We start from the raw sequence: 576,716 nt of genomic DNA on the forward strand, positions 1-576,716 counted from the left end.
CCAAAATTAACCAAAGCTGACATATAAGGCTCCAAATTGCATTGATTTTGAAGATATGAGAATTTCCCAGACAACCGAATGTCGCATTCTCAAGCGTCATCTTTCTGTCATACTTCCACTCAGCAGTAAAGCAAAGCAATAAATCATATCACTGCATAAATCAGCATCCATTCCGAACGTGTGTGTACACAATCGATCTCGACAACCCCCTCGACAATTTTTCCCAAAATCTGTGGCAGGTTTGTACCGGAGCAGAACTTGCTCTGACAGTTCAGCCGAAAATTGAGTTTATTTCGAGCAGGCAAACATTTCCTCCAAAATGGCAAAACTCAAGAATCTCATCTTCCTGTTTGCTTGCATGCCATATAAATATTGCCCAGTGGATGGAGTGGGGGGTTGTCTGTGCCACATTACCACCGGGTCGGAGGAAAACGACGAATAAATTTTACTCACACATCACATCATTTAACCGCCCCTTGCTCAAACGCTCAACCGCACCGTAGAAGGCAGCCCTCGTCAGGCAGAAGGGCGTTTTATGATAGATATGTTTTTTGGTTCACTCCTATTTCGACAGTAAGTGCCTCACAAAGATGTCTAGCGTAGACACGAGTCTAGGTACTGACATGATGAAGTTTAGAACCAGCTGAGTGCGTTTTAGGGTGTCTCAGTTAAAATGAGAGGACATTCTTTTTATGGTCATCCTTAGATTGTATAAAGAAGTTTCCGTTCACGTTAAAAGTTCACGTTAAAAAATCGTTCTTTTCAGGATTTCTCTTGCTTCCTTTTCAGAGAATGGAATTTTTCGAACATCGAATGAAATCAAAGACCATTCTTACCAAATATAACCGAGTGCCTATCTATGTACTAAATTGTTATTGCATTGGTTAAGTCTTGTTCGAAAGTGGTTAAGTTAAGAGACAGCTTTCAGTGCAATATTTTTGCACAAGAATGAGAAAAACATAAAAATGACAACTATTTAGAAGCACCCTACATATGCGTACCCTTCAGGAGTACCAAGTTTTCAACTATTTTCAAATACCCTTATTTCTCATCTGGGCATCACATTTCGGGAGTCGGGTAGGTCAGACACGAATCGGATGGCGGCGGGGACCTTGGTTCAACAAATTGTACATATTTACATTGCCCTCAGAGTGTGGACCCATGATTGAATGTGCCCACTTTCTGCACTTTTAAGGAACCTTGTCACTTAGGGAAATTCGAAGCCTCTCGTTTTCGTTTACTTCTGCATCAACACAATTGAGCTGGGCGATGAAAGTTGTGCGACGTGTATGCCATATTCTAAGAGGCGTTTTCTTTCATAATAGGGAGATTATTTGTATTGGGATTTGAATGGCAATAGAATGCAATCGTAAGAACAAAATTACCACATAAAGAGGCTTTTCCATACTGTCTGCATGGCGTATCTGCTCTCGATCGGAACGAGCGTGCCGACAACGTGGGTCAAAGCTTTGAGTGGGATTTTTCTGGATTCTAATGTATATGGGTTGGAAGCCCTGGAAAGTTTTATTTTCTGTTGGTGCAGATATCGAAAGCGTCAGGTTTCGGAGCCTCATAATGGCAGCTGCAACGATCGTACAAGTACATTGCCGGTTTTCTATTCGTTTATAGAATGCATTTCAGTTTGGACGAAGCAGACCAGGGATGCCAATATGAAATTAACATCGCACGATGTTTTCCCTTACTTTAACGGAGTTCTACTGAGCCTTTAAAACCTTTTTATGTATTTATTTTTTTGTAAACCATATTTTTTGTTAAATTGATATGTTTCCATAGTTTGATTATTCGGATCCCGCATCTACGGAATATATTTACGCGATATAGTAACCAGTAGTCCAGTAGTCCGAAGAACTTTCTTTCTTGCAAGAATACCCACAAGGCCACATGGAAATCACCTAATCAAGAAACGGAAAATCAAATCGTCCACGTTCTAATCAATGGTAAAATCTTCTCCGACATCACGAACGTTCGCACTTACTGCAGTGCGAATATTGAATACGACCACTACCTATAGTTGCAGTATGTCACAGTTCAAAACTCTCGACGGTATACAAGTAGTAGACTGCGCGCAGCAGCTGGAAGTGGCACTCCGCAGCTTCTCTTGAAGATGGCTGGAGAGGTGAATGTGAGCAGTTAAAGTTGAGGAGAAGAATGCAGTATGGGCGAGATTGCTGCACCGTACGACCAGCAGGAAGATCGAGACCGTGAAGATACGGAGCAACTGTACTGCGTTAACAACGCACGAAAGTTCTATGAGGTTAGCAACACACATAAGGGACACGTGCCACAGACCGATATGTGTAATAACATAAACGGTAGCCATCTTACGAACGAGCGTGTGGTGATCCAAAGGTTCAGAAACAGCAAAACCAGCAGGAGATCGGCCGGCTGAAGAAGAACAAAGTTCCAGGGGTTGGCCAACTACCAGGTGAGCTGTTTAAATACGGTGTTGAGGCACTGGCTAGAGCACTGCACTGGGTCATAATTAATTGAGACCCCAATCAGTTCGGACGTGCCTTGTCTGCAATTGCAGCACCTCGAACAATTGTCGTTCAGTATCAATTATCGACCGCGCGCGAAAGTGATTAGTCTGCAATAAACCGAGCAAAAATAATAAAAGTAAAATCATAGTGCGGTGAACCAGTGATGAACATGAGTACACAGAGCGGAGGGGACCCCTGACCCCGCCTGTGACCCTGTCGGCAAATGGAATTCAAACACGGTATGTAAGGGTAAACAAAGTGAATGGTAGACTGGAGGATCACAATATCTTTCTGGTCACTAAGTCCATCGAGGCATACGGAAGCATTGAAGGTGTGTGGAGTAACCGGAGTGATGGTTCGCTAACGGTGGCCCTAAAGGAAAAATACGCAAAAAGGATTCTCGAACAAATGAAAACGCTCGGGGACAGCACCCCGGTAACAGTGAAATTGGATACAAGACTGAACACGTCAAGTGCAGTGATCGTCTGTAACCAACCAAAACCAAAATGTGATCAAAGTGAAACACATTTCCCGTTCAAATGGAGACAAACAACGCACCAACACCGGAGTTGTCATACTCACTTTCTCTACCACCACCCCGCCTGACAGAGTGGTGATAGGATGGCGAGTATGCCGCACCGAAAAGTATTATCCAAGGCCGACCCAATGTTTCCGCTGTTACGCGTTTAATCACATCAGCAAATACTGCAAAAATGAAACACGATGCCGAGTCTGCTCAAAAGTAGCACACAAAGACGACGATGAATGCAGCAAGGAACTTATGTGCATAAACTGCAAAGAAAAACACGCTCCTACTGAAAAAAATGCCCTGTTTACCTAACAGAACAATCAATTGTGAAAATAAAAATTGACCAAAATGTGTCCTATCAGGCAGCTCGTCGAATGGTGGAATCTAGAACGAACAAGGATAGCTACGCTAACAAAACAAGTGACCTAGACAAAACTATCGCAAACGAGCGTACAAAGTGGGAAAAAGAAATGGAATCGAAGCTCAAATACATTTCAGAAAAGATGGAACAGCTCGCCAAAAAGAAAACGAAATGAAAAATGGTACATAAACATAAAAGCAAAAGAAGCGGAATTCAAAGAGTATGTCGAGAAAAAGAGGCTGAACTTAACCACATGGAAACGCATTGCAACTATCTCATGAACGAAATGCAGAAAAGGGATGAGCAAATCTCAACCCTTAAACAGCACATTGAAAGACAGGAACAAAAATTATACACATCAAAGAAAAACACGGCAAAAGGCAAAACTGGAAAAAAGCACGAGTCATCCCCAGAACGCGAACCCGACGGAACTCCGAAAAGGAAAAAACATAACAAAAAACAGGACAGCAACGAACACCACAAGAATCAGAATCTGATCAAATGGACGACGACAACCAATAGTCAAAACACAAAACAAAACAACAACAAAACATATGATGACTACGCTCATCCAATGGAATTGTAACGGTATACGTAGCAAACTTGCTGAATTGCAATTAATAATTAAAGAATACGACCCCTTCATTATAGCACTACAAGAAACAAGAACTAAACCAGGCGTGAATATCAAAATCAAAGGATACAACACCATCTTTACGTACCGCCCATCAGGACAAGGCGGCACTGCCATTATGATCAAAAACGGCATAAATTATACACCAAATACTCTAAACACCAACATGGAAATAGTTACGGTTAACGTTAACATGCCCTATAAAATGACAGTTGTGTCACTATATATTCCTCCAAATTCAACACTAGACCCCGAAGAATTTGACCAAGTTATCACATCTTTACCAAAACCACTGATAATCTCCGGAGATTTTAATGCCCACCACCACCTATGGGATCCAGATAGACAAAATGCTAGAGGAAAAGAAATAGCCAAACTGATAGAAAAACATGGCCTTATCATCCTAAATGATGGACAAACAACTTTATCCATTCTGCAAAACGAAACGAAAGGATCAGTAAATCTGCAATAGACGTAACAATATGCAGTCCCGAACTAGCTGCAAAACTAGACTGGCAAATAATAGAGGATCAACACAGCAGCGACCATTTCCCAATCAAAATAGGAACACTAGCAAACAACACTCGAAAAAAACAAACTCCCAAATGGAAAATTGACAAAGCCGACTGGGCCAAATACGAGGCAGAAATTGAAAATCTAATAACACCAGACCGAGAATACACAATTGAGGAGATAACAGCTGCTATCAAGGAGGTCGCCTATAAAGCAATTCCTCGAACATCAAACTTCATTAGTACCAAAGCGGTTCCATGGTGGAACGAACAAATCAAAACAGCTATCCGCGAAAGAAGAAAAGCCTTAAGGAAACTGAAGAAAACCTCAACCGACAACCCAAACTACGACTCCATCCAAGAGAATTTCCTGAAAAAAGATACGAAGCAAGAACAATTATCGATGAAGAGAAACAAAATCATGGCAAGAATACGTCTCCGGAATAAACGAAAATACAAACCCAAAAGAAGTATGGAAAGAATAAGAAGTATAAGAGGAATAAAACATCCGACCCCATATGGACGATATCCATAAATGATCGAAACATTTCTGACCCTCAAGAAGTGGTCGAACACATAGCAAACCATTTCGCCAAAGAATCATCTGACGAATCCTACCACCCAAAATTTCTGACAATCAAAAAGAAAAAGAACAAAACCAGTAACTTATCCTGGAGCCAGAAATGCAGCTTACAACGAGCTTTTCACAATAACTGAACTAATCTATCAAATGGATACTCTGAAAGGATCTTCCCTGGCCCCTGACGAAATTCACAACGAAATGCTTAAAAGATTACCTTTCTACATCAAAAAGAAATTACTCCAAGCTTACAATCACATCTGGACGTCAGGAACGTATCCACAAAATTGGCGAGAATCGTTCCTCATCCCGATTCCGAAACCAGGAAAACAAACCAATGAACCTAAAAACCTGCGCCCAATCTACCTAACGAGCTGCGTGATGAAATTATTCGAACGAATGATTAATCGCCGCCTAATGAACTTTTTAGAAAACAAAACTTCCTTGGAACCGAACAACACGCTTTTCGCAAAGGAAGGCAAACATTGGACCCACTTACATAGGTAGAAGAATTATGCAACAAAGCCATTACAGACCACAAACACGTAGAACTCCTATTTCTGGATATAGAAAAAGCATATGACAAAACATGGAGGTACCTCATCAAAGAAAATCTAGCAAAGGCAGGCATTGGAGGCCATATGGCAAAATTTTGTGAAAATTTCCTAAGAGAACGACAATTTAAAACTATACACCAAGGACACATTTCGAACCCCAAAATCCAGCAAAACGGAGTACCACAAGGATCGGTGCTTGCAGTTACCTTCTTTCTGATCGCTATCAACAGCATAAAAGAATGGTTACCCAAACACACAACAATCAAAATATATGCCGACGACATAACCATCGCAGCCACATCCCAATCCGCCAGATGGACCAGGCACCGCATACAAAAGATATTAGACCAAATTGAAGATTGGAGCAACAAGACAGGATTCACTATCTCAACACAAAAATCGTCAATCATGCACATTGGAAACCGGAAAAACTCCAAAAGCAACCATCGGCCAAACTATGCCAAACCCCAATATCCACAACGAAAATCGCAAAAGTACTAGGAGTATGGATCGACTACAAACTTAACTACAAACACCACATCAAAAAAAACGCGAAGAGTGCAACAAAATCATATCACTGATGAGATGCATCAGTAGTACAAAGTTTGGAGCAGACAGAAAATCACTACTACGTATACTTAACTCCATGCTGGTCCCAAAACTGTTATATGCTGCACCAATCATCAGCAAAGCAAACAACAACGACTTAAATCGACTAAATCCAATATACCATCAAGGAATCCGCATAGCCACAGGCGCATTCCACTCCAGCCCAATCGAAAGTCTCCTGTCAGAAAGCGGCCAACTTCCACTACACCTCAGAATAACAGAAAATCTGATCTCATACGCAGCTAAACAAACCAGTCGACAAATAATCCCTAAAGATTGCTCCCTAGCACTACGAGCAATTCTAAAAGCTGAAGAAATAGATATTCCCCCAGCAACTATCGAATCAAAAATCCCAACATACTATCGCCCTACACAAATCCATGGAATAAACTTTGAAATCACTGAGGAAGCCACTACAGCAGAGAAAAAACCGATTTCAAGAAATAAAAGCTACAAAATACAATCTACACAAACACATATACACAGACGGATCGAAAACCCAAGAAGGAAGCGGATGCGGTATTTCCTCGGAAGACATCGAAATCAGTATCAACCTTCCCCAACATTTGTCCATATTCAGTGCCGAGGCTTACGCGATCAATAAAGCCATCGACCTCCACGAAACAAATCTTTCGGTAATCTTCACAGACTCAAAAAGCGCGCTAATGGCAATCAAACACCAAAACTCAAATCATCCCTGGATACAAGACATTAAACAGAAGCTGATAAACAAACCGGGACGCATCGAACTCTGCTGGGTCCCTGCACATATAAACATAACGGGAAACGAAAAGCCGATCAATTGGCAAAAAAGGAACAACCGCACCCAGAACAAGTAATATCAACACCCCATATGACGATTACAAAAGCTCATCAAACTACACGCTAGACTGAACTGGGAAAACAGTTGGCACAACTACACCGGACATCTGAGAGAAATTAAGCATAGCACTGTCGAATGGCAAACTTCAAACATGTTCAAAAGAAAAGAGAGTCTCATAATAACACGACTTAGAATAGGGCACACTAGAGCCACTCATGGGCACTTTGCTCTGAAAGAAACAGAGTCAACCTGCAGTACCTGTGGAATCCCAACAAGTGTCAAGCATATACTCCTAGACTGCCCCAAATTCGACAATATCAGAAAAGAAACAAATATCGCATCATCAGTTTACATCGCCCTGGGCAATGACATCGACGAACTCAAAAACAATCAATTTCGTCGAAAAAGCAAACTTGACAAACGAAATATGACCAATCAAAACACAAAAAACCACGATCAGCAACAAACGTCGAACCAACCAAACAAACAAAGATATAAAACCGATCAATTTCACCCCAACCCATCAGTACCAAGCAACGCAGCAGAACAAAACTTCCTGATAGACCCAGCAACAGAAGTGCAGCTCGAACAAAATTCCAAACATGGGAGGCTCAAGCACGAAGGAGGAAAACACCGCACACACCCACGGAAACCAACTAGTAACTGTGATCCAAACACAGGACGTCCACTCAGCAGAACACAAGGAACACCAATCATTACTGCTCATCGTGATCGTGCTACAGATTATCATCATACTTATAACGGTGATCAAGATGATCTACAAAATGATGCGGAAACGATGGATGGAAAAAGGAATAAAGGCTGCCCGATCCATCGCCACACTAGATGTGTAAAGTGCCCAAAAGTGATTTCAATATATAATGAAATGTAATTTCTTAGGTTAAGGCGTGAGTCAAATGACTATAGGTTAAGATTCACGTTAATAAATGAACAACAACAACAACTGCACTGGGTAATTACCAAGGTTTGGGAGGATGAGGTTCTGCCGCAGGAGTGTATGGAATGTGTCCCATCTACAAAAAGGGCGATAAGCTGGATTGTAACAACTACCGCGCAATCACATTGCTGAACGCCGCCTACTAGGTACTCTCCCATTTGGTTAAGAAAATTATTTTGAGCTTTTTAGTGGAATGTCTTCACTTGTCATAAGACGAGTTTGTACTATCCCATTGAATTCCACCACTTAATTGTAACTTGACAGATACGTATTTCGACCTCAACAGTAAGGTCGTCTTCTTCTTTTGACGGCTGTTCGGCCACATTGAGAGTTGACGTAAAGTCAATGTCAACTTCTCTTCCCGAACAGCCAAGATAGCTGTGTGGTGTCGGCAGCCAGTTATCTGGCTAAGAATAACGCTACGGATTGCCTGTTCCGGTGGTAGAAGTCCACCATACAGGTGACCCCAAATTCTTGGTGTGATGCGGCTTTATGCTTACCGTGCCTACGAATGAATGGTTAGGGGTCTAAAGAACCTAACCGCTAACGGAGCCTGTGAAGCACCAGGGCACCCTTCACAGTATCTAGCCCTTACTGCGCTAACCGGAGCTATGGCGTAGTTGACTTTTGCTTCTCCGAAATAATCGGCTACTCTTATTCAATCTCAACTTGAGGTCAAATAAGGGTGGGATTATGAGCATGTTTTTATTTAGTTTTTCAACAAATTGTCACCTATATGGATTCGCTTTATGCGTTATACACATTGTACTCTGTGTTTCGTCTTTGACTTTCCTGATAAGATACCAATTTGGTTTCATCGTTGCTGTTCATATTAATGCTGAAGTTGTGGAGTGCATTATCTTAATTTGCAATGGCTTCAGTTAAGATAGCTCAAATCAATCTTCAGCATAAAAGAACAGCAACGATTAATCTTTGTAGACTCATGCAAAATGGCAAATCCCAAGTGGCTTTGGTGCAGGAACCCTATTTTCGCAAGGGTAGCTTCTACCTAGGTAACCTAGTGAACCCGGTTTTTGCTGCTTTCAGTAAAGAAATGGCAAACTCTCGATCAATGCCGCGTGCATGTGTGCTTGTTAACAATGCTATTATTGCTACACTTATCTCTGAACTAACAACCAGAGATGTATGTGCTGTCACAATTGATGCAACTGGCGGAACCCCGTCAGGAAATACGTCTATTGTTCGGTTTATCTACCACATGATGAACCATCCCCTACGGATGCTTTCAAACGAGTTGTCATATATTGCACTTCAAAAGGCCTTCCGCTAATTGTCGGCAGTGATGCTAATGCTCATCACATCATCTGGGGTAGCTCGGATATCAATCTGAGAGGCTCCAGCTTGATGGAATACTTAAGTAGTACCGAACTTAGTTTACTTAACATAGGCAATCGCCCAACCTTTATGGTATCTAATAGAGCAGAAGTGTTAGACATAACCCTTTGCTCCAATAGAATCAGTCACGAATTGACGAATTGGCATGTGTCAGATGAGGAATCGATATCTGACCATCGCTACATCTACTTTGATCATTTGAATGTTACTTCGCAGACCTTGCGTTTTAGAAATCCCGTTCAACAAACTGGGATCTTTACACAGAGTTGCTCTCTACCAAATTTCATGGATATCTACCTTCTATAGAAACTCCTACCGACTTGGATGATGCAGTTGATACTACAACGTTGCACATCATGGAAGCTTTCGAAGAAGCTTGCCCTTTACGTTCTGTAAAAACCTCAAGAGGAACCCCTTGGTGGAATTCCGATTTGGCTAAGTTAAGGAAGCAGTGCAGAAGGAGTTGGAACAGACGCCATTCAGCAGGGACGGATTCTTTCAAGTTGGCTCGCAAAGCTTACAAGAAGGCTCTACGATCTGCTGAACGATCCGGCTGGAAAAACCTTTGTGCAAATGTTTCCAATTTGAGTGAAGCCAGTCGATTGAATAAAATTCTTGCGAGATCCAAGGATTTCCAAGTTGGCGAAATTCGCAAGCCAAATGGCGACTACACTTCTTCTGATGAAGAATCGTTAGAGCACTTATTTGATACGCACTTCCCTGGATGTGTCGATATAACATCTTCGGATGATCCTGATGTCTTTTCATGTAGCTATGGGTCTTGGGCTCAAGCACGTAGAATCATAACTACTGAATCGATTCAATGGGCACTTAACAGTTTTGCTCCCTACAAATCTCCAGGGGAGGATGGGATTTATCCCGTTCTACTTCAGAAAGGTTTTGAACATATCAAACATGTTTTGAAAAAGCTTCTAGTATGCAGTTTTGCTACTGGGTATATTCCCATATCCTGGCGGGATGTCACTGTAAAGTTTATCCCAAAAGGAGGACGTGCTTCGTATGAAGAAGCGAAGAGTTTTAGACCCATCAGTCTGACCTCATTTCTTCTGAAATGCTTAGAACGTATTATCGATCATCACATTCGTGATGACTGTTTGGCAAACATGCCTCTCCATGTTAATCAACATGCTTACCAATATGGAAAGTCCACCGTGACTCTTCTACACAAGGTTGTCTACGATATCAAGAAAGTATTCGCTCAAAAGCAATCGTGCTTGGGTGCTTTCTTAGATATTGAAGGTGCTTTCGACAACGTGTCTCTTGATGCAATATTGGAAGCCGCACGTTGTCATGGGCTACCTAATATTATTACCAAATGGATTCACCAGATGCTTAAAAACCGACATCTCTACTCGACATTACGTCAAGCAGCGATTAGGAAATTTAGTGTCTGCGGATGCCCTCAAAGGGGAGTATTATCTCCGCTTTTGTGAAATCTCGTTGCAGATACGCTATTGAGGTTACTCAATAATGGCGGTTTTCCTACCTATGGATTTGCCGACGACTATCTTACATTGATAGTGGGTTTGTGCATTACTACCTTATTCGACCTGATGCAAAATGCCCTTCAGGTAGTTGAAAGTTGGTGTCGCCAATATGGCCTTTCGGTCAATCCGAATAAAACATCTATTGTTCTTTTCACGGAAAAACGTAATCGTAATGGTATTCGTCCATTACATCTTTTTGGTTCTGAAATCAATGTAACTGATCAAGTAAAGTATGTGGGTCTAATTTTGGATTCAAAGCTTTCCTGGACTCCTAACATTGAGTTCGGCGTGTATGGCTTTCGGCCAATGCCGACGAACCTTTGGTAAAACTTGGGGTCTTAAACCCAAATATATCAAATGGATTTACATAACAGTTGTACGACCAATTTTGGCTTATGGATGTCTTGTGTGGTGGCAAAAGGGGGAAGTAAGGACAATTCAGTCTAAATTAGGCCATCTTCAAAGGATGTGCCTAATGGCAATGACTGGTGCGTTCTCTTCAACTCCCACGGCTGCTCTCGAAGTTCTCTTCGACGTGGCCCCACTACACATACATCTCAAACAAGAAGCATTTTCTTGTACTTACCGACTATGGGTTCTCGGTTTTATGGAAGAGAATCCTGTAAACCGCAGTTCTACACACACTTCGTTGTTACCGCTTATGGTTAATTGGGACAAAATTTTCCTTGCTCCAAGTGATCTCACACACGTTAGTAGTTTTCCTTATAGGACATTTTCAACACAATTCCCTCGCGGGATGAGTGGACATCTGGCTATTTGGAGAGAAGTATGTCGGACAGCATTGTTTGTTACACTGACGGCTCCCTCCTCGAAGGTAGAGCAGGTGCAGGCGTCTATTCGCGTGAGCTGAGATTGGAACAGTCACACTCACTGGGTACACACTGCACTGTCTTTCAGGCGGAAATATTTGCCATCATGTGTGGAGTGCAATCTGCACTGCAGCAACGCATTATGGGCAAAGTAATATACTTCTGTTCAGATAGCCAAGCAGCTATTAAAGCTCTCGCCTCGGCCAACTCAAGGTCGAAGTTAGTAATCGCATGTCGAACTCAAATTGAGGAACTGAATTCAGTTAATACTTTACACCTTATATGGGTACCTGGCCATTCTTCCATAGCTGGAAACGAATTGGCTGATGAGTTAGCTCGTAATGGAGCATTGCATGACTTTATTGGTCCTGAGCCAGCTATTCCAATATCCAAGTGTTGGGTGAAGCTTTTGATCAACTCTTGGGCTGTCACTCAGCACAAATGGCATTGGACTAGTCTGGATTCATGTCATCAAACTAAATTGTACATCCGGGAGCCATCTCCGGTAGTAGCAAGCTATTTAGCTAATCTGTCTAAACAGAATTGCAGTGTCTTAGTCAAGGCCTTGACAGGTCACTGCCGACTGAACTATCACATGGCAAATATTCAACGCGTTGAATCATCTGTTTGTGATAGTTGTGAATCCGATTATGGAACTTCTTATCATCTAATATGTAACTGCCCAGTCTATGCACAATTGCGCTTCCAAATATTTGGTAAACACTTACTTAGTGAAATTGACTTCAGAAACCTGAACCTTCAGAGTATTTTGTTGTTCATAACCCGTTGTGGTAAGGAGCTATAAGCTCTTGTACGCTAATGCGTTGTATGCCCTCTTCAAGGGCCCTTTTCCAAACATTCCCTTTGTTCTCCCATCCACATTCCTTTCCTTTTGTTCACTTCCTTTTCCGTCAGGTGTGTGATGAAAAAGGCTGTGAAGGCGATGGCACAAATCTCCCAAATTGAGGTGAACGTGCCCCTGGAGCCGACGTTCTGATACCTGATACCATCACTTAATTGTATCTTGACAGATACGTATTTCGACCTCAACAGTAAGGCCGTCTTCAGTGTCTCGTACTTGACTCGACTTGAAGAAAATGATCGCAGCTTACACTATATATACTATGCGTAGGTATAATAATTTATCTAGGTACTTATCTTACTACGTTGCTTATTTCTACTCGCTTGTTGCGCTTAATGCTTAGGTATAAACTTGAAGACCCAGGAGCTACCATTTCCTTGATCTTTATTCAACAACCGCGTTTGTACCTGTCGGTAGATTTCCAAGCTCTCAGCAACATCAAGTTTCCACGGAGAAGAGACATTTCTTAAAATTTTAATGTTTGATGTCGTAATTGAATGATTTTCCTGATGTACATGTTCAGCTACCTTAGACCTAAACTCATAATTTAATCCCTTATCAGTTTCCCTCTTAGCCTTACTTACTTCTGAAATATGTTCTTTGAATCTTACATCTAACGATCTTTTTGTTTGACCTACATATACTTTATCACACTGTGAACAATTAATTTGATAAACCCCGGCCTTATTTAACATTTCTACTCTATCCTTTGTGGAGCCCAACAGTGTCTTCAGTTGATTGCTTCTGCTGGAGAATACTAAATCGATGCCGAATTTCCTCAGTCGATGGCGTAGCTGGTGGGTGATGTGTTGATCATAGGGGACCGATACCCTCTTCAGAGGTTCTTCGATTGGAGTCAGTGTTGTCAGTTCGTTTTTCCGTAGGTTCCTCTGATTCTTGTTGATGATTGCTTGTATTGTTCTTTCCTTGTATCCGTTGATCTTCGCTGTTTCCATGATGTGTTGTAGCTCCTTCGTTTTCCCTTCTTCGCTCAGGGGGATCGTCTGCATCCTGTGGATCATGTGATGAAAAGCTGCCATTTTATGCTGATACGAATGATTTGATGTGTATGGGATGACTCTCATGGTGTTGGTGGGCTTCCTGTAGATTTCGAAGTCTAATGTTGCATTTGTTCCCTTGATAACCAGTAGATCCAAGAAAGGTAACTTACTTCCCTTTTCCTCCTCGTGGGTGAATTTGATGCATTTATGCACGTTGTTTATCGCTTCCAAAATCCTGGGTAGATCTTTTCGGTTGATAATGCTGAAAATGTCGTACACGTATCTCCACCATTTCTCAGGTAGTACTCCTTGTTCCTCTAGGTTGTCCTCCAAATTCGCCATGAATAATTCGCACAAAACGGTGATAGCGGATTTCCATAGGTGCACCTTCGTTTGTTTGTAGAAGCTTCCACGGAATGTAAAGTAGTTCTCATTCATGCATAATCTTGCAAGCTTGAGATGCATCTTTACTTTTCCTCGCCATGCTGTATCCGTCCGTTGTTTTAGTAACCAATCCTCCAAAACCCGAGCAGCACAAGTCAGACAAAAATGGTTACAGCAACTTAATTGTGACTGAATCCGATAACATATAAGTTGTAGTAACCTATGTGGAACATGTGTGCTGCTAGGGAAGGTTCAGAGCATCCTTCACTGGAACGCTTGGGAACAATGCCGCTACGTCGAATGATACCATGATGTCATCTTCTCCGATGTTTCCTGATTCCAATATCCTCTTGGTGAACTCCTGGGTGTTTACAACTGATCTGCTGGAAACGGCTTCGGCATACGCTGGAACTCCTTGACTAACCACTTGGCCAAGTTTTGTGTAGGAGATCCCACTGATGAAACTATTTCTCGCATCTCTGTACCTGGCTTGTGTATCTTTGGTAGTCCTTTGATCCTTGGTAACACAGGGTTCGTCATTTTAACCCGGGCTTCTCCGATGATCGTCTTGCATTCCTTCATAGTTTTATCCGAAAGTCGGATTAGTCCGGGTAGTGGGTCCACTCTCAAATGCCTGTATGGTCCTCCGTTGATTTTTGCCGTCATCTGTTCATCGCAGTCCTCTTTGTTCATTATCACCACTGCGTTTCCTTTGTCCGCCTTCATGTAGTAAACTGGTTTCTCCTTCAACTCCATTAAAATCCTCCTCTCGTCTTTGTTGGATGTCCCATGATGTCCTGCTTTGATGGCGTCTGCTACGATGTTTCTCACACTATTCTGGTCCCGTTGATCAACATTTCGTGAAATCGCTGTCTCAGTATCCACGATTATCTGCTCTAGGTTCGCTTTCTGGGTTGTCGCATACCCTAACCCCTTGTTGAGGTGTGCTATTTGTTCCTCTGTAAACTGCTGTGTCGAACGGTTAACAACGAATCCCTCGATTATTTGTACTGTGGGGTTAGTCGTTCTACCTTCCGTCGCTGATTTCCCTCGTAGAATGGTCAATTTCTTTTTGTGCAGTCTCCTCTTCCTGTCCGCTTCACACTCTTCGGCCCGCTGTACCTTCTTTAGGAATATGTCGAAAGAGTCTTGGTTCTCCTTTGCCAGCTTGAGGTGCAGGTTTTAGCACTCCAAGTTCAACCTCTCTAGCTTGGCATAGTGTCCCTTGATTGACAACTTCAACAAATCCGATTCCGCCCTCTTACTGATAGAATTTGGGATGTGAGCTCCCATCTTAATCCTATGGCTGACAGGAGTCAGCCTCTCCTTTTGGCACTTCTTAACTTCGTTTCTATAAAAACATTCTTCATGTCCTGTCGTATCCTAACGGAACTATCAATTCTATACTTTCGCCTCTAATTCTATCATGAACATGTACGTCTAAGTTTGGAAGATGATATTAGCATTTCCATATCACTCTCAGTTAAGGTTTACAGATACGTAGAAGCTAAAACCAACACACCAATTTCCTGATTTCTGATTCAGCAAAATGAATGGCTGTTGCATCCAGCAAATTCTGATTTACGCTGGGGTCGCTTTTTACGCGGATTTTGGGATTTTCGCAATTTTCCAAAAGGTCTTGAAATCACGTTAAAATTGTAGAAAATTGATTTTTGAAGGATTTTTGCAAAAATCGTTTTTACGCGGACTTCAGATTTTAGGCGGTCTTTTTAAAGGGAAATTTAAGGATGTATTTAATGGAGGTAAGATGCTGGGTCATTAGAGCGAAGGCCGTCAGTTCCGAAGGCCATTTGGCCACAGCCGTTAGGCCGAATGAGAAGTGAGAATGGAGAAGTGAGAAGGGAGAAGTGAGAAATTAGGAGTATTATGTGAGATGTGGGAAGTGAGAAGCAAGAAGGGAGAAGTGAGGGAGGAGAAGTAAGAAATAAGAAGTAAGAAGTGAGAAGCGAGAAGTGAGAATCGAGAAGTGAGAGAGTGAGAAGTAAGAAGTGAGAAGTGAGATGTGAGAGCTGACACGAGAGAATTGAGAAATGAGAAATAATATGTGAGATGTGAGAAGTGATAAGTGAGAAATAAGAAGTGATATGTGAGATGTGAGAAGCAAGAAGGGAGAAGTGAGGAGTGTGAAGTGAGAAGTGAGAAGCGAGAAAGGAGAAATGAGAAGTGAGAAGTGAGAAGTGAGAGGCGAGAAGTGAATAGTGAGAAGTGAGTAATGAGATAAAGATGTGAGAAGGGAGAAGTTAGAAGCGAGAAGTGATAAGTGAGAAGCGGAAAGTGAGAAGCGATAAGTGAGAAGTAACAAATGAGAAATTAGATACGATAAGTAAGATTTAAGATGTGAGAAGAATGCAGCGAGAAGAGAGAAGTAGAATGTACGAAGTAGAAAATTATATGTGAATTTTAGTAGTGTAAAGTGAGAAGTGAGGAGGACGAAGTGAATAGTGAGAAGTGAGAAATGCGTGGTGTGAGACGAGAAGCGAGAAGTGCAAAGTGGATAAGGAGTAAGATGTGCGAAGTGAGAAGTAAAAAGTGAGCAATAGGAAGGGAGAAATGAGAAGTGAGAAAACGGTAGCGAGAAGTGAAATGTGATATTTGGGAAGTGTGTAGTAAGGAATAATATGCGAGTAGTGAGAAGTAAAAGGTGAGCCGTGGAATGTGATTTTTGAAAAGTGAAAAGTGAGAAGTAAATAGTGAAAAGTGAGATGCAAGAAGTCAGAGGTGAAGTGAGAAGTAATATGTAAAATGTGAGATGTAAGAAGTGAGAAACAAAAAGGGAGAAGTGAGAAGTAAGAAGTGAGAAGCGAGAAGTATTAAATGAGAAATGAAATATTTAGAAGTAAATAGTGAGAAGTGTGAAATGAGAAATGAGATTGAAAAGTGAGAAATACAATACGAGAAGTGAGATGTAAGATGTGAGAAGTGAGAAGCGATAAGTGAGAAATAAGAAGCCAGAATTTAATGGAGAGAACTGAATTGTGAGAAGTGAAGAGGACAAATTGAAAGTACTTATATGTGAAAAGTGAAGGCAAGAAGGATGAAGTTAGAAGGAAGAAGTGTGGAGTGTGAAGTGAGAAGTGAAAAGCGAGAAGTGGGAAATCAGAAGTGAGAAGTGAGGAACGAGAAGTGAGAAATGAGGGGCAAGAAGCGAATATATGTGATATGTGAAAAGTGAGAGGTGAGAAGTGAGAAACAAAAAGTGATAAGGGTTCTTACTAAAATTACGTAGCATTAAATTTGGTGATTTTGGACCCCCACGCTCCCCCTCGAAACACTTTTTTTATGAAAGGTTTAATTTTGGATCGTAACGCTCGGCTTGACCACCTCACTCCCCCTCCAGCGTTACGTAATTTTTGAAAGGCCCTAAGTGAGAGCCGGAAAATGAGAAGCTACAAGTGAGAAGTGAAATTTAGAAGTGAGAAGTGAGAAATTCGATAGGAGAAGTGAGATTTAAAATGTGAGAAGTGTGAAGTGAGAAACGAGAAGTTATAAGTGAGAAACGAGAAGTGATAAGCGAGAGCCAAGAAGGGATTGGGGAGAAGTGAGTTGTGAGAAGTGAGATATGAGATATGAGAAGTGAGGAGTGTGAAATATGTGCAATATGTGATATTTGAGAAGTTAGAAGGGAGAAGTGAGGTGTGTGTTGTGAGAAGTGAGAGGCAAAGAGTTGGGGAGTTGGGGATAGTTGTGATGAAGATGGGAGATGTGAGAAGGGGGAAGTGTACCACGCGAATTGAACGTCACACGTTTCATTGCAATTGCTTGGATTGCAATCGTGACGTCATGCTCGTTTGGCTACACTAATAGAGAGTTCGTTTGGCTACACTTGTCTTCGCCTCAGTTCGTCTATAGAACCTATAGTGTCTATAATCTAGACTTTGTATTTGAATTTATATTTATTATTCTTTTTAGTCTTTAGTTATAGTCTTGATGAAGTAATATATGATATATGGTGGGGAAAAGCCTACTTGAACCAGCCACATTTTGCCGAGTTCGAGATGGCGCAAAAACCCCACATCTTTCTAAAAAGCATAACAGGACATGTAAAGTTTACAAATTGACTTATAGAATAAGGTAAAATCTAGAACTGGATACAAAACTACTCATAATACAGCATCAAAGAGGAAGCCAGTGAGATTCAAGGTCATTGATCTCGATCCAGTAATTCATGCTGAATTCGATTACTGAATGTAGATTATGTGATGCCGTTGAAGTCGTAGAGTGAGTAAAATTCGTTGAAACGCGCGGACATAGATCGGATCGTATCATGTATCCCATAGGTGACGAAACGAAAGTCTAGGTGAAGGAAGTTTCTAGAGCGCAGAGTCCGTGCTGGAGCGTAGATTCCCAGTTGACCCAGTATTGCGGGACTATCGATATCTCCAATCAAAACTTTAGCGGGGAAAGTCGCCTGCTTTCAAGGGTATCGAGGCCTAGCAGTCGATACCTGTCGGCATATGGAGGAAGAGTTTCCGGGTTATTCCATGGGAGAAACCGTAGGGTGTAGCGTACGAATTTTCGGTGGACGAATTCCAGTCTTGTTATCCAAACAGAATGAAATGGGCACCACACAATCATGCCAAATTCTAGTATGGATCGAACGAGCGCGCAATATAATGCTTTCAGACACAATGGATCACGGAATTCTTCGGCAATTTTAAACATAAATCCCAACTGTCTATTTGCTCTAGCGATGATGTCCGAATAGTGCTGCTTGAATGTAAGATCAGCATCGAGGGTACCGTAATCCGGGGTATCATTGATCAATTTTTTCAATGTTTTGTAAATATTTCCTCCGTAAATTAAATGATTGCTTTTTTCATATTTTTTAAAACGAGTACTGCTACGTGTAGAACGTTTGAGGCTATTGTTCTTGATTATTTGATAATTACAAAAATTGTTTTAAAAAATCTGTTTTGTCTAGTTTTTCGAATTTCCAATTTGGGGTAACTTTGATCATCAAACATTTCACTTTGTTACGTCTATAAAGCTAGCGTTTGTAAACGCCTTAAGGTAGGCAATTACTTTTGAAATCCTTATACTGAGGCGAAGCGTATTGATTGTTTCGAGTAAGGCATCATGACCGCTAGGTGAATTATCTGGTTTTTCAACAATAAAAATCAAAATTTTGAAACAAAAAATATGGATAAACAAAGAAAATAAGATTACTTATCACCCAATTGTAGGTACGATCTCAATTTTTTGTTATTATGCTTGTTTTGAGTGCTTTTTGGCAGCTTACTGTGAGTTAACAAAATGATGTTGATTTTATTTTTCAAACTATGGCAAAAATTAAATGCAAATTCTAGTGGAGATTATATTATTCGGTAGCAAATTTAGTCAAGATTAAAATACCTAACTCATAATAAGTAATCATAATAACAGAAAGTAATACTTTATTCATCTTTTGAAAATGGTTCAACTGATCAATGTTACCCCGCTGATCAATGTTCCCCCGGATTACGGTAATCCCCAGATCCTGGACACTGTGCGCACGAAGGAGAAGTTGATTGTTCATAGTATATCCAAATAAAATTGGATTCTTGTTGCGATGGTATGTGATGACACTACATTTATGCACATTTATCGTAGAAAAATTAATGGAGCACTAGTTCTCAAAGCTACTAAATAGATTCTGGAGATGCATACAGTCAATAACAGGGCGTACTATGGCGTACATTTTTACATCATTGGCATAGAACGTATGGAACTGTGGCGGGAGAATCAATGCAACGTCGTTCAAGAACAAAGTAAACAGCAAAGATCCTAGGTTGCTTCCTTATGGGACGCCGGAATTGTTAGTAAAGTGATTAGATTCAGCTGAATCAATTCGCACGCAAAGCTCTCTGTTCACATGGTAAGATTCGAACCATCTGTTTAACACATTTGATACGCCCAGTTTGTTGAGTTTCGCAATTAGGATTCCGTGGTCCACACGGTCAAAAGCGGCTTTTAAGTCGACTTGAGCTCCATGTTCCATGCTCCGTAAACATGACGAAATGAACGATACAAGGTTCGTACAGATAGATCTCTTCGGATGAAAGTCATGTTGGTCTAGAGATATGTTAGTTTTACATGCTGCAAATAGCGCATTGTTGAGAGCATCTCAAATACTTTTGAACACGCGCAAAGAGAAGTGATCCCACGGTAGTTTTCTGCTTTTTTCGGCGTTTTCGGCTTTTTTATGAATCGGGAACAAGTATGAAAATTTCCATTCTTCGGGAAAAATGTGTTGCCTCAGGGATAGGTTGAAAATATTTGTTAGATCTCAAGAGCACTTGAAGGGATTCCATCTGGTCCTGAAGCGTAGGAAAATTTAAGCTTCTCAATGGCAAATCTAACTTGTTCCGGAGTTGTTGTGAGAGCGTCTTTGCGATTTGGGTACCCTGTTTTGACCACTACCCGGGATGCTGGTGGTCGTCAAGCAACTCGATAACATTATCGAGTGCTTAAGCGGAAGGCAGAACATCAGTAAGCAACTGAAACAGAACCGGCTGGTGCACCATCATGCTGTTCGAGTCGTAAGACAAGAACAGAACGCCTTTATTAGTCATCCGGAGGAAGCGGGAAGGCCGACAAAGGTGCCACAACCGAGGTGTTCTCTTTCCTTGGAAGAGCGACTATGGCCGAAGAGGCGATTGATTTCTCCCTGACGGCCGATGAGGAAAAGACTGCACCTAACCAAAAACGGCGAACCGGCGAAGGTACTCAGAGAAATGCCAAACAGTAGGCGACGATAAAGGCTAAATGTCGTCTTAACGGGGGAGAGGGCGACCAGAAAAGCGAAAGGGACCGAAAATCCTTGGCAGCTGGTCAGTAGCTCAAAGCGGAAGTCGAGCGTATCTTGACCCGCAAAGAAAGTTATGGACAGAGTAGAAGCTTTGTTGGTGAAAACTGATAAGGATAAGACGCCGATGCAGGCGAACGAAAAGCTTTCGGCACTGGAACAGGACGCGTGAAGCGTCAGACGCACCAAGTCCGGTGAAATGATTTTGGTACTGAAACGTGGAGCCCAGGCTACCAGGACGACTGGCCCAAGAGATCTTGGGTGACGATGCCGAGGTGAGGTCGTTGGAGACGGGAGTGACCTTCCAGTGCAAGCAACAGGACAAGGTCACGAACGCGGACGAGGTCAGAAGGCAGTACGGTACAAAGGCCGTCGATTTGGCACGCAGGTAGCCTAGCCTAGATCATAAAGTGATGGAAGTTGAAGTCGGCTAGTACCGGGAATCGAACCAGCCACCATCAGCATGGTCTTGTTTTGTAGCTGCGCATCTTATCGCACGGTTGAGGAGGGCCCACAAGGCCTTACTCCAGGAATTTCTTGAATGGTTAAAAATCTATGCTTTGTACTAATTCTATTCTAAGTACTACACGGAGTATGCACCATATTTGAAACATGTAGATAGACCTTTGGTTACGCGTGAAAATCGCAAAAAAACGATTTTTGATTAAAAGTAGTTGATCGCGCAAGTGGTTGGGATTGACATTTCTTCTCCGGATTAAAACGTTTAATTACGGTTACATTTTTATTGAACAAAAAATACACTGTGTGATGTTCTACGTTGTGTTGAGTACTGATGGGCTATGCCTATGGTTACAACAAATATGGTAAAATAGTGATGATAGCATTTAGAGCTCAGCACCGGCGACCATATTGATTGTTTTTGCACGAACAGTAGTTTTTAAGCGGATTATGATATTTTCGCAGATTTTTTCAAAAGTTTTTACGTGTTTTTTTGAAAAGCTTAGGAAACACGTAAAAACCACAGTTTACACGGAACGTATCCCCCGCGTATAAACCGACTCCAATGTTCTGGAAAACCAGAAACCTAATAATGCTTTACTGATAGCTTAGTAAGGGACCTAATCTGTTAAAATATGACATCTTGACAAATCTCTTTCGCTAAGAAGAAAATCACACGTTTGCGGAAATCGTAGTCGCAGATCTTTTTGATTAAAAGTGCACACTTTCAAAATTTCTGTTATAACACCGCTGAAAATAAACAATAATCAAGATAGTATTTTACCATTGAGCCATTACGCTTTTTGCCGAAATATCTACATCAATAAAATTCACTTTTAAATATTGAACTCTGGGTTTTATCTATAAAAGCATTAAATAAAATATGTATCCAATAATGAGCGGTTTTTCTTCTTCTTCTCCAAAAATTTCTACATATTTGAAATTCCTGATTTTGTAGTAATGATTTGTCATTTTTGGTTTTCTATTAATCAGCACATTCCATTCCGCTGGAAGCATTGCTGATTTTGCAGCACAGCAAAATTTAACAAAATTTTGCTGAATTACAGCGAAATAAAATTAGTGTGAACGAAAGCAACGTCCATTTGCTAGATCTCCACTATTTCAGAACGTTTCTCCTGGGCTTACGATTTGGTACGGATGAGTTTCGCAAAAAATGTATCTTTTATCGGCTTTCGAGACTTTGACGAAAAGACGCAAATGGCTGCCTTAACTCTACGAAGACGTTTTGATGGAAAGATGCATCTGTAAAAAATACAAAATGGAAAAATTAAATGATACGGTTATCGGCAACACTGGAGCTCACAGAAGATTCTACGAGCTGCATCTTTTCCATTCCCGCTCTGCAGGCTTCACAAGTTTGCGCCGATCCGAAATCTAATGCCACAGCACCGACCGTTGTTCGTCCGCTTTTCATGTTGAGCAGGTTGTACACATTTTCACAATACGACATCATCCTCATATCATTCCATTTTCTGCTGGCGCAGTGGTTTGATTTGGTTGAAGGCAGAACGGTCCGACTGCACTGCTGCTGCTACGGCTCCACTATTATTACCGTGGTAGCAGCTAGATGCAACCGTTGCCCTTATACTTATTCCGGATCTGAGAGCCGAAGAATATGAAGCCAGGAAATGGAAAACATCCTGTCTCGTTCGTTTTGCAATCCTATATTGCAATTGGAAATCGTGCAGCAGGTGAGCTGAATCGTACTCGTGCTAGAGCGTGGCGAATGTGTCGTTAATAATATTTCCCTCTACCTGGCTACGGTAAAATGGATGTGAATGGGCTCTTCACTGAGAAACGGTGCGATGGTGATGGAGATTCTTCTATAACGGCTCACTGCATCCGAAAGCAAAGTTTGGGAGTTGCATAAAAATTATTGAATGGGATTTTTCTCCTAAATATATTCCACTAGATCCTGCTCGAATGCCCGAAGGGTTGTTATTCACAAAAACAATATTTATTTTAAGTATTCTGATCTCTTTCAGGACTTTTTAGTTTTCTTGCAAAGATGTTCACTCGTTGGAATAGTTCAAATGTTAAATGCTAAACAAATTGTATTGTCGCACTTTAATTCATTTCCGATGAAGATATTCTGGTTTTCATAGAGCCTCACCAAATGTTGTTCTTGTCATGATTTTGTTATTCTACAACTGAAATCACCCATATTCAAATTTAAGCACTGCTGAGCTCAAGGTGAATTGAAAGCATAAGATCCGTCAGTATTGAAAATGTAAATATGATCTTAGCTAACATTTTCTAATGCAGTTAGAAAATTAAAAAACGACGAATTTGGATAAAAATCTGCGGGATTTGTCCTCTGTAATTATTATTTTTTTCGATTGCTGATTTCTGATTCCAGATGAATGTCCGCTCAATCTGACTGCGAAGAGTAATCAGTGATATTCATAATTGAATCATTTGTTTGAGAAACTGCATATATCCATTTTACACAATTTCGAGAAAACAACAAAGCACTATTTTTGAACAAATTGGCACCGAATCTTCCGATTTATTCAATACTGATCAATAGTTTTAGGCATAACTCAACACCCTGGGGCACTTCCAGTTCGAAAACTGCAAGAAGTACTCTTCAAAGTGCATGTTCAAACGTAGTTCCTCAAACAATCGAAAAAAAAAATCATACATTTCCGAACAAAACATTTTTTTTCGTATTTTTTGCCAGAATACGTATTTTTGGACCATGGACCATGTTTAAAAATAGTTGTATATTAGCCTCATTAGGATGTGATAAAACGATTACTTCTGGATAACAAATTTCAAAATTCAATTCAAGCGCATCATAATATGACGTTTATATTACGTATGTACAGGACCGTCTTGTGCATGACTGTTTTCCTCTTCGAATAACGAAATAATGATACAAATGGCCCATCATCACGCCTTCTACGGCAACACTGATATTTAGTATTCAAAGCCATATTCCAGCCTTTGATTAAAGTGGAACAAATGTTCAGATCAATGTTCACATCCAACCTTCCTTTTCACATAATCATAAAATTAAGCGGAAAATCGACCCTCATTTAAGAAGAACGAACCGAAAATTCCTCAGCGCTTCCGAAGACACACCCACACTCCGGGGAAGAACCGCCTTATCCTTTCAGTTCTCATTCATCGCCATAAAGCGTCGTTTGCCATCACGTCATATCACTTCTGCTTTCCCGGGAAAAGTTTTATGATTTTCGACACAATAGATTTCCATGGACGGGTCGCCTGGTTCCCAAAGCCAGACGAGTCTGCTTGATTCCATTGCGCCTAAAGACCATGCTTCCCATAAAAAAGATAAACGAACATAAAAAGGGCAATCGAGCATATTCTTTTCCAGCATCTCTAATTTGCACGGCGTACCATTCCAATACAGCAAATTTACACCCGGCAAATGTGGATGGAGGAAAGCGATCAGAGACTGAATGCGCTAATAGGGGGAATCGAGTTAAAAGGTGCTGGTGAGCAAAACGGGCCAACACATGTTCATACTAAAAGCTACTAACAGTACTATTGGGCCCTACCGAAGGATAGTAGCTTTATCCAATACATTTTTCAAAATCGAGCTTTCAAACACAGTGTCCACGGGGACCGGGAAATTAGGTAAGCAGTTTAGAGTTCTTACTGCTCTTGTTTAGGTCCTTACTACGATGTATTCCGTTATATAAATTTTGGTTTCCACCAAATCAACACTCCAGAACGTGTTCTGTTGACCTGTTGTATTTTAAACAACGCTGGCAAAAAAAACAGCAAAAACGAGCCTGCTTGAGCGATCCGGGACCGCACTCGTGTTGAAGGGCTAACTTCAGTTTGAAAAAATTGACTGTCAAGGAAAATAAAATATTTTTGGCCTCTGATTTTATCACGCCGTCGTGATGCCACTCCACACAAAACACGGAAAAAAGTCTTTTCAATCATTTTTTGTAAACCGATTTTATTGTAACAAAGCTTATTCGATGCGGAGCATTGATACACTGTTTGTTGTAGAAAATGAGCCAGGTCGTGCAACGATTCCAAAATTGTAACCAAAATGGTGATCCGGGGAATACTGGGCTTAACCTTTCCGTCCTTGACGTCTGTTTTAAACGGCTTTCGAAAATAAAAACTGTTGTAAAAACCACATTTCTTGACCGATTCCTTCGCAACAAGTTGCATTCGACACGGATGGATCCCAATGTTCAATTCAATTTTAATTATTCCAGCAAATTTAAGTCAAAACAGGAAATCATGAAGTTTGAAATGTCACACGATTTATTTTGACCACTATTTTGGCCACTTTTTCCACAAATTCCAATAATTTTTCCATGAGCTCGTAGCAAGTGAAGAGGTATAATCGGCTTACTGTGGGCGTGTGACTGCATCCGCACTTCCTTCCTACCTCCAATGACCGTGAGGACGTGGCCGGCGCCGTAATTAACCATTTAAAAGTTTAAAGCTCTTGGACTATACACATTGAGGTTGGCATGCTCCATCCATTGGTTACCCGTTCAATTACGATTGTTCTGATCAATCACGGAGTAGTAACTATGGAATGAACGTCCAAAGCTCGAACTCAAGAGCCCACACGAAAGCTCTGCTTTTCAAATATTCTGGAGTTGAGACCAGCCAGTCTCTCAGGTCAGCTTATCCTGGTATCAAATCGGAAGCAACCCAGCATTTCCCAACTGTCTCTAGAGCCTTGGGATTTTTTTTCCCCCTGCTTTCTTCATTCTACTCCGTTCTTCCTTTTTCCTTTCTTCCTTCTCATTTCTTACTTCGCTCATTCCGCTTCTCACTTCTCATTACCCACTTTTTTTTTTTAGCTAATTTTATTTGCTAATTATCTAATACATGCATTCATCTCTTAGACTAGGTGTTCCGTGTTTTCTTAGCACTATCATCCTTATTTGCTATGTTATATTTTTAGTTATTATTAATACATTTCAATTGCCTCTGGCATTTTTTTCCTCTGGTTGAATTGAACCATGTAGGAATTACAATGTTTTCAACTTAAACTAAACTTAACCTATTTATACTAAGGGTACAAGGAGTTAATCGTTGCAATAGAAGATTGCAACGATTTTTGTCTAAAATTGTAAATTATGTTGTTGGACATTTTTTGCAATGTCTCAATATTAGAAATTCTATGAAGTTCATTGGTACTATACCACGGAGGCAACTTCAGAATCATTTTCAGAATTTTATTTTGAATCCTCTGAAGTGCCTTCTTTCTGGTATTGCAGCAAGTAGTCCATATTGGCACAGCATACAACATGGCAGGTCTAAAAATTTGTTTGTAAATCAAAAGTTTGTTCTTAAGACAAAGTTTTGATTTTCTGTTTATAAGTGGATATAGACACTTAATATATTTGTTACATTTGGCTTGAAGGCCTTCAATGTGATTTTTAAAAGTAAATTTTTGATCTAGCAGAAGTCCTAAATATTTAGCTTCGCTAGACCAATTAACTGCAACCCCATTCATAGTGACAATATGTCTGCTAGAAGGTTTCAAATAAGAAGCTCTCGGCTTATGTGGGAAAATTATAAGCTGAGTTTTGGAAGCATTCAGAAATTTTCCATTTTTGCAAGTAAGTGGAGAAAATATCCAAACTTTTTGCAATCTACTACAAATGACACGAAGGCTACGCCTTTTGGCTGAGAGACCTGTGTCATCTGCAAACAAAGATTTTGACACCCTGGTGGTAAATCAGGTAAGTCAGAAGTAAAAATGTTATACAAAATGGGCCCCAGTATGCTGCCTTGGGGAACACCAGCTCTTACAGGTAATCTATCAGATTTAGAATTCTGATAGTTCACCTGCAGTGAGCGATCTGATAAATAATTTTGGATCAGTTTAATAATGTACAGAGAGAAAATGAAATTCATCAATTTTACAATCAAACCTTCATGCCAAACACTGTCAAATGCTTTCTCTATATCAAGAAGAGCAACTCCAGTCGAATATCCTTCAGATTTGTTGAGCCGAATTAAGTTCGTAACTCTTAATAACTGATGAGTGGTTGAATGCCCATGGCGAAAACCAAATTGCTCATCAGCAAAAATAGAATTGTCATTAATATGAACCATCATTCTATTTAAAATAATCTTTTCAAACAGTTTGCTTATTGAAGAAAGCAAACTGATTGGGCGATAACTAGAAGCCTCAGCTGGATTTTTGTCCGGCTTCAAAATTGGAACAACTTTGGCGTTTTTCCATTTATCTGGGAAGTATGCCAATTGAAAACATTTGTTAAATAAATTAATCAAAAGGATAAAGAGCTCTCAGGAAGTTTTTGATAAGTAGGGATAAAATACCATCATCACCCAGGGCTTTCATATTTTTAAATTTTCTAGTAATAGATCTCACTTCATCCAAATTAGTTCCCAACGAAGGGTCAAAAACATTATCTTGGTTGAGAATGTCATCGAAGCTCCGTGTAACCTGATCCTCAATTGGACTAGTGAGACCTAGACTAAAATTATGGGCACTCTCGAACTGCTGAGCAAGTTTTTGAGCCTTTTCGCCATTTGTTAATAAAATTTTATTTCCCTCTTTAAACGCTGGAATTGGCTTGAGGTTTTTTAAGAATTTTCGATAATTTCCAAAAGGGTTTCGAACTGGGATCCAACTTCGAGACATTATTCTCAAAGTTGGTATTTCTCAGAATAGCGAAACGTTTTTCAATTTCATTTTGCAAATCTCGCCAAATAACTTTCAACGCGGGATCGCGAGTTCTTTGGTATTGCCTTCGCCTCACATTTTTAAGACGGATCAGTAGCTGAAGATCGTCGTCAATAATAATGGAGTTGAATTTAATTTCACATTTAGGAATTGCAATGCCTCTGGCTTCGACAATTAAATTTGTCAAAGATACGAGAGCTTTATCAATATCACTTTTGGTATCGAGAGGAATATCAACATCAAAATTCCTATCGATATACGTTTTATATAAATCCCAATCAGCCCTATGATAATTGAAAGTAGAGCTGATTGGATTATAAATGGCTTCTTGTGAGATTTCAAATGTCACAGGAAGGTGATCAGAGTCAAAGTCAGCATGTGTTACCAATTGGCCACACAGCTGACTTGAATCCGTTAAAACCAAATCAATTGTCGAAGGATTTCGAGTGGATGAAAAACAAGTTGGGCCATTGGGATATTGAATAGTATAATATCCCGCAGAACAATCTTCAAATAAAATTTTGCCTTTGGAATTGCTTTGAGCATTATTCCATGAACGGTGTTTGGCATTGAAGTCACCAATTACGAAGAATTTTGATTTGTTGCGAGTCAGAATTTGAAGATCAGCTTTCAACAAATTCTTTTGCTGCCCATTGCATTGAAAAGGCAAATAGGCTGCGATGAAGGAAAATTGACCAAAATTTGTTTCAACAGAAACTCCCAGGGTTTCAAAAACTTTGGTTTCAAACGAAGAAAATAATTTATGTTTGATACGTCTATTAATGACAATGGCGACCCCACCACAGGCGCTGTCAAGACGATCATTTCTGTAGATAAAATAATTTGGATCTCGTTTAATGGAGAGTCCTGGTTTCAAATAGGTTTCAGTTATAATGGCAATATGCACATTGTGAACTGTTAGGAAGTTGAATAATTCATCTTCCTTACCCTTTAGAGAGCGGGCATTCCAATTTAGAACTTTCACACAATTATTTAGATCCATTAAAACGGAGTCCGATAACAATTTTTTGTGTGTACTTTATACCAACCTGAACAGCTTCTGGTATGGTATTTGCTTTGAACATTGCATCAATCATGTGATGCAATTGTTCAGTTAAAAAAATCAAAATCGGAAGCAGTCATGTTACCTGAATCGGCAACATGACCGTTATTTTCCGTTGGGACATGGGTATAAACCTCATTTTGAGAAGAGAAATTTTGTCTACCAGCAGCGATGTTTGCATACGTAGGTACATTGGAAAAATTGGAATTTACTGAAGTGCTTGCTACCCGTTGACGAGCGGCAAAATTTGTTTGTGAATTGTGGTGGGTATGAATTGCTCGACCGGTAACCGGTTTCGAAATTTGAGCGTTTGAAAAATTTCTACCCGTCGAATCTGGGATCCGATTGGAATTACCCTGTCATCAATTTTGCACGGGAATTCAAAACTTTTTGCGTGAAGGGCATTCCCAGAAATTGGATTTATGATTGCGCACTTAAATTTATTGGAATCTTCTCTCACAGGACATGCGTCCTTGGCGTGAGAGGTTCCACCACAAATCATGCATTTAGCATCCATGTGACAATGTTTGGTTCCATGACCCCACTTTTGGCACTTACGGCACTGGGTGGGGTTTTGGAAATTTCCCCCAGGCCTGCGGAAATGTTCCCATGTAACACGGACATGGGACATAATACATGCCTTTTCCAAACTTTTCATATTATTTAGTTCACTTTTGTTAAAATGAACTAAATAAAATTCTTGAGAAATGCCCCTCTGGGAAGTACCAGAGTGGGATTTCTTTTTCATCTTAATTACTTGGACTGGTGAAAATCCAAGTAATTGAGAAATTTCAATTTTAATCTCATCCAATGATTTACCATCACTGGGGAGACCTTTCAAGACGACTTTGAACAATCGCTCAGTTTTGTCGTCGTATGTGAAGAATTTATGGCGCTTCTCAGTTAAATACTGAAGAAGACGTTTGCGATCGTCAAAGGATCCCGGCAAAACGCGGCAGTCACCCTTCCTAGCAATCTGAAATGAAACCTTGATCCCCTGAAGGTTACTCAAAATCTCATTCCGGAAGCCAGAAAACTCGGCAACAGATACCACAATTGGCGGAATCCTTTGCTTTTTCGCATGAATCGAATCACCTGGGCTAGAGGTATATTCGATTTGCTCAATTTCATCATTAATCAAATCGAACTGATTGCTCAGTTCGATTGGAGAAGAATTATTCCCGATATTAGAGTTAGAAGGAATATCTGAATTCTCCAGCTTCCTTCTATTTTTCCGCCCTTTGGCACGACGGTCTTGAAACCTCGATTCTTTGAAGGAAGTGAAGAATTCAGAGACTCTTCCTCTTGTTTTTATTAATACTCATTGCTGAGCGTGGAGACGTGACCTTCTAAGAGGTTTTTCCCAGAACGGTGTCCCTGCAGGATTACCACCGCTTGTCGAAATTTTACTTCCGCAAACGGGTCCAACGTAAAACGAAGGCACGGGTCCTTGCAAAGATCGTAACGGGATCAGTGGGTACAAATAGCGCTAAGAAGCACCGTTGAAATTAAAATAGCTTCGGGTAGTATTAAAAACTTCCTTCCGCAAAGAGAGAAAGAACCGCACAGCACGAAAGCACGATGCGGTCTGGTCATTACGCACTTCATTTCTCACTTATCACTGCGAAAGTAAGACGTGAGAATTGATAAGATAAAAATAAGAAGTGAGAACTCGAGTAAACGAAAATAGCTCAATAATATCAAATGATGATAAGATAGCAAAATGAGATATGGATATGATTGATATAAGAGATAAAAGATCAGGCGATAATATCAATATTTTGCACTAAAATATTATAAGAAAATCAAGTTATGCTATTTGTAAGAAGTGATCAATATCATGTGCCATTAGTTTGTTTTTATCGATAGCATATCTTGATATTTAAATAATATTTCGGTGCAAATTTTTGATGTTGTTGCCTGTTTTTTTTTTATCTCTTATAGCCATCAAGGCCATATCATGTTTTGTTATTCTGATCATAGCTTCTGCCCGGGAAGCGAGACTTCACAGTGAGGTTTCTCATTTTTCACTCATCATTACTTATTTCTTACTTACCCCTTCTCATTGTTTATGTATTTCTCACTTCCCAATTATCATTAATCACTTTTCACATTCACTTTTGTTTGACCAAACAACATTTTTGGCCATATGACTCGTTTTACAATCGAAATTTACGGCCGTTCGGCTGAAGAAACTTTTTCGGCTATATGACCTGTTCAGCCAAACAACAATCACAATTTTAAATTATATGTTTGCTTCTGTTCCTCGGTTTCCAATAATGTATGGATACTTGTGAGGAAACTTTAAATTGCATCATAGAGTAGTGATTCTCAGTCTCATTGTTTGTCTCGCAGTATCTTGGGCTAGAGCTTTGAAATGTATCTACCGATCTGGGGTATTGGGACTCAGAGTCACTGCGTGCAGTTGGATCAGGGCAGAATTTTATTGCAATCTGCCGACCGACTCTTTTTTTTGCTTTGATCGTGTCGTGAGGAATGGTTTTGGAATCGGTGTGAATTTTAGTCAGGAAGCCAGCCAATGATGTTATTTTTCTTCTTCTTCTTCTTCTTTCTTGTCACTGTCAAATTCTTGTATTGACAGTAGGGAGGAAAGGGCCAGTCGAGACAACTATATGCCCTACATTTCTAGTAACCGATGTCCGGAACAGTTTTCACAGCTGCAGTTTGTTATCTCTCACAAAATTAATTATCTCCTTGTAGATGTTTATGTTCGCAGTTTTGAATACTTCTATTAACGAATTGAATTTGTTGTCGAAGCTGAAGTTCATTCTACTTATTCCATATTTAGGGCAGTGTAGGATGGTGTGTTCCGCCGTCTCGGGCACCTGACACCAATCGCAATCTGGATCAGGAACTATTTTCATGCGAGCCAACCAGAACTTCGAGTAGTCATGGCCAGCCATTAAACGATTGAGTAGTCTGACATCCTTACCCTTTAATCGAACATGTGTTGTACCACTCGGAAGTATCTGCTTCTATGGACCGGCTGAAGTTCATGAACGCGTCTTGTTTCAGTAGTTTGTTGTTTAATATGTTTTCGCTCGTTACCCCTGCTTTCGCTAACACGTCTGCGATTTCGTTTCCTTGGATCGAGACATGACTTGGGACCCATTGAATGAAAGTGTTCCATTTGGAACATGCTGTAAGAATATTGATGGCTATGTCCTCTCCTCGTTTATCCTCTAGTGCGTTCTCCAAAATTATACATGCCGACCTAGAGTCAGTGTATATAACGAAGTTCTCCAGATGAAATGTGTCAATCAACCGTGTTGCCTCCATGATGGCTATCAGTTCTGCAGATGTGATGCTTGTTTCATTAGCCAGTCGATAGTGGAATCGTTGTCCATTATTTTCGTTGAAAATTCCTATTCCGCATGTACGATTTTCTTTGGAAGCATCGGTGAATATTCGCCCTCTTCCCCTATGCTGTCCGTTCATAACGAAAAGTGCCATTTGCTTGAGTCTCATTGGGTTGGTATTGGTTTTCGAATCGTTAAGTCCTTCTATATGGGAAGCAATTCCAACGCTTCTTCTGATACCTAATGCTTTCTCCATGCATATATTGCATATGCATATATGTAATCTGTTGCAGTTGCTTGGCAATTATGTTGTTCCTGGCAAAACATCGAACTATTTCTTTAGCCGACACTAATTGCTGCCTCAGCTGTATTGGCTCTTGACCGCTTAGAGCCGCTAGCGTGTTCAGCGGTGTTGTTCTCGTTGCTCCTGTGATTTTCCTAAGGCATTGATTGTTTACCACCGATAGCATTTGCCGATTAGTAGCTTTCGCGTTGCAGTGGACTATGCAGCCGTATTCCAGAACACTTCGGAACAGAGCCTTGTATATCCGTATAAGTATCTCTGGGTGGGCACCAGTTTTGATACCACTCAGAACTTTGACCATGTTTAGCCTGTCTTGTACCTTGCTGCGGACTTCTTTAATATGCACGCCAAAACTCATATACCTGTCGAAGACAATTCCCAGGTACTTATGATTTCGTACCGATTCAATTGATATTCCATTTATCTTCACATCGAGATGCTTGTCGTTATTTTGAAATAAGATGGTTTTAGTCTTTTCAGGATTAATTGCGAAGTTCAACTTTTCAGATGTTTGCGTGAACATATCCAAGTAGTCTTGCGCCAACTCCGTTAGGCCGATGAGGTTCCTGGCCTTCAGCAGGATGCCGAAGTCGTCTGCGTATTGCACGAGGACCACTCCGTCTTTTTTTATTCCGTGAAGTTCTAGCGTATAGATGTTAAAAAGTGTTGGGGAAAGCACGTCGCCTTGTGGTAGTCCGTCGTTTACTGTACGTGTGATGGTTTTATTCTTCATGTGCAGGCAAATTTGTCTATTGCGAAGGAATGAGGAAATCCATGACAAAATTTCCTGTGGGACCCTAATATTTGCAAGAGTATCTTCCAGCACCTCTATCTTCACCGCATTGAATGCATTAGAAAGATCAATACAAACCATTGCCGTGACGTAGTTCTCCCTTTTGCATTGCTTTATCCAGTTGACGACGTATGAGGTGCAAGTCTGCGTGGAAAGGTTCTTACGAAAACCAAAGGATGCTTCAGGTAGTATAGCGTGTTCTTCCAGGAATCTGCTCAATCTTGTATGGACTGCAGCGTTGGATATTTTGGTGATTGTGGGTACCAACGAAATAGGTCTTTTGCTTGTAGGTAGACTCTGATCTCTACCTGCTTTTGGGATTGCCACTATTTTTATTTTTTTCAGTACGTCATCCAAACAGCTACGGCGCCACATGCCGTTTATTTGCTCAATTATTTTGTTCACTACTTCTGGGCTGAGGGCTCGTAGTATTTCGTATGACAATCCATCCTCACCTGGCGCGGATGTCTTTTTCTTCGAGTGAAGTATTTTTGTCCAATCCTCCAGGCACAGCAGATTATCATTCGCACATGATATTACCGGACCGGTTGGCCTTGGATCGTGCTTTCCGAAATGTGTATCCAAGAACGCCTGGGCTTGTGTCTCGTCTTCGAGAAGAGGATTGTTTATTTTTCTATTGATGCGCTTTCCTGTAAGTCTGCCAACTTTGTACCATAACTCCCTGGAATCCGTGAAAGGTCCAATGTCGTCCGGCAACTCTTCAAATTTCTTTTTGATCTCCTCGCGTTTTTTTCTCTGGAAGCTTGCTGCTTTGCGTTTGTACTCCAGTAGATTGTTTTGGCTTGATATTCGATTGAATTCTCTCCTCGCTTCTGTTTTTTCCCGCCACGCTTTATCAACTTCTGGAGACCACCAGAATTTTGGTTGCTTGTTATTTTTCCTTCTATTTTTCTTCTGGATCCTATTGATGCGTCTCCCTAAATCCTCGATATTGATGATTTGCAGTGGGTCTAGTTTGTTCACTTGCTCGGCAATTTTTTTCTTATCGATGAAAAATTTGTCGCTCTGAACTTTGATGCGATTTAGTTCAATATTGATTCCTAGATGATCGCTTCCAACTCCAAAGTCGAGGGTGCTCCAATCCACACATCCGATCATTTCTGTTGAGCACAGTGTTACATCTATTGCTGTCGATCGTCGATTCAGTTGTAGAGGAATGTACGTGAATGAACCATCATTCAGTATGAGAAAATTGCTATCATTAACAGCGTCTAGAAGAATCTGCCCTCGTCTGTCACAGGTATCATCACCCCATGCAGTGTGATGGGAATTGAAATCCCCTCCTAGAATAACCCTCTTGTGACATCTCAGAGTCGAGAATATTTCCTTGATGTCGTTATAAAACTCCACCGCCGAGATCGATGGGCTTACGTAAATGGCGCACAACACTAGTTCATACTGAATCATTTGTATCATTACTACCTGTGTGTTACGTGAAACTGTCGGTGTTGTCAGTCTCTGATAGTTCCAGTCGACGCTTAGGTAGATCCCTGCTCCTCCGTAGTTATCATCCCTAGATTGAGGAATGAAGTGGAAATTCGAGATTTGGTATCTATTACTGTCCTCCATGTTTACATCTGTCCATGTCTCAGCCAAGAAAGCTGCTGAGTAGTTACCCGATGCTAGAATACGCTGTAGTTCCATTTTATTTTTGAACAAGCTCTGGATATTTGCTTGTAATATTTTTAATTTCGACGAAGCCATTTCTGTGTTCCTAGGGGTTTATATTGTTGCCGTGGCTGTTCAGCACAACGGTGTTCGCCAGTTTGAAGTGCTTTTCCGTACATTTCTTGAACATGTTCTTTATGTTTTCTTGTGGGCCCAACATTCCGATAAATTCGGAATAGAAGCTGATCATCGTTTCTTGCAAAGTTTTTTTTGCTGTTGCTTGAGCCTCCTTTTGAGCCTCCTTCAGCATCTCCTCCCAACGTTCTCTCTCTGACACGTGATGTTGATTTGATAGGGCCGTTCCATTCATCGTAGTACTGCTGTTGTGTGCAATCAAAGCATCTCGTTGCTCGTTTGTAGCTGAGGCTACGGTTTGGTTCCCTGTTTGGTCTACTCTTGGTCGCTTATTTTTGGCGATCTTCGGTGGGTCTTTGTACAACTTTACAGCCGGCTGAATTGCTTTCCGCTCTTGATTGGTTTTCATCCACTGTTCCTTCATTGGATCCTTCCATGTGTATGTCCCTTTTGCCATGGATGCAAAGCTTTCCGTGAGGTCAGGAAACTCTCCAGTGTCAGCATTCAGTGGCTCATACATATTTCTGCTGATGACCGGAATATGTTGACTCGCTTCTGTGTACGTTAGATTTCTTTTAGACATTAGCGTTTTGATGTCGAATTGCCGTTTTCGTTCGGGGCAATTCACGTCCCTTGAGTTGTGTCCATGGCTTTTACAATGTGCACAAACTTCTTCCTTCTGACAGACCGAAGAATCGGTTCCATCCTCATGTCGTTCGGTGCATTTGTCACATCTTCTTGTTCCTCTGCAATTATCCTGTTGATGACCAAATCGAAGACATTTCAGGCACAAGACCACCCGTGGAATGAACGGAATGACTTTGCTAACACAACAGAAGAATCTGACTTTCTCTGGAAGTTCGTTAGACCTGAATGTTACACTGATTCGGCTGATGGGAACCCTTTCACCATCGTCGCCTCTTTTCGTCATCCGTTTGACCTCCATAATCGGCACGTTACATTCCAAGTCTCTCTTGATGTCGTCTATGTCGAGTTCCGTCGGTATACCTGGAACCACACCGGTCACGCTTACCAAGTGTCTGGGGATGTATGCTCTGTATGGTCCATTAGCATTGTTGATAGTTTCCATTAGTGTGTTCGCTCTTACGTAGCTGCTCATGAAGACGAGAATCTTGTGACGACCCACGTACTTCATGTCCGTTATGAACTTTTTGAATCCATCATGTTTCCGTAGCTCCGAACCCAACGAAAACTTATTGATCTTCACCGTTCCATTCCTGTTGTCTCGTAGTTCACAGTAGATGCGATACGGCGCGCAGTCGTTGCTGTTGTAGGTTATGTTGACAAACCTCCTATCTTCCTTCGACGATCCTCCGTTTAGTGACATCGGCAGTTTGTTGACATTCATTCCCGCCCTGTTCGGCGTTAAATCCATCCGTTTGTCATGGGTTTTATCACCACCACCAGGATCCACGTCGTCCTCCATTTTCCAACTTCCAATCGGCAACCTCTTCTGTTCTTCACCAGATCAAAATGGCGTCTTCTGTTTTTTCTCTATAAATCACTTTTATACTATATTTTTCAAAAAACACTTCTCTTTTCGATCACTCCAAGCTTCACTGCACTCGAAACGTCTTTTTATCACTAAATAATCACTATTCAGACAAATTTATTCTGAAAATTAACGACGTTAAGAAAACACAACCTTCCACTTGACACAAATCTTCAAAAAGCGATGCAAAGGATTACCGGATGTTATTTTTTCTTAGCTTTCGTACAAGTGCTAGCTAAGGTTGGAAGCTTGTTTTTGTTTTGTAGAGAGATCTTTTGGGAGGGAGACGCTTGAGATGCTGGGAATCGCTGTCATAGAAGAAGACGATCTAACGAAATAGCCTACTTCTTCTAAGCTATTTCGCATAACCTTTACAACAGCATAAACATTTGTGTATTTTGTAGGTGTCAAACTATTGTATGTAGGGGAAAATACCCATATTCTTGGCAGTCTAAGGCATTCGCCAAATTGAAGGATGGGAATAATAGAAAGTTACATTAAAACACAGGGTGGAGCTCAACTGGTATACATTTGTATGCTCTTCCTTTGATGATTGGTGCTCACTAAATATAACAACAATTAACAAAAAATCAGTAATTTTAATATTAATGTAACAGGTCAACCCTTCATTTATTGGCATAGCAATTTCTGTCATCAGCACGTCGAGATTCTTGCATTGTAGAATTACGACGCATAAAAATTCCAGAAAAAATATTCGCATCACTCGATTATTCAGTCCAATAAAACAAAAACTTTTGTTTTGCTGCTGTTATTCCAAACACCACTAATTTGCTATAATATCAATATTTATCGTTATATTTGAAAAATAAATCAGCGGTGGAAAGGTAAATGAGAATCGTACACGGTTATTCAACCGTTAAAGTTTCTACGGATAGAGGGTTGGATTATTTTTATGCCATCTTACATCAAATTACCTAACCAAGTTCATCAATTGATAGCCTGATTTAATCAAAAGGGAAAACTTTATATTAAATTATTTATATCGATTTATGTTTCGTAACATTGTGACTCAATGTTTTTCTATTTCGACGAAGCTCTGGTGTTTTTTCTTTTTTCAAATCGTGCGACAATTGTGATGTCTTGCAGAGCTTCAATGACGATTTCGAGGATACACCTTCATTATATTCACTGCTTTATATTTCGGATAAATTGTGAGATCGTATCATTTTATTTATCCCAACCTTTTTAAGTTATTTACACTCTTTTCGATCATTTTATCGTTAACTTGGTTCATAGTAATTGCTAATAGGACAAGTGGACTGGGTGTAACGAGGAGGATCACCATTAAATAAAAGTAAGAAACATATAAATGGTAAGATACAACAACTATTTAAAAATATATGTAATAATGAATTAAACTAAATGCGCGCTGAATTCTAAATATATTATATACATTTTGAATCCGGAAGTTTGATTATGGTACCCTTATCCATTTGATAAACGGTAGCATAACCATACGAGGCTTCCTGCTAGTGATAGTGACCTCGGAGTGGACATGAAATACCAGGCACTCTGAAATGGGTCACTGGAGCTGCAGTAGAGCTAGCACTTTCTAACTCCCAGATTAAATCTGACTGTTTTAACAGACAGCTTTCTTCCATAACATCACTGCCAGACAGTGGGGGTTAGTTTGTACACACACACACACACACACACACACACACACACACACACACACACACACACACACACACACACACACACACACACACACACACACACACACACACACACACACACACACACACACACACACACACACACACACACACACACACACACACACACACACACACACACACACACACACACACACACACACACACACACACACACACACACACACACACACACACACACACACACACACACACACACACACACACACACACACACACACACACACACACACACACACACACACACACACACACACACACACACACACACACACACACACACACACACACACACACACACACACAACAGTTTGCCCGTCTTTTGTGTCTCGAAATTGACTCGTTTTTTTGAGGTCGAAATACGTATCTGTCAAATACGAAATATATACAATCAAGTGATGGAATTGTACGAACTCGGCTTATGACAAGTAAATACATCCCACTAAAAGCTCTTACGACATTTTCAGTCAAATGACAGTGGCCCTTTTTGCCAAACGACATTTTCGGCCAATATACCTTTTCAGGAAAATCACATTTTCGGCCTAACGATAATGCATTGTAATGCGTGTATGTGGAAACACTCTTGAGCCTTTATTTGACCAATGACCTTTATGTGTATTTTCCTAAAGAAGATATTTGTAAATGCACCCATAAATGTTTGTCATTTTATTTTTGAATTTTTGTCATTAAAAATGTGTAAATTTTTATTAGTGTACGACATTTTCGGCCGTATGATCCGTTCGACCAAATGATATTTTTTATCATACGACTATTTCCACCAATCGACATTTACGGCCTTATGACACATTTGGCCATATGTCTTTCCCACGCAACCAGAAAACACGCAGCGGTCTAATGTGTTATTCGGCCAAATGACTTTCGGCCGAATAACTTTCGACCAAAATCCTCCGTTTCTGCTGAATTACATTTGCTCCATACTACCATTACCGAATCATGGATGAACAGAAAAGGCTATTTTTATATCGAAAAACATAAGTCACCTCCCGTGACACCTATGAGGTCGTAGAGTGCTTTGCATTTTTCTAAAGTAGGTGTCCAACTAACCAGCCTTCCCCTTCCTTAGCATTCGCAAGGACGTGGCCAGGACCTATCTCGACCTATTGGAGAGTGCGTTGCTTACATCTGAGAGATAATGATTAGCCCCAAATCAATATCTGTGATAACGGATGAATGTGATTCTACTCTAATATAATAGTTCAGGCTTGTACCACCTACGAATTTGTGAAAATTGCTCAATGCTAATGGTATTGAAAATAAATTTATTGTCAAAATTTGGGCGGTGCCTAGCTCGTTGGAAGTTTATATGATTAAATGTATGCAGAAACTTCCGAAGACAGTGATTGACAGTTAAGCAGCACAATTTAAGATGAAGAACTATGAGATTCATTCAGTTCTCCTAGAATCAAATACAGAATGTTATGCTCGAAACCCCGATAAGATTAGTGTTTACCCGGTGAAGTTATTAGCATTCCTCTAAAGTGTAGTTTGGGTGAATTTCGTATCTTTTACCCTAGAAAATTCACGCATACAACACTCCAGTAACATTCTAAAAACGTAAATAGTGCCATCTAAATGCAAATCACTGTTTTTTTGATGTTTCTCCATACGGTTTTCCACATAAACCGCCCAAACGTGGACCGATTTGGATGATTTTGTCCAGAGCACCAGGGCATCAAATAAAACCGAATGAGAGGGCCCATAAAAAAAATTAAAAAAGTGTTTTTTGAGCCACCTTATATGTTCATATACCATCATTATAATGTGTGGTATTTTTATCATGGCTCTTCGAAGTGAGACGACAAAACAGGACTATCTCATCGTCACAGGGAACGCATCAGAAAAATATTTCCAAAAAGTAGAGATCGTACATCATTATCACTGATGAAAAAGGCCTCTGCCTGACTGTACTACAGCTCAAGGCTCCAAGACACGATGCTCGTTGGATCACATGCAAATGCGTAAAATCAGTGTGTCAATGCCAGATATGTGACGCGGCACCAAACGAAAATAGTCTACATGTGATACCACCACGACAGGATATGTCTTTGGTTGCCATCTCAGTGCTAATGGCGTCTACTTAATATCCGAGATGAGGGGATACGACATGCTTAAGGATTCGGCTACAAAAGATAACAACACCAGGTTATCCCGCTGAGAGAAACTAAGACGCGATTAGCCACAATCCCTTGATACCTTCACTACCTTTTCCAGTAGTGAAAATACTAAACACTTCACTAAATTATTAATCTAAAAAAAGCTCGTTGCTATGAAAAACGACAACAAAACAAATGTCGTTGTCTGTGTTTGTTATTGGGCAAATATGGTCTAGTAGCCTCAAAATTTGTACATATCGACGGGGGATCCGTAAAGTAGTTGTCTAACGTCTGACTCTGAATCAGATGGTCATGGGTTCGATTCCCACCCCCACCACAGCCCTAATACAGGGAAAGTCAACAAGACTATAAAAGAAAGCAAAAAGTCTACGGACGTAAAAAGAAAAATAACAACAAGTCTAATATGACAGATTTTCAAATAAGAATGTAAAAATGTCGATAAAGCAGATCACGATTTGTAAACTCCACGGAGTATAAATAGAAACATATGGCCTGCGATGCCGGTCCAGTTAGGTGGGTGTGTGCGCAAAAGAAAAGCACCACCCAAACCAGAAAGAAGAAGAAGAAGAGAACATATCGACATTAGGAGAGTGAATCCAGAATAAAATATGAACGGAACACATCGAGATAGAGTGATTTCGAAATAGGGAGGTTATCGAGATGTAAAATGCTCAAATGTATGTAGATGGAAGGAACCGAAACCATCGATATAGGAAGAGATATCGAGATATAGAACATCGAGATGTAGAGAGTCGACTGTAATATGAAAAAAAAAACTATGTAAAAAAATTAGAAAAAATTGCATTAGAAAAACCTTTATGTTCTTTATTGTTTCTGACAGGCCCTCCTTAGCCGTGCGGTAAGACGCGCGGCTACAAAGCAAGACCATGCTGAGGGTGGATGGGTTCGATTCCCGGTGCCGGTCTAGGCAATTTTCGGATTGGAAATTGTCTCGACTTCTCTGGGCATAAAAGTATCATCGTGTTAGCCTCATGATATACGAATGCAAAAATGGTAACTTGGCTTAGAAACCTCACAGTTAATAACTGTGGAAGTGATAGATGAACACTAAGCTGCGAGGCGGCTCTGTCCCAGTGTGGGGATGTAATGCCAATAAGAAGAAAACTGTTTCCGACATGTATATAATGCTTACTGGTTTGCAATCAACGCAGCTAATGCTGGGGTATATTCGTGATCCTGGGCAGCAATCGTGCTTCTCAGTTAACAATTAATCATTTTCGTGTAATTGCTTTTCAGAATAATCTACACGATGAACAGCGATATCCGGCATTATGACACGTTAAGCAAAAGACTTTTACAATCGTATGACCCGTTCGGCCCAACGACATTTATGACCGTGTGATCAGCTCGCCCAAATAGCTTCTCCTGCCAAACGACAATTTTGTCCAAACGGCATTTTCGGTCAAATGATCTGATGTGAAGGTGCGTCCTATCGTATTTTGTTGACCATCATGTAATCATCAGATCTGTCTTTATTCTACTTTGTCTGAGTCAGTAATTTAGTAAAAATCATAAGGGGCCCGACGTAAACTTCGTAACATATTTTGTAATGAGAATTTTATTGTCATGTTTATGCTGCTACTAACGCCAACGTCAGCCACTCGATGATTACCTCCTGTAAAAGAATGGAATATCTCTCAGTTAGATGAATTGGACGTTGTTTTATCTATCGTGTCATTTTCCACAACGCCATACAACTATACTTTCTTGCGATGTAACCAAACCATTTCCTACAAAGGACTTGTTTTCTGTCTGATCTTTTCCCATAACCACCACCTTTCCGGATCGGATCACTTTTCGTACTCTTCGTACTCGTAGCGTAGGAAGAATCAAAGTGCAACTTCCTTGCCCCAACATCACGGCACACTCCGAGAGACCGAGGGCTTGTATTCCTTCAAAACTTTTCATCTTCGATTTTCCCCCTGAGTGAGCCGTTTTTCCGACCGCCAACCCAACACAAACCACCTTTGCTCGGCCATTCTGCCTCCGTTGTCCAGCTTCTCCCCGCTGGCATTGTACCAACCACTGCTAATCTAAAGTCACTGTTTTTCAATTTCAATCTTTCATTTTTTTGCCTTTTCCCTTCCCTTCCGTTCCTGAGACCAAACCCTGACCGAAAACCGAACCCTGCACTTGGTTCGTTTCTTTTTCAATTATTGCCAAAGGAAAATGTTATTATATTTTCGCCCCATATTCCAACCTTCCCCACGTGCCACCCAAAGGGCTTGGACCCATCGAAGTCGGGCAGGTCGGTATGTGCATCGGTCGATTTAGTTCTGTTACCGTAAATAGCATGAGATATGGGATCGTCTACCCTTGTCTTTCCACTTCGGATTGTGTTCAACTTAGCCAATCATACATCTACCGACGATAACTTGTCATGTGCTGTCTTGTCTGGTGGTCGGTAGTGTGGGTGTGTGTCGGTACGGCTACAAGACATACACACAACTAGTTCCACTTTTCGATTCGACCTGATTGCTGGCACTCGGGCAGCCTCTGGGGGAAAGTTTATGGAAGTGACCCAAGTGCTTTCGAAACTTGCAGAGTAGATTACCGTCTTTCCTAAGGTTTCAAAAACTTATTTCTTTTCTCTGTGACTTATAGACTTATATTCCCAAAGTACGATAATCGATTATACGGTTGCTGATTACTTGGGCCAGTATATGCGTTGCTTAGAAAACTGTACAGTAAATGCACCCGGTCCATTTTGAAGCAATTTCATTTGCATTAGAAACAACACATCGGACCCGGCCTCACAAGGGCCATTCAGATCGACCAAGATAAATTATTCGAATTGAATTAAAATTCAAATCATATTGTGCTTCGAAATATCAGTGAATTGGAACTATGACCACTTGAAATGATTTGCATTCCCTTTCTGTTCTTTTTTGTCTTGTATTCTAACAATTTTGCGATCAAATATTCTCATACGGCTTCATATTACCCAATCAATGTTTTTATTAGCAAACATCTGGATACATAATCCATAATCTTGAAAATCACTGGGAGTTAAATGGTTAAAAGTAACCATACTTGTCAAAAGACGAGTTAGTACTGCCCCATTTAATTCCACCACTTGATTGTAACTTCACAGATACGCATTTCAACTTATACAGTATTGTCGTCTCCAATGTCTTGTACTTGATTGACATGGTCGAGTCGAGTCAAGTTCAAGACACTAAAGACAAACATACTGTTGAGGTCGACATATGCCAGTAAAGTTTAAAACGAATGGTGAAATCAAACGAAACAGTACTTAACTCGTTTTGTGACATAAGAAAAGTTCTTATCAGTTTACCATTCATATTCGAATTATTTGCAACAATTTTGAAACGAGGACTAAATGCGAGTCAGGAATAAAACTCTTTTGTAGTTCAGAATTTGATTCCAAGACACATCAAAATTGATAGAAAAACGCTAAATAAATTTCCAATTGTTCTTCTTTTGTAGCAGCACCGTTTAGCTATTCTGATTTTCTCGATTAGCTGCAATATGAAGCTATTCTACGGTTTTCATACCCCATCAGGAAGATAAAGTATAAACTGCATCCAGTTCATCGAATGATCAACTTTTCCCGGAACCATTAAAGTTGTACAAACTGCCCCACCTGACTTGCGTTCCCCAGCGGGAGAGCACTGCTTCGTGTCATACGCGATGCTGGCCTTCAACAAAAGCGTCATCTAAACTTTGTGTTTCCCCGAAAGCAGTCGAACACAAAAAAAAATGAAATTATAAACAAAGTTTTATGGATTTCTGCTTCCGTTCGCTTCCACCCACAACACCGTCGCTGCAAGCTTTTCATCGTTGCCCTTGTTCGGATACCGGTCGGTCCGCTCGTCCGTTAACGACAATTTCTTTCGCGCGATGAGCGCAATTTCGTCCCCGCTGACTCCTGCGCCATTTTCGCCATTGATAATAAATTATGCGTATAGTTGCCTTATTGCAAGTTTAATTTCTTGAGCCATGGAGAAAGAGCGAATCCAAGCATCGAAGTTCGATACAAACCGGGCGGACGAGTGACCATGGACAGAAGCTTCGCGAGTTGACACGGGAGAATTCAATTGGCTGTTAATATGGCAGGCGAAACGGAAATGATCTGAAAAATTCAAGTGGAAAGTTTCTCGGAGGAGCAAATTTGTCCTGCGATGGAGGATGCGGGCTGGTAGAAGATGGCGCAACCAGTGGAAACTGTTGCAAAGTTGTTTCGCGAAAGTATTCATCAATCGTTTTCCGAAAAACGGGTGATTACGCTAATTAGGGTTGATTTATTTTACGAGAGGTTTAATGGAATTCACATCACTGGTGAGAATTGTGATACGGATTTTGGATTCAATTAGTTTTTGGGTTGGCATGTTTATTGTCATTCTAGATTTTTGTGAACATTACGACGTAAAAGGTCAATTTAAATATTTAGCAATGTAGATAACGATAACTAGGGTTAAGGCAGGCATTTTCGTCTTTTCGCCATAGTCTCGAGAACTAATTAAAGAAACACTTTTTTGTCAAACTCATTCGTACCTAATCGTAAGCTCAGGAGAAACGTTCTGTTATAGTGAAGCTCTAGCAAATGGACGTTGGTTTTAGCCCGGTTGGTAGAGCTGCATAACTGTCGGTCTTGGGCAACGTTCCTTCAGTTTCCCCGAACTTTTAGGGCCCCAGATCAGGCTCCACCGCGTGTTGCCAGCGTGTTCGTGGCCTTCCACGAAGTCGCCGGTCTCCTCCCGTTTCTCTGTTAAATTTTGTTTTCTCTATTCGTTTTCCGACATTCACACTAAGTGAATTGAAGTCTGCTGTATTTTATACCATTCACAATATTTTCTTCTTTGTATACTTGATACAGCTTATGATTCATGTGTCTGCGCCACACACCAGTTTCTAGTTTCCTTCCGAGTATTGTACGCAGCACCAGGCCTGGGAATTGTCGCGGTTGTCAGTGACACCTGACAAGATACATAAAAACATGGTCAGCCAAAAAAAACTTGACAACTTTCAGTTTTCCGTCGCACGACTGAATCCCCACGACCAGATGACAACTTTTTCCAATCGCGACAATTTGCTTTTGTTGTATGTCATGTACTGCACACATCTGCGACAAAAGTATGACAAGGCATACACTTTCGGCTCTGTGCACGACACATCATTGGTCCTGAAAGTAAGTTATGTCGCATCTTCTGGTTGTCTTCTCGTGGAGCAGCAATAGCAGCGGACAGATTTAAAATATCATACCGAAAAGAGCACTTTATAATTAATCATTTCTTTGTTCTCTTGACAGATTTTCTGTTGAGAAATAAGAAAATTTATTAAACTTTTTTTATTTTGCACAGAGAAAGATCCCCAGTGTCGAATAGTTGAGCCATTTAACGCAACGCAAGTTTGCTCGCTTTTAACGCAGGTTGTGGAATTTTCGCGCTTTCCAAGTTGGTTTTGGATTTATTTGTTCCCGCGGTTTTTAAAAAGATTGGAGGATACGTGTAAACGAAACAGGGATTTTGTCGTTTTTACGCGTTTTTTTTGTGATTTGCGCGGTTTTGACTTGCGCAGTACAATCGTTCGGGTAAATATCGACTTCACTGGTACACCGCTTGTAGCAATTGCCTGGTGGACGTTTTTTTAACTGCAATACTTTATTTATAAGAGAAATACGGAATTTTCTTCATGCGTATAACCTATATTGGGGGCAATCAGGGAACATTCTTTGATAAATTTATGATTGATTGGAATTACTGCACGTTATTTTGGGCGGAGTATTAAATTTTAATCGTTCTGCACGGGCACTGTTGTGGGGGCCGTACACTAATTACGTAAGCATTTTTTCTGTGTTTTTCGAAACCCCCTCCTTCAATGTGAGATTTTTTCACACATTCTTTTTTTATTTATATGGATCGTAAGAAAATAATAGTACTCCCCCCATAAGTGCCTACGTCATAACTGTATGACTATGAAACGCTCATGCGGGCTGGTTCATGCTATGTATAGCGAGCTATGTTTTTTGGTTCATGTTGTTCAAAATACAACAGCTTGTGTGCTCGAGTGTTAATGGCCCACTTAGAAGATTTCCTGTTATAGATCATTACAAACCATTCGTGATTTTTTACTCATGAATTTAAGATATGGTAATTTATTCAGTTACCAAAAAAACAATTATCTTCAAAATAAATTAATTCTTTGCCTTTACAGCTTGATGGTCGCATTTTTTTTATATATTCGTAGACGTAGGTTTGAGATAATGTTTATATATTTCAAATATAACAAACTAAATGTTCAAGAGCATTGAATAACGAGTAAAGAGCTGGACAAGGTAAAATCACCAAAATTCGAAACATTATTTTAATGCCGTACTTATTAGTCGTTTTTATAATGAGCTAGGCTTCAACTGCTGTAAAATCCAGAAACCACACCGTTTCAGCGGTTTCCCAGCATATTGTCGTCAATTCATAATGACAACATTTTGCTGACAACGACAACAATTTTTGTCGCGACAGAATTCGAAGGTGACATGACGAACTTTTTTGTCAATAACCATGACAACTAGTTTTGTCCGTATGGTATGTGCAAAACTTTTGTCGTGGTGCAAAGCGTCACGCGACAAATATATCGTAACAAAATAAGTATGTGACAAGTTTAAAAATGTCTTGTCGGAGAGGGAGACCAGTAGTGTGCTGTATCGGGTATCGTTGGTTAGGTTGTGTTGTCAAGTTTGAGGTGACTGTTTTTTCTTTGGTTTTGTCGCATGGTTTTTCTGTGTGAAGGTGACAAATCCCAGGCCTGCGCAGCACTTTCCGCTCGAAAATCCCGAAAGTTCTTCGGTCCGCCTCTCTTAACGTCCATGCTTCATGTCCATAAGGGGCCGCTGGTAGAAACAGAGGTTTGTATAGAGTTTCCGTCTGCATGTTGCGAGACCTTAGCTGGTTACGTAATCCGAAAAAGGTCCTATTCGCAGCAGCAATACGTCTTTTCACTTCACGGGAAACGTCATTGTCACATGTCACAAGTTCAAAGGTAATTAAACTCTTCAACAACTTCAAACACATCCTCAGCAAGCACTACCTCAGCACCATCACCACTAAGTCTTCCTCTATCTCTACCTGCCATCATGTACTTTGTCTTGGTAGAGTTAATGGTTAAGTCTATCCTTGCCGTCTCCCTCTTCAGTGGGACAAAACCCAAGTAACATTTAAAGTTTTATTTCGCTCTAGGAATGGTTTTCAAGATCAACTTATAAGATCTAATAATAAAACCCAATAACATACGGCAACCTTCTGATGACCACCCTGGCCCTCTCTAGAAAACCACTGTAAACCTATTATAAGAGCATTTAGAAACCCTTTTTGAGCCACTTGGCTGCGGCAGCTGTCAGAATGTTGCTTTGAAAAAAAGGAAACAAAACTTTGCAGATAAATAATAACAAAATGGACTGTTGATGAAAACTATGATGATAACAAAACAATACAGTCACTCTCAAAATTGAGCGTACAGCATGGATTAGATGAATATATTCGAAAATTCCAAAGGAAATTTAATTGTTGGCTCGGTTGTTTTTAATGCATTTCAATATTCATCCCTTCCTTCAATGTATGCGTACATAAAATGGTTGAAATTTTTTCTCTTAAGTTCATTTATTTGAAAATAATCTCAAAATACGCCTATTAGATGTGACAAAATTGAGCGTACAGCGAACTTTTTTCTATGAAATTTCTTATTATAAACACGATTAATGTATTTTAATATTGTTTTTTCATGATTATATTTATAATAATAAACATCCGCTACTTAAACATTCAATGTTTTGAAATTTAGCCACGTTTTAATCAAAATGGCGAACAAGTAAGATGTATAAACAATGCTATTAAAAAATTCAATGCTGCTGGGCAAAATAGATGCTTTAAGATATGGATTTCACCGGCATCGTGTCTTATATATGATAGATAATCGAAATCGAGCGAGACATACGATAAATTTGGGAAAATTCAGTCGGTAAATGATGAAAACAGATGTAAACATACAGAGAAAACGACAAATGTTGGGAATGGCATATTTCAAATTAAGTATAACTTTATTTAAAAGTCGATGTATAGGTAGCTTATAAGTTCAGGACACTCATTAATAATAATATTAATAAAAGAGCAGCACACTGATACATTATAAGATGTCATTTTATATTTGAAGACTCAGTCACCGTAGGAACAAATTTGGTTGAATCATTTAATTTCACCAAGATATAATTAAATAAGCTGCCGAACTCCTAAAAAATCATCCAATGGAAATCATCCAATTGTATCCCTCATGGTAACAGACCGTGGAGTTCAATCCAAATTTAATCATGAAATTACGATTTTAAGCTATTTTTTCAATATTTAATCAGAAGTGCTCTACGGGACTGAAAAGCTGTTTTTATGTTCGGTATCTTAACATGCACCTTGTACTTTTAGAATTTGACTGTGAATGATTGGATTCAATAATATTACTCTTATTGATAGACCTGAGACAATAATCGAGCTTAAAAACTAATTTAAGTTAAAGACATACTAAATTTGAATTATGTCATTCCTAACATTTGTCGTTTTCTCTGTATGTTTACATCTGTTTTCATCATTTACCGACTGAATTTTCCCAAATTTATCGTATGTCTCGCTCGATTTCGATTATCTATCATATATAAGACACGATGCCGGTGAAATCCATATCTTAAAGCATCTATTTTGCCCAGCAGCATTGAATTTTTTAATAGCATTGTTTATACATCTTACTTGTTCGCCATTTTGACCAAAACATGGTTTAACTTCAAAACATTGAATGTTTAAGTAGCGGATGTTTATTATTATAAATACAATCATGAAAAAACAATATGAAAATACAATAATCGTGTTTATAATAAGAAATTTCATAGAAAAAAGTTCGCTGTACGCTCAATTTTGTCACATCTAATAGGCGTATTTTGTGATTATTTTCAAATAAATGAACTTAAGAGAAAAAATTTCAACCATTTTATGTACGCATACATTGAAGGAATGGATGTGTATTGAAATGCATTAAAAACAACTGAGCCAACAATTAAATTTCCTTCGGAATTTTCGAATATATTTATCTAATCCATACTGTACGCTCAATTTTGAGAGTGACTGTATTTTCTTTCAGGTTTGTTTTTCGATTAACTGCCATTGAAAATGAGGTGCGCGTCCTATTTCATGGTCAAAGCTGGTGAAAAAATAAGGTTGAACACCACGCGCCGGCAATATAACGTACTTCATGGAAATAAATTGAAAATATTTCTAACCATATTATCGAAGATATTTGCTAAATTTATTAGTACTTTTGCCTAAATTATTAGTAAATAAAATTATTTGTCAGAAAAAGTATTTTTCTGCTTTTCAAGAGTTGCTGAGTAGCGCAAGGGTAGAGCACCAGCCTTTAGTTCCAGAGGTCAAATGTTCGAGACAGGGTTGTTACCATTTATTTTTTTCAAATATTCACTAAGTCGTATAAATGATCATGAAAACTCGAGAAAGTCCTTATTTAGCACGTATATAGCCTCCACTTTAGTAGGTATATAGCGATTCGGTGCATTATATACATAATATCTTATGTGTATATGATGACCTATATCAATAGCAATAAGTATAAAAATGTTGACTGGGTGTTACTTGAGTAGTGGATGCTTAACTCATTTATTTATTTAACATCTAAACAGATAACACTGAATCAACAATTTGACGCCACAATGCACGGTTCGAGGCCGCATCTCTCCAGCCTCGGATACGCCCCACGCTCGCCAAGTCGTTTTGCACCTGGTTTGCCCATCTCGCTCGCTGCGCTCCACGCCGTCTCGTACCTGCCGGATCGGAAGCGAACACCATCTTTGCAGGGTTGCTGTCCGGCATTCTTGCAACATGTCCTGCCCAACGTACCCTTCCGGCTTTAGCTACCTTCTGGATACTGGGTTCGCCGTAGAGTTGGGCGAGCTCATGGTTCATTCCGTCTTCTTGCACACCTCCAAAGATGGTCCTAAGCACCCGTCTCTCGAATACTCCGAGTGCTTGCAAGTCCTCCTCGAGCATTGTCCATGTTTCATGTCCGTATAGGACAACCGGTCTTACAAGCGTCTTGTACATGATATATTTGGTGCGGTGGCGAATCTTTTTCGACCGCAGTTTCTTCTGGAGCCCGTAGTAGGCCCGACTTCCACAGATGATGCGCCTTCGTATTTCACGACTAACGTTGTTGTCAGCCGTTAGCAAGGATCCGAGGTAGACGAACTCCTCGACCACCTCGAAGGTATCCCCGTGTATCGTAACACTGCTTCCCAGGCGGGCCCTGTCGCGCTCGGTTCCGCCCATAAGCATGTACTTTGTCTTTGATGCATTCACCACCAGTCCAACTTTTGTTGCTTCATGTTTCAGGCGGGTGTACAGTTCTGCCACCTTTGCAAATGTTCGGCCGACAATGTCCATGTCATCCGCGAAGCAAATAAATTGACTGGATCTGTTGAAAATCGTACCCCGGCTGTTACACCCGGCTCTCCGCATGACACCTTCTAGCGCAATGTTGAACAACAGGCACGAAAGTCCATCACCTTGTCTTAGTCCCCGGCGCGAGTCGAACGAACTGGAGTGTTCGCCTGAAATCTTCACACAGTTTTGCACACCATCCACCGTTGCTTTGATCAGTCTGGTAAGCTTCCCAGGGAAGCTGTTCTCGTCCATAATTTTCCATAGCTCTACGCGGTCTATACTGTCGTATGCCGCCTTGAAATCAACGAACAGATGGTGCGTTGGGACCTGGTATTCACGGCATTTTTGAAGGATTTGCCGTACAGTAAAGATCTGGTCCGTTGTCGAGCGGCCGTCAACGAAGCCGGCTTGATAACTTCCCACAAACTCGTTCACTAATGGTGACAGACGACGGAAGATGATCTGGGATATCACTTTGTAGGCGGCATTAAGGATGGTGATCGCTCGAAAGTTCTCAAGAGGGGCCCCATCGAGCTCACCCTCTTCCGGCAACGCTGCCTCGAGATGCTGCGCGTATGCAGAGGCGACATCAGGTTGCTTCAGTCGCTCTAGGTCGTACCGCGGCGGTCGTCGGTACCGAACATTGTTGATGACGGATAGTTTTGGGCGCAGTTTAACCATCACCAGATAGTGGTCAGAGTCGATGTTAGCGCCACGATATGTCCTGACGTCGATAATGTCGGAGAAGTGCCGTCCATCAATCAGAACGTGGTCGATTTGTGATTCTGTCTGCAGTGGTGATCTCCAGGTGTACCGATACGGGAGGCTGTTTTGGAAGTAGGTGCTGCGAATGGCCATATTCTTGGAGGCGGCGAAATCAATTAGTCGTAGGCCGTTTTCGTTCGTCAGCCGGTGAGCGCTGAACTTTCCAATAGTCGGTCTAAACTCCTCCTCTTGGCCAACCTGAGCGTTCAAATCTCCTATGACGATTTTGACGTCGTGGCTTGGGCAGCTGTCGTACTCACTTTCCAACTGCGCGTAGAATGCGTCCTTATCATCATCAGTGCTTCCGGAGTGTGGGCTATGGACGTTGATTATGCTGAAGTTGAAGAACCGGCCTTTGATCCTCAACCTGCACATTCTTCCATTGATCGGCCACCACCCGATCACGCGCCTTTGCATGTCGCCCATCACTATGAAAGCTGTTCCCAGCTCGTGTGTGTTGCCGCAGCTCTGGTAGATGGTATGATTACCTCTAAACGTTCGCACCATTGATCCCTTCCAACAAACCTCCTGCAGCGCTACGATGCCGAATCCACGGTCCTTGAGCACATCGGCGAGTATGCGTGTGCTCCCGATGAAGTTGAGAGATTTGCAGTTCCACGAACTGAGTTTCCAATCGCTAGTCCCTTTTCGTCGCAGTGGTCTTCGCCGATGGTTCCGGTCCGTACTCTCTTGTTGATTGTTCGTTGCTTATGATTTTTTAAAGGCTGGCTTGCAGGGCCTGACACCAAACCCCCTAAATTTCCGGAGGACCATTCCTCCTTATTTCCGGTGGACCATGGTGCACAGTTTCACTTAGAGTCCCTCGCTGGCACTCTAACATGGAGAACAGACGCTGTTGTGAGCCGATCCTGACATGGAGAACAGACGCTCAATAAGATTTGCACCTCCGGAGAGGAGCAAACCCCCCTTCCCTGTCAGCATACGACCATAGTTCCCACCGGGGTTGGTTACCCGATCTTCCCTAAGGTTGCTCGTATCCCGGCCAGCACCGCGGGGAGGTAGGGATAGGAGTTGCTGGGTAAGAGGCTAAGGACCGCGAGATGGGGTCTATTTTATTCCTTCAGGTACGCGAAGTACCAATGGTACGCTTTACCCAGCATTTGCCGTGCCGTGGATGCTTAACTGCTCTGCGATTCATTCCAATGAGATCGATGTCCTCCGTAAAGCCCAGGAACATATGCGAAAGTGCCGTTCTTCTGCACGCCAGCAGCCGAATTCTGGTCAAAAAATCTCTGGTAAGAAGAGAATTTCTAGATTAGATTTTCAAAATTTTCTTATTTTGGGATTCCGACGAAAGTATGGAAGAATATTTTTGACGGAAAACGAGAATTTAAATTTCTTACAAATTTCAGTGGGAGAGGTTCGATAAGAGATTTTTCTGGAATGAAATTTAAAGGTATAATTGTTTACTTCCCATTCCGAGTGTAAAATAATGTGGAAAATATTCTCGGTTTCATCCATTACACGAAATTGCCCCTAACGATATATACTCATGCAATGGCAAGCATATATAAAAGCTTTCAATAGAAAACCTATGGAAACTCTAAATAGAACGCCAAGTTAAAAATTAGGCCAAGTTCCAGTTGGAATGTAGAGTCATTGAAAGAGAAGAAGAAACGCGTTTGATTGATTGTTTTATAACACTTTTTTAAAGGCAAACTAAAAACAAACAATTTTTTTAACCTTCCTAATGCATTAGAAAAAAGTTACACATTATGCATTGGGGTCCATTTGGACCCAAGATTTCATCACTATCACAAAAGCTCAAATTTCAACCGATGTTCGATCTTTAGGCACCAAACGAAAGCTGTAGGTTTCTAGAACAAGCTCATGGTGTGATCCATCAAAATTGACCACTCTAGTCCCCGGGGAACCTGTACTGAAGAGGTACTTTTTGAGCTTCTTGAATTGGCACCAAATTTTCGAGTTTCGTGTTATGAAACAAAAAATTGCTTGCAAATATGTGCTCTGATGATTCCAACTGTATTCACTATCTTGTATGTGCCATTTCTAAGGAAATTTATCCCTCTAGCGGTCATCGGAGAGCTTTCTGGAAGATCCGGAACATTCGTAAAAGTGGCCAATTCCAAAAGTTTATCTCAGAGCTTCGCGATTTTTTGGTAACCATTTGTTCTGGGAAATTGTGGATGCATTCAATAGTAAAAGTCTTCTGTGACCCCCAAATGTCCCAGAAACGGTCCCCCGGAAGATCCGGAACATTCGTAAAAGTGACCAATTCCAAAAGTTTATCTCAGAGCTTCGCGATTTTTTGGTAACCATTCATTCTGGCAAATTGTAGGTGCAATCAATACTGAAGACTTCAGTGACCTACAAATGTCCGAGGTACGGTCATCCGGACATTCCGGAAAATCCGTAAAAATGGCCAGTTCCAAAAATTCATTCCAGCGCTTCGAAATAGTCTTTTTTTAACAATTCATACCGGCAAATTCTGTATGTAATCAATAGTGAAAGTGCTCTGAGACCAAATGTCCCAAAACGGTGCTTCGGAAGATTCGGAACATCCGTAAAAATGGTCAATTCCAAAATTTCATCCCAGAGATTCGCATTATTTCGTAATCATCCATCCTGATGAATAATGGATGCAATCAGTAGTTAAGGTCTTCCGTGATCCCAAACGGTCATCCGAAAGTTCCGAACCATACGTAAAAGTGGCCAATTTCAAAAATGCATCTCAGAGCTTCGCAATTTATTTATAATCGAATTGCCTGTGCAATCAATTGTGCAAGTCTTCTGCGACCCGCAAATGCTCCCGAAAGGGGCCGATACCACAAAATCATTCCAGAGCATTGCTATTTTATTCGTAACCATTTATATGGGCAAAATGTGTACGCAATACATTGTTTAAATCTTCTGAGATGACCACAAACGGCCACCGGGGTATCCGAAACATCTGTTAAATTGGCCAATTCCGAAAGTTCATCTCAAAGCAAATTTTCGAAACTGTTTATATCAGCGAATTGATTATGCAATCAATAGTGAAAGTTCATTGTGACCCGAAATGACCACAATACGATCCTCAGGAAACCCGAAACATCCATAAAATAGGTTAATCCTAAAACCAGTTAAGTAACTCCATTTAATTCCACCAATTATTAGATACGTATTTCGACCACAACTGTGTGGTCGCCTTCAGTGTCTCGTACTTATACTACGCTAGGTACCTAATCTAATCTTATTTGCCTACTTTATTTACCCATACAGTTAATTACCTTGTATAGGTAAATAAAGTAGGCAAATAAGATTAGATTAGGTACCTAGCGTAGTATGATTAGTGTGAGTTGCGATTGTTTTCTTCAAGTCGAGTCAAGTACGAGACACTGAAGACGGAGTTACTTAACTCGTCTTAGACGATTGAATACATTCCACTAAAAAGAGCTTAAAATATTTTTTTCTAATCCTAAAAGTTAATCCCGGCGCTGAGCATTTTTGTTAGTATTCATGTAGTAACGGTATTTATATTATATGTGGAGTAAATAGTGAAACTCCTCTGTGACCTACCGAAAGTTAATCACGTTCGATTTTTTAGAAAACATTGGTAAAGGTTCCGGTTCTCCGGGGAATTTGGGACATCCGCTAAAATTATGAATTCTTGAAGTTGGAATTTTCGATTGACTATTATCGGCTCTATCAGTCTTATAAAGCAGCTGAAACGTTATTGCGTCTATTTTCCGACGTTTCGGTGTATATTTCACCTTCTTCGGGGATTTAGAGGCTACGTATTTTTTGTGTATGCGTGTGTCATGTCTGATATAACGTTGGCAATTAACACAAAACTCACACACATACACAACAAAACGTAGCCTCTAAATCCCTGAAGAAGGTGAAATATACACCGATGCAACAAAGTTTTAGCTGCTATATAAGACTGATAGAGCCGATAATAGTCAAAGAAAATTGAGCACCTACAGTCGAAAGCATCCTTTCAAAAGTTGCAATTTTCTATGACGTCTGAATGTCAACAAAACCGTCCTCTGGGAGATCAGGAATATCAGTAAAAATGGTCAATTCCAAAAGTTTATCTCACAGCTTTGCTATTTTTCGCATTCATTCATATGAATTATGTATGCAATCAATGGCGAAAATCCTCCGTGCTATGCAAAGACAATAATAAAAGTCGAGTCAAGTACGAGACACTGAAGACGGCCTGCTAAAGTCAAAATATGTATATGTCAAAGATACAATCAAGTGGTGGAATTAAATGGAATTGTACAAACTCGTCTGATGACAAGTAAAGACATTCCACTGATAGCTTCCACTCAGGGCCGGATTTATGGGGGCTGGGGGCCGTGGCCCCGGCCCCCACAAATCTTATGTACCAAAACCAACCTTTTTGTACATTTTGGGGCCCCCACATACCGTCGGCCCTGGGCCCCTTCCGGCTAAATCCGGTCCTCACTGATAGAGGCCAAATTCAATAGCTAGCGTAATAGATCATTATCAACCAGCGATGGCGGCGTGGCGGCGTTCTTCCTTGAATTCAGAAGTTTTTTGAGAATTCTGAGAGTTCCTCCGCAAATCCTTCCAGAAGTTCATCAAGTAATTCCTCGGGGAGCTGCTCCGGGAACTCCACCGAATTTCTTCCGGAAGTTCCTCGGGAATTCTCTTTGGAATTGGCCACTTTCACGGATCTTCTGGATCTTCCGGAGTACCATTACCGTACAGTAGCGAAGACTTTTATTATTGATTGCAAACACAATTCGCCAGGTTAGGTGGTTACGAAAAAATCGCGATGTCTTAGATAAACTTTTAGAATTGACCACTTTTACGAATGAACCGGATCTCCTGAAACACTTGGAGGTCACAGAAGACTTTCCCTATTAATTTGCCAGAATGAAAGGTTACGAAAAAAATAGCTGTGCTGAAGTTTTGGAATCGTCCACTTTTACGGATGTTCCAGAACTTCCAAAGGATTGATTCTGCGACATTTGTAGACCACAGAAAACTTTCACTATTGATTGCACTCACAATTCGTCAGAATGGATGGTTACGAAAAAATCGCTTTGCTCTGGGGTGAGCTTTTTGAATTGGCCACTTTCACGGATGTTCCGTATCTTCCGGAAGACCGTTTTTATCACAGAAGATTTTCATTATTGATTGCATCCATAATTCGCCAGGATATTACAAAGCTCTGGGACTAACAAAAATTGCCAAATTGAGAAGCTGAAACACTATCTTTTTAGTACAGGTTCCCCGGGGACTAGAGTGGTCAATTTGGATGAATCACCCCATGAGCTTTTTATTGGAACCTACAATTTTCAGTTGGTAACTAAAGATCGAAAATCGGATGAAATTTGAGTTTTTGTGATCGTGATGAAATCTTGGGTCTAAATGGACCCCAATGCACAATGTGTCACTTTTTTTGTGGCGCCTCTCCTAGATGTCGCTGGAAGCTGATTTTCGCAGGGAATCTTGGTTCCCGAAAGATAGGAAAAGTCAGCTAAAGCTAAGCTAAAGCTAAGCTAAAGCTAAGCTAAAGCTAAGCTAAAGCTAAGCTAAAGCTAAGCTAAAGCTGAAGCTGTTCTAAAGCTAAAGCTTAAAGCTAAGCTGTTAAAGTTAAGCTAAAGCTGTTGCTTAAAGCTAAGCTAAAGCAGCTAAGCTAAAGCTAAGCTAGCTAAGCTAGTTGCTTCAGCTAAGCCCAGCCCTGCCCCAGCTAAAGCCCCAGCCCCAGCCCCAGCCCCAGCCCAGCTCCCAGCCCCTGCCCCAGCCCCCAGCCCCAGCCCTGGCCCCAGCCCCCAGCCCTGGCCCCAGCCCAGCCCTGGCCCCCAGCCCCAGCCCCGCCCCTGCCCTGCCCAGCCCAGCTGCCCCAGCCTGGCCCCAGCCCGCCTGCCCCCCAGCCCTGCCCCCCAGCCTGCCCAGCCTGGGCCCAGCCTGCCCAGCCCCGCCCAGCCCTGCTCAGCCCCCCAGCCTGCTCAGCCCAGCCTGCCCAGCCTCCGCCCAGCCTGCCCCAGCCCGCTCAGCCTGCCCTGCCTGGCCCCAGCCTGGCCTGCCCCAGCCTGCCCCAGCCTGGCCTGCCCGCCCAGCCTGGCTCAGCCTGCCCAGCCTGCCTGCCAGCCTGGCTCAGCCTGCCTGCTCAGCCTGCCTCAGCCTGCCTAAAGCTGCTAAAGCTGCTTGCCTGCTTAAAGTTTGCCTAAGCTCAGTTGTCAAAGCTTGCTTAAAGCTGTTCAGCTTGCTAAAGCTGCTTCTCTTGTTAAAGCTTGCTTTAAAGCTTGCTTAAAGCTAAAGTTGCTTCAGCTGTTTAAAGCTGCTTTGCTAAAGCCTGTTTAAAGTTGCGCTCAGTTGCTGTTTAAAGCTGCTCAGCTTTGTGCTTAAAGTTTCAAAGCTTGCTTGTTTAAAGCTAAGCTTGCTTAAGGCAAATGTTAATGTTTCGGTATATTCGAGGTAATAAATTAGAGCATTTGTTATTTTCAGACAGTTAGAAATCAAAACAATGTTGCTTTTTCTGCATATTTCCATCACTAGATTGAATACTAATTATTTTCTATCTCTTCATTATTTTGGTAACAATAAATGAAAGTTTCGCCAGAAAACCATGTTCGAACATTATCTGCCACAGCTCATTTTTTTAACTGAATCGTACGCTGCAATGAAATCAATAAACAGATGGTAAATCTGCAAGTTGAACTCCCGACATTTATCAAGGATCATCCGCAGGATTAAAATCTTACCCGTCGTTGATCGTTCCTCACGAAGAACTCCTCAAGCGGTCTTAGTCTGTTAAACAGGATACTCGACAGAATTTTGTACGCCGAGCTCAGAAGGGTGATCCCTCTGTAATTGGCACACTCTAGCCTGTGCCTTTTCTTTTAGATTGGGCGTATGTGGACATCCAACCATCCGGCAGGCAGTTCTTCATCCTCCCATATTTTCTAGATAATGTGGTGGATCGATTGATGCAGCTGCTCACTTCCATGTTTGAGAAGCTCGACCGGAATATCTTCCTTCCAAGCAGCCATACTGTTTTCAGCTCGTTTAGAGCCTCTTCACCTCCAGCGTTGGTGGTTCCACAGTCTGCCCGTCGCCGACTATGTCTATCCTGCTCCCTAATACACCTTAATTTTCACCGTATAACAAATCTTTGAAGTGCTGCCACCATAGTCTTGTCTGTCAGCTAATTCCAGTCTCGGTTATTGCACATGGCGGGCACTGGCGCAGTCTTATGCTGCGTGCCATTGACAGTTGCGTTAAACCTTTACATATCGTTTCTATCCATGTTCTCATCCTCGTCCTGCATTTTTCTCGTTAGTAGCTCATTGGCACTCCTCATAAAACTTTCTTTTTCATTGGTGTCGCTGTGCAGTTGCAAACACTTCCAGCGCTGTTGTTGTCACAGCTTCGTGGATATTTTCCCACAATCTGTTGACGTCGCCAGATCAGTTGAAATCTCCTCTCCGCTTATCCAGCTTCTGATGGTAATGTTCAACATCCCCTTCAACTGACAAGCGTTGGATATTAAAACGCATCGTTCTATTGTTTCGAGAACTCGTTACGCTCGATAGTTGTGTCCGATTTTCTGCAACTACAAGGTAGTGATCCGAGTCAATGTTCGGATCTTTGAAGAACCTTACATCTATAACATCCGAGAAATTCCGTTCGTCAATCAGCTCGTGGTCTATCTGTGAGCAAGTGTCGCCACTCATATGTTCTTATGTGCAAAATAGGTACAGCTGATTGCCATCCATCTAGCAGCAGCAAAGCTCACAATTACAGAAGCTTTCTCTTCAGATTTGCGAGCTTGCATCCCCGATGACCATATTTACATCGTGTGTTGGACACCCTAGCAGCATACATGTTCCACATAGATTTCCACAACTCATATGTGACCAGATTCAGTTACAATGAAGTTGTGGCAACCATTTTTGTCTGACTTGTGCTGCTCGGGACACTCTCCGTAGGCCTTTTCAAGGCTTTCATAGAACGCATCCCGAGCAAAGCTTAAGATCAAATCAATGACTAATTTTGTTGTTGCGAAATCGCCAAATTTTGATAACTAGTAGAAAGTGTAATCACGTAGAAAGTGGAACCTGGAGATTGGTTGCTTGACGAGTTCTAGGCGAGGTGTTGTTTGAGTTTTAAAAGTCTCTTCTTTACATAACTTGAAGTTGGATGATATGTAACAGCTTTCCACCCCTATCTTGACTACAGATGTAAAGAAATGCATTGTAAGTACATCCACCACGAGGGGACTAATTACGGATCTATCCAGATCTTGCTGAGAACGAAGCCATCGAAGGTAATGGGTAGGCCTAATCTAAATTCTGACCACTTTCGTCTATGATCATTCAGATGAGTTGCATAATCCTCTTTACAGCGGCCCTAGTAACGTCTAGGACGTTACGTAAGAACGTAAAGTCTCAACGGGTAAAAAAAGTAACCATGATCGGCAAAATCTTCCGTTTTGTCCAGGCTTCCAGGCTCGACCGGTTGAACGTTGAATGGAAAACGGAATAAGTCCGGATAACCAGACCCAATGATTAATTATTTTAGAGCGTCTGAGAGGAAATTTTCCACAGCTATAGGACTCTACAATTCTTCCGTTCGCTTTCACTATTATAATAAGATTATAGTGGAAGTAAATGGAAAAATTGTAAAGTCTTTTAACTGTTAGACCTGCTTTCACCGATGGATCTGGATCGAGATTGAAGCCTTCCGCCGAACAAATGGCAGGGATACCCTTCAGTACCTTTGCACAATTGGGTTCCCTGTGTTCTGAGCAGAAAACCACGCGGTCTAGTCATCTCGTCTATTAGACTCTATATCCTGCTCAACCTTCCGTAAACGATCTCACTGTAGGCACTCCTCCGTGAAGTCTATACATACTGCTCCGGAGTCTACGACAGCCTTCATTCCTTGCTTAGAAAACGGTCTCCTCAGATTCTTCCAACCTTGAAATGGCATTTTCGTCCGTGTTAAGTGCTACAGAATAGCAGCGGTCGGATCTGCACGGAGGAATAACATTTCGTGGAGCCTGCTTGAAGCCCGAGAAGCACAATTTAGACCGATTTAGTTGCAGCAACTCATAAATGACTGAATTAGGTCGTATAAAGGTCAAAATAACTCGTTTATGACTAGTGCGCCTCTAGGGCAGTATCGAGTAAACAAATCATCGAATCGACATATTGTTGCGATGATACAGCAATCCAACCGAATATGGAGTCGTGTAAGGCTGGATATTGCTATCCAAGTTCCACAATCCGTTTGATGAACTTGGTCGCTGCTTCACAAAAGCCATGATCCGAAATATAAGTGTGGTCAAGTATTCAGGTATCCAGTCCGTAAGGTACGATAATTGTAGTCACTCATCGCATGTTCCAGTTCACCGAGAGAGAAAAAAAAAAGACCAAGTAGCAAAACTCTGATAATGGAAAAGTTATGGACAGCAACTCACCTTGCTGTTTCAGATGTGAATTGAGTCATCATTGGCCAAGACATTGGAGGAATTCCGTTAGCTCCTCCAGCGTGTCCTGCTCTTTAGTTGAAGTGAAAGTCTTCCCATATACGACGTCTGCACGAATATAACCGCGACGACATCAGATTCTCCAGCAACAAGTCTTTGTAGTCGCCCGGTTATACAATCTGGTCCAAAATTTACATGATTTTCTCAAAACCTTCGACTTAAAGGCGTGGATTCGAAGCAGATTCCATGGCGAGAAAGGGTTGCTTCAGAAGTGGGTGGATTGGTCGCAGTGATTTGAAGAGAATCGATAAAGATTTTAGGTTCCCTATGCAGACAGCCCTTCAGAGCTACTTTTCTACGTCGAGATACGTTCAGATCCCTAAAGCTTATCAATTCGTTCACCTCCCTATTGAAAACTGGCAGTTGAATCTGCGGAAGGCGAGCAGGTTTGAGTACAGCTGATGCTGGAAGATTACTTACAGTAAGGATTGTTTCAATGGACTGGTTCCTGTCTATCTCTAACTTAATTTCATAGTAGCGATCACTAAATTTCTGCCTACTTTTATAAGGCGAATCACCCACCATCCACCTCGTTGAAATTATCGTGGAACTGGATTTATACCAAAGATGCTCCAAACGTGTTCCATAGATTGTCAATACTCTCCGAGACATTTCCGCCTTGCAGTGTTCAATGAACACTTCCACAGTTATTAACTGTTAGGTTTCTAAACCGAGTTACCATTTTTGCATTCGTATATCATGAGGCTAACACGATGATACTTTTTTGCTCAGCGAAATCGAGAAAATTTCCCACCTGAATATTGCCTGGACCGGACCGGGGACTGAACCCAGCCACCTTCAGCATGGTCTTGCTTTGCAGCCGGGTATCTTACTACACGGCTAAGGAAGGTCCATAAATATCCTAAATACCCTTACTAAATTGGTAGATAGCGAGTCAGCCTCAATTTGAATTAACTTTATAATCAACAGCTTGAGCGATGACATCTTCTTTACAGGCTTCTACTATGGTGCTATTGTTCTTCAATAGGGCGCTATTTAATGTGGGCTGAAACATAAGTGATAGAATAAACCGTGGGGTCTCTTAGTTGCGCCAGAAATACACCATTGTAGCTGTGACTGCCTGCCTGGAGGAAGTAAAAGCATCGCAATTGTCCTAACTGAAAAAAAAATCAATACAATTGATACAACCTTACGCCTCAACAACATCTTACATGATCACATAATATGCTTATTTTATTGTGGTTGTATAAAACACAACGATGTAGGGTAGGTAATCTGACATCGGTTGAATCATATAATTGTAGATGTAGAGTAGAGCGGAAGACTGTATGAATAACCAATTACCTACAACGTTTCAATGCTCCGAGGCAACATTGGCTGTATACCTACCAATCCAGGTTTATTAGCTTCATGTGTAAGGATTTCTTTCAAACAAAGCACATTGTTCATGTAAAGTTTCCAAACATTTATTCCACCGTACGGATTTTTATGGTCGAAATTCAGAGTCATTACAGATTTTTTGTGTGCCGCATTTTCGGTGATTGACTATTTCGCATATCCCTTTCCGTCAATTCCTTCCACCAATCAATCTCGCCGGCATCCTTCCTTATTTATGGCTCTTTTATAAAAATTTTCCTACACCCATTTCCGAGCTTAGATGAGTTTGGTTTGTGTTTTCTTTTTCTTTATGCCTGCTCGTTATGGGTCTCTCCCTATATTTTTTACTGTACTGCTTTTGTATATATGTGTTCTATATGGGTTCGCTTCGCTCCGATAAAATTCAATTCACTCCATAATTTTTCTGCTGCCGAATCGCTTCGCATTCGAATTTGTCTGCTTTTATTTTTATACATATACATTTTCCCCGGGTTTGCATTTATCACTCGGTTCTATACAACTGATGGGCCTAGACAGGATGAGCGGAGAGGCTTTCATGCGACGAAATTTAGATGCATGCTCGTTCCCGCGTGTGCACGGGTGTGCCCGTGGAAACATGTTTGCTTTTCCCAGTTTACCATACAAAAAGGTTTTTCGGAGCTAACGGAGATAATCAAACAAATCACTTTTCTATGTGCACAGGAGTGGGAGGAAAAAAATCATTTTTTTTGTTTTGCTCGTTTACTCGAAGTGTTTGCAAGGTGCAACTTAGCGCTGGCAGGCTTCCGGCTTGGTAGGCTATTCGAACATTGCGCCGGCAGACGAGGATGAGAGTATGGTCCAATGAGAAAGTTTTCTTAAGTTTTGAACATATTCGCTTCAATTTCTAGATGTGTTTAATGAAACGAGTTGAACACATTGTTCTCGGTTGAATCATCTCAAATGGATTTTATATGACGAATGAATTGCGTCGGACAATTTCTGCGCACGGATGCCTATTAGTACCATTCTCCCACAGAACGAATGTGGCGCATCCATCTTCCCTGCCAACTGTAAGTAGAGGAAATTTACAACGCTTTGTCGGGCGCTGTTTTTATATCCTGTCAGTGCTTGGGCAAACAGATTTTTAAACTTTTCCGAGATTTCTCCACTTATGGGAAAATTGGATTTCGAGTTAACTTCGTTTGTTTAGCTCAGTACTTACTTTCGCTGGGCGTAATCATGTTATATTTTTCAAATATTGTCATTCAGTGTAGCTTACTCGTGACAGGTTTGTTAAGGGAAGATTACGGATGTGTTTCACAGCAAATTGAACGTTGTTAATTTTTTTTTTGCGAATTGGAATCTTCTGATAGCTTATAGAATGTTTCTTGGGATTGTTTCAATTTGATTTAGATCAATTTTTCAGGGTAGACTAGCAATTGACTTACGAAATTTCGCAAACACGGTATACTGTCGAGATACTTTTCGAGACCAAGTAAAATCAAGTACGAGACACTGAAGACGGCCTTACTGTTGAGGCCAGATAGATATTGCCAGACTATTCAGAAAACTTATTTTTCTAATTTTCTATTGACAAATTGAATTAGCGGATCTAGCCATGAAAAAGTGTGTCTGGGATCGTTATTTATGCTGAGAAATACAAAACTTGTTTGGCACCTATGACTACTGCGATCGATATATGTTTTACCATTTTTTGGTCGGCGTTCTGCCAAATCGCACTCTTATCACACCAAGCACCAACGAAAAAAAACCCTTTTTCTGCCCAAGCTTCTGTTCATAACTCGACTATTTAAGGTCACTCCTGACAGAATCCAAGTTTCAAAGTGCTCGCGTTTTCGGGGGCACACCACTCGATACGGAGGCGGTGGACAACTGTCATTTTTGTTGATTTAGCTTTGCTGCGTCGCAGCATGCGTGAAAAAATAAAAATGACAGTTGTGCGTTGCTTCCGTATCGAGTGGTGTGCTCCCGAAAACGAGAGCACTTTGAAACTTGGATTCTGTCAGGAGTGACCTTGAGAAAGTGTGCTGTCAACGTGGTTGAAGTGATCAGTTCAAAGTGTAATTATTTAGGATAAAAACCTTTTGAACTGGCCCTATTCCTGTTCCGATAAGCATTGCTCCAAGAAATAACATATACTGTAATAATAATAAACTTAATAACTAATTAAATTAATAAATACATCCAAACAGATTGCCCTGTGATATGAGGTCAGATCACTTAATCTGGGAACATTATGCGCAGAATGCTTGGTAGAATGACAGTAAAGCACTTCATTCAACCGTCATTTTTTAAAAATTGGGACACCTCGTGAGTGAGATGAAATGTACAGAAAATTAGGTAATGGTCAATGATTCATACTTCTTGCAACGGAATGGTAGTCAGAAACACCTTCTTCCCTCACAAGGATATATGGCATATTCTAATATTCACAAGAACTCATGGGGATCATCAAACCAAGAAATGGAAAACCAAAACGACCACGTGCTAATCGATGGTAATTATTTCTTCTACAACAGCGGTTCTCAACCTGGGGTACATGTACCCGTGGGAATACCTTCGCTGTTCCCAGGGGGTACCTCGCACTAAAATGCGTAATGGCGGATATATTACAGTTTCATTCAAAACTTATTGATAGAGTTTTCAAAATTTTGATTCTCAAACTGTATATTGTGCATCATGTGCATGGCGATTAGCAAAGCAAAGGCTTCTGAATCATGCTCCACCCAACCAGCATAAGAAGGGATGACAAAGTGTGTGGGACAAAAGATCAAAAGGACAAAACGTCGAATGAATTTAAAAATTTACCAAATTGAATAATATGGTAAGAATATTTTTCTGAGCTAAAATCTTGAATCTGAAGGTTCAGAAGACTATATTTGAGATACATGAAGGTCATTCTCTGAAAATCTCGGAAGCCTCCTTTCAAGAGGCTCGGAAGCCTCCTTCCTCCTTTCAAAAGGCTCGGAAGCCTCCTTTCAAGAGGCTCGGAAGCCTCCTTTCAAGAGGCTCGGAAGCCTCCTTTCAAGAGGCTCAGAAGCCTCCTTTCAAGAGCTCAGGCCTCCTTTCAAGAGGCTCAGAAGCCTCCTTTCAAGAGGCTCAGGAAGCCTCCTTTCAAGAGGCTCAGGCCTCCTTTCAAGAGGCTCAGAAGCCTCCTTTCAAGAGGCTCAGGCCTCCTTTCAAGAGGCTCAGGCCTCCTTTCAAGAGGCTCAGGAAGCCTCCTTTCAAGAGGCTCAGAGCCTCCTTTCAAGAGGCTCAGGCCTCCTTTCAAGTGGCTCAGGAAGCCTCCTTTCAAGAGGCTCAGGAAGCCTCCTTTCAAGAGGCTCAGCCTCCTTTCAGGAGCTCAGAAGCCTCCTTTCAAGAGGCTCAGAGCCTCCTTTCAAGAGGCTCAGAAGCCTCCTTTCAAGAGCTCAGAGCCTCCTTTCAAGAGGCTCAGAAGCCTCCTTTCAAGAGGCCTCAGAGCCTCCTTTCAAGGCTCAGCCTCCTTTCAAGAGGCTCAGAAGCCTCCTTTCAAGAGGCTCAGGCCTCCTTTCAAGAGGCCTCAGAAGCCTCCTTTCAAGAGGCCTCAGAGCCTCCTTTCAAGAGGCTCAGAGCCTCCTTTCAAGAGCTCAGAGCCTCCTTTCAAGAGGCTCAAGCCTCCTTTCAAGAGGCCTCAGAAGCCTCCCTTTCAAGAGAGCTCAGAAGCCTCCTTTCAAGAGGCTCAGGAAGCCTCCTTTCAAGAGGCTCAGGCCTCCTTTCAAGAGGCTCAGAAGCCTCCTTTCAAGAGGCTCAGGAAGCCTCCTTTCAAGAGGCTCAGAAGCCTCCTTTCAAGAGGCTCAGGCCTCCTTTCAAGAGGCTCAGAAGCCTCCTTTCAAGAGGCTCAGAGCCTCCTTTCAAGAGGCTCAGAAGCCTCCTTTCAAGAGGCTCAGGCCTCCCCTTTCAAGAGAGCTCAGGAAGCCTCCTTTCAAGAGGCTCAGAAGCCTCCTTTCAAGAGGCTCAGAGCCTCCTTTCAAGAGGCTCAGAGCCTCCTTTCAAGAGCTCAGAAGCCTCCTTTCAAGAGGCTCAGAGCCTCCTTTCAAGAGGCTCAGAAGCCTCCTTTCAAGAGGCTCAGAAGCCTCCTTTCAAGGCTCAGAGCCTCCTTTCAAGAGGCCTCAAGCCTCCTTTCAAGAGGCTCAGGCCTCCTTTCAAGAGGCTCAGAGCCTCCTTTCAAGAGCTCAGAGCCTCCTTTCAGAGGCTCAGGCCTCCTTTCAAGAGGCTCAGAGCCTCCTTTCAAGAGGCTCAGGCCTCCTTTCAAGAGGCTCAGAAGCCTCCTTCAAGAGGCTCAGGCCTCCTTTCAAGAGGCTCAGGAAGCCTCCTTTCAAGAGGCTCAGAAGCCTCCTTTCAAGAGGCTCAGAAGCCTCCTTTCAAAGAGGCTCAGGAAGCCTCCTTTCAAGAGGCTCAGGCCTCCTTTCAAGGCTCAGAAGCCTCCTTTCCAAGAGGCTCAGGCCTCCTTTCAAGAGGCTCAGAAGCCTCCTTTCAAGAGCTCAGAGCCTCCTTTCAAGAGGCTCAGGCCTCCTTTCAAGAGGCTCAGAAGCCTCCTTTCAAGAGGCTCAGAGCCTCCTTTCAAGAGGCTCCAGGCCTCCTTTCAAGAGCTCAGGAAGCCTCCCTTTCAAGAGGCTCAGGAAGCCTCCTTTCAAGAGGCTCCAAGCCTCCTTTCAAGAGGCTCAGAGCCTCCTTTCAAGAGCTCAGAAGCCTCCTTTCAAGAGGCTCAGGCCTCCTTTCAAGAGGCTCAGAGCCTCCTTTCAAGAGCTCAAGCCTCCTTTCAAGAGGCTCAGGCCTCCTTTCAAGAGCTCAGAGCCTCCTTTCAAGAGGCTCAGAGCCTCCTTTCAAGAGCTCCAGCCTCCTTTCAAGAGGCTCAGAGCCTCCTTTCAAGAGGCCTCAGGCCTCCTTTCCAAGAGGCTCAGAGCCTCCTTTCAAGAGGCCTCAGGAAGCCTCCTTTCAAGAGGCCTGGAAGCCTCCTTTCAAGAGGCTCAGGAAGCCTCCTTTCAAGAGGCTCCAAGCCTCCTTTCAAGAGGGCTCAGGCCTCCTTTCAAGAGGCTCAGAGCCTCCTTTCAAGAGGCTCAGAAGCCTCCTTTCAAGAGGCTCAGAGCCTCCTTTCAAGAGGCTCAGGCCTCCTTTCAAGAGGCCTGGCTCAGGCCTCCTTTCAAGAGGCTCAGGAAGCCTCCTTTCAAGAGGCTCAGGCCTCCTTTCAAGAGGCTCAGGAAGCCTCCTTTCAAGAGGCTCAGGCCTCCTTTCAAGAGGCTCAGGAAGCCTCCTTTCAAGAGGCTCAGAGCCTCCTTTCAAGAGGCTCAGGAAGCCTCCTTTCAAGAGGCTCAGAAGCCTCCTTTCAAGAGGCTCAGAAGCCTCCTTTCAAGAGGCTCAGAAGCCTCCTTTCAAGAGGCTCCGAAGCCTCCTTTCAAGAGGCTCGGAAGCCACCTTTCAAGAGGCTCAGGCCTCCTTTCAAGAGGCTCAGAGCCTCCTTTCAAGAGGCTCAGAAGCCTCCTTTCCAAGAGGCTCAGAAGCCTCCTTTCAAGAGGCTCAGAAGCCTCCTTTCAAGAGGCTCAGAAGCCTCCTTTCAAGAGGCTCAGGCCTCCTTTCAAGAGGCTCAGAGCCTCCTTTCAAGAGGCCCGGAAGCTCAGGCCTCCTTTCAAGAGGGCTCAGAAGCCTCCTTTCAAGAGGCTCAGAAGCCTCCTTTCAAGAGGCTCAGAGCCTCCTTTCAAGAGGCTCCAGGCCTCCTTTCAAGAGGCCAAGCCTCCTTTCAAGAGGCTCAGGAAGCCTCCTTTCAAGAGGCCCGGAAGCCTCCCTTTCAAGAGGCCCAGAGCCTCCTTTCAAGAGGCCCAGAAGCCTCCTTTCAAGAGGCCCAGAGCCTCCTTTCAAGAGGCCCTGAAGCCTCCTTTCAAGAGGCCCAGAAGCCTCCTTTCCAAGAGGCCAGAGCCTCCTTTCAAGAGGCCCGGAAGCCTCCTTTCAAGAGGCCCGGAAGCCTCCTTTCAAGAGGCCCAGAAGCCTCCTTTCAAGAGGCCCGAAGCCTCCTTTCAAGAGGCCAGAGCCTCCTTTCAAGAGGCCCGGAAGCCTCCTTTCAAGAGGCCCAGAAGCCTCCTTTCAAGAGGCCCTGAAGCCTCCTTTCAAGAGGCCGGAAGCCTCCTTTCAAGAGGCCCAGAAGCCTCCTTTCAAGGAGGCCCGAAGCCTCCTTTCAAGAGGCCCAGGAAGCCTCCTTTCAAGAGGCCAGGCCTCCTTTCAAGAGGCCCAGGAAGCCTCCTTTCAAGAGGGCCCAGGAAGCCTCCTTTCAAGAGGCCAGGAAGCCTCCTTTCAAGAGGGCCAGGCCTCCTTTCCAAGAGGCCAGAAGCCTCCTTTCAAGAGGCCCGGAAGCCTCCTTTCAAGAGGCCAGGAAGCCTCCTTTCAAGAGGCCCGGAAGCCTCCTTTCAAGAGGCCAGGCCTCCTTTCAAGAGGCTCGGAAGCCTCCTTTCAAGAGGCCAGAAGCCTCCTTTCAAGAGGCCCAGAGCCTCCTTTCAAGAGGCCAGGAAGCCTCCTTTCAAGAGGCCAGAAGCCTCCTTTCAAGAGGCCCAGGCCTCCTTTCAAGAGGCCAGAAGCCTCCTTTCAAGAGGCCCAGGCCTCCTTTCAAGAGGCCCAGGCCTCCTTTCAAGAGGCCCGGAAGCCTCCTTTCAAGAGGCCAGGCCTCCTTTCAAGAGGCCCAAGCCTCCTTTCAAGAGGCCCGGAAGCCTCCTTTCAAGAGGCCCAGGCCTCCTTTCAAGAGGGCTCAGGAAGCCTCCTTTCAAGAGGCTCAGGCCTCCTTTCAAGAGGCCTCAGGAAGCCTCCTTTCAAGAGGCTCAGAGCCTCCTTTCAAGAGGCCAGGAAGCCTCCTTTCAAGAGGCTCAGGCCTCCTTTCAAGAGGCTCAGAAGCCTCCTTTCAAGAGGCTCAGGCCTCCTTTCAAGAGGCCTGGAAGCCTCCTTTCAAGAGGCCGGAAGCCTCCTTTCAAGAGGCCCGGAAGCCTCCTTTCAAGAGGCCAGAAGCCTCCTTTCAAGAGGGCCAGGCCTCCTTTCAAGAGGCCCGGAAGCCTCCTTTCAAGAGGCCAGAGCCTCCTTTCAAGAGGCCAGGAAGCCTCCTTTCAAGAGGCCAGGCCTCCTTTCAAGAGGCCGGAAGCCTCCTTTCAAGAGGCCCAGGCCTCCTTTCAAGAGGCCCAGAAGCCTCCTTTCCAAGAGGCCCGGAAGCCTCCTTTCAAGAGGCCCGGAAGCCTCCTTTCAAGAGGCCAGAAGCCTCCTTTCAAGAGGCCCAGAGCCTCCTTTCAAGAGGCCCAGGCCTCCTTTCAAGAGGCCAGAAGCCTCATTTCAAGAGGCCCGGGAGCCTCCTTTCAAGAGGCCCGGAAGCTTCCTTTCAAGAGGCCCGGAAGCCTCCTTTCAAGAGGCCCGGAAGCCTCATTTCAAGAGGCCCGGGAGCCTCCTTTCAAGAGGCCCGAGAGCCTCCTTTCAAGAGGCCCGGGAGCCTCCTTTCAAGAGGCCCGAGAGCCTTCTTTCAAGAGGCCCGAGAGCCTCCTTTCAAGAGGACCGAAAGCATCCTTTCAAGAGGACCGGAAGCCTCCTTTCGAGAGGCTCGGAAGCCTCCTTTCAAGAGGCCTGGAAGCCTCCTTTCAAGAGGCCTGGAAGCCTTCTTTCAAGAGGCCCGAGAGCCTCCTTTCAAGAGGCCTGGAAGCCTTCTTTCAAGAGGCCCGAGAGCCTCCTTTCAAGAGGCCCGAGAGCCTCCTTTCAAGAGGCTCAGGCCTCCTTTCAAGAGGCCCGGAAGCCTCCTTTCAAGAGGCCCAGGCCTCCTTTCAAGAGGCCCGAAGCCTCCTTTCAAGAGGCCCGGAAGCCTCCTTTCAAGAGGCTCAGAAGCCTCCTTTCAAGAGGCTCAGAGCCTCCTTTCAAGAGGCTCAGGCCTCCTTTCAAGAGGCTCAGGCCTCCTTTCAAGAGGCTCAGAAGCCTCCTTTCAAGAGGCTCAGAAGCCTCCTTTCAAGAGGCTCAGAAGCCTCCTTTCAAGAGGCTCAGGCCTCCTTTCAAGAGGCTCAGAAGCCTCCTTTCAAGAGGCTCAGGCCTCCTTTCAAGAGGCTCAGAAGCCTCCTTTCAAGAGGCTCAGAAGCCTCCTTTCAAGAGGCTCAGGCCTCCTTTCAAGAGGCTCAGAAGCCTCCTTTCAAGAGGCCAGAGCCTCCCTTTCAAGAGGCCAGAAGCCTCCTTTCAAGAGGCCCAGGCCTCCTTTCAAGAGGCCCAGGCCTCCTTTCAAGAGGCCAGGAAGCCTCCTTTCAAGAGGCCGGAAGCCTCCTTTCAAGAGGCCAGGCCTCCTTTCAAGAGGGCCCAGGAAGCCTCCTTTCAAGAGGCCAGGCCTCCTTTCAAGAGGGCCAGGCCTCCTTTCAAGAGGCCAGGCCTCCTTTCAGAGGCCCAGGCCTCCTTTCAAGAGGCCAGGCCTCCTTTCAAGAGGCCAGGAAGCCTCCTTTCAAGAGGCCAGAAGCCTCCTTTCAAGAGGCCCAGGAAGCCTCCTTTCAAGGGGCCCAGGCCTCCTTTCCAAGAGGCCCAGGCCTCCTTTCAAGAGGCCAGGAAGCCTCCTTTCAAGAGGGCCCGGAAGCCTCCTTTCAAGAGGGCCCAGGAAGCCTCCTTTCAAGAGGCCAGGCCTCCTTTCAAGAGGCCCGGAAGCCTCCTTTCAAGAGCCAGAAGCCTCCTTTCAAGAGGCCCAGAAGCCTCCTTTCAAGAGGCCCAGGCCTCCTTTCAAGAGGCCCAGAAGCCTCCTTTCAAGAGGCTCAGGCCTCCTTTCAAGAGGCCCAGGCCTCCTTTCAAGAGGCTCAGGAAGCCTCCTTTCAAGAGGCCCGGAAGCCTCCTTTCAAGAGGCCCAGAGCCTCCTTTCAAGAGGCCAGGAAGCCTCCTTTCAAGAGGGCTCAGAGCCTCCTTTCAAGAGGCTCAGAAGCCTCCTTTCAAGAGGCTCAGAGCCTCCTTTCAAGAGGCTCCAGGCCTCCTTTCAAGGCTCAGAAGCCTCCTTTCAAGAGGCTCAGAAGCCTCCTTTCAAGAGGCTCAGAGCCTCCCTTTCAAGAGGCTCAGGCCTCCTTTCAAGAGGCTCAGGCCTCCTTTCAAGAGGGCTCAGAAGCCTCCTTTCAAGAGGCTCAGGCCTCCTTTCAAGAGGCTCAGGAAGCCTCCTTTCAAGAGGCTCAGAGCCTCCTTTCAAGAGGCTCAGAGCCTCCTTTCAAGAGGCTCAGAGCCTCCTTTCAAGAGCTCAGAAGCCTCCTTTCAAGAGGCTCAGGAAGCCTCCTTTCAAGAGGCTCAGAGCCTCCTTTCAAGAGGCTCAGGCCTCCTTTCAAGAGGCTCAGGCCTCCTTTCAAGAGGCCAGGCCTCCTTTCAAGAGGCCGGAAGCCTCCTTTCAAGAGGCCAGGCCTCCTTTCAAGGGCCCAGGCCTCCTTTCAAGAGGCCAGGCCTCCTTTCCAAGAGGGCCAGGCCTCCTTTCAAGAGGCCAGAAGCCTCCTTTCAAGAGGCCAGAAGCCTCCTTTCAAGAGGCCCAGGCCTCCTTTCAAGAGCCCAGGCCTCCTTTCAAGAGGCCAGGAAGCCTCCTTTCAAGGGGCCCAGGCCTCCTTTCAAGAGGCCAGGCCTCCTTTCCAAGAGGCCAGGCCTCCTTTCAAGAGGCCCAGAGCCTCCTTTCAAGAGGCCCGGAAGCCTCCTTTCAAGAGGCCCAGAGCCTCCTTTCAAGGCCAGGAAGCCTCCTTTCAAGAGGCCAGGCCTCCTTTCAAGAGGCCCGGAAGCCTCCTTTCAAGAGGCCCAGGCCTCCTTTCAAGAGGCCGGAAGCCTCCTTTCAAGAGGGCCCAGGCCTCCTTTCAAGAGGCCCGGAAGCCTCCTTTCAAGAGGGCCCAGAAGCCTCCTTTCAAGAGGCCCGGAAGCCTCCTTTCAAGAGGCAGAAGCCTCCTTTCAAGAGGCCAGAGCCTCCTTTCAAGAGGCCCAGGCCTCCTTTCAAGAGGCTCAGAGCCTCCTTTCAAGAGGCCAGGCCTCCTTTCAAGAGGCCAGGCCTCCTTTCAAGAGGCCCGGAAGCCTCCTTTCAAGAGGCCCAGAGCCTCCTTTCAAGAGGCCCAGAAGCCTCCTTTCAAAGAGGCCCGGAAGCCTCCTTTCAAGAGGCCCGGAAGCCTCCTTTCAAGAGGGCTCAGGAAGCCTCCTTTCAAGAGGCCAGAGCCTCCTTTCAAGAGCCCAGAGCCTCCTTTCAAGAGGCCAGAAGCCTCCTTTCAAGAGGCTCCAGGCCTCCTTTCAAGAGGCTCAGAAGCCTCCTTTCAAGAGGCTCAGAAGCCTCCTTTCAAGAGGCTCAGAGCCTCCTTTCAAGAGGCTCAAGGCCTCCTTTCCAAGAGGCTCAGGCCTCCTTTCAAGAGGCTCAAGGCCTCCTTTCAAGAGCTCAGAAGCCTCCTTTCAAGAGCTCAGGCCTCCTTTCAAGAGGCTCAGGCCTCCTTTCAAGAGGCTCGGAAGCCTCCTTTCAAGAGCTCAGAAGCCTCCTTTCAAGCTCAAGAAGCCTCCTCCTTTCAAGAGAGCTCAGGAAGCCTCCTTTCAAGAGGCTCAGGCCTCCTTTCAAGAGGCTCAGGCCTCCTTTCAAGAGGCTCAGAGCCTCCTTTCAAGAGGCCAGAGCCTCCTTTCAAGAGGCCCAGAGCCTCCTTTCAGAGGGCCAGAGCCTCCTTTCAAGAGGCCCGGAAGCCTCCTTTCAAGAGGCCAGGCCTCCTTTCAAGAGGCCCGGAAGCCTCCTTTCAAGAGCCCGGAAGCCTCCTTTCAAGAGGCCAGGCCTCCTTTCAAGGGCCCGGAAGCCTCCTTTCAAAGAGGCCAGGCCTCCTTTCAGAGGGCCAGAGCCTCCTTTCAAGAGGCCAGAGCCTCCTTTCAAGAGGCCCAGGCCTCCTTTCAAGAGGCCCGGAAGCCTCCTTTCAAGAGGCCCAGAGCCTCCTTTCAAGAGGCCAGGAAGCCTCCTTTCAAGAGGGCCCAGGAAGCCTCCTTTCAAGAGGCCCAGGCCTCCTTTCAAGAGGCCCGGAAGCCTCCTTTCAGAGGCCAGGCCTCCTTTCCAAGAGGCCCAGGAAGCCTCCTTTCAAGAGGCCAGGCCTCCTTTCAAGAGGCCAGAAGCCTCCTTTCAAGAGGCCCAGGCCTCCTTTCAAGGGCCAGGCCTCCTTTCAAGAGGCCCAGGAAGCCTCCTTTCAGAGGCCAGAAGCCTCCTTTCAAGAGGCCCGGAAGCCTCCTTTCAAGGGCCCAGAGCCTCCTTTCAGAGGGCCAGAAGCCTCCTTTCAAGAGGCCAGGCCTCCTTTCCAAGAGGGCCAGAGCCTCCTTTCAAGAGGCCAGAAGCCTCCTTTCAAGAGGCCCGGAAGCCTCCTTTCAAGGAGGCCCGGAAGCCTCCTTTCAAGAGGCCCAGGCCTCCTTTCAAGAGGCCCGGAAGCCTCCTTTCAAGAGGCCGGAAGCCTCCTTTCAAGAGGCCCAGGCCTCCTTTCAAGAGGCCAGGAAGCCTCCTTTCAAGAGGCTCAGGCCTCCTTTCAAGAGGCTCAGAAGCCTCCTTTCAAGAGGCTCAGGCCTCCTTTCAAGAGGCCCAGGCCTCCTTTCAAGAGGCCCAAGCCTCCTTTCAAGAGGCCCGAAGCCTCCTTTCAAGAGGCTCAGAAGCCTCCTTTCAAGAGGCTCAGAAGCCTCCTTTCAAGAGGGCTCAGGAAGCCTCCTTTCAAGAGGCTCAGGCCTCCTTTCAAGAGGCTCAGAGCCTCCTTTCAAGAGGCTCAGGAAGCCTCCCTTTCAAGAGGCTCAGGCCTCCTTTCAAGAGGCTCAGAGCCTCCTTTCAAGAGGCTCAGGCCTCCTTTCAAGAGGCCAGGCCTCCTTTCAAGGCCCGGAAGCCTCCTTTCAAGAGGCCAGAAGCCTCCTTTCAAGAGGCCAGGCCTCCTTTCAAGGCCCGGAGCCTCCTTTCAAGAGGCTCAGGCCAGCCTCCTTTCAAGGCCAGAAGCCTCCTTTCAAGAGGCCAGGCCTCCTTTCAAGAGGCAGGCCTCCTTTCAAGGGCCCAGGCCTCCTTTCAAGAGGGCCAGGCCTCCTTTCAAGAGGCCAGGCCTCCTTTCAAGAGGCCCAGGAAGCCTCCTTTCAAGAGGCCAGGCCTCCTTTCAGAGGCAGAAGCCTCCTTTCAAGAGGGCCCAGGCCTCCTTTCAAGAGGCCAGGCCTCCTTTCAAGAGGCCAGAGCCTCCTTTCAGAGGCCCAGAAGCCTCCTTTCAGAGGCCAGGCCTCCTTTCAAGAGGCCCAGGCCTCCTTTCAAGAGGGCCAGGAAGCCTCCTTTCAAGAGGCCAGAAGCCTCCTTTCAAGAGGGCCAGGCCTCCTTTCAAGAGGCCAGGAAGCCTCCTTTCAAGAGGCCAGGCCTCCTTTCAAGAGGCCCCAGGAAGCCTCCTTTCAAGAGGCCCAGAGCCTCCTTTCCAAGAGAGGCCAGAGCCTCCTTTCAAGAGGCCCGGAAGCCTCCTTTCAAGAGGCCCGGAAGCCTCCTTTCCAAGAGGCCAGGCCTCCTTTCAAGAGGCCCAGGCCTCCTTTCAGAGGCCCGGAAGCCTCCTTTCAACTCCTTTCAAGAGGCCCAGGAAGCCTCCTTTCAAGAGGCTCAGAAGCCTCCTTTCAGAGGCTCAGAGCCTCCTTTCAAGAGGCTCAGGCCTCCTTTCAAGAGGGAAGCCTCCTTTCAAGAGGCTCAGAAGCCTCCTTTCAAGAGAGCTCCAGAGCCTCCTTTCAAGAGGCTCAGGAAGCCTCCTTTCAAGAGGCTCAGGCCTCCTTTCAAGAGGCTCAGGCCTCCTTTCAAGAGCTCAGAAGCCTCCTTTCAAGAGGCTCAAGGCCTCCTTTCCAAGAGGGCTCAGAAGCCTCCTTTCAAGAGGCTCAGGAAGCCTCCTTTCAAGAGGCTCAGAAGCCTCCTTTCAAGAGGCTCAGAAGCCTCCTTTCAAGAGGCTCAGAGCCTCCTTTCAAGAGGCCAAGCCTCCTTTCAAGAGGCCCAGAAGCCTCCTTTCAAGAGGCCCAGAGCCTCCTTTCAAGAGGCCCGGAAGCCTCCTTTCAAGGGCCAGGAAGCCTCCTTTCAAGAGGGCCAGAGCCTCCTTTCAAGAGGCCAGAGCCTCCTTTCAAGAGGCCCAGAAGCCTCCTTTCAAGAGGCCAGAGCCTCCTTTCAAGAGGCCGGAAGCCTCCTTTCAAGAGGCCAGAAGCCTCCTTTCAAGAGGCCCAGAGCCTCCTTTCCAAGAGGCCAGGCCTCCTTTCAAGAGGCCAGGCCTCCTTTCAAGAGGCCAGAGCCTCCTTTCAAGAGGCCCAGGCCTCCTTTCAAGAGGCCCCAGGAAGCCTCCTTTCAAGAGGCCCAGAGCCTCCTTTCAAGAGGCCCAAGCCTCCTTTCAAGGGCCAGGAAGCCTCCTTTCAAAGAGGCCCGGAAGCCTCCTTTCAGAGGCAGGAAGCCTCCTTTCAAGGAGGGCCCAGGCCTCCTTTCAAGAGGCCAGGCCTCCCTTTCAAGAGGCCAGGAAGCCTCCTTTCAAGAGGCCAAGCCTCCTTTCAAGAGGCCGGAAGCCTCCTTTCAAGAGGGCCAGGAAGCCTCACTCAGGGCCCAGAGCCTCCTTTCAAGAGGCCAGGAAGCCTCCTTTCAAGAGGCCCAGAAGCCTCCTTTCAAGGGCCAGGCCTCCTTTCAAGAGGCCAGGCCTCCTTTCAAGAGGCTCGGAAGCCTCCTTTCAAGAGGCCCAGGAAGCCTCCTTTCAAGAGGGCCAGGCCTCCTTTCAAGGGGCCAGAGCCTCCTTTCAGAGGCCCAGGCCTCCTTTCAAGAGGCCCAGAGCCTCCTTTCAAGAGGCCGGAAGCCTCCTTTCAAGAGGCCCAGAGCCTCCTTTCAAGAGGCCAGAAGCCTCCTTTCAAGAGGCCCGGAAGCCTCCTTTCAAGAGGCCCAGGCCTCCTTTCAAGAGGCCAGGAAGCCTCCTTTCAAGAGGCCAGAAGCCTCCTTTCAAGAGGCCAGGCCTCCTTTCAAGAGGCCCAAGCCTCCTTTCAAGAGGCCCGGAAGCCTCCTTTCAAGAGGCCCGGAAGCCTCCTTTCAAGAGGCCAGGAAGCCTCCTTTCAAGAGGCCAGGAAGCCTCCTTTCAAGAGGCCCAGGCCTCCTTTCAAGAGGCCCAGGAAGCCTCCTTTCAAGAGGCCAGAAGCCTCCTTTCAAGAGGCCAGGCCTCCTTTCAAGAGGCCAGGAAGCCTCCTTTCAAGAGGCTCAGAGCCTCCTTTCAAGAGGCCCAGGCCTCCTTTCAAGAGGCCCAGGCCTCCTTTCAAGAGGCCCAGAAGCCTCCTTTCAAGAGGCCAGGCCTCCTTTCAAAGAGGCCAGAAGCCTCCTTTCAAGAGGCCAGAGCCTCCTTTCAAGGGCCCGGAAGCCTCCTTTCAAGAGGCCAGAGCCTCCTTTCAAGAGGCCAGGCCTCCTTTCAAGAGGCCAGAAGCCTCCTTTCAAGAGGCCAGGCCTCCTTTCAAGAGGCCAGGAAGCCTCCTTTCAAGAGGCCCAGAGCCTCCTTTCAAGAGGCCAGAAGCCTCCTTTCAAGAGGCCCGGAAGCCTCCTTTCAAGAGGCTCAGGAAGCCTCCTTTCAAGAGGCCAGAGCCTCCTTTCAAGGGCCAGGCCTCCTTTCAAGAGGCCAGGCCTCCTTTCAAGAGGCCAGGAAGCCTCCTTTCAAGAGGCCGGAAGCCTCCTTTCAAGAGGCCCAGAAGCCTCCTTTCAAGAGGCCCAGAAGCCTCCTTTCAAGAGGCTCAGGAAGCCTCCTTTCAAGAGGCCAGGCCTCCTTTCAAGAGGCCAGGAAGCCTCCTTTCAAGAGGCCAGAAGCCTCCTTTCAAGAGGCCAGGAAGCCTCCTTTCAAGAGGCCCAGGAAGCCTCCTTTCAAGAGGCCCAGAGCCTCCTTTCAAGAGGCCAGGAAGCCTCCTTTCAAGAGCCCAGGCCTCCTTTCAAGAGGCTCAGAGCCTCCTTTCAAGAGGCCAGGAAGCCTCCTTTCAAGAGGCTCAGAGCCTCCTTTCAAGAGGCTCAGGCCTCCTTTCAAGAGGCCAGGCCTCCTTTCAAGAGGCCAGAGCCTCCTTTCAAGAGGCCAGAAGCCTCCTTTCAAGAGGCCCAGAAGCCTCCTTTCAAGAGGCCAGAAGCCTCCTTTCAAGAGGCCCGGAAGCCTCCTTTCAAGAGGCCCAGGCCTCCTTTCAAGAGGCCCGGAAGCCTCCTTTCAAGAGGCCCGGAAGCCTCCTTTCAAGAGGCCCAGAGCCTCCTTTCAAGAGGCTCAGAAGCCTCCTTTCAAGAGGCCCGAAGCCTCCTTTCAAGAGGCCCGGAAGCCTCCTTTCAAGAGGCCAGAAGCCTCCTTTCAAGAGGCCCAGGCCTCCTTTCAAGAGGCCCAGGCCTCCTTTCAAGAGGCCCAGCCTCCTTTCAAGAGGCCCGGAAGCCTCCTTTCAAGAGGCCCAGGCCTCCTTTCAAGAGGCCTGGAAGCCTCCTTTCAAGAGGCCAAGCCTCCTTTCAAGAGGCCCAGAAGCCTCCTTTCAAGAGGCCAGAAGCCTCCTTTCAAGAGGCCAGGAAGCCTCCTTTCAAGAGGCCCGGAAGCCTCCTTTCAAGAGGCCAGAAGCCTCCTTTCAAGAGGCCCAGGCCTCCTTTCAAGAGGCCCGGAAGCCTCCTTTCAAGAGGCCCAGGCCTCCTTTCAAGAGGCCCGGAAGCCTCCTTTCAAGAGGCCAGAAGCCTCCTTTCAAGAGGCCAGGAAGCCTCCTTTCAAGAGGCCCGGAAGCCTCCTTTCAAGAGGCCCAGGAAGCCTCCTTTCAAGAGGCCCAGGCCTCCTTTCAAGAGGCCCAGAAGCCTCCTTTCAAGAGGCCCAGGCCTCCTTTCAAGAGGCCCAGAAGCCTCCTTTCAAGAGGCCCGAAAGCCTCCTTTCAAGAGGCCCGGAAGCCTCCTTTCAAGAGGCCCAGAGCCTCCTTTCAAGAGGCCCGGAAGCCTCCTTTCAAGAGGCCTGAAGCCTCCTTTCAAGAGGCCTGGAAGCCTCCTTTCAAGAGGCCCGGAAGCCTCCTTTCAAGAGGCCCAGAGCCTCCTTTCAAGAGGCCTGAAGCCTCCCTTTCAAGAGGCCCTGGAAGCCTCCTTTCAAGAGGCCCTGGAAGCCTCCTTTCAAGAGGCCAGAGCCTCCTTTCAAGAGGCTCAGAAGCCTCCTTTCAAGAGGCCAGAAGCCTCCTTTCAGAGGCCAGGCCTCCTTTCAAGAGGCCCAGAGCCTCCTTTCAAGAGGCCCAGGCCTCCTTTCAAGAGGCCAGAAGCCTCCTTTCAAGAGGCCCGGAAGCCTCCTTTCAAGAGGCCCGGAAGCCTCCTTTCAAGAGGCCCGAAGCCTCCTTTCAAGAGGCCAGAAGCCTCCTTTCAAGAGGCCCGGAAGCCTCCTTTCAAGAGGCCCAGGCCTCCTTTCAAGAGGCCTGAAGCCTCCTTTCAAGAGGCCCGGAAGCCTCCTTTCAAGAGGCCAGGAAGCCTCCTTTCGAGAGGCCCAGGAAGCCTCCTTTCAAGAGGCCCAGGAAGCCTCCTTTCAAGAGGCCAGAAGCCTCCTTTCAAGAGGCCCAGAAGCCTCCTTTCAAGAGGCCCGGAAGCCTCCTTTCAAGAGGCCCAGAAGCCTCCTTTCAAGGGCCCTGGAAGCCTCCTTTCAAGAGGCCCGAAGCCTCCTTTCAAGAGGCCCGGAAGCCTCCTTTCAAGAGGCCAGGCCTCCTTTCAAGAGGGCCGGAAGCCTCCTTTCAAGAGGCCCAGGCCTCCTTTCAAGAGGCCAGAGCCTCCTTTCAAGAGGCCAGGAAGCCTCCTTTCAAGAGGCCAGAAGCCTCCTTTCAAGAGGCCCGGAAGCCTCCTTTCAAGAGGCCCAGGCCTCCTTTCAAGAGGCCCGGAAGCCTCCTTTCAAGAGGCCCGAAGCCTCCTTTCAAGAGGCCCGGAAGTCTCCTTTCAAGAGGCCCGAAAGCCTCCTTTCAAGAGGCCAGGAAGCCTCCTTTCAAGAGGCCCAGAGCCTCCTTTCAAGAGGCCCGGAAGCCTCCTTTCAAGAGGCCCAGGCCTCCTTTCAAGAGGCCGGAAGCCTCCTTTCAAGAGGCCAGGAAGCCTCCTTTCAAGAGGCTCAGGCCTCCTTTCAAGAGGCTCAGGCCTCCTTTCAAGAGGCCTCAGAGCCTCCTTTCAAGAGGCTCAGAAGCCTCCTTTCCAAGAGGCTCAGGAAGCCTCCTTTCAAGAGGCTCAGAAGCCTCCTTTCAAGAGGCTCAGAAGCCTCCTTTCAAGAGGCTCAGAGCCTCCTTTCAAGAGGCTCAGGCCTCCTTTCAAGAGGCCTCAGGAAGCCTCCTTTCAAGAGGCTCAGAGCCTCCTTTCAAGAGGCTCAGGCCTCCTTTCAAGAGGCCCGGAAGCCTCCTTTCAAGAGGCCTGAAGCCTCCTTTCCAGAGGCTCGGAAGCCACCTTTCAAGAGGCCCGGAAGCCTCCTTTCAAGAGGCCCTGAAGCCTCCTTTCAAGAGGCCCAGGCCTCCTTTCAAGAGGCCAGAGCCTCCTTTCAAGAGGCCCGGAAGCCTCCTTTCAAGAGGCCCGGAAGCCTCCTTTCAAGAGGCCCAGAAGCCTCCCTTTCAAGAGGCCAGAAGCCTCCTTTCAAGAGGCCCAGAAGCCTCCTTTCAAGAGGCCCGGAAGCCTCCTTTCAAGAGGCCAGAAGCCTCCTTTCAAGAGGCCCAAGCCTCCTTTCAAGAGGCCCAGAAGCCTCCTTTCAAGAGGCCAGGAAGCCTCCTTTCAAGAGGCCCGGAAGCCTCCTTTCAGAGGCCAGGAAGCCTCCTTTCAAGAGGCCAGAAGCCTCCTTTCAAGAGGCCCGGAAGCCTTTTTTCAAGCGGGCCAGAAGCCTCCTTTCAAGCGGCCCAGAAGCCTCCTTACAAGAGCCCCAGGAGCCTCCTTACAAGAGGCCCAGAAGCCCCCTTACAAAAGGCCCAGAAGCCTCCTTTTAAGAGGCCCGGAAGCCTCCTTTCAAGAGGCCTGGAAGCCTCCTTTCAAGAGGCCCAGGAAGCCTCCTTTCAAGAGGTCCGCAAGTCTCCTTTCAAGAGGCCCGAAGTCTCCTTTCAAGAGGCCCGGAAGCCTCCTTTCAAGAGGCCCAGGCCTCCTTTCAAGAGGCCCAGGCCTCCTTTCAAGAGGCCTGGAAGCCTTCTTTCAAGAGGCCCGAAGCCTCCTTTCAAGAGGCCCGGAAGCCTCCTTTCAAGAGGCCAGAAGCCTCCTTTCAAGAGGCCGGAAGCCTCCTTTCAAGAGGCCCGGAAGCCTCCTTTCAAGAGGCCCAAGCCTCCTTTCAAGAGGCCCAGAGCCTCCTTTCAAGAGGCCCGGAAGCCTCCTTTCAAGAGGCCTGGAAGCCTCCTTTCAAGAGGCCCAGGCCTCCTTTCAAGAGGCCTGGAAGCCTCCTTTCAAGAGGCCTGAAGCCTCCTTTCAAGAGGCCCGGAAGCCTTCTTTCAAGAGGCCCGGAAGTCTCCTTTAAGAGGCCAGAAGCCTCCTTTCAAGAGGCCCGGAAGCCTCCTTTCAAGAGGCCAGAAGCCTCCTTTCATGAGGCTCAGAAGCCTCCTTTCAAGAGGCTCAGGCCTCCTTTCAAGAGGCTCAGGAAGCCTCCTTTCAAGAGGCTCAGAAGCCTCCTTTCAAGAGGCTCAGAAGCCTCCTTTCAAGAGGCTCAGAGTCTCCTTTTAAGAGGCTCAGAAGCCTCCTTTCAAGAGGCCCGGAAGCCTCCTTTCAAGAGGCCCGGAAGCCTCCTTTCATGAGGCCAGAAGCCACCTTTCAAGAGGCCCGAAGCCTCCTTTCAAGAGGCCCGGAAGCCACCTTTCAAGAGGCCCAGAGCCTCCTTTCAAGAGGCCCGGAAGCCTCCTTTCAAGAGGCCCAGAAGCCTCCTTTCAAGAGGCCCAGGCCTCCTTTCAAGAGGCCGATATGCCTCCTTTCAAGAGGCCCGGAAGCCTCCTTTCAAGAGGCCAGAAGCCTCCTTTCAAGAGGCCCGGAAGCCTCCTTTCAAGAGGCCCGAAGCCTCCTTTCAAGAGGGCCCAGGCCTCCTTTCAAGAGGCCCGGAAGCCTCCTATCAAGAGGCCCGGACGCCTCCTTTCAAGAGGCCCAGGCCTCCTTTCAAGAGGGCCCAGGCCTCCTTTCAAGAGGCCAGAGCCTCCTTCCAAGAGGCCCGGAAGCCTCCTTTCAGGAGGCGCGGGCGCCCCCTTTCAAGAGGCGCGGAAGCCGTCTTTCAAGAGGCCCGGCCGCCCCCTTTCAAGAGGCCCGGAAGCCTCCTTTCAAGAGGCCCGGAAGCCTCCTTTCAAGAGGCCCGGAAGCCTCCTTTCAAGAGGCCCGGAAGCCTCCCCTTTCAAAAGAGGCCCAAGCCTCCTTTCAAGAGGCCAGAAGCCTCCTTTCAAGAGGCCCAGAGCCTCCTTTCAAGAGGCCCAGGCCTCCTTTCAAGAGGCCGGAAGCCTCCTTTCAAGAGGCCCGGAAGCCTCCTTTCAAGAGGCCCAGAGCCTCCTTTCAAGAGGCCGGAAGCCTCCTTTCAAGAGGCCCGGAAGCCTCCTTTCAAGAGGCCCGGAAGCCTCCTTTCAAGAGGCCCTGAAGCCTCCTTTCAAGAGGCCAGGCCTCCTTTCAAGAGGCCCGGAAGCCTCCTTTCAAGAGGCCCAGGCCTCCTTTCAAGAGGCCCAGGCCTCCTTTCAAGAGGCCTGAAGCCTCCTTTCAAGAGAGGCCCTGGAAGCCTCCTTTCAAGAGGCCAGGAAGCCTCCTTTCAAGAGGCCAGGCCTCCTTTCAAGAGGCCAGAAGCCTCCTTTCAAGAGGCCAGAAGCCTCCTTTCAAGAGGCCCGGAAGCCTCCTTTCAAGAGGCCTGAAGCCTCCTTTCAAGAGGCCCGGAAGCCTCCTTTCAAGAGGCCAGAAGCCTCCTTTCAAGAGGCCTGGAAGCCTCCTTTCAAGAGGCCAGGCCTCCTTTCAAGAGGCCCGGAAGCCTCCTTTCAAGAGGCCCGGAAGCCTCCTTTCAAGAGGCCAGAAGCCTCCTTTCAAGAGGCCCGGAAGCCTCCTTTCAAGAGGCCCGGAAGCCTCCTTTCAAGAGGCCCGGAAGCCTCCTTTCAAGAGGCTCGAAAGCCTCCAAATTTCCTCAAAGTCTTGTAGGCAGCTTGATGTATAAATTGAATTTGAACTAGAAAGTTTCAGGTCCGCGTTTCATATATTTTATTATGAGGGGGTACCATAATGAGTGCAAAAGTACGAAGGAGTACCTCTCAAGGAAAAGGTTGAGAACCACTGACCTATGGAAATTGTCTTCCAAAATCATGAAGTTTGATATGTCGCAAAACTGGTTTTTACATCACTTGAAAAGTGTCCACTACCTCAGGGAACCAGGTTCCCAGAACATCCGGAACCATGTCCTGGTGATCCAATTGTATCAAAACTAACTTCTGATGCTGGTAAATGATGATTCTTCACGTATGCATCAACATTCTGGGCACTTTCGTTCATTTATCAATGGTTTAAAAAAAATCATGGCAATCGGACGAAAAATGAGTCCACACGGGTTATTTCAATTTTGATTTCTAGGTCATTGCATACCAATATTTCGCAAAATAAGAAAACATATTTTTCGGTTTTTCTATATCATAGGCCACCCTATTCTTCGATAGATAAAAAAATATACTTTTGGCGTAAAGGGGAACCTTTGCGCGTATATCAATCTCATGGACCATAGTGCAATAATGGGCTAAACAAATCCATAATTCAATAATCAATTGCAACAATTCCGAAAGATATTGCCGTAGGCATCGTTTGGGAGGTGCAGAATTTAGATCCTAATAAGTTTCGGGGGATGATAAGCCGCAAATTAGTAGCTGTGAGGTGATAATAATAATAATATATTGCAAAGGACAAAATCAGCAGGGTCAACTAGTAGCGTATAAAAATCAATTTGCAAAATTATAAAGCAAATAATAAAAAGCGTGATTTCGGCTCCTTAACGCACAAGGGCACTGCTTACCAAATATCCGGTAGAATGGAAAAAAAATATTCCAAAAAGGCGGTCAACATCTAATGAGCTTAACTATTCGAGTCCGTTTAACTCACAGGTTTCATTTAGTTTCAATTTCGGTCAGCCATCATGATTTCAAAAATAGTTGCCAAACGCGTATTCAAAATGTTAAGGGAAGGAGGACCAATATGGCCTGGCTAAGCAAAGATTGCTTTAATGTGTTAGCTATAACGATTTTCATGGGTTTTTATACCTCATGTAACAGTTTATCAATATAGGTAACTGATGTCATCTTAAAATTGTAAAAAAAATCATATTGATAATATTCATATCTATAAAAAATGGTGATATTTCGCTGTCGGAAAACTCATGAGGCAAAACGCCTTCTAGCTGGCAGCTATTAGGGAACAACGCACCACACGCCGGTAAATGAGCATTCTCTTATGAATGGTGCATGGAGACGCGTAGTACATTGTAGGTTAGCCTTCCTATATGGCGTTTTGCCTCGCCGAAATGTTATAACAGATATATAGATGTTTTATCGAAATGTGTGAAATTTCGGTTTTCCAACCTTCCAATCTTTTATTTTGACACTTTTTTCGCCCGACCAACATCATTTCAGCTCTAGTTTTGTTACGGCCATGCCAAAGGCGGTAAATATGGGGGAATACCCGAATGTCGTTTTGCCTCTAGGGGGCGTTTAGAGGCCACTTCCCCTACCTAGTTTCATAAACTTATCTTATGAAATGCTGAAGCACGGCTATCACGTAGACGTCATAATGGCGAATTTTAATTTTTTTTCTATTTCATCATTCGAACATTGTTAAATTTGGAAATCTCTCTTCCCTATAACAGATTTTCTGTGCATCTATTTTATTACAGCCTGCCACACTAGTATACAACACAAACACTTGAGCATTGATATAATTCGCGTTACCTCAGCTTGACATAATGATTCTAACCAAGATTCTTCCTTAAATCGGTCTGCATAGCATCATAGAATAAGCGTTACAATGTTTTCCACAGAATTGGTTTGTTTCGTAATTAGCTAAAGTGGGCACAATGTTGGCCAGCTCGTACGCATCTTTGAATCTAGAGTTTAACTAAATTATTAGCTAAAATATCTTAGTCGATTTGCATTCGCTTTGTTACTAAACTATAGGTACTTATGTAAATAACTTTCCTGATAATTATCATATTTTGCTGACTAATGTTCACAATTCCTCGTTTTCATGTACAGTTTGTCTATCCACACATACCTCCGCAAGCTATGTTCTATAGAATATAAGAATACATAACAGTTTTCCTTCAACAAAGTTATCTGTTTTTCACATTTTCACATCTCAATCTATTTACAAAAAAAAAGTTCCTACGCTGAGCAATTCTATCTCGAGAGGTATATTTACACAGGAGAAATTGATGTTTTTACAACTTTCCCAACGCTTGTTTTCGAGAGCGCCAGCCAAAATTGAAGTGCAGTTGCTGCTGCCAAGAAGACAGGACCGAATCACCGGGAGCTGTAGAGTAGCAGCAGTAGGTAATCAACAAATTGACCATCTTGTGCTGCACTTCTTCACTTTGCTTATCACGTAATCAAATCGGGACGCGCAAAGTTTGCTCTCGCCGTCCTCGCAGACGGCGGCGCTTCATTTAATCCCTTAATTTGTCCTCATGGTGACGACAAAGAAATGCAGACTCAAGCACAAACGAACCATGAAAAAAGAGCGCTTTTCTTTTTTTTCTCACTTTTGCTGTGGAGTCGCATTGAAAGAAAATCAAAGTATAAAATTAGGAATCAGACAAATAAAAATTCAATCCTGCCTTGGTCCGAAGTCGTCGTTTGTCCGGTTCGCAGCTTTCCTTGGATTTTCCGCTTTCTTGCTCTCTATATCAACTCTCTCTTTGTCTGATTTTGTTAAAAATGGAAAATCTCAAAACTGGAAGGGAAATCCCTCGGCTTTCACGATCGTGGGATAACGGAGGATTCGAGTTTTTCCCATGCATTTGTCCCAGCCGTTCGCTTCTTCCCTTATCGGTAAATACAGTAATCGCAGGCGAAATTGAATAGTTAATGCCATTCATTGGTTCGGTTCTCTATTTTCGGTTGTACTCTTTCGAAAGGTACTTTAGGGTTGCAATCGATTGGATTTAATGGCGACAGTCGAGACGAGTGCTCCGTATCTGGCGCGGTAGAAGAGCGTCGAAATTGGGATTTAACTGGAATGGATTGAGTGACAGGATAATGGACATGGTTAATTTACTGCACGTTGATGTTTTTAGCGTTGATTTTCACCGGAAATTGTGGATGGTGGTACGTCATTAGATTTGTTTAACGAGCAGCTTGAATGCATTCCAAGAAGGTTCATCGCTGTCGTAGGTATTTGGTTTACTATGAAGAGGATTTTTTTTTCAGTGGATAATTTTATGTTCATATATTTCATTATAATATTTTATTTCAGATCAGTAAATAAATTTATAATCGAATTCCAAAATAATGTAAAGGAATGTTTCGTAAAAAATCCAAAATTTCGATCAAAATTACAACAACCTCCCCTAAGCTTTTAACTAGAAACTTAAAAAATAAGCCTCTTTTTTTAACATAGCATCCTACAGTGGAAAATATAGGAATGTACATTAGGGAAAGCAGTTTTCAAAGGTGGAAACAATCAAGATCAAAGGGCAAGATAAGTTCCACACATTACCAAATCATAATCGATAGCACAACTGGACAAGAATAGTCATATTATTTGAGTGTCGATGTGTCGATTAGATAGGAGGTGATAAAAAAACTACTTTTTTCTTGCATTTTTCCCAAAACCCCTATGAAATATTATTTCTCTATGATTTTGAGATAGGGCTTGATGAAGTAATATTTTTTAATTAATAGCTGGCAAAGATACTATAGAAATAATGTATATTCGTATATTTTATTTGAATAATATTGAATTATACGGAACTTTGAGGACAAACAATCGTAAAAGCTCATTGAAAGTAATTTCTTTTACTAAAATAGATAACTTTTTTCACGGATAACTAACTGAGGAGATCAAGGACTTAATCAGAAGACAATTTTCCAAATAATATAATAATATAATATAATAATAATAATAATAATAATAATAATTCAGTGATATTTCACGTGGTACGGGCGGTTTGCGTTGAAATTTTGACACAAATTGTAGAACTTTCTGGAGAATCGTGCAAAGGAGGTAAAGTTCACTGCACGAGGCTGCAAGACCTCATTTTACCCTAATGCCATTTATTTTTTATGCTTTCCGGAAGACCTTGGCCTATTGGGTAATAGTTTGAAAATAATAGAACATGGGGTAAAATGAGCAATATGTACGCTTTTAGTGCACTGGTGTATGTAGTAATTGAGGTCTTTTTGTACGAAAACAAGATTTTTAGAATATTTTTCGCCATTTCATCTTTATGATACACCCGATTCTGTTTTTACACAGATTTTTTTTTACACGGCCGTGTAAAAAAAATCCCATGCAAATTTTTTGCAAAGTTGCTCCATTTTTGCATGATTTGTCGAGAAATCATAAAACTTTTTTTACACGGATTTTCAGATTTTGAACTGAAAACTTTTTTTACACGGAACGCATCCCCCGCGTAAAAAAAGAATCGGGTGTATTGTACTAAAAATGTGTTTTCCTCGTCATTGTGAATCCACAGAAGGGCCGAATGTCACTTGGCCAGCGGCCACTAGGCCGAAAGTTGTTTGGCAGAACAGACCATTAGCCCGAATGTCATTGAACCGAACAGGTCATTAGGCCGAATAGGTCATTTGCCCGTATAAGTCGTTTGCCCGAATAGCTCATTTGCCGAATAGGTAGTTTGCACGAATGGGGCATTTGTCCGAATAGTTCATTAGCCCGAGTGGGTCATTTGCCCGAATAGGTCATTTGCTCAAATAGGTCATTTGTCCGAATTGGTCATTTGCCGAATAGGTCATTTGTCGAATAAGCCATTTGCTCGAATAGGTAATTTTCCCGAATAGGTCATTTACCCAAATAGGTGATTTGCTTAAATGGGTCATTTGGCCGAATTGGTCATGTGGCCGAATAGTTTATTTTCTCGAATAGTTCATTTGTCCGAATTCGGGTCATTTGGCCGAATAGGTCATTTGCCCGAATAGGTCATTTGCCCAAATAGGTCATTTGCCCAAATAGGTAATTTTTCCGAATAGTTCATTAGCCCGAACGGGTCATTTGGCCGAATAGGTCATTTGCCCGAACAGGTCATTTGCCCGAACAGGTAATTTGGCGGAATGGGTCATTTGCCCGAATAGCTCATTTGCCGAATAGGTAATTTGCCCAAATGGGTCATTTGTCCGAATAGTTCATTAGCCCGAGTGGGTTATTTTCCCGAATAGGTCATTTGCTCAAATATGTAATTTGCCCGAATTGGTCATTTGCCGAATAGGTCATTTGTCGAATAAGCCGTTTGCTCGAATAGGTCATTTTCCCGAATAGCCATTTGCTCGAATAGGTCATTTTCCCGAACAGGTCATTTGCCCGAATAGGTCATTTGCCCGAATAGGTCATTTGCCCGAACAGGTAATTTGGCGGAATGGGTCATTGGGCCGAATAGGTCATTTGCCCGAATAGGTCATTTGCCCGAATAGGTAATTTGTCCAAATGGGTCATTTGGCTGAATTGGTCATTTTGCCGAATAGGTCATTTGCCCGAATAGTTCATTTATCCGAATAGTTCATTAGCCCAAATGGGTCATTTGTCCGAATAGTTCATTAGCCCGAGTGGGTCATTTGCCCGAATTGGTCATTTGTCGAATAAGCCGTTTGCTCGAATAGGTCATTTTCCCTAATAGCCATTTGCTCGAATAGGTCATTTTCACGAATAGGTCATTTGCCCGAATAGGTCATTTGCCTGAATAGGTCATTTGCCCGAATAGGTCATTTGCCCGAATAGGTCATTTGTTCAAATGGGTCATTTGGCTGAATTGGTCATTTTGCCGAATATGTCATTTGCCCGAATAGTTCATTTATCCGAATAGGTCATTTGCCCGAATACGTCATTTGCCCAAATAGGTCATTTGCCAAACAGGTAATGTGCCAAATAGGTAATTTGCCCAAATGGGTAATTTTTCCGAATAGTTCATTAGCCCGAACGGGTCATTTGGCCGAATAGGTCATTTGTCGAATAAGCCGTTTGCTCGAATAGGTCATTTTCCCTAATAGCAATTTGCTCGGTTGTATACTATTTCGCCGAAAAACATTTCGCGGAATTTTTTTTCGCGGTACGACATTTCGCCGAATGTATGAACTCTCCGAAACACATTTCGCGGAATGAACCATTTTTTCGAAAGACATTTCGCGGAATGTACCTTTTCACTGAAAATCATTCCGCGGAATGCTATTTGGCGGAATTCAGTTAGAATAATTATCATTTAAATATTTAACGATTTCTGCTTAATTACATGAAATCCGGGCTATTTTTTTTGGATTTAATGCAAAACCGAACTTGACCCCTACCCGAGAATTTTTGCATTCATAAACCCGTACTCGACCCGAACCCAACATAATTTAATTATTTAAGCCCGCACAAAAGTTTTCCCCGGAAAATTCATACTAGATATTGTCTGGTTCTCTTTAAATTGAAAAAAATGTAAGCCCAAACAACGAACTAGCCTCACAATTTGTTAATGAATAAAATAATTTTCAGTATTTTATTTTTTAAACCCGTAACCGACCCGAACCCGATATTGTACTAAATTTTCAAACCCGAACCCGACCCAAACCCATCGGGTTCGGGTTGCGAGTTTCAAAACCTGAAACCCCACCATATCTAATGCCCGGTATGAGGCGAAAGGAGTTATTAATGTCTTCTTTCAAAGAACACGTCTTCCCGGTATAAGGCGAACGGAGGGGTTACACCTTCTTCAAATAAATGCATTTGTACGGTATAAGGCAAAAGGAGTTGATAATGCCTTCTTTTAAAAACGCGTCTGCCCGGTATAAGGTGAAGGGAGGGGTAACGCTTTCTTTAAATTAATGGATCTGCCCGCTATAAGGCGAAAGGAGTTGATAATGCCTTCTTTGGATGGATGCGTCTGCCCGGTATAAGGCGAAGGAAGGGTAACGCTTTCTTTAAATTGATGCGTCTGCCCGGTATAAGGCGAAAGGAGTTGATAATGCCTTCTTTTAAAGAACGCGTCTGCCCGGTATAAGGCGAAGGGAGGTGTAATGCCTTCTTTAAATGGATGCATCTGCCCGGTATAGGGCGAAGGCAGAGGTAACGCCTTCTTTAAATGGATGCATCTTCCCGGTATAAGACGAAATGAGTTGATAATGCCTTATTTAAATGAACGCGCCTGCCTGGTATAAGGTGAAAGGAGGGGTAACGTCTTCTTTAAATGGATGTATCTTCCCGGAATAAGGGGCAATTGAAATTTTGAGAACTAATTCTAAATATTCTGGGAGGCCTACCTTAGCCGTGCGGGAAGATGCGTGGCTGCCAAGCAATACTATGCTGAAATTTATCGAAAAAAAATGTTTCGGCTTTTTAGGTATAAAAGTTTAAACGTGTTAATCTCGTGTTTAACGAATGCAAAAAAATGGTAACCTGGTTTAGAAACCTCGCAGGTAATAATTGTAGGAATGTTGAATGAACAAAGGCTATTATTATTAATATTCCGCGAAATGATGCATTCCGCGAAATGGTACATTCCGCCAAAAGTCATTCGGCGAAAAGGTACAAACTGCCAAATGTCGTACCGCGAAAAGTTTCAAACCGCCAAATAATATTCCGCGAAATGTTCAACCGCGAAAATGAATTCCGCGAAATAGTTTTCGGTGAAATGTTATACAATCATTTGCTCGAATAGGTCATTTTCACGAATAGGTCATTTGCTCGAATAGGTCATTTGCCCGAATAGGTCATTTGCCCGAATAGGTCATTTGCCCGAATAGGTCATTTGCCCGAATAGGTCATTTGCCCGAATAGGTCATTTGCCCGAATAGGTCATTTGTTCAAATGGGTCATTTGGCTGAATTAGTCATTTTGCCGAATAGGTCATTTGCCCGAATAGTTCATTTATCCGAATAGGTCATTTGCCCGAACAGGTCATTTGGCCGAATAGATCATTCGACCGAACGGGTCATTTGACCGAATAGGTAGCTTAGTAGGTCATTCGGCCGATTAGGTCATATGGCAGAACAAGTCGGTTATTCGGTAGAATATTTTATTTGGAAAAATAGGTCATTTAACGTCTCACTTCTTACTTCTTAATCATTATCCAGCTTTCCACGTTCGCCATAATGGCGGTTGCTATAAATTAATCTGACAGTAACTGCTTCCGACGCTAAACTAATTTCGACGCTTGTGATAACTATGCAACCATTTCACATTGTTTATTTATTCTTCGGGCATAATCACGAAATGGAAAAATCTCAATTTTCATAATAGGGCACTGCACGGAAACATGTCTTTCTCTTTTGTACCTCATAAATTTTGACGTTTACTGGCCTTGTTGTTTTCTAATTTCTTTGCAGCGAGAAAGGGACAAAGCAGTCCGTGCAGTTCCCTATAGGATACATTTTTTTTTGAATGATAAATTTTATTATTTCTTTATTTTAGGTTGAAGTTGAAGAAGAAAACAACGCGGTGCACCGGTTCATATTTGTTACATGGACATCAATTTCTAATGCAACTAACGGAACAACACAGTGGTGTGCTTCAGATAAATTTTGGCATTCGCTTCCGAATTAATACGAATTAATCGACCCAAATATTATGTTCTGTAGCTGCTATTCCTTCAACAATTAAACAAATGTGGATGTGCTTCTGGGTCCCCTGAACTGGCACCTGAGTACAAGAAATGTTCGTGTTAGCTCCTGCGTGTCGCGAAGAAATTGCAATAGCGCCCGCAACCAATATGTTCAGAAAAATATTTATCATTAGTTTTCTGATGCTTACTTATTTACGAAGTTTCAAAATTCACAACTCTTATCCAGTAATGCACCTGAATGTGACATTTTTATACTTATCCAAATATATTTTATTCAAATTCTGATGCCTGAATAATTGCTAAGGGCCGCCAACGACGATGACTTTGGGATCAGAGATTGGGATTATGCGCTTGTACTGGACGATGCCATATGCCTTGGCGTTTGTACGGTGTTGCGGAGGCAGAAAGCATGCATAATGTTAACGATTTTTTTTATAAAGCTTGTGGGTCTTTATACAGTTAAAAGTGAAAGATATGAAGCGGATTTTATCTTCCTGAGTCTAAAATTTAACGCGGTTGAGCTTAGCTATATCAGATGTCTACCAATCGGTAGAATCAGCTTACAGTTCAATATATACATCGAATATATTCAAAAGCAGCCAAACTCGGAATTATAGATGTCTTGAATACGCAAAAAATCTAATGAAACAGAACAACTTGGCCTTCCTTGCAGGCAAGAGAGTTTTGAAGAGGAAAACTATATTTTCTTCGAGATTTGCCTAGCTCAAGGCAGGGCTGTTTGTAGAACAATAATATTCAAATATTTCTTTGCTGAAAAGATTGGAAAAGTTTTAGTTAAAGCGATATTCAAAAATAATAATTTAAAACCGAATTGTTGTCCGAAATTACGGGAGCAAATCTTTTCTTCGACGGTAATAAATAAACAGTATGAACAATGGTTGCTGGGATACGAACAGCGTCCAAAGCAGTTAAGCGTCGACTAGCGTCGGAAGCAGTTACTGTCAAAAACATTATAGCAGCCGCCATTATGGCGAGCGTGGAAAGCTGGATTACTCACTTCTCACTGCAAAATTGAGAAATAAAATGTTAGAAATTATGAAATTATGAGTGGGAAGAGAGGCGTCAATCTTCTTACTTCGCTTTTCCTCCTTTTCACAGTCAGAAGTGAGAAATTATTTGTGAGAAGTGAGAAATTAGACGTCACACTTCTCACTTATAATTTCTCACTAACTGTGAAAAGTAAATAGACGTCTTATTTCTCATTTCGCATTTCTCACTTCTTACTGTGAAAAGTGAGTAGGCGTCTCACTTCTTTCTTCGCGCTACTCATTTTTCACAGTAAGAAGTGGGAAATGAGAAATGATTAGTAAGAAATCAGAAGTGAGACGTCTCTTTTCGCACTTCGAACTTATCACTTCTCACTGTGAAAAGTGAGTAGTGCGAAGTGAGAAGTGTGACGTCTCACTACTCACTTTGCACTTCTTAGTTTTCACAGTGTGAAGTTAGAAGTGAGAAGTGATAAGTGAGATGTTTCACTTTTTTCTTTTCACTTCTTACTATAAAAAGTATAATGTGCGAAGTGAGTAATTAGACGTCTCACTTCTTAGTTCACACTACTCACTTTTCAAAGCGGGAAATGCGAAATGAAAAATGATTTGTAAAAAGTGAGCTCACTTCTAACTAATCATTTCTTACTGTGAAAAGTAAGAAATGAGAAATGGTTAGTTAGAAGTGAGAAGTGAGACGTTCAATTTCCCTCTTCTTACTAATCATTCCACACTTCTTACTGTGTAAGAGGTGCGAAGTGAGTAGTTAGACGTCTCACTTCTTACTTCGCACTACTCATTTTTCACAGTGTGAAATGCGATATGAGTAATTATTAGTAAAAAATGAGAAGTGATACATCTCACTTTACACTTCTCACTAATCATTTCTTACCTCTCACTTTTCACTGCAAAAAGTGAGTAGTAAGAAGTGAGAAGTGAGCCATCTCACTTCTCACTCCACATTTCTCACTGTGAAAAGTGAGAAGTACGATGTGGAATGAGACGTCTCACTACTCACTTTTCACAGTGAGGAAGAGAAAGGTAGAAAAGAGAAGTGAGACGACTCATGTCTCACTTTTTACTAATTTCTCGCTTATTGCTTCTCACTTTGAAAAGTGGGATAAGCGTAAGAAGAGACATGTCTCTCTTCGCAGTGAGAAGTGAGAAATGATGATTGGGAAGTTAGGAGTTGTCGCGATCGGTCATCTAATGCAACCTCTCTTTTCTTCCAATACCAGCCAAATGCTGCTGCTGTTGTTGCTCGACACTTCAGCAAGCAGAGGGAGGTGCCACCCGCTTACCCGTTGCTGAAGTGGAGATCTTTTCCTCCAAGTGGTGCTCCTTGTTGTCCCCCTCGACGCTCCGGAAGACAGAGGGCGGTGCCACCCGTTTGCTCATCTACCGGAGCGGAGCTGCTGCTGCCGCTGCCGTCAATGCTCAATTGCATCTGCCAAAAAAACTCGAACAATACGATATACTTTGTAACAGTTTGATTTGGTAACCTGTTTTCCCAACAAAGAACAGATACTGATGCTTGGCGGGTATGAACACTACCTTTACGGTAGCTGCTCACTAGCGTACCCTTTCTAGTTGAGACACCAACAGTTTTGTGCATACCAAATCAGTTGGCCAATACTTCCCCTTTGTTATCTACGGTATTCATGCCGTAGATTATAAATAGGAACGAATAAAGATCCAAAGCCTCTTACTTAAAGTGATCGGTAGTCGAAGACAAGAAGTAAATCAAGTGGTCTTGAAAAGAGTAGAAACGGGTTATCGAACGAAAATAAACAAGGTACAAGTCGGTTTGATATTCTGTGGCTCAGTAGCTTACGGAAGTATTACGCTTGAAGGCTAAACCTTCAAGTGAAGGTTTTTTTGTGCGATCTACGCAGGTTCCGGAGCTTCGTTCTTCAAGTGTGCTGTGGTGTCGCTCGTACGCTCAAATCGTGTGCTGGTGTGTGCAATAATCACCAAACCCGCGATCGCCCCTTGGCGGTTGTGACATCGTGCGGAAACGGGAAAATTAAGAAGCCTCAAGACGTCAGTGGCGAAAGAGTAGGCAAATGCTAACCACGTTGGGACCCGGAAGCCAGAACCGTAAGTCATCAGCCATATCAATCCTCGCGAGGCGAGTACACTACCGACCTCCGCGCCGCCGAGCACGTTATCGACCGGCATCGATTGGCCATCTGAGACGCTCCTCGTAGTCCTGTCAAGCTAATACCATGCGGCCAATTTTCAGCCGGCCCGTCGTCGTCCGACATACCTTCGTCCGGCCTATCATCATACGGCCCATCGCTGTCCGGCATATGGTCTTCCGCCCCTATCGTCGTCCGGCCTTCCCCCATCCGGCCTGTCGTCCATCGCCAATCCCTTGGCTCAGCCGCCATCGTCGCCTGCAACCGATCATCGAGGTAGCCAAGCTACAAACAAGTTAGAGTAGATAATAACTTGCGCAAGTTTCATAGGAAGTAGAAAAATTGTATGGGAAACAATAGAGAATCTAAACTGAATGTGATGCTCCAACTTTAATTTATTGTAATTGAGATCCAAAGGTTAAGGTTTGGTTTTTTATTCTGATCCGTTTTAAATTCGTTTTTTGCCTATTGGTCAGTAGTTAGCTTCATTCGTCAAAAACCCGCCTTGAAAGAGTCAGCCGGGCAGGCCTACATAATTGCGGTTCCGCATCACTCCCTTCTGGTGTGTTGGCGCATAAGCAGGATTTGTTTTGAAGGTTTAAGGTTTGGTCGCAACGGAAAGAGTTCGCGCTTACAGTTCCAACCCGATTCCGTCGGTAACTGTGTGGAATGAAGGCGCACTACAAAAGTCAGGTGGATCTGGTAACAGGCTACCCCAGTCTATCTTGGCAACATTAGTAGTGTATCGTATCGTTTGGTTTCGGCCTTGACCCGGGATTCTCCTGTTACAACTTGGCGTATGTACGTACACCCATCATGAACATGCAGCGCTAGCGATGCTTGCCTTACGAAATCGTTTGGTTCCGCATTACACCCAGGTTTTTTTGAGCGGTTGGAATTCATTAATTTTTCGGTTAGCCTGAACCTTCACAGCTTTTTAAATACCTCCTGAATTTTCTTTGATTTTTTGTGATTTTTATCGTGGGGTTAACTCTAAAACCAAACCGTGTAAAAAAACCTGGGTGTATTTCCTTTCGTTCGCGTGACGTTTCGATCGAGGTGTTGGTTGATAAATAGTAATGGGCGCTATATTCAACTGAATGAATTGTTCGGCCAAATGACTTACTCGGCCGTATGACCCCTTCGGCCAAATGACTTTCGTCCTAATGGTTTGTTCGGTCTAGCGGAATTCGGCCAAGTGGCTTTCGGCCGTATGTAAAAGTTAAAAATGGAAGGGATTGTGGGTTCAAATAAGCATCAAAATGCGTTTAACATTTTTTCATATTTACTGTAAAAATAAACATTATTTACAGATAATTGTGTACAATATCGTCCCAAAATGTTGAACAGAATTTCTCAAAGATCACATGACGAAAAATATGAAAAAAAAAGCTCGTTTACTACATACAGAAGGGTTCCACGTCCATGAAACTGCATTCACTAAATTCCTTGGAAAATTCCCTTTCGAATATGCCCTTGATCTTCTCTGTAAGATGTTCGTTATCATTTTTTCCTCTTTATAGATGATCGAAAATGATCGAAAAAACGAAAATCCATACTTACTTACGAGACATACATTGAATTTCATTTCACGAAAAAAAAAACCTGAAGTCTACGTTTTGACTCAAATTCCGAACATGACTCATATTCTGAAAACTCGCTTCTATATGGTCATTTTGGCTTTATTCGTGCAATTTTCTCCATAGGAGGTTGAATTCGATTGTATTCTTGACCCTCAGTAAGAAAAACCGATGAATGTTTTTGTTTCAGGTCGCTAAAACGCCAGTGGAATTTGAGTCATGTTCGAGATTTAAGCCAAAAAGGTATTTAAAGTTGAAAAACTCAAAAATAAAACTAAGCTTTGTAGCATCTATCAGGAATCATTTTCCCCAAGTCTAAGTAGGTGGTTTATGAACAACCCCTAAGCAATAAGAGCAACATTGCCCTTAAAGCTAAATAATGACTTGTCCTATAATTGTTTTTCTTTGAAAGAGTTGACTGCCATAAACACATTGAGTAATTGATTAATCTTTACCATGTACCCGAAAGGGAACAAACTTTTAGCGCGATAATTAAACAACAGATCACAAAATTTAATTGCCAGAAAAATACACAATCCTCATTTATACTTTCACTCCCTAACAAATCCAACTAATTCCTTTCCAATAAATCGCCCCACTTTACGTTCACAGAAACACAAACACTTCTGCTAATCACTCGAACATTACAACCTTGTAAACGCTATCGGGACCGGAATATCAAACACTGCCGGAGCGACGTTCATCTTTCAATTCTCAACATTTTGTCAGCGCGGTTGGAGCGACGCCAACTTCAAAGATTCGATGTGCCGGTTTAGAGTCCGCTGGCAAACGGAATCGAAATTGGAAAGGGGAAAGCCGTTTGCAAAATGAAAGTAAGTCAAGCTTGAATGGCTCGACGCTCTGAAATTTCGTTCAAGTTTCAATTTAATTAATTTTACAGAAATAGGAACCCACTCCGCGTCCGACGCACTCCGATTCCCTGATTGCTTCACGGGGATTTCACTCCCAGTTCCAGTGTAGTGGATTACATTCTTAGCGGATTGCTAAAGGTTTTTAGTGCTTTCGCTCATTTTTATATCCTCACACAGCTTCCTGGTCGTCGTCAGCTGTGCTGTACCTGTGCTATACGGTTACCTCCTGGATCTGAACACGTTTTTTCAGCGTTGACGTTCCGGCGGCAGCCATCTGCGGGTGGTTAGCATTGGTCATGGATCCTGTGAGATTCCCGCTACCACCATGGCCAATGATCCCTCCGCTGATACCTAGGACGGAACCTCCTCCTGCTACTCCTACGCCACCCCCAGCACCAGCACCACCCACCGCGTGAGAATGATGCGAGTGGTGGTGATGATGATGAGCGCCGCTGTTCCCACTACTACCTAAACTACTGCTACCACTACCGCTACCGATAAAATTGTTGCTATTACTGCTATAGGACGAGCCCGGTCCCGGTCCCGTCAGTTTCGGATTGGTTGAGCTCACCAAGTCCACCGTAATGACATTGCTGTTTATCCCACCGCCGACACCGCCACCACCGCACGTATGGTGATGAAGATGATGTCCGTGGCTGCCACTGTTGCTGCCATTGGCGCTATTGCTATTTACAAGAATGGAAGTCAGCGGGGCCGCCGTTTGGGTGGACGCCGTCGAGGCCGACGGGGTGGGGGATGGTGAAATGGATGCCGTCGTTGTCGAAGCACTGGCCGTAATGCAAGATGCCGGCGAAGGTGATGGCGCATTGCTCGATGACCGAACCGGGGGCAGTGGGGCCGACTTGGCAGATCTCGGCAGGGTCTGATTGCTGTGGTGATGGTGCTGGTGGTGATTATGGATGGCTTCCGGCCCTGTTGCCCCGGATGTGCAGTGATGGTTTCGCGAAGACAACTCACTTGACTGGTGTTGGAGAATCTGGGAAGGAAACAGCAGATAAGAGGCATAAGTTATGAGTGTGAGTGGCATTATTGGTTGGGGTATATCACTTTTTGGGGGCCCTGAAACCATTTTGATGTTGATTGTGACGACATGTCGCACGGTACGCCAATGAAACAATTAACCTAATTAATCTGGCATTAAATGGGATGTCATCGTGTTTGCTCGTGACTTATTCACGTTTCCGAAAGGCTCAGATAACAAACCTTGTGTGCGGATGTGTGGGAAAGTAATTAATTAACGAACCAATCTCGCATTATTTACAACATGTTACCTTGTTGAAGATTGTCTTGTGATGTTGACGATGATGAATGTGAAATGATAATAGGTAGATAACCAAGCCTCAGATGAAAGGAAGTGCCCGACAGGAGAACAAATATTGATTAAGTGGAGTTTCTTTATACATCACTGACTGCTGTATTGTGGAATCAACTGGAGTAGACATAATTTATTCACATTGGTGAAATTTGGCTATGCTGAGAGTGGCTGAGAATCTGGATGAATGCTTGGTTCAACATGTCACAATGTTCTTATTCTGTGGCACACGGCATAGAATATGTCGGACATAACAGAAAATGACTAATTTTAGTTTTCCATGTTGGATTAGGAATGTGTACATAAATGCGTACTGTAGGGTTTGATTGATAGGATTGAGCGTTGAGTGGTTGAGATAACACGCTGCATGCATCAACAAGTTTATTGAAACGGTGAAGTCCTGTTAGATAATATTAAATTGAGAATCGATATGCTAATATGCGATTGGTTTGAGGTCAGCAGAACTGGTCCAATGCTCAGATGACAATATCATAACGGAGTCAAGGCGGGGTCATTATTTCAACTTCGTTATCAGTTAGTACAGCGGTTCTCAACCTGGGGTACATGTACCCCTGAGGGTACCTTCGATGGCCCAAGAGGGTACCTCGAACAAAAATTCGTAATGGCGGACGAATTACAATTCCAATCAAAATTTGTTGAGAAAGTTAAGTCGAGTCAAGTACTAGACACTGAAGACGGCCTTACTGTTGAGGTCGAAATACGTATCTGTCAAGATACAATTAAGTGGTGGAATTCAATGGGATTGTATAAACTCGTCTTATGACAGGTGAAAACATTCCACTAAAAAGCTCAAAATAATTTTCTTATCGAGAAAGTTTTGATAATTGTGTATTTTTGCCTTTCTCGTATACAAAGTATACGTAAAGGCTATATGTTCGCTCCAAAAACAAACTTTTTATAGAAGGCTCGGAGACCCATAGTGTTATATACCGATCGACTCAGCTCGACGAATCGAGGTGATGTCTGTGTGTGTGTGTGTGTGTGTGTATGTGTGTGCGTGTGTATGTGTGTGTGTGTATGTGTGTGTATGTGCGCAAAAAATCTAGCCCACTTTTCAGGTACTTACCCTTAACCGATTTGCTCGCAACAAGTTGCATTCGACGCAGAATCCTATCCCATTGTTTCCTATTGAAAATTGGCCGGATCGGATTATGGGCTCAGAAGTTATGGTCAAAATACTTTTTTTTTAGACAACAACGAGTGGAAAAGTCTAGTCCATTTTTCAGGCACTTACTCTTCACCGATTTACTCGCAACAAGTTGCATTCGACGCAGAATCCTGTCCCATTGTTTCCTATTGAAAATGGCAGGATCGGACTATGGGCTAAGAAGTTATGGTCAAAATACTTTTTTTAGACAACAACGAGTGGAAAAGTCTAGTCCATTTTTCAAGCACTTACTCTTAGCCGATTTACTCGCAACAAGTTGCATTCGACGCAGAATCCTGTCCTATTGTTTCCTATTGAAAATTGGCTACGTCGGACTATGGGCTCAGAAGTTAAGGTCAAAATACTTTATCTTTTGACGAAGACGAGTGAAAAAATCTAGCTCTCTTTTTTGGCACTTATCCTTGTCCGATTGTTTCGCAAAAGTAGCGTTCGACAGGGGATCCCGTCCCATTGCTTTCTATTGAGAACTGGGCAGACGGGATCAGAAACTGTGGTCAAAATACATTTTTAAGCAAAAAAGGCTTGGAAAGTCAGGTCAACTTTTCAATCAGTTTTCATCAACCGATTTACGCGCAACAAATTGTGTTCGACGGGGAATCCTGTCCAATTGTTTTCCAATGAAAATTGGGACTCTGGGCTCGAAAGTTTTAGCCAATATATTTTTTGCCTTTCTCGTATACAAAGTAAAAAAATAAAAAAAATTTGGCCAATATATTTTTTTTTACAAAAAAAAAAACCTTTTTAAAAGAAGCCGAAGAACTAATTTTTTATTCGTAAAATGCATTTAAAAAATTCACTTAGTTTTGGGACACTTGGTCTTAATTTGTTTACTCACAACAAGTTGTATAGGACGGCAAATCCTGTTTCATGTTTTCATTAAGTTTCTGCCCATTGTTTTGTATTAAATTGACCATAAAAAATTTAGCCAGAATATTATGTATTAAGAACTAACTTACTTTTCGAGAACGTTCAAAGAGAGATCTGAGTAGAAAAAGCCGCGTAGTCGATAGCAGTTCTATTCAGCTGTCAGGTTTGTTTTATATGAACATTAAAAAATGTATGTGACTTCGTAGCTATTGAATTGGCATCGAGAAATACAGATTAAAAATTGTCTCAAGTCACGCTTTTTGGAACAGAAATATTCCATAAAGAGAGGGGAAGTAACTTCAATGTTCATAGAAATGAGCGTTTTTCAATTGCGTTTATCTTAAATCATTCGATTAATACTCATATTTCATGTTCTATTTGATTTCCGTGGATATAATTAAGAACTTGAAATCCAAAAATCGCTAGCTCGGTTGATGGAATTTTGAAACCCTTTGTAGGACTAATTACACATATATCGGAGTAAGCTGCTCAATTGGTTTGTGAGGAGATGGCGAATTCTGCTTTAATCAGGGAAATTCAAAGTATCAAGTCTTCCAGTTAGTAACGGCGTAGCCCACTTCTATCTACCACAAGCATTTCATGCGCAACCGAGAATAGGATTTGAGCTAATTTTGTCCGTAGTTTGAATTATCGTTAAACAAATAAATTTCATTATTAATGAGCGTTTGTGGTTTTGAGGGAAAGTTATCAGGTAATCAATTTTTTACTCTTTTACTATTATCCGATAATGATAAGGTACGTCCTAATAATTATGTAAATAGGATGTAGTTTGTCAAACATGCTTGCTACATACGTTTGAAGATTACGAGATGTTACACGACAACTTTGACATCAAGAGCCTCCTTATTATAGCTTTATCCTGATAAAGCTTGTAGTCGGAATAGGCTCTCAAAATAGTTTTAGCTACATTCTCACTATTTCGAAGATACGATTTTTTTTTCTGATCTTGGAACATGTGTAATTTGAATAGTTCTCTATTTTTTGGTTTTAATTCTTTCAAAAATGGACGCATTCAGGCTTTTGATTGATTATTTGTTTACAATTTAACTTCATAAAAAAATATTTTGCAATTTCTGATCATAATACCTGGTCGGCATTTGAGTGATGAAACGGCCTACTTTTCCATACCAATGACATGTATGGGTGCTTTAATGAGCATTATGCAACTCAAATGGGTTGCATAAAATCCATTATTTTCCATTATAGCAAATGCTGGTTTTCCAAATAGCACTCATTTGGGTGGTATAATGAAAAACCAGCATTAGAACAATAGTTACATGGCCACATTTGGCTCAATTGGCTTTGGTGGGTGTTCAAACAGTGTATTCTCTGTGTCACGTAATAAATAAAATAATTTGGTGAGCATGACATCAAATTCTCCAAAGACAGGTTTATTTATCGCTCTATGGTCTGTCGAGCACCTAATGTGGCACGATAACATGGAATCTATTTGTTTTCTGCAGCAACACGATTTTTTGTCAAGATTGATCATGTGAAGTAAATAAAATTGTACCATTTTGGTACAGATTTATCATACTCGTGCTGAAAAAAATCATCTTTTTGCAACTAGTTGCACAAACTACTATTTTCAATTCTTTGCAATGAAACTGCCATAGCATCATCCCATAAATGAATATGTACAAGATACAGCGATGACTCGATTTTTAGCATGTTAAAATTTTTCTGCCCCTGATTTCGTCTACAACCGATTTTATGACGGTTTTGATATGGTTTCTCCACGAGTCAAAACCATTAATTGCTTTATATTTGTTCTATTTGACCTCTCTAAAGAATTTTTCTCGACACATTTTATAAAGAGCGAGAAAGGCATCATCACCGCTAGGTGGATTAATCTGGGTTTTTTATTTCAAAACCTTGTTTTGTACATAATATGCATGGTGATTAGTAAATCCAATAGAATCCTGCACTCTACAACCCGCACACATTTCTTCCAAGCAGCTCGAAGGCCTTCTTACAGGAGACTCGGGAGACTCCTTTCAAGTTGTTCAAGAGCCTTTTTCAAATGGTTCGGCGGCTTGGAAACCTCCTTTCATGACGCCTGGAAGCCTCCTTTCAAGAGGCCTGGAAGCCTCCTTCATGAGGCCTGGAAGCCTCCTTTCAAGAGGCCTGGAAGCCTTCTTTCAAGAAGGTAGGAAGGTTCCTTTCAAAAGGCTCGGAAAGCTCCTTTCAAGAGTCTAGAAAGCCTCTCTACAAGATGTTTAGAAGCCTTTTATCAAGACGCTCGGAAGCCTGCTTTCAAGAGGCCCGGAAGCCTCCTTTCAAGAAGCCCGGAAGTCTCGTGTTAAGAGGTCTGAAAGCCTCCTTTCAAGAGGCTCGGAAGCCTTCTTTCAAAAAGCTCAAAAGGCTCCTTTCAAGAGATTCGGAAGGTTCTTCTCAAAAGACTCAGCTCAAAAAGCTCAAAAAACTCTTTTCAAGAGATTCGGAAGGTTCATTTCAAAAGACTTGGAATGCTCTTTTTAAGAGGATCGAAACCCTCTTTTCAAGAACCTCGGAATTCTACCTTCAAGAGGTTCGGAAGCCTACTTTCAAGAGATTCAGAAGGTCAGTGCAAGAGGCTCGGAAGTCTACCTTCAAAGGGCTCAGAATTAATCTTTCAAGAGGTTTAGAAGAATACTTTCAAGAGGGGGTACCTCAAATAATGCAAAAGTTTGAAGGGGTATCTCTCATGAAAAAGGTTGAGAACCGCTGAGTTAGTAGAATCCCTTTTGATATACGTTCTTAGATTCAAGCCATGCATATTAAAAAGCAATCAATAAGAAGATTATTGTTATAATAAATAATATATTATCTTCATGTAAAGGTAAAATGCAAAAACAATTGCCAACAAATATTGGCTTGAACACAAACAATAAAGCAACATGATCTGCTTAGGACCAATTAATTCAATAACGAATACCTGTAATTGCAAAATACAGAACCGGCTATTCAAAGCCTAATCAATAGCCTGATAAAACTTAACTGAAAACATGTTTATATACAATGTTCGATGGTTGCCCGCATCTCATTTCTACCAGCTAATAAAATAGAATTCTAAATACAATATAATTGCTCCTCAATACCAATTTTCATCAGCAGCAACCATTCAATTTAAAGCACAAATGAAGTTAAAGCACGTATTATTTTTTCATCGCAGCGTGATCTCACGTAAATAAAATGAGGATTTTATACGTACCCATCTCCTTCTCGAAAAAAAGACGTGCTCAATTTTCGTCCTTGTAAAAAAAAACATCCCACATCCTGTGTCCCATTCCAATATTCGACACCATCCCGGAGGATTTCCAGTTACAGTTGTGCAGCCCTAGCTCTACTACAATCTACTTTGCATATTGCCATTCTTTTCATTAGCGCTCTGTTCCACCAAGTTTGAATATGTGAAGCGAGCTGCGGGATAGGGATATCTCTGTAGCAATGGAACCTTTTTTAGACAAAAAATCTCTTTGCCAGGAAAAATACATATTTGATGATTTCTTTCCCAAAGAGTCGTGGGCACTCCTGTGGGCCGTGTCCGTGGCGCGAAAAAAAAGGCACAAGTTAGCACTACTGCTGTCCAAGAACACTATTTCATCAGATATTCCAACTGTGCGACATCAGGGATACTACGGGACAAGGGAAACGGTAAATATCAATTACCATTTTTATTTCTCTTCGCGTTGAACATTTATCTCTAGCTTCTCCTGTTCGCCATGTTAGAAGGAACGGCAGTTCTCAATGAGAAATAATCGTGTTTGCATCGAACATTTTTCAAGACCAGCTCTTGCAACAATTATTGATTGCGGACTTTCATTGCCAACCTATGCGTGTGCAGTAAATATAGTTAAGAGCCAGTTCGCGAGAAGTGGAACCCCCTCTTTTATCTTTGTTCTTAAATTTATCATAAATTTTCCGGATTTGTTCATGGCCGGGATCGGAAGTTATGACCTAAATACAATTTTTTACGTAAAAAATGTCACTCGTTTTTTGCCTTTCTCTTATACAAAGTATACGTTCGCTCCAGAACTTTTTATAGGAGACCCGGAGACCCATAGTGTTGACTCAACTAGACGAATTGAAGTGAGGTCTGTGTGTGTGTGTATGTGTATGCGCAAACAAATCACACTCATTTTTAAAACACTATTCTTGCTTGCAACAAGTTGCATTCGATGCAGAATCCTGTCCCATTGTTTTCTATTGGAAATTTGCTAGATCGGACTATGGGCTCAGAATTTATGGGCAAAATACATTTTTTCATACCAAAACGGGCGAGTAAAAATTTCTCACTCATTTTTTTTTGGCATTTATCCTTAATCGATTGCATACAACGCGGAATCTTTTCATTTTGTTTCCTATTGAAAATTGGCCATATGGGCTATGGGCTCAAAAGTTATGGCAAAAATACTATTTTTATAACTCAGTTCGACGAATTGAGGTGATGTATGTGTGTGCACCCACGCAACAAAATTACGCAGAAAATGTCACTCATTTTTTAGGTACTTACCCTTTAATGATTTGCTCGCAACAAGTTGAATTCGACGCAGAATCAAGTCAAATTATTTCTTATTAAAAATGAGTTAGATCGGACTATGGGATCGAAAATTATGGCCAAAATACAAATTTATACGTAAAAATCGCGTAAAAAATGTCACTCCCTTTTCAAGCACTTATTCGCAACAAGTTGCATTCGGCGCAGAATCTTGTCCCATTGTTTCCTATAAGCCATTTTATGAGACAGTTTCGATCAGCTGATCGAGACTCCACCATTGCAATGCATTGAGTGGACGGCTCGGCGTTTTGTTTCTGTAGATTTGCATGGCAACCATCATCATTTCGTCATCATCATCATCATTTCGTTTCGTGTTTGCAAGTGTTCCGTATAAAAAGTTGATATAAGTGGTAGGTCTGCTATCATTTCACTCGTTTCGTAAAATAGCTTATTGAAAATTGGTCAGATCAGACTATGGGCTCGGCAGCTATGGCCAAAATACATTTTTTTACGTAAAAATCACGTATAAAATGTCACTCATTTTCCAAGCAACTGAATTGCTCACAACAAGTTGCATTTGACGCACAATTCTGTCCCATGGTTTCCTATTGAAAATTGGCCAGATAGGACTATGGGCTCGGAAGCTATGGCCAGCATACCATCTTTGCCTTTCTCGTACACTAAGTGTACTGAAAGGCTATACTGCCCATGATTTCATAGTTGATGTAACAACCATTGCACTTTCGAATGTATTTCGAATAATTCAGGGACAAACATCGTTCAACCCGTAAGCACATAAATGAGGCTTGGAACAAGCAACGTATCGATGTTGCAGCGGTTGACATAACCTAGTGAAGACGTAATAAGCTAAATTCGCTGAAATTTCTTATGGTTGATACGTCAACTATGAAATCATGGGCAGTATATGAATGCTCCAAAAACCAAACTTTTTGTAGAAAGACCGGAGACCCATAGAGTTATATACCAACACAGTTCGACGAATTGAGGTGATGTCTGTGTGTATGTGTGTGTATGTCTGTACGCAAAACACGTGCAAAAAAAAAACTCATTTCTTAGGCACTTCATTTCATTTCAATTATTAAGTCTACATCTAAACAGATAACACTGAATCAACAATTTAACGCCACAATACAAGGTTCGAGGCCGCATCTCTCCATCCTCGAATACGCCCCACGCACAGTGGAGTAGCTGGCCAAAAACCCTTTCACGTTTTTCGAACTTTTGCATAGTATTATATTTTTAGACTATTCTTCAATATTATCTCCATTATGTGTCATTGAAATTTTTACGTTTGTTCCTTAATAGTATTAATGACAACTTATCAAAAATCATGTTAATTTGATGGTTTTCAGCGTGCCGTAAGACAAGGATCAGTTACAGCCCTGTCGTCGTAAAATATGGGGTACTTAGTCGCCTATTTTTTAAGGGGGCGCTCATACAATAAGACTATTTTGAGGGCGCATATTCGAAAACTAAGAATTTCGGTGGGACTAGGGTTTAGAAGTTCGGATCGGGAAACTGCGAATCTCAACTTCACCGGAAGCATACGCATACACGTCGATGTGCTGTAAGACCGCGGATTTGGCATTGTAGCGTAGGGGGTAGTGTTGGAAGGGATCAATGGTGCGAATGATTAGAAGTAATCGCCATCTACCAGAGCTGCGGCAACACACGCGAGCTGGAAACATTTTTCAATGTGATGGGCGATATGCAAAGGAGCGTGATCGGGTGGTAACCGATCATTAAGAGGTTCTAAATCCGGGTCATCAACTATAGCATAATCATCGTCCATAGCCCACTCCGGAAGCACTGAATATTATAAGGACGAATTCTACGCATAGATCAAACATAAATTCGAAAGCTGCCCAAGCCAATACGTCAAAATCATCATAGGTCATGTAAATGCTCTGCTCTGGTTGGTCAGGGGGAGGAGTTCAGAAAGACTATTGCAAAGTTCAGCGCCCACTGGTTGACGAAGGAAAGCGGACTACGGATAATTAATTAAGCGGCCTTCAATAATATAGCGATTCCTAGCACCTTCTTTAAGCACACCAATCAATATCGGTATACTTGCAGACAGAATAACAAACTTATTGATGGATGGTACTTCTCTCACATTATTGACGTCAGGATCTATCTTGACACTAACATCGACTGTCTAGGAATGGTTAAACTGCAAGCATAACTATTCGTCATCAACAATGTTCGGTAACGACGGCCGCCTCGGTACAACCTAGAGTGACTGAAGCAACCTGATGTCTCCATTGCATATGTGCAGCATCTTAAAGCAGCGTCGCGGAAGAAGGGTAGCTCGATGGGGCTTTCTTGAGTACATTTGGGGCCTCTGTTGAAGTGCAGTTGAAGCAGCCATTAGCGACGCAGTATAAAACAATATTAGGTATGTGTGACAAAGTTGACGAAACTATTGGTTCGACGAAGAGTGCAGATAGATTTTGGAGAAGAAGGACGCAGTGCGGGCGGTCGCGCTGCAACAAGGAACCACCTGTGCCGTTCTCAAGAAACTCGTAAGTTCTATCAGAAGCTCAACGCATACCGCAAAGGCTACGTGTTATCGGAAGAAGGAAGCGGCACTTCAAGGAATACTTAAATCCCGCTGAGAGCACAAGCGGTGAAAGTCAAGGCAGCGGAGAAGGCGAGCCAGTTCAGCGAACGTTGGAAACTTAACAGCCTCAAACTTTAAGAAAATTGAAGACCCAACAGCCCAATAGCATCGATGCAGCTGATAAGGATTATATCTGAACTGAATTCATCAAGATGATCCCGGAAAGCTATCCACTTGTCTTCACAGACTGGTATTCAGAATCTAGAAAATTGACCAGCTACCGGAGCGATCACCATCCTAAATGCCACCTGCAAAGTGATATCCCAGATCATCATTCGTCATCTGAACGGACCCTGCCTTATTCAGAACTAGCACTACTTTTTTTTTGAAATTACTGATCATAATACAGTGGTTTACAGTTCGTGTAAGGCATATTTGTCCATACTATTTTTCCATTATACTACAAATTTGGATGCTAAAATGGAAAACCAGCAACAGAAAGTTACATGACTACATTTTACTCAATTCAAGTTTGGGTGAGTTTGATGGTTTGTCTAGCTATGCAATGGGGCACGATAACATGGAATATGATTGTTCTCTGCATCGACATACATTTTTGGCAAGAATGAATAAATTAGACTGAATTATTTTGGTACAAATTTATCATCGTTTTTCGATCTCAGTAGAAATATTGACTTCAGTGTCTCGTACTTGACTCGACTTTGTTAGACTTGATTAGTCCTAGAACGTAGTCAAGTCAAGAATTACACACTGTAAAGGATCTTACGAAGTTCTAGATATATATCTGTAAAATTACAATCTAGCGAAATGAAATAATACTAAATAACTCATATGACAAGTAAATATATCCCACAAAAAGCTCTAAACAGTTTTCTATTCAAATATGTCAAATGTTTGCAGCGCCGCATTCTAGATCAATTTATGTATGATCGTTTTAAAATTCAAACATCTCTTACTACTCATCAAATGTCTTTTCTGTATGTGAACTTAAACCGGATTGAAAGCATAAGATTGTTTTTGCAAATCGGCCATTCCGTTGGCTAGTTTAATCGTGATAAAGGAAGCCCCAACTCTTTTTTTTATTAATTTAGATAATTTTTATTTAAGGAATTTTTTTTCGCCTCCGCTTAACTCTTAGGGGGTTTTTACTAATCCGCTTAAACATGGTTCACGATCAACTTTATTGGCTTGTCGATAGTTGGACATGTTCATCTTGCTGTTAATTTAGGTGAGTTAAAAAAAACATGTTGAGAAGTTCATTTTGAGCGACTTTCAATTCACTTTTGTCTAGTGCACATATTGTATCTCTAAGCCATGGGTTCTATATGGCAATGAGCACGTGGTGTTTTCAAAGCGCAACGCGTGTTTCCAATGATGATGACAATGATAATGACTGCTTACGCTCTTCACTGTTCAGCGGCAGAGCTCTCTTGAACTCACGCATTCGGCGTGTTACAGCGCAGCGTTACGTCGATGGTTGGCTGCACTCACTCTCTCGTGCCGGCGATGGCGGTGACGGCAGCGACGGCGGCGACAGGCGCTCTTTCGTTTGGTTTCTGACGTCATGTCATGTCAGTTTTACTGTGGGTGGGTAGAGTCGTTAGGGTCGGTGTACCAGTAATGATACCTACCTGGTAATAATAAACGTGATAAATTAAGACTATTTTATTAAACTAATTTATTAAACTAATTAAACTAATGAGGCACAAATTTCGTCGTTTTTTTTTCACTGACTTGCGAGGAAAAGAGACACATGCCTGACACATGACACAATTGCTACTCATCCATTTGTTTTAAATTGGATGTAAAACTATTAATGGCATTTATTGAATCAAAAGCTTGGTTAAAAGTCTTTCTTTTCTATTTTTTAATTAAAATAATGTTTAAATAATACATGTATATTTGTTTTCTATTCGAAATTACTTACTCCAATAAATGGTATATGTGTAGTCCGCCCTTGATCGCATATTTGTAACATTTGCATTTTTTGCTATTTTGAGTTAGGCTCATACATTGTCTTCAAATTGTTAGTTCTTTCATCTAAACTGGTGAAATCTGAAAGTTTGTTCTAAAAATCCCGAAAAAACTACCAAGTTGTTTTTTAACAGCGAGCATAGTGACCGCATAACTGTAACTCTGGAAAATTATGTCACATGTGTGCCATGTTCCTTGAACAAAAAGTAACACAATTGATTTGCATAATGGTACATTTTGCTGCCGATGATTTCCTCTGCAAAAAGTGTTTGCAGATGTTTTTGGAAAGTAAATTAGATTTCCATACTAATCCATATCACAAACTTTATCGTTCCATTTTTCCCTTGCATTGCAGTGTTCTACAAAATACAATAGCGCTGAAGTGTTGAATATAGTGAGCATTATGCTATACAACAATATTCATTACGTCAATTTATGATATTAGGGCACTGGATTCAACATTTTCCTTAACTTCAGTAAGTTATTGGAACATGAATCAATTATAATAGCGATTCCGTATAGGATACAACATTTTGTGACATAATCTGAGGTTTATGGTATAATCTATAGAATTTGCTAATGGTAAAAAGTAGGGAAGAAAGACTTATAGCCGACATATGGATTAGATAAATCGTATTCCGTACTATTATGTGTACTAAACAGTCACTAATGCTGTTACTGGTACAACTACCCTAGGGCGTGTTTTGTTTCGCCCGTCAGTACGGGTTTGAATACTGCGGGCGAAAGTTGATTTTTCTGCTCCGGACAGCAAGAAAAATAATTCGTTAGTGCGGTGCGTGTCGTGTAAATTCTGTGTTTTCTCTTCGTCGCGAGAAATTAATTGGTGTGCCATCTGTAGTGCGAATCGTTTCGGTTGACGTTCGTTTGCGGAAGCCACCGGGTATGCTTCGTGTAAGTTTTTGCAAGTTTTGTGTTTATTAAGGAGACTTTCAGCCCTAGGCTGGCTCGTCTCCGGTTGTCAGTTTTTGTTTTTGTCTGCGGAATCTCGTGAAACTTCGTAAAGAGTGCTTTTTAGTTGCATTCCTAACAATTTTACATTCGAAATATAATGTGATATACTGTGACTATAATAACATTGTCATCAAGTGTCAGAATTGGAACAGAATCGTCTGTCAGTTCCATACAAATGCGCGTTCCAAACGATCAGGAGACCTGTCAAACGTGGCACATGACGTTACTCTTCTTATAGGACTCTAATGTGATAATATTTGTTACAAATAATCCAAAGCTCAAACAAAGTTTATTTTTATTTCTGCCCCAAATAACAACAAAAGAAAGAGTGGATGAAAGAGAAGAAAAAAAATAACTCAAAAGTAAGTTTAAAAATACTCTATTTTGGGTACTTTTTTTCTTCCGTGTTGGCTTCAGTTTGACAACCAAATCGATTCTATTCGCACCACCCAGGTTATCACTAAAGAATCTAGTAAAGAAGCGAACAACTCGTTTGAAAATAAGTTCCTGACCTAGCCTAGAGATATTTTCTATCTTGTTTTTTTTTTAGTTATTCTTGTTTTATGACAAGCCTTTAACATTATATTTAAAACCTTTGAAATATTTTTCATTAGGCGCATATAAATCCTAAATTAAGCCTTCAGTTAAGGTTCTAAGTGCGAATACATTTGAAATTATCAGGTGAGCTAGCCAAGAGCTGAAAAGCTTCTCAAGTAAAGACAATTATGCCGTTTGTAGTCAGCAGCGGGCGGTGGCGTGGCGACGTAGATCGGTGAGAATTTCGTTTTCTAATACAAATATTTGTCTAACAAAGATACTGGCTGATCTCTGGTAAGAACTTGTTTTACACATTAAATCAAATAGGGTTCACTTTGCGATTCGGTCGTACACTCAAGAAAATAAGACCATTCTATTCATGTGCCAACCCACATGGATTTTTGCAATGGGGTTGTACTCATAATAAGTATGTGTGATATTAATGACTTATCGCCAGAATGCATTTTTATTAAATACATGAGTTTACAAAATGGAATCTATGAAGTTGAAACATACTTTTGAAAAGTTCAGTTTAAGGAGTATATGCGTAGAAAAAATCATTTTAATCGATGGATTTTCGTTTTTATTCTTGACTATTATTGCATTTTTTTTTCTTTTTAATTAAACAAATGTGATCGATGATAAATAATTTATTGCTGAAATGTTTGTTTGCATTTGAGATGGTTGCTTCATTTGTTTGGTTTTTGGAGTAATTTGTACTTGATTGCATAGACACCAGTCATCAGACGGATAAAGCAATGTATTTTGCGAAAAAAAACCTGTTGGAAAATGGCGCCTGGACCACCAACTTGATAAGCATTTCTGTTGGTCGTTGAGTTGGTCGGCGAATGCCTGGGGAACTTTTAATTAGTCATATAGTTCAGTTGTTTGTCAAATACAAGGTATGTGTCGGATGTAGGATAATCATTAGAATCAAATGAATTTAATGAAAAGGCTTTTTTAGAAAAGTATGAGAAAGTACACATACATTTAAGGGGTCATTTCTTGCGTGTACGTTATTTTGTAAACAAACATTGATTTATTACGATTTCCTACTAAACTAATATACTTAACTGTTAAAAAAAAGCTCTATTATTCGGACACTCCAAGGGACATTGTTTATTATTAGGACACATAGGATTTTCTTAGGAAATAGTCCTGAAATGCCAATATTCATTAGAACTTCAAATGAATGTTATGTTAATAAATATCTTCTGCCATTTGAGGTAATGGTGCTAATAGAGGTGGCATAATTGCAACCATAAAGACAATATTAAAAACAATGCTTTTAAAGCAAAATGCACAAGCTTTAATTTAATGCAAATTCGTACAAAAAGTTTTATAAAAATTTTAATTTTGATAATTTGTTCGAGAAAATATTCGGAGATTCTTTTCAGAGGAAGGAAAAATCTCCAGAAGTTTCTTCGAAGATTTTGCTGAAAAAATCTGAGAACTCTTTCAAACATTCCACCAAGAATGCCTACTGAAATATCCATAGTAATTCCCTAAAAATTTCAAGCATTGCTCTTGAAACTTGCGAAAATTCGCCCGAAAATTGCGAAAATTCACCCGAAAATTGCGAAAATTCTTCTTCATTGGCTCTATATTCCATACTATTAGCATTTACACAGTTATTAATTGAATGCTTTTCTATGCCAATTGCATGAGTAAGTATGTATCTTGAGTTACAATCACAATGAAGACACTATGCCCAGGGAGCCAAGAAAGTTTCCCACCCGAAAACATCGTAGGCCGAAACAAGAATCAAAGTCGCAAGGCTAACCGGTGACCATTCTTCTATAGAATTTTGAATTCGTTTGTAATCTTGATCCTTCGTACTTAAAACCGATGGAAAATTAAGTAAAATTATGCAAAATCGCCAGTGTTTGGAATAAGAGTCATTTTCAGGATTTGAGTCAAAACGGTTTTCTCTAGAAATTTTATGTGCAATTCCTTCTAGCGTTCATCAACAAATCTCTTTAAAATTCCTTCTGATTGTTTTGAATTATCCACTATTTCTTCCTCGAAATAAAAAATTTTGGAATGGTTCCAAAAAAAATCTAAATCATCTCATGAATAATTTTATAAAGGAGTACTTGGAGAAATTTTTGAAGTAATTAATGAATGAATACCTGATGGGGTTATTTTTGATTGAATTCAGTAGTAAATCCCGACGGGTCTTCAAATATGTTTTTGTGATTCAACTCAACACTTAATTCGCAACTAAAACAAATTTACATTTTTCTCATATTCTACAAAAAAGAATACTAATGTAATTTGTTAAGCACACGTTTTCCATAATGTTTACCTTTTTTGCCATAAAACTTAAATTTTGTTTAACAATATAAAAATGCAATTTTATTTTTCTCTCTCCAATTTTATCCAAAAATACAGTCATATATTTATGTATGTTTGGCATTTCTGTTCTTTATCTATTCCTCTAGTCTAGTGTTTATTCATATACTATCCATGTTTGACACGCACTTGAGACACGACATAAACTTGTATTGGTCTGTTGGAGAATATTATAAAATAAAAAGAATTATTTTTCGATCCAGTTTGATCGAGAAGGTACGGAAGTGCGGTAGAGTAATTTTGGATTTGCTTGGCAGAAGTTTGATTTCTGAGTGTGGCATCAATTTAGAGGCAGATTCTTTCGGGAGTGTCGCGAAACGTGAAAGAGTTAATAATGTTTTGTTTAGCAGATGTTGTTTTGCTGAATCACTGTGAATTCGCATGTTTCATCGTGTGAAGAAGTATGATAAACGAAGCAGATCGATAATCAAAAATGTGTTGGTGATAGGCATATAAGTTTCGAATAATGCCGAAGAGTTATATCTGATATGTTTAACTAAATCGTGCTATCGATGTGTGTTAGGCACGTCAATTCTATAAAGAAGATCGCGAAGAGCTAAGAAGTGATCAGAAATTCTGTAGTCATGTATGTTATCGATTGGCACGGCGATTTGGAAGATTCTCGAAGAACGAAGAAGTCATATAGCAGGAATTATGTTGACGCTTACGGGTCCGCGACGTTAGGCATAATTCTGCCTTCTTTATGTCATAAGTTGTTCTTTGGACCATTTTATGTCGGTCGTCCGTTATACCTGACGTAGTAATACGTAACGTACATGTGCGTAACAAGATATACCCGACGCTTGCTACAAAACTGCAAAGCGCAATAGGGTTATTTCTGATGTGCTCACCAGAAACGTGCTATCATCTAGCACCCCAGTTCAATGAAGAAGATTAGAAAGTGCATAAGAGTGATTTATTCAGTGATTTGTTTAGCAATATGTGCATGAAAATATGGAGAAAAAAATAAGAAAAGAAAAATGTTCACCTCTTAGTGTGTGTTGGAAAGTGCAAAAGAGTGAAAATTATCTATTTTGTCTTTCGGAATACATACACTATCGCTTGACCCGTCAACTTGTCTGAGACGTGTTGTCAGCGGCAGCGATGTGGCAGCATGACGGCACCGTTGGAATTCTGGAACTGCAGTGGCACGGTACCGTTAATCGACGTAAAGTTGGCGTGAGTTATTCTTTATTATAATAATGTCTTAATATATTCAATATAATTCAATATAATCTGATCCTTGTTTTGATTTTTGGGTGATTCTACACGATACAATAGGTACCACATGAGCATGAAATTGCATTCTCACCAAGGTGTTCATATAGCGGATAAATTCCTTTTTATGCCTCCCTCGCACGTTATTAAAAAACAAAAAAGCCTTAGAAAGGCCAAAATATCACTGTAAAAGGATAGATTCCACTACTTCCATCAATTCACATATATTTGCGTTCATTTTTATGCATTGCATCAATTTATAAAATTAAAATGATACATTTTGAATTTTTTCTTGGCAAAAAATGGCTTTTATATATATCCGGGCCCTCTATAAAAAGTTTGTTTTTGTAGCGATCATATATCCTTTACGTATACTTAGTATAAGAGAGAAGAAAAAAACACATTAGAGGGATCAAAGTAGCATGTTGAGCGTTGCTTCCGTGTTAAGTGGTGTGCTCTTGAAAACACATTTAGTTTTGGATTCCTAGAAGATAGTCATTAAACATAAGTATTTGACACTTTGGAAAAAAATAGTAGCCTGCAAGTAAATCACATCGCGATCTACCAAAACACCTCTTATTGTTTACCTTAGGCAACAAAATATCGAAAATCGTTCTTTAAGCTCGAAAAGGGCTATATAAACGCTAGGTGGATCAATCTGGTTTTTCTACATTACCATGTCATGAGAACCTTACAAAATTTGTTTGGAAGCGTGAAATCTTAGACCTAAACTTCTAAATCAAAATCTGTGAAAACATAATCTTATTCAATTCGAAGCAGCGAGTTTATAACCACAATTACTGTTTTTAACTTTCGTCACCATGCCTCCCTAAATTTTTCAAACGAATTTCAGGATGTACGTAGGCAAACAGGGAAAACCGGGAATTGTTTGTAGTTTTTTCGTTTCCTTCCTTGTTAAATTTTTAAACAATCTTTCAAATTCTTCGTCAATCAAACATAGACTATGACTCTGTTATACCATTTTCCATGAGAGATGTTACTTCATGTAAAGTACCATGCCTGTGACGTTCGTCACTTTGATTCGTTTCTATTTCAACGATGCTTTTTTCGTTTTCACTTATAACTTTTTGGAATAAATTCGTGTTTATATGTTCAAGGCCCTTGGAAAAAATCCTTTAAAAAATGTCTGGAATGGCTGCAATGCATCAAAATAAATGCAAATAAATGCGAGACGGTGAAAATAATGGAATCTATTCTTCTAACAGTCTATTTTGATAGCTCTAAGGTGTTCTTTTATTACATTTTATAATGTGCAAGAAAGGGTAGGTGATCTGTTTTTTATCATTTACGATCAAACTAGGTTCAAAAAATTGTATATCAATAATTGTTTTGGCCGAACCGAAAAAAAAAACGAATTTCAAAATGAACATAAAAAAATACTGACAAATTAATTTTCAGAGGGTAAGAGAATTTCATAACGTAACGAAGCAATTTATAAATACAAGCGGAATATTACTACTTGTATCAAACTCGACTCTCATTTGGGGCTGTTCACACATTACGTGATTCAAAAAAGGCAGTATCCCTCCCTCTCGTATTGTTTTAGGTATGCATAATTTAATTAAACAAACCCTTCTCTTACCCTACAGTATTACGTGATGATGATAATTTTTGTTTAACCTTTGTAAGAAATATTATTTATTCACTTCTGATTCTTCAAAAAAACCGGATTAATCCACCTAGCGTTGGTGGTGCCTTTCTCGCATTTAATTAAGACACCTCCTTATATGGGGCTTATATGGTTCGAAGTACCATTTTCTTCATAACTTTTAAACGCAATGACCGATCGTTCAATAGTAATCAACAAGGCTTTGTCCTCTATCGAATAAAACTTGTTGCGAGAAAATCGGTTAAGGATTACGAAAAGTTGTCTAATGTTCGTCGAGCTGAGTCGATAGGTATATAACACTATAGGTCTCAGAGGCTTCTATAAAAAGTTCGTTTTCGGAGTGTAATGATAGCCCTTCGGTACAACTTCGTTGTACGGGAAAGGCGAAAAAACGGAGGATATTGTTACAGACAACGAACAATATCGTAATGCCAGTAATCACGATTTGACTCCATTCTATCGTAACTTGTACATGAATCGACTAACTGGATGTATTTACATATACATATTAAGCTTGTGACGAGCTTCTACTATAATTTGCATCGTGTGAGTGATGAGCTGTAAGTTGTTACACCGATTTTGCACACATCTCGCTCTCTTTTTAATCAGGGGTGGCATTGCGCACCTCGACACGAAACGAGCAAACCATGCAACAAGTCATACCAAAGAGCTGTCGAAAGGAGATGCGCAATGATGCCCCAGGGTAGCTCACTATCCGAAACGTTTCACACGAATGAGGGTGGAGAGCGCAAAAAGCATAGCTCACCGACATCCTGACTTTTCAGACAAGAGAGGCTTCAATTGATAACAGAAACTATTTACACAGTAACCGTGGAAGAGTGCATAGCGTGAGCGCATCATTCTGGCGGTTTTGTCGATGCTCTAGGTTCGAATCCAAGAGGCAGCCATGGGAGGGGGAAGGGGGAAGGGGGTGGGGCATTTTAAGAGACTGTAAAGGTGATCGGCCGTACGGCACACTATTTTTTGTACACACATACACGCTCACATCCACACATATAGCCTAGACAGACAAATATAAATTTTTGGATTTGTGCAAAGCTTCTTAGTTGTCGACCAAGTGTGACTAAGTAGGACGGGAGGGCTGTATAACCCAAGTATCCCAAAATAAACTATTTTTTCATGCGATGTGAAAATGGGATTTCAGGGGAACAGTAAGATATTTCCAATATGAAACTGGGACCAATATGGGTGCTAGTATACGCAGTTGAGACCCATGTGGGCGGAGGCAGTGCGAATCCGTACATGCGGGAGCGCAAAATGTTGACTTTGGGGAGTTGATAGTAACCAACAGTACGCAATTGAGACCCATGAGGGCGGAGGCAGTGCGAATCCGTACATGAGGGAGCGCAAAATGTTGGCTTTGGGGAGTTGATAGTAACCAACAGTACGCAATTGAGACCCATGAGGGCGGAGGCAGTGCGAATCCGTACATGAGGGAGCGCAAAATGTTGACTTTGGGGAGTTGATAGTAACCAACAGTACGCAATTGAGCCCCATGAGGGCGGAGACAGTGCGAATCCGTACATGAGGGAGCGCAAAATGTTGACTTTGGGGAGTTGATAGTAACCAACAGTACGCAATTGAGACCCATGAGGGCGGAGGCAGTGCGAATCCGTACATGAGGGAGCGCAAAATGTTGACTTTGGGGAGTTGATAGTAACCAACAGTACGCAATTGAGACCCATGAGGGCGGAGGCAGTGCGAATCCGTACCTGCAGGAGCATTTTAAGAGACTGTAAAGGTGATCGGCCGTACGGCACACTATTTTTTGTACACACATACACGCTCACATCCACACATATAGCCTAGACAGACAAATATAAATTTTTGGATTTGTGCAAAGCTTCTTAGTTGTCGACCAAGTGTGACTAAGTAGGACGGGAGGGCTGATCAGTTACCACTGCTGACTAATCTAAACAACACATATAATGTTAGGTTTATAGTACACAAAACATCATTTATAGACTGCACTAGGACCTCCATGTGTTGAAATGAAGTACTCCCTCGTATTCCGCTACGAGATTGTACGCACATGAAAATATAGGCTTTCATCTTTCCATTGCGGGTTAAAGATCATCCGCAATCGTCCGCAAACGAATTTGCGAGTAAATTCAAAATAGGTTGTTTTCATATTTTCCGCCATTGTTTTCAACAGTATATAAGCAGAAAAATTCCACAGATAACTTTTTCTGGTTTTCGAGGCATTCTACACATAGACATGATTGAATACAATAGTAACATGCTCTGTTTTTTGTTATTCACTCGTTCATTTGGTAGGCTCAAATGCTGTAGGGCGTTACGGAGCCGATTAAAAAAAAACTTTTTAATACAATTTTGTAACCTAACCCTCAAATAATAATGTTAGTTTGGGGCATCTGCTGCTCATTTAAATCTCTACAAAGCATAGCGCATGCCCAATTATCTTATCCACGCAGAACAACATGAAAGCTATTGATTGCTGCATTCAAATTAATTCATGAAAAAAATGTTACTTAGGTCCTTTTGAAAAGTTAAGCAAGATTTCCTCTCCAAAAATAATCGATCCTATGTTATTGTAAGATGATGATTTAAGCAAAAAGTTTATGAACGACCCATAAGGGTGCAAAAACAATAGCCAGACTTTTGTTTAATCAGTTTCAAATTTTCCGATGCAACTGATGTTATGCGTAATTAGTAATCAGTGTTGATTGTACGTTCTGGGTAGCTTTCGCTGCTAAAAATATAATAAACTTGTGACATGAGAGCAGAAAATCTAATGTTTTGTTTTGAATCGATTAATGTTTACATTTCTGTAATAGGCCCTTATCAAATGCTACGCGGGATTTTTCATTTTTCACGTTCCCACGCGAATTAAGGACAAAAGTGAGTGAAAAAATGAACTGTCATGGAGCTGTCGCTTCTGTATCAGTTTATAATTTCATTTTTCAACATATCAAGAAAGGTCATTTATCACTGGTAGGTGAATTTGAACCTGTAAAAATGTTCGAAAATCGATTGTTACTATGTTTTTGCATCATAAATGCAAAACCTACCAGAAAACGCCGAAATATAATTTTGGCCAGGATTTTGGTCCAGCTACCCCTTAGTGCCACGCTCGCCAAGTCGTTTTGCACCTGGTCTACCCATCTCGCTCGCTGCGCTCCACGCCTTCCCATACCTGCCGGATCGGAAGCGAACACCATCTTTGCAGAGTTGCTGTCCGGCATTCTTGCAACATGTTCTGCCCATCGTACCCTTCCGGCATTAGCTACCTTCTGGATACTGGGTTCGCCATAGAGTTGGGCGAGCTCGTGGCTTATTCTTCGCCGCCATACACCGTCTTCTTGCACACCGCCAAAGATGGTCCTAAGCACCCGTCTCCCAAATACTCCGAGTGCTTGCAAGCATTGTCCATGTTTCATGTCCGTAGAGGACTACCGGTCTTATCAGAGTTTTGTACATGACACATTTGGTGCGGTGGCGAATCTTTTTTGACCGCAGTTTCTTCTGGAGCCCGTAGTAGGCCCGACTTCCACAGATGATGCGCCTTCGTATTTCACGACTAACGTTGTTGACAGCCATTAGCAAGGATCCGAGCTAGATGAATTCCTCGACCACCTCGAAGGTATTCCCGTCTATCGTAATACTGCTTCCCAGGCGGGCCCTGTCGTGCTCGGTTCCGCCCACAAGCATGTACATTGTCTTTGACGCATTTACCACCAGTCCAACTTTTGTTGCTTCACGTTTCAGGCGGGTGTAGTACAGTTCTGCCACCTTTGCAAATGTTCGGTCGACAATGTCCATTTCATCCGCGAAGCAAATAAATTGACTGGATCTGTTGAAAATCGTACCTCGGCTCTCCGCATGACACCTTCTACCGCAATGTTGAACAACAGGCACGAAAGTCCATCACCTTGTCTTAGTCCCCGGCGCGATTCGAACGAACTGGAGTGTTCGCCCGAAATCTTCACACAGTTTTGCACACCATCCACCATTGCTTTGATCAGTCTGGTAAGCTTCCCGAGGAAACTGTTCTCGTCCATAATTTTCCATAGCTCTACGTGGTCTATACTGCCGTATGCCGCCTTGAAATCAACGAACAGATGGTGCATTGGGACCTGGTATTCACGGCATTTTTGAGGGATTTGCCGTACAGAGATCTGATCCGTTGTCGAGTGGCCATCAATGAAGCCGGTTTGATAACTTCCCAGGAATTCATTCACTAATGGTGAAAGACGATGGAAGATGATCTGGGATATCACTTTGTAGGCGGCTTACTTTATGACAATGAAGTCATTAATTTAATGTGAGTTGCTGAGCTGGGGTTCTTCAAAAAAAGATCCACGGTTCAACAGCTCAATGTAAGGCAGGCCTGTCCAACCTTTTTAAGCCACGGGCCAATTTTCAGAATTAACACCTGCTGGAGGGCCAGATTTTTTGTGAGTAGTTTATTTTTTCTATATTCTCAAAATAATTTTTTTTTCTCATTTTCCAGAATGGTAAAAACAAAATTTAGAGAATAACTAAACACGGATGTATTGCATTCAAAAATTCTTTTTTTTTTGGTAACAGATATGTTGGTTAGGAAATTTAATGTGAAACATAAACTTATTGTCTCCAATAATCGACTCGTATTGTTTTCGTTCATGTGACCAAAATTCGCAAACAGGATTCAAAATTTTTGTTATGTGCTTCCGACCGAAGAGAGAAATACCTTATGTGAGCTGTTTTCTTTCTGTTATTTAGATTTGAGCTCGTCGTCGTATTGGATATCGATAATCTGTTCGAACATCACTATAGTAAATCGCGTTGGAATCCACCTTCAAAACCACGTAGCACTCTCAGGGCGAACTCTCAGGGCGACAACAGCGAAAAGTAGTTTTTCATCTTTGCTCACTTGCAGCATACACGAAAACAATATTTTCAGATGTGCTAATTCTGCAACTGCAACCAAAATGTTTCGTGCCAATTTTGTTACAAAAGCTTTAATATTGGCTAATAAAAGTTCGACATGTTGATCCATTTCTTGCATCTTCCGTTCAAGTCATTGAAATTTTTAGTAATATCTACCACAAAAGCTAAGTCACTCGCCTATTCATGATCTACCAGTTTGGGCATTGGTTTATCTTTATCAAATCGTGCAATTTAGTTTCGAAGAGAATAAAATCTTTTAAGCCTGGTAAAACGGTTTAGTAGACGAAAAGCAATAATGCAGCAAATCTCCGTATTCTGCCTCCATTTCCGTCAACATTATTTAGAATTGGTGGTGGTGGATTCCTCGCGTTGATAAAGTTTAATGTCGAGCGTCAGTATTGATCGTTTTCTCAAATAGATTTTCTTAGTGAATATTGCAATGTGCGGGGAAAATCATGCCACTGTGATTGTTTTTTCCTTTTTTTGAAAGTGTCACGATGCCAGCGTTCTTTCCCGTTACTGCCGATACCGGCGCCATCAGTTATATATACGGCTACTTAAGTTTTCAAAGGAGCTCCTTCATACAGGTCTCAACAGTTCCCCTCAGGTCTTTTCCAGTCTTTCCCCAATGAGCTGCCAATTCCTCAGTGGTTTAACTTCTCCAGCTTTCATTTGTTCAACGTGAAAACGCGATGTTCTCATCAACTTTAACGTTTCATGGGGTCTCTCCATGCATTCTCCACATAGAGAATCTTGTGGGTCGGTTATGAAGTAGTTTCTGCTACGGCTCACGGGCCACAAAAAAACGAACGGAGGGCCGCATCCGGCCCGCGGGCCGTACGTTTGGGCAGCACTGATGTAAGGAATCCAATCTTCCGAACAGCTCCTGAGCGGAGCGCTCATCTCTAATGTTGTTCCGCTTGTCGGGCAGTGGCAACTATATCAATGTTTCTGAACTTTTTAATGTATAAACAAACTTAAATTTGAGTTTAATAACATATAAACAGTGTGTCTTATTGTTGTGTTTTGTTAATTTATTGTTTAGATTGATCTGCTTTATAAAGGGTTAATAAACGTTGTGTAATTTTTCTGAATATTTTGCGTCAAATTTAGAAAATAGTGTGCTTATATTGTGGGTAAAAAAATGCTTTGCACAAATTGACCATTTTTACGGTCCCTTTTTTGAAAAATCACTTAGTGAAAAAAGTAGAGCTATTAGTTCAGTTGAATTTCCATTGGAAATATATAAGTATGCTACACAGTATAAAAATGTTACAGCATCCCAAGTAACATTCGTACAGCTCTTTGGCATTCGGTGTTATTTATTGCGGTTTTATTGCAACAATGGTCATGCTCTTCAGTTTAGAGAAAGCATTTAACATGCATGAATTATGATCCTTCTATAGGCTGTTTTCAAAACGTTTTGAAGCAGGTTATAAATTCCGGATACTATGAAATTTTAAATATGAATTTATTGAGGCACTCCATGCCTTCATTAAACCAATCAGAAAACTAATAATAAAGCTCTTTGATTTTTGTTTTATTTGTTATTATGAAATACTTCTTAAAGCTGTTTTGTAACTACAAATGTTACTTCCAAAACAATTGGCTTCACACGAGATCTATTGGCATTTATGAATGCTACAAGCTTTGCATTTTTGATTGATTGAAAAAAATACAAAGTGAAAACGAGTAGTAAGAGCTAAAACCTTCAATCTTACAACAAATATAGCATTTTAATGTTACTATGCTGCGTGCTTACTCACAATATGCATGCTGACACATTTTCAGCTACATCAATCATCTCGATATCGAAATTTTTGTTTCAGAAATCGCGAGGTGGCTATGTAATTGGATAGACACTAACGATAGAGGAAATAACATGGAGTGCGTCACAGCCCCCTTAAATGTTTCACATTTTCTTTGACGGTAGCACGGCACTATGCATTTCTGTTTCCGATGAAGGGCTGTCACAAGCAACAATTACTATAGTATTTTATGTTTTTACTTACGTGTATTAAGGTGAATCGCGTTGGAGCCCAATTTCAAATCTACATAGCACTTTTGAGGGCACATAACTTGAAAAGTAAACGACAGACAAAAGCAAAAAGTAGTTTTTCACTTTTGCTCACTTGCAGCATACATGAAAAAATGGTTTCCAGATGTGCTAACCGCCTAAATATTCACATTTGTGCGAGCAAAAACGCGAGGTGAGAGATAGCACGGCCATTGTGGCTGCCATTTTTGGACGCCGCCGTAACTCACCTTAATTCATTAATTCGGCGGCTTAATCCGTGCCGAAAACTTCCAATCATGCCGTTTGTTTATTTTTGTTTGCAACTTTTGAAATGTCAAATTTTCTCTTATGATGGTCATCATATATGTTGAAAAATGACTAATCAGCATTTGTAACAGCTAGTCAATATAGTACATAAGTAGACCTGTGCGCCGCCGCGCCACGCCGCCGCCGCCGACACTTATTGACGTACGCCGACGCCGGTCAAGGTGTCGGCGGCGCGTCATACGCCGGTTGACTCCACGCCGCCGAATTTCATATTTCACGCCGATGTTTGGCCAACACAAAAATCACATTATGCAGTGCGTTCGCATCTGCCGAACCAAGGCAGCATTAATTAAATAGCTATTTTACCTTTAGCAGATTTGTTTACTTTTATCCCTGTCACTTTTACCCGTGTTAAATGTTAGGGCATCCAAAAACTTATTGGCTACAGATCTATAAATCAATGAGCGTAGCGATGAACTTCTAATCTCATATGTAACTTCATGTGGAATAACCTCATTCTGGTCGCAATGGGTGGTTCATCATCTATGTTTGAATGTTACATATCCTAATTGGTCCAGTGCTTACAAACGCGGCTACAAATCAACACCATAATGAATGTTGGATTTGGATTCCCAGTCTCGTAGGATATGTTTAGCTTCCCTGGGCAAGTATCATTGTGTTAGCCTCATGATATGCGAATTCAAAACTGATCTTTTGGCTTCTGGAGCTGGAGCACGATGGGGCACGTGACCCACCAAATTAAACATTTCCTTCATTCTTCAATGTAATTGCTAGAATTGTTCTGAGAAAAAAAATGTTTCGATTTATTTCGATAAACAATTTCCAAAAAAAATTCTTGGTTTTCTTGAAATAATTTCCAAGAAGTCCTAGAGGAAGTTCTGAAGGAACATCTGAAGAAAATTCTTAGAGCCTTGATGAATTTTTGGATTTATCTCCGTGATAATTTCTATAGGATTTTATGAAGGAATCTCTGGAGAAAATTCTGAAGGAATTCTCGTAAGAATGTCCAAAGAAATTCTTTAAGAAATTTCAGAATGTCGGTAACTCCTTTAGAAGGTCCTTGGGAAATTGCTCTTCGGAGATATCTGAAAATTCGTCCTAGAGTTTTGGAAGAAAATGGCGTTGGAAATTCCGAAGGAATTACTAGATTAATTTCCGAGGGAATGGAATACCTGGAAACATTCCAGTGGAATTGTTAAAATAATTTCCAAAGGAATATTGTAGAAATTTTTAAGAGTATGTATGTTGTTATCCAGCACCCTGGCTTGAGTCTTGCTCTGCATGCGGCTCCACTCAATAGTACAATCGAATTTAATTACCATTCTGTTTTCAATGCACTTCTGTGTGAAGGGCAAAAAACGGAGGTGGCGGACCCGTAAGCAGAGACACTTACGCGAAACCCACGGGATAGCAAGAATATCCTTTTAGCAATGTAATCAAACAGACTAATAAATAGATTTGCAATCCTTTCTGAGCTTTCCGAAGGATGGCTTCTTTGAGGGGCACGTCGAATCCATTACAACTGTGGGGAATTGTACCCATCTACATGAGTAGAAATTATTAAAAGTATTACAAAAAAGAATTTCTGATGGAATTCCTGATGGAATGATCAGAATGAATCTTATAAGAATTTTTGAAGGAATTTCCAGAAGAATTCCTTAAGAAATTTCATAAGGTCCTAAAAAGTTCCGAAGCAATTCCTGAGGGGAATTTCAAACAAAAGCCTGGTTTCATTTGTGGAGATTTTTGTAAAGGACTTCCTGAAGAAATTCTCGATCGGATTCCTGACGGATTTTTGAAGGTATTTTAGAATGAGTTTCTTGATGACTTACCGAATTAATTCCTGAATATTTTTCCTAGGGAATTATTTAAGGTATTTATGAAGAAAAAATCTGTAGAAATTTTCGAAGGAGCTCGTGCAGTAAATTCCCAAAGAATTCTTGAGAATATCCGAATATCTCGATATTTTGGGAGTTTTTCTTGCTATGTAGTCTTGATTCTGTTTTACTACTTTCCGGACTTTCGAAGAAATTTATTATAGAGGTTTTCAGCCCTTGACTGGTTCACCTCTTTGAAATTCATTTAAAAAAATCTGTTAGAAAATCTTTTCAGGTTCTCTTTCGATTATTCCTTCAAGAATTGAGTCGAAAATTCCCCCAGGAGGTAATTTTTTCCAGAAATTCCTCCAGGAGGTCCTTAGAAAATTCCTTCAATGAACCATACAAAATTCATACAGGAATTATTCCAGGAAGAATTCTAATTTGGAGAATTTTTCGAAGAAATTTTCAAAGGTATTTGAGTGTTAAACTTATTTTCAATTAAAAAACCGCTTAAAGAACGGTTCAAAAAAAAAATTAAAGGAATTTACAAACGAAATTTCCGAAGATTTCCCAAAAGAATTTCTGAAGACATTCCCGAAAGAATTCTTAAAGGAAATTTAAAAGAAATTTTCGAAGTTCTACCGGAATTTCTGGAAGAGTTGCTAAAGGAATTTCCGGAGGAATGTCCGAAGGAATTCCTATTTATAGGAAATTCAGAAAGAATTCCTGGAGAAAGTTCTAAATAAATTCCAGAGGGAAATTTCGAAAGAATACCAAACATATCTTCTTAGAGTTTCCGAAGAAATTCTTCAAGGAATTACTGGAAGAATTTCAATTAGAAATTCCTAAAAGAAATTCTTGAAGGGATTAAGAAAACTATATAAATTCCGAAGGATTTCTCCTAAAGGGATTTCCGGATGTATTCCTAAAACAGTGTCCGTAGGTATTCCGATGGAAATTCTTGAAGAATTTCCTATGGGTATTTTCTAAAGAATTCTTGAAGAAACTCCCAAAGGAATTCCTAAAAAAGTTTTCGAATGAATTTCCGAAGAAATTCTTAAAAGACTCCGTAAAGGAATTTCCGAAGCAATCCCTAAAGTAATTTCCAAGGAAATTCCTGAAGGAACTTTCGGAGAGTTTTGGAAAGAATTTCCGAAGCAATACGAAAATAAATTTTCAAGGCAATTCTTCAAGGGTTTTCCTAATTTCTTTTTCGAATTTTCTGAGAAATATCTTGAGGAATTTCCAAACGAATTTCTGGATTTATATCTGAAGTACTTTCCAGTATGTGCTGTGATGCGGCAATATCCTAGTGGAGGATGTTATGTAAACTTTTACTGTGGAGATACAAGCTATAGCTATTAGCATGTTCACCCTATCAGTCTGTCTGTAGCTAGCAATTGTACAAAAACCCTAAACTTCAATAAAAGCATGATAGGCCTTGCTGCATGATTTTTTCAGCTTAAAATTATTCACGCCGATTCACGCCGATTCACGCCGCCGCCGCCGAACATTGCTTACGGCGTGACGCCGCCGACGCCGCCGCCGCCGCCGGTGTAAAAATGGCCTTACGCCGCCGCCGTTCAAAAATACTTCGGCGCACAGGTCTAGCAATTACGCATGGAAAAAAGCTTCTTTTATGTCTCATTTAAACATTATGATTTTATAACTAATTTCATCGAAGCCAAACTATTTGAACAAATGGATATCGAAAAATCATCGGATGCCAGCGCCATATTTTTTTTTTTACTTAGCATCAGCAGAGACTTTACATCCAAATATGCATTTATACTGCATTACAATCCTCGTATTATATAAAGGAATTAGCTATGAACAATAATAAATACACAAATAATAATAATGTAGCAGAAAAACGTTTTTTTTGGTCCTCCAAAAAATTTTTTTTCTGAAAAATAATTGTAAAATCGGAGTTTACTGAGAGCGCATCAGTTATATAAATGTTTTTCGCTATATGACACAATAAATCTAATTCGGCACCTAGATATTATGCACCATACAGCAACTAGTCAATTATTTTGATTTGAATATTTCATTTGTATATTTGATTATGACATTTTATGGTTTCATGTAAAATAAATTTTCATTTATTTTGTTGAGACTGAACTTATTTTATTATTTCATGTGATTGTTTGAATAAAGCCAGATCTAGAGAATTCCGCAGGCATCGAGATTAAGTAGCTTAGAAAAGGTTTTAAATAATGTCAACTATCTTTTATAACAGTTTGCAAATGGATTTCTAAGGGTTTAGGATGCCGTGTTTTTGTTCATGTTATGTCAGATTCTGATCTTGAATTCCGTCTTACATTCACACTTAGAAACCATTGCAAGAATGGGCCAACTAGGCAGATACTACTCTTCAAGAGGTTTTAGTGTAAGCGACCAAGAAACAAATACCTTGGCCATGGTTTTATTGTCATAGGATTCAAATACTCTTATAGCAAATCATAAAACTCAAAATGTTACTTGGGCATATATGATGTTACAAAAAAGCTCCGTTCGATTCGACTCATTTTTCCATCACTTTTCCAAATTACAGGTCGTCGTTACTATGGAGCTTGTATTCAATATTGTATACAAGAAAAAGTTGGATGTGAAATACGAGACTATTGAACACAAAAATAAGTGTTTGAATATTTCCAAGGCGTGTAATTTTCAGAATTTTTAACTGTGTAGTTTTGTCGTCTAGAAGTGGTTTCAAATATGTTGTATATATATAAATTATCTATTTTGTTCCCATCTCCAATTGTTCAGAGAATCAACAGTTTGAGAACCACCATTTTAAAAGTGTACTAAACGTTCAAGAATGAGCACACAAGGTGGCTCAAAACATAAGGTGTTGCTGATGGTTGAACACGGTTCGGTTGATTTTAAGGCCAATTCGTCCTGACAGGAAACGTCGTCGGTTGAGCTAAGAAGAAGTGAAGAGTAAATTTGAATAAAATTATGCTTTGCCTTTTTTTCCGAATACCAAAGTGAGATAGCCATCGGTTTACGAAGAATAGAAAAAAAAGCTGGAAAAAGGAAAAAAAATCCTGTGCCATGTTGAAGCGAAGGAAACCCGTTGTTTGTTTTTGATATCAGTTTCCATTTGCGTTTCGCCAGAAAAACGGAATAGCTCGGAACGAGTATCAATCAGAGCGCTTCAGGCATCTGATGCGTCTCAGGATGGAAACGGATGGAGAAAAAGTTCATCCATCGTCGAAGAAGACGACAACGACGACAGCAACCTGAGTAGCGCATTTAATCTTAATCACATCAACAGAAGAAAGGTGTATCCAGGCATCAACGCAACGACTGACATCCTTTGTGTGGAAGAACTGGTGGGGTTGTTTCTTTTTTCGTCAATTGGCTGCACTGAAAAGTGCAAAATTTCTAGGTACAATTGTTTTTGAAACATATATAGCAGAATATTGTTTACAAAACATTTTATTTGCAATTGTTTTTGTCTGAAACTCATTATTCCGGGCAAATTTATGTATCACACTTTTTTTTCAGTAAGAAAAGGTTTCCGTGTGGTACATCAGTAGTTACTGCTCCATCAATCGATCGGATTCGACGTACGCCAGATGGCTAATTGATGGTATGCAAATTTACTCGACTATACCGGATGGATGCTCGTATTATTAGCTCTGTCCTACAGACGAATGAGCAAAAGTAGTGTGGCAGTGCTTTAAACATTCGAAGCATGAATACTTTATACTGATACAGAAAAGCTTATTCTGTTCCATACTGGTAAAGCTTGGAAAAACTGGGGCATTTTTTGGAACAAGCGAACCACGAGATACTCTCTAACAGAAATATCACAAACATGGCAATTGATTTCCAAGTATTAATCTACCAAAATGGACCACACATATTGCGCTGACAAAAGAGCAAACGTTGTTGTGTAACAGTGGTCAACACTATTTATCTGTAGAAAACGAGGTTCCTTCAATTCATATTTCTATCTCCCATGGGGGAATAATCCACTTTCATTCGACTTGTAAACATCCAGGAGATATTTGTTAGATGGAATGAACTGCTCTGAAAGCACCATTCCATTATAATAATAATCATACGTTGTGGGACGAAATGTGTCTGTCCAGTTGTCACTGTTTTGTTCAGATTATTCGAGAAGAGGATCGTTGAAGGTGATACGAGGGATACTCACTTGAATTTGGTGGTCGTGAGAATTTCCGGTTAATGTTTTATTACGAAAAAATCAGCAAAAGTGATGTTCAACAAGAGTTTCATCATGAAGTGGTTCTGCGAAGTAGATGGAATTCTCAGCGGAATTTTGAGTGGCAGTCGTTTGGGTGAATGTTTCTTTTTCAATTGAGGTATCGAATCGACATGTTAGGTATGAAGCTGAAATCGTGTGTCCATCTACATTATTGGTGAGGCGGTGCTTAAAAACACAATTTTGTTTTGTTTTAATTAGCACCGTACAGATTCTTCCACTGACTGAGTTAAATCACAAATCGTCCAACACATCCGCTCCCAACATTAGCCAAATAATTATCCTCTTAATATCATGAACAACCACCACCCTAATTGACTCGTAGTGCATCAATCTCACTTCGTCAAATGAAATGTCAGACATTTGTTTAGCGACCTACCGGCCGAACAACCTAATCAACTCAGTACATCACTCAACCAGTCATCAGCAATCCAGCTTTACCATTCCGTAAAAGAAAGATTGCAATCAATCCATTTCCGGCCTCCGTGAAGCAACCAAAACAATACTCCTTGCCGCAGCAGTTGGGGCCACCGTTAGACAAGGAACGACGGTGGCGATGGGGACGCGGTTTTCTACATATCTACTAACATGACACATTCATTATCTCAACCCCCGGCTCGGTCCCGATCCCCCAGGGGATAAAGAAGTTAGTTTCTTTTGATCCACTTCTCGCCAAGCTGCCGGTCGCTGCTGCTAACCAAGAACCCCCACATTAGTTAATCTGCTTCGCATGCTAGACGAACATTATTTTGCCCAGCGACCGACTGCAAACGTCGTCGCCTGCGCGTAGAATGGGCCACTGCTGGGTGAGGCGTTGATGAACGAACTTGACCGGTAACAGGCGGAACTGAATAAGACGTCCGACTCGGACCACCACCGCGCATTTCCACCCCGCAAACTGGGACCTTTGGCAATGGTGTGCTACTTGACTGGGCGGTTGTATATGGCAGGTCTTCTTTCTTCTAATTTCTAACGCTAGGTGCTACCAGAAGGAAGCTAGTCGCGTCGTTGATCCGGCTTATCAGGGATAACTATCTTAATCGAAAATGACTGCTGGTTGACTGGTTGCCGGCGGGGCTACGGAAGAAAGTAAATCGCATGTAAACAACATCCGATGAACTGTTTAATGGGAATGTAATGGGTTGATGTTGTGTATGTGGTATGTGGCTGTGTGGTAAATGTGTTCTGTTTCTTTTTGACATGGTTGATTTGCGTTGCTATTGTCTAATTCAAGCTTCGCTATTTTCTTATGGCAATTCGTATAGTTAAAGATAACTACGCGAATACAGACAATTAGCAGCATATCATATTGAAACAAATCATTTGACAAAAAACAAACATTGATTTATTCGATTTTTAAGCTTATTATATCATTCCTTCTTCCGATTAATTGTTCTTAATTCACAAAGTTTAATGCTATTTTTTTTATTACTCTTTTTCTTGTTTTTGCCTTCATTTTATTTACATTTTTCCACTTCTGATAACAATTTTCATTTAGGTAGTTCGAACACAATGTGTTCGATTCTTTTTCCCAACTTCCGTTCTCTATAACCATACAATGTCACAAATCTGTCGAGTTAAGGACATTGAAATATGTGACCTTCATTCCGCCATCTGATGTCCTCGACAAGAACAAAAAAGAACATACGTGAACAGGACAAATCTATGCCCATCACATATTTCAAACCTTTGACAGCATACCATAAAACATCAATATCGCTCGCACAACAACAGCTACTCACCTATGGCCTTTTCGGTTGTTGGAATGCCAATACGGCATCAAAAATGCATACCTCCCCCACACAAGCCACGTCCGAAATCGAATCAACTTTCGGCGAGGAGAAGGGAACAACGAAACTATCCGATTTGGCTATGGAATTCATGTTGAAGCACATAAATCATCGCTGTTTACGCTCGTTCACATAACAATCCGCAATGCAATGGCTACCGGTCCGGTCGCAGAATGGCGGCTGGAGGTGGTTAAACCAACCATCCATCGTGCAATGGGGCGGGTTGGCAACGCAACCGGCTCAATGTCGACACAATTCGGATGATATAATATGCAATTTCGACCGATTTTTCAAACTCACAATGCGATGATTTGTTTTCGGTCCAGCTTATTTCAATTAAATGTTTCATGGAAAAGCATTTATTGAATCTTCAGAACATTTACGCTTCGTAAATTTGAATCTGGGCTTAACAAATGTTTTTTTTTATAATTGGTGCGATTGCAATTTACGTTGATCTTTGCTTCATGATTAATTGAATTTGTAGGTTTTATGTATGTTCGTAATATTTTCAATGGATCATAAACTTTTCTACTTGAAAAATACTCCACGAAGTTTCTATTTCCCAAAAAAATAATCGTATGCAGAGCTGAGATTTTCATTTTCATTGGAGACCCCCTCTAATCTTTTAAAGAACATAAAGCCGGGATTCAAAAACATTGGCTTGAGATGCGTTTCAGGGCAGCGTTTCGACGAGCAGCTGCACGCCATCCAGGAGGCGCTCTCCCTAGCCCGCGAGCATGATTAAAAGGCCCGGCAGGTAAGCTACACCCCAACGATTTGAGCCGTCTGCGAAATGTCACTCGCAGGCAGTACCAACCTACTGGGTTGCCTGCACTTAAGACCCGGTGCAATCGCATGACCAAAATTATCCAGGCCAGAATGGTGGACCTCAGAAATAGTGATTTTTCCAATAAGATCCGCGCTCTCCCAGACTGTGCTAAGCCATTCTGGAAGTTGACCAAAATTCTAAAATCCAAGCCTCGACCCATTCCACCTTTGATCCCATTAGACAGCAATGGCTCTAAGAATCGCTTGATAACTCCTGCAGAGAAGGTTACCGAAATAGGTCGTCACTTCGTCAGCTCGCACAATCTTGGACAGAACATCGTTAGTCCACACGAAGCACCCGTTGACGAGCATGCTAACAACATCCATCGTATTCCCAACGACTTTTCGGAGGAGTTGGAGATCACAGCTGGCACAATGACGGTCTACATAAAATCATCGAAAACCATGAAGGCCCCATGCTACGACAGCATCTCGAGCTCAAACAGATGAGTCCTCCATTCTTTGATCACCTTCCGCTGATCTTCAATCAGTGTCTGCGACTCAGGAACGCATCGTCCTGGAAGTCTGCGAAAGTTATTCCCATCCGGAAGCCTGGGAAGGATCCTTCCTCTCCAAAAAGCTATCACCCCATCAGCCTTCTCTCAGGGTTATCCAAGCTGTTTGAAAAGGCGATTCACAGCCGGTTACTTGAGTATGCCGAACAGCACAACATCTTGCTCGAGGAATAGTTTGGTTTCCGACGCGGTCGATCAACCGTACACCAACTAATCCGAGTTACCAACGTCCTCAGACGGAACAAGTCTGTCCCTAAAATATCCACCATGGCCTTACTCGATGTCGAAAAGGCATTCGACAATGCATGGCATGATGGTCTGGTGTACAAACTACAACGCTACAATCTTCTCAGCTACCTGGTGAAAATCATCAACAATTACCTATCGGCAAGGACATTCCATTCCAATGCGCATGACATCGTCGAAGGCGTCCCCTAGGGAAGTATCCTCGGGCCCCTGCTTCACCTTCAATCTGTTCACCGCCGACATGCCAGAACCTCCAAAATGCGGCATTCTGTCTGTTCGCGGATGACACCTCCATCGTCTACAATGGAAGGGTGATTGCCAGTGGCAAAGCTGCAACGAGGCCTGGATGCCCTAACTGAGTGCCTCGCCTGCTGGAAGATCTGTATCAACGTGGCGAAGACCTATAGGTCATTATTTTCCCCCACTCCAAATCTCCTTAGCATGTTCCGCCTAAGGACTGTAACATCATCATCAATGGCACGACAATGGGCCAATTAGGCTGACTGCCTTGGCTTGAGCTTGCTTGCGCTTATTTTTCGGCAACAGGTTGACAAGACGTGTTACGTTTTGTTGAAACTACTGTACCCTTTTTTTTGTTGAGGCGAGAAACCACTGCGTCCACTAATTGAACTTTTGTGGTGAACCCCTATTTAATATTACGCGTCAAAAAGGCTGGAAAATCAATTGATGATAACCAACTAGGCATTATGACGCGTCTTCTCCCAGTCAGGTGAGATGGCTTCGATAAAACCAACCACCCTTTTGGGATTTGTGGTCCAAACCTCTTCCGGTTGCATGTATGCACCATTTAAGAATTTAGACCTTCGTTTATATAATGCAACGCAATTCCAAAGCAGATGCACCGATGTTTCACTTACCATGTTACAGAAACGGCATAAATCACTTTGGACCAGGCCTATATTTTTTAAATGATATCTACTCGGACAGTGCCCAGTTACTAGGCCCGTGAATGTACTTAGAGCACGTTTGTTTAGTTCGAGTAGCCTTCTTGTAATTATGGCGTTAGGCACAATAAATCTTTTTGATTGAACACATGTTGTGACGGCCATCCAGTTTGTCATCACCCTTTGTTCTTCCCATCTTTTGAGTTCAATTTTAATCGTACAATACGATACTCCACAGAAAGGCTCTGGGCCAATAAACTGTAAATTGGAACCTTGTTTTGCCAGTTCATTGCCTTCAATACCACAATGCCCTGGAACCCAGTACAAATGTACTGAATTCTTTTGACATAATGTTCTGCACTGTACCCTTTGACAAGTCAACCGGTCTTTATTGTCCCTGAAAAATAAGCTTGCTGTCTGCAAGCAAATCATCCTCCCTGTGATCAAATACGATTATGCCGGTCTGGGAGAGCTGCTCTAAAACTCATCATCTGAAACTGCAACGAGTGCAAAACAAGTTCCTGAGGATGACCCTCAACACTACTCCCAGGACATGAAGTTTTGGGGTCCACTACCTGGCTGGTATAAAAACACTTTACGAGCGCTTTGGTGAGTGTAACGATCGGTTTAGTTGATTTGCTTCGCATCAGGCCGCTATTAGGGCGCTAGTTCCAATCTAGGTTATTAAATTTCATTTAGTGTATATAGAGTAGTTAGGTTATCAAATTGTAGTTCTTAAACATTAAGCTAATCAGTGCCCACTAAAGGCCGAAATGTACGACCATCCTCTAGGAATGCTGCACACAGCAATTTATTTTTTTTTAATATAAATATGAAGGACCGCAGACCAAACGCTTATTACATAAATTGAAGTCAAAGAAGTCAAAAGTGTCAATTAGAAAGAATCGACTGAAGCGCCAGTGACGGAAATTGAGTTTGTGGCTGGAGCAAAAAGATGGAAGAAGGATGCCGACGGCGTGAGCACCATGTCAGGCAGCATTTATTCGAAGAATATTTACTACGATCTCGATGTGGACCTAGGCAACAGTGGTGGTGGTTAACTACAGTTTCCACAAACTTTAACCACTTGTGGAGAAAACTGGTGCCAAGCCCGGCTTCAAAATAGGTGGTATCGGCACAAAAATCTTCCGCCGTTCTGAAGATGAATTTCAGACTGTGGAAAATTTGCAAAAACAACTACAGTTGGAGTACTTCACGCTCGACAAACCCAGAGACACTGAAGAAGCAACTTCTTGTGGAAAATCAACTGGTTGCCATCGAGGTGCACGAAATCAAGCATCAAGAAAACTCCTAGTACAGAGACACCATGTAACCAATCCATTTTCCCCGTGGCTCAACCACACTGAAGCTTTTGAGGCAAATTCGTTCGATACCCAGCATCAAGGTATCGTGGGTCACGTATCGCTCCAAGCACGACGTAACCATGTGCACGCACTGCCTCAATTTTGGACACGGTATGCATCATTGCCATCGATCCAACTGCAAGAACCTATGTGGGGAGTCACACTCTACCGAAAAATGCACAACTGGACTGACCTTCGATGTGCCAACTGTGATGGGAAGCATACCGCTTCCGATAAGTCGAGTGGAAAACGTGCCGATTTCCTGAAAATTTGTCAGCAAGCCACTGTCAACCACCAGCCAGACCGCAGACGCATCAGCAAATCGATAAACAACAATGTTAACGTTCCCCCGTTGATTTCACCATCGAATGGTCTCCCGTCCAGTCGAGCAGTCCTCCACCGGGATATCAACCAACTTTCAGTCCGGCTCCACCTCGCTGTTCAGTTCTACGGAACTAGTAAGGATATTCAACGAAATCAAGTCAGAATTCGAGCAGATCGATACTTTTGTCATCCAGTATGGGTACTAACACTCTGAATATGATGACCTGGAACGCTCGCTCTGTGAAATTTAAGGACCGTAAGGAAACTCGAAACTCGTCCACGCGCACCACGGCTACTACACGATCGAGTACTCAGACGAAAGACGTTTGTCTCACCTGTGGGTGTTACTAGTACTCTGGATTTTTTCTGGCCAACTTTAGCATCGCCAAGCCGTCAGCAGTGAACGACGTCAGCTCTGACCACAGCCCAGTCGTGTGTTCAATAAATTCAGAAACAAAGACTATCACAATGTCAACTGGGCAGCCTTTCAACGTACAGCATCGTAAGAAGCATCAAATGTACGTCCTAAACAACGGTATTCAAGACCGCATGCAGTCTCTTCGAAACAAAACCTTTAAAAGAGTATTGCAGGGTCTTGATAACAACTCCAAACCGTTCTGGAAAGTCTGCAAAGTCCTTAAAACAAGCCTAAACTGGTTCCCGCGTTGAAACTGAACGCCACCGTGCTTAAAACTGCCGATGAAAAAGCAACAGCCATTGGCAACCACCTGATACTTTCCCACAAGCTTGGCAGCAGCATACAGAGTTCATTTGAAGTCATGTAATGCGTTCAAAACTTCGACAATTCTCCTTGTTTGGTCCCTTAAGAGCAAAAAATACCGTAAATCAAATCGCTGGATCTCTGAAGTGTTTAAAAAACATGAAAGCCCCTGAATTCGACGGCACATTTATCTAGTCTTCAATAAGCTTTCCCACAAGGCTCTATCTCTACTGGTCAACATATTCAACCGTTATCTTGAACTACTTCCTTGGTCGCTGGAAGTTGGCAAAGATAGTCCCCATCCTCAAGCCTGGCAAGGATCCCACCTCTCCAAGTAGCTACAGACCCATCAGTCTACTGTCCTCGCTGAGTAAATTATTTGAACGGCTTATTTTAGTTGGACTACTTGAACATGTAAATTCCAACGCAATACTGCTTTTAGAGCAGTTCGGTTTTAGGCAGGAACATTCCACCGTACAACAGCTTAAAAGGGTAGTGAACACCATAGCTAGAAACAAATCAGTATCTAAAACGGCAATGGCCCTTCTGGAAGTAGGAAAAGCCTAGCCTTCGATAACGTTTGGCATGATGGTCTTATTTACAAAATAAACTGGTTCAACACTTTGCTGTATTTGACGAAAATTATTATAAATCTCCAGAATAGAGCATTTAAAGTATCTCTAGGAGGATCGCTTTCCTTTCCTTTCCTACCCAATACCCACAGGGATTCCGAAAGGTAGCCTGCTGGGGCCCATCCTATATAACAACTTTCCGCTCTACATGATGACTGCGTTCTTGCACTCTTTACGGATGATACATCCATTGAGGTTAAGGGAAGGAAGCCCAGAGAACTTGCAAATAAACTTTAATGAAGCTTGGATGTTTTTTATTTGATACATGGCTGACTGTGAAATTGAAATAAACTCAGAAAAAACGCAAGCTAAAATGTTTTTACATAGGCAATCCTACAAACTAAAGCCACCTGAAAATTGTTCGATCACAGTAGAAAATAATGTCATAAACTGGTTGTCCGAGGTCACTCTGCTAGAAGTTATACTCGAATCTAAATTACTTTTCAGATCACATACACAGAAAAAAATCAAGAACAAGTGTATGCTTCTTTTGAAATGTCTCTATTCACTGATAAATAGGAGATCAAAACTATCAGAACGTAACAAACTCAGTGTTTATAAACAAATTGTTGCTCCGGTCATAGACTACGGCACTCCTGTGTGGCAAATGTGTTCAAAAACTTTTTACTTCTTCTTATTGGCATTACATCCCCACACTGGGACAGAGCCGCCTCGCAGCTTAAGTGTTCACTCTGCACTTCCATAGTTATTAACTGCGAGGTTTCTACAGCCAAGTTACCATTTTTGCATTCATATATCATGAGGCTAACACGATGATACTTTTATGCCCAGGGAAGTCGAGACAATTTCCAATCCGAAAATTGCCTAAAGCTTGATTCACTTAGTATTTGGCCGCACGAAATTAGACATTTCTTTGCCGAAAGGTGGTTCAGGTTTAATTATACAGGGAATTTAGTAAACTTTGAAGGAAAAAATATCAAAAAATTATTCATTGACATTTCGGATGAATTCTCGGACTTTTCTTTCAATACCACCCTTTATTTTTTCACAGTAGAATGGTCAATAGGGTGGTTCAAAAAATCGATTTTACTCCACAGTGCTCATCTGATTCTTTACCATGTTCTGAGTGACCTCTGAAAATTTGAGCTCATTTGAATTAAAACTGATTTAGCACAAGCCGTTTCAAGTTTGCATGCAAATTAGTATGGGGAAATTTATTTTTTCATTATACTGTTAATGACGCTTCCCCATCAAGCGCATGTTAAAATAAAACCTACATAGCTAAAAGGAATACTCAATAGCTTTTACTCAGTGAAAACCGCATCTCAATTAATCGTTCCAATAATTAGTAATCGAATTTAATCTACACCGTGGTTTTATGGAGCTAATTGCATAACTCATCAACAGGCAACATTGCAACTCGTGGCGCGAAAGATAGCACACACACATTCAGGCTACTATGTTGCACTGCACATTTCAGTGATGCCCTCAAAGAAGTTTAACGATCATGACTGAAGATTCGCAACCTGTCTTAAAATCGGTTACTAATTATTGGGACGATTAATCAACATGCGGTTTTCGTTGGGTGAAAGCTGTTGAGTAACCCTTTTAGCTATGTAGGTTTTCTTTTAACATGCGCTTGATGGGGAAGCGTCATTAACAGTTTAATGAAAAAATAAATTTCCCCATACTTATTTTACATGCAAATTTGAAACGGCTTGTGCTAAATTAGTTTTAATCCAAATGAGCTCAAATTTTCAGAGGACTCTCAGAACATGGTAAAGAATCAGATGAGCACTGTGGAGCAAAATCGATTTTTTGAACCACCCTAAAGGTCAACTTGATCTGCCGTTTTTTCACACCACTTCTCCATATAAGACGGTTTTCTGATTGTTTTGCACCATTTCTTAAGTTTCCACCTGATGATTGCGTAATATTTTTCGTTGGGACGAAAATTTGGGCATTTTGGTGGGTTGATAGTTTTTACAATAACGTCATTATCATTCGGTTTAATAAACCATTCCATTACATCCCGTCTGTAATGGCAACTTGTTAAGTCAGGCCAAAGCAACACCGGATAGTCGTGTGATTGAATGGATGTAAAAATCGCTTCTGAAGACACTCCTCCTTGTATATTTGCCCATTAATTGTCGCTCCAGTGATGAAAACTTTAGTGTTCTTTCCACAACTGCAGATGCTTTGACATACCATCAATTTGTTGGCAATCTTGCCTGCATAGACATATTTGAATTTTCCTGGGGCATTACCCTTCCGTTTGGCAAGGTAGAACTTTTGTCCACGGAATTAAAAGATCATTTTAATATTTTTTTTGTTGAGATTGTTACTGACATCATACGACTTGAAACCTTCGCGCCGACAGATTATTTGAGCTGTGCTGTACGGCGCAGTGAAATTTTTCGCTTAATCACGCGAGGAAATCCCAGAATTGTTCCGAACTGCTCTGCAGACTTTCACTTGTAGTTTCTGGTTGTATGTTCCATTTCTACGGTTGTTTTATTCTACGCGATCCAGCAATAGTATTTTCCGATAACGTTTGACAGTTTTCACAGCCAATTTCGGTAATTTTAGATACTTTGAAATCATCCCCCCTGACCGTGTTGGATTTCCAAAGTGAGTGTGCTAAATTTGTTCCCATCTCTCCCTCTCGCGTTCCATTTTCGATAACTTTTCAACGTGAGCATCAATACTGATGAAACTTTCACCACTAGATAAACAAACCTTCCGCAACGATGTGATGTATTTTACTTCTCGGTATAGCCACCAGAGGCGCCGCAGTAATTGGAAAGAAACGGTCAAATACTAAGTGGATCAAGCTTTAGACCGGCACTGGGAATCGAACCCAGCCACCCTCAGCATGGTCTTTCTTTGTAGTCGCGCATCTTACCGCACGGCTAAGGAGGGCCCCTGTTCTGTTCAAAAACACACAAGTAAAAAAATACAAATACCTAGTACAAAACAATTTTTTAGGCTAATCTTGAACGCATCTAGGTTCTCTAGAATGGAAGGACTTCATGAAAGAGCAAAGATTCAAAAAGTAAGGGTAAGAATAGACAGACAATGCGAAAACTTAAGACAAAAGTTCTTTAGTTCTGATTAGTAGTTGATTAGAAATCTTTGCAACGTGCAACTTGTAGTGTACCTGGATGTGTATGTGTTTTAAATAACAACCATTGATATAATTGAGATATAATTTTGTTATGCATTCCTGATCGGGTTAACATAAGCAAACGGGCATTTATCAATAAGCCAGGCTCTCCAATGTAGAGGCCAAGATGAATACACAGTGGTGTATTCATCTTGGTCGAGGCCCGATGTGCTTTACTACAGGTGTGGCCAAAACCCTCAAGTTGTATTTGTTCAACAAAAATTCGCTCTATTAAGAGAGAGAAACTCTCAGCTGGGTTGCCGAAGATGGCCGAAGGCGACCTAATGTGACGTCACGTCTGGCATACTCAGTACAATTTTTATAACAGACGTGAGGTTTCACTCCGCCCGCCCAATGCGGGTGGCAATGTTTACGATATTTTTTCGACTAATACAGACTTATAGGACTTTGGCCCACACCTTTACTGAAGCACATCGGTCGAGGCCATTGGTTTTCTGGATAAGGTGGGGAAAGGAAAGCAGCACAACTTTCGTGTAAGATTATCCATCGTACCATATCATACCCGAAGGGAGTCGGGAAATGACGTATTTCCGGTTGTGACCGAGCCCACCTTCCTTAATCTGAGGATTCACACACTCAATCTTTTCGTCCGTGATCAGCCAATGAGTTGGAAGTGTCCGCGTTTGCTAATTTGTTTTTAATCGTCTGAAGTATGTTTCATTTGGTGGCGTTAGATGTAATTATTTAATCAATTTATTGTTCGTTCTCCAATAGTTAGATTTCAAAAGTGTGCGTGAATATTAGTGTGCGGTATGTTGGCAAATGCTACCATCTAGATAGGTAAAATGTGCTCTAAATGTGATATGATGTGCTTGTGCTCAAGTGTTTTGTTTCACCAGATTGGCTAGATATTTCCCACCCACAGCAAATCATCGCATCCAAGCGCGACGCACGTTTCGTCGGATTCATTAAGAAGCGTCATCGCCGGCGTCAACAAGCCGGAGCGTCGACCCCACCAGCAGGTCATCGACAGGGTCAGTAAAGCCCAAACAAACCGGTGAGTCATCAAACCCTTTATTTGATTGGAGTGCGGCGTCCGAGGTGGGCGCCGCGGAGAAAAGTTTTTTGTGCCAGTCTTAGACTGAAGAGCCATATAATGTACTAACAGAAAGCCGCAACAATCTTTCGCGAAAGTCGTAGTCGAAAAATTCACCGACGATCGCGAGTGTCCACTATCACGGACCCGTGAAATATGCGTGCGTGAACCCGGTTCACGACCACCGAAATTTGGCGTCAGTTACCAGGAGTACAGACCCATGAGCAGCTGAATAATGATGTCACGTTAGATAGAAAGCACAGAGCAAAGAGAGGGAGAGAGCTAGGGAAGAGAAACCGCACACAAGATAGGAGATAGACATGAATGAAGACAAACGCTAAAACGAACAAATGACAAATAACTCCTAATATTCATGTGTCTCTGTTAGTATAAGAAATAAAGTGTCATTGCTAGTTGAAAAAATGTTATTTGTTGTTCCCCCAGCCCTAGCCATGCGAATTTAATTAATTAATGTGTTTAACGTCACGCGATATTGTTTGTTTATTTCGAGTCCCGTCCTCTTGCGAGTTTGACTGTGGTGGGTTATGTTGTTTCCAACTCATTGATGGTTGTTGGTGAGAGCCAGAGAGGAGAGAGTCTGCCAATGATGAGAGGCACACTCCCACTTAGGGCGATGACATACTGACGCTTCGAGCGATGCGGAGCGCGTCCAAGCACTCGTGAAGCAGAATATCAGCAAGAGAAATTCTTTTGTCTTGGACGCGTTCGCGCACGCACACGCGTGAGTATGTCATCGGCCTTAGAGTGTACACGCTTAAAATCAATAACACAGAGATGTGTTTGCATCACACAAAACGGACCTAATACGGAACATCCCCTAGATGAGCGATAGTTACACACCCACAAAAATTGCTCGTGTGGTTTTATTGAAGCTTGGATTTCAATATTTTCAACAGTATTTGGTTCCTCATGAAACAAGGAATCTGTACAAACGTTAACATGTTGAAAAGGACCGTTATCACGACCGTACGAGGCATTTTTGTGCCTGTGTAACTGTCGCTCAACTAGGAGATGTTCCGCATTAGGTCCGTTTTGTGTGATGCAAACACATCTCTGTGTTATTGATTTTAAGCGTGTATTAGGTTCTGGCTGTAAGGTATGGATGGAAGAGAGGGTGGACCCAATTTGGCACGTTTCGTTGTTGCTAGCTGGACCGATCCATAAATCCTTATCGGTAAAATTTAAATGGACTCGCCTTGAGAGTGTCTCATCCGGGCAAATTAAATTTGGCCATGGTCTCCTTTGTGGAGTGGCACTTAAGTCACGTGCTTTTAAGGTGACTCGGTGAGGCACTAAACACCGTGTTATTTCTCCTATCTTTCGTCTCTTTCTAGCATTATCACCTCGCAACTTTGGAGCGGCGTATTTCGGTTTTCAGTTGTTTGATGTAACTGTAAATGTAGCAGCATGTAGATTGCGACCTGGGAGCTGCGGATAGAGTCGAAACGAGTGTCAAATAATCTCCAAAGTAAGCTGTCAAAAAGTATCCATCGCATCGAGAGAGGTTTTGTGCATTTTGAGCGTACACTAATAAAAATCCACACATTTTTATTGGCAAAAATCTAAAGAAATTTACAAATAAATTTTATGTGTGCGTTAATAACCACCCGCTATGGGAAAATCCACATAAAGGATATTAGTTAATAACGGTTATGTGTGTTTCCACATATATGCTATGCGAATTCACATAGCCGTTATGTGGGAAATGCTATAGTCAAAATTTATGTGTGCCACACATAATGGATATGATTGGATTTTTGTCAGTGTAGACGAGAGAGTACACGTATAAATCAACTCATACTAAATATAGCTCATTTTCAACTAATTTCAATTTACTGGCGTCATTTTAAATATATCGACGGATTTAACATAACTGGAGGGTATGAATTAATTTAACATTCGACATGTTAATATATACGATGCGGTAAATTGACGAAATCTTTGTAATTAATTTTATTAAGATAAACATAATGAAAATTCAATGTGAGAAAATCGTAACGTGTACAGTGAACACTGGGAGGAAATTTGCGGGTTTCAAGCAAAATATCTTGATAATTTGATTCGATCGAGTCCGCAGCTCCCAGATTGCGACTAAGCATGCGCCGCAGATACTTTTTCAAAACATATTTGTTGTAGAAAAAAAGTTAAGCATTCAATGATGAAAATGATGACGATTTGATGATTGTTAGTGCTTCCCGTGTCACTTTAACCCGTTTCGGCCCGGGTTACGATTTCAAATTGTAAAATCCACCGTTCTCTTGTTTTTCAACCGATTTGCATGAAATTTGGAGGAAAGATGCATTAAACCCTATATTTTTGTGTAGATGTATTGATTTGGTTCCAAGTTCCAATACTCACGCTTCCACGGGTCTTCCGATGACAATTGACCGCCAGCTAAGGGTTGCGTACTTAGCTGGTAGTGCAGCCTGGGCACTGTTGTCCTTCTGACATCAGCTAGAGTGAGAGGGTGCGTCCTGTGGGGTCTGCCTAGGATGTGGTGGGGTTCGACAGTGGGCTCTGTTGAACTTCTATAAAAAGCTGCATGTGTCCCCAAGCAGGCCCTATCAAAGCGACCGTGTGCCGCTCAAAGCGCACTAGCCTAGTCCTGGTGTTGGGTGGGACTTTAAACAAATTTGACCCGACTGATCGAGCGTCTGTCCACCAAGGAGGTGCGGCTCCAACAGCGTCTGTTCTGGCATCCAGCGGCTGAGTATGAAATGCTATTCCCCGGAAGCTATACCTAAGATGGCAGCCCCATCCCGGTGGATAGGGAACCTTGGGCCAACAACCTACTGTTCCCGAAACATCAATTTGTTCGAGAATCCGATAATGAAAGAATACGGACTGATTTTACGGCGACGACTCTTAGCGCGAAACAACGGACACGAATAGGAACATGGAACGTTTTAACCCTAGCCCAGCAGGGTAAATTGGCACAACTTGCCAATGAGGCACGCCGCATGAAGCTTGAGATCCTGGGACTGAGTGAAGTCCGTTGGCCAAACTTTGGAGAACACAGAACGCCGTCGGGACAAGTTCTGCTATACTCTGGTTTACGAGGTGAACACGCTCCCGGCATCGCGGAGTTGGCTTCCTACTAAGCGCTCAGGCACACTCTGCGCTTATGAAGTGGGAACCTATAAGTGAAAGGATAATCGTTGCCAGATTTAGAACACGGGTCCGAAACCTTACTATAATCCAATGTTATGCGCCAACCGATGCTGCCGATCTGCAAGACAAAGAGAACTTCTACAGTCAACTCAATGCCGTCGTAGATAGAATTCCGAAGGGTGATATCAAGATCTGTTTGGGCGACTTCAATGCGAAGATCGGATCCGACAACTCGAACCATGAGCGCATTATGGGACGCCATGGTCTCGGAGAAATGAGTGAAAACGGAGAGCTGTTCGCAGAATTTTGTGGTAATAACGACATGGTGATCGGGGATCGCTCTTCCTCATCGACCGGTTCACAAGGTCACGTGGGTCTCCCGTGACGGCTTTACAGAAAATCAAATCGACCACATCTGCATCAGCCGAAAATGGAAACGGAGCCTTCTTGATGTACGGAATAAACGTAGTGCCGATATCGCGTCTGATCATCACCTCCTCATCGGCGAAATACGCCTGCGCATTGCGCGGATTCGTCGGCAGGAGGAAAGAGTTGGACGACGATTCAACACACGCCGACTGGAAGATGCCACGGTGAAACGGTCCTTCGTTGAAGAACTGGAGACGCGTGCTGCAGATATTCCGGAAGGTGGCAGCGTGGAAGACCAATGGACCGCCATCAAGAATGCCTTCATCGCCACCAGCGAGAACAATCTGGGTGAACTACGCACCCAGAGAAAACAATGGATCACCGATGAGACCTGGAGGAAGATAGAGGAGCGAAGAGAAGCCAAAGCCGCGATAGAGCGATCGAAAACGAGAGGAGCCAAAGTCTTAGCCCGTCAACGATACACGGCTCTTGAGAAGGAAGTAAAACGCTCATGTCGACAGGACAAGCGAGCGTGGGCAGACTCTCTGGCCGACGAAGGAGAGAGAGCCGCCGCAACCGGGGACATTCGCCTCCTCTACGATATCTCACGACGCTTAAGCGGGGCGAAGATGAATGCAACGATGCCTGTGAAAGACGCGAATGATCAGTTATTGACCGACCCAACTGACCAGCTGAAACGCTGGTTCGAGCACTTCGAACAACTTTTTCAAGTGCCAACCAGGCCATCACCACCTCGGCATGATCTGCCTAGGATCCGACGTATAACACGTGTCAATACCGAAGCTCCATCACTGCTAGAGATTCAAACAGCCATCCAAAGCATGAAATCGAATAAAGCCCCAGGGTCGACCGCATATCAGCCGAGATGCTCAAAGCTGACCCCATGACATCCGCACAACTACTGCATCGTTTATTTCGTAATATCTGGGACACCGCAACTTTCCTGGTCGACTGGATGCAAGGTATCTTAGTGAAGGTGCCCAAAAAGGGTGACCTGACTGTATGCGATAACTGGCGAGGCATTATGTTGCTGTGTACCGTTCTCAAAGTTCTGTGCAAAATTATCCTAGCCCGGATTCAGGAGAAGATCGATGCGACTCTCCGGCGGCAGCAAGCCGGATTCCGTGCCGGAAGATCCTGTGTGGACCATATTGTCACGCTCCGCATCATTTTGGAGCAAGTCAACGAATTCCAAGAGTCCCTTTACTTGGTATTCATTGACTACGAAAAAGCTTTCGACCGTCTCAATCACGAGAATATGTGGGGCGCCCTGAGACGCAAGGGGGTTCCTGAGAAAATCATCGGCCTCATCGAGGCACAGTACGAGGCCTTTTCGTGTAGAGTGCTGCACAATGGGGTCCTGTCCGACCCTATCCGGGTCGTAGCTGGTGTGAGGCAAGGATGTATTCTATCACTGTTACTGTTCCTCATCGTAATCGACGAGATTCTGGTAGATGCGATTGACCGTGAACCAAACCGCTGGTTGTTATGGCAGCCTATAACCATGGAGCACCTAAACGACTTCGAATTGGCGGATGACGTTGCACTACTCGCGCAACGGCGCTCTGATATGCAGAGTAAGCTCAACGACCTTGCCGATCGCTCCTCCTCGGCAGGTTTAGTCATCAACGTCAACAAAACCAAATCGTTGGATGTAAACACGGTGACTCCTTCCAGTTTCACAGTAGCCGGGCAACCAGTGGAGAATGTTGAAAGCTTCCAATATCTTGGTAGCCAAATGGCGTCAGACGGCGGTACCAAGATCGACATAGGCGCACGGACAAAGAAAGCAAGGGCTGCCTTTGCGAGTTTAAGAAATATCTGGAAAAACAGGCAGATAAGTGAACGCACCAAAATACGAATTTTCAACTCTAACGTGAAATCTGTGCTGTTATACGCCAGCGAAACATGGTGTTGATCAGTGGAGAACACTCAACGGCTGCAGGTGTTCATTAACAGATGCCTGCGGTATATAATTCGGGCCTAGTGGCCTCACAACTGGATCTCGAACAACGAGCTCCATCGTCGTTGTCACCAGAGGCCGGATCGGAAGTGGGGCTGGGTCGGCCACACTCTACGTAGGGGCGGAAACGAAATCTGTAAACAAGCATTAGACAGGAACCCAGCGGGTAATCGCAGCAGAGGCTCATGGCGGCGAAGCCTCAATAAAGAAATAAAAGAAGTCGACCGAAATCTAACCTGGCAACAGGTTAAAGCGATAGCCGGGCATCGCTCAGGATGGAGATCTTTCAAGTCGGCCCTTTGCACCACCGGAGGTGTACAGGATCCATAAGTAAGTAAGTAAGTATTGATTTGGTGATTGGGTCCTTGGGTACGGTTTTATCGAGGGGGTCCCCTGGGTCAAATGGGGTCAAAAATAGGTCAACTTCCTTTTAATCGTAGATAACTAGTAGTAAATGCACTCAATAATGATGAAATCGTTTTTATTCATCATTTTGCAATAGTGGGAATAGAAACTGCACGTTTGGACCTTAAAAATCCGGTTACAGATGTTCCGGAAACCTGGTTCCCCCAGGGAAGTGGTCACTTTTTGAGATGTTCTGAATCCCAGCTTGCGACACATCAAACTTCTTTTTTTTGCAACACAAATATAATAGAAGACATTCGCAGAGCATCTGAGCACATAAGCCACTTCCGGAGGTTCCCTGGGAACCTGGTGCCCTCAGGGAAGTGGTCACTTTTTGATTGATTCTGAAACCCAGCTTGCGACACATCAAACTTCATGATTTTGCCACACAAATCCTTGCCGGCTACATCATGTGTGGATATAGGTTTATTGCTCCTGGACTTCATCTCTTAGCTCGGATATTCATCCCACGAAAAACAAAGCAATGAAAAAGAATTTGATTTATTTCTTATGTTAGCAAAAAGAAACGGCGAAATTGGTGGCTTATTTCTTTGTTTTACGTTGAGACTAATATATGGAAATTGCAATCGAGAAATTGTTAGAGGAAATATGTATAAAACGAGCCACCAAGTTTTCTTGGTTATTAACCTAAATTTTGTTCCTAAATCGTAAGCGGCTGAAGCCAATAAACATTTGCAAGCAATTACACGAAAAAACTTATCCAAAAATTCTGTATATTTTTTAAAATAAAATGTTTTTTGGCCTATGCTGCCGCTTCTCGCATATCAGTCCCATTTCGGTTTCGTCACTCTTAATACCGTGAATAGCATTTAATTTTATCATACTTCCACATAACATGATAAAAAATTAGACTTTGCTCGAGAGATATGTGAAAATATACCAAATCAACCTTGTCCCATATTGAATGTACCCGCATATCAGTCCCATTAAGAATTTACCCTAAGTGAATTGTTCAAAATTCAATTTTTTCCATTGATTTGAATCGTTTTGCATTAACTCATTGAATGAGGAATGACTGCAAAATTGCAACCAGATCGCAGAATGTTTGAATTAATTAGATTTTTTTAAGTTTTGCATGAAAAATGCGTTTTGAAGTTTCAAATTATCTATTATCTCAGTATGCGAAAAACCAATATGGGACTGATATGGAAGTACCTGCAGTTAGGCATCCTATGCAATTTCGGTGTTTACTTCAACAATGCTGTTTGTTTAGATGCAAAAAACATTTTCTCCTTATTGTAATCCGTCTAAAACGATAACTACATTACAGTATATGAATGACACTAATGTTTTGCACAAAAGTGTAAATATTTCAGTTTGATAAATTTTTGAAAATTTAAAAAAGTTTATAATGAAAACTATTTTAATGATTTTGGTAAAATATTTTGAAGCCTTAGTTCTAAAATGCTGAATTACAAAATTAAAACTATTCCAGATTTCGATGGAATATCACGAATTTCAAATTATATGGCGAAACAGAACCTGATTATTCATTTTTATCACAGATTCTCTATCCTATCGATTGCCCAGTTTTCCCAGCTTGATGTTCAACTGTATATTGAATTAGCTCCATCAAACAATAAATTGCTACTCTCATGTGTGAATTGGGTTGTTCCAGAAATAAACCATCCCATTCACAAGCGATAACATCATCCGGAGTCAGTCTAGATTCCCATCAGTTCATCTATAATTCACCAATTTAAAATTAATGCACCGAAAAGCTATAAATTTCCCTTCTGTCACGGAAAGCGATATCGGACTCGAATCAACGATGAATCCTTTTCAAAAAACCACCCTCCAAATCCCGCACCCACCATGAGTTCGCACAAAGCGTTCTTATTACCTGTTGTTTGTGCGAGAAACTTCCGGCCCGTCCCAGCGTGGCTGTCGTCAGATTGGTATCCTTCACTCCACCCTGCTGCTGGTGTTGTTGTTGTTGTTGTTGCTGATGGTGATGCTGATGTTGATGGGAGGACCGCTTGGGAAGCGTTGCATAGCTCGGGGGTGGTTCGTGGCTTCGTTTAGCCTTGCTCGTCGGTGGCGACGGACTCGGCACTATCGTCGTCAGCTGGATATCTGTGCAGGAAGAGAATCGAATTCGAAACCTCAGTCAGTCAGTCAGTCACTCAGTCAGTAGGATGAGTTGCGGCCATGACGGGCAGCCAAATAAGGATCCGGTGTACCACACCGATCGGTTTTTAGAGTCAGTTTGTATCAATTTTCTGAAGGATTATGGAACAGAACGACGAATTCACATTGGGACATTCGTTGAGCGATTGCCGATGGCAGTTCGGCGTCCTGCCAGAGTCAGAGAAGTGCTGCAGATAGGCGGATAGCGAGATAGACATCCAGTGAATGGCATACTAACCTCCCTCGTCCGGGCTGGGGTTTCCGTTGTTGTTGCGAGATCCACTTCCGGAGCCGATGGTGAGGCCGGTGGTGGTGGTGGCGGCGGATGTGCTGTTGTTGCTGCTGCCCGTCGTTTGGGACTTCCGTCGACGGGACCGATCTCGTTGATAGTAGATTCCGGCAAAGATGAGCATATTTAGCAGCAGGAGCAAGCAACCGACACCGACTGTCACTCCCAAGGCGGCGGTGTAGCTACGAATGCAAAGAAGGAAGCAGAGAAAGATTTATGGGTCATTATCAGGCTACTTATCTGCTATGAGTGTTGTGTAGTTGAATAAAGCCACAATTCCTAGGAAAGTTTCATGCAGTGTTCGGGTCAAAGTTTAGCTTCTATAGCACTTTCGAAATGCATTTTATTGTTTAATTCAATTTAAACTTGGATGAACCAGAAATCTTTCAATGGTAAAGTGTGCATATCAATGGAATGTCGCGTATATAAATGGAGTATTTTCCAAACATATTTTTATCAGATTTAAATCGATCAAAATGGTTAATCCATCGAAAAATTGTTATTCTTATGATATCTTCGAAATATTGTATAAATTCTTAAATTTCAGAAATAAAAAAATCTGAATTGTAGATAGATCCATTCATTTGGAATTTTGTGGTCGATTACACTATTGACAATTCTGAAATTTTGCTCACCTGTAGTAATGCCGGTTGGCCAACTTCTCCAGCAGCTCTTCCTCCTCTTCCTCGGACAGGATGCCGCCCTCGGAGTTTCCTTCCTGCAGTACCTCGCCCATCGTCGGATCCGGAGTGCACTCTGTGCCGAAAAGTTCCTGCCTCGATTCCTGGGCATCGTTTATGCCTCCCATGCCACCAACAACACCACCTCCCGCAAACATCCGCGGCCTGCTGAACGACTCGGCCCGGACTGATCCTGCAAGGGATGAAAAAGTAGAAAAGACGAATAGACATAACGATGATTAGATTCACTCGCATTATGCTTGGTAATGGACCACATCACATTCGTCCTCGTCGTCGTCGTTGTGAACGACATTGTCCTCGGCGCTGAACTGGTCCCTTTGTGGCAGAAATTTTATTCAATTCCCCGTGCCCGGAGTCAACTTTTAATTTCATGCAAATTTAAACATGGCAATGTGAACAATGCCGTTGTCGTTACCCTCGTATCACGGCTATGGATAAGGACACTGTTGACCCACATCCATTCAGTCAGCTTTTTTTTTATAGATACTACATAGGTATGGTGTAGTTGGTTGATGCAATTTTGTGGCTTTGTCATTATATCACCTCCATCGTCATCTTTTATCCCGGAGCAGTGGTTTACAAATGTTTGTTTCAAATTTCCCAGTGATGGCTGACTTTCACAGCCAGAGTAAAGTGAACTCACTCCAAGTTACCAAACGGGTAGGTTCAGTGTAACTCGTTTACCTCAATTGAAATACAAACAATAATCCATTCGTATCTTGATAGATGCGAGAAATTGGTTTTCATTAAGAATCCTTTAGTGTTTTTTACTTGAATCGACTCAATTGGCGCAAAGTTGATTTTTTTCAGCATGTAGAAGAACTGCCTATTTTTCATCTCATCCCGAAAGTAACAAGCCTATGTATGTATAATGATAATAAATAAAGTAAGGAATTAATTAAATCAGAAAATAATTAATTAATTAATTAATGACGAACAAAAACTATCTTATGTTTAGGGTTCTGTTCATATTTATCCATAAAAAATAATAAAAAATCATGAAGAAAACATTAGTTGAGGCTATAATATATTTTTCCCAAATATTTATTAATTCATATGGAAAGAGTCAGTAACAATAATTTCTATAATTCCATAAATATTTTTAACAGCATGATTTAAGACATTCAACAATATAATCAGGGCCCGATTTAGCCGGAAGCGGGCCCCGAGGCCTACAGCGTGTGGGGGCCCCAAAATGTACAAAAAAGGTTGGTTTTGGTACATAAGATTTGTGGAGGCCCGGGGCCACACCCCCCCTAAATCCGGCCATGAATAAAATTCTTGAACTGCCGTGTCAAAGATACATCCTTTTCATGGTATAAAACCTTTTCCTATGTAACGGCGTTGGGTGGACGTGTTTTAGTCTTCCCCAAAAGTTCCTTTCACCTTTTGATGGTGCAATCCAGTAACCGCAAACCTGCACACTTATTTTTTTAGCGGGAGCGGGATCTCAGCAATTTATTGATCTTTTAACGAGATTCGCACAGATATTTGTCAAAGTTGCTGAAAATCAGGAAATAATTTGCCGAAACCCAGCTAGCAAACCCAGTTTTTGAGGGGATACTAGTTTTCTATTTTGCTGGGCACACGGCTGTACGGATTTTGCTGAGCAGCAGAAATAAAAAAGTGAAAGACTAAGAATCACAATATCCGTGTGTCTAATCCAGTTTTTTTTAAATTATTTTTTTCCTCTGTAGTATTTTGCAACATTATTGCTATTTTATTGCAATCAAAGGATGTTTTATAGGCTCCATTCCCTGCAAAGAGAGTTATACTTAAAAGGCGCATAATCAAAGTTTTTTTTCTGGGTAGTTGCAACACAGTGGAATATTCAGTCGTTTACCAAAGCAAATCCTGCCACACTTTCTACCCCACACATCCAACATCCCCCAATGATTTCCCGTGGAAGACTATGTGACTCGTCGGCTTTCAGCAAAGCAAGTATCACTCCAATATTTTCCTTAAAATTTCCTAATTCGTCTGCACGCGGACACGGCCAGCGCTGGTACCATTTAATTTTAGGTCACCAGTTTTTACACATTGAAGATGATGTAAATCCCACACATCATCTGTTGGTTCTCTGTCTTTTGTCTAATTACAGTTGAACTGTCAATAGCGAAGAATCAAACATTTTTAATATTATACTTTATTATTGACACTTTATCACTAAAGTGACATTCATGACTGGTAACAATCGTGAAAGGTCAATCATGATCATAATCATGCCATAAGACTTTTTCAATAATAGCTTTATGATTATATTTTGGGAATGCACACAGAAAAAAATGAAAAGTAAGTAATGAAGTAATCAGCGCGTAAATAATAAAGACGTGGAAAATTATACTATTCTGGGCGTACATGGATGTTTCCCAAATAGTTCGCCCTAAATTTATGCAATTTACAAAGCATTACGACACTTATTCGTATAAAAAGTGACATAATGCAATACAAATAGCATACATTCAGATGATAATATCGTTTAAATTTACGCTCTTTTTGGCATTCCCTTTATGTGCATTACTTTCGTGTAAATTTCAACAACTTTTTCTATCTATGCATGACTTAAATTTACATACAGCCAATAATATTATTTGACCGAACGGGTCATGTGGCTGGAAATGCTATTTAGCCAAGCAAACCATTGAGCCATCTGGCCGTAAATGTCATTTGATCGAACGGGTCATAAGCTGAAATAGTAGTTTAGCAGAAAAACTTATTTGGCCGAAATGTATGTTTGACAGGAAAAGCCATTATTACGAAAATGTGATTTAATAGAACGGGTCAAATAGCCGAAAAAGTCGTTTGGCCGAATAGGTCATTTGACTGAAAAGACCGGTTTGTCAAAAATTCCTTTTGAGCATGAAACAGTCGTTTGGGTCAAAGGCCATTTGGCCGAAAATGTCAGATGTCCAAACAGGTGCCTCATTGAACATTTCCTTTTGATAGCTTTTTCGTATGACAGTTTGCATGGTTTGCTCGTTTCGAGTCGAGAAGCGCAATGCCACCCCATAGGTTATTTGGTCGAAAAAGTAATTTTGCCAAGAAAACGTCACATGTCAAACATGCCTCCCTGTCATGAGTTCAACACAACTCAACGGGTGACTATGTCAACAAGCTCCTTCAGCAGTTCACTTTGCACGCATGTGCAGTTTTCGTGGTTCAGCGTGCTGGAATCAAAATTCAAGCATCTGTGCTGACAAGTACCCTATCCATACGATTGATCTTCATGGTGTCTCTAGGTGTCCACGTGATATTTAAGAATGTTTGCTACTACCATTTCCAGAAGCCCAAATCTGGAGTAATATTTTTTGTACAATTCTGAAACTTAAGTCGCTTGTTCAGAATAATTAGGCGGATGATCTGCCATTGTTTCAGCATAATGCGAATTATGGTTCTCTCAACTCGTGCTCTTGATAAATTGCTGAAAAATAGTCGTGATGGTCGAATTGTGGGTTTGTTATATTATCACCTGGACTAATATTTTAGAATAATCTGATTGTAGCTGCTGGTTCAAATTTGGTAACATGCTCTGAAAGACAGTAAAAAATTTTTATTATGTCCTCACTATCGTTCAATAATCGGATTATCGTTAGCGTCAAACTGAACCACGCCATTACATTGTGCGAAAGCGGTGTTTCTTGAACGTCGCTTGAACTGGATGGAAATCGCTCGTAGATCCGGCTGGAAGGACCAAATGTCCCGGTTCCCGAGCAACACACATGTTGTAAACAAGTTTGATCTCATATATGATCAAATTTAACCATAAATCAGTTACTGCAGCCAAATCGGTTGGACTATTCGATGTATAGTGCCGTATTAGAAATATTACAATAAGAGATCGGCGAAGACGCCATCTTGTTTCCAATTGAATCGTCAAAAGCGGTTCCAATTTGACTTGTTTACTTTTTGCATTCATAAGAAGCAAGCAAAAAGTTCAAGTGATGCCGGTATTATTTTCACTATTTTATGCATTTTCATACGTTGCCATTTCGACAGTTTTTCACTCCGCCGGTCTCTGGTTATAGGGTGACTATGCCGTACCTATCAGGATATTAACTTCAACAGCGGAAACTTTCCCACAGAAGGATTGCCTGATGCAAGCAGCCAGTTATCTCAGCCACGGATGTGTAATGTTTTGACGTAGGATTACGTCCTTCGGGAAGATAGGGGGGTGGGGTCATTCTGCAGATTCAAATTTGAGACCATCATGAAAAGTGGTCAGGAAGTATGGGCTAATATCAAATTAATCCTAAATGGTGGCGTCTTAGCGGAAAATCGAGTGACTGTCGGACAGCAGCAGCAGCCAATTGGAATGTTTACACAAGGATCGGACTAACGTTCGGCTGCGTGAGTTATTAGAAAAGCGCATTGTGGATTGAAAATCAATTCTTTTCAGAATCTCCGTTTTATACAAGAAAAGATAGAGCGCCGCGTCAAAATTTTCTTCAAAGTATGGATCATAATCGCTTGACGACGGTAGAAATTCATCGTCGATAGCAGCGTAAGCGCTCGGCGGAGGCAAATGCTCCAAACATTTATTCGCAGGAATGACGTCTCAAATCATGGAGTGGTTGACATTGTTTCAGCGTCAGTTTCAGTCAAGTGAAATGATTCTGCTTTAGGTTTTGTTGCTGTTTGTGATTGGAAGGCGCATCATTGAATACAAATTGGTTGATTTTAGAACACAAGTGAGTGTTTTGAGTCGAGATAATTGTTTTTCATTGTGCAAATCATAATCGCTTGGCCACGGCAAAAACTTTCCGTCGGAGATAGCGCAAACGTTCATCGGAGCGACGACAAATCTTCGAGTGACTGACGTTGGCGTCAGTAGCAGTGAAGTAGAATTTCTTTTAAAATTTTGATGTTCTGCGTGCTGCAACCCCCTCTCTTCTATGAGCACGACTGGCCTCATTAGCGATACGCTCGAAGATGTTTTTTTTTTAAGTTATTCATGATGCACATCGCTTCCGATTCCGACGTTGTTCAGTGCTACGTTCTGGTCGATTTGCCGATCGGTCGTGAAAACCGGACCTCGGCTTACCAGTATTCAATATCAATTGAGACGTGGGCCTCGCCCCTTCAGTGGCCGGTATCGTTGGTGTCGGCTTGTTGGCTCCGCTTATCGTTCGTTCGATGCCAGTGCACCCGTGCAAAACCAGAGTGAGCAGCGCAAGCGCTCGTCGGAGGGAGGCACTGCGAAAATGTAATCGCATGGATGGAGTCTATCGTGTTTCTGCGGAAAATGACACTACGTATTTTGTGACTTTATCTCTGTTTTCCACAAAACATGTACGTGCCAAATAAAATCCAACAACCCATTTGCAACCTACAAGGCTTCTATGAAATTAAAACTTCATTTTCAAAGTGAAAAGCCAAAATTCAGCATTGCAAAGAAAAGAAAACAATTTCCTGTGAAAATACGTACTACGTAAGACCACAATTACCTAGTAACTGGAGTGCATCACAACGATGGCATCGGTAACGGTCCCAGCTGCATGCCTTTAGCTCAAGTAAACATATTGACTTTTTCAAAATTAAATACACTACATTTTACCTAATCCTACACAGATAAAAATATGTTGTGATTTTAAATGTATTTTCATGCTCATATTTGGAGCATGCAAATAAACGTAACATTCAATCGATCGCACTATTCTTTTAAATCGAAATAAATTTGAAAGGTGCTTTCTTGTAAAATTCAATCAAATTTAATTGAATATCGAATGTTAAATCGTTTGATAGGATGAGCTGCAATTTTACACGTCGGTGAATTTTCAAAATTATTTGCTGTGTACGTCCAATTGGCAAAAAGCTTCTGAGTCCTTACGATAGCGGGCAGGAATTTATTCAAATTAACGCATCGCAATGGTATCGGAACTCAAATGTCCATCACGAGTGGTAAGCGCTAGAGCCGTCGGTATTTTGACCACGGCAACCTTCTCACTGAAGGATTACTTGGATTGACCCACCAGCTGGAGATGAGGACTAAAGGGTCTTGGAGTCCTAACGGCAGCGTGCAGGAAATTATTCGAATTATTGGCGACGGATTACTTTGAAGGTGTTGAGGGCTGACCGACCACAGTCACCAGATTTCCAGCACTAAACCTGTCACGGGCGCAACTCGCAGGATGCGGATCGATCGTAGATCCGTCTCGGAGGACCAAATGTCCGATCATGGAGAGTCAGCACTGGAGCTATCGAGATATCAACTTCAACAGAGGAAACCATCTAACTGAATTAGCTCAGCTAGTGATGTGTACTGTATTCTGCCTGCTGCAGGGCCTTCTTCGAGTCCTGATGAAAGCGATTAGAACATAATTCGTTAACTCTCAAAGCATTAAAAAAGCTTTATGTTTCGGAAAAGCGTAGTAGAATGAAACCAACTTAATGCACCGGGTAGTGATACCGTTTTTCTCGCAGTAAGCCAAGAACCTTATACGGTTCAACGCATCATTCTCATCATAACTTTTAAACGCAACGGCCAATCGTTATCAAATTCGTTGTCGAAAATGTATTAGAGTGCCAATGGGATGTATGGGAAAAATTGACCATCGAATTTCAACAACGGGTAGGGCAACAACGAATGCAAAAATGCTACACAGAAAGAAATGCTGAAAACTAATTAGCGCGTAAAAAATATAGACGCGGAAAATTACACTTTTCCGGACGAACATGGATCTTTTCCAATAAGTTCACCCTAAATGTATGCAATTTATTTAGCATTATGTCAACTCCTATACCACAAATTGAATAAAAACTGACATAATGCAATGGAAATTGCATACATTCAGGCGATAATATCGTTTAAATTTACGCTCTTTTTGGCGTTCCCTTTATGTGCATTACTTTTCGTGTAAATTTCAACAACTTTTTCTATCTGTGTAGCTTGGCTTAGGAACCTAGCAGTTAATAACTGTGGAAGTGCTTAATGAACACTAAGCTGCACAGATAGAAAAAGTTGTTGAAATTTACACGAAAAGTAATGCACATAAAGGGAACGCCAAAAAGAGCGTAAATTTAAACGATATTATTGCCTGAATGTATGCAATTTCCATTGAATTATGTCAGTTTTTATCAGATTTAGTCTACAGGAATTGACATAATGCTATAGAAATTGCATACATTTAGGGCGAACTTGTTGGAAAAGATCCATGTCCGCCCGGAATAGTGTAATTTTCCGCGTCTATATTTTTTACGCGCTAATTAGTTTTCAGCATTTTTTCTGTGTAGCCTTGTGAGCAAAGGCGTAGGATTGCCAAACCGGAGATGGCGAGATCGATTCTTGGTCCGGTCTAGGGTGTTTTCGGGTGGGAAACATTCTTGACACCCTGGGCTTAGTGTATCCATTGTTCTTGCCACACAAGATACATACTCATGCAATGGCGGGCATAGAAAAGCTTGCAATTAATAACTGAGGAAATGCTAATAGAAGTTGCAAAGCAGGCCAAGTTCCAGTTGGAATGTAAAGCCATTGAAGAAAAAGAAGAAGAAGAAGTAAGTGTTCGACTCTCGCCTTAGTAAGGAGAATGTTTTTCGTAAAGCGGAAAATTCTCCATTGGTCCACTGAATATCGTGTCAATGGTCTGTCTAATGCTAGGTGTCTCTGTGCGACCTCTAATGGAAGAAGTTGATTTTGCCTTTTTTTTTTAAACGTAGAGCCGAATCGATTTTCTCGTTAAAATGCCAACAAGGCGAATAGAAGAAGGAAGGCTGCCGTACCAGTTATGGATGTGTACTTAATCCAGACGTTGAAACCCCCTGGTCCAGAAAGTCGCCAGCACGTGTCCGAGAATAAAGTGTGGTACATACCTTTGTTTTTCTGATTTAGTCGCCAGTGCTTGAATCGAACGAGGGACCCCAATACCATGGAAGTTGAGCCATAGTGGTGGCGGGCGGGAAGTTGGCAAAAGTTAAACATTTGAATATGGTTCGTGTCGACAGCCGAGCCCCGGCAGCACACACAGCAAGTGCAAACTAGTTATGAAAAGTGATAGTTTTACAGCGATTAAAAATTCGAAACAACACTCCCGGCTGTCGGTGGGGCTGATGGTTTTTAACAACGTCGAGATAGGGACGGTGGAGGTGATTGTGTTGCAATCAATTTTAAGGCTTTTTTTTATAGATTTATCTGTGAGATAAATGCATTGACAAGATTGAACATTGATTGACTGATATTGTTGAACTGTAAATTGCGCATTTCTGTGCTTCTATAATCCAACTTTTGGAAGAATAATGTCATATGGGTTAAAAAAAGACAGGAACACCTTCGGTCGTTCTCAAACGGTGTCACCAACGGAATGAGGGCAAGAACTTTAAGGAACATCGTTTTAATAAACTTCCCCGAACGACATGCCATGAAATCCCAACCACTGCCACTCTATTAGACATTCCCAGAGGTTTCGGATGCCAGAAGGGGTCAATACTACTTCCTTCCAAGCATGGCATAATAAAACCACCACTCACCAATCCTTTCGCTGCCACCGCACCGGCCGACCCAAGGCACAATCCCACTTCGATGTTGGCACAGAATGTTTTGGTTATAGAATTTTTCCATCCCAGAGCGGCGTGCGGTGAAACGACCCCCTGCCCGGGCCCTCTTTGCTCCTTTACGAATATCACGACCGATACAACATTCGCAATGACGTTGCTGCGTCCGGCGGCCACGACGGGGATGCTCTTCTGCGAGCTGTTGTGGCCGTCCGATTTTTGCTACGGTTCCAGCCCGTTGAAAGCTTATTTCGCCCCACTTTGGTCGGTTGGATCCAGTGCACATGGACGCTCCAACCGTAGCCATAGTCGTCATTGTCGTGAATCCAAGTTTGCACCAAGAAGAGTGCAAGCATCTATAGGTGGGTACTTAATTTGAAGCAATTTACCCTCTCGGTTCGACGCAGCAAGAGTTTTATGGCGGAAAGAGGTGAACGGGAGATAACGGAAATAGGGGCTAAGATTTTTCAACGCTTAAAATCTTTTACCGACTGCTGCTGGAGGAGGGTGAACCAGCAGTGTAGTAACATTGCCACGAGAACGGTTACAGTTTTGCGTTTGCGGAAGCTTACATGCTGATATTCATGTTTGAGTTGCAGCCAGTGAGTTTTATGCGAAATAGTTTCCGCCTCAGGAAATGACTGCAATACCGCTTGTGGGAGGGCGCTTAGTGGCTTGAAACTAGAACAATTTTGTCAGATAGATGTTGGAGGGGTGTTATCTTATGAAGTTCTAAATTGGAAACAGTAAATCTCTAAGTTAATATACGTGAAATCAACTCGTCTGCAGCGCCATTGGCCCTCAAAGCAAAAATGTAAACTAAATTGCAATAAATTCTTGGTGTACAAATGATGAGTGGCAGCATGGATGGGTTTTCTTGTTTCTTCATAAAAATATGAAATTGTGACAGGACTGCTCTGTTCCAGAGGAGAGGAGATTTCGTTGATCAAACTTCCTGAAGGCGATAATTCTGGCCAAAAATCCAATCCAAATCCAATCCAAATCAATCCAAATCCAATCCAAACCAATCCAAATCCAATCCAAATCAATCCAAATCCAATCCAAATCAATCCAAATCCAATCCAAATCAATCCAAATCAATCCAAATCAATCCAAACCAACCAATCCAAATCAATCCAAATCAATCCAAATCAATCCAAACCAATCCAAATCAATCCAAATCAATCCAAATCAATCCAAATCAATCAAACCAATCCAAACCAATCCAAATCAATCCAAACCAATCCAAATCAATCCAATCCAAACCAATCCAAACCAATCCAAATCCAATCCAAACCAATCCAAATCCAATCCAAACCAATCAAACCAATCCAATCAATCCAAACCAATCCAAACCAATCCAAACCAATCCAAATCAATCCAAACCAATCCAAATCAATCCAAACCAATCCAAACCAATCCAAACCAATCCAAACCAATCCAAATCAATCCAAACCAATCCAAATCCAACCAATCCAAATCCAATCAAACCAATCCAAACCAATCCAATCCAATCCAAATCCAATCCAAACCAATCCAAACCAATCCAAACCAATCCAAACCAATCCAAACCAATCCAAACCAATCCAAACCAATCCAAATCCAATCCAAATCCAATCCAAACCAATCCAAACCAATCCAAACCAATCCAAACCAATCCAAACCAATCAAACCAATCCAAACCAATCCAAACCAATCCAAACCAATCCAAATCCAATCCAAATCCAATCCAAACCAATCAAACCAATCCAAACCAATCCAAACCAATCCAAATCCAATCAAACCAATCCAAACCAATCCAAATCAATCCAAATCAATCCAAACCAATCCAAACCAATCCAAACCAATCCAAACCAATCAAATCCAATCCAAATCAATCAAATCCAATCCAAATCAATCAAATCAATCCAAATCAATCCAAATCAATCCAAATCAACCAAATCCAAACCAATCCAAATCAATCCAAACCAATCCAAACCAATCCAAACCAATCCAAATCAATCCAAATCCAATCAAATCAATCCAAACCAATCCAAATCAATCCAAATCCAATCAAACCAATCCAAATCCAATCCAAATCAATCAAACCAATCCAAATCCAATCCAAATCAATCCAAACCAATCCAAATCCAATCCAAATCCAATCCAAATCCAATCAAATCCAATCCAAATCCAATCCCAAATCAATCAAATCAAATCCAATCCAAATCAATCCAAATCAATCAGTCCAATCAAATCAATCCAAATCCAATCAAATCCAATCAAATCAATCCAATCCAATCCAAATCAATCCAAATCAATCAAATCCAATCAAATCCAATCCAAATCAATCCAAATCCAATCCAAATCAATCAAACCAATCCAAATCAATCCAAATCAGTCAAATCAATCCAAATCAGTCAAATCCAGTCCAAACCAATCCAAATCAATCCAAACCAATCCAAACCAATCCAAATCAATCCAAATCCAATCCAAACCAATCAAACCAATCCAACCAATCCAAACCAATCCAAACCAATCAAACCAATCCAAATCAATCAAACCAATCCAAACCAATCCAAACCAATCCAAACCAATCAAACCAATCCAAACCAACCAAATCCAATCAAATCCAACCAAATCCAACCAAATCCAATCCAAATCCAAATCCAATCCAATCCAATCCAAATCCAATCCATTCCAAATGCAATCCATACCAATCCAAAACCAATCCAAATCAATCCAAATCCAATCAAATCAATCCAAATCAATCCAAATCCAATCCAAATCCAATCCAAATCCAATCCAAATCCAATCCAAATCCAATCCAAATCCAATCCAAATCCAATCCAAATCCAATCCAAATCCAATCCAAATCCAATCCAAATCCAATCCAAATCTAATCCAAATCCAAACAAAATCCAATTGGATTGGATTTGGCTTTGTGTGTCTGTATGTATGTGTGTATGTGTGTATGTGTATTTGTCCGTGTGCGTTTGTGTGTGTCTGTGTAATTGTGTTTCTGTGTGTGTTGATTTCAAACTGCCAATTTAACCGGCCGTACTTTTATTTTGTCATCTTTCATAAGCCAACATACCCAAAGTTATCTCAAATTTAAGAAAAAAACATCCCCATAACCATAAATAATTTCAAACCATCAATGACCGTTTTTTCGCACTTGTCTGAACCTTGACAACTAAATTTCGCTAGTTTTAGTTTTTGCTGTTCTCTGTTCCGAAACAGTGGGCAGCCGTGGATTGCAGGGCAGCCGATTTGTACAGAGGTTAGCGCATCGAGCACTCAGCCACCCACCCCATGCAGTGTATGTGCGGGATGGCAATGTATGCACATTCGAAAAAAAAATACTCACCAGCGTAGTAATGGGGCTCCCGCTCCCGGAAGTGATGGTGCCGCATCGAAACGTCCTGGTCCCCGGGGCGATGCAGCTGCGGTATCAGGTTCAACCACAGCGCCATCTTGTGCCCTCGGTAGTGACTACGCATCTTTGGTTTGGTTGCTGAAACGGAAAAAAAATAATGGATGGAGAAAGTAAGTGAAAACTTCAAAATGATGCACGACGTGGGTTGGGTTGGGGGTAAATGCACTTAAGAGCAACGCCAAGGGATGTGCCGGTCGGATGGTCGGTTGTTCGATCGCACAAATGGTGCAACGGGCTAGAAAAAATCGAAACGAATGGCTGGAGTTTTTAATGCCAGCTCACAAATCATCTTTGGACAGGGATGGTAGCGCTGTCTTCCACAGAGTGAATTTGGTTGCGGAAGTGACGAACTTAAGATCAACTATGATGTTCGTTCTATTTATAGAATAGTTTCTACAATTCATGAAATAATGTCGTATATGAACTTCGTATTTATTTTGGGTTGCGTAAACCGTAATGTTATATTCTTAAATGTTTTAATTTTCCGAAGCCACAAATCAAAAACCAGAATAACAAATTCTAAAAATTTTATTGCTTTGTAAATGTTTGACTACATATTTTTTTCGTTCAATTGTCTTAAATTTTACAACCAGTTTATTCTTTTACTTGTGTTATAGTGTAAACAAGATTAATAGACAAGGCAACCCGATTTCAATCAAATCGGAAAGGAACTTATTTCCAGCCCTGTCCGCTCCGAAAGTAGAGAACGTATGCATGAGCGCTTGTGTTTGACTATTCTTTACGATTCGACCTTGGTCGACTGGCTAAAGCTTTAACCAGAATAGATTACTTCTAGGAAATACGTTTTCTAAGTTTTCAAATAAGATGCAGACGAATAAACTGCTAACGCGACATGGGAATTTATTTAGAAACTTTAGTGTTATCGTATCTGCATGTCGGAAATAAATTTCATAAATAACCTTCCCTTGCTAAGAAAATTCGACAGATCTTGTAAAAGAAAGTGAATTTCTAACACCAAATAATCACATCATCATGCCACTTCATCGCCAAACGTAAAATCTCAACTAAAACTCCAAAGAGAAGAAAACTTCGGGGAAAAAGTCAAATTAAAGCCAGCTTCCATGAAGTACAAGAGGAAACGTTTTATCACCCCATCTCGAGAATGACTGGGCGAATGGTTTATCTCGTCTACACCATCGCCACCGCCGCCAATCCGTACTAAGCCTATCTGCTTTCCGAGGTCCAGATTCCGGTTGAAAGAAGACCACTCGCGTACTACCGCATTGGAAGCGCAGCAGCAGCACTGAAGTTGGTGCAAAATTGAAGTTCAGTAAACAGAAGCGTGGGAAGCATTGATGTTTATTAAATTCTACCCTATGGGACTGATATATCACTATATGGACTAAGAAAAGATCGAATTTGAATTGGGTTTGGATTTGATTTGGATTTGGATAAGATTTGGATTGGATTTAGATTTGATTGGATTTGGATTTGATATGGATTGGATTTGGATTGGATTTGGATTTGGATTGGATTTGGATAAGATTCGGATTGGATTTAGATTGGATTTAGATTGGAATTGGATTGAATTTCAATTTGGATTGGATTTGGATTGGATTGGATTTGGATCGAATTTGGATTGTATCTGGGTTGGATTTGGATAAGATTTGGATTTGGGTAGAATTTGGATTTTGTCTATTGGCTTAGGTTTTTTTTCTCCTTAGATTTGTGTTTAAGTTCAAATTTCTATTGGAATTTTAAATCTATTTCGGTTTGGATATTGTTACAATCCCTTGTTCTGGCGTAACGTACGCCAACGTTGATATTTTCTGGTTACACGACGTTACACGACGTTTAGTTTAGGATTAATTTCTGCAAACGTCTCACGCTTCTTCCACCATTTATCACCACCATTCGTTTCCACTGACTCCAGATAGCCTGACAATTCGTGAGATTTTGAAACATCGTCTTCGTTAGTAGCTAGTTGAAAAGCAGGTCCTAGGAAGTCCTTTGTGTTGAGTTTCATTTCTCTTGTCGTACGGCTCTTGAGTTTTAAAGTGCAGACAATTACAATAACGAGAACCGGCACGAGGCAGTCAGCATCTCTAATCAGTACTTTTATGTCAGTATTAGATGGAGAAGGATTGGAAACAGATGCGTGAACAATTAGGCACCCAGTGCTACTTCTTCCGTTGACGCTTTTGTCTCTTTATTTCATTAACTGAGCTGAAAATTTCAGGCTCATTTTTTCGAAAGGTCAAAACGAAAAAAAAAATTGACAAAGTTAGTAACATTTTCGTTCGATTTTTTCATGTTTCCGCTTTTTCCATGTTTCATTTTTTCACTTTTCTAGCAAAAAGAGAAAGTTTTATTCGATTTAAAATTTTAAATTCACGCTCAAATTAAGAATAACTTGTTTTCCCAACGCGATGATGTGCTGCTATAAGCTGCTTCGCAACACCAGCGGAGAAGCCTTTCTATGAATCCACCTCCATGCTTCGTTTGTGTTTATTTTTCATTACTTTTCGAGGTAATGAAAAATACATACAAAGCGAAAACAACATTTTCGCTTGCAGAGGTGCTTCACTCTTTTTTCCGTAAATTGTGTTTCTTGTTCACATTGATAATGTGTTATGTTCCTACTGCAGCTAGGTCTGCCATCCACTAAGTGTTCTTCGTAGGATTTCTACTCTGATAGTCTGGCTGTCGTTTTCGTTTGAAGTGTCAGAGATCGATTTTGCTTGCAATATAGCGCTCTAACTTTTACTGAAATCATGCACAAAACTGAGTTGGAATCCTGAATGCTGAAAATCCTTATTGTTTTCTTTGTACTGATTTCAAAAGTTGACCCCTCTTACTCAATATTTTCCCCTACTTAACCTTCTGTCTGTGCTCAAAAAAACTTACGTTGTCTGTGCTCTGGGGTCAAATTGACCCCAAATTGAAATTGCTATAACTTTTTTAATGTTTGGCCAATTTTGAATTTATGAGGCTGTTTCGAAAGATAATTTAATCATCTTTCAGGTCGTTACCAAAGATTGACTATTGGTGGGCGGGTACATCGCGGGGAGGGGTTTTAGTGAACAAGGGTATAAAACCAGTGATTTTTCATGATTATTTTACTTATATCCGAAAATCCTACCCTTTTGAACTGCACCTTTTCAAAAAGGTTATGCAGGAAGGCATGTGCCCTGGCATGAGGCGTTGATAAGTTTAGAACTCGGCCGCTAGGTGGTGTTATATTTGAATTCATTATTTTGGACTACTTAAGATATTGCGATATATAGAATTCTCCTCAGTGTAAATATTCTTATCGCACAAATTTAAAAATTGGAAGACGTACTCATTATGTTGAGCACCGCTTTGTAGTGCTAGACATCCTGAACAATATTGCCGAATACAACTTGAGTGTAGGTATGAGGGATCTCAAGCTAAAGCAATATTTCATATATGCAAGAATATTGCAAGTACGCCAGCGCCGCCTATTTGTAAATTTCCTAATTATTTATTCCGTCACATGACAGTCCATTCCCACCAGACGAACTTTATTAAAGACGTCACCTTTAAAAACTTCGAATTTGTGCGATAAGAACATGTACAATGAGGAAAATTCCATATATCGGAGTTACTTGAGTAGTCTAAATTAATGAATTCAAATATACCGCCACCTAGCGACCATGCTCTAAACTAATCAATGCCTCATATTAAAGCACACGCCTTCCTGCATAACGTTTTTGAAAGGTGTAGTTCAAAATGGGTAGGATTTTCAGATATAAGTAAAATAAGCATGAAAAATCACTGGTTTTGTACCCTGTTTACGAAAACCCCTCCCCACGATGTACCCGCCCACCTACAGTCAATCATTGGTAACGACCTGAAAGATGATTAAATTATCTTTTGAAACAGCCCCAAAAATCCAAAATTGGCCAAGCAATAAAAAAGTTATAGCAATTTCAATTTAAATGAATTTGACCCTCAGAGCACAGACAACGTAAGTTTTTAAAAAAGTACACTGTAGCGCATACTTTCAAGATTTTTAAAGTGAATTTGCACCTAGGAGACAGATCTCGGCGAGTTTTACCAAACTACCAAAAATTATGAGAATCGGTTGAAAATCAAAAAAATGGCAGCCACTCAAAGTGGCCTGGGGTCATATTGACCCCAGAGCACAGACAAAAGGTTAAGCATGTAAAAGTTTGAATGTTATGAATCAATCATCCACTGTAAAATCCCATTTTGTTCATCTTTGCCTCTTGAATACACAAATGAAAATCAAAGAAATCTCTACCTCACATGTAAAAACTTGCTTCGCCTATGATTTAACCAACTACTCGATGTATTCAATTGAGTTCAAATTTAATAAAATTTATAAAATTCAATGCCGATGATTTAAATTTCAAATCAAATGCTCTAGAAAAATCCTCTCACGAATAATAAAAACTGTCTCGCATAACTTCCGTCTGCAGTAACCAATGACATGACCGGAATGTATAATTTCATCTCAATGGAGGTCGTTCCACAGCTAAAAAATAGAAAATAAAACGGAAGTCAACCGAAAGCTCGGTGTCAAAACAATGTTTCCATCCGATAACAGGAAGCGGAAGAAAAACGGACCTTCATTGCTTCTTGTCTTGACTCGACTTCACACAAGCACATCCGCACTCACACAGCGTAGCAACGAAAGAAACGAGCAACGGAATGAATGCACGAGAATGATATAAATTCAATTTAGTTATAAGATTCTTATCGCATCTGCCGGTTCCCGGAAAGACACCGAAATACCTAACTAGCAGCTGAAGTTTTTTTTTCCCGGCCCAACCTATCCGATCTTCGCCGCAGTTGTCTCTCGGAGTCCTGGCGCTCCGGAATCTGAAGTCTGGAACTGCGAGACTCGTTCCTCATGCGGTGACTAACATTGTAATCATCTCGTAGCTATTAGGAACGGTACGATTGACTGCGCTGCTGCTGCTGCTGCCGCCACACGAAAGGATTGAAGCTACCGTGGCAACCGGGCCCAGTTAGTAAATCCGACCACGGCGACGACGACGACGAATGGCAGCCATGCAGACAAGCGTGAGTTCATTTTGAGCAAAACGTCAACGCTGTCAACCGTGAGAACTTCCTGTGCCCTGTTTTGCACCTTTGTTAGCGATTAAAGGGTATATGAGACATGAATTGATGCGAATAAAGTTCCGTTCTCATTCTGCAAACAATCAAAAAGGCACTCGGTGCGGTTTCGCAGAACCCGGACCATATTCTCTTCTAATAATGGATTTCTCACCAAACGACCCGTTCGGCCAAACGGCATTCGGCTAAATAGCCTGAAACCCTTTCAAATCATATTTATCCTCTCTACACCGTGTCCAACATACAATTTTAAACTTCGAATATTCCACATCAGCTCATCGGATTTTACTAGGCAGTTAATGTTTTTATCAAAAGCTAATATAATATGGATCAACTACCTATTTTTAAGACCTATTTTTAATATTTCCAAAAGTATCGATGCTAAAATAAGCCTCCTGTCCAGGGATTGAATCCTAAAGAGAAAGAGCAAGTCTCTCACTCATCTCTGTATACATATACGATATGTAACATACCGCGAGAAACTTTTTTCGCACGCTGTCATGATAGAGAACTGATTCGGGATGCTATACCCCATGATAAATTTCTTTTAGAAAGCTCCAAATGCGGGGAGCACTGGCTCTGATGATGCATTTCAACTTGTTCTACACACCGGTGCAGTAACCAACACGAAAGGTGTAACTATGTTACAAGTTTAGACAAAATATATTCTGTGTCAGTTCGATTGATCAACCTTTTCGTCTTGAGTAAGATTGATTCAAATCAGAAGCAAATATTCTGCCGTTTTATGATATTCGCGCCTTCTAGTGGTGGATAGCCTAATTATTCTATTACCTTATCCCGATACAATTTTATGCCTACTCACGAAATTAAATTATTTGTTTAACTCATGAGTTCAATTTAACCGGCAATTGTTTGAATCATTATAATAGAATAAAGATAACTAAGAAGTAAGAAACTCAATCAAAAGTCTTTCTGATTCGATCAGTGATTAAAAGCGGACGTGGTCCCAAAAGTTTGTGGAAATTATAGAGAGTTGAAAAGTGACTGTTAGCTGATTGAAAAAGTTATGTGAGCTAGGCTCAAATCGAACGATTATCCTAAAATTGTATCATTGCTTTTTAATTATTCTAAATTAATTCGGAAAATTATTTTTAAAAAACGTGGAAAAATAGTAGGCCCAGTGAGTGGAAACGAAGATTTCCAAAGTGAGTTGGTAAATCCGCCATGATGATGAAGTTTTAATTAAGATTGTGTGTCACTTTTCTAGATCTTAGAATAGATTAAAGCTGTCGCCAAACCAGCCAAATTCAGAATCTGCTGCTCGAGGCTCAGGTAAGCTCGTAGAAAACTGATGACTTATTCGGAGGGAGAATTTTGTGCCGTCTATATTGTGTATTTTGTGCTAATCGATACGTGTGTCTTCTTTTTTGTTTCGTGAAAGAATCTAATTCCTTCACGCGAAGGTGTTCCTGCCGGGTTCTAGAACCGGAGGTAGGTGTAGCAGGATTCGACCATTCCGGATCCTCTGGGTGAATCCCGAAGCCATTGTAGGGTTTAAGCCTCATCATCGGGCCAGTGGTTCATCGTCGCACCTACGGGCCAGGGAGAACACCACATCTCCCGAGAATCGCTTTTCGGTAGCCAACAGCCGGACGCATTCTCACTCGTTGGCTTCGGTCTCGTTGGCCTCGAGACAGCTGGCAGATCGACGTCCAAACGATCGGCACGACGTAGTGTCGGTGCACACTATAGCACCAAGCGAACCACCCACAGCATCGCTGAGTGATCTCCAGTCGACGAGCACCGCCACGTTGGCCATCGTGCGAAGCACACACCCTACAGCGCGAATCACCTTCGACGCACCGACATCGTATCCACTACTACACGGACAGCCATCGTCGCTCCGGCGGCACGATTCGTTCGCCAACACACAGCATTCGTCGCTCCGGCGGCAAGAAACAGCTTTCGTCGCACACGCACACAGCTTGATCGCCTTCGTCGCACCGGCGGCGAACTCGCCACCCACACCATCATCCGTTGCCCCACCGGCTGCGTACCCATCAGCAAGCTATCGTCGCACCGGCGGCGTACTCAGTCGAAACTGCTCCGCCACTTCGTCGCATCCATCGTTGGACCCCGCCTGAGCTCGAGCTGAGCGAGCATGATTCAAGGTCAGATCTATCCATACTATATGTAAACAGTAGAGTAGAAAGCGAAAGGGACCAAGCATAGAAGGACGGCCGTGCGCAGAAATTCCAATTGGAATTCTAGGAGCTAGAGGTTTGGAAACAACGACAATATAGAAATTTGAACGTTTGCTAGATCGCTTTTGATGAAGAAAGTATTTTGATTGGGTGGGATTTAATTAGAGTTTTTTTTTGGGAATTTCAAAGGGGATTTTCGTGTGCCTTGCCGTTTGGGTGGAAAATTGTAGACTGATAGGTCGGACTCGTTTTTGATCATTTCCGCGTGTTTGATGGACTCGCCCTGAGTCTCGCCGGGCATACAAATATTGCTGCTTCACAAGCAAATGATTTAATCGTCTGCTTGGCGCTGAAGTGAAGTCAGTCGAAAGAAACCAGAATCGAATCCAACCGATCTTAAACCGTTTCATTTGGCGCCCCACGTTAGGCGCCAAATAAAACGGTTCAGAATTTGGTTGGAATCGATTCTGGTTTTCCTTCAACCAACTTCACTTTTGCGCCAAGCAGACGATCAGATCGTCTGCATGTGAAGCAGCAAGAATTGTTTGCCCAGCGAGACTCAGGGCGAGTCCATCAAATTACTGTGGAATGACGCAAATTTTAACCGTCCTTATCCGACCACAAAATTTACCCAACGGCAAGCAAATACACCGAAAGCCCCAAAAATAATCCCCTAAATTAATAAAAACCATCCAATCAACTCCTTTCTTCCTCTTGAGCGACTAGACAAACGTTCAAATTTACAGATCTTATATTGTCGTTCTGATCCTACTACTTCCTACAATTCCAATAGGAATTATGATTTGCACGGCCGTGCTTTGTTCTCGGTCCCTTCGAATGTTTACATTTGGTTAGGCTAAAAGTATCTGACCTGAATCTGCTCGCTACGCTCGAGCTTATGCGTGGTCCAACGATGGATGCGACGATGGGTGGCGGGGCAGTCTCTGCTGTGAACGCCGCCGGAGCAACGAAAGCGAAAGTGGTTGGCGGCGAGTTTGCCGCCGGAGCTACGATGGCTGTGTGGTAGTGCCGTAATCACGCCGCCGGTGCGACGAAGGTTCACGATGTGTGCGTGGGTTCGCTGTTGGTGCGACGAAGCGTGTGTCTGACAGTCGTGCTAGGCAAAGCGAACGGCAACTGCTGCGGTAGTATGCGTGCTGCAATCGGCTACGCGATTGCTGTCATTCGATGGTGCTGATCTTCACCCGGCGATGCGGTGGGTGGTACACGTTCGCTCGTAGTGTGCGCCGACACTATCTCGTGCAGATCGGTTTGCGTCGAACTGTCAGCTGTCCCGAGGCCAACGAGATGGAGAATTCTTCCGACAATTGGCGATCGAATGGTGATTCTCGGGAGACGTGGATTCTCCCAGGCCCGTAGGTGCGATGGTGTCTCACTGGCCGGACGATGAGGCTTATAGCCTACAAACCGCCAAGCTTCCGGATCCACCTAGAGGACTCGAAGCGGTCGAATCCCCCTACAACCTACTTCCGGGTCTAGAACCCGGCAGAAACACCTTCGCGTGAAGGATTTAGGTTCCTTCACGGAGAAAAGAAAGCACACACATGTCGATTAGCACCCGGTAATCATTCAGACGGCACACCCTCATTCCAATTAAAACACATAACAAAACGCATTTACCTGAGCCTCGAGCAGCAGATTCAAAGTTTAGCTGGTTTGATGGCAGCTAATATCTTTAAAAGATCTACAAAAAATGACACGTACTACACATTAAAATCTTTCGCACCATTATGGCGGTTCTAAGGACTCACATAGGAAATCTGCGTTTCCTCTCACTTGGGCCTGCCTAATTTCCACTATACTTTTATGTACTTTCCAAATACTAGAATAATGAGATTATACATTACAATAATATAATGTTGGATTATTCTAACAAAATCTGACTCACTCTACTTCTTCGAACAGCTAACAGTCACTTTTATAAAGATTCCACAATGCTCTGGGACCACGTCCACTTCTAATCACTGTCCGACTTGGAAAGACCTTTGATTGGATTTTCTTATTTCTTTGTTACATTTAATATAAAAGATGTACAAACAATTGCCGTTAAAAGAAACGAACTCATCAGACAAGCAGGGACTAGCAGGGACTATGTCCAAGGGCTTGACGATCCCTCCCCAGGCCATCTGCGAGTTGTGGCGCCTGCCTAGGATGTGGTGGGGTTTGACAGTGGGCCCTGTTAAACCTCTATAAAAAGCTGCATGTATCCGCAAGTAGCGACCGTGTGCCGCTCAAAGCGCACAAGCCCAAGTCCTGGTGTTAGGTGGGACGCTAAACAGCCCTGACACGACGGCCCTCCGACGAGACAGGAGGTTTACGCAGGCCCAATAAGCCGCCTTTAAAACAACTATTACGAACGACATAGAAGATAATACGACTCGATACAATCGGCAACGACCTAGGCGACGAATAAAGGATCACGATTGGAAGCTTGGAACATGGAACTGCGAGTCACTAGGCTTCGCAGGTTGCGACAGGATAATCTACGATGAATTACATCCCCGCAACTTCGATGTCGTAGCGCTGCAGGAAATCTGCTGGACAGGACAGAAAGTGTGGAAAAGCGGGCATCGAGCGGCTACCTTCTACCAAAGCTGTGGCACCACCAACGAGCTGGGAACCGGCTTCCTGGTGCTGGGAAAGATGCGCCATTGCGTACCCAATCACGCAAACCAATCATCGCAAGGATGTGCAAGCTGAGGATAAAAGGCCGTTTCTTCAACTATAGCATCATCAACGTGCACCGCCCACACGAAGGGGAGATCCGACGACGAGAAAGATGCGTTCTATGCGCAGCTGGAGCAGACATACGATGGATGCCCACTGTGGGACGTCAAAATCGTCATCGGTGACATGAACGCTCAGGTAGGAAGGGAGGAAATGTATAGACCGGTCATCGGACCGGATAGTCTGCATACCGTATCGAACGACAACGGCCAACGATGCATAAACTTGGCAGCCTCCCGCGGAATGGGTCCGAAGCACTTTCTTCCCCCGCAAGAATATCCACAAGTCCACATGGAAATCACCTAATCAAGTAACGGAAAACCAAATCGACCACGTTCTAATCGACGGTAAATTCTTCTCCGACATCACGAACGTACGCACTTACCGCAGTGCGAATATTGAATCCGACCACTACCTCGTCGCAGTATGTCTGCGCTCAAAACTCTCGACGGTGATCAACACGCGTCGGAGTCGTCCGCCGCGGCTAAACATTGGGCGGCTACAAGACGGTAGACTAGCCCAAGACTACGCGCAGCAGCTGGAAGTGGCACTCCCAACGGAAGAGCAGCTAGGCGCAGCATCTCTTGAAGATGGCTGGAGATATTCGATCCCCCATTGGTAGCACCGCAACCGCTGCACAAGGCACAGTGGCTCCGGATCAGAGAAACGACTGGTATGACGGCGAATGTGAGCAGTTAGTCGAAGAGAAGAGTGCAGCATGGGCGAGATTGCTGCAACACCGCACGAGGGCGAACGAGGCACGATACAAACGGGCGCGGAACAGACAAAACTCGATTTTCCGGAGGAAAAAGCGCCAGCAGGAAGATCGAGACCGTGAAGAGACGGAGGAACTGTACCGCGCTAATAACGCACGAAAGCTCTATGAGAAGTTGAACCGTTCACGTAAGGGCCACGTGTCACAGCCCGATATGTGTAAGGACATAAACGGGAACCTTCTTACAAACGAGCGTGAGGTGATCCAAAGGTGGCGGCAGCACTACGAAGAGCACCTGAATGGCGATATGGCAGACAACGGTGGCGGCATGGTAATGAACCTAGGAGCACGCGCGCAGGACATGCGACTTCCGGCTCTGAATCTCCAGGAAATCCAGGAGGAGATCGGCCGGCTGAAAAACAACAAAGCCCCTGGAGTTGACCAACTACCAGGAGAGCTGTTTAAACACGGTGGTGCGGCACTAGCTAGAGCGCTGCACTGGGTGATTAGCAAGGTTTGGGAAGATGAGTTTCTACCGCAGGAGTGGATGGAAGGTGTCGTGTGTCCCATCTACAAAAAAGGGCGATAAGCTGGATTGCAGCAACTACCGCGCAATCACATTGTTGAACGCCGCCTACAAGGTACTCTCCCAAATGTTATGCCGCCGACTAACACCAATTGCAAGAGAGTTCGTGGGGCAGTACCAGGCGGGATTTATGGGTGAACGCTCTACCACAGACCAGGTGTTCGCCATACGTCAGGTATTGCAGAAATGCCGCGAATACAACGTGCCCACACATCATCTATTTATCGACTTCAAAGTCGCATGTGATACAATCGATCGGGACCAGCTATGGCAGCTAATGCACGAAAACGGATTTCCGGATAAACTGATACGGTTGATCAAGGCGACGATGGATCGGGTGATGTGCGTAGTTCGAGTTTCAGGGGCATTCTCGAGTCCCTTCGAAACGCGTAGAGGGTTACGGCAAGGTGATGGTCTTTCGTGTCTGCTATTCAACATCGCTTTGGAGGGAGTAATACGGAGGGCAGGGATTGACACGAGTGGTACGATTTTCACGAAGTCCGTCCAGTTATTTGGTTTCGCCGACGACATTGATATCATGGCACGTAACTTTGAGAGGATGAAGGAAGACTACATCAGACTGAAAAGCGAAGCTAAACGGATTGGACTAGTCATCAATACGTCGAAGACGAAGTACATGATAGGAAGAGGCTCAAGAGAGGTCAATGTAAGCCACCCACCACGAGTTTCTATCGGTGGTGACGAAATCGAGGTGATAGAAGAATTCGTGTACTTGGGCTCACTGGTGACCGCCGATAACGATACCAGCAGAGAAATTCGGAGTCGCATAGTGGCTGGAAATCGTACGTACTTTGGACTCCGGAGGACGCTCCGATCGAATAGAGATCGCCGCCGTACCAAACTGACTATCTACAAAACGCTTATAAGACCGGTAGTTCTCTACGGACACGAGACCTGGACGATGCTCGTGGAGGACCAACGCGCACTGGGAGTTTTTGAAAGGAAAGTGCTGCGTACCATCTATGGTGGGGTGCAGATGGCGGACGGTACGTGGAGGAGGCGAATGAACCACGAATTGCATCAGCTGTTGGGAGAACCATCCATCGTTCACACCGCGAAAATCGGAAGACTGCGGTGGGCCGGGCACGTAGCCAGAATGTCGGACAGTAATCCGGTGAAAATGGTTCTCGACAACGATCCGACGGGAACAAGAAGGCGAGGTGCACAGCGGCAAGGTGGATCGATCAGGTGGAGGACGATTTGCGGACCCTCCGCAGACTGCGTGGTTGGCGAAGTGCAGCCATGGACCGAGCTGAATGGAGAAGACTTTCATGTGAAGCACAGGCCACTCCGGCCTTAGTCTGATAATAAATAAATAAATACTGACAAAGGCACCTCGCAACAAGCCTTTGTCAGAACCCAAACACAATATGACATGAATCATTTGGCTTGCATGCTTTATTGATATTTCCGAGAGTACGATGCTAACTTTGTAATCATAGTTAGATTCTCGAATATTATCATAAAAGCAGAAACTATGATAACTTAAAACCGAGATTTGCTGTAGAGATAATGCCAAATAACGGGATGAAAAGTTGGCAACGAAATTGTCTTCTTTTTTGTTGCTGACAAAAAATTTCGAATCTTTGTCATTATAATCTCCGACAAAAACAAAGCTTTGTCGTTGGTTCTCTTTTGTCACTTGTTTCGCTTGCGCATTCGAGAAAAATTGATTCCCTGCTCAAAACTCAAAAATCGCTAACTGCTATAAATCCATGACTACCTTATCCATTATATATGCTTTGCACTCACTGAATGCACTTGTAGTTACTCATGAACACACATTTTTTCTTACGAGAACTCATTACCACTCGTTGCGATTACGGAAATTTATTCACAATGTTGGATAACTTATGTAGAAATTCTAGGAGTTCTACAGTACGTCTCCAAGAATTTCAGGAATTCCAAGTGAAAATACTCAGCACAATATCTTCCTTAATCTGGAAATAAAATCCGTGGCTACAAAGCAAGATTACACCGAGAGTGATTTGGTTCAATTTATGACACTATTTTTGGACTTCTCTATGCATCTGAGCATCATAGAGTTAGTCTTATGACAAAAAATGCAAACATTATAAACATCGCAAATTCTTGGAGATGGAACTCCCCAGAACTTCACAAGAAAGAGTTCATTAGAAACATGTTGAATACGTTTACCAGGTTTTATAAAAGAAAGTTTCCTCATTATTCAAAAGGGAGAAATTCTCCAGAGCTCTCGATAGAGGATTTGTCCAGAATATCTGGATTGGGCTAAGCAATTCTCCAGGATCCTCGGTGCAGGAGTTAATCAAAATTCCTGGAGGAGAAATTTCACTGAACTTCTTGGGATGGGATTCCACAAAGGGCGTGCCAGAGGGATTGGAGGAGTCTTTCGAATTCGAGTCGAGTCGAGTCTTCAGAATTTCCTAAAATATGTACCTCTGGGAGGATTACCCGAGAAATCGTGAAAAAAGAAATACCTGAAAGGAAGGAGGGGTACAGTAAAATTCTCTAGAATTCTTAGCGGAGAAATCCTGTATAATTCCTGAAGGGATAAGTCCTCAGTCCTGGAGATGGGAAAACCTAGAATTCCTTGAATATGAGCTTTCCAGAATTCATGGAGCATTAGTTTTAAGTGTTTTTTTTTATCAACGAATAAATAACATTTCATTTTTTAAAAAATAAATAAATTTGGGAACTTTTTTTATATAGTAATTCTCGCTGGAACCAGACCGCCATTGGCACATATCTTTTCATTCGAGTTTTCCATCGCTAATAGTTAGAATATATTTAAACTAGATGAAAAACGCTTTGGTTGAGCCGATTTGATAGACTCCTCGTTTTCTTATGGGGCTAAACATAATATAAACAAGTCGATTTTTGGATAATTTCAAGGTAAGTAATCAAGTTATATCATAAAATTTCACATGGCAACATATTCAAATCTCGTTGCTGCTGCATAGAGCAGCGGTTCTCAACCTTTTCCTTCATTGGTACGGGTACCCCTTCAGACGTTTGCATAGCTTGAGGTAACCCCTGGATTTTTTTTGAAAATTTATCTACAGGCATGTAAAAGTCATAATTTCGTATTCGATTTTCATGTAACTTCCATCAAATCAATCAAAATAAAAAAAAATTGGGCTTCCGAAAAATTTATGCACTTCGACTTCGCTATTTTAAACTCTAGTAACACTAATAATTGTCATATTAAATTGAGTTAACTTCAAACTGTTTAGGTTTAATTATAATACAAATGCGTAACGAAAACAAAACGAAATTTTGAAATCAAATAGCTCCCAAAACTTTTAGTCTTCTGATGCAATAACATAGTGAAGGAGGCTGGGTTCGATTCCCGGTCCGGTCTATACTTTTTAACGATTTACCTGGGCATAAGATTTTCATCGTGCTAGCATTCCAAAAACAATAACTTGGATCTGAAACATCGCAATTATTAATGTAATGCCGGAAAGATGAAAAACAAATAAATTCTAGAACGATATAGAAATTACGACTTTTTTATTAGTTCAAGATTTTATCATTTTTTAATATTTTTAAATTACTGGATTCTGAATAAAACATTGTAATTCTGATCGAAATTCCAGGATATTAATTAATAAATATTTCTAGGTGTCAGCTTCTGAGAAATTTGATTTCCTGTTCCCAGAAATGTGATAGAAGTTTTTGATAGAACCTTTGAGAATTGAGGATCTTGGAATTTGAGATTATAATCGCATAATGCTGTGATGTGCATGCGAAGCCCTGCACCCCAAAGCTCAGCAAAATTATACATTGCTACATAGCGGATTTTGCTGAAGTTGACTGGTTTCGAGGCTTGACCCGGTTCAGGCTAGTAATTTTTCCTGGAGAAGTCAATTTTGTTTGTACAGGGGCTGCACAAAAAGTTTAGATTGGCAAAATTGTGACGAAACTCGATGCTTAAAATAATCCGAATTTGATAAAACCGAAACCGAAAAATTCTTCTAGTTTTCTATTCTTTACCTAAACCATCGATTTACGAACATTGGTGATTTTCTGGGTTTTTCGAGGGCATGTTAAAAACGCATGTTTTGCTTACCATTGTTTGGGACATGAACCTTCATAGTAATTTATGATTTACCAAGAATCTGGAGCTAACATTCCGGCTAATGGTAGCTACATGTCAAAAATCCGTTATCAAAAATGTTTCTTCTATCAGCTTCTCGCAAAGCCACGAACTTTGATACCCATAATCAGCCTAGAACAATTTCTGCGTTCAAATATTCCAGCTTCATGAAAATCGGATTATCAACCATTCTGTCTTATTCCTGTACATCGATTGCATATTATTTTCCCTTAAAACCGATGAAACCATATGCCCTGTTGCGCATTGACAGCCATGTATAGAAGACATTTTTCCTCGGAATTTTCAAACTTATTCACCGTTGGTTCTAACACAAATGAAAACACGCTCAAATTCATTTTTTTAACCCTGTATATCTGTGATGCGTCTACGATCAAAATATCACAAGTCAGTCGAAAAGTCGCTTGGTGCGGTTTGGCTGAACCCCGACCAATTGTGGTTAAAACAGATACCGATTTATTTCCAACAATGCGCCGTTCTTATAATTAAAAACAACAAATCCAAAATCGAATCTTGTAAGAAAATTTTGGATGCAGAACCGGTCGAATTGTAACTAAAATATCGTTTATCCACACCTTCTTTTTTACTTCATTCCTGAGAATACGCGATACAACATGTGCAGTAGAGCTCAGACTCTGAACATTGTGTGGAATTTTCACTTGAGTGCTGCTGTTTTCGGCAATTGCCACTCGATGATATAGTTACTTTCTGCTGAGTTATGCTGCCGGCAACGACCAATCGATGATTCTTTTTGCGCTGCAACAGCTCCTGTGCGGCCCTCGTATCCGCTCTCCGTGAAGTCTTGATTGAACTGAGGATTAGAGCCTGAGCCGTAAGTTGCACGATTATGATGTCTGTGTTTGCGATGCACGTTCGGGATTGGTTCACCGATTTTTAGCCACTGTTTATTTTTTATTATTATTTATTTGGCTTAGCGCCTTTTATCCATTGTTTTTGAAAGTTTTTGAAAGAGAAATCTTAAAATCTCCAGAACTAGATTATAAGACGGCTAAGTTTTCAGCCCGAGCAGCATAAGTCAGACAAAATTGGTTGCAGCAACTTGATTGTGATCAAATCTGGTCCCATATGAGTTGCAGTAACCTATGTAGAACATGTGTGCTGCTAGGGAGCCCATGTAGCAAAATAAACCATGCAAAAGAATCGTATGAAATCTGAGCTCAGTTTTAAGAATTTTCAGAAAATTCAGAATTCAATTTTGCGTTAAAGTATAACTCAAAGGACGCCGATACTGTGACATCCACGAAAAAAGTTATAACGCTTCGAAGATTGATTATAAAAACCACATGCAAAAAATCGATTATTCTGCCAGAACTACTGAACTACGTGGACCAATAATTTAAATGAGTGTTATTTCAAAACTATAGATCTTATGGGCCTTGGATTCCGACAAGAAGGAAGATGGGTTTTGTCCTCTGACAACCATAGGTTGTCCGATAGTGCTGGCAGAAACATGATTTCATTTCATTTAATATGGCATATGGTTTGAACAATCAACTTTCGAAGCGTAATAACATTTGTTATAGGCCTTTCAGCTACGTACCTTCTTCGGTCAAGTCTTTCGGCATCTATCAGACTGTAGGCTAACGTATTGAATCACGTGATTGACGATAAATTGAAGCCGCTAAGAGCAAAAATGTAAAAAAGTGCGTTTTCCCATACTAATCTCCATATTAATTTAAAACGCGATGCGGAAAGCGAGGAAGCAACCAATCCACAGTGTTTTATTTCGTCGTTTTCACGATCGAAATACAAAAACTCGAAAAGTGTTGATTTTTGATATAGGGTTTGTTCACAGAAGTTTCAAGATATTTAGGAGCGCATCTTTCGATAAAAACAGTTTGATGATTAATCTCCCTAAAAGTGAGTTGAGAAAATTATGTTTTCACCAGAATGAGATAGACACACAGTGTCTTCCGCAAAGTTGTAGCAAATTGTAATACGAGCAACTTTGCTGAACATACCGAGTCTCTATCTCTTATATATAACAAACTTAAGACGTTTCATGTAAAAACCCCTTTAAAATCATATTTTTCATTCTAAACCTTTCCACTCCACTTTCAGCATAGGGTGCAGAAATTTGCGACTTTTTGCAATTAAGGGAGTAATTATAAGTGGAAATACCTCTAAAAATATGTATAATTTAAAGATAACTTTTGTTGTATGTGAGATGGAAAGTTACAATGTTCAGAAAAAACATGTTATTTTGCTTGCTTAACAACTTGCAAGAGACGGAAAATGGGAAAAATCATTGGAAGGAGTTAGAATGAAAAATATGATTTATAATTATATAAAACGTCTTAAGTTTGTTATATATAAGAGATAGAGACTCGGCATGCTCAGCAAAGTTGCTTGTAATTTGCTACAACTTTGTGGAAGTCACTACGTGTCTATCTCATCCTGATGAAAAAAAATAATTTAACTCACTTTTAGGGGGATTAATCATCAAACTGTTTTTATCGAAAGATGCGCTCCTAAATATCTTGAAACTTCTGTGAACAAACCCTATATCAAAAATCAACAGTTCTCGAGTTTTTGTATTTCGATCGTGAAAACGACGAAATAAAACACTGTGCAATCGGGCCCATATTTTACACAGTTGATTGGGGTCCCAACCGATTCAGAAAAACCTTGATAATAAAGTTTGCGTATGGATAAAGCTTGAGTTTTTCCATACAACTGCGCTCCACTTTAATGCACATGCTACCGAAATTGACAAATTGATACTAAGTTTACGGAAAAAAAATCTACGTGTCTTGATGGGACACAAACCGACATCCTTGTGCTTTCTAGATAGCAACCACTTAACGGACACGTTCGTGGAAAAGCCTTCAGAATTCGAGTACATACGTCCACCGCTGTCTTTCATATTTGCTGTCTTCCGCCATTATTAGCCGTCTGAGCAAATTGCGACAGCTGCGAAGAATGGTCTCACAAACATCGAATGCTTTAGCCAACCAGATGTACATTTTTACTTTCAACTCAAACTTTTTCAGAAAATTGATGTGTTTATCGGCTATGCAGTCTGATGACCAGCTAAAACGCTATATTAATTCTGATCCGACGTTTCGGTACCTTTATTGGTCCTTTTTCAATGGATTAAAATCGCTCAGCGTTTCATTGTCATAAGTGTCCTTCTTATAGTCAAATATTTGAGTGTTCTAAACATCAGCTAATCCGGTATCCGTTATATTATGTGAACTGTTAATTTAAACACCGGATTATTATCACGTCAGGTTATTATCTATGAAAATTTAATAGAATTCATGGTTGAATATATCATATCACATACTCTTATCTCGCGAAAATCGAAAGCTTCCAAGTCACGTTTTAAGGATCAGTTGGCTTGAAACTTTGTCGTCATCGTCGTCGACGTTTGTGGATTCAGTCAATGTGAAACACACGTGTGCTCTCGTTTTACTCCTCGGCTAGTTGTCTTCGATGCAGTGCACTAGTGCCATCCAGCAATTCAAGACAAAATTTTCTAAACGACTTATCTGCTTTTGTAAACAAAGATTCAAACGACGATTTGACGAATCTGATAGCTCTCCCACGCAAACCAACACCATCAACAGGTAGTGGAATCCTTCATCTACCTATTGATGGTGTTGGTTTGCGTGGGAGAGCTATCAGATTCGTCAAATCGTCGTTTGAATCTTTGTTTACAAAAGCAGATAAGTCGTTTTGAAAATTTTGTCTTGAATTGTTCTGTACATATGTCGACATAAGAAGCATTATTCAAAATTGGAAGGCGGGATAAGATGGTTTAATCAACCTGTTTGAAGATTTTTCTAAATCATAGATTCAAGATTTGAAAAAGTGAAGTGAATGTTAACATTTTTCGAATTTGGTATTATTTGGCATTGCGTGAAATGCGCATTTTTGAAAATTACTTTCATCAGGATCAATTCCGTAAATGTTCATTTCAGCCCGACCTCCCGTGCACTTTTCTGGAACCTTGTTTGTTTTCCGCAACTAACCCAATTCACCCATTCTGCAGCTGACACTACTGCAGCAGTAGTTTCACACCGGTATGTGTGCAGTTTAATCATCATTACAGCTAAGCGCGAGAGCGAGCAAAATTACCATCTTTTCTTTTCAAAGAAGTGACCTTCTTAACATTTCCCCTTCGTCATCACTGTGCTTGGCGCGCTTGGTGCTCGCGGAACAAAAGGAGCAGGATTCTTTTTTTTTTTTGCTCTTCACCGTCGTCACATTTTCCACGAGGCACCAGACGAGAGCTTTGTAAACTCTTTGGTTCGTATCTATGTGCCTCTTAAAGTTAAGCGCACCGAATGTGCGAATGAGGAAGTGAAATGGGCTCATGTTTCTTTTGTAGAATGATGATGGCGACGACGAATTCGCTCTTCGGATTGAGTACCATCCACCCTCGCCACTGCACCACTGCCGCCCACGCACGGGGTGCAGAACACGTGTGCTACCGGTGAGTGTTGAATGGTGATGCGGCTCGAAAACGGGTCACGTGCAAGGTGAGATGTGAAGCTGGAGTCAACTTTGAAGATGATCTTTTGTTCAATGCGCTATAATTAGTTGGAATACTTTGTGATTTACGAGTGTGAAAGTTTTTTGTGCACTACTTCAAAAGTGATATGATTTTGGCTTAGAACTATTCTATCAAGATATTTCCCTTTCCGAAACGAGTAGCCTCGTATCAGAGCAGCTTTATTATTATTATTAAGTTTAACTTTAAAAGGGATTAAAAGGGATTTTCTAAACGTTCTTTCCTTCTGTCAAAAACATCACACCGGAGCTATGCGGCTAACAATTATGTGATCCATCTGAAAACGCAAAACGATCATTAGACCGATAGTAAACTACAAAACTACGGACACGGGAGCTGCATAATGTATACGTGGATATATGACGGTTTTCGAAATAATAGTGTTGCGAACTACGAATGGTTGGATGCAGTTGAAAGTTCAGTTCAAATTGCGGGGCAGGGCCGTTTGGCCGAATGCCATTTGGCCGAAGGCCACTAGACCGAAAATTGTTTGGCCGAACAGAACAGACCATTATGCCAAAAGTCATTTGGCCGAAAGGGTAATATAGCCGAATAGGTCATTTGGCCGAATAGATCAATAAATATCGTCGTAGATGTTTGAACTCTTTTCAAGAAAAATATATTAAGCTCTTTTAGTGGAATGTATTAAACCGTCTAAGACGAATTAAGTACTGTCCATTTAATTCCACCAGTTAATTTTCGTTATCTTTGCAGATACGTATTTCGACCACAACTGTGTGGTCGTCTTTAGTGTCTTGTACTTGACTCGACTTACTAAATGGACAGTACTTAATTCGTCTTAGACGGTCTTTTCAAGAGATATTTAAATTTCAAGATCACTGAACCTGGGTGTATTCGTTACCGAGAACATTCAGATCATTGTTTGTGCATCGAAAAACTATGCTGCCGTTTCTAAACGAACTTTCCAGAAGCTTTTGCAACGATTGATTTTTGAACGAATAGTCATTTAAAAAGGATGACGAAGACACTATGTGCATACATTTCGAACTGCTTCGAACGAAGAATAGTATTGTAGCTAAACCGATATTGAGTTTCTGTCGAGTGACATCCTTCGTGATAGAGAGAATGTGAGACTGAAAATTAACGATAAAACGTAGTAAAACATATTCGTATATTAATCATTACATTTGATCTCATCCTTGTTCCTTTTCCGTTCAAATTTAAAAATGAATTATCTCACAGCATAGACGCCATATTAAAATAAGAAAATTGGGGCAATACTTTACTGACAGTCATGTCATCAAATAGTATTTTTCGATTCCAAAAAATCTAAAAATAAGTTCTGCCTTCAGTTTTCAAATCCCAATTAAATTGTCAAATTTATTTGAAATATCGATTTGAATTATTTCCAAATCATCACAGATTTCAAAATGCAAACTTTCCAGCACACCAATAAGACCTAAGTCCGTAAAGACTGATAAAGAAACCGTTTTCCGACACCTCGGGCACAGAAACAAATCGACAAATCGCCACCAAACTTCTCTCGTCCGTCGGCATCGAATCCTATAGCTGAAAGCTGATCCCACTGGAGATTGTCACTCAATTACTTTTAGGCTGGTTTGTCGCCTCTCCCGAACCGAGCAGATTGTCATCCGGCCCGGAAATGACACTGATGCCTCGTGCGCCTTGGGGAGACGGCCACTCCAGACAGCGCACACGATATCGTCAGACGGGACATAGGCCCGGAACAGAAGACTGACTGACACCGGCTCCACCCAGCCAACAGCAGCATAGGCATCATCGTCATCGTGAACAGCAGCAGTAGTGAGGCATCGTTTGACGTATAGACGTCGATGTCGCTGAAGTTCACACAAGGGAAAATAGATTTCTTTTTTTGCTTTTTTCCATCAGATTGGGAACAATGCCATGACTGCAACCCGTCTTTGATGGTAACAGCACAGAAAGCAAAAGAAATGCCTCCATTTGATCGCGTTTGATTATTATGATTGAAATACCCGCCGTTGGCATAGCGCGAAAAAGGCAGACCAGGAAAATCCAGACCAAACAACGGAGTGTGTAGAACGAACAGGAATTGCAATCACGTTGAACTATGGAGCACGTTGCACGGTAGTGTGTTTTTGAGCAAGTGTCGAAAAAAAGCCGAAAATAGTTTTAAAATTTTCGAGTGTTTTTATAAGCTTATTCTAGCTTTAACCTTCCAAGGCAGATCTATGGGTCATATACCCACACCCAACCGGCGGTTGTTAGATTTTCTAACAATTCTGTATAAGATTCTACCAAAACCTGTATGAGAATTGGGCATATGCGAAATTGTTGGATTCTTATACAAGTGTTGTATAAGAATCCAACGATTTTGTAAGCTTTTCTAACAATATTTGTTTGAGAGCTTACATTTTTTGTATAAGAATCTTACAATTTCGCATATGCCCAGTTCTTATACAGGTTTTGTTAGATTCTTATACAGAATTGTTAGAAAATCTAACAACCACCAGTTGGGTGCATATATGCCCATTTTGGTGAACATCTCAGAAGAGAACTTAGTTCACATTCTGTGGCAAAATTGTGTTGGATGTTAAATAGCTTTTTAGGAAACATATCGAAGCTTAAGAAACTCAAACATCAAAACACATCAGGTGTTCTTTTTTGACCTAAACTACGTCTAAGGGGAAGACTCGGATACAGGGTGACAAATAAAAATTTCCAAATTCGAGACCGTCACGAAATCATGTAAGATTTTGAACTTTAATAGCGCCTTTATCTTCCGATGGATTTTTGAGATTTATATATCAATCGACTCGGAAATTCTCTACCAATTTGTCAATTATATTGAAACTTTGGGTCATGAACGTTAAAATAGGGTATCGGATCATTTTGGCAGCACCCTCTTTTCTTGTCCGCAAGAGTCTCGTTTCGGCCGTCGCCGTTCAGTGCGGTTGGCTTTTGGACTCTGCTTTTTGTGCGGTGTTTCGCACAAAAGGTAGAACAATGGAGCCGGAGCAGTGACCGCGGTCGAAACAAATGTAACAAAAATGCGTAATGTAGTGCATGGTGTATAAAAAGTGATGCAGATCCGTTTGTGCAGGCATGAGACGATCAATTGTTATCAATGCCAATACCCTTGCTAGTAATGCAATCATCGCAATGTAATTGCACAAACATGTTTATATTAAAAACGACTATGGAAAAATGTTGAGCTTTTTTTTGCAAATTATGGTCTACGCAAGGTCAAGGTCTACTGGTCTCCGCAAAGTCAAGGGGGAGGGGGTAATCTTCTTCTTCTTCTACTGAATCGAGCGGCATGAAAATTTGAATGCAGAGGTTTTTGGGGCCGGGGAAGGTTCTTAAGATGGTTCGAGACCCCTCTTCTCTTTGAAACCTGGCTCCTATACAAATGAAACACCAATTTCATCATAACTCGAGATCAAGCAAATGGAAACAAATCTGGCGTGTGGAGGTTTTGGAAGGGAAGATATGTTTCTGTGGTGGTTTGCAATGCCCCTCTTCTGGAAAGGGGTGCTCCCATACAAATGATCCAAAAATTTCTGCTTAAGTCGAGAACTAATCAGAGAATAAATCAATTTTAGGCGAAACAAAGTTCGTTGGGTCTGCTAGTAAAAAATAAATACCAATATGAAAAAAAAAAATTAAAAATTACAAATTCTCGGATTTGTTAAAGAATGTTTTGAAAGTTCTCAAAATGTTGCCCCTCAAATTGGTATTTTTGAGCAAAACAATCCGAAGGGAGGAGACATATTTAAAAAATATATTTATATCGGCCTAATAATATTTTGCCCGATTAAATGCGCGCCTAAATCAGAAAGATTTAACTTTGATTCAGGAAGTGTGAATGCACTTAAGATATTTTTATAATACGTGGGTGCAAACATGCGGTACTTATTGTACACGACAAAAGCTTCGGAACGCATACGTTCTTGAAACGGGCTATATGAGTTACATTACAATAGAGCTATCACCTTCTTGCTCCCTGATTCAAAAGTCTTGCAATGATATTAATAAAATGATTGCACGAATATTTTATCCATGGTGACATTCAGTGTTGGTAGAATCATGCTCAAATCTGAATCATCGAGGTTTCATGTACGAGCTAACTCGCCTGCGATTCTGTAGGGGGAGCATCGCGCTTGAGTTTCTCGGCCAGAATTGCATCGCTTCGCTTACTCCCCGAAAAATTATTTCGTAAAAAGCGTCAAAACGCAATCGAGGCGTATGTTTTGTTTATATATGCAGTTATTAGCCATTGTTATAGACGAAAAACAGTTAATTCAATACATTCAACAATGAAGAACACGTAAATATCATGCAATGATGCAAATTGCGATTCGAATCATGAGCAAACCTCTGGGCCATAATTCTGATGGAATTTTACCCACGCATGGTTTGAATCGCCGAAGCGATTTAAGATTTTGAGATTTTACCAACACTGGTGACACTGTTAGATTGTTATAACACACACACCCTCTTTTCCTGTCCGCAACGTTTACTACTGGTACATGATTGACGTTTTATGATTTCTAGTGATGCACGAAAAACAAGATATGCCAATGTTTGGAATATTTCTGAATAACAACTGTTACAAACGGAAAATAGGATGCTCCCCTAGAGCTTCTTTTATTGAAATATTTCATCAAATGCTTCAAAACCCAAATGTAGGCTATTCGGATCCAAGAAAGGCGTCATCACCTCTGAGGACTAAATTTGGGTTTTCATAGTAAATTTTTTAAACAATTGTATCCAACAATTTTCACATCTTAAGATACGCTAGTTTCGTTCGAAACCAGTGACATAAGTAATCAAATAAATTTTCTAAAAATATTCATGCATGATGGCACTACAATCCTTAATGAACAAAACTGCCTTACGTAGTTTACGTTGGGCAGTTGTGTCTTGTACATAACCCTTCTGATTTTTTTACTCTGCTTTCAAGTTGCTGGGAGGGAGAAGAGAAAGTATGAAGCCTCCCATGCAGCGTATTAGAGTTCCATACTCATAGCGAACTAAATTTTCCTTATGTCTGAAAAGACTTATCTAATAGCGTGTGGTTCCAACACTCATTTTAGGTTACCAAGTGATTTGCTTCGCTCAGTTGTCTCCCATTGGTGAGCGATGAAAAGATCTTTAGACTTTGAATCAATTTAGCGTAACGGTGTCTTCGAGACATTTTACCAGTAAGTTAATGCGCTTCTTTAGAGGTATTCAGCATACTAATCAATCCCCATAAAAGTAAGATAAAAATAATATTTTTTCCATTTCACAACATATAAGGCTTAATTCTCCATGGAAGTTGTAGCAAAAGTTCTTCTGAAAACCTTTGTCGAAGACACAAGGTTGTTCTAGAAAGTTTCAGATAATACTAAAATACGCCGGTTGGTGGCTATTGTGATTTAAAAACATGAACAATAAAAAAGTTATACTAGTTTTACTGGATATTTTAGTCATATTTGATTTAACTGCAACTTGACAACGGGTAAATTGTGGCAGTCAATCTCATACGTATAACAAAGTACAAGTTATGTACTTCAAATTATCTAAACTGTAGAGTTTCAAGCGAATGTAAGGAATGTTTCATAAAAAAAAACATTTCCTACTATGCAAAGCAAAATCACAAGGAGTTCATGAATCAGCGCACCATGCGTCTCCATATGCTTGAATGCTTATACGACGAACATGTACAAAGCTTGTTGACATAAAAGCAATGCATCTCCAAAAGTAATGAAATTACGAACTTGGCGTCTTCGACAAAGTTTTTCAGGAGAACTTTTGCCACAACTCTCACAAAGGCAAGGTATATGCATATTGTAAATTGAAAAAAAAAAAATCATCTCACTTTTAGGGGGATTGATCATGAGGCTGAATACCTCTGAAGAAGCGCATTACTTACTGATAAAATGTCTTGAAGACAAAGTTATGCTAAATTGCATGATAAAATTACTATTGAATAAACGCGCTAAAAACACGATGTTGGCCACCGTGCAGCGGCATGATACCGTCGACCAGCGGTAGCGTCACGCCGTTGTTGACCGGCGGTGGCGTGAATCGGCGTGAACCAATTGCATGCATTGGAAATTTTCCCGATTTTTCCTCTGGAAGTTCCTCCAGGAATTCCTCCGGAAGTTCCTCCAGGAATTCTGCCGGAATTTCCCCCAGAAATTCCGCAGGAAGTTCTTCCAAGAATTCCTCCGGAAGTTCCTCCAGGAATTCCTCCGGAAGTTCCTCCAGGAATTCCTCCGGAAGTTCCTCCAGGAATTCCTCCGGAAGTTCCTCCAGGAATTCCTCCGGAAGTTCCTCCAGGAATTCCTCCGGAAGTTCCTCCAGGAATTCCTCCGGAATTTCCTCCAGGAATTCCTCCGAAGTTCCTCCAGGAATTCCTCCGGAATTTCCTCCAGGAATTCCTCCGAAGTTCCGCCAGGAATTCCTCCGGAAGTTCCTTCAGGAATTCCTGCGGAAGTTCCTCCAGGAATTCCTCCGGAAGTTCCTCCAGGAATTCCACCGGAAGATCCTCCAGGAATTCCTCCGAAGATCCTCCAGGAATTCCTCCCGAAGTCCCTCCAGGAATTCCTCCGGAAGTTCCTCCAGGAATTCCTCCGGAAGTTCCTCCAGGAATTCCTCCGGAAGTTCCTCCAGGAATTCCTCCGGAAGTTCCTCCAGGAATTCCTCCGGAAGTTCCTCCAGGAATCCCTCCGCTGTTCCCCCACGCGTCCCTCCGCCAGTCTCTCCAGGAATTCCTCCGGAAGTTCCTCCAGGAATTCCTCCGGAAGTTCCTCCAGGAATTCCTCCGGAAGTTCCTCCAGGAATTCCTCCGGAAGTTCCTCCAGGAATTCCTCCGGAAGTTCCTCCAGGAATTCCTCCGGAAGTTCCTCCAGGAATTCCTCCGGAAGTTCCTCCAGGAATTCCTCCGGAAGTTCCTCCAGGAATTCCTCCGGAAGTTCCTCCAGGAATTCCTCCGGAAGTTCCTCCAGGAATTCCTCCGGAAGTTCCTCCAGGAATTCCTCCGGAAGTTCCTCCAGAAATTCCTCCGGACGTTCCTCCAGAAATTCCTCCGCACGTTCCTCCAGGAATTCCTCCGGAAGTTCCTCCAGGAATTCCTCCGGAAGTTCCTCCAGGAATTCCTCCGGAAGTTCCTCCAGGAATTCCTCCGGAAGTTCCTCCAGGAATTCCTCCGGAAGTTCCTCCAGGAATTCCTCCGGAAGTTCCTCCAGGAATTCCTCCGGAAGTTCCTCCAGGAATTCCTCCGGAAGTTCCTCCAGGAATTCCTCCGAAGTTCCTCCAGGAATTCCTCCGGAAGTTCCTCCAGGAATTCCTCCGGAAGTTCCTCCAGGAATTCCTCCGGAAGTTCCTCCAGGAATTCCTCCGGAAGTTCCTCCAGGAATTCCTCCGAAGTTCCTCCAGGAATTCCTCCGGAAGTTCCTCCAGGAATTCCTCCGGAAGTTCCTCCAGGAATTCCTCCGGAAGTTCCTCCAGGAATTCCTCCGGAAGTTCCTCCAGGAATTCCTCCGGAAGTTCCTCCAGGAATTCCTCCGGAAGTTCCTCCAGGAATTCCTCCGGAAGTTCCTCCAGGAATTCCTCCTGAAGTTCCTCCAGGAATTCCTCCGGAGTTCCTCCAGGAATTCCTCCGGAGTTCCTCCAGGAATTCCTCCGGAAGTTCCTCCAGGAATTCCTCCGGAAGTTCCTCCAGGAATTCCTCCGGAAGTTCCTCCAGGAATTCCTCCGGAAGTTCCTCCAGGAATTCCTCCTGAAGTTCCTCCAGGAATTCCTCCGGAAGTTCCTCCAGGAATTCCTCCGGAAGTTCCTCCAGGAATTCCTCCGGAAGTTCCTCCAGGAATTCCTCCAGGAAATATTTCATCTGGTCCTCCAGGAATTCCTCCATCTGTTCCTCTAGGAATTCCTCCATCTGTTCCTCTAGGAATTCCTTCATCTGTTCCTCCAGGAAATATGTCCAGAGGTTCTTCCAGAAGTTAATCTGGAGGTTCTCAAAGAAATTTCTGGAGAAGTTCCCTCAGAAATTCTTCCTTCGATTAATTCAGGTCGTTCGGGGTTCCTTTTTCCTTTAGAAATTTTCACGTATTTTTTCCCCAAATTTCCACCAGTATATTCTTAAGGAATTCCCCTGAAAACTTCATCCGACATTTTCTCTTGAGTTCCTTTATAAATTCTCTGAAAACCCCTACAGAAGTTACCTCGAGCCCTTTTCAGATTTTTTTTCTGGCAAACATTCAGGAAAATTTCTTCAAGAACTTTGTTGGAACTCTTCCAAAAATCCCCCTCGCAACTCCTCAGAAACTATTCGAAATTCCCCGAATGGTTCTGCTGGAAGTCTTCAAAAAACTTGTACGGATACTCCCACCGAAATTTCTCCAGAAATTCATCCAAAACCCCTTCAGGATTTTCCTCAAGTTATTCTGCAGAAAATTCCGCTGGGAAATGCTCCGAGGAATTCCTTTTTCAGGAAAAACTCAAAGATGCAGCCCAATCGGGTTGTACGCAAAGGTGACGTTGAACAACGTAGCTGTACGTAATGTACAACTTTCGACTTTTCTGTTCAAAGAGACCAAAGCAAGCGTTTTTCGTTGTTTATCCTGTGCTCCGGAGATTGAGTGAGCATTACGAACCCTGGTGATGTATATAATTTTTAGACGAACTCTGGAGATGTATATAATTTTTGAATTTGAAGATAACAATATTGTTTTCAAATAATCGAGGCTGAACAACACTCTCAAGCGATCACATATCCAAATTATCAATTGATAAAAACTCACAATCGATTCGAAGCATTGGTAAATTCTACTTGTGAACCTTTATTCCTTCCTAACACCAAAACACAATTCCAAACATCCGATTGAACTTCATTGTTTACATTAAATTGGTATTAGTTACGTTTACATTAAAATGATAATTTTGTGATTATTGTCAATCGATTTCAAAATATGAAAAATTGACAACCCGCCTACTTTTCAATGTTATCAAATGATAATTCCAATAATTATCGTACACAGCAAATAATTTTGAAAATTCAATGACGTGTAAAATTGCAGCTTATCCAATCAAACGAATTAACATTCGATATTCAATTAAATTTGATTGAATTTTACAAACAAGCACCGTTTACATTTATTTCTATTTAAAAGAAAAGTGAGATCAATTGAATGTTAAGTTTATTTGCATGCAATCACAACATATTTTTATCTGTGTATGATAATGGATCAGCACCACCCTGGCTGATTGTGTTCCGCTTCAACCATCACCGACGCAAACTGGAACAGAGACTAAGCACCCACCACTAAGTCAGTCTAAAACCCCGGTGGATCATTACAAAAAAGCTCATCGTGAAAGCTGGGCTGTCAGCGGCGTTTGGTGGTCATCCTATGGAGGAAGTAAGAGTAGACGCGACAAAGAAGTATGACAGTTTATTGATAATAATTATTATTACTTCATGTTATTTGTGTTGGCGTTTGCGATTACTCCGGCAGACACCTAGGAATCAGCAAAAACGAGCCGAAAAAAGTTCCCCAGAACGCATCCACTACAGCAGCGAAGAGCATTCCGAACCCTTCTGGCATTAACAGATGTAGGCGAGAAGCTGCCATCAAACGCCCTCAAACTTTCGAGTGAAAATGCGCGTGTAAGTTAGGCGGAGGCGGCGTGGCACGGCGGCGCACAGGTCTACTATTTATTGAAGGGGCTGTTGGTAATTGGACCAATTACCAATTAAATTGGTACTGCTATTGGAGTCAAGTACGAGACATTGGAGACGAGTAAAATGAAAATACTTATGTATTGAGTTATAATCAAACTGTGGATTTAAATGAACTTATTCTTGGACTGCACAGTCGAATATACCAACAAAAATAAATTGCTAATGTTATGTCATTTTCTAGCGGTTTCATTGCATGTCGAAGCGATTTTATGTTTTTGCTTCTTCTCTTCATCTGCAATGGCTTCTTTTTTTCAATGGCATTGAATAATTCAATCTGTTAATTATGGCAACTAAACGAAATAGTCGGTAGTCACAAACTTTTCTCCAAGTCTGTAAAACGGATTAAGCTCAAATTCATTTTCGGACACTGTGCGATGAGTAAGACTAGCTACAATATTCCCATCAAAGGCAATGAAGAGCAGCAACACGAAATTGCCTTCGTTTCATTGAATTTTTCCGGGAATTCTAATTCTCGTTGCTGTTGTCGATGTTGACGAACAAGACATCAGCGAATCAGAATGCACGAGAGAAATGACATTGGATGCTTGGAAACAGCGTTCGCCTCCATATACCTCTGTATGGGTTCCTAGGGAAAATCAATTACTAATCGATTGAACTGTGGCACATAACATATAGGCATCTTTGCCGTGGAATGTGGTCCTTCGATGATTTTGGAACGCTAGCGAACCTAGCGGTGGAAGTCAAGCTTTACTGAACAACGCACATTAGACAGGCAGCATCGCATGCTTTGCTTTCTCTTTCTGTCGCCCTGGATATATGGGAGTGCCGTTCGTCGACTGTTGATACACAAAGAGCCTTCTTTAAAATTTGCAGTTTTTTCTATGATGTCTATCTGTTTTGTGACTGTGGGATAGCCGAACATTCCGGTTCAGTATAGTAGAGTACAATACATGGAATTCAAGGAGGAGTGCCTTGAATTGCGGAATCTGAAAACCATGATAGAAATCATTTTGACACAACTTTCAATTAAAGTAATTTTAATTTTGCGGGGTAAATGAAATGAAAAGGCGATTATCCCAATTTATGGATAAATATTTCTACCTGCATATTGAACACCAGATACCAAATTGAAAATTTGAATAAATTAGGTTTTCGTAATATTTTTTTTGCTTGATTTTTTATCAACTAGATATCAAAATTTAGAAAGAAAATATAGAATAATGTCTGACAGAGAAATTTCACGGAAATACATTTGCGGTTCTACATTTCTCATAATCAACCTCGTCCCGACCCGCCCCATCAAAAGGTACTCACATATGCTCAGATACTGCTGCGTGGTCGTTTCGAATGTGTCCCAAGTGATACCGCGGAAGCGCGTTCGCTCTTTGGCCGTCCCGTAGTCCGGATGCAGCAGCGGTGCCTGATGACCGGCCTCGTTCGGATCGCCGGTCTTGCAGAAATTGGTCACAAAATTAAGCACGGCCTCGTTCACTCCCATATCTTGGCGGGTGAAGTTCTGCCCGAACCACGGCCCTCCCTGGACCAACGTAAGGCCCAGCACGTACGGCAGGTCCTCACCGCGGATGCTGCCCAGTCGCTGCGGATGAAACGAAAGTGCCCACCGGAAATGGAAATCAATTCAATGGTTAATCATTGCTAACAACCGCACGGTCAACTCACCTGTGGATACTCGGTCTCCTTGGTCTGGTAGGCGAAATGGAACATGTACGTTTTGGCTCCACGGCGGGCGTGCAGATAGGCCACTTTTATCAGCGGGGCTACCGTATGACCATCGCTCAGCGCTTCCATTGTCGAGTCCCTGTGGACGAGTGGAAATTCGAAAAGCGAAGTCAGATGAGAAATGACAACTCTAATAAATATCAATCTGAAGTCGGGTTGGGGGGAATTCGAAATTCAAATTATGTGCCGGTCGGTATTGACTGATTTCTTTGTTTTTTTTTCGTTGCATGTTTATTGGATACTGTTCCGAAATAAATGGGAGAGCGTGGGTATTAGGCGTGGGAGAAAAAAGTATCGATCAGGCGTCAAAAATATTGAACAGATTTAGTTGACGCATAAACAAAATAATGACGGATGTTTGAATGATAAACTTATTAATCAATCAAACTTCAAAACATGACGAGGAACTGGGAAATAATTCACGAGATTTTGTCTAATCGGATATATCAGTAACTGGTCATGAATTAAATAATAACTGTTTTAGATTAGATGAGACAGAAAGATGTAACAGGGCAACCATATTTTAATACAATATTTTTCAATAAGGTCTCCATATAAAATCGGCGTAATATGAATCATTTGAATCAAAACAGTAAAAATTCTATGGATGCAATGTTAGCCTTGAATAAACATAAGATGATCATGAATGTGCATTGTTCGGATGTAGGAAGTTTGATCTCCAACATTTAAAGTAACATATGAGAATCAGATGAAGAGGCCCCATAATGGCGTTCCAGAGGTAAAAATCAAGACCATGCTAGGGGTGGCTGGGTTCGATTCCCGGTGCCGGTCTAGGCAATTTTCGGTTTGGAAATTGTCTCGGCTTCCCTGGGCATAAAAATATCATCATGTTAGCCTCATGACGAATGCAGAAGTGGTAACATGGCTTAGAAACCTTGCAGTTAATAACTGTGGAAGTGCTTGATGAACACTAAGCTGCGAGGCGGCAATGCCCCAGTGGGGGACATGCCAATGAAGAAGAAAAATGGCAAGATGACATCAGCTAGTTATGTTTTTGTACATCCTATATATACTAGGACGAGAACGATTGATCAATTTTATCCTTTGAAAAAGGCAACATCTAATGGTCGAAACAGGGTCGAGCAGAATAAAACGTTAACCGTTTAATGGTTTTTAAGACTGGGATAGATGCAATTCCGACGATTTTCCTTCATGTTCTGGAAAAAAATATGTAAATATTGAAAATGAAATGCGTGAGTTACAACGATACAGGTGTCGAAGATATCAGAAGAATCGGAATTGTGAGAAGTGGATTAGGAAAAAAATGCAAATGCTTCTGATTTTTTTCTATGAATGAATCGAATAGCCTTTTGAACGCATCGTTCGATTTGTTTCTTGAATATGTGAGGCAAAGAGCAACCGTAACGCCATGCCTAGAATGAAATAGAAATATCTAAAACTAATCTGAACAGTTTTGAGTGTCTTCAGTTGAGAACTTTGCAGTCATACAGTTAACGGTACCATTCTCATTAATATTCCTTAAATTGTGATTCTCAATGGCTTTGAAGAAAAATCAGAAGGGTTGTGTACAAGGCACGACCACCCGAAGTAAACTACGCAAAACCTTTTGGTGCGATGATAATTCTAGCATAATGTAATTAATACGATTTTGAACGCTACAGACACATCCACGCGAATGAATTTATTGCAGCGTTTCCTTCCGACGCATGCTTGTGATTCCATTCGCCGATTTTTCTACCATCGTCAAGATGGTAGAAAAATTCGTCTCGGGTCAACTTCCGTTTGTATTAAACTGTGGTTCTGAAACGAACAAAATAATTTTGAATAATATGCATGTCCAATTACTAAAAGCAACAAAACCTAAGACAGAGATGTCGCTGTTTTCTGCTGCGGAAGAACCGCTACCGAACGCCGTCGACCGAAATCTCCTTGAAATCTCGAACAAAAATTACGAGTGCGGGTGACACAAGGCCTTTTTATGCACAAAGAAAAAGAAAGCGGTCGGTCTGCCCAAAGCGAACCGAGTTCCTGGAAATCCGGAAGAAGGCTTCCACCAGAAACCTTCCGAAGAAGAACCGTGCTCCTGTAGTCAACGAGGTGAACAATCCGGCGATCGCGGCTCCCCGTCGAGCGATTTCAATCCCACCGTTACAACCGCACAAGCGATTGGCAGCAGCAGCTGCGTCGGTTCAAGCGAATGTCGCGTCGAATGAATAAAATCCATCCAGCACCGCCGGCTCCATCCTCCAGCGAATGGCCCCCGCCCCTCGTGCTAGATTCCGCCGACATGAAGATGAGCATCCTCTACTCCCAGTTCCGCTCTACACCAACTTGCGGCTCGCCTTCGAAGCTGCAAATTCCGGTTCGACCAGATCTATACTATGGGTCTTTTCGTCATTTAAAATGGCTACTAGGTTGGGTCTGGTGAACTGGAACACTTGCTCGCCCAAGAGCAAAATCGTCGAGCTCAGCGATTTCCTTCAGGAAAAGGAGGTTGACGCGGCTTTCATCACCGAAACCTACCTGAAGCCCGAGGTAAGTGCAACAATTCCAAGTGTTAGGCTGGTGAGGTTCTATCGAACAAGCTCCAGAGGGGGGGGGGGGGTTGGGCTGGCAATCGCCCTGCGAAGCAACATCGCCTGCCGCCTGCTACCGGACTTCAAACTCAAATTTATCGAAGCCGTTGGAGTGGAAGTCACCACTTTCATCGTGGCTTACTGTCCTACATAAGCCAAAGTCGACGATGGCACGTCGGCCGAGCTACGAAGGGATATAGTCAAGCTCACTCGGCGGCAGGGGCAGTTCATCATCGCCGGAGACCTGAACGCAAAGCACAAATCGTGGGGAAACATGGTCTCAAACCGGAACGGAGTCGTCTGGTCCAACGACGAACTAGAGGGCCACTACACCATCCTGAGCCCTGACAGCCCTACCCGGTTGACATGGTCCGGGGCTCATGCAACGCTCGACATCTTCATCATAAACATGCATGATCACGTCTCCCAGCCGGTCGTCTTCCAGGAGCTCAGCTCGGACCTCTATCTGGTGGTGGCGAAAGTTGGAACTTCGGCACGAGCTAACCCGGCGAAACCATCATCGAGTCGACTGGGGCTGGTTCCAAAGGTGCGTGGACAACAACGTCGACTACGAAGCGCGGCCGGCAACGCCTGAAGCAATCGATCGGCAGCTGCGTTCCATCGAGGAGGCGATCTCGGTGGTCCGTAAACAACATGTACCGACGGCTCGGCAGGTAAGCAACACATTAACCATCGATACACTCACCAAAGATTTGATTCGATTGCGGAATGTCACTCGCAGGCAGTTTCAGCGTATGGGACTGCCAGAGCTTAAGGTACGCTGCAAACGAATCACAAAAATTATCAAGGCCAGAATGGTGGACCTCAATAATAACGATTACTCCAATAAGATCAAAACTCTCCCATATTATGCTAAACCAGGGCTGCCGGATGCGGCCCTCGGCTCCATTTTTTGTGGCCCGCACGCCGTGGTAGAAAATACTTCATAACCGGCCCACAAGTTTATCAATGTGGCTCGAGTAGCTTCTTTTTTATAACTTATTAATAAATACTGCAGGATATCAAAGGTTTAAAAAAAGGTCCGGTAATCGAGCTCTTCAGTTTATCTGTTCCAATAATGGCTTTTATTCTTATTTGAAACAAAATATAATATTTTACATATTTTAAAATGGCTGGGTTAAGTGACCCGAGTTACCCAATGAAACAAAAGGTTTACGTGGAACACCGCGTTTTCACGTTTACCAAAGGAAAGCCGGTTTGCTTAATTTGTTCAGAAAGTATTGCTGTGTTGAAGGAATATGTTCTGAAACGACGATATGAAAACAAGCATCCTACGAAATTCTGTATTTACACTAAACTAGGAAGATAACAAATGTTAAGGGAGCTTCAAAAATAAGGTGCTCATTTAATTTAAAATTCCATTATTGATTCAAATTATTGGTGGAACAGTGGATTATCGAAGCAACAAACTCTCTTCACTGTGACAAACATGAAGCCGGAAAATGCAGTACGGCTCAATTTGAAATTCTGGTCAAACGAATGAAACTGATCTAGGACGGAGCGCATCGGCTATTGTTGGCATCGTGTGCCCTAAGGAAAAGTCTCCTTCAGTAGCATTAGCTTCGGAGCACGGTGAGTAGAAGTTCTTGCTGAAAATTTGAAAATTACGTTATGTGGAAAAGCCGCCTGCTTCAAACTCTACTCTCTCGCACAGTGGCGTAGCCACGGGGTGGTTTTGGGTACAAAACCCCCCAGGAGACAACATTTTCAGAAGAAATTTTTTCTTTCGAAAAAAATGTTCAGAAAACCCCCAGACCAATTTTCTGGCTACGCCACTGCTCTCGCAATCAATGACCATACTCATGTAGAAAACATGGTGCAGGTAGCTGTCTGCATAAGGGTAGTTGTTGATCGTCTTTAAATCACAGAGGAATCGGCAGCTTTGCTCCCAATGAGTGGAACGAATACCGGAAAAGACCTGAGAGGAGACGTTTCTACGAATTCCATAGAGTCAAGGTCTGTGGATCAACCTCCATAATGGAGGCAGTTATTTGAAAATAAACAAGTTGGGTGACCCCTTCTAGACATATGTTTGTATTCCAAGTAGATCTTGATGTTGTCATTGATACCAGGTAGTCTAGAAACTCCATAGAGTCAAGGTCTCTTGATCAACCTTCGTAATGGAGACAGTTATTTGAGAATAAACAAGTTATGTGACCCCTTCTTGGTATATATTTGTATTTCAAGTAGTTCTTGTTGTTCTCATGGGCTCCAGGTAGTCTACGACCTCCATAGAGTCAAGCAGAGGAGAATAAAAAAGTCAGGAGACGCCTTCTAGGTATATGCTTGTATTTCATGCAGTTCTTGTTGTTGTCGTGAGTTATAGGTAGTCTACGAACTCCATAGAGTCAAATACTACAGATCAACTTCCGTAATAGAGACAGTTATCGAAGAGTGCACAAGTTGTGTGACGCCTTCCTGTTATATTTTTGCATTCCAAGTAGCTCTTGTTGCTGTCATTGGTTCCAAGGAGTCTACAATCTCCAAGGAGTCAAGGTATGTTGATCATCCTCAATAATGGGACAGTTATTGAAGAATAAATAAGTTGTAGCCTCGGGCTGAAAGTCTCGATAATAAAGACAAAAAAAAATAAAACAAAAACAAAAAGTTGTATGACTCCTTCTAGGTATATGTTTGTATTCCAAGTAGTTCTTTTTGCTGCTTTGGGAACCAGATACAAACTCCAAGAGTCAAGGTCTGTGGATCAATCTCCATAATGGAGACAGATATCAAAGTGTGCACAAGTTGTGTGACCCCTTCTTGGTATATTTTTGTATTCCAAGTAGTTTTTGTTGGTGTCATGGGCTTCAGTTTTTCTTCGAACTCTAAGGGTCAAGTTCTCTGGATCAAGTTCCGAAATGGAGGCAGTTTTTTAAAGAATAAACAAGTTGTGTGACCCCTTCCTTATATATGTATATGTATTTTAAATTAAGCCGAATTTCTATTTTTTCGGAATCCCATAAATCTCGTCCACACTCATGGGAGCAGAATTTGCAGACAAGTTCCTGATGTGTGAACTAGCCTTAAAGTACGTGGGGACCTCAGATCTAGCCTATAATCCGACCAAATTTTCCCTGGTCTGTCCCTGCGCTTCATTTTAGTAACGTTGAAGCGTAGTCTGATTTTAAGGAAATACTTGTCTACTAAGTTACTAATTCCATTCAATCCACTAATGAGATTGGCCAAATTTTAATGCTTCCGGAATAAGCACTGAACTGAAAAGTCGATCAATGGAAAATACAAAACGGCACAGATAGCATTCTTTTAAAAGCAACACTAATAGGGGCAGATGCCCCAAAAGGCCCCCCGAGGCAAATGCCTTTTGGATATTACCTCATATTTACCGTATTTGGCATGGCCGTAACGAAACTAGACCTGAAATTATGTAGGTTAGGCGAAAAAAGTGTCAAAATAACTTTGCGAGACGATGATTATAGAAACATTCCCAGGGTAATAGTATCCACTGCCACCCTTATAGCAGGTTCCAGGGGCCTTCGAGGAGGGGCCGGTTTTTATACCATCTGGAACCATGCATATTTGGGTGTTAAAATTCATCTTTTCCCAAGACGATAAATATAAAATCTATAATAAAGATACATATTGATGACCGCCAGACTCACTGGCCAATTTGTAACAGGTTCCGGGTGTTCTGCGAAAGTGACATTTGTACAGGGTGTATGGCCAATGCCGTACCGTTTTCACGAAAATGACCATATCGTTGTGTATTCCTGATGGATTTTCAATCCGCAGCCAGCGTTGATCAGTATATTAGTTCTAGTTTCAGGGATAAGCATGAAACATGATGAACGTAAACGTCACATAAAATGACAAGCCGAAGAAATGCATTTTTAACATAGCCTTGGAAACCCGGAACATCTCCGGTGGCCAAGGGCCAATCTGAGGTTATGCATAGGGATAGTATACTAGAAGAGTTCCCGCGTCCGATGGTCCCATTCATTTATTTAGTTAACATCTAAACAGATAACACTGAATCAACAATTTGACGCCACAATGCACGGTTCGAGGCCGCATCTCTCCATCCTCGGATACGCCCCACGCTCGCCAAGTCGTTCTGCACCTGGTCTGCCCATCTCGCTCGTTGCGCTCCACGCCGTCTCGTACCTGCCGAATCGGAAGCGAACACCATCTTTGCAGGGTTGCTGTCCGGCATTCTTGCAACATGTCCTGCCCATCGTACCCTTCCGGCTTTAGCTACCTTCTGGATACTGGGTTCGCCGTAGAGTTGGGCGAGCTCATGGTTCATTCTTCGCCGCCACACACCGTCTTCTTGCACACCGCCAAAGATGGTCCTAAGCACCCGTCTCTCGAATACTCCGAGTGCTTGCAAGTCCTCCTCGAGCATTGTCCATGTTTCATGTCCGTAGAGGACAACCGGTCTTATTAACGTCTTGTACATGACACATTTGGGTCGGTGGCGAATCTTTTTCGACCGCAGTTTCTTCTGGAGCCCATAGTAGGCCCGACTTCCACAGATGATGCGCCTTCGTATTTCACGACTAACGTTGTTATCAGCAGTTAGCAAGGATCCGAGGTAGACGAATTCTTCGACCACCTCGAAGGTATCCCCGTCTATCGTAACACTGCTTCCCAGGCGGGCCCTGTCGCGCTCGGTTCCGCCCACAAGCATGTACTTTGTCTTTGACGCATTCACCACCAGTCCAACTTTTGTTGCTTCACGTTTCAGGCGGGTGTACAGTTCTGCCACCTTTGCAAATGTTCGGCCGACAATGTCCATGTCATCCGCGAAGCAAATAAATTGACTGGATCTGTTGAAAATCGTACCCCGGCTGTTACAGCCGGCTCTCCGCATAACACCTTCTAGCGCAATGTTGAACAACAGGCACGAAAGTCCATCACCTTGTCTTAGTCCCCGGCGCGATTCGAACGAACTGGAGTGTTCGCCCGAAATCTTCACACAGTTTTGCACACCATCCACCGTTGCTTTGATCAGTCTGGTAAGCTTCCCAGGAAGCTGTTCTCGTCCATAATTTTCCATAGCTCTACGCGGTCTATACTGTCGTATGCCGCCTTGAAATCAACGAACAGATGGTGCGTTGGGACCTGGTATTCACGGCATTTCTGAAGGATTTGCCGTACAGTAAAGATCTGGTCCGTTGTCGAGCGGCCGTCAACGAAGCCGGCTTGATAACTTCCAACAAACTCGTTCACTAATGGTGACAGACGACGGAAGATGATCTGGGATATCACTTTGTAGGCGGCATTAAGGATGGTGATCGCTCGAAAGTTCTCACACTCCAGTTTGTCGCCTTTCTTGTAGATGGGGCATATAACCCCTTCCTTCCACTCCTCCGGTAGCTGTTCGGTTTCCCAGATTCTGACTATCAGTTTGTGCAGGCAAGTGGCCAGCTTTTCCGGGCCCATCTTGATGAGCTCAGCTCCGATACCATCCTTACCAGCGGCTTTGTTGGTCTTTAGCTGTTGAATGGCATCCTTAACTTCCCTCAAGGTGGGGGCTGGTTGGCTTCCATCGTCCGCTGAACTGACGTAGTCATCTCCTCCGCTGCCTTGACTTTCACTGCCTGTACTCTCAGCGCCATTCAGATGTTCCTCGTAGTGCTGCTTCCACCTTTCGATCACCACACGTTCGTCCGTCAAGATGCTCCCATCCTTATCCCGGCACATTTCGGCTCGCGGCACGAAGCCTTTGCGGGATGCGTTGAGCTTCTGGTAGAACTTGCGTGTTTCTTGAGAACGGCACAGCTGTTCCATCTCATCGCACTCCGCTTCTTCCAGGCGGCGTTTCTTCTCCTGAAAAGGCGGGTCTGCTGTCTCCGCTTCCGTCTATAACGTTCCACGTTCTGCCGGGTACCTTGCTGCAGCGCGACCGCCCGCGCTGCGTCATTCTCCTCCAGAATCTGTCTGCACTCTTCGTCGAACCAATCGTTCCGTCGACCTCGACCCATATACCCGACGTTGTTCTCCGCTGCGTCGTTAATGGCTGCTTTGACTGTATTCCAGCAGTCCTCAAGAGGGGCCCCATCGAGCTCACCCTCTTCCGGCAACGCTGCCTCGAGATGCTGCGCGTATGCAGTGGCGACATCAGGTTGCTTCAGTCGCTCTAGGTCGTACCGCGGCGGTCGTCGGTACCGTACATTGTTGATGACGGATAGTTTTGGGCGCAGTTTAACCATCACCAGATAGTGGTCAGAGTCGATGTTAGCGCCACGATATGTCCTGACGTCGATAATGTCGGAGAAGTGCCGTCCATCAATCAGAACGTGGTCGATTTGTGATTCTGTCTGCAGTGGTGATCTCCAGGTGTACCGATACGGGAGGCTGTGTTGGAAGTAGGTGCTGCGAATGGCCATATTCTTGGAGGCGGCGAAATCAATTAGTCGTAGGCCGTTTTCGTTCGTCAGCCGGTGAGCGCTGAACTTTCCAATAGTCGGTCTAAACTCCTCCTCTTGGCCAACCTGAGCGTTCAAATCTCCTATGATGATTTTGACGTCGTGGCTTGGGCAGCTGTCGTACTCACGTTCCAGCTACGCGTAGAATGCGTCCTTATCATCATCAGTGCTTCCGGAGTGTGGGCTATGCACGTTGATTATGCCATTCTCATTAATATTCCTTAAATTGTGATTCTCAATGGCATTGAAGAAAAATCAGAAGGGTTGTGTACAAGGCACGACCACCCGTCGTATACTACGCAAAATCTGACAAATGATAATTCTAGCATAATGTAATTAATACGATTTTGAACGCTACAGACACATCCACGCGAATAAATTTATTGCAGCGTTTCCTTCCGACGCATGCTTGCGATCCCATTACGGACGCCGATTTTTCTACCATCGTCAACGTCTCAGATCAACTTCCGTTTGTATTAAACTGTGGTTCTGAAACGAACAAAATAATTTTGAATAATATGCATGTCCAATTACTAAAAGCAACAAAACCTAAGACAGAGATGACGCTGTTTTCTGCTGCGGAAGAACCGCTACCGAACGCCGTCAACCGACCTCCTTGAAATCTCGAACAAAAATGACGAGCGCGGGCGACACAAGGTCTTTTTTTATGCACAAAGAAAAAGAAAGCGGTCGGTCTGCCCAAAGCGAACCGAGTTCCTGAAAATCCGGAAGAAAACTTCCACCAGAAACCTTCCGAAGAAGAACCGTGCTCCTGTAGTCAACGAGGTGAACAATCGGGCCATCGCGGCTCTCCGTCGAGCGATTTCAATCCTCCCACCGTTACAACCGCACAAGCGATTGGCAGCAGTAGCTGCGTCGGTTCAAGCTCCAGCACCGCCGGCTCCATCCTCCAGCGAATGGCCCCCGCTCCCTCCTGCTGGATTCCGCCGACATCAAGATGAGTATCCTCTACCCCCGGAGGATTCCGTTCCGCTCTACACCAACTTGCGGCTCGCCTTCGAAGCTGCAAATCCCGGTTCGACCAGATCTATACTATGGGTCTTTTCGTCATTTAAAATGGCCACTAGGTAGGGTCTCGTAAATTGGAACGCTTGCTCGCCCAAGAGCAAAATCGTCAAGCTCAGCGATTTCCTTCAGGAGAAGGAGGTTGACGCGGTTTTCATCACCGAAACCTACCTGATGCCCGAGGTATGTGCAATTCCGAATTGTAGGCTGGTGAGGTTCGATCGAAAAGGCCCAAGGGGGGAGGAGTGGCAATCGCCTTGCGAAGCAACATCGCCTGCCGCCTGCTGCCGGACTTCAAACTCAAATTTATCGAAGCCGTTGGAGTGGAAGTCAAAGCCAAAGTCGACGATGGCACGTCAGCCGAGCTATGAAGGGATATAGTCAAGCTCACTCGACGGCACTCGAAAACTCGAACGCAAAGCACCAATCGGGGAAAATACCGTCTCAAATCGGAACGGAGTCGTCTTGTCACGAACTAGAGAGCCCTGACAGCTCTACCCGAGGGACACGGTCCGGGGCCCACGGGACACGCTCGACATCTTCATCATGAACATGCACGACCACGTCTCCCAGCCGGTCGTCTTCCAGCAGCGCAGCTCGGACCACTATCCGGTGGTGGCGGAAGTTGGAACTTCAGTGAATCGGCACGAGCTAACGCGGCAAAACTATCATCGAGTCGACTGGGGCCGGTTGCAAAGATGCGTGGACAACAACGTCGACTACAAGGCGCGGCCGGTAACGCGTGAAACAATCGATCGGCAGCTGCGTTCCATTGAGGAGGCGATCTCGGTGGCCCGTGATCAACATGTACCGACGGCTCGGCAGGTAAGCAACACTTTAACCATCGATACACTCACCAAATATTTGATTCGATTGGGGAATATCACTCTCAGGCAGTTTCAGTGTACGGGACTGTCTGAGCTTAAGGTACGCTGCAATGGAATCACAAAAATGATCACGACCAGAATGGTGGATCTCAAAAATAACGATTTCTCCAATAGGATCAAAACTTTCCCATATTATACTAAACCGTTCTGGAAAATGACCAAAATACTAAAATACAAGCCTATTCGGCCCATTCCACCTTTGATTCCACCGCTGAAATAGGTCGTCACTTCGTCAGTTCACACAATCTTGGGCAGAACATCGTCAGTCCACACGAAGCAGAAGCCAATGAGCATGCACACATCAAGTTGATTCCCAATGTACTTTCGGAGAAGTTGGATATCTCAGCTGGCGAATTGACGAATCGAAGAACATGAAGGCCCCAGTCTTCGACAGCATCCTGAATCTCGAGCTCAAACACACGAGTGCTCCGTTCTTTGAGCACCTCTAGCTTATCTTTAATAAGTGCCTCTGGCTCAGTTACTTCCCATCGTCCTGGAAGTCAGCGAGAGTCATCGCCGGAAGCCCTGGAAGGATCCTTCCTCCCCCAAAAGTTATCGTCCCATCAGCCTTCTCTGAGGATTATCCAAGCTTTTCGAAAAAGCTATTCATCACCGGTTATTTGAGTCTGCAGAAAATCTCAACATCTTGCTCGAGGAACAGTTTGGTTTCCGACGCGGTCGATCAACCGTTCACCAACTGACCCGAATTACCAACGTCCTCAGACGGAACAAGTTTTCAAAAACCTCCGTAAATGGCCTTACTCGATGACAAGAAGACGTTTGACAATGTTTGGCATGATGGCCTGGTGTACATACTACTACGCTACAATCTTCCCAGCTACCTGGTGAAAATCAACAATTACCTGTCGGCAACGACATTCCGGATCTCAATCAGTGGAGCGAATTTCAATGCGCACAAAATCGTCTTGCCCAGGCGTCCCCCAGGGCAGTACCCTCGGGCCCCTGCTTTTCCATCTGTTCACCTCCGACATGCCAGAACCTCCAGAAGACGGCATTCTGTCTATGTTCGCAGAGTAATCAGAGTGCTAGTGACAAAACTTCAACAAGGCCTGGATGCCCTGACAGAGTACTTCCCCAGCTGGAAGATCTGTATCAACGCGGCGAAGACCTAGGTCATCATTTTCCGCTACTCTAAATCCCCTTAACATGTTCCGCCTGGGGACTGTAAAATCATCCTCAATGGTATGACTGTGGAATGGGTTAATGAGGCCGGCTACCTTGGCTTGACCCTCGACAGCAAGCTTATTTTCAGGCAACAGGTTGGCAAAACGGTGACAAAGTGTAACGTTTTGTTAAAACTTCTGTACCCTTTGATCAACCGCCGGTCGTCATTGTCCCTGAAAATTAAGCTTGCTGTCTACAAGCAAATCATCCTCCTCGTGATCGAATACGGCATGCCGGTCCGGAAGAGCTGCTCTAAAACCCACCACCTCAAACTTCAACGGTTCCAAAACAAATGCCTGAGGATGCTCCTTAACACCCCTCCCAGGACAAGAACATCCGAGCTCCACCGTCTGGCCGGGGTGAGTGTAAAGAAAAGTTTAGGGTCCGTTGCTTGAATAGTGTGGTTTTGTCCCACCGGTAGCCGAATCTTTTTTTTTCGAAATTTCCATAAAAACACCTTAAGGTCACTCCTGACGGAATCCAAGTTCCAAAGTACTCGCGTTTTCGGGGGCACACCACTCGATTCAGAGGCGGCGTCATTTTTGTTGATTTAGCTTTGCTGCGTCGCTGCATGCGTGAAATTATAAAAATGACAGTTGTGCGTTGCTTCCGTATCGAGTGGTATGCCCCCGAAAACGCGAGCACTTTGAAACTTGGATTCCGTCAGGAGTGACCTTAAAATGGCAAACTTAACTATGTGTATCAAAATTAAACACCTGCTCCAAGAAAGTTTATTTACAATCAAATGAACACTAATTTCAATTCGAACAAAAGTTGAAATCATACTGAAACAAAATATAAAATGTATTTTAATGTATACTGTAAAATCTCCTTTTACGCTCCCTCCTTTTACGCTCCCTCTTTTTACGCTCAAAATTCCAAATAACGCTCCCTCTTTTTACGCTCCAAATTCAAAAAAAAAACGCTGCCTCTTTTTAAGCCCTATAGGAGCGTAAAAAAAGTTTCAAGCATTTAGATGAGGCAAATTTGGATTAGTTTCGGAGGTTGCTTTTAGATGATCTAAGTACTGGGGATGTTCTAGAAATATAATTTAGGCTTGTGTGCGAAGTGGTATTAGCTGTTGTCATGATCTACGAACTCCACAGAGTCAAGGTCTGTGAATCAACCTCCGTAACGGAGGCAGTTATTCGAGAATAAACAAGTTGTGTAACCCCTTCTTGGTATATGTTTGTATTCCAAGTAGTTCTTGTTGTTGTCGTAGGCTCCAGGTAGTCTACGAACTCCATAGAGTCAAGGTCTGTTGATCAACCTTCGTAATGGAGACAGTTATTGAAGAATAAACAAGTTGTGTGAACCCTTCTTGGTACATGTTTGTATTCCTAGTAGCTTTTGTTGTTGTCGTGGGCTCCAGGTAGTCTACGAACTCCATAGAGTCAAGGTCTAATGTTCAACCTTCGTAATGAAGACAGTTATTTGAGAATAAACAAGTTGTGTAACCCCTTCTTGGTATATATTTGTATGCCAAGTAGTTCTTGTTGTTGTCGTGGGCTCCAGATAGTCTACGAACTCCATAGAGTCAAGGTCTGTGGATCAACCTCCGTAATGGAGACAGTTATTGAAGAATAAACAAGTTGTGTGACCCCTTCTAGGTATATAAAGCCTGTCCACGTTAAATTTCGGACACTGAGACAACGTCCAACTGATTTGTAGCCATTTTATCTCTTTAGACAAGAAGGAAAACCCCCTGAAAGTATAACATAAAGCGGAGAGATTCAACTGTCGTGTAAATTGATCTCCTCAGCAGATCGCGAAAATTTTAAAAATCGCATTGGATGATGGGTGTCCGAAATTTAACGTGGACAGGCTTTATTTGTACTCCAAGTAGTTCTTGATGTTGTCATTGATGTCAGGTAGTCTACGAACTCCATAGAGTCAAGGTCTGTTGATCAACCTTCGTAATGGAGACAGTTATTGAAGAATAAACAAGTTGTGTGACCCCATTTTGGTATAGGCTCCAGTTGTCGTGGGCTCTAGGTAGTCTACGAACTCCATAGAGTCAAGGTCTGTGGATTAACCTCAGTAATGGAGGCAGTTATTGGAGAATAAAAAAGTCAGGAGACGCCTTCTAGGTATATGCTTTTATATATAAGTTGTTTATAATAAGTTGTAGCCTCGGGCTGAAAGTCTCGATAATAAAGACAAAAAAAAAGTTGTGTGACTCCTTCTAGGTATATGTTTGTATTCCAAGTAGTTCTTTTTGCTGCTTTGGGAACCAGATACAAACTCCAAGAGTCAAGGTCTGTGGATCAATCTCCATAATGGAGACAGATATCAAAGTGTGCACAAATTGTGTGACCCCTTCTTGGTATATTTTTGTATTCCAAGTAGTTTTGTTGGTGTCATGGCCTTCAGTTTGTCTACGAACTCTAAGGGTCAAGTTCTCTGGATCAAGTTCGAAATGGAGGCAGTTTTTAAAGAATAAACAAGTTGTGTGACCCCTTCCTTATATATGTATATGTATTTTAAATTAAGCCGAATTTCTATTTTTTCGAATCCCATAAATCTCGTCCACACTCATGGGAGCAGAATTTGCAGACAAGTTCCTGATGTGTGAACTAGCCTTAAAGTACGTGGGGACCTCAGATCTAGCCTATAATCCGACCAAATTTTCCCTGGGTTTGAAACCGCCTTGAACTCGATTGTATTCAGTTGATTTAGGTATTATAAATTATTGTTTTCATGCCGTCGTTTTTAACAGTGGATGATTTCGAAATAATCAGAATTATTCAGAAAGACTTTGAATGATTCGAAAAGAATCAAATTATTGAACAACAGTACCTACTTCGGAAGATTTAAAACAGAATAATGTAAAATAAACTTAATCTAAAAATTAGAATGTCTGTCCCTGCGCTTCATTTTATTGACGTTGAGGCGTAGCCTGATTTTAAGGAAATACTTGTCTACTAAGTTACTAATTCCATTCAATCCACTAATGAGATTGGCCAAATTTTAATGCTTCCGGAATAAGCACTGAACTGAAAAGTCGATCAATGGAAAATACAAAACGGCACAGATAGCATTCTCTTAAAAGCAACACTAATAGGGGCAGATGTCCCAAAAGGCCCCCCCGAGGCAAACGCCTTTTGGATATTACCTCATATTTACCGTAATTGGCATGGCCGTAACGAAACTAGACCTGAAATTATGTAGGTTAGGCGAAAAAAGTGTCAAAATAACTTTGCGAGACGATGATTATAGAAACATTCCCAGGGTAATAGTATCCACTGCCACCCTTATAGCAGGTTCCAGGGGCCTTCGAGGAGGGGCCGGTTTTTATACCATCTGGAACCATGCATATTTGGGTGTTAAAATTCACCTTTTCCCAAGACGATAAATATAAAATCTATATTATATAAAATCTATATTAAAGATACATTATGATGACCGCCAGACTCACTGGCCAATTTGTAACAGGTTCTGGGTGTTCTGCGAAAGTGACATTTGTTCAGGGTGTATGGCCAATCCCCTATCCCTTTCACGAAAATGGCCATATCTCTGTGTCTTCCTGACGGATTTTCAATCCGCAGCCAGCATTGATCAGCATATTAGTTCTAGTTTCAGGGGTAAGCATTAAACATGCTGAACGTAAACGTCACATAAAATGACAAGCCGGAGAAAAAATGCATTTTTAACATAGCCTTGGAAACCCCGGAACATCTCCGGTGGCCAAAGGCCAATCTGAGGATATGCATAGGGACAGTATACTAGAAGAGTTTCCGCGTCCGATGGTCCCAGTTTTATTAAAATCGGATTTTCCTACGCAAAGTTATGCTGATTTGAACTTCGACAAAATTTTGCCTATCTTAACCTTTTTGTCTAACCCCTGTATTGCCGCGCTGAAAGATCGGTGACCTCTCTACTGTTTGCAACAGAATCAATAAAATAAATTGTAGAACACTTAATTGTATTGTAATTTTCATTGTAAAACTGAAGTAAATTTTAATCTAAATCTCTTTATATTTTAATTATATTTTTTATCCGGGTAATGTTATGTGTCGTACGAATTTATGAACAAACCTTTATGTTTCGCATTGATATAAGAACATTAGCTTACACTGCCAAGAGTAATCATTAATCAACAAAAAAACGCAAGTTCTTTAGAGAAAGAAAAATACAAAAAAAAACTCAAATCACTGGTCTCCAGTGGAGGTTTTGTGGCCCAGACAAAACCCTCATCCCAGCTCAGTCATCTACCAGAAAACTAAATAAATGTTTACGTGCTAGCAGAGCAGAACGCCATTGTATCCCGTGATGACAGGCAGCGGTCTTTAAACCAAAGAACAAGAGTGAAAACTTTCTTTTGGACATGCCTTGAATGGACTGGACAGCAGCTATAACGGGTTCATGGCAGCGGTGACAACGATGACGGATTTAAATATAGTACACAGGGTACGCTCCGACTGACTCCGGTTCCATGCAGCGAGTAAAGCCCACAATGACGACGATAATGCCAAAAAGTGTCAAGTGGGTTGCGGAGGGGTGGGTCAATCGCTGGCCGGCAGCTTTTCCCAGCTGTATACAATCACAGGCTTTATTGTTCGGTGGGTGGGCGGTGCAAGTGTCTCCGGATTGGTAGCCATCGTTCTGTGTTATGGTCCTGTACCGATCCTGAAAGATTCAAAAGGCGGCCACCAACCGACAATGGAAAATTGACAAAGTTTTCCACAGTCCCGGGCATCACGAGCCTTACAAAACAGAAACCATGATGCTGGGAAAATCTAGAAGAGAAAGCAACCGAGTAGGAGGGTTTCGGCTGAGGCGCTGTGCTTCGAAGCTGATTGTGAGACAATAGTATATTGTGGAGGGGCAGTCCTGGGATAATCAAGGCATAAGCAGACGGTCAGTTTATCTGCGAGGGAGAATGATGTCGTCAGTTTTGCTGGCACCGTCGGTGGACGACGGATGAAAATGGACTCATCTGTCTCCTTAATGGTGCTAGTCATTGGGATTATAGTGAAGATCAATTTTTCTTCCGCCAACAGACCAAGCCCTCGGTAGGTCCGAACGTGAGTAGACTTGTAAGGGAACAACGGTTGCATTATTAATAGTATGATGCCACTTTCAAGTTATTCGGAAACGGAAGGGTCCTTCTAAATTCAATTCATTTTATCTTGCCTTCAAGCATGTTTTCCAATTATAGAATACCAGAGAATACAAGAAGGAAAAAGTCTAATATCCATTTTGATCTGAAAATCTAAAAATTTTGATCTGAAAATACTTCCATTACATAATTCTTACAAAAAAGAAGAATCAGATTCAATGTTGTCGTGGCACGTCGCATTTGGATAGTTCAATGAACGATGAAGCGATAGATGAACCTGCTTTTGGATAATTTTAATGTTCATCGAACTTATATTCGCCTACTCAATCTTACAATTATTACGAGTTTTGTTTAATCATGTTTAACAACATTTATGAGCTACTCAAGCACTGTTAGTTATAACATCAACCATACATGAATATTCTCCTACTGAAATGAGAGAATACATCTGGGTCAAATTAATGTAACCTTCTTATTTTCATATTAGATTTTTTGTTCCTAAACTTGTTCCAAAGGAACATCATTATTCATGTGAAGGACAAATAAGAACAAATGCGTGTGACCTACTTCACGCCATTTAGTGGGTAACCAACCGGAAAATTATATCATCCTATCAACATTTCATTTACAAATTGTGCATTTTGGTTTAAATTTTTGCGTGAGATATAATAAGCTTCAACATTTGGTATTCAAAGCATTTTGTCACCTTCGGCGGTAGTCACATTTGTTCTAAATTGATTTAGCATGTCCTATCTTGTCCAACACATCCACCCCCAAGCTCTTGTATCTGGCTTGGGGCATTATTATTTATGATTATTTTACCTGACCTGAATAGTAGCAGGGTCGAACATGACAACGTTAACCGCGCATCCAACCAAACAGCAGTCAGCTTGACAGTCTGACGAACGCTCACCGAGCGAGGGTAGTTGTTATGTTAATTCAACGCAGCTGGGTGTCCACCAAACCTTGCCAACTTGGTTGGTGCTGGCAAATTGCAATGTAATTGCGAGTACGCACAGTCCCTACCACACCCAGACTAATCACTGAATAATAATAACTTCCGTCCGATGCCTACCGTAAACGGCTCTTGTATTGAGGTATAAAAAAAATGTTCTGATTTATTTCGGTGTTGGGTACCCAACAGCCAGCAGCTCCAGTCCACCAAAATTATTCGGACTTTCGAAGACTGGAAAGGACGATCCAGGTGGGCACTGACAGTGGAGTAGGCGTGCCTGATTGCTTTCTATTGATTTGATTTTAAATTTTAATTACTACCTTTATGGGACAGGCAGCAATGGATGCAAGCGGATGCAGAATTCTCGGAAATATTCCCAGCTGAATGTGAACTTTGTTTTTAGAACTCCCATAGCGCCCTAATTGGATGTGGCCTTGCTCACATATTGTTGCCTTTTATGAGTTTGGTAACGGTGGGGGTGAGTCGATGCACTGAAAACATTGTATGCTTTTGTGTATGATACAAGAGCTGAAATATGCAAAAGTTCATGGACTTAGCATTAGAGTTTTAAATTTATGTTTTGAAAAAATAAGAAAACTTTTTTAAACATTTTAGTGGAATGATACATCAAAAAGTACTAGCAAGCAGAGACTGCTTGTCATGCCTATGAGGTAGTACTATTAGATTTTCGTGGTTTACACGTGTCCTCCAACCTTTATAGAATTCCGCGTGAAAAACATGAAGAAAAATCTGTGTAAAAAACCGCGAACGTCCTGAAAGCGGCGTAAGACGTAAAAAGCGACACCAGTGTATTCATATTATTATTTTCGTTGGGTGTTCCAAATCTGTCATACACTTCCTGAAAGTTCAAGAATTTCAGAGTAGGATGTGACATCTAGTCATAGAAAACGGGGCTCCAACATAAGGCTGATTAACATAACGTTGAATACTCAAATAGATGAACTCGTAAAAACTAAAAAATAATATTCATAAGACTTACTCTTGAATTAGGAGAAGCTGTACACTCGAAAGGCTAAAAATTCATACGAGAACGATTATTACTGTTTCCAAAATCCCGCATTTGTTCGGAATTTCTACAAAAAATATCCAGAATTTTCATAAATTTTATCATATTCTCGGAAATTGTTAGCAGTGCCGGGTTTTGTGTACACACACATACACACACACAGACATCAACTCAATTCGTCGAACTGAGTTGATCGGTATATAACACTATGGGTTTCATATGGTTTCGTTTACTTTGTATACGAGGAAGAGAAAAAATCAAAAAAAGAGATCGCCACTTGAGTTCAGTTCATTCAAAGTTAATTGGCTATGTTCCAGGTATTGAGCTCTTCGCTTATGTGGTCGGGTTGGGATCTGACGACCAACTGGCACAACCTCACACCACCCTACTTCATCGAGTGCAGTTGCTGATAATGCTTCTGAATTTGCTCTGCATTGCTCAAAACATCTGTAACATAGAGTAACGGGGCTATACTTCTAAGTTCTATTTCTCAAAGCATACACCCAACCAGAATCTGCAAGATTTTAATGCAATCTTGCATTAATTTCATTCCTTGATTGCATTAATCCGAGGCCCATGCAAATCTTGCATTAAACTGTTTACCAGGGTATTGCATGAAAATGAGATCGCAAAGTTTGGAGACTTCTCGATAGTATTAGTGCATATGACGCATGTTGGATCTGTATTTGTGTTAATAATTATTATGAGCATGTAGTAGTGTTATGAACATATCGTGCATGTATTGGTGGGCTGCCAGATACTTCCCAGCTTCCCAGATGACGTTTATTATCAAAACAAACCAGCGTGTCCCACTAGTAAGTGTCCTCATGCACAAGCATAATCGGGTGCCACTTTCCGGAAAAATCTTCCACTTGCATTGCAACAAGCCGGCTCTATTTTTGGTGACGCTCTTCTTCTGTCTTCATCTTCTGTCTTCTGCCTTCATCTGGGATTACGAACTCAATATCACCGTTTCATTCTGTCGTTTTTTTCACGGATTTAACTCTGGTTTTAATGAAAGGCGTGGGTTCCGGGCTTATCGGCAGTTCTTTTATGAGATAATATTCCATGATTAAGCAATGGGATATCCATGAAAACTTCACCTAAAAAGAGGAACAAACCAACACAGACCGAATTTTTTATCTGTTCCGATCAAATTGCGACTAGGACAAATAAAATTCCAGAAAATGATGAAAAAAATGTTTGAATGCGCGTGATTCGAGCGATGCGAGTGCAAGCGAAGTGAAGATGGTGCAATGATAGCAGGTTACAATATACAGCATTATTGAACCGCTTCCATTGTAGCAGTATGTATGCATCGGTAAACTCATACAATGACTAGAGAGATACTGTCGCTATTTAGTCTACGACAAAAACACGGACTCAAAGGGATTTTGTAGAATCTGATTTACTTGTCTGATAGATGGTTGATGTAATGTGTGTTATGTTGTAGGCAGTGTAGAGTAACTGGACACTCATATGTTTGATTGTATTGGCCGAAATTACATGAAGAAAAGTCAATGCAAATTCTTCTCAGTTTGTTTATCACAATTTCTGCATTAATCGTATGCAGAGATTGCATTAACGGGACCCTTGCATTTTTTAGCACCAATTTTTGGTTTGCGTGTACAGGGCGTTTACTAAGTTCAAATACACTTTTAAAATATATTCAAAAAGCTTAGATTGAATTATTCCTTTTCCTAGGTTCATTTTATTGAGAGTATTGTTTATAAGGAACTTTTACAACATTTCTCTTGGAATGACCTCTGTTTTGTACTTTTCACAAGCACCAAACGTTTCTCGAACCAATCGCATGCAGCACGCACGGTCTGCATGAGCGTTTTGTTCCATATTTTGAGAATTACTGTCTTGAACTGGTCCAAGTAGCTGACCTTGTATTCGTTCAGCTTCGAAATTATGAAGCAGCGATTCTCAACCTGGAGTACATGTACCTCTGGGGATAGCTTTGCTGCACCCAGGAGGTACCTTGAACAAAAAGCATAATGGCAGATGTATCACAATTATTATTCAATATTATTGATAAAGTTTTGACAATTGGGCTTCTTTTTATTTCAAAACTTTGTCTTGTACATAGTATGTATGGCGATTGGTAAATGGAAGCCAATTGAATCCAGCCCTTTACAACCAGCACAGTCTATGAAGGGTTGCGGGACAAAAGATCAGCAGGACAAAACGCCGAATGAACAAATTTTAAACATCTTCCACTTGATCGAAACAATATAATAAATTATATGTTAAAAATATGCTTCTGAATTAAAATCTGTAGAGTGTAAACTAAAAAATGTAGAGTGTAAAGGTTCTGAAGCCACCATTTGAGAGGCATAAAGGCTTTTTTTTTCGAAAGAGTCAGTTGCTTGATTGCACGAGAATTTTTAACCTTCTTTTACGATTCTCAAAAGCCTCCTTGCAAGCAGCTCGGAAGCCTCCTTTTAAGATACCTTCTTTCAGAGGCTTAGACGCCTCTTTTCAAGTGGCTTGGAACCCTCCTTTCAAGAGGCTAGGATGACTTCTTTCTAGCCCGGAAGCCTCCTTCGGAAGCCTCCTTTCAAGAGGCTCCGAAGCCTCCTTTCAAGAGGCCCGGAAGCCTCCTTTCAAGAGGCTCGGAAGCCTCCTTTCAAGAGGCTCGGAAGCCTCCTTTCAAGAGGCCCGGAAGCCTCGTTTCAAGAGGCGCAGGAGCCTCCTTTCAAGAGGCCCGGGAGCCTTCATTCAAGAGGCCGGGGAGCCTCCTTTCAAGAGGCCAGGAGCCTCCTTTCAAGAGGCCAGGGAGCCTCCTTTCAAGAGGCCAGGAGCCTCCTTTCAAGAGGCCAGGAGCCTCCTTTCAAGAGGCCCAGGAGCCTCCTTTCAAGAGGCCAGGAGCCTCCTTTCAAGAGGCCAGGAGCCTCCTTTCAAGAGGCCAGGGCCTCCTTTCAAGAGGCCCAGGAGCCTCCTTTCAAGAGGCCAGGAGCCTCCTTTCAAGAGGCCAGGGCCTCCTTTCAAGAGGCCTGGAGCCTCCTTTCAAGAGGCCCAGGAGCCTCCTTTCAAGAGGCCAGGAGCCTCCTTTCAAGAGGCCAGGAGCCTCCTTTCAAGAGGCCAGGAGCCTCCTTTCAAGAGGCCCAGGAGCCTCCTTTCAAGAGGCCAGGGCCTCCTTTCAAGAGGCCAGGAGCCTCCTTTCAAGAGGCCAGGGCCTCCTTTCAAGAGGCCAGGCCTCCTTTCAAGAGGCCAGGAAGCCTCCTTTCAAGAGGCCCGGGAAGCCTCCTTTCAAGAGGGCCCAGGCCTCCTTTCAAGAGGCCCAGGAAGCCTCCTTTCAAGAGGCCCGGAAGCCTCCTTTCAAGAGGCCAGAGCCTCCTTTCAAGAGGCCCAGGAAGCCTCCTTTCAAGAGGCCCGGAAGCCTCCTTTCAAGAGGCCCAGAAGCCTCCTTTCAAGAGGCCCAGAGCCTCCTTTCAAGAGGCCCAAGCCTCCTTTCAAGAGGCCAGAAGCCTCCTTTCAAGAGGCCCAGAAGCCTCCTTTCAAGAGGCCCAGAGCCTCCTTTCAAGAGGCCCAGAAGCCTCCTTTCAAGAGGCCCGGAAGCCTCCTTTCAAGAGGCCCGGAAGCCTCCTTTCAAGAGGCCAGGCCTCCTTTCAAGAGGCCCAGGCCTCCTTTCAAGAGGCCCAGAAGCCTCCTTTCAAGAGGCCAGAGCCTCCTTTCAAGAGGCCCGGAAGCCTCCTTTCAAGAGGCCCGGAAGCCTCCTTTCAAGAGGCCCAGAAGCCTCCTTTCAAGAGGCTCAGAGCCTCCTTTCAAGAGTCTCAGGCCTCCTTTCAAGAGTCTCAGGAAGCCTCCTTTCAAGAGGCTCCAGGCCTCCTTTCAAGAGGCTCAGAGCCTCCTTTCAAGAGGCTCAGAGCCTCCTTTCAAGAGGCTCAGGCCTCCCTTTCAAGAGGCTCCAGGAAGCCTCCTTTCAAGAGGCTCAGGCCTCCTTTCAAGAGGCTCAGGCCTCCTTTCAAGAGGCTCAGAAGCCTCCTTTCAAGAGGCTCAGAGCCTCCTTTCAAGAGGCTCAGAGCCTCCTTTCAAGAGGCTCAGGAAGCCTCCTTTCAAGAGGCTCAAGCCTCCCTTTCAAGAGGCTCAGGCCTCCTTTCAAGAGGCTCAGAAGCCTCCTTTCAAGAGCTCAGGAAGCCTCCTTTCAAGAGGCTCAGAGCCTCCTTTCAAGAAGGCTCAGAAGCCTCCTTTCCAGAGGCTCAAAGCCTCCTTTCAAGAGGCTCAGCCTCCTTTCAAGAGGCTCAGAAGCCTCCTTTCAAGAGGCTCAGAAGCCTCCTTTCAAGAGGCTCAGAAGCCTCCTTTCAAGAGGCTCAGAAGTTTCCTTTCAAGAGGCTCAGAAGTTTCCTTTCAAGAGGCTCGGAAGCCTCCTTTCAAGAGGCTCTCGGAAGCCTCCTTTCAAGAGGCTCAGGCCTCCTTTCAAAGAGCTCGTAAGCCTCCTTTCAAGAGGCTCGTAAGCCTCCTTTCAAGAGGCTCATAAGCCTCCTTTCAAGAGGCCTCATAAGCCTCCTTTCAAGAGGCCTCATAAGCCTCCTTTCAAGAGGCCTCATAAGCCTCCTTTCAAGAGGCCTCAGCTTCCCTTTCAAGAGGCTCAGAAGCCTCCTTTCAAGAGGTTCAGGAAGCCTCCTTTCAAGAGGATCAGAAGCCTCCATTCATGATTCTCAGATGCCTCCTTTCAAGAGGCTCAGGAAGCCTCCTTTCAAGAGGCTCAGAGCCTCCTTTCAAGAGGCTCAGAGCCTCCTTTCAAGAGGCTCAAGCCTCCTTTCAAGAGCTCAGAAGCCTCCTTTCAAGAGGCTCAGAAGCCTCCTTTCAAGAGGCTCAGAAACCTCCTTTCAAGAGGCTCAGAAGGCCTCCTTTCAAGAGGCTCAGAAGCCTCCTTTCAAGAGGCTCAGAGCCTCCTTTCAAGAGGCTCAGAGCCTCCTTTCAAGAGGCTCAGAAGCCTCCTTTCAAGAGGCTCAGAAGCCTCCTTTCAAGAGGCTCAGAAGCCTCCTTTCAAGAGGCTCAGGCCTCCTTTCAAGAGGCTCAGAAGCCTCCTTTCAAGAGGCTCAGAAGCCTCCTTTCAAGAGGCTCAGGCCTCCTTTCAAGAGCTCAGAGCCTCCTTTCAAGAGGCCTCAAGCCTCCTTTCAAGAGGCTCAGGCCTCCTTTCAAGAGCTCAAGCCTCCTTTCAAGAAACAGAAGCCTCCTTTCAAGAGGCTCAGAGCCTCCTTTCAAGAGGCTCAAGCCTCCTTTCAAGAGGCCTCAGAAGCCTCCTTTCAAGAGGCTCAGAAGCCTCCTTTCAAGGCTCAGGCCTCCTTTCAAGAGCTCAAAGCCTCCTTTCAAGAGGCCTCAAGCCTCCTTTCAAGAGGCTCAGAGCCTCTCCTTTCAAGAGGCCTCAGAAGCCTCCTTTCAAGAGGCCTCAGGCCTCCTTTCAAGAGGCCTCAGAGCCTCCTTTCAGAGGCCTCAGGCCTCCTTTCAAGAGGCCTCAGAGCCTCCTTTCAAGAGGCCTCAGAGCCTCCTTTCAAGAGGCCTCAGGCCTCCTTTCAAGAGGCCTCAGAGCCTCCTTTCAAGAGGCCTCAGAGCCTCCTTTCAAGAGGCCTCCAGGCCTCCTTTCAAGAGGCCTCAGGCCTCCTTTCAAGAGGCCTCAGGAAGCCTCCTTTCAAGAGGCCTCAGGCCTCCTTTCAAGAGGCCTCAGGAAGCCTCCTTTCAAGAGGCCTCAGGCCTCCTTTCAAGAGGCCTCAGGAAGCCTCCTTTCAAGAGGCCTCAGGCCTCCTTTCAAGAGGCCTCAGGAAGCCTCCTTTCAAGAGGCCTCAGGCCTCCTTTCAAGAGGCCTCAGGCCTCCTTTCAAGAGGCCTCAGGCCTCCTTTCAAGAGGCCTCCAGAGCCTCCTTTCAAGAGGCCTCAGAGCCTCCTTTCAAGAGGCCTCAGGAAGCCTCCTTTCAAGAGGCCTCAGGCCTCCTTTCAAGAGGCCTCAGGCCTCCTTTCAAGAGGCTCAGGCCTCCTTTCAAGAGGCTCAGAAGCCTTCTTTCAAGAGGCTCAGGCCTCCTTTCAAGAGGCTCAGAGCCTCCTTTCAAGAGGCTCAGAGCCTCCTTTCAAGAGGCTCAGGCCTCCTTTCAAGAGGCTCGGAAGCCTCCTTTCAAGAGGCTCAGAAGCCTCCTTTCAAGAGGCTCAGGCCTCCTTTCAAGAGGCTCAGGCCTCCTTTCAAGAGGCTCAGGAAGCCTCCTTTCAAGAGCTCAGAGCCTCCTTTCAAGAGCTCAGAGCCTCCTTTCAAGAGGCTCAGAAGCCTCCTTTCAAGAGGCTCAGAGCCTCCTTTCAAGAGGCTCAGAAGCCTCCTTTCAAGAGCTCAGAAGCCTCCTTTCAAGAGGCTCAGAGCCTCCTTTCAAGAGCTCAGAGCCTCCTTTCAAGAGGCTCAGAAGCCTCCTTTCAAGAGGCTCAGAGCCTCCTTTCAAGAGGCTCAGGCCTCCTTTCAAGAGGGCTCAGAAGCCTCCTTTCAAGAGGCTCAGAAGCCTCCTTTCAAGAGGCTCAGAAGCCTCCTTTCAAGAAGGCTCAGAAGCCTCCTTTCAAGAGGCTCAGAAGCCTCCCTTTCAAGAAAGGCTCAGAGCCTCCTTTCAAGAGGCTCAGAAGCCTCCTTTCAAGAGGCTCAAGCCTCCTTTCAAGAGGCTCAGAGCCTCCTTTCAAGAGGCTCAGAAGCCTCCTTTCAAGAGGCTCAGAGCCTCCTTTCAAGAGGCTCAGAAGCCTCCCTTTCAAGAGGCTCAGAAGCCTCCTTTCAAGAGGCTCAGAAGCCTCCTTTCAAGAGGCTCAGGCCTCCTTTCAAGAGGCTCAGAGCCTCCTTTCAAGAGGCTCAAGCCTCCTTTCAAGAGGCTCAGAGCCTCCTTTCAAGAGGCTTGGAAGCCTCCTTTCAAGAGGCTCAGAAGCCTCCTTTCAAGAGAGCTCAGAAGCCTCCTTTCAAGAGGCTTGAAGCCTCCTTTCAAGAGGCTTGGAAGCCTCCTTTCAAGAGGCTCGGAAGCCTCCTTTCAAGAGGCTCGGAAGCCTCCTTTCAAGAGGCTCGGAAGCCTCCTTTCAAGAGGCTCGTGTGGTGAATGCAGTTACATTTACGAACATATGTTAAGGTTCTGTATGAAAGCGTTCTTAATTCTGTCCGTTTGTCACACGCTGTGCAGTGAGATGCGTGGTTATGAATATGAGAGACGTCAAGAATGGAGTAATTGATGAAGTCAATTTCGCATAGGCTTTTAGTGGTGTGTGTGAGATTGCAACAAACTCGAACGTCGGATGCGCCGTTGGGATTGAAGCAACGAAGGTTGGGTTTCAGTTTACTGACTGATTTTGAGGCAAACGCATCGTGCTTGTTGTTTCTGCAGTGGTTGCATCATCTGTTTCAATTCGGCTGGTGCAGGCACGTTGAAATACGACATGACGCGGTCGGTAGGAGTGTTGTTTTGTATTGTAAAATAAATTCAATGGCTGGAGTTGGATCGATCAACACAATACTTGTGCTTTAGTGTATTATATGTGTAATTTTTTTTTTCAGTTTATTAAGGTAAGAATTTGGGGTTGATTCCGGAGTGAGAAGACTCCGAGGCACTTTTTATTCGGAGCGAGAGGTCTCTGAGGCACTTTCTGTTTATTCCGGAGCTAGAGGACTCCGAGGCAGTTTTTTCGTTTATTCCGGGTGAGAAGACTCCGAGGCACTTTTTATTCCGGAGCGAGAGGACTCCGAGGCACTTTTTGTGTATTCCGGAACGAGAGGATTCCGAGGCACTTTTTTGTTTATTCCGGAGCGAGAGGACTCCGAGGCACTTTTTGTTTATTCCGGAACGAGAGGATTCCGAGGCACTTTTTTGTTTATTCCGGAGCGAGAGGACTCCGAGGCACTTTTTTTGTTTATTCCGGAGTGAGAAGACTCCGAGGCACTTTTTTTTTATTCCGGAGCGAGAGGTCTCCGAGGCATTTTTTTGTTTATTCCGGAACGAGAGGATTCCGAGGCACTTTTTTGTTCTTCGGAGTGAGAGGTCTCCGAGGCACTTTCTGTTTATTCCGGAGCAAGAGGACTCCGAGGCAATTTTTGTTTATTCCGGAACGAGAGGATTCTGAGGCACTTTTTTGTTTATTCCGGAGCTGGAGGACTCCGAGGCACTTTTTGTTTATTCCGGAGCGAGAGGACTTCGAGGCAATTTTTTTGTTTATTCCGAATTGAGAAGAAATTTGAGGCATTTTTTGTTTATTCCGGAACGAGAGGATTTCGAGGCACTTTTTTTGTTTGTTCCGAAGCGAGAGGACTCCGAGGCACTTTTTGTTTATTCTGGAGCGAGAGAACTTCGAGGCAGTTTTGTTTATTCCGAATTGAGAAGAAATTTTTTTGTTCATTCCAGAATGAGAGGGCTCCGAGGAACTTTTTGTTTTTTCCGGCGCGAGAAGGACTTTGAGCCATTTTTTTTGTTCATATCGGAAAGAGTAAACTCAGAGGTATTATTTGTTATTCCGCTGGATTGGATTTAGATTAGCACTTATATTGGATTCGGTTCGGACTTGGTTCAAGATTGGATTTGGATCGGAATGGATTATATATATTATAATTCGGTTTGGATTAGTTTTGTATTAGATTTGAAATGGATTTGGTTTGGATTGAATTACGCTTAAATTTGGATTTGATTAGGATTGAATTTCGATTCTATTAGAATTGAATATCGATTCTATATATATTGGTTTAGAATTGGATTTGGACTGAATTTGGCTTGGATTGGATTTGGTTTGGATTAGGATAGGATTAGATTTTGATTTGGATGGAATTTGGATGGGATTTAAATTGCAATTGGATTTGGTTTAAATTTGGATTAGGACTATAGATATGGAAAGAAATTACTTGTTGGATTGAAATAGGATTCACTGCGGATTTGGATTGAATTTTAATTAGGTTCGGAGTTTTGAAGAGTGTTATAGGTGGTGTGAACAAGATTTGAATTGAATTTGTGAATGATGAAGATTGATGAGGAACGAAGGCCAAATCAATTATCTACATTTTGAGATTTTGGAAAAATGTGTTTAAAGAGTGGAGAAGGGAAAAGATGTGGTGAATGCAGTTACATTTACGAACATATGTTAAGGTTCTGTATGAAAGCGTTCTTAATTCTGTCCGTTTGTCACACGCTGTGCAGTGAGATGCGTGGTTATGGATATGAGAGACGTCAAGAATGGAGTAATTGATGAAGTCAATTTCGCATAGGCTTTTAGTGGTGTGTGTGAGATTGCAACAAACTCGAACGTCGGATGCGCCGTTGGGATTGAAGCAACGAAGGTTGGGTTTCAGTTTACTGACTGATTTTGAGGCAAACGCATCGTGCTTGTTGTTTCTGCAGTGGTTGCATCATCTGTTTCAATTCGGCTGGTGCAGGCACGTTGAAATACGACAGCTCGGAAGCCTCCTTTCAAGAGGCTCAGAGCCTCCTTTCAAGAGGCTCAGGAAGCCTCCTTTCAAGAGGCTCAGAAGCCTCCTTTCAAGAGGCTCAGAAGCCTCCTTTCAAGAGGCTCAGAAGCCTCCTTTCAAGAGGCTCAGAAGCCTCCTTTCAAGAGGCTCAGAGCCTCCTTTCAAGAGGCTCAGGAAGCCTCCTTTCAAGAGGCTCAGGCCTCCTTTCAAGAGGCTCAGAAGCCTCCTTTCAAGAGGCTCAGGAAGCCTCCTTTCTAGAGGCTCAGAAGCCTCCTTTCTAGAGGCTCAGAAGCCTCCTTTCTAGAGGCTCAGAAGCCTCCATTCAAGAGGCTCAGAAGCCTCCTTTCCAGAGGCTCAGAGGCATCCTTTCAAGAGGCTCAGCCCTCCTTTCAAGAGGCCAGAAGCCTCCTTTCAAGAGGCCAGAAGCCTCCTTTCAAGAGGCTCAGAAGCCTCCTTTAAAGAGAGCTCAGAAGCCTCTTTTCAAGAGAGCTCAAAGCCTCCTTTCAAGAGGCTCGGAAGCCTCCTTTCAAGAGGCTCGGAAGCCTCCTTTCAAGAGGCTCGGAAGCCTCCTTTCAAGAGGCTCGGAAGCCATCTTCCAAGACGAAGAGTGCAGACAGGAGGAGAAGAACGCAGCGCGAGCGGTTGCGCTGCAGCAAGGTACCCGGCAGAACGTGCAACGTTATAGACGGTAGCGGAGACAGCTGACCCGCCTTTTTCAGGAGAAGAAACGCCGCCTGGATGAACCAACACCTCATAACACATTATCATTCCCTTTTGTATTATACCGGGCAGATGCGCTCATTTATAGAAGGGACTATCTCCTTTCTTTTCTTTATACCAAGAAAAAGTGTCTATCTAAAGAAGGAATTATCTCTTCACTACGGCTCATACCGGCGAAATGGGCTCATTCAAAGAAATTATTGTCTTCTTTTACTGGTTTATACCACAACTCAAAATAAAAAATATTATAGAAAAACAATATATTTTATACAACACTATCATTTAAAACAATAAATTTGTTAAAAGACAGAATCGCCGTCTTCGACCAGATGTCGCACTTAACATCTAGCATGAGCCAACGGACAGGACACTTACATAACACACCCGCTTTACGAAAAGTTTTCTCCTTTCCGGGGCGGAAATCGAACCCACACTCCATAGCACATACATCTAGACGATTGACGTCTATCACTACTTCCACTACGTCTACATTAAAGCTCCATCATTGCTAGACATCCAAACGGCTATCCAAAGCATGATACAAAGCTTCTGGGGCCGATCCCACATCAGCCGAGATGTTTAAAGCTGACCCTATGACACCATAGCATTCGCTCAACTGCTGCAACATTCGTAATCTCTAATACATCACAATTTTCTCGGTTGATTGCACGATTGGTGTAGTGTCCTGATAGGGTGGAGAAGATCGATGCAATTCTCTGGTGGCAGCATGCTTGATTTCGTGTCGCGCCCACATTATTCCAGAGCAAGTCAATCATATATACCCGATTCTGTTTTCAAACGGCCGTGTAGTGTAAAAAAAAATCCATAAAAAAAACTTTGCACACCTAATGCATTTGGCATGATTCGGCGAGAGACATGAGAGAAACTGGAAACTTTTTTTAAACGGAACGCATCCTCCATGAAAATAAATAAGAAGGGGTTATATAAAGATGGACTTCATTTAATTTTCTTTGACTAAAAAAAAATTTCTATGAGATTGCATTACTCGTTTAGCTATGCTCTGATATGTAAAGTAAGCTCTACGACCTTGCTGAAATCTAGTTGTTTAAATCTATGGACACAAAAAAATGTTTGAAAATATTTTTTTTGTTGATTTGAATTAATCACATCACGACACAAATTATGAATGCCGCCTGAAATTACGTTGCCTATATAAATTAGAATAAATTCAGCTCCAATGGAAATCATATTGCCGTCCTGGGTGATTTAATTACCATATCACCATTATGGTAGACGTGGAGCCCAACACTATCGTCATACCGTGAAAAGTTCCACAATAAGATTTGTCCAACAATCCATTGATTGATTCTAAGCTCAGCATCCCGGTGCGTTGCTTCACCCAACCCATAAATAACCAACCGTCAAACTACCCAGTGCGAGCAGCCTTTTCACAATCAGATTTAATCTCCTTGCTTGCGGATTGTTGCTATAATTTTCTTGTTGTGCTCCTTTCGCAATCCTCATGCATGGGGGGAAGCCTATTTGATCCATCCCGTCACATGCAAGCAGTTCGATTCCAGTGTACCAACGAACACATATCGTAGGAAACGGAAAATAAAATCAAAATTACAGAAAATCCAATTTGGGAACTGGATTCACCGGGGGTTCAATCTCCGTCCCACCACCGCGCACGCCATTATGACCGCTGACTGCCATGTAGCTCTGTCTTTCTCCTCGGATATATTGACAACGTTTCGTGACGTGATTGCGGTTGCGTTCCCGGAAGGGCGAGCAAATCACGGGCTAAGTAAAAAGTCATATCCTCGGGTTCTGGCAAACTAGTAGGTTGTTTCATTTTATTATGGGATATTTTGTGTTGTTTTATTTTCGTCGCTCCCACATTCAAATTTGGTATTCATAGCGATAAAAGGTTAGAGGCAATATGCTTATAATACCACACTGATTATTCTGCGTAGCTTAAGTACATTCTGATTACTTGCTTGGACATTTCAAGTTCATTTGCTTCAAATGTACTCGAGCCTGCAGCCTCAAATTTCTTCGAATCACTGTGGTGCCGAAAATGCCTCCTAAGTACTGCTTTATCTGTTTTTGTTCAATTCAGCCTCCTCCTGAAAACTCCCACTTGATTAGATTCACCAACCGTAATTTTTTTTCTCGCGAACTGCCACCATTTACTGACTGATGGCCTAATGGCCGTCCCTTCGAGCACATTCTTGGGAAAGCTCTCATGAGGGGACGGATTTCCGATCCATCATCTGTTGTCATCGTTCGGTGTTCGACGAACAAGACAGCTGCCACCGGCCGCCAGAAAACGTCCCCAGAGTAAGCCCGCAAACCGGGCAGCATTTTTCATCAGTCAACTAATTGAATTTTCATTCAACGACCATTGTTTTTCTCCGATGGCAAATTCGGAGAAAACGGAGAAAAAAAAACTGCGGGAAGAAAAAAAACAGCGGCAACTTAGTGTCAATTTAGCTGTCCGGAGGTTCTGACAGTGATGTGAAAATTTGTGCTCGAGTGTGACATCAACCGTCTGGCTTTCGGCAACTAGAAACAAGATTTCCAGCTGACCTAATGGAGTTGCTGACACATTTTGCTTTATACTGAAAATGAAATTTAATTTAATTGAAGTCTATTAACATTTCGATGTTTTTAATTCAAGATTGCAATCATCCAAAAAGTACATATGTCGATGCAAACTGAGAAAGATTTATAGCACATTTTCTTTATAAAGAACATATCGTAAACATTCAGTTTAAAAATTAATTTTTATCTGTTTAAAAATTTTGGTGATATTGCATGAACAAATATAAGAATTAACATGATTATTTTTAGCCTCAAAACAGATAATTTGATACATTTGAATTTTTTCGAACCCTTAACAATAATTTTAAAATGCCTACTGAAGCATGAATTGGAATATCGGGCGGGAGTGGCTCCCAACCCTACAGGCGTCCCCAAAATAGAGCAGTTTATTTCTGAGCAAGTTGTAAACGGCCGAACTGTTGATTTAATGTGATTAAATCCGAAAAGACTGGCTAACAAAGTTTGCGCATTCCACGTGCGGCTTGATCTGCAGTTGTCTGTTGTTTTTTCCCTTTTTTCTTCATTTCGTTTGATAGATTGCTGCGAAAAATTGGACTTCTTTTTCCATGCTTGCCAATTGGAATTTCAATTTTGCGCCGAACGGCGACAGCTCGTCTGGCTGTCCATCAATCCGCCGGTGGTGTTTTTTTTTTCGTCAGACCGTGGCGACATAGACGTGGCTAGAACTTATTTCCTTGAGAGTCGCACTGGGACCATCCGATGATGAGTTTCTGTGATTGTTATTGCAAAAGTTGATTTTCCTAGATTTATGACTCCTTGGGCTAGTCGGTGCTTTTCACTTTTGGGAAAAGGTAAATTGCGAAATTAAAATCGACGGATACGAAAAGTTAACTCATAGGTATCGCACAGATAATAACTCGTTGTGATTTAGATTCATTGCAAACTCTCTAGGAACAACCAAGGTAAATCATTATGTTTCACTAGCCACACAAAAAGTTTCAAAGCTTAATCTAGTCGGCATCAATGACAAAAAAGTATATTGTGATATAAATCATGAGCTATATCACACACTACACTCACTATTCGTGAAAAAATTATCAAATAAAGATTTAAAAAAAACTTTATCACACGCCAAAAATGTATGGATTTAGGAGTTCAGGTTCAAGGCATGAGTGATTCATATGGAATGTTTAAAGTTGGACTGGTTCAAACAATTATTCAATCAGTATAGGTATTTTCGGAACAGGTTTGATCAGTTTGACCCCATTTTAATATTTAAAACAATATTTTGAGATCCATTCCGATCTGGCTACGCCAATGCAAGCCGCATTTTTATCGAGCGTCGTTCATTGTTTAGTCTCTAACGCCATTGTCGTCGTCCTCACTTGGTTCTACTTGAGCGGCAATTCTTTCCAATTCATTCGAACGCAAATATTTTCCGCCGGCCGACCCCAGCTCGCTGTGCAATCCTCGGAATCCCTTAACTGACTCGGAAGATGAAACAAAAACCCGAACCGGACAATCGGGAGCCGGCATTCAGTCTATTACGGATCCGCCGAGCCGTGACTGCATCCGTCCGTTTGAAGGACTTCACAGTCCGCACCGAGAACTGGTTTATTCTCAAGCAGGCTGACTACTACTGCCTTGGCCGGGGCCATTGCTTAGTATACACAAGTGGAGGCAACACCCGCTGCTGATGGTGCTGCTGCCGAGAGGCCGTTAAGGGATGGACCAAAAAATGACAAAGCAAATTTTCCGTCAGTTCATAAATTTTTATGAGCACCCAAACGAACGCTTTGATTTATGCCTCTGTTGGTTTGGGGATTTAGGAAAACATAGAAAACGGAACGGAACGGAACAGAACGAGTGTTCTCTTTACCTTTTTCCCATCAGTGTCATGCCGGGCAAGCAATTCATCGATGAATCTGAATTGACGGATGGGTTCACGGGGCATTAACTAACTGCCGTAGACCTTTCTGTGTCAGGGTTCGCCGGTTTTAGGTGAATGTCACGGTCGTTCACTTTTAGTGCACAGTACACCGCGCAACGGTAACTGATTCACGAGGAAAATACCTAAGCACAAATTTATTGAAGAGTATAACTGAATAAATCAAATCTGGAGAATGGTTTCAGAAAGGAGACAGTGTTTCGGACTGTGAATTTTCGTATGCTGAATTTACAGCAAGGCCGATACACAAAATAAATTCAATTTGACAGTCGATTTGTCGAATCAGAAGAGTTAGTCTACAACGTAAAATCGTCCTTTTAAGATTTGAAGGCCAAAACTAAAACAGAATTTTGGCACAGGGCAGAGATGAGCATCGGAACAATCTTTGCATAACGCTGTCACTTTTACAAGAAATCACTTTTCAATTATCATAACGACCAAATGGCATTTTATATATTTTTTATTAATTTTGTCATTATGAAACATATAAAACCTACGGTGAAATGAGGAATGTCAAGAAAAGTAACCAAAAATAGCACAAACACCGCCAACGCGTTACCGGATATAGTTTTTCATTCTTAAATTTTATGCTTTAAAAATAAAAGTAAATGGTGTGTGCATAGTTCCAAAAAACCGGATTATTCCACCTAGCGATAATATTGTCTTTCTCGGTTTAGGATAAGAAAAATATCTGAGGAAAGCCTAATATATCACTGATAGGTGAACTGGTCCAATTTATTACATTCGTGTATACTCATTGCAAGAGTCTTCGTCGAATGCGAATTTGTTGTGTCCAAATCAAGAGATTATCTTTTTTAAACAGTTACTGTAATAAAACAATACAAAATTGTAAGGTTTCAATAAAATTGTTGTATTAAAATGTTCCAAATTTGTATATGCCAAATTGTTTTAACAATTTCTGTAAAGTTCTTATGCAGAACTGTGTTAAAATCTGTCATCCGCTGGTTGGGTGTATATTACCCACAAGAAGAAAGAAGGAAAAAGTTCTCTATTCTCAGTTTTCAGTTCACGTTTCTCTTTCCACATTTCACTTTTCAATTCGCACTGCTCATTACTCTTTCTCCTAATTTGTCTCTCTTCACTACTCGTAATCTGAGGTCAAATTTGGAGGCTTCCGGGCCTCGTCATAGGAGGCTTCCGGGCCTTTTGAAAGGAGGCTTCTGAGCCTCTTGAAAAGAGGCTTCCGAAACTCTTGAAAGGAGGCTTCCGAGCCTCTTGAAAGGAGGCTTCCGAGCCTCTTGGAAGGAGGCTTCCGGGCCTCTTGAAAGGAAGCTTCCGAGCCTCTTGAAAGGAAGTTTCCGAGCCTCTTGAAAGGAGGCTTCCGAGCCTCTTGAAAGGAGGCTTCCGAGGCCTCTTGAAAGGAGGCTTCGAGGCCTCTTGAAAGGGAGGCTTCCTGGAGGCCTCTTGAAAGGAGGCTTCCGAGGCCCTCTTGAAAGGAGGCTTCCTGAGGCCTCTTGAAGGAGGCTTCCGAGGCCTCTTGAAAGGAGGCCTGAGGCCTCTTGAAAGGAGGCCTGAGGCCTCTTGAAAGGAGGCTTCCGAGGCCTCTTGAAAGGAGGCTTCCGAGGCCTCTTGAAAGGAGGCCTGAGGCCTCTTGAAAGGAGGCTCTGAGCCTCTTGAAAGGAGGCTCCTGAGCCTCTTGAAAGGAGGCTTCCTGAGCCTCTTGAAAGGAGGCTTCCTGAGCCTCTTGAAGGAGGCTTCCGAGCCTCTTGAAAGGAGGCCTGAGGCCTCTTGAAAGGAGGCTTCCTGAGGCCTCTTGAAAGGAGGCTTCCGAGGCCTCTTGAAAGGAGGCTTCCTGGAGGCCTCTTGAAAGGAGGCCTGAGGCCTCTTGAAAGGAGGCTTCCGAGGCCTCTTGAAAGGAGGCTTCCGAGGCCCCTGAAAGGAGGCCTGAGGCCTCTTGAAAGGAGGCTTCTGAGGCCTCTTGAAAGGAGGCTTCCTGAGGCCTCTTGAAAGGAGGCCTGAGGCCTCTTGAAAGGAGGCTTCCGAGGCCTCTTGAAAGGAGGCCTGAGGCCTCTTGAAAGGAGGCTTCCGAGGCCTCTTGAAAGGAGGCTTCTGGGGCCTCTTGAAAGGAGGCTCTGAGGCCTCTTGAAAGGAGGCTTCCGAGGCCTCTTGAAAGGAGGCTTCCTGAGGCCTCTTGAAAGGAGGCTTCCTGGAGGCCTCTTGAAAGGAGGCTTCTGAGGCCTCTTGAAAGGAGGCCTGAGGCCTCTTGAAAGGAGGCCTGGAGGCCTCTTGAAAGGAGGCTTCGAGGCCTCTTGAAAGGAGGCTTCCTGAGGCCTCTTGAAAGGAGGCTTCCGAGGCCTCTTAAAAGGAGGCCTTCCGAGGCCTCTTGAAGGGGGGCTTCCGGGGCCTCTTGAAAGGAGGCCTGAGGCCTCTTGAAAGGAGGCTTCCTGAGGCCTCTTGAAGGAGGCCTGAGGCCTCTTGAAAGGAGGCCTGAGGCCTCTTGAAAGGAGGCTTCCGAGGCCTCTCTTGAAAGGAGGCCTGGAGGCCTCTTGAAAGGAGGCTTCGAGGCCTCTTGAAAGGAGGCTTCTGAGGCCTCTTGAAAGGAGGCTTCCGAGGCCTCTTGAAAGGAGGCCTGGAGGCCTCTTGAAAGGAGGCCTGAGGCCTCTTGAAAGGAGGCTTCCGGGGCCTCTTGAAAGGAGGCCTGAGGCCTCTTGAAAGGGAGGCTTCCTGAGGCCTCTTGAAAGGAGGCCTGAGGCCTCTTGAAAGGAGGCTTCCGAGGCCTCTTGAAAGGAGGCTTCGAGGCCTCTTGAAAGGAGGCCTTCAGGCCTCTTGAAAGGAGGCTTCTGAGGCCTCTTGAAAGGAGGCTTCCTGAGGCCTCTTGAAAGGAGGCTCTGAGGCCTCTTGAAAGGAGGCCTGAGGCCTCTTGAAAGGAGGCTCTGGAGGCCTCTTGAAAGGAGGCCTGAGGCCTCTTGAAAGGAGGCTTCTGAGGCCTCTTGAAAGGAGGCCTGAGGCCTCTTGAAAGGAGGCCTGAGGCCTCTTGAAAGGAGGCTTCCTGAGGCCTCTTGAAAGGAGGCTTCCTAGACTTTTGAAAGGAGGCTTCCTAGACTTTTGAAAGGAGGCTTCCGAGCCTCTTGAAAGGAGGCTTCAAAGGCCTTTTGAAAGGAGGCTTCAGAGGCCTCTTGAAAGGAGGCTTCCGAGGCCTCTTGAAAGGAGGCTCCCGAGGCCCCTTGCAAGGAGGCTTCCGAGGCCTCTTGAAAAGGCGCTTCCGAGACCTCTTGAAAGGAGGCTTCCCAGGCCTCTTGAAAAGGGGCTTCCTGAGGCCTCTTGAAAGGAGGCTTCTGAGGCCTCTTGAAAGGAGGCCTGGAGGCCCTCTTGAAAGGAGGCCTGAGGCCTCTTGAAAGGAGGCCTGAGGCCTCTTGAAAGGAGGCTTCGAGGCCTCTTGAAAGGAGGCTTCCTGAGGCCTCTTGAAAGGAGGCCTGAGGCCTCTTGAAAGGAGGCTTCCAGGGCCTCTTGAAAGGAGGGTTCGGGGCCTCTTGAAAGGAGGCTTCCGAGGCCTCTTGAAAGGAGGCCTGAGGCCTCTTGAAAGGAGGCTTCCGAGGCCTCTTGAAAGGAGGCCTGAGGCCTCTTGAAAGGAGGCCTGAGGCCTCTTGAAAGGAGGCTTCTGAGGCCTCTTGAAAGGAGGCTTCCGAGGCCTCTTGAAAGGAGGCTTCTGAGGCCTCTTGAAAGGAGGCTTCTCAGGCCTCTTGAAAGGAGGCTTGGAGGCCTCTTGGAAGGGGGCTTCGGAGGGCTCTTGAAAGGAGGCTTCTGAGGCCTCTTGAAAGGAGGCTTCCGAGGCCTCTTGAAAGGAGGCTTCCGAGGCCTCTTGAAAGGAGGGGGCAGAGGCCTGTTGAAAGTAGGCTTCCGGGGGCTCTTGAAAGGAGGCTTCCGAGGCCTCTTGAAAGGAGGCTTCCGAGCCCTCTTGAAAGGAGGCTTCCGAGGCCTCTTGAAAGGAGGCTTCCGAGCCCCCTTGAAAGGAGGCTTCTGAGCCCTCTGGAAAGGAGGCTTCCAAGGCCTGTTGAAAGGAGCCTTCCGAGCCTCTTGAAAGGAGGCTTCCTGAGCCTCTTGAAAGGAGGCTTCCAGGCCTCTTGAAAGGAGGCTTTGAGCCTCTTGAAAGAAGGCCTGAGCCTCTTGAAAGAAGGCTTCCGAGCCTCTTGAAAGGAGGCTTCCGAGCCTCTTGAAAGGAGGCTCCCGAACCTCTTGAAAGGAGGCTTCCGAGCCTCTTGAAAGGAGGCTTCCGAGCCTCTTTAAAGGAGGCTTCAGAGCCTCTTGAAAGGAGGCTTCAGAGCCTCTTGAAAGGAGGCTTCCGAGCCTCTTGAAAAGTGGTTTCCGAGGCCTCTTGAAAGGAGGCTTCCGATACCTCTTGAAAGGAGGCGTCCGAGCCGGTATGCCGGGTCTATTTTGTAGTATTACCGCATCGAGCAGAACAAAATTACGCGAGTTTTGAGACCGGTCTTCAGATCCAAACCATGTTTGATCACGTACTCAATTAATTTGCTTCCCGATCCACCGTACAGAATAAAATATCCCGGATCATGAATAATCACGAAATTATTTTCTCTTGAAAGAAGGCTTTCTTCGGAATCAAAAATTGCACAATTTTCAAAACTTTATCAATAAGTGTTTATTAAAATTGTAATACAACCGCCATCACGTATTTGAATCCGAGGTTCTCCCTGTACCCCCGGTTGAAAACCACTGGCTTATGCGTATAGGCTTCCATTGGTATGTCAATATCGTCGTATGTTGGTATATCGAAAAATAAAGCACCAAATTTCTTTCACTAGTTTTTTCTGTAGATCTTTAAAATTATTATAATATCATTTTAATGTGCAATTACGTTACGAGTGGTGTAGGAGAACATCAAATTACATCATTTCAGCGGCAATTATGATGTATTTTCCTAATTTCATCGTCAAGATTGAAAGTCGACACATAAGTCTGGAACACATAACATCATACTTTAAACTAGTTATATATTTTTTAGGTAAAACCGATGTTTTAATGAAAAATTGAGTGAGCACGCTCCTTTTTCGTTCTGAGATTGAACGAAAATTACGAACCTAATAAACAAATCGCATGTAAGAAATTAACGACAACGTGACCCAAATAACACCCTAGACTTTCGCTTTCACACGTAAGCTGGTCCTTCGCATTTTATTTATGTCTTTTTTATAGCTCCTTCCTTCATCCACTTACCTGATGTTGATCGGGTGCTGAATCGGTTTGTCCCAATCGGTGTACTCGTTCCGTACGGCCGAGAAAATTTCGTTCAGATGGAAAGTGAACGCATTCCGGATGTACGTTCGTAGCAGTCGATTGCGCTGCTCTTCCTCAAGCCCGTACTAACGAATGGAATTCCATGCAGTGTTTTGATGGAATGTTCCGAATTCCGATTGCGGAGGACATTCCCAGCCATGAAATAAAACATCACAAGAAAAAATAAAAACATACGTTTAAGGTTTGTTTTATGTGCATAAACTGGGCGAAAGAGAACAACAAGTTGATTGCCGATAAACAGCTTCATTAAGTGGGAAAACTCGAACCAACACTCACCTGTATATCGGAAGCACTGAAATCGTTATAGCTTTCGGTCGTGGTCATGCCGAGCATCAGCTCGCTGGTGATGAAGCCCTCGCCGGAGTGTTCCATAGCGAATTCCGGATCCAACGAATCCTCCAGCGGTAGAAATGGTCCCCAGGACGGCATGAACCGTACGGCGGTCAGTCTTACACCCATCAGGGCCTCCAGTGGTTTGTCCCGCAGACAATCGGTGATGTCGTCGGTCGATGGCTTACGGGCAGGCTTTCCTGGCGGTGGATCTACCAGCAGATGACATGCCATTTGTTGGGACACCTCCAACCGAATGGCATCGGGATCGGGAACCATCGCCCATGGGCTGAGAGCGGATCCACTGAGCAGGATTGCTCGACTTATGAGACCTTTGGAGTAAACAATGTTTGAATGTTAAAATGACTAATTAAAATATAAGAACGTACCTTTTCCCGCTTTTGAGATTAGCACCATGTTGGCCAAGGTCGCACCCGTATCGTGGCCAACCACGGTGATTCGTTTGGGATCACCGCCGAACGCGCCAATATTGTCTCGCACCCATTGCAGTGCGAGGATGATGTCCATTAAACCTAGATTGCCACCAGAACCACCCGGTGAAGCAGAGGCACGAGTTTTGAGAAAACCTGAAAATAGTAAAGACCAAGGTTAAACTGATGTGGTATGGAGACTTTTCCACTATAATAGTTTGATAAAAAAAATTGTCATCTCAGTTATGGCAAACTTCCGACTGATGTCCAAGATTGTTTTTTAACGTTGTTATATTTATCGTGAAGCTTTTCGGAGCCGAAATAATGTTTCGCAATACAATTTCTTCTTGATTCATGAAAAAGAATTGATAGTTTTGGGGAATTGAAGGACTCACAGTTTGCTCGAGGTCTGTCACTGTTCATTGTTATTTGATGGGACACCACTCGGTACAAGAACGTTGTCTTTGAAAACCATGACAGCTTGCAACAAGGAGGGCTTCACCCTTGGCTTCACCTCAGGCTCCGCCAGTAACAATAATTCAGTAGAGAAGGAAGAGAATTCAAGATGTTTAAGTGATTACTTTTTTTAAGGTACCCAACCTTAGTAACATTGTGTTTTTATGCTGTTTTAATAACACTCTTGAAGAGTAAATTATGGTCTTCAAGAGCGTTATAAAACTTAAAATGTTACTTGGGAATGGAATTGATAGTCACTTAAAAACTATGACAAAAGCCGACGTCTCATTACTATACATCAACCGTATTTTCATTTCTTCCATCGCATCTCTTCATCGTACTATTTTGTGAATTTGAATCTTGTATATTTTATACACTGAATGATCAAGTGTCGTTTTAAATTAACAAGTAAGCATGGTTAGTGTTTGGCTGATATTACACAACTCCTGTAACAGAACACAAACCGATGCCAAACATTTGTCGAATACCTGAATTCGAATTGAATGGCAATGGAATGCATCAGCATTGCCAATGCATGCTGAGAATGCACCCTCGCCATCTAACACCGGCAGCTTGAGCTAGAATCAATGAATGAGAAGAAACTTGATGCATTCAAAATAGGTACAAGTGAATGCCAACGAACACCGAGAGCCCGGACTCACCCGGGCGCTTGTCGTTTGCCAAAAGTTCCAAATTCCTATACTTGGTTTCCATCTGATTAAACTCAGTCCTACGACTTTTCCGTTTTCGCAATGGACGATGTGATATGCCTTTGGAAACGAGCCACTTCATTTGATTTGAAATTGGGCTCATCATATTGTCGTTCGTTACCTACCTCGACTCATACACAGTGTATCCGCCGTTTGACTTCAATGCATACTTCAATAGTCACTGTTTGCCGACGCATTACGGTCCCACGGACAAACGCAAGTGCAAAGACAATTTTCCAGCTTACTAACGACAACACATCACCATCGGGTCTGATCGAATGCGGATTGAGAACGCATCGTCTATTCCCGTGTAGGCGCCTAATCCAGTATCGAATTGCACAAATCTAGAGCGTAAATATTTGTGCGGCATAGAGAGTATCAACATTCAACATCGACCGATTTTGTTTTTCCAACTTGGTGACAGGCAAACATTCAACGACTGAGCGTTCAACTCGGTAGGATCAAGGTGCGTTTTGCTCTAGCATTGAATTTAATAGATTCTAAAATCGACACTCTCACAGACATCGGATTTCATGATGTCTAGTTTCATTCACATTACAAATTTAAGAATGTGAATAAAAAATAACAAAATGCTTGTACAATTTTAGGACAGAGTAATTCTCGCTGAAACGAGGTTCTTAAAAATGCCTAAATTCATACTCTTTCGAAAGCTTTCGGCGAGTATATTGAGGATCCGAGTTAAATTCTTCAGAAAGATGAACCCCTTGTTAGTTATACACGAAATCATTTTAATGGACCCTTCGATTTTTGTCAATTATTGACTCACCAAAACTGTCATAACTCCAACATTTCTCAACCGATCATAGATATCAGCATATCGTTGGAAAGAGGAAGAGTGTATCCTCAATTTGCAATAATAAAAATATAAGCAGCCATATTGAATTTAGCCGTCATCTTGGATTTAATTTTAAAAATTATTTTTCTGCCAGGTTCCCAAACCGCCGATTTTAAATATTATTACAGCGATGAAAAGCTTAGCTTATATTGTGCATTGTGGCCGAAAATCTCAGGTGTATTTTTTTTCTATCAAAAGTTATGTACGATTTACCAAATTATATTTTGAAGGGCCATCTGACCAACGAATATTATTTTTATGGTTAATGTGGTACTACGACGTCAGTTCCTTGATTTCATACACTATTCTAAGCCAAATATGTTTCAAAAATGAAAAGCATATCTACAACAGTATTTTATTTGAAGGGCTCAAAAGTGTTGAGCATAACGGAGCCGTATTCAAGTTATTGTATTAAATAATTCAAGAATTTTGGTATTGGTAAATCGTACATAACTTTTGATAGAAAAAACATACACCTGAGATTTTCGGACACAATGCACAATATAAGCTAAGCTTTCCATCGATGTATTAATATTCAAAATTGGCGGTTGCGAACCTGGCGGAAAAATAGTTTTCAAAAAGAAATCCAAGATGGCGGCCAAATTCAATACGACTTCTTATATTTTTATTATTGCAAATTGAGGATACACTCTTCCTCTTTCCAACGATATGCTGATCTCTATGATCGGTTGAGAAATGTTGGAGTTATGACAGTTTTGGTGAGTCAAGAATTGACAAAAATCGAGGGGTCCATTAAAATGATTTCGTGTATAACTAACGAGGGGTTCATATTTCTGAAGAATTTTACTCGGATCCTTAATATACTCGCCGAAAGCTTTCGAAAGAGTATAAATTTAGGCATTTTTAAGAACCTCGTGCAAATAGTGGCCCGGTTTCAGCGAGAATTACTCACACTTTAATTTCCATAGAAACTGTATAACTTTTTTTTAGATAGGGGAGACTGGGTAGACTTGATCCCCTTTTCTGATTTCGGATGTATCACAGCCAAAAATAAATAAACATACGCGATTTCCACACAGACTCTCTAAGGAATATAGTATTTAACTTTACTGATGTATGACAGTCCTTGAATTATTGTTGTTATTGATACACAATCGATTTTTTAGAGTGCTGTCAAAAATCTACTTTTAAAATATTCGGGGGAAATGGGGGATCAAATGTCCCCATATTGAGGCAATAACTTCAAATCCAAATATCCTAAAACTTTGATGGAATGTTGACATTTTCATCAGTACAGATCATTAAGCACATTTATGGCTTTGTGCTGTGAAAAATCGAAAGCATTTGGTCATTGTTATGAAAAGTTATTCAAATTTTGCGTGGCCAATAAAAAAATCTTTAGGAAGGTCAAAACATACAAACCGCCCTGCAGAATAAATAAGGTTGTCAATCCAAAAAATAACTCACCACATAAAGGTCATTTGTCTAGAGGATCTATACTAAAAATACGCTAGAACAAAACTACTTTAGTTCTCGATAAAACAGGGGGTGATCAAGTCTCCCCGGGGATCAAGTCTACCCACCTTCCCCTACTCTATTTTAAGTGCACATTCGAAAGTTTTTCCACGATTGTAAGAGCGTAGCATGCTGTGACCGCGAGTAAACGTACATTTTCACGGTCCGTCATTTTTAATAAAAATTAAACAATGTTGAAGAAAAGTTCAGATTTTCGGTTAAGTTACCATTCAAGATTGAAATCTATATTGGTCGCCATTCCTCCTCAAGCTATACATAGCGGAAAAGAATTCCACGAACACAGCGTTACGAATGGATGATCAAGGCGAATCGGTTCGTATCTAATTCGTATCGATCCCTCCTCCTGGATGTGCAAGTCGTACGGATGAGTATTAGCATGGGATCATATTCGCTCCAAACCGATCCAAGGACCTTGAATGTCGATATCATCGAAAATGAAGGCGGATGTTCGTGTTTTTCTCTGCTGTCAACAACATTTTTCGAAGGTGTAGCGGTCGGATAAGGATCCCACGATCAACCAAGGGTATCCAGTCAAGACGAGAAGAGTCGTAAGGAAGAACGCAATACCTGTGGAGAAGATACTCGCCGAGGTTCTTTGGTTGAGCTTATAGGATAAGCAGGGCTCCGTGCATGGTAAGATGTTGAAGAACGGTATGTAAACACAATTGATACTACAATGACGTAAGTAGAACATACAAACATCGTGCATTTTTTCAACGAAGGCGTAGAGTTTAAGCTGACACAATATTGTCTATTGATTCAAATGAGCATGAACATTATGACCGTATAAGTCATGTAGAGGATTGCGCCGCCACCGACATTTTGGCGAGCATCGTTGATCTATGTATAATGTCTAACGCCGATTTGTTAGAGCCTACATCATAAATTCACTTCAAGAAATATGTATTACAATTTTTACAGAATATCAGAAATGATTCATATTGTGTGGCGAGATTTGAATTGAGTCATGAATATGGCCTTTCTAAATTTGTAGAATCAAATCACGAAAAGAGAGTGTAATTTAAAACTTTCACAATTTTTGCATGATTTGTGAAATTAAAATCAGTTTCAGAATATTGTTTTAAATAATTCAAAAAACCCGCTTTGTTTAAATGTTTCTGAATTTTCGAAAATCTTTTACAAGAAATTCTTGTAAAATCAAATTCATCTATTTTTTTTCAAAACTTTTAATATTTTCCCGAGAAAAAATAAAAAGAATATTTGAACATTATGAAGAATGTGATTATGGTCAATGTGATTGAGATTTTCTACAATATGAAGATAGTATCAGCTAGATAAACACTGGAATCATTTTACAGGTTTCAATGATTTTCGATAAAATTCAACGAAATCGTAATCAGCAGTATTGTTTGGTGTTTGTTTCAAAGATATTCTGTTATTATTTCCCTTATTTAACTGTCAAAATAACATAAATTGCTTACCTCAGGCATATTGCCCTTCATCTCCCATAAGTTATATCAATGCAAATGTGTGTTAAAAATAAATTTTGTTACGACGATGATTATCGAGATAATGATTCCAGCACGAAACATATGTTGTAAGTAAAAGTTTTATATTTTTATCGTCTTATGGGTTTAGATCGTTTTCATCGCTTTTGTTTCTTTTCTTTCTCGTTCCAGAGGGCGAGTAATGGCGCTTGAACCTAGGCTGATATATACACTGATGGACATATAAGCCTTGTCATGTTTTCATAGTAATCTGTATGAATTCATACGAATACTTTTGCCCATCAGTATATAAGCCAGGGCACTAGACTAAAAACTGTGTCCCATCCCAAGACGTCGAGGACCCATGGAGTGTACATTAATCTTCTTAGCAAGTCACTCCCAACGATTCGTCAATCATATTCCCCCCTGAATGTGAAACGGTTGGTACGGCTGTCCCCGTTTCTTCCTTTCGTAGATTCAAAACTCTTCGTTGATCATGTTATTTATTAGGGGAATTATGGGTAAAACCGACACTGCGGGTAAAACCGACACCACTTCAAATCTCTGATTTCAAGTGATTATCGGACAGTATTTCGACACACTGTTTCTTTAACCAAGAAACCTACTCTTCTCACGATGACACCGATTTCGCAAAAATCAATGAGAGACGGTCTTTCTTTTCTGACAAATGAAGAATGAACTCTACTCTAACGATGCTGAGATGGTAATAATTTTATTTCCTATTTCTACTTACAATTATGGATTTTCTTATGTCTAAGTTTTACCTGATCCTAACGTCTTTACCTGACCTGACGCCGATCTTCCCGCCACGCCGTCATCACGGGTAGTTTATCATTTCTTTCGTCGTCTCTTGGCTTTGTTTATTTATTGTCTTTCGGTGACGCACCAAACCATATTCGCATTCCGACCCTATCATAAACGTACATTTTCTTATCTTTATGCTAAACTTTATTGCTCAGACATCAACACACACTTTGAATAAACGTTTGATTTCTTGTATTTCTAGTCATTTTGTAACTGGCGGAGACGTATAAAAGTCATAATAAACAGATAATTAGCATTGATCATCATTGAGGAGATGGGTTATGTAAAATTTTGGCATCAGTGTATAAGCTTTTTCGACAATAATTTGTCGATTTTCGGTATTTAATCCATCTCTGATCCATAATTGAACATCATTTTGTGTATGTTGTGGAAAAATAGTTAATTTTTCTAATTATAAACATCCACATGTATCTCATCATTATTATGTTATCAGTAGGGGTAAATTCGACATCTGATATCGAATCACGAAATACCTCTGACCCAAAGACCCATCATTCGCATTATATAATTCAAGTATTGAAAAACGAGGCGTCGAGGAATATAACATAATCATGATTACTGATTACATACCATATCATCATTGGGCGTGACTATAGGTCTAATATCTAATATTGAATCATCAAGGAAAACCTGCAGGTCGGATAACAATAGCACTCAAAGAAGAACCGTATTCTTAGGCTTATTTTGCTCTTGGATATATTCAATCCGTTCTCTAGTGTTGTTCTTTCGTGATCCATTTTCACCTCTGTAAACATGTAGCTTGTCACCTACGGAACTAGTCATTTTTATTTCTTGTCATAAATGCACCATACGCATTTATTTTAAATCGCCGTTATAAACAACTTTTTAAAATAAGTGAAATTTAAATGTAGGTCAATATTTACACTAACTACTGATGTTACTTTTGTTACTAACATTCTTATACTCTATATATTTTTCACCCGGCCCACTGAAGAAACTAAATAAAATATGATATGTGGTGATGATTTTAAATATGTAAAATTTTGTACAACCATCGTTTATGATTGACCCCTGAACATGAATTTCATACACAAATATCAAAATGAATGTTGTTAAACATTTTCGATTATGTTATAACATCATTTAGAATTAATTTGATGTTCAATTCCATAACGACTTGATGTGTCGGTTTTACCCTCATGTGGTGTCGATCTTACCCGCATCCCAGCTGTTTGGACTGGAAGATGAGCTGATCGCGTTTTCATCATAAATCAAATTCTACCAAGAAATATTGTCCTGAGACCTCATGGACTGTTGCATGAAGAGCCAAAGTACGCTTGTATGAGATTTCTAGACCGGAAAATTGCTTCATAGATTAGGGAACTGTAAAGTTGCTTAAGGTGTCGGTTTTACCCACTTTTCCCCTACTAAATAATCTGATTGCCGGGGAGTTCTGGATTTTCTCCCAAATTCAAGCCTGCACGGTGGGCCTGGCCGTTTTAATACTTGTGTCATATTTATGATATGCTGCAAATATTAATGCAGACAAGAAAATGCTCGGGAATACAACCGACATTTCCAGGATGCTTTTCAATACTGGCTGTGCATGTGCTAAGACAAGACAAGACAAGACAAGACATTCGAAAGTTCTTCCATGATTGACTACAAAAATTGGTTCGACTGCTTCATCTTTTCTATGGCAATAAATGAGTCTGCGAGGTTTCAAAGCCAAGTTACCGAAATTTTGTATTCGTATATCACGAAGCAATGATACTTGTAGAGGTCGAAACAATTTCCAACCCGAAAAATACCTAAACCGGACCGAGAATCAAACCCAGCCATCCTCAGCATGGTCTTGCTTTGTAGCCGAGCATCTTACCACACGGTTAAGGAGGGCCCCAGACATTAGTACTAGCAATCATACACCCCCGGAAATAGTTGAACCATTTGGTTGGGAAACTGCAGATGTAACATTTTTGGCCAAAATGAGATTTTTATATATTCTAAATCCTCGTCCAAAAATACGTAATCGGATTGATTGAACTGTATCAAAGAAATCGAAAGATTCGGTGCCAATTTATTTAAAAACAGTTTTATGTTCTTTTTTCTTCCACATGTGTATAGTGCACGTCCACATTAGAGGAGCGTGAGTATTTAGAATGTCTGGCGGCTATACACATTCTTCATCAGCAACTGTACTGATCAAGTGAGGCTGTGTTAGCTATTTGCCAGTCGGTCGTCAAGCTCAGACCCGACCGCATTGCTTAGGCAAGAGCACGCAAGTCGTTTAGATGTATTTCTTTCTTTTCTTATGGATCCAGTACACCTCCGGTGGTGCAAAGGGCCGACTTGAAAGATCTCCATCCTGAGCGTTGCCCGGCTATCGCTTTAACCTGTTGCCAGGTTAGATTTCGGTCGACTTCTTTTATTTCTTTATTGAGGCTTCGCCGCCATGAGCCTCTGGGTCTGCCGCTGCTGCGATGTCCCGCTGGGTTCCAGTCTAATGCTTGTTTACAGATTTCGTTTCCGCCCCTACGTAGAGTGTGGCCGACCCAGCCCCACTTCCGATCCCGAATTTCTGTTGCTATCGGCCTCTGGTGACAACGACGATGGAGCTCGTTGTTTGAGATCCAGTTGTGAGGCCACCAGGCCCGAATTATATACCGCAGGCATCTGTTAATGAACACCTGCAGCCGTTGAGTGTTCTCCACTGATACACACCATGTTTCGCTAGCGTATAACAGCACAGATTTCACGTTAGAGTCGAAAATTCGTATTTTGGTGCGTTCACTTATCTGCCTGTTTTTCCAGATATTTCTTAAACTCGCAAAGGCAGCCCTTGCTTTCTTGATCCGTGCACCTATGTCGATCTTGGTACCGCCGTCTGACGCCATTTGGCTACCAAGATATTGGAAGCTTTCAACATTCTCCACTGGTTGCCCGGTTACTGTGAAACTGGATGGGGTCACCGTGTTTACATCCAACGATTTGGTTTTGTTGACGTTGATGACTAAATCTGCCGAAGAAGAGCGCTCAGCAAGGTCGTTGAGTTTACTCTGCACATCAGAGCGCCGTTGCGCGAGGAGTGCAACGTCATCAGCCAATTCGAAGTCGTTTAGGTGCTTCATGGTTATAGGCTGCCATAACAGCCCGCGGTTTGGTTCACGGTCAATCGCATCTACCAGAATCTCGTCGATTACGATGAGGAACAGTAACGGTGATAGAATACATACTTGCCTAACACCAGCTACGACCCGGATAAGGTCGGACAATACCCCATTGCGCAGCACTCTACACGAAAAGGCCTCGTACTGTGCTTCAGTGCTTCGATGAGGCCGATGATTTTCTCGGGAACCCCCTTGCGTCTCAGGGCGCCCCACATATTTTCGTGATTAAGACGGTCGAAAGCTTTTTCGTAGTCAATGAATACCAAGTAAAGGGACTCTTGGAATTCGTTCACCTGCTCCAGAATGATGCGGAGCGTGACAATATGGCCCACACAGGATCTTCCGGCACGGAATCCGGCCTGCTGACGCCGGAGAGTCGCATCGATCTTCTCCTGAATCCAGGCTAGGATAACTTTGCATAGAAATTTGAAAACAGTACACAGCAACATAATGCCTCGCCAGTTATCGCATACAGTCAGGTCACCCTTTTTGAGCACCTTCACTAAGATACCTTGCATCCAGTCGACCGGGAAAGTTGCAGTGTCCCAGATATTACTAAATAAACGATGCAGTAGTTGAGCGGATGCCATGGGGTCAGCTTTGAGCATCTCGGCTGATATGTGATCGACCCCTGGGGCTTTATTCGATTTCATGCTTTGGATGGCTGTTTGGATCTCTAGCAGTGATGGAGCTTCGGTATTGACTCGTGTTATAAGTCGGATCCTAGGCAGATTATGCCGAGGTGGTGATGGCCTGGCTGGCACTTGAAAAAGTTCTTCGAAGCGCTCGAACCAGCGTTTTAGCTGGTCAGTTGGGTCGGTCAATAACTGATCATTCGGGTCTTTCACAGGCATCCTTGCATTCATCTTCGCCCCGCTTAAGCGTCGTGAGATATCGTAGAGGAGGCGAATGTCCCCGGTTGCGGCGGCTCTCTCTCCTTCGTCGGCCAGAGAGTCTGTCCACGCTCGCTTGTCCCGTCGACATGAGCGTTTTACTTCCTTCTCAAGAGCCGAGTATCGTTGACGGGCTAAGACTTTGGCTCCTCTGGTTTTTGATCGCTCTATCGCGGCTTTGGCTTCTCTTCGCTCCTCTATCTTCTTCCAGGTCTCATCGGTGATCCATTGTTTTCTCTGAGTGCGCAGTTCGCCCAGATTGTTCTCGCTGGTGGCGATGAAGGCATTCTTGATGGCAGTCCATTGGTCTTCCACGCTGCCACCTTCCGGAATATCTGCAGCACGCGTCTCCAGTTCTTCAACGAAGGACCGTTTCACCGTGACATCTTCCAGTCGTCCAACTATTTCCTCCTGCCGACGAATTCGCGCAATGCGCAGGCGTATTTCGCCGATGAGGAGCACAACGAGCAAAACAATGCAAATTTAAATCCTACCACACTGGATGAAGGCATGATGAAAATGATGTTGCAGCAGTTTGCACAAACAAGACAACTACCTAATTGGTAATGTGCGTAGCGAGATCGGAGAAGTCAATCAGTCAAATCGGAGCTGAAGTGGGAAATAAAATCGGTTAAACATGAATGCTCAACCAAGTTTAAACACTATTACACTGCGCTGGATTTGTTTGATGACAAAATGAACAACGTGTCGCAGAAAATCGGTTCCTTGGAAAACCGAAACGAGCTTGTTTTAAGCGGAATACCAATTAGTTCTGGTGAGAATCTGAAGTCGACCCTCAATGCAATCGGGAGATACTTAGCTATAAAAGAATCAACTACTGAACTGGCGGAAATCAAGCGAATGAAGTCTACATGCAACTCAGTTAGTCACAACCTCATCGTAGTGCGCTGAGGTCATCAAGAGATGAATTCTACAGTGCCTAGGTGCGCAATCGTGATCTACAGCTGAAACATATCAGATTCTGACCATCGGGTGCACGTTAACGAAAGTCTTACCACAGAGACACGCGAGCTGAAAACGGCGGCACAAAAATTGAAGACAGCGGGAAAGTTGTCGTCGGTATAACCAAGATGTCGATCACGTAAAGCTTGCTGTGGGAGGGCCACCGATCACTTGTAATTACAGTCGACTCTCTACATCTCGATGTTCTATATCTCGATATCTCTTCCTATGTCGATGGTTTCCTCAGTCCCTTCAATATACATACATTTGGGCTTCCTACATCTCGATAACCTCCCTATCTCGATATTTCTCTATCCTGATGTGTTCTGATCATATTTTGTTCAGGATTTACTCTCCATATGTCAATATGTTCAAATTTTTAGGCTACTAGATCATGCTTAGACAATAACAAATACATCAACAACAGGAAACGACATTTATTTTTTTTGTCGTTTTTCATATCAACGAGCATTTTTGGATCCATTCCAATTTTCCTTCCATTCCTCGATCTCTCCCTACCTCGATGGTCGAGATGTGGAGAGGCGACTGTATCATTCTTTTTATTATATGTCGTTCACTTTTAAGTGCTGTTTATGTCACTCCCAGTGATGATCGCTTTTACCTACCCAAATAAGCTTAACACTTGCCACGGTAATGCACAGAGTCTTTGGGCGCACAATTCTCGGAAGTTCGAGAAGTTTTGTCTGGATCGAAGATAGAGGTGGCGTGCGCGCCTCACCGAATCTTGGTTATCACAGAGTAATAGTGATCGTAGTATAGAAATCTCCGGTTACACCATCGCTAGAAATAAAACGACGCACCGGAGAGGTGGAGGCATCGTTGTTTACTACAAAAAAATCCAACTTGTTTCAAGGTTTTCGAAACAGAGCTCACTATAGATTCGTCAGATAAAACCGAGTACTTGGCATTGGAGTTTCACGTAGATAGTCAAAAAATTCTTCTGGTTACCATCTACAATCCACCGAACAACGACTGCTCGTGTTTCCTGGCACAAACATTGAATGATTTCACTGTTCGATATGAACATATTTTATCGATCTTCAGACTTCAGACTTCAATACTGACATGATTCAACCCAGTAGTAAGCGTATTCAGTTTGAATCGTTTCTTCGTGTTATTATTTAAAAAGTTCTGCGTTTCAGTCATTTCAGCTTCGCTGGTTTGACCAATCATAACTTCATTTTTGCATCAGTAGATTTCGATACATCTCAGCCAACTAGATCGTGTACCTATCGTGACTATCGTAACAACGCGATGGAATTCTTCTATGTTAACATTAGGGCAGTACACGATACGTGTATTCCTCTCCGGACTACAACTAATCGATCGATCGTCGCGACGTCGATATTTTCGGAGAGGTCAAAGTGTCAAAACTTCCATGTTTCGTGTACACAACGACTTAGAAGCCATTATTGTCGATAGGAAAAGGTCTGTAATGTTGTTCTGCTGAATTTTTCAAAAGTTTTCGATACCATCTCTCACAAGAAACTTATTAGCAAATTACAAGGCCAGTTCAACTTTTCTTCTTCTAGAAGACAAACGGTTTACTGTGGAAATAAAAGCCCAAGTAGTGCTGAGATGTCATCAGGTGTACCACAAGGGTCGGTTTTTGGCCCACTGCTGTTGTGCTATCGTATTAACGACCTACCGATGGTTTTGAAGCATTGATCTAACCAAATCTACGCTGATGATGTACAACTCTACATTGGACGACATGGCCCCTGTGTTCGTTTATTAGCCAGGATGGTGAATGCCTATCTCGAGCTGGTTGCGGACTGGTAAAGACATCCACACGCATCAAAAACCAAGACTTTGATCATCACAAGTCAGCCTCGCAAAGGCAGTGAATCTATACCAAATCAAACACAGGCTATAACGTCTTCACATTTCTCTCTCCTCTTTCAAGCTTATTTGGCAAGCATATTATAGCAATTAGCTTATGGCTGGCATTCAACTTGGTATTCAATTGGTTTTCACTTCCGCATTTCTAGTGCAGATGATCAATAACGTGTTTTTACCTCTTTGGCTATCTGAGGTGTGAGCCAATACACCAGAGATTCATAATCCTATATCGTAGGGTACATTTATTTACCAAATACTTTCGAACATAGTTTATGGTTCATTGGTTGATTTTAGGGCAAATGAAGGTCTGCGGTTGGGAAAACCGTATATGGGTATCGTTACTACCGTGAAAATAGGACTGGACTGGACTGCGGTAGGTCAGGTACGTCACCAAAATACTGGACAGTAACTAAGAAAAAATGGTCGAACACAAGAAGTTTACAGGTGTGCAGCGGTGTGCAACAAGTTGGATCGATCAGATGAAAGCTGATTCGTATACCATCCGTAGATTACGCGTGACAATGTGCTGACCAAAATAGAGATAATTCCAAACAGTTGTTTCATAAGAGCGAATGTCGGAATGAGCTCGAATGAAGAAAAATGTGTTCGAATTTTCCATAACATGTTTTCAGTTATAGTTTCAGTTATTTCGAAGTGAAAATATGATTAAACAAATAGACGACCTTTTTTTCTAATAGTGTACACTTGAGCCCTTGAGCCATAATGTTTTTGAGAAAAACCTTTTCGCCTAAATTTGTCAATATCGCCTGATTACATCGCCCCGTTGTGTTTTCAAAGTACCGTTTAGCCTCTTTGCTCACATGTATTTTCGATGCAAGAACAAAGTGTCATAGGTAATGCACAAATGAAACGGAGTTTAGCTGTTAGCTTAGCCCTTCTGATGCCATGGAGCAAACGGGGCGCAATCGCACCAAGATAAAAATTCCAACGGAAATGTAATATCGCCCTTCTGCATTTTTTTACAGCAAAAAAAAAACAACATTTTGTGCCGTTTTGGATATGCAACATGTAGTACATTTCCAGGAGGTTCGATCTATGACATAAACTTCATTTGTTTACATTTGCGACTTCGGCCCTTATGAAACAACTATGTCGAATTATCGATAACTTTTATGCATAGCGCAGGCTACTTTGTTTGGCCTCAGTTTGATAATGAACTGAGAGAGGGTAAAGGGTGGTATGGACTTCTAAAGTACTGTGCAAAAAGATAGGAAAAGTAATGGTCAAGGAATGATTGCGCTACTGAGATTCCTTGAGCAGTACGGAGCTGACAAGGAAAAAGAACAATTTTGCAACAGCAGGCCAACTGCAGTGAAGAAAACACAGTCTGACAGTTTGCCTTGCGGAATAATGCATCGATGCATTATTCCGCAAGTAAACGTGACGTTTTGTTGTTTTCGTACTGCTCTCGGTTCGTTTCGTCCGCGATTCAAAATTTGTTTTCCGGCGAAATTATCATTAAAAAAATTAAAATTAGCTTACAGGTATGTATATCTGGAAGATTCTACTTTAATTTTATTAAGATGAACATTGCCTCATTGCTGATAACATGACCTCATTCCATTTAGTTTCAGGTCGGATTCCCAAGTGCCAGTCGGTCGATTTTGAGAATTGTTGTAGTGCCGTCGGATTAGATGATGTAGTCCGATAGGGGACGCATTTTAGTTCACTTGTCCGCAGAGAGAATACTAATTTGAAAAAATAACTCTTCGATTCGGAAATGACGTCGTATTCTGAGATTGGGTGGAATGGATGGCCGACCTTGGGATCAGTGAGGTCGTTCATCTCGATGGTTCAGGGCTTCCTACGCCTTATCCTGATTTCGACACCATGGTTTGGCTACAGATTGACCTGACGCTGTGTGGGGAGGATCACGAAAACAACAACGACCTTATTTGCGATGTGAATTTATTGCTCCTGAGAATTCAGATAAGATATATCGTTAGAGAAAAATATTTAAAAAAATTCAAAAAGATTATCAAGATCCGTCGAATGAAAATATTATAAAGAGTACTAGTTGAAGAACTATGAAGAACACAGATTTAAAATAAATTATTCAAATAAAATACACCTATTTTCTAAAATGCAGTGTATTACATTTTAACGTTTAAGTGAAATTTACAGTTTTTGGGTGAAATATGACAAGCTCGGTAGTCTAGGGCCTACCGCTTCTGCCTTATAAGCAGGAGGTCGTGGCCGATACTGAAATCAAAGTAAGAATAACCAACCTGCAAACGTACGGCATAACCACGCCGATTAAGGATTAATTCTGGAGTTTGTCCAGAAACTTCTCCTGAGTTTCTTCAAATATTGTTTCACGAATCCTAAAGGAATCCATTCGAAAAATCATCCAGACATTTCTAAGGGGATTCCTGCTGGAATTCCTACGAAGATTCCTCGGTACCTTCCTCCGCGACTTTTTCTAGAAATTCATTCGAGAACAACTCCAGGAACTCCGCTGGGAATTCTTCTAAGACATATTTCAGGAACATCTTCGGTAATTCCTCAGATAATTTATCTAGGACTTTTGCGGGGTTTTCTCTGGGACGTTCACCAGGAACATTACCGGGAATTCTTCCGGTCCATATAAAAAACTTCCAAGATAAATCCTTCGGGAATTCCTCCGAAAATTCCACCGGGAGTTTGTCATGGAATTTTCCGGAGATTCGTCCTGAAATTCCGCCGAAATGCCTCTAGGAGTTTCATTGAGATTTTCTCCAGGAATTCTTTAAGCACCGGAGCTCTTCCACCGGCAATTCCTCGAGGAATTTCTTTGAGAATTCTTCCATGAATTCCTCCAGCAATTGTTCCACGAACTCCCAAATGTATTCCTCCACGAATTTTCCCAATAATTCCTTCACGAACACTTCCAGAAATTTCTACGCGAATTCCTCCAGGAAGGTTTTTCGGGAATTTCTCCAGGAACTACTCAGGATTTCTTCGAGCATTTCTTCATAAAATTTCGAAAATAACCCGTTCTGGAATTTCTCCGGAAATTTGTCCAGGGTTTCCACTTGGATTTTCTCCAGGAATTCCTCCTTAAATTCCCTCAGAATTTCTTTTGGCTCTACGTAATTCATCCGGTAATTCATCCTGGATTTCCTCCGAGAATTCCACTAATAATTTCTTCAAAAGTTCCATAAGTAATTCCTTCAGCAATTTTTCCAGACATTCCTCCGAAAATTTCTCCAGGTATTCCAACGAGAAATCGTTCAGGTTTTCCTCCTGTAATAACTCCCTGAATTCCTCCAGAAATTCTTCTGAAAATTCCTCCTCCGTTCAGGTTTTCCTCCTGTAATAACTCCCTGAATTCCTCCAGAAATTCTTCTGAAAATTCCTCCGAGCGTTCCTCAGTGATTCCTTCGGAAGTTACTCCAGCAGTTCTTCCAGGAATTTCTCCGGCATTTTTATGGAAGTCATACCAGGAATTCGTCCAGAAGATCTTCCTGGTATTCCTTCAGGAATTCTTTCGGAAGTTCCTTCGGAAGCTCTATTAGGAATTCCTTCGAAAGTTCTTTCCGGGATTCCTCCGGATTTTTTTTCAGGAATTGCTCCGTAATTTCCCCTAGTGTTTTCTTCGGAAGTTCCTTCAGTATTTTTTTCGGAAGATTCTTCAGGCAATTCTCCGAAAGTTGCCTCAGGAATTCTTTCGTAAGTTCCTTGAGGAAGTCCTTCAAAAGTCTCTTACAAAATTCTTCCGGAACTTCCTTTAAAGATTCCTCCGAAAATTCATGCAGAAATCTATCGGAAGATCCTCCACCGGAAGCTCTTTCAGAAATCCCACTGGAAGTTCCTTAACGTTTCTACCGGAAGGTTCTTCAGGAACTCCACCAGAAATTCCTTCAAGAATTCCACTCTGGAATTTCCTTCTGGAATACCAGGAATAGGTTCCTTCTGGAATTCCTCCGGAAGTTTCTTCAAGAATATCTAGTTTAGTTCCTTCCTCCTGAAATTCTTTGAGAAATTGCTTCGGAAGTTCTACCAGGAATATGTCCGCAATATGTTCTATCGAGCACTTCACCAGAAGATCCTTTATGTATTCCAACGGAAATTCTTTCAGGAGTTCCTCCTGAGGTTCCTTCTGGAATTCAACCGAAAGTTCCTTCTGGAATACCTTTTGAAGTTTCTTCAGGCGTTCCTCCGGAAGTTTCTTCATCCGTACCTCCGAAAGTTCCTTCGGAAGTTCCTCCACGAATTCGTCAAGATGTTCTTCTTCACATTCCTTCAGGAATGTTCTTTCAGGAATTCCTCCGGAAGTTTCTTCAGGAATTTTTCCGGAAGTTTCTTCAAAAATTCATCCAAAAGTTCCTCAAGGAATTCCTCTCGAATTTTCATCAGTAATTCCTACGGAGGATCCTTCAAAAATTTCTCCAATTGTTCTTTCAGGAATTCCTCTGAAAGTTCCTTAAGGAGCTCCTTCGGAAATTTTATCATGGAATACTTCTGGAAGTTGCTACAGGAATTCCTCCGGAAGTTTTTCAAGAATTCTTCCGGAAGTTCCTTGGGGAATTTTTCTTGAAATTACATAAGTATGTCCTTTGGAAAGTCCTTTAGAAATTCCTCCGGAACTTGCTACAGCTTTCGGGGAAGTTCTTGAAGGAACTTCCCAAGGAATTCATAAAAGAAATTCCGTAGAAAATCTTCATGGAACTTCCAGAGGTTTCCTGAAGCAACTTTCGAAGAATAACCAGAAGGAACTTCCGAAAGGAATACTGGAGGAACTTAGGGAGGAATTCCTGACAAAACTTCCGGAGGAATTTTTTAAGAGTGATTTTTTATTTTAATACAAAATTCATCATTATTCCGGATGAAGTGCTAAAGGATCTTCTGAAGAAATCCCCAATGAAACTTCACGAGGAATTGCCTAATATAACTGAAAGAAGTTCCGGAAAAAATCCTTATAGCACTTTCGAAGGAATTCGTGAAAGAACACACGGACAAATTCCTGAAAGAACTTTCGTAGAAATTTCTGAAGAAAATTCGAGAGTAAATCATCAAGGAATTTTTGGAGGAATTTTTAAAGAAACTTCTGGAGGAATTCCCGAAAGAACTTCCCCAAGGATTCGTTAAAGAATGTGAGAAAAAACATCAGGAGATTTTCCTGGTAGAACTTCCGAAGGAAGTCGTGGAGGAACTTCTGCAAAAATTCCTGAAGGAAATTCCGAAGGAACTACTGAAGGAGCTTCACGAGGTATTCCAGAAGGCTTTTTCGGGGAAATTCCAGAAGGAACTTCCAGAGGATTTGCTAAAGGTTCCACATGGGCTTCCACATGCAACTTTCGAAATATTACATGAATAAAATTCCAAAGGAAATACTTGAAGAAATTACGGAGGAATTCCTTAAAGAACTTTCAGAGGAACACCTAAAAGAACTTCCGAAGGAGTTCCTGTAGCAACTTCCAGAGGAATTCCTAATGGAATTTCCGACGGAACTCCTTAAGCCACTTTCGGAGGAATTCGGATGAATTATTGTAAGAACCGCCAGAGGAATTTCTGAAGGAAATTACCAGAAATTCGAGTGGAATTCCTCAAAGAACTTTCGAATGATTATTTCAAGAAACTACCGGAGAAATTCCAGAAGGAACTTCTAAATGAACATTAAGAGGAATTCCTGGAGGAACTTCCGGAGAAATTCCTGGAGGAACTTCCGGAGGAATTCCTGGAGGAACTTCCGGAGGAATTCCTGGAGGAACTTCCGGAGGAATTCCTGGAGTAGCTTTCGAAAAAATTCTTGGAGGAACTTCCGGAGAAATTCCTAGAGGAACTTTCGGAGGAATTCCTGGAGGAACTTACGGTGAAATTCCTGGAGGAACTTCCGGAGGAATTCCTGGAGGAACTTCCGGAGGAATTCCTGGAGGAACTTCCGGAGGAATTCCTGGAAAAACTTCCGGAGGAATTCCTGGAGGAACTTCCGGAGGAATTCCTGGAGGAACTTCCGGAGGAATTCCTGGAGGAACTTCCGGAGGAATTCCTGGAGGAACTTCCGGAGGAATTCCTGGAGGAACTTCCGGAGGAATTCCTGGAGGAACTTCCGGAGGAATTCCTGGAGGAACTTCCGGAGGAATTCCTGGAGGAACTTCCGGAGGAATTCCTGGAGGAACTTCCGGAGGAATTCCTGGAGGAACTTCCGGAGGAATTCCTGGAGGAACTTCCGGAGGAATTCCTGGAGGAACTTCCGGAGGAATTCCTGGAGGAACTTCCGGAGGAATTCCTGGAGGAACTTCCGGAGGAATTCCTGGAGGAACTTCCGGAGGGATTCCTGGAGGAACTTCGGGAGGAATTCCTGGAGGAACTTCCGGAGGAATTCCTGGAGGAGGAACTTCCGGAGGAATTCCTGGAGGAACTTCCGGAGGAATTCCTGGAGGAACTTCCGGAGGAATTCCTGGAGGAACTTCCGGAGGAATTCCTGGAGGAACTTCCGGAGGAATTCCTGGAGGAACTTCCGGAGGAATTCCTGGAGGAACTTCCGGAGGAATTCAAGGAGGAACTTCTAGAGAAATTCCTGGAGGAACTTCAGGAAGAATTCCTGTAGGAACTTCCGAAGAAATTCCTGGAGGAACTTGCGGAGAAATTCCTGGAGGAACTTCAGCAGGAGGAATACCTGGAGGAACTTCCGGAGGAATTCCTGGAGGAGCTTCTGGAGGAATTCCCGGAGGAGCTTCCAGAGGAATTCCTGGAGGAACTTCTGGAGGAATTCCTGGAGGAACTTCCAGAGGAATTCCTGAAGGAACTTCCGGAGGAATTCCTGGAGGAACTTCCGGAGGAATTCCTGGAGGAACTTCGGAGGAATTCCTGGAGGAACTTCGGAGGAATTCCTGGAGGAACTTCCGGAGGAATTCCTGGAGGAACTTCCGGAGGAATTCCTGGAGGAACTTCCGGAGGAATTCCTGGAGGAACTTCCGGAGGAATTCCTGGAGGAACTTCCGGAGGAATTCCTGGAGGAACTTCCGGAGGAATTCCTGGAGGAACTTCTGGAGGAATTCCTAGAGGAACTTCCGGAGGAATTCCTGGAGGAACTTCCGGAGGAATTCCTGGAGGAACTTCCGGAGGAATTCCTGGAGGAACTTCCGGAGGAATTCCTGGAGGAACTTCCGGAGGAATTCCTGGAGGAACTTCCGGAGGAATTCCTGGAGGAACTTCCGGAGGAATTCCTGGAGGAACTTTCGGAGGAATTTCCGGAGGAACTTCCGGAGGAATTTCCGGAGGAATTCCTGGAGGAATTTCCGGAGGAATTCCTGGAGGAACTTCCGGAGGAATTCTTGGGGGAACATCCGGAGGAATTCCTGGAGGAACTTCCGGAGGAACTTCCGGAGAAATACCTAGAGGAACACCCGGAGGAAGTCCTGGAGGAACTTCCGGAGGAATTTCTGGAGGAACTTCCGGAGGGATTCCTAGCGGAATTGCCGAAGGAATACCTCTGGGAGCTCCTCCGGAAGTTCCTCCAGGAATTCCTCCGGAAGTTCTTCCAGGAATTCCTCCGGAAGTTCCTCCAGGAATTCCTCCGGAAGCTCCTCAAGGAATTTCACCTTAAGTTCCCCAAGGAATTACTCAGAAAGTTCCTCTAGGAATTTTTCCGGATGTTCCTCCAAGAATTTTTTCGAAAGCTACTCCACGAGCTCGTCTAAAAATTTCTCTGCGAATTTCAATGGGAGATCCTTTGCGAATTCTTTTGGAAGCTCTTCTGGAGCTTTCTCCGGGTCCTTCTGAAGTTTCTTTTTGTTTTTTTATCGAAATTTTGTTCTTTTGTACTTTACATATCTGGACCGATTTGCGATATGGACGTAGCATATTTTGTAAAAAAAACATTGTTCTGTTTATTCCGTAGAATGCAAGCGTTTTTCTCCAAAACTAATTCCCCTACCTGCTAAAGCTTACTTTATTAGGAAATCGCCTTCCAATGTTTGTTTACAAAATGAGTTACGCCCAAATCGAAAATCAGTCCCGATATGTACTTGGAAATTCCTTTAGAAATTTTTACGGTTAGGGGCTGTATACATATTACGTAAGCACTTATGGGAGGAGGGGGAGTCTGTCGTTTTCTTACGCACCATATACATTAAAAATCATTTGTATGGAAAACATCTTACATGGGGGGAGGGGGGTGGAAAAACCCAGAAAAAAATGCTTACGTAATATGTGTACGACCCCTTATACCCCAGAAATCCCAACAATAATTCCATAAGAAATTATTTTTGCAGTTACTTCCATTTTTCCATGAACGCTCAAAGAATTACTTTGAGAACTCTTCACTAACAAATATTCAATCATATTATTTATGTGTTGTACACATAAAATTTGACTACAGCATTTCCCACATAATGATTAGGTATTCGCATAGTATAAATGTGGAAACACACATAACCCTATAATTAATTATTTGCGAGCGTCTTAGGGGAAATATTACACGGTTATTTAACTACTAACCTTTATGTGGATTCTCATATAACAGGTCATTACTAACGCACTCATAAAATTTACTGGAAAACTTCTTTAGATTTGTGCCAATTTCTACTGGTGTGAATGTTTATTAGTGTATAGTAATAACCTTAAGAACTCCCCAGAAATTCCCTTTTAATTCCTTATTTAACATGGAATTCTTCTACTCCAAAGGAACTCCAAAGTTTCTTCGAAAATTCATGAAGATAAACATTCAGGAATTCTTCTGGTATATTTCTCCACGAATTCCTTCGGGTGGGCTTAGATAAGCTTAGAATCGAATGTGGGCTTAGATAAGCTTTCAAATAATAACTGAGGAAATGCTCCAGTTGGAATGTAGAGCCATTCATAGAAGAAGAAGAAACTAGCGGATGAGCTCCAAAAATAGTTTGATTTGCGACGGATGGTTTTGACCTACATAAAATAATTGTAGAAGACGATAACTTTCTTAATTTTACGGATTCTAAAAAAATACATCAAGTATTCCCATATACACTAGCTCCGCTAAGCGGATAAGTTCTGTAATAATACGATCTGTGACATGCTGTTGACCTTCTGAATGATTAATAAAATTATTTTGAGCTTTTTAGTGGAATGTCTTCACTTGTCATAAGACGAGTCCTTCCCATTTGATTCCACCACTTGATACCTTGACAGATACGTATTTCGACATCAACAGTAAGCTCGTCTTCAGTGTCTCGTACTTTAAAGTCGAGTCAAGTACGAGACACTGAAGACGACCTTACTGTTGAGGTCGTAATAAGTATCTGTCAAGGTACAATCAAGTGGTGGAATTAAATGGGAAGGTACAAACTCGTCTTAAGACAAGCTCCTGAATGAATTTTAAGAAGACGGGAACTTTCTAAATCTTACAGATTCCAAAATATCCTACTAATATCAGCATGGACATCGAGCTTGTGAGCACCAACTACGCAGTTTATATGAAAATCACGATTTGCTCCGACGTCTTGAGATCCAGAAATGTAATCCGATCGGAGATCTTAACTTCTCAGATAAATCTTGAAAGACGGAAAAATTTGTGAGTCGCAAAATTATTCAAATCGGTTTAATAACGACTGAGTTTTAGTGATTTGATAATAGCGATCTGACTCTTTGGGATGCTTGGTTGTTGGAGTGTTAATTAATCAGAAATGACTTTCGTTTCTACTCGACTTGAACACATGTTTCGAAAAGAGTATTTATAGACCCTAATAAATAAAGGGCAAAGAAATTCCAACCTTACAGAGTGCTATAAACGACTCGAACAAAAACGCAAGAGCTGGAAGACAAAGCTAGTGCATCAGTAGAAAAAGCGTGGGATGACCCGGAACTTGAGCAACTGAAGCTGCAATTAGAGCAAACAGCAATGGAAAGATCATTCCGTCTGCGGGAAGTATACAAATAAAAAAGGAAGATCAAGATGACATTAGCAGTATACGCAGTATTGGAACGTTTATCAAACTAAGTTCGATAGTGGAGAGCGATAAATTCGATGATTTTTACCTCGGCGGATCAGGGTCAGGTGATTGGCAGGAATCAACACGGAAAACCTTAAGATACCGAAACGTTAACAATTACGGGACGACATGCAACCAGCTAGCAATAAGAAGGGAATGGCAGATGACGTGGCATTGAAATAATCATTGTTTGTGTATGCATTCTTGGTAGGAGAAAACGCTGAAGCTTGGTGAGACTCGAATATTGTGCCTTCAGTGGATGGCGATTAGGAAAATAACTGAGACAAATTCACAACTTGTCATGCGAGAACAGGTGAAATTGGCTCTCGAAGTCAGTCATGACCTTTCTCTTGAAGGTTTCCATTTACGGAAATGGCTTTCTAATACTAAGGAATTATCGCACGGGTCAGGGAAAGTGCACAAACAACAGAGAAAATGCTTCAGCTTGACTAAAACAGCTGTACTGAAAGCGTGTTTGAATTGTATCAGAACCTTGAACATCTTTATATCAATAAAATTGAAAAGACGGTCAAATTTTTCCTCGACATATTGAAAATTTGAAGAACAATTTATCTTCTATGGCCCAATCTTCAAACTGCAAAAATAAAACGAATTAATAGTTATTCACAAGGGAAATCTTATATAATCCCAAAGTTCTACAAACATCCACATAATCCAATGAAGAATGATTGCCATTGCACCAAGCAATGCATTCGTTTTAAACTGTGCCTTCAATAAGTTTTTTTGCATGGCATTTTTCATTCCACCTTCTCCGCTTCTTCGATGCAGCTTTGTTATATCCAAAACGGCAGATGTAGCAATTCTAAAAGGTATACAAATGCATTAAAAATATAATTTACCTAAATTCATTATTTATATTTAACAATATTTAACCTGTTTGATGTCATTTTGCCAAACTGACTGAATGAGCTCAGAAAATGCTTTATGTTTCGCCTACTTGTTCAATTACGTTCAACACGTCACAATTACTTTGGTAATTAGATCAAATTTTCCTTGACCCTTTTCCTTGAGATCTCCATACTAAGCTTAAGGGAAGATCCATTAATTACGTAACGCAAATTTGACCTTTTTGATTCCCCCTCTCCCCCCTATGACACATTTTTGTATGAAGCATCTGAAAATTTTGTATGGGTCGTCACACTTCGGACAACCCCCTAGCCCCTTAAGCGTTTCATAAATTATGGATGTTCCCTAAGACATCTCACTGTCCCTTTTTGAAACCGATTGTCAGAAAAGGCCAGTTTTGATTGGGAGATTTGACAGACGCTGGAAAGCGCAACGTTGCTTTATTTTGCTGGTCGGTGAATAAACTTTTCTTTGATGAATTTTATCGTGAAATAGAATGAATAGTGTGGTAGATGTAGCAGGTAAGCATATGCGGTATTTCGAAAAATTTCGTTTTAGGGCATTCGAAACGAAATTTCGCGGAATTCCGCGGAATTTGAGTATGGCGAAATCTGTTTTCCGCTGAATAAAACCATTCAATATTTCATACATATAAATTCTTTCACTAAATCTCACTACGTAATACAATTCTGTATCTTCAACTGGAACGCATTTAGCTTTCAATTTGTTAATTTAAATAATGTTGTTCAGTGAAGTAAAATAATTTGTAGATCTCATCGTTTTGGAATGCTATATTTTTATTTAAATTAACTGATTTGTGTATAAAATATGTAATGTATTATGAGGCGTTTGTTCGATTTCTGCTCTTCTAGTTGTAGAAACTTTTCGATAAGCGAAATAATCCTCACTGGACTATTGAGTATTGTCCGTTTCCGTTGTCTTTTGAAAGTATTCAGTTTAAACAATCATTGTTTGAAAGCAATGAAATGGAGATGGTGACGTTTCAGAAGTTTTCCTGATTTAGTAGATTGTTAGATATTTGCAGATTTAAGAATGCTCCAGATTTGAGACATTCTTTGATATCTCATTTATTTCGGATTCTGGAACTGATTCATATCTTTCCGATTGAGATCATTGTCATGACCTAAACTTCTACCTTCAGATATTTTTGATTCCGTACATTATGGGAATCTATAATTTTCTCACATTTTCTAGATCCTTCAGATCCAGATTATTCAATTGTTTCAAAATTGTTCCGATTTTCGGTCATAATCGTGCCGGTACGGTGCGTTTACCGTAGGGCAGTTTGTTGTTAGTTTGGACGTGCTGCTGCTTTTAACAATAAATATTTAGGCATAAAATGAGTAATGGCCAAAATACTATTTTTTGTACAAAAAGCGCGTAAATAGTCCAGCCATTTTTTTTGCACGTATTCTCAACCAACAAGTTGCATTCAAATGAAAATCCTGTCTTATCATTTCATATTGAAAGTAGGCTGGATCAGTTTCATTACTTATACTGCCCTTCTACGCATAGTTGTCCCATGCTAGTTTTTGAGGATTTTGACTTTTCACTATAGAGCAGTCTCTAACAGATTTCGATTTTTGTTCGGAAAATTATTGAAAACAACATCAAGTCTACTTGTCCCATTGCTTAATTTCTACGCATAATTGTCATTATGGTGGATTCTGTTATTTTATGGAGCAACACACATTGAAATAGCATTTTCTGTTTAGATCTTGCAATCTTAGCATGTTGCACTGGTTTAATGGGGCCAATTTGTACAATACTCATTAGAGTGATTCAAATTTTGACTTTTTGGCTCCCCTGTGCTCAAACGATCGTTTTTGCTATTTGAATAGTCCTCCCAAATTTTTAGCTGATTTGGATGTAATTTGGTTGTGCACGTGCCGTTTGAAGGTTACATGAAAATTTCTATGAGAATTGCCACTTATGTAAAGGATCGTTTCGTGAAGCACCCCAGAATATATTTGAATATATTTCACGCATCGTCATCATAGAATAGATCCTAAGCTTAAAGTCAGTTGTTGTTGCGAAGCAATCTGACTTTTGTGATGAGCAGAAATGCTCATTTTTGATATTGATGTTATTCTTTACGTGTAAAATTGAATTTACCACAATTCAGTATTTCCATAATAACTTTTGTTGCCAGCATCAAATCGCTTAGCAACAACGACGATATTTTCCCTTGTTAAATTTCCTATGTTGCTAACGTATTCATACATTTTTAGAGCTTAATGGGCAATGATGGGGAACGGTTTTTCACAAAAGTTACTGTTTTCATAGCATTTTTTATACAAGCTTCAAACTGCCTGTGCTCAGTCAAATTACATCCAAATTAGCTAAAAATTTAGGACGATTATTAAAACGGAAAATGCCATCGTTTAAGCATAGGGGAGCAAAAAAGTCAAAATTTGAATCACTCTAATACTCATTCTAAGCGACATAATCACTTCAACCACGTGACAGGTTCACTTCCATAGATAAAGCATGTGGAGACGTAAGTCAATCGCAGTAGTCATTCACGAAATCTTACATTGAACGGGGCTGATATGCGTAGAAACAAGGGGCAACTAAGTAACTCTAAACTTTCGACAGTATCCAGAAATACTAACAAATACTAGCAAAAAACTTCATCGTATCTACGGCAAATGCTGGGTAAAGCGTACCATTGGTACTTCGCGTACCTGGAGGAATAAAATAGACCCCAGCTCGCGGTCCTTAGCCTCTTACGCAGCAACTCCTACGAGCAACCTTAGGGAAGATCGGGTAACCAACCCCGGTGGGAACTATGGTCGTATGCTGACAGGGAAGGGGGGGGGGGGGGGGTTTGCTCCTCTCCGGAGGGGCAAATCTTACTGGGCGTCTGTTCTCCATGTCAGGATCGGCTTACAACAGCGTCTGTTCTCCATGCTAGGGGCGGCTGATCATCGTCTGAGTGCCAGCGAGGGACTCTTGAAACTGTGCACCATGGTCCACCGGGAATAAGGAGGAATGGTCCTCCGGAAATTTAGGGCATTTGGTGTCCTTAAAAAAACATTCGCAACGAACAATCAACAAGAGAGTACGGACCGGAACCATCGGCGAAGACCACTGCGACGAAAAGGGACTAGCGATTGGAAACTCAGTTCGTGGAACTGCAAATCTCTCAACTTCATCGGGAGCACACGCATACTCGCCGATGTGCTCAAGGGCCGTGGATTCAGGATCGTAACGCTGCAGGAGGTTTGTTGGAAGGATCAATGGTGCGAACGTTTAGAGGTAATCATACCATCTACCAGAGCTGCGGCAGCACACACGAGCTGGGAACAGCTTTCATAGTGATGGGCGACATGCAAAGGCGCGTGATCGGGTGGTGGCCGATCAACGAGAGAATGTGCAGGTTGAGGATCAAAGGCCGGTTCTTCAACTTCAGCATAATCAACGTCCATAGCCCACACTCCGGAAGCACTGATGATGATAAGGACGCATTCTACGCGCAGCTGGAACGTGAGTACGACAGCTGCCCAAGCCACGACGTCAAAATCATCATAGGAGATTTGAACGCTCAGGTTGGCCAAGAGGAGGAATTTAGACCGACTATTGGAAAGTTCAGCGCTCACCGGCTGACGAACGAAAACGGCCTACGACTAATTGATTTCGCCGCCTCCAAGAATATGGCCATTCGCAGCACCTACTTCCAACACAGCCTCCCGTATCGGTACACCTGGAGATCGCCACTGCAGACAGAATCACAAATCGACCACGTTCTGATTGATGGACGGCACTTCTCCGACATTATCGACGTCAGGACATATCGTGGCGCTAACATCGACTCGGACCACTATCTGGTGATGGTTAAACTGCGCCCAAAACTATCCGTCATCAACAACCCAGACAACCAGAATGCATGCATAATAGAATTGTTTTTCTGTTATGCGATGCCTATGCGCACAAATTTCATCGCTTACCAGTCGCGAAAACACTTTTTACGTACAAAAGTGGAGGCAATATAAGTGTATTTCTTATCCGACGTTGCACGGAAGTGTATGCGATGTGCACGATTTTTATGCGAGTTTGTTCGTTATGCATTGCGATGTAGTTTGTGATAACAAACTCTGTTTGACAGATAATCCGATTTCATGTGAGTTTGATTGCAGGAATATGCGATGTCAACAAATGAAGCTGGAATAAACTCGTAAAATAGCCTACTGTGCGGGAAAATTTATAAATAAACTGATGAGCTTTGCACAACAATGCGAATCTGATGAAACTTGGATCGGTAAACGATTTTGATCGTGCATTCTTATGCGATGTGTGGTTGTCTGGGAATGTTCGGTACCGACGACCGCCGCGGTACGACCTAGAGCGACTGAAGCAACCTGATGTCGCCACTGCATACGCGCAGCATCTCGAGGCAGCGTTGCCGGAAGAGGGTGAGCTCGATGGGGCCCTCTTGAGGACTGCTGGAATACAGTCAAAGCAGCCATTAACGACGCAGCGGAGAACAACGTCGGGTATATGGGACGAAGTCGACGGAACGATTGGTTCGACGAAGAGTGCAGACAGATTCTGGAGGAGAAGGACGCAGCGCGGGCGGTCGCGCTGCAGCAAGGTACCCGGCAGAACGTGGAACGTTATAGACGGAAGCGGAGACAGCAGACCCGCCTTTTCAGGAGAAGAAACGCCGCCTAGAAGAAGCGGAGTGCGAGGAGATGGAACAGCTGTGCCGTTCTCAAGAAACACGCAAGTTCTACCAGAAGCTCAACGCATCCCGCAAAGGCTTCGTGCCGCGAGCCGAAATGTGCCGGGATAAGGATGGGAGCATCTTGACGGACGAACGTGTGGTGATCGAAAGGTGGAAGCAGCACTACGAGGAACATCTGAATGGCGCTGAGAGTACAGGCAATGAAAGTCAAGGCAGCGGAGGAGATGACTACGTCAGTTCAGCGGACGATGGAAGCCAACCAGCCCCCACCTTGAGGGAAGTTAAGGATGCCATTCAAAAGCTAAAGACCAATAAAGCAGCTGGTAAGGATGGTATCGGAGCTGAGCTCATCAAGATGGGCCCGGAAAAGCTGGCCACTTGCCTGCACAAATTGATAGCCAGAATCTGGGAAACTGAACAGCTACCGGAGGAGTGGAAGGAAGGGGTTATATGCCCCATCTACAAGAAAGGCGACAAACTGGAGTGTGAGAACTTTCGAGCGATCACCATCCTTAATGCCGCCTACAAAGTGATATCCCAGATCATCTTCCGTCGTCTGTCACCATTAGTGAACGAGTTCGTGGGAAGTTATCAAGCCGGCTTCGTTGACGGCCGCTCGACAACGGACCAGATCTTTACTGTACGGCAAATCCTTCAAAAATGCCGTGAATACCAGGTCCCAACGCACCATCTGTTCGTTGATTTCAAGGCGGCATACGACAGTATAGACCGCGTAGAGCTATGGAAAATTATGGACGAGAACAGCTTCCTAGAAAGCTTACCAGACTGATCAAAGCAACGGTGGAAGGTGTGCAAAACTGTGTGAAGATCTCGGGCGAACACTCCAGTTCGTTCGAATCGCGCCGGGGACTAAGACAAGGTGATGGACTTTCGTGCCTGTTGTTCAACATTGCGCTAGAAGGTGTCATGCGGAGAGCCGGGTGTAACAGCCGGGGAACGATTTTCAACAGATCCAGTCAATTTATTTGCTTCGCGGATGACATGGACATTGTCGGCCGAACATTTGCAAAGGTGGCAGAACTGTACACCCGCCTGAAACGTGAAGCAACAAAAGTTGGACTGGTGGTGAATGCGTCAAAGACAAAGTACATGCTTGTGGGCGGAACCGAGCGCGACAGGGTCCGCCTGGGAAGCAGTGTTACGATAGACGGGGATACCTTCGAGGTGGTCGAGGAATTCGTCTACCTCGGATCCTTGCTAACGGCTGACAACAACGTTAGTCGTGAAATACGAAGGCGCATCATCTGTGGAAGTCGGGCCTACTACGGGCTCCAGAAGAAACTGCGGTCGAAAAGATTCGCCACCGCACCAAATGTGTCATGTACAAGACGTTAATAAGACCGGTAGTCCTCTACGGACATGAAACATGGACAATGCTCGAGGAGGACTTGCAAGCACTCGGAGTATTCGAGAGACGGGTGCTTAGGACCATCTTTGGCGGTGTACAAGAAGACGGTGTGTGGCGGCGAAGAATGAACCATGAGCTCGCCCAGGTCTACGGCGAACCCAGTATCCAGAAGGTAGCTAAAGCCGGAAGGGTACGATGGGCAGGGCATGTTGCAAGAATGCCGGACAGCAACCCTGCAAAGATGGTGTTCGCTTCCGATCCGGCAGGTACGAGACGACGTGGAGCGCAGCGAGCGAGATGGGCAGACCAGGTGCAGAACGACTTGGCGAGCGTGGGGCGTATTCGAGGATGGAGAGATGCGGCCTCGAACCGTGTATTGTGGCGTCAAATTGTTGATTCAGTGTTATCTGTATAGATGTAGACTAAATAAATGAAAAATGAATGAAATGAATCTACGGTAAATTGATCGAAGAGCCCTAGTTGAGAAAACATGAAACACCACGCCACCCAGTCGATACAGTCCACCCAGCGTTAGGCAACACATGATTTCAGTCTTCTTTAAATTCTTTGAAAATCACTGAACAACAACTACTATTACTATTACTTTTTGAGCAACAACCCACGTTTGGTTTGATGGCATTAGAATTATAAAATTCGTTTGGAAAGTTTTCTAGTAGAAGGTAGACATCAGGTGTTTCCAATACGGGGGAGCACTGTGTTTCATCAATTAACTGACAAACGCCATAACAACCGATTTAGCAACCGTTTCTTTCTTTGACGAAAAACATGGATACTAGGCATATCACGAAATACTATTGCGAGACAATGAGTAATATTATCGCAAAGGTTAGAGTCACTTCCCTAGCAGCACAAGTTAAGCAAATTTGGTTGCAGCAACTTAGTTGTTACTGGATCTGGTTATATATAAGTAGCTGTGATCTATGTGTAACATGTGTGCTGCTCGGGTTGCCCCTTGCGTAGAAACCATAAAACAAGTGCTCTATTTCTCGGCATAACTGTCCCGCCAAACTATTTTCATGATCGTTGTCGCAAATTCTATTTGTGAGTGAAAAATAAGAATGATTACAATGAAATTAAGTCTTCTAAATGGTTCTGTGATGTAATAATCTTATATTGCATTATGGTTATACGCCAGCAATGAAAATTAGTGTTCAATTTAAAATGCCATTTTTTAATTTGTCGTTTTTTGAATTTGGTACAAGCATGCGTAGAAGGGCAGTATAGGTCTTGTAATTATCAAACCGAGTATGGGTTGGTCCAAAGATCCATGGGTGGGTATATAGCAGGGATAGGGGAAATGTTCCGATCTCCATCTCATTGTACATATATCCATCTCATCGCTAAACAAAGAAATACGGCACCAAATGTGTCGTTTCTTTTTGTCAACATGCGTGTTCACTGCGTTCACAAAAATAATAAACAAACCAAATTCCTTTCCATTGCTTTGTTTTTGGTGGGATGGAAATAGGAGCTATGAGATGAAATGGCGAACCGCTCCCCTATGTAATCTAGTAATCTATAGAGCAAACAAAGAATATTTTTTCATTATTTCACATCCACATGTTATATGTGTTGGTTTTAGCACAGACAAACAGACATAACAAATTGAACATTTATTCATCAAATTCATCGTCGTTCAAACACTAATGACATCTATTGATTTCAGCTAGTTGGGCAAATCAGGAACCAGATGGCGGTAGTGAGGAAACGTCAAATTAGAGCAAAAACGATGCGCGTGCCACGAGTGATCGATTGGCCAACTAATGATTATTTGAATTGACCAGTAATGATTGTCTGTGGTTTTAGTTTTGACTACTATTCAGGATTCTCAGGGACTTCTGAAACCGGGTTGAAAAAGGCAATTGAATAAGAAGAAATCTAATAGTATCTAATAAAGTTGAAAATTATAATGTTTGATACCCACATTGCGATTGGCAAAGTTTTTGGGCACTATTACGGCCATCGAGAGTCCTCCGGAACCGTAATGTTTCAGCAGTGAGGAATGATTAGTGAAGAAATGATTCAGTTTTTCCATGTAGGTTCCTTCAAAGGAATACATTCATAAACAAGCGATTAGCCAAATTTCGAAGGGTCCTTTTGCTCCTAGGTTTGTAGTGGTAGTGGTTTGGTTTTGCGATTTGATATCAATTTGCTTGTTTAATTTAGAAAAACTCCATGTAGTGTGAATGACATTGAGTTATATCGGCGACTGTATCGAGGAATATCGATAACTCCTAAATATTTGCTTTGTTAGAATCGTTGCTAGGAGAATTTTCTTCTTTTTTTTAATAAAAATCAAATCGAGAGTTGGATATTTTCCTTCGTCCTCCTGCTTCCGATGGCGTTTCTGGCCATCGACTAAATTGTTTCAGAGTTGGATTCTATTGACCAAACTATGTGTATAAGAGCCTCGAGACCACCAACAGCCCCAATCCAGAATAGGATTTTCCTTTATCTGAATAGATCCGATGTTGATTTCATCCACCATCCAACCACTTGATCGAAGAGGTCTAATAGTGATTCCAACCGAACACCGATAAACCTACCTTATTTCATTGACCCAACTAGGTCCAGTGGCATCTAAAACCATCCAAGGGCTTACTTCAGATGGCGATTCCGGCCTTCAACCAATCCACTTTAGTGTACCTTTTCTTCATAATTCGACTAGTTCCGATAGCGATTCTGGCAATCTCATTTCCGAACACAGATTACAGATGCTTGCAAAAACCATAAAGGAAGTATTCATTTAGTGCATCACGCAAAAATTATTGATTTTGAACTTCCTCCCCTCGACCCCTTCGTCACGATATCTGTCTAAATATCTAAATGTTTATCTTTTTAATGGGATGCTTCCGACTATTATGCTCTATTTTGTATGACTATTATCGTCTCTTGCAGTCTTATAAAGCAGTTGAAACGTTGTTACGTGTATTTTCCGACGTGTCGGTGTATATTTCATTACCTTCTTCAGGGATTTGGAGGCTATACAACAAAACGTAGCCTTATTATGAAATTCTAACCTGACTCTGTAAGTTTCCTTACATTATTTGCGTAAAAAAGTACAACAAAATTTCAAATAATTTAAGGGTATTTTATTCAGTCCCTCTTTGTGGATTTCAGGTATCTGCTTCCAATACATCTCTGAATATATTGAATGCTATTTGAAGTACCGCCAACGGGGCTGTCATTGGGCCAAAATGTGGTATGTTCCAAGTAAATGTTACAAAGCTCTAGTATTTAACATTGGAATCAAGTTTTAATTAGTTTGGTACAAGCTTGAATAATAAATTTACCGCTTTGTGGGGAAAAAATAAAGAATTATGAAAATTCTACAAAGTTATATGTTGTTCAAAATTGGCCCATTCTCACCCCGCACAGGGGGTGACATTGGGCCAAATGAAATAGTTCAGCGGTGACGATGGAACGATTCAATCGTTCATTCAAAATAATTGCCTACATTACGGCTTTTACCAACTATGTATGGCAAATCAACTGAAGGCTTGGCCCAATCTCACCCCTTTTTTGCGTGCATTGCTCGTTGCTACGAAAAACCAGAACCGTTATATAAATATTAATAAAATTCTATAAAACAACAACAGATTATCGTAACATGATAACCAGGTATCCATTGATCTAAAAACTAGTTATGTAATAGATTTGTGGGACATTACTGACACTATTTTAATACGGGTTCATTCGCTCAATAGTTTTACATTAAAATTCCAAGCATTATCGTACGAGCACAATTAGTTCTTGGAATTTGTTTTGTGATTTCCTAGACGTGAATTTTAATATAATTTCGAACCGTTTGAAGTTTTCATCAAAATTCGTAACAGTTTCTGAGATATTAGGAGTTGAAACATTTTTCGTTTTTGGCCCAATCTTACCCCCTAGGCCTAATGTCACCCCGAACGACGGTATGTTTAAACCATTAAATATTTTTTAGGTATTGATATTCAAATTGTTTTTTTATTTTTTTTTATCTGTATTTAAGAGACTTTCAGCCCAAGGCTGGCTCGTCTCTGAATTCAAATTGTTCTCCAAATGTAAAATTAACGTATTTGATTTTTCTTAGTAGAAGAGGGGAGCCCAATAATCAATTCGCCAAGGGCGCTGGAAGTGCACGCTACGACTCTGCCTAGCTTTCATTTTATTGCTAAAATCAGCAAAAACCGTATTTTTTACGGAAATTTGTTCTTTATTTTGCTGAGCTGTAGAAATAACGGCTTTACAGATTCATCATGAAATTCGGAACGTTTCCGGGGCACCAGGAAATGCGAGGCAAGTAAACTGTTCCACATAATCCGGGACGTTTAGCCACTGTAAGCTAATGCCTATATGCAAATAGCTTGAAAGTATTGCTAGAGTCAGCGCATCCCAAGCACCAAAGAATTTGTGAAAAGTCATGGAACAAAAAAAGGTTTTCATCTAGCAGTCACGATTTTCGTTTATCTTCCAAGGCTAACTCCATAAAAAAGTGATGGATGAAAAATGCTCCTCATCATAAAAAACTTACAACGTAAAAAAATTACTTTAAATTTAAAAATTAATATTTCCAACAGACCTTAGTAAAAAATTTGAAAAAGTCGAGTTTTGTATTGCAATCAACTGTCTTCTTCTTCTTCTTCTTCTTATTGGCATTACATCCCCACACTGGGACAGAGCCGCCTCGCAGCTTAGTGTTCATTAAGCACTTCCACAGTTATTAACTGCGAGGTTTTCTAAGCCAAGTTACCATTTTTGCATTCGTATATCATGAGGCTAACACGATGATACTTTTATGCCCAGGGAAGTCGAGACAATTTCCAATCCGAAAATTGTCTAGACCGGCACCGGGAATCGAACCCAGCCACCCTCAGCATGGTCTTGCTTTGTAGCCGCGCGTCTTACTGCACGGCTAAGGAGGGCAATCAACTGCTTAGATCTGTTGAAAAGACCATTTTGGAAATTCATGAATTTGGTCGAAAAATTTTCTGTAGACTTTATTTAAAATTTTAATTGAAATGGAGGGGTGGCACTTTGAATCTGGAATACTTTTCCAAATGGTGAACAGAACTAATCAATATGTAGTCTGTTGGAAATATTGAGCGATATTAAGCGATGAATATTCTCACGTTGTTCATGGTGAGGAGCATACTTTTGAAATTGGTGAATAGATTCAAAATGATCTGTTACTTACCTATGTCCTTTTGTAAAATTGAGCCTGATTTTCCCTATGACTTTTGGGTAACAATTATGTAGAATAAAATCAGTAGTGATTCAGTTTCATTCCAAATTTTCGACCACTATTCTAGTTTGAATCTGGAACAAAATAGAACAGACTCGCTCGTTTACCCAGCACATGTTTTAAAATTTTTCAATTTAATGAATTCATTTTGTTGCTGCCAAGAAAGGTGCCGCAATTGCAAAGTGGATTGATCCGTGGATAAAATGACACATTCATACACCAAAACAAATAATTTACCGAATTTTTTAATGTTGTCGCATCAACATTTTATTTTAGAGAAAAAAATCTACGACCTTGACTCAAAAAATATTAAACAAAATTATTTTCTCCGCCGATTTTTTTTATTCGTTTTTTTTGCATTATTTATATATAATGCTAAAAAAAACTATTCAATAAAAAATCCGCGGAAAAAAAAATTAAATTTCATTTCGTAAAATTTCGAATCAAATGGATCCGGATTTCGTTTCGTTTCGAAGACTCGGAAGTAAATTTGAATTTCGTTTCGCTTCGTTCCGATCCAACAGTTCCATTTCTAATTTCGTTTCGTTTCGTTTCGTCAGGAAAAAATGTGTTATCGCATACCCTTAGTAGCAGGCAATGAATTTTAGATAATATGTGTTGATTGATTCCAGGGATTGGGAAGTGGGAATGACAGAGTAGCGTACAAGATGGATTCTCACTCAGCGGACCATAGTTCGATTCTGTTGGCGAACCTTGAGCGAATTGCACGCACGAAAAAAGCGAGTAGCGTGCGTGCACTGTGGATAATTTGTGTGAGGGCATTCAGCACCGAGATGTCTTATCTCATTACAGATAATAAATAAAAAAATATTATCACGCACAAAAAAACGATTACGTTTTGCGTAATATTGAAAAAGATACTGAAGATAGAAAACTTGGGCTTGAAGACAAGAATAAAAATCGATTGTCTATCGCTACCGGTGGATATCGAGTACACTCATGATTTGCATAACATTTTCTGCAAAACTTTATTCTTTCATGTCAGAAAGTGTTACAAAGGATTGGTCGAACAAAAACACATAGAATTGGAGTATGAAAAAGGTTCATAGCCAAAACAAAAAGTTCGAAAGCACCCTTCTTGGAAGTCTATCCTCGTTTCGGAAGTAAGAATTGAATTAACATAAACATTTTTTATACCTCATATTATGTTATTCTCATTCATCTAGATACAGATTGAAATGTTGTTTTCTGCATGGTTATCAATTTAGAGTATTTTTTTAGCATTTACGATATTGAAACGACTGACATTCAGTTTATATGAGTAGTGCTAGCGTTTCTTATCTAGTGAAGGTATTTGAACTCAAATTTGTCGTGATTATTTTCTCTCGTTTAAACAGAATAACAATCAAGCCTCACGAACATGGTAGATTGTCACATTCCAGCATAAAAAATGAACCAGGTCTCGCTCATAAATTTTCCGGATAACCACGTAGCCAGCAAAAAATAAATAAAACGCTCCTTACGGTGCTCACATGTAGGACACGTTTTAATTCCCCCCGAAAACTTCATCTTCTGGCTGATTTTCACATTTTTTCGCCATCACATTCGGGCGGTGAGAAAAATGCGCAAACATTCCACCTCATCATACTCGCAAACGGTGGATGGGGAAAGGTGGTGTTAAATGCATCGTTTCAGCATTTTGGACACATTAATTCCCAACTGTTTTAATCAATATTTAATTGACAATTATGCAATTATTAGTTCGATTCGGGTTCGTCTGCGTTTCTGATTTTAATACCAATGGATTACTATTTAAATATGTTTTCAAATACTGCTAAAACACCACATTATAGAATAAAAGTTGTAGCTTTTCCATAATACTTAATAGAAGGAAGGAGAATTTTTTTTAAGTAGGATAGTTTCTTAACATTTGTAATTACTAGGAATTGAGTATTTAAATTAGAACAATTATTGTGGAAATATTATGTTTATTAAGTTTCAGCCATATACTCCTTTCTAAATTACCAAGTGTTAGTAAGTTTTGTGTAGCAGGATTGTAAAACTTAGTTTTCCTACTTTCGCGGGAAAATAGCCACCAACCGTCAGGCCAGAAGTGTTAGCCGTTTATCCCCCATGCTGTTTTCACTTCTGAGGCAGCGGCGACACACGTTGAACGCGCATGTTGAGGGTACACAAATAGGAGAGAATCGCGAAAATGGAAAACACAATTTATCGTAAAGTTTTTTTCGTTGTTGCCAAATTGTGAAGGACTTTTTCATTTCAGTAGCATTTTTTGAATTTCTGGCCACAAACAAGGAAAGCCAACTACTTGAAATAGTGTAACTGCTGTAGCTGCTGCTGTTGCTGCATCATACCACAGTGACTGCAACGAGATCTCTCATTGAGATGCATGTGTAGCACCTAGTAGATGAGGAATGGAACCAAAATAAATAAAAAAAATTATACGTGGAACTTGCAGTTGGACAAACGTAAGTTGAAGAATGGGGAATGAAACAATTTTGAATGAATTGTTGCCTCGTTATTACTCGAGACCTTTTGTCATATTAGTTTGCTACACATTTAAATTGGGATTTAATGAATTCGCATTATTTTATCCAGTTGTTTCTGAAGTTTCGCAGAAATGTTCCATTATGTTTACCTTCGGTGCGTTGAGAAAACGAATGTTGCCCGTACGACTATGAAAGGTTCTAGAGATGAATAAAATTCTAATTCATCATAGAGCTATGTCCACGCCAGCCGTTTTGTCAGAACTGACCCGTAACGAAACTGAACCGCAATTTAACGAACCTAGCTCTCTAAATGGGAGACCCGGGAGCAGCCAAAAATCCACTTTCCTCAGTTCCGACCGGTCGGTCGTAGCCCCCGAACGCTGTTGCTAAATACCCTTTGTAAGTAGATACAATCCATCGACCGGCACCGCCCCGACCCATTTATTTGCTCTCTAGACATCCATTCATCATTTTTATGCCATCTCATCATCGTCCGTCGTCGTAGTCGTTTCCCGTCGAAATCGAATTCGGATGAAGAATCGACATTCCGATTGGGACCTCCATCCATTGTTCCGCAGTTCTACAGGATCGAAGGCGTAGCCCAGGCCGGCGGGCTAATAGACGAATAAATATTAGCCCACTGGTTTATTGCTATTATTGAGCTGATGGATATTTCCTTGTTGGTTTCCTTTTTGTACTATGGTTGAGAAGGAGAAACTCCGAATCTGTTAGCGGAAATGTTTATTTATCATTACTGCGGGTACGCATTTGATTCTCTTCGGTGTAATTCGTTTTACTTGAGGTTGTTGATGTATTTAATCAGTTTGATCAGGATGTTAGTTTCATGCGGCAAGATGGAAAGTAATCACTGAGTAGAAGACAGCCTTTTCCAATTAATTCCATTAGAACCATATCCAAATTCGAGTCATGAACTAACAGCTTTTATTAATTTATCATCACTTTGATAATGTTGCTGGAGCATTTTATTGTTAGTTTTATTTGAATAATTCATTTTCATCCACGGTGTGATATGAAAAAAGAAAGTCCCTCCGCCTCGGCTTTCCAGACGATTAAAGATCTATTTATAGACCTATGAATTAAACTTCATGATATTTCAAGTTAGATAATCATGGGTACGACACTTTTAATTATACATTTTTGTGCGTAGAACATTTGCTACTTGTCCTACCCACTTCCGGGCGCTACTGCAATAGATCGTATTATTTTTTAATCTTGATGTACACAAGTTTTCCAAATTTGTTCTATAATGAATTTGAATACATGAAGTCAACTGAAATAAATTTTCAAGCTTCATCTCCAAAAGCATTTCAACTTTCAAATAAACTAGCCAAACAACAATTTCCACCTCTCTAAATTAGTGCGGTTGGCGAGAGGTACGTGTACATAGCAAAAGCAGCTTCTACGGATCTGTGTTTGCTCTCAGAACTGCTTTATTTAAAATGAACGGCTAGCTTCGGTTCTGGTCAATTATGAAATTATATTTATTGCAAGCCCCTCGTATGTCCAATCCGACTCTTGCCTCCGCTGCTGCATCATAAAGCTGGCTCTCTACCAAGCACACATATAATTCTCGCCCACTGGAAATTCATAAACAATTCGAGCAACGATTGTCGGTAAACAACGTTAAACTATTCGAAACACGATTTTCGGTTCGTTTGGTTTTGCTGCCGGTGCCGATGATTTGGCTCATTCGTTGGTAGTGGGTCTGCTTCTGCTATCCGCTCTTCCTAACCCAATTTAGTGCTGCTTGAACAAAATTAGGTGATGTTGATTAGGTATTCGAAGATGAAGTGCACAAGTCCAAAAATTATCATTTTCAGCATTGGCGTAAATAAAGGGGAGCCTGGCCCTCCTCAGACCTACTTGTGGCCCCCTCCACCTCCAGGAAATTTAAAAAGCGAATACCCAAATAACTCCTTATCATGTTTGATACTTTACGTACGATGATAGGAATCTCCTAAAATGATGGGTTGATGGTAGGACCAATTGTCCAGGATGATATGTATGCCATCGCCCTACGCTTCCGGTTTTGAAGAGATGCACTCGTTGCAGACGTGAAGCCGTAAAATCGTACAAGTTGACCACAGTCGTCCACGGAACAAACGCGGCACCTTATCTCGCAATAAAAAGCCTGCAACGTTTAGAAAGTGAAACTACGCAACCTGTTGCCGCAAATACTGTCAAGGACTTTTATATCGACGACTTCAGAAAAAATATATCAAGCTCTTTTTAGTGGAATGTATTCAACCGTCTAAGACGAGTTTTGTACTCTCCATTTAATTGCACCAATTAAATAATTGGTGGAACTAAATGGAGAGTACAAAACTCGACGACTTGTTAACCGGAATAAATTTATAAATTGTTAACCGGAACAGATAAACTGGACGGAATTAAGGTTCCTTTAGCTGGTAACACCAAGAGAACCGTCTTGTCGGAGTTAGCCAAGATTTTCGACCCGCTCAGGTTAATTGGTCCGGTGCAAACCAAAATTTTACAAAATCTGTGGAAGCAGAAAGGCGATTGGGACGATTCGCTATAGGGAGAAGCGAGGATCTGGGCGAGGAGGATCTGGAGAGAATTTCAATGGAATGTCATGACATTGGACACTCACACCGTACCCCGTTGGGTGTCATTCACCAGCGGTATTGTCAAGGTAGAGTTGCATGGGTTCTGTGACGCACAAAATCCTTCTTACGGTTCCTGTCTCTACCTTTCATGTATCACTAGCAATTGTACAATAACTGCTCGGCTCATCACCGCCAAGTCAATAGTTGCGCTGCTGGACGACCTGAAGCGGAAGAAGAAAGTTTTATCAACACCCCGACTCGAACCCTCCGAAGCACTCTGAGCCATCTGTACGAAAAAGTTCCACCACAACGTTCAGATTACGTTCCAACCGTTCTTTAAGACAGACAAGATAAGCATCAAGTATTGGCTGGCTTCTCCACTATCCCGCTGGCGATTTTTCTTTGCAAATCGTGGTTCGGAGATCCAGTGCATTACTAGCAGCGGCCATTTGGCTGGTGCAAATAATCCCGCAGATGTTATATTATGTGGAATGACTTCGGCTTAATTGAAAAACGAAACGTTGTGGTTGAAGGTCCACTCTGGTTGCGAAAAGATCATGCAATGTGGCTTAGCTGCCAATGTCCTCCACCAGACATCGAACAATCTCTTCTAGAAGAACGATCAACTGTTGCGCTACCAGCTCGAGCAAAATCGCCAAGTGAAATTTTCTCTCTCCGATCACCGTTTACTGATCCTGTCTGCTTAGTTGCATACACCCGTCATTTCGTTCACAGTAATGGCCACATTGTCTCGCAGTCGAGAAGTGAAGACTTTGTTCAAGATTCATGCTCTGGTTGGAGAAACGATTCGAGTTGGTGGCCGGCTAGTCGCAAACATCCGATGATTTTACAACATCGTCGTCCGTTCACCCACAAATGCACGCGATGTGGGTCGCTCCGTCGTCTACAAGTGTGTGATATGTTTCCGGAACGAGCCAACTGTATACGAGCAACTAATGGCCGATCTTCCGTCGGTTCGGGTTAACCCTGCAACTGTTTTTCTGAAGGTGTTGGTTAGGGTGGCTCAAATTAGTATGGGAAAACTTTTTTTAATTTTTTTTTGATGGGCCGCCCTCTTATTCGGTTCTATTTGATGCTCTGGACAAAATTTCAGCCAAATCGGTCAACGTTTGGGCGGTGCTAAACTCGTTGGAAGTTTATATGCAAAAATGTATGCAGAAACATCCAAAAACAGTGAATTGCAGTTGGACGGCACAACTTACGATGCAGAACTATGATACTCATTCAGATCTTGAGGAATTTAATACAGAATGTTATGCAGAAAACCGCGAGAAGATTAGAGTTTGCCCGGCTAAGTTGTTAGCATTTCTCTGAAGTGGGGTTTGAGCAAATTTCGTTTCTTTTACCTTTGAAAAGAAATAAATGCACCCCTACAACACTCCAGTAAAATGCTAATATCTTTGTCTAATAAACTCTAATCTTCTCACGATTTTCAGCATAACATTCTGTATTTAATTTTACAAGAACTGAATGAGTATCATGATTCTTGTGCCGTCCAACTGCAAATCACTGTTTTTGGATGTTTCTGCATACATTTTTCCATATAAACTTCCAACGAGTTTAGCACCGCCCAAACGTTGACCGATTTGGCTGAAATTTTGTCCAGAGCATCAGGGCATCAAATAGAACCGAATGAGAGGGCGGCCCATCAAAAAATTTGAAAAAGTGTTTTTTGAGCCACCCTAGTGTTGGTGTAGATTTGTGTGGTCCTTTCTACATCATATATCCAGTTCATAACAGCACACCTGTTGAATGTTTCGTGACGATATTCGTATATCTGATGACAACAGCCGTACACATGGAGGTTGTAGCGAATTTGTTGACGCAAGCTTTCCTCTCTGTTTGCAAACGATTCGTCGTGATTCGTGGAAAACCGCAGGTGATCATGTGCGGCAATGCCACCAATTTCGTATAGGCCAACAGAGAATTGGAAGAATTGCATCTCCAGTTCCTATACCAGCAGTTTCCAAACAGCAGGAGATAAAGGAATTCAGTTCCCCTTTATTTCGGCCCGACGTACATTAAGATCTATTTTATGTTGATTCAAAACAATAGTGGAACACGACGGAACAAAACAAAACATTGTGCATTCGGTAGCTTAAAACCGAATCTTTCAGATGGTGACTGTTTGGCTTGCCGCCTCTTGCCGCTTTTCATGGTGTGTTAATGTGAAAATTGACTATTTTTTCTAAAGATTCCTTAATAACTTTGACAGGTTTCAAGATAGATCAAAGTAGTCTTCTAGACAATCATGTTTTTTGTCATTATGCACAACTTTCTAGAATAAACCACAGTGCTAAAATCATTTCCAAAAAAGTTATGCTCAAAATATGATTTTTGGGGGTCATTTATACAAAACGTGCTCTAATTTCTTACAAAACCGTTTTTCCAATATTGTGTCTTCAGAAAAGATGTCCCAATTCACATTATTTATAACATTGCAGAGAACAACCACTACTTTTGTACATCTGCGTAAATTTTTTTTTTCATATCGCCCTTCAAAGTGGATAGATCATTGATATCATGACTCTAAAATGTAGTTTTCAGGTCGAAAACTAAAAAAACGCACGTTTTGGGGGCTTCTGGACCAGTGTGCAATGGTTCATTGTGTTTCAAAAAGCTCATGGAAGGTTCAACCCCCATAGCCACCACGATTCTATTCGGGAACACCCGCCAACAAGAAGACGACATTTTGTACTCTGCTCAGCGCTGTTCCATTCCGTAAATCATCATCTTTGGGTTTCAAGTTATCGTCAAGCATGCTTCTTTTCTGATGTTCTGCAATCAAAAACTCGTTGTGGCATCAAGTCGTTCCGTTGAGAAATAATTACCTGAGAATAATTACTATCGTCGAAGTTTACAGCACTTCAGATCCAACTAATTCCCACCGAGTATTTGGTGCCCTTGTTCGGCATCGCTGCAAATGCGGACAAATCATCCACTGGACCTGATCAACCCGATCGGAGGGCAAGTCATCATCGTGGCAGAATCATAGTGGACCGCTCTTGATCGTTCACTGTTCGACAGTAGATTTGTATTCGCGATTCTCATGTGTTGCTACCGTGTGGGACCGAAATCCGTCCTCCTCATGAGATACCAATAAAATGAAGAGGGTTAAGGTCACTCCTGACGGAATCCAATTTTCAAAGTACTCGCGTTTTCAAGGGCACACCATTCGATACGGAAGCAACGCACAACTGTCATTTTTATTTTTTCAGCTTTGCTGCGTCGCAACATGCGTGAAAAAATAAAAATGACAGTTGTGCGTTGCCTCCGTATCGAATGGTGTGCCCTTGAAAACGCATGTACTTTGACAATTGGATTCTGTCAGGAGTGACCTTAAAGGTTATTGATTTAGAAATAATGTATCTTATCATGTTTAGATACTTGAAAGTAAGCTTTTAGGGTATTGAAATGGAAAGTAGGCTTTGGAATTAAAACAACAAAAATCAAAAACATGTCGTTACCCACCAAACGCGGAGTTTCTGCCGCCATTTTTTTCTGGTACAGCATAATTAAAAGCAACTGTGTGTTAACTGCTAATTGCGAATCATTACATAAGATAAGCGGAATACAAATCGAATGGATCGCTTCTCAAGGTGCGTATTGAACTATTAACAATGATAGTTAAGTCAATCAATCTGCTTCAATTTAAAAATTTGTTTGAAAAACAGCTGCAGGGATGTTGATTCTTTGATTCGAAATCCGTCCACGGTGGACGGATTTGATTCAGTTATTGATTTGATTATATTTAAATATTTAATCATTTGTTCCGTAGTTTTAATGTGCAGGTGTGAAACGTTTCAAAGTAGAAGCCTTCATGCTCCTGAGTCAATGACAAACGATTCATTTGCATTCGATTTCTATTTTCTTGTGACTTTCTCATATACTAAGGTGCGGATTTTGATGCCCCACGGTATTGTAGTTTCTGACCTTCAAAATCGACTGGCATTAGTTGATTGATTGGGAAAATTCTGAGATTTTTTGGTTACAAAATAGGAACTCCTTCGTCACTACGGGGTTGAATTTATTTTCATGTAATAGATGTTCATTAGACCTCTTCATGTTTTCAAAAAGTATCAAAAATTCAATCGGTCAGCCCAAAATTACAATTCTTATGCTAAAAAAAGCATCCTGACAATTTTGATAAGAAAATTATTTTGAGCTTTTAGTGGAATGTTTTCACCTGTCATAAGACGAAGTTTGAACAATCCCATTGAATTCCACCACTTAATTGTATCCTGACAGATACGTATTTCGACCTCAACAGTAAAGGCCGTCTTCAGTGTCTTGTACTTGACTTGACTGACTTGACTCGAAGTCGAGTCAAGTACAAGACACTGAAGACGGCCTTACTGTTGAGGTCAACATGTATCTGTCAGGATACAATTAAGTGGTGGAATTCAATGGGATTGTTCAAACTCGTCTTATGACAGGTGCATCCTGACAAATTTTCAGCTAATTCAGATAAAATTTCGAGGTGGCTCAAGTCAATAAAGTGTTTTTGCGCTATTTTCAATTTTGAAAAAAATCTAACAAGATATATAAACGCCAAAAATCGTCGCAACAAGAAATTCTAACGTGTTTCATGACAAATGCTCAGCTTCTGATTTTAAAGAATTTAACGGTAAAGCGCACATTGGCAATTATATTACTCAAATGTCCAGGGGAAAAAGGGTAACAATAATAAAAAAATAGCAAAGTATTGTAATTAATTCAAAATTTTTGTAGAACAACAAGTTTAGGGGAAACAGTATTTTTATGCACCTAAAAGCTTGAAAATCACTTTAACATGGTTAAAACGTTAACGGAACGAATCGCGATGTTCACAAGACTTGTAGAGCACACCAATAGCTTCCGTTTAGAGGTTGTTGCGATGATTTTTGGCGTTTATATCTCTTGTTAGATTTTTTACAAAATTGAAAATAGCCCAAAAACACTAAATTGACTTGAGCCACCTCGAAATTTTATCCGAATTAGCTGAAAATTTGCCAGGAGGCCACTTTCCAATTCTGATTCTGGGCTGACCGGTTGAATTTTTGATACTTTCTGAAAACATGAAGAGGTCTAATGTTCATACTCATAGAACATGCATAGAAGCTAGAATACTAAGTTAATACCATACCCTAAGTTATGGCGATACCTCTATGTTCCCAAGAGTGTTTTTCGTGCAAAAATGGGCATCCCAGGTAGGGGGAACGGTAAATATATTCAATAAAAATGTTCAGCAGCATAAAAGCATAACAACATATGGAGACGCATGGTACATTTGGGCAATGATTCATCTTTTTTTTATTCTTTATTATAGTGATTTTTGAGTAATTTACAAAGTTCATCCCTTCATGATTCATCTGGTGACTAAACTTTCTAGGCAAATTTCATCTCTTCCGTTTAATTACAAAAACGTACAAGTGTGCAAGAACTTGTATGGCAATTTGTTTAAAGGGAAACCTGTTCCTGATCACACCTTGGGAAGTACGCGTTTTTAGTTAACATGTTAACATGTTAACACGATCAAGAAATCATGAGAATCATGATGTCAAACAGCTGGTTCCCGGGCGTCTCCTAAGCAATTCTCACAATTCCTTCATGGTTGTCTTGTCCATTTCCTGCAGTTTGTTATGTTTCCAGGGATGTTCATTTTACTTTGCAAGATAGGATGGAGTACGGATGCTGTCATATAGATTGTAGAAAATTTCGTTTCACCAACTTCAACGTGAGGAAAATTTACAGATTCAGAAGTATTTCATGACGGAAATCAACTCAGCATGTCCATGAAATCTGTTCAAATTTCCAGCAGTTTTTTTAGTGTGGTGTGCTTCAAATAGATTTAGTGTTTCTGACAAGATTTAGCCCCTAAAAAATTGTAACTCTCAGTGGGATGAACGAAAATCATTGCAACAACCAAATGAAAACCATACTTATCCTCGTAAACTTTGTAGAACATTGTTTTATAAGTCCTTCGAGATACCCAAAATTCTACACCCAGATATTTTTTGGATTGAATTTATCGGGAAGTTGCAGCTACACATTCACTAGATCCCGGTATTAAATCTTAAGCGTGTATCATATAAAAATTGAAGAAAATTAAGAAGTGGATTCACATTCTAATTTGCTCATTTGATTGCCTTATAACAAAAAGTTTCACGCTGGCAAGCATTTCCATCGAACAAGTTACCATTACTTTTCAATGACCATCATTAAATATGTTTGGTTGGGACCTGAGATGTTGAGACGAAGTAATCATTGGTGCAGCTGGTAGGGCATTCGGCTGATAATGACAAATGTCGAATGGCATAGAAATTGGAAATGCAAGTTGATATCATCTTTCAAACTTAAACGTAAATGTTCATGATAGAATTAAAGGCAGAAGTACAAATCTACTTCTATATAGAAACCTTCATGCCTGCCGTATCCTAACGAAACCATCAATTATCTGCACTTTTGCCTTTAATTATATCATGCACGTTTGAGTTTTAAGGAAGATGTTATCATTTTGCAATTCCATATCAAGATTAACAAACTTATCTCAATAATTATAACGTGTTTGATGTTGCAAACAACTGCTCCTGACAGATTTTTTTTAATATGCAAACAAATTTTGTGTTCAATTTATATGCGATTCAATTCATGACACAGTGATTATCAGCTGAACGCCCTACCAGCTGCACCAGATACGCTTGCCGTTGCAACATGATGTTACGATTGAATGACATTCTACTAAGGCACTAATGATGACTTCGTCTCAACATCTCAGGTCCCTAATAATAATATATAAGGACAATCCTCACGGAAAACAAATTTAAAAGTACTCGCGTTTTCAAGGGCACACCACTCAATGCGGAAGCAATGCACAACTGTCATTTTTTTATTTTACGCATGCTATGACGGTCATTGAAAAGCAATGGTAACTTGTTCGATGGAAATGCTTGCTAGCGTGCAAGCCTTTGTAATACCTAAGGCAATCAATTGAACAAATTTAAATGTGTTTCCACTTCTAAATTTTTTACAATATTGATATGATACACGCGTAAGATTTAAAACCGGGTTCTATTAAAATGAATGTGTAGCTGCAACTTCCCGACAAATTTAATCCAAAAAAATATCTGGATGTAGATTTCATATGCATTTTTTCAACGAAAAATGTTGACACATAGAAGATCTGTACCGAATACAAAACAAAAATTCTACAAAGTTTTCGAGGATAAGAATGGCTTTCATTTGGTTGTTGTTGCAATGATTTTCGTTCATCCCACTCAGATTTACGATATTTTTAGAGGCAAAATAATGCCGAAAACACTAAGGGGCTGTCCATAAACCACGTAGACTCTTGAGGGGGGGAGGGGTTTCGAAAAAGTCTACGTTAGTCTACGAAGGGGGACCGGGGGGTATACCAAAAGTCCACGTAGACTTTTCATTTTTTTTATGACAAATTTGTGCAGTAGCTTTGTGGGAAGTTCACTTGTTTGATTTTTAAGGTTTTTTGGCTGAACTACGGCTTCAAGTTGTCATGGATTTCACCTGGAAATTCTTCTATGTTGAGCAGGAAAATTTTCCAAAGTGTTCTATAAAAACATTTGAATTTTTTTTTCATTTTCACTCGGATTATATTGCAGATTCTACTAGAATATCTTTTGATTTTCGGCAGGAACTTCTATGGAAACGATAAGTGATTCTTAAGAAATAATTTCACGGGAAATTATGTCCTACTTCAACGGAAAATTCTTTGGAATTTACAAAGGAAGCATTTTGGAATATCAAAGAATTTCCAAAAGACATTCTTTAAAACTTGTAAGGGGAATTCTCCGGAATTTCCGCCAGCAACCCTTCAGAATTTCCGCTGGAGAAAATTTTCTAGGAAGTCCCTGGAAAACTTTTCCTTATTTCCGTAATTCTTCGAGTTTTTGCGAGGAATTCTTTAGACAGATAAGCAAAACTCTTCGGAATGGAAATTATAAGAAAAATTACGGCAATTTATTCTGGAGCTCTAATGTAAATTCTTTGGAATTATTGATAGAAAATCTTCGGAATTCCTATACTGCCGCTAACCGCAAGTCGAGCACATATTGATTCGGACGCCATATAGAAGTTGTTGAAAATTTCTATACGAGAAATTATTTGAATTTGAGTTTCCACAAAAAAGATATTTGTATTTTTCACAAAAATTTATTCGAAATTTTTACGCAAAATTTACCAAAATTTCAACTTGAAATTTTTCGAAATTCTGAAAATTGTTCGGTTTTCTAAAAATTTGAACCGTCCTGTAGAAGATAGTTCAGATGCGTTACATATTTGAAGCAATTTTTTTTTGTCTTTATTTGAGAGGTTATGCAAAAGTGTCGGCGGCGGTGGTGCAACCTCTATGAGGAATCGAGTTCAACAGAAATTAAATTGGCTTTGAGATTTGGTTTCGGGAGCTATGGACAAAGGATTAAATTTGATTGCGTTTAAAATTGATTTTTGTTTTGTTGAATTTTGTTCAGTTTAATTTTGTTATATTTGAAATTCGAATTTTATTATAATAATTACATATGGAAATTGATTTGAATAGCTGAATTGCTTGAGACGTGGTTGATCTCCATATTTTTAAAATCGCATATCATATTTAGTGAAATTTAGAAAAGTCTACGTAGACTTCAATAGGGGGGGGGGTTGGTTTTCGGAAAAGTCTACGAAAGTCTACTAGGGAGGACGGGGGGGTTTGAAAATGTGAAATTTCGGTCTACGTGGTTTGTGGACAGCCCCTAAATCGATTTGAAGCACACCAAAATTTCAACCAATTGAACTGAAATTTTCACCAGAGATGTATCTTAGCATAAGAATTGTGAATACCAGCTGACCGGTTGATTAAAAAAAATGCTTTTTGAAATTTAAACGGACCTAATGTCCATGCAAGCTCCTTGAGCCCTTGCGAATTATATGCAGTTCAAAATAGTTTGAAGCAGATGTTCTTTATTATAGGGTCAATAAACTGCTTTTTAAAAACTTATAAGCATTAAAGTAGCACTATATGGTCGATTTGGCGAAATATACGGTTTATTGGTTACTTGGGTAGTGTCCTTGTGTATTACATGCATTTCAAAATAGTTTGGTGCAGATGTTCTTGGTTCTCCAATTTGTTTTGGAGCTCAGATCAATTGCTCTACCAGATCAACTACTCTCGTTATCAAACTAAAATCAACTCAGGATGCTCCTAGAGCCTTTACGTATTATATGCAGTTTAGTTTGGTGCTGATGTTCTTCTTCTTTTTATTCTACGGCTTTACATTCCAACTGAAACATGGCCTGCTTTTCAACTTGGTATTCTTTAAAGGTATATTAGTATTGGGGTCTCCAGTAGGTCTTGCGAGCAAAGACGAAAGACTGCCAATCCAGAATACTTGCTACGCAAAATTTTACCGGCGGCGCACTAAGAAGTAATTATAGACAATACCTGCCATGAACCAAATATATGAAATTGAATAAACCCAAACATCAATTCATCATCATACATAGTTTGTAGAATAACCATTACCCTTTTTCAGGGCGAAACATATATCGAAGGATAGTCGATGGAAGTGTGTAGTTTTTGAAAAAAAAAATATATATTCCGTGATTCTCCATTCCGATATGCTCATAAAGTGATTTTTTTGCAGCGTTATTTACTATTTTAATGGTCTTTATCAACATGGACCTTCATGTTTGAGGTATGTTAGATCATATCATAAAATAATATGAAAGTTTATTTGAGCCGTATATGCACTCTAAGCATATTTTAAACACTTGTTCGGGCACGCTAATAATTTCAAATACATTACATTACAATACATGCCTTATCAAGCTAAAAATCAAATGTCGCCAAAAATTATCAGAATAAATTTGAACCATTAGTTAAACTTCATACAAGTGCAAATAACATCAATAAAAGTACTAAATAATTTTGGCCAGGAATTTACGGTGGCGTGATAGATCATTTTCAGCCAGTGGCAGCATCACGTAGTTGATGGTCGGCAACGTGGGTTGGCATGAACTAAGTTTATGCGTCGAAAATTCTCCACAATTTTTCAGGAAGTTCCTCGATGTCTTCATAGAGAAGTTCCTTAGGAATTTTCTCTGGACATCTCTCCAGATATTCTTCCGAAAGTACCTTCAGAAATTTCTCCAGGAGTTCCTCCAGCAATTTCTCCGGAAGTTCACCCAGAAATTCTTTCAAAAGTTCCTCCAAGAATTCCTCTGGAAACAATTCCAGGAATTTCTCTAGAAGATCCTCCGGGAATTCCTCTGGAGGATACTTTTATACCCCAATACCTTAATATATATTTTTTTAATTCCTCCTAGAATTCCTTCTCGAAAACGTTCCGCGTCTCGAACGAAATACAATTGATCGCGAACTCGAAATTCTTCCCGGAATTCCTCCAAAGGTTCTTTTAAAAATTCTCCAGGAGTTCCCCAAGCAGCTTGTTTAAGAATTCTTTCGGAAGTTCCTCAGACAGTTCGTTGGAAGCTCTTTTAGAAATTCGGAAGTTTCTGAAGCAAGTTTCTGGAGTCCAGAAATTCCATAGGATCTATTACGAAATTTTCCCGTGAATTCCTTCCGAAATTTGTATGGGCATTATTTTGATTTTTTAACGGAAAATACTTTGGAATGACCACCAGTAATTCCTCAAAAAAAAAAAATTCATGAGATTCTGCGTGGAATTCTCCCACGAACTCTTCATGAATTACTTTCCGCTATGAGAATGGACCTCTGATACTCTGCATGGGAGTCTTTTATACTTGAGTGAATAAAGAGTGAATAAAGCAGAACAACTGATGTGTTCTAGTTTTATTCTAGGGTCAAAGACCCAATAGTGGAGGTATTAAGCACACGCCATCACTATTTTCTCGCTTACACCTAATAGATAAAGTATTTCACTTACCTCGAGGGTGTATTCGACAGCCCAGTAACACTATTTTATGAGAATTATGTTCTGATCGCAAGAAAATCCTTGATTGTGACCTAAAATCATTTCTCCAAGTATTGGTACAATGTTCCAATAGTTGCGGTATTTATTAATTCGTGTTCCTATAGTTGCGAATCTCACTGTTTTTGTATGGGACTCGCAACTATAGGAACACTACCGCAACTATTGGTGCAAAGTCCAAAAAAAAAATTATTTGAGTATTATTTACCGTTTTCGAGGATATTCCTAGGCTGTTTGTGCTTGTTTTGTCTAATGACAGTACACGTAATTGATCAACAATGTGGGTTGCTACGTTAAATCTGTAGTTTCTCTAAAAACTACACTACCGCAACTATAGGAGCAATCACGATTATCGGATCTTTTACCCCTAGTAGAGTGAGCGTAACACAAATGCTCCAATCGTAGCATCCCTGGATGTGGATACCATACTAAGTCTGGCTTGTCGAACTCTACTGTTCAGTCACTGGCAAAGGATGCTATGATTGAATTAGATCAATGCTCGTACGTTTCACTCAACGCTTTCAATGCTTGGTCTGCCGTGAAGGAATTGTTAGAATCGCTTAGAAGACGCCCGGGAACCAGCTATTTGACATCATGATTCTCATGATTTCTTGATCGCGCTATTCAACATGTTAAACAAAAACGCGTACTTCCCTAAGTAATTATGTAATTAGGAACAGGTTTCCCTTAATACAAGTTGCCATACAAGTTCTTGCACACTTGTACGTTAATTTAATTAAACGGAAGTGATGAAATTTGCCTAAAAAGTTTAGTCACCAGATGAATTATTGCACAAATGTACCATGCGTCTCCATATGTTGTTATGCTTATATGCTGCTGAACATTTTTACTGAATACATTTACCGTTTTCATTACCTGGGAGGCCCATTTTCTCCTGAAAAACACTCGTGGGGACATACAGATATCGTAATAACTTGGGTTATGGTATTAACATAGTGTTGAGATAATGTAACAGTATCGGTCGAAATAATTACCCTAGCATTAGTTCTACAGCACCGAAACAATTTTAGTCTCCCTCATACATCTTGAATCAATATTGGTTTTCCACATTTTTTATGCTCTAACGATAAGTATCGATCGACCGCGATCGGTTATTATCGCGCATAAACTCACCACGCTGACCCTTGTGTATCGCATTATTCCGCGAGTGGTAATGGCCGCCAGTTTTCCTGTGGGCTAGTTTCTGACTTGACATTTAAGGAGGTCAACTTCACCCACCGTTCTGAGCATTTTGATCAATGTGGTAAATAAGAAGGTGGCACCTCACCAGCATCTTCATATTTATTATTAATGTGTGCACGCATGTAGGTACATTAAAATAAAATTGTTTCGCATAATACGTTCAGTAGTTCAATTAAATTCTTCATTTTGGAAAGTGGATAGAATGAAGTGTTGGTCTAATCAATTAAGTTGCGAGTGTTCAGAATGGATTTTAAACAGCATCCGAACTAGGGTCTCTCCAACGGCACCAGTAAGAACAAGTTCCAAACACTGCAAAGTTGAATTCGAAAACCTTGTGCGTAAATTATGAAAATAATATTGAGAAATTTCAGGAATACACAAAATAGGGGAAGCTGGAGTAATATGCACCCCGGGGCAAAACGACCTTTTGGCATTTTGAGTACATTTTCGGCAGTTTTTCTGGAGTATTTACTACAGCGCATGTAGTTCGGATCTCGAACTAACAACCCAGTAGTAAAGATTCTTGAAAGTATTTCTGGAACATCGCTAAAAATGTCAAAAGGTTGTTTGCCCTGGGGGTGCATATTACCCCGTTACCCTTACACTTGAACCAGATAAGATTCATAGACATCCCGATAAGAAACCTCAGAAGACTGGCCCAGCTTAATATGGGGAGAAAAAACGTTGTTGAATTCCACGGGGCACCCCCAGGGTTGTGTCTTTTGGTGAGAAAATCAGTCGCTCAAAATTTCAACTCAATCGCTAGTTGCATAAGCTGGCGCATTTGATTTGATGTTTGTATGTGGATTTCAGCTAAAAAAAATTTTTTTAGGAAAATACACTTCTGTCACTCATTCGATCTGAAAATTGGTTCTGATTGCTCGATTGAGCACAGAATTGCAAAAAGGGCAGTTGGTATGTTACAGAACAATTTCACAGAATATTGTACGATGATTAAATAAACTTTTATATAGTTTTCGGCTGATGTGACTCGATCAATAAATCTAAAATTACACGATCTAGCTTCTAATAAATCAGCCTTAAGCTAAGTAAAAGTTTCGTAGCTTAGTTGGTTAAAGCACCAGTCTAGCGTATTATGGGGTTCGAGTCCCATCGAAGGGAAACTGGTTACCTCCAATACATTTTTCAAATCAATATCTTCCACATAGTGTACATATTCACATATGAGTTTTCATAACATTAAATTAATGTCCAAGTCGGGTGGTTTAATCCCCGGAAATAGGCAATTAACTTTCTATCTGAATCAGTTTTTTTTTCAACTTGTATACTGTCGTTATACGCATAATTGTCCCATGTATATAGGACATCCATGCAAACATGAGACAAATATGCGTATGACGGCAGTATACAAGTGCGATAGTTTTGTTTTCATGGCTTGTTATGATTCGAAGAGGTTTTTGCCTCTCTTTCATCGTTGTTCGTTATCTATTGAGAACGATTTCTGCAATCCCTGGTATTAATTTATGAGTGTTATTTTACATCAAACTAAGCTCGAAACTAAAGTCAATCACTTTAGATTACCGAATGTACCGTCCTCAAAGGATTTGAAAACAAGCATAATGACAAAGTATGCAAGAGTCTGACAGGAACCAAAAAACACATATTTAAGATTTCTAACTTGGAATTCCATTTTCTAACTCTGGTCCTCCCGCAAGAAACCCCCAAAATTGAAAGCTCCACTTGCATTCACGAGAAGTGCCACAGACAAGAAGCTGCCATACCTTGGACGACAAATAGTTTCATAATCGAGAAATATGATGTGTCCTCGCACTCGGATGGTTTTTCCTGTCCTTTTTTTCGTACTGGTATAGCCCCAAAAAGAGACAAATATGTTGGCTTCCCATCTAATTGAATGTTTGTTTTGGAATTGGAAAGATATTTCAATCTGCCCGGCAGCCTTAGACAACAACGACGATACTGCTCCCCGAAATGATGTAGAAGCATGTCTTTCTCCGGGTAAAAATGCCAGGCCCTGAGTGCTGTTTCGATTTGGTTGCTTTTCCGAGTGAGGTCCGATTCCGAATCCCAAGCGGTGCTTGTTGTTGTTTGTGCGGTTCCCTCCACCCACCCATCCAACGTGTATTGTTTGTATAAATAGTGGCCGGCGTAGTCCATAGCCGGTCATAAATCATGACCGAAATGAGGATGAATTCCCGTGCGGTATGCGAGACACGGACAACGGAGAGTACAAAGGACCGAAATCAGGACTTACCGAGAATTCCTAAACGAAAATTGACTGTAACAACGATCACGTGACCGTAGCTGGCCAGCACGGAGCCGTCGTACGGATTGCCGGAGCCCCAGTCGTACGCCTCGCCGTGGATGTAGAAGAAGATGGAGTAAGGTGCTTCGAGGCCGCGGCTTCCTGAAAATGGACAAAGTGGATTTCGGTATTGAGTGCGTGTGTGGGTGCTGAATAAACGAACGGAAAAAGGTTAAGTGGTAATTGTTGTTCTATCAATAATGGAGCGATAAATGAATCGATGTTTTGGCTACGCTACAATTGATGAAATCTTTATTACGATTTGATATTATTTTTGTGTTCTTTTTTCGGGTTAATTTTTTCCTATTTTGTGGGTGTCAAAACGATAAAATCAATAGCTTGTAAGATCAATTTGAAACGGATGTTCAATATCGATTGCGTTTCGTCTCAATTAAGCGGTTTGGGATGTACTAAATACAGAGAAATGTGTTTATCTAATAGTTCAAACCCTCATTTAACTTTACGTTCAATATTCGATAATAGTTACAACGACTTTTAAATATAATTAAATATAATATTTCTAATACGGAACTGATATGGAATGGAACTAAAACTCAAACCGAGCGAATCAAAACATTTTTTTCAATTTTTGATGCGCAACTTAATGCGATAGTTTATGATGATCAACATTTGGATATTATTGTAAGCGAAAACGTGTGAAGAAACAGTAATTAGTATGTTTATTAGTAGTTTTACTCTGACAAAAAACGCCAACAATTGCGGGCTATGAAACCTTTACAGCTTTGACAAAGTTCAATGCAATAGTGTGAAAGCATCAAGAGAATTTGAATTTATTCCGCGAAGTTGTAAGCATTCTTTGGAAATGTTGGTAGAGTACATATCATATCATGAATGTGTATGGTGGTACGCAAGGAATGTTACATGCCACAGGGTGAATAATTTCATAAGCATGAATCGCATGTTAAACGCACTCGTCAAAAATGTACTCGAAAGTAAAAAAAAAGTCAGAATACCCTCCACATTAATGAAACAAGTCATCATTCCATCGTCAACTTTTGAGATTTTAACTTCTCCGACCCACACCATCCAATCAAGCAAGCTTTCTTAGAGCTGCTTACCCGGTCAGACTTTGTGTTCTGTGTCGATTTCTGAGAATATTTTGTGCCTATGTTTACAAGGAGCATTCCTCGGAGGGGTGACTTTACGAAAAAACCTTCGAATAAAAATTATGAGCGGAAACATGACGATGATGACGGATGGATGCTTTGCTTGGTTGGAAGACATCATTCCAAAAAAAAAAATATGAAAGAGGAAGTTCGGAAGCCGACGACGACGGGGTAAAGCTGAGTATCATGTACTTATGCTTCAGACTTTCGATTTGAGTCGGCTACGATTGCAGTATGAAAATTAACTGGCTACTCGGCCTGCCGTGGTCCTTCTCTGACGAGAAATCAAATTGTACCAAAAGTGGAGAAATTTTATAAATGTGAGAAACGTTGTTTTTTAATTAAAAGTCTGTAATGCAAATTGAATTCTTCTGCTTGTGATTTAGATGACGGAATTCTAGATGGCTCTTTTTCCAAAATGCTGATTGCAAGATTTATTTCTCTCCAACATGTTCAGTAGTAGCACCTTTCATAATTTTACACTATGAAATCTTGAAGAGCGCGAAATAAAATTCAGAAGCATTTATTTAGCTTTTGCAACAGAAATTTGATCAACTTAAATATATCCGAATCAACTTTACACATTAAAACTTTGCCCATTCATACATCTCAGATTAACTAACGATTCGATTGTTTTCACATTAGCCATCACACCCGCCCAAAGTCAGAAAGTCAATCAGATCCAGACTCAGTGCACAGAACACCCTGCATTATATCCCGTTTGCCATTATGAAACTAATTGAAAACTTAATTAAACGTGTAACAGCGGGTGTCAATCTCTGGATCATTTATTTATTTTTAATTAAGTTTCTTGTAGAACACATTCACACATTCATTCGCATTGGCTCGGGCATCCCGGTTGTCACATTCGCACATTCATTATATCTCCCACCCTATCCCGGGTGCAACGAGCAGAACGATGAAGAGAAAAGCTTTCCTTGATGAACTGGAACTGGTCACGTGCTCGCTTCCCCTGGGGAGACTAACTCATATCCAACCGCCACCAAACCAGCCCGGTAAGTTCGCCTTATTGAAAGTCTGATGGACGTATACGAGCGTGCGACAGCCAGCACCGTAAAACAACAAAACACTCATCCACTCGCACTTACTGATCCAATATTCTTGAGCCGAGGGGACCCAGAAAACTGTAAACTGACCTTCAACGGACGCAGCGGGAAGAGGCATTGCTTCCGGTCCGACAAAGACGTACGCTGCCCCACTGGACTGGACACTACCGTAGGTCGCCAGCAGAGGCACCCCGCCCAGTGAATTCAAGCTCGACGCTTCTTTATATAGCCTGATGAAATAGCCACAGCGCCGAGCTGAGTTGGAGAGGTTAGTTTTCTTTGAAAAACAGCGGCAGGAGTACTTTGGGGTGTTTGCTACCAACTTTGTTATTGCAACATTTCTCCCCTGTGAACCGCAAACCGCCCGACACAAGTTCATTTATGTGAACGTGTACAGCGTTTGCCAGTTGCTGGACCATGTCCGAGTGTCCAGTCGGTGTGCATACTCCGTTCCGAAGAAACATGACAGAGCAGAGCGGGTCTGCAACGTGGTGGAGGTAAACGGACGGGTTGACTGTTCATTAAATTCAGTGTTTTCTTTCAAAGCCCGCGCTGATGTGAGCAGGAAGTGGTAAACTAATTCCCTGATGCAAGCTGAACTGAAAACAAGCGGCTGTGATTAAGTTTTTTCTCATTTGGCCTGCCGGGCTCCTTTTTGTACCTCCTGCGTTGGCATCAGTCGTTGAAGTTCGGATTTGAGTTTCAAAGGAACAGAACTTAATTTCGTTTATTGCTGTTTTAACGGAAGCTGTCGGACACAGTACGGAGATAAAAGAGGTATTTGAATTGCATTAGGGACGCTCGGGATCGTTTTGGTTCTTGAAATAGAACAATGTATTATCGCATGAATTTGTTTCTCTTTGGCCTGTAACAGTTCATCAAAATGTAATATAGGGTTTCCAGTGGAGAACCAGCTCTTCACTTCAACAAAGATCATAAAAGTGATACAGAATAACTTTCACATCTTTTCAGAAAACAATTCTTATTTTTTGAATTTCTTAAATTGAACTAGAAATATGTTTGTAAAATATGAAAATTAAACTTTTCAACCTTTGTATGGAGGTAATTTAAGAACATGTTGTAACTGAGAAGGGCCATTTGGTCGGAAATTATTCAGCCGAAAGCCATCTGACCAAAAGCCAGCTTCAAGACCGAATATACCATTACCATTTGATATGATTTTTTACATCCCACAGTGAAGTCCGAAACGTCCGAAACGAAACTCAATGAGCTGAAAGCTAATAGGCCGGCTATTACTTGGCCGAATAGCACGTTAGACCGAAAGTTATCTAGTAGAATTCCATAGGGTTGAATTGGACGTTTGGCCGAAAATCGGTTTGTCTGAGAGCGACATATGTATGAAAGGGACATGCGGCCAAACAGATCTTTTGGCTGGGAAAGTTGTTTGTTCGAGAAGGTGTTTGGCCGAAAATTCCGTTTGACATCTCATATCACACTTCTCGCTCCTCATTTAAAACATCTTACTATTAAATGAGAAAAGTGAGAAGTGAAATGTCTTACTTCTCACGTCTTACCCATGATTTTCACTTCTCATTTCTCACTTTGTAGTGTGAAAAGTGAATAGTAGTGATGAAAAAAACAACATTTTTGGCCAAATGGTCCTTTCTGCCAAACAACCGTTTATTTTAAACGAATTTTTCGGCCAAATGAACTGTTTGGTCAAACGAAATGTTCAGCCACATAATCCTAATGGTCCTTTCGGTCAAACAACCGTTTCGGTCAAGAGACAAACAACATTTTCGACAAAATGATTCTTTCTGCCAAACAACATTTTAAACCATATGACCCTATCGGCAAAATGAAATTTTCGGACGAATTGCGCTTTTTGCTGAACAACCATTTCGGCAAAACGGCATTTTCGCCCAAATTATTATTACAGTAAAGAGAACTTTTTGACCAGACATTTTCGGCCGTAGGCCCGTTCGGCCAAATGACTTTTGGTCTGATGGATTTTGGTCTAATGATTTGTTCAGCAAAATTATAAATTCTGTCAAGCAGCTTTCGTCCTGGTGGCCTTCGGTCAATTGGCTTTCAGCCGCATAGCTTTTGACCAAACACCTTCCTTCAACCCGGTGCGAATAGTGTGCTGAAAATAATGATAAAAATGTGTTATATATTACCTTTGGTAAGACCACTTTTCATTTCCTTGCTACTATCTTCTTACTTTTCATTTCTCAGTTATTACAGTAAATAGTAACAAGTTGGAAATTAAGCGAGAAGTTAGACGTCTTATATCTCACTTCTTACTTCTCACAGTCTAGTAGTAAGTAGTAGCATAGGGGACGTCCTTCAGGACGACTTGAAGCAGGGCAAGCACGCTGGTATCACTGGACATCTAGGAGGCGTCTTTGTTTTTCCAGCGGCTCAACGAATGGGGGTTTCCAGGTAACAACATTGCTTATATTTGCAGCATCTCTCTGGACCTCCTTCCGGGTTCTCATCAGGAAAGTTGTTCTTATCAGAGATCTTATCAGAAAAACGGATGTACTTCGAGGTTCGGCGAAGTGATCATATTTTTCCCTGTCGCCGTGGACGGGATTTTCCGTTTCTTACATCCCAAGCTTGCATCGTCCTCCCTCGCTAGGATTGTTGATGACAGTCGGTCTTCCCACGGTGACACCCCAAGTAACCTAAAGTTCCGGGTTCATTAGCACGGAGCGAGGAGCTGGCACTCCTCTGCAGTCACTAACAACAGCTCTATAGCTCTAGAATTCATGATTAGCGATCATTCGGAGCCACTCAGAAGCTCGGTGGCAGAACGTTGCTTAAACATCAGCAAATCATGTTCGCTGTTGGAGAATTGCTTCTACAAAAGACCGTACTGGGATACGACGTCTGTGGAAAGGCCACATACCCAGCAAAGGACCCTCTAGCAGTCCAGGCTTGTCACTTTTGCACAGACGACCTTCTCGACAAACGACTAGAACGTTTTTGTGTACTTGACAACTTCGACGTCGGAGAAGCCTTCGCATCCGACAAGAAATACTGTGAAAACCACTTCTAACAAACCGTTGAACGAGGCTCGAACAGAAGATTCATCGTTCTGAGATTCACCGTCCTGAGAGTTCAACTAAGAAGACACGAAACATATTTGATGGAATCTGCCGTAGCTCAACCAGTTTCTAGAGAGCTTATCGGAGACGGTCCGCATTTATCAGCTTAAAGTTGTTACCTACGACGACTTAGCTAGCTCACTTTTGCGTGCGACACGCGTTCTGAATAATTTGACTGCTGACGAAGGATTTGGAAGGTACTTGTGTCGACGATGTACTCATCGGCCATGAGGACAAAAACAAACTTGCCGAAAGTTGTAAGCAGTTAATGGAAATGCTAAAAACAGCAGACCTTATGCTTAGAAAATGGGCATCCAACCGCACAACCGTGTTCCGCAACATACCTCGTCAATTGTGGGAAACCAATCTAAATAGATTGCTCGCCTATAGTCGAGACTCTAGGAGTACTCTGGTTATGATAAGAAAATTATTAAGACGAGCTCGTACTATCCCATTTTATTTCACCGCTTGATTGTAACTTTACAGATACGTATCGTATTGATTCAAGTACGAGACACTGAAGAGGTTCGACACAAAGAAATGAAAGAAAAAACGGTTCAAGACCTGGGCGTTGCTGACAGCTGGACTATGTTAGTCAGCTTCAGCAGCCACAGTTTGATGACCCGTACTGGTCAGCTAGCGTTCGTCAAGCAGGCGATCGTACCTCCGCTCCAATGGCAATTTAGCCGGATTGTTAACATTGTACCAGGGGAATAAAAGTGTTCGGGTTGTCGTTGTCAAGCCTGTCGTCGGACAATACAAGCGAGCGGTCACTGAGACCACTGTCCTGTCTATCTATTTTTCTATTTTGTTTAACTAAGGCCGATATGTACAAATATTTGAAAAACATATGTCTGTTCACCCTCATGTTTTTTAGGATTTTGAGGATTTTCAAAACATTATATAATAACTACGGGGAGTTTTTTTTTTAATATTTTTAATTTTAATATTTTTTTTATCACCCCCCACTACTACTCTTGATCTTCCAGTAGAGCATAATTTTAATTATAAATTTGTGACTGCCTAATTGTTTTTTCTTATGATTTATCACATGCAATCGAATGATCATCTCTTAGACTAGGTGTTCCGTATTTGATTCCACACGTTCTCTATTATAAACCGTTGAATACAGATATCGAACAAAACGCACGCATTTCTGTGAGGCCTTATAGACTATTTTTTAGAATGTTTTTGTCGGTCATACAATTTGATTAGCCATACAACATTTTTGTTTGCTTGTCATAAGACTAGTTTGTACTATTCCATTCAATTCCACTACTTTATTGTACCTTTGAGAGATACATATTTCGACCTCAACAGTAAGGCAGTATTCAGTGACTCGTACTTGATTCGACTTGACTTAGGTCAAAATTTTTGGAGGAATTCTCAAAGATAAAAAAGTAGGACCCTTTAAGAAAGTTTCAAAGGATTTCTTAACAGAAATCCCGAATGCATTCCAAAAGCAATTTTAGAAATTTTAAGAAAGTTTCAAAGAAGACATTTTCAAATGAATTCTAAACAGAAATCCCGAATGCATTCAAAGAGCGATTTTAGAAGGAATTTTCAAATTAATTTCCGAAGATATTTCTAAAGGTGTTTTGAATGAATTTCTGAAGAGATCCTGAAACAAATTGTGAGGTAAATGTCCAAGAATTTCTTCCTAATGTTACCTATACATATATCGCAGGGCCGGATTTAGCCGGAAGGGGGCCCCGGGGCCGACGGTATGTGGGGGCCCCAAAATGTACAAAAAAGGTTGGTTTTGGTACATAAGATGGTACAATGAATAAAACTTTTTAAACCAGCAAAGAAGAGTAGAACAGATTCAATTAGCGTCATATTGTGACATCAACGAAATGGAATTTCATTTATTTGATATTTCCATAAGATTTCTTTCATAAATATAAAAACGTATTGTGACAAGGAGTTATTTAACACACTACTCATCCACCACTTTATGACACGTTATAGTTAAATCTATAATTCGCTTCTATTATGTAGTAATGTCAAAATTGTAAATTTTGAACCCCTTCCCTTCTACTGCGTGACGCTTTTTATGTGTTAGTTGATTTTTTCTTGAATTAGGCGCAACGTTAAGACATAACCCTTCCCCTTCAAACGTTATGTAAATTGTGTTCGTCACCATTTTCAATTGAAGTGGCATTATTGAGTAACTCAGATGAAAATTGAAAAGAAGAAGTTTACCAAAACACCTGAGTAATCCCCTAGCGGTAATGTTATCTTTCTCGTACATTATAAGAAAATGTATTTTGGCCATAACTTTTGAGCCCATAGTCCGATCCAGCCTATTTCTAATAGGAGCAATGGAAAAATGTTCTCTGACGAATGAAACTCGTTGCGAGTAAATCGGTTGAGTATAAGTGCCTAAAAAAGGCATTGCGCGGCCGGTAATGAAATTAATCAGTTCAGTGCGTGATCTCTCTTGTTTCGGACAGCAGAACGATTGCGCGGTCGGACGAATTATTGTGTTCTGCATTGCGCGGCCGGTAATAAAATTAATCAGTTCAGTGCGTGATCTCTCTTGTTTCGAAGCGGGCTTGGTAGTCATATGGCTACTGCTTCTGCCTCATACGCAGGAGGTCGTGGGTTCAATCCCAGGTCCGTTCCATTCTCCTACTTTGTATCTTCCTCTATATTTCTCATGTTCTAGCAATCGCTAGAACTGGAAATGGACTTTCATACCGTTTCCATTTTTATTCCTATACCTTCAACTTGAGTATTCTAACAGTAATCTGCTAGAATTGGAAATGAACTATAGAGCTCGTTTCCTACATCCAATTAGAAATTCCATCAGTTACCTTCTCCTATCTATCACATTGGCCGCTCGTTAACCAAGACGGACCTCTGCCTCTCCAACCTAACCCAGAAATTCCAACAAATTCCGCATGAACTCGTGGCAAGTGCAGAGGTATATTCGGCTTGCAGCGGGCGAGTGATTGCATCATCATTTCCTCCCCTTCCCTACATTGACTTGCATTCTGACGTGGCAGGCGCCAGTATGACCTAACAAATGAGATCACCAGTACTTGTACATTGAAGATGTGTGCTAGTCCCAAGCAAACATCTGTTGGTTCCCTGTGCAAGAACAGCTGATCTGGTCATAATGGAGTAGCAACTACGAGCAGTCAAGCAAGCTCAAGCTCAAGCTGAGTATAAGTGCCTAAAAATAGTTAAGATAATTTTGCTCACACACATACAGACATTAACATACACGTACACATAGACATCACCTCAATTCGTCGAACTGAGACGATCGGTATACAACACTATGAGTGTTTGGGCGTTCTTCTTAATGCTTTTGGAGCAATCATATAGCTTCTACGTATACTTAGTACACGAGAAAGGCAAAAATAGGCATTATTAAAAAATCGTGTATCTTACAAAGTTGTGAATTTGAGCAGAATTTTATTCATGGTCCTCAAAGCTTAAGCGTTCAATAGTGTAGTGCATGATGTTTAACTGCGGGGTATTGCGGGTACCAAACTGTTTTGTTCGTTAAATATTGCGTAACATATGCTTTTACAAAACTAGCTATTATTACATTATCAAGCCTATTGCATAGATCTGTTTAATAGCTTCGTAATGATATATAAATATGTTGCTTTTGAGACGAAAATTGGGCAAAGCTGCCCGTTTTCCCAAAAAACGTAAAAATGTCATTTCTAGGAGGGGCCAGTTTGAACGTCCCCCACCCCTCCCACAAAAATCTAAAAAATAAAAACCGTCCTGATTATAAAAATATAGATCATAAGCTGTGTATTCATCACATTTTACTTTCGGTAGGTTTGGCCACTCCTTTATATGGGGCTGTCCTATTGTGACAGGTGGCGCTGCAAAATATAACTTCTTTAATAAATGATTTTTAAATAAGGTGTCTTTGGCAAAGTTGTAGTGTAATTCATTATGAATTTAATTGCTGAAGACACCGAGTGCCCATCTATAATTGTTTTTGAAATACAGGCGTTTTTATGGGCAGACCCTAAAAAGACAATATTTGAAGATATTTTCGATACTAACAGTTTCAGGTCAATACAATGTTCTACAAAAATGTATATTTGATCAAAATAGACCACTTTCTGGAAGATACCAGGGATGTTTTTTGCAAACATGACCTGATATCGGTGATTTAAGGTCGAAAATAGTGATATTTGAAGACTTCATATGCAACAGAGGGGCAAATTGGGGCAAGGAAATCCCCACAGGTTTTAAAATATCTGGTCTGTAGTTTCATATGCGTATAATTATGTCTGTCTCCGCGTGTATCCAAACAAGTATTTCTAATTTTCATAAATCGACATTTTCAACTGATATTTATATAATAATTGAGATTTCAGCACACTGCATATCACGCTGTTGAATGTTAATGTCAGAAGAAGTGAAGGGTGCAGCTATTTTGCTATTCTTTTCATCCAATCATTTCACACAATGCAAATCTGAAGTAGTGAAAAAAAAAGTTCACGATTTTCGCCAAACGCACCACATGCACTGTGCAGCGCCTCCCCTCCAAACACTGGCGAAAAGAGAGCCCACATAGCTAAAACAACAAGATTTCACTGGACGAAAACCACACCTTAGGAAAGATCCATTGATTACGTAACGCAAACATACCATTTTATACCCCGCTCTACCCCATGTCACACTTTTTGTATGAAGTATCTGGAAGATCTGTATTGAATTTTACATTATTCTATTCTATTTTACATTACATTCAGCCTAACCACCCTCTCATTTCTAAACATTGCTGCTCCTGGTGCGATAGATATCACAGACAAATTTGGGCTAATTTTGTTGAATTACACCTTTCACTGATGGCTTCTGATAAGCCTAATTGTCATGACTTAAAATTCGCAACCTCGATTAAAATCGACCACCATCTATTGCAGGCCTGCCCACACTTTATGGTGCTTTATGTTCCACACTGAAGATACTGGTCGTAAGACCATCAAACGATTCTCTTTTGAAATTTCACCACAAGAAAATGTTTTGATTTCCATACGATTCACTAACGGAATGCATTTCATACGGCAATCTTGTAAAATATTTCAAGTTCGTTTAAAAAAGTGTAACCTGGTATCGAACTATGGACATCGTGATCATATCACACGCCCACCGACGCTTCAAGGAATTATCTTATTGTATATTAAATAAAAGATAGATTCGACCGAAATACGATCTTAACATTTTCATAGTTCAATTCTTATGAAACATTCTCATAAATTTGGTCGCATAAAAAAACTTACGACCAGTACCCTCAGTGAAGTCATTGAGATGTTTGGCAATATCTGCTGGAAAAGCCAATTCATTCATCTATTCAGGATCATTCAGCTCGCGCAGTGGTTTTCCTTTATCTTGTAGAAATAGTGCTATTTTCTTTTCGAGCAGAATAAAATCTCTCAATCAGAGCATAAAATATTCACTTTCATGAAGCACATTCACTCCGACTTTTGACATTCATGTTTTGATTATTCAAACATAGAATGACTTACTTAGTTTACTTCTTCATAAATTCATTCAATTGATTACCACTGAGTATGGTAACTGCGCGCGAAAAACACAAAATTGACCTTGAATATATTGACATTTGACGCTAAAAATGCCCCTCAATTGAACGTCGGGATTAGATCTATGCGTGTATTTATTTTAATCATCAAAATGTGTTCAGTTTTACGATTATTAAATAATTTGTGATTTTCAAATAAATACTCACTGACCCATACTCATTCCGAAAATTGACGGAGCAGAGCCGAATATGTATATGTTTAGAAGTGAAGTGACAAAGAAGGCCGATGGGCTTCATAAAAAATAATCGAATATTTACAGCTCTGCTCTCAATCATTAAATTTGCAATAATGCAGCAAGCATCCGTATCTGGCTTTCGTTTCCGTTAACATAATTTTCAGTTGATTCCCTAACGTTGATAAAGTCGATTGTCTTAACAACGAGCGTCAATAGTTGAGGAATATTGATCGTTTTCGCATATAGATTCTTTTGGTGGCAATGGCAGGGAAATATTTCATTCCTATGTAATTGCTTTTCCTTGTTTAGAATGTTCACAACGCCATTGTTCTTCACTATAATTGCTGGTGCTCCATCACTTGTAAAATCACTAAAATTTTCGAAAAGAGAAGAGTTCTCGAAAAAAAAAGTTCTTTTACGCAGGTTCTAACAACCCATAAGTTTCCCCCGCTAATTGTGCCCTGCATTGGGAATAAAGCTGCCAATTTCCCTGTCATTCAAAAATGACCATGAAGAATGCCACCTTTCTCACGTTTTTTACGTCAGTATTTTCATCGTTTGCGAGAGAACTGGTGGCTGTTTTCACGTAAAGTAGCTTTAAAATCTTCTGCGAGAACTTTTACTCTTCACCGTGTTCCCCGCAAACTAATGCTACTAAAGGAGGGTGTTTGCTTAGGACATGATGTCAACAACAGCCGAAATGCATTCCTTAACAAGTTCTCCGTCCTGGAAAGGTTTCATCCGTTTTGCCAAAATCTTACTAACAGAAAAACTGGCCTGTACTGCATTTTCTGACTTTGTATTAGCTTGATTGAAAAGAGTTTGTTGCTTTTATAATCCATATTTTACTAATAATTTGAATCAATAAATGGAAATTTGGATTGAAACATTTGAAATTCTATCAACTTTTATTTTCTACCTGGGCTATTTCAAATATCAAAATAACGTGAAGATAAACTACTTTGACCAATCTTTGTTGAAAACGCGATATTCCACCATCAACCTTTTGGTTTTGTATCTTGGGTTCGCATATGCAATCATTTTAAATTATGTAAAATATTATTTTTCGTTTCAAACTTAAATTAATGGTTTTGCAGAGAGAACTTTGATTTAAAACTTACATAATTATAAAAAAAAACTGGAGCCAGATAGAAAAGCTGTCGGGCCGATTATGAGGTTATTTTTCTTACATGTCGCGAGCCACAAAAAATGGAGCCGAAGGCCGCATCCGGCCCACGGGCCGTACGTTGGGCAGCCCTGGTCTATGGAGTTAAAGCTCTTGAATATTTCATCCAGGCATATGGTCTCCCCCCGCCAGCGTCCAATGCCGGGTGCCAAAATCAGAATAATGTAAAATTCAACCTCGCCATATCAACTCTCATACAAACCTGGAACGACCTTTGCACGATAAGCCCCTATTTAAACCCGCCCAAACCATCGGATGACACCCAAAATATGAAACATAATCGACTGAGGGTGATGGAGCAAAATAACTATCGAGCCACCCTAACTATTAGTTTGCTGCTGCCAGTGTCGCACACTGGGGCAGCCCTGGTTCAAACATGGAATAAACCTCTCAGTCATTAAAATGATGAAATTGACCATAGGTATCTTCAGCGAAGTTTCAATATACATTAATGCCGACATTTTGGTCAATATTCATCATTTTTAGCGATAATCGCATAAAAGTCCCAAACGCCAAATTGGAAAAACAGCGTTTTTAAAGTGTGATTTCTTCAGAGAAGTTGCTTATCACTTATTTTCGATGAATCTTGCTAAAAATTTCAAATTTCCAGAGCCTTTGAGGATTTATTTGATTATTTTGAAAAGAAAGACCAAACAATGAAATTTGATCAGTAATTGTACTTTTTCAACACTTTTACTATTGCATACAAAATCATAGATATTGATAAAATACACGATTCGTGGCGTTGATCCAGTTAAAAAAAATGATTTTTGGCGATTAATCGTGGGAAAATGGCTAATTTATGGTATTTTTCACATATGCCGATTATGCGATGGGGCAGAGACGGGCAGCTGTTTTAATCGGTAATGGACAGAAAAATTCATGCCCTTTCAAATAAACACTTTCCCAAAGACATGATATTCGATGATTTTTTTCAAAATTAATTTTACTGAATGCCAGTACTAATGCTATAAAAATACCTCCTAACGATTTTCGATTAGTTAGGAGGGTAAATAATTGAACAACATGGTACAATGAATTAATAAGAACTTATAAGAACTATAAGAACTAATTAATAATTATAAGAACTAATGAAATATTGTTATTTCCCCTTTGGAAGATAGTATTTTATTTGAAAATATTTGTATACACCCAGAAGAAAATGGATAAAGATTAGATTTGTAAATATTGTATGGATTACTTTTTGTTCATGAGTTTTTTATATTAAACAATGCCAGTATTTTCATATTCACTTTTAGTAAATAATGTGATATTTGCAAAAGTGTCTTATGTATCTGCATGTTTTCTTATATTTTATAAAAAAATGTAACAGTAAAATATGAAAAATACAAAAAAAAACGCAGATGTATTACACTTTTTGCAAATATCACAATGCATAGTAAAACTAGTACATGTGTACTGGTATTCAATTGTTTAGTATAAAAAACTAAATAAAATGTCCATATAATTTCTTTTTTATTTGCTTCTAAGTCGATACGAATATGTCTTACAAACTTTATCTTCCAGAGGGGCAATAATAATATTTCATCAGTTCTTGAATATATGTTAAACAAAAGCGATGCGAATTTTAATTTAATTCCTCGTACCATGTTGTTCAATTATTTACCCTCCTAACTAATCGAAAATCGTTAGGAGGTATTTTTTATAGCATCAGTACTGGCATTCAGTAAAATTAATTTTGAAAAAAATCATCGAATATCATGTCTTTGGGAAAGTGTTTGTTTGAAAGGGCATGAATTTTTCTGTCCATTGCCGATTAAAACAGCTGCCCGTCTCTGCCCCATCGCATAATCGGCATATGTGAAAAATACCATAAATTAGCCTTTTTTCCACGATTAATCGCCAAAAATATTTTTTTCTAACTGGATAACCGCCACGAATCATGCATTTTATCAATATCTATGATTTTGAATAATATCCAGTAGTAAAAGTGTCGAAAAAGTACAATTACCAATCAAATTTCAATTTTTTGGTCTTTCTTTTCAATATAACCAAATAAATCATCACAGTAGGCTCTGGAAAATTTATATTTTTAGCAATGTTCATCAAAATTAATTGACGAACAACTTCTCTGAAGAAATCACACTTTAAAAACGCTGTTTGGCCAATTTGGCGTATGGGACTTTTATGCGATTATCGCTAAAAATGGTGAATATTGACCAAAATGTCGGCATTAATGTATATTGAAACTTCGCTGAAGATACCTATGGTCAATTTCATCATTTTAATGACTGAGAGGTTTATTCCATGTTTGAACCAGGGCTGCCCCAGTGTGTGTCGGTTCCAAGGATTCGTTTTAGTAGTTTTTTTTCGGGCAAAAATAGCAGTTTTTATTAAGTTTTCGCTTCAAAAAAGTGACTGATTTCAATCTGCATTCTATTAACATTTCGAGCTGCTCATGTGCGTAGAAGTGTGTGAAAACTTGATTTTTTCAATGCCCTTTGAGAAGAAGTGAAAATCGCGAACGGCTATTAAATTGGCACGAAATTGCTGATTTATGCTATAATTGGAGCCGGAATGCATAGGACTCTTTGAAGAAACATGTTAATTCTCACGGGAAGTAAATAAATATGCTGTGAACAGGTTAGTTATTTGAATATTAATCTTTTGTTCGATGCTATTCGTTGCATTCGAATGTTGGTGGTAGAGGAGTGCGGGAGGTGTGGGATTTACCCGTTGAAGGTCCGTTACCATATTGACTCTTGGTACTCTTCCAACTATGTCCTTAAACAAAGTCTTAATCTATTTTATTGTTTTAGTGTTACCTATATCCATTGAAATGGCAAAAAGTATTTAGTAATAATATAGAAATCATAAAGATGAAATCAGGGTTTTAAGTTGGGATTGCGAGCAAAGGATTGTCAATGAGGAGCTGGCGAGTTTGATAATCAGTTCGGTCTAGAATGTTTTCGGTTGGGAACATTTTTCGCTCACTAGGAATAGTGTATCTATTGTGCTTGCCGAACAACATCCATGCAATGACAGGGATAGGGAAGTCTTCAATAACATTATATGAGAAGCAGTTGGAATATAGAGTCGTTTAAGAAAATAATGCACGAGAAAGCGTCTATGTGAGTTATTAAGTGAGGACTCTAAAGCTATAACCAAAACATAGTTTTTTTTTGCAATGTACGAGAAAGGCTCCATTTCTGCTAGATTAAGCAATCCAAATTTAAGCCGTTTGGTTTACCCAAGACTGAGAAGGCGAGAAAATATCAGCAACGATTATAATTAATCCATGAAAACTTTTAATCCCTTTTTGTCATTTCCATTACTGAAACCGACCAATTTTATTTAAATATTCTCAGCATGTTTCGTTCATTAACGACATGTAATAATCTCACCTAGTCTCAAACGCCATAACTAACTCAACCATCCCCTTAGTACGATGCGCCCCAAAATTCACATCACGTTCGGTCAATCATCGCAGGAGAACTCTCCGCCCTGGCACAGCACTGCCGAAGAGCTGCCCTTTGTCTGATTCCGAGGATGATAATCGCCGAGACTCTATAATCCATTACCCAGCTATTAACATTTCCGAAAACCGCAGAACGGTATATTGCGCCTTGGAAGGCGAAGATGAAGGCGAATGGGCACTGCCGAGCGGGCGCTGTTCAGTTCATCGGCAGGCGAACTTTTGTGCTGTGTGGGTCATCCTGCACGGAAACCGATGCTGGGAAGGATCTTTCGGGGCGCGGCATCCTTCCAGCAGCCATCAGTAGCCCACGAAGGCAGTCTTATCAGATAAGCCGTTTATTCGATGAGTTTATATGATGTTTCTCGGTTCGAAGTTGTGTTTGCTCACGCTGCCGTCGGTATGGGACGGACAGGAACGATGCTGTTCCGTACAATAATGTCGGTTATGGTTGAGATGTTGGCTAAGCTGCTGATCCTAATTTTATTGCGAACAAACAGATTAGCGGTTAGTCGAAGAGTTTAATAAGCACCGCAAGCTGGATCGATAGTTGTCCGTACGTACGTACACGTACGGGCAGCTAAGTACGATGGCTTAGACTTTGGGTTGCAAGGAGAATGTTAGTGGGATGGTGAGTGAAAATGTAATTAAATCAAATTGGTGTTGAACTGTTTGAGTTTGAAAATTCAATTGTTGAATTTCTATCAAACCCTAAAATAAGAATTATTAATTATATAATGCAAGCAAAAACTAGCTTCTAAAGAACACAGTTTAGAACATATTGTAATTTAAAAATCATTCTAATGCACATATTTAACGTGTGTATATTAACGCAACATTTAATTCAATCAGGAAGTTCAAATCAAATGTTGCGTTGAGTATGAGTCAAATACAACTTAATTCAACTAAATATAGAATATTTATGTGATCGTTCCCCAATTCCTGTTATTGAATATCGTAAAAATTAAAATACTTTTTCTGTCGATAGACTCGCTAAACTGAGCTGTGGAGTTAAACTTAATTCAGAACACACTTAAACATTTCACAGATTTCGAATTCACCGAAATCTCAATTGCAGAATTGTTCGGTAGTTATTTCACCGATTTTATGTAATTTTTTCATTTGTTCAACTGTCAAAACCACCAAAAAATAATAAAATTAATTACCGTACAGTTCTGCTATTGAGACTTCGGTGCGATTTATTTAAAGTGGTGGTTACCTCAAATACATTTTTCTACCAAAATCTTTCACATGTTGTGCGTGCATATGCAGATTGAGTTTTCAAACATAGTGTTAAGGTTATAAATTTTATTAGAAAATATTTCAAGTTTGATTGAATTATACATTTATTTTCTTGCTTCATGAATTAATATACGTAATAGGCAATCAACTTTGTTGCTCAAAAACATATTCAGTTGCACCCGGTACTAATTGCCCGGCACCATGGGATAATTTGTCGATAACCCTTTCGAGTGTGATAGCCTTTTACGATGCAATTTCAATTTGTTTAATTTTCCTATCACACTGGATTCATCGTCATCCAGTGGCACGGATGGATAAGCGCACGGCGATCTTTCATCTCGATGGAAACAGCATTTTTATGCTGCTTTGAACGCTGATTGAGTCATAACATAACCGAATCACCCGATAGCTCAGCTGTGCCATTCTGGTCGGATGTTTAGAGTTAGATTTAATGTTCAGCAACCCGCACGCATCGTTTGAGAAAATGGAAGGACAAAAACCTTCATCCATGAAATATTCATCACCTAACGAGCTTCAATGCATTTTGCTCCCAGCTTGGGATCCTGCGTCACAGGCAGCAGAAATAACTTCAAATCAACATGTTATTACACTTTTGATGGTGCCATCAGCTATCATCGCCTGATCGGCGTTCAATATTCAATACATGCATAATATTTGCAGAGCAAAAAGCTTTTGGTGTTCATTCCGCCCCAAAGGCTAAATCCTCACCGTACACAGGGCACAGTGGGCCGGATTGGAGAAATAATTTCATTATGAAGGTTATTATTTTGGAAGCGGGGATATGTTAAACAGCGCTGTCGAAAGCCGTTGTGCTAATATGCCTTACTTGAATCTCGTTTCAGAAGCTGAATTTGAAAATGTGATGAAGCAGCGCTTGGGTTCTAACCCCGTATCCAATAATGAATGTCATGTAACATGTTCGGTGAATATTTGCTCTCAATGTTATTGTTTGTAATATCGCAGTCATTAAAGTTGCAGTGTTGATGATGCAATGTTTATTTTATAAATGAATATATTCAAGAGACGTAATCAAAAACTCCCCCTAAAAATTAAAAAAAAATCCATAAAAACTTAGAAATTTCTCAATTTTTGGCCATTTGCTATTTTGTTTGGAAAATTTCAAATTTTTTAGGGGAGTTTTTATTTTAGTCTCTTTATTAAAGTAATCAGGGTATGAGCAATAAATAAATATAAAATTTCCACAAATAATTCAAAGTTCAGCAAAAAAAAATTTAAGCTGTTTCAGAGGAATATCTTCAGCTGTCTAAAACGAGTTTAGTATTTTCCTTTTTTTCACCAAGTTTTGTTATCTTTACAAATACGTGTTTCGACCTCAACTGTGAGGCCGTCTTGAGTGTCTCGTATTTGATTCGGCTCCAGTCAAGTACGATACACTGAAGACGGCCTCACAGTTGAGGCCTAAATACGTATCTGTAAAGATAACAAAACGTGATGGAATTAAATGGAAAATAGATCTGTGCGCCGCCGCCGCCGTTGATTTTTCTGAACTAAAATAAATTATAAAAATGATAGTTGAATATTTTCCGAATAACGTTGTTCACACAAATAGATTACTTTTGGCAGCATTGAAAATTTTTTACAGATGTCTGATCGGTCTTATTGGTGTCTTTAGATGCCGGAACTTTGGTGTGTTGGTCTGAAATTATTTCAGTTTTTAATTAAAAATTTCAATAATTATAATTTGGGAACAAAATTGGTTTTTCATTTCTCATAAACTCCATTTGAAAATACTTCAACTTTTTGCATTTCTTTTGGGATTTCGAAATTATGTTAGTTATTCCCTCCAGCCAAAGGCTTTAAGTCTCCTTAAAAAAGATAAATAAATATATATTTCCGAAGCAATTTTCCGACAATTTTTTTTTTGAAATTTATTGAGGTATGTATTGACGGATTATTGCCGCGGAAACTTCTGGAGGAACTCGAAGAAGATAAGACAGGAGAATTAGTGGAAATTTTTTCAGGAGCGAAATTTGGGTGGAAGTACCAGGAAATAAATTAGAAGACGTTCAAAAGTAATTTCTGAAAGAGATGCCGGGAGAACTTCAAAAATATATGATTTCCAAGGAGTTCAGATAGGACCAGGAGAATTTTGAAGGAATTAATAATGAATTCCAAAACAACTTTATCGGGAGCTTCTGGAAGGAACGTTTTGAAGAATATCTGGATTTCTTGAGGAATTTATGGATTATAAGAATTTTCTGGATATTTCCGGAAGAATTCCTAGGGGGGTAGAAGTTGGATCAGAAGTTGTATGTGAGATTCGAAAGGAATTTCTGGACAGTTCTCAAAGTAATTTATGAAGGGTTCTTGGAGAAATTTCTAGAAAAAAAAACTGCCGAACATTCTACGGGACTATTTGTAAAGAAATCTAAATAATCCCCAGGTACGTTTCTAAAGGAACTCACCGAGAGCTTTCGAAAAAGTTCCTTTGAAATTTCTAGACTCCACAGAAGTTTTTAAAGAGAATTTGGAGGAATTGCTTCAGGAACTCCCGAAAAACATCTTACGACAATCTTCGCAGGAATTATCTGAAAGACTTCCTGACGCACTTCCAAAAGAATTCCTGAAGAAAAAATTCGAAGAAGTTCTTGAAAAAACTTCATGAGGAATTCCTTGAGGAATTTTGAACTTTTGTATGAGTTAAGGGAAGAACTCTTGGAAGAACTATCCGAAGAATCCATGGAGAAACTTCCCAACGAATTCCAGGAGAATCTTCCCAACAAATTTCATGTGAAACCATCGGAATAATTTCTGGAAAAACATCCGGAGGAATTCCCGAAGAAACTTCCGGCGGATTTCCTGGAGGAACTTCAGGATGAATTCCTGGAGGAACTTCCGGAGGAATTCCTGGAGGAACATCTGGAGGAATTCCTGGAGGAACTTATGGAGGAATTCCTGGAGACACTTCCGGAGGAACTTCCGGAGGAATTCCTGGAGGAACTTCCGGAGGAATTCCTGGAGGAACTTCCGGAGGAATTCCTGGAGGAACTTCCGGAGGAATTCCTGGAGGAACTTCCGGAGGAATTCCTGGAGGAACTTCGGAGGAATTCCTGGAGGAACTTCCGGAGGAATTCCTGGAGGAACTTCCGGAGGAATTCCTGGAGGAACTTCCGGAGGAATTCCTGGAGGAACTTCCGGAGGAATTCCTGGAGGAACTTCCGGAGGAATTCCTGGAGGAACTTCCGGAGGAATTCCTGGAGGAACTTCCGGAGGAATTCCTGGAGGAACTTCCGGAGGAATTCCTGGAGGAACTTCCGGAGGAATTCCTGGAGGAACTTCCGGAGGAATTCCTGGAGGAACTTCCGGAGGAATTCCTGGAGGAACTTCGGAGGAATTCCTGGAGGAACTTCCGGAGGAATTCCTGGAGGAACTTCGGAGGAATTCCTGGAGGAACTTCCGGAGGAATTCCTGGAGGAACTTCCGGAGGAATTCCTGGAGGAACTTCCGGAGGAATTCCTGGAGGAACTTCCGGAGGAACTTCCGGAGGAATTCCTGGAGGAACTTCCGGAGGAATTCCTGGAGGAACTTCCGGAGGAATTCCTGGAGGAACTTCCGGAGGAATTCCTGGAGGAACTTCCGGAGGAATTCCTGGAGGAACTTCCGGCGGAATTCCTGGAAAAACTTCCAGCGGAATTCCTGGAGGAACTTCCGGCGGAATTCCTGGAGGAACTTCCGGAGGAATTCCTGGAGGAACTTCCGGAGGAATTCCTGGAGGAACTTCCGGAGGAATTCCTGGAGGAACTTCCGGAGGAATTCCTGGAGGAACTTCCGGAGGAATTCCTGGAGGAACTTCCGGAGGAATTCCTGGAGGAACTTCCGGAGGAATTCCTGGAGGAACTTCCGGAGGAATTCCTGGAGGAACTTCCGGAGGAATTCCTGGAGGAACTTCCGGAGGAATTCCTGGAGGAACTTCCGTGGAATTCCTGAAGGAACTTCCGGAGGAATTCCTGGAGGAACTTCCGGAGGAATTCCTGGAGGAACTTCCGGAGGAATTCCTGGAGGAACTTCCGGAGGAATTCCTGGAGGAACTTCCGGAGGAATTCCTGGAGGAACTTCCGGAGGAATTCCTGGAGGAACTTCCGGAGGAATTCCTGGAGGAACTTCCGGAGGAATTCCTGGAGGAACTTCCGGAGGAATTCCTGGAGGAACTTCCGGCGGAATTCCTGGAGGAACTTCCGGCGGAATTCCTGGAGGAACTTCCGGCGGAATTCCTGGAAAAACTTCCGGCGGAATTCCTGGAGGAACTTCCGGCGGAATTCCTGGAGGAACTTCCGGCGGAATTCCTGGAGGAACTTCCGGCGGAATTCCTGGAGGAACTTCCGGCGGAATTCCTGGAGGAACTTCCGGCGGAATTCCTGGAGGAACTTCCGGCGGAATTCCTGGGGGAACTTCCGGAGGAATTCCTGGAGGAACTTCCGGCGGAATTCCTGTAGGAACTTCCGGCGGAATTCCTGTAGGAACTTCCGGCGGAATTCCTGTAGGAACTTCCGGAGGAATTCCTGGAGGAACTTCCGGAGGAATTCCTGGAGGAACTTCCGGAGGAATTCCTGGAAGAACTTCCGGAGGAATTCCTGGAAGAACTTCCGGAGGAATTCCTAGAAGAACTTCCGTAGGAATTCCTGGAGGAACTTCCGTAGGAATTCCTGGAGGAACTTCCGTAGGAATTCCTGGAGGAACTTCCGTAGGAATTCCTGGAGGAACTTCCGTAGGAATTCCTGGAGGAACTTCCGTAGGAATTCCTGGAGGAACTTCCGTAGGAATTCCTGGAGGAACTTCCGTAGGAATTCCTGGAGGAGCTTCTGGAGGAATTCCTGGAAGAAGTTCCGGAGGTTTTATGTTGTAATGGGGAAAAAAATATTCTGGGGAAAATTTTGTAATTGTTTATTGGGGAAGATCCACACTTTTTGTATGAATCATTAAAAAAATTTGTATTGATTGCCACACTTCGGGTAAACCCCCCTCCCCTTCAAAGCGTTAACTAATTTATGGATGCTCCTTTGTTAATGAGCATGAGCATGAGCATGAGCATGATGACCGTGCATTTCGTAGTTGCTACTCCGTGATCGACCAGAACAATCGCAATTGCACAGGGAACCAATGGATGGAAGCATGGGATTTGCACTCCAACCTCAATGTGCACAGTCCGAGAGCTCTAGTTTTTGGAAGGTCGATAACGGCGCTGGCCACGTCCTCACGGTCATCAGGGATGGGAAGGAATTGATGATGCAGTCACTCGCCCAGTGCAAGCCGAGAACACCTCTGTACTCGCCACGAGTTCCTGCGGAATTTTATTGGAATCTGGGGGTTAGGGGTTTTATGGCAGAGGTTCGTCTTGGTTAACGGGTTGCCAGCCAATGTGATAGTAATGAAAGGGTGGTGGTAGTATTCTAATTCGATGCCGAAACGAGCTTTTTCGCTCATTTCGAATTCTAACAGTTACCTGTTAGAACTAACTAATCCAGTTGTAGTTATAGGGGGATAGAAGATAGAAATGGTATGAAAGCCCATTTCCAGTTCTAGCGATTGCTAGAACATGAGAAATATATGAAAAGATACAAAGTAGGAGAATGGAACGGGCCTGGGATTGAACCCACGACCTCCTGCGTATGAGGCAGAAGTGGTAGCCATATGACCACCAAGCCCGTTTTTTATGGATGCTCCTTTGTTAATATTGATTTATTTATAGAATTTTTGCATTTTTTTTTCGTGGAATATTTTGATTTCTTTATTGAAAATTCTTCTTTTATGATTGCAATTTTGCTTTTAAAAGTGCTAATTTATTTTTGTTTTGAGGAAAGTACTCAATTGTTTGTGGAAGTTTAAATTATTTGTGGAAATTTAATAATCATTTATTGCTCATACCTAGATTTTTTTATTGGCAATTTCCTATTGTTTAATGAAAATTTCTTATTCTTCATGGTAATTTTATTTTGCTATCACATCTTATTCCGTTCATTTGATCCAACTTAATCGATTTTTCAAATCACAATCCATTTTTCAGCAGTCTTCCAGACGCGCTTTGTGATTTTAAAAACCAGAATGCATTTTTCCAGACGCGCTTCGTGATTTTTCGAACCACAATCCATTTTTCAGCAGGTCTTCCAGACGCGCTTCGTGATTTCTCGAACCACAATCCATTTTTCAGCGGTCTTCCAGACGCTCTTTGTAATTTTCCATCAATCCATTTTTCAGCGGTCTTCCAGACGCGCTTCGTGATTTTTCAAACCACAATCCATTTCCAGCGATCTTCTAGACGTGCTTTGTGATTGTTAAAACCAGAATCCATTTTTCAGCAGCCTTCCAGACGCGCTTCGTGATTTGCCAAACCACAATCCATTTTTCATTGGTCTTCCGGACACGCTTTTTGAATTTCCAAACCACAATCCAGTTTTCAGCGGTCTTCCAGATGCGCTTCGTGATTTCCAAAACACAATTCATTTTCCAGCGGTCTTTTGATCAGCTTTGTGATTTTTCAAACCACAATCCATTTTGCAGCGGTCTTCCAGACGCGCTTTGTGATTTTTCAAACCAGAATCAATTTTCTAGCGATCTTCCAGACGCGCTTTGCGATTTTTCAAATCAGAATCCATTTTTCAGCGGCCTTCAGACACGCTTTGTGATTTTTCAAACCAGAATCCATTTACAGCGATCTCTAGACGCGCTTTGTGATATTTCAAACCAAATCTATTTTTCAGCGGTCTTATAGACGCGATTCGTGATTTCCAAACCACAATCCATTTTCCAGCGGACTTCCAGACGCGCTTCGTGATTTTTCAAACCACAATCCATTTTCCAGCGGTCTTCCAGACGCGCTTCGTGATTTCCAAAACAAAATCCATTTTCAGCGGTCTTCCAGACGCGCTTCATGATTTTCAAACCAGAATTCATTTTCAGCGGTCTTCTAGACGCGCTTCGTGATTTCAAAACACAATCTATTTTTCAGCGGTCTTCCAAACGCGCTTTGTGATTTTCAAATTACAATCCATTTTTTAGCAGTCTTCCTGACGCGCTTCGTGATTTCCAAACCACAATCCATTTATCAGCGGTCTTTCAGACGCGCTTCGTTATTTTTCAAATCACAATCCATTTTCCAGCGGTCTTCCAGACGCGCTTCGTGATTTTTCAAACCACAATCCATTTTCTAGCGGTCTTCCACACGCGCTTTGTGATTTCCAAAACACAATCCATTTTTCAGCGGTCTTCCAGACGCGCTTCATGATTTTTCAAACCAGAATTCATTTTTCAGCGGTCTTCTAGACGCGCTTCGTGATTTCCAAAAAACACAATCCATTTTTCAGCGGTCTTCCAAACGCGCTTTGTGATTTTTCAAATTACAATCCATTTTTTAGCAGTCTTCCTGACGCGCTTCGTGATTTCCAAACCACAATCCATTTATCAGCGGTCTTTCAGACGCGCTTCGTTATTTTTCAAATCACAATCCATTTTCCAGCGGTCTTCCAGACGCGCTTTGTAATTTTTCAAACCACAATCCATTTTCAGCGGTCTTCCAGACGCGCTTCGTGATTTTTCAAACCACAATCCCTTTTCAGCGGTCTTTAAACACGCTTTGTGATTTTCAAACCACAATCCATTTTCCAGCGGTCTTCCAAACGCGCTTTGTGATTTTTCAAACCAGAATCCATTTTTTAGCGGTCTTCCAGACGCGCTTCGTGATTTCCAAACCACAATCCATTTACCAGCGGTCTTCCAGACGCGCTTTGTGATTTTTCAAACCACAATCCATTTACCAGCGGTCTTCCAGAAGCGCTTTGTAATTTTTCAAACCAGAATCCATTTTCAGTGGTCTTCCAGACGCGCTTTGTAATTTTTCAAACCACAATCCATTTTCAGCGGTCTTCCAGACGCGCTTCGTGATTTTTCAAACCACAATCCCTTTTCAGCGGTCTTTAAACACGCTTTGTGATTTTTCAAACCACAATCCATTTTCCAGCGGTCTTCCAAACGCGCTTTGTGATTTTTCAAACCAGAATCCATTTTTTAGCGGTCTTCCAGACGCGCTTCGTGATTTCCAAACCACAATCCATTTACCAGCGGTCTTCCAGACGCGCTTTGTGATTTTTCAAACCACAATCCATTTACCAGCGGTCTTCCAGAAGCGCTTTGTAATTTTTCAAACCAGAATCCATTTTCAGTGGTCTTCCAGACGCGCTTCCTGATTTCCAAACCAAAATCCATTTTCCAGCGGTCTTCCAGATGCGCTTTGTGATTTTTTAAACCAGAATCTATTTTTCAGCGGTCTTTAAACGCGCTTTGTGTTTTTACAAACCACAATCCGTTTTCCAGCGGTCTTCCAAACGCGCTTCGTGATTTTCCAAACCACAACCAATTTTCCGTCGGTTTTGCAGACGTGCTTGGTGATTTTTCACCAGCGTCAAGATTCAAAAAATAACCTGGCAGGATCGCCAAAATGTGTAGCCCCAATCGCAAACCCAAATGGCCCGAGCGGAAAGCGACGACCGCAGCTCTCAGTCGGTGCGTGTGCACGTCACGGATATCCGACAAGAAGAGGCAGAGTCACGTGATACTTTTGCTGACAGGGATGATATGGATCACCCCTTTTTGATGATCGAATTCTCGCTCGCTCTCCTTTCATGCAACAATTCTGCTCCGGGGATGGCTAGAATCAGGCTCAATTTGCTCAAAAACCAAGAAGGCTTTGGTTTGTCATGAATGTCAAACCAATTAGGGTCTCGCCGACATTTCTCACCAACACGAACGCAGGTTCGTGGTTGCAAACAATCCCATTTGGTTTTGCCGTGACAGCTGCTCGTGGTTGCAAACAAACCGAGTAAAAGTGTGAGTGAAACGTGCGTGTACGTACACGATCGCTGAAAGCCTAATAGAACTGCAAATCAGTTTTCCAATGATTGTCAAGAAATACAGAAGCAAAAATGAAAGGTCATGTATCATTCTCTGCTCCGGTCACAACATTGGCAAGTCTTTCAACGAATCTGAAGAAAGATAGACGTTTTTATCAAGAGACGGATTACACAACTTGGTATGGATTAGGGTGGTCTAACCGGTAGTACCAAAACCGGTAATACCGGTATTACCGGCCAATTTTGGCTACCGAAAATACCGGTATTAGAGACGGAAAATACCGGTATTTTAGGTATTGAAAATTTTGCTGTCAGTATAAAAAATCTGACTTTTTCTTCAATGAACATTGTTGATATCGTCCAGAATTTTACCGCAATGTATGAAATTTAGTATTAGTTCTTTTCCGTAGATCACCAATGAAAAACGTTTTTCTGCAAAAATTTGTCCGTCCTGAATTTGGAAAAGAATTTGAATTAGTGGCTGATGTCAAGGCACGCTGAAATAATTCAAGCCCTCAAACATGTTCAAGCTGTTGTGGAACTACTGCTATGTGAGTTTTGCACTCTATATGAAGCCGACGTGGCGTTCCAATTTACCAATTCCAATTCCAAGCCACAGATATTTCCACCACTATTACGATGCTTTTTTCATAGAATGAATCCAAGAGAGACGATACAAATACGCCGATCTTTTTGCTTTTTTGAATAATTCTGCCATGAAGCAATTAATCAGAAACGATCTTGGCTTTTCTTCAAGGCATCCAGAGCTACTTTGATTAAGCATGCGTATGGGATCTTTATGCGTCTAATCATTCCGAATGCGATCGTTGAAACTGAGACAACGATCATACCTGACGATCGGTCCGAATTAGATGCCTCTATGAATATTCTTCTGGTTTTTCGATTAAAGAACAACTTGTGAAGAGACCGTAGCAAAGAAAAACACTTGCCTTGCTGGTGGCAAATACGGGATCCCTACATACAATCCGTAAGGAATTCCCCTATTATGAATCGGAAGGGATTACGGGCAAGTATTTGACACTGATTTTCGACGGTCTTGGAACCATTCGTCCTACTTCGGTTGAACCAGAGAGGCCATTCTCAGCAGTTGGCAACATTGCTAACAAAATCCAATGCGGATTGGGAGATGTATGTAATGTCTACTTTTTCGCTTTGCCCAGTTCAACAAGCAATGATTTTGAAGTTTGTCAACAAATATTGTTTTTCATCCAGAAGTCCAAATCAAAAGTTTTTCTTTTACTACCTGAAATTTTCACAAAAACCGGTATTTTACCGGTATTACCGGTATCGACTCCATCAAATACCGAAAACCGGTATTTGATGAAAATGGCCAATACCGACCACCCTAGTATGGATGAAACCCACGGTCACAACATTGTTGTGACCGGAGGTATCCAAATCTTCCATTCATATTTTTCTTCAGCTTCATGAATCATTCTTCAAAACAGGACTCCACTCATCCAAATTAGTTGAAAGACTGATGATTGAAGGATTGATCATTTTCATCTATTCTGTACCACATCCAGCACAGTGTATGAAAAACTGTAGGACAAAAGCTTAGAAGAACAAAACGATGAAGGTACAAAATTTGGAAACCTTCAATGTAACATTTAAATCTATCTGGAAAAATAAGAAAAGAAAATGTATATGCTTCCGAACTAAACTCTAGAATCTAAAGGTTAGTGTCGTGACCGGACGAGGTTTCTAAGCTCGACCGTTCGCCGCAACATTATCAATGCTCATCGATTGACCCGCTGAGGTGTTAATGTACACGCTGATGGTAACTTAGTCAAACTTCACTTCCTTGGAAACCGCAAAGGACAATTTCTATTGGTCAACAAAGGCCTCCATACGAAACTCGTGTCGCTTTATCGTAACATTTGGGAATTTCGCATTATTTCAGGAGCTATTTAAAATATGGTATGCTATCCAGAGAGCATTCAAGAGAAGATCTTTCAAGCAGCTTATTAAGAGATCCACAAGAGCATAATCTGAGTCGAGGTCTAAATCCAAGCATTGGTTTTTTTTTGATAGTATAATATCTAAATATAAATCTGGAGCTGACTCTGATCTGAATGCAGATCTGAGTCTAAATGTAAGCCAAAATGTGTTCTGATTAAAATAGGGACGTATCAGCCAGTAAGTTATCCAACAAGTATAATTTTTGGTAAAATAGTTTTTTTAGACCCCCGCACTGTAATTGAATTTGAAAGAAATCTCAAACAGCTCCATCATATTTTGCCTATTTTTTCCCTAGTCATGCCCACTGCGTTGCATGATTCTATGACCCATTCCAGTGGACCCATAAGCTGGACTGGGAAAGCTGCCCAGCTTCTGGCTGCAGTGGGTTGCCGTCCAGTAGGGGATGCTTGGTTCGATTGCTTCCACATTTTTTTATTAGCCTTGTATATTTGTATTCTATACAATCGCCATAAAGTGATCCAACATGTGTGAAAGCAATTTTGTTTTTCGGTCGATGGCCACCTCGGGCGATGCACTCTCAAAGTCGAATTTACCATCGGGGAGGGTACGTCCGCTTAACGCAACACAACGAATCATGATCCGTCCCGTTTGGAATGCGTACCAAACGGGACCCAGTTTCTGTTGCACACAGAATGGCTTAAAGCCAAACACATGAAAGCATTTTCGGCATGTTCGGAAAAGCTTGAACGGACGAACAACCCGTCCAACATGGATTTGAATTTTCAGCAACAACACTCGGTGAGGCAAAGCACTATCATCGTCAACCGACACGAGCGATGGAAGTATGTGAGCAACGAACTGAGCAAAGGCAGAAGCGAGCTCTGCTACGCTTTGTTACGCCGAAACGATAAAACGATAAAATTTACGATCACATTGCTCTAGAATACACCACATAATCGCGCTGATCCGTGTTGGGATGGATTTTGCATAAGGTGTTGAAGCCGAACAGAAGTGGAATCGTGCTGGCTTGTAGACAGGTGGGTACTTGCATTTGAATGAAGGACTATGGCCGAAAATGTTGATCCACCATTGTGTTTTTTCAGTGCGGTTTGTCCAGTCGTTGTCGTTAAATGAAAAGAACTTTGGAATAGCCTAAACTCGCATACATCTGTCGCAACTGATGATGATGATGACGATGTTATACAACCGGCAATTTTCTGCCTGTGTCGAGACTAGAGAGTGAGATCAACTATACATTGTGCGTGAGTGCACAGAAAAAGTCACTTCAACGCGTAATTCAGTCTTGGTTATTCCGTTTCAAAGTTATGGTCAAAACACAATGGAACATACCGGTAAGGAATAAATGAAATTAATAATACGAGTGCAAAACGGCTGAGAAATATTGAGCTCAAAACTGTGGAAATGCATTGCAGCTGGAGATGTCTTCTTCTTCTTATTGGCATTACATCCCCACACTGGGACAGAGCCGCCTCGCAGCCTAGTGTTCATTAAGCACTTCCACAGTTATTAACTGCGAGGTTTCTAAGCCAGGTTACCATTTTTGCGTTCGTATATCATGAGGCTAACACGATGATACTTTTATGCCCAGGGAATTCGAGACAATTTCCAATCCGAAAATTGTCTAGACCGGCACCGGGAATCGAACCCAGTCACCCTCAGCATGGTCTTGCTTTGTAGCCGCGCGTCTTACCGCACGGCCAAGGAGGGCCGATGTAGATGTATTGTTAACAAAAAGAGAAGATCTTGTTTAACTGCCTTTCGCTTCAGTAGCATAACACTCGGGTAGAAAGCACCTTGTATAACAGCCTTTTGAAAGGCTATCAACCCACTTCCATTTTTTTTTATTGAACAATCAAATCTCAATACCGTTCTACTCAGCTGGATAAAATGAGCAGATGTGTGTCTGTTTTGCCATTGAAAATCTGCATCATAATGCCGTTTTTTGTGTTTTTGAAAACTCGTAAATAAAACATATTCAATCAATTCCACAAAAGCACCATCTCAGATGCCTCGGGCACATAGGTTTCATCTAATAAGGAAACTCAATAGAAAAACCTCAACCAACCCTTTTACCCATTGCCCGACACCTCAGCATCTGCATCGAACTTTATGTAAGTCTTCCAGCAAAGCCCTCCTGGCGAAATGATAAACTGGGATGAAATTGAATTTTTCTTTCCAATATTTATTCGGTTAGACGTAATTTAATTTTTACTCTCGACATGAATTTATGCCAACTCGCAACAGCAGCAACAACATTGGCACCAGAAGCGGAAGATACTCGAGCGGCAAAAATCTGTCTAGTTGAGTTTATGCCGAAATATGTTTGGGGGAAATGGGTTAAATTGCATCATTATTGATTAACCATTGTCTGCGGAAGCCCCACATCTTGAAGTTACTGCTAAGTTATCTTTATAATTTTCTACGGCAGGAGCTTACTCATCCTGCTGTTCTCACCAGCCATGACTCTCCTCTCCTTCTGGAAAATCGATGGAAGCAAACGCACGCAAAGCCGCATATAAAAAAGAATCTTCATTCGCTCTATGAATATTAACATTTTTGCAATATTTGTGTCAGTCATCTTACTTTATGGACCACTCAAACCAAAATCCTGTTTTTTCAGCATAAACTGATAGGAAATGAAAACTTAGCCAAAGGTTGCAGTTTTTTCATCAATTCCCCTTAATATTCGCCACGCTTTCACTTCTTTTGCGGCTGATGTTGTTGCTCCACACTGCTGATGCTGCTTCCGTGGTGTTGTCGGATGTAGACATCTACACATACGCCCGGGAAAAGCGGCACAAAAACCTAACCAAGCCAGACGCCCTTGCTCGTGAACCAGATGATGCATTAAATATGGAGGGTGTTTGAATGGAAATTTATTTAAAGCAGCAGCATCTTCCACCGTTTCCGCCTCTACCTTCCGGAGAAGAAATATCAAAACCGATTTGCCGTATCCTGATGAGAAAAAAAAGTAGGAGCTCTCTTGCTTGGTCCTTATTCCAAAAATTCCTCCAATGCGTTCCAGCCAAGGGTAAACAACGATAAACACGTCAACAATTTTAGTCAGGCGCGGTTCCGAAGTGTTTGTCATCAGACAAAATCCTGTAGCGCTACGGCGGCGGCAAGTAGGAAGGCGTGCTGATCGTTATAGCCTCCGTTGTTACTATCGATGATGAAAAATGACTTCTGGAATTGCTTCCTTCCGGTGTGGATGTGACGCCCGAATATTGGAGGACATATTATCTGCCCTGTAGAACGGTCACAACGGAAGGGGAGGTTTACGGAAAATCCCAGAAAGCTTAATTTGGGATTTAATAAGCTCGTGTAACGGTTTAGATGGAGGATTTAAAAGCTTGGGAAGTAAATATTTCTGCGAACCAGATGAGGGACGAAGGAATGCTGAAGACTATTAAATCCATTAGGATCCAAATGTTTCCAAATAAAGGCAACCGAACAGTTTTTACAGAAATTTACATGACGCTTGCAAGAGGGAAGGGCTATTTAGCCGAAAGCCTCTTGGTCGAAGATCACCAAGTCGAATAGCCGTTAGGCCGAATCCCATCTGGCCGAAAATGTCGTTTGGCCGAATAGGTTATTTATTCGAAAAGCCAAAATGGTCGCTTAACAGAAAATGCCATTTGGCCGAACGTACACAGATAGAAAAAGTTGTTGAAATTTCCACGAAAGTAATGCACATAAAGGGAATGCCAAAAAGAGCGTAAATTTAAACGATATAATCGCCTGAATGTATGCAATTTCCATTGCATTATGTCACTTTTTATATGATGTATGCCGTAGTAACTGACATAATAAATAAATAATGCTATAGAAATTGCAGACATTTAGGGTGTACTTGTTGGAAAATATCCATGACCGCTCAAAATAGTGTAATTTTCCATGTCTTTATTTTTTACGCTCTTCTTAGTTTTCATTATTTTTTTCTGTGTATCATATGGCCGAAAATGTGGTTTGTCCTTTGGCGGAACAATAGTTAATGACAAAAGTGTGTAGGGATTAATGATAATTGAGAAATGAGAAGTGAGAAACGAGGAGTAACTTTATTTTTACTGAGAAAAGTGAGAAGTGCGAAATAAGAAGTGAAAAATGATGAGTGAAAAGTGAAAACTAAGGCGTATGACTTTTATCACTCATCTTCTCCCACTACTCGTTTCTTACTTTTCGCAGTGAGAAATGACGGTTATGAAAAAAAAGACGATCAAACCATTAGGCCGAACATCATATGGTCGAACGTGATTGTATAACATTTCGCCGAAAACTATTTCCCGGAATAAATTTTCGCGGTTGAACATTTCGCGGAATAACATTTGGCGGTTTGTACCTTTTCGCGGTACGACATTTGGCGGTTTGTACCTTTTCACCGAATGACTTTTAGCGGAATGTACCATTTCGCGGAATATTAATAATAATAGCTTTGTGTTCATTCATCACTTCCATAATTATAACCTGCGAGGTTTCTAAGCCAAGTCACCATTTTTTAATTCATATAATACGAGATTGACACGTTGGAACTTTCATACCTAAAAAAGTCGAAGCAAATTTGTTTCGGTAAATTTCCTAGACCGAGCCAGAAGTTGAACACAGCCTCCTGTGTGGTATGAATCAGTCTATAACATGGATCAGTAGGGTGGTTCAAAAAATTGATTTTGCTCCACAGTGGTTATCTGATTCTCTACCATGTTCTGAGTGTCCTCTGAAAATTTGAGCTCATTTGGATTAAAACTGATTTAGCACAAGCTGTTTCAAGTTTGCATGTAAATTAGTATGGGGAAATTTATTTATCCATTATACTGTTAATGGCATTTCCCCATTACGCGCAGGTTAAAAGAAAACCTTCATAGCTAAAAGGAATACTCAACAGCTTTCACTCAGTGAAAACCGCATCTCAATTAATCGTTCCAATAATTAGTATTCGAATTTAATCTATACCGTGGTTTTCTGGAGCTAATTGCATAACTCATCAACAGGCAACATTGCTGCTCGTGGCGCGAAAGATAGCACACACAAATTCAGGCTACTATGTTTCACTGCACATTTCAGTGATGCCATCAAAGAAGTTTAACGATCATGACTAAAGATTCGCAACCTGTCTTAAAATGGATCACTAATTATAGGGGTAATTAATCAACATGCGATTTTCGTTGGGTGAAAGCTGTTGAGTATTCCTTTTAGCTATGTAGGTTTGCTTTTAACCTGCGCTTAATGTGGAAGCGTCATTAACAGTATAATGAAAAAATAAATTCCCCCATACTAATTTGCATGCACATTTGAAACGGCTTGTGCTAAATCAGTTTTAATCCAAATGAGCTCAAATTTTCAGAGGACACTCAGAACTTGGTAGAGAATCAGATGAGCACTGTGGAGCAAAATCAATTTTTTGAACCACCCTAATGGATCAGTCTATGAAAGCCCTTGCGCACCCTGTGCATGTAAGGTACAGCCATTACTGCTGACAGTTGTAAGGAGGATTCTAAAGTGCAAGGACATCGAGCTGTGTTGGGTTATTTTCTGTTGGAGTCAAAGCTACATATTTGGCGATCCTGCTAGGAGTTTAATTCTATTTACTGTAGCAAAAATGGAGAATCACCCAGCACAAGCTCGCGGTGATGGTGTAAAAGGGATTTTCCTACTAGGGACACGGCAGGTATTTCCGTCCATCGTCGTAGGGGCTAAAACCAACGAAAGCAACGTACATTTGCTAGAACTCCACTATAGCAGAACGTTTCTTCTGAGCTTACGATTTGGTACGTATGAGTTTTAGAAAAAAGCGTCTCTTTTATTGGTTTTCGAGACTATGACGAACAGACGAAAATACCTGCCGTGTCCCTACTCATTGTTTTCATAACAGCAGTGCTGTAGGTACACTGCACAGTAGTTAAAATCTAACAAATTGAGTATGGTGCAATTTGTTATATTGATCAAGTACATCATTATTGGTCGATGGGTTTGATGCTGAGACTGATCGGGGTGAAGTGGTTTATTTATTTATTCCTTTATTTATTTGATAGGCACTCTGTGTTACTTAACCGCTACTGTGCCGAGATCTACTGTGGTATTCTGCAGCCAGAATCCACACAGAATCTATTTTTAGATTTTTCCATTATTCATTGTTGTTGTCGTTGCTGGTCCATCTCGTCGTGAGTCCATTGTGTTCGTTTTGTCCATGTCGTGTATCCAATGATCGTTGCATTGTCCGGTTGCCATTTATCCGGGTAACGTTGGAGGAATGCCTCCGAGAAGAACAAGTTGTCAGTCGTCATCAGGCAGCCGTGACGGTGAGGCGTGCACCCCAATACGCCACCGCATAGGCTGCGCATCCGGCGACTGACGAGGGTTTTGGTGGAGGGGCTGGGAATCGAGCCCATGACCATTCGCTTGATAGGCGAACGTGTAGCCAACTACGCTACGGGACCCCCCTGTAGATCGGGGTGAAGTGGTATAGAGCATAGTTTTGAGGAGGTCGGGCTGCATTGAGGAAATAAAACGCCTGGCCTAATGGATTTGGAATTGTTTTTGCTCCCTTTTGGGCCAACATAGACATTCACAGAGTGTTGGCGTATTGGTGTACGTTACCATGGGAACGGCCTTTCCAAACAGATGTTATTGTTTGTTTGTTTTTGTAATGGAGATTTTAGGTGGATTGAGGAATTGAGTTTGCGACTGGATCTTGCTGATTGGGATTGTTAGGGTTGTGAATGGTTAAAGTTACTGCATGCAGCTTTGTGACTAGTGAAGCATCGATGTGGAGGCTAAATGGATTTGTTGGAATCGGATCAGGATGACCGCGCAATGAAGCGACGGAAGCGGATCGGGATGACCACGCAATGGAATGTAGGAAGCGGATCGGGATGACCGCGCAATGAAATTTAGGAAGCGGATCAGGATGACCGCGCACTTGAATGTAGGAAGGGGATCGGGATGACCGCGCAATGAAATTTAGGAAGCGGATCGGGATGACCGCGCAATGGAATCTAGGAAGCGGATCGGGATGACCGCGCAATGAAATTTAGAAAGTGGATCGGAATGACCGCGCGAAGAAATTTAGGAAGCGGATCGGGATGACCGCGCTATGGAATGTAGGAAGCGGATCGGGATGACCGCGCAATGAAATTTAGGAAGCGGATTGGGATGACCGCGCAATGGAATGTAGGAAGCAGATCGGGATGAGCGCCCACTTAAATGTAGAAAGCGGATCGGGATGACTGCGCAATGAAATTTAGAAAGCGGATCGGGATGACCGCGTAATGAAATTTAGGAAGCGGATCGGGACGACCTCCCACTTGAATGTAGGAAGCGGATCGGGATGACCGCGCAATGAAATTTAGGAAGCGGATCGGAATGACCGCGCAAAGAAATTTAGAAAGCGGATCGGGATGACCGCGATATGGAATGTAGGAAGCGGATCGGGATGACCGCGCAATGAAATTTTGGAAGCGGATCGGGATGACCGCGCAATGGAATGTAGGAAGCAGATCGGGATGACCGCGCGATTGAATGTTGGTAGCGGATCGGGATGACTGCGCAATAAAATTTATAAAGTGAATCCGGATGACCGTGTAATGGATTCTAGGAAGCGGATCGGGATGACCGCGCCATTAAATTTAGGAAGCGGATCGGGATGACCGCGCAATGGAATCTAGGAAGCGGATCGGGATGACCGCGCAATTAAATTTAGGAAGCGGATCGGAATGACCGCGCAAAGAAATTTAGAAAGCGGATCGGGATGACCGCGGAATGAAATTTAGGAAGCGGATCGGGATGACCGCGCGATTGAATGTAGGTAGCGGATCGTGATGACCCCGCAATGGAATGTAGGAAGCGGATCGACTGATTATGAAAGAAGAGGGTAGATGTGTGGTATGAATCAGTCTTTAACATGAATCAGTATATGAAAGCCCTTGCGCACCCTGTGCAGGTAAGATACAGCCATTCACTGTTGGAATCAAAGCTACATACCTCCTTCTGCATAGTCTTGCTTGGCAGCCACGTATCTTCCCGCAAGGCTAAGGAAGGCATCCCAGAATATGTAGAAGTAGTTTTCAAAGTTTCAATTGCCCTTTACAAACCCTTTATTATATCTGGCAGACGAGATTACGAGACGAGATTATCTCCTCTCTTAACTTTTTTACGGATAGACGTTATTATGAATAATCCTTTACTTCTCCCTTTTGTTTTATAGCGAGAAAACGTATTCATTCAAATATGGTATTATATCCTCCCTCCGCAGACGTTACCATTTAAAGAAGGCGTTACCCCTTCGTTTATCTTATGCTGGGCAGATTCGTTCTTTTAAAGAAGGTTTTACAGACTCCTTGCGCCTTATACCGGGCAGAAGCATCTACTCAAAGAAGGCAATACTAACTCCTTTCGCCTTTTACTGGGAGACACTTTTTTTAAAGAAGGAATTATCATCTCCTTTTGTTTTATACCGAGTAGATGCATCCATTTAAAGAAGACGTTACCCCTCCCGTCACCTTATACCGGGCAGACTTGTTCTTTTAAACAAGGCAATATCATATCTTATCGCAGATGCATCTATTTAAAGTAGGTGTTACTCCTCCCTTCGCCTTATACCGGGTAGACGCGTTCTTTTAAAGAAGGCATTATCAACTCTTTTTGCCTTATACCGGGCAGATGCATCCATTTAAAGAAGGCGTTACTCCTCTCTTCGCCTTATACCGGGCAGAAGCGTTCTTTAAAAAAAGACATGCATGCATTTTTTTTTTAGGGGGTTTGGTGTCAGGCCCTGCAAGTCAGCCTTTAAAAAATCATAAGCAACGAACAATCAACAAGAGAGTACGGACCGGAACCATCGGCGAAGACCACTGCGACGAAAAGGGACTAGCGATTGGAAACTCGGTTCGTGGAACTGCAAATCTCTCAACTTCATCGGGAGCACACGCATACTCGCCGATGTGCTCAAGGACCGTGGATTCGGCACCATAGCGCTGCAGGAGGTTTGTTGGAAGGGATCAATGGTGCGAACGTTTAAAGGTAATCATACCATCTACCAGAGCTGCGGCAACACACACGAGCTGGGAACAGCTTTCATAGTGATGGGCGATATGCAAAGGCGCGTGATCGGGTGGTGGCCGATCAATGAAAGAATGTGCAGGTTGAGGACACTCCGGAAGCACTGATGATGATAAGGACGCATTCTACGCGCAGCTGGAACGTGAGTACGACAGCTGCCCAAGCCACGACGTCAAAATCATCATAGGAGATTTGAACGCTCAGGTTGGCCAAGAGGAGGAGTTTAGACCGACTATTGGAAAGTTCAGCGCTCACCGGCTGACGAACGAAAACGGCCTACGACTAATTGATTTCACCGCCTCCAAGAATATGGCCATTCGCAGCACCTACTTCCAACACAGCCTCCCGTATCGGTACACCTGGAGATCACCACTGCAGACAGAATCACAAATCGACCACGTTCTGATTGATGGACGGCACTTCTCCGACATTATCGACGTCAGGACATATCGTGGCGCTAACATCGACTCGGACCACTATCTGGTGATGGTTAAACTGCGCCCAAAACTATCCGTCATCAACAATGTTCGGTACCGACGACCGCCGCGGTACGACCTAGAGCGACTGAAGCAACCTGATGTCGCCACTGCATACGCGCAGCATCTCGAGGCAGCGTTGCCGGAAGAGGGTGAGCTCGATGGGGCCCCTCTTGAGGACTGCTGGAGTACAGTTAAAGCAGCCATTAACGACGCAGCGGAGAACAACGTCGGGTATATGGGTCGAAGTCGACGGAACGATTGGTTCGACGAAGAGTGCAGACAGATTCTGGAGGAGAAGGACGCAGCGCGGGCGGTCGCGCTGCAGCAAGGTACCCGGCAGAACGTGGAACGTTATAGACGGAAGCGGAGACAGCAGACCCGCCTTTTTCAGGAGAAGAAACGCCGCCTGGAAGAAGCGGAGTGCGAGGAGATGGAACAGCTGAGCCGTTCTCAAGATACACGCAAGTTCTATCAGAAGCTCAACGCATCCCGCAAAGGCTTCGTGCCGCAAGCCGAAATGTGCCGGGATAAGGATGGGAGCATCTTGACGGACGAACGTGTGGTGATCGAAAGGTGGAAGCAGCACTACGAGGAACATCTGAATGGCGCTGAGAGTACAGGCAGTGAAAGTCAAGGCAGCGGAGGAGATGACTACGTCAGTTCAGCGGACGATGGAAGCCAACCAGCCCCCACCTTGAGGGAAGTTAAGGATGCTATTCAACAGCTTAAGACCAATAAAGCAGCTGGTAAGGATGGTATCGGAGCTGAGCTCATCAAGATGGGCCCGGAAAAGCTGGCCACTTGCCTGCACATACTGATAGTCAGAATCTGGGAAACCGAACAGCTACCGGAGGAGTGGAAGGAAGGGGTTATATGCCCCATCTACAAGAAAGGCGACAAACTGGAGTGTGAGAACTTTCGAGCGATCACCATCCTTAATGCCGCCTACAAAGTGATATCCCAGATCATCTTCCGTCGTCTGTCACCATTAGTGAACGAGTTCGTGGGAAGTTATCAAGCCGGTTTCGTTGACGGCCGCTCGACAACGGACCAGATCTTTACTGTACGGCAAATCCTTCAAAAATGCCGTGAATACCAGGTCCCAACGCATCATCTGTTCGTTGATTTCAAGGCGGCATACGACAGTATACACCGCGTAGAGCTATGGAAAATTATGGACGAGAACAGCTTCCTTGGGAAGCTTACCAGACTGATCAAAGCAACGGTGGATGGTGTGCAAAACTGTGTGAAGATTTCGGGCGAACACTCCAGTTCGTTCGAATCGCGCCGGGGACTAAGACAAGGTGATGGACTTTCGTGCCTGTTGTTCAACATTGCGCTAGAAGGTGTCATGCGGAGAGCCGGGTGTAACAGCCGGGGTACGATTTTCAACAGATCCAGTCAATTTATTTGCTTCGCGTATGACATGGACATTGTCGGCCGAACATTTGCAAAGGTGGCAGAACTGTACACCCGCCTGAAACGTGAAGCAACAAAAGTTGGTCTGGTGGTGAATGCGTCAAAGACAAAGTACATGCTTGTGGGCGGAACCGAGCGCGACAGGGCCCGCCTGGGAAGCAGTGTTACGATAGACGGGGATACCTTCGAGGTGGTCGAGGAATTCGTCTACCTCGGATCCTTGCTAACGGCTGACAACAACGTTAGCCGTGAAATACGAAGGCGCATCATCAGTGGAAGTCGGGCCTACTACGGGCTCCAGAAGAAACTGCGGTCGAAAAAGATTCGCCACCGCACCAAATGTGTCATGTACAAGACGTTAATAAGACCGGTAGTCCTCTACGGACATGAAACATGGACAATGCTCGAGGAGGACTTGCAAGCACTCGGAGTATTCGAGAGACGGGTGCTTAGGACCATCTTTGGCGGTGTGCAAGAAGACGGTGTGTGGCGGCGAAGAATGAACCATGAGCTCGCCCAACTCTACGGCGAACCCAGTATCCAGAAGGTAGCTAAAGCCGGAAGGGTACGATGGGCAGGACATGTTGCAAGAATGCCGGACAGCAACCCTGCAAAGATGGTGTTCGCTTCCGATCCGGCAGGTACGAGACGGCGTGGAGCGCAGCGAGCGAGATGGGCAGACCAGGTGCAGAACGACTTGGCGAGCGTGGGGCGTATCCGAGGATGGAGAGATGCGGCCTCGAACCGTGCATTGTGGCGTCAATTTGTTGATTCAGTGTTATCTGTTTAGATGTTAACTAAATAAATGAAAAAAAATGAATGCATGCATTTTAAGAAGGTATTACCCCTTCCTTCGCTTTATACCGGGCAGACGCGTTCTTTTAAAGAAGATATTATCAACTCCTTTCGCCTTATACCGGCAGAGCTGGTCGGGTTTCGGGTTTTGAAACCCGAATCGAACACGAACCCGATGGGTATGTTTCGGGTTTGATAAACGGGTTTGGTTCGGGTTTGATAAAAAAAATATTCCAGGTTCGGGTTGGGTCCGGTTTTGAAGAAAATTTACAAATCGGGTTCAGGTCGGGCTCGGGTTTGCAAAATGCGAAACCCGACCATGTCTACGCATCCATTCAAGGTAGGAATTATCTTTTCCCTTTGCTTTATACCGGGCAGATGCGTTAATTCATAAAAGGGACTACCTCCTTTCTTTTCTTTATATCGAACAAACGTGACCATTTCGAGAAGGCATTGTATTCTCACTTTGCGTTTTACCGACCGGATGCGGTCATTCAAAGAAAGCATTACCTTCTTTCATTATTTAAACCACAATCCAAAAGAATCTAACCCGGATGGCATGTATTTAAGCAGAAATCGGTAAATATTTCATTGATAATTATTCTAACTGAATTCCGCCAAATGGCATTCCGCGGAATGGTTTTCGGTGAAAAAGTACATTCCGCAAAATGTCTTTCGGAAAAAAGATGCATTCCGCGAAATGTGTTTCGGAGATTTGGTACATTCCGCGGGATGTCGAACCGAAAAAAAAATTCCGCGAAATGTTTTTCGGCGAAATAGTATACAACCCTCGAACGCCATTTGGTTTAAAATGACATTTGGTCAAAAAGGTCATTTGACCGAATAGGTTATTAAGCCGAAAACGTCTTTTGGTCACATGGTCCTTTGGCAGAAATTGAAAATGTAATTTGGCTGAATACGCCGTTTGACCGAATAGATTATTTGACCGAAAATTCCGTTTGGGTAAACTGGTAGTTTGACAGAAAATGCCAAAATGACATTTTCGGATATATGCCCTTTTCGTCCAAGAAACATTTTCGGTTGTTTGGTTGTTTGGTTAAATGACATTTTTTTTTGTCAAAAGACCCTTTCTGTCAAACGTTTGTCCATTTCTAACATGTCGCTTTCGGTCAAAATCGGTTTTTGGGCTAATAACCGTTGCGGCCAAACATCCAGTTCGGCCAAAAGAAAGTCGGTTAGCTGAATTTCGGTTTTACGCGCATTCGGCCGAATGAGGTTAGGCCAAACGACCATCAAAAAGTCAAAGCTTTGCCGACTATGCCATTAGGTCGAAACCCATTTTGAATCGGGTCACATATAGGTTTATGTGATCTTTGTGCAACGTGTATGCTTTTGAAGGAATGTCTTTAGTCCAAGACGAATAACTATGCCGGCAACATTCTTACATCCAATTTAGGATTAAGAGAGGTAAATTAATTCGACACTCACTGCTATAACAGGCTAAAGAATTCTCTGCATCCCCGCATATCGCATTTTGTGTGTATGAAACTACACTTTTTCCGTCTATAATAAGCTTCGACTAATTACTAATTAAACAAAGCAAATTTGTGTACTATTTACAGAGTTTCCGCCTTATTTACATAACCAATTAATATCCACCTCCCTCAACGACCACAAATCCAATTAGAAAGCTCAACCTCATCCTGAATACGAGAAATCTTTCCCAGCCGGCTGTCGAGTCCCAAAATCCACTTGCACTGCACGAAAAGATCTCATCCCGAATTAGATGAAGTGGGGGAGGGAACCAATTTGGACTCATTTTTCAATCATTACCCGTACGCTCATCCTGCAGTCTGCGTCTATTCTTTTGCTCTACGAGCACCATTAACCGATTCTGGTTCTTATCGTTTAACTCGGCGACAAGGAGCATGAAGAACTGCCCTTCCATCGTCGTCGTCGTCGTCGTCGGTCACGGTAAGCCAATTTATATTTTCCAGCTCGTGAAACTATAACTTGATACCTTTTGGGTCGTCCCCAGCTCAGATCTTCGTCCAGCCTTTTCTAGTGTTCTGTGGAAAAAAAAGACGACGACCGAAGAAGTGGAACTTCTCAACTTCAGAACCCATCTCATCCCAAACACTCCTGCTTACTCAACACATCCCACCCACGATCGAATGATAAATGATAATTGAATTTCAACTCTCACATTTTCGGTCCTCCATCATCATCTATTCCTGTACCGGTGCTCACATCCCTCTGTCTGGTTGGTTGGGTGGTTGGTCGGTTGGTTAGTTAGTTGGTTGGAAACTCAAGCGATTCATGTTCTTTTTTACTGCTGCCGATCGCCTCCGAGATTATACCTTTTGGTTTTTTTGCTTCCTGCGGTGCACCATTCCCAGGAAAAACGAGAAACGCACTAACTCAAAGTCAACCGGCTTGGACCGGGTTCTCAAATTTGTAACCAAAGACTTTTGATGCCGGATAGAGAGCGGGTTGCAGTCAACCGCTTTACATTTGCTACAAGTGGACAAGGACGTGGAAGAGAAATCGTATAAAATTACTCTTCTTGCTGCCTCTGGAGACGGCGCTGTTGATGCACGGCACGGTGGGAATTCGTGTGGCTGAAATCGAATCGGTTGATAAATCAGTGTAGTTGAGAGAAACATTGATTTGGTGAGGTATCATGTATGGAACCTCCAAATTCTTTAAAAAAAATGTTACGTGTCTTAAATTGCATTAGCGATTATATACCCAATAAAGTTGGTTCAATGAAAAAAAATAGATTGCTGTACTGCTTAAGCAAACGTTTCGACCAGGAGATGGTAACAGATTTATATCAAAACTTGTTACTCTTTTTTAAAGCCATTTTTTTTAAAGAGGTTGTCATAAAACATGCACCATTAGTAGATAAAATAACAAGATTTCATCTAGATTTAACAAAAATGTTACAAATTATGTCATTGAAAAGAACAAAGCTATTACTGGTTGTGTTGAGAACTTTTTCGAATAGGACGGATCTCGTGCTAGAGCAATTTTTCACACGTTCAAAAATATTGCAAGCACAGTCGTCAATTAGGAAAATTATTAATTAAATTCTTCGTTTCAAGACAGTCCATTCCCACCTGTCTAACTTTGTTGAAGACTTTTTTCAGGATTTTCGGCTTTCAGTCACATGAAAATGTTGATAATTTAAAATAATTGCCAACGTTTCGATTGTTGAAGACATCATCTTTATGAACTTCAAATATTAGCCGACCTCCGTCGGCCTTCGCAACTTAGCGGTTACTGAATGAGCCCGAGTAGCTCAGTTGGTTAAAAGCACCAGTCTAGCGTACTGAGGGTCGTGGGTTCGAGTCTCATCGAAGGAAAGTAGTTACCTCCCATACATTTTTCAAATCACAATCTTCCACATAATGTAGATATTTACATCTGTGTTTTCAGAACATTGTAAATTAATGTCCAAGTCGGGTGGTCCAATAACCGGAGAATAGGCATTTAACTTTGATTGAACCCAAAGCCTCATGTCAAAACACTCACCTTCTTGCACAACTTCCTTGAAAATGTTCAATTTGAAATTGCCAGGATTTTCAGATATAAGCAAAATGGGCTTAAAAAAGGACTGATTTTTATACCCTCTTTTACGAAAACCCCTTCCCGCAGAATACTGGATTAATTAAAGAAATTAAATTATTTTTCGAAACATCGCAAAAAATCCAAATTGGTTAAATATTATAAAAGTTATAGCAATTTAAATTTTAGGTCAATATGACCCCTCTGCACAGACAACGTAAGTTTTTTGGGTACAGAGAGAAGGTTAATGAACCTCACATTTGTATTTATTTATCATAATACCATACCGAAAATAGGTGTAAGCTTAGCAAAAATAATGAAAATTATTTGTGGTGTCATTCCCAAAATCGGGAAGAAAAGTTGCCAAAAACGAGTGTTGCTAAAATCGGGTCCACGACGTTCATCATAAGTAAGCTTGGCATAATGGACTTTAGGCAAGTACTCCTTCCACATCTACTTCTATGACTTTACATTCCAACTGGAACTTGGCCCGCTTTTCAACTTATAAGGTATAATAAGGTAACAATAAGGTACAACAATAGGGTACGATTTGATCTATCTCACGTCTCATTACTCACTCTCACTATGAAAAGTAGAGAGTGCCACATTTCTTACTGTTAAAAGTGAGTAGTCGCACTTCTCACACCTCATTTCTCGCTTCTCACTGGAAAAGTGAAAAGTGCAGAGTTAGAAGTCAGGACTGAGGAGTGAGACTGTGAAAAGAGAAGATTGTCGCATTTCTCACTGCAAGAAGAGAAAAATGAGAAATGAGAGATGAGGAGTGACAAGTGGAAAGTTAGACGTGTCATGTAAGCCAAACGAAATTTTTGGCATACGACGGATATTGATTTGGGACTAATATCTGTCTCTTAGATCAGTGGTTCTCAACCTGTTTCTCGAGAGGTACCCCTTCGCACTTTTGCAATAATTGATGTACCTCCTAGTTTTGGCTGTAAATGAAAATGTTACTCATAAGATATATGGAAAATGGAACTGAACATTAACGGGATATACGGCTCTCCATAAAGTTGGCTGAAATTTTCATTATTATTTCGTGCTCTTGGAAGGAGGCTTCCGGGCCTCGCACTGTGGTCGGATATGATTAAATCATGGCATTAATAAATAACTCCTTAAAGATGCCTCAATGATACAATGCATTTCATGAAAAAATGTGATTTTATATCCAAAATTTGATTATTTTTAGCTTAATTTTGTATCTATGTGCAATATTTATTTCCGCATTAATTTTCTGTATCTTGCAGAGCAATATATAGAAGTGTCTGAGCTGATTTGTCGAAGAAATAATTTGGAGAACGTCTTAATTATTGTAAAATATCCTAAAATATCAGGAAAAATTTATTTGTTTTCTCACTCGCTCCACTTCTCACTTAAATTTTATCTCGGAAAGAATCTTTGGGTTATAAAGAATGAAACGGATGCGAATTCGGTTGCAGAAACTCGAAAGAAAGTAATCGCTGTTTCGAGGGCACACCACTCGATACGGAAGCAACGCACAACTGTCATTTTTATCATTTAAGCTTTGCTGCGTCGTGGAATGAAAAAATGAGCATGATAAAAGTAATATGTACTGCAAAATAACTAAAACGAACTTAAGCTTAGTTTTATTAATTTTGCAGTATTATTTTAAAATATATTGGTCTGGAATTTAGTTGAGAAATCACTAAACGGCATTACAGATTTAGTTTCCTTGAAGTTTGAAGTTCATATACTATGGACAGATTTCGAAACAAGAAGGTTTTATTCCATTCACCTTCCTTACAAACTCTGAGTAGTTCATATAAAAATGTGAAGCTCTTGGAAGGAGGCTTCCGAGCCTCTTGGAAGGAGGCTTCCGAGCCTCTTGGAAGGAGGCTTCCGAGCCTCTTGGAAGGAGGCTTCCGAGCCTCTTGGAAGGAGGCTTGAGCCTCTTGGAAGGAGGCTTCTGAGCCTCTTGGAAGGAGGCTTCCTGAGCCTCTTGGAAGGAGGCTTCCGAGCCTCTTGGAAGGAGGCTTCCGAGCCTCTTGGAAGGAGGCTTCCAGGCCTCTTGGAAGGAGGCTTCTGGAGCCTCTTGGAAGGAGGCTTCCGAGCCTCTTGGAAGGAGGCCTGAGGCCTCTTGGAAGGAGGCTTCTGAGCCTCTTGGAAGGAGGCTTCCAGGCCTCTTGGAAGGAGGCTTCCAGGCCTCTTGGAGGGCTTCCAGGCCTCTTGGAAGGAGGCTTCCGAGCCTCTTGGAAGGAGGCTTCCGAGCCTCTTGGAAGGAGGCTTCCGAGCCTCTTGGAAGGAGGCTGGAGCCTCTTGGAAGGAGGCTTCTGAGCCTCTTGGAGGAGGCTTCCGAGCCTCTTGGAGGGCTTCCAGGCCCTCTTGGAAGGAGGCTTCCTGAGCCTCTTGGAAGGAGGCTTCCGCCTCTTGGAAGGAGGCTTCCGAGCCTCTTGGAAGGAGGCTTCCGAGCCTCTTGGAAGGAGGCTTCCGAGCCTCTTGGAAGGAGGCTTCCGAGCCTCTTGGAAGGAGGCTTCCGAGCCTCTTGGAAGGGGGCTTCCGGGCCTCTTGGAAGGAGGCTTCCGGGCCTCTTGGAAGGAGGCTTCCGAGCCTCTTGGAAGGAGGCTTCCGAGCCTCTTGGAAGGAGGCTTCCGAGCCTCTTGGAAGGAGGCTTCCGAGCCTCTTGGAAGGAGGCTTCCGAGCCTCTTGGAAGGAGGCTTCCAGGCCTCTTCGAAGGGAGGCTTCCAGGCCTCTTGGAAGGAGGCTCTGAGCCTCTTGGAAGGAGGCTTCCAGGCCTCTTGGAGGAGGCTTCAGGCCTCTTGGAGGAGGCTTCCGAGCCTCTTGGAGGAGGCTTCCAGGCCTCTTGGAAGGAGGCTTCCGAGCCTCTTGGAGGAGGCTTCCTGAGCCTCTTGGAGGAGGCTTCCGAGCCTCTTGGAAGGAGGCTTCCAGCCTCTTGGAAGGAGGCTTCTGAGCCTCTTGGAAGGAGGCTTCCGAGCCTCTTGGAAGGAGGCTTCCGAGGCCTCTTGGAAGGAGGCTTCCGAGCCTCTTGGAGGAGGCTTCTGAGCCTCTTGGAGGAGGCTCTGAGCCTCTTGGAGGAGGCTTCCGAGCCTCTTGGAAGGAGGCTTCTGAGCCTCTTGGAAGGAGGCTTCCAGGCCTCTTGGAAGGAGGCTCTGAGCCTCTTGGAAGGAGGCTTCCGAGCCTCTTGGAAGGAGGCTTCTGAGCCTCTTGGAAGGAGGCTTCCGAGCCTCTTGGCTTCCGGCCTCTTGGAAGGAGGCTTCCGAGCCTCTTGGAAGGAGGCTTCCGAGCCTCTTGGAAGGAGGCTTCCGAGCCTCTTGGAAGGAGGCTTCCGAGCCTCTTGGAAGGAGGCTTCCGGGCCTCTTGGAAGGAGGCTTCCGAGCCTCTTGGAAGGAGGCTTCCAGGCCTCTTGGAAGGAGGCTTCCGAGGCCTCTTGGAAGGAGGCTTCCGAGCCTCTTGGAAGGAGGCTTCCAGGCCTCTTGGAGGAGGCTTCCTGAGCCTCTTGGAAGGAGGCTTCCTGAGCCTCTTGGAAGGAGGCTCTGAGCCTCTTGGAGGAGGCTTCCGAGGCCTCTTGGAAGGAGGCTTCTGAGCCTCTTGGAAGGAGGCTTCCTGAGCCTCTTGGAAGGAGGCTTCCGAGCCTCTTGGAGGAGGCTTCCTGAGCCTCTTGGAAGGAGGCTTCCAGAGCCTCTTGGAAGGAGGCTTCCGGGCCTCTTGGAAGGAGGCTTGAGCCTCTTGGAAGGAGGCTTCCAGAGCCTCTTGGAGGAGGCTTCCTGAGCCTCTTGGAAGGAGGCTTCCTGAGCCTCTTGGAAGGAGGCTTCCAGGCCTCTTGGAAGGAGGCTTCCGAGCCATTTGGAAGGAGGCTTCCGAACCTCTTGGAAGGAGGCTTCCGAACCTCTTGGAAGGAGGCTTCCGAGCCTCTTGGAAGGAGGGTTCTGAGCCTCTTGGAAGGAGGCTTCCGAGCCTTTTGGAAGAAGGGCTTCCGAGCCTCTTGGAAGGAGGCTTCCGAGCCTCTTGGAAGGAGGGTTCTGAGCCTCTTGGAAGGAGGGTTCTGACCCTCTTGAAAGGAGGTTCCAAGCCTCTTGAAATAAGGCTTCCGAGCATCTTGGAAGGAGGGTTCTGACCCTCTTGGAAGGAGGCTTCCGAGCCTCTTGGAAGGAGGCTTCCGAGCCTCTTGGAAGGAGGCTTCCGAGCCTCTTGGAAGGAGGCTTCCGAGCCTCTTTGAAGGAGGCTCTGAGCCTCTTGGAAGGAGGCTTCCAGGCCTCTTGGAGGAGGCTTCCGAGCCTCTTGGAAGGAGGCCTGAGCCTCTTGGAAGGAGGCTTCCGAGCCTCTTGGAAGGAGGCTTCCAGGCCTCTTGGAAGGAGGCTTCCGAGCCTCTTGGAGGAGGCTTCCTGAGCCTCTTGGAAGGAGGCTTCTGAGCCTCTTGGAAGGAGGCTTCCAGGCCTCTTGGAAGGAGGCTTCTGAGCCTCTTGGAGGAGGCTTCCGAGGCCTCTTGGAAGGAGGCTTCCGAGCCTCTTGGAAGGAGGCTTCTGAGCCTCTTGGAAGGAGGCTTCTGAGCCTCTTGGAGGAGGCTTCCGAGCCTCTTGGAAGGAGGCTTGAGCCTCTTGGAAGGAGGCTTCCGAGCCTCTTGGAAGGAGGCTTCCAGAGCCTCTTGGAAGGAGGCTTCCGAGCCTCTTGGAAGGAGGCTTCCGAGCCTCTTGGAAGGAGGCTTCCAGCCTCTTGGAAGGAGGCTTGAGCCTCTTGGAAGGAGGCTTCCAGGCCTCTTGGAAGGAGGCTGAGCCTCTTGGAAGGAGGCTTCCGAGCCTCTTGGAAGGAGGCTTCCAGGCCTCTTGGAGGAGGCTTCCGAGCCTCTTGGAAGGAGGCTTCGAGTCTTGGAAGGAGGCTTCCAGGCCTCTTGGAGGAGGCTTCCGAGCCTCTTGGAAGGAGGCTTGAGCCTCTTGGAAGGAGGCTTCCGAGCCTCTTGGAGGAGGCTTCCGAGGCCTCTTGGAAGGAGGCTTCCAGGCCTCTTGGAAGGAGGCTTCCGAGCCTCTTGGAAGGAGGCTTCCAGCCTCTTGGAAGGAGGCTTCCAGGCCTCTTGGAAGGAGGCTTCCTGGCCTCTTGGAAGGAGGCTTGAGGCCTCTTGGAAGGAGGCTTCTGAGCCTCTTGGAGGAGGCTTGAGGCCTCTTGGAGGAGGCTTGAGGCCTCTTGGAGGAGGCTTCCGAGGCCTCTTGGAAGGAGGCTTCCAGGCCTCTTGGAAGGAGGCTTCTGAGCCTCTTGGAAGGAGGCTTCCGAGCCTCTTGGAAGGAGGCTTCCAGGCCTCTTGGAAGGAGGCTTCTGAGCCTCTTGGAAGGAGGCTTGAGGCCTCTTGGAAGGAGGCTTCCAGGCCTCTTGGAAGGAGGCTTCTGAGCCTCTTGGAAGGAGGCTTGAGCCTCTTGGAAGGAGGCTTCCTGAGCCTCTTGGAAGGAGGCTTCCAGGCCTCTTGGAAGGAGGCTTCCAGGCCTCTTGGAAGGAGGCTCTGAGCCTCTTGGAAGGAGGCTTCCGAGCCTCTTGGAGGAGGCTTCCAGCTCTTGGAGGAGGCTTCCGAGCCTCTTGGAGGAGGGCTTCCAGGCCTCTTGGAAGGAGGCTTCCGAGCCTCTTGGAAGGAGGCTTCCGAGCCTCTTGGAAGGAGGCTTCCGAGCCTCTTGGAAGGAGGCTTCCGAGGATCTTGGAAGGAGGCTTCCTGAGCCTCTTGGAAGGAGGCTTCCTGAGCCTCTTGGAAGGAGGCTTCCAGGCCTCTTGGAAGGAGGCTTGAGCCTCTTGGGAGGAGGCGTCTGAGCCTCTTGGAAGGAGGCTTCCGAGCCTCTTGGAAGAAGGCTTCCGAGCCTCTTGGAAGAAGGCTTCCGAGCCTCTTGGAAGGAGGCTTCCAGAGCCTCTTGGAAGGAGGCTTCCAGAGCCTCTTGGAAGGAGGCTTCCAGAGCCTCTTGGAAGGAGGCTTCCAGAGCCTCTTGGAAGGAGGCTTCCGAGCCTCTTGGAAGGAGGCTTTGAGGCCTCTTGGAGGAGGCTTGAGGCCTCTTGGAAGGAGGCTTTCCAGCCTCTTGGAGGAGGCTTTCGAGGCCTCTTGGAGGAGGCTTTCGAGCCTCTTGGAAGGAGGCTTCCGAGCCTCTTGGAAGGAGGCTTCCGAGCCTCTTGGAAGGAGGCTTCCGAGCCTCTTGGAAGGAGGCTTCCGAGCCTCTTGAAAGGAGGCTTCCGAGCCTCTTGAAAGGAGGCTTCCGAGCCTCTTGCAAGGAGGCTTCCGAGCCTCTTGCAAGGAGGCTTCCGAGCCTCTTGCAAGGAGGCTTCCGAGCCTCTTGCAAGGAGGCTTCCGAGCCTCTTGCAAGGAGGCTTCCGAGCCTCTTGCAAGGAGGCTTCCGAGCCTCTTGCAAGGAGGCTTCCGAGCCTCTTGCAAGGAGGCTTCCGAGCCTCTTGCAAGGATGCTTCCGAGCCTCTTGGAAGGAGGCTTCCGAGCCTCTTGGAAGGAGGCTTCCGTGCCTCTTGGAAGGAGGCTTCCGAGCCTCTTGGAAGGAGGCTTCCGAGCCTCTTGGAAGGAGGCTTCCGAGCCTCTTGGAAGGAGGCTTCCGAGCCTCTTGGAAGGAGGCTTCCGAGCCTCTTGGAAGGAGGCTTCCGGGCCTCTTGGAAGGAGGCTTCCAGAGCCTCTTGGAAGGAGGCTTCCGAGCCTCTTGGAAGGAGGCTTCCGAGCCTCTTGGAAGGAGGCTTCCGAGCCTCTTGGAAGGAGGCTTCCGAGCCTCTTGGAAGGAGGCTTCCGAGCCTCTTGGAAGGAGGCTTCCGAGCCTCTTGGAAGGAGGCTTCCGAGCCTCTTGGAATGAGGCTTCCGAGCCTCTTGGAAGGGGCTGTAGGACAAAAGTCGATGGACAAAAGGTCGAAGGGCAAAAGGTCGAAAGACAAAAGGTCGAAAGGCCAAAAGGTCGAAAGGACAAAAGGTCGAAACAAAAAAAATGCATCCAAAGTTCTAAGAACAAAAGGCGCTTCGTTCTCATTTTTTTCTCCCTTTTACCTTCTATTTTCTTCCTTCTTTATTTTGCCTTCCTCGTTCTTCCTTCTTAATTCATATGTTTCCATCCTTCTTCCTTCCATAATTCTTTCCTTCTTTCTTATTTCTTGCTTTCTTCTTCCTACTTCCTTCCATATTTCACATTCCTTTTTCCTAACTTCTTTCTTCCCTCTTTCTTCTTTTTTTCCTTTTTTTTCTTCTTCCTTCCTTATTTCTTTCTTCCGTCTTTCTTCATTCTTTCTTCCTTCTTTTCTCCTTCTTTCTTCATACTTTCTTCCTTCTTTCTTCTTTTTTCCTCTTTTCTTCTTTTTTCCTCTTTTCTTCTTTTTTCCTATTTTCTTCTTGTTTCCTGTTTTTTTCCTTGTTTTCTGTTTTTTTTTTTCTTTCTGTTTTCTTTCTTTCTTTTTCCCTACCTTTTTCCTTCTTTTTTTCTGCATTCTTTCTTTCTTTCTTCTTGTTTCCTGCTTTTCTTCCGTCTTTCTTCCTTCTTTCTTCCGTCTTTCCTCCATCTTTCTTTTTTCCTCTCTTTTTTCTTTTTCCTTCATTCTTCCTCCTACTTTCCTTCTATCTTTCTTTTTCCTTCTTTTTTCCTTATTTTTTCCTTCGTTTGTCCTTCTTTTATACTTCTTTTTTCCTTCTTCTTTTTTTATTTCTTCCTTCTTTGTTCTGTTTGATTTTCTGTATCTTTCTTTCTTCCTTCCCTGTGACTTGGTTCTTCTTTCTATTTTTGTTTTTGGTTCCTTGTGTCTTCTCTCCTTCTCCTTGAAGAGAACATCAACTCTTCATTGTGTTTATCCAATTTTTCTTCATTCATTTTTCTTTTTTTTTTTTTTGTTTTTCCTTCTGCATTTCTTCCGTCTTTCTTCTTTCTTTCTCCTTTTTTTCTTCTTTCTTTCCTCTGTTTTTCTCTTCTTTCTTCTATTTTTCTTCCATCCTTTTTCCTTCATTCTTCTTACTTACTTCCTTCTTTCTTTTTTTGCTTCTTGTTTCTTTTTTTTTCATTTTTTCCTCTCTCTCTTTCTTATTTCTTTTTCCTTTTTCCATCTTGCTTCCTGTTTTTCTGCCTTTTTATCTTTCTACCTTCTTTTTGCCTTCTTTGCTTCTCTCTTCCTTTTTGCTTCTTTTTTTCTTCCTTCTTTTTTCCTTTTTCCTTCCTTCTTTCTTTCATTCTTTCTTCTTTCTATCTTCCTTTCTTCTTTCTTCTTTATTCCTTCTTTCTTATTTATTTCTTTATTATTCCTTATTTCTTCCATCTTTCTTCTTTTTTCCTTCCCTGTTACTTGCTTTTTTCCTCCTTCTTTTTTTCACTTCCTTGTGTCTTCTCTTCTTTTTTCTTCTTTCTTCCTATTTTTTCCTTTATTTGTTCTTTCTTCCATCTTCCTTCTTTATTCCTTCTTCTTTCTTTCTTTTTTATTTTTTCCCTTCTGTTCTTTTTTCATCCTTTCTTTTTCTTACTGTATACTTTTCCTTCCTCCTTTTTTCTACCTTTTCACTTGTCATCTTTATCTCATTTCTTACTTCTCCCTTTCTTACTTCTCACATCACACTTCTCACTTGTCACTTTTTATTTCTCATTTCTTCCTTTTTAATTCTCACTTCTCGTTTCTCACTACTAACTACTCACTTCTCATTTCTCATTTCTCACTTATCAATTCTCACTTCATCTATGCTCTATGATATCTCACATCTCACATATGCTTTTCTCACATCTCACAACATTTTTGGGACTTATTTTTTCCATTATTTATTTAAACTTTAGAAGTAAAAGCAGTCATAATGTTTATTATTATTATTTTTCATCCATTATCCTCCATTCTGTTTGTTGGGGAATATTTGCCATTGTTTTCCAAGTCATCATATTTTTTAATTAATTAACTTCCCCTGAATCATGTCCGATTTAGCTCAAATTTTGCATAGGGGAATATTTTTGGCTACGAAAACGTTTGCATATCGTCCGGTGTTAAAATTCGATGAAAAAGTTTTCATCATTTGAAAAAAATCTAAGTCCTAAAAATGTTCTAAGGTTCTGTCTTGTTTAGAGAATTAAACTGAAATTAAACTTAAAAGTGACATTTCAATAATAATCGAAAAACCCTGCTCGCAGAGCAAGATTACTTTTGACAGATATCGAATAATTTTGCATCGATGTCTTATTGGAATTGCTGGGTAGCACCAGCTATTCTTATGGCCAGGATGTTTGCTAATTTTCAAACTGTCACTTTTAAGTTTATTTCTCCAAATGAGACAGACCCTCAAAATATAAGAGCTCTCGAATTGTGCACTTTTAGGTCGGATAGCAAATCCATCATGCTTCCATCCATATCGTAGAGATATTTCAGTTAGCAACTAAATTGTCTTGTCTAAAAGCTTTGTCGTTGATTCTCTATGGTCGCTTGCGCACCCCAGAAAAAATGATTCCCTAATTCTGTTGCATCAATTTGCACACTATTTTAAGATGAAATAGTTTAGAATGCGTCCTATGTAAAACCTTATTTGAAATTGAAAGACATCTTGATTTTTGACGAGGTGAAATCTGTCACAATAAATTGCGACGTTGCGAAGTCACGAAATATTGACTGTTTTATATATTTGAGAATTACCTACATATGTATGAGCCAAAGATTCAAAATTTTTCATGCCCTTTGTAGTCAGAAAAAAAAATCTTTCGGTTCTAACGGAAAGTAAATCGTAGGGAAATAGCTTGAGTTATGGGTGAAGTTTTCATTGTAACGTTACAGAAAAATGTTTCTGATAAAGCCTATGGAGTTCGTAAGATATCCGGACAAATTGGCTCAATTTGTGATTAGCTTTATATTAGTATCAATGGAAAGGGTGAATTCACAATTGATATAGAGAAAAGTAGTACTATATCACCACTTTCTGTCAGAATGTGCAGATCAAGTGAAAAATTTGTTGAATTATTCTCTGTAAAGTAGCATAAAACGGGTACTAACAGGAATGCAAATCGAAATACTCTTTTTTACATCGAATAAATAAAAAAAGTGATGGAGATTGATATCTGTTATTGACTTTTGAATATATTTTATTTTTAATCCCAATTTTATCATTTAGACTTCAGGAAATTATTTCGAAGCTCGATGAAATGTGTTTTCACCTTTCAGAACTCGATGGCAGTGACATTTGTTATCCAATGCATTTGCATTACATGCAAAAACAGAACCGCAACATTACATTATATTTAGTGATTTCATACAAGCTATCCACATAATCATGTACCATGATCTTAAGGTAAGTATCTTGCAGAGAGTCATCGACTATGTCTTTTCCGACAATTGTACTAAATTAGTTGGAGCCAGTAACTGTCTGAAGCTACGATCAATGAAGATTGTCTCAAAAAAACAGTTGATTCAGAATTAAGATTTCCGAATTGTATTGAGAATGAAATATAAAAATTGCAATAAATTTGCACCTTTAAAGTGGTTTTTATTGCTATCATAAAGGTGTCCATTACAGAACATTTTGTTAAATTCCTATGAAAATGTATTTAAGAAGCCCTAGGCTGGCTCATCTCTTGACGAAAAAACAGGTCTAATGTAGACGAGAAATTCCATTAATTTTCCAAAAGAATGTTCACTGAAAGTCTATTGAATTTTCATTGGAAATTCCATTTTCGCAAATAAAAAAAATCGATCGAAATGCAAATTCTTTATTTAAGCTAGAAGATAAAATTCGATCTTTCATAGAACTTTGAAGAAATTTGCCCAAATTGGCTTGAAGTCTTTTTCTTTCTGGGTGGGATTCGAATTCACATTCCACAGAAGAATACGTGTACCAACTGCACAAATCGATTTGTTTGGAGAAATTGAAAAAGCTAAAACTTAAGTGTTTAAGTGTTCATTTTTTTTCATACTTCGAGGCTTTGTTAACTAATCACATTTTAACTCTTTCTGTGCTCTAAGCGGAGTTTGAAAATAATTAGATACATACATCTTTTTGCTCAATAATCCTTAAAATGAATTTGAATATGTTATTCCTGCTGGGCTCATCGCGATAACAACATCGATCATTTTTATTTTGACACCAAAAAGCTGGTTAAAGTATGCAAATTTGGTCTTCTATTTCTGCGAGAGCTTCCATAGTATTCCATAGCAGTCAGTTGTGGTGCGACCTCAAATTCGACGAACTATGTACCATTTTCTCAAACGAAAAGTGAGTTGTCGAGTGTCGTCGATTATAATTGCTGTTTACTTATGACGAGTTCGTTGAAACCTCAGCGGACCACACCTACCTGTCACCTGTCAGGTTCATAGCCTCTCGATTCCGATGCTCCGAGCGACTCAGAGAGATACAACTTTGTCAACAGCTGGGTGGCAGCGGCACCAGCCAGCCGGTGGGTTGAGGAAAATCGAAGAAAAATATAAAAGTCAAATCAGAAAGTTTTTTGTCGAGAAGCGAAAGGAACCATGATGGGAATATAGTCGGTGCTCTTTCGGTCTATGGTTCTGGGTCGATAATTATGACATTCAAGCTTGAAATTTAATTAGGAAGTTTCTGCTTGTGTGTTCTTCAGCCATCAAGGGAACGGAGTTCGGAAAATGTTTGTCTTTGATTGAGTTTGCAACCGGGAAGATTTATTCTTGAGACTTCGATGGTAGTTGTTAGTAGTTTTGACAAGGACATGAAAGACGAATTCCATCGAACTGGCGTGCAATAACTTTTATGTAGCGTAACTTCGATTTCATTATGAGACAATATGGACTAAATTGATTCTCAATGGACCACTCCTCATGTAAGTGATTTATTCTCTAATCAAGCCAAATACATAACTTTAAACTAATCAATCGCACCTGAGGAACGGCATCAGACAGGTTTATCGTGTAATAAAGCTCTTCAACGTTTCCCACTCACCGCTCGTCGCCATGCATATTCAAATTGGCAGTGGAGACTGTATGATTCAGGCAAATTGACTAGATCTCCCGCAACGAAGCAAACGCGATCAGAGCATTTATATTTAGATAGGTGGAAAATGAACTGATACGCATTCTTTAAACTTCCGAAAAAAAGTCGACAGAACAAAACACCATCTTTATTTTATAATATATTCAACAAAACTAAAATTCACATTTTTCCATTTTAATGCAATTTTCTTTTCTTTATAGCTATTACTTGGAAATTGCTCTGATGTTTCTAAATTCGTATAATAGTGATAATAATTATTTTCGAACATTTAATATTATAAAAAAATAACTACATATCCCAATGGAGTTTGCTCAATTAAATGTTTTATAGTTTCTGGATTTTCTTTTAATACGATACATAAAAAAAACTTTCGAAAAGCGTATAACTGCGTTTCATCACGATCTCGCAACACTTTGGAAATGTTTGAGCTATTTTATGAGTGTAGAACCATTTGATCTGACAGGTGCGTTTTGAGCCACATATCACTCTAGGAGCGCGGAAGAGCGGTTGCAGATGTGGTTTGCGTATTGACATGACTACAAAGACGCCGATTCCGAAAGCTGACATCTTATGGGGTGGGTGCGTTCCGTAGGCACATATCAAGTGCACACACGTGTTTTCGCACAAGCAGACATTATGAGGAGGAAGATGTTTGCATATACTCCATAACGAAACATTATGGCGGGGAACCGTTCGAGCTAACTTGCTGCGCTTCATCGTTGGCGATGGCAGTAATAGGGTTGGATTCAGACATTAGTTCCAATATGAAGTGTTTAATTTTTTTCCCCGCTCTCTTATACAATTTCGATGTGTTTCCAATTGCTTAATTATTGGTAAGAGCAATCAATTCATTCAGAAAAACATTTTCTCTGAATTTAATTCACTCTTACCCGATGTGTCATTCTACTATAAAAATGTGGACTGCACTAAACATTCTATGAATTATCTACGTTTTTTATTAAATTTATTTCTATTTACATAACTTTAAAATTATGTAACACCGGCGTTATGTAACTTCTACTCCATTATTCATAAAGTGACTCGAAATGGGTGACGCAAAGATGACATGATTTTCCCATTCATGCGTTGACTGTTTATGTTGGCTTCAGCCAAGCAATCCTTCTATTTAACTTGGTAGAGACAGATTGTTTGATATTATTGCAGCATTCGACTTCAACTTTGGTCCTGCCAAAGTGGTGTTGTCTCTAGTGCAGGAGTTATTGTTTGGTGTTGAAGAATAACACCCTTAATTTAACTTTTAGCTCTGAATGCACGTGTTGATTGCTTTTTACATTTGTGTGGCAACTTAAAATAATAATCTGCTTTGAAACATTCATGCAGTGAATAAGCCTATCTGAGGAAGCTTAAATAATTGAATGAAGAAGTAATTAGTTGCTGGAGCTATCAGTCAGATAAAAAAATGTAAATCTTGTGGTTTAAAGATTAAAAACAAAACCAACTACGTGTTGGGCAGTACTTATTTATTTTATTTTCAGCAAAGTATTCTGCATGAAAGAAACACTGTTTAAGCAGTTATCCCAACCACACTCCAAATCATCACCACCGCGCCCAAAGAAAGTGATGGCTGACATTTATGACCAAGCCTTTCATACCTTGAGCTCCTCCCCTCGGCACTTGCTTCGTTGGTGTTTGTTGTTATCGCACTGTTTTGTTGGAAATAAGTAGAAATTTCGGCACTGTTTATAGCGCCATCATTGTGGTGGTCGTCGTCGTCGTCGTCACCAGTAGCCCAGCAAACTCTCCAATTTTACGACGTCTAACACCAATCTAACCCCTACCCCGGTGTCGGCTTTGCCATTCACACCACAATGGCGGAGAAACTGGGCCATTTTGTAAACATCCTTCCGTTTCGATCACTGCACGGTGATCCAAAACTGCGTTACTGGTTCTTTTTATATCATATTTACACATAGGGACACGGCAGGTATTTTCGTCTGTTCGTCATAGTCTCGAAAACCAATAAAAGAAACGCTTTTTGTAAAACTCATACGTACCAAATCGTAAGCTCAGGAGAAACGTTCTGCTATAGTGGAGTCCTAGCAAATGTACGTTGCTTTCGTTGGTTTTAGCCCCTACGACGATGGACGTAAATACCTGCCGTGTCCCTATTATTTATTTTGCATTTAAAAACCGCTTGCCTCCGAATTATGTAAATTAAATTATTGCGCAGCTGTGCAGATTCCATTCGAGAACTTCAAAGAAGTTCTTGGTTTTGAACATTTTGAATCACCGTGCATCGTTCGTTTATTGGTCCAGTGAACCATCCTTGTAACAGTTCCAGCAGACATCAGCTTCGTCGTGGTCGATGCGATGGTGGTGTGGTGGGTTTGCATCGGATTCCAGCTGTAAAATTTATATGTTTATTTTGTGTCATAAAATGGAAACTTTCGATCTGTTGGCTTGTGTACTTGCAAAACGCAACACCGTTCATTGTGTCCATTAGGGGTTAGGGTTAGGTCACCGCCGTGATGATGGAGGCGGTCAACGTGTAAAACTGGGTCGATTGTCTCGTGGAGATTTCGCTTTGTCCTTGTTTGACGAGTACGACAGGTTTAAGCTTTTGGGGTTTGTTTGGGGTTGTTCAATTTCGAGATAACAATGCTTCACATTGTTGCGCGTATGTAGACCATAAACCAGAAGAATGTAATATGTAGTTGAGTTATTTTTCTTCTATAATCTCTTGGACTTTATTCGTAACTTTATGTTTCCAATGTAATAAAGCTTCACCTTGGTACCAAAGGTGTAGAGTTGAGAAGCCCGGAGCTGGCGGGTAAGGCTTTTGTTCAGGTCAAGGATCGTTTTAAAATCTTTTCCATATACGGGACCGAACGAATCGGCAATTTCAATACTATTATTTAACTTACGTGTACAACAGTTCGTTCGAAACGCACCGGGGACTAAGACAAGGTGATGGACTTTCGTGCCTGTTGTTCAACATTGCGCTAGAAGGTGTCATGCGGAGAGCCGGGTGTAACAGCCGGGGTACGATTTTCAACAGATCCAGTCAATTTATTTGCTTCGCGGATGACATGGACATTATCGGCCGAACAGTTGCAAAGGTGGCAGAACTGTACACCCGCCTGCAACGTGAAGCAACAAAAGTTGGTCTGGTGGTGAATGCGTCAAAGACAAAGTACATGCTTGTGGGCGGAACCGAGCGCGACAGGGCCCACCTGGGAAGCAGTGTTACGATAGACGGGGATACCTTCGAGGTGGTCGAGGAATTCGTCTACCTCGGATCCTTGCAAACGGCTGATAACAATGTCAGTCGTGAAATACGAAGTCGCATCATCTGTGGAAGTCGGGCCTACTACGGGCTCCAGAAGAAACTGCGGTCAAAAAAGATTCGCCACCGCACCAAATGTGTCATGTACAAGACGCTTATAAGACCGGTTGTCCTCTACGGACATGAAACATGGACAATGCTCGAGGAGGACTTGCAAGCACTCGAAGTATTCGAGAGACGGGTGCTTAGGAGAGGACCATCTTTGGCGGTGTGCAAGAAGACGGTGTGTGGCGGCGAAGAATGAACCATGAGCTCGCCCAGCTCTACGGCGATCCCAGTATCCAGAAGGTAGCTAAAGCCGGAAGGGTACGATGGACAGGGCATGTTGCAAGAATGCCGGACAGCAACCCTGCAAAGATGGTGTTCGCTTCCGATCCGGCAGGTACGAGACAACGTGGAGCGCAGTGAGCGAGATGGGCAGGCCAGGTGCAGAACGACTTGGCGAGCGTGGGGCGTATTCGAGGATGGAGAGATGCGGCCTCGAACCGTGTATTGTGGCGTCAAATTGTTGATTCAGTATTATCTGTTTAGATGTAGACTAAATAAATGAAAATGAAATGTACAACAGTACAACGGAATTGGGATCTTGAAAAAAAATCTCGTACCACTTTGAAAAACAAGAAGGGGAACGTTACGGCGCGATGATTGTGTAACTAATGGGGCGATCCCTGCCCAGCACCAACGAGACCCCCCTTTTTTAAATGCCTCAGGGTCGGCATAGGCGCTTGATTATCGCGGCCAAGAAAACAATCAAATACTTTTCCTGAACACACTCCAACTTTATTAACGTCTTCGCATACAGGTACTAGTTTTCCCACTTTCTTATGTCCTATCTTCTACCTCTACTCTCTATCTACCCTATCTACCCACTTCGTTACGGTCACACGTCGGCGGGGCCCCGTTTCTCGAACCACCGTTCCACCTACTCCTCGTTTCTTCCTGCCGTTAGACCAGACTGCTACAAAATGGCCACTGAACACTGTCGGCTGGCTTGTAGCTCTGGGGGTAGCTACAAGGTTGATCAGACACAGGACGTCAACGGAACGACACTGCGGATTTCCACGCGTTGTCCAGGTTGGTGGTTCCAGGAACGACCACGTCGTTAACGCCGGCTTCAATTCCAACGGTAAAACACCTGGGTCCTGGATGGTGATGGGGTGAGTTTTTGCCGGTTAATGATGGCGGTGGATGATCGAGGAGCAGATTAGTGATGGTATTACCTTGATGATTCCCAATATTCTCTTCCGATTTTCTCGCTCGCTATTGCTTTAAAATAGCTCCAGCAATTTCCTTTATTGGGACTGGTAGTCGATTTCACGTCCTTCTTATACAAAAGTTGCGAACTAATGGTTCTTGGGATGCTGGTTAAGTCACTCAACAATAAGCAGGAACTCATCTACCCATCTAGCTAATGTCCCATGGTTTCCTCGATTTTACCACCCACAATGTCTGATTATCCATATCCTTTTTTGTGGCGTCTGGCGGCAGAACTATCGTGCTGTGGTTGCGTTCTGCATAGTGGGTGTTGGGTGGTGTCCAGTATACATGTTTAAACAGTTTCTTGTTATTTTTGTACAACACTCTATATTGCGAAACACAAAAACACGAAAATCTCAAAGGTCTTAGACAGATCAACACACCACTGGTTACAATTGTTATCATGCTTGCTATTTACCATCGCTCCGGAGGAGGGATACAAAGGGCACGAATTGACACTAACTATACAATGACCATTCAGCGACTTCGCTGATTCGGTGCCATTGATATTATGGCACGTAACTTTGAGTTGAAGGAGGAAACCTACATAAGCTTAAGCACAAGACCCGTTCCTTTCACTCCTCCAGTATCTGCTCTAGTTCCCTGATTCCCAGCTTTTCCAGGAACATCTTGATGAGTTCAGCTTGACATTTTTCAAAGCTGTTTGGTTTCCATCGGTCGCCGAACTGACGTAGTAGTGGGGGTTTCTCGAAATGCAACCACCACCTTCCGACCTGTTCATGTCCGAGTATCATACCCATCACTGCACGCGCCCTTACTAAATGTAAGACAAGTAACTAAATTTATTTGTGTGTAGATGCATTGAAAATGAACTACAGTGAACTCTCCCTAACTTGATATTCTGTAACTTGATATTTTCCTTTACTCGATGAAATACAATATCTCTTCAATCCAGCATACTGCGTTCCCTCCGTAAGTCGATACCTCCTTTACTCGATATTCTCTTGGTCGAGGTAATTTACCAACGCTATATTTTTTGGCAGCCATTACTTTGCACCGTTCAATGTGCAAAAACGATCCATTAAAAAATGAAAAACGATCCGTAAATAACATCTGATTGTTCCGTAAAACGCTACCATAAATCCATAAAATAGTTCGGGAGATTCCATAAAGAATAATTTTATGATCCACAAATCTTTGAAAAATGATCCATAAAAACTATATTCTGATCCATAAAATATCAATTTTGCGCAATTTTGATGATCCATAATTTCAGTAATATGATCCATAATTTTGTTTATGTGATCCATAATTTTTATAATGTGATCCATAATGCTTGGAAAGAAGGCCAATGAAACTATATTAATTGATCCACACATTTTTTGAAATCTATGGATCATTTATCAAAATTTATGGATCATATCGCCAAAACTATGGATCATTTGAACAAAGTTATGGATCAAATGGCCAGAATTATGGATCATATGACTAAAATTATGGATCATATTACTGAAATTATGGATCATCATAACGATAAAAAATGCGCAAATTTGAAGTTTTCTGGATCAAAATATAGTTTTTTTTATGGATCATTTTCCAAAGATTTATGGATCATTTGTCATACGTTCATGGGAAAATAGCAAGAATTGTATTGTTTTTCTTGTTAATGGAACGTATTTCCCTATTAATTGCTAAATTTTAGCTTAGTTATGGATCGAAAAATTATTCTTTATGGAATCTCCTGAACTATTTTATGGATTTATGGTAGCGTTTTATGGAACATTCAGATGTTATTTAGGGATCGTTTTTAATTTTTTATGGATCCGTCTTTATTGTTTATATGCAAAAGTATGTTTTGCCATATTTTTTTTTCGACATTCTGAGTTTCAGATTGTATATGAATTAAGCGCAGATTGGATTTGAAAACAACAACTCTGCAAATGCACTGACGGTCTCCCAGAGTTTAGCGTTTGCTTCTTTGGACAATTTGCTGAGATCGAGGAAATATATAGTCGGGACACTCAACCAGATTTCCATAAAATCCGGTATATTAAACTGTTCGGGTGTAGAAATCGACTTATATTTACTGTAGACAAAAAGTCACTGATACATTTCAAGCAAATTTGAACACAGTTATTTGTTTTTTTTTTTTATCTTTATGAGTGATTTATAATTGTCCCGGTAATCCCGGGATTTTCAGGATTGTAAGAAAAGATTCCCGGGATTCGGAAAATTCCAATATTTCGTAAATCCCGGGATTTTTGGTCTCGGGTTGTCCCGGGGTGAACTCTCTAACATACGTATGTCCCTTTCGACTGTTTGTTAGCTTCGAATAAATAACATTTTCGGCCAAACCATTTTCGACCTAATAACCGTTTCGGCCAAACGTTCATTTCAGCAAAATTGAATTCGACTAGATGACTTTCGGATTAACGTGTTATTCGGCCAAATGGCATTCGAACAAATGGCTTACGCCGAACAACTTTCGGCCAAAACGACAAAAGGGCCGTTTGACTGAAAGTTGTTGTACAGAACAAGCTATCAGGCCGATGCCCATCTGATAGAAAATTTTATTTATCCGTAAATGTCGTTCGGCTATAAAAGTAATTAGTCATAGAAGCCCTTTTTTTAAATGGTCTTTTGGCTGAAAAAGCCATTTGGTGATATTTCAGCCAATGACATTTTCGACAGTATGACCCGTTCGGTCAATTTGCCCTCCCTGCAAAACAGCAAAACGACCAATTTGGCCAAACAATTGGCAATTCGTCCAAATGACTTATTCGGCCAACGACTTTTTCGGCCAAATTACCGGCTCGATATTAAATTACCGGTTTTCGATATTCAATTCGGCCAAATAGAAATCGCCAACGACTCAGCCAAATGGCTTTCAGCCAAATAACCCTTCTGTTTTAAGAAACAATATTTGTGGAATATCCGGCGATTTTCTATGGACTAATTCCAAAGCGCTGGAAATTTCGAAGTATTTCCCGTGGACAATAAAAAAATCCTGATGATGAGATTTATCTGGCGAAATTTGAAAGATTCTCCATCTCCAGTTCGATACCTTGAAAACATCGTGAAAAAAATCAGAAAAAATATTGAAGAAATTCGAAAAAATATATTCAAAAACCATGATGCTGATACACTCCATCGCCCCCAAAATGGTTTCCGGCGTGACGCGGCGTTTCTAAATTATGACGATATTCGGATTGGGGCACACCTCACATGAAACTTCCGGAATACTTCCGCCATTTACAAAAAAAAAACGCCAAAAGCGTGAATAATAAGCTATCGCATGAAACTTTTTGGTCTGCAAATGGTAATATGCACCCTAAGACGTTTCCCTGGTGCACCCTGTAGAGGTCCAGGAATGGGAATTAAATTCTATTGTATTTTACAGCCTCATTAGATGTTTATTCATAAGAAATCATGAAGAATGAGTTGTCACATGATCTGTTTTGGCCTGGAAATAAAATTCTTCCATCCTACAAGTTCCCATGGGGAACTGCGTGATAATCCGGGAGTGGCCAATGAGATCTTTCACTTTTAGAACCGTGTTATGTGTAGCTTTGTTATGAGGTAAAGTTTGAGAAAAGTTCCATATAATACAAAGTTTCCGTCGAAATACCCCAAACGCAAAATCGTAGGTACCCTAACAGAATCTGGAATAACTCCAGAACCATCCGGAATCTGGACACTACTCGAAATCGAAACTACGATAAAAACTGGCCCTTGTCGCAAAATTTCACATTGATCCGTTAAAAGCATACAGAGTTATATTCAATTTCAAAATTGATCGTCCGGAAGACCTTGGTCTTTTGGGAGTTAATAAGTGGAAATAGGGTAACAGCTCTGTTTTTTTAAACAGCCACAAACATGTGCATGCCAGAAATAAGCATATAGTTATTAGGTTCCTCATGAAAATCATTTTTTATTTCATAAAATTTAGTCCAAAGAAATCTTGAAATAGTTGATTTCTATACTTTCATTGCATATAATTCCACGCATATAATTCAATTGCACCTCAAGAGCGGTAAGTGCAAATTGAAACTAATACATCTGGATGATGAAGGGACATAACAGCTTTCGATTGGAACCTGTTGATTGAAAATTGATAAAGATTAACTACACCCAGGTTTTTTTTTACGCGGTTGGATTTCATTAATTTCTCGGTTAACCTGAACTTTCACAGCTTTGAAAATACCCTCTGAATTTTCTTTGATTTTTTGTGAATTTTTTCGTGGGATTAACTCATTGTTTCATTGACGCTGAAGGTCTTAAACAACCAAAACCGAACCGTGTAAAAAAAAACCTGGGTGTATGTCAAATCAGCCAATAAAAAATATATAATGGGTAAAAATAAAGAAAAAACAACGTTTTTTTTACCAAATTTCCAAAAATAGATGTGTGCCGTGCACAAACAACAGAGTATCAAATTCCCTATCGAAAAACCTATCTTTTGATATAAAAACAGTGGATTCCTGAGATATTGAATTCAATGCCTTTTTTCAGGAAAAAAAACCCATTGTGGAATGGGTTATTTAGCCGAATGCCATTTGACCGAACAGTTGAAAAGAAAACTATTTGTGTAGAGTACGTAATTAGAAGAGAGTAGTGAGACATTGGAATAAGAAATAAGATGTGAGAAAAAGGAAGTGAATTGAGAAATTAGAAGTGAAATCAAGTGAAAAGTTAGGAGTAAGGAGTGAGGAGTGATAAGTTTAAAGTGAGGAGTAAAAATAGAGAAAGTGGAAAAAAAGAAATGAAAAGTGACAACTGTGCAGTTGGAATTGAGAAGTGAGAAGTAAAAAGTGAAAAGGTCGAAGTAAATACTGAGAAGTGAAGAGTGAGAAATGAGAAAAAAAAGTGAAAAGTGAGAAAAGAGAAGTTAGAAGTGATTAATTTGAAGTGAGAAGTGAATAGTGAGCAGTGGGAACTAAGAAGTAAGATGTAAGAATTGTGAAGTGAAAAGTGAGAAGTGAGTAGTAAGAAATACGAAGGGCGTAGTGAGAAGTGAAAAGATAGAAGTAAGAAAGGAAAAGAAATAAGTGAGGACCGAGGGGTGAGAAGTGAGGTGTGACAAGTGAGAGAAGGGATGTGATAATCCCTTCTTTCTTCTTTCTTCTCCTTATTTCGTTCATCAATTTTTTTTTTCTGTTCTCTTCTTCCTATATCTTTGTTCTTTCTCTTCCCTTCTTCCTTCAGTCTTATTCTTCCTCTCTTTTTTTTCTTCATCCACATTCTTTCTCTTTCCTCCTTTCTTTTTTCTTTTTCTTCTCTTCTTTCTTCTTACTTTTTTTTTCTATCTACACATTTTTTTCCCTTTCTTTTTCCATATTCCTTCTTCTATCTTCCTTTTTCCTTTATCCTTATTCTTTCTCTTTTCTTTTTCCTTACTCTTTCTGTTATTTTTTCATCTTTTTTCTTCCTTTCTCTGTCTTCTTTATTCTGTCTTATATCTCACCATTCACTTCTCATTTCTAAACATCTCGCATTCCACTTCTCAATAATTTCACACTTCTCACCTATGCTTCTTTTTTTCCTCACTACTCACTTCCTAACACACTCAACAACTATTACATCTGACTTCTCAACATTCACAAGTCACTTTTCAATTCTCATTTCTCACTAATCATTCTCATTTGTTAGTGCAGACAACTCACTACTCAGTACTCACTTCAATTTCTCACGTCTAACTACTCTGTACTGACTTCGAACTCATCCCATTTGTCAATCCTTAATTCTCACTTTACACTTCGAACATTTCTCTTCCCACTTCACTCAATAAGATAATAAATTGGGACTTTTCGGCCAAATGGCGTTCGGCCAAATGACCCTTTTGTTTAAATGGAATTCGACCAAATAACTTCATGTCATGAAGTGTTTCACACCTTAAATCTCTTATCAACTTTTGTCCTCTTATAAATTGAATGCAATCAACTAGTGCAGTGGTCAGCACAGATACCAGCAGCCAACAAATTTGGTAACTATATCCGTGTAGTTGCCATGTTTAGCAAACCTCAATTCATATGTTGTTAATTTTCTGCCAAGAATATTATATTCTCGTGAACCCGTGTTTTCATTTAATCTTCGAGAATACACTGTCAGAAGCATTATCTACCAGTCAGTTACTGTGTTGGCAACAGGACTTCCGGTACGAATAAATGAAGGGCATCAAAACTACGGATCATTTATTCTCTAGGTCTTCTAGGTCTGATCTCCCTTCCCTGATGTTGAGCAGAGAATTGGCAAGTAACATCTGGTGCTATTTTTCTTTCTTCGCTCATCTCCAAAATATGAATTCAAAATACTTACTGATGAGAATATCGAAACAAAATTTACTCAAAATTTTGGTAGTTTCCTCTTTCTTTCGCATGATCGTTGGCAAAACTAGAGCAAGCTGCAAGCACCTCACAAAGGTTTTTCGGCCCAATAACCCAAATTTGAGTATATTCAATATTCTCAATTTGGAGTTGTTCGCTTTGGGTAAATTAAACTTAGCTTTGGGTAAATTGGTTGCATGTTATTTAAGGCAAACTACCTAGTTGCGTTGCGTTGCGTGGTAACGGAGTATGCATATTCTTCAACTTTCTTACCCCAATTGCTTATTGGGATATAATAGCAACCCAATTGGAGGTCCAAAATGATAAAGCACGAAGGCTACCATTGCCGGCCACGCCCATCTTCTCCGTTACTAGGGAAAGAAAGGAAATGATGATATGACATCTACTTAACGAGAGGCCAGTGACTCACCGACGCCTTCGATTGCGGAATGTCACTCGCAGGCAGTTTCAGCGTACTGGACTGCCTGAGCTTAAGGCACGCTGCAATCGAATCACAAAAATTATCAAGGCCAGAATGGTGGACTTCAAAAATAACGATTTCTCGAATAAGATCCGCACTCTCCCAGATTATGCTAAGCCGTTCTGGAAAATGACCAAAATTCTAAAATCCAAGCCTCGGACCATTCCACCTTTGATCCCACTAGACAACAATGGCTCTAAGGATCGCTTGATAACTCCTGCAGAGAAGGTCGCTGAAATAGGTCGTCACTTCGTCAGCTCACACAATCTTGGGCAGAACATCGTCAGTCCACACGAAGCAGCCGTCAACGAGCATGTTAACAACATCCATTTGATTCCCAACGACTTCTCGGAGGAGTTGGAGATCTCAGCTGGCGAATTGACGGCCTATATCAAATCGTCGAAGAACATGAAGGCCCCAGGCTTCGACAGCATCCTGAATCTCGAGCTCAAACACATGAGTGCTCCGTTCTTTGAGCACCTCTCGCTGATCTTTAATCAGTGTCTCCGGCTCAGCTACTTCCCATCGTCCTGGAAGTCAGCGAAAGTCATCCCCATCCGGAAGCCTGGGAAGGATCCTTCCTCACCCAAAAGCTATCGTCCCATCAGCCTTCTCTCAGGATTATCCAAGCTATTTGAAAAAGCTATTCATCACCGGTTACTTGAGTCTGCCGAAAATCTCAACATCTTGCTCGAGGAACAGTTTGGTTTCCGACGCGGTCGGTCAACTGTACACCAACTGACCCGAGTTACCAACGTCCTCAGACGGAACAAGTTTGTCTCGAAAACATCCGCCATGGCCTTACTCGATGTCGAGAAGGCATTTGACAATGTATGGCATGATGGCCTGGTGTACAAACTACAACGCTACAATCTTCCCAGCTACCTGGTGAAAATCATCAACAATTACCTGTCGGCAAGGACATTCCGGGTCTCAATCAGCGGAGCGTGTTCCAATGCGCACAACATTGTCGCAGGCGTTCCCCAGGGCAGTATCCTCGGGCCCCTGCTTTTCAATCTGTTCACCTCCGACATGCCAGAACCTCCAGAAGGCGGCATTCTGTCTCTGTTCGCAGATGACACATCCATCGTCTACAACGGTAGAGTGATCAGAGCGCTAGTGGCAAAACTCCAACGAGGCCTGGATGCCCTGACAGAGTACCTCACCAGCTGGAAGATCTGTATCAACGCGGCGAAGACCCAGGTCATCATTTTCCCCCACTCCAAATCCCCTAAACTAGTTCCGCCTGGGGACTGTAAAATCATCCTCAATGGCACGACTGTGGAATGGGCCAATGAGGCCGACTACCTTGGCTTGACCCTCGACAGCAAGCTTATTTTCAGGCAGCAGGTTGACAAAACGGTGACAAAGTGTAACGTCTTGTTGAAACTACTGTACCCTTTGATCAACCGCCGGTCGTCATTGTTCCTGAAAAATAAGCTTGCTGTCTACAAGCAAATCATCCTCCCTGTGATCGAATACGGCATGCCTGTCTGGGAGAGCTGCGCTAAAACCCACCACCTCAAACTTCAACGGGTCCAAAACAAATTCCTGAGGATGATCCTCAACACCCCTCCCAGGACAAGAACATCCGAGGTTCACCGTCTGGCCGGAATAAAAACCTTACATGAACGCTTTGGTGAGTGTAAAGAAAAGTTTAGGGTCCGTTGCTTGCATTCGGATCAGGCTTCAATTAGGGCGCTAGTTCCAATCTAGGTTATCAAATTTTTATTGTAATTATTAGTGTACATAGTAGTTAGGTTAACAAATTGAAAAAAAAAACACACGCACCAGCGCCTCCTAAAGGCCGTCATATTAACAGTATATCATATAAACACTTAAATAACAATGTAAACATAAAAATTTAAAATTGAAGTTGGAGGGCCAAGCCGGCCGAACACTGTATATGTAGAAAAATAATAATTGTAGAACAGAAAATTATTAAATAAAGAAGAATTTTACTACTACTCATCGACGCCCTCATAGAGTTGGATGGTTCGTAGGGAATATAGTTAAGGAATATCATCATAAGCAAATGATATAAGTTTGTACAGACGTTGGGAGTGACAATGCTAAGGAATTTACGTCGTTCCGTTCTCCATAGTGTTGCTTTTTCTTGGGGTGGGACAAGGTATTAGACTTGCCCTGGCTAATTAGCCTAGGTTTAAGCGCCAATACTCGCTCTCTGAAACGAGAAAAAAAATGCCCCACCCACCTACCAATATATGTCAATAGTCACTTCCCTTATTGGTTACAGAAGAAACTTCGGCAAAGATAAAAACCATAATTTTTGTCAACAAAAAATACAGATGCGAATTTTAACATGATTTTTGAGCGATAGCGATGATCTTTGCCTAATGAATATGCATGGGTTCTGTACGAGATGGACAAACACATGCTTCCCATAAACAAAATTGCCAAATAATGTAGAAATTGTTTTATATGTAACTTGTAGCTGCTATAAACGTAGTAACAAATACAACAAATAGTAACAAATTGATTGCTATGAAAAAGTATCTCATTCTTTCGGATCGTACATTTAAGGAGGAAAGAAAATTGGCAAACAGTCACTGAGAGTAGTAGGGTTATCGCTGAGAGTTGCACTGATACTTTTATTTATTTTATTTATTTATTACTTGTCTTCGAACTAATCGTACAGACAGATACTACTAACTAGTTATACTACTTTTAAACACACACTTGGTCATATTATAATTAAAATAAACATACACTTCATTAAAACGCCGACAACAAATATCAAACGGGTTATTTTGCCCAAAAACGGTGCGGTGTGCTGGAAGACGTAGGAAATCTGTATGGCGGGTTGATCTCGCTGGAACGTTGATGTTGACATTACTCAGCAGCGTCGGACAGTCAATGTTATGAGACAGGATATCGAACACGAACAACCGTTGAAGAAGGATTCTCCTGCTAGCCAGAGATGACAGATGAATTAATCCACAGCGATGCTCATATTGTGGAAGGCGGACGGGGTCATTCCACGGGAGTCGACGAAGCGCAAATCGAATGAAATTTCGTTGAATTCGCTCGATCCGATTACTCTGCACCACGTGATATGGAGCCCACACGAGGACAGCGTATTCCAGTGCACTGCGGACCAGGGCACAGTAGAGAGATTTCAAGCAGTATATATCTTCAAACTCCTGAGCGTTTCGTTTTATAAATCCAAGCATTGCATACGCCTTGGCGGTTGTTGTAGTTATGTGCAAATTGAAGTTGAGTCTAGAATCTAGCTGGACGCCAAGATCCTTGACGGTGCCGACTCTTGTGATACTGGCGGCAGACATATTATAATCGAAGACAGACGGACTTCTCGATCTACTGAATGATATCACATTGCATTTTTTAACGTTGATTTCCATTCCATTTAGCGTGCACCAGTTTACCAATGCGTCGACGTCAGCTTGGAGAGCACAGCATTCTACCAATGATGACACAACTCGAAAGAATTTTAAGTCATCAGCGAACATCGCTTTCGGGGATTTAATTGTGGTGCAAAGATCATTTACAAAAAGCACAAATATGAGTGGACCTAGGTGACTTCCTTGTGGAACGCCGGAAGAGATAGCGAAGGAATCCGAGCAGGTTCCGTTAATGCGCACGTACGCTTTACGCTCAATTAGGTAGGAATATATCCAACGAGTCAGCCAGGTGGGTAGGCCCATTCTGTCTAATTTATCAACAGCCAATAAATGCGGCACTCGATCAAACGCTTTGGTGAAGTCAATATAGATGGCGTCGACTTGCTGCCGATTCTCGAGGTTATTGACCAAAGAAGAAACGAATGACATGAGATTGGTCGTGGTAGATCTTTTTTTCACAAAGCCATGTTGATATTCAGAAATGATATGATGTATCTTCGGGTAAAGCGCGTCGTAGACCAAGCTCTCGAAAACTTTGATAAGCAATTCAGGATCGATATACTCCGATAGTTTTCCACATTGTGTTTTCCGATAGTGCTACCAGATTTGTGCATTTTCCATATACACGGGAACGTACCTTCCGACATTGAAAGATTGTAGAGCATGGAAATGGGACCGCTCAGCGAGGCAGCGCAGTTTAGAATAAAAAACGGTGAAAGTCGATCAGGTCCGATGCTTTTAGAGTTGTCCATCTGTTGAAGCTTTCTCAGCACATCATCTGTTGAAAAACTGAATAGCGAAACGTTGAGGTCATAACGCGGCAAACTGTCCAAGTACGCTTCAGACGAAGGTGATCGGTTTTCACTTAACACGCTCCGAAAGAAAGACGAGAACAAATTTGCTGAATCAAGTGACGTTTCAGCTGTAACTCCATTGTAGCAGACACGCTGAGGAATTCCATTCATCTGCTTCCGGCTCCTAACAAATGACCAAAAAGTGCTTGGATCGTCCTTGATGTTCTCCTCGGTTCGACGAATGTAGCAGCTAAAGCATTGCGCGCGCAAAGAGTTATATTCGCCCTCTAAGTCACGTAGCTCAACTTTATGCTGTTCCGATTTCGACCGAAAATATCGTTTCCGAGCTTTGCGCAAGCGATTCCGAAGACGTTGCAGTTCGTTGTTCCACCAGGGTTGTTTTGTCATTTTTTGTCGGAAACGTTTCAATGGAACAGCATCACGAAGAATCGAGTAAAGACGTTGATAAAATATGTTGACGGCTTCGTCGATGTTGTATCCATCAAAGCAATCTTCCCAGTCGACTCCAGAAATAGATGTGTTCAGCGAAGCAAAATCGCATTGCCCAAAATCGAAAACTAACTGGTCTAAAGCATCCAAATCGTCGCGATTCCTCTCAACTTCAAATTTCATCACGAAAGGTTTGTGATGATGATCCATTCTTAATAACGCTGACGGTGGTTCTAATAGTTCAATAAACTTATCGTCATTGACAAACGCCAGATCAAGAATCCTTCTATTATCATTCATCAAATCATTAATTTGGTAGAGACCACCACCAACAATATGCTCAGTCAAAGCCAACTCTTGCTCGGACGATGCATTGATAGGTAGAAGTGAGTTAATTTCCTCATCTCGCACCCAGCACAAATGGGGAAGATTATAATCGCCGATAACCAACACACGACTGTGATCGCCTGCTAGATCAAGAAGACTCTGCACACAAGCAGCGTGTTGTTGGTACAGAGTCAATTCACTGTTGGGTGGTAGGTAGATGGCACAAATAAGCAAGTCCAAATACGGCAAAGTTATTCTGACGATGATTTGTTCTAATTGTTCATTTTCGGTGGAGTTGACTGACAAACTCTGCAATCCATTTCTCACACCGATCAGTACGCCACCGCCGCGCGAGTAACAGCTGGTGTTTACATTTCTATCGCAACGATATATCGTGTAGTTCAATGTCAATTCGGAATTTCGAATATCAACATTGAGCCACGTTTCTGTGAAGACGATGATGTCGTAATCACTATCGGATAGAGCCAAGAATAAACTATTCGTTTTTGTGCGAAGACCGCGTACGTTCTGATAGTAAACGGTCAATGTTTCATGCGGAGGCGGCTGGTTAACAACAGTTGGAATAATGTGCGGTAGCGAATTTCGGGATTGTCTTAATTGTTCATTCATAGGGGAGCGATTGTCGGTGCGTAATGAACTAAAGTGATTATTGTGGATGGCTCTCACCTGGGGATGATTGGAAGCGAAAAGTTGTGCGTGTTGTTGTCGAGTGCCCGAAGTCGAACTGGCGGAAGATAATTCCCTTCTGCCAAGATGATCCAGATAGAGCAATTTCCTTCAGCTGTGGATCTAGGCCTACTTTGAAAGAAACAAAAGTAAGTTCGTCTAGAGTTCTTCCTTTCGGCACTAGCTTAGCCACACCCACAACACCGTCGGTAATGTTGAGATTCCCTTCACTAAATTTTCGATCTGTTGAGTTGTTGCGTGAGGATCGAATCCGGACAGGTAGAGCCAGAACTTTTCTTCCCGTTGGGAAGCAGCGAGCGGAATAGATTCATTCGGACCGATATCTCTTGTACCGACGGAAACATTATCGTTGTTTGATGGTTCGTCGATGAGAAGCCGCGGACGTTTTCGCGACGTTGTAGGTAGCTGCGATCTGGGATTGCGAGGTGTTTGTAGTGGTGTTCGTTGTAGGATAGTATTTATTTTCGTTGTGTTGAGCGCAATTTCCTTCCTTAATTCATCAAGCACTTTCGTTTGTTTTCGTTCGCCACTTCCAAAACATCATTAGTGGATGCGATGGCTCGCCGAAAATGAGCATTCGACATCATTTTTGTACAAGCTTTGCACATCCAGAATAGCTGCGAGCAGGATCCGATGGTGTTACGGATCTCGGTGGACTGTTGTACGCACTTTAGGTGAAACGATGAATTGCAAAATCCGTTGCACATAATTTCATCCGTTTTGTTTACAGTATGAGTACAAGCAAAACATATGGACTCCATTGTTGCACTACGAATCGATGATGCGTTGCAATTTGTTTCTTTAGAATATAGCTTAGAAATCGTGGGAAGTCGTTGTACTCCAGGTTACACCGGTGAAGCGATGAAAATACGTCCAGTTGGTGTTGTAATAAACAAATAATGTCACGAAAAATTGAGAGAAAACGCACAATTAGTACTAGCGAAAAGCAAGCGATATGAATTGTTTACCTTACACACACACACCAGAGGATGCAGAGGATAAAAGAGACAAACGACACACAATCGGTGGTGATTAGAACGGAAAGCTCTTTCCTTCGTTAAAAATTTCTTGCATCTTAAAGACTATAATAGAATTGATTTGTTTAATCGCTGACAAGAACTAAGCCAAAATTAGCATGGGCTTTGCCCCCAGAACGTAGATAATGAATCAGATAGATCTCACCAAATTAGAACCGTAGAATCAATGTTATTCCTTGGCGCATTCAAATAAGCCACCTGATTTGAAACAGGTTTGAATGGAAACATTATGGCACACAAAAAAGGATTTCATTTCACTCTCGACCAGATGATTGTTCGATACTAGCGTCGTTTCTTTCACCAGAAAACGATTCCGATTCCAGAGTGTCATAAACCTCACCGACCGTACAAAAATTTCAAAATTACAAAGCAAACAGCACAAGGTTTTCAAATAATCAAGAATTAGCCATCAATTCGAACATGACCTGCTCTGCGTCATCAATATGATCAGAATCACATCACTAAATGGTGGCTTAGGACCAGCCAAATTCACGAAGTTTTTAGCCGAAACGGATAGAAAAAAAACTGTCATGATGAAACACACTACCGTCCGCGCGCAAGGCTTACTTCGATCTCGTTATTTAAGGCAAACTACCTAGTGCTGTTAAAGTCATTTTACTCAAAACTCGGTTATTAGCCCAAACAACAGTTTTGAGTGAAAACAACCAACGTTTGGGTAGTTTGGGTCTTCTTTTGAGTTAGTTATAGTTTGAGTTAATTGCGGAAACATATCATGATGATTGCAGTAGTGGTTCAACAGATGATTTCACCAAGTTCATCATTTAGCTGAAACTTGGAACAGTAATAAATTATGATAAACATTTGACATCGCTGCTCAAAGTGCGATCTATAATATTCCCAAAAAATAAATCGAGAATTAAAAATTAAAATTAAAAATGGTAAACTTCAATCAGATGCACATAGATTTTTTTTTCGTAAAGCTAAACTTACCACTTCCGGGAACGTAGATGTTGAGTGTAAGACAGTCCTCGCTCTGGTTGGCAAGCAGCGGTTGTAGACGTTTCAAGTGCTGGTAGCGCCCCTTCGGCATGGAGAGCAGAGCGACAGTGCGGTTGCTGATGTCCGGGAAGCTCTGTGAATACAAAAGAACGAAAAACGTGTTAAAAACGTTACTACTTAATTATAACCGGGTGTCCCACTACTCGGATTCCTACAACATCGTTTCAATTCTTGTACGAAAACAGTGCGTGTTGTTCGTATTGTATAACTGTCCCATATAGATAGGCATTCAAGAAAATATGGTACAGATGTGTTTCTATAATCAGCAATGGACGAGAAAAAAAAACTTGGCCTCAATTGTGAATATCAAAGTGAATTCAAAAAGTCAAAGGAATGTTCCAAAGGTAACCAATGAAAGTTGCTTATGAGATTTTACAGATAGCAAAAAGTTTTACCGAAAGAGTGAAGAAATGTATTGTGCTGTGGCCATGAAAATTAAATTCCTAGCACATGGTTTTGTTCACTACTACTTGTTGCAGAAATTATCGTATTTTGTTACTTTTCAGGGACGTGCCTTAAGGGCACCGGCTAATATGAGCTTGAACTCTCAATTCTCAGAGTCGGCTACTTTCGAGGGGCTAATCAAGGTATTACTAGCGAAGTACACTACTTACAATCAACATTTGGTTTTTATTCAAGTGTAGGTGTAGAGGCCCTCCTTAGCCGTGCGGTAAGACGCGCGGCTACAAAGCAAGACCATGCTGAGGGTGGCTGGGTTCGATTCCCGGTGCCGGTCTAGGCAATTTTCGGATTGGAAATTGTCTCGACTTCCCTGGGCATAAAAGTATCATCGTGCTAGCCTCATGATATACGAATGCAAAAATGGTAACCTGGCTAAGAAACCTCGCAGTTAATAATTGTGGAAGTGCTTAATGAACACTAAGCTGCGAGGCGGCTCTGTCCCAGTGTGGGGATGTAATGCCAATAAGAAGAAGAAGAAGAAGTAGGTGTAACTTACAGAATAGTTTGGTGTATGTGTGTGGAGCCGGCCGGCTCCGAATCGACTGGGGCAAAGTTGGGAAAGACCTCATGGGTTGCGGCTGGGTCTAACGTGCGGGGTAACTAGCGTCAGGAGGTTTTGGACGGTGTGTTCAGCTGACCGAGAGACACTCGGTGAAGCTGACTTCAAGGGTTCGACGTAACGGGGGTTCGAAAAGCCTTCCGATGTGGGTCAAACGGTTGTCTGTAACCCGGATTCGTCCTCTGTACGGGCTTCACTTCCGTAAACAACTAGGAAGGCTTAGTTGGAAGTGCTCGATTCCTTGGACCTTGACTCGGCGTCCGTTTCAGGTTACGGTTAATGGGTCCTGATTTGATATGGGGTTTTCTCGCAGGTCAATTTTTCCACTCTCAAATACGTGCGTATTATAGCTCACAGCACAAACTGTATAAATAAACTTTTAGCTCTACTACGTATTGCTTGATCGGCGTACGATGTGGAAAAGAGCGCTATCATCGTACAGTACCCAGTAGCTTACCCTTTCTTTACGAAATTCCCTTTTGCTCATAGTCCTATTCCCAACTCGCGACAAGACGTGTTCTGTCCTCTGCAGCAGTTTTTCTATGTTTTGTGTAGTGTTCATGTTATACAAACTTTGTTTTTAATTCTATTTGACGGTATATTATTTATTGGATTCCATTCAAATATTCTAATTTTATCAAACGTGCATGTTTTTTTTATTATTTTTAACTTGTATATATATCTTTTATTTTAGCATAGATTATTTTTAAACAATATTTATTATTTACCCATGCTTAATGTTTATTCGGTATGCAATATAGGATTTTATGTCACAACTGTAACAATTTTACGACAATTTAGTCCAAATATACATTTGAACAACGAAGTACCTATTTATTTTTGAAGTGAATCTTTAAACAATCGAAGTTTCAACTTTAATCTTTAATCAACAACTATCCTCCATGCACTGTTCTTGCTGTTGAACATTGCTAAGATATCCCTCAGTAAGCAATGTGTTATCGAACAATATTCAAAATCAATACACTTCATCTTATTCCACCATATTCCTTTTCCTGGAAAGAATGCCAATTTATGCACCATTAGTAGCATCTCTCCATTCAAGACTCAGTCAATGATTAATGACCAAAAATGAACAACATTCTGCTGGCATTGGCAAAGCTTTTATCAAACTCTTGTTCATTTTTTGAAAAGGGCCGAATATACGTTCAAAGTTCAATAAATCAGTTCTTTTCCTTCGAAAAATTACAACTTGCAATTGAAGTTTATCAAACATTTATTATTCAGACATGTCAGATTTGTGAAATCTATCGCTTTGAAAGACAATCATCTCATTGTTACTTATGCTCTCTTGAAAAGTTAAGCGACTATGCTCCCAATCTTGATATCGTCCAACAAAGAACACCAGTGAATCGTCCGTTTAATCGTTTCGAAGAACTACACTCAGAAGAAACAAGAATACTTGCCGAATCGATGCCTCGTGTTCATCGTAGGTACATAGGTGGATCATTTGCAATTTAAAAATAATGATGAGATCCGTTACCGCAGACAGAAGAGATTCTCCATGCTGAGCAACCGATTCTATTTAAGACGACTGTGATGATGGTGATGACGATGATGATTATCGTCATCATCACCACCGGCATCATCTGCGGTTTTAGGTGGCTTGATTCGTGATTCGCTTATTTCGCTGGTTTCATCCAAATTCGACGTTGCCTCATTGAGCTATCATCTCGGTCGTTTCAATGCTCCAGCAATGTTTGGTGGCCTCCACGTCGTCGTCGACGGAAGAGCACCGGAAAACATGCAAAATCCATCTGTGCCTTTTGAATTATTGAGCATTCATCTAGAGAACGGTCGAGTAGGCAAACAGATGGAACTCACTCATCTTTTCTAATTTGATTGGAGTTTAATTTCAAGGAAAAATGATACCATCAACGAACGTCAATTCCATTTCACAGTTGAAACGACTGAGCAGTATAGTTCACTACTAGTTTACAAGTCTTGTATCGAATTTCCGGTGGATTCCAAAAATGTGTTTTCCTCTGATGTGCACTTTCATAGTTTTTAATTGAAAGCTTCTTTCTCAAAGGGAACATTTCTGCGTTCGACATTTAACCAATGATGCTTTGTTGATATGTCGTTTGAAAGAGATTCTTGGACTTCACAAAGTTTGGACCTTTACAATTTGGAAGGCCTCTCATACAGTTTGTTATCTTCTTATTGGCATTACATCCCCCACTGGGACAATGCCGCCTTCCACAGTTATTAACTGCGAGGTTTCTAAGTCAAGTTACCATTGTTGCACTTGTATATCATAAGGCTAATACGATGATACTTTTATGTCCACGGAAGTCGAGACAATTTCCACTATGAAAATTTCCGGGACCGAGAATCGAACCCAGCCACGCTCAGCATGGTTTTGCTTTGTAGCCGCGCGTCTAACCGCTAGGCTAATGGGGTATAGTTACTCGACCAGTTAGTCATAACAAAATTTTATCACAATTATATCAATATGTGTTAAAAATAACAGAACTTGTAATAATTTTGTTATAAATTCCCTGTCAAAGTTGGAGGAAAGAAAATTTCATGGTCGTCATAACATGATTATAACATAATGTGTTGAGTTTTTTTTTCCGAAAAAAGAATTGCCTACATTTTTGGCAGATAGGAATTGGAAAAAAAAAGAAGGTACCACCTTCAGTATAACTTGAAACTACATTCAAAGTTGAAGCAGCAGGACAAAGTTAATTGCCTACATTATGGATATTCTTTTTCAATAACATAATTTGTTATAGTATAAGATATTTTCACCGCTTTTTATGTAACACATCGAGTTATATTTTTGTTCGAATCATAACATATTTAGTAATATTTTTGTTAAAACTAGAAGAGATTTTGTTACAATTTTTGTTATTTTAACTACTAATGGTACATGTTTTATAACAACCGCTGTTATGAAAAACGGCTGTAACAGAATAACAAGTTCTGATATAAATCTGTTACTATCTACTGGTCGGGTAAATTCAGCTTCATCGCCCGTTCATTGGCAGCAACATTGGACAATTCGCACTATTTTGTGAAGAGTACAAACCTACACTATTTACTTTCTTCTATGACCACAAAACATGCTAATTCCTCAATAGTCCAAATCTGCTCAGGCCACGTCACGTGTTTTCCACCCACTATTCACAATAAATTAATTTGTATGAAAAAATTCTGCGGGCGAGGATCAATTTGGAATAAAAATTACTCGAATTGAGTCGAGTCAAGTACAAGACACTGAAGACGACCACACAGTTGTGGTCGAAATACGTATCTGCAAAGATAACGCAAATTAACTGGTGGAATTAAATGGACAGTACTTAATTCGTCTTAGACGGCTATTTTTCATAATATTGAAGAAATAAACAAAAACATTCTCATAATAATTGAGCTAATACAATTTAAGACAAAAGTTGGCAGTCAGATGATTCCGTTGCTTCGGTTTACATATCTTCTTGGGAAACTTTGCGCAACACAAAGAATCCAATAGAACAAGAATTTCGGTTTGTTGATTTTAATTTCTTCATTATTTATGGTTTTTCCTCCAATAACAAACTGCCTATAAAACGTAACAAATTTAGAAACCATTTCATACAATTCCCAGGTAGCTTGGCTAATTGCAAATACAGCGTCCCGAACCCAACGGTCTAGCAAAATAATTTATGATTGTTTTATTGTTTAATTTCCTCCCATTATATAACTCGGAAGGGAACGTATTTCACTAACGAAAACTCGTTTATGACCCCTCTTAAAAACTCGTTCACAGCTCTCCGGAGGAATCTTGATTCAATTTGTCCATTTAGTTCAGTGAGCCCGCGCCGCGGTCAGAAGTGAGAGTTTTGCTTTCTGCCGAGGCCACAGAATATACTCTTTTTTAGCACACTTCAGAACAATATGAAGAGCGGTGTCCGCCGCCGGGGATCATATCAAACAAAATGTGTACAACATGCGAATCAAAAGCGGGCCCAGGCTTACCCGAATAAACACTGCCCGGCCGTGTGTGTGCGGAGAAATATTGTAGTCCCTTGATAAATGCCTGAAATTTCATCCCGCACGGTGCAGCGGCGCTATAATCATCCACAACCTGATGTAATAAACGACTTACATGGCAAACACACACACACTTCACATACCCCCCAAAGTGGGACCCAGGAGTTCATACATATTTTGTCGGTTTCGTACATATGGGTGGATATGTGCGACCCGGAAAATTAGAACACGAATATTTCACCGTGCGAGCCAGTCTGCTGGGCTGGAGGGAGGCTCGGCGCTGCTGGTCTTTTCATGCCATTGTCGGTTGGGGATATACATATGAGAGGCAATTTCACGACCCGTCAACCAACTAAGAGGGACTTCGCAGAATTTGGCCAACAGTAGCACTGCACTAGAGTAGCGGTAGAAATGAGTGCAAAATTAACGAGGAATGTTATATTAAATAAAAACGAAAATTTTTGTATTCATCTATGAGTGCAATGAAATTAACTTATCGGCATGCTACAACTCGGAATGGATTGAATATCATTCAAACCCCAAAACATGGTGTATCTTCTATCTCAATTATTCCAATTTATAATTATAATTATATATGTGGAATTCTAATTAACTTCGAAAACATGGGTGTACATGTTCATGATAGAATCAGAGGATAAAGCAGACATGAAGATATTCAAAGGTATAGAAGTAGATTTAAAGGCGAGCGGAGGGCAAGTTCTCGCGGATACTTTTCGTTTTCTGCTAAAAAGCAACGAAAGTGAGATGAAGATCTCATCCTGGAAACAATTATCTTAAACAACCTGTACTACACTGGCGGAACAGCGATGTGAGTGATCTTGTCGAAGATCCAAATGAGCAGCAACAACTACAGCGTGTGCCAGTCCAAAAATCTCCACTGACGGTGAATTCGGCCAGCTTGGCCAAGATGCAAATCATAATGAAAACCATTGACATCAAGGCAGTGTATAAGCTCTGACGAAGCCCTCCTTAGTCGTGCGGTAAGATGCGCGGCTACAAAGCAAGACCATGATGAGGGTCGCTGGGTTCGATTCCCGGTGCCGGTCTAGACAATTTTCGGATTGGAAATTGTCCCGACTTCACTGGGCATAAAAGTATCATCGTGTTAGCCCTTATGATATACGAATGCAGTAATGGTAACTTGGCTTAGAAACCTCGGAGTTAATAACTGTGGAAGTGCTTAATGAACACGAGGCTGCAAGGCGGCAATGTACCAGGGGATTTAATGCCAATATGAAGATAAGAAACTGTATGAGAGGCCTTCCAAAATTGTAAAGGCCCTAACATTGTGAAGTCCAAGAATCTCTTTCAAACGACAAAGCATCAATGGTTAAATGTTGAACACAGAAATGTTCCCTTGGAAAAAGAAGCTTTTAATTAAAAACTATGAAAGTGCACATCAGACGTAAACAATTTTTTTTTAACCCGCGTGAAATTCGATAGAAGACTTATAAGCTGCGAGGCGACAATATCCCAGTGAAGGATGTAATGCCAATGAAGAAGAAAAAGAAGAAGATAAGCTTCAAAGCGGTCATTCGCGGTCTGCAGGTTATGGATACCAACGAAGTGAAGGAGGACCTATAGGTAGAACGTTGCTACTAGCTACATCCTCTGGAGGTGTTTCCAATGTCACGACACGACAAACAAAAAGAGTGCCGGGACGCCTGTATCTGGTTCATTTCAGTAAAGGTACTCGACATTATTATCTTCTGGGAAGTGTACCGTGACGCCAACTGGGACGTTACCCAATGCATGCGATTTTTTGCTTTTTGGTCATGGAGCACCCAGCAGTATGAAACGAAGGAATGTCCCATTCAAGAGTTGCGGTGGGAACACCGTACGGCCGATCGCTCATGTGCAAAACGAGCGGAGTACAAGCGCATTCGACCTTAAGCAGCAAGTCGGAATCAGTCTCGTCCTCGCCCCAACAGCTCTCGCTTCAACATAGAAAATTTTTCAAGCAATTCTCCAAACTCGGCTCACTCAATCGAGGCCCCTGGACTAAGTGCTCCTCCTCCAGGACTTTCCTACCGGGATCAACTACGCCAGGACGCAACTGCTCAGCAATAAAAAACGTGGCACAAAAATCGTTAACGGTTGATGATGACCCTCTTCTCACCCCAGAGCAACTACTACCTATTTTCTGGTCTACGACTACCTATCCTCAAATGTGGTCTCAACTACAACTGTCATACGCGTGCTGACTAAATACTTTGTCTTAAAGAGTTCATCATTCGCCATGGCTAATTGAGTGGCCTTGCTTCTCTGGAACGCCCACGCCGTCAAAGACAGGCCCGTGGAACTGCCTGATTTAGTCATGTGAGAGGAAACTGATGTAATTGTGTTAACGGAGACACATCTGAAGCCTAGAATCAACTTTTTTCTTCTCGGCTATGATGTTGTGGGACTGAATCGAATGCTTGCAAAAGGAGGAGAGGTAGCCATCGCGATCAAAAAATCAATCAAGATCTCGGCGCTACCACACTTTCGAACAACAATAATTGAAGCAATTGGAATCGACCTGAAAACAAATAATGGACCTGTTCTGGCGATTGCTGCTTTTTGCCCGCAACCGCAACAGTGCTAGGAAGAAGGATCGAAGCAAACCTTGGCGCAAGATTGACGTCTAAACTTTTGCTGCAGTAAAATTTCTCGAACTTTTTATCATTTGGAAGAATGAAAAAAAGGAATCCATGTATGGTTCGTAGTATCGAAATGAAACAACTTGGGAAATTGCCAGTACCATCCGAAGGGAGACCAGCGACTTAAGGATCAGCTCTCGCAAGAACCATCACAAGTACTGCGATGGTGACACTTCAAAGAGCCTCTGCTTCGTCTTCGGCAAGACGCGTCCAGGAATCATCCCAGCATCAACGACAACAGCAGATCTCGACGGACCAATCCAGCTTGCGGAACATCTTACCAATATACCGAAAATTACACCAAACTACCTAGCACGCTGATTCGAAAACTTCCACCAGTGGCAGCGAGTGAGGCTTTCAAGAATTTTCCAGATATTGGACCAGATGATTGAATCGTCTACATCAGTGTATTCATTCGTCTCGGACGAGGTTTCCAACTTTGAGGACTGCTCATGTAAGTAGAAAATTCACGACGGAAATGAGCGCAACTACCAAAGAAGCTTTGGTTAGTAGATGATTTGTGCTTATTTTACATAGAACTGGTGGATTTTTAGTCTTTGGTAAGTAAGGAACGATGGTTTGATGGATTGGTAAATGGTTTTTTTACCAAATACTTTTCCGATAAAATGCATCCAATTATTTTGTATTCCTCTATATGTATACCGAGTTGTGTCCCGCGATTTCAAATGCTATTTATATACTTGATTCGTATGTCATGTCTGAAATGCTCTATTGACCTAAAAAGTTTTGAAAACGATATTTTATACAGGACTACTTTAATCATTATCATATCAGGGGGGAAGGGGAATTTAATTTCTTTTTGCTCTTTTTTCGTTTCAGAGAGCGAGCAAAGGCGCTTAAACCTAGGCTATTAGCCAGGGCAAGGCTAATACCTTCGCCCCATCCGAGGAAAATCATCGGCAAGGATAATGGAGTGACATAAATTTCTTAGCAAAGTCACTCCCAACGTATTTCCACAAATTTTCTATCATTTGCTTATAATGATACTCCTAAACCACATACCCTACCCACCATCCAATTCCTTGACATCTATGAGGGCGTCGGTGAGTCGCTGGCCTCTCGTTAAGTAGATGTCATATCATCATTTCCTTCCCTTTCCTAGTAACGGAGAAGATGGGCGTGGCCGGCAATGATAGCTTTCATGTTTTATCATTTTGGACCCCAATTGGATTTCCATTGAATCCCAAATGGAAATCCATAAGCAATTGGGGTAAGAAAGGTAAAGAATATACATGACAACTATCAGTATGCAATCTACGAAATACTCCGTTACAACGCAATGCAACGCAACGCAACGCAACGCAACCGCAACAGTGCTAGGAAGGTCAAGGCAAGGTACGCCAAATCAAAAACGACTTGGTGAAGCTGACTCGTCAACACAAAAAGTTCATCATGACATGTGACTTAAATGTAAAGCAAGAAGCATGGCTCAACCATTGGCGAAACAAAAATGGCAACTCGTTATTCGACGAGGCACACTTAAGATAGTTTTCAGTGCATGCCCCGAAAGATACAACATACCTATCGCCGGCTGATGTTCCATCCTATCTGGATCTCTTTATGACGAACATGAACGTATCATCACCGATGACAATCAACGACTTGAGCACTTCGGCCACTTCCCTGTTAGCATACGGGTTGATCATGAAATCGTGTGTGGGCAGCGCCGCACTAGGGAGGATTATCACCATGTCAACTGGGTGGAGTTCCAGCGAAGAGTCTACAGACGCATCCAAACAGAAGGGTCTCTGGAGTCCAGGAAAGATATCGACCGGTGCGGTGGCCAACCTGCAGCAAGCAATTACGACAGCGGAAGATGAATTCATCCTTAGAGTATCGATTGTAAGTAATCAACTTCAATTAGACCCAGAATAGAAAAGTGTTATTAGCGCTAGGAACGTGTTTAGGTGACAAATCCAACGTACAGGAGATTTGTCAAAGAAGCGTAAGATGAGTTACCTAACCAGTACATTGCTTTCCATGTTCAACAAATCAAGTAGCAAAGTAGCTAATATCCTGAAGACTAAAACACATCAAATACCTCCCCTTAAGTGTAACGACAATCTGCTTGTTTCTCCTAATGAAAAGGCAAATGCAACTGCTTCACATTGTTAGGCAGCAACATGGATAGTCCTAAGGAGCAGCCGGTCTCAGATACACTTTCCACCACCGCGTATCACCCCATGCTATGTCCCTGAAAATAAAAAGATCCAGGTTGAAGAAGTCACGCAGCTCTCAAAAGTGCTAAAAAATATGAAAACTACAGGTTTTGACTCAATATTCAACTTGGTCCCTAAAAACCTGAGCATAACCGCTTTGCCCCAATTCACAAAAGTCTTCAACTGTACCCTCAATATCAACTATTTCCCATCCTGCTGGAAGGTGGTAAAGGTCGTATGATACTCGGGTCAACATGACCCCAAGCGCACTTTCAATTTGTATATGTACACTTTTTAACGCAAAGATGTGAAGCTCTGAAATGTCTTGACTCTCCTATTTCGTGGAAAGCTATGTTTCTGAACGTTGATAAGCATTAAAGAAAACTCTTTTTATCATTCCCAATATATCGGTGTACTCGGGAGTCTACCAAGTTCATATCACTATGATTTTGAAGTACGATTTATATATCGGGAATAGTGTCATTATATGATTCATGAAATTCATAATTTCATACATAAATGTTCGGGGTTCTGCCAAATCACACCAAGTGCCAATGAAAAATTTCCAATTTTTTGCCAAAGTTATCGGGTAACAAATTCAATTAATCACAGATCGCATCAGACATCGTTCAACGCCATAACTGAGGAAATGTTACAACAAATCTACGTTGACATAAAAATATCACAAGTCAGTCAAAAAGCCGCTTGGTGCGGTTTGGCTGAACCCCGACCAAATATATTTCGATGTTATCGCCTCGTGTTATGATAATATCAAATTTGTATTTCCCAGCTCCGTAATAGGAATACTTTTATTTTCAAAATAAGTAAGGTCTTAGGGAAATTGAACGGAAATTTTGCTGGATTACTACCTTCAGAAAATAGGTCAACCTTTAACAATAGGTTCTGTTGAGTATATTTTTCGAATTCTTTTCAGTATTGCAAACAGATTCTGTTGAAAACTTTCAAACGGATTCTGTTCGGAATCTTATATTTTCTGCCAACTTTACCGAAAAAATGATATGGTGAAAAAATAATTTATCGTGTCGTGTTGCTACTGGAAAAACGGTACTATAGACTAAAAACCAACTACAGCGAAAAAATCTGTAGAATAAAATGTCCTTATAAGTACGTATTTTATTTGAAAATGATTCACAAGAATTTTGTTTAAATATACAATATTCTGTAATATGCGATATGAACTGAAAAACCCAGATTAATCCACCTAGCGGTGATGGTGCCTTTCTCGTTCGTTCAAAAGGTTTGGAAAAATCTCAAATAACACCAATATGTGGATTGGTCTTATTCTTCATATTTATTTATATGCATAAAAAAATTCTCGCCAGACGCAAATTGTTGCAAACAAATCGGATGAGCATAAGAGCAAAAAATGGCATTTTATTTTGTAGTTTTAAAATTAGTATTTTTGCCATAACTTTTGACCCAATTGTACGATCCGGCCAAGTTTCTATAGGAAACAATGGGACAAGATTCTGCGTCGAATGCAATCTGTTGCGAGCGACCTGAGAAGCACACATCTTGCACATCAATCACAGTAACTTATATATGACCGGATTCAGTTACTATATGGTTACTGCAACCAGATTTGTTGAACTTGTGTTGGTTGGGGGGGAATAGATGAAGTCTAAGTGCTGAAAAAATGAGCTAGACTTTTTTGAACTCTTTTTCACAATAAATAGTTATTTGACCATAATATCTAAGCCCATAGCCCGATCTGGCTAATTTTCATTAAGAAAATATGAGACATTCTGCGTCGAATGCATTTTAATGCGAGTAAATCGGTTAAGAATAAGTGCCCGAAAAATGAGTGACATTTTTTTAGCGATTTTTCCATAAAAAATGGTATAATTTTCGATCCCATAGTCCGATATGGCCAATTTTCAATAGGAAACAACGGGACAGGATTCTACGTCGAATGCAACTTGTTGTGAGCAAATCGGTTGAGGATAAGTGCCCGAAAAATGAGTGACATTTTTTACGCGATTTTTTCGTAGGATTTTGTATTTTGGCCATAACTTTCGATCCCATAGTCCGATGTGGCCAATTTCAAATAGGAAACAATGGGACAGGATTCTGCGTCGAATGCAACTTGTTGCGAGCAGATCGGTTGAGGATAAGTGCCCGAAAAATGAGTGACATTTTTCACGCGATTTTTTCGTATGATTTTGTATTTTGGCCATAACTTTCGATCCCATAGTTCGATCTGGCCAATTTGAAAAAGGAGACAGTGGGACAGAATTCTGCGTCGAATGCAACTTGAGGCGAGCAAATCGGTTGAGGATAAGTGCCCGAAAAATGAGTGACATTTTTTACATGATTTTTTCGTATGATTTTGTGTTTTGGCCATAACTTTCGATCCCATAGTCCGATCTGGCCAATTTAAAAAAGGAGACAGTGGGACAGGATTCTGCGTCGAATGCAACTTGAGGCGAGCAAATCGGTTGAGGATAAGTGCCCGAAAAATGAGTGACATTTTTTACATGATTTTTTCGTATGATTTTGTGTTTTGGCCATAACTTTCGATCCCATAGTCCGATCTGGCCAATTTCAAATAGGAAACAATGGGACAGGATTCTGCGTCGAATGCAATTTGTTGCGAGCAAATCGGTTGAGGATAAGTGCCCGAAAAATGAGTGACATTTTTCACGCGATTTTTTCGTAAGAGTTTGTATTTTGGCCATAACTTTCGATCCCATAGTTCGATCTGGCCAATTTAAAAAAGGAGACAGTGGGACAGGATTCTGCGTCGAATGCAACTTGAGGCGAGCAAATCGGTTGAGGATAAGTGCCCGAAAAATGAGTGACATTTTCTACGCGATTTTTTCGTAGGATTTTGTATTTTGGCCATAACTTTCGATCCCATAGTCCGATGTGGCCAATTTCAAATAGGAAACAATGGGACAGGATTCTGCGTCGAATGCAACTTGTTGCGAGCAAATCGGTTGAGGATAAGTGCCCGAAAAATGAGTGACATTTTTTACGCGATTTTTTCGTAGGATTTTGTATTTTGGCCATAACTTTCGATCCCATAGTTCGATCTAGCCAATTTCAAATAGGAAACAATGGGACAGGATTCTGCGTTGAATGCACTTTGTTGCGAGCAAATCGGTTGAGAATAAGTGCCCGAAAAATGAGTGACATTTTTTACGCGATTTTTTCGTATGATTTTGTATTTTGTCCATAACTTTCGATCCCATAGTTCGATCTGGCCAATTTCAAATAGGAATCAATGGGACAGGATTCTGCGTCGAATGCAACTTGTTGCGAGCAAATCGGTTGAGGATAAGTGCCCGAAAAATGAGTGACATTTTGTCGAGTAGTTTTGCGCACACACACACACACACACACACACACACACACACACACACTTAGGCGAGAACGTAGTAAGGACCAGGCGCACTCAAACCGGAGAGATGCTCTTCGAGCTAAAGAAGGACCCTACGGTTGATAGCTCGGTTATGCAAGAGCGTATTGCAAAATCGCTGGGCGCAGAGGCGGAAGTTAAATCCCTGACTCCAGAGATGGTAATAATGTGCAGGGATCTAGATGAGATCACGTCAGAAGAGGAGCTCAAGGATGCACTAAAGTCACAGTGTAATCTGGGTGAGGTGCAAATGACTATCCGAATAAGGAAAGCATACGGAGGCACACAAACAGCGATGATTCGTCTGCCAGTAACCGCTGCTAAAAAGTTCTGGAGGTAGGGAAACTGACAGTTGGATGGTCAAAATGCCCATTGAAAGCCGCCCCGCCAGTGAACAAACAAATGGAGAGATGCTTCAAATGTTTGGGCTATGGACACCGGGCAGGAGCTTGCAAAGGTCCGGACAGATCCAACAAGTGTTGGAAATGCGGAGAAGCAGGTCATTTTGCGAAAGACTGCACGCAAAGACCCAAGTGCATGCTTTGCACACCAGAGGACGGAAATGACCATCAGACGGGTGGCTACAAATGCCCTGTATATCAGAAGGCGATCGCAGGTCATCAGTAGTGGACATAATTCAGATTAATCTGAATCACTGCGATACCGCACAGCAACTGTTATGGCAGTCAACAACAGAAACGATGTGTGACGTAGCGATAATTGCAGAGCCGTATCGAGTTCCTCCTGATAACGGAAACTGGGTGGCTGATAGAACGGGAATGGCTGCAATACAAGTTATGGGCAGATTTCCTATCCAAGAAGTGGTAGAGAGTTCATGTGAGGGATTCGTGATCGTCAAAATCAGCGGCGTTTACGTATGCAGTTGCTATGCGCCTCCAAGATGGACAGTGGATCAGTTTAGCCAGATGCTAGAGCGGTTAACCGACAACCTGATCGGACGAAGGCCGGTAATTTTGGGGGGTGATTTCAATGCCTGGGCTGTGGAGTGGGGCAGCAGAGTCACCAATACGAGAGGGTATATTCTCCTGGAAGCTCTGGCGAAGCTAGATGTACGACTGTGCAATGAAGGCTCCGTAAGCACATTTCGGAGAGACGGGATTATCGATGTCACGTTCTGCAGTCCTTCGTTGATGGCGAACATGAACTGGAGAGTTAGCGAAGAGTACACCCATAGCGATCACCAGGCGATTCGCTATTGTATTGGGCAACGAAACCATGCGACAACACAGAGAAGAGTGACCGCTGAGCAGAAGTGGAAGACGAAAGCCTTCGACAAGGACCTCTTTATAGAGGCACTTCGACCGGACAACAGTTTCGAGAACGACGATGCGGCCGAACTAATAAGAAGGATGGTAGCGGCTTGTGATGCCGCAATGCCGCGAAAACTGGAGCCTAGGAGCAATCGGCGTCCAGCCTACTGGTGGAACGAGAGGCTCAGTGCACTACGCGCTGCTTGTCTTAGATCCAGGAGGCGGGCACAGAGAGCGAGGACGGAACCAGAGAGAGAGGAGCGCAAGGCGGCGTTCCGGGAAGCTAGAACCGCATTGAAACGGGCAATCAAGATTAGCAAGTCAGATTGCTACAAAGAGCTATGCCGAGAAGCAGACGCCAATCCCTGGGGCGACGCGTACCGCGTTGTAATGGCGAAGATTAAAGGCCCGTCGACGCCAGCTGAAACGTGCCCATACATGCTGAAGGAAATCGTGGAGGGTCTCTTCCCGAAACACAAACCGACTACGTGGCCACCGATACCGTACGGAGAAGAAGAAGCGATTTCCGAGGGTCGGCAAGTGTCCAATGATGAGCTGGCAGATGCTGCGAAGCGCCTGAAAATGAAGAAAGCACCCGGTCCAGATGGAATACCAAACGTGGCCCTGGAAGCTGCAATTTTGGCATATCCGGATATGTTCAGAACGGTACTCCAGAAGTGCCTAGACTCCACGTAACTTTCCAGAAATGTGGAAGACCCAGAAGCTGGTACTGCTGCCAAAACCAGGAAAGCCGCCGGGACATACGGCCTCGTACAGGCCTATTTGCCTGATAGACACAGTTGGGAAACTTCTGGAGAGGATCATCCTAAACAGACTGACGAAGTGTATGGAGGGTGAGCGTGGACTGTCAAACATGCAGTTTGGATTCCGCAAAGGAGTATCGACAGTGGATGCAATTCGCACTGTGCTCGAGAGTGCTGACAAAGCATCTAAACAGAAGCGAAGAGGAGATCGATACTGCGCAGTGGTTACGATAGACGTAAAGAACGCGTTCAACAGTGCCAGCTTTGAAGCCATTGTCGCTGCGCTGCATAGAATGCGGGTTCCTGAATATCTTTGTCGCATCCTGAAGAGCTACTTTGAGAGCAGAGTCCTGGTGTACGACACGAACGAAGGGAAAAAGTCGATGCGTGTTACAGCGGGTGTTCCTCAGGGCTCCATACTCGGCCCAACCCTCTGGAACGGAATGTATGATGGAGTCCTGACATTGCGGCTGCCCAGGAAAGTGAAAATCGTGGGTTTTGCGGACGACGTGTCATTAACAGTGATGGGCGAGACACTCGAAGAAGTGGAGGCGTCTGTGACAGAGGCAATAGCCACGATCGAGAGCTGGATGAATGGAGTTAAGCTACAAATAGCTCACCACAAAACGGAGGTGCTATTAGTCAGCAACTGCAAGGCTATCCAGCGGATGGAAATCGTCGTCGGAGGACATGCGATTGCTTCGAAGCGATCACTGAAGCACCTGGGAGTGATGATCGACGACCGGCTAAATTTCAACAGCCACGTTGACTACGCCTGTGAAAAGTCGGCGAAGGCAATGAACGCAATAGCGAGGATCATGCCAAACGTTGGCGGCCCACGAAGCAGCACGAGGCGTCTGCTAGTTAGTGTCTCGTCATCGATACTGCGGTATGGGGTTCCTGCCTGGGGCAAAGCACTGCAAACCAAGCGGAACCGGGAAAAGCTGAAAAGTGTGTTCCGGCTGATGGCCATACGAGTTGCAAGTGCGTATAGAACGATATCGTCGGAGGCAGTATGCGTTATCGCCGGGATGGTACCCATTTGCATCACCCTGGCGGAAGACATCGAGTGCTACCAGTGCAGAGACACCGGAAGCATGAGAAAGGTGGCGAAAATTCGCTCGATGGCGATGTGGCAGCAGAAGTGGGACAGTACTGAGAAAGGAAGGTGGACCCACCGGCTCATTCCAAATCTGTCGACGTGGATGAATAGAAAGCATGGCGAAGTAAACTTCTACATGACGCAGTTCCTGTCGGGCCACGGATGCTTTCGGAAGTATTTACATCGGTTCGGACACACCAATTCCCCGCTATGTCCAGAATGTGAGAATGTTGAAGAGACGCCGGAGCACGTGGTGTTCTATTGTCCGCGGTTTGCGGAAATTCGTAGAGAAATGCCTGTCTCAAGGGCGGATAATATCGCAGAGCAAATGTGTCACGAGGAAAACACGTGGAATTCGGTAAGCAGAGTCGTGACGCACATACTGTCGGAGCTGCAGCGTAGATGGAGGCGAGATCAGCGAATAAGTGCCAATTCTGGGGAGTATTCAGCGCAGTGAGCAGTGTTTGGCTTCGGGTCGTCGCGGCGCCGGTGAACCGGAAGTTTTCTGCCAACCGAAATCCTCGGACCGACCTCGGCACTCGAACAGCCAACCTGCAGAAGAAAGAAGAAGAAAGCGATTGGGGTACGTAGGGCACCGGAGGACGATGTCGAGAAAATGCGTGAAAGCGTCCCCTGCGATAGCCGCCGGTAGTCGGGGCACCACCAGTGCGGAAGTTTCCTTCACCGGAACTGGTGGACCACCCTCGACGCCGGGGGGAGTCAGGAGGATTCGAGTCAGGAAGTTCGGTGCATGACCGTCGAGGGATCGAGACTACGTTGCAGTGGAGCAGTGGATTAGCCAGCCAATCGGCGAACTAGCCTAAGCTAGGGGCCGGAATTTTAGAAGAAGTGCATGAGCACAGCCCCCCCCGAAGTAGTCGCAGCATCCCGTGGTCCCGGGGGGATCGAGGCAAGGAGGATAAGGGACCCGGTTTATCCGGGAGGCACATTTTTAGCAGGTCGGGAGGAGCCCATCCCTGTTCGCCTTCGAGCATAGTGTGGATGCTCGAGGTGTCTGTCGCGCAGATTTTTGATGGCCTTTAACCCTTGTAAAAAAAAAAAAAAAAAAAAAAAAAAACACACACACACACACACACACACACACACACACACACACACACACACACACACACACACACACATCACCTCAGGGCAGCAGGGACTTTGTCCAAGGGCTTGACGACCCCTCCCCATGGCCACTGCGAGTTAGGGGGCCTGTCTAGGATGTGGTGGGGTTTGACAGTGGGCTCTGTTGAACCTCTATAAAAAGCTGCATGTGTCTGCAAGCAGGCCCTATCACAGCGACCGTGCGCCGCTCAAAGCACACAAGCCCAAGAGGAGTGCCAACCGGCACATCAGGATTCACACCAGTAAGATCCTGATTATGGTATATTGGTCACGGCAAACGACATTGGACGATTCTCGGTTTATGGATAGGAGTAGGCGTATATGGGCTGACAGTCGAGCTATTCTGTTTCGTGAGTAAAAAGAGTGACATCTTCTTGAAATGGCAAGCAGGCTAATGGTTCGTCTGCCTCCGTCCCGATAAACAACCTGGCAGGCCTCCGGTAACGCTCAAAACCTGTCACCTATCCCGGTGGGTAGTAGGTTCAGATGCACCATTCCTGACTTACACCGATCCGGCTCTGAACACGGTGTTATAAGGCACCGGAGTCAACCCTTGCATGGACCTCACTGTTTACAAAGGCACCCATGGGATCATAAGAGGCGACTATCTACAACAGGTAGAGATAACGGCCCGGAGGGGACCCTTTAACATGGAAACAAATTCTACAAACAACGAAGGAGCAGGCGGGGCGAATGTTTTCGCAAAGAGTGGGAAGCTGCAGCGATCTCCAGTGATGTCGCAGGCAGCAGTAGCGAGTACCAGTAGTACGGCCAAGACTGCTGAGTACCAGGCAGGCCAACAGGAGCTAGGATCCGGGAATAGGGTGTCCACCCAAAAATCGGAAAGTAGTGCGACTCAGGAGGAGCTACAATTCGGGAGGTCCAACCTGATGGAGGTGCGGAAGCGAGTCAACGAGCTTTATGACTTCGTGAAGGACAAGCACAATGTTCACACGAAGATCAAGCTTCTAGTGACAAGCATTAAGTCCGCCGTAAAAGCAGCCGAACACGAACAGATCGCGCTGAAAAAGAAAGCCGAAGCAGCTGAAAAGGTGCTGAAAGATGCGGCGGAGCATACAGCAGTTGAGACACAGCAGGCACCCAAAAGTCCCCGAACCACTCGCACGGAAAAACGAGGAAGGGATTCGCCTGGAGAGCAGGAAGGCACGAAAAAGCAACGGAACGTGCAAGACTTTGCCAGCGTTCTGAAGGAACGTGTCAAGGATGGTGAGTGGCAGACCGTGGAAAACCAGCGGGAGAAGAGGAAGCAGCAGAAGGAGAATGTGGAAAAGAGGAAGGAACAGAAGAAACAAGAAAAACGTCGTTCTCCTCGGGAGAGAGTTAAAGGTGATGCCCTGATCGTAGAAGCGAGCGATAAAACGTCGTATGCAGCGATCCTGAAGAAAGTGAGAGAGGACCCGGAGCTAAAAGACTTGGGTGAGAAAGTGGTGAGAACTAGGCGTACCCAGAAGGGGGAGTTGCTGTTCGAGCTGAAGAAGGATCCCACGATCAAGAGCTCGGCCTTCCGGGAGCTCATTGCCAATTCATTGGGCAGTGACGGTAACGTAAGAGCTCTAACGCAGGAAGCAGTGGTCGAGTGCAGAGACCTGGACGAGATCACGACGGAAGACGAACTGAGGGATGCACTGGTCTCACAATGCAAGCTGGGGAAGTGCAAATGACGGTTCGACTGAGGAGAGCGTATGGTGGCACACAAGTAGCAGCGATACGACTACCAGCAGAGGCTGCCAACCAAATGGTGGAGGCGGGCAAGGTAAAAGTAGGATGGTCGGTGTGCACGTTGAGATTCGCCCCACGAGTCACCAAGCAGATGGAGCGATGCTTCAAATGCATGGCGTTTGGCCACCAGGCGCGAAACTGCAAAGGCCCGGATAGATCCGGTCTATGTAGGCAATGTGGTGAAGAAGGACACGTTGCTAGGGACTGCACGAAGCAACCAAGATGCCTGCTCTGCAAACCGGAGGACGGAAACGACCATACGACGGGTGGCTTCCAATGCCCTGCATACAAGAAGGCGATGGCGGGCCGGGATTAATGGAGATCATCCAGTTGAATCTCAATCATTGCGACACCGCACAGCAACTGTTGTGGCAGTCGACAACAGAAGCAATGTGTGACGTGGCAATTATTGCTGAACCGTATCGGATCCCTCCTGACAACGGCAACTGGGTGGCGGACTCATCGGGGATTGCAGCTATCCAAGTGGTGGGCAAATTCTGTATACTAGAGATAGTAGACAGCTTAAGCGAAGGTTTAGTTATGTCCAAAATCAATGGGATCTTCGTGTGTAGCTGCTACGCACCCCAAGATGGACTTTGGAGCAGTATAACCGGATGCTGAACTCACTCACGGAGAAGCTGATCGGCCGAAAACCGGTAATCATAGGAGGCGACTTCAACGCTTGGGCAGTGGAGTGGGGAAGCAGGCTGACTAACCCCAGAGGTTACAGTTTGCTGGAGTCGTTGGCAAAGCTGGACGTCAGGCTGTGCAACGAGGGTACCGTGAGTACTTTTCGCAGAGAGGGAGGGGAGCCCTTCACCGCCGCCACGTTCTGCAGTCCGTCGCTGGGGGGGAACAGGAACGGGAGAGTTAGGGAGGATTATACACCTAGTGATCATCAGGCGTTCCGGTATAGTGTTGGAACACGAATGCCGACGGTACGAAGAGGTATAAGGACTAGCGGGCGAAAATGGAAGACGAAGGACTTCGACAAGGATCTTTTTATCGAAGCACTTCGAGCAGACAGCGGCGCTACAAATCTCGATGCAGATGAGCTGACAGAAACTCTTGCGAGGGCATGCGATGCGACGATGCCAAGGAGACTGGAGCCAAGGAAAAGCCGGCGGCTAAATTACTGGTGGAACGAAACTCTTGCTAGTCTTCGTGCTGCGTGTCTCAGAGCCAGAAGACGCTTTCAGAGAGCAAGGTCTGAAACAGTCAGAGAGGAGCGTAAGATAATCTTCCGTGAAGCTAGATCGGCCTTCAAACGGGAGATTAAAGTCAGCCAATCCAACTGCTTCAAGGAGTTGTGCCGGGAAGCTGACGCTGATCCTTGGGGCAACGCTTATCGGGTCGTAACAGCGAGGATCAGGGGTCCAGCGACGCCAGCGGAAATGTGTCCGGACAAGCTGAAGATCATAGTTGACAGGCTTCTCCCGCAGCATGATACTACAACGTGGCCCCCTACACCATACGCGCAGATGAAAACGGAATAACCATTGCAGATGCAAGTCTCCATCGACAAGCTGACATCATCAGTGGCGAAAGGCCTAAAGATGGAGAAAGCTCGGGGTCCGGATGGAATTCCAAACGTGGTTCTAAAAACTGCGATACTGGCGTTTTCAGATATGTTCATGATGATGCTACGGAAATGCCTAGCACATGGCTACTTTCCGAATAAGTGGAAGATCCAGAAACTAGTGCTGCTGCCGAAACCAGGGTAATAGGCGGGAAATCCAGCATCGTATAGGCCCATATGCCTGCTGGATACACTGGGGAAGCTTCTGGAAAGGATTATCCTTAATCGGCTGACGCAGTTCACTGAAGGCGAGACTGGCTTATCGGAAATGCAGTTCGGATTCCGAAAAGGCAGATCGACGGTGGACGCAATCAGGACGGTCATTGAAGTTTTAGAGAAAGCGGCCAAGAAGAAGAGGCGCGGCAATCGATTCTGCGCTGTAGTAACGATTGACGTCAAAAACGCTTTTAACAGTGCCAGCTGGGAGGCTATCGCCGCAGCGCTGCACGGTATGCAGGTTCCTGACTACTTGTGTAGAATCATTGAAAGTTACTTCCAGAACCGGATCCTGGTTTACGAAACGAATTCGGGGCAGAAGTCGATTAGGGTTACCGCAGGTGTTCCGCAAGGTTCCATTCTAGGCCCGACGCTGTGGAACATTATGTATAACGGAGTTCTAAAACTGAAGTTGCCCAAAGGCGTGAAGATTTTCGGATTCGCGGATGATGTCGTTCTAACGATAACCGGAGAGTCGCTGGAAGAGGTAGAAATGCTGGTGGCGGAGACGACCGACGCAGTTGAAAACTGGATGAATGGAGTCAAACTGCAGCTTGCTCACCACAAAACAGAAGTGATGCTGGTAAGCAACTGCCGCGTGATCCAGCGGATCCAGCTTACCATAGGAGGGCACAACATACCGTCCGTGCGGGCTTTGAGGCATCTAGGAGTGATGATCGACGACCGGTTGAATTTCAACACCCATGTAGACTATTCCTGCGAAAAGGCATCTAAAATGGTCAGTGCGTTTGCAAGGATCATGCCGAACGTGGGAGGTCCTAAAAGCAGCAGTAGGCGTCTTCTGGCAGCAGTAGCATCCTCGATACTGAGGTACGGAGCTCCAGCCTGGGGAGCTGCGCTCAAGACGAAACGTAACCGCAGAAAGTTGAACAGCGTGTTTCGCCTAATGGCCGTTCGAGTCGCGAGTGCGTACCGAACCATTTCCTCGGAGGCAGTTTGCGTTATCGCAGGGATGATTCCAATCTGCATAACCCTAGCAGAGGATATCGAGTGTTACCAACGGAGAGATACCAGAAATGTGAGGAAGACGGTGAGACTGGACTCTATGGTGAAGTGGCAGCAGGAGTGGGACAATGCGGATAATGGAAGGTGGACCCACCGGCTCATCCCCAATGTGTCGACGTGGGTGTATAGGGAGCATGGAGAGGTGAACTTTTACCTCACACAGTTCCTTTCCGGACATGGCTGTTTCCGTCACTATCTGCATCGGTGTGGCCATGCGTCATCGCCATCCTGCCCGGCGTGTATCAACATAGAGGAGACTCCAGAACACGTGGTATTCGATTGCCCAAGGTTTGCGGAAGTACGTAGAGGAATGCCTGCCCTACGGGCGGACAACATCGCAGAGCGAATGTGTCGCGATGAGGGTACGTGGAATGCAGTAAGCAGAGTCGTGACGCAAATACTGTCAGAGCTGCAGCGTCAATGGAGAAGGGACCAGCAAATAAGCGTCGGTTTGGAGCGAAATCCAGCACAGTGAGCAGTGTTTGGTTTCGGGTCGTCAGGGCGCCAGCGAACCGGAAGTCTTCTGCCAACCGGAATCGTTGGACCGACCTCGGCACTTGAATTGCCAACCTGCTGAAGAAAGAAGAAAGAAGAAGGAAGTGCTTCGGGTATGTAGGGCACCGCCAGTGCGGACGTCATCCACCACCGGAACTGTCGGACCACCTCTGCAACCCGAAGACGAAGACGGCGCAATGCGCGAAAGCGTCCCCTGCGATAGCCGCCGGTAGTCGGGGCACCATCAGTGCGGAAGTTTCCTTCACCGGAACTGGTGGACCACCCTCGACGCCGGGGAAGTCAGGAGGATTCGAGTGAGGAAGTTTGCGGTACGACCGCCGAGGATCGAGACAACGTAGCAGTGGATCTCAGCAAGCCAGTCGGCGAACTAGCCTAAGCTAGGGGCCGGAATTTTAGAAGAAGTGCATGAGCACAGCCCCCGAAGTAGTCGCAGCATCCCGTGGTCCCGGGGGATCGAGGCAAGGAGGATAAGGGACCCGGTTTATCCGGAGGCACATTTTAGCAGGTCGGGAGGAGCCCATCCCTGTTCGCCTTCGAGCATAGTGTGGATGCTCAAGGTGTCTGTCGCGCAGTTTTTGATGGCCTTTTAACCCTTGTAAAAAAAACATCACCTCAATTCGTCGAACTGAGTCGATTGGTATATAACACTATGGGTCTCCGGGCCTTCTATAAAAAGTTTGTTTTTGGAGCGATCATATAGCCTTTACCGTATACTTAGTATACGAGAAAGGCAAAAATGGTATAATTTTCGATCCCATAGTCCGATATGGCCAATTTTCAATAAGAAACAACGGGACAGGATTCTACGTCGAATGCAACTTGTTGTGAGCAAATCGGTTGAGGATAAGTGCTCGAAAAATGAGTGACATTTTTTACGCGATTTTTTCGTAGGATTTTGTATTTTGGCCATAACTTTCGATCCCATAGTCCGATCTGGCCAATTTCAAATAGGAAACAATGAGACAGGATTCTGCGTCGAATGCAATTTGTTGCGAGCAAATCGGTTGAGGATAAGTGCCCGAAAAATGAGTGACATTTTTCACGCGATTTTTTCGTAAGAGTTTGTATTTTGGCCATAACTTTCGATCCCATAGTTCGATCTGGCCAATTTAAAAAAGGAGACAGTGGGACAGGATTCTGCGTCGAATGCAACTTGAGGCGAGCAAATCGGTTGAGGATAAGTGCCCGAAAAATGAGTGACATTTTTTACGCGATTTTTTCGTAGGATTTTGTATTTTGGCCATAACTTTCGATCCCATAGTTCGATCTGGCCAATTTCAAATAGGAAACAATGGGACAGGATTCTGCGTCGAATGCAACTTGTTGCGAGCAAATCGGTTGAGGATAAGTGCCCGAAAAATGAGTGACATTTTTTACGCGATTTTTTCGTAGGATTTTGTATTTTGGCCATAACTTTCGATCCCATAGTTCGATCTGGCCAATTTCAAATAGGAAACAATGGGACAGGATTCTGCGTTGAATGCAATTTGTTGCGAGCAAATCGGTTGAGAATAAGTGCCCGAAAAATGAGTGACATTTTTTACGCGATTTTTTCGTATGATTTTGTATTTTGGCCATAACTTTCGATCCCATAGTTCGATCTGGCCAATTTCAAATAGGAATCAATGGGACAGGATTCTGCGTCGAATGCAACTTGTTGCGAGCAAATCGGTTGAGGATAAGTGCCCGAAAAATGAGTGACATTTTGTCGAGTAGTTTTGCGCACACACACACACACATACACACACACACACACACACACACACACACACACACACACACACACACACACACACAGAGACATCACCTCAATTCGTCGAACTGAGTCGATTGGTATATAACACTATGGGTCTCCGGGCCTTCTATAAAAAGTTTGTTTTTGGAGCGATCATATAGCCTTTACCGTATACTTAGTATACGAGAAAGGCAAAAAAGTTGTATGTATACTGTATACTGTATATTCAACAGCTCAAAACTGCTGTGCGGCCCTTAGTAGTAAGCATGCTGAGGAGCACTGTTCTAGACCACATGCTGGAGACCACTGCCTTGGTCTAACATGTGTGCTCACTGCTGAGAAAAATATCAAAAATTAGAAACGAATCAAATTCTTTTTCATTGCTTCGTTTTTCATGCGATGAACATCGGAGCTATGAGATGAAATCCAGGAGCAGTAACTCTATGTCCAAACCGAATGTTCTAAGTTCTCCAAATCATTCTGGAGTGCAGATTTGCACAGCGCGATGTGGAATGCCATTCTCCAAATAATATTGAAAAATTTATATGATATGTATTAGAACAGCGGTTCTCAACCAAGTTCTCTCAACCGGTTCTCTCAAAAACAATACCTAGCCCTTAGAAGGGAAGCTCCTTTCAGCTTTTGAATCCCTTTGAAGTAGATTTCGCCTCTTCGTTAGAGGCTTCTGAGCCTCTTGTAGAGAGGCTTCCGAGCCTCTTGAAGGCGGTTTTTGAGCCACTAAAAGGAGGCTTCCTTTGCAGCTTCAATCGACGCTTCCAAGCCTCTTGAAAGAAGGCATCCGAAACACTTGAAAGAAGACTTCTGAGCCTCTTGAAAGAAGGATTCTGATCCACTTGAATGGGGGCTTCCGAGCTTCTTGAAAGAAGGCTTCCGAGCCTCTTGAAAGGAGGAGGCTTCTGAGCCTCTTGCAAGGACGTTTCCGAGCCTCTTAGAAGGAAGCTTTTTAGTTTCTTAAAGGGATGCTTTTCAGTCTCTTGAAATGTGGCTTCCTACCCTTCTTGAAAAAAGCTTCCGAGCCTCTTGGAAGGAGGCTTTTGAGCCTATTGAAAGGAGGCTTATGAGCCTGGAAGGATGTTTTTGAGCCTCTTGAAAGGATCTTGAAAGGAGACTTCCAAACCTTTTGAAAAGAGACTTCCAAGCCTTTTGATAGAAGGCTTCCGAGCCTTTTGGAAGAAGGCTTCCGAGCCTTTTGGAAGAAGGCTTCCGAGCCTTTTGGAAGAAGGCTTTCGAGCCTTTTGGAAGAAGGCTTTCGAGCCTTTTGGAAGAAGGCTTTCGAGCCTTTTGGAAGTAGGCTTCCGAGCCTTTTGGAAGAAGGCTTCTGAAACTTTTGGAAGAAGGCTTCCAGGCCTTTTGGAAGTCGGCTTCAAGCCTTTTTGGAAGAAGGCTTCCAAGCCTTTTGGAAGAAGGCTTGAGCCTTTTGGAAGAAGGCTTCCGAGCCTTTGAAAGAAGGCTTCCAGCCTTTGAAAGAAGGCTTCCGAGCCTTTGAAAGAAGGCTTCCGAGCCTTTTGAAAGAAGGCGTCTGAGCCTTTGGAAGAATTCTTCCGAGCCTTTTGAAAGAAGGCTTTCGATCCTTTGGAAGAAGGCTTCTGAGCCTTTGGAAGAAGGCTTCCGAGCCTTTGGAAGAAGGCTTCCGAGCCTTTGGAAGAAGGCTTTGAGCCTTTGGAAGAAGGCTTCCGAGCCTTTGGAAGAAGGCTTTGAGCCTTTGGAAGAAGGCTTCCGAGCCTTTTGGAAGAAGGCTTTGAGCCTTTTTTAAGAAGGCTTCGAGCCTTTTGGAAGAAGGCTTTGAGCCTTTGGAAGAAGGCTTCCGAGCCTTTTGGAAGGAAGTTTCCGAGCCTCTCGAAGAAGGCTTCCGAGCCTTTTGGAAGAAGGCTTTGAGCCTTTGGAAGAAGGCTTCCAGGCCTTTGGAAGAAGGCTTCCAGCCTTTGGAAGAAGGCTTCCGAGCCTTTTGGAAGAAGGCTTCCGAGCCTTTTGGAAGAAGGCTTCCGAGCCTTTTGGAAGAAGGCTTTCGAGCCTTTTGGAAGAAGGCTTCCGAGCCTTTTGGAAGAAGGCTTCCGAGCCTTTTGGAAGAAGGCTTCCGAGCCTTTTGGAAGAAGGCTTCCGAGCCTTTTGGAAGAAGGCTTCCCAGCCTCTTAAAATGATGTTGAAATGAGTCTTCCGAGCCCCTTGATAGGAGCCTCTTAGAAGGAGGCTTTTGAGCCTCTTGAAAGAAGGCTTATAAGCCTGGAAGGAAGCTTTTGAGCCTCTTGAAAAGAGCCTCTTGAAAGAATATTGAAAGGAGGCTTCCTAGCCTCTTGAAAGGAGGCTTTTGAGCCTCTAGAAAAGGAGGCTTTCGAGCCTCTAGAAAATAAGTCTTTTGAGCCTGTTGAAAGGGAGGCTTTGGAGCCTCTTGAAAGGAGGCTTTTAGGCCACTTAAAAGGGATTTTTGAGCCTCTTGAAAAAGGCTTCCGAGCCTCTTGAAAGGAGGCTACCGCATCTCTTGAAAGGAGGTTTCCATGCCTCTTATAAAAGGCTTCCGAGCCTCCTCAAGGAAGGCTTCCGAGCCTCTTGAAAGGAGGCAACCCAATCACTTGAAAGGAGGCTTCTGAGCCTCTTGTAAGAAGGCCTTCAAGCTGCTTGGAAGAAGGCTTCTGAGATGCGTAGAAGGATGCTTCTAATCCTCTCGCAACGAAGCAACCGAGCATTAGTGAAAAAAAAATCATTTTGCTCATTCGATGTTTTGCTCGTTCGATCTTTTGTTCCGCAGCCCTTTATACATTGTGCTGGTTGGGAAAGGCAGAATTCAATCGGGATTCATTGATCGCATTGCAAATTATGTACAATATAAATTTTTGAAATAAAAATACATAATTATCAAAACTATATCAATGAGTTTTGATTGGAATTGTAATACGTCCGCCATTACGCATTTTTGTCCGAGGTACCTCTTAGGGCCAGCGAAGGTACCCCCAGGGGTACATGTACCCCAGGTTGAGAACCGCTGTATTAGAAAATGATTCAGAGAACGAGATTAGACATTTGATTATCCACATTGTACATATATTTATTTGAGGGCCCTCCTTAGCCGTGCGGTAAGACGCGCGGCTACAAAGCAAGACCATGCTGAGGGTGGCTGGGTTCGATTCCCGGTGCCGGTCTAGGCAATTTTCGGATTGGAAATTGTCTCGACTTCCCTGGGCATAAAAGTATCATCGTGTTAGCCTCATGATATACAAATGCAAAATGGTGACTTGGCTTAGAAACCTCGCAGTTAATAACTGTGGAAGTGCTTAATGAACACTAAGCTGCGAGGCGGCTCTGTCCCAGTGTGTGGGGATGTAATGCCAGTAAGAAGAAAAGAAGAATAAGATATATTTATTTGTTTGTAATGATAATCCATTTTTTCTCCAATTGATCACGAAAAAGGTACTGTTTTTGATGATTATCGAATTTCTAATCTCGTGTCATAAACCATTTGAAAAAAAAACAGTTCGTAATTTTTTTAAATTATTTTGAGCTCCGTTGCTTATATACCTTGCCGTGGTAAATTTTTGTGATTCTATTTTTTCTCTGGTTCTGGCATTCATCCGATTCTCTAACCCCATTGCTACCTCACGGCTTTGGTGGTGATTTATAATGAATAGTGCACCAACAGAGCCTGAAATATTCATCTTCATGAAGCAACTTCAGTCCGAATTTTGACAAACATCGCATTAATATTCAAAACATAGAATGACATAGTCAGACGACTACTCCACCAACTCATTCATTCGACTGTCACTGAGTGTGTTTACTATGTGCAGAAAAAACATTATTAGCATTGTTTATGTTGATGTTTACCGTTGAAAGTGCCTCGCGGATGAAAATCGGATTCAGTCCTGTGTGATAAATCACTTTACTCATTTGAACGTGTTTAGATTTCACATAATTTATCAATTTGTAAAATGTGCATACATATTCAATGACTAATGTTCAACTGAATATTGACTGTCCAGAGCCGACTATGAATGTGTCTGGAAGTGAACTGCCAATTGAAGAAAGGTGGACTTCACCAAAAAATTTCGATTATTTTACACTCTGGCACCAACGTTTCATGGGCTGAAAAAGCATCCACCACCAAAGCTGAGATTAGGGAAATTAGCCGAACATGTTATTTGAGAATTTTGATGGCTTAAATTAGAGATTATGCCGTCTGGTGGCTTACTTTTGGTTAGAGCTTCAGTATATGAAGACTTACAACGATAAATGTTCCCAAGTATTTATTTCTTTATTTCTTTATTTACTGTTTGATTCAACTGACTTTTTATAGTCTTATTGAATATCTTACTATTCTAAATACAAAATTATCTAAGATATAAACATCATAACATAGAATATAAACAACGGAGCATTATTCATTTGCACTTATCACATCAAAAACAAAAAATACAAAACTCTACTACAATACACTTTACATAAAAACTAAATAGTAGTTTTTTTGCCTTTCTCGTATTTACAAATTAGGTTTCCACGAATAATTTTTCTGGACAAACTCCCTGAACTTTATATTCCTAGGCCATGTAGTAGGATCCATTGCACGGTTTTTAAATTTTATTTCAAGTACGACCTTAAATGAAATGTAATCCAATTTACGCTTATTCCATTTCGATACCAATTTTTTCAAGTATGGGCGTAGCTCCATTTACTTCAATCTTCCGGGACTCGCACCGTTGTAAAAAGTACACTTTCGAAAAAAAAAGCTCACTTGCTTGTTGTTTACATGTGGGGCGGGACTGCATGAATTATCCAGGACTATGCGAGTCCCGGATAGTTAGGCCTAGTATGATGCTCTCAAGGAGAGCGGCCAAGGAAAATTTGCTTCAATTATTGAATTAAATTTGACAGCTGCTCAAGTATGGCAGAACTGTCACTTCTCCTTGTGGAATAATGAGAAGGAATATTTTCCCGCAAGGATAAGTAAAGCTCCATTTACATTGCATGCGTTATTAGCGCTACCAAATTTTGTCTAATTATCAGCTCCGTACTACTCATGAAATATCCAAAGCGGAATCATTTTTTGATCCTTGACCATATTTTCACTCAACCCGCGACTGTTAGATATTCTAACAATTCTGTATTAGAACCATCCAACCAAGAACTGGACATATGCAAAATTGTTAGATACTTATACAAAAAATCCAATATAATATATTAACAATATGGCTCACTTAATGAATCTCCATTAGGCATTACAGCACAATCACCCCTAGTAGCACAGTTCAGATCGATTTGGTTGCGGCAAGGCAACTCCATTGCGACTTGATTTGGTCGCATGTAAGTCACAGTGACTGATATGTGACAAGCGTGCTACTCGGGACACCATCTTGCGTCACAAAGGGTAACTAACGCCTGAAAACGATGGCCAAGGGGTGCCACAATTACAAAAATAACACTAGTTTTACAATGTTCAACTATTTGAATTAAATTTTTCAAATTTTTATTTTCAAACTGAGATATCAAAATGAAGCCAAAGTATAATTTCTAGCATATTATTTCGACATGCTACACTGCATATTGCATTATACTTTTAAACTCCTATCGGAATGTCTCTTCATTACATTGTTTGCCCTTGGTGACACCGCGTCGCTACTATGTTGTCCGTTGGAATCAGCCATAGTGAACTATAAAGTTAATATTGTAGGTTTATGTAATATATATAACACAGAAAAAAATAATGAAAAATTAACAGCGCGTAAACTGCAGAAATTTACGCTTTTCTACGCTGAAATGATCTTCTTCCTAACAAGATTGCTTGCAACTTGTATGCAATATTTACGATTCACGTCAAATATTGTATACATTTAGGCTATATCCCATGAGCAATTACGCTAATAATGGCGTTCCATTTATGTGTATGATTTTTAGCGTAAATTTCAGTGTATTTTTCTATCTGTGAAGCTCACAAACAAATATTGTTAGACAAGCTTGCAAAATTGTAATGTCTCATACATTATTTGTATAAGAATTTAGCTTTTTCGCATATTCTCAGTTCTTATGCTGGTTTTGGTAGGTTCTTATATCAAATTGTTAGAAAATCTAACAATCGCCGGTTGGGTGTTGGTCTATCTACAGTACTTTTGAAGTGCGTACTACCCTTTAAAAAAATTGCTCCAAGAAAAAATATTTTTCAATTCATTACATTCAAACAAACAAGTACATTCAAATGACCGCAAATAGATATGAATTGGTGGAAATAGTGGAATATCTCTAATATCTCTATAATATTTTTTTCTCGACCTCATTCTCATTTTTAAAAAGTGCCAGAATAAACGGCTTTATAGAAGGTAAAACCTTTCCTTGATGAAACAATAGTAAATTGAGTCATTTCTAGCAAAGTAAGGTATAGAGAATAAACTTGAGAAACTTGAAGTTTTGGAAGGCAAGACTTTTTTCCTGTTGGTTGAGTGGACAGAAAACTTTAATTGGGTTTCTTTTACTGCTTGCAGCTAGCTAACGGAATGAATTTTTCCATACGATTTGAAAAAGAGATATCCAGCAGCCGATATCGATTTTGATTAGCACATCCTCAAAAATGCTGCTGAGAAAGCGCCACGACCATGTTTCACGTAAGGCTTATTAGAACTATTTTGAAACTAATTTTTTTTTCAATTTTCAACGTCACATTTTGGTTTCCATGTACCTATATACACAATTGAATTTAGCAGCTTCACTGTTAACGCATTACATATATGATTTATTTGGCCTGATGCCTGAGATGTGCACAAAATTTTGTAGTTTGATTTGATCTTCATTCGACTTACCTGCGGACAAACCGGACCAAAGGTGTCCGCCAATTTTGTTCCCTTCCAAGGTGTCAATTTTTTCGGTGCTTCAAACCGTAGATCCCCTACTGGGGGAGCGGCGTATGGGACCGCTTTGAAAACCTGTCCAAAAGAAAAATAAAACATGAAAACACGTGTTATTGACAGGTCATAGATAATCTGATTACTGCCGCCTCACCTCCACCGGTTCCAGGTACTTCGAATTGAGCTCGAGTATCACACCGCGAATCGCCCCCGATTTGGTTTCCACAATTCTGGAACTGTACCTCGGTCCAGCCCCAGTCGGCACCGCCACTAATCCAATCAGTATCACAATCGCCAGCCAAAAGTGACAGCACTGGATTAAACCTCCTAATCGTGATGCCTCGTGCCTTCGGTGCCGTTGCTGTTGCTGTTGCTTTTCCTGTCGTTGGTTCCGCCAGTGCTCAGTCTGGTGGTCGTTAATAATTGTTGGCCCATTGTGGGCCCGCATTGTACACTGAGTGGAAGCGGTTGGGGAACATTACCGGTCCCCGACATGAGGATCGGCCATCACCTCCCAACACTCCCCTTCTTGAGATGAATTGCCTGTTCCAATTCCTTTCCACTTTTTAGGTATTAATGTACAAAACTTGTTTTCCCGTTATTGGATTGAGTCGTGATGGAAAGAGCAAATCTATTCACCTTCAAAAAAATGGCACGTGACCAAATCGAACGTATCGATTCCACCGGGGTACACTAGAACAGTCAATCCGATAACATGGCCAAAATCTGTAACACCTTGGATAGATATCCTGGTTTAGGTCACGCGGCTGCTTCAGTGTACAACAATGATGGCAGAAGCAGCGCCAATTTTGTTCGCATTTGCTCTCAAATATTCTATACCCGGTTCAATTTCAAATTGTCGTTTGGTAGTCGAGCAGCAAAAAAAAAATAAACCTCTTTGTTCACTCTACAACCTACTTTTTCGCAAATCACTTGCGCTGCTTTGGTTGGTTCACTCAATCCCTTGCCATACGTACTCCCGAGCCGTACGGTTACTGCACAAGGACACACTCCGAAATGAATCCGTTGGATCCAGGATTGGCCATGGTTCAATTATTCCGTAAATCCGTTCGGAATTTTGAGTTTGAACATCACCGGTCGACCGACACAAAAAAATCACACTTTTTTCCGGCGTTGGCCAGGTTAAAATAGTTTTTACCTCCCCCGAACACGAATCACTTCACTTGGTTTCCGCTGCTTCGCTGGTTAGTTTGTTCACTTTTTTTTTGCTCAACGAAATCGATGTAAATTTCACAATGGCAGCGCATATTTTAATAGGCTTCGTTGGTCGAAAATCCGACAGAATTTAGTGCGGGGTGCACTCTACTGGACACAGTCACAAAGTTGGTTTGGGACTTTTTCTCCGTTGATTTTCCACGACGGTGTGGCGGTGAGCAGAAAATGGAAAATATGACTCCGTGTTGTTGTCACATGTGGTATTCACACGAAGGCTTCACGATGAGCCTGAAATTCAATTCCGATGCAAGCTGGGCTGAATATTCGGGTTTTTTTTTTCTTCCGTCACCGTCCGACCGTCGCCATTTGGAGTTCGAACTGAGTTGTTTATGAATCTCTGAAAATGAAACGAGAAGATGGGAATACAGTCAATGGGAAAATGTCGTTTCATGGTTATGCGGGTTTTGCATTGATATGGTGGTTGGCAAAAGCGGATTTTCGTAGCGTACGTCGGGATTGGTTGCATCGGGTGGGGTAATGTGGAATGGATAGTTATTGTAGTAGGATTTACAATTGTTCAGGTTTTGCCTTACTCGTCAATAAAGTCAAACCAGATAGCTTACTCATGTGAGTTATACCTGAGTGCTCTTTTCACTCTAAAACATGTTTCATACAGATAAAATTGATTGATTCAAGCGGGATTGATTCATTTATTTAGTCTACATCTGAACAGATAACACAACATAATCAACAATTTGACGCCACAATACACGGTTCGAGGCCGCATCTCTCCATCCTCGAGTACGCCCCACGCACGCCAAGTCGTTTTGCACCTGGTCTGCCCATCTCGCTCGCTGCGCTCCACGACGTCTCATACCTGCCGGATCGAAAGCGAACACCATCTTTGCAGGGTTGCTGTCCGGCATTCTTGCATCATGTCCTGCCCATCGTACCCGGCTGTTACACCCGGCTCTCCGCATAACACCTTCTAGCGCAGCGGTTCTCAACCTTTTCCTTCAGTGGTACCCCTTCAGACGTTTGCATAGCTTGAGGTACCCCCTGGATTTTTTTTTTGAAAATTTATCTGGAGGCATGTAAAAGTAATAATTTCGTATTCGATCCTCACGTGGCTTCTATCAAACCGATTGAATTTTCAAAAATAATTTTGGGCTTCCGAAGCATTTATGCACTTCGACTTCGCTATTTTAAACTTTGCTAACACTAATAATCGCATTAAATTGAGTTAATTTCAAACTGTTTAGGTTTAATTATAACACAAATGCGAAATTTTAAACACTACCAATGAAAGGTTTTTGATGTTGGAAATCAAATAGTTCCCAAAACTTTTAGTCTTCTGATGCAATATCATAGTGAAGGAGGCTAGGTTTTATTCCCGGTCTAGTCTATACCCAAGTAATCATTAGCACTATATTACGCAAAATTATAATAAATTCTGGAAGGATATTGAAATTATGATCTTTTTATTAGTTCAAGATTTGAATATTTCAGAATATTTTTAAAATGTGGATTTCTGAGTAAAACATTGCAATTCTGATGAAAATCTAGGATATTAAAGGTTATTACTTGGTGTCAGCTGCTAAGAAATTTGATTTCCTGTTCTCAGAAATTTGATAGAAGTTTTTGATAGAACTTTTGAGAATTGAGGATCTTGGAATTTCAATTAAGAAACAGAGATTATAATGCTGTGATGTGCATCCAGGGCTTCCATAGCTCAGCTAAATTATACATTGCCATAAAGCCGATAATGCTGAAGTTGACTGGTTTCGAGATTAGACTCGGTTTGGGCTAGTCATTTTGCCTAGAAAAGAGTCAAGTATGTACAATTGTACAGGGGTTGAACAAAAAAGTTTAAATAGGCAAAAATTTGACGAAACTCAATGCTTAAAATAATCCGAATTTAAAATTCCGAAACCATTAGACAAAGAATTTCTTCTAGTTTTCTATCCTTTACCTAAATCATAGATTTACGAACATTTGAGATTTTCCGGTTTTTTAGGGTATTTTAAAAATGCATTTTTTTTTTGCTTATCATTGTTTGTGACGTGAACCTTCATAGTAATTTATGAATAACCAAGAATCTAGAACTAGTTTTTAGACCAACGGTAAAATCCGTTCTCGAAAATGTTTCTGTAATCAGCCTCTCGGAAAGCCACGAGCTTTGATATTCGAGCCCATATTCGGACTAGAGGAATTCCTGCGTTCGAATATTCCAGCTTCATCAAAATCGGATTATCAGCCTTTTTGTCTTTTTCCTGTACATCGATTGCTTATTGTTTTGCCTTGACAAACCGATGTGGCTAGTAGAATTCGTAGTTAGTGTGCAACCTCTGAGAAGCTCTTGGGCTACTATGAACTTTTTGAAAACCGTCATCCATGTGGCCAAATGTGACGATGTTTCAATTTTGAAGAAAACTCGCACTGCAATCCTCTCTAATAATATGTTTAAATCTACGCCTGGTTTGTCACAAGCAGTCCCGTAGCAAGTTCTTTTTGGTCATGAGGACGTAATGCATGTTATAGAATCTGTCTCAAACTCTACTGATCAAAAGTAGTTCTTGCCAATTACGAAGTAGCAATTATGATTAGGTAAAAATGCTTATTACGTTTGAAAATAAATGGTCAATACATATCAATGGGCGTAATACATATTGACCATAGGCTTTTGAACAGCGGTTCTAGAATCTCTCCGAAACCTAAACAATAGGATTGTGGTCGTTATTCAGGTCGACAAATTTCCTCAATAGAATAAAAAGATTCCATTATCTCTGGTAGTCAAATGAACAAAATATACTGAATAAAGGAGTACTAGTCGTTTAAATTTCGATGTCAATCACAATATTAGATTTTTTGCAATTATAATGTAACATCCGCCATTACGCATCTTTGTCACAGGTACCCCCAGAGACCAGATAAGGTACCCCCAGGGGTACATGTACCCCAGGTTGAGAACCACTGTTCTAGCGCAATGTTGAACAACAGGCACGAAAGTCCATCACCTTGTCTTAGTACCCGAAATCTTCACACAGTTTTGCACACCATCCATCGTTGTTTTGATTAGTCTTGTCCATATTTTTCCATAGCTCTACGCGGTTTATACTGTCGTATGCCGCCTTGAAATCAAAGAACAGATGGTGCGTTGGGACCTGGTATTCACGGCATTTTGAAGGATTTGCCGTACAGTAAAGATCTGGTTCGTTGTCGAGCGGCCGTCAACGAAGCCGTCTTGATAACTTCCCACGAACTCATTCACTAATGGTGACAGACGACGAAAGATGATCTGGGAAATCATTTTGTAGGCGGCATTATGGATGGTGATCGCTCGAAAGTTCTCACACTCCAGCTTGTCGCCTTTCTTGTAAACGGGGCAAATAACCCTTCCTTCCACTCCTTCGGTAGCTGTTAATTTTCCTAGATAATAACCAGGGATCGTAATGCTCACTCAATCTCAGGAGTATGATTTTCCCTCACGAAAGTTTTCGGGGAGAAATCGCTTTTCGGGAAAGAAAAACAGCCTGGAGAGTGATAACAATTTTTCGCTCACTTCGATTGCCGCTAAACGTTGGTTTGCTCTTTTTCTTTCATATTCGAGTCTTTTCGTGGCATCATCAATGCAAATGATAGTAGCTTATGTGGAACAAATAACTTAACGCTTTCATACAGATAGCGTGGTGGTGTGGCTAAAGTAAGCGCATCCCCACAGCTATTATTGTTACTATTCTGGGTTCGAATCCCGGCGCTGCCATACAATTTTGTAATTGTTCTGCGATAATTCTCGCGAAAAGTGAGTGAGAGGTGAAAGTAATGAAACGAAAAAGGATTTTCATCTAATAGGCAAGATTTTCGTTCATCTTCCAATGCTAATTCTAGAGAAAAGATTGATGGTTGAAAGATGATCCTCAACATAAACAACGAAACAAGATTTTCTCTTGGTCCGAAAAACGCTTGCTTTGGTCTCATTGAAACGAAAAGTCGAAACCCTGATAATAACTAATAATTTGTGCCGGTAAGTGGCTGCTTTTCCGGACTCATCTTGATGAGCTCAGCTCCGATACCATCCTTACCAGCTGCTTGTATGGTATCCTTAACTTCCCTCAAGGTGGGGGCTGGTTGGCTTCCATCGTCCGCTGAACTGACGTAGTCATCTCCTCCGCTTCCATCTATAGCGTTCCACGTTTTGCCGGGTCTTTTGCTGTAGCGCGATCGCCCGCGCTGCGTCCTTCTCATCCAGAATCTGTCTGCACTCTTCGTCGAATCAATCGTTCCGTCGACTTCGTCGCATATACCCGACGTTGTTCTCCGCTGTATCGTTAATTGCTGCTTTGACCGTATTCCAGCAGTCCTCAAGAAAGGGCCCATCGAGCTCACCCTCTTCCGGCAATGCTGCCTCGAGATACTGGGCGTATGCAGTGGCGACATTAGGTTGCTTCAGTCGCTCTAGGTCGTACTACGACGGTCGTCGGTACCGAAGATTGTTGATGACGGATAGTTTTGGGCGCAGTTTAACCATCACCAGATAGTGGTCAGAGTCGACGTTAGCGCCATGAAATGTCCTGACGTAGATAATATCGGAGAAGTGCCGTCCATCAATCAGAACGTGGTCGATTTGTGATTTTGTCTGCAGTGGTGATCTCCAGGTGTAATGATACGGAAGGCTGTGTTGAAAGTAGGTGCTGCAAGTGGCCATATTCTTGCCGTTCGAAATCAATTAGCCGTATGCCGTTTTCGTTCGTCAGTTCCATCGCACTGAACTTTCTAATAGTCGATCTAAACTCTTCCTCTTGGCCAACCTGAGTGTTCAAATCCTATGATGATTTTGACACATCACCTATAAGACGCATATAGAAGAGTTGAAAGCAACATGTATCCAAAGAATCCAGTTTCTAAGATTCATCGCTTCCAGATCTTGGGGTGGAGATTGTCAAACACTCATAAAAATTTACAAAGCAACTATACTTTTAAAAAATGCTATATTCCGGTAGCTTCATCAATCAGCGACGCAATAATTGGAGGACTCGAAAGTGTGCACAACAAAGGACTGCGAATCATCACTGGTGCGTTCCATACTAGTCCGAAAGTGAGCATACGGGCTGAAACAGGTATCCCCAGCATAAGATTCTTTTTGAGCCAGAGACTGGCGATATTTGAAGCAAAGGAAAACAACAATAATCGATGCCCCTCTAACGAAGAAACAGAAGAAGTAAGCAGCAACAGTTCAGGAGAATTATGGAACCAGACTTTAACAATTGAACCGAATTCAATAAGATCCAGAAGCAGCAAAATAATTTAAGACATCGAAGCCAACATCCCGGAAACTAGACCTCTCTACACTCCGATCAGTGCACCATGGCAAAAAAATATAATAGTGGATAATACCATCCTGAGCGCTAGCAGAAATGGGAAGAACAATATCGAACTGAGGAAATTACTTACGCAACGACTTCACACTATTGGTTCCACTCAGCAATTTATACCGATGGATCAAAAACTGACTCCAGAACGAGTTTTAGTGTTATCATAGACGGAAACATAATACGTTAAAGAACTCATAACCAAATAAGCATTTACAGTGTCGAAAGCTGTTACTGCCATATAGAAGCCTGCGCTGGATATCTAACCAAAAGAGAGTAGGTTCTTACATTGTGCATGCTGGCAGCCCTGCTTCGACAGATCTACCACCAGTGTTGGTAAAAACATTAGGTTTTGAGTGATTTGAATCGTTCATGTGTTTTGACATTTCGAGTTTTTCCCAACACTGTCTACCACAGCGCCAGGCGAACAATCCTTGACAACCGGTGATTTCGGAAACCGTCCGCGTCGAATGACGTCTCCAAATCCATCTTTCATGTCATTTCGTCATTTCGTGCCAATGAGCAGCGAGAAAAGACGCGCCGTTGGAGTGAAATAGAGTTCGATAGGCATAGGCATTATGAATTAAATTTGTTGCTACCTAAATTCACAATTATTCCTACCTAAAATTATTGGAAGACCGATTTCGTAAGTGAAAAAAAAAAACTAAAAATGTAAGCTTGAAAGTTACTAAAACTAAAATATTTCTAGCTTGAAGCTTGACACACCATAACCACATTTGTGCATGCTGTTAAGAATCGGTTGGAATCCGTTAATAGGAACAGTTTCTTCAAGAAAATAGTACCGATGGCATCAGCAACAACACCACCGTCAGGAGAGAGTACCCGAGCAGCACACATGTTGTTCTCAAGTTTCTTTTCCTCATATACGATCAAATTTTGTCATATATAAGTTACTGCAACCAAATCGGTCAGAACTGTGTTGCTAGGGTAGTTGCGTAAAATGTGACCAACCGAATACTTTAGACGATCTGGCGCAATGTGATTGTTATGGGGCATTGTGGCATATGTCGTGCGCAGGCGTCACTTATCGCACATGGAACTGCAGTAAATGTGTCCCTTCCATCGATACTTCCGGATCAGTACATTCCGTCGCTACCAGCTCCAGTTCCCGATCATCAACCGCATCGAAACGGGCCCAGTTAGGTCTATAGAAACTACAAGAAGAGCAAGAATTGAAAATGCGTCAGCAGTGAGAACAACAGAATATGGAGAAAAGATTCTTGGAGAAAAATTATGCCTTGATGGATGCTGCCTTGGAAGAAGGGGGTGACGAAGATCGTGGTAGTGTCAAAAGTCGCTCTAGCAATGCGAAGAAAACTCAAGAGTGGGTAAATACAATTGATAAGGAAAAGAAGGCCGCAGTAGCTCATCCATGGTGCCATCTTAAAGCAACCCAGGAGACCACTGTTTCCGGAATCCACTCCCAAAACCGTCCAGGAAGGGGAGACCACATCACTGAAAAACCTTTCGAGTTTACCGAATCCTCTTCGAACATTCGTCACGATGTGGAGCAAATTACCATATTTCCGAAGCTGAAAGAGACTAACGATGCGACTTTCAAGCAGTTTGGTCATCAGGCGGAGTACGAAGGAGTGTTTTTGAAATCGGTACCGGAAGTAAGATTCAGGTAAACTAGACCCTAAGCCGCCACATCCACGTAAGTACGATCATCCAAACTCAACATCTTTATCGCATGCTAACCAAGAGACACAACCAAGTACCCTCGAGCACCTCACCAAGCAATTTGGGCAGGTTGCCATTGATAATTTGAACCTAACGCACAATAGAAACGCTTTTGCCCCATCGGCCCCCCAATTGGCGGCCAGACAAGTAATGCCCCGAGACCTCCCAATCTTCTCGGGTAGTCCTACTGACTGGCTACATTAGTAGCTTTATGAATTCTACGTTGGTATGTGGCTACAGTCCCGCCGAAAACTTGATCCGACTACAACGCTCTCTGAAAGGTCCTTGGAAGCAGTAAGTAGTCGCCTTCTCCTTCCCGAATCTGTCCCACATATGAGCAATACGCTTCGTCTGTTTTACGGGCGTCCGGAGCTGTTGATAAGCAAAGAAAGCAGAGAAATTAGAATCTCTCATCGACTTTGGGGTGGCAGTTCAAAGTTATGCGACCACCTTGTCAAATCCGTCGCTCATCTGTCAAATCCGTCGCTGTTAATCGAGTTATATGGGAGACACACTTGTGGTATTCATACATGGTACAAACATCTTGAAATGAGTGCCATTACAATTATTGTATACATTAAAGATAGTCTTGAAATTATTTTCTTGTCGCCTTGTACCATGGTACGAATACCACAAGTGTGTGCCCCATATTAGTCGTTAATGGAGTGGGTGAAGTATATGGAGAACAACCAAAAGGTGGATTTAAAAGTGTTTGGTGAATTCATGCGTGGTGTAAGGAAGTCAGCTAGTCAAGTTATGCTTTACTCGGGTATGGCGAACAAAGTGAAGAAAGGAGAAGTTGAAGAAAAGTGGAAACAAAAACGTGCAATAGTAAATTCCCATACCATATACGGCCGAGCGGCGGAGAATGCACCGAGAGGCCGTGTGCGGCATGCCGTCAGATGAATCATCGATTGAAGGAATGCGGAGTGTTCAAGTCTTATTCGGTCGAAGGAAGATGTCGATTCGTTCAGCAGCATGGAATCTGTCGTAACTGTTTGAACGTTCATGCCGTAACCCTGGAGTTTGTGGCGTAAATGGATGCCAATACCGGCACCACCCTCTCTTGCACTTTGCTCGCGCTAACGTACCTAGAATGCCAATGGTGGAAAACCACGTACATCCCGAAGCGGAGCCGTCGCTCTACTTCAGAATCATTCCGGTTACAATTTGTGGAGGTGGAAACAGCATAGCAACCTTTGCTTTCTTAGACGATGGGTCGCAACTAACTCTAGTTGAAGAAGGGCTGGTGCGTCAGCTGGGCGTAGAAGGTTTGGAGTCACTATTGTGTCAAGTGGACGGGGCATATGGCGCGGACTGAGAATGGTTCTCAAACAGTAAGATTATCAATAGTTGCGGAAAATCATCGTCACTTCCCGTTGAACGAGGTACGTGCTCCCCTGTCAAAGCCTAAACGCTAGTCGACTGGCTAACAAGTATCCAGTATTTTGCTCTCGCTAATGGCGGCCAGTGAGTACCTTCTTGACAGCCAAGAGGTAGAAAATATTTACATATTTCAATCACAGTAGGCCTTGATTCATTGAAAACATTGGCACTCATCCGGTGTCAACAAGCAAATAAAATTTGTTTTTATGTCAAACAATTCCTCTACGTTATTCAAGAATTTGGAACTTTTCTCATGGATGTTTTTGTAATAATTTTAACTTCTTTTCTAGGAATGAAGTCACAAGGAATCGACAATTCAATGATGTTTTCAATCGTGGAAAAGAAATTTGCGACCAGACGCCTGAGTGAGGCGATAACCAGGTTGGTAGTGTCAAGCTGGATTCAATACACTGGACGCATAAAAATCAACTTCGTTTGCCCTATCCAGCTGCCTCCGGCCCCAATCAAACAATACTTAGAGGGTACTGTTAAGCATTGCGCTCAAAGCTCTACGTGCTCATTCGACACCTCGTGTACCCTATTTACCACTGACTGCACAATAACGTCCCGGCAGCATCTGTGCCACCACAATACTTCGCAAGCGGAAGTATCCTTACAGCTACTGGAGTTGATTTTGATGCGTCCAGCGTAGTGAATCCAGCCTGACACTACCAACCTGGTTATCGCCTCACCCAGGTGCCCGGTTGCAAATTTCCTTTCCATGATAATAATCCTCATTGATTTATCGTTAGTTTGTGGCCTTATTCCTATAAAATCAAATGCAATTTTTACAAAACAAATCATGACAAAAGTACCAAATACTTGAATAACGTTGAAGAAATGTTTGACATTTGTTTGTTTGTTGATACCGGATGAGTGCCAATGTTTTTCAATGAATCAAAGCCTACTTTGATTGAAATATGTAAATATTTTCTACCTCTTGGATGTCAAGAAGGTACTCACTCGGCCGCCATTAGCAAGCGCAAAATACTGGATACGCATTTGCGTCGAATTCCAATAAGCAGCTATTCAGGAGCGGTACCGCGATTGCTGGTAGGAGTTGATAACCTTCGATTGACTGTCCCATTGAAATCCAAGGGAGGTCGAGTGAACGAACCCATAGCGAACCTCGAAAAAACCGAATAAAATCCGTATGATATGGGATGCAGCTGCCAAATCACACGTATCGCTAAACGACATGCTCCTGAAAGGCCCTGACCATATAACTTCGTTACCTGGAGTGTTGTTCCGATTCCGGCAATTCGCCGTGGCCGTTTCTATGGATATTGCTGAAATGTTCCATCAGATCATAATTAGAGCGGAAGATCGTCATGCCCAGCGGTTTCTCTACAGAAACAACTCCACTGCTGTCCCAGAAGTCTTTCTGATGAACTTAACGACCTTCGGTTCGACATGTTCACCGACCTCAGCACAATTCATTATAAATAAAAATAAAATGCCATGGAATTTGCTCAGGAGTATCCACGCGCGGTTCAAAGCATAATAAAAAAATATTATGTTGACAACCTGTTGGACAGTTTCGAAGATGCTGAAGATGCTGCTAAAGTTTTGCAAGAAGTACAGATGATTCATGCCAATGGTGGGTTTAATAACCCAAGTTCCCGTCAAACAAATGCCTAGTAATGGACAGTGTGGGAGAAGATAGAGCTTCTGATGTACGTAGCTTTGACTTGCCACAAAGCGACAATTCCGAACGAGTTCTGGGACTAATATGGAACTTATTTGAAGATCTACTATCTTAACGAAAGTTTGCAAGTGCCTTATGAGCTTCTACGACCCTCTAGGACAGTTGGCCATATTCACAGTTCAGAGTAAGATTATACTTCAAAGCATCTGGCGCAGCAGTATCCAATGGGACCACCAAATCAACGCAAACCTCCAACCTCGCTGGCAAGCATGGGTAGAATTGCTGAAAATAATACAACAGTTACGTATAACACGATGCTACTTCCTGCGAGCTACATGCCAGCACTGCTACCGTGTGCAGCTTCATATATTTGTTGACGCAAGCGAAGAGGCGTATGCAGCGGTCGCCTATTTCAGAATAGTAAATCAACGAAAGCAAGTGGATTTTCCCTTGTGGCTGCCAAAACTAAGGTGGCTCCTATTAAACCAATATCTGTCCCTCGTCTGGAGCTTCAAGCAGCCGTGTTAGGTGTGCGCCTGATGTAAATGGTCGTTGATGGTCATTCCATACAGATAGATCGAAAAGTTTTGGTGTTTTGGTCGGTGCTAGCCTGGACTAACTCCGATAACCGAAGGTACAAACAGTTTGTAGCGGAGCGTATCGGCGAGATATTTACTGAAACGAATGCGGTGGAATGGAGATATGTACCATCAAAGAAGAACATAGCTGATGCTGCTACTAAGTGGGGCAACGGACCTGATTTCGGCCCGAACAGTGCTTAGTTCAATGGCCCAGGGTTTTTGCGAAATAGTTAGGAAGAATGGCCAATAGCTCAATGCTTAAAAAAATATAACTAAGAAGTTTGTGCTGTTTATATTCATCAGGAGCTATCCATGCCGAAGCTAGTGCTCAATTTGGAGAGGTTTTCTAACTGGAATCGGCTACTACGGACTACAGCATACTTATATCGATTTCTAAATGGGACTCGCAAATTAGTAGGAGCTTGGCAATATTTGATCGAAGCCACACAATGGGAGGTTTACCTAGATGAGCTTGCAATGCTAACGCACAAACTGCACCAGCCCAGCGACGTGCTCAGTTCAGTGGACAAATCCAGCAGCCTGCATCAACTATCACCAATGATTGATGAACTGGGAATCCTTCGAGTTGACAACAGAATACAAGCGGCGGAAAATGTGAGCAACAACACAAGACCCAGAGAACATAAACTGACCCATCTGATCATCGACTCCATCCATCGAAAGTTTCACCATAGAAGTCCGGAAACAGTCGTCAACGAGATAAGGCAACAATACCATATCTCAAATCTACGTACTGTTGACAAAATGATTGTCAGGAAATGCCAGTTCTGCAAAGTTAAGCGAGCACATCCGCGAATACCCCGAATGGCTCCATTACCTTACGCTTGTGTAGCTTCATTCACAAGACCATTTCGCTACGTAGGGTTGGATTTGTTTGGTCCACTTTTCGTCAAAGTAGGCAGAAGCAATTTCAAAGGGTGGATTGCCTTCACGGTATACAGGATCAAGGTAGGCTCGTAAAGAAAATGACAGTTCAAAACTTACGTGATTGCTATCGCAGTATGAACGAATGCAAAAGAAGGCTAGACTCAATCGTAGAACGTTGGCTTGCTTCGTCCCGAGCAGCGATACCAATGACGTCAATTGTTTACTATGAAAATTGATGTTTACATACGTGATGATAGTGCCTTGTTTTTGTATGCCGTGGATTGCCTTATTCACCTGCTTGGCAGTTCGGGCCGTGCATGTGGAAGTAGTGTACAGTCTTTCAACTGAGTCCTGCGTTATGAGCGTTCGCCGATTCGTTAGCCGTAGAGATGCGCCTATAGAAATGCATTCGGATAACGGAACGAATTTCCGAGGAGTTGACAGATTGTTGAAAGAACAAATTCAGAACATCAGTGAAGCTATGGCCGAGACATTCACCAACGCAACAACCAAGTGGGTATTTATTCCTCCCAGTGCCCCACACATGGGCGGATCGTGGGAGCGAATGGTCAGTTCCGTTAAATTGGCCATGGAAGCAGCTAACGGGGGACGGAGATTGGACGACGAAGGTGTGCTAACGTCAGCGCAAGAAGCTGAAAGTATGGTAAATTCGAGACCATTAACCTACCTCCCTCTGGACTCTGAGGAGGCAGAGGCTCTTACACCGAATCATTTTATACTAGGCAGTTCAAGCGGTGTACGACAAACAGCGAATGAAGCTGCCGCTTTACAGTTTCAAATGGACGTTTTCTGGAAACGATGGACACGTGAGTATCTGCCCACACTTACTCGACGTGGTAAATGGTTCGGGGAGGTAAAACCAATTTTTGTTGGGGACGTAGTCTTCATCGTAGAAGAAGCGAGAAGGAATTGTTGGAGAGGAGGTCGTATTTGCAAAGTTTTTCAAACGCAGGATGGCCGTATTCGGCAAGCGTTGGTTCAAACTAATGGGGGTATTATTCGTAGACCAAGGTTAGCTATATTGGATGAGGCGCCGGTTGGTAAAACTGGACCTGGATCATCTGCAGACCAGTGTAACGGGAGGAGGATGTGCATGCTTGCAGCCCTGCTTCGACAGATCTACCACAGCGCCAGGCGAACAATCCTTGACAACCGGTGATTACGGAAACCGTCCACGTCGAATGACGTCTCCAATTCCATCTTTCATGTCATTTCGTCATTTCGTGCCAATGAGCAGCGAGAAAAGACGCATTATGAACTAAATTTGTTGCTACCTAAATTCACAATTATTCCTACCTAAAATTATTGGAAGACCGATTTTGTAAGTGCAAAAAAACTAAAAATGTAAACATGAAAGTTACTAGAAATAAAATATTTCTAGCTTGAAGCTTGATACATCATAACCACATTTGTGCACGCTGTTAAGAATCGGTTGGAATCCGAAAGAAATTCGTTAATAGGAACATACAAAATATGCGCTTATTCTTTAAGTGTGATCAACAGCCGAGAAAGAAGATAACATCCATTCTCAAGGATAAAATCATCAATTTGTACAACGACTTGATGTCAAATGGAACATTCATCACTTTCTGCTGGAGCCCAAGTCACATAGGCATTCCGGGAAACGAAAAAGCTGACAAGAAAGCCAAGCAGGCCTCAAAATTGAACACTGTCACGCATGAAGTAGTGGATCAGAAAGAAATAAAAGGATCATCAAATCCAATATGACCAAAATATGACAAATGGAATGGGAATCTACCGGAGACAACAAACTAAGGGAATGCAAAAACACAATCATTCCATACAGAGATGTTTGTTGTTTGTTTGTTTATTACTGACACGTTACACCAGAGGGGTGCATTTGTGTCAAAAAATAAGTTCTGTTACAATTCTAAAGTTTTTCGTACAATTGTGTTTGGTGCAAATAATTCAATAGGCTTTCAGTTGAAGTTTCTGCATTACCCAGGGCCTCGCGTAAACTATCGCCGATGTTATTTTCACGTCTTTCCTTTTCGTGCTTCTTGCATTCTAAAATAAGGTGCCGAACATCCAGCACGGTTCCGCAGCATTCGCAGATTGGCGGGGGTTCCTTTTTCAGAAGAAACGAGTGAGTGTACCGGGTATGGCCGATTCTCAACCGCGTTAAAACGCGCTGATCCATCGTGATATTGTGGTCTGTCCATCTATAGGTGTCGTTTTTCACTTCTCTTAATTTTGCATCTCTGGATTCGTACCATTGGTTGTCCCAGTGACGACGTATGGCATCCTTCAGAACTTTCAGTGAGTCCTTGCTTGAAATGGGTATATTCATAGGATGTTGACTTCTTGCCTCGTTAGCTAGGCGATCGGCTTCCATGTTTCCAGTGATGCCAGCATGCACTGGAATCCAGCAAAATCGTACAGCTTTATATTTCATGACGTTTTCAATATCGTGGATCCACGGGTGTCGGGATCTACCTGCTTCTAAAGCCAGCAAGTAACTAGCCGAATCCGTAAGGATCACTACATCTTCAATATTTGGGATCGAAACGGCCTTCTTAATGGTGTATGCTTCCGCAGAGAAAACGCTGCACTATTTCGGGAGGCTATACGTCCATGTGAACCCAGTGTTGTATAATGCGGCTCCTACGGCATCTTCACCCTTGGAACCGTCGGTGTATATAATTGTCGAGTGGTGGAACCTGGAAGCTAGTAGCTGTTGAACAACTGGTCGCACTTTCTCCGGGGGGTCACCTGCCCGAACAGTTTTCTTCACATCCCCACATCCCACACAATCGTCGGTTTTCGTGAATTCCACTCACGGTCACCATGCCTAGTAAGGCGACCGATTACGGGGAGCGCTGTATCCGTCAATTCAGTCAAACGATCGAATATTCGTCGAACTATAGGGTATCGTTATTTTGGTTTTTAGCTTGTATTCGGATAGCAGTACGCGCTATAAACTGCGCCGCCAGTAATTCGAAGGGGAGAGTTCCCGCTTCAGCCACGATCGAGTTTACCGGGCTAGTCACGAAGGCTCCGGAAGCAAACCAAACCATTTTGTTGAGCAAGTGTTTGTAATGTTCCTGGACCTCCTAAGCTCACCAGGCCAATCCCGTAGGTAAGGTTCGAGGTCACTAAGGCGGAGACGACCTGCAGCAAAGTCGTTCGATTGCCACGCGGAAGCTTGGCGCCGATTATTTGCAGAATCCGTAGTCGAGACTCGCATGATTTCTTCATCATCTGGCAGTGTGGCTTGAAGGTAAGGGTTCGATCCAAAGTTACGCACAGGATCCTCAGTCTGTTTGTCCTTGGTATGGCTTTCCGGTCAATGGTGATATTCTGCGCTGGTTCACGACGCGCATTCGGGCTGCGGTAGAATATTTGAGACTTCGTTGCTGACACCGCGAATCCGACACTCTTGGCCCATTTGTCGACGGCCTTGACGGCAGCCTGCAGTTTACGTTGTAGACCTTCGATTTTTTGTCTACGCACAATGAGAAGAATGTCATCCGCATACAGGAGAATGTCAACGCCACTCGGCAGTATTCGATAGATGGGCTGCATCGCAACGAGAAAATAGCGTTACGGAGAGAACATATACCTGCGGCACTCCGTTTTCCAGTTGGTGCTCACGAGACAGATGTCCTCCCACGGACACTTGGAACGTTCGCTCCGAAAGAAAGCTTCGCAGCATGTTCATCATCCGATCACGTATCCGCCTTGACTTAAGAGTACGCAGTATGCCATGCCGCCAGGTGGTATCATATGCCTTTGACAGGTCCGGCGAGGCTATCAGGCAGTGCTCGTCAACGATTGGTAGTGATCTCTCCAGTTCGGCAAAGTAGGTATCGGTGCCAAGGCCTGAGCGGAAAGCGTGTTGGCGCTTATCAAGCCGTCCAGCCGATTCCAGCTCAGTTATCATTCGGCGGTTGATTCTCCGCTCCAGCAGCTTCGCCATGCAGCTAGTGAACGATATTGGTCGGAATGAATCGGGTCCGGGCTCGTGGCAGTGTGGTTTTGGAATGGGAACAACAATGGCGTTTCGCCAGCTGTCAGGAAACTCACCGTTATGCCAGATTTTATTGAGCAATTTAAGGAGTGTTATCTTCACGGATAGGGGTAGACGTTGAAGCAGGGGATATCCTATCGAATCGGAACCTGAAGAGACACTTCGCCCTTTGTCGAGGGCCCACAATAGTTCATTCAGGGTGATGTCTATATTGTACTCATCATCATCGGTATTGGGCGAAATGTCTATAGACCTTCGTTCTGCCACTGCCTTTGTCTTCTGGAATGATGAAGGGTAGCTGGAGGTTGCCGATCTCTGGCTGTAGAACGTCGCTAGTTCTTCCGCTACTTCTTCAGGGTTATTCGTGAACCCGTCAACTTGCTTGAGTACTACAGTTCGCTGTTGCATACTGCCAAGTAAGGTATTCACTGTTCTCCATAGCTCCGTCGTCGTACTACTCGGTGATATTGTCGACACGAAATTCTCCCACGACTGCTGCTTTGCTTGCCTAATCGCCTTTCGTGCTGCCGACCTGGCTTCCTGGAACATCGCCAGCGCTTCGGGTTGATCAGGAGCGTTTTTTTGTAGGCGTCGAAGGGATCTTAGGCACTTCCTTCGCCACCGAATTGCTTTCTTTGCTTCAGGGCACCACCATGGTACCGAATTTGATCCAATACGGCCGCTAGTTCGTGGTATGGATTTAGTCACTGCTGCTATTATGTGCTCTGAGAAGTTGTCGACATCCCAATCGACATCTGGGTGAATAGTTTCGGCGGCGATACGTTCGTACAATGATCAGTCTGTTTGGTCGTAGAGCCATTTACGTCGCGTCATTTGCGAGTATGACCATCCCGGGATAGATACCACTATAGGGAAGTAATCACTGTTATGCGTGTCCGTCAGAGTTCGCCAGGTGAATTGGTAAGCTACTCTTTCTGAGCAGAGCGTGACGTCGATTGCCGAAGTTCTACCCGTTGCCAGGTCTATTCTAGATGGGTAGCCGTCATTCAGGATAACCAACTGTTTGTTCAACGAAGTTCCAGCGATGAAACGACCAAGCGTCCTACACGACTGGCAGCCCCATGCGAGATGGCGGGCATTGAAATCACCCGGGAATATTACCGGACCTTCTAGCTCTTCAAACAGTTCACCCAAAGCTGTCTGACACTGAACAGAGCTCGGCGGAATATATATTGTTTAGTAGGGTTTTGGTCACCGTGAATTTTTATACCTTTAGATTGTTGATTTTTTTCGGTGAAAAACGACACACACAATTCCCGTTTTGTAATAACGTTTCGGCTTACTCCAATCAGTCATCATCAGATCTGCGAAAATGTTTTATTCATTACTTTTAGTTAAATACAATTTTCTTTTTCACCCACTTACATTGAAAAAAAAAAACGTTTACATCCCACCAGTGTGGTCTAATAACTAACCCCCGAGTAAAGGCCAGGCCAGTGCCAGCCGCTTTCGAAACCATTACAGAGAGGTATTCACAGTAAATCGCAGAGACGACATCGTAGTTACTAGGCCACACACAACTAACTCACACATATATTTTGAAAAAAAAAACAGACCCACCAAAATGGTCAAAATGCAACCAAATGCTAACTATACAATAATTAACAAACTCTGTATGTGTCAGAAATTACCCAGCCTCGAAAAGTTTAATTTATTTATTTATTACCAGACTAAGGCACTTCGCCAACCACGCAGTCTGCGGAGGGTCCGCAAATCGTCCTCCACCTGATCGATCCACCTTGCCCGCTGTGCACCTCGCCTTCTTGTTCCCGTCGGATCGTTGTCGAGAACCATTTTCACCGGATTACTGTCCGACATTCTGGCTATGTGCCCGGCCCACCGCAGTTTTCCGATTTTCGCGGTGTGAACGATGGATGGTTCTCCCAACAGCTGATGCAACTCGTGGTTCATTCGCCTCCTCCACGTACCGTCCGCCATCTGCACCCCACCATAGTACCATCTAGCAACACTTTCCCTTCGAAAACTCTCAGTGAGCATTGGTCCTCCACGAGCATCGTTCAGGTTTCGTGTCCGTAGAGAACTACCGGTCTAATAAGCGTTTTGTAAATAGTCAGTTTGGTACGGCGGCGAACTCTATTCGATCGGAGAGTCTTGCGGAGTTCAAAGTACGTACGATTTTCAGCCACTATGCGTCTTGGATTTTCTCTGCTGGTATCGGCGGTCACCAGTGTGCCCAAGTACACGAATTCTTCAACCACCTCGATAGAAACTCGTGGTGGGTAGCTAACATTGACCACATACACAGCCTCTTCCTATCATGTACTTCGTCTTCGACGTGTTGATGACTAGTCCAATCCGTTTAGCTTCGCTTTTCAGTCTGATGTAGGCTTCCTCCATCCTCTCAAAGTTACGTGCCATGATATCAATGTCGTCGGCGAAACCAAATAACTGGACGGACTTCGTGAAAATCGTACCACTCGTGTCAATCCCTGCCCTTCGTATTACTCCCTCCAAAGCGATGTTGAATAGCAGACACGAGAGACCATCACCTTACCGTAACCCTCTGCGCGTTTCGAAGGGACTCGAGAATGCCCCTGAAACTCGAACTACGCACATCACCCGATCCATCGTCGCCTTGATCAACCGTATCAGTTTATCCGGAAATCCGTTCTCGTGCATTAGCTGCCATAGCTGGTCTCGATCGATTGAATATCAATTTAAAGAGTCTTTAATTAAATAATAAAAAAAAACTCTTGGGGTGCAACAACCCTTGTAATATGAGTTTTCTAGAAATCCTGGAGAAGAAATTTCGCGGATACCTGGGGAAGGATTTTCCAAAATTAAAGAAGAAGGAAGTCTCCAAAATGCTTAAAGGAGCAATTCCTTTAAATTTTTCTAGTGGAAATTCTCCAAAGGCCAAAAGTCTTGGAAAAGTAATTCCCCAGAATTCCTGCTGTAAAAATTGCTGGAGGTGGAGCTCCCAAAATCCGCGGCGCGACACGGCGGCGCACAGCAGTATGCACAGGCCACTCCGTTCTTATTTTGAAATAAATGAATAAATCATCATTAAAACAGTAGTTGGATATTTGGGTATAGCAAAAAGAAAAGAACTTACGCATTTAGGGTAGAATAGATGCCTGCTTTTTTAATGTGGCAAACATTCTATCAAATCAATACAAAATTCCTAAGAAATTTCACAAAATAGTAGCACATATTACCGTTAAACATGCTTGAAGAAATCGAGTAAGCCTTTATATACTCTTCCGTATTGCCTTTATTGAATATTCCGGGAACCAATCGTGAACGGTTTTCCGAAAGCCTTCCAGCCTTCCCAGATCCACTATAAAATGTTTCAACGAGAAACGCACCACCACCCCCAACCCACCCAATGTCAAAATGTCGGTACACCAACAGCAGAACCGGAATGCCGAAAATGCGGTCGGTTTCCATTTCAGTGATGTAACGGATCGCTCTTGGTAGGGACAAAGGCGTGCATTTTATCCTCTGCTACAAAGAAGCGACCCGTCGCCGCTGTCGAGCGATGGATTTCGGATTTAACGGGTGCCAGTCGGCATGTAATCCGCAGCATTGCGCACCTGCAGCCCATTCGAAGAGAAAGCACATCAGGCTGAGGACGATAAAGTTTACTCACTGGCACTGTTTGTTTATCGCCGTGGTAAACTCTTCAACAGTGATTGAAATTATGCACTTGCGGAAATGCGGCCGAAATAGTGAGAAAATTAATTAAATTTGCTAAGTTGAGTGCGACTGCCTTATCCGCAACGAAGTGAAGCGTGTCACTCAGCACTGAGTTGAAGTAGCAGCATAACTGACACGCTTCGCGTGATGCTTCATACTCTGTCGCGTGGTTAGTCTATCATGATAGGAACATTTTTTTAATAGCGTTTGAGTGAACGGTCATTTTTTCGCTTCAAATATTATGTGCCACATGAAAGGTTCGTATATCATTCGTCATTTGATGAATACAGTTACAAAGTTCTATTTGTAAAAAGACGAGTTTTTAATCATTGCAGGATAAATCGCAATATTCACAATCAATGAAAACAGACGGGGGAAATCGATTCCTCATTTGAATGTTGATTAAGAAAAATTGATCACATTGTGCGACATAATTTGCATACGTGAATAGTCACGTAGCACAATCTCCGAAAGGGGCATCAGAGCGGACAGCAGTCACCGAGCCTGTCATTTTGTCATGTAAATTGGGATCGCACTAAAGGGGGACACACTTCACTCGCCACTTCAACTGGTCCCCATTTGCGCTTAGTGCCGCAACTCCTTCACCCCTTGGCTTCCACGAGTTTTAAATGAAACAGAAAATTAAACTTTTGCTTGAATGAGCTTTATATCAAAAAACCGGTCAATCGCGGACACTGACAGACAACCGGCAAAAAAAACGATCCACTGTACGGAAAAGCTGCTCAATCTCCGCACAACCACCGAAAACAATATCCCATCACCACGACCAATAACCTTTGGGCTTTAGGAGTATGCGATACCCTACCCGATTAGAGTTGGCCAATGGAATATTTTTAAGTACTCCAACTCGATTGTTTGGTCGAATAATGTTTCATAAAAACATACCCAACTTCCAGGGGATTTCAAAATTCGCCTCAAATAATAAATTGGACAAAAATCCATTTAAAAAAATCGTTTTGAAAAAGGAAGTGCCACATTGCCACATACCCACGCTACTGCTACTGCTGCGGCCGTACACTGCCGCGAGGCAATAATGCGACAAAATCCGAGCAAAATAGAAGAAAAACACTCGCCACGCAACCCGATGGAGCGGAATAAACGTTCGACAGCGGACAGATTTATGTGTTTTCCTATTGGTTCCAGTAATTTGCAGCCGCTCGACACCGCGCACGGCAGGCTTTTCCGGTGTGGTGCGCCGTCAATGGAAAACCCGGAAGCCAGCAGGATGGGGAGCGAAATATTGGAATTGATACACACGCCACGCTTGACACAGGCAGTGTTTCGTGCTTACTGGAGTCCAGTAGATAAAAAAATGCCTTTTCTACTGGCATCTGGCGAAACGACGGAAATAAAAACGCTTCGTGGAATATAAGATTTTTTCATTGGAACGTTTGAAAATTCTCAATAAAGTAGTAAGAATAAATTTAATTCCATTGAAATTAGTCATAAACTTCACGTCATAATACTTTCCAGGGATATCTCAAATTATTATAAAAGTCCTTTCAAACACGAAAAAGTTGCTTGAAAAAAATTATAATTATATGAGATTGTTTTGTAAAAAATGAGGGATTAAAATGAGGAAATAATTTCTAACAAATAAATGTTTTGCATAATATTTTGCAATTTTTATTGCAGCTTTTTTTAAGTCATATCAAAACTCGAATTATTTGATTAAATCTGAAATTTAGTTATTGCCTGTCCCTATTCTATTTATAAGCGATTTTTCATTTTTCATAAAGTGGTTTTTACTTCCCGCATAAAATTGGTAAACAAAGTATAAATTCTTCCTTTGTGAGCCTCGATCGTTTCAGATCCTGTTTGTTAATGTTGGCTGTCGGTGATACAAATTCCGGGAAGTGGGAAGTTTTCAAATTGCGTTAAATTGAGTGGATGCTGTCGGCGAGGGAGGGTGCAGAGCATCTGCCTGGTCAGTGAATCATTCAATGTCAAATCAACCAAAACTGGGTAAATTTATGCTCTGCACCTTAAATTTTGTCATAGCCAAAGGAAAAACTTGTTATTTAATGATATAAATAATCATTTTAGTAACTTTATAGAAAATAATTTCATCATTCGCATATTTAATACAAGCTTCGAGATGTACTTTTGAAAAAATATTTTAACGACAAAACTTTTATTCAAAATTGTTTAAAACAAAATGAATGTGTCTTCGAATGCTATTTTTTATTGTATCATAACTACAATGCAATATAGAATAGTAAATACAATCCAAAATTTAAGTTCTTCATTAAAGTTAGTCAACCTTGAATTCATCTTCCGAGCATTCCCAGACGTTCGTTCTCTGAAACCATCACTGAGAAGCATCATAATATGCACTCAAAAATATGCATTGCAGTGCCGAAAAGTGCTCATCATTATTTTAATCAGAAAACCAGGTTCCATGTAGGTAAAGCAAGGCTGTGGTCGGCCCACCATTTAAAACATTCGCCTATAATTGAATGGCCCTCTTTTTTATGTGTGTTCGCCGTCACGAAAACCCGTCTCATATTGAAATTCCACGCACAGTCGTGCGGTGTGTTAATTGCTCTTCGTATATTTGTGTTCGTACAAGAGAAAATTTGTGTTCGAGTGAAGCCCTGATAATTACCGGCTGCATTTTATTTTTGATGGGAAATTGATTGCTACGGTAATTCAAAATTGATGCAAATTATTGAGCTTTCAGTGATTGGTTCGAGGTTTGTTGGAGAAATATCAAGTAAATTAATCACAAGTATTTTATATTTAATTTAACCACAGAGAACAGAAATACAACTCCAGCAACATATAAAAGGATTCGTGATGGCACTGTTATTGTAATATGCCTTTAATCAACATTTGAATTCGATTTTGTCTGGCCACATAATTTTGTTTTGTTCCGATGTCTATTGCCTTTTAATCATAGATAGAGATCGAAGTAGGACGTGGAAGAAATCGGACGCGAAAATTTTCTCATGCGTCATTTTTTCCGGTTTTTGGATGAAAAAGTTAAAATTGAAATTGTTTTTCGTGAATCAGTTACCTCGACTTAGAATAACCATCGGTGACTGCTGATAGAGGATACCAACAACATCGAAAACGAAATGGCCGAGATTTTGAAGAATGAAGTAATTCTATGTATGACAACGACGACGACTATGAAGAAAGGAAACGAATTTCAGAGAACGCTGGCTCACAAGAATAACCTCCTCTCGTCGATGTCACATTGCCACATGTCGCTCTCCAAACCAACGTCTGCCCGGAGTTATGATTGTATGGACAATTCCAGTAAGTCCGTAAGTGGGCGGTAAGTACCTTGACGGAATAAGGTGAGTACAATTTACTTTCACAAATTCAAGAAATGTTGATCTTTAGGTTGAGATTTGACATTTTGATTCTTGAGAAAAAAAAATGCAAAATGGTAGAAAAATAATTATGTAGAACTACGCCGGAAAGGGGTTAATGTATTTTATTATTTATCTTACAAGCGACCGAATTTTTAAAATTTTATTTATGAGTGATACACTGTTTATATCCAATATATTGATCGTTTTCGATATACGTACCAATACATAAATTTGTCTCTATTCACTCTCATAACTGTATTATAACTCAGATCAATAATAATCATTGCATTAATTACATTAGTAACGAAATACTCCTAAGTGTGCTTCTATCATTTGTTCTTTACTTTATGATTTTTGCCTTTCTCGTATACAAAGTATACGTAAAGGCTATATGTTCGCTCAAAACGAACTTTTATAGGAGGCCCGGAGACCCATAGTGTTATATACCGATCAACTCGGCTTGACGAATTGGAGTGATGTCTGTGTGCGTGTGTGTGTGCGTGTGGGTGTGTGTGTGTGTGTGCGCAAAAAGTCTAGCTAACTTTTTCGGGACTCATCCTCAACCTATTTGCTTGCAACAAGTTGCATTCGACGTAGAGTCCTGTCCCATTGTTTCCTATTGAAAATTGACTCGATTGGACTACGGGCTTGGAAGTTATGGCCAAAATACTTTTTTCATAAAAAAGCACATTAAAAAGTCTTGCTCATTTTTCAGGAACTTACCCTTGACCGATTTGCTCGCATCAAGTTGCATTCGACGCAGAAGCCTGTCTCATTGTTTCCTATTAAAAATAGACTCGATCGAACCATGAACTTAGCAGTTATGGTCAAAATACTTTTTCATAAAAAGCACAATAAAAGTCTAGCTCACTTTTTGTGCATTTATCCTCAACCGATTTGCTCGCAACAAATTGCATTCGACGCAAAATCCTGTCCTATTGTTTCCTATTGAAAATTGACTCGATCGAACTATGGGCTTAGAAGTTATGGCCAAAATACTTTTTTTTTTATAAAAAAGCACATTAAAAAGTCTAGCTCACTTTTTGGGCACTTATCCTTAACCGATTTGCTCGCAACAAGTTGCATTCGACGCAGAATCCTGTCCCATTGTTTCCTATTGAAAATTGACTCGATCGAACTATGAACTTAGAAGTTATGGCCAAAATACTTTTTTTCATAAAAAAGCACATTAAAAAGTCTAGCTCACGTTTTGGGCCTTTATTCTCAACCGATTTGCTCGCAACAAGTTGCATTCGACGCAGAAGCCTGTTCCATTGTTTCCTGTTAAAAATTGACTCGATCGAACCATGAACTTAGCAGTTATGGTCAAAATACTTTTTTTCATATTAAAACACGTTAAAAAGTCTAGCTCATTTTTTACGCACTTATTATTAACCGATTTGCTCGCAACATTTGACACAGAATCCTGTCCCATTGTTTCCTATTGAAAATTGACTCGATCGAACTATGGGCTTGGAAGTTATGGCCAAAATACTTTTTTCATATTAAAGCTCGTTAAAAGTCTAGCTCATTTTTAGGCACTTATCTTTAACCGATTGGCTCGCAACAAGTTGCATTCGACGCAGAGTCCTGTCCCATTATTTGTTGAAAATTGACCCGATCAGACTATGGGCTTAGAAGTTATGACCAAATTTTTTTTGCCTTTCTCGTATACAAAGTATACTCAAAGGCTATATGTTCGCTCAAAACGAACTTTTATAGGACCCCCGTAGACCCATAGTGTTATATACCGATCGACTCAGCTCGACGAATTGAAGTGATGTCTGTGTGTGTATGTGTGTGCGCAAAATAATCTCTCTCACTCACTGACTGACACTCACTTATCCTTAACCTCTATCTAAATCTTGTCCCATTGTTTCGTATCAAAAACCGGCCCAATCGGACTATGGGCTTCGGAGTTATGGCCAGTTTTTACAAAAAAATAATCTTACTCTCTATTTAGGCCCTTCAAGACAAAATTTTCAAAACGACTTATCTGCTTTTGTAAACAGAGATTCAAACGTCGATTGCACGAATCTCATAGCACTTCGACACAAACCAACGCCATCATCAGGTAGCCGAGACCTTCACCTGCCTATTGGTAGTGTTTGTTTGCGTGGGAGTGTTATCAGATTCGTCGAATCGACGTTCGAATCTTTGTTTACAAAAGCAGATAGCCGATTTGCTCGCAACATTCGACGCAGAATCATGTCCCATTGTTTCCTATTAAAAATTGGCCGGATCGGACTATTGGCTCAGAAGTTATGGTCAAAATACTTTTTTCATACCAAAAGTGCGAAGAAATTACTCCCTCGCAAGAAACGAGAAAGGCACTATCACCGCTAGGTGGATTAATCTGGGTTTTTTTACTTAGATTCGTAGTAGGATAAAAATTTATAAACATTTATTTTTGTCTTCGCCGTCGGGACGATTCTGATAGCTGAGATCACTAATGGAAGTATACGCACAATCGGTTTCAATTCTTCCGCCATGTCCTGGTAATACTTCAGAATCTTGTAGCTGAACATTGTTTGGAAAATGTAGTCTATAATTGGTACACAATAATATCGCTACAAAGTTTTTCCCTTCCACTAAAATAGTTTCATTCGATTTTCAATGTTTTGGCTGAATCTGAAGCACCTGCAATAATAGAAATGTAACGACCCATGCTGTTGTTCTTACACATTATTTTACGTGAATATCAGCTAATACAAAATTGTTCATGACTTAATTGGTTCAAGCAGGTGGTTGTCTATATTGTTATCTTAAATCATCTTTTTTTTCATGTTTATATGTAGTATTATATTCATACATAAATGAAAGTTGATGTGTACACCTTACCAACGGACGGCAGATTTTAATACACTGTATTCTGTTTTTAAACGATTTACATTTTCTCAATTTTGCACTCATCCTAAATTTTTACCACATTTTAGTTACCATGCATGTGATTTTTGTTTGATTTATTGAGGATTGTTTGAAACATGTTGCAAAGATTTTGGTGGCAATTTGAATTCACAGGATCAAAAACATGAGCTAAAAAAAACGTGTAGAAACAGAATCCTATGTACATTGGCTAGCTTTTCATCTTAGTGTTGTATTAGCCTTTTTACAATCATTAAACACCCGAAAAAAAGCTTACACTGGACTGATACTTGAACTCGACATTTGTGGATTACCAGTCCTACGCCTTTGATCGCTGGTAAACTGGAGATCCCTCACTCAATTATTTCATTTATATTTTTTACTTTTTGCCTTTCGCGTATACGTCGGAGCTATGGGAGGGCTCCAGAATCGAACTTTTGATAGAAGGCTTGGAGACCCGTGGTGTTGTATACCGATCGAATTAGCTCGACCTCTCTTATATGCTTTTCTTGTAACTCACGTTACTAGAAAGCACGAGAAAGGCACCATCACCGCTGGTTGGATTATTCTGGGTTTTTATATTCATCATTCCTTTGAATAGTCATAGATGAAAATAAAGAATGCGTAGAGTAATATTTATTATACGCTGAAGGTGGGTGAGGGTAAGATTTACACGGTTAGATGACTTTACCCATTAATGGGTACTGTGTTATTGTTGAAATTATTCCCACCGTGAAAAATTCACCCATTTTCTTCAAAAACCGCCACTACTCATTAAAATGGGTAGTGGCACTTTTTCAAGAAAACGGGCGAATTCCTCACGGTGGGAACAATATCAACAATAACACAGTACCCATTAATGGGTAAAGTCATCTAACCGTGTAGGAGAAATCGTTGCGATACAAAATGTACAGTGCTTGATAGATCGTGTTGAAGTGCGCGTCGGTTTGTGAGATTTTTTCTTCGTCGCGGGATAATCCACGGAATAAAAATAAGTTGATACATCGTTAAGAGTGCAAGTGTGTTCGTATTTTGTGTTGGACGTAGTACGGTCGCGCGGTTTTCAAGATATCTGATTCTGCTGTGTGGGCGAGTAAAATGGAAAGTGAAACAATCAGTTCAGTGCAGATTTGATCGTGTTTTGTATTAGACGTAAAACGATCGGAGATCGCGTCCAGATGTGTTTTCTTCAGTAAGCAGAACGATCGGCCGGTAATCGAAATTTTGTTCTGCTTTGTGCGTGTGTGTAAATTTATTAGAAAGTAAAAGTTTAAATCGCGTTTAGACATTTTATCTTCAGTAAGCAGAACGATCGGCCGGTCATCATAGTTTGATTCTGCTTTGTGCGGTAAGCAGAACGATCAGCCGATCACCGAAATTTTGTTCTGCTTTGTGCGGCCATAAAAAATGAGTGTTGTTATCATCGATCAAACGCTTTACACGGCATACCGTTTACCAAAACGAACCCTGCCACACTCCCTACCCCATCTATCCAACATCCCAGCGATCTCTCGTGGAAGTGCAGATGACTCGTCGGCTTCTATCAAAGCGAGTATCACGTCAACAATTTCCTACTAAAGGTCAATGAAGTGTATAATCGTTGCGGAATACCCTACGAATCGATAAAATTTAAGTTATTGACGTGTTAATACTATTCCATTAATTTCCACCACTTGATATCCTTTACAGAAAGTTTAGTATGTGTCTTGTCTTTGCGCATGCACAGCCAGTATTGGAAAGCACCCTGGAAATGTAAATTTTATTTCCGAGCATGTTCTTACCAACATCAATATTTGCAGCATATTATAGATATGACACAGATAATAAAACGGCTAGGCCCACCGTGCAGACTTGAAATTAAGAGATAACTCATTACTCACCGGCAAAAATTCATTAGAATTTCCATCGGAAGTTCATTCGATCCTCCATCGGAAATTCATTAGAATATCTATCGGAAATTCATTCGAATTTCCATCGGAAATTCATTCGAATTTCCATCGGAAATTCATTCGAATTTCCATCGGAAATTCATTGGAATTTTCATCGGAAATTCATTCGAATTTCCATAGGAAATTCATTCAAATTTTCATAGGAAATTCATTCTAATTTCCATAGCAAATTCATTCGAATTTCCATCGGAAATTCATTCGAATTTCCATCGTAAATTCATTCGAGTTTCCATCGGAATTTCATTCGAGTTTCCGTCGGAAATTCATTCAAATTTCCATAGGAAATTCATTCAAATTTCCATAGGAAATGCATTCGAATTTCCATAGGAAATTCATTCGAATTTCCATCGGAAATTCATTCGAATTTCAATCGGAAATTCATTCGAATTTCCATCGGAAATTCATTCGAGTTTCTATCGGAATTTCATTCGAGTTTCCAGCGTAAAGTCATTCTAATTTCCATAGGAAATTCATTCAAATTTCCATAGGGAATTCATTAAAATTTCCATCGAAAATTCATTCACGTTTCCATCGGAAATTCATTCACATTTCCATTGGAAATTCATTCAAATTTCGATCGGAAATTTATTCGAATTTCGATCGGATTTTCATTTGAATTTCGAACGGAAATTCATTCGAACCTCCATCGAAAATTCATTCGAACTTCCCTCGGAAATTCATTCAAATTTTCATCGGAAATTCATTCACATTTCCATTAAAAAATCATTCGAATTACCATCGGAAATTCAATCGAATTTCCATCGGAAATTCATTCAATTTCCATCGAAAATTAATTCTATTTACCAGCGGAAATTCATTCGAATTTCCATCGGAAATTCATTCGAATTTCCATCGGAAATTCATTCGAATTTCCATCGGAAATTCATTCGAATTTCCATCGGAAATTCATTCGAATTTCCATCGGAAATTCATTCGATCTTCTATCGGAAATTCATTCGATCTTCTATCGGAAATTCATTCGAATTTCCATCGGAAATTCATTCGAATTTCCATCGGAAATTCATTCGAATTTCCATCGGAAATTCATTCGAATTTCCATCGGAAATTCATTCGAATTTCCATCGGAAATTCATTCGAATTTCCATCGGAAAAACATTCGAATTTCCATCGGAAATTCATTAAAAATTCCATCGGAAATTCATTCCAAATTCAAATTTCCACTGGAAATTCATTCAAATTTTCATCGAAAATTCATTCAAATTTACATTGGAAATTCATTTGCATTTCCATCGGAAATTCATTAAAATTTCCATCGAAAATTCATTCACGTTTCCATCGGAAATTCATTCACATTTCCATTGGAAATTCATTCGAATTTCGATCGGAAATTTATTCGAATTTCCATCGCAAATTCATTCGAATTTCCATCGGAAATTCATTCCTATTTCCATCGGAAATGCATTCCAATTTCCATCGGAAATTCATTTGAAATACCATCGGTGATTCCTTCGAATTTCCATCGGAAATTCATTCGAATTTCCAACGGAAATTCATTCAAGTTTCCAACGGAAATTCATTCGAATTTCCAGCAGAAATTCATTCGAATTTCCATCGGAAATTCATTATAATATCCATCGAAAATTCATTCGAATTTCCATCGAAAATTCATTCGAATCTCCGTCGAAAATTCATTCGAATTTCCTATGGAAATTCATTCGAATTTCCATCGGAAATTCATTTGAATTTCCATCGGAAATTCATTCGAATTTCCATTGGAAATTCATTCGAGTTGCCATCGGGAATTCATTCGAGTTTCCTTCGGAAATTCATTCGAATTTCCATCGGAAATTCATTCGATTTTCCATCGGAAATTCATTCGAATTTCCATCGGAAATTCATTCGACTTTCCATCGGAAATTCATTATAATATCCATCGAAAATTCATTCGAATTTCCATCGAAAATTCATTCGAATCTCCATCGAAAATTCATTCGAATTTCCATCGGAAATTCATTCGAATTTCCATCGGAAATTCATTTGAATTTCCATCGGAAATTCATTCGAATTTCCGTCGGAAATTCATTCGAATTTCCATCGGAAATTCATTCGAATTTCCATCGGAAATTCTTTCGAATTTCCATCGGAAATTCATTCAATTTCCATCGGAAATTCATTCAATTTCCATCGGAAATTCATTCAATTTCCATCGGAAATTCATTCAATTTCCATCGGAAATTCATTCAATTTCCATCGGAAATTCATTCAATTCCATCTGAAATTCATTCGATTTTTCCATCGGAAATTCATTCGAATTTCCATAGGAAATTCATTCGAAATTCCATCGGAAATTCATTCGATTTTCAATCGGAAATTCATTCGATTTTCCATCGGAAATTCATTCGATTTTCCATCGGAAATTCATTCGAATTTCCATCGCAAATTCATTCGAATTTCCGTCGGAAATTCATTCGAGTTTCCATCGGAAATTCATTCAAATTTCCATCGGAAATTCATTCAAATTTCCATCGGAAATTCATTCGAATTTCCATCGCAAATTCATTCGAATTTCCATCGGAAATTCATTCGAGTTTCCATCGGAAATTCATTCAAATTTCCATCGGAAATTCATTCGAATTTCCATCGGAAATTCATTAGAATTTCCATCGGAAATTCATTAGAATTTCCATCGGAAATTCATTAGAATTTCCATCGGAAATTCATTAGAATTTCCATCGGAAATTCATTCGAATTTCATTCGAATTTCCATCGGAAATTCATTCAATTTCCATCGGAAATTCATTCAAATTTCCATCGGAAATTCATTCAATTTCCATCGGAAATTCATTCAATTTCCATCGGAAATTCATTCAATTTCCATCCGAAATTCATTCAATTTCCATCCGAAATTCATTCAATTTCCATTGAAATTCATTCAATTTCCATTGGAAATTCATTCAATTTCCATCGGAAATTCATTCGAATTTCCATCGGAAATTCATTCAATTTCCATCGGAAATTCATTCAATTTCCATCGGAAATTCATTCAATTTCCATCGGAAATTCATTCAATTTCCATCGGAAATTCATTCGAATTTCCATCGGAAATTCATTCAATTTCCATCGGAAATTCATTCAATTTCCATCGGAAATTCATTCAATTTCCATCGGAAATTCATTCGAATTTCCATCGGAAATTCATTCAATTTCCATCGGAAATTCATTCAATTCCATTGGAAATACATTCCAATTTCCATCGGAACTTCATTCAAATTTCAATCGGAACTTCATCAGAACTTCATTCGAATTTCCATCGGAACTTCATTCGATTTTCCATCAAATATTCATTCTGATTTCCATCGGAAATTCATTCAATTTCCATCGGAAATTCATTCAATTTCCATCGGAAATTCATTCAATTTCCATCGGAAATTCATTCGAATTTCCATCGGAAATTCATTCAATTTCCATCGGAAATTCATTCAATTTCCATCGAAATTCATTCAATTTCCATCGGAAATTCATTCGAATTTCCATCGGAAATTCATTCAATTTCCATCGGAAATTCATTCAATTTCCATCGGAAATTCATTCGAATTTTCATCGGAAATTCATTCAATTTCCATCGGAAATTCATTCAATTTCCATCGGAAATTCATTCAATTTCCATCGGAAATTCATTTGAATTACCATCAGAAATTCATTCGACTTCCTATCGGAAATTCATTTCAGTTTCCATCGGAAATTCATTCAAATTTCTATCGGAAATTCATTTGATTTTCTATCAGAAATTCATTCGAATTTCCATCGGGAAATTATTCGAATTTCCATGGGAAATTCATTTGCATTTCCATCGAAAATTCATTCGAATTCCCATCGGAAATTCATTCGAATTTCCATCAGAAATTCATCCGAATTTCCATCGGAATTCATTCGAATTTCTATCGGAAATTTATTTGCATTCATTCAATTTATTTTCCATCGAAAATTCATTCGAATTCCCATCGGAAATTCATTCGAATTTTCATCCGAAATTCATTCGAATTTCCATAGGAAATTTATTCGGATTTCCATCGCAAATTCATTAGAATTTCCATCGGAAATTCATTCGAATTTCCATCGGAAATTCATTCGAATTTCCATCGGAAATTCATTCGAATTTCATTCGAATTTCCATCGGAAATTCATTCGAATTTCCATCGGAAATTCATTCGAATTTCCATCGGAAATTCATTCGAATTTCCATCGGAAATTCATTCAATTTCCATCGGAAATTCATTCGAATTTCCATCGGAAATTCATTGAATTTCCATCGGAAATTCATTCGAATTTCCATCGGAAATTCATTCAATTTCCATCGGAAATTCATTCAATTTCCATTGGAAATTCATTCAATTTCCATCGGAAATTCATTCAATTTCCATCGGAAATTCATTCAATTTCCATCGGAAATTCATTCAATTTCCATCGGAAATTCATTCAATTTCCATCGGAAATTCATTAAATTCCATCGGAAATTCATTCGAATTTCCATCGGAAATTCATTCAATTTCCATCGGAAATTCATTCAATTTCCATCGGAAATTCATTCGAATTTCCATCGGAAATTCATTCAATTTCCATCGGAAATTCATTCAATTTCCATCGGAAATTCATTCAATTTCCATCGGAAATTCATTCGAATTTCCATCGGAAATTCATTTCAATTTCCATCGGAAATTCATTCAATTTCCATCGGAAATTCATTCGAATTTCCATCGGAAATTCATTCAATTTCCATCGGAAATTCATTCAATTCCATCGGAAATTTATTCGAATTTCCATCGGAAATTCATTCGAATTTCCATCGGAAATTCATTCGAATTTCCATCGGAAATTCATTCGAATTTCCATCTGAAATTCATTCGAATTCTCATCGGAAATTCATTCGATTTTCCATCGGAAATTCATTCGATTTTCCATCGGAAATTCATTCGATTTTCCATCGGAAATTCATTCGAATTTCCATCGGAAACTCATTCGAATTTCCATCGGAAATTCATTTGTATTTCTATCGAAAATTCATTCGAATGCCCATCGGAAATTCATTCGAGTTTCCATCGTAAATTCATACAAACTTCTATCGGAAATTCATTCGAATTTCCATCGGAAATTCATTAGAATTTCCATCGGAAATTAATTCGAATTTCCAACGAAAATTCATTCGAATTTGCATCGGAAATTCATTAGAATTTCCATTGGAAATTCATTCGAATTTCCATGGGAAACTCATTCGAATTTCCATTGGAAATTCATTCGAATTTCCATGAGAGATTCATTCAAATTTACATCGGAAGTTGATTCCAATTTCCATCGGAAGTACATTCGAATTTTCATCGTAAATTCATTCAAATTTCCATCGGAAATTCATCCGAAAATCATTCGAATTTCCATTGGAAAATCATTCGAATTTCCATCGGAAATTCATTCGAATTTTCATCGGAAATTCATTCGAATTTCCATCGGAAATTCATTCGAATTTCCATCGGAAATTCATTCGAATTTCCATCGGAATTTCATTCGAATTTTCATCGGAAATTCATTCGAATTACGATCGGAAATTTATTCAATTTCCATCGGAAATTCATTCAATTTCCATCGGAAATTCATTCGAATTTTCAACGGAAATTCATTCGAATTTCCATCGAAAACTCATTTGAATTTCCATCGAAAAATCATTTGATTTTCCATCGAAAATACATTCAATTTCCATCGGAAATTCATTCAATTTCCATCGGAAATTCATTCAATTTCCATCGGAAATTCATTCAATTTCCATCGGAAATTCATTCAATTTCCATCGGAAATTCATTCAATTTCCATCGGAAATTCATTCAATTTCCATCGGAAATTCATTCGAATTTCCATCGGAAATTCATTCAATTTCCATCGGAAATTCATTCAATTTCCATCGGAAATTTATTTCAATTTCCATCGGAAATTCATACCAATTCCCATCGGAAATACATTCAATTTCCATCGGAAATTCATTCAATTTCCATCGGAAATTCATTCAATTTCCATCGGAAATTCATTCAATTTCCATCGGAAATTCATTCAATTTCCATCGGAAATTTATTTGAATTACCATCGGAAATTCATTCAAATTTCCATCGGAAATTCATTCAATTTCCATCGGAAATTCATTCAATTTCCATCGGAAATTCATTCGAATTTCCATCGGAAATTTATCGAATTTCCATCGGAAATTCATTCGAATTTCCATCGGAAATTCATTCAATTTCCATCGGAAATTCATTCAATTCCATCGGAAATTATTTCGAATTTCCATCGAATTTCATTCAATTTCCATCGGAAATTCATTCAATTTCCATGGGAATTTCATTCGAATTTCCATGGTTAAATCATCCGAATTTCCATGGGAAATTCATTCAAATTTCTATCGGAAAATCATTCGAATTTCCATCAGAAATGCATTCGAATTTCAATCAGAAATTCATTCGAATTTCAATCAGAAATTCATTAAAATTTTCATGGGATATTTATTTGCATTTCCTTCGAAATTCATTCAAATTTCTATCGGAAATTCATCCAAATTTCTATCGGAAATTCATTCGAATTTCCATCGGAAATTCATTCGAATTTCCAACGGAAGTTTACTTTAATTTCCATCGGAAATACATTCGAATTTTCATCGGAAAATCGTTAGAATTTCCATCGGGTAATCGTTCGAATTTCCATAGGAAATTCATTCGAATTTCTATCGGAAATTCATTCGAATTTCTATCGAAAATTCATTCGAATTTGCATCGGAAATTCATTCGAATTTGCATCGTAAATTCATTCGAATTTGCATCGTAAATTCATTCGAATTTGCATCGTAAATTCATTAGAATTTTCATCTTAAAATCATTCGAATTTCTATCGGAAATTCATTCGAATTTTCATCGAGAATTCATTCGAATTTCCATCGAGAATACATTCGAATTTCCATCGGGAAGTCATTCGAATATCCATCGGAAATTTATTTGAATTTCCATCGGAAATTCATTCGATTTTCCATCGGAAATTCATTCGAATTTCCATCGGAAATTCATTCGAATTTCCATCGGAAATTCATTCAAATTTCCATCGGAAATTCATTAAAATTCCATCGGAAATTTATTTGAATTTCCATCGGAAATTCATTCGAATTCCCATCGGAAATTCATTCAAATTTCTATCGGAAATTCATTCGAATTTCCATCGGAAATTCATTCGAATTTCCAACGGAAGTTTATTTGAATTTCCATCGGAAATACATTCGAATTTTCATCGGAAAATCGTTCGAATTTCCATCGGGTAATCGTTCGAACTTCCATCGGAAATTCATTCGAATTTCCATCGGAAATTCATTCGAATTTCCATCGGAAATTCATTCGAATTTGCATCGGAAATTCATTCGAATTTGCATCGGAAATTCATTCGAATTTCCATCTTAAAATCATTCGAATTTCTATAGGAGTTGATAAGAAAATTATTTTGAGCTTTTTAGTGGAATGTCTTCACTTGTCCTAAGACGAGTTTATACCATCCCATTGAATTCCACCACTTAATTGTATCTTGACAGATACATATTTCGACCTCAACAGTAAGGCCGTCTTCAGTGTCTCGTACTTGACTCGACTTGAAGAAAGGAGGAGATTCATTCGAAATTCCATCGAGAATTCATTCGAATTTCCATCGAAAATACATTCGAATTTCCATTGGGAATTCATTCGAATATCCACCGGAAATTTATTTGAATTTCCATCGGAAATTCATTCGATTTTCCAACGGAAATTTATTCAAATTTTCTTCGAAATTCATTCGAATTTTCATCGGAAATTCATTCGAATTTTCATCGGAAATTCATCCGAATTTTCTTCGAAAATTCATTCGAATTTTCATCAGAAATTCATTACAATTTTCATCTGTAATTCATTTGAATTTGCATCGAAATTTATTTTCAAATTTCCATCGGAAGTTTATTCGAATTTCCATCAATCGGTAATCTCCGATGAATGAATGAATGAATTTACGATGAAAATTCGAAAATATTTCTGTTGGAAATTTGAATGAATTTGTTCAGGCCCTATTTGCTGCTTTTAAAAACCATCTAATTTCGACGATAAACAAAAGCCAATCAATTTGTTAAACCTGGTTGTACAAATCTACTTCCACTAAATCAATTGAACGTACGAGAAGGCGTGGGCAAACTTTTCGGCCTTGGAATAATCCCGAAAACCCCAGTTATGTTGCACACACCGGAGCCAGTCCCGACGCTTAGATTCCATATGTGGCAGAGTGCGCTGCAACCCACTACAGTAGAAAACTTTGCAAGCACGCACGACGATCTGTGACGGCTTCCATATACCTCCGACGGTACGACACGGGATCCATCTGGGAAATCACGTGAACAAATGTACACGCGGGTGAGGTCCGGGGAAACGCAACGAACTCCATCCTCTCGTTCGCCAGATGTTACAGCATCTTCAAACGCTCGTTCGGGGCTTAATTTGTACTAAAACTATTTAATCTTCTAATAGTTTCAGTGGTGCCCCCTTCTGCCCTTGCGAACCGAGGAATCGAACCAACTTGGAATTTGTTCAAGCTAAGCAAACTCCGTACTTTCCAGCAATGAATGGTGTTCGATTCCACCCCACGGCAGTTTCCCTCGGTTCGGTTGAAAAGTGCAGGGGAAAGTGATTGCACTGTGGCACCGCACCCGTTGAAAAGCTCACAAACTGCTTGGCTCGTAGTTTAGTTTGAAAGTGCTCGGCGCATCAGAGCAGTTTGTCGAGAAGAAAGGTTCGAATTCTAAACTAATTTCCCAATTGTGGGTTAGAGGTGGATCTAAAGATTATGCATACGATCTCTCCCATCAATGTAAGGATTAGCGTGATTTTCGGATATATGCTTAAAGATAATTTCCCTAATGGTGACGATGGTGTTTCGTTTGTGTTATCTCTGGTTATGCGATGCCAGGCAGTAGACAATTATTTGCTAAGGAAAGTTTATTGCATATTTTGATGGTAGATAAATAAAGTCATATCTACAGATTTTATTTGATATACATAATATGTCGATTAATACACCTAACACCGTAGAAATTTTGGCATAGGTAACTGCTGCGGATATTGCTATTGAATCTGGATACTTTTTTGAATCATTAAAGCTAAAACAAAAATTATCTCGTATTATTTGAAGCAGCAATATTTTCCCCGGATTGTGGTACGCTTTGAGCTTACTTTGCAAAAGTTAGCTTCACTCATGATGTAATTCAACTTGATTAATTATAGATATAACAAGAAAAATCATTAATTATCTCTACGTTTGTGTGGCAACGCCAATAAAACGTTGCCAAGTTCAAAAACAACAAACACATCGTTGTATATGTATGGGGAGAAACTTTTCCATAAGCCTTTGAAAGCGATCTCTTAATTCATGAAGCTCATTTATTTCACGGATTCTCGACATGCATCCCTACCCAGAGAAGCAAAACATGTTTTCGCCGCTCTCTTAACGGATTTTTATTGCCCAAACGTGACTGGAAGTCGAATAGTGTGGAGTTTTGTTCGGCAAAAATTGATTTCATCACGCGTGAGGTTGCCTTAATTTTCACCAAAATATATTTACTGACAGCGAAACCGAAGTGAGTGGATCACCTTTGGTGAAGATGAATATTCGCAGCAGGAGGCATGTGGATGGTTGAAACGTGATGCAGCTGCGAAACAACCTGACTGTGTTGATGTTATTGAAGAAGAGAATGCTCTGTGCTTTTCCCAAATTTTGTCCAACGGCGAACATGGATGGAAAGACGTACCATCTGGAATTGTCATTGATGTCATCTAACTTCACAATATAGCTTAACAAAATTCTACAAATCAATATTCTTCAGATGTGCTGCTGCTCAACCAAAACCATCAAGATCGTCCTAATCTCCATAAATCGTTGATATTGCTTACCATTTCGGAATGTTTCGCAAACTCGTTGCTGAGGAAAATCTATTGTGCAAATATTTGTGTTTGCCTATCTTTGGCATCCATCTCACTTCCCTTTTCGGCCAGACCGCTTCAGCTTTTGTCGTCACCCCTTATCGCCAAAAGCCATAATTTCTTAAGCAATGGATAAGAGCACAAACAAAGCTGGAATTTACTGCAAATTTATAAGTTACCAAACAAAAAAAAAAGTTCATCGCAATCCGTTTCGCAAACAGCGGAAACCTTGCCATGAATGAGACCTCCATAATACCCCAAGGCCGCGAACAACAATGCGGTGCCGCTGATGTACGACCATATTGAAAACCATTAAATTACGATTTCCTCTCCCACATGATTAATGAAACGTGGCGACCTTGTGGGGTTTCGTGGATGGAAGCCACCGTTGTCGTCCGTGGTGCTGGACTTGCATGAATGGCACTCACACAAACACCGGATGCCGGCTGAAAAATGTTATGAACACTAACCGACTATCGGGGATGGCTTAATCGAAAACGTGTACATACTGATGCGGAGAGTGAATAGGGCTTTCTCGGCGGAAAAGCGGAAGCGTTGCACATAACTTGACAATTTAATTTCAGCAAAATTATGGCTGCGGTGATGGCGGCGATTTGTAGTATGAAAATTGACACTTTTTGTCTGAGCAGGGTGTGAGATAGAGTGGTGGAAAATAAATGTACAAAAGAACTTGTAGTTAAAAACAAAGGGTCGAATGGATGAGTTTCGAAAATCATACTTGACTGACTAATATACAAATAACAATCTCTTTTTAATTTTCTTCTTCATCCAGTTCCTCGCCGCTATGCAACAGCGGACCGATGTGAAGTGTTTCGAGCTGCACAACTGGCCTTAACAAGGTCATTAAGATTAGCAAGAGAGAGTGTTTCGACAACCTGTGCGAAGATGCCAGCGCGAATCCGTGGGGTGACGCCTACAAGACTAAAGGGGACTCTTCACCCCCGTACAGTTCCCGGATGGGTTGGCGAGGATTATCGAGGTACTCTTCCCGTCCTGAGCCTTAAGTCACTGGCCTTCAGCACCACACGATGCGGCCGAAATGGTGGCACCGGTGACGAAAGAAGAGTTACTCGCGGTGGCTAATACCTGACAACGAACAAAGCTCCAGGGCCTGATGGAGTTCCGAATAGCGCTCTCAGGACAGCAATCATAGCAAATCCGAGCATTTTTAGACTAACTAAGCAGAGATGCCTCGATGAGTGTAGTTTCTCCGATAGATGGAAAAGGCAGAACCCCTCGGCGTACAGATCAATCTATCTAACTGATACGACGGCCAATGTTGATGGAGAGGATCATCCTCAACAGGCTATCCCCTGTCAAGCCATCAGTTCGGTTTTCGTAAGGGTAAGTCCACGTTGGACGCTATCAGCTCAGTGGTAAAGGCTGCTAAAAGTCGATGTATTCGATAAACTGTGCGTTATTGACACTTGATGTGAAGCTGGCATGCAATCGCGTTCTCGTTGCGTCGGCTTAGCCTACCGGTGAGCCTCTACCGGCTTTTGGGACGCTAATTCCAGAACCGCGTACTATTACACGAGATCGATACCGGTCAGAGAAGCTTTCCTATTACTGCAGAAGTTTCGCAAGGTTCAATACTTGGCTTGGTATTATGAAACTTTATGTACGACGGGGTTCTGAGACTCAAGTTCCCTCATGGTATCAAGATCGTCGGCTGCGACGATGACGTAACTAGGAAGAATTGACTGCAGCACACGCGAATTGGATGAGCACTAGAAGCCTGAAGCTCGCTCAACGTAAAACAAAGGTGGTTATCGTCAACAACCACAAGTCGGCACAAGATGCAGTGATTTATGTGGGAGAAGCCGAGATAACGTCAACGAGAAGTTTAAAGCTCCGCAGGGTCATAATCGACGACAAGCTGACGTACCGCTTGATGTGTCGCAGAGCGATATCTGCCTACCGCACTGTAGCACACAATGCATCGTGCATGGCAGCGAGCATGATGCCAGTCGGACTGGTCATGCAGGAAGACGAGGAATGTTTCGAGCTACGTGAAACTAGAGGATCCCGCGAATGCATCAGGGTGACTTTGGTTGCCAGATGGCAGCGCGTGTGGAATAATTCCTGGAAAGGTGTGTGGACCCACGGGCTGATACCTAACATATCGAGCTGGATGGGGAAATTAACTTTCATCTAACACAATTCCTGTCAGGCTAAGACTGCTTCCGACAGTACCTCCACAGGTTTGGGCACGTGCGAATCCCTGATTGACATGACTGCAGAGATGGTTACAAAACTGCTAAGCAAATACTGTTCGTATGTCCTCGTTTCGACGTCGAAAGAAGAGCAATGCTGGACGTTTGCGATCGGGACACAACTTCGGATATCATTATCCAGCAGTTCTGCCAAGTGGTGGGGAAGTGGAACGCAGTTTCGACTGCAACCACTCAGATTGCCTGCAGTCTGCAGAAAATCTGACGTGCGAAGCAACAATCGACAAGCATGCTTAACTTGTGATTGGTTAGTTAGAGCGGAAAGGCTAGCGCGGGAAAGTGAGTGAGTGGTCTGCACGTGCTGAGGTAAGAGTGTCGTAGCGGGTGGCAACCGCTGTCGTCACCTCGAGGCATGGCAGAAGAGTGAGTACGTAGATTTGAGTATGGACTGCTCATGACGAGACAGGAGGTTCGTAGTGTAGAATTGTTGGTACCTACCGCTATCGAGACCTCGAAGCATGACAGTGGGATTTCAGCGAGAGCTTCCAAGTAAGCCTCACATGGGGTGAGCGCCTGTGTGAGTGGGCGAGTATCCTCCAGAAGTAATGCTGGAAAGCAGTCCCGGAGGGAAATGACGGCGGAAGCCCAAGGTGAGTTTAGTGGGTATGGCCAGTCACGACTGGAGGAGTCCCACACTCTAACACAGTACCATGTGGAAGTTTGCCCACTACTAAGCACGTGTGCTAGGTTGTGTGTAAATGCATCTCTTATCAAAAAGCAGTCAATCCTTCCTTCATCACGAGGTGAAACAAATATGGTGGATGATTCATATGTGCGATGTTAAATTGCATGGCAATCCTCGTGAAATCATCCATCATATAGTGTAGAAGTTTATGAGGAGAAACAGTTTCAAACGCATTTCACGGGGAGCCGGCCGAGTTGTAAGGCGAAACGCCTTCGGCGATCCCTATCGTCGTTATCTGCGCCATCTTTCTTCGGCGCGAGCTTCAGTATCAGCTGGGGGCCAATCACTGACTGGGAATTTCCGTTGCGCATCAATTGACGCCACTTGGAGCGGTCTTCGCTAATATCCAGATCGAAACTCCAACATCGCCGATTTGGCACGGTTCCCGCAATACCGTTCTGTCGGCGGCCCGCCAGTGAAAATCTACACTAAAAAACGGGAACTTCAATACTTTTCTATGAGAACATTTATGCTTTCAGAGCGATTCCAAGCAACAGCATCAAAATTTAAGAAAATTTTTAATTCATGATTTTCTATTAAGTTGAAACTTTGCACAGTTTTTCAATTTCATCTAAATCGTCATTTTTCGATATCAAATCTTCATATTGAGTCACGACTAACTTTTCAAAAGGGTGTATGTGAAAATGGTTCAAAAATATTTAAAAAGCTGCACAGCAAAAACGGAATGTTCGATTGTTATGATTTTTTCAGCAAAGTTAGACAACTAAATGGTGATTCTTAAGAAAATGTGCACAGTAAAAAAAATTTTTTTGCCTTTAAAATATCATTTTGTCACAAAAACTCAAATATCTCAAAACCCTATCTTTTTCGAACGTAATTTTTTAGGAAAACGGTCCATTATATTAGATATCTACCATAAAAATTTGGTGATGGTAAACTAATAAACAAAAAAGTTATGACATTTCAAACATTTCACAATTTTCACACATAGTAAACAAAAAATTTCCGTGTATTTTTTTTTCAAGAGTCGCAGATTTGATGCTGATTTTATTGTTAAGGGCCTTGCGTGAGTTAAACAAGTTGTTTGTATGATATTCCATATTTATGTATTCATCGATATTATGTATATTATATGTATAAATATTATATGTATAAATAAATAAAAATGAATTAATATTATCCTAAGTATTAAATTAAATGTGGCAGTTACACAATGTTGTTATAGAAACTCTAAGAGTTTTGGGTTTGAATTTTGGTATGGGTTATGATATCATGAAAACAGTTTATTAATACTTATTTTTATTTATTTTTATTCAAATTTTTAAAATATCGAACACTTTTGAATTATTATCAGCACAGTTTGAGTATAGTTTTGCTTTAATTTTATTTTCCGACAATGGAATGAAACAGTGAAATTTTTGGGTTCCTTGGGTCGTTTTCGCGTTATTAAATTGCTCGCTGAGCTCTGAAGCCTTTATTTCGTACTCTTCAGTAGTAGTAAAACAAAATGATAATTTGGTTAAATCTTTTCTTTTCTACGATTTGCCCAATCAAAAGTTCTTTCGCAGTTTTAATTGGATGCTCACGTTCTTTGGCTAAACTTGCTCTTGTGGCCATGCGCTTTATTGTTCCTCCAATAGCATCACAAGGACCTTTGCCATGTGATGTAGCAAAAAAATGCCATTCTGCATCAATTCCGTACATTGATTTAAATTGACATAGGCTCGAAAAATTCTTACGATTTTTGTACTGCGACGCTGCTCCATCAGACATGAAATATATCTTTTTGACTTCTTTATGCTTATCAACGCGTAAAAAGCTAATCATTTTTTCAATGAACAAGTTTACGGATACTGAATCGTGTCTTAAATCTTCGGAAATTATAATAAAACTTAAGTGTTCAATTTGCGTACTTCCATTAAAATAAATAACGAATGGATGAATTGTAGCTTGTGAGGGATTAAACTTTCTAATTTCAAGCAAAAATATGACACAAACTCATCTACAGGTTTTACAATAGTTTCTATGTCACACCTATCCGTGGTCACCCAGTGCGCAAAGTATAACTGATCAATATATTTTGCTGCAAACTCAGCGAAGAAAGGATTTTCCAATGATGAAGAATCTGGACAATCCGAACAATAGCGTAGATAGCAATTTGATGGTGTATTTTCACACAAAAGACTACCAGTTAACATTTTAATATCCTTTGTTAAATTGATTCTTTTCAAACTCTGTAAAATAAGATTAATATTCTCATGGGTTGTGCACACACACATTATGTGTTCCTGAATTGGAAAGAAGCTTGCATTGCCTTGGCCGAAGGCTTGCAAATGAGGAAAAACCTACTTTAATATTATCGTGAATTTCCTTGAAACGTGTGTACGCTTCTTTCAAAGTCGTCATCAATCATCGTTTTTGAATTGCTTGACGCTTTCCATCTTTTTTACTGATACATAATCTTTTTGACCAGGCATAGCTCGACTTACTTCATCATCTTCAAAATATTGAACTACTATTTCTTTTGTCTCATCTGTTAATGCAGTACTAGACCTAGTATTTTTGGTTGAAAGACAGTTATTCTTCAATTGTTTTGCCTCTTTTACTGTATTTCTATTGGCTTTGAACTCATCAATGGCATCCTGAATAGACCACGAACTTGGCAGCATCGACAAAATCAATAATTTTTCTTTCCTTGTCGTGGCTGCATTCGAGAACCTTTCCTTCATATTTATAATTACCTCATCGTAGTCTGTATTTTCCACATCATCAGGTCCTAATTTGAAGAGGTTTCTTCGTACAGCTTCGTTTATTTCACGGTATTTTTCTCCGGGTAATAAACGTAGTCCATCTTACTCCATTTAATCAGGTCACTTTTATCCCAGCTATGCCCTCGTTAAAGCGTTCGATGTTGACCTTTTGGATACACTCATCTTCCGATTGATTTGTTGAAACAGATTTCGCTGATGGTACGGTGGCAAGGCTCTCAGCACTTAATACTTCTGGTAATTCCTCAGTTGTTGTCGATACATCTGGAAATTCCTCAGTTGCTGTCGTTTTCGAACTTCCTGCGCTCTGCTCAACCGATGATATACAGATTGCTCTTTTGTCAACGTTTAGACGGCAGGACGTGCAAATGCGTAAATTTGTATTCAATGTGGACATTGGAGCATAACCAGTCGCTTTCAGTTTATCTATGGTGCTTTCGGTGAGATTTCGTAACTCTTTTGAACACTTTTTCCATCAAACGGCCTACAACAGTTGAAAGCGGCTACTCATGTTGTTCGTAATATTTCAATAAACAAAATCACTTTTAAGTTTTTACTGACTAGTTTGGTGTCATTTGCTTGACTGAAGAAAAAAATACTATAAGATCTTTAACAACCTTAGTAGTAGTAATTTTTTACTTTTTCGTGAGCATTGTCATGGTATGTACCTATCATGCATTTGTTGTTGTTGAAGATACCCGTTTCCTCCCGATCATAAAGTCTATTCTCTAAGAGGTATATTTTTGCAGGTAAACTATAGACGTACACGTGTATATAAATCTTTGATTTTGCAGCTTTTGTCTTAAAAATAACATTTCTGATATGTTTCTATCAACGTTATTATCAACAGGTTTCAACACTATTAAAAGAATTTTTCGCCAGTCACGTGCAATGAAAATTATGACACTATCAATACTTTTGATCACTACACTGGATCGTGTCTAAGTTTCTTATAGATGCTATGAATAATTAAATCAAAATATCATGAAAACAACTTGTTTAAATCACGTCCCTTAACAATAAAATCTGCATCAAACTGCAATTCTCGAAATAACTTACACAGAAAAAATTTTTTTTTACTAAATGTGAAAATTGTGAAATGTTTGAAATGTCATAACTTTTTTGTTTATTAGTTTACCATCACCAAATTTTTATGGTAGATAGTATATTAGCTGGACCGTTTTCCCTAAAAAAATTACGTTCGAAAAAAGATAGGGTTTTGAGATATTTGAGTTTTTGTGACAAAAATGATATTTTTAAAGGCAAAAAAATTTTTTTTTCTACTGTGCACATTTTCTTAAGAATCACCATTTAGTTGTTTAACTTTGCTGAAAAAATCATAACAATCGAACATTCCGTTTTTGCTGTGCAGCTTTTTAAATATTTTTGAACCATTTTCACATACACCCTTTTGAAAAGTTAGTCGTGACTCAATATGAAGATTTGATATCGAAAAATGACGATTTAGATGAAATTGAAAAACTGTGCAGAGTTTCAAATATTTTCGAAATGGTCGCTCAGGATCGACTGACATGCCCCCGTGGAATGCCTCTTCAGAGAAATATTTCCTTATGTGAAGGAATCCTTAAAATATTCAGAAAATTGTCGCTCACACACTTTTACTCCAACATGTTTAGTTGTTTAAAACATGCCGCCAAACAGGAAGTACTGCGGCGCACATTGTACATTTTTTCAAGCGAACAAAGATTGTTGGAAAAGTTTATTGAACTGTACTTCTTTGTAGTTTTCTTTCAAGCCATTTTTTCCATTCCCGCTATTTAGTGGCCACCCGTTATTAAATTTGGGAAATATGCACCTAAGAAGTTCCAAGTGTGTTGTGAAAATCTTCAGACTATTTCCTATTTCATGTCTGGTATACCTAATCTTTTTCTTCACAAATGGAATTTGTTAAAATGCGAAAGGTCAACCTCAAGTAAAGAGTACAAAATTGAGAAGGATTGGAACCAGAACCGCGTCCTTGGAGTACACATCTGGGCTTCGTATCATTCCATTTATGTTTACCGCATCGAGAGATTACAGAACGTCGAACAAGAAGTCTGTGCAATCTATAAATTGAAGACGGTTTTCAAATAAATTATAAATATGCAAATTAGTATCTCCTCTCTCGTACAATAGCACTTAAAATGACAGTTAAGTTAAAGTTAATTACACCTAAATAAAAAATGTTGGTAAAACAGAATCTTTATTGCGTTTCTTTATGTAACTCTAAGTACCATATATGTTTATACTTTGCATTTTTTTTATATTTTGCGATTCATCGGTATCTGTTTGGAAATGCTTTCAAAGTAATGGCCTTCCGGGGTAATAGATTGACGGGTAGTGTCCCATGCGAGGTCATGGCTTTCGGTGTACTGTACCGTTCGGGATAGTGGCCTTCGGGGTAATGGAATTCGGGGTACTGTCATTCGGCATAGTGGGGTGGAGCAGAAATATCTTGATAGGACAGTCGAAGCATTGTGCTACCCATGATTATGGTAAGAGCAAACCATTTAAGTAACTAAAAGATCTAATATTATCAACACTGTTTCAATTTCTAGATATCAAAAAAAATCTTTCAAACATTTCAAAGTTAATCAGATGTTTGAAACTGGCAATCGTGGAGGTCTCCGCAAAGAAAACATCTTCAGGCACCTCGGTGTCCGAAAGGAGTTCTTACTATTCCAAAAAGTGCCCAATTTTCTAATAATTTTTACTCTTGTGTAAAATTATTGAAAACTGTTGGAAGTGCGTAATTATTTCTGCTAGCTCAAGAAAGGTCAGATGTTTTCTGAAAATTTATAAAAATTGACGGAACGCCATGTGAATTAAATGTTTATAATGAGCAATTCTCTGTGAAATCGAAGGTCAATTTATATTTGTATTTTTTGATTACCCTGAAATTTTGAATACACATCCTTTATGGCCAAAAAACATTATCTGCATCATTGGTTTGCCATTTTAACTCTGATGTAACTTTTGACAAGAGCCTAAGCAAAAACACATTGAACACTTTAAAAAAATATAACTTGAAAACGGCTTGACCGATCATTCTGGTGTCTTTGGCAAAGTTTTAGGTAGGGGAAGAGGCCCCAAAACGACCCCCCCCCCCCCCCCCCGTAACAAAACGCTTTTTGTGGTTTCCCTCATATTTACCGTCATTAAGATGTTCGTAACAAAACTAGATCTAAAATTATGTAGGATAGGCGAAGAAAGTTTCAAAATAGTGCATGGGAAGGTCGGAAAAACCGAAAATTTCCACATTTTGAAGAAACATCTAACATTTTGGCGAGGCAAAACACCCTAGTGGCAATAACCTACAAAGTACTTGCGTCTCCACGGACTATCCATACTAGAATGCTGATTCGCCGACGCGTGGTACTTTGTTCCCTAGGAGCTGCCAGCTAAAAGGCGTTTTGCCTCATGAGTTTTCCAGCAACAGAATATTACCACTTTTTTGAATTGTGAATATTCACTTGTCATAAGACGAGTTTGTACAATCCCATTGAATTCCACCACTTAATTGTATCTTGACAGATACGTATTTCGACCTCAACAGTAAGGCCGTCTTCAGTGTCTCGTACTTGACTCGACTCGAGTCGAGTCGACTTCTTTTTTGATATGTTGTAGCGGATAATATATGTATTATTTTGCACTATGGTTCATGATGGAGAAATGATGGACAAAAAAGTTATATATTTTTTTTAATAATTTGGGTTTCAAAAATGGTTGAAATATTATTTTTACGTTTTTATCAATTCGATTGTATGAAAGTACGTTAAATTTCCAATGGAAAAGGAATACGCCAATTTTTTTCTAAGTGCAGCCGAAAAAAATCATTTTTTTTATGGCTGGATATAATCTAACATAGAATCAAAATTTACTGCTATCGTCGAAACTTATTGATTAAAATGTAAGTATTGTAGCAGTGGTTGGTCATTTTCATGGGGAAATTATATGTGATTCAAATTACTTTGTAAAAACTAAATATATTGTTTTTTGAAACACACACTTCAGACATATTTTTTATGAAATAATGAGTCAACCATAATTCAATATATGTTAGAGCGGAAGATTAGTATGAATCTCTGCTTAGTGAGCCAAGATGAGCAAAAATGAAAAAAAAAAAACAAAAAAATAGGAAAAGGCAGGTATTTCCCGGAACGTAAATAAATTGATTTCAGATAGTGATATGTAATATTCCAACCAAACATAAATATTCGTGCAACGATCGCGTGTTATAGTTAGCAAGTAGCATAGAAAAAGAAGAGAATGATTTAACATTGCCTGGAGACAATACAATTCAAATCAACATCAATTGTAAATTAAAATGTTCTAAAAAACTCCAGTAATTCTGAAAATGTTGTGAGTTAAGGGGTAATTCAAGTATGACGTCTACTACTTCTCAAAGTTTTTCAACCCTTCTTTCCCCTTTGTCACTATTTTTGGTATACCCAATGTACACGCTGTCACAAAATGTTAGACCCCCTGCTCCTTAAACTTTAGACGTGTTGAAATCAAAAGATAGATTTGAGAAATACAAAATCGGCTGAAGTTTTCAAGAAAATTCACTGTTACGACTTAACAATTGTAACTCCTGGCTAAATATCTTAATTCATGTAAGCCCAAAACATAGTAAATACAAGTTCACATACTGCAACCAATACCAAAAGGTTGAAAAATGCAAGGATTTTTGAATTTTATTTCAATATCTGTCCATCCTGATGTGCAATATTGAATAAAAGCCTTCCGCTGTAACATATGTCAAATATTAGTATGGTTGAAAGATTCTCTCCCAAAATAGTTGACCCTGAAGTTGTACTTCGGAGAATAAATTATTTGATATTGTCTATGATTAGAATAAATTATTTGATGTTGTCTCTGTATGTGTGTGTATGTGTACAAAAATGTGAGTTACACTTTTTGGTACTTAGCATTATTTGTTCGCAACAGGATTCAATCGACGCGGATTGCGGTCTAGTTGTTCCCTATTAAAAATTGGCCCGATCGGTCATTGCGTTCCAAAGTTATTAAAAAAACATTGTTTTTGCCAAGGGTAACCCTAGGGAAAAAAGATTCAAAAACGAAAAAAAAATGTTTTTTTCATAGATTGCAGAAATGCATTCAAATGACCGCAAATGGGTGTGAATTGGAAGAAAAAGTTAAATCTATCTCGCTAAAGTGCTATTTCGACCTCTCTTATGTGTTTTCCAATTTCTTTAATGCACGAGAAAGGCACCACTAATGCTAGGTGGATTGTTCTGGGTTTTTATTTGAGATCCACGTATTTAACAGGAAGATTCACTTTTAAAAAATTGCTTTATTTTGTGTTTTGCCACTTCATTCCACCATCTGCTTCTGTCAGTAACATAAACGATGACGACATTTCCATCTTTTATGTTCCTCAGTCAAACGAGCGCAAACTGTATAGTCTTCAACCATTGAGCTATTTACTTTCCAATAACCCAATAACCCCGATTGAAGCAATATCATAAAAAAATACAACAACTGTCTTCACTATACCAAAATGGTCAGAAAAAGCTAAAGGGATAGTCGAGAAGTTCGTTACATTCCGGAGGAATGTAGAACTACTATAGAATCGGTCTAATCTTGATGAGCTGAAATGAAAAGTAAAAACATTTTTCTTGAGCTCCAAAGCTATATCTTTTAAATTGAACAAATTTACAAGTTGTTTCAAACCGGTGTCATAATCATAGTTTTTTAAAATGCAGTTAAGATCACCACCAATAAAATCGATCTTTTTCCATCCTTTGCCAAAATGAAGAGATAAATCATTAACGAACAATTGGCCCTTTCTTTTGTCTTATTACTCTTCAAAAAGACATAGATGTTGATGATGATCCCGACGAATAAAACACGCACTGCACTTACTTGCTCGATGGCTACTGCAAACTATTGAAGATCGCGCTTGTTTTGACTAGAGCAAAGCGCAATACATGCGCATTGCGCATGAGCGACCGACACCATTTTTTTTTAATTATTTTCCCGACGAATAAAACACGCACTGCACTGAGTAGCTGTAACACCTAAAACCTCAATCCCTACCTTGTCCGTCCTGAAATTACGCAATCTAACTTTGAGTCTCCACGAGTATCTTGGTATCTTGGTTTCCCCTTACTAACTGTTTATAATAAGATGTTATCGATTGTAAGTATCATAAAGTCTCGGCTCTGTTAAGTGTTACACACGCCTGAGCCTGTCAAATAAATGCATTAAAAATCACGATAATAAAGACCAAAAAACGCAATAAATAAAAAAAAAGCCGTAGCTTCATTTTATCCCGCATAAAGGTGAATATGTCCGTATCACTAGGTCCATCATGAGGGTTCGAACCGCACACGCACTGACTTGACCTTGAGCTCAGCGATTTCGAATTTGACTGTCCTACTGTAACGTATATCTATTTTCTAACTAATATCAAAGAAAAATGGTCACTACCGGATTTAATAGACTACCAGTACTAGAAAGACGTCTGTTTCACACGGCGTCTGAATTAGAGATGGGTGATCAGATCCTGAACCGGTAAAACGATCCGGATCTTTGAAGTGAGTGAATGATTCGCAGCTCACTTTTTCAAAGATTCGGTTCACCAGATCAGCAAATTATCCAATAATTTGTAAGGAAATGACAAAATAAAATTTTGTTTATCTATACAATATACATGTAACAAGCATATGTGAGTGCGAGAGGGGTAAAAATATTGAATGTACGGGTCAAAAATGTAGTCCTGAATGACAATCGTTTTACCATTTTGCATTCTGCTTACGTTTTAATCCAAAGATCCGATCCGTTTGGAAGATCCGGATCATTAGACTGAATGACCCAGATCTGATCCGTTCAATGATGTGATCCGTTTTGCCCATCTCTAGTCTGAATACAAATTGCCAGATTCGGATTCTTATGATCCAATTATAGCAAACAGACTAATAATATCAGACATAAAAAAAAAGTTGTCAACGGTTTGAAAAAATTTCCTGTTTTGGACCTTACATGACCCATCCCCCAATATCAAATCCGACTTTATGGTTACCATCGTCAAATCAATGCATGTGACCCGTAATGCTGGGTAGATACCTTTACGTGGTGTGTTACGGGGTAAGATCTACCACGGTTACTTTGCCAGCTACAGGCAAATCCTGACCCAACGATTACCTTCCTCATTATCCAACTCCGTGGTACTTATGAGGGTGTCGCTAAGTCGGTGGCCTCTCGTTAAGTAAGTACTACATCAACACTTCTTTCCTCTCCCTAGTTACGGTGAAGATGAGCGTGGCTAGGTGTAGTAATCCTCATGCCTTTGTTTTTTTTGTTTGAGACTGAAATCAAGGACCACTCCCCTTCTTGATTTCTGATAGCATTCTAGATAAGGATCTCAAAAGTAACACATGTCACATGTGTAACTATCGTCAAATCAATGCATGTTCCGAAAAACGACATGCTGGCGTTTCGTCTCTGAAAGTTTCGTAGAGATTGGGCAAAAAATGAGCCATCAAAGTTTATTTCAATTTCTAGCATAGATCGAAAGGGGCTAAGAAAAGTGGATTCAAGCAACGGAATGAATCCCATTTTTCCTTTTCTGTAAGTGTAACGAATCTTTTTATCGGTTAATTGAATCGCAGACCATCAAGCCGCCAGATAACTTCATCGGGCTTATCGTTTGTTTTGGAGTAGATGATGCTGATCTGGCGTAGTTGAAGATTTTGCCCCGAATAACTCACTTCATTTGCTTCTAGATCGCCATGAAGCCAACCAATGTCAATGTGATATTATCATCAAGTGGTTAAAATGGGATTCACAAAGCGTATTTCTCGGATTGTTGCCATGCTCGTGTCAACTTTTTTTTGGTTCATTCAGAGTTCTCACGTTCCAAGATCGTTATTGTCTTTTATTGTCCGATATGAGCCGGCCTTGGGCCGAAAATCTCGTTAATAAAGACAAATAATAATGTCTTTTATTCTTAGTTGATTAAAGTACCAGTCTAGCGTACTGAGGGTCGTGAGTTTGAGTCCCATCGAAAGGAAAGTTGTTACCTGCAATACATTTTGAAAATCAAAATCTTTAACATAATATACATATTCACATCTGAGTTTTCAGAACATTGTAAATGGAATAAGTTATTTTTAGGCAATTGATTGCCAAATTCCAAATTCCACCTAAATAAAAACATTCAACCAGGTTGTGCAAGATTTTATCAAAACTCTGCATAATACGTTACAAACAAGGTGTAAAATCATGGCATATAGGGGAGCTGTTCGGCACTTCATCCCAGCAAAAACAAAGCAATGAAAGGAATTTGATATTTTTCTTATCTTAGTGATTTTTTCAGCATTGAGCACGCATGTTAGCAAAAAGAAGAAAGGAAATTGGTGTTATATATTTTTTGTTTTGCAATGATATGAATATATGTTCAATAAGATGAAAAACTGAGCCGTTCCCCTTTATTTTATTTTTTTTTAAACTTTATTAAGGTGTTTTTTTAATTCTAGATTAAGTTCAACACCGGCCGTTCCCCTTTAGAAATTCTTAGATTCTTTCAAAAACATTGTATAAAAAGTATGCAGAGAAACATTGACAGAAGTTGGTGGCACTGTTTGCCATTCTTTGATGCACCTTTTTGCCCACGATACGGCATTATCACCGCATAGCGGATACTCAATCACCACCAACTGATACATTTTATGGCTTCTCTCGCACAGTTCCGATCCTTTAGTAACTGATATACCAGGAGGACTGGCAATCCATAAATAAACCGCACGAAAGGAATGGTAAAAATGGAGCATTCAAATGTTTCATCCACCGATGCATGGAAATCTGGATATTGTGGAAAAATATCTGTCGGGGTAGGATTTCATAAAAAGGGAATTATTTATTTCCCAACATGATGATGGCCTTGGAAATCTGGGGTGGCATGTGCTGTCACGATTGTGAGCGATTTCACGATTCGGATTTATGAATTGTTTTCTTGGCACATGAAAAGCGGAAACGTATTTGTGAAAAAGGGAAAGCGTTAAATTATTTGATAAAAAAAATTCTACAATCCATGAAGATTATCTTCTTAGGACACTTTTTCGATTTTTATTGTTCAAAACTAATGCTTCAATTGGAAACGATTCACTAGAATAATTTAGTTCAGTTATTGTTTCTTAGCGGAATAAAGTGAGTTAAGATCTAAAATTAAATCGTCTAAGACGAGTTAAGTAACTCCATTTAATTCCACCAATTTTTTTTCATTTAAAATTAATTCTTTTCTGCGATTCGACGAAACACTGAAGACGTTTTCAAGTAAATTACTGTTTGCGTATGTTTATAACTTATTCAAAAGCATTGAAAATATGATGGTCTAGAGATTTTATAATCGATATACTATGTTTAAGGAAAATGCGGTTCACATTGTTTGTCATAAGACAACATGCGAAAGTTGAAACAAATTCAACTAATGTTCTACTTGAATAAAACATATTTTAAATTTAAAAGATTATGTTTACTTATTTGTTATTCTTTATTATTTTGCATTATGTTTATTAATTATCATCATATTATTAAACATGATAACTCACGTTTTAAAAAACAATAATAGAAAAGTGAATTGTTCGCTGGTGCGTCTTCTCATGCATGAGTTCAGAACAATTTGCCTTCCCCCATTCTGCTCTATCAGTAGAACAGCACTGACCTACCCCATGATTATCAATTTCATAATTGTCCTAATTCAAAATGTTTATCACTACCCCAACCATTAAAACCGCATAAAAAAAAGGTTGGTCACGACCCGACGATTAACCTCATGCCACACATTGAGACAATAAAATGGATGAGTTGTGTGTGATCCGTGCATTCCCGTTGCGGAACGAACCAGGCAAAAACCGACGGCAAAATCCCGCAAAACATGATTTCCACTCCCACCAACATTGTATCCTGGGGCCATAAAAGCGACAACTTGCCCATTCCGCGATATGATGGGTGTCGTCATATATTACCCCTGTGACAGAAACATCGGACTATGATGGCGCACGAGACCGGGGACGCAATATCTGTCATAAATGTGTGCTCAAACCGTTGATAGATCTGACTACTGACAGCACGACTATCAGAACCGCAGCCACGTGGTCGTCAAGTAATAGATTGGAGCTCTTTGAAACCTTTGAATGGGGAGATTATTGAAACATGGACCCGCAAAAAATCACGGAGCCGCGCAAAAATACGATGATGTAAAAGCCTAAACAGACACCGGATTGACGGTGCACAAACATGTCTTCAGATGTGCTGCGGGATCGTAAAACGCAGCCGGCCCAAACAGGGAGAATAATTTCGGGGTTGAGCGATAAAATGGGTAACTGTCGCGTTGTTTGTCCTACGGCACTGATGGAGTTCTTTGTATAGGCCAACGCTCGACATATTGACTGCCGGAATGACAAAACATCTGCCGGGCCGGGTGGTGGTGGTGGTGGTTCATCCATTCGGTAATCAAAGAGTTCATCAATGGAACCACGAATGGTCGACCGTTGTCGTAAAAGCTCTTAGAACAAATTGCTAAGTAGGATTAGATGATACGACGGACATAGCACTGGGTTGCACATCTGTGAAAATAAAGTAGGTGGAAACAGACTGCGGTCAGCGAAATACGGTTCCGTGGACGTTCTCTTGGGAGAAAATAGAAAAGGGCTCCTGCCGTTAAGCTGATTCTATCCGGATTAACGATTTGAGGTGTACGTGACGAAGACTTCCGACTGACTTTTGTCGGTAATAATCATTGTTCGATTGTTATCATGGTTGTAGTTGATTTTTTTTTGACGGAATAAAGCCCTATATGATCCGTGCAATATTGCCTTTTAAGATTCAAAATTGATACGGTTTGATCTTCTATGGCTTAGACTGCCAATTAATTGAAAACGATTGAACTCATGAACCCATTTGGGTAGAAGAAGTTTCTTCTTTCATGGGTCATACACTTTGATATCGTGTCAACAATAGTGGAGTTTTGGATACGGGAATTTCCATTTTGTAAAGATAATGGGAAGAAATAGGATTACATTGTTTTAATGATTTCCTAACACGTAATTTCCTACTGGATTCACATCACGAGATGAGGGGTCATCAGGAAATTTGAAGCATTGTACAACGAACGCCATGAAGATTGAGGATAACGGGTGTGTCTCCTAATTTCACGAGAAGTACTTTAGAATTTCCGAGAAAAAATATTCCGAAATTTAAGGAAACATCGGATCGAATTCGGAAAAGTTTCATGACAATTTACCAATAGAAAAAATACCCTCGAGGAAATTCTAAAAAAAATTCAGAAGAATTTCTCCAAAATATAATAATTAGTTTCATTAGGGAGAATAGAAAAAAAAAATCCCGGGTAAATTCGGAAGAATTTCACAAGGACTTAGTAAGCTAACAAACTACTATTTCAGATGTGCTAATCGCCTATAAATTGTCATTTGCACTAGGAATAACGCAAGGTGAGGGCTAGGACGGCCATTGTGGTTGCCATTTTTGGACTCTGTCGTGATTAGCTTTAAAAGTTTCAACCACCACTCGCATGGTCGCATGGGAACAGGTGCACTTCACATTGTTTGTGATATTTTATTTTTCCGGCAGATGAACACATCACCGGCTGTTTATTTTGCGCCCAAGTCTTTTCCACTTCACTTAACTTACATTCAACAGAAAACAAAAATCGTGTAATTACGGATAATCTAATGTAGGAGTTCGTGACGAAACTTTGTCTTTCCCCTCGTTTTTTTGTGTTGTCCGTCATGCAAATCCCAGCTGCAACGGTGTGGCTCTTTCCTATGGCTTCGCTGGAAATGCCATGAAATTCCTTCATGCTTCATTCACTTTCCCCGATGTTCTTTTTTTATGTTTCATCAAAACGTTATGGGGAAATTAAACTAAATTGATTTACTCGCTCACGTTCGGTGCCAGCCGTCGATCCCCTCCCAGTTCACAGTTTATTTCGTGCTTATGTTGCCAGCTTCTCGGTATAGCTACTTGGAATTTTCAGTTGCAGCATATGGCTTACTGCAGCGACATGTCAGAGCTAAGGCTGAACTAAACCGCCGAGTGGTGACGAGAACGAGTGAGAATGGTAAATGCTTGGAAATTTCGCGCTTTGGCTCCGACTCAATTGGTGAATTAAACTGAAATCAAGCTTTGAGGTGACAGTTGAAAAATTCCGAGTAATCATGCAAATGTATATGCTTTAGAAAAATCATTTCGATCATCCGATTTAGTATCTTACGTTTTATATATAATTAGTTATATCAAAAACTGTGGGAAAAAAACAGCGGTAACAGTTTACGCGAAAAAACAAACATTCCTGAATATAGAAGCACAAGATGAGAAATGAAACAGTCCCCAATTTCAGAAATAATCTAGATCCGCTGTCAATTTTTAACTGTCACAAATCAGAAATTGGAACAGATCCTTCGGAATCATTCTTAAGAGGACGTGGATGGGAAAAGGAGAGTTGTGAAACACGTTCGCTGAAATAAGTTTTCATTTCCGAAACGAGTCGAGTGCAGGAGAAAAATCTAGGCTGCAGCGAGCTAGGGATGATCCTGGATTTTGATACACAATATTCAAGTCTATCTATTGGAAATTAAGTCAGAGAACGTGTTTTTTGCAAAAAAAGAGCGATTGAAAGACATTTTTACCTACAAAAATAATTGTTGGCCTTTTTTGATTTATAATTCTTAAGCTCAATTTTCACTTCGGAGGTCTCTATGGTATATGAATTAAAATATATTTAAAACAAATAAAATTTTCCCATCGAGTAGCGGCAGAATAGAACTTTCATAAAAGTATTTGATAATCAGATTCTATTGATTGTAATTGTTAATACTGAGTAATATTATTCTGCCAAACTTTGTCTCAAATGCCGAACACGCATTATAAAAATTGTCTCAAATTCTGAACATTTGAATTCAAATTATGGACACCACATAAAATGCAAAATTTTAACGTTATCTCATTGTTGGACAATTATGATGTTCTTGATCTGTACGTCTGCCGATAAAATTATATTATTAATGCAATAATAGCGAATTATTTCAGATAAATCTCCAATCTCCATGCAACAAGTGTTCGGAATATAAGTCTGTTCGGGATTTGAGTCAAAGTGGTAGGTATCTGATAAGAAAATTATTTTGAGCTTTTTAGTGGAATGTCTTCACTTGTCATAAGACGAGTTAATACAATCCCATTGAATTCCACCACTTAATTGTATCTTGACAGATACGTATTTCGACCTCAACGGTAAGGCTGTCTTCAGTGTCTCGTACTTGACTCGACCAAGTCGACCAAGTCGAGACACTGAAGACGGCCTTACCGTTGAAGTCTAAATACGTATCTGTCACGATACAATTAAGTGGTGGAATTCAATGGGATTGTATTAACTCGTCTTATGACAAGTGGTAGGTATCTGTTTTTTCCCGAGGGAAGCCTAAATTTCAATATATATAATAAACATGAGTTGAGATTTCCTTTCTGACGATTTAACTCGCGAACGGGTTGACCGATTTGCAATATTTTTTCCCTAACGATTCGTTTTCAGATTCGCATGGTTTGTTTATACAAAAGGTTGGTGCCACGGTGTAAAAAAATGGAATATTATCGAAGTTTCATGTACCTCTGATTTTTTTTCACAGAAAGTTAGGCAAGGTCATTAGAAATGAGGTACGGGGTGTTTTAAAATATTTCATCGGCGATTTTTTGAAAAAAGTAATTTTTATTGTTTTCTTCTCGAATATACCGTACAAAAAGTCAATTTATAAACCAGCAATGGATCAATCATTGTAATTAATCCTCAAAATTGAAAATGTACGCATTTGTAGACATTTTTGAGTAGAAAACCTATCTTGAAATAGATCTAAATTTTTGAAAAATATCAATTTCTGTAATTCAAGCCTTCCTAAACTATGTTTTATTTTCATTTTTTTGCGTTATTTTCATTTTTTTTCTGCAATTATCATCTTTTTCCAGCCCAAATATGGTTCTCTATTGAATGTTGTATTCACATTTCTTTCTTCCGACATTCGCACAATAAGACCAGCCCATTGTCAGTCTGCCATATTTTAAAGGGTTCATATTTTCCTCTAGATACAGTGTCTCATCATTTGTGGGGTACATACCATGTACAATAACTTTACCAAATATTGTTTGCAGCACTTTTTGCTTGAAACTTCAAAACCTTACTGGCCTGCTTCCTATAAATACCACGCTTCATGTCTGAAATAGGCTATTGGATGGAGTTATACAGAGCAAATTCCATTTCCGGGTGCATGTTAAGGAAGCTATATTGTTGCTATAAGCACAACTGTCTCACATTTGATTGATTCCATATTTGTGTGGATCCATACTTTTATGAGCAGTAAGCTGGTAAGCTATAAAAACCGTTTTTGCACCCAAGTAATAATTATGGTTTTATAATGTTTTTGAAGATAGCGATTTACTCTTCAGGATAGCACACCTGACCATTATACATAAGTACAACGATGTTACTAGGGATCATTATCCCATTTCACAAGCATTCCAAGGTAAACTATTTCTTTAACGCCTCCAATCATCTCCTGTACATCCTCTTATTTCTATGTCTATCCGTAACAATGTACTTCATACTGGTAGTGTGAATGGATATGTCCTTTCTCACCATCTCAATCTTCAGTGAGACAAAAGTCTCCACCACTACTCTGCGATCGTTTCATAAGGAGCTTGACTTCATCTGCAAAACCTAGGAGCATATGCATAAGCTCTGCCAAGATGACGTACATGGTTACATGCAGAGACAGAGATAAGCTTAGTGTTGTTTGTGCTAAGAAAGTAAAAAGGATGTGTTTGAAGATGTAGAAATAAAATGTACCTTTGAAATGCTGACAAACACTAACAATGCTGTAAACACTGGCAATGACTTTTCCTATGAAGAATGTCTGCTTTAGATAGGATTACCTCTGGCGTACATAACCAGTTTTAGGTCTAAGTTAGGTCTCGTACAATACAGGTGAAGAAAAAGAATTCAGATGGAAATGAAATTCGCTTTTTATAATTCCTCAATTCTTCGGGTGGGCAATTACGGACATGAAACGTTAAAAGCAGTCTAGGATACTTTCAGATTTTTCTAGCAAAAGATGTTGCGTACAATATTCAGAGAGAGGCCAGAAAAAAAGACATGTGGCTCATACGCAAAATCCATCCTCAAAGGAGAAAACATTCTGAATCTCATAAAATACGGCACACTTCGGCGGGCAGGTTATCTAGCAAAAATATCAGAAGATAGAATTGCAAAAACAATATTCATCAGAGAACAATATAGATGCCAGAGATAGATTATTGTTTCAGCAAAGATTTCAAAACATACAAAATAACACTAAAAAAAACTTTAGGAATGCTTGAACTTTAAAAATGTTTTTCAAAATTTTATACCCGTGATACGAGAATGTCAAAAGGCTACAAATGTGTATATAATCAATTTTGAGGGGTAAATTACAAAAATTGATCCTATGTTAAGTTATCAATTGACTTTTTGTACGGTATATTAGAGAAGAAAACAATAAAAATCACTTTTTTCAAAAAATCGCCGATGAAATATTTTAAAACACCCCGTACCTCATTTCTAATGACCTTGCCTAACTTTCTGTGAAAAAAAATCAGAGGTACATGAAACTTCGATAATAATCCATTTTTTTACACCGTGTGGTGAATTTATCGGGGAAATGTAAAAAAATCATTAGAACACAATTTTGGGTCAGCTGTTGAGAAAAACAAAAGCAAAACATTGATCTTGAGTGCGGTGCTGCAAATAGTTCATTGTGACCTGATTGTGACATTTGCAACACCCGGACAAAGCTGGGTTTCTTTCGCTAGTCTTCAATAAATTCAAGTGCCTACTTTGCTTATTATTTCCAGTCACGACTACTATCTACGCTGAACTGGACTGGACACAGGGGCTCGTGGCGGACGTAACCTCAACAAGGAAATAAAATAAGTCGACAGGAATCTGACCTGGGCCCAAGTCAAGGCTAAAGCGAGCAGCCGCCCAGGATGGAGGTATTTTATGTTGGCCCTATGTGCCCTTAACCTTTTGTCTGTGCCCTGGGGTCATTATGACCCCAGGCCACTTTGAAAGGCTGCTTTTTTTAGTTTTAAACCGATTCTCCTAATTTGGTAGTTTGGTGAACTCGCCGAGATCTGTCCCCTAGGTGAAAATTCGCTTGAAAAATCTTGAAATCAAGCGCTACAGGATATTTTTATAAAAAAAAACTTACGTTGTCTGTGCTCTGGGTCATATTAACTCCTAATTGAAATCGCCATAACTTTTTTAATGTTTGGCCAATTTTGGATTTTTGGGACTGTTTCGAAAAATAATTTAATCATCTTTCAGGTCATTACCAAAGATTGACTATAGGTGGGCGGGTACATCACGGGGAGGGGTTTTCGTAAAAAAGGGTACAAAAACAGTAATTTTTCATGCTTATTTTACTTATATCTGAAAATCCTACCCATTTTGAACTGCACCTTTTCAAAAAGGTTATGCAGGAAGGCGTGTGCTTTGACATGAGGCATTGATTAGTTTAGAGCTTGGTCGTTAGGTGGCGGTATATTTGAATTCATTATTTTAGACTACTTAAGTTATTACGGTATATGGAATTTTCCTCATTGTAAATATTCTTATCGCACAAATTTGAAATTTGTAAAGATGACGTCTTTAACAAAGTTAGTCTGGTTGGAATAAGCTGTCTTGTGACAGAAAAATAATTAGGAAATTTACGAATAGGCGGTGCAAGTGTACTTGCAATATTCTTGCATTTATGAAATATTGATTTAGCTTGAGATCTCTCATACCTACACCCAAGTTGTATTCGGCAACATTGTTCAGGATGTCTAATACTACAAAGCGGTGCTCAATATAATGAGCACTTCTTCCAATTTTTCAAATTTGTGTGATAAGAATATTTACGCTGAAGAGAATTCCATTTATCGGAATATCTTGAGTAGTCTAAAATAATGAATTCAAATATACCACCACCTGGTGGCCGAGTTCTAAACTTATCAACGCCTCATGCCAAAGCACATGCCTTCCTGCATAACCTTTTTAAAAAAGGTGCAGGATTTTCGGATATAAGTAAAATAATCATGAGAAATCACTGTTTTTGTACCCTTGTTCACTAAAACCCCTCCCCGCGATGTACCCGTGCACCAATAGTCAAGCTTTGGTAATGACCTGAAAGATGATTAAATTATCTTTCGAAACAGCCCCAAAAATCCAAAATTCGCCAAACATCAAAAAAGTTATAGCAATTTCAATTTGGGGTCAATTTGACCCCAGAGCACAGACAACGTAAGTTTTTTTTAAGCACAGACAGAAGGTTAAAGGGGTGCTCAGGATACATGAGCGAGTGAGTGATTACTATTTATTGTAGTAAGGCCCTGCCTATAGCATAGATTAATTCAGTTTGTATTATCCTGTATTATCGTTTGTAAAATAAACATATGTTTTTCCTGGTAGTTAGTTCTTACGAATTGCAACAAAATCAAGCGCACAAGTGCCAAAAAGACCCAATAGAAATGTTGGCTTTTTTAAAGAAAAAATTATCAATAGGAAGTTGGCAGACCCACTCTTTCTATCCACTACTCTGGAATCGGGTGTCCTGATTGTCTCTCCTAATTCTCAGTTATAATTGATTTACTTAATCACGATTAAAGAGTTTTTACAATTCTACGAAAATACTGACTTACCACTAAACGATCATTGATAACAAACACAAACGTGTTTGCTCTTCCTTTCAGCTTTCATCCTTTACCAAGAAAATGTTCCATCGGGAAGGGTTTCAGTGGTGCCACTTTGAGGCAGAAAGTTTTCAATTGGAAAGGGGAGTTTTTGTCAAGTTTCGCCCTAGAAAAAACGCAAAGCTTGGTCAATTGAAAATACGTCTTCTCAGCTGCAATCCGTTCTAGTTATTTCTGCTGATATATTTTTTGTAAATAAATATTTGACAATATCAGTTTGATTACTATTTTTTATCGGTGATGAGGAAATCACGGTTGGAGAGCCATTCCAAAAGGCAGCAGTGAGGCTAAGAACGGCCAAGCAATGCATTGAAGCACAATGTTTATTACGGGTTATATCTATTTTATACATGAAATCGTCGAGTGAACAATGTGAACCCGTATATCTACGGAGATTTTATGATACTTTGACGAAGAATAAGGGATATAAGGGATATTATGACCATTGCTTGTCCTGAACCTGAATTAATTGATCTGGTTTGACTGACTTGTTGCTTTCGGGTTCATTTGGAACAAGCAAAGGATATGGTCTTCCGTACCTGCTTTGAGCAGAACGAGCTCACCCATGACGGATTTGGATTGTTGGTAACGAAATCGAGGTGCTCGAACATGAACGTATTTTTAATCTCACTTGTGACCGACAAAAAAGATCACTCACTTAGCCATGGATCCGTTAAAAGATCTCCAACCTGGGCAGCTGCTCGCTTTAGATTTGATCAGGCTGGACCCAGCCTAGGGCTGCCTTTGCGAGTATTTCCTAACTTGATTCTCCAATTTGTCCAATTTCTGTTCATTTTGTCCAATTTGTCACTAATTTGTCACTTGTCATAAGACGAGTTTGTACCATCCCATTAAATTCCACCACTTGATTGTAAGATCATCTTCAGTGTCTTGTACTTGACTCGACCAAGTACAAGACACTGAAGACGACCTTATGACAAGTGAAGAAATTCCACTAAAAAGCTCAAAATAATTTTCCTAACTAATTTGTCTCCAATTTGTCAAACTTGTTACCAATGTGTCTCAAAATTGTCTTAAATTTGACTCTTATTTCACCCAGTTGTCCAATATGTCTCCAATTTGTTTCCATCTTGTCCAAACAATCCCCAAGTTGTTAAGTTTGTCTCTAATTAGGTCTCCAATTTGTTCAATTTGATTTCAATTTGTCAAATTTGTTTCCAATTTGCCCAATTTGTCTCCAATTTATCCCATTTGTCTAAAATGTGTCTTCTAATTGTCTATATTAAGTATCCAGAACAACTTTGTTTTTTTTTGTCTATAAATTATACTTAAGGCCGAAAATGCATCTTTTCTCGTTAATCTTGCAATACGGTGATAATGATAAAACTTATAAAAAGTGTTGAAGCTGTAGATTTTTTATTTTTCATTTTTCACGAATGTCACTTTCTGAAGACTTTTGGAGCTATAATAACATCGTCTATACTAACTTTTGCTATAATAACATCGTCTGTATTTTCTTCCGTTGTCGAGTAATATCAATTTACTTGAAAAAACATTACTTCAGTAAAATTAGTAAAACTTGAGACAAAAAAATAACATATCTCCAATTTTTTTAACATAATAAAGAATATGAATTGCTCTTTCAAATGCTGTGTAAACATATTTTTTTGGTCTGCCTTAACCGGAGAAATCAACATTTGACTAACTAATTTTCTGTTTCCTAACTATTTCTTACAATTTTGTAGAATAACATTTTTTTCTAAAAAATATAGCTATACTGTAAAAAAATATACTAAAACTGTATCCTGGACCATAGTGCAATGTGTCCAATTTGTTCAATCAATCCAATTTTCCCAATCTATCTCATTTGTCTAACTTGTCCAATTCATTAAATTTGCCCAATTTTTCTCCATTTTGTTCAATTTGTCTACAACAGAGGTTCCCAAACTGTGGGTCGCGACCCCCAGGGGGGTCGTGGGCTGTTCAGTGGTGGGTCGCGAAAGACAAATCTTAATTCATAATTTTGTTACTATTTTGTCCCACAAATCTATTCCATATTTTGAATTAGGATCTAACTAATGATTGGATTATTAAAGAACAACAAACCTGACGAGGTCAACGGCCTTTTTTTGTTATACGATATTTGGGCAAGTAGAAAGAAGTATTGTTTGATTTAATCACCGCGGGATTTTATTTATTTTTTTATGTGTTATAAAAAAGCGAATAAAAAAGTCTAGCTGACTTTTAATGGACTTACCCTGAACCGAATTGCTCACAACAAATTGCATTAGACGCGGAATCCTGTTCTATTATTTTCTATTGAAAGTTGGCCAACAAAGTTGAACCGAAAGGCTATAATTCCTTTCCGAAAACGAACTATCGGATGCTTCCACACTGATACACTTCCCTCCCTCTTCATACGGGAGTTTGGCAGAAAGACGGTCATGAGATTTATATCATAATCATAACAAATATTGCCCTCCGCTCGCTTGATGGGAATGACATTTTCGTTTTCTTTTTGTGTAGTCGGAGCTTCAGTTCAACTAACATCCAAAAGTGATATCCTTAAAATATATGACTGGGTAAAATAAAACAGGGGTATGTACGTAAAAAGATTGGAAAAGGAAACAAAAATGTCAAAATTCTTATTAGCATATTGTAGATCAAGCTTAAAACCGAACCGAGGTCTCGCGACAATCGCATTTTCTCGCATTTCCGGATGTTGCAACTGCATCGCGAGTAGTGCGCAACTGTGCCATAGTCGGGCACCACTCGCGATGCAGTTGCGACTTCTGGGAATGGGACAAAATATGATTTTCGATTTTCAACTGGATCTACAATATCTTTGCCATAAATAATCTGATTTTCATAGAACGGACAAAGAAATTTGTCTTTTTTACTCTTAGCTACTAGCTCATCTATTTTCAAGCACACACATTTTACGAAGGTCGAGAAAGGCACCATCACCGCTAGGTGGATTAATCTGGGTTTTTAATTTGTCTCCAATTTGTTTAAAATTTGTCTACTATTTGTCGTCAATTCATTTCATCTAAAATTTATTGTCAATTTGTCTCAAATTCGTTAAATTTGTTCAAATAGTCCTATTTGTCAGCAATTTGTTCAGTTTGTCTAGAATGTGTACCCAATTTGTCTTCAATTGTTCAATTTGTTTCCAAATTGTCTCCAATTTGTTTTTAATTTGTTATACTAATTTGCGTCTAATATGTCTCCTATTTGCCCAATTTGTTTTCCGTTTATAATTTTTCTATTCAATTTGTTTGTTCAATTTGTCTCCAATTGTAGTCGACTTGTGTCCGATTAGACCTATTTGTTTCCAATTTGTCCAACTTGTCTGAAATTTTCCGGCAATGTATCTCCTATTTGTCTCCAATTTGACCAATTTGTCTAATTTATTCCCATTTTGTTCAATTTGTCTATAATTAGACCAATTAGTCCCAGGCTTTCAATTGTCTACAATTTGTCTTCTACCTTTCTCCAATTTGTCCGATTTGTTCCATTTGTTCAAATTGTCTCCAATTTGTTCCCAATTCGACTCCAATTTGTCTCCAGTTTACTATGGCGCAAACAAACAAGAAAATGTTGCTAAGAAACATTTTCAGTCATTTCGCGACTTACTTTTAAAAAAGGCCTAGTGTATTGACACTTTTTATATAATAAAAATTAATTTAAAAAATAAAGTTTATTGTGAAAGCTAGAATAACCCATCCAGCGATTATAGTGCCTTTCTCGTTTATCATAAAATCAGAATGTAAAAAAGGGGACGAGAAAGGTATAAATAGCACTTTAGGGATTGTTTCCATCAGTTCAATTTTATGTGCATAGGACAAGCAAAGCTTTGTCAATAACCCTAGTAGCACAATTCAGTTCGATTTTGTTACAGCAACTCCAATGTGACTGGCTCAATTTTCAAGAGTGAATTGTTGGCAATTAAATTTTCATAGTGGCATATAAAGAAGAATTGGTAGAGAGTTGCGAGTAAGATTTGAATGTGGTGGAATATAGATACCAAATAAGAGCTTCTTCAGGAACATTTTCATTTGAAATTTCACCGTAGCCGAGCATTGCAATTTTTTTTCTAATTTTGAGTTTCTAATCGGTTTTTGCTATAAAACAAAAAAAAAAGATTATTCTTATATTTTCTGCATAATGCCTTACTAGTCCCTTAAAATTCGTTCTCAGATAGTTTTTTTCATACATTCAACAGTTTCCGAGATAACATGTAGACTAAACTAGACTAGACTAAAGACTTCTACTAAAAGAACTTAAATAATTTTTCTGAAACTATTTAATGTAATCGAGAGTAAATCAAAGACTAGTACCTAGAAACTGAATTTTGATGTAGTTTATGAAAAAAAATCATAAAACATTGTTATTTTGCTATGGTTTGGTAATGCTAATCAGGAGAGTAGTCGAAGGTTTTTTTGTATTCAAAAAGATTTTCAGCCCTAGGTTGGCTCATCTCTTGAGTTGTCGAAGCTCATTATCGCGTAAAAAAACAGATTATGCTTGCATATAAATGACGAATGAATTATTGGCAGTGGCTGATTTTCTACCCGTCGCTGTCACATCCAGGCGCTATAGTATATGCGCAAAATAGCCAGCATGAGTTAACCGCCAGAAATTTGTATGGCGAAAGACATCTAACGCGGGTTTTCTCAAATTTAGAAACTTTTCATGAAAAACTATTTGGTACCGGTTATGTAGGAAGGTGTCCGCTACTACGCCTACCAAATATTTTTTCGATGAAGGTGCTTGATTTTGAGAAATCGAGCCTTAGATGCCTTTCGCCATACTGATTTCAGAAAGTTAACTCCTAGTGTGCCGCTGTAAGCACGCTCAAAGCGGGCGATTCATTATTGGCAGTGGCTGATTTTCGACCCGCCGCTATCACATCCAGGCGCCATAGTATATGCGCAAAATAGCCAGCATGAGTTAACCGCCAGAAATTTGTATGGCGAAAGACATCTAAAGCGGGTTTTCTCAAAATTAGAAACTTTTCATGAAAAACTATTTGGTACCTGTTATGTAGGAAGATGTCCGCTACTACGCCTACCAAATATTTTTTCGATGGAGGTGCTTAATTTTGAGAAATTTAACCTTAGATGCCTTTCGCCATACTGATTTCAGAAAGTTAACTCCTAGTGTGCCGCTGTAAGCACGCTCAAAGTAGGCGATTAGACAAAGTAGTATTTTTTTTTTTCAAATTGCTTTCTCAAAATGGAGCAAGTTCGGGAGAGATTTTTCATCACAATCAAAAAGTATACAACTCAAATATACCGCCGGAAATAAGTATAAAGACAAGCATGATTTTCATACATTTTCATCATGATTGAGGATCGATATCTCGATTCGTAGCGATTCGATTTAGCTGAAATTTTACTAGGCACCTGGTTTAACTTGATCTTTCGATCTTTGAGTAAATTGTATACATCTCTGTTGATTTTGACTCAAAATCTGGAAATAATTATAAAGACACCACTTTTTTATATGGATCTCCATACAACGGAACTGTCTCTATAATTATTTCCAACAGAAACGCGTATAACCAGAATATATGCAGAAATGTAACTATCATTGAATAAAAATTCAAGTCATTTTAGGCTTGTTGGCAAAAAAATCAGCCCAATCGAATCGCTAAGAATCGAGATATTGACTTCCCAATATGGCCATTATGTATGGAAATCAAGCTTGTCGTTATATTTATTTCCACCAGAGTATAATTCCCAATTAAATATCTTTGCGAGGAAGTGCGGAGAAAAAGGTGGCTGGCTGTCAAATTTAAAATTACAACAATTTTTAAGGGATTTGCTTCTAATTTTAATTTTTAAATTTTTAAATTGTTTCTACTATTGTTGCCAAACTCTTTTAATAATCATCACGATCCTATATATAGGCCTTGGTGTTTTCTCAGAGAAAGCTTTTATAAAACTGGCGTTTCCTCACCTTTTCTCAACATTGATACCTAATATCTGAATGACCACAACTCGTAGGGCCCTTATACTTTGGGATACTCTCATCTTATCTATCTCTCATTTTCCAAAGAAAATTGATAATTTTTTTTAGGATAAAGTCGATTTTTCGATTAATGATCGCTCAATTCCTCATAGTGCAATTTGTCCAATTTGTCTTCAATTAGTTTCTTAATTGTCCAATTTGTCCAGTTTTCCCTCACTTAGCCCATTTTTTCAATTTGTCCAATTCCATTTTGTCCAATTTGTCTCTGATTAGTCCAATCTGTCTTCACTTAGTCCAATTGTCCAACTTATCTACAATTTGTCTATAATTAGACCAATTAGTCCCTTGTCTCCAATTTGTTTTCAATTTGTCGCCAATTGTCTCCAATTTGTCCAAATTGTCTTGAATTTGTCTCCAATTTGATCAATTTGTCTCCAATTTGTTTCAAATTCGACTCAAGTTTGATCAATTTGTCTCTTATTTGTCTTTAATTTAATTTCCAATTTGTATAATTTTGAGACAAATTTGTCTCCAGTGTACTATGGCGCGAACAAACAGGAAAATGTTCTCAAGAAACATTTTCAGTCATTTCACGACTTAATTTTGAAAAAGGTCTAATATATTGACACTTTTTATATAACATTAATTAATTTAAAAAAAGAAAAAAAAGTGTATTATGAAAGCCAGAATAACAATTTGTTCAACTTGTCTACAATTTGTCTGCAATTTGCCTGCTATATGTCTCCTATATGTGTTCAACTTGTCTAATTTTACCAAATTGTCTCCAATTTGCCTAAAATGTCTTCAACTTGACTTCCATTCATCTCCAACGTGTCTGCAATGTGTCTTCTATTTGAATCATTTGTTTGAGAAACTGCATAAGTCCATTTTACACTATTTTGAGAAAACAACAAAAAACTGTTTTTTAACTAATTTGCACCGAATCTTTCGATTTCTTCGATACAGATCAATAATTTTTGGAAAAACTCAACACCCTGGGGCACTTTCAGTGCAAAAAATGTAAACAGTACTCCACAATTGCTCTTCAAAGTACGTGGACATATGTAGTTTCTCAAACAAACGAAATTTTTTTCATACATTCCTGAACAAAAATTTTTTTTCCGTATTTTTTGCCAGAATATGTATTTTTGGGCGAGGATTCAGAATATATAAAAATCTCATTTTGGCCAAAAATGTTACATATGCAGTTTCTCAAACAAACGATTCATTTGTTTCCAATTTGTTATTTTTGGTTTGTTCAATTTGTTCAATTATTTTAATTTGTCTCCAATTTGTGCAAATCGTCTTAAATTTGTCCTATTTGTCTCCAATTTTTTCAATTTGTCAAACTTGTATGATCTGTTTATGTTTTCCAATCTGTCCAATTTGTCTAATTTGTACCATTTGCCCAATTCGTCAAAATGTTCCAATTGGTCTACAATTTGATTAATTCATCTCCAATATGTCCAATTCACCACCGATTGGTCCGATTTGTCTCCATTTCGACCAATATGTCTCAATTTGCTTCCAATTTTCTAACATGTTTTAAACTCGTCTCCAATTCATCCAATTTGTCTCCCAATTGTGTCTCATTTGTCCAATTTGTCCTTTTTTTCTTCAATAAGTCCATATGGCTTCAATTAGTTCAATTTGTCTTCATTTTGCCCAATTTGTCTCCAATTTGCATTTGTTTGTCTATTGTTTTTTTGGCTTGCAGGCCTGGGCTGGCTCACTTCTAAACTCTCCAATTTGTTTCCAATTTGTCACCATTTTCTCTCCAAATTGGCCAAATTTGCAAGATTTGTCAAATTTGTTCAATTTATCTCGGATTTGTCTCTTACTTGTCTCCAATTTGTCTTATCTGCCCATTCGACCCTATTTGTCCAATAAATCCAATTTTTACAGTTTGTCCAATTTATCTGCAATTTGTCTCTAATTTGTAATCAATTCGTCTCATATTCGTCTCCAATTTGTCCATTTTGTTCAATTTGCTCCCCTCTTACCTCTAACTTTTCTTGAAATTGTTCAATTTGCCCAAGCGATCCAATTTGTCCGATTTATAAAATTTGTCCAATCAGCCCAACTTGTCCAAATTGTCCAATTAGTCTCCTATTTATCTCCTAGTTGTCTCCCTTTTTTCGATTTTATCAATATTTGCAAATTGTTCCATTTGCCCTATTTTGGAGAAGATGAATTGCAAGAGTTCGGCTGTTTCCCTTGTTGGAAGTTTAAGCTCATAAATACCCGTTGAGCTGCAGAGGACGTTCATTTGTAGGGAAAGCTCCTGTAAAGCACACTGGGTTGGTGGGTTCAAACCCCACCGAAAGAAGTGGTTACCTCCAATATATTTTACGAACTAAATATTTCACAAGTTGTGCATATGCACAAACCGAGTGTCAAACATAATAATTAATTTTCAATCCGGTTGGCCAATATCCGGAAATATAGACAAAAAACTTTATTTGAACTTGTCTAATTTTTCCAAATTGTCCAAATTGTTTACTTAGTCCAATTTGTTGTTTGCCGAATGCCATCTGGCCGAAAGTCATTTAGCTAAACGAGTCATCTGGCCGAATAGATCATTTGGCCGAAAAGGACATTTGGCCGAATAGGACATTTGGCCAAACACGTCTCATTTCTCACTCCTCATTTCTTACTTCGCACTGTAAAAATGAAAAGCGCGAAGTGAGTAGGTAGACGTCTCACTTCTCATTTGTCACTCATCATTTCTCACTGCGTAAAATGAGAAGAGCAAAGTTATAAGGAAGACGCCTCTCTTCTCACTCATCACTTCTAACTTCTTATTTCTCACTTTACACAGTGAGAGGAGAGATATGAAATGTCAAATGACCTATTCGGCCAAATGAACTATTCGGCCAAATGAACTATTCGGCCAAATGACCTATTCGGCCAAATGACCTATTCGGACAAATGACGTATTCGGCCAAATGAACAATTCGACCTAATGACTTATTCGGCTAAATGCCCTATTCGGCCATATGACCTTTTCAGCCAAATGACCTGTTCGATCAAATGACCTATTCGGCCAAATGACTTTTTCGGTCAAATGGCTATTCGGCCAAATGTCCTTTTCGGTCAATTGGCCTTTTCGGTCAATTGACCTTTTCGGTCAAATGACCTATTCGGTCAAATGATTTAATAGGTCAAACGGCTATTCGGCCAAATGAACTTTTCGGCCAAATGACTTAATAGGTCAAATGGCTATTCGGCCAAATGAACTTTTCGGCCAAATGACCTATTCGGCCAAATGACTTAATAGGTCAAATGGCTATTCGGCCAAATGAACTTTTCGGCCAAATGGCCTATTCGGCCAAATGACCTATTCGTTCAAATAATTTTTTCGGTCAAATGGCATTCGGCCGAACGATATTCGGCCAAACGACCCTTCATACATACACATAGACAAACATCACTTCAATTCGTCAATTTGTGTCAATGAGTTGTCTACTTTATAAGTTAACTTTTTGAAAACACTTTATTCGTAAACGTATTTAGTGAGCGTAGTGGCGGACATATTCCTGCATAAACGGCACATTTTTTTTCGGGGAATGTTCCTACTTTCGAGGAGATCCGCGTTAGATATTCTTCGCCATACCAAGTTCGCGCATACAGTTAGCGCCTGGATGCTGGCAGCGGCGGGTAGGGAACCATGTTAATAATTCATTTCTATATAATTGGTACTCTCCGACCCTATTGCATTGGTTTCGTATCGCATTCGTTTTTGTATTGTTTCGATAGCCGTACATTAAGTGAGCAAGAAAGGCAAACATTTGATTCATATTCAATCGAAAATTGACAACGTTTATTCGACTATGAATGTGTTTTCACAATAAAAATATTTCTTAAGCTCTGTGAACCATTAGGATGAAAAACTCATTTAGAATATTGACCAACCCCACAAGCCCACATCGACCGGACATCATCGCCCGGTAGCAGCAGAAACGTCACTTATCCGTCCACCCTTTTTTTCCAACCCCTACCCACACTCCGATAGCTAAACTTTATTTACATTTTATCTGCAATTTAAAATTCATTTAAAAAAGATTGCATTTACGTGTTTGCACAAACACCGACCATCCGTTTCGTGTTTTCCCCTTTCCCGTCCGACATCCGGGAAGGTGGGTGGGTCACCTAGCGCCATATTCTTCGTGTTCCGTCCAACTTGTTGTTGCCGCTTCTGATCCAACGACGACGACGACGACGACGGAGAAAAGAACGGTCCACTGGCTCGTCCTTGCTGCAACCCGAAACCCGATATCGAAACACTTTGACGTAGAAATAAGTGGGAAAATATCCGGATCTTGCTTGTCGCCGGACCGGACAGAAGGTGCACCACGTTGATAGGAGGGCTTGTAAGACGTCGGACTAACTAAGAATAAATAAATATAGCTTCCAATGTGACCTGGCTAAGTGTACGATGACAAGATTTGTCCCACAAGTTTTTCTCCCATGAGATGCTGTAAGAAATATTTTCATTTCATTTTCCTCAATACCCACTGAAGAATGCGCAGCAATGAACTGCTGAAGAAGGTGTAGGGTAAGCGCTCTTGCTACGGACTTCACATCAGCCTACATTGTCACGAAGGCAATTGCAAGTCAGGAACATTCCATTTCCCCCATAAAACTGGGAAGGAATTTGGTTTGTCACTATGATGCAATTCCAAAACGCCAAGAAAACGGGAAATTCCATTTATTTCATTCACTTTCCCGGTAACTTTCTTCCCTTGCTGATGGTGCACCATTTCAAGTAGATTTGTAACAATATTGCTTCTGCCGGCACTGACTGCTTGTCTTCGTTAAACGGGCAGACAATTTGGTTCCAATCAAGAGTCCGGTGCCACTTCAGGACTGTAGGATTCTCGAAGAAACCACCGACAAATGGAGGGAAAAATGAAAATTTGCAACCGGGTGGTTGAAGTGCACCAAGAAACCTCTACAAGGCCATCATAGATTTGAAGGGACATCTTTCATCAAACTATAATTGTCTTGTTCGAATTCTTTATTGTTTTCGCAAGACGAATTGTGTCACAACTTGTGAAAAAATTTGGGCTTATCTTGTAGTACTCATATAGAACTAAGGGAAAATCCATAAAGTACGTCACGCAAAAATCGGCGATTTTCCCTCCCCCCTTCGTCACACTTTTTGTATTAAACCTCTAAAATTTTTGTATGAGTCGTCACGCTGCTCGGAACCCCCCCTCCCCCCTAGGAGCGTGACGTACTTTGTGGATGGTCCCTAATGACCAGAATCCTGTAAAGGGGGTAATCGTGGTGAAGACACGAAAACATACACGAGAACGTACATCCATCCATGTTTTCCTCGGGAATACAATAGGAAGTGAAAGTTGTTCCTCACTTTGGTACAAAAATAATACCTTAATCGTAAATAGTCTAATTTTGCTTTTATAACAAGAAAAGTTGGCCTGTAATGTTGTCTTAAAAAAAAAAATAATGCATATTTATTATTTCTAGCATCATTTCAGAGTGTAACGGCAAATAAATTTTCATTGACTTCAAAATGTTAGTGACAGCCAATTTTTTTGCATAATGTTTATATTTCAACCTAAGAATACATTCCCCCCAGTTTGTTGACAAGCGGAAATCCTGATTTGAAAGCGCCCGTCGTAAATTTCCGGGTTTTCATTTTCACATGCCATCCCGCATCTTGCGGGCTGCGATTGCTGTCATAAAGCACGGTGAGCAGCAGAAGACAATCTCATGAATCAGCAGCCATTTTCCGGTGGCCTTTTTTGCATGTGATGAGCATATCGCACACTTGGCCCAGTTCATGCCGCCGCGCCACTGTGTCGTGATGCCGTGTCGCGGTTACCGAGGCATTAAAGGAAGTTGTGAGGATGCGAACGTGAGTCATATGTGTCCCTCGGTACCCGTCGTCCTATAGTTGAGTGCTCTCAGGAGGGGAGATTTGCTGGAAACGTTTGAAAATTTCCTCCCGCTGTTCGAGTGGGGCCTCCTAGACGGCATAACGACGTATGAAAATTGTACACGGTTCCGACAACCGTAACATAAGTGTTTGGTTCACGGAAAACAATCTCAACACCTGATGATGTATGGCCGTAGATTGCAGATAGATAATACCTTGAGGTGAAATTCTAATGAATTTTAATGAATTGATGGTTCCAAGAAAGTTCAAGAGGCAGCTGTTATGAATGTTCAATTTTGTTTTTGAATAATCTATCAAAATTATCTCTTCTACGTTGAAATGTCGGTTTCACTGATTTAAAGCGGCTTAGGAGCAAATTAGAGGTTATCGTGTGAAACCCTGCCAAAATAGTAATCAGCTTGAATCATGACATATCATGACTTATAACTTTGACTGAAAAATGCAAACATCACAATTATGTTGACGCTAATCTATTTATTTCGTGCTATCCTTTTTCTCATTTTTATCTAGCAACAAATCATCCAACATCAAAGTCTTAATTTCATACCCCCACAGCAAACGAGCCCTAATGAGCGAGGCTTTCCGCCGCAAATCCCTCAACTCATCATCCAAAAATGCCTGACGAAAAACATTCCCATTTTGTCACCCGCCAGCATTCCATCAGACAGCGCTAACGAATTTTCGCACCCATTTACGTCCTCATTTTCATCCTTGTTCCCATTATCGTCACCATTATACTATCGCCATAACCACATCGCAGGCATCGTTACCGTTGCCAGTGCTGCTCTGGTGTGCGCTAGGTAGGTGCCCACAAACCGCCTAAGGCCAACCAGGCCAAAGCTTTTCAATTAAATTCATCTACGGAGGTATTTCCCACCGGCTATCGTTACTTATCTCGCGTCATTACACACCGCCACACTTGGATGGTAGTTTGTAAAAGCAGGACATAATTGCTCATAATTAGAAATTAAAATTTACACTATATTTTGTTTTTTTTTTTTTGGAAAAAAAGTAAACAAAAAAAAGTTTTCGTTTGAGTTTTCTGACTATTATTTTAGATGAATTTAGCATTGAACACAATCTAAATCTTGGATAGAAAATACTCCTACGCTGTTGAGCTTGGAATTTTAGAATTTTTAATTTTATCGGGGCTGGGTTTGCAAGTTCGAAATAATTGTCACTAAAACACTCCCAGATTTCCCAAGTTCGATCCCACTATGCAACATAGTGGCAGACAAGGCTGTAGGTATTGAGATGATTAAATCTGTCCTACGCGGATTCTATTCAGACAGATGATGAACGGTGCAATGGAAAATCCAGCCCCTAATCATATGGACCATTACGTTGCCACTAACGGCGGTCGTCGGTAGCCGCTTCTACGATTACAATACCTGTAACTAGATTGTATAATGGAGGGGAAAAAGTTACAAAGCATACAGGTGAGGTGAGCTTTCTGACTGCACCTTCATCATCTACAGCGGCCACACCACTGAAACGTTAATCTGAGTTGAGTTCAGGGCTCATAATTATTACTTCAATATTGATGCTTTAAGCACATACAAATAGGCACAACAATCTGAGCTTTCTATTTTGCATTGTTAAGGTCACTCCTGACGGAATCTGTTTAAAGTGCTCGCGTTTTGGGGCACACCACTCGATTCAGAGGCGGCGCACAATTGTCATTTTGTGGATTTAGCTTTGCTGCGTCGCAGCATGCGTGAAATAATAAAAATGACAGTTGTGCGTTGCTTCCGTATCGAGTGGTGTGCCCCCGAAAACGCGAGCACTTTTAAACTTGGATTCCGTCAGGAGTGACCCTAAAAAGAATAATTTCTTAGCTGGTTTTATTTGCATTGTTTGCAGCTATCTACGTTTATCCCTCGAATTCTTATCGGACTGTTTTTTTTCACTTGGGATGAGTATTGAATATTGTAATGACTGATGTGCAAGGAACTGAAAGCCGTTTTGAACGAGCTAATGGTTGTTGCTCAAGCTTTGCGAGGGTTACGTTATAGAGCTCTCCTATTTTTTAAAAGAACCTAAGTAACATTTTTTTGTTAATAAATTTGAGTACAGCAATCAAAAGCTTTCATATTGGTCTGTTGATATATAATATTCAAATAAATTCATGAAAAAAAGTTATTTAGGTCCTTTTGAAAAGTTATACGAGAAGTGTTTGAACATGACTTTCAAAAAGTACATAAACAAAATTAACCGAGTAATATGGCCACTGCTTGTTCATTCATTTATTTAGTCTACATCTTAACAGATAACACTGAATTAACAATTTGACGCCACAATACACGGTTCGAGGCCGCATATCTCCATCCTCGAATACGCCCACGATCGCCAAGGCCACTGCTTGTTATTGTGCCAAATTAGAAGTCTTTCGAGCCTCTTGAAAGGAGGCTTCCGAGCCTCTTGAGAGGAGGCTTCCGAGACTCTTGAGAGGAGGCTTCCGAGCCTCTTGAAAGGAGGCTTCCGAGCCTCTTGAAAGGAGGCTTCCGAGCCTCTTGAAAGATGGCTTCTGAGCCTCTTGAAAGGAGGCTTCCGAGCCTCTTGAAAGGAAGCTTCCGAGCCTCTTGAAAGGAGGCTTCTGCGCCTCTTGAAAGGGAGGCTTCCTGAGCTCTCTTGAAAGGAGGCCTGAGCCTCTTGAAAGGAGGCTTCTGAGCCTCTTGAAAGGAGGCTTGAGCCTCTTGAAAGGAGGCTTCCAGCCTCTTGAAAGGAGGCTTCTGAGCCTCTTGAAAGGAGGCTTCCGAGCCTCTTGAAAGGAGGCTTGAGCCTCTTGAAAGGAGGCTTCCAGGCCTCTTGAAAGGAGGCTGAGCCTCTTGAAAGGAGGCTTCTGAGCCTCTTGAAAGGAGGCTTCCGAGCCTCTTGAAAGGAGGCTTCCAGGCCTCTTGAAAGGAGGCTTCTGAGCCTCTTGAAAGGAGGCTTCTGAGCCTCTTGAAAGGAGGCTTCCAGGCCTCTTGAAAGGAGGCTTCTGAGCCTCTTGAAAGGAGGCTTGAGCCTCTTGAAAGGAGGCTTCCAGGCCTCTTGAAAGGAGGCTTCCGAGCCTCTTGAAAGGAGGCTTCTGAGCCTCTTGAAAGGAGGCTTCTGAGCCTCTTGAAAGGAGGCTTCTGAGCCTCTTGAAAGGAGGCTTCTGAGCCTCTTGAAAGGAGGCTTCCAGGCCTCTTGAAAGGAGGCTTCTGAGGCCTCTTGAAAGGAGGCTTCCAGGCCTCTTGAAAGGAGGCTTCCGAGCCTCTTGAAGGAGGCTCTGAGCTCTTGAAAGGAGGCTTCCAGGCCTCTTGAAAGGAGGCTTCCGAGCTCTTGAAAGGAGGCTTCTGAGCCTCTTGAAAGGAGGCCTGAGCCTCTTGAAAGGAGGCTTCTGAGCCTCTTGAAAGGAGGCTCTGAGCCTCTTGAAAGGAGGCTTCTGTGCCTCTTGAAAGGAGGCTTCCAGCTCTTGAAAGGAGGCTTCCTGAGCCTCTTGAAAGGAGGCTTCTGAGCCTCTTGAAAGGAGGCTTCCAGCCTCTTGAAAGGAGGCTTCCTGAGCCTCTTGAAAGGAGGCCTGAGCCTCTTGAAAGGAGGCTTCTGAGCCTCTTGAAAGGAGGCTTCCTGAGCCTCTTGAAAGGAGGCCTGAGCCTCTTGAAAGGAGGCTTCCGAGCCTCTTGAAAGGAGGCTTCCTGAGCCTCTTGAAAGGAGGCTTCCTGAGCCTCTTGAAAGGAGGCTTCCGAGCCTCTTGAAAGGAGGCTCTGCGCCTCTTGAAAGGAGGCTTCCGAACCTCTTTAAAAGAGGCTTCCGAGCCTCTTGGAAGGAGGCTTTTGAGCCCCTTGAAAGGACGCTTCTGAGCCCCTTGAGAGGGGGCTTCTGAGCCTTTTGAAAGGAGGCTTCTGAACCTCTTGAAAGGAGGCTTGAGCCTCTTGAAAGGAGGCTTCCTGAGCTCTTGAAAGGAGGCTTCCTGAGCCTCTTGAAAGGAGGCTTCCTGAGCCTCTTGAAAGGAGGCTTCTGAGCCTCTTGAAAGGAGGCTTCCTGAGCCTCTTGAAAGGAGGCTTCCAGCCTCTTGAAAGGAGGCTTCCGAGCCTCTTGAAAGGAGGCTTCTGAGCCTCTTGAAAGGAGGCTTCCGAGCCTCTTGAAAGGAGGCTTCGAGCCTCTTGAAAGGAGGCTTCGAGCCTCTTGAAAGGAGGCTTCCTGAGCCTCTTGAAAGGAGGCTCTGAGCCTCTTGAAAGGAAGCTTGAGCCACTTGAAAGGAGGCTTCTGAGCCTCTTGAAAGGAGGCTTCCGAGCCTCTTGAAAGGAGGCTTCCGAGCCTCTTGAAAGGAGGCTTCCTGAGCCTCTTGAAAGGAGGCTTCCTGAGCCTCTTGAAAGGAGGCTTCCTGAGCCTCTTGAAAGGAGGCTTGAGCCTCTTGAAAGGAGGCTTCCGAGCCTCTTGAAAGGAGGCTTCCGAGCCTCTTGAAAGGAGGCTTCCGAGCCTCTTGAAAGGAGGCTTCCGAGCACATAACATAAGTGGATCTTCGAACGAAATCGCCATCAAAAAGTTGACCCCCTTTCGGTGGGCCAAAACTGTTATAACGAGCGTCGGGAACATCGTTCTGTCATTCTCAAATGTAAACAAATACCATATGATCAGAAAATTAGAACACTTAGTTTCAAAGAGTACAAAGGTCAGGATAGACAACCCATGTGTGGAGAAATTCAGTTTTAGCATGCATATATTTCAAACATTATCGAGATATGGGAGATAATATCCGATAACAAATCTCTTCTGCGCTTCTCACAACAATGGATAAGATATAAAATCAATATCGATATTTTCTTTATCTAGAACAGTTATTTTCAGGCGATTTTATAACAATATCTTTTTTCTACCGATTACTAGTATCGAAAATGAAATGATCCTAAATCCGGTTCAATAAGTTTGTGAATGAATTGAAGAAAATTGAAGTTTTTCAAAAGTTTTAATTAAGATGTCGTTTAAAACTGTACTACATTAGAAACTAATCTGTAAATATGCAGTTTTCGGTTTTTTCAAAAGGATGGCGAGGGGTACATCAATGTTGGTTTTCAAGTTGCAAAACACTGATATTGTGAATCAATATTGCAATACTTCATTCAAAAGTTTGGTGTTATTGTAGTATGATAAATCGAAGTTTCATGTTCAAAATATTTCAAAGTTAATTACAGAGTTTCAAAAGATTAATCTTATAATTATGTTTTAATTAGTTTTAGGAGAACTGTTCCGATCTCCATCTCACTGTACATTAGGGTGGTTCAAAAAATCGATTTTGCTCCACAGTGCTTATCTGATTCTTTACCATGTTCTGAGAGTCCTCTGAAAATTTGAGCTCATTTGGATTAAAACTGATTTAGCACAAGCCGTTTCAAGTTTGTATGCAAATTAGTATGGGGAAATTTATTTTTTCATTATACTGTTAATGACGCTTCCCAATCAAGCCCAGGTTAAAAGAAAACCTACATAACTAAAAGGAATACTCAACAGCTTTCACTCAGTGAAAACCGCATCTCAATTAATCGTTCCAATAATTAGTAATCGAATTTAATCTATACCGCGATTTTCTGGAGCTAATTGCATAACTCATCAACAGGCAACATTGCTGCTCGTGGCGCGAAAGATAGCACACACAAATTCAGGCTACTATGTTGCACTGCATATTTCAGTGATGCCCTCAAAGAAGTTTAACGATCATGACTAAAGATTCGCAACCTGCCTTAAAATCGATTACTAATTACTGGGGCGATTAATCAACATCCGGTTTTCGTTGGGTGGAAGCTGTTGAGTATTCCTTTTAGCTATGTAGGTTTTCTTTCAACCTGCGCTTAATGGGGAAACGTCATTTACAGTATAATGAAAAAATAAATTTACCCATACTAATTTGCATGCAAAATTGAAACGGCTTGTGCTAAATCAGTTTTAATCCAAATGAGCTCAAATTTTCAGAGGACACTCAGAACATGGTAAAGAATCAGATGAGCACTGTGGAGCAAAATCGATTTTTTGAACCACCCTACTGTACATATATCCATCTCATCGCTAAACAAAGAAATACGGCACCAAATTCGTCGCTTCTTTTTGTCAACAGGCGTGCTCACTGCTGAAAAAAATCACAAAAATAGTAAACAAACCAAATTCATTTCCATTGCTTTGTTTTTGATGGGATGGAAATAGGAGCTATGAGATCAAGTGGCGAACCGTTCCCCTATAATAATCATATAATTTTATAATGATTGTGACTGACCTTAATGAGTCTATATTGAAAGGAACAGTCGATTCATGGAAATATCGAGATGTGGAATAGAAAATCATTGGAAAGCTCTTTGAAGGGACCTTCACAGTAACCCAGAAGTTCGATTCTTTTATTTGACATTTTTTGCATAGTTATGCAGAAAGAGAGATTTTGGCTCTATAATACTATGTGCATCTTCTTCTTCTGTATCTCGTGGGCTTGGTAGTCATATTGTTACCGCTTCTGTCTCATACGCCATGTCGTTTCCATTTATATCCTATATCTCCATCTTGATATTCTAGCAGTAATTGCTAGAACTATAGATAAACGAGAAGATAGTTTCCTACAACAAAATAAAATGCAATCAATTGCTTTCTCCTGCCACTTTACCAACTCGTTTACTAAGACGAACCTGTGCAACTCGAACATTATCCAAAAATGTCAATAAATTCCGCATGAACTCGTGGCAAGTGCAATGTATATTTGGCTTCGGCTTGCAATGGTTGACTATTTAGAGTTGCATTGCTGCTTACTTTTCTACTGCATAATAGGCGAAAGTGAGCGTTGTGAACTGCCCATGTGAAATTTCCCTACGAATCTCATTATTTTCGCATGCGGATATATCATACAAGCTAGTCGGTAACGACAACGAATTTGCTGAAGGAATGAAGAAAATCCATCCAGCTGTTTTCGAGTAATTTTTATTATTCAGAGATATTATTTACATCAACATAAGCACTTTAAACCATCAATATGAAAGAATTGGATTACAAAACTGTAAAACAGTAAGAAAATTATTAAGCCTTTTTTGTGGAATGTCTTTACCTGTCATAAGACGAGTTTAGTACTATTCAATTTTATTCCACCACGTAATAATCTAAAAAATATTTAGCTAATTTTGGTGTGAATAATAATCAGATAAACAGTAAAAATCACGCGACCCCTTGCTAATTCAATACTGTTATACCATATCTTTTGACGTTTCGATGTTCCGTATAACAAATAAAAAGTGTTATAAGGGTACAACTTTTGCTACCCGAGTTACACATATGTTATGTGCTTCCGAGCCTCTTGAAAGGAGGCTTCCGAGCCTCTTGAAAGGAGGCTTCCGAGCCTCTTGAAAGGAGGCTTCCGAGCCTCTTGAAAGGAGGCTTCCGAGCCTCTTGAAAGGAGGCTTCCAAGGCTCTTGAAAGGAGGCTTCCGAGCCTCTTGAGAGGAGTCTTCTGAGCTTCTTGAAAGAAAGCTTCCGAGCCTCTTGAAGAGAGACTTACCGGCTTCTTGAAAGGAGGCTTCCGAGCCTCTTGAAAGGAGGGTTGCGGTCCTCTTGAGAGGAGGGTGCCGGGCCTCTTGAAAGGAGGCTTCCGAGCCTCTTGAAAGGAGGCTTCCGAGCCTCTTGAAAGGAGGCTTCCGAGCCTCTTGAAAGGAGGCTTCCGAGCCTCTTGAAAGGAGGCTTCCGAGCCTCTTGAAGGAGGCTTCCGAGCCTCTTGAAAGGAGGCTTGAGCCTCTTGAAAGGAGGCTTCCTGAGCCTCTTGAAAGGAGGCTTCTGAGCCTCTTGAAGGAGGCTTCCAGGCCTCTTGAAAGGAGGCTTCCAGGCCTCTTGAAAGGAGGCTTCCGAGCCTCTTGAAAGGAGGCTTCCGAGCCTCTTGAAAGGAGGCTTCCGGGCCTCGTGGGAGGAGGCTTCCAGGCCTCTTGAAAGGAGGCTGCCAGGCCGCTGAAAAGGAGGCTTCCGAGCCTCTTGAAGGAGGCTTCCGGGCCTCTTGAAAGGAGGCCTGAGCCTCTTGAAAGGAGGCTTCCAGGCCTCTTGAAAGGAGGCCTGAGCCTCTTGAAAGGAGGCTTCCTGAGCCTCTTGAAAGGAGGCCTGGAGCTCTTGAAAGGAGGCTTCTGAGCCTCTTGAAAGGAGGCTTCTGAGCCTCTTGAAAGGAGGCTTCCTGAGCCTCTTGAAAGGAGGCTTCCGGGCCTCTTGAAAAGAGGTTTTCGAGCCTCTTGAAAGGAGGCTTCCGAGCCTCTTGAAAGGAGCCTTTCGAGCCTCTTGAAAGGAGGCTTCCAGCCTCTTGAAGGAGGCTTCCGGGCCTCTTGAAAAGAGGTTTTCGAGCCTCTTGAAAGGAGGCTTCCGAGCCTCTTGAAAGGAGGCTTCCTAGCCACTTGAAAGAAGGCTTCCGAGCCTCTTGAAAAGAGGTTTTCGAGCCTCTTGAAAGGAGGCTTCCTAGCCACTTGAAAGAAGGCTTCCGAGCCTCTTAAAAGGAGGCTTCCGAGCCTCTTGAGAGGAGGCTTCCGAGCCTCTTGAAAGGAGGCTTCCGAGGCTCTTGAAAGGAGGTTTCCGAGCCTCTTGAAAGGAGGCTTCCGAGCCTCTTGAAAGGAGGCTCTGAGCCTCTTGAAAGGAGGCTTCCAGCCTCTTGAAAGGAGGCTTCCGGGCCTCTTGAAAGGAGGCTTCCGAGCCTTTTGAAAGGAGGCTTCTGAGCCTCTTGAAAGGAGGCTTCTGAGCCTCTTGAAAGGAGGCTCTGAGCCTCTTGAAAGGAGGCTTCTGAGCCTCTTGAAAGGAGGCTTCTGAGCCTCTTGAAAGGAGGCTTCTGAGCCTCTTGAAAGGAGGCTTCCGAGGCCTCTTGAAAGGAGGCTTCCAGGCCTCTTGAAAGGAGGCTCTGAGCCTCTTGAAAGGAGGCTCTGAGCCTCTTGAAAGGAGGCTTGAGCCTCTTGAAAGGATGCTTCCAGGCCTCTTGAAAGGAGGCTTCCGAGCCTCTTGAAAGGAGGCTTCCGAGCCTCTTGAAAGGAGGCTTCCGAGCCTTTTGAAAGGAGGCTTCCGAGCCTCTTGAAAGGAGGCTTCCGAGCCTCTTGAAAGGAGGCTTCCGAATCTCTTGAAAGAAGACTTCCGAGCCTCTTGAAAGAAGACTTCCGAGCCTCTTGAAAGCAGGCTTCCGAGCCTTCTTGAAAGCAGGCTTCCGAGCCTTCTTGAAAGGAGGCTTTCCATACGCTTAACATGAGTAGGTCACCTCGCTGCTTAGTAGAGTGATTCAAATTTTGACTTTTTTGCTCCCCGATGCTTAAACGATTGCATTTGCCATTTTAAGAATCCTCCTAAATTTTTAGCAATTTTGGATGTAATTTGACTGTGCACGCGTCATTTGAAGTTTGTATGGAAATTACTATGAAAACTGACCCTTATGTGGAAGACCGTTCCGTGAGGTGGCCCATGAACTATTTAAATATAATCAACACATTGCCTACACAGAATACTTCTCAAGCTGAAAAGCAGTTGTTGTTGCGAAGCGATTTCTCGTTTGGAAGCAAAGTTATGAAGAAAACAAAAATGCTCATTATTGATATTGATGTTATTCTTTTACGTGTTAAATTGAATTTCCCACGATTCAGTATTTCCCTAATAACTTTTCTTGTGATCATCAAATCGTTTCGCAACAAAGACGGCCTGTTTCCTTGTAAAATTTCTTATGTTGCCGATGTACTCATATGTTTTTAGAGCTTAAAGGGAAGCGTTGGGGAACGGTTTTCCATGAAAGTTACTGTTTTCATAGCAATTTTCATACAAACTTCAAACCGCGCGTGCTCACTCAATTTACTTCCAAATTAGCTAAAATTTAGGTGGGTTACTAAAAGGCAAATGCAATCGTTGAGGCATCGGGATAAAAAAAGTCAAAATTTGAATCACTCTACTGCTTAGTGTTCATTAAGCACTTCCACAGTTATTAACTGCGAAGCTTCTAAGCCAAGTTATCATTTCTGCATTCGTATATCATGAGGCTAGCACGATGATATTTTTATGCCCAGGGAAGTCGAGACAATTTCCAAAGCAAAAATAGCCCAGACCGGCACCAGGAATCGAACCCAGCCACCCTCAGCATGGTCATGCTTTGTAGCCGCGCATCTTACCACACGGGTAAATTTCTGAGTAACGTAATTAATGGATCTTTCCTTAGGTTTCGTTCAATGAAGACTCTGGAATGTGGCTTCTAGATATGTGGGTTCACTTTTCGACAGTGCTGTAGTCAGTGTAATGAAAAGTTTAGTTTCCCATACGGATTTCATACAAACTTGAACGGCTTGTGCTCAGTCAGTTTTTGTTCAAATCGGCTCAGGATCGAGTGGGCGTGGTTGAGCTGGATCTTTTTTGGAACACACTACTAATAATCTTTGTTTTTACAAATACGACCCCAATACTACTACAGTATAAACCTCCGATATGCGCAGGTTTTACGCAAATGTCGATGGCGTGCAGCATAATACTGCGCCAGTTCCCGCCCTGTGCAATGACCGAGAGGGTAATTTGCTGACAGACAAGACTATGGTGGCAGCCAGGTGGAAAGAGCACTTCGAGGATTTGTTGAACGGTGAAAATGAAGGTGTATTAAGGAGCATGATGGACATAGTCGGTGGACAAAATTCTGTCGCGTATCCTGTTTAACAGACTGAGACCGCTTGAGGAGTCCTTCGTCGGCGAATACCAGGCAGGTTTTCGTGAGGTCCGGTCAACGACGGTTCAGATGTTTAACCTGCGGATGATCCTTGATAAATTCCGGGAGTTCAACTTGTAGACTCAACATCTGTGCATTGATTTCAAAGCAGCGTACGATTCAGTGAAAAGAAATGAGCTGAGGCAGATAATGTCCGAACATGGATTTCCGGCTGATTAGACAGATACGTGCAACACAGATTGGCTTGAAATCAAGTATTCGGATTGCAGACGCAATGTCAACCTCGTTTGTGACCTTTGATGGACTTGTTTGAATTCCACTAGTTACGAAGATGCACTTTCGAATTTATTGTTCAACAATGCACTCGAAGCCGCTATTAAGAATCTGGCGTGCAGACGAACGACACTATCATCACATGGTCGCATATGCTCCTGGGCTTTGCGGACGACATCGACCTTATTGGAATCGATCGCAGAGCAGTAGTGGAGGCTTTTGTCCCACTGAAGAGGGAGACGGCGAGGATAGGCTTAACCATTAACTCTACCAAGACAAAGTACATGGTGGCAGGTAGAGATAGGGGAAGACCTAGTGGTGTTGGTGCTGAGGTAGTGCTTGATGGGGATGTGTTTGAAGTTGTTGAAGAATTTGTTTACCTTGGAACGCTTGTGACATGTGACAATGATGTTTCCCGTGTAGTGGACGGACGTATTGCTGCTGCGAATAGGGCCTTTTACGGATTACGTAACCAGCTTAGGTCCCGCAGCATGCAGACGGAAACGTAATTTGCTCTATACAAAACTCTGATTCTACCAGTGGTTCTTTATGGACATGAAGCATAGACTACTAAGAGGCGGACCGGAGAGCTTTCGGGGTTTTCGAGCGAAATGTGCTGCGTACAATACTCGGAGGGAAACTAGAAAATGGTGTGGTGCAGACGCATGAATCATGAGCTGTATCAAGTATACAAAGAAGAAAATATTGTGAATCGTGTAGAATACGCCATACTTCAGTGGGCTGTTCACTTAGTGCGAATGTCAGAAGAAAGAAAAGCGAAAACAATGTGCAACTGAGAACTAGATAGGGGCCGGCAACTTCGTGGAAGGCCACGAACACGTTGGCAGCACGCGATGGAATCGGACCTGGGGACCCCAAACGTTCGGGGAAACTGGAGGAACATCGACCAAGACCGACGATTATGGAGTATCCAGGTAGGTATATGAAATTTTTCATTGAACCTGTATTGTCAAAGTTTTGGTTTGGGTGTTCAATCAACCTTTACCTTAAATTAATCTCAATTTAATTACTTAATAATGTGCATTAAAATAAACGTAACCCGAGTAGATAAAAATAGCTCAATAATATCAATTGTTGATAAGATAGCAAAATGAGATATGGACATGATTGATATAAGAGATAAAAGATCAGACGACAATATCAGTAATTTGCACTAAAATATCATGAGGAGATCAAGTTATGCTATTTGTAAGAAGTGATCAATATCATGTGCCATTAGTTTGTTCTTATCCATAGCATATCTTGATATTTGAATGATATTTCGGTGCAAATTTTTGATATTGTTGCCTGTTCTTTTATCTCTTATATCAATCAAATCCATATCATGTTTTGTTATTCTGTTTATGGCTTCTGCCCGGGAAGTTTACAAAACATATCTAGCTGTATGCAATCATCTAATAATTTGTCAATGAATCATTTGAATTGCTAAATCTAAATGTGTCGTAAGATCCACTTTCAGAACGCAGTTTTTCTACAACTATGTCTTATATCACATGATACAGCATATGTTATAACGTAAAGGCACATTGATCCAAACCGTTTTTTTTTCGGAAGTCATGTACTGGACAGCTTATTTGGTATTCTTTTGGAAATCAACATATGATTAAGGGCTGATCCTGTCTTGAGCTTAAATCTGAATGTAAATGTAATCATGAATTCGTTAATAAACTCAATGTCCGCCTACCACTTTCGAGCATATTGAACTATACTAGGATACATTTGCGATTCATTTGACAGATTTCCCATAGGAAAACTGTCAAACGCGAACGTATCTCATGTGCGCTCTAAACGAGTCAGCTATACCAGCCACTAAAGATTAAATGGAATGGGTCATCAGACCTTCTTTGAAACTACCAAAATTATGCTTCAGTAAAACTGACTGCCACTCATAACCAGACATGGCGGGTAGTGCATCGTTTTATTTTTACCAGCAAAATTATGGCAAAGGGCACTAAACTGTTCTTGACAGCTTAATTCTTGCAACCGCTATGAAACTATACAAAACTTGAACCCATTTCCGAGGAGCACAGTAACGCATAAAACTATGAGATTTACGGCTGTTTCATCGACGTCAACGGTGCAGTGGCGTTCCCTGGCCACACGCATCCGGGAGCTCCCATTCGTGTCATTTTTAATTCAATTTCTGTCACTTTGGCAAAGCGAGCGCAAAACTTAACGCAAACAAGTTCTCCGTTCCCTTGGACCGAAAGTGAAAAAGTCCTCGTGCTTTGTTTATTATTTTTGCTCACGCCCTGAATCGCTCGTTCCAAAAGCTTTTCGCCTTGACACAACCTCAACGTGTTGTCGCTGGCTGCCGCGCCGCTTGCCACCACACTTTCACCGTTTTTAATTTGGTCGAGAAAATCTTCTTGAACTTTACGACACTTTTGCCAGAGACGGCAAACCGAAGCCAAGTGGCACAAAGGGTTCGCGCGCTTGCCGATTCCAGCCCAGCCAACACCACCGTCAGTGATCCCCAAATTTGGCTCAAAGAACCGTGGGCGTCAAACTTCCCAGAAATTCATTCAATCAAAATTAAAACGTGTAACAGTATGTTACCTTACTCCGAAATTTTTTAATCAAATCAGCTAATTACACAGAACATAACGAAAACGTTCTAACTATTCGAAGATGGTGGGCCGCAACTTGACGACCGCTGACCCATTCAAGGCTTATTCTCGGTTCGGTGCAGCGTGCAAATGATGAGGACAACGTTGAAGGCGACACCCGGGCACATTTCCGTTAGTTGGTGGTGAGCACTATTAGTGCAAAGCACAAGGACGCCGCCGCCGACCGACGACGATGAAGACGATGAAGATGGTTGAAACATGGCTTCATGGCATCATGCTAACCGACGAACCAGCGCAGCGGCGCGGCGGCGGCTGGGAGACGACCTAAGCGATGAAGACGACGATGACGTTGTCGCCCTATATATGAATTTTAAGCCATGAAAAGAGAATATGGTGCTATGGCTAAAAGGGAGTTGTGGAAAAATATTCGCAGGATGCTTCGGGTGGATGTTACAGTGGGTTGATGGCGGATGCAGCATAGTGCTTTATTATTGTTGTGTTGGCTGTTAAAGCTCGATAGGCTCTTGCTGGAAATGAGTAACTATGGTTCATACTGATGTGAAGCGGATTCTTAGTTGAATTGCTTTTTAAATTTATCACGCTACACGCTAATTGCTTCGAATCCGTCCGAGGAAAGGAGGATTTTATAGAAAATGAATCCAAACCACGAGATGGGAAAGTGGCTAGTATTTCAATCAAGGAAAGTAAATGGTTGCAGGGGCCGGATTTTCTTCGCCACGGTCGAAGAAGTGGTTTGGTCGAATAGGTCATTTACCACGACCGTCCAAAACGTGAAGTGATTGATGATAATTGAGAAGTGAGAAGTATGAAAAAGAAGTGAGACGTGTACCTCCACATTGTGCACTTCTCACTTCTTACAAGGTGAAATGAGAAGTGTGAAGTGCGGAATGAAGGGTAAGGAGTGGGAAGTAAGAAGTTAAAAGTGAGAAGTGAGGTATCACTACTCACGTATCATCTTTCACTTTTAATTTCTCATGCCTCATTTCTCACTTCTCACTATGAAACATGAAAACTGCGAAGAGAGAAATGGTAAGCTAGAAACGAAGAGTGTGAAAGTAAGACGTTCAATTACTACGGCCTAATTATCACGTCTCACTCCTTATTTCTCAGTTCTCACTGTGAAAATGAGGAGCGAGACACCAAATTAGAAATTCGCAGTGAGAAATAAGCAGTGATATGTGAGAAGTGAGACGACTCATTCCTCAATCCTGACTACTCATTTCACACTTCTCACTTCGAACTGCTCACTTTTCGTAGTGTGAAGTGAGAAATGATGAGCGAGAAGTGAGACATCTCATTTCTCACTATGTTTTTCCCACTTTGTAATGGTTTTCACTGTCTAAATTTACGTAAACATTCGTAGATGCAGACGTTTTTATTTTTTAAACAAAATCAAGTGTAAACAAATTTTTAAAGTAAATTTTTATTATTGTTAATAAGTTAAATAGTATTTACATATAGTCGTCTGTTTTAATTGAATTTAATATTTGAAGCTTTCGACGTTTTTTTAATTTAAGTTAAATAATTTTCAATTACAAAATTAACTTAGGTAAAAGCAAGCCTTCGACATGGTTTGTGTCTCGACTAAATGTTATGACGATTGAGTACTATAACGACAGCCATACTCAATATGGCAACGATACTTTGTAATGTTCTATGTTGTAAAGTACGCTCGATGTTTCCAACAGCGCGAACTCTGTGTCGACATTTGAAATTTAAATTGGCGCAATTTCTTAATAATAAATAAGCTAATTGTTCAAGGAGGTTTCATATGGAAGAACAACCGTAAACTCGGTCATTTCCTTTCAATAACGGCTGGCATCTAGAAGTTTTGCGAGTTTCAAGAATTTCTATGGGAGAATTTGAGTAAATTTAAGTTTGCGAGGTAACTAAAGTGACTGGATTGATTTTGTACGTGATTGTGATTAGTTTTTTTCGTTTGTCTTTTAGATTTTTTCTGCTGTCGGTGTTGCCGAGACTTGCAAGTTTCTAATTTAATAAAACACTGAAAAGGTAATTTTGTACTGAGCTACTCGTTTTCTGTGTAAATGTTAATTATTGTTGATTTCCCCTTGGACTGCCGGCGCGTGGCACTTTTTATTGGTACGGGCTGGAATTTTCGGAGTCGACGAAAAGGGTTCCACGAGTATTTTTTGAAGGCGTTTTTGTAGAGTCCCGCCCTACGGGGTAGCAAATCGTGTACTGGAGTTTCGTGAGTACAGGGGAGCGAAAGTGTACCATTGATCGCCAATGAATCGACGGTGGTCTAAATAGATCTGTGTGCCGCCACGCCATGCCACCGCCGCCGTCAAAAATTGAATCGGCACGCCGCCGCATGAAAATTTTCTACGCCGACGCCGAATATTTACTGAATATATACTGAAGCCATTAAACCTGTAATTATTCAGTAGAAGTTTGTAATGGCGTTACCGACTGGATTTGCTTCACTTATTCAAATTTCGACCCTTGAGAAAGGCCAAAATCAATCGGCCGAAACGTCGGGAACGTATACAATTAATCGTTCTTAATTCAACAGACTGAGAAAGCCAAAATTTGAATAAGTGATTCAGTAGAAGTTATTGGAGAGTTCTTGGATGGAAGGATTTCAGGAGAAACTCATTGAGGACATTCTAGGGGTCTATCCGTGAAAAATCTAATTTATCCACAGGTAAGTTTCTGGAGGAAATAAGTTCTAATAAGTTCTATTGTAATAAGTTCTATAGAATTTCTTTACTTTAGAGAATTTAAAGGAATTTTTCCAGAAACTTTTGGAAGAATTTCTGCAGGAATCTCCAGATGAGCTACCTGAAGGAATTCCGGACGAGCTCCCTTAGGAATTTCCAAAGAAATTCTTGAAGAGCTTCCTGAGGCATGCCTAGAGGAATTTTGATGGACATTTTGTAGGAACTCCGGGAAAAATTCCAAGGAATTCTAGAAGAAACTTCCCGAAGAATTCCTAGAGGAACTTCTCAACTAATTTTTGTTGGAAACTTTGGAAGAATATCTGGAGCAACTTCTAAAGGAAATCATGGTGGACTTCCGGAGGAATTCTTCGATGAGGAGGAATTCCTAAAGGATTCTGGCTGGTACTTTGCAGGAATTTCAGAAAGAATTTTTGGAGGAACTTTCTGATGATTTCTTGGAGGAGTTTCCCGAAGAATTTCTGGAGAAACGTCCGAAAAAAAATACTGGAGGAACTACCGGAAGAATTCCAGGAAGAACTTCCGGAAGAGTTCGAGAAGGAACTTCTATAGGAATTTTTGCAGGTACTTCCTGAAGAGCTCGTGGATGGACTTCTAGAAGAATTGCTAGAGGAACTCCAGGAGGAATTCATGGAGGAACTTCTCTACGAATTCCTGGAAAAACCTTCGGCAGAATTTCATGAAGAACTTCTTCAAGACCTCTTGGAGGAACGCCCTGAAGAAATCGTGGAGGAGCTTCCAGAAGAATTCTTGAAGGAACTTCCGGAGAAATTCGTGGAGGTACTTACGAAGAAATAAGTGGAGAGACTTCCGGATGAATTCTTAAAGAAATTTCCGGAAGAATTCCTGGATGAACTTCCGGAAGAACTTCCCGTGGAGTTTCTGGATGAACCTTCGGAAGAATTTCTGGAAGAACTTCGGTAGGAACTCCTGGAGGAACTTTCAGAGATTTTTTTGGAAATAGTAAAATGTACCTTAAAGTGCTATTTTGACCTCTCTTATGTGTTTTTCACATTTTTATAATCCGGTGTTGAACCTAATCTGGAATTAAAAAAACACCTTAATTAAAAAAAAACTTTTTTATAATCGCGAGAAAGGTTTATTAATTCATAATATGGAATTTCTAGAGAAACGTCCGGAGGAACTTCCGGAAGAATTTCAGGAAGACTTCCGAAGGAATTCGTGGAGGAGTTTCTGCAGCAATTCGTGCAGGTACTTCCGGGAGAGTTCGTTGATGGACTTCCAGAGGAATTCCTAAAAGAACTTCGGGAGGAATTTCTGGAGGAACCTTCGGCAGAATTTCTTGAAGAACTTCCGCAAGACCTCCTGGAGGAACTACCTGAAAAAATCGTGGAAGAACTTCCAGAGAAATTCGTGGAGGAGCTTCCGAAGGAATTAGTGGAGAGTCTTCCAGATGAATTCTCAAAGAAATTTCCGGAAGTATCCCTGGATGAACCTCCCGTCGAGTTCCTGGAGGAATATTCGGAAGAATTTCTGGAAGAACTTCTGCAAGTACTCCTGGAGGAACTCCCGAAGGAATTCATGGAACAACTTCCAGAGAAATTTGTGGAGGAACTTTCGGAGGAATTCGTGATGGTTAATCCATAGGAATTCGTGGACGGACCTCCGGAGGAAGTCATAGAGGAACTTCTGTAGGAACTCCTGGAGAAACTTTCGGATAAAATTGCTGGAGGAACTTCTGGAGAAATTCCTAAAGAACTTTCTTGAAGAATTCCTAGAGGAACTTCCCGTGTAATTCCTGAAAGAACCTTCGGAAGAATTTCTGGAAGAACTTCCGTAGGAACTCCTGGAGGAGTTTTCAGATAAATTGTTGGAAATAGTCAGCCCCTGAAATTGCTATTTTGACCTCTGTTATGTGTTTTTCACATTTAAATATGGCGCGAGAAACGCACCACCAACGCTAGGTGAATTAATCTTGGCTTTTTTAATTCATAATATTGAATTCCTGGAGGTACTTTCGGAGGAAATCCTGGAGGAATTTCTGGAAGAATATGTCCAGTGTAATTTTGTTATGAACTCTCCAACGATCTCGTGGAGGAACTTTAGGAGGAATTGGCAAAATTTGTTGACGGTTGAAATAAGTTGACGCAAACCACGCCGCCGCCGCTGTCCTACAAACCGTTCGGAGAGCTTGGCGCGTGGAATACGCGCAGGTATGTGACTAGTGTGTACACATGGCCACGACCAATGTTTCTAGATTCATTACCGTCCCAAGCAGCTCAAATGGTTTCACTACTGAACATTTCACTGTGTTGCAACTATTCGGAAAGAAACAATCTTTGCGTATGTGCCATCACATAAAACTCTCTTGCAATCTAAAAAGCACAAGAGGTGGAGCCTACGGAAACATCCTTCGATTGCGGTAAAATTACAAAAATGTTGCAAAATACTACAGCGGAAAAAAATAAAATAAAAATATAAAACTGGATTCGATTTATGGATCTTGTGATTGATAGTCCTTCACTCTACCACAGCACCATTCAACACTTCGAAGGGGCTGCATGTTGATTCACCATAAAAACCATACGATTATAAAGTTTTGTACTCGGGTTTCCTGTTACTTGATTGCACCATCATAGGAAACAAAATGTGAGTTGTCAAAACGTTGAACGATGCTGAAATAAACATGAAGACACACTCAACTTATCTGCAACTTAATTTAAACAAACAATAAAATTTTGAAAGAGGCATTGAAGATACATGGTAAAAAATATGCAACATCATGATTTTGTTTCGTGTTTGCAACATGAAGTGCAGTATTCTTTGGTTGTTTGTTTCCAAATGTCTAACACGTACTGCATTGCAATTAAAATGAAACATTGATCACAATTCGAACGTTTTTGACATCTTGATGCAACTTTTTCGTGCTTTGATATTTTCAATGCCTTTAATGAAACTGAATAGAAACAAGGTGCTTTTAGGAAGATGTTGCGTGTGCTACTTGGGGTACCAACCCAAAACTCTGTTCAACCTGAAGCGAACGCCCCTAACGAGTAATTGAGAAAGAAGATCGAGTAGTTAGTTTTTTTAGATGGAGCAATCGCTGCAAGGTCATTCCGTCGCTTTCCGTTTCGTTCCATTTTTTTTCTTCGATTATTCGTTCCGCAGGATTTTTGCCAGAACTTGTTGGAAGATTTTGAGAGTTCTAAAAAGAGTAAAGTAACTTGGGATGTGGCCCAGTTGGGGAAGTCGAGAATGCAAAAACAACTCGACCGGTGGTCTTCCGGATTCCGGAAGTGGCGCTTAAGCCACCTGTTATAATAAAACCTCGAGCAGAAGCTACGAAAGGCTACAACTTCCCATTTCTCATTGCTCACTCCTCATTTCATATTCACTTTTCACTTTTTACATTCTGCTAAACAACCAGTTTAGCCAAACAGTTATTTCAGTCCAATCAAAGTTAATTCTCGGGTACTTATTCATAAGGGCGTATGTGATATTGTAAACAAAGATTCAAACTTTGATTTTTCCAATCTAAAAGCAAACCCATCCCATGCAAACCATCACCACCGACATATAGGGGGAGACTTCGACTTGGTTTACGTGGGAGTATCATAAAATTGAAAGACCGACGCATGAATCTTTCTTTACAAAATCACATACGTCCTTTTGAATAAGTACCCGAGAATTCTATTTTCCAGGTATTGGACCACCCGACTTAGACATTAATTCAAATGTTATGAAAACTCATATGTGAATATGTACATTATGTGGAAGATATTGATTTGAAAAATGTATTGGAGGTAATCACTTCCCTTCGATGGGACTCGAACCCACGACCCTCAGTACGCTTTTAACCAACTAAGCCACGAAGGACCTCCGTCGCAACTTAGCGGCTACTGAATGAGCCTAAGATTCCCAAATCGGTCTCATAGTCAAATTACTCACAATCCATTTCCCAAGCCAACACTTCACAGTTAAAATTATGCAAAATGTCCTTTTGTCCTAAATGACCTTTTGTTGCAGCTCAAAATTATGTCAATAGTCTACTAAGCCAAATTACTTCATCTCAACCCACACTGCCTTTTTCATATTTGAGATTTATCTACACGTACGCACTGGCATGGAAACTGTTACATTCAGGGAATTGTTATTCGGGGAAAGTGCATTCGGGGAATTGTTGTACTACCCAATTGACCAACTCGATCCTATGTTTCTTTCGGTTATATGACCTTTAAGGCATTTTCGACCTAATTGTTTTTGGTCTCATAACCATTTCGGTATTTTGTTATCATCAATGAGAAAATCTGTCCCATTGTAATTCACTCCGAAACATTCCATCGATTACAAACGACGCTCTCGTTGGGAGCCGAGTATGCATGTTCCGTACTGCAACTCATTTGTGACCAGATTCAGTCACAATCAAGTTACTGTAACCATGCTTGGTGAGCTGTGCATTATTTGTTGTTTCTCGGCCAATCACGACTAGCAACAACGATGGGTACAGTCAATCAAGCTTATTATAGTTTTTGCTAGAAATGTTTTCGGAAACTGAGTAATGAACCGATTAGATCAAAATTCACGGCAATGATGACTTTAAAAAATCCCAGAAATTTCTTTCGAAGCTCAATAATCTATTTTGGAGTAGAGGCAATTTGCGCAGCACACCCGAAATAGCACATCATTCTACATAATCATGTGTAGATTATCGGTGAAGCCCAAAAAGCGATGATACTCAGAAATGGTTGTGCCCCATTCATTTCCATTACTATGATAAGCAATGACAATGCGATATCTGTTGCATGTTGCGGTCTTCACTGATGGTTTATTTGTACTATATTTTTTCTACTTCATTGTACCTATGTTGCTAGCAGAATACCCAATAGTAACAAGAATATCTTTAATGATTTAAATTTCAAACCATTACAATAGCAGTAACTCGAAAAATAATATTTTCAAATCAGGATTCAATCCCAGCCACTGAGTAGTTGCGTGCCTTACTTGTGAGATACGGAAGACTTTATTGAAAAAAGAAAAGAACTACCTCAGTATTTTTTTAATACTTTATTAAAGTGATTTTCATCACTAACTACCTGGAAAAGTACAATTCGTTCACTGTATGTTATGGCTCCACACCCAAGATTATAACCAGTGTCCATAAAGCTTTTAATGGCGAGTTTCTGAAACTAGATTGAAGAGCGCATACTTCACTATGTTCAATCCTTGTCCGGTACTGCAGACCAACAGTCAAAAGCTCGATACGGTTGTAGCTACGATGCATTCCTTTGCAAGTGAAATTTGATTCACTACCGCGCCAATAGTGCAGTGCCGTCTCGTGTTTCATCGGAACGGAAACCTTATCCGAAGAGCGCAATGTGCAACTTCCGTTTGTGCTATTCTGCAGCGGTTCGGTAATTAATCGAAAATTTTCCCAATTTGACAACTGTCACCGTCATAGGCGATGAACTAGGCACGGGGTGGTTTTCCTTTCCGGATTGAGTGGCAGCAACCGCACGGATTCTCCAACGGTTAAATGGGCAAAAACGCGCCAACAGATGATCCCAATCGGTCGATCGGTAGTTTAACTCAAGCCAAGCGACATGCATGCGAGTGAGTAAGTGCGGTAAATATTTGAACGGGCGTACCTCCACTACAGTCAGTGCGGGGGTTTTCGTTCGCCGACCGAACGAGAAACTTCTCCGAAGCATGCAGCAGGCGCTCAGCTGCAGAAGCAGCCCGGCGGTCGGTCGTCGGTTCGAGTGGTTCCGATATGGCGTTCCTTGGTGTTGAGATTCAGACAGGAAGAACGATTAGAGGGAAATGGTTGGTGATTTGATTTAAACTTTTTTCGCTATTGGAATTTGTTTGGAATGGATGGTGGTTAGGCATGGGAGTGAAGTTGGGCTTGCAGCTGGAAGAGATTCCATGTGGGTTGAATAGTTTTTGTAAATGCAGCATAAAACTTTTCCGGGCAAATATATATTTCTATAAAACAATCGGAGGGCAATCTGGTGTGAGAATCGTTTAGTTGAATGGTATTAAATTTTCGACTAGATTGGAGTTTGTACAAATTGCCTCAGGAGCATATTCCAAGCGCTTCAGAAGAAGAAGAAGACTACTCTTTATTTAAACAACAGTTGATGTTATTTACCTCTTGACGCCGCCCAATCTCGACTACATCTGAAATGAGAAGAACAAATATTTTCATTAGTACAGCGTCACATGGTAGAAGAGGAGGAAAATTAAATTGCATTACAAACGGCTTTCGCAACTTCTTCGGATTCGTTACAGCCACCTCTTTAGTTTAGGCTGCCGCGTAGAGTGCTTCGTTTCGCATTAGCTTCGTCGACACGCATCGTTCATGAAGTCAAAGGGAAAATTCTAATGTACATCCCACGCCTAATGGCTTCGTAAAACAAATTGTGGCTCGTAAGGAAAAATATCCTAAAATCCTAACATGGTTGCCAAAATAGCAGACATTGTCAATCTTTTCGAGCGCTGGTGTCTAAAATGCTGAGGTTTTGTACAGTTAAAAGCACTTCACCTTAATGTTAACGTAATTAGGCTACTTCCAGTTGACGTTGGTGCTTTGCTTCATTTGTGTGCCCACATGAAACGTTTTTACGTGAGTAGCTTGACAAAACACGAGAATGGAAAAGTAATTGTTGAACGAGATCTGTGGTGATCAGCGATTTTGAAGAAAATAGCGAGAGCGTTGCGGTATATATTTAATTGACGATTTTAAAATGGCTTTTGAAAATGTGATTTATTCTATGTATGACACCATAAAAGCTTGAATGCTATTCGGAATCAATTCTCAGCTAATCTATACATAAAGTATTAAAACAAAACTCATCATCGAATTATGATTTTTTTTATTTGTTTTTTTTTCCGTGAATATCAAAACAATCTATTTGCGAGGTTTCGGCATTTTTTAGAACAACCGTTTAAGATCTATCCCAACGTTTCAGCAAGCTTTTTGTCGTCTCATTTTCTCGTTGTGAACGATTAATGATTCTCCAGATAGCTGATGCAATCCATGGCTCATTCAGACATTCACCTCCCCTATGTGCTGTTATTTCGTAGACAATGCTTGCCCGAATAAGCTTAAATGTTTAGAAAACACTCTGATCTCGAGCCCTTGCTTTCTACCTCCCCAATTGGAAGTTAAACAACAAGGATTTTAATTTTCATTTCCTCCTTAAAGCTCGGCCATTTCTCACATTCATTCCAATGGAAAGATAAATTCGTTTGATGTTGTTGCCCATCTCCGTTTCTGCGCTTGCTGACCAACCAGCATTTCCCAGTGCCAGTGCCCAGTGTTTGAATCGAATACACCGAGCCCGAAGCCCAAACGGAAGAGGGGGAGCCCTGTTTGATTTCGGCATCTATCGGAGTACAATTTAGCCGAGTAGTTCTGCATTGTCCTTTCGATGATACCGACGACGATGTGGGTGGAGTAGGTGAGCTGCTTTGTGGATTTGAAGGTCCGCTCTTGAACACGACATGAACTACAACAAGCAATTGGTAAAGAGCACAGACATGCCCAAGCGACCGGAACGGTTTCATTATCAAAACGATTGCTCATTCCACAGAAAAATAACTCCTATGAGGGAGTGATAAATGTTTGGTAGGTTTATTGTTAAGTGTTTGGAACATGATTTCGTCAAAATTATAAACAGGATTTCATCAATCCTGAACAGGATCCTGAACAGGATTCTGCTCGAATCCTGAGCAGGATTTTGCTCGAATCCTGAACAGGATTCTGCTCGAATCCTGAACAGGATTCTGCTCGAATCCTGAACAGGATTCTGCTCGAATCCTGAAAAGGATTCTGCTCGAATCCTGAACAGGATTCTGCTCGAATCCTGAACAGGATTCTGCTCGAATCCTGAACAGGATTCTGCTCGAATCCTGAACAAGATTCTGCTCGAATCCTGAACAGGATTCTGCTCGAATCCTGAACAGGATTCTGCTCGAATCCTGAACAGGATTCTGCTCGAATCCTGAACAGGATTCTGCTCGAATCCTGAACAGGATTCTGCTCGAATCCTGAACAGGATTCTGCTCGAATCCTGAACAGGATTCTGCTCGAATCCTGAACAGGATTCTGCTCGAATCCTGAACAGGATTCTGCTCGAATCCTGAACAGGATTCTGCTCGAATCCTGAACAGGATTCTGCTCGAATCCTGAACAGGATTCTGCTCGAATCCTGAACAGGATTCTGCTCGAATCCTGAACAGGATTCTGCTCGAATCCTGAACAGGATTCTGCTCGAATCCTGAACAGGATTCTGCTCGAATCCTGAACAGGATTCTGCTCGAATCCTGAACAGGATTCTGCTCGAATCCTGAACAGGATTCTGCTCGAATCCTGAACAGGATTCTGCTCGAATCCTGAACAGGATTCTGCTCGAATCCTGAACAGGATTCTGCTCGAATCCTGAACAGGATTCTGCTCGAATCCTGAACAGGATTCTGCTCGAATCCTGAACAGGATTCTGTTCGAATCCTGAACAGGATTCTGTTCGAATCCTGAACAGGATTCTGCTCGAATCCTGAACAGGATTCTGTTCGAATCCTGAACAGGATTCTGTTCGAATCCTGAACAGGATTCTGTTCGAATCCTGAACAGGATTCTGTTCGAATCCTGAACAGGATTCTGTTCGAATCTGTTCGAATCCTGAACAGGATTCTGTTCGAATCCTGAACAGGATTCTGTTCGAATCCTGAACAGGATTCTGTTCGAATCCTGAACAGGATTCTGTTCGAATCCTGAACAGGATTCTGTTCGAATCCTGAACAGGATTCTGTTCGAATCCTGAACAGGATTCTGTTCGAATCCTGAACAGGATTCTGTTCGAATCCTGAACAGGATTCTGTTCGAATCCTGAACAGGATTCTGTTCGAATCCTGAACAGGATTCTGTTCGAATCCTGAACAGGATTGTGTTCGAATCCTGAACAGGATTCTGTTCGAATCCTGAACAGGATTCTGTTCGAATCCTGAACAGGATTCTGTTCGAATCCTGAACAGGATTCTGTTCGAATCCTGAACAGGATTCTGTTCGAATCCTGAACAGGATTCTGTTCGAATCCTGAACAGGATTCTGTTCGAATCCTGAATAGGATTCTGCTCGAATCCTGAACAGGATTCTGCTCGAATCCTGAACAGGATTCTGCTCGAATCCTGAACAGGATTCTGCTCGAATCCTGAACAGGATTCTGCTCGAATCCTGAACAGGATTCTGCTCGAATCCTGAACAGGATTCTGCTCGAATCCTGAACAGGATTCTGCTCGAATCCTGAGCATGGTTCTGCTAGAATCCTGAACAGGATCATGCTCGAATCCTGAACAGGATTGTGCTCGAATCTCGAACAGAATTGTGCTCGAATCTTGAACAGGATTGTGCTCGAATCCTGAAAAGGATTGTGCTCGAATCCGGAACAGGATACTGTTCCAATTCTGAACAGGATTCTGTTCGAATTCTAAACAGGATTCTGCTCGAATCCCGGAAAAGATTCGGCTCGAATCCTGAACAGGATTCTGCTTGAATCCTGAACAGGATTCTGCTCGAGTCCTGAATAGGATTCTGCTCGAATCCTAAACAGTTCTGTTCGAGTCCTGAACAGGATTCTGCTCGAATCCAGAACAGGATTGTGCTTGAATCCAGAACAGTATTGTACTCGAATCATGAACAGGATTTTGCTCGAATCCTGAACAGGATTCTGTTCGAATTCTGAACAGGATTCTGCTCGAATCCTGAACAGGATTCTGCTCGAATCCTGAATAGGATTCTGTCAAAATCTTGAACAGGATTCTGCTCGAATCCTGAACAGGATTCTGCTCGAATCCTGAACAGGATTCTGCTCGAATCCTCAACAGGATTCTGCTCGAATCCTAAACAGGATTTTGCTCGAATCCTAAACAGGATTCTGCTCGAATCCTGAACAAAATGGTTTATGCGATTCGAGCAGCAGAATCCTGTTCGTGATTCGTGCAGAATCCTGTTCAGGATTCGTGCAGAATCTTGTTCAGGATTCGTGCAGAATCTTGTTCAGGATTCGAACAGCATCTGGTTCCGGATTCGAACAGAATCCCGTTCCGGATTCGAACAGAATCCTGTTCCGGATTCTAACAGAATCCTGTTCAGGATTCGAATAGAAGATTCGGTCTAAGTCGTGTCCATTATTCGAACATTATGCCATTCAGGATCCGAACAGGATCCAGTATTCTAACAAAATCGTGTCTAGGATTCGAACAGAATCCTGTTTGGGATTCGATCAGAGTCCTGTTAAGGATTCGATCAGATTCCTGTTCAGGATACGAATAGAGTGCTGTCTAGAATTCGAACAGAATCCTTGATGGTATTCGAACAAAATCCTTTATGCGATTCGAGCAGCAGAATCCTGTTCAGGATTCGAGGAGAATCCTCTTCAGGATTTGAGCAGAATCCTGTTCAGGATTCGAGCAGAATCATGTTCAGGATTCGAGAAGTATCCTGTTCAGGATTCGAGCAGTATACTGTTCAGGAATCGAACAGAATCCTGCTCAGGATTCGTGTAGAATTCTGTTCAGGATTCGTGTAGAATCCTGTTCAGGATTCGTGTAGAATCCTGTTCCGGATTCGAACAGAAGCCTGTTCCGGATTCGAATAGAATCCTGTTCCGGATTCGAACAGAATCCTGTTCCGGATTCGAACAGAATCCTGTTCCGGATTCGAACAGAATCCTGTTCTGGATTCGAACACAATCCTGTTCCGGATTCGAACAGAATCCTGTTCCGGATTCAAACAGAATCCCGTTCCGGATTCGAACAGAATCTTGTTCCGGATTCAAACAGAATCCTGTTCCGGATTCGAACAGAATCCTATTCCGTATTCGAACAAAAGCCTGTTCCGGATTCGAACAGAATCCTGCTCCGGATTCGAACAGAATCCTGTTTCGGATTCGAACAGTATCCGGTTCCGAATTTGAGCAGAATCCTTTTGCGGATTGGAATATAATCCTGTTCCGAACCTGAACAGGATTCTGCTCGAATCCTGAACAGGATTCTGCTCGAATCCTGAACAGGATTCTGCTCGAATCCTGAACAGGATTCTGCTCGATTCCTGAACAGGATTCTGCTCGAATCCTGAACAAGATTCTGCTCAAATCCTGAACAGAATTCTACTCAAATCCAGAACAGGATTCTGCTCGAATCCGAAACAGGATCATGTTCGAATCCGGAACAGGATTGTGTTCGAATCATGAACAGGAATCTGATCGAATCCTTAACAGGATTCTGTTCGAATCCTAGACACGATTTTGATAGAATTCTGGATAGGATTCTGTTCGGATCCTGGATGGCATAATGTTCGAATAATGGACACGACTCAGACCGAATCTTCTGTTCGAATCCTGAACAGGATTCTGTTCGAATCATGAACAGGATTCTGTTCGAATCCTGAATAGGATTCTGTTCGAATCCTGAACAGGATTCTGTTGGAATCCTGAACAGGATTCTGTTCAAACCCTGAACAGGATTCTATTCGAATCATAAACAGGTTTCTGTTCGAATTCTGAACAGGATTCTGTTCGAATCCTGAACAGGATTATGTTCGAATTCTGAACAGGATTCTGTTCGAATCCGGAACAGGATTCTGTTCGAATCCGGAACAGGATTCTGTTCGAACAGATTTCTGTTAGAATCCGGAACAGAGTTCTGTTCGAATTCTGAACAGGATGCTGTTCGAATCCGAAACAGGATTTTGCTCGAATCCTGAACAGGATTCTGCTCGATTCCTGAACAGGATTCTGCTCGAAACCTGAACAGGATTTTGCTCGAATCCTGAACAGGATTCTGCTCGAATCCTGAACAGGATTCTGCTCGAGTCCTGTACAGGATTCTGCTCGAATCCTGAACATGATTCTGGTCGAATCCTGAACAAGATTCTGTTCGAATCCTGAACAAGATTCTGTTCGAATCCTGAACAAGATTCTGCTCGAATCCTGAACATGCTTCTGGTCTAATCCTGAACAGGATTCTGCTCGAATCCTGAACAGGATTCTGCTGGAATCCTAACCAGGATTCTGCTCGAATCCTGTACATGATTCTGCTCGAATCCTGAACAGTTTTTCTCTCGAATCCTGAACAGGATTCTGCTCGAATCCTGAACAGGATTCTGCTCAAATCTTGAACAAAATTCTGTTCGAATACTGAACAAGATTCTGTTTGAATCCTGAACAGGATTCTGTTCGAATCCTAACCAGGATTCTGCTCGAATCCTGTACTGGATTCTGCTGGAATCCTGAACAGGATTTTATTCGAACACTGAACAGGATTCTGCTCGAATCCTGAACAGGATTCTGCTCAAATCCTGAACAGGATTCTGCTCAAATCTTGAACAGGATTCTGTTCGAATCCTGAACAAGATTCTGCTCGAATCCTGAACAAGATTCTGTTCGAATCCTGAGCAAGATTCTGTTCGAATCCTGAACAGGATTCTGTTTGAATCCTGAACAGGATTCTGTTCGAATCATGAACAGGATTCTGCTCGAATCATGAACAGGATTCTGCTCGAATCCTGAACAGGATCCTGCTCGAATCATGATTAATCTGAATCCTGAATAGGCTAGGGTTTGAATCCTGGATAGGATTTAGTCCGAATCTTGGAAAGGAGTCAGTCCGAGTTATTATCAGGGTTCTTAACAAAATTCTTGAGAGAGTTCATTCCATATCCTGGACAGGATTTAATACGAATTCTAGGGAGAAATCAGTCCGAATCCTGAACAGGATTTCTTTCGAACCTTGGACAGAATTCAGTTCGAATCTGGGATAGATAGATAGAATTCGAAATCTTGAATAGGATTCCGTCTGAATCTAGGATCAAATTATAAGGATTTGGGTGAGCATTATATTATGATTCTGAATTCTGTACAAGAAAATTTTGGAGGAGGAAGTGAAATACTTAGGTTACGAGGGAGCAACATTTGATAATCGTGGATAACGCATTCGCATCCCATAGAAAAATGATGCGAATATATTTTTTCCAGAACTATCATTCAGAATAATGTTTATCTACGAATTACATAAAATAAGAAGATAAATGATTTATCACATAATGTTGCGATTGTAAGCCAAAAAAAACTTTGAAAAACAAAAAGGTTGTGAAGTAATTGCAGAATTTATGAGCCTGGTGGCGAGCCTTCAATTCGGATGATGAAGGATGAAAGCCATAAAGTTTGTGAAACGTTTGACGATAATTATTTCCTTTTTGAGAAGGACTGAAATAAAAATTATGGTTCCGTCCCGTTCTTTACTTGAGCTTTTACCTTACCAAAAAAAAACCGACACCACCGGAGAATAAAAAATTATTTTCTTGGCACGTGGGCTCGGGCTTCTCATTCCCTTTCAAGAAGGTTAACTTCAGGAAGAAGGAGGCTTCAAATAAGCTTCCCACTCGAATGCGCTGCTTCCCATTAAGTCAGTGTTTGCTTTTCTCGTACGCCAAGCTGTACAGAATGGATTTTTGTTCTTTTTGATAGAAGGTTGAAATAATGGTGCTATTTTTTCCCTTGCCCTGGCAGTGGGGGTTTTCTAAACCTATTGAAATCATGAAATATTATCCTAACCTTCAGTTTTACTCCCGTACGAGACAGTTACCATCACCGCAAGATGGATTAACCTGAGGTTTTCAGCGAGTCTTCGCTTTGGAGAAAACTTTTCTCATCTTGCCACGGCATTCCAAGTGGCCCGCAAGCAAATGAGAATACCTTTAGTGGGATGCCTCGACGAAGAGCACTACCGACAAGCTAGCGCCATTTAGAGCAGCGTTGGGGTCTAAAATTCAACTTTCATCCATCATCTATAGACCAGCTTTTTATCGAGGTGATGTGCACAACCGTGGTTTTATATTGGAATGGAGAATTTTCATAAATCATAATTTCTCCTTCTACGAAGACAGCATTACGGCTTGAGGGTTTTCCTTTTTCTCGATGAAAAGTCTTCATTCTTCTTTTTTCTTGTGGAGAAAGGGATAACCTACTTTCATCCTTCGGTACTACTCGTATTTACTTTTCTCGAAGTGAAACACTTCAAAATTACGCTGCTTCCTTGGTCTTGCACTCTACTGCTGTCGATCTTGATCACGAAACCGGTCACCGTAATTTTAAAAACTGTTTAATGAAGAACGTTGGTTAGAAGAGATTTGCAAACACGACAATGTTACGTGAATAATATCTGGTGGAGCTCACATAGAGTAAGGGCAGGTATTTGCAACAGGGGTACCGATTCCAGCATTGGAATGCCGCCTTAGTTTCTTCAATGCAATAAGGAATTGACTTCAATCACCTGATGTGCCCAACTAATTAAAAATAACTTATTCTATCGTGTAGTCACATCAACACACCAGGCAGTGGCATTTAAAACCCACTTTCCTCTTTGAAACCTTTTGTTCATTTTTTTGTCTTTTCTAAAGTGTAATCTTTTCTAACCGATTTCAAAATTCTGCATGCTTTTTCTACAATACCTGTATCTACCGATTTTGCATAACCCAAGTTTTAGCCACATTTTGGTAGGCTCTTAAACATTATGTTAAGAATCAACCGACGAACAATGGCTGTCTAGTTTCGAACTTAAGAAGTTATCGGCAATTGAATGAATCGATTTTCATCGAAAATTTGACGATTTTTTTACGCTATGTCATAAAATCGACAGTTTTACTCGGCATTTAATAATATCATATTCTGCCGCTCTAGCTCCTATGCAACTAGCACTATATTTTACCACCCATCGCGTAGGTACCCCGGAAAAAATCTCTCTTGAAAAATTCCAAATCGCTGAAATTCTCGAACCGAACGGTGGATGGAAGCAAATCGAAAATATGAGCTGGGGAAAAAAGTTTGACGATTCAATTAGCATTTTTATCGTTCGTCCCTGTTGCGATCGTCATCGTTTACCTCTACGTCGTCGTCGTTGTCGCTCCGGATCAGGGTACGGTTCTTTCTCGCCGAGTTTATTTCCCCGGGCTGGCAGGGCGCAATAGTGAAGTTCATGAGTTATTCCTCCACGGAAGGCATCGGCGACGAGTGGAACTTTTTTTTCCGAGCTCCATGAGGGGGTTTTAGCCTGAGGCCAATTATTGACCGCTTGGGATCCGCATTATGTACGCGCCGAATAAATGAATACTAAGCAATCGTTTGCAGCGTACGAGGCCAGCCGAAAAGTATAAGACGGATTGTTTAGGGAAAGTTTCCACAGGGGAACGATTATGGGGCAGGTGAGAATTCGCTCACCTTTTAACGATGCATAGTAATTGAATGCTGAAAAATATGGTAAGGAGAGACACTGTTTGTGGCAATTTATTTTCTCATTTAGGAAATCCGAGGTCCGTTGATCTCACGGTAATCCCGAGAACATTAACTTACCTTACCCCTGTTTAACGATTTATTACCAATATACGGGATTGGGATTAAACTTGAATAATTCATGAATTTGAGTACTTTATTGTACTTAGAAGAAAATTGCGTCAAATAAATTTAAGCTGGAGAAAAGAAGTTTTCGAAGCAGTCATCTTGTGGCCCACAGCTAAGAATTAAAATTTTTGCCATCCATTTTTGCAGCGTCCTTCTTAGATCACCTTCCCAATCACAGCAATAAATCCGGAATCAGAATCTAGAGACTAGACGCTAACGTCACGCACTGGATGATTTGAGACTCTATGCATGCGAATAAATTGTTGTAGCGTCTCCCTCCAACAAGTGAAATTCTATTTCTAACTTCACATCACCAATCGAATCTTCTTCTTCTTATTGGCATAACATCCCCACACTGGGAAATTGCCGCCTCACACCTTAGTGTTCATTAAGCAATTCCACAGTTATTAACTGCGAGGTTTCTAAGCCAAGTTACCATTTTTGCATTCGTATATCATGAGGATAACACGATGATACTTTTATGCCCAGGGAAGTCGAGACAATTTCCAATCCGAAAATTGCCTAGACCGGAACCGGGAATCGAACCCAGCCACCCTCAGCATGGTCTTGCTTTGTAGCCGCGCATCTTACCGCACGGCTGAGGAGGTCCCCAATCACTAATCGATTATTATTATTATTTATTCAGACTAAGGCCGAAGTGGCCTGTGCGGTATATAAGAGTCTTCTCCATTCGGCTCGGTCCATGGCTACACGTCGCCAACCACGCAGTCTACGGAGGGTCCGCAAGTCTTTCACCTGATCGATCCACCTTGCCCGCGGCGCACCTCGCCTTCTTGTGCCCGTCGGATCGTTGTCGAGAACCATTTTCACCGGGTTACTGTCCGACATTCTGGCTACGTGCCCGGCCCACCGCAGTCGTCCGATTTTCGCGGTGTGAACGATGGATGGTTCTCCCAACAGCTGATGCAACTCGTGGTTCATTCGCCTCCTCCACGTACCGTCCGACATCTGCACCCCACCATAGATGGTACGCAGCACTTTCCTTTCGAAAACTCCAAGTGCGCGTTGGTCCTCCACGAGCATCGTCCAGGTCTCGTGTCCGTAGAGGACTACCGGTCTAATGAGCGTTTTGTAGATTGTCAGTTTGGTACGGCGGCGAACTCTATTCGATCGGAGCGTCTTGCAGAATCCAAAGTACGTACGATTTCCAGCCACTATGCGTCTCCGAATTTCTCTGCTGGTGTCATTTTCGGCAGTCACCAGTGAGCCCAAGTACACAAATTCGTCTCTTGAACCTCTTCCTATCATGTACTTTGTCTTCGACGTGTTGATGACTAGTCCGATCCGTTTAGCTTCCCTCTTCAGTCTGATATAGGCTTCCTCCATCTTCCCAGCCAACACAAAGTCGCATATGCTAGCGAATAAGTATATGTACATGGTGGAGGCGATATAGGCGCATGCCTCCATTTGACTGCATGCAAAATGTGCCTATATGGCCTCAACTTTATACACTTATTCGCTATGATATACGATCTGGTGTTTGCTGGGTTCTCAAAGTTGAGTGCCATAATATCTGTGTCGTCGGCGAAGCCAAATAGCTGGACGGACTTATTGAAAATTGTGCCACTCGTGTTAATCCCTGCTCTTCGTATTACCCCTTCCAAAACGATGTTGAATAGCAGACACGAAAGACCATCACCTTGCCGTAACCCTCTGCGGGTTTCGAAGGGACTCGAGAATGCCCCTGAAACTCGAACTACGCACATCACCCGATCCATCGTCGCTTTGATCAACCGTGTCAGTTTATCCGGAAAACCGTTTTCGTGCATTAGCTGCCATAGCTGGTCCCGATCGATTGTATCATATGCGCCTTTGAAGTCGATGAATAGATGATGCGTGGGCACGTTGTATTCGCGGCATTTTTGCAGTACTTGGCGAATGGCGAACACTTGATCCGTGGTGGAGCGTTCGCCCATAAAACCCGCCTGATACTGCCCCACGAACTCGCTTGCAGTTGGTGCTAGTCGACGGCATAAAATTTGGGAGAGTACCTTGTAGGCGGCGTTCAGCAATGTGATTGCGCGGTAGTTGCTACAATCTAGCTTATCGCCCTTTTTGTAGATGGGACACGACACCTTCCATCCACTCCTGCGGCAAAACTTCCTCCTCCCAAATCTTGGTAATGACCCAATGCAGCGCTCTAGCCAGTGCCTCACCACCGTGTTTAAATAGCTCTCCTGGTAGTTGGTCAACCCCAGGGGCTTTGTTGTTCTTCAGCCGGCCAATCTCCTCCTAGATTTCCTGGAGATCTGGAGCCGGTAAAATTATGTCCTGCGCGCGTTCTCCCAGGTCCATCACCATACCGCCATCTTCGTCTGCCACATCGCCATTCAGGTGTTCTTCGTAGTGCTGCCGCCACCTTTGGATCACCTCACGCTCGTTCGTAAGAAGGTTCCCGTTTATGTCCTTGCACATATCAGGTTGTGGAACGTGGCCCTTACGTGAACGGTTCAACTTCTCATAGAACTTTCGTGTGTTATTAGCGCGGTACAGTTGCTCCTTTTCTTCACGGTATCGATCTTCCTGCTGGCGCTTTTCCTCCGGAAAATCGAGTCTTGTCTGTTCCTCGCCTGTTTATATCGTGCCTCGTTCGCCCTCTTGCGGTGTTGCAGCAATCTCGCCCATGCTGCATTCTTCTCTTCCACTAACTGCTCACATTCGCCGTCATACCAGTCGTTTCTATGATCCGGGGGCACCGTGTCAAGTGCAGCGGTTGCTGTGCTACCAATGGCGGATCGAGTGCCACTTCCAGCTGCTGCGCGTATTTTTGGGCTAGTCTACCGTCTTGTAGCCGCCCAATGTTAAGCCGCGGCGTCCGACTTCGACGCGTGTTGTACACCGTCGAGAGTTTTGAGCGCAGGCATACTGCAACGAGGTAGTGGTCGGATTCAATATTCGCACTGCGGTAAGTGCGGACGTTCGTGATGTCGGAGAAGAATTTACCGTCGATTAGAACGTGGTCGATTTGGTTTTCCGTTTCTTGATTAGGTGATCTCCATGTGGCCTTGTGGATATTTTTGCGGGGAAAGAAGGTGCTTCGGACTACCATTCTGCGGGAGGCTGCGAAGTTTATGCATCGTTGGCCGTTGTCATTCGATACGGTGTGCAGACTATCCGGTACGATGACCGGTCTATACATTTCCTCCCTTCCTACCTGTGCGTTCATGTCACCGATGACGATTTTGACGTCCCACAGTGGGCATCCATCGTATGTCTGCTCCAGCTGTGCATAGAACGCTTCTTTCTCGTCTTCGGGTCTCCCTTCGTGTGGGCAGTGCACGTTGATGATGCTATAGTTGAAGAAACGGCCTTTAATCCTCAGCTTGCACATCCTTGCGTTGATTGGCTGCCACCCAATCACGCGTTGGCGCATCTTACCCAGCACTATGAAGCCGGTTCCCAGCTCGTTGGTGGTGCCACAGCTTTGGTAGAAGGTAGCCGCTCGATGCCCGCTTTTCCACACTTTCTGTCCCGTCCAACAAATCTCCTGCAGCGCCACGACGTCGAAGTTGCGGGGATGTAATTCATCATGGATCATCCTGTCGCAACCTGCGAAACCTAGCGACTTGCAATTCCAAGTTCCAAGCTTCCAATCGTGATCCTGTATTCGTCGCCTAGGTCTTTGCCGAGTATATAGAGTCGCATTATCTCTTATATTGTTCGTAAGGATTGATTTTCCAGGCGGCTTATTGGACCTGCGCAAACCTCCTGTCTCGTCGGAGGGCCGTCGTGTCAGGGCTGTTTAGCGTCCCACCTAACACCAGGACTTGGGCTTGTGCGCTTTGAGCGGCACACGGTCGCTTTGGTGAGCCCTTCTTGCGGATACACGCAGCTTTTCATAGGAATTTAACAGGGCCCACTGTCAAACCCCACCACATCCTAGGCAAGCCCCATAACTCGCAGATGGCCTGGGGAGGGATCGTCAAGCCCTTGGACATAGTCCCTGCTGCCCACGATCGATTATAAATTACAAATAGTGCACTGTGCTGTGAACGAACAAAAAGTGGGGTCACCGAGCCGACGCCAATGGCATCGGCCGCCGAAGGGGCTGGGCCTCGGTCTCCATTGCTATAGGATACTGACAAGCTGAGGTCTGGTTTTCGTGACCAATCGGCACAGCGACTGGAACGAAGCACCGAACAAGCAAATATCATGGCACCGAAAACCTGCGAACCTGCGAAATAGGCAACGAAAAAGGTGGCAGCAAAACTGTCTGCAACGGGCAGCAACATCAAGGCTCAGATAATATCGTCAAAGGCAACAAGGGTCTGGGTCATTTGGCATAACGCCATTTGGCAAAAGGTCATTTGGCATAAAGGCCATTTGGCATAATGGTCATTTGGCATAACGGAAATTTGGCATAATTTCGAACTGTGAAAGCGAAATGGATATTTCATGTAATGTAATAACAAAAACGGCAGAATTACTTCCGAGAGAGGGATCACATCCATCATTGACTCATTCCGGCCACATGCCTACTTTTAAAGTAGGGATTACATCTGCCATTGCTTCAATCCGGGCATGCACCTTAATACCGCATCAAATCCACCATTGCCTTAATCGCCTAACTTTAAAAACTCAAGCATCACACTTGTCGTAGACGAGTTACTAAAACCAATCAAGTCACATATTGCAACCAAATCAATCTGAATTGTGCTTTTCGGGGAAGAGATCACATGTACCATTGATTTATTTCCGACAAGAGCCTACTTATAAATAAGGAGTCACATCTACCATTGCCATAATCTGGGCAGTGCCTAATTTTAAAGAAGGGATCACACCCACCATTGCATTGCCACAATTCAGGCCACACACCTACTTTTAATGGAGGGATTACATCCACCATTGCTCCAATCCGGACAAGCGCCTACTTTTAAAGAACAAATCAAATCCTCCATTGCCATAATCCGTGCAAGCGCTTATTTTTAAAGAAGGGATCACATCCACCATTGCCTCAATCAAGGCAGGCACCTTCTTTTAAAGAAGGAACCACATTCACCATTTTTTTTCTCCTGTTCGGGTGTGCCACTGCGACCAGTTATTAGATCTTCTGTAGCGTTACCCGTATCCTTAGTGTTTAAGTGCATGTCGAATTACTCCATTACTATTGATAAGCAATGCAGTATCGGCTTCGATACAGTTGTTGTTTTGTTTTCTCAAGAGCACCATGACAAGGTCCCGCTATTTAGACCCTTCACAGAGAGCAATCCCATTGAAGGCGCGCCCCTTATCAATCCTGTCTTGAGAAAATCTGATTGTATCTGATCTGATGATATTGGGATTACAATCGGCATACGGGAAGAATTACAGACAAAGTTTGTTACCTTTGCCTATACAAAGTTTGTTACCTTTGCACTTTTTTCATGTTAAGATATAACAAAGGCATTAAAGGAGGTTCGAAAATATTGCCCAAAGAAACGTATTTTTTTTTTATGTAAGCAAGTATTATGCGAATGGGGTGTACCCGTTAGGTATAATGAACGTTATACATAAATGACCCAAAGAACAGCCCATGACATAAAGAAGGCAGAATTATGCCAAACGACCATTATGCCTAACGTACATTATCCCTAACGTTCCTAATGCGTAACGTCCATTATGCCTAACGTACTTATGCCTAACGTAGCGGACTTATGTGAATGGTCGCAAATCAACGCACAAAAAGACCACTAGAGACCCACTTTTCTCCCCTTCACTATGATCGGTCTATGAAAAAACCCTAAACAGTATTCCTCGAACTTCCAACAACATTAAGTGGAATACGCTTTTGAAACGAGGAAGCCCTCCGTTTTATAGCGTTCCAAAACAGTTCCAACTAGAAGAAAGAAATGCGACAACTGATACCCTACGACCACTGCAGGCCAAGAAGACATATAGAATGGAAATAGCAGAAAAGGATGAAAAACTAGACAAACGTTCATATATTTCAAGTGATTGACATATTTTTTATTTCAATATGATTAGGGAAAATAACATGTTGTTATAGAATCCGGAAGTATACATAAATATATAACCTATTCGGGCGAGTGGTCCATTCGGGCGAATCTTCTTTTCGGGCGTTTGGTCTTTTCGGGCAAATGGAATTCGGGCGACTGTTACTTTCGGGAGTTTGTTATTCGGGCGAGTGTCATTCGGGCGTTTGTGATAGAATCCTATTACACTAGCACAAAATGGAAATTGGACAAAAACATGATAGTGTCCCCCGGTAGGCTCCCTGACGGAAGGGCAGAGGAGTAGGTTGGGTGTCAGAAATAAAAGGTAGAAAACAAAAAAAAGCTCGAAAATAAACATAAATCGCAAAGTAGGCCCGAAATATGAAACAATAGTACTTTAAAAAACAAAGGCAAAACAAGAAAAGGTCAATGTTTAGAAATTATGCATATATTTTTTTGGCAAATAAACGCGCAAAGTTGATTTGGAAATCGGATTTAGAAATCTCTTTACATAAAAATGAGTTTACATTTCCTTTGAGACAATAAAACTCACGAACGAGTTGACGAGTTCGCACTTGCGATTAAACGCAGCTGTGGAATGCCGGGCTGAAGATTGCATTTAGATACTGCATTCTGATGCGGAAAAAGATTCAGTAGTTTACGTCTTCTTCTTCTTCTTCTTATTGGCATTACATCCCCACACTGGGACAGAGCCGCCTCGCAGCTTAGTGTTCATTAAGCATTTCCACAGTTATTAACTGCGAGGTTTCTAAGCCAGGTTACCATTTTTGCATTCGTATATCATGAGGCTAGCACGATGATACTTTTTATGCCCAGGGAAGTCGAAAAATGCCTAGACCGGCACCGGGAATCGAACCCAGCCACCCTCAGCATGATCTTGTTTTGTAGCCGCGCGTCTTACCGCACGGCTAAGGAGGGCCCCGTAGTTTACGTATAAGAGGTAATATATTTCAGGAAATATTTCAATTTGAAATATTAATTTGGATATTTATTGTATTTTGTTTGAATCTGGATTGTATTTGAGCTAGATTTGGCTTTGATTCAGATTTGATTTGGATTCCCTAGCAGCACAATTCACGTTGATTTGGTTGCAATAACTCATATATGACCAAAAACTATCATAAACTGATTTACAACATGTGTGTTGCTCGGGTTGGATTTTGATAGGATTTGGATTGAATTTTGAACAGATTCGGATAGAATTTGGGTTCGATTTGAATTGTTTGGATTTGATTCAGAATAGATATGGATTGGATTTTTGTTTGATTCGGATTGGATTAAGATTAAATTTTTGATTTGGACTTTTATTGGATGTGGCTTTTGAATGGATTTGGATTGAATTTTGATATGATTCGGCTTAGATTTGAACTTGATTTTTGTTATTTTTTTATTGGATTTAATTTAGATTAAATTTGGGATGAATTTGTATTGGGTTGGAATTGAACCGTTTGTTTGAGAAACTGCATATGTAACATTTTTGGCCAAAATGAGATTTTTATATATTCGTAAAAAAAATTTTGTTCAGGAATGTATGAAAAAAAATTCGTTTGTTTGAGGATCTACATATCTAGATCAACATTTGAAAAGGGCGTAACAGCCAAAATTTATTTCTTCTGATTCTTCGTCTACATATAAAGCTATATATGTGGACAAAGAATCAGAAGGAATAAATTTTGGCTGTTACGCCCTTTTCAAATGTTGGTCTAGATATGTCCACACACTTTGAAGAGCAATTATGGAGTACTGCTTACAGTTTTTGCACTGGAAGTGCCCCAGGGTGTTGAGTTTTGCCAAAAACTATTGATCTGTATCGAAAAAATCGAAAGATTCGGTGCAAATTTGTTCAAAAACAGTTTTTTGTTGTTTTCTCGAAATAGTGTAAAATGGACTTATGCAGTTTCTCAAACAAATGATTCAATTAGATTGTGAATTTTGATTAGATTTGGATTGTATTTGGGTAGGGTTTGAAATCGGATTTGAATTTGGGTTAAATTTGAGTAAGGTGTGATATGGATTTGGATCAGAGTTGTATTAAATTCACATATTTTATATTATTTGATTTAATATTATATTTGCGAGTGATTTAGAATGTATTTGATTTGAATTTGATTCAGATTTTGTTTGCATCGGATTTTATTGGATTTTGATTGGATTTACATTTGAGATTGGATCATATTTATATTAAATTTGGATTTGAATTGAATTTTGATTGGATTTGGATAAGATTTAGAATAAGTTTGGATTTTATTTGAATAGAATTTTGATTGGATTTAATTGGGATTGGATTTTAAATGGATTTGGATTGGATTCGAATGGGATTTGAATTGTATTTAGAATAGATTTGAATTTTATTCAAATTTGTATTGAATTGGATTTGATAGAAATTTGGTTTAGAATGAAGAATGATCATATTTGGATTGGATTAGACTTGAATTTGGATTGGATGAGATTTGGAATGGGATAAGATTTGAAGTGATTGTGGTGAGTTTGTTTATGATCGCTTTTGGAATGTAGTTGGAGCGAATCGCTTTAGAATTTTATCATTTTTGCTCGTTTTATGAGCCGGTTGCTTTTATTTAATGGTTCAGGCACACCGAAGAAGGAATGGATAACGAGAATATTTCTTCAATGTTCAAGGATATATAGTAGAGTGGGGCGCAGTTGTATGGAAAAACGCAAAATTCGTCCGATCAAGTGAGATCAAGGTTTTTCTGAATCGTTTTGGGACCCCAATCAACTGTGCAAAATATGGGCTCGATTGGTTGCGACCTCGCATGCCGCATTGCGTTTTAAATTTACATGGAGATTTATATGGGAAAACGTACTTTTTTACAGTTTTGCTCTTAGCGGCTTCAATTTATTATCAATCACGTGACCTAATACGTTAGCATATAGCCTGGAAGATGCCAAAAAGACTTTGCCGAAGAAGGTACGCAGCTGGAAGGTCTATTTGGCCGAATGCCGTTTGGCCGAATGTCGTTTGGTCGAATGCCATTTGGCCGAAAGGGTCATTTGGCCGAACGCCATTTGGCCGAATGCCGTTTGGCCGAAAAGTTAAAATTTGTTTCCTTATTAAGGGAAGAAGAAAGAAGGAAGGAGAAAGGAGCAAGAAGGAAGAAGGGAAAAGGGAGGAGGAAGAAAAAAGAAAGAAGAAATAAAAAGGAAGAAGGAAGGAAGAAGAAAGACAGAAGAACGAAGAAGATAGAAGGAAAAAGGAACAAAGATGGAAGAAGGGAGAAGGAAGAAAGAAAAAAGAATAAGAAAGAAGGAAGAAGGAAAAAAGGAGAAGGTAGGAGGAAAAAGAAAGAAGGAAGAAGGAATAAGTAAGAGAGAAGATAGATGAAGGAAGAAGGGAGAAGGGAGAAGGGAGAAAGGAGAAGGAAGAAGGAAGAAAGAGGAGGGATGAAGGAAGAAGGAGGAGGGATGAAGGAAGAAGGAGGAGGAAAGAAGGAAGAGTGAAGAAGGAAGAAGGAAGAAGAAAGAAGGAAGATGGAAGAATAAAGAAGAAGAAGGAAGGAAGAAGGAAGAATAAGGAAGAAGGAAGGAAGAAGTAGGAAGAAGGAAAAAGGAAGAAGGAAAAAGGAAGAAGGAGGAGGGAAGATGGAAGATGAAGGAAGAAGATGGAAAGAAGAAGGAAGAAGGAAAAAGGGAAAAGGAAGAAGGAAGAAGGAAAAAGGAAGAAGGAAGCTAGAATAAGAAAGAAGGAAGCAGGGAGAAGGCAGAAGAAAAAAAGAAGAAAGAAGGAAGAAGGAAGAAGGAAGAAAGAAGAAGGAAGAAGGAAGAAGGAAGAAGGAAGAAGGAAGAAGGAAGAAGGAAGAAGGAAGAAGGAAGAAGGAAGAAGGAAGAAGGAAGAAGGAAGAAGGAAGAAGGAAGAAGGAAGAAGGAAGAAGGAAGAAGGAAGGAAGGAAGAAGGAAGAAGAAGGAAGAAGGAAGAAGGAAGAAGGAAGAAGGAAGAAGGAAGAAGGAAGAAGGAAGAAGGAAGAAGGAAGAAGGAAGAAGGAAGAAGGAAGAAGGAAGAAGGAAGAAGGAAGAAGGAAGAAGGAAGAAGGAAGAAGGAAGAAGGAAGAAGGAAGAAGGAAGAAGGAAGAAGGAAGAAGGAAGGAAGAAGGAAGAAGAAGGAAGAAGGAAGAAGGAAGAAGGAAGAAGGAAGAAGGAAGAAGGAAGAAGGAAGAAGGAAGAAGGAAGAAGGAAGAAGGAAGAAGGAAGAAGGAAGAAGGAAGAAGGAAGAAGAAAGAAGGAAGAAGGAAGAAGGAAGAAGGAGGAAGGAAGAGGAAAAAAGTAAGAAGGAAGAATAAGGAAAGAAGGAGGAAAGAAGGAAGAAAGAAGTCGGCCAAATGACCCGTTCGGCCAAACGGCATTCGGTCAAATGGCGTTGGGCCAAACGACATTCGGCCAAACGGCATTCGGCCAAATGGCCCGACACCAAAAAATGCTATTACGTTTCGAAAATTGATTGTTTAAACCATATGCAAGAAATCAATGTTTCTGCCAGCACTAGCGGACAACCTGTAATTGTCAGCGGGCAAAACCCAATTTCCTTCTAGTCGGAATTTTACTTTGTGAAATCATTCCGAATATCTCCCATTAGCTCCAAAGTCCTATAAAATCAATAATTTTGAAATAACACTCAGTTAAATTATTGATCCACGTAGTTCGGCAGTGCTGGCAGAATAAATGATTTTTTGCATATGGTTTGAACACTCAATCTTCGAAGCGTTATAACTTTTTTCGTGGACGTTCCAGCAACGTGCCTTCTTCAGCAAAGTTTTTCGGCATCCTTTGGGTTATACTTTAACGTAATGTGCCACTTGATTTACGATGCACTGAAACCTCTAGTAGTAGAAATGCAAAAATATACGTTCTCCCATACTAATTTCCATACAAACTTCAAACGCGATGCGGAAAGCGAGGAAGCAACCAATCGGTCCCAAATTCTGCACAGTTGTTCAGGACCCAGAATGGCTTCGAAAAACCATTGATTTGAAAAAAATGACCATGACGCTCCACTCTAATATATAGCTATCTAGTTATTATTTGTTTATTACAAACCTTAAGAGTAGAGGAGGAAAAGAAGGTAGTGTAGAAGATCAAGATTACAAAATTATCAGGAATAAAACAAAATTGATTCTCTTTACTTTTTTGAATTAGTTAATTTCCAATAAGAATATACTCTTCTGTGAAGTATTTCTAACGCACGTGTAGCGAACTATTTTAGAATGCGAGAAAATTGCATTCAATCCACTACTGTGTAAATATTTTAGAATGAACGTGTAGAAGAGAAATGACATTCAGTGTGCTGAGCATTGTAGTGACGAACGGTCGAGTCTGAAACACTCGGCCGGGTCACGACAGTCTTTCGTTGTAAACTGTCGTTGATATATACGAAAGAAGCTGATTGAAACTTCATGTAGAGGAAGCGAGTGTTTCATGGTCGGAAAGCTTCCAAGTGTTGAAGTAGCGTGACGATAGGAAGGAAGTATTAGGCCACAGTCCATCTGGCCGAGAGCCATTTGACCGAAGTAAACACATGACCGCAAAATGTCGTTCGACTGAATGGCTAGTATGGCTGATATGCTGTTCGGCCGAAATGGTCGTTTGGCAGAAAGGGCAATTTGCCCGAACGGGTCATACGACCGTAGATGTCGTTTACTGAACGGGTCATCTGACAAAAAATGATGTTTAGCCGAACGATAGTGAATGTGAGAAGTGTGAAGTGACTAATGATAATGAAGAAGTGAGAATTAAGAAAAGACTCACTGTGAAAATTGGCAAGACCGAAGTGAGAAGTAAGAAATGAGTAGTGATAAGTAAGAAGTAAGGAGTGAGACATACAAACATTTATTGAGGATTAATCACACGGTATGCAGCTGTAGTACAATTCTCAAAGACAATAACTTAATTGAGAAATGAACAAATCGTTGAACGTACCGTAAAAATACTATAACAAAGATTTTAATAATTGATAAATCACAATTATACATTTATGGACATTTTCATTCGGCATGAATAACCCCACATAATAGCGGGTCGATTTTATTGATAGCAAATATGTGATAGCCATTCTGTTTTCTCCTGCTTCTGCTTCAATTGGACTCACTACCCTAGCAGCACAATTCAGTCCGGTTTGGTTGCAGCAACTCGAATGTAATAGAATTTGGTTATATATCAGTAACAGAAACTTCTGTACAACATGTGTACTGCTTGGGTAATGTCTGTGTGTCGACTGTGAGCAACAGCAATATAGAAGGAGTCATCTTCAAGGAATCAGTCTGGCCAAGTTTTTGTTATGAACGCTAGTAATGTAAAAAGGATTTACATCTGGAGCAAAAAAAGTGTCTTCAGAATGTGTTGGGGATTGGGATGTACTAGCTGTTCATAACAGGTACAGCAAAACATCACAAATACGCCCTTATTCGCACTATCTACTCAGGGAATAGAAGGCCTAGAAGAGCCACCGCTGCCAACTAAAGCGTGAACCGGATACCTGGGACTCCCACAATATCCGCGGCAATAGCAGCATACGATGCCCTGTGCGTATTTAGTTTTTAATGATGTTTGAATTATTAAGCATCTGGAGGATGCATGAGAAAATAATTGGAACTTGCTCACCGAATTCGTTTGTCCATTTTCCAATCAGCTAGTCTTCAAAAGGACTGTAGAACCAAAATGTCACTATCATCAGCGGAAGCTAGCAGCAACGGGATATCCATCAAGTGGGAGCTGTTGAATTTGATACATTTTTCCGCTGGACAATACCGCTTCCTCGATTAATACCGGTGTCCGAATATGAAATTTCGAAAGTGTCATCTCTGTATCAAACTTGACTGGGGACGTAACTCGTCCTGGGGACGAATGCTGGCAGCTGATTTGTCTTCCTCTCCACCATCACCTTCTCCCTTTCCGGCACTGGTCGCTGCCGCTTCAGAGGAATTGTTCGGTTACATCTTCACGACTATAGTTGAAATTCGTGCTTCCGGTTATTACTTCAGTTTCCTCAGGTTGCTGAACACTTTGCGAAAATGCTGCTAATTTGAATTTCTTTTTTAGGGAGCTGCATTTCCACTAACCACTTAATCCCGTTGTGACGGTTTTTCTCTGGCTCGAAATAAACTGTTTTGAAAGCAGTGATCATTTTGCACAGCTTCAAAGCTAGAATATATTTCCGTTAATAATAATTGAACTAATGATATTCATATAATTAACTTACAATCTAGTTTGAATTCAATATTCCAGCAACCGATTCCATCACAACTCTAAACTTGTACAATCTAAATTGATTGCTTCCGTGTGGAAGTATATGGCATTTCCATACATTCAATTACCAGTGTTGCCAGTTTCACAAACCTAACTATTCTCAACAACCACTATTCGATAAATATTAATAAATATCAATCATATTATTATGAATATGGAAATACCTTTTTTTTTTGACGGACGAAAAAACGCGGCCTTGTCCTAGCGTAGCTTACTTCGATCTCATCAAGTTGAAGACTGCCAACTGTCACCGAGAGAAAAAGTAGATTAATAGAAACTTCACAATGTGTGGTATGCGAAATAAAGTATATTTTTGTTATACAGTCAAACCTCCATGAGTCGATATTGAAGGGACCATCGACTCATGGAAATATCGAGATGTGGAGAAGAAAATCCTTGGAAAGCTGTTTGAAGGGACCATCACAGTAACCCAGAAAATATTTTTTAATATGGCATAATTTGCCTCTATGAGTCGATATCGAGTCATAGAACATCGACTCATGGAGGTTTAACTGTACAACAAAAATTAAAGATATTTTTCACAAAATTCTTGATATATGTATGTTATGACGATTTTTATATTGAATTTCTAATAAGCAGTAAATTCCTAATGTTAAATTTCCGTGCTTCTACTTTTTCTCAAGTTATTTTCTTGGTTTCTTGGCACTGGTGAAGGAACCGATGATATTGTATGACACAGAGTGCCGTGAATCTGAATCCAAGGCTTTTGCTATGCTAACAACAGGTCAACAACAAAGTAGCCGCTTTCGGGACACCTGAACGTGGCTTATCAAAGGCCGACGTGCGGCCACGAACAAACACGTTGAACCAATTCATGGCGGTCGCCATCAAAGAAGGAAAGTCACCGTACAAGCATCCGAGCGATCTTTGATTTTGCTGAGCGTTCTCCCTTCCATAAACAGAGATTAAATAACCGAGCGATATTTCTCTTTTTCCATTTATGAAACACTGACCAACGCACTTGCTTCCAAAGACTTTCAAAACAAAACTAATGAAGGGAATTGGTTTAATTTTTGACCATATGTTTCTTAGAAGTTATACTGCACGATGGTAAAACCTATTTGTAATAGTAGCGCCATCGAGCGGTGAGGCTAAAAACTCCTTGAACGACCCTCAACCGTATTTTCATTCTGATTTCTCAGTTTCATTTGAGTCTTTCTGTCTTCAAGTTTTTGGTCCACTCATTTCCGATTATTTGTTAAAGGGGTTATTGGTTCAACATTAGGGGCTTCCGATTTTTACGTCACCGCCTAATTGGAAATCTGGACTCGGTCGAACACGACGAGAAGCATTCACGTGGACGGTGGTATGAGCTTTGATTTTCCAAACGAAGAAAAATGATGCTTTGTTCCGAATGATTGGATTAAATCGGTGTGGAAATCACGCTCCGATGGAAGTTGCTATGGTTATGAATGGATTCCACTTGCAACAGGCGGCGGTAACATCGCCAGGGCTGCGCTCGCTCTCCGGCTCTATCGTCGATTGAATCAATTTGTGTGTGGTGAATGATTACAAGAAATAGCTTGATAGGTAGTGAAAGGAGTTGGAGAAGCTTTTCTGATATTTAGCTGTTATTGATACGAAGTGACGGGCCATTTGTAGAAGGTGTGTATGTGTGTGTGGAGTAAGAATAAGAAACGGTTTCTATAAGGGTTTTTACACAAAGAAATAGTTCATCAATTATAGTGAATGTTTGATTAGGCTGAAATAATTGGGGATGGAGATTCCAAGTGATGCATCAATTGGAAGAACAAATTGGACTTCAAACCACTTACATAAATTTAGTTTTTTATTTTGGTTTATGAAATAAAGCAAAGCGCATAGAATACGTAATGTGGAAAGCATTCTTAAAATATTGAAAAAAAAAGATTTTGGACTCATTTCGTTTTCATAATTTTTGGGACAAATCATTACTCGAGATTGGTTGCAGTCTGGCGGGACTTGCAAAAATTGCCATTGCCCCTTCACAAATAGGATTGCCCTCCGCTTGCTTTCAAATTCACTTATATAAAACTTTTTCATGCCTACCGTATCCTAACGGAACTATGAAATCTATACTTTCGCCTCTAATTCTATCATGGACATGTGCGTCCAAGTTTGGAAGATCATATTAGCATTTCCATAACATTTTGTTCTTCTATTTTAGGGATTTCTAGTATAAAGCAAATTGGAAATAGCTTGATATAGATTTGCCCTAGTAGACCGGATAGACAGCAGTTTCACTTACTACACTTCAATTGTGCCCCACACAGCACAATCAAAACTTTCCAAGAAACGCCTCCGGATTTTTTGTTTCAAAAACTGTGAACGCAATCGTTGCTGTAGACCTAAACGAATATATCTTCCTAGCAGTGCTTTTGAAAACAAGATAACTTTGGCAAATCGCACCAACAAGGAAGCTTCACACACATGCACCAACAACGTTCACTCGCCTCGATATGACAATGGAAGCCAGAAACGTGACACGTCGTCGTCGCGACTCGTCGGAAGCTCTTCCATCCGGAAGTTGTTCCGCAGAGAGCATCAGACCGTAAATTTTACACCTGCCGACAACGTTGTCGTTGTTGCCTTCCGGAGCACGCCGTCTTGCGATTCCGTGTCGTCGCCGTGTTTGCTCGGCTGAGTAACGAACAGCGTGTACATTCCGTAATCTAATTTCTGCTGACGGTTTTCGGTGTATGAGCGGGCGTACTTTTGGCTGACAGGTGCTGCAAAGCGGCAGTAGCCAAGAAACGGCGATGCTGAGCTGGATGATAAGGGTTGGAAAATATCACAAGTCAACAGAGCATTCGAAGCAGAAAAATGTCTGGGAATTTTCCAGGTCATGCGATAGAGAGCGCTCCGCTTGCAACGATGGGTGGATAGACAAACGTGGCTCGGGCGGTAGATATCTGTTACATTTTGCACATGATTGATAACGTAAATTCGATTTGACTTGTCGATAACAACGAAAAAATTGAGAGGATGCCGATGGTAAAAAGGAACCAATAGCGAAAACGTAATTCGCATCCTGCAATTTCCGTGGCAGTATATAATCTCTGGAAATTCATTTCAGCATTAATGATTCTGTGTTGAAAAGGCTTCGTTACACAAGCCGTTCATCAATCGAAAGGCGTATTAAGTAGATTCCTGGGTAAAACAACAAAGCACTCTTTTTCGATCAACATGTTTGTTTATCTTTGGAACGGATATGAAGCAAAAAGTTATTCTTACCATCTGACGCAACAAAAAAACTCACAAAATTTTAATCTAAAGTCATAAAGTTACTGTTTTCTCAACGCTTCCGTAATCCTGAGCAGATAATCGACTTTCGTTGGTTATATCTTCAGTCGTCTATATCCTTACCAGAACGAGTAGGTAAGCGAAATACACTTTATTCCTGGATAAAAACTTTCATCTGAGTTCAGCCGTAAATAACTTGAAAAACTTTGATTACCAAAGAGCTTTGATCACTGGAGAGGGAAATCCATTGTGGCTTTATGGATTGGTATAAATAGGTAGGAGGAGCAAGTCGGCAAACTATTAATTTTGCCTTCTACCTCAGCAAAACAAGACAAAGGAAAATATCGATCAATTGATTGTGGTGAAATCAATTGCTAGTGAAAACCACATATTGTGAAGGCAAGTATCAGTCACTGGAGAATGACAAAATAAGTGAACCAAACACCAATGAAACAAATAACAATCGAAGAAAAAATTGCTTTGTTTCTTATTTTTGTGATTTCTTCAGCATCAAAGAATGACACATATCAGGCCGAAATTATTTATTTTGCGAATGCGAATGTTATTGATGGGTGAGCATTTTATTAATAACCCTAGTAACATGCTGGTTTTATGCTGGTTTTATAGAAGACATGAAGAGCAAATAATGGATGTGGTGACTGTTATAAAACTAAAAGTGTTACTCAGGAATAGAACAAGTACCCTACCCCTGTTTTCAAATATGTTTCTTCTTTCCTATCTCACCAAATTTCCCGGCCTATTTATTTCTCATTCCTTTTTCTTTTTTGTTTCTTCTTTCTTCATTCATTCTCCTTCCATCACCCTTCTTCCTTCTTCTTCTTTCTTCCTACTTCCTTCTTTCCTATTCCTTCTTCCTTCTTTCTTTTTTCATCTTCCTGCTTTCTTCTTTCTTTCTTCCTCTTCTCTCTTTCTAATTTCCCTTCTATTTTATTCTAAAAACTTATGGGTCCTGTACACCTCCGGTGGTGCAAAGGGCCGACTTGAAAGATCTCCATCCTAAGCGTTGCCCGGCTATCGCTTTAACCTGTTGCCAGGTTAGATTTCGGTCGACTTCTTCTATTTATTTATTGAGGCTTCGCCGCCATGAGCCTCTGGGTCTGCCTCTGTTGAGATGTCCCACTGGGTTGCAGTCTAATGCTTGTTTACAGATTTCGTTTCCACCCCTGCGTAGAGTGTGGCCGACCCAGCTCCACTTCCGATCCCGAATTACTTTTGCTATCTGCGACGAACCCCATCGTACTTTGCGAAAAAAGCGACGAACCCCATCCTACTTTGTGACCAAATATTCACGGATTTTTCCTAATCAATCAACTAACGCCAGTCACCACTCGATTATAGAGGTTGAAAACTACAAATGCAACACATGAGCATCGTGAATATATTTTTTTTCTGTTCTTACCTTCAAGTGTAATTTAAATTTAAAGGGTAGGTATTTGAAACACATTCTATAACCATCAAACTAGTTCATTTATTTCCACAACTTTATTGTAACTTCAAAGATACTAATTTTCGGTATTTTCACCTGAAAATTATGTACGTCTAAAATTCTTCGTACTTGGCTTGACAAATCGGGTTACAATCCAAAATAGCACTACCTCCTTGAAAGCAAGTTACAACATTAACAACGCTAACCAAAATAAAAAAAAAACTGCTGTTTATTGGCTTTACTTTCGCTATGTTTATATGATAGATGATGCGCCAGTATTTATGTAGTTTTAAATTACAGCCAACACCAGCCAATTGTATTTTAAGGTTGTATACTATTTCGCCGAAAAACACTTCGCGGATTTTTTTTTCGCGGTACGACATTCCGCGGAATGTATCAACTCTCCGAAACACGTTTCGCGGAATGCACCTTTTTTCCAAAAGACATTTCGCGGAATGTACCTTTTCGCCGAAAATCTGCCTGCGGAATGCCATTTGGCGGAATTCAGCTAGAATAATTATCATTGAAATATTTATGGATTTCAGCTTAATTACATGCAATCCGGACTAAAATTCTTTTGGATTGTGACTTAATGCAATGAAAGAAGGTAATGCCTTCTTTGAATGACCAACTCCGGTCGTTATAACGCAAAGTGAGGGAACAATGCCTTCTTGAAAAGGACACGTTTCCTCGGTATATAGAAGAGTAAGAAGGTAGTCCCTTCTATGAATTAACGCATCTGCCCGGTAAAGGGGAAAAGATAATGCCTACTTTGAATGGGTGCATCTGCCCTAGAGATGGTCGGTTTCACATTTTGCAAACCCGAAACCGATTTGTAAATATCCTTCAAACCTGGACCCAAACCCAGAATAAAAAAAAAAATAAACCTGAACCTGACCCGTACCCGAGAATTTTTGCATTCGTAAGCCCGTACTCGACCCAAACCCGACACGATTTAATTATTTAAGCTCGCATTAAAGTTTTGCCAGAAAATTCAAACTATATATATTTTCGGTTTATTTTTTTAAATCAAAAAAATGTAAGCCCAAATAACGAACTAGCCTCACAATTAACAAAACTGAATAAAATACCCTATACCCTATCCGGACCCGATTTTTTTATCTCACAAACCCGTACCCGACCCGAACCCGATTTTTTACTAATTTTCCGAACCCGTCGGATTTAGGCTGCTCGGTGAAAGGCGAAAGGAGTTGATAATGTCCTTTTAATAGAACGCGTCTGCTCTGTATAAGGTGAAGGGAGGGGTAATGCCTCTTTTAAATGAATCTATCTGCCCGATAAGACAGGGATAATGCTTTCTTTAAAAGAACGCGTCTGCCCGGTATGAGGCGAAGGGAAGATTAATGCCTTCTTCTGGATGCTTTTGCCCGGTATAAGGCAAAAGGAGTTGATAATTCCTTCTTTAAAAGAACGCGTTTACCCGGTATAAGGTGAAGGGTAGGGGTAACGCATTCTTTGAATGGATGCATCTGCCCGGCATAAATCGAAAGGAGTTGATAATGCCTTCTTTAAAAAACGCGCCTTCTCGGTATAAGGCGAAGGGAGGGGTAATGCAGCCTTTAAATGGATGCATTTGCCTGTATGAGGCGGAAGGAGTTGATAGTTCCTTCTTTAAAAGAACGCGTCTGCCAGGTATAAGGCGAAGGGAGGAGTAACGGCTTATTCATAAAAACGTCTATCCGTAACAAGGCAAAGAGAGAAAACTACTTCTACATATTCTGGGAGGCCGTCCAGCCGTGCGGAAAGATGTGTGGCTGCCAAGCAAGACTATGCTGAAGGAGGAACTTCTGGTCCAGTCTAAGAAATTTAGCGAAAATGTTTTTTCGACGTGTTAATCTCGGGCGAAATATCGCAGGTAATAATTGTAGAAGTGCTGAATGAACAATAAGCTGTTATTAACAATATTCCGCGAAATGGTACATTCCGCCAAAAGTCATTCGGCGAAAAGGTACAAACCGCCAAATGTCGTACCGCGAAAAGTTACAAACCGCCAAATGTTATTCCGCGAAATGTTCGACCGCGAAAATGAATTCCGCGAAATAGTTTACGGTGAAATGTTATACAATCGTATTTTAACATCACACATCAAACAAATTATTAACTAAATTTTCCATGGTCGCACCTCTTATATTGATAGATCAGAACGATCAGATTATTTGGAAATTTTGGCTTTCTTTAATGTTGGTATTCTTGAATTGTCGTGAGTGTTAGGCTGATATAAATATTTAAAAACAATTATGCCTCTCCCCCTTGGACATTTTTGTCTAAAAATAATAAATTGGTGGACCAACAATAAAATTGTTGAGGATTGAAATAGCATAGCGTGATACAATTCAGTTTATGTTATGTGCTTTTGTGTCATTATATTCAATTACGTTCCCAGTAATACTTAATATTTTTTGGTGTGGGAATTAGAATATTTCCATAAAAAATTTTACACAGTCAAATATTCTGAAAATTAGCCACGACGGAAATCCTTCCTGAATGTAAAATTTGGTAACAAAATGTGTACTAAATCGTAATTTTCAATTTCTGTGATGTAAACGATAAAATCGTCGATATTTCCATTCAACATGACTTAATTTTACATGCGTCTAACGGAAACCTTGTTGTGTGAGAACGTGGCTGTCAAAACAAATCAAAACAAATCCCATTCCATTTCAGGCAAACCGCAGCTGGCGCTTATTTTATTCATATAAGCATCAATCAAATTGAAATATTCGGATGTTTCTACAAAGTGGCCCTCATAACCCAGCATTTCATCGCTGTAACTCAATGATTTTATAACATCCCTTCGAGAAATCTGTGATGTATTAAGTATACTGAGTCTCAAACATTCGCGTCTCGAAGAAGTTTCCGTGTCATGTAAATTTAAGTTATCGTTCAGTCTGATGAAGAATAATCAAATCGACAGAATCGCTTTTAAGAAGTAGAAATGCACGAGGGGCTAACGAGGTGGCCCCTCACTCTGTGGATTGAAGTTCAATTCCCATGTTGGTCGCATTTTTTTTATTTTCTTATAAAAATATAAACTCGTAAATTACAGCACGTGTAAATTTAAAATAACCTATAACCTTACGTTGCTTAACACGGAGGTCGATTTGTTACATCTACTTGAACGAAAATTTACAGGTTTCGTTCGAACTGTGTAGATTTCCAATAAAGAGTTTACTTTAGTTTAAATTTCCATAGTTCAACATGGTTGCTTCCTTGACCTCACCTAAGCATTTGATGTAAAAGGTTCACGTGATTATTCTCAATAAACTAAACCAAAGAAATCAGGGTATGAGCATTAATGAAATATAAAATTCCCATGGGGCCCTCCTTAGCCGTGCGGTAAGACGCGCGGCTACCAAGCAAGACCATGCTGAGGGTGGCTGGGTTCGATTCCCGGTGCCGGTCTAGGCAATTTTCGGATTGGAAATTGTCTCGACTTCCCTGGGCATAAAAGTATCATCGTGCTAGCCTCATGATATACGAATGCAAAAATGGTAACCTGGCTTAGAAACCTCGCAGTTAATAACTGTGGAAGTGCTTAATGAACACTAAGCAGCGAGGCGGCTCTGTCCCAGTGTGGGAATGTAATTCCAATAAGAAGAAGAAGAAGAAGAAAATTCCCATAAGCAATTAAGAATTTAACACAAAACAAAAATCAATTAGCACTTTTAAAAGTATAAATTGCAATTACAAAAGAAAAATTTTCTACAAAGAAATCAAAATGTTCCACAAAAAAAATACAAAATACCTAAATGTTTTTTTCCATAAAACATTGAAGAAAATTCACAAAATAATCAATCAAAGAGCAACTAAAAAATAAGGAAATTTCCATAAAAAAATACGACAAAGCAATAAAATTGATGAAATTTTCCATGAACTTTGAATACTTTTAAATAAGGGTCATCTATGGAAAAAATGCTCAGTATTATTGCTTTTTGCCTTTCTCGTATACTAAGTATACGTAAAGGCTATAATTTCACTCCAAAACCAAACTTTTGATAGAAGGCTCGGAGACCCATAGTGTTATATACCAATCGACTCAGCTCGACGAATTGAGGTGATGTCTGTTTGTGTGTATGTATGTATGTGTGTGTGTGTATGTGTGTGTGTGTATGTGTGTATGTGTACAAATTTTGTAGACACACTTTTTGGAACTTAGCATTACCCGATTTACTCGCAACAAGTTGCATTCGGCTGGGAATGCGGTCCAATTGTGTGATATTGAAATTTGGCCCGATCGGACATTGCATTTCGGAATTATTGAAAAATCATTGTTTTTTCTCAAGGGTCCCACCTTTGAAAAACAATTTCAAAATCGAAAAAAAAATTTTGTTCAAGAATGGTGGAAATGCATAGTAATTAATGCAAAAACATGCAAAATGATAGAAAATATGCGATCTATCCCCCAAAGTGCTTTTTTGACCTTTCCTATGTGATTTTTTCAGTACATTTTACGATGCACGAGAAAGGCATCATCGCCGCTAGGTGGATTAATCTGGGTTTTTCTATGTCTTTCTGCAAGTTTTCTGTCGATCAACCAAAATATCCACACTTCCCGTGCGAGATACTCCTTGTGCGATATCAATGATGTCGCATTTCTATGGGTATTGGCTACAACCGAAATTAATTCTCTCGCAGTCTCTTTGCCGTACGATCGTCGCGTTTTTGACTTTTGGCCAGGATTTGGGCTGAAATACTCCTTAGCAGAGTGTAAAATAATCGAAAATTTTTGGTGACGTCCATCTCTCTTCACTTGTCAGCTCACTTCCAGACACATTCATAGTCGGCTCTGGACTGTCAATATTCGATTGAATATTAGTCATTGAATATTTATGTGCGTTCTACAAATTGATAAATTATCTGAAATCTGAACAAGTTTTAAATGAGTAAAGTAGTTTATCACATAGAACTGAATTCGATTTTCATCCACGAGGCACTTTCAACGGTAAACAACAATATAAACAATGCTAATTATGTTTTTACCTGCACATTGTAAGCACATCCAGTGACAGCCTAATGAATGAATTGGTGGAATAGTCGTCTGACTATGTCATTCTATGTTTTGAATAGTCATGCGATGTTTGTCAAAATTCGGACTGATATTGCTTCATGAAGATGAATATTTTATGCTCTGCTCCTTAGGGCCGATGTCCACGTAGCGGTTTTGAACTTGCGTTCACGCAGCGTCCACGCAATTGCGGTAGGAAGTACCCAACATCAAATAGAATTATGCACACGCACTTGCGTTAACGCGGCGTTGACGCGCGTCTCATCTGCGGCGAGACCTACCGCAAAGTCACCGCAATTCCCCGCAGGAACACGCGAGTATTTTTTTGGGAGCGGGCCATTTGGCATAAAGTCATTTGGCATAACGCCATTTGGCATAAGGTCATTTGGCATAAAGACCATTTGGCATAACGGTCATTTGGCATAACGGACATTTGGCATAATTGTGAGGGTCTTTTGGCATAACGGACATTTGGCATAATTTTTCTTTCCGTTCGCTAAACAGACTAAGTGATGCGGGAAACACCCCGGAATAGTAAATATTACACAACACCCGTCGATAACAATATTAAAAAGACATTGCAAAGAATGTATTTGTAATGCAATGCAAAAGTAGGTGCATGCCCGGATTAATCCTTTCTTTAGAAGAAGGCGTGTGGCTGGATTATGGCAATTAAGGATATGATACCTTCTTTAAAAGTAGGCGTATGGCAAGGATGTGATCCCTTCTTTAAGAGTAGGCGCTTGCCCGGATTATGACAATGGTGGATGTGTTTCTTTCTTTAAAAGAAGGCGCTTGCCCGGATTGTGGCAATGGTGGATGTGATCCCTTCTTTAAAAGTAGGCGCATGCCCGGATTATGGCCATGTGGATGCTATCCCTTCTTTAAAAGTAGGCGCTTACATGGATTATGGCAATGGAGGATGTGATTCCTTCTTTAAAAGCAGGCGCTTTGATTGGCGGATTGAGGCAATGGATATGATCCCTTCTTTAAAAGTAGGCGCATGCCCGGATTATGGCCATGGTATTATGGCAATGAAGGATGTGATCCATTCTTTAAAAGAAAGCGCTTTCCCGGATTTACAGTGACTATAATAACAGTGTCGTCAAGTGTCAGAATTGGAACAGAATCGTCTGTCAGTTCCATACAAATGCGCGTTCCAAACGAGCAGGAGACCTGTCAAACGTGGCACATGGCGTTACTCTTCTTATAGGACTCTACCCGGATTGAGCCCATGGTGGATGTAATCCCTTTTTTAAAAATGGGCACTTGCACGAATTCTGACAATGGATTATTTGTTCTTCAAAAGTAGGTGCTTGTCCGATTGAAGCAATGGTGGATGTAATCCCTTCTTTAAAAGTAGGTGTGCCCAGAATTGTGGCAATGGTGAATGTGATCCCTTCTTTAAATGTAGGCCCTGTCCGGATTATGGCAATGGTTGATGTGACTCCTTCTTTATATGTAGGCGCTTTCCGGGAATAAATCAATGGTAGATGTGATCTTTTCCCCGAATAGAACAATTCAGATTGATTTGGTAGCAATAACTCATATGTGGCTTGATTGGTTTTAGTAACTCGTCGACGACAAGTGTGTTGCTTGAGTTTTTAAAGTTAGGCGCTTGCCCGGATTAAGGCAATGGTGGTTTTGATCCGGTCTTAAGGCGCATGCCCGGAACGAATCAATGGTGGATGTAATCCCTACTTCAAAAGTAGGCATGGGGCCGGAATAAGTCAATGATGGATGTGATCCTTCCCTCGGAAGTTCTTCCGGAGAATGTCTACCCTCAGTCTAAATTTATCAGAAAACAGCCTCGGCCTACTTTATTTACGCTAAGCAATATATGAAATATCCCTTTAGCTTTCACATTTTGAAATTATGCCAAATGTCCGTTATGCCAAATGACCCACTTTTTTCTCGCAGTTCAAAATTATGCAAATGTCCTTTATGCCAATTGACCATTATGCCAAATGGTCTTTATGCCAAATGACCTTATGCCAAATGGCGTTATGCCAAATGACTTTATGCTAAATGACCCAGACCCTATTTTTTTGACATTTCTCTATTCTTTTTCCTTCCAACAAGATTTCAAATGGGAAAATCTGCAGAAAGAATCTGTCAGAGCGAAATCAAAACAAACAAAAATACTTCTCAAATCAGTTCATTTTGGTTTCGAAAATTAGTTTGCAAAAACTTTCAATTCTAATTTCTTTAAATAATAGTACTAGTACGTTCGAAGCGGCAAGTGTTTCTTTCGTGATCAAAACACCTTTGGAAAGAACTGACAAGCCACCATCCCAGACTGGCGGATAGAGTTAAAGTCAACGAAAATATGTGCCCGATAGTGTAGAGACGTTGCTTGTACCAACTTTATCAGAATAAATTGATTTCCGAACAGACGGTGATGTGACAGTTTTGGACTGAATGACGGAGCAAAATTCAACCAACAAAGTGCATTCCGCGGGACCCTGTATGCACCAAGGCAGGCGATACCAGTTCCGTAATGGGAAAAATTATAAAATGTAAGTTTGTTGCTAAGGTTCCTATATCTTAGCTTTTCTAATTTTCTATTGCTGATTGATGTACATGTTTTAAGGAATGTGAACGAAAGGATGTCGTCAAATAATGTGGATAGCAATTGCAAAAAATAAACGAGACCAGATGATGAGATGGTGGCGAGCCACAGTAAGACTCCGGGATCAGCGCGACTCTTCTAGTGTTGTGGGCAACGCGATCGGTCCGTGTTGCAGTGGAGTGAAAATTTATATTGAGTACCTAATTTGTAGGAGCGGCTGGAATATCTGACCAAAGTGTTTAATGACTTTTTATTCCGGAACAGAATGATTCGTCCCTATTTAGCCGATAAATGGAACTAATAAAAAATCGTACCGCAAACGCAAAAGATGATCCATTCAAGACAAAAACAATCAAATGCCTGGATCCACTATAATTCAATATTAATCTCGCCGTATGATGTAATAAAGTTGGAAATAAAGAATAAAGAACATTATGAAATCGTAACAATATTTATTAATTATGAATGTAGAAAATATATTGGGATTAAGTAAAGCAATGCCAAATTTCTGCCTCTCTGTATTGAAAACGTGTTTTTGAACAATCGGATTGTGTGGCCCGATTTCAATTTCACAGGTCTACAATTAATTTCGAAAGTTTAAACTTTTCATTTTGGAGTAATGGGTGACTTCTAAATCGACAGTGATTAATCTTTCTACCCTCTACTAAATAGCATCACTGGAACTTTTTATTTTGGGATAATACTAAACTAAGTTACTTTCTCTAGTCTGCCATCATATAGGTATGTTAAAGCTCATGACATGTTTTCAATAGCACTACTCATTGATTATTGTTCGGGGGCGATGAGCTTCATACCAATCAAAATCAAACTTTTATATTTGTAATACATACTTTAAATATTGCATGTTTGATGTCTTTATGTGGATTGATAACTTGATTCATATTGGAAGAGAAAGGAAAATGACAGACTGACAACAGCTGGCAGTCGGATGACATTTGGCGTGACAGATAGGTTTGACGGTAGAGGTTTTGCGGCAAATTACCGCTTGTCGTGTGCATTCCCAGCCTGATTCAACGCCGAGTAACGCTGCGTCAACGCAGCTTGAAAAACCGCTACGTGGACATCGGCCCTTAATGCGTCGTTCGGGGCGTCGATAGTGCAAAGGCAACAGCAGCAGCAGCAAATCTATATACATCTTCTCTCCTATATACATAAAAATGAATTTCTGTCTGTCTGAACCTTATAGACTCGGAAACTGTTGAACCAAACGGCGTGAAAATTTGTATGCAGAGGTTTTTGGGGCTGGGGAAGGTTCTTAAGATGCTTCGAGATCCCTCCCCGCTTTCGAAAGGGGGGCTCCCAAGCAAACGAAACTGAAGTTCCTGCATAACTCGAGAACTAATCAGAGAATAAATCAATTTTAGGCGAAATGAAGTAAACAAACCGTCGTCGAATGTAATATAAGGGGCAAACTCTCGATTGTCTCGATCGAATTTATTGTTCAATGTTTAGTAGTTAATTAATTAGTAATAAATGTAGTGTCGGTTATAAAGTTGTTCATTGATTAGTGTAAATAAATGTCATAGTTGTTCGATGTAAAAATAAACTGTGTAGTGGATTAGAAAACTACCGGCGATCTACTGGAAAACCTAGGAACGGTCAAATTCCGAAGATTTGACGAAGTGCGCCAGTGAATAATAAACAAAACACACAATCAAAATCACGCCATAGTGAAGTGCACAGAACTAATCTCGCTTAACTTTTCAAAAGGACCTAAGTAACATTTTTTCATGATTTAATTTCAGTACTGCAATCAAATGCTTTCACATTGGTCTGTTGATTGCAATATTCAAATTAAATCATGAAAAAAATGTTACTTAGGTCCTTTTGAAAAGTTAAGCGAGAAATAAACAAATCGCGCCATACTGAAGTGTCCTGGTTGTAAGAAAATCGCCGTCTCGAAGAACTTACGATGCAATCTTCAATAGAATGTACCAATTGATTCCTTTGGCCATTCTGGGATTATGAAAAAAGTCAAGTGAATTGCCATCGCTCCCAATCATCGAATCCCACGCCATAAACATTAATTAAGGCACCGTTCATCACATCGAATCGTGATCATCAGCTGATCAATCTGCTGTAGCCAGATTGTAACCATTTATGATGTAACCATTCGCCTTCAGCCCCTTCAGCAGCAGTAAAGGGAAGAAGACTTCAGTAACTATAATATATACTTGTAATATGTGTAATACTTGTAATAGTTTTGTATGACTACTCACGGGCAATACATTTGCGACTTCCTGGACTACCAAATAACACAAAGTTTGCATAAATTGCGTTGAAAAGTAAAAAGTTATCAAGGAGTTGCCTTAGGGGGGCATATTATACCGTCTTACCCTATATACCAGTCGCTTTCAGCAGCAGTAAAGGGAAGAAGTTGCCGGTCGTCGGGCAGTGGCTATTGTTTGCTGTAGCTGCTGCTGTATCATCGCACAGTGGAGCGCATGGGGATTAAATTTGGATTTAATTCGGAAGATTCAGCAAGGATTGTGGAATAACTTTGGCGTTGTTCTACTACCGTTCCGGTATGTAAGAACCGGTATATGACTTGCCGAAGCCTTTTTTCAACTCCCTCTAACGCCAACCCTTCGATGTCTGTGCGATTTGTTGCGTCTTCGACCGGTGTCATCGGATAATTTGGAAGATTTCTGTTCGCGAAGAACATGAATGCAAGCTGTGACGGGACGACGACGATCGATTGCGAAGACGGACACTACATTTGATTCTAGGCTACGCTTTTCCAGCCAGGTAAATACACTTTATAGTATATGCCCTGCCGAAGCTGGATATTTTGATGTTACACACTGAAATAAATTTCAAATTTCATTCCCCTTTCGGTGCAATTTGTTACTTGTTAATTGTTACGAGTCGAACAAACTGGACGATAATTTTGAGGGATTTGGTTGATTTTGAACTGAAGCTGAACTCTTTCAGCGTCATCTTTAGTTCTCCAGGTGAGACTTAGTCCTTAGTTTGAACTCGGCTATTGGTACCTGCTGTTGTTTCATATGTAAGGCGAACAGTATATGTCTTGCCGAAGTTTCAATTTTAAATACTACTCCCTCGCATCTCCTGGCTTGGATCGGAATCTGAGGCATTTGTCCGAATCAAGGAGGTGTTCTGTTTTTGCTGTTTTTGTCTTCGGCTGCACCGCTGTTACTTCTCATTGGTGAGCTGAACAGTATATGTCCTGCCAAAGCGGACAATATTGAGTACTACATCTCCGATTTTATCAATTTTTGGATTTGCCGACGGTTCTACGATTCTGCGAGTGGAGTAACCCACTGACTAACGACATCGTTCGAGTTTCCATGGAGCGACGACAGCAACATGAAGCCCCTTACCAGGAACGCGGGTTTCTTGAAGAGTTTGACGACGAGGCTGAAGGGGTTAAAATTATCTTTAGGTAACATTAGCCAGTATGTTAAGAATTTTAAGGAGGGTACCCCTGTCGCTCCAATCAGTGTTCGTCTCGAGAAGTTAGATGTATTGTGGGTTCATATAAGTGAGGCAATCTGGGAAATACAAGCACACGAGGACTTCACGGAGCCTGCAGGTTTGCAGAGGGAGCAGTTGGAGATGGAGAACCGCTACCACGATGCGGAATCGTTTCTGTCGGAGAAAATAAGAGAGGTTCAGAATAATTTCGTCCAGAACCAGTCGACTCGTCCTAGAGATGTTATTTTACGTGGTGGTATGGACCACGTTCGCCTACCTCAAATCCAGCTGCAGAACATCGACGACTGGCTCTGCTTCAGGGATCTATACACGTCTCTGATCCACGAGAATCCAGACCTACCCGATGTGGAGAAATTCCACTACATCAAGGGATGCTTAGCAGGCGAAGCTAAAGCACTACAAGATCCGCTAAAGATCACCATGGACAACTTCCAAGTTGCTTGGCAGTCGTTGCTAAAACGCTACAACAACAGCAACCTTTTACGGAAGAAGCAAGTGCAGGCTCTCTTCAAACTGCCGTCCCTCACCACGGAGTTAATCGTGAATCTCCACAGGCTGGTCGATGGGTTCGATCGTGTGATTCTGACCCTCGATCAGATCATCCAACCAGCCGAGTACAAAGATCTACTGCTGGTCGAACATCTTAGCGCTCGTCTCGACCCGAGCACACGATGAGGATGGGAGGAGCGGAAGTCGAAAGGCGGAGTCGAAAGTCTTCGAGCCATATTCACCGAAGGTCAGCAACAACGTCGCACAGTTGTATAACACGAAGTGTACGTCGTGTGCGGAGATGTCGCTGTCTAGTCGGGAGTCGTTCTTGCGCAAAGCATCCTTTTGTTGCAATTGTCTCAAACGTGGTCATATAGCTCGTGAGTGCACGTCGAAGTTCTCCTGTCGGCAATGTAGGGGTCGACATCATTCCTTGCTGTGCTTCAAGGGAGAACGCAGGGGTAGCCAAGGATCCTCCAGGAGATCGACTTCAGGAGGGAGCCTGGAACAGGGTAGCACAAGTGCAAATTCCAGGGCAGCGAACGCATTAGCGGTTGAATTTACATCTTACCAACGCAGGGCAGTGTGCTTCATACCGATCTCTCTTAGCTACAGCTGTCGTAGTAATAGAGGACGAAGTGGGTCGTCGATATCCAGCACGAGCACTTCTGGATTCAGGGTCAGAGTGTAACTTTATATCCGTTAATCCGGAATAAAGGCATCGCACAAGATAAAGGCTGTCGTCAAATCGCGCGTTTCATCGTATTCTCGATCAATGGACTTCCTCGTTTTAGCGAAGGTCACAGCGAATCTTCCAACCTCCATCGTTCTGGCAAGTGGATGGGATGTACCGGAGGACATCGAGCTAGCGGATCCGGTATTTTCCGATCGAGGAAGATTGACATGCTGTTGGGCATCCAGGCGTTCTTCAGGTTCCTCCCGTCAGGAAGGGAAATCCCGTTAGTCAAGAACCTACCAGTGCAGACGGAGTTCGTTTTTGGGTGGATAGTGACAGACGATGTCACATCAGCGACTCAGGCGACTGGGTTCACCTGTAACATGGCGATATTGCACGGTCTGAAGGATCCAATGGTATCCCTTCCAGAGAAAGCTGAAGTGTTGAAGGACATCGGAGAATCAAAAGACATCACAGTGAGGACGCAACAATCACGAGAGCTTCATCACCGCTAGATTGCTAATCTGGGGTTTTCAAATTAATTTTAAGATAATGTAATTCATCATAGTTGTAGTTGCGTGTTTTCAATTGCCAATCACACTTTGCATTACGATGTAAAGGAAACATGAAACATTGATAACAATTCAAAGATGTATTTAATCGACATGGAGCTTTCATGTGCTTTGATGTTTAGTCAATTCCTTCAGAATGAAACTAAGTTTAAATAAGTGACGCGCTTCATATACCCATAATTGTGTGGTAATTGCACAATGATCTGCAATGCCAAAGAAGTTAAAAATTTTCCTCACTTTAAATTATCCAGGACCGAGGATTCAAGTCGCCTTTTGCGAATTGGCAATACAATGTTTCTACACGCAAGCCTCACTGAAGAGGCTCCATTCTCACCAGTGAAGACCCTCAGTCGCTTAGTCATTCTTTTAAACATTTCTAGCCTCAAGTTCAAATGTCTAGCCAGTGTCCATTTAGGTACACATGCCAAGTCGAGTACGAAACTCCACTTAACACGCTTTCCCAGATTTATTTAGCATGCAAATTACATTTTGAATTTTTAATAACCATCTATGGTGCTATGAGCAACAAAAGTAGCAGTGTCATGTCGCCCATCAGACTGGGATGAGCACCGGGACGAAACAAAGATAGAAACTCACGCTATCAGTTATAAACTACCATTTCTGAATTGCTTTTGTATACTTTTGAGTTGTCGCGTGGCCTTCGTTTAACCTCGACTGCCGCTTAAAAAACTTTTACCATTATCTTCCATGACTGAGTGTAGCCACGTACAGTACCTACGGAACACCGTCCGTCGGCCGCCCGCTTCCGTTATCTGTCCCGGACGAAGAAGGCGCACGCACGACTGAAACTGCCGCCGAGTGGGGTTCGTAAATTTGAATAACTTTAAATACAAATTAATCAGTATTAAAACTTATGGCACTGGTAATCTATGGTCTTAAAAATTTTCCTCCCCGCCATCGATCCGCCTGCTGACTGCTTTCCCATAACGGATGACGACGCTCATAACCGGAAAATATAGATAGGCCCGCTCCAACACACTGAGGCGGAAGCTGCCACCACCAGAGCCGATCTTCGCTCATAATGGCTGGTTGGTGCGGCACGGGCGGCTCGGCGGTGACACAATGGAATGAAACTTTTTCCAACTTGAGGTACGTTCGCTAAGATGAGACAGTTGGGATGCTTCACTTTATCCGTTGCTGAATGGTTTTTCTGCTCTTATCTTTTGAGTTTGGCTTGAATGACGAGGATTCTTCCGACGACGACGACGTTGCATGATTCGAGGAAAATGTGGCGGCACGACAACGCACGCCGGAAACAATGTTATTACAGTTATTATTATCATTTTACGAAAGGTTTACGTTTTTGAGCTAAAACTTGTCTTTTGTCCTTGGTGGGAAAAGTTTTTCAGTTGCCAGAATGATAAAGCGTTATTCAAATGGAATTGAGCGGGAAGCGAAATTAAATCAGAACAATTGGATGGATATTGTGGCTTACAAGCTTATTGCCAGAATCGCTCCTTTGAAAAGCAAAAAGTAGTATTAAATTATGGCATTACCTGTTGTAAAACAAAGCCAAATATATTGTCAGCTTCCATTATCACATACTGTTCTTAGCTCCTATTGACGACTCAAACGACATTTACCATACCAATTTAGTGATCCGAGATGCTTACTGCTGTAAGATATTCATGATAATAAGTTTTCAATACTTCTTGATGATTGCCTGCTTTTCCGCAATTGTCGCTCAAAGCAAGACTGGAGGCAAGGGTGAAATATGACTGTACTATCAGATTATCCGTTGCTGGACACCAGTAGTGATATTCTGTTTCTGATTCGTACCATGACGTGTTAATCATATAGGAAACGCCGTCAATGATCCATAACTATTTGGAACATTATTCAGAGTCAGAGTTCACCGATATGACCACTCCGCTTGCTGTTTCACAACGCTATTTCTTCAACCACATCATTACAAACGATGGTCGTATATCAAAGGAAGTATGTTCCAGCGGATAGATTCAAGCAATGGGCGAACAAGAGTTGGGAACGATACGAACGAAAATTGATTGCACAACTGCATTGGTCATAAGCATATGCGGTATTTCGAAAAATTTCGTTTCAGATGGTTCGGTGGTTCCGAGCATGGCGAAATCTGATTTCTTGATTTCGTTTCGTTTCGTAAAATTGCAAAAATTTCGCTAGAAAAAAGTAGCTTCTATCGAAATTTAACGGAATTCCGCGGAATTTCGAAACAAATTTAATCTTAAACCAGACTTTATATTATCAAAAATTTTGGCTGCGCCGCTGAACAAAATCTAAAAGTTTTTTTTTCAAAACTTTAGGTTATACACATTTTTATATTAACGCTTACTACATAACTGGGGCTGCGAAATGGTGGGTTGACATCAAGGAAGGAGCGCCCAACAGAGCTCTGGTCCCCACAAGTCCCTATCTCACGCTTCCACGGGTCGTCCGATGACAAAAGACCGCCAGCTAAGGGTTGTGTACTTAGCTGGTAGTGCAGCCTGGGCACTGTTGTTCTTCTGACATCAGCTAGAGTGAGAAGGTACGCCTCGAGCGTCTGCTCACCAGGAGGTGCGGCTCAAACAGCGTCTGCCTGGTACCCAGCGGCTGATTAACGAAATGCTGTATCGCGTCAGCTATACCTAAGGTGGCAGCCCCATCATCGCGATGTAGGTAACGCGACCCCGGTAAGGTAGCTTACTGAAGCCTCTCAAATACCACGAAAAATGGAGATAGAAGAAAAAGAGAATGTTATTTTTGGCAACCGACCCGGCAACGAAACAAGGACTATGATTGGAAACTCGGTATCTGGAATGTCAGGACCCTAAATGAACCTGGACGAGTGAGCCTTCTGGCTCGTGAACTGCAGAAGGTTGGAGTGAACGTGGCTGCTATTCAAGAAGTCCGATGGCCTAGATCCGGAGAACGTGAATTCCGAGCCGTGTGTAGTATAAAATCTTTAGCAATTGTTAACCTAATTCAAATGTCATCCTTAAATCTCAGTTTTCTAATTTATGACCTGTAAAATAAAACCTTCCAGAACACCCAAGCATTAAGCAACACATTGTATGCATATCCACTAGTAAAGCAGAAACTCACAAGTAAAAACGTTTTCCAAACACGGACCACCAAAAATGCTAACAGTATAATTCATGTTTACCACATGCTTCATTTCCGTAAAGCAGCAAAGAAACAAAACAGTCAAATGATATTGACACACAAAACAGATGGCCTGAATTCTTTCGTTTATCTTTTCGGCAATACACTTTACACTAATACACTTAACAAAGCTACGCGATTGGTTGACTGCAATTTTCGGAATAGCCAGTTAGGTTACCACCCATTAATTAACTGTGTAGAGTTTAAGTTTCCTAGATGTAAGATGATTGAAATAAATTCATTCTTTCGGAACCTCTTGAGCAGACGAGGACTGTTACGCGAACCTGTTTTATCAATGTAGAAGAAAGCTATCACACGTGGATCCCACGACCAATACTGCATTCAAGTATAACATCTATCACAGCGGCGGTGAAAAAGCAGAGCATGGAGTTGGTTTCGTAGTGATGGGCAAGCAGATGAAGCGAGTGATGCGGTGGAAACCCATTAGCGAACGAATCTGTGTGTTGAGGATACGGGGCAAATTCTTCAATTACAGCCTAATCAACGTTTACGCACCAACAAACGATAAATCCGATGACGTGAAGGACACGTTTTATGAATGTCTTGATAAAGCCTATGGAGAGTGCCCAAAGCATGACGTGAAAATTGTTATCGAAGACGCTAACGCTCAGGTCGGTAGAGAGGAATTTTTCCGTCCCATAATCGGTAGGGAGAGCCTTCACTCAAATGGTGAAACTTGCAAATAGATTGTTATCGATGTGCGGACATTCAGAGGTCCGAACATTGACTCTGACCACTAGCTCGTTGTCAGTAAAATTCCATCAAGGTCGTCAACTGTATCGATCGAAAGATCACAGTGATCGATGCGTTACAATATTCAGCGATTGTCGGCGGAAGGAGTATCGGCTGAGTACCGCCAGAAGCTCGACGAACGGATAAGTGCAATCAACGTTAGCGACAACGTCAACGATCTATGGGAGTCGATCCATGGAGCGGTGAGCACAACAGCACGAGAAGTGGTAGGCACTGCACAGAGGCGACCCAGGACGGGTTGGTTCGATGTGGAGTGTCAGAGAGTGACAGACGAGAAGAACGTTGCCAGAAGCCGGTTGTTGGTGTCGGGTACCCGATCGAATAGAGATCGGTACAAGGAAGCAAGAGCAGCCGAAAAACGAACCCACCGCAGGAAGAAAAAAGAGTACGAAGAACAAGTTATTAGTGAGGCGCAGGAAAAATGGAGCAGAACGATATGCGGAGGTTTTATGAGTCTGTCAATGGCGTGCGGAGAAAGACAGCGCCATCTCCCGTCATGTGCAACGACCAACAAGGGAATTTGCTGACAGATAAAACTGAAGTGGCTGCCAGGTGGAAGCAACACTTCGAGACTTTGTTGAATGGAGGAAGTGACGGTGCATCGGTGAACAGAATAAATATTAGCGACGATGGACAAGCTGTGGAGTCACCTACACTAGATGAGGTTAAAAAGCTGTCAAAAAGCTGAAAAACAATAAAGCTGCGGGAAGGACCAGCTCCCGGCTGAACTTCTCAAACATGGCAGTGAGCAGCTTTATGAAGTTCTGCACCATATTATGTCGAAAATATGGGAAGACGAGGAAATGCCTGCTAGCTGGTTGGACGGCCTCATTTGCCCTCTCTAAGAAAGGGCATAGACTGGAGTGCGCCAATTACCGAAACCCTCCTCAATTCGGCGTACAAAATTATGTCCCGTATTCTGTTCAACAGATTGAGACCGCTTGAAGAGTCCTTCGTCGGCGAATACCAAGCGGGTTTTCGTGAGGGCCGATCAACGACGGATCAAATGTTTACCCTGAGACAAATTCTTGATAAATTCCGGTAGTACAACTTGCAGACACATCATCTGTTTATTGATTTCAAGGCGGCGTACGATTCAGTGAAACGGAATGATTTATGGCAAATTATGCTTGAACATGGTTTTCCGGCGAAACTGATACAGCTGATTCGTATAACGTTGGACGGATCGAAATCAAGTGTAAGGCTTGCGGATGAAATATCGACGTCATTTGTTACCTTAGATGGATTAAAGCAGGGTGATGCACTCTCGAACCTACTGTTTAATATAGCGCTCGAGGGAGCGATTAGGAGAGCTGGTGTGCAAAGAAGCGGTACCATTATCACAAAATCGCATATGCTCCTGGGATTTGCGGACGATATCGATATTATCGGAATTGATCGCCGTGCCGTGGAAGAGGCTTTTGCGCCTTTTAAGAGGGAGACAGCGAGGATTGGACTCACGATCAATACCAGCAAAACGAAGTTCATGGTCGCTGGCCATCAACGTGGGTTCATTAGTGGTGGTGGTAGCGAAATAGTGCTGGATGGTGAGGAATTTGAAGTGGTAGAAGAATTTGTGTATCTTGGAACATTAGTGACGTGCGATAATGACGTTACCCGCGAGGTGAAAAGGCGTATTGCAGCTGCAAATAGGGCTTATTACGGACTTCGTAACCAGCTTAAGTCCCGTAGTCTGCAAAAGAAAACAAAACTCGCGCTGTATACTACTCTGATTCTTCCGGTGGCTTTATACGGCCATGAGACATGAACGTTAAAGGAGGCTGATCGGAGTGTTTGAGCGTAAGGTGCTGCGGACAATACTCGGCGGTAAACAGGAGAACGGTATCTGGCGGCGTCGCATGAATCACGAATTGTACCAGGTGTATAAAGGGCTGGATATTATTAAGCTTATACAACACGGCATACTACGGTGGGCTGGTCACGTTGTTCGTATGCCGGAAGAACGTCAAAAAGAGGCCGCAGGCTTCGTGGAAGGCCGCGTACACGATGGCTTTTTGCAGTTGAAGAGGACCTGAGGGCGCTCAATGTTCAGGGCGACTGGAAGCGATTGCCCAGGATCGAGTCCAGTGGAGAAGGATACTCTATTCGGCAGGTTCATCGGAAAGCTGTAGCCCATCAAGTATCAAGTAAGACGGCATTCAAAATCCCCTCTACAACCAATAAAAGAGACACTCATCCGTATCCCAACGAAGGCTCAGAAGAAGCGTTATGATGCAGTGAAGCCCAAACGTGACGTTTTGTAAGTTTCAGTACCCATGACGGAAATTAAACCACCGACGTAGATACGTTCCGAGTCCCAAATTCAGCTTTTCCTCATTCCAAGTGAATTGAATAGAATGTTCTGTTGCGGTATTTCACTCTTATTGACTGCCCTGGTACTGGTCTTGTTCTCTCAATGGTAATTCTTGTCCACAAGATAAAGTCTAACGCTCTTGCCCCTTGCTTCAGTCGATAACGGAACACTGAAAAAAAAATTCCAAGTAGAAAGATATGAAATACGTATCTGTTGATACAAACAAAGTTGATTAGTGGAAGGAAATAGAATAATTGTAAAGGAAGATCTTTTCAACGAAATGGAAACCAAACTGATTTTTATTTCACATATACTCGTTATAACTCGTAAGATACTGAGCAATAACTTTATTACATATATCATCCTAAAATAATAAAAAGCACTAAAACTAGTGCCCATTGTTTGATACAAAAAATTCGAAATCTCATTGGTAAATGTTTACTTTGTCATAAGTTTTGCAACAGCCTTTTTTTCAAATAAGCGCCATGATAGTGAGTTATGCTTTTTGCCCGCACAAACTCAGAATTGTGCTGTGATGATCAACATTTTTTCAAGAGTTTCTTAACTTGTGTTGTTGGGACACCCTCAAAAATTATAATGTTATTGCGGATAGGAACAATCACAAATCTGTAAGGTAGCATACCCGCATTCAAAAATTGTATCTTCTGTATTGGTGGAACGCCCGCAGGAATAACGGCGCTCTTGTAAATTTGATGGACCACTAAATTGCTTGGTGAGACGCCCGCAATCAAGTGTTCATTCCTCTGCGTTAATGAGACGCCCACAAGTAGAATGGTGTTATTATGGATCAGATTGCTGAAATGTTGGGATGGGGAATGATACAATTGTGGATCGGATGGAACACAATTATTCGTGGAGCGAAGCACGTATTCCAGAAATCTTTACTTTGTGTCAGTAGGAGGCTTGCAAGAATAAAAAAAATAATGGAAATGCGACATACCATAATTCTGCGTGAAAGATTTTTTCCCCTGCGTTGATGGGGCGCCCGTAAAAAATATTATTGTGGATCGGGTGAATCACAAATCTACGTAGCAGGACGCTCGAATACAAGAATTTCTTTATCTGCGTTGATGGGATACCCGCAAGATGTGTATTGTTGTTGTGGATCGGAATTATAGCAATTCTACATTGTTCGAAGCTCGAATTCAATATTTTTCCACTTACGTTTGTCCCACAGAAATAAAGATTTCGTAGACCAAATCAACCATAATTCTTCAATGTGAAATGCCTACTTTCAAGATGTTTTATTCTATGATGGTGGAATGCCTGCAAAAGGAATAGTTTTATTATAGATCGGAATGATCACAATTCTGCGTAGTGGAGAGTTCAAGCATTTTTTTCTACTTTTTCTACTACTATCAGTACCCGCTAAGCTGCGGTGGACGACGGAGGTCCTTCGTAGCTTAGTAGGGAAAGCACCTGTCATGCGAACTGGGGTCGTGGGATCAAACCCCACCGAAGGGGCGGTTACCCTCCAATACCTTTTCCGAACTAAATCTATCACATGTTGTACATATGCATAATCAAGTTTCAGACAGTGTAGATCTGATGAATCACAATTCCGCGTGATATGACGCCCGCATTCAAAAGTTTTATGCGTCTATGCGTCCAATTAGGGAATCTCGAGCTCATTCAGTAGCCGCTAGGTTGCGAAGGCCGAGGAAGGTCATTCGTTGCTTAGTTGGTTGAAGCACCAGTCTAGCCTACTGAGGGTCGTGGTTTCGAGTCCCATCGAAGGGAAAGTGGTTACCTCCAATACATTTTTCAAATCATTATCTTCCACATAATGTTCACATACAGGGGTTAGACAAAAAGGTTAAGATAGGCAAAATTTTGTCCAAGTTCAAATCAGAATAACTTTGCGTAGAATAGTCCGATTTTGATGAAACCGGTACCATCAGACGCGGAAACTCTTCTAGTATACTGTCCATATGCAAACCTTCAGATTGGCTATTGGCCACCGGAGATGTTCCGGGTTTCCGGGGATATGTCAAAAAGGCATTTGTTTTACCGTTTTTTCATTTTATGTGACGTTTACTCGCATCATGTTTGATGCTTTCCCCAGAAACTAGAACTAATATGCTGACCAATACTGGCTGCAGATAGAAAATCCGTTAGGTATAAGCAGAGATATGGCTTTTTTCGTGAAAACGGTAAGGGCTTGGCCATACACCCTGAATAAATATCACTTTCGCAGAACATCCGGAACCTGTTACAAATTGGCCAGAGAGTCTTACAGTTATCAAAATATATCTTTTATAAAGATCCTATATTCATCGTCTTGAAAAAACATGAATTTTGGCACCCATAAATGCATGGTTCCAGATGGTTCCAAAACCGGCTCTTCCTGGAAGGCCCTTGGAACCTGCTGTAAGGGTGGCAGTGGACACTATCATTTTGGAAATGTTTCTGTAATCATCGTCTCGCAAATCCATGAAGTTAGATACTCATATTTGCATTATTCCGATCTGTTATCATTTCACTATGTTCCCGGAGCGGTTTTTAGGGAAATGGTCATATCTCTGCGTAGGTTTGATGGATTCTCGATCTACGGCCACCATTGGTCGGCATATTAGTTCTAGTTCTTGGACAAAGCATAAAACATGATGAAAGAAAACGTCATATTAAATGACAAGCAGAAGAAAAAATGCATCTTGAACGTTCCCTCGGAAAACCCGGAACATATCCGGTGGCCGAGGACCAATCTCAGGTTTTGCATGGGGATAGTATACTAGAAGAGTTTCCGCGTCCGATGGTCCCAATCGAAATCGGATCATTCTACGCAAAGTTATGCTGACTTGAACTTCGGCAAAATTTTGCCTATCTTAACATTTTTGTCTAACCCCTGTATGAGTTTTCAGAACATTGTAAATTATTGTCCAAATCAGGTGCTTTAATTCCCGGAATATAAACAATTAGCTTTGATTGAACTGAAGAGTTTCATGTTTTAAAAGGATGCTCGCAAGAAGAATATTTTGATTGCGAATCACAATTCTGCATGGTAGGAATCCCGCATTCTAGGTTTGCTTTATCTGCGTCGGTGAGACGAGAAGAATAATGTTCTTATGGATGAAAATGATCGATATTGTGTATAATGGGACGCCTACTTTAAGGAAAATTTTCTTTTATATCGGTGGCACGCCCGCAGGAGAAATGATGTTGTTGTGGATGAGATGAATCACAAAACTGCGCGGTGGAACGCTTAAAATCATGTGTTTAACTCTTTGCGTGAATGAGACGCCTGCAAGAAGAATGGTGTTATTAATGATATGGAAATGCTAATATCATCTTCCAAACTTGGACGTACATGTTCATGATAGAATTAGAGGCGAAAGTATAGAATTGATAGTTCAGTTAGGATACGGCAGGCATGAAGAATGTTTTTATAGTAGTCGATTTGATGAAGTCGATGAGCAAATCAAACCACCTTCCTTTTTTCAGTGGAGATATATCAGCTTCCACACTGATATTCTTCCCTCCTCCTTCATACGGGAGCTTGGCAGAAGCAAGGTCGTGCGATATGTGCCATCACAAATATTGCCATCCGCTCGCTTTCAAATCGATTTCTATAAAAACATTCTTCATGCCTGCCGTATCCTAAAAGTAATTATCAATTTTATACTTTCGCCTCTAATTCTATCATGAACATGTACGTCTAAGTTTGAAAGATGATATTAGCATTTCCATATCATTGTAAATCGTTTAACTTCACGTAGAAGTAATACACTAAAATCATTAATTAATGGTGTTATTATTGATCTAGTGGATCACAACCCTGCTTGATAAATCGCCCGCATTAGAAAGTTTCTTCATATGAATAGGTGAGAAGCACGCAAAAAGAATAAAGTTATTGCGGATCGCAATGATCAGAATTTTGCGTTGTGGGACGTCCGCACTCAAGAGTTTTTTTTATCTGCGTTGGTAGATCGCTCGCAAAAAGTATGATGTTGTTGAATGATTTTGGCTTTTGTTGGTGAGATGAACTACCTGAGCTCAAAGTGGAAGGGAGCAGGGAGCATTTTTACAAATCACGATTAAGCATAGAATCAAACATTATCGCAAGCGAGTGACAAGCATAGAAGTTGGAAAGTAAGCAGAGGGTCATTGAAGAACAACACGATTTTTTTGGAATATCTGAAAAAATGCCACTGATCGCTGTAACTGTTTCCGAACGTCGAATCAGGTTGAACGCGCTGTTATTTTGCATGTCTCGGTATGATAGTAATCCCGCTATCAGCCAAAACATTTCTGGGTGAACGTTACAAAAAAATAACAATTTCAATTTCATGATGTTCTCCAATGGCCCTCTGCTTACTTTCCTACTTTGTGCTCTGCAAAAATGATTCCGTCCCTTTTAGGCCAATGAAAATCAATCAGCAAGTTTCTCGCGGTGATGAAACCTCATAAACGAAGTGCGCAGGATGCTCGAGTGTGTAAGTACAGTGCGTCTTTTAGTAGCCGCGAAGTAGTTAAGCTATCAAATCAATCTTCGGGAAAATACGCCAGACACGCGTTGTTTTCCCGTTTCTATATAATCATGAAAATAGCGTCGTTCAAAAGAAATGATTAGTTGTTTATCAAAGCGATTTCAAATAGATTTCCTTCCCAACTAACATACTTTTCCTTTCCAGTGCACTCATGGAGATGCAGAGGATTTCTTGGTCTCTTGTAGCGATGAGTGTAGAACTAATTTTCCTCCCTTATCCTAATTGACTATGAGGATGTGACCGGCTTCGTTATCGTTCTTGAAGTTAAGACACTCCGAAGCATGTTGTTGAGCTATGCATATTTCTAGACCAACATTTGAAAAGGGCGTAACAGCCAAAATTTATTCCTTCTGATTCTTTGTCCACATATATAGCTGTGTATGTAGTCAAAGAATCAGAAGGAATAAATTTTGGCTGTTACGCCCTTTTCAAATGTTGGTCTAGATTTGTCGTTTCTCGGCCAATCACGATTAGCAACTACGATGTGTACAGTCAATAAGCTAAGCCAAGTGATGAAACCTCATAAACGTAGTATGATGTTGTTGATCGAAAGAGTTATTTTGCGTGGCGGCTACCATGGGCGTAGCGAAGGGGGGGCGTCGCCCCCCCCCCCCCTTCCTTAAATTGTGGGAAGATTGCACGGGTACTGAAATGAATTCCCTTAAACATGAGCACTTTACGATCCAATCATATACAGAAATAGGTGGTTGAAATTCAAAAGATTCCCAAAACTTATTAGGGCATCCAGGATCCATAATACAGTGATCGTTCGCTAATTGGGGCACGACCTCACCCCAACTAGCGAATGCCGTTCGCTAATTGGGGCGTTTTGACAAGCGCCAATGTTGTTTACTTTTTGCATTGAACAAAGGAAAATTTTACGCGCCAGAAAATATCGATCCCGCCAAACACGGAAACAAAACGTCAACGCATTTTTGACATCACATTTTGACGTTTAGCTGCTTTTTAATTGGGTTTCGCCCCAATTAGCGAACCCCCAACTAAAAAGCGACCCAACTAGAAAAAACCCAATTAGCGAACGTTCACTGTATATGAAAGTTCAAAACAACTCGAAACATTTCGGACTCAAAAATTCTCCTTGAAATCCTTCTAGAAGCTTCCCTGGGAACTTCTGAATTCCTCCGGAAAGTTATCCACAAATTCCTCTGAAAATCGTTCGAAAATCCTTCTCATGTAATTGTAATTCCTCCTTATCTAAAAACCACCAACTAAATTTTCTTTTAGGAAATTCACGAGGAAATTCCTTGAAGATTTCTTTTCTTCTCTCCAAGATTTACTTCTAGATATTTCTTCCGCTAGTCTCTCTTCAGGAAAAATCCGGCATTTCCTTCAGGCATGCATTCGAGAGTTCCGTCAAGAATACATACGGAATTTCTTCCCAAAATTCTACCAGAAGTTTCTTCAAAAATTTATGACGGAAATCCACCGATTTAGCTCCATAATTTCACTTGTAAATCTATAAGAAATTCCTTCGGAAATTCTTCTAGGAACTTCTCTGGGCATTCCTCTCGGAACTCGGAACTCGGAACTCGGAACTTCCGGGATTACTTCCAGGAAATTTTCCGGGAATACCTCCAAACATTCAATAGCGAAATCATCTAGCATTCCAATCTGGAATTCTTTTCGCAATTACTTCAGAATATCCTTCAAGAAATCCTCTAGAAATATCTTCATGAATTTCTCCTGGAATTCGTCCAAGTATTTATCCAAGTATAGAGTTTCTTCAGGTACTTCTCCAGGAGATTTTCCGCGGAAGTGTACTAGAATTCCTTCCGGGCTTCGCGCGGAATTTGCTCGGATATCTGCCAAGAGTTCTTCCAGAAATTTCGTCGGAACAATCCGCAGGGATTTCCTTCAGCAATTCATCTGGGAATACTTTCAGGATTTCATCTGTAAATTTCTGCATTAATTCCTCCTGGTTCCCAGAGAGAATTCCCAGAAAAATTCCTTCAGATATTTTTCGGAAATTCCTTTACGAACTTCTCTAAGAATTATTTCAGGACTTCCATGTGGGAATTCCTCCGGAAGTGCTTGTGGGAGTTCCTCCGGGAGTTCTTCCAGGAGTTTTTCCAAGAAATTCTCACAGGGAATTCCTGGACGATATTTGGCAGGAATTTCACGGGAAATGGGATTTCGGAAGTTCCTTCAGAAATATTTTTTCTCTTCCTCTAGGGTATTCCATCGGATATTCCTCTGAAGTTCCACCAGTAGTTCCTTCGGAAATTCAATCAGGCTTTCTTCCAGGAATTCATTTAGCATTTCTTTAGGCATTTATCTACAAATTCCTCCAGAAGTTCCTCGGAGAATTTCTCTGGGAGTTCTTACAGGAATTCCTCCGGGAGGTTCTCCTCCTGGAATTCTTACGGAAGTTCCTTTGGGAGTTCATACTAGAATTCTTACGAGAGTTCCTCCAGGATTTCCTCCGGAAATTCTTTCTGTAGTTCTTCAATAAATTCCTCCAGAAGTTCCACCGGCAGTTCCTCCGAGAATTCCTCTGATAATTTCTCCGGAAATTCCTATAGAAAATCCCCAGGGAGTTCCTCCGGAAATTACTCTGGGAGTTCTTCCGGGGTTCTTCTGGGAGTTCTTCCGGGAGAAATACCCGGAGAAGCTGCCGGTGAAACTTCTCGTAGAAACTGCTGGTGGATCTTCCGGAGGAATTCCCGAAGGAACTGCCGGAGGAGTTCCCGTAAGAATTTCCTTTCCCGGAGGAATTTCAGGAGGAACTCCTAGAGGACCTCCCGGATAGGCTCCCAGAGAAACTATCGGAAGATCTTCTGGAGGAATTTCCAGCTTAATTTCTGAAGAAAGCCTAAATGATTTCCTGAAAAAAAAGCCTGAATAATTTCCTGGAATAGCTTCTGGTGGAATTTCCGGAGAAACTCCCGGATGAATTGCTGGTGGAATTCCCGGAGGAACTCTCGAAGGAATTTTCTGGAAGAATTTCTGAAGAAACTCCCGGGAGAATTTTCAACGATAGAACTACCGGAATTATTTCTTGAAGAAAATCCTAGAGAAATTGGAAATGCCGGTGGAACTCCGGCAATTAATCTAGAACGAATTAATCTAGGAATTCCTCCGAAAATTCCATTGTTGATTTCATTTTCGGTATAATTTCTGTATAAATTTCCGGTGGATTTCCTGGAGAAATTCTTTGAAATTTTCACAAGAAATTATTCGAAACAATTCACGGAAAATTTTATGGAATTTACACAAGAAATTCGAAGATTTTTCGTGTGAAATTCTCAGGAATGTTTACTGGCAATTCTGCGGAATTTCCACGGAATATTCTTATTCTTAAAAATTATGGGAAACAGCACGAAATTATTTGAATTATTGCAGAGAATTCTGCAGAACTTGAAGTTCGTGAAGATTTTCTTGGAGTAAATAATGGTGGAATTTTTGGATCAATTCCCGGCAAAATTTATGGTGGAATTCCTGAAGACACTGCCGAATAAGTTGCTGGAGGCATTCCTAAAGAATCCCTGATAGAATTTCGGATAGAATGCCAGGAGCAATTGTCGAAGGAATTCCTGGAGAAAGCTTGCATATTGATTTTTCTGCCTATTTTATAATAAATATTATTTCAGAGAGGATTTGTTTAGAAATTCAGATGTATGGTTCTAGTTTTCTTAAACTTATGGAAGAATGCATAAGACAAGACTTATGGAAGAATGCAGGATTTTTATAATAATTGTTATAGCCGATTTTATATTCTTTCTGAATACTAAGTTCATTAATATTTTTCTGAGCAATAAATCACGCATTTTTAAATCCATTATTGTTTCGATTTGGTTTGGATTTGGTTTCATGTGTTAATATTCGGTTTTGTAAAACTACTATAAAACTACGATTTAGAAAAAAGTTGGCCCCCCCTTCTCGAAATCCTGGCTACGCCCATGGCGGCTACGCAAATTCGAGAGTTTCTTTATTAGCGTTACTGGGGCGCCCGCCAAAAGAATAGTGTTACTGTGGATCGAAATGATCATAATTCTGCATGGTAGTATGTCCCATCCAATAGTTTCTATAGTGTTCTTGTTGTTAGGAACTATAACAATTCTGCAAGTTTGATGGGACGCTCGCATTGAAGAAACCTGCATCTACGTTGGTAAGACGCACGCAAGAAGAAAAATGTTATTATGGATCGGAATGATAAAAACTACAAGGGACTGCCTTATGATTGATTATACGAACTGGAGACGTAGAATACGAAGCTACTATAAAATGTGTGGCCGAATCTGATAGAACATCCAACGTGTTGAAGGATCAAATGACACTCAAGACGGCCTTACAGTTAAGGTCGAAATACATATCTGTGAAAATAACAATTATGTGGTGGAAATAAATGGGATACTACGAACACGTCTTATGATAAGCTTCCAAATGGGCTTTTGTTTTTTTAAATATTCACCAATATTTCAATCCACATTGTTTTATTTTATCAAGTTTTGGTTCACCTGTCATAAGACGAGTTTATACAATCCCATTGAATTCCACCACTTAATTGTATCTTGACAGATACGTATTTCGACCTCAACAGTAAGGCCGTCTTCAGTGTCTCGTACTTGACTCGACTTAACGAGACGCTGAAGACGGCCTTACTGTTGAGGTCGAAATACGTATCTGTCAAGATACAATTAAGTGGTGGAATTCAATGGGATTGTATAAACTCGTCTTATGACAGGTGAAAACATTCCACTAAAAAGCTCAAAATAATTTTCTAATCAAGTTTTGGTTGTTGTTTTGTTGTACACATGTTCAGATTATTCCACGATTGTAAACTTATTATGCAATTATCTCCTAAATCCCTTCTCTTTCCACGGAGTATAAAAACTCTCCAAGAAACACCGGCGTAATCACAGGTCTGCAACCAGAAGCAGAAGTATCTCCTCCCCCTCGGGCTAATGCGACAAACTTTCCAATCGTTTCCCACACTGCTGTTGGCCTGCAGCTGCCTTCCCGGGGCCGGATTGTCACGTGCGGGCTTTCACCCAGCCATAAACCGCTTCGCCAAAGACCATCATCAGTCTTCGATCCATATTGTCCCCGGGAACGATTATTTTTATGGCCAGATAATAAAAACAGCGATCGTGCCAGGCCAGGCGCGCGCTCTCCCGATATGGCTCTTCGATTAGGTATGCCTGGCAAGTGTGGAAAACTTTTCCGTTTTATGTGTAGACAAAGCAGTCACCGCGGAGCAACAACATCAACAGTGCTTCAGTGCCAAGGAGTGTGGTTAGCCCAGCCTCCAACAACAAGAACAGCACACAACCAGCAGCCATCCGGAGGGAGTGTAAAAGAAAACTTTTCCCCGGCAAAGATTTCCGACCATCTTGGAGCGGCAAACTTTTATCTCGGTTATCCCGGGGACGTGATTTATGAAGATGTTTCCTTGCGGTCGTGGTGTGGACGCTTGGCGGTGGGGGGAGTGAATACACAGTTACTTTATGCTTTCCTTTGAAATCGCCCTCTCGGTTAAGTGCTCGGTGCGGTTGATTTGAACAAAGTAAGAAACTGGCGATATGCAAATGCAGATGCTCACATGTGTGTGGACTCCGGAAAGTTTTTTTTCCCTCCTGTGTTCAGTTCGGCATGTTCGTTCATTGTATACCGGGACATCAGTAGCTTAACAGCAGGTGCATTGAAAGCTCGTTTGCAGTGGCTCTCGGGTGGATTCAGTGCTTTTTTTATGCTTTCTTTTTATAGAATCTGTCCTATGGGGTGGGTCGTTAGGCAGTAGTAGAGCACGTGGCGAGCGCCGATGGCATCAATATTTATTTTCAATTTAACGCCAGTTTTGTGTCCCATATCGATAACCTCCATTGGCAATTCAGAATGGAGAATAAATGGTAATTGCTTAGGAAGATTGATCGGATCAGGGAGGATTTATGGTCATAGTCTGGTGTTCTCAGAGGATTGAATGTAAATTTTTAAGAAGTCCTAGCCTGATGTCGTGGAATGTCGTGTTTGAACCTTTTCACATATTTTTCTCGTTAGAGATTCTTTTGAAATCACTTTGACCTGAACTCGGGCCTGTTGATTTTGCAGTTAATATGTGATCAATAAATCAAGCAAAAACCATAAATAATACGGAGAGCACATAACGTCGAATAACAAAGAAGGTTCCGTAAATAAACATTTGATCGAAAATAAGATAGATGCAAGGGGTCTTGGGCAAATGTACAACTGCTCAAATATGAATCAAACTTGTCAAATTATAATACGTTTGCTGCTTATTCGAATAAGTAATTGATCACACAGGTTGGGTGAATAGGTAGACATCCGGTTGTACAGATAGAAACTTGGCCAACTTCAATAACTCTAAAAGTAAACGTAGTCGTAGACGGAAAATTAAAAACAAAAAACCCTGGCTGAATTCATTACCATCGATAAGCGGTTCGTAAACTTGGAAGCAAAGGTTTAGAAGTCAACTAAAGTTCGTATCAGAGAAGGAGATATAATGCGATTGGTTTGCAAGCGGCTATTTAAAATTAGATCACGGCTGTATCTTTCAGCGACAATTTCATTTCTTGATCATGTACAAAACGCTCGTTAGACCGATGGTCCTCTAGGGACATAGTCAGTTACGGCAGAGATCCTACTGACGCATGCCCCTGACCTAGTTCATAACGTACGACCGGATGCAAGGTCAGCAGACACCAGCACCAGTAATTCGGGTTGATCAGCAGTTTAGGTTGGATTGCTTGAGAATGAAATAAGGTATTCCGTGTCAAGTGAAAATACGTGGTAAGTGGGTACTATGGCTGTCGATTAATCGAACTTTTTTAATGGTAACAATGTTCTAAAAAAGCGGTCATGATACCTTTCTCGTTCGTTCAAAAGGGTTGAGGAACATATAATAATAGTCTAAAATAACATTGTTAATTGTTTATTATTTATTGTAGAATAAATCAACAGACTTCTTTAGCCCCAATGATAATATTAATAATAGATATAACTTATAAAATCTATGATGTGTTACATGTTTGTATATGTTCAGACGCGTTGCAAAATTTCCTGCAGAACCCAACTTGTTGTAAGCAAATCGGATGAGAATAAAAAAGACAGCCGCCAGCAAGCCGCCATTTGTAAATTCACCTCCAATAAATCTAAAAGAGAGATGACGTTAAATCAGCAATTCAGGAAAGATCCCTCTTCTAAATTTAAAGGTCAGGATAATCGGAAAACAAACCAGGCTACAAATAACCATTCGATAACCCGAACTAGATAAAGTATCAAAAACCTCAGCAAAATTGAAAATATGGAAGTTGGAACTGTTAGTCGCCTAAGTGTGAATAAGCATAACATCAAAGTTAGGGATGCAAAGAAACAAACGTTCAAAATCTTGATAGAAACTGGCGGTAACGAAAAGCCTGCTACATCCAGGAATTTTGAAAAATAAAATAAGAGCAAACTCCAGGAACCAGGCATTTATAAGGCCGAAAATAATCACACTTCATTTCTCGTGAGAACTAGTGATAGTAAACCTCCAAATATTCAAAAAAAAAATCGCTGCCGATAACAGTAAACAATTTCGAAACCAAGGACTTTTTCACAAGTAACCGAAATGTTGAGAAAGGAACTGTAAAGTAATCTAAGGATCTTGTCAGAACTGACCACTTATCTGATGAGCATGAGCATGAGCATTATGACCCCACAATTCGTAGTTGCTATTCCGTGATTGACTAGAACTTGCGAAATTATACAGAGAGCACAATACATGGGGCTTGGACTGGTAACTGGTAACATTCTCAAAATACACGTTTCGGGAGCTCAAATATCTAAAGTCAATAACGGCGCCTGCCACGTCCTTACGGTCATATATGAAGGGAAGGATTGTTAGTCTGACTCTCGTTGCTACTAGAGACCGAGGACACCTCTGCGTCTCTACGATTGTCTTAGGATAGGATATCGTTTTAGTTACAAAGGAAGATTTATCTGGATTCACTTCGGTAAATGATGCGATCTATGGGATGGAAAATAACACTAATTCGCTGTCTCGAGACGAGAGCGAAGTTAAACCATGCACGCCCGGTGGCATATCGGAGAATGGCGACCGAACGGACGCATAGCACTCTGTACTTACTGGCCCGAAAGCTACTGCAAAAAATTGAATATAGCACTTGTTTCGACCGAAGCAAAGTGCAATATATGCGCATGAGCCACACAACACGAAATAGATATTTAATTATTTTCCCGACGACTAAAACACGCACTGCACTTACTTGCTCGATGGCTACTGCAAACTATTCTATCAGAAATGACCACTTATCTGATATGGAAAAACAATAATTACTACAATTGATTGAAAAACATAATAAAGTCACTTTGAAGGAAAACGAGAGACTAACCTCAACAACAAAAATTAAACACCACTCACGAAAACCTGTTTACAGCAAAACGTATATATACCCTCACGCACATAATAGAAATAGTCAAAGATCATATCGAAGACATGCTAGAAAATAGAATTATAGAACATTCGGAAAAAGAAGTTTTGCGTGGTAATCGACTACAGGAAACTGTACGAAATTATCATAGATGACAAATTTACAATTCCCCAAAATGAAAATATTCTAGATAATGATTGTACGACATTTGCCAGAATGATTTTTGCCAGAAACCCATTTGCCAGAATGCACCGTATGCCAGGAAGCCATTCCGAGAATAGACCATTTGCCAGAATGTACCGTTCCCTAGAAATGGTAAAACTACGATTATTCCACCAATAATATAGAATGGAAAAAGAATTATATAAAGAAGGTAATTTTGCATAACGGGGATTCGGCATTATTTACTAATGAAGGGATTCTCGATTTCATTAATTTTCATAAAAGTATTTAACATATTAGACATTTTTCAGAAAGATGGATACTATTTATCGAAAAAAAAAACATTCATATTTGCCTAATACCAAACAAACTATTTACAAATGGATATCATATTTCTTCGCCTCATTCCAGACAAAGATTTCATTTCAAAAAATTAATCATATCTACGATTGGATAAATATCAGTTTAAGTCATACTAGACAGCTATTTGCTTTTATTGCAGAAATTTTTAGAACTTAGTCTACGCAAAATGTCGCAAAATACACAAATGAAGGAATCATATCCACAATTGCCATATTCAATTACGGGGACGGGCAATCACCGAAAAAAAGCATCTAGCCTTGCCTTAATCAGAGCAAGCGCCTTTAAAAAATGGATCATATCCACCATTGCTTCATTTCAGACAAACGTCTATTTTTAAAGAAGGGATCACATCCACCATTGCCTTAATTCGGACAAGCGCCTACTTTTAATAAAGGAACTACGTACATCATTGCCTTAATCCGAACAAGTGCCTTATTTGTAGAAGGGATCATATCCACTATTGCTTTAATCCGGGTAAGCGCCTTTTTGCCTTTCTCGTACAACTAAGTTGTACCGAAAGGCTATCATTTCACTCCGTAAACGAACTTTTTATAGAAGCCTCTGAGACCCATAGTATTATTTACCAACCGACTCAGCTCAACGAGCTGAGCACATGTCTGTCTGCCCGTGTGTATGTGTGTGTGTATGTGTGTGCACAAAAGCTATAAAAAACATTAGACAACTTTTCGTATAGTAATCCTTAACCGATTTTCTCTCAAGTTTCATTCGACAGGGGACAAAGCTTTGTTGATTACTATTGAATTTTATAACGATCGGTCATTGCGTTTAAAAGTTATGAAGAAAATGGTACATCGGACCATTTAAACCCTATATAAGGTTGGTGTCTTAACTAAATGCGAGAAAGGCACCACCAACGCTAGGTGGATTAATCTGGGTTTTTATAGAATGAAATGCATCCACCATAGCGTTAATCCGGGCAAGCACCTACTTTCAAAGAAGGGATCACATCCACCATAGCGTTAATTCGGACAAGCGCCTTCGCCAGTTATGCCAAAAGTTCATGGCGTTGTGATTTATTGCGCAAACTGGGCAAACGCGTGCATGGCAAATAGGAGATGACCAATTCTGGGGAATGGTGCATTCTGGCAAACTGCTTTCTAGGGAGTGGTCCATTCTGGCAAAAAGACTTCTGGGGAATGACGTTCTGGCGAATGTCATACAACCCTAGATAATTTATCAAGGTAATCGAAATCGGGGAAGGCCCAATCCCATGCCGCAAGGCCGAACAAACCATTAGGCTTAAATCCATATGGCCGCAAGTTATTTGGCTGAAAGGGTCGTTTGGCCGAAAGGGTCATTATGCCGAAAGGGTCATTATGCCAACAGGGTCATTAGGCCGAAAGGGTCATAAGGCCGAAATGATCCCGAAGGGATCATTTGACCGAAAGGGTCATTTGGCCGAGAAGGTAATCTGGCCGAAACGGTCTTTGGACCGAAAAGGTCATTTGGCCGGAAGGGTCATCTGGCCGAAAGGGTCATTGGGCGAAAGGGTCATTTGAAAAGTGAGAAATTAGGAGTAAGAAGAGAGACGTCTCACGCCTCACTCCTCATTTTATCACTTCTCACTGTAAAAAAGAGGAGCACGAAGTGAGTAGTGAGACGTCTTACTACTCACTTCACGCTCCTCATTTTTGTACAGTAAGGCCGTTACAAATATTTAATTTAAATTATGTCCGACTGGACTCCGAAAGGTCAAGGGGGGGATAATAAAAAATAAATATTAAAATGGAAAAAATCAATAAAACTCCTCGGATTTGTTAAAGAATGTTTTGAAAATCCTCAAAATCATCCAAAATTTTTGTTGTTGCCCCCTCAAAATATAATTTTTGGGCAAAAAATCCGAAGGGGGGAGACATAATTGTTTTTAAATATTTGTATCGGCCTGAGAAGTGAGAAATGAGGAATGAGAATTGAGACGTCTCTCTTCTTACTCCTAATTTCTCACTTTTCAAATGACCTATTCGGCCAAATGACCCTTTCGGACAAACGACCCTTTCGGCCAAATGAGACGTCTCTCTTCTTACTTCTAATTTCTCACTTTTCAAATGACCTATTCGTCCAAATATCCTATTCGGCCTAATGGCCATTTCGGCCAAAAGGCCCTTTCGGTTAAATGACCCTTTCGGCCAAACGACCCTTCCGGCCTACTAACCCTTTTAGTCAAATGACCCTTTCGGCCAGACGACCCTTTCGTTTTTAAGAAAGACGTTTGGTCTTACAAACACTACACCAGAGAGAAAACGCCAACCTTAAGATACACTAATCACGTATCATTCTCCTTTCTTATTGTTATTCCTTTCGCTCATTTTCAAACATATCATATTAGTAATTTAAACACAGAGCCGCTACAGATGCTAAAGAAAAATCTTTCATCAGGATTGATCACCCAATAAATCTCACTACAATAGAGTCTGAAGTAATACGAACTATTAGATTAGTCAGTCAGCTAGATAAGTCTTTACAAAATTATCATGTGACTAATCAACAACCTCCGACAACTGAAACCGATCCACCCAAAGAGAACAGGGCGGCGGAACACACTTGAAAAAGCTTGGAAACGGCTTCCCGACTAGAAGGTCATACCAAAATTATAAAAACAAAATTTGTTAGAAACATGGAGTAGGATGTTGTTAAAATATCTTAATTTATATTAAAAATTACACTACTTAATACAAAAAGCTTTCAAATTTGGTTATAATTTCGTCACAAATATAACATAATCTGTATAAAAAATTATTACAGAATCAGATTCAAAATATATAGTTTACTGTGCAGTCGGAATTTTTTAAAGGTCGTAATAGGTCTCCAGATTGTTATCAATAATCGGAAATTTTTGTTTCCGTATCAATTTTTTTTTTTCAATAATATCCCGAGCAAAGTCTGAAAACATAATGAGAGCATATAGCAAACATCTTTAGATTTTGACATCAAATTGAAATCATAATTTGGTTTCAAATATGAATCATCATGATTGATCGCATATTTTGATCTCATTTTGCTGTAGATTTCTAAATTGCATGATCAGACATCCAACAGTATATTTATTTTGTCATCGGAGCCAATATCAAAATTAGTTTTTGATTTGCTCTCATCGATAGCAGGAATAGTTTTAGATTTGATGGCACAGTAAGAATGTTCTGATATGAATTTTGTTATATTAATCGTAAAAACTTGCAAAAAGATATCAAATTAAGTATAATCGGCGATTTCACAACATCAAAGCAAGTTATCGATTTGCTCTCAAGCTTTGCTCGGGATGAAACTAAGCACACTGCGAATTAGGCAATCTTTCCAACTTATTTTCATGTATTGTGATCTCTTTGGCTGAGAGATTTTGCTACAACTATTTTATTTGCCTACTTTTTAGCAATTCGATGTTGGGTATTTTTTAAATCATATTATGATAAAATCTTGATTCATCTTTTGAAAAATAATGTCTACTAAGGAGAAAATTTTTATCAAAATAATTTATAAATATCTCAATGTGTTAAAATTGTGATAAGTATTTATTATGCTCTTCTAGTCGGATTGCTCCAGACGCGGACGACCTGCAAATCATCAGCAGTACTACAAACCAACTTAATTCCCAGAACAACAAATAAATAATTATAAACAACATGATCAGCAACCGGATAGAGCGAATGACATATGCAATCAACGAACTTATTAGCAAGCATAACATAGAAAACGAGATTCTCTATGGCTTCCATTCTCTTGAATGCGATGCTTTAACATTCATACTAAAATACTAGAGGAGATCAAAGGCATCATCATATGAACTAGAATTTTGCTCCCGAACAACAAATTACTAACCTTCAAAGAAATACCATTAATTGAATCACTTTTTGCAGAAAAAAAAATCTTCTTCTTCTACTTCTTCTTCTTCTTCTTCTTCTTCTTCTTCTTCTTCTTCTTCTATGACTCTACATTCCAACCGGAACTTGGCCTGCTTTTCAACCTAGTATTCTATTAGCATGACTCATGAGGCCCTCCTTAGCCGTGTGGTAAGACGCGCGGCTACAAAGCAAGACCATGCTGAAGGTGGCTGGGTTCGATTCCCGGTGCCGGTCTAGGCAATTTTCGGATTGGAAATTGTCTCGACTTCTCTGGGCATAAAAGTGTCATCGTGTTAGCCACATGATATACGAATGCAAAAATGGTAACCTGGTTTAGAAACCTCGCAGTTAATAACTGTGGAAGTGCTTAATGAACACCAAGCTGCGAGGCGGCTCTGTCCCAGTGTGGGGATGTAATGCCAATAAAGAAGAAGAAGATTCTATTAGCATTTCCTCAGTTATTAATTGAAATTAATTTCTCTATGATTAGAACTGAACATCAACATTAGGCATCTCAAATGTACCTAGATATGCTGTAAAAATGGACAACACCTGGTTTTCAACGAACACCCTGACAAAATTATACAAGTCAAAGAGGAACTGGATATCAACATTGAAAGATGCATACACGTTATCCTCAAAAGCACAATGCAAGACAAAATTTTCAAAACGACTTATCTGCTTTTGTAAACAAAGATTCAAACGACGATTTGACGAATCTGATAGCTCTCCCACGCAAACCAACACCATCAACAGGTAGCGGAATCCTTCCCCTACCTATTGATGGTGTTGGTTTGCGTGAATCTTTGTTTACAAAAGCAGATAAGTCGTTTTGAAAATTTTGTCTTGAATGAGCCATTGCACGGTTATCAAAACCATCTTTGGCGGAGTGCAAGAAAACGGTATGTGGTGGCTAAGAATGAATTACGAGCTTGCCTTACTCTATAGCAAGCTCAGTACCCAGAAGGTGGCAAAAGCTTGAAAAGATACGATAGGCTGGACATGTTGGCCTTGAACCGTGAATTGTGGCGTACACTAAATAAATGAAATGAATCATACGAACAAAAACAAGCTGTAAATTGCACTACAATTTGTCCTAAAATAATTAAATTTGTGCAACTTATTTATTTTACAATGTACAAAATTGAGCTTGCAATCTACCGTGCTCCACCTTACTCACACGACCACCACAAGTGGTGCAATTCAATTAATGCAACCATAAAATCCAATACCGAGGTGATAAATCTCAAAGCAAATTTTCCCAAGCTCATTCTTTGCTCGTCTGTTGTTTGTTGTTTGCAACTCAATCCTCCGTACACAACATCAGGTGGATGGCTTCAAATCGCTCCTGCGGTCTTATGGTGTACCTGCTTCAAAGGATAACGTCAGTGAAAGACTCTTGATTAATTCACCTTCAGCAATGGTCGTTCAAGTCTTCACGGATTTTGATAAATGATTCGATTTCATGAGAGACAAAAACGTCCTGTAGAACTGTTTATCTATTGTCTTTGCACATCCTGAGTGTCATCAATTTTCCCCCAAGTGATGTATGGCTAAATCCGACCAGGGTTCTATTGAGACCTCGTTTTCGAGCTGATATCACAGTCTTTCAGAGCGCTTACAGTAGTTCGGAAGTCACATAAAAAACACATTCTTATTCATCCAGCAGCCGACCGTCGGAATCCCAATCTTCCACCACCCGGGAGCAATGGAACCCACTAACTCAACGACTTGCCGGTGGAAAAACCGTAAATAAACAATAGAGGCCACCGAGAGGTTGGATCGGGTGAAAGAGCTCTGGCATCATTCCGGTTCCCAAGTCACTCATTCAGGGTGTTTTTTTTTTCCTGGAGAGAGAAGCAAGCAAAAAAGAGTGCACTGGTGCGAAAGCCCAAGCCCCATATCGGAATGTACCACGCTGGAAGCCTAATAAAACTTGTGATCGAAATTCATGAGCTCAGGCTCGTGCTCAAGGTAGGGAACTGGGTTACAGCCTTCGCTGGCATCGTTGTTGTCCTTGATTCGGATTTAGTGGAGTAACCGGACGGCCAACCGGAATGGATGTGGTTCGAAGTCGGAGAGCGGCACTGCCGTAAGTTCAATATTTGCGATTCGACTTGGGTGTGTGCGATATGGAGCTTTGGCTGTGGTCGGTCATCCTATCGAGTAGGCAATAGGCAAACGCCATCAGGATCTGGCTGTAGTGGAAGCAGAATGAGCCTCAGGGCAGTAACTAGCAAAGCTGAGATCGATGATGCAGTTGAGGAGGGCTTCTTCCGAGGTTCTCAGCCACATGATACTGAAGGAATTTATGAGTTATTTTGCGTTTCAGGGGACCTGGGCGAGAAACAACGCAGAGCCGTATTGAGTTATAATATTTCATTTTGATGTTTGCTTCTTCCGATTTCCGAGTGAACATTGAACATTCATTGATGGAAGCAAGTGGCAACATAGGGTGGGAGGGTGGTTTATTTATTTTTGGAATGGATGTTGAGCTTGGGGCAGAGAAAATATGAGATGCTCGCTTGTGGCGTTTCCTGGAACAAATAAGCCAACCTGTGTTTTGTGTTGATACTGATTGATGGTGCAAATTTGGTCAAGAGTGTAATTGAATTCACTGAGTGTGAAATCAATTGATTGCTTGGTCACGATTCTTTTCTGAGATACGAGCATAAGAACAAGAAGATCTAAATTGGATTGTTTACCTTTCAATTTCAAGATGAGAACAATGATAAAAATATTGGCAAACTTAGTAAATGAGTTCTTTTGCATTTCTTCTGCCATAGCCTAACCTTAGCTTTGCGTTATAGATGTTGCTTCATTTTTATCTCAAATTTGCTCAATTATGAGTAATCTAATATTTAACAATTCTTCTAAGTTATTCATATGTACTGAATACATTTGTTTATGAAATATGAAATTTAGCTCACCTGTCATAAGACGAGTTTAGTAATATTCTATTTTATTTCACCATTTCTTCTTCTTCTTATTGGGATTACATCCCCACACTGGGGACGCCTCACAGCTTAGTGTTCATTAAGCACTTCCACAGTTATTAATTGCGAGGTTTCTAAGCCAAGTTACCATTTTTGCATTCGTATATCATGAGGCTAACACGATGGTACTTTTATGTCCAGGGAAGTCGAGACAATTTCCAATCCGAAAATTGTCTAGACCGGCACCGGGAATCGAACCCAGCCACCCTCAGCATGGTCTTGCTTTGTAGCCGCGCGTCTTACTGCACGGCTAAGGAGGGCCCTATTTTCTATTATTTCACCATTTACAGATACGTATTTCAAAATCAATTGTAAGACCGTCTTCAGTTTATCGTACTTGACTCGACTTAAAGAAAACAGTAGCAGCTAACATTTTTTTACTTCGACAAAAAGTAGCATTTAACGAAATCAAATTCGCTCGAAATTTTGAATAGCTTACGATTCTGTTTGAGGCTCTCAACATCATCCATTCGGGACTCTGAACAGAATTTTTTTGCGATTCTGGAAAGAATTTGAATGGTATTCTGAACAGAATTCATAGTTGTTGGTCAACGTATTTTTGGAGATTATCATCCAGCATAATTTCAGTTTATATGAGCCAGCCTCAGGCTGAAAGTCTCCTTAATAAAGACAGAAAAAAAAAAATCAGTTTAATTTCACCAAAACTTAACTATTTAAAAAAATAAAAGCATTCTTGTTACGGAGCAGTGTATCGCAACATTATTTTTTCCTGTACCATCATGCGGGGCTTCTTTTGACTCCCGGGGCTTCTTTGCATTTTTGATTTTATAAAAAAATTAAACAAAAAAAGAAAAATTTGAAACAGAAAGGACGGAACAAAGTGGGCCACATCCATCACAAGCACCTCAGGATACATTAATACTTGGTCTCATCTTTACTGAAAACGTTGAACTTGACGATCTTCCTTTCTACATTTCAGCTGGTGATGCAGTTTCATTCGCAATCGCTACTTGCCACTATTGCTAAATATTCTTCCACCAGATCGTGAAGTTTGCCACCTTTCACGCTCTGGAAGATGTGCAACATAAAGAGGCTGGACTCATAACAAAGAGACGCAGTGTCAAAATTGAAACAGCGCGCTTGCTATCAAATCAGTTCTTCCAATGAATTATTGGCAGTGGCTGATTTTCTACCCGCCGCTTCCACATTCAGGCGCTATCGTATATGCCCAAATAGCCAGCAAGAGTTAACCGCCAGAAATTTGTATGGCGAAGACATCTAACGCGGGTTTTCTCAAAATTAGGAACTTTTCATGAAAAATTATTTGGTACCGGTTATGAAGGATGGTGTCCGCTACTACGCCTACCAAATATTTTTTCGATGAAGGTGCTTAATTTTGAGAAATCGAACCTCAGATGGCTCCTCCTCGTGTGCCGCTGTAAGCACGCTCAAAGCAGGCGATTCATTGAGCACAATGTTCATAAAAGTAGGAGTATTGCGCCACTTGTATAATGCAGGCACTTTAGTGCAACAATGTGCTTCTGTCACCGATTCTCCAGGAACTCGGTTCATCCCAGTGTAGGGAAGAGGTTAAGTAAAACACCTTCTTCTTTGAGGTACTGATTTCAAGTGACGTTAATATCATCCCATACTCTCCTAGCCTCCTTAGTTTATTACTAATTATGGGTATATACTACACCTAAAGTGCCTGCATTATACAAGTGGCGCAATACTCCTACCTTTAAGCACCTTGTACTCGATTGGAACAACCGATTTGGCAGCAGCCCGCTGTTCCAATTTTGACACTGCGTCTCTTTTAATCCAGCCTCGTTAACTACACCCAGCCTCGTTTTTGCCGCCACTGGTCCACTTGGGCATCCTCCACGCATTTTGAGAGGTAGTGACATTTTTTGGTTTTATTTTGTCCAACCCAATCAAAGTTTTTGAACCGTAGTGTGCCATGCGTATAACGGACGTGTTTAGGTTTCCGTTCCATATTAATATAATATATAATATATAATGGAAATGTTAAGGGCTGTGACGTCATATGCGCGTGTGCACAGTCAAAATAACCGACTCAGCCATGCTTTCGCATATCTATAGATTCTACTATACATAATTTTTTCTCAATGTCGAATCAACGGTTTTCAAGTCTTGCGTAGGTTCCATCAGAAAAAACTTGTTCACTGCAGCAATAGTATGATATTTTTGTTGGACTTGGACTTAGTTAAATGTATATAAAAGTAGTTAATAACACAATTTGGTTAAAAACTGAAAAAATAGGAAATAAAGCACATGGCGACTGTTTGTGATATTCGGAACAAAGCACGGGTGTTTCGAGCACCCGTGTCCCATCATCGGCGAGAAGATCAAAAGTAAATAGTGCAAGAACAAAAATAGTTTAAATGCTTAGTCCAACGATGATAAGTTTAGTGTTCTACCAGATGCCGATGAATTTTGTTACAGAAGGAAAGTGTTATCTGCCGACAAGGTATTCAGAGATGGCAAATAAAATTTTAGCAATTGTATTTTGTCCTGAGTTCGCAGAAACTAGGAGTGTCGCTTCCTTGGTTTCATCATCCGGAAATGGATTAATGTGGTGGGATGTTTACGATATGTTTTACTTAATTATAAATTCATCAAACTAAATACACGCCGGATATTAAAATCGAGAAGTTTGTTTATGGATCCATTTTTAGAATGGTAGCATCAACAGGCGAGGCATATTGTAAGCGAAAGTGACATTGAACTGATAATTAAGAACCAGGCAGTCTGAAATGGATCACTGGAACTGCACTGCAGTTTAGTCAATACTTTCTCTCTATTAAATCTGACTGTAATACAGACAGCATTCTTCTATAATATCATGACTGTATTATTTCTAACCGAATGCAAATTGCTCTAAATTCCATTTCCATCATAGGAAGGATTGAATATAAATCTTTCAAAAACCACATTTGTGGCATTTACATGAAGAAGAAACAACGAATTATTGGCAGTGGCTGATTTTCTACCGGCTGCTACCAGCATCCAGGCGCTATTGTATATGCGAAAATAGCCAGCATGAGTTAACCGCCTGAAATTTGTATGGCGAAAGACATCTAACGCGGGTTTTCTCAATTTTTGTAATTTTTCATGAAAAACTATTTGGTACCGGTTATGTAGAAAGGTGTCCGCTACTACGCTTTCCTAATATTTTTTCGATGAAGGTGCTTAATTCTGAGAAATCAAACCTTAGATGCATTTCGCCATACTGATTTCAGAAAATTAACTCCTAGTGTGCCGCTGTAAGCAAGCTCAAAATAGGCGATTCATTCATTTCCTATTTTAAACCTGAAAGGAACAGATTTGAAACATTCAAGTTCAGTCAAGCATCTTGGAATTAGACTTGACAGTAAGCAGAATTGGAACTTACATCTTGAAGAAGCACTTAGCTAAGCTACAAATGCTTTAAGGATAAGTAAGGCCACGTTCGGTAAAAAGTGGGGACTAAAGCCAAAAACGATCCAATGGATCTACACAACGATTGTGAAACCCAGAATATCATATGCTACAATAATATGGTGGCAAAAACAAAAGAAAGTGTGGTACAAAAGAAGTTGAAAACCTTCAAAGATTATCTACTCTTTCAATAACGGGTGCAATAAGAAGTACGCCAAATAAAGTGCTAGACGTTTTGCTTCTATTGCTTCCATCAAATTTCTTTGAGGATCAGAAGAGTTTTAAACCTCTTCGAAGGTGACCTGAAAGAGCATCTTAGCATTCTAAACAAAATTAGTATCAACTCGCTGATCACAAACAATGATAACTGGATGAGGAGAAGATACAACTTTCATCAATGTTTTGATGTTATTAATCTTGAGCGAAGTATATGGACAAATGGTGGACCAAATCACCGATGACTCAAAGCTGAACAATCAAGTTGGAGCAGGCGTGACTGGCCCAGGGCTAAATATTTCAATTTCCATGGGTAAGTGGCCAACTGTTTTTCAAGCTGAAGTTCAGGTTATTCCCGGCAATTTTCAGAAAGAGATTTTAGTTCTTCAACAGGAGGCTGATAGAACCCTCTGAAGTTTGGAGAGCAAATCCCAATACGTTGATACGATTAATCAGAACCTTAATGCCAAATTGGGAAAACGCTGCCAGTCAAGGCGATGCGATTGCTCTAAATAGCAATAATGCGTCACGTTGACAAAGCTATGTAACATATAACATAACAATAGATCTAACAAATGGTCGCAGAGATTGAAATACCCAACAAGGAAAAAAATACCAGTGTTAGCCAGTGGGGGTTAGATTGGACACACACACCCTACTAAGATTTTAGGAACAGCCTTTTGTAGCCTCTCTCCGGTAGCCCAGCCAAATAATCAAATAGCGAAATAATGAGATAATTTCCCACACTGCAGCGATAGGTGAATTCGAGAAGGATCCAGTGGTAGAGTGCGCTGCGAGAGTTTGGGAGAAAAGTCGTCAGAAGCGATTATTTACATTAAAAATCAAATTTTCTCCATCAAATTTACTTCACTTTTTGGTATATAGTCCCATGTTTTCCACTGGCAATGGCTTCTTAAAGTCTTTAAGCAGAAGTTGAAAACAAATCCCACCTAAATAAGCCGCCAATAGGCGAATTTGAGTAAAGCTTATCGATCATTTCGACATCTGGTGGTCGTCACAAGAACCACGAAAAAAATGTCTTTGGCCAAAAAAGTGCATTGGCAACATACGGAAGGAGTACGATTTTCGCGTTTTCTGGTAAATCCAACTATTTATGAAAGCTGAAATAGTCGCAAATTGGAAGAAAATTTTGTTTTCTTTCGGATGAGCTTCCATCCGGTGGGTGCTTGCTGAGACGAGACCTGCAAAGAGGAAAAAATGTAACTTCAGCTGCTGCCAGTCAACTGCTGTCACGAACTGTCAGGTGCAACCAGCAGCTTTTTGAGTGAAAGTATTGGTATCCCAAATAAAATATTCCACATCATTTTTGTTTTACCAAGACTTTTTTACTTTAACGAGTATTCCAAACCTTCCGTTTAGCTTGTTAACAATCAGTAATAAACCTGTGTTTTGTTCCCGGTATAAAAATCCTTATGAAAATGAATTAACTATTTCGTGAATTGGATACACTTTTATTGTGCTCAGAAGGGTCCACCTGGGGCTTAGGTGAAACAGTCAAGTAAACAGTTGAAACTCGATGGTCAACTGTGATGAAAAGAAGAACAAGTGTCAAAACAAGAGAAAAGAAGCAGCGTCTTTGCAGGTCTCGTCTCAGGGTGCTTGCATATGACTTTTCCGAGTAAATAGCACATCTCTTGCAGTGCCTCAACCGCACTATATTGGTTATGAATTCCCGGATTTTTAATTCGCGGCTTATTTGGGTGAGATTCGTCTTCAACAGCTGCTTAGAGACTGTAAGAAGTCATTGCCAGTGGAAAACATGTGACCATATACCCAAAAGTGAAGTAAATTTTATGGAGAAATTTTGATTTTGAATGTAAATAATGGCTTCTGACGACTTTTCTCCCAAACTCTCGCAGCGCACTCTACCACTGGATCCTTCTCGAATTCGCCTATTAAAAATCCGGGAATTCATAACCAAGATAGTGCGGTGGAGGCATTGCAAGAGATGTGCTATTTAATCGGAAAAATCATATGCAAGCACCCACCGGATGAAAGCTCATCCCAAAGAAAGCAAAATTTGCTTCCAATTTGCGACTATTTCAGCTTTCATAAATGATTGGATTAATCAGAAAACGCTAAAACCGTACTCCCTCCGTATGCTGCCAATGCACTTTTTTGGCCAACACTTTTTTCTTGGTTCTTGTGACGACCACCAGATGTCGAAATGATCGATGAGCTTTAGTCAAATTCGCCTATTGTAATGAAAGGTCGAACTGGCGAACAGTGCTTACATCAATGAATGAGGAGCTTCTGCTGTTTGCTACTCCTGAAATCTACAGGTTTCCAGACTAGGATTGCTTTACTAGCTTCATAGGTCGAAACCTTTGTCGTCCACATCAAACTTGGCGGCTCACCACTAAGATTCAATAGGAGGTCGTCAGTTGCATTCTAGCAAAAATTCCGCTTGAGGCCCTTTCAAAACATTTTAACAACAGCCACTACACCTGATGGTATAATTGCAATATTTCCATTATCAGGCGACAGGTGGTGTTGCTGCGTGTTTGTATCAATGTAATATTGCATATACACTAGTGACATCTGCTGTTCGATATCGTAGGCTTTCAATGTTCCTTCCACACACACGAGGTGGAGAACAGTCTTGAAGAAATTGAAAGTATACAGCTAGAATTTAGTATGGAGGTACAATGAAATCTCTTTTATTGTTTAGAACTGTAAAACAAGTCGTGGGAACAAAAAATCTAAAAATTATTTGTTGCTTTTTGACCTAGCTCTCATATTGATGAGATGCGTAGTTGATGAGAACGGATGATTTGTCCATACAAGCAAATTCATTTTACTTTAAATGTTGTGGCGCCATCTCGTTCAAACAGCACCTTTGTCTTTGCCTTATTGATCAATCATTGTGATTAGCCCTCGAAATTTAAAATAAACATATTTGTTGCCTTTTTGGTATCTTAAAACGGATCATTTTTTTTAATATGTTTTTTTGTGATTCAAGCATTTTTAAAGTATGTTTTCGGAATTTTTTAGTTTTGCTTTATTGACAATTTATTTTCAATTTTTTCACACATACACACACACAGACATACATCATCTCGGTTCGTCGATTGGTATACAACACTATGGGTTTATGGGCTTTCTATAAAAAGTTTGTTTTTGGAGCGAAAATATACACACTTAAAATAGATTTCGCTGTTCGGTAATTGTTTTGACGAAAAACTACGGTAAACACAAAAAAATACAGTATGTTCGGTTTAACGAGAATAATTTTACCGGAAATCGGTAACATTTTGCTGAACAAATTGAGAATGATTTGACAGAGTTCGGTATTTATAATTACAGTTCGTTCTGTAAAATTGTATTATTGCCGTACATGGTAAATTTTGTACCGAACAAACCAATTAGGTATTACAGAATTTCGGTAAATTGCTAATCTGTCAAATTGTCGAAACCATTTTTGTTCAATCAGAAGCTAGCGGTTGTTTCGAAACATTAAGACACAGGCAACCATTTTTATCGGAATAAAAACAGGTATATTTCGTTCTTGATCGTTGATTTCGTGTATCAATGCAATTGTATTTTTCAGTTTCTTATTTTGGCAATCCAGTTCTTCTACAAAAGTTATGCGTCTTCTACATTTTTTCTAAACGGCACCTATTTACACGTAAGCAAAAATATTCTTCCCAAGCTCAATGGCGTGAAATGTGTTTTGGTTGTTCCCTATACAGAAGCCGTTATTTCTTGTTACATTAAATGATATAAAGAAAACAATTAAAAAATTCATGTTTTGAAACTACAAGTTGTTTTATTTGATAACCTTTGAAAGCATAAAAAATACATACATTTTAACTAATTCAAAAAGAAAAGAGAACCGAAACATTCGGTAATTTCACTTTTCATATTACCGAACTGTTCGGTACTTCTTGACAAATCATCATAAAATAAAAGTACCGAATGATCTGTAATCGTTTCATTTACCGAACTGATTACCGTACGTTCAGCTGTTGAAAGTTCGGTAAAAAATTACCGTATACTGTAAAATATTCTAAGTGTGTAGGCTTTCGGTACACTAAGTGTACGAGAAAGGCAAAAAACGCCTAATCCACAGAAAAAAAAATTCTTCAAAATTTGGACTCGTTTCAAGATAGGTTTTCTGTACAAAATCGGTGTATAACACTATGGGTCTGCGGGCGTCCTATAAAAAGTGGTCATTAGGCCGAAGCGAATGGTCATTAGGAAGAATGGCCATTAGGCCGAATTAGAAGTACATGGTTAGAAGTGAGAAATGGCAAGTGAGACGTGAGAATGGAGTTGTGAGGAGTGAAAAATGAGAAAGAAGTGAGATGTGAGAAGTGAGAAGTGAAAAGTGAGAAGTAAGAAATAAGAAGTGAGAAATAAGAAGTGAGATGTGAGAAGTGAAAGTGAGAAGTGAGAGGTTAGAAGTGAGATGTGAGAAGAAAGAAGGAAGAAAGTAGGTAGAAAGAAGGAAGAAGAAGGAAGAAAGAAGAAAGAAAGAAGGATGAAAGAAGGAAAAAAAGAATGAAGAAAGAAAAGAGAAAGAAGAAAAAAAGACAAAAGAAGGAAGAAAAAAGGAAGAAAGAAGGAAAAAAGAAGGAAGAAAGAAGGAAGAAAAAAAGGAGAAAGAAGGAAAAAAGGAGGAAACAAGGAAAGAACAAAGAAGAAGGAAGGAAGAAAGAAGAAAGGAAGAAAGAAGAAAGAAGGAAGAAAGAAGAAAAAAAGAAGGAAGAAAGAAGAAAGAAAGAAGGATGAAAGAAGGAAAAAAAAAGGAAAAAAGAAGGAAGAAGTAAAGAAAAAACAGAAGAAAGATGGAAGAAAGAAGGAAGAAAAAAGGAAGAAAGAAGGAAGAAAGACGAAAGAAGGAAAAACGAAGGTAGAAAGAAAGAAGAAAGAAAGAAGAAACAAGGAAAAAAGGAAGAAAAAAGGAAGAAAAGGGAGAAAGAAGAAAGAGAAAGAAGAAATGAAGAAAGAAGGAAGAAAGAAGCGTGAAAGAAGGAAGAAAGAAGCATGAAAGAAGGAAGAAAGAGGCATAAAAGAAAGAAGAAATCAGAAAAAAAAGAAAGAATCAGTATCAGAACTTTGGCTCAGGAGGCACGTTCCCCTCAATTTGGGAGATTTGTGCCATCGCCTTCACTGGCCTTTCTCAAGAAAGTGAAAAGGAAAGAAAGTGAAAAGGGGAAAGGAAGAGGAAGTGAAGTTGGATGGGAGAATGGAACAGGTTTCTGGAGAAGGAGGATACAATCAATGATCTTAATCTATATACATAAAAATGAATTTCTGTCTGGCTGATCCTTATAGACTCCGAAACTACTGAACCGATCGGCGTGAAAATTTGTATGTTGAGGTTTCAGGGGCCAGGGAAGGTTCTTAAGATGGTTCGAGACCCCTTCCCTTTTGGAAAGAAGGGCTCCCATACAAATGAAACAGAAATTTCTGCAACACGCGAAATCTAATCAGAGAATAAATCAATTTTAGGCGAAACAAAGTTCGTCGGGTCTGCTAGTACATACATATAATGCATTTTGTAAAACGCAATGAAACGTGAAGCATAAAATATACTGCATAAGTCACACAATGCAAATGCATATGATATACCATTTATAGGAGAGCTAATTATGTAGACTGACACGCATTAAGCAAGGGACTAAAGAGAGGTGTCACAAAAACACTGAGGACGTGACAATGGGCGAACGTCAAAAACGAAACACAGAGTGCACTGTGAAAAACACATAATGCGAATCCATGTAGGTGACAATTTGTTGAAAAACTAAGTAAAAAACATATTCATAACCCCACTCTTATGTAACCTCAAGTTGAGATTGAGTAGCGATTATCTCGGAGCAGCAAAAAGTCAACTACGCCATAGCTCCCTGGTGCTTCACCGGCTCCGTTTTCGGTTAGGTTTTTATTAGATCCCCCTAACCATTCATTCGTAGGCACGGTAAGCATAAAGCCGCATCACACCGATAATTTGGGGTCACCTGTCACCTGGGGTCACCTGGGGTCACTTTTACCACTGGAACAGTCAATCCGTAATGTTATTCTCAGCCAGAAAATAAGCTGCCGACACCACACGGCTACCAAGGCTGTTCGTGGAGAGAAGTTGACATTGACTTTACGTCAACTCTCAATGTGGCCGAACAGCCCGTTGAAAGAAGCATGAAAGAAGAAAAAAAGAAGAAAAAATAAAGCAAGAAAGAAGGAAGAAAGAAGAAAGTAGGAAGAAAGAAGGAAGAAAGAAGGAAGAAAGAAGGGAGAAAGAAAGAAGAGAGAAGGAAGAAATAAGGAAAAAATAAGGAAAAAAGCAAGAGGAAAAAGGAAGAGGGATGCAGAAAGTAAAATAAACGAAGGAGGAAAAAAGAAGAATGGAGGAGGAAAGAGGAAAACTGACTTCTCATTCGACCTAATGACCATTCGGCCTTATGACCTTCGGCCTAATGGCCTGACACCATAAAAAGTTTGGTTTTGGAGCGAACATACAGCCTTTACGGAATGGGTTTTTTGCAGTCTTTGTTTTTTTGCATGTAGTCTTTGGAGGGAAGCTGAATGATGTCTATTTAATCATTTCCGACGTTTCGGTGTTGGATTTACACCTTGATTCATCAATTGCTGAGTTCAATTGTCTTTTTATGCGGTATATTAGGGAAGAAAACAATAAGAGTAAGCAGGCAGTCCACGCGGTCCGATTTTGGTCGAAGTAAAAATCAATCAGTGCCTGTTTTGTCGTGTTTCTGCTCAGTAAGCAGATAGTTCGCGCGGTCGAGTGAGTAAACACTTGGTGCGCGATTGAACGTTTTTTTAGGTAGGACGCTGAACATTTGTGAAATCCGCGTTTGTGGTTCTGCTTTTAACCTTTGGTGAATAAGTGTGCGATTGAACGTGATTGTCGAATAGAGCTCTCTATTATTCACCTTACCCACTAACACAAATTTTCCTTTCCGAGATATCTATGAAGGTAGTATGGGTTCCCTGCATCTTCAATAGTAGATGTTGAACTAACATTCCTTCCCTTCCTTCCGTGATTGTAAGGATGTGGTCAGTTATACAACTGCTACTGTATAGGAAAAGGTACTAATCCCAAGTACCAATTTACGATAATATACAGTAGATTGCTCAATTGAGTATTGTATAGACACCCACGATTTGTACAATCCCATATGCTATGCTATGCAATATTAGGGAAGAAAACAATAAAAATCACTTATTTTCAACAAATCGCCGATGAAATATTTTTAAACACCATTTTTAAAGGAGTTTATCATGAGGTATAACCCCCTAAATCAGTTCATTATCATAGCTGAACAGACGTTCCCGCTCTCTACATCTGAAGTGCTGCTTTGCACTAGCCAGCAATAAGTATAAAACGTACAACCGTCTTTTGTATAATCGGTACATTGAACGTACACAAAGGAATCTACGACTGCATCCTTAACGGTTCTGATCAGAGTGTAAAATAATCGAAAATTTTTGGTGACGTCCACCTTTCTTCACTTGTCAGCTCACTTCCAGACACATTCATAGTCGGCTCTGGACTATCAATATTCGGTTGAATATTAGTCATTGAATATTTATGCACATTCTACAATTTGATATATTATCTGAAATTTGAACGCGTTTTAAATGAGTAAAGTAATTTAACACATAGAATTGACTCCGATTTTTCATCCCGAGGCACTTTCACCGTTAAACATCAATAAGAACAATGCTAATTATGTTTTTTCTGCACATAGCAAGCACATCCAGTGGCAGTCAAATGAATGAGTTGGTGGAGTAGTCGTCTGACTATGTCATTCTATGTTTTGAATTATCATGCGATGTTTGTCAAAATTCTGACTGAAGTTGCTTCGTGAAAATGAATATTGCAAGCTCTGGTTCTGTTCGTTCGATCGAACGAAAACGCAAAGAGGATCAGGAGGGTGAAACGCCTGTCATCCGCGGTACAATGGCACTCTACCGAACATCGTTTTTGGTACTTCGGTTTTTGGTACCCGATTTCTGGGTGGTATACCCTAATCAAGCTGCACATGTTGGGTGATAGGCTCATACGTAGCTAGTGCTAATTATCGGCAATTAGCTTTTCCTGACGAAAACTTGCCATTAGTTGAGATCTATCGAGCCTTTTGTGTTCGTATACCTATTTTGTGTTGAAAACTAGCACGTCAATACGTCATAAGTATTGCTATCATGAATTAAACGAAATAAAAACAAGAACATTGTACGCCATATATTGCTTGAATGATGGGTAGACGTATAAGCCATCTCTTCATTTCGCTTCAGGATGGATTGCCGACATCTATGTATTATGGAGACATCTCTGTCGATACTTTTGCTCGAAAATATGAACTGTTTGCTGATCACTTCGATCGTTCTTTCTCACTTCAGAAAGCTACATCATCTCAGACAGAGAAGCAGCAATTAACGATACTCCTATGGATAATTTCGGGTTCAACATATTTGATATCACTGACGTTCATATAGAACATGCGCTGCGCAAACTTAAATATCCGGTATCGCCTGGCCCGAATGAGATTCCGTCGTCTCCGCTGAAGAATTGCACTACTTCTTTACTGAATCCATTGAAGAAACTGTTCAATTTGTCGTTGCAACAGAGAACCTTTTCTGCCGCTTGGAAATCATCTCTCTTTTTTCCGGTGCACAAGAAAGGAGACAAATGCATCATCTCCAACTACCGGGGTTTTACTTCGTTGAGTTCTTGCTCAAAACTTTTCGAAATCATTATAAACACCGCACTCTTAAAAAAATGCAAAAATTATACCTCAACGGCGCAGCACGGTTTCTTTCCGAAACGTTCCATAAACACAAATCTAGTCGAATTCACGTCGCTTTGCGTACGATCGATGGATGCTGGATTTCAAGTGGATGCTGTATATACGGATTTCAAGGCCGCCTTCGATCGTGTTGATCATAGGATTCTTCTGCGTTAACTGCAGAAACTTGGTGTATCTATTGGACTCATTAATTTGTTTGAATAATACTTGACGGAAAAATCAATGAAAGGAAGGCTAGGTGCAGCACATTCCAGGACTATCGCAATCACGTCAAGTGTTCCACAAGGAAGTAATTTGGATCCTCTCTTGTTTTCCCTGTTCATCAACTATGCTGCTCTTGTAGTGCCTAGAGGAAAACGCATATTCCGTCATCAAAAACATTGGAGATTGTCTGAAGCTACAGAATCTGTTGACCTTTTTTGAAGAATGGATCAAGCGTAACCTTCTCGAGCTTTTTGTAGCCAAATGTAGTAAAATATCGTATACCAGGAAAAGACAGCCGATTCATTACGAAGATGTGATTGCTCGCGCAAATAGACAGATTGGTTTTATCCTGAGGCTTGCTGATGGGTTTCGTGACCGGAAGCCCTTACTTTGCACCGTTCAATGTGCAAAAATGATCCATAAAAGAATGAAAAACGATCCGTAACTAACATCTGAATGTTCCATAAAACGATACCATAAATCCATAAAATAGTTCGGGAGATTCCATAAAAAATAATTTTATGATCCAAAAAACTTTGAAAAAAATTATCCATAAAAACTATATTTTGATCCATAAAATTTCAAATTTGCGCAATTTTTATCCTGATGATGATCCATAATTTTGGTCATATGATCCATAATTTTGTTTATATGATCCATAATGCTTGGAAAGAAGGCCAATGAAACTATATTATTTGATCCACACATTTTATAAAATCTATGGATCATTTGCCAAAATTTATGGATCATATCACCAAAACTATGGATCATTTGAACAAAGCTATGGATCAAATGGCCAGAGTTATGGATCATATGACTAAAATTATGGATCATATTACTGAAATTATGGATCATCCTTACGATAAAAAATGCGCAAATTTGAAGTTTTATGGATCAAAATATAGTTTTTTATTGATAATTTTCCAATAATTTATGGATCATTTGTCATACGTTCAGGGGGAAACGCAATGGAATGCGACAACGGCAAGCGGTTTGTTGACGGTTTGTACTAAAAAAATCCGCACCATTGCCGCAGTTGCAAAACGCAATGCATGCGGATTTGCCGGACAGATTTTATATGACGTTTCAAGTTTTAAAGGAATTCTGATTTTTTCAAAGATTATTTTAATTATTTCTAGAGACGATTTAATTTCAATTATTTAAATAAACTTTTAAATTAATTCTAGTTGATTCAGTGACTGCTTTAAATATATCAGAACCTCGTTCAGAACAGTAAGAATACTATTTTTCGATGCCTTGAACCGCCAGAAGTTCCTGCAGGAACTGCAGAGGCTCAGAAGTGTTGTACATAATTCCAATAAGAAGAATTCTCCAGAAGATCCACCACAAATCCCTTCGAAAGTTCCTTCAGGAATTGCACCGGAGGTTCATCAAGAAATTATTTCGGAAGTTTTTACGGAAATCGCTCCGGATGTTCCTCTGGAGAAACCTCCAGGAATTCCTTCGGAAGTTCCTACATGAAAATTATCCAGAAATTTCTTCGGAAGTTCCCTCAAAAATTCCCCAGGAAGTTTGTCTAGGAATTCCTCCGGAAAATCCTCCAAAAAGTTCTCAGAAAGCTCCGTTTTGTTGTACTTAATTGCGATGAAAAAAAACACTAATTAAAGTACTCCGGAAGGTCCTCCATATTCTACAGAAAGTTCCTCCAGGAATTAATTTGGAAGTTTCTCCAGCAATTCCTTCGAAAGTGCCTTCACAAATTCCTTCGGGGTTCCTCCAGCGCTTCTTTCGGAAGTTTCTTCGGAAGTGGCTCCAGAAATTGTTCCAGGAATTCCTGCGGAAGTTCCTCCAGAAATTCCTCCATAAGTTCTTCCAAAAATTCCTCTGGAAGTTCCTCCATGAATTTCTCCGGAAGCTCCTCCAGGAATTCCTCCAGAAGTTCTTCAAGATTCCTTCGGAAGTTTCTTCAGTAATTCCTTCGGAAGTTCCTCCACGAATTCCTCCGTAAGTTCCTCCAAGATTTAATCTGGAAGGACCTCCCGATATTCCCCCGGAAGCTTCTCCTGTATATAATTTTATATTTTTTTATAATTTTATCTTTGGAACGGAAGTTCTCCTTGGAATTCCTGGAGGAAATTCGAGAAGAATTCCTAGAGGAACTTCCGGAAAAAAATCCTGGAGGAATTTTAGGAGGAACTTTCGGGGGAAATTCTAGAGAAACTGCAGGATAAATTTCTGGAGGATCTTCCGGAGGAATTACTGGAGGAACTCCTGGAGGAATTCCTGTTGGAACTTCCGGAGGAATTCCTGTTGGAACTTCCGGAGGAATTTCTGGTGGAACTTCCGGAGGAATTCCTAGAGGAACTTCCGGTGGAATTCCTGGAGGATCTTCCAGAGGAATTCTTGGCGGAAGTTCCGGAAGAATTCCTGGAGGAAGTTCCTGAGGAATTCCTGGAGGAAGTTCCTGAGGAATTCCTGGAGGAAGTTCCTGAGGAATTCCTGGAGGAAGTTCCTGAGGAATTCCTGGAGGAAGTTCCTGAGGAATTCCTGGAGGAAGTTCCTGAGGAATTCCTGGAGGAAGTTCCTGAGGAATTCCTGGAGGAACTTCCGGAGGAATTCCTGGAGGAAGTTCGGAGGAATTCCTGGAGGAAGTTCGGAGGAATTCCTGGAGGAAGTTCCGGAGGAATTCCTGGAGGAAGTTCCGGAGGAATTCCTGGAGGAAGTTCGGAGGAATTCCTGGAGGAAGTTCGGAGGAATTCCTGGAGGAAGTTCCGGAGGAATTCCTGGAGGAAGTTCCGGAGGAATTCCTGGAGGAAGTTCCGGAGGAATTCCTGGAGGAAGTTCCGGAGGAATTCCTGGAGGAACTTCCGGAGGAATTCCTGGAGGAAGTTCCGGAGGAATTCCTGGAGGAAGTTCCGGAGGAATTCCTGGAGGAAGTTCCGGAGGAATTCCTGGAGGAAGTTCCGGAGGGATTCCTGGAGGAACTTCTGGAGGAATTCCTGGAGGAACTTCCGGAAGAATTCCTGAAGGAACTTTCGGAGGAATTCCTAAAGGAACTTCCGGAGGAATTCCTGGAGGAACTTCCGGAGGAATTCCTGGAGGAACTTCCGGTGGAATTCCTGGAGGATCTTCCGGAGGAATTCCTGGAGGATCTTCCGGTGGAATTTCTGGAGGATCTTCCAGAGGAATTCCTGGAGGAAGTTCCGGAGGAATTCCTGGAGGAAGTTCCGGAGGAATTCCTGGAGGAAGTTCCGGAGGAATTCCTGGAGGAACTTCTGGAGGAATTCCTGGAGGAACTTCCGGAGGAATTCCTGGAGGAACTTTCGGAGGAATTCCTAAAGGAACTTCCGGAGGAATTCCTAAAGGAACTTCCGGAGGAATTCCTAAAGGAACTTCTGGAGGAATTCCGAAAGGAACTTCCGGAGAAATTCCTGGAGGAACTTCCGGAGGATTTCCTGGAGGAGCTTCTGGAGACATTCCTGGAGGAACTTCCGGAAGAATTCCTGGAGGAACTTTCGGAGGAACTTTCGAAGGAATTCTTGGAGGAACTTCAGAAGGAATTTCTAGAGGAACTTACGAAAGAATTCCTGGAGGAACTTCCGAAGGAGTTCCTGGAGGAGCTTTCGAAGGAATTTCTGAAGGAATTTCCGAAGGAATTCCTGGAGGAGCTCTCGAAGGAAGTGGGAATTCCTAGTGAAACTACCTAATTTATTAGAATTTTTTTTTTCAAATTAATTTTTTTAATTTTGGATTTTCATTTCCATTCAGAGGAATTTCCTTCGGAGTTTCAGGAGGTGTTCTTTTGATATTTGAGAGGAATTCTCTTGGTATTTTGTTTGGAATTTCATAGGAATTTTTCATTAAAAATCAGTGGAATTCCTTTGCAGATTCAGAAAAATTATCCAACAAAACTCAAGTTAATTTTCATGGTAAATTTAGAGAAAATTCACATGGAATTTTTCTCGGGAATACAAGGAATCTGGGACCTCATTTGGATGAATAGTGGATGTTCACTTGAAATTGGATTTACTTGGTGGATAAAGACAAGTAGAACGACCATAATATAATCATTATTGTTTCTTCGAGGTTTTTTCGATTTCCATAAATAATTTTATTCGTTTTCAGCAACCCAGTTTAATCAAGTGGTCCTGATTATGCTATCTTTTTGCTTTATCTCCAGTCAGGGCCGTATTTATGGGGGGGCCGGGGGGGCCGTGGCCCCGGGCCCCCACAAATCTTATGTACCAAAACCAACCTTTTTTGTACATTTTGGGGCCCCCACATACCGTCGGCCCCGGGGCCCCCTTCCGGCTAAATCCGGCCCTGTCTGCAGTTCTCTGCTACTGAAAATAATACAATTTGAATAAAATCACTTCATGCTAAAAGTAAACAAATCTTTCCGCAATACCGCTGCCGCATTTTTTGAAAATTTTCAAAAAATATGCGGTTTTAGTACATTCCGCATTTGCCGTTCCGCATCATTGCGTGCCGTTCCATATACTGCCGTGTATTCAAAAGTGACAGCTGCCGCATCCTGCCGTTGCCGTTCCGTTGCCGCACTCCATTGCGTTTCCCCCTTTCATGGTAAAATAGCAGGAATTGTATTGTTTTTCTTGACTATGTTAATGGAACATATTTTCCCATTAATTGCTAAATTTTAGTTTAGTTATGGATCGAAAAAATATTCTTTATGGGATCTCCTGAACTATTTTATGGATTTATGGTAGCGTTTTATGGAACATTCAGAAGTTATTTATGGATCGATTTTCGTTTTTTTAAGGATCCGTCTTTATTGTTTATATGCAAAAGTATGTTTTGCCATCCTTTACTGTAAATACAAAACTGAACAAGTAACTTTGGATAAGCTTTCAATAAATGGGAGTCGTGGATTTTACAAACTTTATTTGACGCATGATTATAATGGCCAACAATAACAGAAGCCCAACCATTTTACTCTCAATCTGCAATCAGAATAAAATTAATCCATTCACTCAAACTATCCCGAGGCCACGGATTTCACGAATCGCAGAATACAGTGAAACTATTCAATTTGGTTACCAAATCCTTTGCCACGAGAACTTCCAATCCCAATGTAAATCACGATGAAAATAATCTTGTTTTTCCACGAGCCAACTGGTCCACCATTCAACCATCCGATCACAGCAAGGAGAGTAACCCCTTTCTGTTTCACATCCGCTAATGTACTGACAGCAGCATCGTAATCCGACAGGAAATTCAAATTTCATGTTGAAAAGATTAAAACTGAAGGCTATTGCTCGGCAGTCACGGTGAAGCTAAAAGTGTACATAAACAGTACGTTCTGTGCAACAATGTTGACCTGGCTCAAACGCACCGATGGCTGAATGGACGAATGAAGTCCACAACGGCCAAACCCTGGACGGTTCGGCTCCAGTTACGATAATTTATGGACAAAATAACACCATCATGCCCGTCATCTGGGCTCCAATTATGCAAGCTGACTGTCTACTCTGATGTGGTCATTGTCCTCATCGTCGCCTCTGGGTTAGACTGGAGAATCTGGCAGTTCATCATTTAATAAATGGAAAAGACTTAGAATATAGTTTGCATGCACCCACTCGCAGAACGTCGTTATCGAGATGAAACAGACTATCCAGCTCATATTTTTGCTAGCTTGAAATAATCAGATAGAAAACCTTCGCATGAGAAAACGTGTGAGCTTCCACAGCAGAGACAACTCTGTGTAAGACAACTCTGTTCCAGAGCAGTATTGGTTCTAAAAGCAACTCAATGCGGTTGTCGACAGTTTTGTTTCATGTGAAAGGTATGTGATGCGAAGGCCTCAACATCATTTGATAACAAATCAGGTTCTGAAAAGCTGCCAAAAATCATTTCATCAAAATAAGACATTTTTTCATTTTCGATCATTTCCTGATTCATAAATTTTACAACAACAATCATTAATAAGAAAATCACTGAGATTCAGCAAATCGAACACTGAATTGAGGTGCCTCGGAATCAGTTCATTATTCACCGCCGCACAGTCAATGATGAGCATTCATTATTATTCAAAATCAAAATAACGAACCCTCCTCAACGAATCGATTCCACCGAAAACTTATCTCATTTATGCAAAACCACTTTCCACGTTTTGACCCGCTTGTTCCGCACCGCAAAGTCATTGCTACACAAGTTTATAAACTGTTTCCCGGTAGCCATCATCAATTCCATTTTTGCAGCTCTTGACGCAACCCTCTGCCTGTCTGCGCTGACCTCCTTGCTTCGTTGCGGTCATACCCGGAGAGGTTCGCGTCCGAAATGATTCGGTTTCCATCAGCTTCGCTTCGATAAATCCATAATGACGTCAATTTGTCGGTACTGACTGAGGCAACTTTTCTTGGTAGCGAAAATGTCTGTCCGAAACGTGATAAGTTGAGTGATACCCCGAATGACCAAAAGCTCTGTTGTTTGCAACGTCAATCAGCCCATTACGGCCAGTTCATCATGGAAAGTTTTGATCCAAGAGCTTAATTGAAGGGAAGCTTTGATTCAACGTTTTTCATCAGTGTCATCATGGTGTGAATTCGCGTTAATGGCTTGAAATAGTTTTTTCGACACGTACTTTTCTTTTAGGGACGGACGATACACGAAACTTAAGGCAAACATGGCAAATTATCATTTTTTTTCACATGTTCTTCCTATAAAGTTCTAATGAGTTCAACAATTACTAAAAGGTGGCGGATAAAATTTGATTGAAAATACTGCCATAGCGTTACGACATAAACAAATATAAATAAGGGTTCTCATCCAAAAATACTTAAATCACTGGATAACATTTATTTTAATTCTTTTAGGAAAGGTCATACCCGAAAATGGGTTGAAAACCAAAAGAAAATACTATTATATTTTGGCAGGTGTATTCATAACAAGCTTGTCATTTACCACTTTATCTGGATATGACATTTTTCATTTACCGACATATATAACAAAGTGTTAATCATTTCCTGAATTGTCAGATTACGATGCCACGCTGTGACCTTAACCAACAACGAACCATAATTAATTAATGGGAAATATTTTCACAGTCTCAACCACCGGCGCAGATGGTGAACATAAATAACGAGAATCGCCAAAATATCGCAGTTTCATTTTTGCTGAAAGGACAGTGCAGGGGAGTTCTTGTATTCCGAATATCAAACGAGCAATTCATACCCGTACGGATGAGATTTAATTAGGGCGAAAAATGAAAATGCGACCTGATAACGATCTCGAAGTATTCGCCTTCGGCTCATTGCGGTCAAGTTTCGGTTCGTTTCCACTAGTTACTCGAAAAATGTATACCAATATTCGGCTTAAAAAATCGAAAGCAAGCAAGCAAAAAATATAACTTAATTAAAATGTTTTTCCCGGAGACTGTAGCGGGTCTGAAGTTTGGATGCAGAGAAACCAAAATGGAAAAAGGGTGTCTCTTTACCTGAGTGATGATATCGTTGCGCTGTCGGGGCTTTCACGGTCGTAGATAAGAGTGACTGCTCCAAGTTGTGGTTGCGGTTTCCAGAGTTGTTCAGTAAGCTGTGGGAACAGGAGAAAAGTAAAGGAATGTGGTAAGGCAGTGTTTCGAACGAGAAGTCGTTAAAATTATTTCACAGTCCATGAAAAATAGATTTGTTTTGCAAAATAATCAACCGAAATTATTAATTGGTTTGGTTAAAATCTGTAGTCTGACCAGAAAAATACATGTTTTGCAATTTAGAAAAATATAAATTCAAAAATAAGAATTTGATCGAAAAAATATTGCTTCAATTGGACACGTGACAAGGATGTGGCACTGTTTTTTTACATTCTGACGGTTAAAAAACGGAGAAGGGCCTTTTTATCGAAAACCATTCAGCGGAATGCCACTTGCCTGAAGACCGTTAGGCCGAAAGTTGTTTGGTCGAATATTCCATTATGCCGAAAGTCATTTGGCCAAATAGGTCATTTGGCCGAATTGGTCATTTGGCCCAATGAGTCATTTGACTCAATTGGTCATATGGACGAATAGTTCATTTAGCCGAATAAGTCATTTGGCCGAATAGGCCATATGCCCGAATAGGTCATTTGATCGAAAAGGTCATATGGCCAAATAGGTTATTTAACCAAAAAGGTCATTTGGCCGAATATATAAAGACATATATGTAGACGAAGAATCAGAAGGAATAAATTTTGGCTTTTACGCCCTTTTTAAATGTTGGTCTAGAAATAAGTAATTTGACGTCTCACTTCTCACTTCTAAATCATCATTTTCCACTTCTCACTGCAAAAGTGAGAAATAGAGAGTTAGAAATGATGAGTGAAAAGAGAGGCGTCTCCTTTCTTACTTCGCTCTTTCCACTTTTCACAATGAGAAGTGAGAAATGATTAGTGAGAAGTGAAGAGTCTCACTTATCACTAGTCATATCTCACTTCTCACTGTGAAAAGTGTGCAGTGCGAAGTGAGACGTCTCACTTCTTGCTAACAATTTCTCACTCCGTCTAAGACGTCTTAGACGGTTTAATACATTCCACTAAAAGAGCTTAATATATTTTTCTGAATTTCTCACTTTTCACTGTGAAAAGTGGGAAGAGCGAAGTAAGAAGGGAGACACCTTTTTTTTCACTCATCATTTCTAACTCCATATTTCTTACTTTTGCAGTGAGAAGTGGAAAATGATGATTGAGTAGTGAGAAGTGAGACGATAAATTACCTATTTGGCCAAATAACATACTCGGCTGAATGACTTGTTTGGTCAATTGACTTGTTCGGCCAAATGACCTATTGGGCCAAATTACCTTTTAGGCCAAATGACGTATTCGGTTAAATGGCCTTGTTGGTCAAAATGAACTATTTCAAGACAAAATTTTCAAAACGACTTATCTGCTTTTGTAAACAATGATTCAAACGACGATTTGACAAATCTGATAGCTCTCCCACGCAAACCAACACCACCAACAGGTAGCGGAAACCTTCACCTACCTATACTGCCGCTAACCGCAAGTCGAGCACATCTGTATATGGGCCTCCATATACAGATGTGCTCGACTTGCGGTTAGCGGCA

At 41.5% G+C, this 576,716-nt stretch overlaps 1 protein-coding gene across 1 annotated transcript; it reads right to left on the reverse strand.

Moving 5' to 3' along the window:
- Positions 1-96,782: 96,782 nt before the first annotated feature.
- On the reverse strand, positions 96,783-392,718 carry LOC134226794 (neuroligin-3-like). The gene is made up of 16 exons (XM_062707784.1): positions 392,425-392,718; positions 392,226-392,348; positions 361,047-361,185; positions 354,963-354,966; positions 307,468-307,574; positions 287,092-287,226; positions 232,825-233,022; positions 232,382-232,767; positions 232,025-232,170; positions 193,060-193,198; positions 192,694-192,976; positions 161,694-161,840; positions 149,792-150,029; positions 149,106-149,338; positions 148,581-148,813; positions 96,783-97,854 (listed from the first exon to the last, which is right to left on the reverse strand). Exons 1-16 carry the CDS (start codon positions 392,716-392,718, stop codon positions 97,069-97,071), a joined length of 3,591 nt encoding a protein of 1,196 aa, XP_062563768.1. The 3' UTR covers positions 96,783-97,068.
- Between the last annotated feature and the right edge of the window lie 183,998 nt (positions 392,719-576,716).

This window comes from Armigeres subalbatus, chromosome 3 (assembly GCF_024139115.2).
Source record: "Armigeres subalbatus isolate Guangzhou_Male chromosome 3, GZ_Asu_2, whole genome shotgun sequence".
Classification (NCBI taxonomy): Eukaryota; Metazoa; Arthropoda; class Insecta; order Diptera; family Culicidae; genus Armigeres; species Armigeres subalbatus.

Excerpts from the sequence above, each read along its gene's own strand:
- LOC134226794 (XM_062707784.1), bottom strand. The coding sequence starts at position 392,718 with ATGCGGGCCCACAATGGGCCAACAATTATTAACGACCACCAGACTGAG. Across the intron at positions 287,227-307,467 it reads CTCCAGGAATTCCTCCGGAA|CACCTTACTCCATCTTCTTC; the intron begins GTTCCTCCAGGA and ends GCGGCCTCGAAG. Across the intron at positions 148,814-149,105 it reads CCCCAGCCCGGACGAGGGAG|ATATCCAGCTGACGACGATA; the intron begins GTTAGTATGCCA and ends CTTCCTGCACAG.